This window comes from Culex pipiens, chromosome 2 (genome assembly GCF_016801865.2).
Source record: "Culex pipiens pallens isolate TS chromosome 2, TS_CPP_V2, whole genome shotgun sequence".
In the NCBI taxonomy this organism is placed as follows: domain Eukaryota; kingdom Metazoa; phylum Arthropoda; class Insecta; order Diptera; family Culicidae; genus Culex; species Culex pipiens.
This window is the reverse complement of record NC_068938.1, coordinates 187,899,331-188,476,046: the sequence shown is the minus strand read 5'-3', so window position 1 is coordinate 188,476,046 and position 576,716 is coordinate 187,899,331. Positions and strand designations below refer to the sequence as shown.

At 36.1% G+C, this 576,716-nt stretch overlaps 7 protein-coding genes and 2 non-coding genes across 10 annotated transcripts; 5 read left to right on the top strand and 4 right to left on the bottom strand.

Annotated features, from left to right (window-relative positions):
- Window positions 1-65,077: 65,077 nt before the first annotated feature.
- On the bottom strand, window positions 65,078-65,150 carry Trnaa-agc (transfer RNA alanine (anticodon AGC)). The gene has a single exon. It is a non-coding gene; the product is annotated as a tRNA-Ala (tRNA).
- A 225-nt stretch (window positions 65,151-65,375) lies between these two features.
- On the top strand, window positions 65,376-65,448 carry Trnaa-agc (transfer RNA alanine (anticodon AGC)). The gene has a single exon. It is a non-coding gene; the product is annotated as a tRNA-Ala (tRNA).
- A 71,312-nt stretch (window positions 65,449-136,760) lies between these two features.
- LOC120415091 (ecdysone receptor-like) lies at window positions 136,761-500,318 on the bottom strand. Its single transcript, XM_039576510.2, is given in 10 exon segments — window positions 136,761-142,818; window positions 142,820-143,509; window positions 147,430-147,582; window positions 147,643-147,789; window positions 147,850-148,160; window positions 153,528-153,701; window positions 376,060-376,220; window positions 387,183-388,067; window positions 471,467-472,508; window positions 499,903-500,318. Coding segments are annotated over 8 exon segments (2,259 nt in total). The 5' UTR covers window positions 387,770-388,067; window positions 471,467-472,508; window positions 499,903-500,318; the 3' UTR covers window positions 136,761-142,782.
- LOC120415094 (ecdysone receptor-like) lies at window positions 220,513-261,669 on the bottom strand. Its single transcript, XM_039576512.2, has 3 exons — window positions 260,720-261,669; window positions 249,269-250,204; window positions 220,513-221,666 (listed from the first exon to the last, which is right to left on the bottom strand). Exons 2-3 carry the CDS (start codon window positions 249,744-249,746, stop codon window positions 221,620-221,622), a joined length of 525 nt encoding a protein of 174 aa, XP_039432446.1. The 5' UTR covers window positions 249,747-250,204; window positions 260,720-261,669; the 3' UTR covers window positions 220,513-221,619.
- Window positions 359,977-360,559, top strand: LOC120415095 (perlucin-like). The gene has a single exon (XM_039576513.2). The coding sequence runs from the start codon at window positions 360,000-360,002 to the stop codon at window positions 360,516-360,518; it is 519 nt and encodes a 172-aa protein (XP_039432447.1). The 5' UTR covers window positions 359,977-359,999; the 3' UTR covers window positions 360,519-360,559.
- LOC120415092 (protein transport protein Sec61 subunit alpha-like) lies at window positions 400,240-402,186 on the top strand. The gene is made up of 3 exons (XM_039576511.2): window positions 400,240-400,486; window positions 400,547-401,457; window positions 401,519-402,186. Exons 1-3 carry the CDS (start codon window positions 400,480-400,482, stop codon window positions 402,029-402,031), a joined length of 1,431 nt encoding a protein of 476 aa, XP_039432445.1. The 5' UTR covers window positions 400,240-400,479; the 3' UTR covers window positions 402,032-402,186.
- LOC120415090 (uncharacterized) lies at window positions 417,896-425,232 on the top strand. 2 transcript variants are annotated; one of them, XM_039576509.2, is made up of 3 exons: window positions 417,904-418,051; window positions 418,111-418,183; window positions 418,241-425,232. In XM_039576509.2, exon 3 carries the CDS (start codon window positions 418,338-418,340, stop codon window positions 424,794-424,796), a length of 6,459 nt encoding a protein of 2,152 aa, XP_039432443.1. In that variant the 5' UTR covers window positions 417,904-418,051; window positions 418,111-418,183; window positions 418,241-418,337; the 3' UTR covers window positions 424,797-425,232. The 2 variants fall into 2 exon arrangements, 1 of the variants encoding a protein (XP_039432443.1); XR_005605168.2 differs by having other exon boundaries at window positions 417,896-424,981; window positions 425,041-425,232.
- Window positions 500,319-560,402: 60,084 nt separating the features above from the next.
- LOC120415096 (uncharacterized) lies at window positions 560,403-561,688 on the top strand. The gene is made up of 2 exons (XM_039576514.2): window positions 560,403-560,736; window positions 560,804-561,688. The coding sequence occupies exons 1-2, from the start codon at window positions 560,665-560,667 to the stop codon at window positions 561,149-561,151; spliced, it is 420 nt and encodes a 139-aa protein (XP_039432448.1). The 5' UTR covers window positions 560,403-560,664; the 3' UTR covers window positions 561,152-561,688.
- Window positions 561,689-565,775: 4,087 nt separating this feature from the next.
- LOC120415112 (uncharacterized) lies at window positions 565,776-568,922 on the bottom strand. Its single transcript, XM_039576530.2, has 3 exons — window positions 568,095-568,922; window positions 566,960-568,024; window positions 565,776-566,099 (listed from the first exon to the last, which is right to left on the bottom strand). The coding sequence occupies exons 1-3, from the start codon at window positions 568,920-568,922 to the stop codon at window positions 565,776-565,778; spliced, it is 2,217 nt and encodes a 738-aa protein (XP_039432464.2).
- Between the last annotated feature and the right edge of the window lie 7,794 nt (window positions 568,923-576,716).

Sequence of the window (576,716 nt, the reverse complement as noted above, 5' to 3'; positions counted from 1 at the left end):
CTTATAGATTTCGAGATGTCATCATTGGAAAATGAAAACGAGCAAGGAAATTTCTAGTGCTTTTTACATTTCAAGATATCGTGCTTTCCATTTCATTAGGGCACAAAACATTTGTAAACAAGAGTGTAATCCTCTCACTGTCATTTGAGTGAAAGGGATACACTATTGTTTACAAAAGTTTTGTGCCCTTTTGAAATGTTAGGCTCCATATGTTGACTAAAATTATTATTTATTAAAATTTTGCAATTAGATCTGTCATTCGACCTATAAGTATCTATAAATTGAAAACGGTGTACATTAACAAAAACAATCCATTTCATTTTGATTTTTTTTTTTGCTTTGACCCATTTACATTGTTTGGAATTCTATAAGAGGATTTAATTTATTTTGACTTTTCTTTGCCCGTAAGTCAAAAGAGGCATTTTGCTTCATTGTTTTTATACACTTTTGAGAGCTGGTCATACAAAATGGGTATGTGAAGATTTTAAGATCTTGAGCAGAAGGTAATTTTCGGATCAATCTTCGGACGTAAAAAAATACTTGAAAAAAAAAACTCGATTTTTTTTAAATATTTTTTACCGCTAAAAGTTTCGATAATTTTATAAGTTGTAGGGGTCTAAAAAGTACATCTTTTGCGTTAGAGTTTAGGATGGTGCAAAACTGATACCAGAAATATGCTCTATTTTGAAAAAAAAATGTGATTTTTGGAAAAAGAATCTGAAATGTTCTAAAACTAAATTTTTAAAATAATTTTTATTGTGAAAAATCAATTTTGTTATAGGAGCAGTTCTCTAGGATTTCGGTCATTCGATTTTTTTTGTATTTTTCAATCCGACTGAAACTTTTTTGGTGCCTTCGGTATGCCCAAAGAAGCCATTTTGCATCATTAGTTTGTCCATATAATTTTCCATACAAATTTGGCAGCTGTCCATACAAAAATGATGTATGAAAATTCAAAAATCTGTATCTTTTGAATGATTTTTTTGATCGATTTGGTGTCTTCGGCAAAGTTGTAGGTTTCAATACGGACTACACTGATCCACCACACAAAAAAAAAATGATACACGGTAAAAAAAATTTGGTGATTTTTTTATTTAACTTTTTATCACTAAAATTTGATTTGCAAAAAAACACTATTTTTAATTTTTTTTATTTTTTGATATGTTTTAGAGGACATAAAATGCCAACTTTTCAGAAATTTCCAGGTTGTGCAAAAAATCATTGACCGAGTTATGAATTTTTTAATCAATACTGATTTTTTCAAAAAATCGAAATATTGGTCGCAAAATTTTTTCAACTTCATTTTTCGATGTAAAATTGAATTTGCAATCAAAAAGTACTTTAGTGAAATTTTGATAAAGTGCACCGTTTTCAAGTTAAATCCATATTTAGGTGACTTTTTTAAAAATTGTGGCAGTTTTTCATTTTTTTAAATTAGTGCACATGTTTGCACACTTTTGGAAAAAATATTTTTGAAAAGCTGAGAAAATTCTCTATATTTTGCTTCTTCGGACTTTGTTGATACGACCTTTAGTTGCTGAGATATTGCAATGCAAAGGTTTAAAAACAGGAAAATTGATGTTTTCTAAGTCTCACTCAAACAGCCCACCATTTTTTAATGTCGATATCTCAGCAACTAATGGTCCGATTTTCAATGTTAAAATATGAAACATTTGTGAAATTTTCCGATTTTTTCGAAAACAATATTTTCAAAATTTTCAAATCAATACCAACATTTTAAAAGGGCGTAATATTGAATGTTTGGCCTTTTTGAAATGTAAGTCTTGATTTGAAAATTTTGAAAATATTGTTTTCGAAAAGATCGGAAAATTTCACAAATGTTTCATATTTCAACATTGAAAATCGGACCATTAGTTGCTGAGATATCGACATTGAAAAATGGTGGGCTGTTTGGGTGAGACTTAGAAAACATCAATTTTCCTGTTTTTAAACCTTTGCATTGCAATATCTCAGCAACTAAAGGTCGTATCAACAAAGTCCGAAGTAGCAAAATATAGAGAATTTTCTCAGCTTTTCAAAAATATTTTTTCCAAAAGTGTGCAAACATGTGCACTAATTTAAAAAAATTAAAAACTGCGACTATTTTGAAAAAAATTACATAAAAATGGCTATAACTTGAAAACGGTGCACTTTATCAAAATTTTACTAAAGTACTTTTTGATTGCAAATTCAATTTTACATCGAAAAATGAAGTTGAAAAAATTTTGCGACCAATATTTCGATTTTTGAAAAAATCAGTATTGATTAAAAAATTCATAACTCGGTCAATGATTTTTTGCACAACCTGGAAATTTCTGAAAAGTTGGCATTTTATGTCCTCTAAAACATATCAAAAAATAAAAAAAATTAAAAATAGTGTTTTTTTGCAAATCAAATTTTAGTGATAAAAAGTTAAATTAAAAATCACCAAATTTTTTTTACCGTGTATAATTTTTTTCCAGTGTAGTCCGTATCCATACCTACAACTTTGCCGAAGACACCAAATCGATCAAAAAATTCCTTCAAAAGATACAGATTTTTGAATTTTCATACATCATTTTTGTATGGACAGCTGCCAAATTTGTATGGAAAATTATATGGACAAACTAATGATGCAAAATGGCTTCTTTGGGCATACCGAAGGCACCTAAAAAGTTTCAGTCGGATTAAAAAATACAAAAATTAAAATTGAAGAAAAAAGACCGATTTCGTAGAGAATTGCTCATAGATAAAGATTGTACACAATTTTTGATAAAGTTTTTAAATTTCAATGTTGGTAATGTTGATGTTCATAAAACACTTTATGAATACTTTTGCAGAATATATTTTGAAGAGCTGAGAAAATTTCCTGCATTTTTCTAACATTTTTTGCCCGATCATTGCTGGGAAACAGAAAAAAACAAATTCTTAGTGTCATCAAATCAGCTTTGATGTTTCAACTCGTGATATCTCGGATACAATTGTTTAGATTTCAATGTTAAAAAACTAAATTTTTGTGAAATTATCTGCTCTATACTATGATAATAACTTTGAGTTTTAAAAATCTAGCTTAATATTTGAAAATGTTCAAAATTATTGTTTTTAACCCATTCAAAAGTTTGCTCTTGTTTTGAATTTGGCCTGTAACTTGAGTCGTTTTGAAATTCAAGTTTAATTTTGCACTGAAAAACATTTTGTTCTAAAGTATTTTGGATTTTTCTAAAAAAAAATCAAATCTTATCACAAAAGATGTATTTTTTAGTCAAACATGAAAAAATATATATATTTTTTTAATACTTATTTTGACCCTACTTTCTGCAAAAATAAAACAATAAAATAATAAATAAAAAATGGGATGTTGGGGATGGGATGGGATGTTCAGGGTTTTATTTTTTTTTTTAAAGGTCCTGATCATAACCAAAAAATATGCCGAAGACACTGAATCGATCAGAATATTCCTTCTCAGAATACAGATTGATGAATATTTACATGCTCATTTTGAGTTTTGAGATTTAAAAGTTTAAATCTTTAATAAGGTTATTACTAGAGATGGGCAAAACCGCTCTTTTCAGGAGCCGCTCATTTCCGCTCACTCTTTAAAATGAGCCGCTCTTTTGAACGGCTCTTTCGCTCTTTTTCAAAATTTTGTTGAAAAGTATATTTTTAAGAATTTTGTGATTTTTTTATGTTTACGCAAGAAGATTTGCTTGATAACCATAGGTTCGAATAATTGCATGGGGAGAGCACCCAAATTTAAATCTAGGATTTTAGGAAAAAATGCTATTAATTTTACGAAATCGCGTTTATTCCTGCTAAAATTTAAAACTATATTTTACGAAATTGCGTTTATTTCTACCAAAACTTAAAAAAAATAGTATTTTATTATAAGAAAATATTCTGCAAACCCTTTTTTACAATTTGATTTAATCTGTAAATTCAATGAATGCCAAAGTTTAATCGGACAAGAGGAGTCAGAAAATGGCTATTCAGAAGTTATTTGGCAAAATTTTCCTGGTTAAACCTTTTGAAATGCTCAAATTTGTACTCGGATAGTTCTTTAATGTATATTTACGATCAGTTGTGAAAGGAAAAGTTTTTTTATTTTGTTAAGAAAATTATTCACTTTTTAAATAACAAGTACATGATGAAAAACACCGTGTACACAATTCTGACAAATATGACTTTAATTTATAAACATTGAAAATATGAAATTACATTTTAATTCCTCAAAAACATATTTTATGCTACAATTTGTACAATTTGAATTTCCAATTAATAATATTCATGAACTTAAAAAAGGCAAAGGTTTAAAAATATTCCATCTTCGAACGGTTCTTTCAAAAGACCGGAGATTCGAAAAGAACCGCGGCTCTTTTTTGTGAGTCATGTTTCGTTCGCTCTTTTTAGTGAGCCGGCTCTTTGAGTGGATCGCTCTTTTTTGCCCACCTCTATTTATTACCTTCCGCCAGACCAGAAAAGAGGATTTTTTTTTAAATTTGCAATGACAAAAAAAAACAATAATGCGTTGATTTTCAAAAATATACAGAATTATTATTCTATATTTTTAATAATTTTTTAATGAAAATAAAATTTAAGTCCTCAACTAAAAGAAATAAAATATTTAGGATTTCTTTGTCTGAAAATATGAAATAAAACAAACTGAATTTTCATTTTAATTTATCAAAAGTTTGAATGCCCGTAATAAAATTTGTACTCCTAAATAACCCCATGTTCATAACAAAGGTAAAAAGGTTTTTACAAATTGTCGCCAATTTCTTCAACAAAAAACACAACACGTACTTCATGGATGACCCCCCACTGAGCTGGGGTGTCCCCTCGAGTCACCATCCATCGGAGAGCGCGAAAGCACACGCGTGCCAAAAAGAAGCGCCTGTTGGCGAAAATCAAAACAAATCATAAAAAGCACTAACTTTTGCTTCGTACCATGTCTAATTAATGAAATATGTGTTCTTTCGTCGTGCGCGAAAGTGCTGTGAGTGTACCGTAATGTGGTAAGATTTTGGGATTGTTAAAAAAATAAAATAAAAACCTGTTTAGTTAGGTACCTGTGATTAAAAAAAAATTTAAAAAAAAACTAAAATCAAGACGACCAAACTATCCAAACTCGACGGTGCCAGTTGCTTTTCGAGGGGGTTTTCCACCTCATCGCGTTCGTTTTTCACAGATTTTCCAACTCGTTCCTGGCTGGCAGTGCAGTTGCAGTTGGCGCATCACAACGCAACTCGAAACTGGGCGGCTAGTTGAGTGGAATTTCTCCATCGTGTGGCAAAACCGAGCCCCTTTGGCAAATATTTGTCCATGTCCAACGGCGGGGATTAAATTTACACGGGCTGATGAGTGCAGTATAGTGGTGCAGTGAGTTTCTTCTGGTGTGATTGGATTTATTTGAATTAAGCGAAATAACGTTAGCTCAAAATACTTAAGATCATTTCGAAAAAAAAAATTAAGATCATCTCTAAATTTACTTCAATAATTCTCGTAAAAATACAAGATGCCACGTGGCGCCCCCAACGTCGATCTTGACTCAGGGCAGACCATCTGAATTTTGACCACATTTTGGCGCTGCAGGAGGTGCATCTGCTGCTAAAAATTCTGGACATCACACACGCGTCGCCAGCGGACGCCAAGCTATGCCGCGGCTGGCTGGTTCATGACCGTCGTCATGTGAAAGAGACCTCGAGGTACGACGGGTACGGGGCAAGGCCAAATGGCCACGGTGGCGGCTTCCTTTGCTAGGATTATGTGTTTTTTATATACAAAGGGAGAAATAAATTGAAAGGAATGAAAATAGAAGACTTGAAAATCAAAGACTGTAGACTGAAGACTGAAGACTGAAGACTGAAGACTGAAGACTGAAGACTGAAGACTGAAGACTGAAGACTGAAGACTGAAGACTGAAGACTGAAGACTGAAGACTGAAGACTGAAGACTGAAGACTGAAGACTGAAGACTGAAGATTGAAGACTGAAAACTGAAGACTGAAGACTGAAGACTGAAGACTGAAGACTGAAGACTGAAGACTGAAGACTGAAGACTGAAGACTGAAGACTGAAGACTGAAGACTAAATACCGAAGATTTTGAACAGATTAAAAAAATCTTTTGAGATAAACTCTTTCACATTGTTACTTCCCGGACTACTTTTTTCGGCCACGCGGTACTGTTTATTGTAACATTCTCGCGCGCGCATTTGTGTGTGTCTCTGTCAGAAGTGCTGCTGCTGTCACAACGTTTTATGACCATAACGACGCACGCGGTCGCCACCGGGCCTGATGACGATGCACGTTCCGGAGGCCACCACCTTAGGCCGAAAAACGTGCACGTCGCACCGCGCCACCATTCAGTAAAACTGTCAACGCCGCTGAGCTGGGATTTTTTTTGTGCTGTACAGCAAGTTACACTAAAGGTTATGTTGAGGTTCTGGAAAGTTACGATCATGCAAATTATTTGCTGGAAAGTTGTTGATTGCAGTGTTTTTGTTTTTTAATTGATCAACTCTAAATATTTACCACGTGTCTGCTCGTAATCTTGACTTCAAGCGATTTGAAAATACAAATATTCATCAATCGCTCGAAATCGGAAATCATGATTTGTTAACAAAGAATGAAGTTGTACCTTGTTCGGTTATGATGTTAGTATCAATAAGTAAATAATAACAGAAAACAACGCTTGAGTAGTTCTCTATTATTTTGCAATTTTTTTCGCGATTTTTAAATTTTTTTTTTATTTGGATGAAACTTTGTTCATGCATTCCCAATGTCAAAAGAATCAATATTTCATAACTAGTATTTCCACACAAGTTTCCATAAAATTTTGGGGACTGGGCGTGTAAACGTATGAAATTCTGTACCTCGACAAGGGATTTTCTTATCGAGTTGGTGTCTTTGGCAATGTTGTAGGTAAGGACTAAAAGTTAAATTTGAACTGTCGATTTTTTTTTTAAATGTTTTAGAGTACTAAAAATGACATCTTCTGAGCCTTGGTGCGTGATGGTGCAAAATCTGGTTTAGGAGATTAGATGTTTTGAAAAATTCATGTTTTTTGAAATCTTTGAAAACTTGGACAAAAAATTATTAAAAATTAGTTTTTAAAGATAATCGAATTTGCAAACGAAAAATACCTTACATTTTTTTTTTGATAAAATGTACCGTTTTCAAGTTAAAGCTTCCTTCAGGCATAAATTATCAATTTCTTTTCGTTTTTTGCATTTTAAAAATATTTCTTTTTGAAGTGCTGAGAAAATCTCCTACAATTTTTTTCTCTGGAATTTTGTAAATCGGGTAATTAGTTTCTGAGATACAGCCTCACAAATAATTCCAATCGATGAAAATGATTTGTTTTAAGTGCCACCTATTAGTCTGCATTATTTTTAATGACGATATCTCGGAAACTATTGCGAAATTTTAAATAAAAATATTTTTTAAAAATATATAATTTGGTCCAAACTATGAAATATGGAAAATTATCCATATGCAGACCATTTCAAAAGTATAGCTTGATTTTAAAATTATTTTCGTTGCAAAGGTCATAAAATTTCACGAAAGTTTCATTTTTATCGCCTGTCTGCTGTGTGGATCAATCGGACCGCGCACTGGACTCACAATCCAGAGGTCGCCGGTTCGCGTCCCGGGGCGGATCAATCGGACCGCGCACTGGACTCACAATCCAGAGGTCGCCGGTTCGAGTCCCGGGGCGGACGCAAAAAAAATCTAAGTGTAAATATAGGTATTTGGTGCCCTCTCCCCGTGCCCATACCTTCACACTTAGGAGACCAGGGAGGCGGAGTCTTGTCGCAAAAAGAACGATACACGCCTGTGGATCCGTTGACGAAACCGCAAGGTTTAAGAGGGCCACATTATAAGGTGTTACGTCGATTCCGTTTCATTTTAACATTGAAAGATTACGAGATTCCTACTCGAAACTAGGTGTCCGAAGGTTTGATTGTTGAGGCAATTGCAAACCTCTTTTTACACCTTAGCTTCCATCCACCCCGGGATTCGAACTGACGACCTTTGGATTGTTAGTCCAACTTCCAACCAGCGACTCCACCGAGGCAGGACCCAGGGAGACGACTCCTACACCTGGACTGAGCTATCGACCTAACCTCTAGGTTAGACCGGGGCCAACATTTACTTCCCTGTCCGATGGAAGGCGTGATCAGACAAATATCGTCTCAAAATTTGCCACCGGGACCTCCTGGGATCGAACCCAGGCCGACTGGGCGAGGGGCACTCACGCTTCTCGCTACACCACGGCACCACGGCATTCAAAAAGCATTAATTTTTTGATAATGTTGTAATTTTCAAAGTATAAATACTCAAAACTGTTCACAAAATATCGTTGATTTTTCAAAAGTACTCAAATTTTCGTAATTTGCAGTATGGGTGATCAAACGAAGCGAAATTTTGAATGCTTTTTCACATCATTTGAGTTTTTTTTTTGAAAAATACTACAATTTTCACAAAATACCGAAAATACTCAATTTTTCAAAATTTGCAACATGGGTTGATACCCAAGCGAAATTTGTTGTGTTGTGAAAATTTTAGTATTTTCCTAAAAATACAATCATAAGGAGAAAATGCATGCAAATTTTTGCATTTGTTGCATTTTAAAACAAGTACGGTATTTTGTGAAAATTTCAGATTTTAACAAAAAAAAAACTCTATGAAGTTTTGAAAATTTGAGTAGGGGAAATGTACTCTTTCTAATCAAACACCTATCTTCGTCATATGGAGAGTTTGATGCTCGATTTAAGCTCCAAAAATACTATTTAGGCTATAAACTTACCAGCAACAGCACCGCCTCGAGTAAGCACGCAAATGTATGCCATTTACTGGCCAAAAAGATCAAATTCAATGCACTTTCGATCATAAATTCTATTTTGCGAGACCATTTCTCATCATTTTGGTGGCACACACATCCACACGCAAGATCAGAGGTTAACTGCTTAACAAAAGTCGCCATCAATATCTTTTCACTTGCGCTAACGATTTCAAAGCGCTTAAGAAATAAAATTGCTTCTAACTATCAGCAACATGTTCTTTTGACCATTACTTAGTCACTCACTTGAAAAATAATCCCGAAAAATGTAAAAAAATTAGCAAGCACCATCAAAAAAACAAACGCGCCAAGTCATTTGACGTTTCAATATTGAATACCCATTCCAATCGAAGGCTGAAGAAAACCGAGCGAGGAGCGAAGGCAAATAAAGAACAAAGGGTGGCCACCAACACCATCAACATGCTGGTGCAGCGCTTGTTGGAGTGAGCAAGTGCTGCCAGGAAACTTTCGCTATAAATGCTACTTTTTGTGAATGTTCGCTAAAAATTTCATCATTTTTGGCAGTACTAAACAGACCCAAATGAGCGCTGGAAGAAAAAAGAACTAAGCTGAAAATAGAAAAATGGGCGTGGCCCAATGCACTCGACCGATTAGAATGCATTTTTGAAATATTTTTTTAAATGCTTGTAAAAGGAATAGCATAACTTTTAATAAAAGTGAAAATAAACAAAAATGTTCACAAAAAGTTGCTCTACTCGTTGGTGTATTTGGTTTTAGTGAATTTCAAGGAACAATCCAGATTATCCAGCATCATTCAAACACGACCGCTTATTAGGCTTAAAATGGACATATTTCCCCTTTTTTCGAATAAATACGGTATTTTGTGAACATTTTATTATTAAACAAAATTCTTATTAGTTTTTTTTAAATACTTAAATTTTCACTAAATACCGTATTTTTTCGAAAATACTCAAATTTGCAAAATTGCAATGTGGGTTGATACCCTAGCAAAATTATGTTGTGTTGTGATAATTTTAGTTTTTTTTTCCAAAAATACAATAATAAGGAGAAAATGCATGCATTTTTTAAATATTTGAGTATTTTCAAAAAAGTACGGTATTTTCTGAAAATTTCAGTTTTTAACTGTTTAAGTGAAAAACATACAAAATTTCGCTTCGTTTGTTACGCATGTTTTGAAAATTTTAGTATTTTCGAAAAATATCGGTATTTTGCTTAGTTTGATACCCATATTGCAAATTATGAAAATTTTAGTACTTTCGAAAAATACGGTATTTTGTAAACCATTTTAAGTATTTATATTTGAAACTTACATACTACATACAAAAAAATATATTCTTATTGAAGGCATTAAAACTTTAACACGATTTGTCGATTAAGTTGATTAAAAAAAATAGTTATCGTACATTATCGGCGATAAGATTATCGCTGATAGCATTATTGAAATAACGATAAGGATAGATTATCGTCCCGACGATAATTTTATCGTTTAACAACCTTGGTATTTTCAGGAAATGCAAAAATGGTTGCACGCATCTTGTTGCAAAACTTTTTGCATAAACTTCTAATTTTTAATTCTGTTTTCATTGAGTATATAAAAAAATGTTTTTCCTTTTTCAACAAAATACTTTTAATAAAGATTTGGACCAGCATTTTCAGTTTTATTCCGCAAACAGTCATAATTCATCGTGCTCTTTATCATCGTCAGTCGTCGATCAACAGGCAGGTAGTTTCATTCAATAAATATCGTCGTGGGCACTTCGCGTTCAGTGTGGAGCTAACACAATTATTTACATACATCAGCCAACAGTTTATGTTCTAGAGTAGATGAAAAACTATAATGAAACGGGGAAAGGGTGGGAGGTGAGTTGAGGACCCTCTATAAAGCTCATAAGTGGCTCGCGCGCGTAATCGTACTCACGTCAATTACGGATTGGCATGTTGTTGCAGCAAACAATCAGTGAGCGCAGTGCAGGTTAATTTATATTAGAGAGCAGGCCGGGACTTGTCGAACAAGTTTGGGGTGCTCCCACCTCTCTGGCGTTGAAGGTGCGTCCGAAGGGTCCAGGGGGGTGACGCTTTTCGTTCTTTGTTTCAAATATTGCTTAGAAGACAAATGACTCCCTTGTCGAAGCAGCCCGAGTGGATTAATCCCTCGAGAGGTTACGTCGAACAAAAAAGCGTGGATCGCGGTGATGTTTCGCCGTAATGGTCGAATTTATCCGGCGTCATATATCACACAATGCTAGGAGCGGGAACGGAAAAAACAGAGAGACATATTACACGGACAAACAAAGCTTACACCAAATGGATGATGACACAGCAAACGGTTTTTGATTCGAGCTAATCCGGCTACTAGTGGCTAAGATTATACGTGGTATACGCGCAAATGGCTTGGCAGACGTTTGGAGAGAGCGCGCAGATTTGATTAAGACAAAAATAGCGACACATTCCTTGAACCAACCGGCTTGGTTTGCCATCAGAAGTCCCGTGTGTTCGAAGAAGCCGGGAAGTCGATGCGGTTAACTAGGGTAGAGTGGGACATTGCAAGCAGCACAAGTAACGTGTCAAGTGCGCGAACTGCAAAGCTAAACGTGCAGCAACTGTCAGCGAGATTCAAAACTTGTAGAGTTGATTTTACTTCTCGAAAGCGTAGTGCGTCGTGGAACATATGATTCCACAAATAAAAAATTTATTACTCAGAGATTCATCTGAACTATAATCGTTTCCCTCACCCTGAGAATCCCAAAACCGTTCAAGCAAGCATTCGATTAAAACCCGCTCATCGTACCGCGTACGTTGCCGTTTTTCCTGCTCCCCAAAAATTGAGTGTTTGGTGTTCTCGGGGTAATTTGTTAAGAGTAAATTTTTAACGATAATAATTTAAAAAGTCTGAAAAGTTTAGATATCTCGTTCAAGTTTTTTTTCTAGAATTTAAATTCAAGTTAAACTATTTTATAAGTTCCAGTACTGTTTTCAATCTGTACACATGTTTAAATATAACTTAGGCGGTCGTAAATTGTGGCAGGGTTGCCGAACTTCAAACATTGAGACTTGAAAATGGAAATGGTTTTCGATTAGCTTTCCAACCAGGTACAATATAATATAGTAGTTTATGCAACAAGTGGCAAAAAGAGGTTTTTTTCAGCAGGAGTCGTACATTTATTCAACGAGGTTTACCGAGTTGGATAAATACGAAGAGTGCTGAAAAAATCAAGTTTTGCTACGAGTTCCATACAACATTTTTTGCAATTCCAAAAAACTCACACTGAGTAAAATTTTCATGTATTTTGTCAATAAATCGTTTAAATCAAAAAAATGTTGAAAAGTGTTACTTTTCGAAACAAGTGCTGAAAAGTTCAACTTTTCAGCACCCATTTGAGTGCTGAAAAGTAGAACTTTTCAGCATTTATTTTGAAAAGTGTTGCTATTCGATTCTGTTATTTTTGGTACAGAAAAGTAGGCTATTTCGTCGTTCAAGAATGACAGGAAAAGTAAGTAGTTTCAATTGCAAAAAAGATATTTATTTTTGCTTTATTCTAACCAGGGCTGTGGAGTCGGAGTCGGAGTCGGAGCCGGAGTCGGTGGAGTCGGGTCTTTTTGAGGACCTGGAGTCGGAGTCGGAGTCGGAGTCGTCAAAACTCAAAAAGCTGGAGTCGAAGTCGGAGCCGGAGTCGGCTAAATTTTAAGAGCTGGAGTCGGAGTCGGAGCCGGAGTTATCTTAAATTCAACAAAAAATATGTTTATTTTTATTGTTCAGTATTTCCTATAGAACAGCTTAACTTAAAAAATATCTTTTATTTTTAATTGATTTATCAGATGCCATTATGTTATTGAAGCTTTTTATTGTGATTGTAAAGCTCTAATTGTGTTATTACACTATGAGTACAAGAAAATCAAAGTGTTGCATTTAAAATAATTGAAACTATCAAAAAATTTCAAAAGAAGTTGCAACAGATTTTGAAATAATCATTGATTGTTGATGTTGATTTTAGATAAACTATTTTGATATCGTTGCAAATTATTGTTGAACAAATCTCAAGTATTCAGTACAAAAATAAACTAATAAAAAATGTATAGAACAAAATATAGGATTTTAAATTTTTTATTATAAATAAAAAAACAGAATCAAAATATTATCAACTGCTACGAATTTTCTCATACTGTATGTCCCACGCCATTATGATGGAAGGTGATAATCATTGCAAATCAATATACCTTAACAAAATAAAATATTTGTGACCTAGAAAATATTTTACTTGTGGATATATGTTTTATTTTATTTTTTTTTTTATATTTAAAAAACAAGGTGCCTGTCACTGTGCTTCTTACAAATGTCAGCCTGAAAGTGAGTAAATTGAATTTTATTGTTCAATAGATCATTAAGAACAGGTTTCTTTTAGTTATTCATTCAAAAATAACAATTTAATATTTAAATTTATTAGCCTTGAAAAAAATATTTTCAAATTTGAGGTTAAGCAATAAATCCAAATTTACTTACAAAACTGTTCTTCTCAAAATGCCTCTAAAACTGAAGATATTTTTTGATTTCTGTTTCCATAACGTATAAAATTTGTAACCTAGAAACTTTTTTTTCGTTTATTTACTTTATTTCACTTTACTTAACTTATTTTTCTTGAGAAAAACATGACGCTTTGAGAGTATTTAAATAATCCTATTTATCAATGTTTTAAAAATAATTAACTGATAATAGTTAACTAACTTTTTTTTTTAAATGTTTAAACATGTGGAGTCGGAGTCGGAGCCAACCATTTGTTGAAAGCTGGAGTCGGAGTCGGAGTCGGAATCGGCTAGAGCTGGTAGGCCGGAGTCGGAGTCGGAGTCGGAGTCAGCTAATCTGAGAAAGCTGGAGTCGGAGTCGGAGTCGTTTGAAATATGACCCGACTCCGCAGCCCTGATTCTAACAACATGATGTGAAGAAAAAATAGCTTAAACCTAATCAAACTCCGTCAACCGAGTCGACGCGCATTGTACCGCGTAAGGTACAGCTTGTGACAGTTCGCCCGGTCCATGTTGGTCCGCACCTGGTACGGGTACACCCGACTTCGTGACATCCCGGACATTTCCATTCCGTTAAGCAGGATGCCGGCTACCTGTTGGGTCAGATTGGTCAAGAATGGCAGAATACTGTTGAACTCTCCAACTGTCTGGGTGACATTGGACGAAATTGTGGCGACTGCCGTTGAGTTCTAGAATTTAACAGTTGAAAATCAGTGTCAAATCGATAAACACTAGCATATTTTTTTACCGAATTTATGAGCATGCTTCCAGCAACTTGTTGAGAAGCGCGAAGAAACGGTCCAGATTTTCGGTGAATACTGCTCCGCAAGTGTACGTCTGGATTGGGTCCGACGGGGTCAAACTGGTATTGCTCGAAATGAAGTTCCCAATGAGCTGAAAATCACTCGAAAGTTTCCCGATTGTAGACAATACCGATGGAGGATCTGGTGGTGTCAATCTTAGGTTTAGACTTTCCGCAATTTGTAGCAAAATGTCATTGAAAGGTTGTACCGTGTACCCAGAAGCTTGGAATCCGTAATAAAATGTGGCGGAATGATTTGAATTCCACTGAATGAAAGATTTAAAATATTTAGTACAGTTGTTGTAAAAGGTTCCGAGCAAAACATACTTGAATTACACATAAAGGATACAGATATTCTAGTATTGCAACCGAGAGCTGAGCCGTCCTGTTCATTTCCGCGCCGAAAATATCCGGGCTGGTTGCATTGGTACCCGGCGCGTAAGTAACGGGTGTAAGGGTAACATTTGCCGGGTCCTGGATCCCGAAGGAAAACAGTAATCCCTCAAGAATGGTCACAGCAGGTGGAGGTTCCGTCACGTCGTACCTGGTGCTGTTGATGATCGTTACGATTTGATGCGCCAACGGGTTTAGTATTGCCACCCAATATGCCAATCCAAGGACTAAAATTCTTTTTTTGTGATAACTTGGAGGCTGTTGGAAGAATAATTTGGAAGAATCAACACAAAACTGCATATGTTTTATCGGAGCATCATGTCTAGTTATCTGTTGTAAAAATTCAACAAGGAATTTCAAACAAAATGGCCGTACCTTGTATCACTTTTACCCACAGGGCGTAGGTTTTAGTCACATAGGGACGTGGCGTTACATCGTGCTGCCATCTGGTTTTTTTAAGCGCAAGAGTGGAAAAGTGCTGAGTCATCGTCTAAAAATAGACAGCGTCCTATCTCGCCCAGCAAAATGAAGTCGATAAAGTAGTCGGTTTCGATGAGAAAAAGTGGAAAACGTGGTCTAAAAATAGCGACGCCATCCCCCTATTGTCCATCAGTGTTGCCAGCGTCGCCAAGATACTGGCCATAACGTCTGGATTGGTGTAATCGACGTTTGGATTGCTCACTGTCAAAGACATGTTAAGCTGTAAATAACAAAATGCATTTTTTTTATACTGACAAATAAGTGGGTAATTCTCCGTCAACTCACACAGCAGTTGCCCCGTTTTTTGGTCCGTTTTTTGATATCTCGTGACGGAGGGGCGGTACGACCCCTTTAATTTTTGAACATGCGAAAAAAGAGGTATTTTTCAATAATTTGCAGCCTGAAACGGTGATAAGATAGAAATTTGGTGTCAAAGGAACTTTTATGTAAAATTAGACGCCCGATTTGATGGCGTACTCCGAATTCCGAAAAAACGTATTTTTCATCGAAAAAAACACTAAAAAAGTTTTAAAAATTCTCCCATTTTCCGTTACTTGACTGTAAAAAATTTTGGAACATGTCATTTTATGGGAAATTTAATGTTCTTTTCGAATCTACATTGACCCAGAAGGGTCATTTTTTCATTTAGAACAAAATTTTTCATTTTAAAATTTCGTGTTTTTTCTAACTTTGCAGGGTTATTTTTTAGAGTGTAACAATGTTCTACAAAGTTGTAGAGCAGACAATTACAAAAAAAAAATGATATATAGACATAAGGGGTTTGTTTATAAACATCACGAGTTATCACGATTTTACGAAAAAAAGTTTTGGAAAAGTTGGTCGTCATCGATCATTGTCCGTTCATGGTCACCCGCGACAGACACGGACGACGAAACAAAGAGAAACGCAAAAAGTAACTTTTTCAAAACTTTTTTTTTCGTAAAATCGTGATAACTCGTGATGTTTATAAGCAAACCCCTTATGTCTATATATCAAAATTTGTGTAATTGTCTGCTCTACAACTTTGTAGAACATTGTTACACTCTAAAATATAACCCTGCAAAGTTAGAAAAAACACGAAATTTTAAAATGAAAATTTTTGTTTTAAATGAAAAAATGACCCTTCTGGGTCAATGTAGATTCGAAAAGTACATTAAATCCAGTGTCTTGCGAACCTTCGTGGTGAACGGACACTAGAGCTGCGGTATTTTTTACTACCTAAGCTCAGAGTTATTTCAAAACAAAATTCACAGTCTTTTTAAAGACTACCTGAGTTATTTTCCAAAATTCTAAACAGTCTTTTCAAGACTAACCCCGCCTGAAATTTTGTTGTATTTTACAAACGAAGCCATCTTTTTAAGAGAACTTTGCTTGCAAAATGCGTCAAAACAAAGGTAAACGCAAATCTTCTGAAGATTTGGTCGTTACGTCGGTGAAGCGTTTGAACGCTAAACCGGCTAACGGAAACAGAAAAAGAAAACAGCCTCTTCTGAGGTCTGATTCTGATTCTGAATGTGAGGTCAATCCTCCAATTCCATTGACAAACAGTTTCGATGTTTTATCCGAAACTGATGACAAGGAACCATCTCCTCGTACTGAGCCTTCTGCCGTCGAGAAACGAGTAAAGGCTCCGCCAATTGTTGTGACTTCCGTCTCCGATTTGGCCAGCTTTCGAACGCAACTGAAGAATTGCAAGGAAACTTGCAATTTGAAGGTTTCGTTCCAGCTTGGTCGAAGAGGAGAATGTCGCTTGTTGACGGAATCTTTACAAGATCACCAAACTTTTGTTGGTTATTTGAAAAACCACAAACACAATTTCTACACGTATGAGACCAAGAATGCTCGGCCATTCAAGGCGGTCTTGAAAGGTCTCTCCAACGACTTGTCGGTGGATGAGATCAAAAACGAACTTAAGGTGTTGCTTGGCTTTGCCCCATCCCAAGTAATACCAATGAAGAAAAAATCAAACGGGAATATTTTTCGCTTTGGTTTGACTTCACAATTTTATCTGATTCATTTCAACAGAAATGAAATCAACAATTTGAAACTTTTGGACAAAGTACAGTTTTTGTTCCATGTACGGGTAAAGTGGGAGCATTTTAAGAAACATGGCGGTAATGGCCAGAATCTGACCCAGTGCCGGCGTTGCCAGGCATTCGGTCACGGTACTGATCATTGCGCCATGGTTCCAAAATGCATGGTTTGCGGGGATTCTTCTCACGACAAGGACAATTGTCCCGTGAAAGAAGTCACCCAATTTAAATGTGCAAATTGTGGTGGAAATCACAAATCAAATTTTTGGGATTGCCCCATCAGAAAAAAGGTTTTGGATTCTCGTGCTAAGCATCAGCCGAAATCCAAACCGAAATTTTCTCAAAGTCAGGTTGTACCTGCATCTTTAAATCAAACGTTCGTGCTGTCTCACTCGAACAATTCTAGAAATACCCCTACCGTGGAAAAGTTAGGTAACAACAATGGCATTTCTTATGCTAACGTCGTTTCGGGTTCATCCACGAATTTTAAATCCTCTACCAATCTTTCTGAAATTGGGCAGGTACCTCAAATCTCATTTGAAAATGTTTCTGCTGGCAACGCTTTGGGATCTTCTGATCTCGGCGATGTTACGTTTGAAAAAATGACTTTTTTGCAAAACTCACTGTTTGGTTTGATTCAAACAATGAGTAATGCTACATCCATGATGGAAGCAATCCAGATTGGATTAAAATTTGCGAATGATGTTGTTCTTACCCTGAAGTTTAATCATGGATCTAAGTAATTCCATCAATATTATGAATTTTAATGCTCGCTCTTTAAAAGCGAAAGAAAATGAATTTTTCAACTTTTTACGAGTTCATAACGTGCATGTTGCTGTTATAACCGAAACATTTTTAAAAACTGGCACTTATTTGAAAAGTGATCCAGATTATAAAGTTATAACTAATAACCGAATGAATCGAAATGGCGGTGGAGTTGCAATAGTTATCCACCGTAGTATGACTTATAGCACGTTACGTGACTTTAAGTTAAAAGTTATTGAAAGTTTGGGCATTGAACTTGAAACTTCTTTTGGGAAAATTATGATTGCAGCTGCATATTTGCCATTCCAATGCACTGGGGAAAATAAAAATTATTTCAAAGGGGATTTGAATAAACTTACTCGGCATAGATCTCGATTTTTGATTATCGGTGATTTTAATGCCAAACACCAATCTTGGAATAATTCAAAAGTAAATTCCAATGGTAAAATTCTGTTCAGAGATTGCACTTCTGGTCTTTATTCGGTTTTATACCCGAATGGGCCAACTTGCTTTTCTTCTGTTAGAAATCCATCAACAATTGATTTGGTTTTGACAAATCAAAGTCAGTATTGTGGTCCTTTAGTGACTCATGCTGATTTTGATTCTGATCATCTTCCAGTAACTTTTTCACTTTCTCATGAAGCAGTTACCAGACCCAATAGTTCTGTGTTTAATTACCACAAAGCTAATTGGGACAGGTATCAGCATCATATTGAGAATAATTTAAATCATGATTTTGTTTTAGAAACCAAAGCTGATATCGATTCAGTCTTGGAATCTTTAACTAATGCAATTTTGGATGCTAGGAATATTGCTATTCCTAAAGTCCAAGTCAAATTTGATTCTCCCATTATTGATGACGATCTTCAGCTTCTGATTCGTCTGAAAAATGTTCGCCGAAGACAGTATCAACGTTCTCGTGATCCTGCACTGAAGCGAATTCAAAAAGATTTGCAAAAGGTTATTGACCACAGATTCACTCTCCTGCGAAATGAAAAGTTCGCAAGAGATGTCGAACAAATTAAACCTTATTCCAAACCTTTTTGGAAACTTTCAAAGGTTCTTAAGAAACCTCAAAAACCCATCCCTTCTTTAAAAGATGGTGATAATATTCTATTAACTAATGGGGAAAAAGCTCAAAAACTTGCTCAGCAGTTTGAGAGTGCTCATAATTTCAACTTGAATGTTTTGAGTCCTATTGAAAATCAAATTTCAATAGAATTTCAGAATATTGTTGAACAAGAATTTTCATCAGAAGAAGTTTTTAATACGGATCTGAATGAAATAAAATCTATTATCAAAAAATTTAAAAATATGAAAGCCCCTGGTGAGGATGGCATTTTTTACATTTTAATTAAAAAATTACCAGAAGCAACTTTAAGTAGCTTGGTCAAAATTTTCAACAAATGTTTTGATTTGGCATATTTTCCCAGTAGTTGGAAAAATGCCAAAGTAATTCCGATTTTGAAACCGGATAAAAATCCTGCTGAAGCCTCAAGCTATCGGCCCATTAGTTTGCTTTCATCTATTAGTAAATTATTCGAAAGAATAATTCTTAATAGAATGATGACGCACATTAATGAAAATTCAATTTTCGCTGATGAGCAGTTTGGATTTCGCCTTGGGCATTCAACTACACATCAGTTGTTGAGAGTTTCAAATTTAATTCGAAGCAACAAATCTGAGGGCTATTCTACTGGCGCTGCTCTTCTAGACATAGAAAAAGCATTTGACAGTGTTTGGCATAAAGGTTTGGTTGCGAAATTGAAAAGGTTTAATTTTCCGATTTATATCGTGAAAATTATTCAAAATTATTTGACGGATCGTACTCTGCAGGTATGTTATCAGAATAGCAAATCTGATCAACTACCTGTACGTGCTGGCGTCCCTCAAGGAAGCATTTTGGGTCCAATTTTATACAATATTTTTACTTCTGACTTGCCTGATTTGCCCCCAGGATGTCAAAAATCACTTTTTGCTGATGACACAAGCATCTCCGCCAAAGGCAGAAGCCTTCGTGTCATCACAAGAAGATTACAAAAAAGCTTGGATATTTTCAATTCTTATTTGAAAGAATGGAAAATTACTCCAAATGCTGCAAAAACTCAACTTATTATTTTCCCTCACAAACCAAGGGCTGATTTTCTTAAACCAAAAAGTCATCACATTATAAAGATGAATGAGGTAAATTTAAAGTGGGAGGATCAAGTGAAATATCTTGGACTTGGTTTTGACAAAAACCTTACTTACAAGGATCACATTGAAAGTATCCAGGTTAAATGTAACAAATATATTAAATGTTTGTATCCACTTATAAACAGGAATTCTAGACTTTGTCTCAAGAATAAACTGTTAATTTATAAACAAATTTTCAGACCTGCCATGCTTTATGCTGTGCCGATCTGGACAAGCTGTTGCTTAACCAGGAAGAAAAAACTTCAGAGGATTCAGAACAAAATTCTGAAAATGATTCTGAAACTTCCTCCCTGGTTCAGTACCAGTGAACTTCATCAATTAGCCGAAGTTGACACTTTGGATGTTATGTCCAATAAGATAATTGATGCATTTCGACAAAAATCATTGCAGTCTTCAGCTACATTGATCCGCTCTTTATATAGTTTATAAGTTAGTTTTAAGGTATCCCTTTTCCCTTTTGTACATGTAGGACTTCCTACATTTGAAATCACTGAATAGCGAAAGCTACAATATTTCATGAATAAATGAAAGTTGCTAGTATTTAAAATTGAGGTGAAAAGTCATCGTTTGTGATTGGACACTCAATAATATTTTAACTGAATGAATGTACATGGAAAAAAAATTTGAATAAATATAAATTAAAAAAAAAAAAAAAAAAAAAGTACATTAAATTTCCCATAAAATAACATGTTCCAAATTTTTTTACAGTCGAGTAACGGAGAATGGGAGAATTTTTAAAACTTTTTTTGTGTTTTTTTTCGATGAAAAATACGTTTTTTCGGAATTCTGAGTACGCCATCAAATCGGGCGTCTAATTTTACATAAAAGTCCCTTTGACACCAAATTTCTATCTCATCACCGTTTCAGGCTGCAAATTATTGAAAAACACCTCTTTTTTCGCATGTTCAAAAATGGAAGGGGTCGTACCGCCCCTCCGTCACGAGATATCAAAAAACTGAAACTTTTTTGGTGCCTTCGATATGCCCAAAGAAGCCATTTTGCATCATTAGTTTGTCCATATAATTTTCCATACAAATTTGGCAGCTGTCCATACAAAAATGATGTATGAAAATTCAAAAATCTGTATCTTTTGAAGGAATTTTTTGATCGATTTGGTGTCTTCGGCAAAGTTGTAGGTATAGATAAGGACTACACTGAAAAAAAATAATACACGGTAAAAAAAATTTGGTGATTTTTTTATTTAACTTTTTATCACTAAAACTTGATTTACAAAAAAACACTATTTTTAATTTTTTTTATTTTTTGATATGTTTTAGGGGACATAAAATGCCAACTTTTCAGAAATTTCCAGGTTGTGCAAAAAATCATTGACCGAGTTATGAATTTTTTAATCAATACTGATTTTTTCAAAAAATCGAAATTTTGGTCGTAAAAATTTTTCAACTTCATTTTTCGATGTAAAATCAAATTTGCAATCAAAAAGTACTTTAGTGAAATTTTGATAAAGTGCACCGTTTTCAAGTTATAGCCATATTTAAGTGACTTTTTTGAAAATAGTCGCAGTTTTTCATTTTTTAAAATTAGTGCACATGTTTGCCCAGTTTTGAAAAAAATATTTTTGAAAAGCTGAGAAAATTCTCTATATTTTGCTTATTCGGACTTTGTTGATACGACCTTTAGTTGCTGAGATATTGCAATGTAAAGGTTTAAAAACAGGAAAATTGATGTTTTATGAGTTTCACCCAAACAACCCACCATTTTCTATCTTCAATATCTTAGCAACTAATGGTCCGATTTTCAATGTTAATATATGAAACATTTGTGAAATTTTCCGATCTTTTCGAAAAAAATATTTTCGGAATTTTCAAATCAAGACTAACATTTCAAAAAGGCCAAACATTCAATATTACGCCCTTTTAAAATGTTAGTCTTGATTTGAAAATTTTGAAAATATTTTTTTCGAAAAGATCGGAAAATTTCACAAATGTTTCATATATTAACATTGAAAATCGGACCATTAGTTGCTGAGATATTGACGATAAAAAATGGTGGGTTGTTTGGGTGAAACTTAGAAAACATCAATTTTCCTGTTTTTAAACCTTTGCATTGCAATATCTCAGCAACTAAAGGTCGTATCAACAAAGTCCGAATAAGCAAAATATAGAGAATTTTCTCAGCTTTTCAAAAATATTTTTTTCAAAACTGGGCAAACATGTGCACTAATTTTAAAAAATGAAAAACTGCGACTATTTTCAAAAAAGTCACTTAAATATGGCTATAACTTGAAAACGGTGCACTTTATCAAAATTTCACTAAAGTACTTTTTGATTGCAAATTTGATTTTACATCGAAAAATGAAGTTGAAAAATTTTTACGACCAAAATTTCGATTTTTTGAAAAAATCAGTATTGATTAAAAAATTCATAACTCGGTCATTAATTTTTTGCACAACCTGGAAATTTCTGAAAAGTTGGCATTTTATGTCCCCTAAAACATATCAAAAAATAAAAAAAATTAAAAATAGTGTTTTTTTGTAAATCAAGTTTTAGTGATAAAAAGTTAAATAAAAAAATCACCAAATTTTTTTTACCGTGTATTATTTTTTTTCAGTGTAGTCCGTATCCATACCTACAACTTTGCCGAAGACACCAAATCGATCAAAAAATTCCTTCAAAAGATACAGATTTTTGAATTTTCATACATCATTTTTGTATGGACAGCTGCCAAATTTGTATGGAAAATTATATGGACAAACTAATGATGCAAAATGGCTTCTTTGGGCATACCGAAGGCACCAAAAAAGTTTCAGTCGGATTAAAAAATACAAAAATTAAAATTGAAGAAAAAAGACCGATTTCGTAGAGAATTGCTCAGCTATAACAAAAATCAAGCAAAACAATGTAATTAGGCCAATGTCGAAGTGTAAACAAAAAGTCTATCCCTCTCCCGTCAGTTGATGTTTACATTAGGAACGACCAGGATAGGCTATTTGGTTACGTGTGTGTGTGTGTGTGTGCAACCAACCAAACGGAACCACGCGGTCGCTTCTTACAAATTGAGTTGTTTCCATTTATTTTAGATTTTACATTCTATACATGCAAATAACTCGCAGGTACTTCAGCTTTATCGACAAGCCCCGCCCTGAAGAACGTTTGCACCAATCGGATTCAAACGTTATTTAGAACTTCTGAACCCTTGTCAAATGAACAAGGACCCAGCGCGTGTATAGTTGATAGTAACAGTATTCCTAATTCAAATCATAGCTCACCAAGTCGCGATGGCCTAGTGGTTAGCATTTTTGCTTACCAATCCAAAGGACGGGGGATCGAACCCCGATTCGAGCGACTTTGATTTTTCGTTCATGTTCAGAGTTTAAAGATTTATATTTCCTATACTTTCTCATTGGGAGCAGATGGGAATCGAACCCAGGACCATTCGCTTACAAAGCGAACACCGTAACCAGTCAGCCACGCCCGCTCCTACAGGATAGGCTATTTGGTTACACTTTGAAATTGGCCCAATTACATTGTTTTGCTAGAATTAATATGCTACTTAGTGTCTGGATTTCAAATAATGACGTTAGTTTGATATTTTTACAATTTTTATTTAGAATGACTCCGCCAACTCACACAGCAGTTGCACCGACCCCTTTTCAATTTGCGTGAAACTTTGTCCTATGGGGTAACTTTAGTCCCTGAACACTAATCTGAGGTCCGGTTTTTTTTATATCTCGTGACGGAGGGGCGGTACGACCCCTTCCGTTTTTGAACATGCAAAAAATATGTTTTTTTTTCAATAATTTGCAGCCTGAAACGGTGATGAGATAGAAATTTGGTGTAAAATTGGACACCCGATTTGGTTGCGTACTCAAAGTTTCGAAAAAAAAAAAACGTATTTTTCATCGAAAAAAAAAAAAACTCTAAAAAAGTTTTGAAACCTTTGCCATTTTCCGTTACTCACCTGTTTTTTTTTTTTGGAATATGTCATTTTATGGGAAATTTAACGTAGTTTTCTAATCTACATTGTCATTTTTTCTTTTAGAACAAAAATTTTCATTTTTAAATTTCGTGTTTTTTCTAACTTTGTTTTTTTTAGATTGTAACAATGCATTGTTGCATTGCACACTTTTTGCGTTTTTCTTTGTTTCGTCGTCCGTGTCTGTCATTTTCGCTTGCGAGCTTTTTGCACCCACGAAAGAGAGAGTAGGAAAATCCCGCAAAAGAAAATCGCTCCCGAAATTCTTCAAAAAAATCAAGCTGCTGATGATTTTTTGTGAATTTCCTTGTCAGCACCACTTATTAATATTTATTTCACTTTGTTTACACACATTGCCCTTCTACAAAATGTGACAGGTCATTTTTCGACGTGTCGTAGTGCAATAGATGATCCGCCGAATAATCATGATGATAATTTTTTAGATTCATTTTACCGATCTTTCGTGCGCGAGAGAGGAGAGCCATTTTCGGATTTTTTTCTTTTGATGAACGTCCAAAAATTTTCTTTTGATGGTAATTATTCCATCGCTGGTCGCGGGTGACCATGACCATGAATGATCAATGACGACCAATTTTTTCAAAACTTTTTTTTCGTGAAATCGCAATAACTCGTGATGTTTTTGAGCAAACCCCTTATGTTTATATATCAAAATTGTTGTAATTGTCTGTTTAACAACTTTGTAGGAACATTGTTGCACTTTAAAAGAATACCCTGCAAAGTTAGAAAAAACACGACATTTTAAAATTAAAATGTTCTAAATTTTTTTACAGTCAAGTTACGGGAAATGACAGAGTTTTTAAAACTTTTTTAGTGTTTTTTTCGATGAAAAATACCTTTTTGCATAATTTTGAGTACGCCATCAAATCGGTTGTCTAATTTTACGACCCTTTGACACCAAATTTCTATCTCATCACCGTCTCAGACTGCAAATTATTGAAAAAACACCTCTTTTTTCGCATGTTCAAAAATTGAAGGGGTCGTACCACCTCTCCGTCACGAGATATCAAAAAACGGACTTTGGATTCGTGATCAATTACGAAAAACAAAAATATTCAAATAACTTACGCCCATCTCAAATGTCATTCTCGAGTGGAACTGGCTCCATATACACAAAAATGACTTACATAAGCCCTAGAAAAAAGGGGCATTTAAATCTAAAAATCTGATAATTTAACTTATATCGAAGTTAATCATATTTTTTCACATTAATTGTGGCAAAATCATATATGAAAGAGGTCATCACAAAATATGAAACAAACATATGTTCAATAAAAAAAAAAAAAAATTGGGTAATCGCGATGGATTGTCAAATTACCCCACCAGCAAATCTCTCCCAAATGTGTGTTGTGAATGTGTGTGTCTCATTGCTTCGGCAGAAGTCTCAGCGGGTGGTCGTGTTTTTTCGCGGTGTGTTTGGCGCGTTTTTCACGGCGATTCCGAGGCGTGTGCGAGCGGACAAGCCCGTTCCGGTGGTCAGAGAGGCCACAATCTGGTCGTCGTGGACACGGCGGCGGTGCAGCAGCGGAAGAGGAACGAGTTCCTGCATCCGAGCAGCAGCAGCAGGAGGAGTGAGCAGCAGCGGCCGCGGAGGCAGCTGAGGCGAGAGACGGTCGTTGGTCGGTGGAACCGGCCCCGGAGAGTCGACTGCGGTCGGCGGACCAGTTTTCGGCCAGGCCAGGTCGGAGACAACCCGTTGTTTACGTGGCTGGCAGCAGGCAGCACAACAACAACAACAAGCGCGCGCAAACGAGCTTCCCGCGCATCCCGCTGCGGGCGGCAGCCAGTGCGGCCAGTTCGGCGGTGAGTGCGAAAGGCGAGTTAATTAGTTTTTTTTTTTCGCTCATAGTTTTTTTTTTTTTTTTTGTTAGTCATATTTTTTTTTCTCTTCTTCCTTGGGTTTTTTTTTCTTTTTCGCGTAAATCTTGATTAGCTTTTGTATTAGTTTTTCTTTCGTTTTTCATTCCAACCATGGATCCGGATGAGGACCAGGTGGAAAAAATGTCCGAGTCCGAAGACTGGGACACGGACAACGAGGGTGAAGTTGATCCTCTCCCAGGAGTGCCTTCTAACCAAACCGCGTTGGAACTCTACGGAAAGGACACCAAGGTCGTTGTGAAGGGCACTGGCGGGCGCAAAGCGAAGAAACGCAAGTCTCGACTGTCTCCGAAACCATACCCAAAACCTGATCCCACTCCCCCTCCAACACAAAAACCGGATCCAGCTCTTCCACTGAATCCAAGTCCTCTGGTCCCAACAAATCCAACTCCTATTCCAACGAATCCAACCCCTCCGATCCCGCCAAATACGAATCCAATCCCACCGGCACCAACCCCTCCGATTCCGCCAAATCCGAATCCTATTCCACCGGCACCAACCCCTCCGATCCCTCCAAATCCAAATCCACCAGGTGACAAGGAAAGACCAGTTCAAGCTCGCGCTCGCCAGTACGTGGGGGGCTCGCAGACGGAGTGGGTGGTCTTCTTCCGGCCCAAACAAAAACCCCTTAACTTCGTTCGGATCACAAAAGATCTGCATAACCATTATCCTGGGCTGGTACAATGTACTAAGCTGAACAAGAGCAAGCTCAGCGTGATCGTGAACTCCGCGGAGGAAGCTAACCAGATCGTGAAAGACATTCGGTTCTGTGTCGAGTACCGTGTTTGGATTCCGGCCCACAAAGTCGAAATCGACGGCGTGGTGACCGATGACAGTCTGTCGCTTGTCGACCTCTCAAGGGCGGTGGGACGCTTCAAGAACCCTAAACTTCCAGCTGTGGAGGTACTCGAGTGCCGGCAACTGGGCAACGTCACCACCGAGGGTGGCAAGAAGAAGTTCATTCCTTCTGCCTCGTTTCGGGTGACTTTTGCAGGGTCAGCTCTGCTGGACTACATTGAGCTGTACAAACTTCGGCTTCCAGTTCGATTGTACGTTCCGCGTGTGATGAGCTGCGAAAACTGCCAGCAGTTGGGACACACCAAGACCTACTGCAGCAACAAGAGCAAGTGCTCAAAGTGCGCAGGCCCCCACAAGGACGTGGAATGCCAAAAGCAGGCTGAAAAATGCCTACTTTGTGGCGGGGAACCGCACAAAACTCGGCAGTGCCCAAAGTACAAGGAGCGCGAGGACAAGATGAAGCGATCCTTGAAGGAACGCTCCAAGAAGTCCTTCGCGGAAATCCTTAGCCAGGCGAACCAATCCAATCGTTTCGCCCCCTTGGCAGATGATTCGGGAGACGAGGAAAACGAGGAGGAAGTCCTCTTCCGGAGAGACGAGGAAAGTGACTCTTCCGGACCAAATCCGAAGCGCAACAAGGTTTCCAAGTCCACAAAAGCCGCTGGCGGCAAGGGTAAGGAAAGTGACTCGTTGAACTTCGAGGAGGATTTTCCTTTCGGTCCGTCAGGTAAGCCCGCTCCGAAGCCGGCACCGATACCTCTCAAGCCGCTGAAGCCCGTTCCCAAGCTGCCAAAGATCCCCCTAAAACCGGTTCCTCAACCAAATCCGATCACCGATGCCTTCAAAGGAGTCCTTACTTTTTCCACAATCGTGGAATGGCTGTGCTCTTTTGTGAGTGAACCGACGCGTTTAATCATAAAGCGGTTTGAGCCTCTCGCTAGACACATCGGGAAACAGCTTGCTAGCACGATGCCCCTCTTGTCGTTCATTTCCTTTGATGGGTAATACACCAAAAACGAAAAATGGCATCTCCATTCTACAATGGAATTGTAGAAGTTTAACCCCCAAGTTAAACGATTTTCAACAATTCGCATTCGAACGGGACTGTGATGTGTTTGCGCTGAGCGAAACGTTTCTTATCGGAGATGAGACGCCAGCTTTCCGGGGGTACAACATCATCACAGAGAGCAGGGCAGGGCCAAATAGAGGTGGAGGCGTACTGATTGGGGTCAGGAAATGCCACACTTTTAGAAAGGTCACGCTCCCGAAGCTAGGAGGAATCGAAGCAGTCGCAGTACAGGCCAGGATCAGAGGACTGGACATTTGCATTGTGTCCGTCTATGTTCCCCCACAGGTGTCGTTAACTCGACAAAAGTTGTGGGGTATGCTTGAGCTGTTGCAGGCACCGCGACTGGTTCTGGGTGACTTTAATCTTCACAGCACCGAGTGGGGAAGTCACAAGACAGACCCTCAAGCATATCTGATTCATGAACTGTGCGACGACTTCCAGATGACCCTCCTAAACAGGGACAAGCAAGTTACGCGGATTGCAACACCACCAACGCCAACTACGTCCGGTACGAAGGCGAGTGCCATCGACTTGTCGCTCTGTTCCAACAGTCTGGCAGTTCTTTGTGACTGGAACGTGCTTCAAGATCCTCGTGGCAGTGATCATTTGCTGATCGCCATTCTGGTTAGCCATGGCCCACAGCAATCGACAACGGTGGAGATGCCTTACGATCTGACGCGAAATATCGACTGGAAACAATACGCGGAGGCAGTCTCCATTGGAGTTGAGTTGCGAGCTGGGTTGGCACCGCTTGAAGAATATGCGTTTCTGGCTAATATGATCTATGACAGTGCGGTACAAGCTCAGACGAAACCCGTCCCGGGACCATACATCCGAACGCGCCCTCCACTTCCCTGGTGGGACAAGGAGTGTACGGATCTCTCGGCGGCCAGGTCTGTAGCTTATGTGGACTTCTGCAAGTGTGGATCCCCAGCGAACTTCCAAAGGTATAGAGCTCTTGATCGCAGGTACAGTAATACTCTGAAGCGGAAGAAGCGAATGTACTGGCGGGAGTTCGTTGAAGGACTACCAGCAGATACGTCCATGAGCACTCTGTGGTGCGTTGCGAGGGCCATGCGTAGAGGTTCCGTTCCGAACGAGAGTGTGGAACAATCGGACAAGTGGATATTGGATTTCGCCAAGAAGGTGTGCCCGGACTCGGTGCCGACACAACCATCATTCGACGTTGTTGATGGGAGCGATTCTAATCCTCCCTTCTCGATGGTAGAGCTCTCCATAGCACTATTGACGGGCAACAACACTGCTCCTGGTCCGGACAAGATCAAGTTCAGCTTGCTGAAGAATCTTCCGGACGTCGCCAAGCAGCGTCTGTTGAAACTGTTCAACACGTTGGTGGAGCAGAACGTAATTCCACACGAATGGCGACAGGTACGGGTGGTTGCCATTCAAAAGCCCGGTAAGCCGGCGTCCGACCACAACTCGTATCGTCCAATCAGCTTGCTGTCGTGTCTACGCAAGTTGCTGGAGAAGATGATCCTCGACCGCCTCGAACCATGGATGGAACGAGAGCACTTGCTGTCTGACACGCAGTACGGCTTCCGGAGAGGCAAGGGAACAAGCGACTGTCTAGCCTTGCTGGCCACAGGGATCGACATAGCCCGTGGTAAGAAACAGCAAATGGCTTCTGTCTTTCTAGACATCAAGGGTGCATTCGATTCAGTCTCCATCGATGTGTTGGGAGTAAAGCTGCGGCGGAGCGGTCTCAATCCGACGATGTGCAACTTCCTCATCAACCTGTTGTCAGAAAAACACATGCACTTTGTGCAAGGTGATCTGGCAATCACCCGGATAAGTTACATGGGTTTGGCACAAGGCTCACGGCTTAGTCCATCCATGTATAACTTCTACGTCAGCGATATCGATGATTGCTTGACCGGAGACTGCTCCCTTATACAGTACGCAGATGACGCAGTGGTTTCAATTGCTGCCAAGAAGGAAGTCGATCTGCTAGAACCCTTGCAAGATACTCTGAACAACTTGGCCCATTGGGCAGTTGGAAAGGGTATTGAATTCTCTCCGGAGAAGACGGAACTGGTCGTTTTTACGGGGAAGCATGAACCGCCGCAGCTCAATCTTTCTCTCTCGGGAAAGACTATCGAGCAGTCGGACCACTTCATGTACATGGGTACCATCTTTGATCAAAAGGGAACATGGGGGAAGCACATTAACTACCTGAAGCAAAAGTGCCTGCAACGAACTAATTTTCTGCGCAGTGTCTCTGGCAACCGGTGGGGTGCTCATCCTTCTGACCTGCTTCGACTGTACAAGACAACGATACTCTCGGTGCTGGAATATGGCAGTTTCTGCTTCCAGTCAGCTGCGAAATCACGCTTGTTGGTTCTCCAGCGGATACAGTACCGAAGTCTTCGCATTGTCTTGGGATGCATGCACTCAACTCACAACATGACCCTCGAGGTCTTGGCGGGAGTGTTGCCTCTGCGAACTCGTTACTACGAACTGTCTTACCGGTTCCTGATCCGGTGTGATTACAGGAATAAACTGGTAATTGACAACTTTGAAACGTTGCTGAACCTTCACGTTGAGTCTCGGCGCATGCTTCTATATTATGACTTTATGTCATCGTGGGAGTGGAGCCCGAGCACAACGGTACAGCGCACGCCTCCGTTAACCAGCAGCACCCTGATTGGTTTCGACACGTCCATGAAAGCCGATACTCGCGGTATCCCAAACCATCTTCTGCGGGGGGTTGTACCGTCGATCTTCGCATCAAAGTACAACCATGTTCCTCCAAACAACAGATTCTTCACCGATGGCTCCAAGCTCGACGGCTGTACGGGCTTCGGTGTTTATCATGAATCTTATCAGCTGTTCTTTAAACTGAAGGACCCGAGTTCGGTTTACGTCGCAGAGTTAGCCGCGGTTTACTGCGCACTGCGAATCATCGAGACCATGCCACCTGACCACTACTTCATCTTCACCGATAGCTTTAGCTCTGTTGAGGCTATCCGGTCTCTGAAGCCGACCAGGGAGTCTGCGTTTTTCCTCACGGAGATACGCAAGACTTTAAACAACCTGGCGGCTCAGTCCTTCAGCATCACGGTGGTGTGGGTCCGCGCTCATTGCTCGATTCCGGGTAATGAGAAAGCGGACTTGCTCGCCAAGAAGGGTGCTGAGAGTGGAGACATTTTTGAAAGGCCAATTAGCCTACAAGAATGCTACGGTTTGCCGAGGCAGCGTGCGCTTCTGGATTGGCAAAAACAATGGGACGACGACACCAAGGGACGTTGGATGTATTCCATACGACCTAAGGTGCAAAGAAAAGCCTGGTTCAAGGGAATGGACTTGACGCGTGGATTCATCAGAACGATGTCCCGCCTTATGTCGAACCATTACTCATCCAAGGCTCATCTGTACCGTATCAACATGAGTGATACAAACTTATGCGACTGTGGGCAGGGTTATCAGGACATCGACCATCTCGTATGGGCGTGTCCAGATCACCAGGCTCACAGAATTAAGTTGAAAGATACCCTCAGGGCCCGAGGAAGACCACCAGAAATCCCGATGCGAGACGCGTTATCTCAACTAGACCTTGATGTTCTCTATCCGATCTATCAGTTCCTCGTAGATTCCAAAATATCCATTTAGTTTCCTTCCAGTTAGTTTTCCTTCAGTTAGTTTTCCTTTTGTTAGTATAACTCGCCTTCGCACAAAGCCGTCGTTTCTGGATTGCACCGGAAGCAAAGCAAGAACGCCCCAGCAGCTGGACACCGAGTTGCGGCTGAGGACACAAGCAAAGGCCAGCAGAGCCAACCAAGACCCCTACACAATCCCCCTTCCCATCCCACGCCTTGTCTTTAACATCAATCCCTTCCCTACTAACCCCGAGTAGGCCGCGGGTAATCGGCTCCCCTCCCACTAACATTTACACACAAGATCCTCTGTAATTATTAAGTTTTATGTAATTACAAAAGCCGACTCGGTCCTAACCAGGTCCCAGTACCGAAAAGGACCTAATAAAAATAATTTTATGAAAAAAAAAAAAAATGTGTGTGTCTGTGGAAGATAGAGAACGGTTCATTTGTGTCATTCGTGTCACGCCGTTGGCGGAGAATCGTTGCGTTGGCCACTTAGTACAATAAGTAATGGGGAGTAATGTGTACCGACGACGACGGTCCCTTGCCTTTAACCGCCAGACCAACCGCCTCCCGATTGGATTTTAAATTTAAGTTTGTGCTTCAGGAGAAGTAGGGGAAGGGGGGAAGTTGAGGTGACGAGTGATGGGAATGAAAATGAAAGTGATTTTCCTTTTCGGTTCGGAGATCATGTGACATACTTGACGGAATTAGATGGAAAATTGTACAGCAAAATCATTTAAACATTTCTATGGTTTTTTTTTAACACTTCAAAAGCGTCTTATTTAGATATGATAATTTTATCCAACAGCAGTCGATTTATTTTGAGAACTCAATCTGGATGCTAATCTCTCTCCTAATTTCTAATTTCACCACACTCTGGTAAAAATAAAGATTTCTAAAATGGCTGACATTCACTCGCGTCACGTTGCGGTTGCGAAAAACAAAAGTCTTCATTCTACAATTCCTCAAACCTTCGAGGTAAGACTGCAGACTCTACTGCTCTCTAGTTTGCCACTCTAGACAATTCCGGGCATGCCTGCCTCGCTGTGTCATGCTGCGTTGAGAGAATAGTTTGATTTGTTGCAGTCGACCTTTGATTTCGACAGGCATCAATCCAACTTGTGTGAGATTGCTTGTGTACGACGACGACGACGACGACAGTTCCGGAAATAGATTCCTTCAAGCCGCTAGTGGAATGTCGTGGCTGACTGATGTGGTCCTCCTAAATGCGCTGAACGCTTCTTCAACTCGACGACGCTGCGATATCAGCGAGATGAATGATGTTGAAGAAGTTCGTAGATAAGATAGCCGCAGACGCAGTCTATTCGAATCGTCAAGATACCGATTAGAGTCGGTCGTCAACGGTCTACCAAGTGGCTAATCCCGCACTCTTGGCTCATCATCCCGCGTAGCAGCTTCGGGCTCTTGAGCAGCGCAATCGTGTCTTGGGTTATTTACGGGACCGGCTTACCGAGTGACACATCTCGCTTATCTTGATACATTTTTATACTTGGTGAGATGTGGTTCCTTCGAAATGTTGTTGTTGGTGGTGGTTTGTCCTACTCCGCTTCGTACCTCCTCACCAGCAGAGAAGCTTATCATAAAGTCAACTTTGTCGACTCTCAGCTGTACCAAACGATTACAGTCGTCTACTGTGATTTTCTTACAAGCTTGGAAAGCAGCTATTTTTGACACAACACCAACTTATATTAAAAACCAAATTAAAAGGCCGATAATAGGTCCCCTGACCATTGAACTTGACAGAAAAGGAGAAACGGAGCAGGATGAGGAGGTCGAAAGAAAAACAACAAAAAAAATCCTCAAACGATGCAATTTATCTGAGCGCCCAAGATAGGATCAGCTGATAGAGCTCGGCCGGAGTTTCCCAGAATCGGTTATCACGTGGGAATCAGCTATGCACGAACGGCAGCGTGCGTTTTGTCTTGCCACCACCGTTTACGAATAATTACAAGCTGTTAAATTCCTAACTGGTTGACCGAATGGAGATCTGAAAAATGTGAATAATTTGGTTATCACTGTGTCCAATGGGACTATCGGGCGATTGGTTTTGTGTTTTTGATGGGAAATGTGGATGTTCCGGAATTTGGTAGTAGAATATACTGAAAGGTGATATAATTTCATGAAGGATTGATATCAATCATATTCATAGTTTAGTTTTATACTCTGATTTGATTACAAATTATACAATTTCAATCAAATTACCACATTCAAGGTTGCAAGTTACTTATTTATTAACATTTTAGATAGATAGACAATAAGTAAGCCGAATTAAAAAAAAAAAACATCGCAATAAAAATTCAAATGTTACCCTCAAATCGTAAAACTAAACAAAAAAAAAAGATTTATTTTTGAAACTACATACATTCTTTGTTTTTATGCATTCTCTAATTGCCGAGCTTCTGTTTAATGATTTTTCAAATATTACACATTTTATTAATTTCTGTGCGTTTTCTTTAATTTTCTTAAATGAACATGATATTTTTTGTATTTTTGTGAGTTTTTAAAATTTGATTTGATTTTAATAATGTGCTTTGATTTTATTCATTTTGCTCAAAGTATTTCTAATAAAGTTTTTTGTAAAGAAAATTTGAGCTTAAACAAAAAATGTCTGTTATTTTTTTTGACTGCTTTCTCAAACAATTAAAATTTGAAAAATAGAACTATTTTTGATAAATTTCTTAGAACATTTTATAGAAATTTGTTTTTTCAATCATTTTTTAAAAATAGTTTTAGCACTCATTTAAAAATTAACAAATCCTTCAATGATTTTGGTATAAAAATGCAATATTTTCAAAACTCGTCTTCGATTTTTTTGTTGCATTTTTTCATGCTTTCAAAATTCTTGGCAAACTTTTTTTGAGAGAAACGATGTTCACAAAATATTTCAAGCTTGAAATCATGATTAAGCGGAGCAATTCTCTCCGAAATTGGCTGATTTAAGACATTTTAAGTTTTGTATTTTTTTTATTTGACTGACATTTTGTGATGGCTTGTGCTACAAAATGGGTATGTGAATAGGTATTCGAAAATCTTTATCTATTGGTGAGATTTTCTGATCGACTTAATTTCTCCTGCAAAGTTGTAGGTTATAATTGGGACTATTCGATAAAAAATAGTTACATTTAAAATCATCTTCGAATTTTTAATCCACTTTTATCACTAAAAATTGATTACCCAAAATACGTATTTTTAAATTATAGATTTTGTTATATATTTTTGGGAATTTAAATAATATTTTGCACTAGAGTTTAAGATGATGCAAAATCATATTTCAAAAAAAAAAAAAATGATTTTAGGGAAAAATCTAGGATAAAATCTAGGATAAAATCATTTTTAGATGTAAAATCAAAATTGAAAATGAAAATGACTAATCACATAATTCGATGTAGTGCACCGTTTTCATGTTTCATAAATATCAAGGTGAAATTTTTCGAAAATGGTTTATTTTTGTATTTTAAAAAATACTTCGCGACGGAAAAGCACTACTGGAAAATTATGTTCGAAATGCTGAGAAAAGATTCTGCAATTTTCTTTTTTTTTTACTTAATTGATCACTTTGCCGTATGCCTCTTAAAGTTTAAATTGCGCAAAAAAGCCCTCTTTTTATACTCGTGATATCTCAAAAACCATTGTGGTGATTTTAAATGTTAAAAATGAAAATTTTATGTGAAATTGTCTGCTTTTCAATAAAAATAATGTAGTAATTTTATAATCATGAATAACTTTTGAAAGAACTCAATACACATATTTTTGAAATTTAAAAAACTTGGGCTTTTGAAATTGTGTTTCACAATATTTTAGATTGATTTTCAAGAATCGCATTTTTTTCCTAAAACTTCGGTACCGTAAAACGGGGTGACTTTGATAGTTTTAAGATTTTGCCGCAATATGAAGAGAACAAATTAAATACGTACGGAATGAAATGTAATCATAATGACCGTGGTAGAGAAGTGCTTAAAGAACCTCAAGAAGAACTTTTCATAAAATTTAGAAAATTTTAAAAAGTTAGTTAACTGTAATTAAAAAATGTTGATGAATAGCATTATTTTAATCTCTTAAAAGTGTCATGAATTCTCAAAGAACATGATTTTGATCGGACAATTTTCCACTAGGAGAAGGTTAAATAAGTTTGTAAATCGACGTCGTCGTGCTATCTTGTCGCACCCGTCATTTTGACGTTCCGAGAAAAACGCGTTTAAATGTTTGACCTTGAATAAACAAAAACGAGAGCACGTAATGTAAACAATAACAAACACGTTTTGTTTGGCTGACCATTCTGTGCATTGTCCCGAAGTTTGGTTTAAGTTGGTAGTCTAGCTTGTACGTGCGTCAAACGCATCCTGACCTGAAATCCCTTTGGCCTTTTGTCGCACTTACATCAATTTTCAGGGAGTGACAAGATAGCACGACAAGATTGAAACTACTTTTATATGAAAAGTGACAAAAATTTTCGGAGCTTTTTTGGTTTTCATTGAATATCTTAGGATTGAAATCGAATTTTGGGGATCTGTGAAGGTCAAAAGATGTGGCATTGTGAGATGCACAAAATGGCGTTCATAACTCAATTTGGCCCCAAAATGCACGTACGTCAAGTTAGAACGACGGCGACGAAATAATAAATATTATGTGTGTGTTTTTTTAACATAATCAAAAATATCTTCAAATTTATAGAAACATATTTCATATAAAATTTGAAAACTTTTATTTCGTGCCTCGAATTCAGTTTAAAATGCAATATAAATCTATAGTTTTATAATCAAAACATGTTTTAACGAATTTCAGGCAAAATTCTGACTTTTTAACATTTTTTTCAAGATCAGTATTTAGTCTAGTAATAACTGAAATCTTAAAAAATTTCAACCGATTAAAAAATGTCTTAAACATTGTTTTTGCTTGAAAGTCGTTTTTTCATGAAATAGTTTTTTTGATTATACCCTTTTTTGTAAAAATACACATAAAAAATACAAAATCTTTAATCATAGTTTTTGGGGGTTCAAAGTTTAATTTCTTAAATGGGTTCTTTTTTAAAAGTGTATGTAACTTTTATTTTCTGGATACTTCTAATCATGTATATTTACTTTGTATGTTTGTATTGATAGCTTCCAAAATTGTATGTAGATTTGTATGGGCATAACAATTATGCAAATTGACTACTTTTACGATATGGAAGCCCCCCGGATATTTTTAGTCAAGGCAAAAAATACTCATTAAATCCATTTCCTGTTTTGTATTTTGTATGTACATTCAATATTTTTCAATAGCTGAAAAATGTATCTATTATTTTTGGAGACTTGAAGATCGTACAAAGAAATGCAACATTGCCAACAATTTAAATTAAGATAAACAATCTAAGTGTGTTTGTATTAGCCTTAATTTTTCCACTGACGATAGTTCGGCAAATATTTCTCGGATTTACAATGTTAAAAAATGAAATCTTTGTAAAATTTTGCAATCCCTCGATAACAATATTTTTGAAATTTCAAAATTAAGCTCTTAACACAAATTTTGACCCTTTTTAACTGTTATGTTTGATTTTGAAATTTTAAAAATATTTCTTCAAAATACATTTTTATTCAATAATAATAAATACATTTGACAATGATTTAATTTTATAACATTGAGGATTGAACCAATACTTGCCGAGCTAACATAAGTTGAAAAAATAAAGGTTGATTGGGAAACACTTAGAACTTTCTTGTCATGTTAATTTTACTTTAGCATGCCTGTATGCATCAAATAAATGTAAAGATCATTCACACCAACAAAAGCACGCACCTCATTAGCAGTCAACCCGTCTTGGCGCATCCCCGTCCCGTCCTCTATTTTCGGCTCAAATTGTTTCATCAACCCACCACCAAAAAAAATCATCAACGCGGCAGCAGCGCCTTTCGGCTTGGTTTGAATTCATCTAATTACAATATTAAGACGTGTATAATTCTGGGGTGCACGATTTACTGCTAAAGTGTTTTTCTTTTCTTTTCAGTTAATTTTTTTCTTCTCTCGGCCTGTCGAAGAACGCGGGTGAAAAACTGAAGATCTCTTCCGCTGTCGAAAGAGAAAATTGCTGTGAAATCAAGGAGGACAAAAAGAGAGAAAGAAGTAAAAACGGCTGATGTTTGCTTTCCCAACAACACACTTAGCGCAAAATATTTTGTCTAAAATTCTGAAGAGCGTTTGTGTGTGACGGAAAAGTGACAAAAATTTAGTTCTTTCAACAGCTCTCAAGCCGGCCAAGTCAGCTTATGTCAATGTGTTGGTAGCTTCTTCGTTTTGGATCTTTTGCTCTTTTTCGTACTTTTCCCAACTTTTTTAACTCAGTTGTTCAAAACTCACGTATCTAATGTAGCGGAACAGAAACTGTTTTACGTACACTTTTTTTGTTCGTTGTTCTTCTTACCTGTTTTTTGTTTCGGTTGGTTTTATTCGTTTTCGAATTTTCGCTTTTTCCACCGCTTGGGCTGGTGTTGGTGCTGCCCCACCAGAACCCAGCTAAAGTGAGGGTTTTTTTTCGGGGATATCTAAAGAAGATATTGGACGTTTGCAGCGGAAAACAGTAATAGCAATAACAGCTACAGGGAAAAGCAAACCAGGAGAGAGATAGAGAGATGGAGGAAGGAGAAAAACGCTGAAATATTCAAATGAAACATATGTTCATCAATCCATCCGAACGCAGCAAAACCATCAGCAGCAGTTTGGTTTAGTTTGGATTGGCTTGGCATTCGGCAAAATGAGTGGGAAATGTGGGGTTAAATGAGTGAAGCCAAATCATAATGACAAATTTTAATTCAGGATTATGTAAAAATCTTGTTTGTTCTATTTTCCATATTTTTCTGATTAGTTAACTATACTGGCATAAATCTCAAAGTCAAAAAAGTCAAACCATCCACATTAACGATCCCCGGGTCTTTTGTGGTCTCTATTGCAAGTTTCTGCTCGAACCTAGGAGTCCGAAGGCTTGAATTGGCAGAGCACCCAAACCTCTTTTTACTCCAAGGAACCTTCCACCCCAGTTTTTGAACTGACGACCTTTGGAGTCCAACCGCCGCCAGCGATTCCACCGGAGTAGGCTTGGTTTGGTGTGTTGTTTGTACTTATGGCATGGAGACAACTCCTACACCTGGAATGACTTAACGGCCTAACAACCCAGGCCGGGACCGCCATTTTACTTCCTCATCCGATGGAAGATTGCAGCAGATGGGAATCGAAACACATAAATCTCGTAAATGGGAAAAGCCCAAAAGATTAAAGCCTTAATAACTTTATTTTTTCAATTATTTCATCGGGTTCCAATGTTTCAATATGTCGCTACCTACCTCTTCAAAAACTTTTCGTAAAATCAGGAAGATTTTAAAAAGATTCTTTAAGCTATCATGTTTCATATATTTATAGGACCTTTAAAAATACTTTGAATTTTAATTTTTTTGTGCAATTCAATAGTTTAATTTTTGAGAACTAATTATGTTTATTATTTTTCTAAAATTATTTGTGTGTTACTGTCTTTTCCTGACATTTTTGAATGACGAAATGGCCTACTTTTAATCGCCAAAAATAACAGTAATTAAATATACTTTTTAGCACTCGTAGCAAAAACTTATACTTTTCGATACTGTTGATACACAGCAAATAATATTCAATCGATGAAACAAACGTTTCACCAATGAAAAAAAAAATTGTTGTCCAGACTCGATTTGCGGTGATGAATTTTATTAACACCTAAACACCCAAGCTCTAGAAAAAGGGGGAATTTCCATACAAATTCCCCCTTTTTCTCGAGCTTGAGAGTTTAGGTGTTAAGAAAATGCATTTGTAATTTAATATCAGGATCGTAGAATTCAAATTAAAAGCATGTTAAAAGCAAGAAATTTAAAAAAATACGAAAAAAAATTTTTTGTTTGTGATGCGATTTTCCGAAGTCCCATGCAAATATTTGTATAATCCAACTTCGGATTATCGAGTCTGGACTGTATTCAACACGTTGCAAAATTTCATCTTTGAACTTTTTTTTTGTATTTATCCAATTCGATAAACTTGTTCAAGTCGTACTGATTTTTTTTCTTTTTTGCAATTTGTTGCAGAACTACTATTATATCTAAAAACTATTTTTTTTTGCAATATTTTTTTGAATTTCTTTTTGTAAATTGTAAATTTAGTTTTATTCGATTCGATTTATTTACTTTTTTTCAAATTCATTATTTTTTTATTTCAATCCTTTGCAAGGCAAAAAGTTGTTCGATTTTCAAAGCACAACATTTTGAAGAATTTTCTCAGATTTTCCAAAAGAACAACACTATTTTTTTTAATTTGCATGAACATCTGAAATAGTATAAAGAAACAGGTATATATTTTTAGAGCGTAACTAATTTTTAAACCGTCCTCATCAATTACACAGTAAAATCACTGATGGTAATTGTTTTGTGATTTTACATCAGGAACAGTTGAAATTTATAATAAGGCAAATTACTTTTTGTCTTACTGGGAATTTGACATTTTTTTTTTTTAATTTAGCATTATCCAGGGTGGCCACTAAAGTCGGGAAATCGAGAAAGTCGCGAAAAAGTGGGTAATTTGCGAAAATCCGTCAAAAATCTGGAAAAAAAGTCGGGAATTTGTGATTTTTTGTCAAAAACTCGGGAATTTCAAGCATATCTGTTTGAAAATTCTTTGTGACCTTTGAATAATTTTATAATATTTAGTACAACTTTCAATTTAATTTCACTCAATTCGTCTTTAGTAACTAACTTTAAATTTAAGGTTCCTTTCACTATTTCAATCTATTTGAGAATGGAAAGTCTATTTAAAATATAAGAAATCCTAATAAATTTTGGATGCATTTGACACAGATTTTCATAACATTTTTTTTTATGAATCAAAGGATTACTTTTGTTTATCAAACAAGAGTTATCATTTTACTTCAAAAACAAAAACAAAGGTAATGAAAAACTAATATGAAAATAGAGCCTAATTTTTAATGATATGGCTAGCGTAAAGATATAGTTCTTGTAATGGTAATGGTCACATAGCTTGAATATTTAAAAAAAAACTATGCCAGCTAAAGTTTTTTAATTAATAAACTAAATTCATAAAGTTATTTGAAACATTTTTTCCCAAATGTTTCCCTTGATAATTTTTGTGGGTATGGGTGAATCACCGGATAACATAAATACATGCCAAAATATAAAAATTGCTAAACAATACCTCAAGGAATCAAACTGAATTTTTCTTTAGAAAAAATAATAATATATGTATAAATAAATCAACATTGAAAAATTAAATATGAAAAAAAAATTAAAAGGGAACTTGGTGGAAACATTTTTCAAACGAATTCCTAGATATTTAGATTTTTTTTTGGCAGACAGTAAACAGTATTCATGTTTAACTGTGTGATAAAAAAATTCAGTGTTAAATTTTAAATTCAGTTATTTTTAACTTTTTGCCTTCCCTTTTTTACTTCTAGGTAAAATCAAGTATCAAAAACTTTACGTTTGCCATTTTAAAAGAAACATTGAAAATAGATGTATTATTAACCATTCGGTTATTTTTCAAAGACTACTTGTTTATGTTTGAACTCTGAATCAAAATAATGAGTGCATCTATTTTTGAAGTATTTTTGTTTGATTTTGTTGTCTGCTTTTGAAAACGGGATTTGAGTGGTCACCTTGTAAATATTTCCGCATTGACGTAGGCTTTGATTCTTTTGGACAGATTTTGATTTAAAAAAATATTTAAAATGAAGTTAGTATGGAACTGCTAAAAATTTATTATGGGAAATTTTCACTTTAAAACTCTTCTTGGAAAAAAATTTCCCAAAACCCAATCAAATATGCCTATTCTTAGGTTTTTTTATAGGTTTTGATCAGGGGTGCCCCTGCGGGCCAGATCTGATGTTTCCGAAGCAGTGGCGGGCCGGAACTAATATTTGATAAAAGCTGAAGAAGTTAACACATTTTTGTTAAATTTTTATTATTGGGTTCTTTTAAAGAAAATAAATAAAAGAACTAGTGTTGCAAATAAGATTCCTAAATCTTGATTTTAAGAATGAAAAACAAGGATAACATTCAAAAATGAGTTTATTTGAGTTATTTTATTTTTTGTTTGTTTAAAATTGTAGAGTTATTGTTTTTAACGATTGCAATTTTTATTGAAAAAAACATTCAAATTTCAATGGTCGTTGCAATTTTTTAAGTTTAATTTCCTCAACACTACGATATAAAAAATCAATGAGACATGATACAATTTTTTCAAACGAAATTTGGATTCGAATATCTCTTTTAAAAAACAAACTTTTTTGCGTTTTTGTGCACCTTTATTCAAATATTTTGAAAAATATTTTAAAATGATTTTAAACACAAGCTAAATTTAAAAAGTGTAAAAAATATGTATTAAATCGTTATTTTCCAAATTCAAGGTTTATGAAAAAATATATTTTTGCTCTTATTTCATGCCCCATTGAGACATTATTTTTATATTTTCAAAATATTGGCCGCGATTTATTCTCAGTATGAATAATTTGCCTTTTTAAGCTTCATTAAAAAAAACTTTATTATTTTTGATAAATTTCACAATTTTACCAAATGGATCATTTTGTTTTCTTGCAAAATTTTTCAGTTTGGAAATATTTATGTAGACATTACAAGAATTAAATTCAAACATGAAGAATGTTATTATAATATTATAAAATTTGATCTTAAGATTATTTTTTTAATTCAGACAATCAATTAATTTATTCAATATTTTATGAACAGCCTTAAGGGCCGGTCATAGAATTATTTTGAAAAGCCGTCGCGGGCCGGATGAAGTGGCTTCAAGGGCCGGACGTTGGGCAGGCCTGGTTTTGATTCAGGGAACAACTTTGTAGAACATCGCAAAGCGCTAGGAATTTATCCCGAAAATATACAGGATATTTTTTGGAGCATGGAAAAAGAATATAACGTCTAATTTCAGAGAAACGTTAAAAAGTGAAAAAATAAATAAATTAAATTTATTGAAATTTCATTATAACTTCAGGTCAATAGTGGAACAACTAAGCATTAACCAAATTCGCTCAAAATTTCAGGCTAGCTCTTGGGGCCATATTGCTTCAAAATTCCGGTCGAGGCATTCGAATTTGAACAGTTTTGTATTTTTCATATATCCGTGAGCTGTGCTACTACGCGTTTTTGTACCTGCTGGAACATGGCAGATCAATTTCAAGCTCTCAGTGAGCTGACAATGAGGTACATCTACAACGGATTAGCTGTCTTGTACAAAGTTACAGCTAACAATATTTTGAAAATTTCGAGATAACAGGTAACTATTTAACAAAACCCGCAGTGTTAGAAGTTAGCTGCGAAGGCCGGCTATTGTTTAACATTTCGAGTTTTGTGAAAAAGTTGGATGTTGTATCGGAATCTTCAAAATTATTTCAGCTGTCAAATTGCTTTTTCGCCCTTTTCTCTTGTTGCTCCAGAACTGTGATTTAGTTTTAAGCTTTTTATATTTTTATCATTTTTCTTAGCAAATTTCGAAGGTTTTTTTTTAAATATTTTTCCAAGAAACAATTATTATTGCTAAATGATTTAGAGTTTTTATCTCATACCAAACTAATTCCCATGATTTCAAATGAAGTTTTGATTGCCTGTGAAAAAGGAAACTCCAAAATGCCCGTTCAACCCCACATCGCCCCCTAATAGCAGCTATTGTTGGTTTTGCTGCTTCCTTTTTTTCCCTATTCCTCTTTTCGCGGCTGGTTTGAAAAATTTCGTGTTTGTGTTGTGCGGTATTGGTTCTTCTCTGCCAGGGACAAAAACACCACACTCGAGCACCACAAAATAACACCCAGAGCGAAATATTTCGAGAGTTTCCGAGGTCTGTCACACTGCCTCGACGCAACTTCTGACGCGAACTGGCCCCGGGGTGAGAACTCTCTGAGGCCAGCCGCGGGGTCGACCTCTGCGGCAGGCAAATTTTTCAGCTTCGTATTACATCAATTTATTACTGCCTCCTATCCGTCGTACGGTGCTGGTGCCGTGGATGACAATGTGTACTCTACTTCTTGACAGACAGCAGCGTGGTTGAGGTTGAAGTAGCTCGACTTTGCTACAAATCGGATCAGGTTAAATTTGGACGGTTTGGGCGAATTGTGACGTTTGCGTAACACGGGATAATGAATGTGGTTTTATTTTCTGAAATTTAAGCATTTTTGCACAAATCGTGAATAAATGATGTTTGGAATTTCGGATGAAATAAAGGAGAATCATTTGGATATTTTCAAACCTGTATTTTTTTCATTCTGACAATTTTAATGATACACCCAACGAAAAGAAATGAAGCAGAAATTGTCATATTGATTTTGCTGCACTCAATGATAGCTTTTTTGTCAAACTATGCATTAAACTTGCTCCTTAATATTCGACAGTAATCTACAGTTCAAAAATTAAATATTTGTTTGAAAAACATATCATACCAATCATATTGGTTTGGTTTTCATTACACTATATCCCCCGAAATTCGAAAGGTAACCTCAAACTGTTTCCGAGCATAAATCAACGGGTACATTAATTGAGCTTTTGCATTGCATAACAAGTTTCGATTTTTACAGTTTTTCCGATATCGATCGAATTTTCCAGCCAAACCAGTTTCTCCACAATCGTACACTTTACTTCCTTGTCATAAACGGTCAAATTTCTCGGCTCCAGCAGCAGCCGGTCATATAATATAACAATGTGTTATAAGTTTATCTGTGCCCGTATATGTGTGTGTGTGTGTTTTGTATGTGTGTCTGTATGGGATTGTTTGCAAAGAGAGTACATATAACTGCGGCCAGCAGTATATATCTCTTTCAATAACGATTTTCTCCTCATCCATATTGTATATTTATATGATGTGTGATGTGCGTTGATAGGGTTAGCACCCCTTTTGTAGACCTTTTTCTTATTTTTCTTTGAAAACAGAAGTGTAAATCAAGAAGGGAAAAACATATTTTCAACTTTCTAATGTTTTTCCAATCTAAAGAATTGAAATTTATTTATCTTTCTTGTTAACTCTCATAGAGCAAATACTCAAAAATGTTGAGAAAAATAAATTTAACCGCATATAATTGGAAGTTTGGGCTTACGGATATCAGATACAGTCCAGACTCGATTATCCGAAGCCTCGATAGTCAGAAATTTCGATTATCCGAAGTTCGATTATCCGATGGTTTGTATGGGACTTCGGATAATCGAATCATGACAAATAAAAAAAATCATGATTTTTTAAATTCTTATTTTAAACATCAAATTCGCATTCTGCGACTTTATTTTAGTCAAATTTGAAAGGTTGATTGCCTTAAAAATCACTGAATATGCATTCAATTTTTCAATATTTCATCACCGCCATTTTAGCCGCCATTTTGGTTTAAATATTTTCAAATCAATTTTGAGAAGCTTAGGATTCATACTTAAGCTAAAAAATCAAACTTCCGATAATATTATTCAGAGGCCTTCGGATAATCGAGCCTAACCCGCATAGTCATGAACTATATAACTACTTTATGACAAATAGTTACTCAACTATTTATCAAATGGTCTCTACTATTCATTAAATTGTAACCCAACTATATATGTACGATATATCAAACCATTAATTCCATTCCCAAAATAGTTTTGGTCGATTTTACTATATGAGAAATTAGTTGTTAGGCAGAAAACTATATGAGGTTTTCATACATATGTAAATATTTTTATAAACTTGGATTTTACGTCAAATAGTCATTGCCCAAAAAATTGACTATTCCCTATATAGTTTCTGAAAAACTACTTTACCGACACTACTTTGCCGACACTTTAAAAAAGACCGCAAAAATGAACCCTACAATTGTTGTGATAACTACTTCGGATATAATCAAATTTGATTTTTAAGTTCTATCGATAGTTGGTGAATGTTTACCGCCATTATATGTGATGTTATTTACGTTGCTGCCGAACTGCTGCCGCCTTATCCGATTGATCTATATCTGTTGGTGGTTTTTCAGTGGTTTTGGTGACATGTTGTGTTAGAAGGGAGCAAGCTCGGGGGCAAGTATTTTTCGATAAGTCCAAGTAGTCCAAACAATTGACTCATTTTATAGTGAACAGTAATAGTCCACGATGTAGTACACATATTTTTGGTGTATGGTAAGAACAGCATGCCTACTTTTTCTGGAATAGTGAAAGTCAATTTCATGAGCCCTCGTAACATTTTTCTTCTTTTGGGGAGTTTTCTGATAATCTGAGGAGAAGTGGGGGTGTTGAAGGTTCTCTATCATCCAGAGGAATCGACTGTGATCAATTTACTTGATAAAAGTTGAAATTTTTGTACCAATCGTTTAACATATAGTTGGATTATATAACAAACTGTAATTGTACTCCATACTGTTGAAATATTGTTTGAACTATTTGGACTTATAGAAATTTTTAATTCAAAATAGTATGGTGTATAGTAATTTTACTTCATGTAAGTTGACAAATTATTTGGATTATACAAACTTATCGAAAAAAATGTGGCCGCCATCAATTGTGTTCTACTATAGCATTTATAGTAGGTTTTTAGTTCTTACAGGTTCTGACTATAAAAATCTAAAATCTGTGGAATTTTGCTATATTGTTCTCAATAAAGTTGATAAATTGTTTGAACTTTTTGGACTTCTACATTTTTTTGTTGAGTCACGTTGTCTAAACAATCCGAACTGTTTAGTGTAAGGTTATTGTACCCCAAATAGTTCAAAAATAGTTAGAATCATTAGATTTACTTCAATAAAAACGTCATCATTTGACGATCAGTTTCGTTATGGTTTTGTATAGTGCCGTAACTATATGATAATGGTTAAGTATGTGGTAACTTCATCTCTTGTAGTAGTAATATAGTTTGGACTATTCCCCCGATGGTTTTTGATTATGCGGGGAACTTTATTGATCATTACTCAAAACATGGTGTTTTTTCACTTTGAAAAATTTCAAAGAAGTGGCGTGGATTTTTTTGGATTTTTCATTACTCAAAACATGGTGTTTTTTCACTTTGAAAAATTTGAAAGAAGTGGCGTGGATTTTTTTTTTCAATAGGGCCCGCTCAATTTCCTATAAGTTTGTCTATGAACACTAGGGTGTAATACAGTACATATAACTGCGGCCAGCATTATATATCTCTTTCAATAACGATTTTCTCCTCATCCATATTGTATATTTATATGATGTGTGATGTGCGTTGATAGGGTTAGCACCCCTTTTGTAGACCTTTTTCTTATTTTTCTTTGAAAACAGAAGTGTAAATCAAGAAGGGAAAAACATATTTTCAACTTTCTAATGTTTTTCCAATCTAAAGAATTGAAATTTATTTATCTTTCTTGTTAACTCTCATAGAGCAAATACTCAAAAATGTTGAGAAAAATAAATTTAACCGCATATAATTGGAAGTTTGGGCTTACGGATATCAGATACAGTCCAGACTCGATTATCCGAAGCCTCGATAGTCAGAAATTTCGATTATCCGAAGTTCGATTATCCGATGGTTTGTATGGGACTTCGGATAATCGAATCATGACAAATAAAAAAAATCATGATTTTTTAAATTCTTATTTTAAACATCAAATTCGCATTCTGCGACTTCATTTTAGTCAAATTTGAAAGGTTGATTGCCTTAAAAATCACTGAATATGCATTCAATTTTTCAATATTTCATCACCGCCATTTTAGCCGCCATTTTGGTTTAAATATTTTTAAATCAATTTTGAGAAGCTTAGGATTCATACTTAAGCTAAAAAATCAAACTTCCGATAATATTATTCAGAGGCCTTCGGATAATCGAGCCTGAACTTTATTGATCATTACTCAAAACATGGTGTTTTTTCACTTTGAAAAATTTCAAAGAAGTTGCGTGGATTTTTTTGGATTTTTCATTACTCAAAACATGGTGTTTTTTCACTTTGAAAAATTTGAAAGAAGTGGCGTGGATTTTTTTTTCAATAGGGCCCGCTCAATTTCCTATAAGTTTGTCTATGAACACTAGGGTGTAATATCCAAATCGATTTTTCAGCACAGCAATTTTTCAGTTCTTTTTGGGGTCCTTAACAATTCCCCAAAGTTTGGGAACGATTGGTTTAGTCTTCACTTTGCGCATTTTCTATGGAAATTTGTATGGGAAAACCCATATTTTTGGATTTTGATATTTAAAAATTCTACGTTTCATGCTATTTTAAAATCAGATTCATATTTGGATGCTCTGGAATGTGCTCTACAATTCGTCTAAAACGTGATTTTCGAGCAAAAAATACGTTTTAGACGAGTTTTGAACACGCTGTATAGGAGTAAGTTAGCACCATACTCTCTTCGGGAAAGTTGTAGAGCACCTTCCATAGCATCCAAATATGAATCCAGTTTTAATATAGAGTGTTACGTGGATTTTATAAATATCAAAACCCAAAAAATAGGTTTTTTCCATACAAATTCCCATAATCGTTTCCTAACTTTGGGGAGTTTTTAGGGACTCCAAAAGGAACATAAAAAGGGCTGTGCTCGCTATATTTGACCAACTTTATTTTATTCCATGCAATCATATTACACCCTAATGAACACAAATTATATAAGAAAACAAACTTTTCCGATAATCATGGACAAACAATTTAAAATCTTAAGGGTGTACAGCAACTACGGAAGTTGTTGTCTTTTGACTTTGTGGTAAATTATTTTGTAGATTCAGGGGATAAATCAAAAGTTATATCAAAAGTTCTCGTAGTTTTGAAGATACAAAAATGCCATTAAAAACCTTGGTCTAAAATCTCTGGTTGATGTGCACCGTTAAATAAAAAAACGGATTTGTATTGAACGCTAACAATTTTAAATTCTTTGATTACTCGGAGGGCCTCGTGGCGCGATGGTTCGCGGCTTCGGCTGCACATCCCTAAGTTGCTGTGGGGCGCGGGTTCGATTCCCGCCTTATCCTCCTGGCCTTCTATCGGATGGGGAAGTAAAACGTCGGTCCACTTGCGTAAAAGAGGTTTCACAAAACCTTCGGACGCCTAGAAATGAGCAGAAACTTGCAAAAGAGACCACAAAAGACCCGGGGTCGTTAAAGTGGAAAGCTTTGCTTATTTTTTGATAATTCAGAAAAAAATAATGTTTGGGATGGTGTCAAGATAGTTGGATGGCGACAAACTTTTATGAAAAAAATACTTCATAATATTATGTTGAGTATGTGTTTTGTAAATCTTTTTAATCACATTACATGCTACTTTTTTTATAGTGTGTGTGTGAAAAGTGAAATTTCTTGAAAATATGTGTAAATATTTGCTGATTACAAATCAATTTCATATCCTAAACTTTAATGTGAAAATTATTTGGCAATCAAGCAAACATTCTTGAACCGATACAAATTTACGATTAACTTATGGTAAAATAATGAAAAAATGGCGAACGTTTGATAAAAAAAACCGTATCACAGCGATCTTTTTCCAGCTAAACTTTCATTTGTCGTGACGTTAGAGCCATTTGTCTGATTTTTGTTTCACGGAACCCGGAAAAAGTTTAATTTTGGGCAATTTCAATGTCCTTTCATTAGATTTGACCATGTTTCAATTTATTAAATTTGTTTTAATTTTGTTTTGTTCAAAATTGTATTGTAATTTGAATATTTGAATATGAAATGAATATGAAACATTAAAAAATGTACAAAGACAAAATCCAAATAAAACGTTTAATTAGCAACATTTTATAGCAAATGCCTCTAATTAAATTTTTGTTATGGTTGTAAAATTTTGATCTCCAACTATTTTTTTTATTTATACACTCAACTTATTTATATGAACAGCCTTAGGGGCCGGTCATAGAAATATTTTGAAAAACGTTACTTAATCCACCTTAAGGTGGTTGGTGCCTTCCTAGCATTCATGTTGTATTTTAGGTGGTATTTACAAATTAATTTAAGAGTTTTTTTTATGTTTTAAAAATTGTTTTTTGTTTGTTTTTTTTTTTTAAATTATTGATTTTACTTGAACAGCAATTTTCAATTCGTTTTTTTACCAACTCTTCAAAATAAAGGTGAAAAGTCTCATGAGTTATATATTTCAGTAAAAAGTTCGTGTAAATCTTTGTCGAGACAAAATGATGCAGCAACATAATTAATACAGATTTTTTCCAGAAGAGACGCAGACACTGCTTAAGCGATGTGGCAACCGGGCGATACGCATGCAAGGGGGTGTGGCTGCCAATCCCCCGCGTGGTCAAAAAGTCAAAAAAGCAAAAAGACCCGGCCTTTGAGGTTATGCAAAAATCACCCTTTTTTGTATCTACGAAAAAACTTTTTCATGGCATAACTTTAAAAGTACTTCACTAAACAGAATAAAATTTAATAGGGTCTTAGGGGACCCCAAAACGAACAGAATAAAGCGGATCCGGCCAAAATCGGTACAGCCAGTTCTGAGATAATCGTGTGGAAAAAAAATCATGTCTACACACATTCCCACAGACATTTGTTCAGAATTTGATTCTAAGTCGATAGGTTTACGTGAATGTATATCTAGGAGTCGTATTTAAGAAGTTCATTTTTCGAGTGATTTTATAGCCTTGCCTCAGTGAGGTGAGGAAGGCAAAACCGTCGCGGGCTGGATGAAATAGCTTCACGGGCCGGATCCTGCTTTAGGCTTTTAGGCTTTCTATACGGATAGTAATCTGGAAAGCTAATCCGGTAACTCTATGAAGCCGAATCTTTAAACTTTGAAATGTCTCCGAAAACACCAATTTTTTTTTATTATTATCAACAATGTTGATGATTTTAAAAACATTTAGTTACAGGATTTATTTCCGTGTGTTTTTTTAAATCACAAATAAGTGATAAATTGGCTAACATATTTACTGTTTTTACTGGCATTGAAGTGTTAAAAGTTTTTTTTTTGTATAAAATTTGGATAATTACGAAGGGTGCTGAAATAATCAAGTTTTGCAACGAATTGAATATTTATTTTTGCAATTCCGGAAACACCCTGCAAATTGTTTTTTTTTTCAGTGAAACCCCTGGCCTCGTTGAAATTGCTTTTTGCCGTCAAGAAAAGTACTCCAAAACAGTACCGACAAGTAAGTACACGCAACCTAGACTTCAGTCAAACTGACCCAAAAGTGCTTAATTAGTGCTAAAAGGTTGAACTTTTTGACACTCAAATGGATACTGAAAAGAACGTGTCAGTACTCTTTGCGAACAGATATAGTAAGAAGGTTCACAATGGAATTGCAAAAAAAAATAGTTTTTGGTTTTTTTTATTGAAAATGCAAATGTACGGCTTAGGGGCAATCCATAAACCACGTGGACGTTTTTTAAAATTCCATATTCCCTTTCTCTATCTCATAATTGTTCATACAAAAAAAAAATAATAAGGCATGGAAAACCACCAATCAAGTCACGCTTTTATCTCAAGATCAAGATGTTTTTTAATTTATTTTTTCAAGTGTGTTACCCTTTAACGCTAGTTACTTATAAATTTCGAAAGATTAAACACGTTTTTTGGAAGCTGCAATTCATTGGAAATATGGTGATTGGCTGTAAAATGTTTAGAACATTTATCATTCCATGTTTGCTGGTTTTTCTGCTTCAAAAGTTATGCCTAGGGTAAGTGAAATTTCACGATTTTGCGGGCAGCGTGAAATCCGCGTAATTTGGCTTTTTCCGCGAAATCCCGTGAAATTTTATGTTTGTGTGAAAATGAAACGATTTTTCTCAAAATAATTGATCAAACTCAAATAGGAATAAACATTATTTTATGAAATACTGTAGAATTAAGCGAGTGAATACCCTGGTTTAATTACTAATATAGGGTAAGTGATTTTTGAGAATTCTTAAATTTCATAAATATTTCATCAATGAAGGCTATTCAATTACATTTAATTAGTTTTCAATTAAAGTGCTTGAATATATATGTATGTTAAGTTGATATAAACCATTTGAAGAAATGTTCAGATTCTTGATTTTTTTAGAAACTAGCTAAATTTAGTTATATTTTCATTTGCTGTAATGAAAAATTTTACTGCTTTTTAATTTGAAAGGAATAATTTCGAAAAGCTTAAAAAAATCAAACTTTGTTTTATTCAAAATAAAAGGAAGAGTTTTTATATTTTTGAAATCACATATTGAAACATTTAAATTTATTCTGAGTTCTGTTTAAGTTTAACGATATTTGTTTACTTGGGTGGATGATTCCCGCAAAAGTTAAAAAATAATACTTTTTTTTTCTTTTCTCATTTAAAATAAAAAAATCGATTTTGTTAATTCAGTTATTTTACTCGTTTTGGCTGGACAAGATTGTTAAATCTGGCTTTGATATGAAATTCAATAAAATATATAAAGATATAACAGAAACAAATAAGCGAAAACATTTTAGCTGTATTAGTGAATTATCAAAAAGCAGTTCAGTAAATGAGTGTATGCGTGCCCTACATTTTGTTTCCAAATATATAAACCAGGTGGAAACTTTTTTGAAAATTAGGAGATTTTTTGTGTCACGTTACGTGATTTTTTTAAGTTTATTGAAGAATGATAAATAATGAAGCATAAAAAGTAGTTTCTGTGATTTAAACATAGGATTTTCAGAGATATTTTAACATTTTTCACGTTCCGCGAAATTTGCGTGAAATTTGGTGTTTTGAAATTGAGGTCCTCGTTAAATTTGCAATTTTCGAGCGTGAAAAATCACTAAGCCTAGTTATGCCCAATGTTGAAAAATTGTAACTAAAAAAATCTTGTTTGGTCAATTTAACCCTAGTTATATGTTCGACGTTGAAATGCCAATCAGTAAAACCCCTCCAACCCACTTAAATCCGTTAACCCTTTTCAGAATTCACAATCATTGCCCTTTTTCCCCTCTTCCCCCTTCCTTCAAGTACTCCCAATATGGGACCCACGCCGCCGTTTCAATTTCTGCGGTTCTTGGTGGTGGCCTGTCCAAAGAAGCCGAACAAAAATCATATCAATTTAACCAATTATGCTCTTCTCTCACTTGAAGTGTGTGTGTGTGTGTATGTTTGTGCTTGTGTTCTTTTTGTTGTTATTCCTCACTGCTCTGTGGCTTGCCACTAGTCGAGTAGACTCACTATCGTTGATTCCTTCATCTTTCCCGTTGACTCTTGTGGTCTTCGTCGTCGATTATTTCTCCACACATATGTTTAGGAGCTTGGCTCTTTACCCCCTGCTGCTGCTTCAGCTATTGCCAGTTCTTAAAAATTGTCACACACTGCGCGAGCGCGACGCGACTCTCAACTCCACGCGTACAGGAAGTGTTCCATAAATCAGCACACAATATTGGGCAGCGCCTGCAAGGCCTGCTATGTGTTCAGTCACAGGGGTTCACACGGCTCTTATCACTTCGGTGGTCACTTTGGTTCGGTATTGTGGGTTTCACTGCAAAAATTTCGGTCACTTGCTATCACTTATCACGACTTTTGTGCGCGGTTTGCCGAGGTAACGCCGAGAAGTTCCGGTTGAGGTTGTTGGTAACGTGGAACTTCCCAGGGTTTAGCTGCACCGCTGTGTTGACAATGGGCTCGGACGACATCTTTACCTGACAGTATTAGAAGTATTTAAAAAATATCTAATGCTGCCCGGTAAGATGTGAACAGACACCCCATACGCGCGCGTTCGACGATCAAGTCTCCAGGTCGCCAAGTCGCCGCGAGACGAATCCGCTCCAGGCAAGGCGTGCGACCGTACTGCTCGGTCCGCTAATCCGTGCGCACTCCAGCAGTCCTAGAACCCACTTGGGCTGGATTACCCTTTGCACAACACACTTGGCTCTTCCTTGGCCCTATAAGCCATTTCTTCCAAAAAAAAAAAGAGGATGATCCACGTTGCATCGGAACCAGCGGAGGAACGCCACGAAAGACACGATGCGCGCGCGAGCGACTTAAAATAAGACTGATGTCTAGCTACGGCGACTGGTGAGCTGCAAAGGAAAAATGTGCTTCTTTGAAAATTCAAATTATCTGGCCCCGAACGAGAGAGCCTCCGTCGAAGAAAGAGAAAGAGCGATGCAGCGGCGCGATAACAGAGGGAAAACGGGCGCGCAGCGCGCACGGAGAAAGTGAGAGAGCGCTCACCGAGCGAGCACGAGCGCGCTCGTCACTCCAGTCGTCTCGCTCGCTCTCCCGGCGCTCCCTTCGGAAGCCCGAGCGAGACGCACGAGCTAAGCCGAACACGTGTCCAGTTTAAGTCCGTTTTGCGCGCGCTCTCTCTCTGTTTCGTCGCTTCGCGACCCGACTCCGAGCCGAAACTGACCGATACGACCGAGCTGCTGCTGTTCCAGCAGTGGTCATCGCGGACAATCGCGCGCTCAGGTCGTGGAATCGACCGAAAATCAACCCAATGCAATTTAATTGATGTGTGTAAATATAAACAGACACACATACACCGCACGGTGGGGGCCAAAAATTGACCGTTACCCTCCGAGTCGAGGAGGGCGCCGCCACGCGTCCGATAAACGTACCACAAACGGGGCATTTAGTAGGCGCTGACTGGCAGCTCTGCTTCGTCGTCCGTTCTTCTTTCTCTTCTTCCCCGTTGTGACGCATGCGCGTGACGTGCGCACTTTTGCCCTGACAGCGCGCGCTACCGCGCTGTTCTTTTGAAGCAAAACGTGCAATATCATTTGGATTAGCGTGCGTGCGCCACGCCGTCGTGGCGAGATTTGAAGAAACTCGAGGCGGCGTCCCGATGAAGATCCCAAAGATGACTTTTGGGTGTGGTGTGTGGTTGCTGATGGTGGTGGTGGTGGGGGAAGTGACTCCGCAACTGTCAATCATTCTATAATTAAGTAATTTTACGAGATTCGGAACCCCGGCACGGCCACGCGGTAGCGATTTTGGGGGTCCCATCGGTATAGCGCATGTGCGCCAGCTGTGAACGCGGTGCGAGAGAGGATTTTTGTGAGTTACGGAACTGTTTGTTCAGAGAGTTGTTGTGTTACCGTATGAAAATTTCAGTTTTGTGTTCAAAATGAAACGATTGATCAACAATTTATTGAAATAGCAACATATTTGTTCAGTTTTAAGAGTAAAAAATTTAATATTTAATATTCATTTAGGAAAACGTTAACAAATGTTATCGAACTGAAAACTGCAGTGCAGACTCAATTATCCGAAGCCTCCATTATCCGAGATTTCAATTATCCGAAGGTTTGTATGATACTTCGGATAGTCTAAAAAACTATGTTTGTTTATTTACATACTTTTGACATCAAATTCGAGTTCAGCAACCCATGTTAAGTCAATTTAAATGTTTGGTTGCCTATGAAGTTACCAATAAATTTTCATTTTGGTTCATCCCTTAGGTCGATAGGTTTTTGACTCAGCAACATTGTTTTCATACAATATAACATTCCCAAAAAATCTCTTGGAATTTGCAATTTACTGAAAAATGGTCTGTTTTCATTAAAAATGGGTAATTCTCTACCAACTCACACGAAATCGGGAAAAGTTGCCCCGACCCCTCTTCGATTTGCGTGAAACTTTGTCCTAAGGGGTAACTTTTGTCCCTGATCACGAAACCGAGGTCCGTTTTTTGATAGCTCGTGACGGAGGGGCGGTACGACCCCTTTCATTTTTGAACATGCGAAAAAAGAGGTGTTTTTCAATAATTTGCAGCCTGAAACGGTGATGAGATAGAAATTTGGTGTCAAAGGGACTTTTATGTAAAATTAGACGCCCAATTTGATGGCGTACTCAGAATTCCGAATAAACGCATTTTTCATCGAAAAAAACACTAAAAAAGTTTTAAAAATTCTCCCATTTTCCGTTACTCGACTGTAAAATTTTTTGGAACATGTCATTTTATGGGAAATTTAATGTACTTTTCGAATCTGCATTGTCCCAGAAGGGTAATTTTTTCATTTAGAACAAAATTTTTCATTTTAAAATTTCGTGTTTTTTCTAACTTTGCAGGGTTATTTTTTAGAGTGTAACAAAGTTCTACAAAGTTGTAGAGCAGACAATTACAAAAATTTTGATATATAAACATAAGGGGTTTGCTTATAAACATCACGAGTTATCGCGATTTTACGAAAAAAGGTTTTGAAAAAGTTACTTTTTGCGTTTCTCTTTGTTTCGTCGTCCGTGTCTGTCGCGGGTGACCATGAATGGCCATGATCGACGACGACCAACTTTTTCAAAACTTTTTTTTCGTAAAATCGCGATAACTCATGATTTTTATAAGCAAACCCCTAATGTCTATATATCAAAATTTTTGTAATTGTCTGCTCTACAACTTTGTAGAACATTTTTACACTCTAAAAAATAACCCTGCAAAGTTAGAAAAAACACGAAATTTTAAAATGAAAAATTTTGTTCTAAATGAAAAAATAACCCTTCTGGGACAATGTAGATTCGAAAAATACATTAAATTTCCCATAAAATGACATGTTCCAAAATTTTTTACAGTCGAGTAACGGAAAATGGGAGAATTTTTAAAACTTTTTTAGTGTTTTTTTCGATGAAAAATACGTTTATTCGGAATTCTGAGTACGCAATCAAATCGGGTGTCTAATTTTACACAAAGGTCCCTTTGACACCAAATTTCTATCTCATCACCGTTTCAGGCTGCAAATTATTGAAAAACACCTCTTTTTTCACATGTTCAAAAATGGAAGGGGTCGTACCGCCCCTCCGTCACGAGATATCAAAAAACGGACCTCGGATTCGTGATCAGGAACAAAAGTTACCCCTTGGGACAAAGTTTCACGCAAATCGAAGAGGGGTCGGGGCAACTGCTGTGTGAGTTGGCGGAGAATTACCCAAATAACATATTTTGTTCAAAAACCTTTAAAAATACATTCAAATTGCCCCAAGTCATAGTTAGGAGTCCTACCAACAATGTTCTGTGTTCTTATTGGGCCAGGAAATCGTCATTTTTCATTGGCAGCATGTTAAAGTTGGAAAAAGGAAATTTGTGCTTTAAAAAACCATTACTTACATTAATACATATGTTTTTTTTTTTTGATAAAAAAACGCATCATCAATATCAATTAAAACTAATTGAAAAATTGTTTTTATTTTCAAATAAGACGTAACCTTTGGCTATATCAAGCAAAGTACGTCCCTTTAAAATATCTCTACTACGTTTTAAATTAAATTTGGAAAATAAACTTAGGCTATTGCAAGTTTTACTCTATGTTTTTTTTGTTCCAAAAAATGTTCGTTTCCCAAAAAATCCTACACCCAAAATTCAGAGTCGAGATAATCGTTCTCTCAAAATTTATTGAGGGCTCAGTGCCAAAATCGATAGAATAATGGTACCAACTCACACCATCATAACAAATGAGTTCATTCGTTAGTTGAATCAATAAATCTCCAACAAGTGTCATACATCAACTTCTGGCTTCTCCTTGGTCACCAAGCTGTGGTGGCCGAGGCAGCTAAGTCATTGGATTGGTTTGTCAAAGGTCTCTGGTTCGATTCTCGTTGTCGACACTTTCGGTTTTTTGCTTGACGGATGAACTTTTTTTTGCAAATGAACCTCGAGAGAATAGTTCTATCGCCCATCTCGAGCTGTGTTCTCTGCGTCCGTGAATGGTACCACTATTCTCTCGACTCGAGACCATCATTCTCTCGGACTAGCGCTGCCAGTTTTGGGTGTAAGGGAAACTGCTGAACAATTGCTGAAAATCGAAATTTTCTTTGATATTTTTTCGTACGATTGATTAAAAACGATTTAAAAACATTGTATATCGTCTATTTTTGTATTTTTTTTTATCAAACAGGGAACTTTTAGAACGTTTGCCAATTTCAAAATTTAAGGAAATAAAAATATTTCATAAATTCATTGATATTTTGCAATTTTATGTTAGTAGCATAACTGCAATGATGTATAATATGAAGCATTTTGTATTACGTTTTGGTTCTTAATTTATAACTCAGGGTTCAAATTTAAATCTAGTTAATTTTATTTTTACATTTCAACTGTGTAATGGTTTCAGAGTAATTAAAATATGTATTGTTTGACAGCAAATAAAATTTTACATCTGAAACTTAAAATATAAAAGTTTTTAATCGATTCTCATTCTCACTATGAAAAATCAACTTAAAAAATGCTTTCAATTTGATTTGTCTTCAAAAAATATCAATTAAGTGTCGGAGGTCGTAATGCCTGCTAAGACGAATTGCGAACTAACCAGAGATGTGCTTTGATTTTTTTTATTTCAAAATTTCATAATTCCAGAGAGCAATTTTGCAAAATCCTGCAAAAAAAAAAAAATGCAACGCTTCTTCTTTTGAAACACAGATTTCAGCCGAAAAAAAGAACAAAAAAATGTTGGGTATTTAAATGCCGACTGTCAATCAACTATCATTTTTCCGAGGTTCGTCAACCTGTTAAAGTGTATGAAAAAAAAAAACAAATTATAATTGATTGATTTACAACGTAACTTGTACAAATTACCCCTTAATTACTTTTAACCCGTTTCAAAATGGCTTCCGCGTGCCCAAACGCACACTTCGCACCATGTTCAACAATTTAAGCCAGAACAATTGCTTCGCCAGCGCAAAATACCATCGAATCATCCTCAAATCCCAACAAACGGAGCAGGGATAAGACAATTCCGTCGTCGCGCTTGGTGCCAAAAATAATGTGTCGCACTTAGAAAAATTTGCTCACTATTTTTAAACTGTCACACACCCGCTCGCTGGCCTGCCTCTCTGAAGCAATTCCGGGGGACATTTTTGCTTTTGTTTCTTTTTTTCTTTGGTTGTTGTTGACTCTCACTTTCGAAGCGGTGAAATAATTTTGTACCGAAAATTGAGAGGAAGTGTCTTAGTTTCGACCTAATGAAATTTAAATGAAAAAAATCTTTTCTAAATTTGTTTGACGTTTGACTCGAGTGACAGCGTTCGAGATTTGATGGGTCGAAAATAGGTACACGACAATAAAAGGTTTCGTTCCCATGTGTTCTTTTCTCGTGCCCACACCACACAAGCTTCATCGACATCATCAGCAGTTTATAGACTTAGCGAGAGTGAAATTTCACTTTCCGTTCTTTTGTTTCTGTTTGTGTTCTTTGCTGGTGCGATTTGTTTGTTTGCTTGTTCTTTTATCTTACTCACACTGTGCGCAACCGAGTCGGGACTAAGAAGTATATTGCGCTTTTCATCGCACTCTGGCACGCGGTTTTCCCTCTCGTCTTTTCCGCCGCACGAACGAGCCAGATATAATCTTATTTACTACATCTAAGTCGCGATGTTTTGCTCATTTTTTTTTCTTGAAGCCATTCTTCCTGATGTCAAAAAAACGACAAATTCATTTCCACTAGACACCTCTCTAGAGAGGTGTATTAGTGGTGTGCGATCGAGCGATGATAAATTGCGGCACTCGTCAAACGCAAAGTGCGAAACACGCGCTTTTTGGTCAAAATTTGACGTCTTCACTGCGTGGGACTTTTTGTCACCCGCGCGGCATGACTGACATGTTTGGGGTTAGAATTTGGGGAACAAATCGAAAAAGAAAGAAAGAAAGAACTTGTCCGAGATATGCCGTGACATTTCTGTGTCATTCAGTGCTGTGTCCTGTTACGTCAGGCATCTCGCCGTTTTCTGTGCAGGGAATAACAACAACAATAATATTAATAAAAGCTACAAGTCAAGAGGCCAACACGCTTGGCTCTGCTGTTATCAGCAGTTTGAGTAGAGTTATGGTATGGTTGAAGAAAAGTATTGAATTAACTTCCTAAATAGAGTAGAACTTCGGTGTTTAATCATTTTATGAAAATTTATTAACAAGTCTAATAAAAAGGGACCCCGCTAGAGGATTTCCAAGCTTAGAGTTTTTTTTTAAAGTCCTATAAGCTATTGTACTTCATATGTTAATAGGACCTATTAAAAAAACTCGCTTCTCTATGTTCAAAACTGTACCGTCATCTGGGGCAAATCGGGACTACAGTCTGAATAGGGACAGCAGGTTTAAGAACACTTAAAAGCTTGAAATTTAGAAATCGATGCACTATTTTTGTTGATCTGTATCTGTTCTATCCGAAAACAATCAAAAACATCCAAATATTGTGCAGTAACAAGGGTAAAACAGCTGTCCCAATTCGCCCCATGTGCCCCGTTTCACCCCAGATGACGGTATTGTAATTTCTTGATTTTTTGAAAACCAAAGACGCAATTTTAAAGTTTTTGGTTGGCTGTTTTTGAATTAAATTAAATTTAAGTAAAAAGCATTCTCAAAATTAAAAAAATGGTTAAAAAATAGCAATCCACGTTTCTGCTCATTTCTAGGCGTCCGAAGGTTATGTGTGGTGAGTCACTCAAAACCTCTTTTTACGCAAATGGACCGACGTTTTACTTCCCCATCCGATAGAAGGCAAGGAGGATAAGGCGGAAATCGAACCCGCGCCCCATAGCAACTCAGGGATCGACAGCCGAAGCCGCTAACCACTGCGCCACGAGGCCCTCCTCCCCCCCCCCTAGAGCGTGACATACTTTATGGATGACGCCTTATATAATTCACTTTATCTCTTGATTAAATGATTTTGACTCAGGAAAAATATACACACTGGAAAAAATTTCAATATTTTTCTTTGTATTTGCCTTAATTTTTTTTAAGTTCTAGATAATTCAAGTTTTTTAATATATTTTTGTGGACCAAAACTATGATTTTTTTTAAGTTCTGGTTAATTTGTTTTTCCATCTAATGATTTATTGTAAAAGATCGATTTTTACTACTTTTGAAAATATGTTATCTCAAATTGTTTTTAAATATAAATTAGTCTAAGTTGTATCTTGTGAGGGAATTTTCTGATCAATTCGGTGTCTTCGGCAAAGCTGTTGCACATTTTTTTGTTGTAATTTTTCAATTAACTCAAAAATTTATTTCTCAAATGCTTAAAAACGCAATTTCTGATGGATTTCAATGACTGTAAATTGATATATTTGAATTTTAGACAAGTGCACAGACACAGACTTTTTTACAGACATTTTAAAAAACCATCCGGCATCCCTGGCTTGTACAGCAGAGATTTAGAGATTTTTAGATTTAAGAATTCCAAATTGAAAACTAAAAATCTCTAAATCTCTGCTACACACAGATAGCTACAGTACAGACTCGATTATCCGAAAGCCTTGTCAAAATTTCACTTCGGATAATCGAATCACAAAAAAATCCTTTTCGTTGTCTTATTTTTTATTGTTGAGCTTAAGTAAACCCGCTCTTCTACGCTAAAGAATTAGAATTTTAAATCCAAGATGGTAGCCATAATGGCGGTGATGAAATAATGAAAAAATGCATTTTTTAATTATATGGGCAATCAACCATTCAAATTAGACTTAAATGGGGTCGCAGAACTCGAATTTAATGTTAAAAGTATGATATTTTTTGTTCGTGATTCGATGATTCCAAGTCCCATAAAAACCTTCGGATAATCGAACTTCGTATTATCGACTCTCGGATTATCGAGGCTTCGGCCAACCGAGTCTGGATTATAGTACGTAAAATATTATAATAAAATTAAGGTTAATCTTACATTATCTACCGTTGCACAGTGGAAATTGGATTTTAAGGAAAAATTAGAGTTTTGGGAAGAGATATTGTAAATAGAAAGAGACAACTTTTTGCTTGCTTGACAACTAGGGTGGGTCAGGTTTGGGGTGTTTCAGAAAGTTTAATTTTTCAGAAATATGTTTAAGATTTTGTTTCTCTTATAGAAAATTGTAGGGCATGCCATTTCAAAAACTTTGTTGATGGCTCTTAAATTTTTACTAGCTATATTTGCCTTCTGTGACAATTTTTTATCAAAAGCATTAAAAAAGAAAACCCACTTAAATCAGTTTAAAAAAATTTTTTTTTTATAATTGACAAAAACAATTCCACATTTTTTACCTTAAAAAAAAATGTTGGTGTCTTCGACAATGTTGTTTTGTTGTTTGAATTGGCATGCAAATCAATGAAAAAATATATTGACGCTTCAATAAAAACTTTGCTCAAGACACCAAATTTCTTATCAACATATCCTATTTTAAGGTGTAATTCTACTTTTTAGACAAAAAAGGAGGTAAAATTAGTTTGTAAAATAAGTAATAGTAAACCCTAAAATTTGTAGCTTCCAAAATTTACATATTTTATTAATGTGTACAGTATTAAGGACACTTCCACAACCTTGGTCGAGCGGTCTCAAATTCGGGATGAGCGCCAAAAAATCTTCCAGTCAACTTACTCGCAAAGTCGCCAAGTCGCGGTGCGGTCGCCGATGCACATTGCTCAACTACTCTTCTTCTTGCGGTGATCCGCGGAGACTCCGATCTTTACGTAACGTCACAGTTTCAAGCACGTTCGATTATCACACGTATACTTTCCCTCGAGCAGCTCAATACCAATCCGTTGGCGGGGCCACAACCCGCGGGGTTATCAGGACAACATTTCATTTTGTTTGATTATTTCGTTCCACACATGATGGCAATAAAACCATATAATGGGAGCCCCTGCTGCTCCGTACAGATTAAGGAGCGAGCGAGCTTCGGACGCGCTCCGAGTCACCCCGAAAAGTCAGTTGACCGCGGCAAAACCTCAAAACTGATAAAGACGTTATATTTAGCTGCTCTGGCTACACTTTGTTGTACACTTGTGTTATTTGTTCGAAAGCCGGCGTGGAGAAACTGCTCGTACAACACACTCCATCGATGCGCTCCGCTGAACATGATTCTGCCTTTGGACCCGTTTCTCATCTCCGGCCAAGGGAACTAATCCGTCCATAGTTGTGTCCGAATCCACCAATCGCAATCGAGATAAGCCCTAATGAGCTCGCGATAGCACTAATCCTGGCCACACTAATCCCGAGATTCCGCGGAGATCCCACGAGTCAAGTGCAGGGAAGAAGGAGCCCGCCTTATCACGGTGCCGATGACAAACCTCGGCGATGAACCGGCACTTTGTGTGTTGTTTATCGAAGCTACCGAACACTGACTTGCTGGTGCGATATCTTATCGGTAACGTCTTCTTGGTTGATTCGACGGCTGGTCGTCGTAATCTTGAACGACATTTCTGTTCAAGCACTTGACTTGGTCGTGTAACGTTGTCGTAGTCGCGTAACTTCGTGTGGGTATCGTCAGTGTATCGCTGGTAACCTAATGGGACACTAGTTGGTGGATGTGACTAACGACGGCTGTGAGTCAGAAACAGTGAAAAGAGAGTCGATTTTTTCTCCTGCTAGATGACCACCACCGAGGCTGGCTTAGTACTTGGGGAAGATCTGAGTCATGTCACAACTGGGAGCGATAATGGCGATTTCAGGAACAGGCCGATAAGCGAGTCAACGTGATTGGCAGTTTCGAATTATTTTAGCGATGCAGTTATGCAAAATTTGCAAGCTAATTTGAGTTTAGGTATAATTTGAAAAATGCAACATTATAGCCACTTTTAGTAAAAAAAAACAAAACAAATGTTTTAGAAAACTGAGAAAATTTTACTGCAATATTTTTAATAAAGTTTTGTTTAACAAATCATCGCCGTCGTGCTAACTTGTCGTACGTGCATTTTGGGCCAAATTGAGTTAAGTTTTTGTGCAGCTCACAATGCCTCACCTTTTGACCTCCACAGATCCCCGAATTCGAATTCAATCCTGAGATATTCAACGAAAAACGAAAAAAATCCGTGCATGTTTGTCACTTTACATATGAAATTAGTTTCAATGTTGTCTTGCTATCTTGTCACTCCCTGAATATTAATGTAAGTGCGACAATTGGCCAAAGGGATTTCAGGCTTGATTTCAGGTCAGAACGCGTTTGACACAAGTACAAGTTAGACTACCGTAAACAATTGTAATTATAACAGGGGACTCCAGCAACCAAATTCAACCAAACTTTAGGACAATGCACAGAATGGTCAATTTAACAAAACGTGTTTGTTGTTGTTTACATTGAGTGCTCTCGTTTTGGTTTATTCAGGATTAAACATTAAAACACGTTTTTCCCGGAACGTCAAAAAGTGACGTACGACAAGTTAGCACGACAGCGTCAAAATGTTGTTAATTTGAATGAAAGGCTTGATAAAAAAATAAATTCAAGCCATACTTTTCAAAAGGTCACAAAACATTTAATTTCTACCTTTTTAAAAATTAGGCATGAATTTCAACTTTATAAATAATGTAATTACAGAGTTCAGATAATTTCACAAATGTTTTATTTTTTGACTTTAAAAATCAAACCATAAGATGCTGAAATACATACTAAAAAATGTTTGATTTTTGATGGTTGAATATTACCTCATTTTTAATATAATTTTACCTTCATTTATGAGGAACATGTAAAATTATACATTGAGAATTGCAAATTTACACATTTACATATTGTTTCTGACAGAAAATCTGTCAACATTTCCATCAACTTTTTTTTCTGTGTATTTAACGTTATGCAAGTTACACTGAAAAATCCTCTTTTTTTTGGTACATGTTTGACTTTCAGAGGCTGCATCTAAGCCAAAATGTGTAAAATCATGAATGTAAGTGTGCAACATTGTAGGAAATCTTCTGTTTAAAAAAAATCATGAATGGTTAAACACATTGACTGTTGAAATTTTTTTTTATTTGCCAAAAAGTTACAAGAACTTGAAAATGCATCTCTTAAAAAATTTAGAATAAGCTTTTTTTTCTTCAATTTAAATCTAAAATGAACTCAAATTTTGTTTTAACGCAATTTTGAGATTTTGAAAAAAAAAATCAATATTGTAAAAAAATCATAGCTCTGAAGGTAAAAGTTTAAATATATTCAAAATAGTTTTTTTTTTTCATAAATGTAGTTATTGCGCTTTTTGGTTTTCTGTTTCATAGCAAAATAAAAACATTGTAAACTAACTAACATTTCAAAGGGGGCAAAAATTCAATATTATTCAATGTCTCTTAGGCACTTTTATTGCAAATATTCTAAACTTTTTGAAAACATAATTTTCAGGAACAGACACCGTTTTTTTAAAAAAAATCTGAAAGTTAAAATGTAATTTTAAGCGGCTATATTTTAAAACGGTGTACTTTATCAAAATCTGTTCGATTGCAAATTTGATTTTACATTAAAAACTAAAGTCAAAAAAAGTTTTTGATCAGATTTTTTTTTCAAAAACACTTTTTTTCTTCTAAAATCATAACTCGACGGCAAAGTTTATGTTCATACCTCAAAATTTGCCGTATTTTGTTCCCTACAGCGAATAAAAAGGATAAAAATACTGATTTTTAGAAATTGAATTTTTATGAAAAAAAAATTAAATAAAAAATCGAAAAAATGTACCTACTTTTTTTTTAATAATCCAACAACATTGCCCAAGACACCAAATCGATTAGAAAATTCCTACAAAAGTTACACATTTTTGAATATTCATAGATTTGTGATAAATTGAGAGAGCTATGGTTGAAACAAAAACATAGGATCAATTCTCAAACCATAAGAACTAAATTTCTTTTTTTATACCGTCATCTGAGGCGAAACGAGACTACAGTCTGAATAGGGACAGCAGTTTCTAGAGCAACTAAAAGCTAGACATTTGGAGATCGATCCACTTTTTTTTTTGTTAATATGTGTCTGTTCTATCCGAAACCAATTAAAAATTATCAAAAAATTGTGCAGTATCAAGGCTAAAACAGCCGTCTCAATTCGGCCCATGTGTCCCGATTCACACCAGATGACGGTACTTTAAAAAGTTAAAAGTATGTTGCTCTCGTACTGTTTGATTTCAAGCATTTTGCATAGGAAACTAATAGCAGATAGGTTGCAATTGAAAATGCAGTAGAAATATTCCTTCATCAATTTAAAATACTACTGGAGATGCCGGGCATCGATCCCGGTACCTCTCACATGCTAAGCGAGCGCTCTACCATCTGAGCTACATCCCCACGGTTGAATAACAAGTGTTTTTGACCGAAAAAGTGTTGCATTTCTTTGTAATTTTGTCACGCAGGTGCTGCACGCGCAACAGCCAATTAATCCTACCTTTCACTTTTCAAGTCTGTCCGGTTTCGTTTAAAAAATAAACACGATTCGCAGATTGAATCAATAACTAGTTGAACGGCTGAAAAAAGAATGTTTTGACGAACTTCAAATCGAATTCGCTTAACCGTGGGGATGTAGCTCAGATGGTAGAGCGCTCGCTTAGCATGTGAGAGGTACCGGGATCGATGCCCGGCATCTCCAGAGAAATATTTTAAAAATTATTTTAAAATACCTATTCAAAAATCGTTACGAATGATCAGAAAATTTCACTAATGCTTCATTTTTGGATATTTGGTTTAAAAAAAATTATCTGGAATATTGGCAAAAACTGGCAACACTATCAAAAATTTAATTATGAGAATCAATCGAACCGTAAATGTACAAAATATATTGTAAATGTTTTATTGAATTTGTCGAGTGGTCATCTCTTACTCCTCCATTACTCTAAATAATATGACTTTTCTCCAATAATCCGATCCTGGGCAGTAACATAAAGAAATACACCCTTGAAATACCATTAAAACCCCATTAAAACTATCAAGTCAAGTATGCTACGCCGTACCTCTCTTCTTCGATCGTGCCAACTTAGTGCCACCTTATCTTAATCTTTCAAATTGTGTGTTTTATTACCCCCATGCTGTTGATCCTCTACCGTCGTTAAGTGGCCAATCCACGCACAATGTGCCACGTGTTGTTCGTCCCACACAAAAGGGCAGGTTCAGCATTAAGGGGGTCCGTCTTTCTTCCGAAGCCGCCGGAGACCTCCGCACTAAACAAGCGCAGAAGTGCGCATGTGAAGGCGCTAATAATTTTCCGCATAATTTATGTTCACCCCCCCTTCACCTTAACCTACTGAAAAGGTGGGTGTCAGAGGAGCTCCCGCGTCATAAAAAAAACGGAACATGGTTTGGCGCACGCTTCCACGTTCGGACGGCGAGGAGGACGTTATTAGTCACACCAAAATAATCATTAAACCCCTTTAACCGCCTTGCCACGGTCGACAGCCAATAACCAACGAAACGCGAGGTTTGTTGTTCTTTGTCAGGGATTAAGTTGGGGCTCATCTTTGCACGGGATCGTAAAATAGTGCGAATGTGTAACACGGTGTATTTTGCTGAGAAAATTAAGATAAAAAAATCGGCAAGTCTGATATTTGGCACCATGAAAGAAGGGCTGTTTCCCGACATTTGGCGGGGTTTACCGAAATATTTCGTCGGGGAGCTCAGAGAATTTTTTTTGAAGATTTTTTTCGATTTTATAGGATATTTCTTCAGAAAAGTCGCTGAAATTCGATGGATTCGTGTTGATATCTATCAAATTTCTTCTGAATATGCCATTAAAGGCTCTAAATTACATATTTGACCTGCAATAAAAAGTTTTCGAACCAAATTTACCAGATTTTTAAGATTTCTTTGGAATAACCGAAAAATCCAAGTGGCAAACCCCATGTCATGAAAATACATCAACATCTTGCCCGAATACATTAGACACATTCTCCGGCAATGTACACCTTAGGATGAAATTTTGAAAAGCGTGTATGAGCTATTTGGATATTTTTCCTCGATTCTAGACTACTTGAAGCTTCAAAAATCATAGTTTTCATTAATTGATCATTTGAATATAATTTTGTACAAGTTGGTTAAGTTATGCATCAATTCGTGATAAAATCATCGTTTTAAAACATTTTCCTAAAAACTCCTGGTTTTCAGCGAAATAAAATCCAAAAATTATTCTTTTGATTGCATTTTGTAGATTTTTAGTTGTACTTAACGGAAATGTCATGGGTTTGCAGTTTATCTTAAGTTAAGATTTTTTTCAAACTAGTGTAAGTTTACCATTTTTTTGCGTTGCAACGTCACGAAAAAGGGACATTTGTTTATGTCAACAAAAAACTAAACATTCAATCATTTTGATATTTCGGATGCTCTTTGAACTTGGAAAGAGCTTTCAAATGCAACATAGAGCGACTTAATTGGTTGTCTAGATCCAAAGTTACAACAGGTTTAAGTATGCGTTGCAACGTCACGAAATTTTAAATCATACACAGAAAAAAAAATCATGGTAATATTACATCTGAGAAGGGGTACATCTTTTATGTCAGAAAAAAAGGTGTAATTTTACCTCTGGGAATGTGTAATTTTACCACTTTTCTGGTGTAATGTCACTTTTTCAGTCTAAATTGAGGTAAAATTACATCATAAAAGAGGTAATATTCAACCTTCCAAAATTACAGCTTCCAAATTTACATTATTTTTTTCTGTGTACACAGAAAAAAATAATGTAAATTTGGAAGCTGTAATTTTGGAAGGTTGAATATTACCTCTTTTATGATGAAATTTTACCTCAATTTAGACTGAAAAAGTGACATTACACCAGAAAAGTGGTAAAATTACACATTTCCAGAGGTAAAATTACACCTTTTTTCTGACATAAAAGATGTACCCCTTCCCAGATGTAATATTACCATGATTTTTTTTTTCTGTGTTGGTCACATGGCAAAAAAGGTGTATGCGAAGTTGGTTGTTGAAGATAAAAGGGTACTAAATATTATATATTTTTTATATAATGTTTCCGAGCATATTTACAGAAGAATTGTACATGGGTCATTCACAAATTCCGTCATTTAAGTTTGTATGCAACTCGAAAAACAAAGTATTAGTATTTTATGAAACTTGTTGAACAAATGGGCGGGCCAATCAATTCACATGTCCTTGTACTGTCTATTAATGTCTTATAATCAAATCTTAACCTACAGTTGTTCAGCCTAACAAAAACTATGATTTATTTTGAAACTATAATTTCGTGACGTTGCAACGCAACGAAAAACCATGTTTTCAAAAACAGAGCGTTGCAACGTCACGAAATGTAAGCGGTCTTTAAAAATCGAGGTTTAATTTTTTCGAAAAACTAATGATTGCATTCGATTTGTTGGCCAATTTTACACTAAAAATGGAAGAAGAACTCCAAATTTGCCGTTTAACAGAGCAGAGTTAATGGCGAAACATGAATTGGGTCAGGATTGAGAAAAAGTCACGCGTTGCAACGTCACGCTACATATCCCCTTCTCAAAAATAGAATATTCGCTTAAAATAATCTTTCAACATTGTTTCTTATAGGAAATTTAATGTACTTTCCGAATCTGTAATAACATATGTACCTTTTCAATGTAATTTTTGAGTTACAGCCGAAATACTGAAAAAAGAAAAGTCAAAGCGTTGCAACGTCACGGCGGAATGTGTCATTAACATTAACAGATTATTTCATTTAAATGCTGTTTGTCCCTGTAGTATTTTATGCAACAAGTTGCAGAGAGAGTTTTTTTTTAGCACGAGTCGTACATTTATCCAACAAGGTTCACCGAGTTGGATAAATACGATGAATGCTGAAAAAATCAAGTTTTGCAACGAGTTCCATACAACATTTTTTGCAATTCCAAAAAACACCCTTTGAGTGAAATTACAAGTCAAATGTTGATGTATTTTGTCAATAAATCGTATAAATCAAAAAAAAAGTTAAAAATTGTTACTTTTCGAAACAAGTGCTGAGAAATAGAACTTTTCAGCATTTATTTTTTTGCAATTCCGTCGTGAAACTACTCACTTTTCCTGTCATTCTTGAACGACGAGCCTAGTTTTCTGTACCGAAATTACAGAATCGAAAAGCAACACATTTAAAAAAAGTTCTACTTTTTAGCACTTATTTCGAAAAGTAACACTTTTCAACAAGCTTTTCAAATTTTTTTGATTTATACGATTTATTGACAAAATACATGAACATTTGACTCATAATTTCACTCAAAGGGTGTTTTTCGGAATTGCAATAAATGATGTATGGAAGTCGTTGCAAAACTTGATTTTTTCAGCAATCATCGTATTTACCCAACGAGGTTCACCGATGGTTCCAATGTACGACTCGTGCTGAAAAAAACCTCTTTTTGCAACTTGTTGCATAAACTACTATTTCAAGACAAATGCTGAAAAGTTCTTCTTTTCAGCACTGAAACGGATGCTGAAAAGTTAATCTTTTCAGCACTTGTTTGGAAAAGTAATTCTTTTCAACATGTTTTTGACTAAAACGATTCATTGACTTAATATATGGACAATTGTTTAATAATTTTGTTTGAATGGTGTTTTTCGGAATTATAAAAAAATCTTGAATGGAACTCGTTGCAAAACTTGTTTTTTCATCATTACATTTTGAAACATTTTCGAATCAATCGCATTGTAGAGCTTTCTGAACAAATTCCCCAAAAAGTATCAATTTTGGTTCAATATAGGCAAAGATATGCTCAATTTCGTAAAATAAAGACTGACTTTGTCCAAAATTTCTGGTTCTAAATCCCTTTTACATGATGGACGCCACCTACTGAGTCTTTTTTTTATTGATTTTTATGTAATAATTGCCATGAATTTCCTCAAAACTTTAATTTTCATGTTTCAGCAAAATATTATTATCATTATAATTATCTTTGTAGGCGGTCATTAGTCATAAGTATTATACAATGTGTTTCGAACAGTTTTAAAGCGATTTTGAATGTTTTTTTTTATTCCAGGATAGTATTTTTTGCGATAAAAAACTTGAGATAAAATTTGCAATGATGCAAAGATATTTATAAAAACAAACGAAAATATTGTAGTTTTCAAGGGGTCAAGAAAATTTAAAGGAAATTTGCTTTTCGAAAAAATGTGTTTCTAGAATAATTAATCATGAGCTCTTTTTAAAAAGTATCAAAAGCAATGACTTTTTGTCGAAATCAAATTGTAAGACCTTTTAATGGCTTTAACTCGAAATTTATGCACCTTTTTAAATTGACTATTTAATTAAAATTTCGTAACTTGGCGAATATTTTTTGTCTTTGGCTTGAAAGATGCTTTTTTTTTTGTTTTCTAAAACATATCAACATAATTCGAAAATATATAAATACAAGCCAGAATTTCAACATTTCAATGAAAAAATGCATGGAAAATATATTATAAAGCTCATTAATCTCAAGTTTTCAAAAAGCACAATTTTGACTTTGAAAAATCATTCTATTTATTTATTTCATAACAGTTTTTCATTATCTTATATATTGCTTTATTAAATCGCTAATTACTTTTAAGGATCAAGTTTTACAGCTTTGGTATGTTCTACAAAGTTGTAGAGCATTTGGGAATATTTGGGTGGAAGTAGCGCACCCTGCAGACCAAACCGTAAGAAAATTGGGTAAATATTAACCGATTTAGTTCATATTTGGCCCAGAGACCTACAATAGCTCAAGGAACAATATTCAGCATGTGGAGCGAGGTTTCGAGAAGAAGTCCCATATTCTGGGCACCCTAATGGATACCAAGAATATGTATTTCAAAAAAAAATATAAAATAAAAATTTTTTTCTCCGTTTAGAGAGCTCCAAGTAAAAATTTTTCATTTGAGATTTAATAAGGGTAAAAGCATGTATTTCCATCTGACACCTTATGTTGGCTTATCAGTACACGGAGAAAAAAGAGTTCCCAAAATCGTGAACAAGCGGAACCACGAAATTTCATTATACGTTTTTCAAAATCGACGCTTGTTCACGATTTTAGGAACTCTTTTTTCTCCGTGTAAGTACTTTGCCGTTCGATTAAATCCTTAATACGTTCTTTCATCTATAACTGTGTTTCTTTGAAATAATAATGGAAATATGATCAATTAATTGATATGCAAAACATAAATGCTTTCGCCAATTACAATTTTTGAGGAAAATGTTCATAGATGTTTGATGAACATGACAAACTTACCCCATTATATTAACGAGCAGCCAACAGGTTTGGTATTTGACTGTGTGTCCTGGCTGCGTTTCCGAACTTGTATACCCGAGGACCTGGAACGGCGAGAGAAAGAAAGCAAACCAAACGATAAAGATTAAATGAGTCTCGTGGCGAGAGAATAAATTTATGGCATGTGCAAAAGGGGGAAAAAGAGAAGTTTTTATACTCTATGGGGGTGATAATATTTACGGCACGGTTATGAAGTGGTTTCCCATTGAAGTGGACATTGAGTTAAATTTCGCAGTTTGGAGAAACCTTTAATTGATGATGCAACTTGGCTTTATTGTTTTCAGCACTTTGTTGTTGCTGCTCTACCAAGTTCAAAGAAACATAACTGCGGTAAACTTTACGAAGTAGGTCTGGTCGCTTCAATGTTTTTGGCGCACTGCAAATGTCAATAAATATCAATGAGAGTGCTAACCTAGGGTATTCTCTTTAATGCCTTCAAAAGATTGCCTAGGGTTTGATAAGATTAGAAAAGTTAACTTATTAAACCACCAAAACAAAATTCCTGGAAGCAACCTGATAGGTTTTCCAACGTTCATAACTCATAAATTTCTCCCGAAACCTTTTTGTTATGTTTATTCTATCAAATTTACTTAATTGCCTTGCCTCCTCCAGCGTCTGTAACTTTCGCTCTGGGCCGTCAGTTGATACCTGTGAGACCTTGTGTCCACCGGGAGTGGTGTGCTCGGCCATCTCCATCAACCTGCGGTCACGTTTGTTTTAGACGGAGAAGAACGCAACTTTTTTTTTGTTTTGCCTTTTTTTCGCTACTTTACCAATGCGGTGTGTGTTATGTTTCGTGCTCAAACGCGGTATGGTTTAGCACTCTGTGTGTGTGTGTCCACAAAGAGCGATGGTCACTCACTTCGCGCTTTCTTTCACGCAACATATGAACAACGGCTGTCCAAGTTGTTAACCCCTAAGTGTGTCAACATTAGTTTGAAAATTTGATACGTATAAAAAGTTGATTGATTAAATCTTTTTTTAAGAACAACAAAGCTAGAATTGACTTGAAGTTACAAAATAAAAAAAAACTAATTTAAATATAACAATATTAGACCTTCGAGGGTTAAGTAGGCCCACCTTTCTATGATGTATTATAAATTGCTTTGGTTGTTCAGCGGCGAACGAAAGAGGCGCGTGCTCGTTCACCTGAAACAGCAGGAATTTGTGTGCGTGTGTGTGATGGAAAGTCAGGTGAAAAAGGTGATGAAGATAACGCACATAACAACATTCAACAGAGAGAAGCGCAAGAAGCAACAAAAAATGGGAAGTGGGCAGCAGCAGCAGCAGCAGCAAAAAAACAACAGACCACGAGAAGGTCATCGCGATGATAATAATGGTGTGGTGTTATACGTGTGTGTGTTGCGTTTTTGTTGAGTAATACACAAATATAAGGTGTTTAAGAAAATGTGTAGTTGGGTTTGAGAAGCCAAAAAAAATGCGAGTTCAGGACAACTTTATTCAGATAAATGATATTTGATGAAAAATCTATTAAATATGCAATTTTTTGTATTTTTTCACAAAAAAAAAAACGATTTGCGATTTCTCAAAATTCTAATTTGTTGATATGTCTTAGAGGATCAAAAACGACAAATTTTGAAATATAAACCAGCAAAGACAAACATGTATGGCAGCGTTGGCTATTTTTTAGAATATCTAATTTTTAAGTTTTCATAACATGGTCAAATCAAATCTACCTCATTTTAAAAATTAAAATCAAAAATTTAAAAGCTTAAAAATCGGATTTGGAATCGAAGGGTAATTTACAGAAACTTTGATAAAATGCACCCTCTGAATAAAAATATGGAAATCTGAGGCAACACAACATAGTAAATTTGAACTTTGAGGCTAACATTTGCAAAGCGCATTATCTATTATCGTCAGCCTTTTTAAAATGTTAATCTTGCATTTAAGTTTTGACGATAAACTATCGCTTTCGTAAATTTGTTGACTCAATTGGCGATAATCTCTCTAAAATTGACTGCACCATATCATGTGAAATTTTCAATGCTTTCACTAAGAATATAAAGTATAAATTTTCTTGAAAAAAAATCACGAATTACCGTTTATAAAACGAAGCAAAATTTTGTACACTTTTTCACTTTAATTATAGTTTTTTTTGTAAAATACTAACATTTTCAAAAAAATACCGTATTTTTCAAATAAAAGTACTAAAATTTTCATCCTTTTCAAAACGGGTTTCAAACGAGGCAAAATTTTATATGTGTTTATGCTTTATTTTTTAGTAAAATATTGAAAGTTTCATACAAAAATACTTAATTTTCATAATTTGCAATATGCGTATCAATCGAAGCGAAATTTTGCATGCATTTTTGCTTTATCAAAGTTTTTTTTTGAAAATACTTAAATTTTTATAAAATACCGTTCTTTCGAAAATACTAAAATTTTCCTAATATTCCAGTCAATTTGGTCCATCCACTCCTGAGATATATTTTGTATGTTTCAGAGAAACGTACCAAACAAATTACATTGCTGAAACATGCAGAAAATGATGTTAAACCAAAAGAGACTATTTTATTATTTTATTTATTAAATTTTACTATTAGAGCAATTCTCTCAGATTTCGGTCATTCGATTTATTTTTTTTGTATTTTTTAATCCGACTGAAACTTTTTTAGTGCCTTCGGTATGCCCAAAGAAGCCATTTTGCATCATTAGTTTGTCCATATAATTTTCCATACAAATTTGGCAGCTGTTCATACAAAAATGATACATGAAAATTCAAAAATTTGTATCTTTTGAAGGTATTTTTTGATCGATTTGGTGTCTTCGGCAAAGTTGTAGTTATGGATATGAACTACACTGAAAAAAATATACACGATAAAATTTTTTTGGTGATTTTTTATTTAAATTTTTTTCACTAATACTTGATTTGCAAAAAAACAATATTTTTTTTTTTTATATGTTTTAGAGGACATCAAATGCCAACTTTTCAGAAATTTCCAGGCTGTGCAAAAAATGTTTGACTGAGTTATGAATTTTTTAATCAATACTGATTTTTTCAAAAAACCGAAATATTGCTCGTAAAAAATGTTCAACTTCATTTTTCGATGAAAAATCAAATTTGCAATCAAAAAGTTCTTCAGTGAAATTTTGATAAAGTGCACCGTTTTCAAATTAAATTCATTTTTAGGTAACTTATTTGAAAATAGTCGCAGCCTTTCATTTTTTAAAATTTGCCCACTTTAAAAAAAATATTTTTGAAAAGCTGAGAAAATTCTCTATATTTTGCACTTCTGTACTTTGTTGATACGACCCATAGTTGCTGAGATATTGCCATGCAAGTGTTTAAAAACAGGAAAATTTATGTTTTCTAAGTCTCACCCAAACAACCCACCGTTTTCTAACGTCGATATCTCAGCAACTAATGGTCCGATTTACAATGTTAAAATATGAAACATTCGTGAAATTTTTCGATCTTTTCGAAAAAAATATTTTCAAATTTTTTAAACCAAGACTAACATTTTAAAAGAGTGTAAAATTAAATATTTGACCCATTTGAAATGTTAGTCTTGATTTAAAAATTTTGAAAATATTTGTTTCGAAAAGTTCGGAAAATTTTACGAATGTTTCATATTTTAACATTGTAAATCGGACCATTAGTTGCTGAGACATCGATGTTAGAAAATGGTGGGTTGTTTGGGTGAGACATCAATTTTCATGTTTTTAAACATTTGCATGAACAAAGTTCATTTTTTACCTTTTTATGAACAAAGTTCTAAAAAGCAAAATATAGAGAATTTTCTCAGCTTTTCAAAAATATTTTTTTTAAAGTGGTTGCCCATGTGCACTAATTTAAAAAAATAAAAAACTGCGACTATTTTTAAAAAAGTTACCTGAAAATGGCCTTAACTTGAAAACGATGCACTTTTTGAAAATTTCACTAGACTACTTTTTGATTGCAAATTTGATTTTACATCGAAAAATAAAGTTTAAAAAATTTTGCGACCAAAATTTTAATTTTTTAAAAAATCAGTATTGATTCAAAAATTCATAACTCAATCAAAGATTTTTGGCACAACCTGGAAATTTCTGAAAAGTTGGCATTTGATGTTCACTAAAACATTTCAAAAAATGAAAAAAAAATAGTGTTTTGTTTGCAAATCAAGTTTTAGTGACAAAAAATCAAATAGAAAATCACCAAAATTTTTTTACCGTGTATCATTATTTTTCAGTGTTGTCTATATCCATACCTACAACTTTGCCGAAGACACAAAATCGATCAAAAAATTCCTTCAAAAGATACAGTTTTTTTGAATTTTCATACATCGTTTTTGTATGGACAGCTGCCAAATTTGTATGGAAAATTATATGGACAAACTAATGATGCAAAATGGTTTTTTTGAACATACCGAAGGCACCAAAAAAGTTTCAGTCGGATTAAAAAATGCAAAAATTCAAATTCTAAATAAAAGACCGATTTCGTAGAGAACTGCTCATTATTGCATTTTTTTTTTCTATAAGCATTGGCTCCACACATTCAAAATCCTGTTTATATTATCTAACAACGTTCTGAAAATTGTTATTTTCAAATGTATAACTATTTTTTTTCGTAATAATTGGTTCGGTATACGAGTTTTAATGCAAATTATGTAGCTGTCCCTACAAAAATGGTATCTAAATCTTGAGAACGGAATTGATAAATTTTGTGTTGAATGGTTGAAAATTTGTTTGTTGAATATCACCAGTGAAATTTAACAGGATTTAACCAAATGGAAATAATGTTTGAGTTTACTTATAAAATTAAAAGTATAATTTCACAAAGATCAATGTAATACATGCTGTATTTAAAGAATCAACTAGACATGAATTTCCAAATAAAATGCTGGTTTACTGATGATAGAACCGTAAATTAACCTTAGATCTGAATATGCCAGGTATATTTTTAGTTCCGCTTAAACTTCTTTCAAATTCCTACCGGCCACCTTTAATGCAATCAACATAAATTTGCTTGCCCCGAAGGAATTCGATAGACTTGCCCTGCCGGTTGCCCTGGACATGTGACACTCTTTGCCGCGATCACTATCTCGACACAATGGGGTAAATGAGCCGTTGAGCTACTGCTCACTTTCGAGCTATAGGGTAAGCAGTTGCATTGTTGGAATTGAGTCAAGTTCAAATTTTGAAGATTTTTCCATAGTTTTGAGTTTTCACGTTTCGGCTCGCTCGAATCATTTCTCAAAACAAAATCATTCACAACTTCTGCAAAACCAGCCCGACATCTAATCGACATTTATCACAAAATCACGGAGAGATTATATTTGAATAATTTTAATCGATTTAAGATAATGACAGCCAGAGACAGTGCGCGCCCAGAAGCTGTTTATAGATCCGGTGGTAACGCCAGCCATGGTCCCCGGGGGGTTATTTGCGGACAGGGTAGACGCGGGGGAGCCTGGCTGAAAGCCCACAACATCGAGCATAACCACGCCAAAACTGGTTTGCAAGTGAATGTGCGTGTGCGTGTGTGTCGCCGTCTATCGATTTCAATTAATTTTTCCGTTTTTCTTCACCCAACCCTGCCCAAAATGGGGGTGCAACCGCAGGGTGTGGAAGGGTGGTTGGGGCGAATCGAGGCTTATAATTGTTGCTGGAGGTAATGATATAAATTAATATATTTTTTGTTGTTGTTTCGCTCTGCGGGAAACCGGTATCTATTTAAAGACGTCGGAAAGAGTGAGCAGCAGTAGCAGCAAAAAATAAAAATAAAGTAAAAAAAGAGCCGGTTGAAAGAAAATCAGCTAAACACAGGAAGAAAGCGATATCCACTCACACACACGAATTATTCAGTCAGCTTTTCTTGGCAGTTTTACAGAGTTGCCAGCGTTGACGTTTGGGTGGGTCCGTCGTACAAGCCTGGAAGCTTCAAGCACGGAAAGTGTATTGAAATGCAATATTTTTTCAAAACTTTTTATTACATTTTCAATGAAAGATTTTTTTTCATTAATTCAAATTGAAAATTGAACCAAAATAACTAAAAAAGAGATTTTTCCGTTAAATTAAGGGGAGCCAAGGTATTAGAGATCTTACGGATGTGTCTACAATCTGCTGCTCAAACAGAAGACAACTTCGGCAACAAGAGAGAGAAAAAAAGTACGTTAATTTGTCGAGTTTTGTGCTGGCTTCTGTGTTTTAACGATCCGTTTTCAGAGTTTTGTCTGTTTATTTTTCCAGTGGTACGCGCCGATATGTCGTAATCGTCGCTCATTTCGTCTGTCTTACAGTATATAGTTGCCTCCTGTAGGTTTTTGAGGTGCGTTGCAATTTTTAACTGATCGAATTTCATTTATTCAACTGACGTGCGTGAAAAGGTGGGACTCGTGTATTGATCAAATGCTGAAAATGTAATAATGATTCTACCCTCAAACATTGTTATTAAATTGTTTTTCTTCAATAGTTATAAGATAGTATAAAATGAAATTTCCTTGACAAATAACGATACGAAGCAGATTTTCAAAGTTGTTTTTTTCTTTTGTGAGTTTAACTGTGAATATTAAGTGAAAGAACTTACTTTAGCTACTTAAGTTTTTCATTTCTGGGCTGTAACATAATTTTTATCAATGAAAACTTATGGCTCCCCAACTTTGGGTTAGTGCCATCAGTTACAGTTATTTTTTGACAATATTGAGCAATTCCAGCTCAAATCAGGATTTTTTGTGGTACTTTTGTAGCCGACCCTCTCCGATTTTAATGAAACTCTGAAAACATGTTATCCAAGGCTTATATAAGCCATTTTTGTGTATATGGAGCCAATTGAAGTCGAAAATGACATTTGAGAAGGGCGTAAGTTATTAAAAAAATGTATTTTGTAATTCAAAATTACTGTATCTTGAAGACGTTGCATCGTATCAAAAAGTGGTCATAGACAAACTTGTAGGAAATTGGACGAGCCTTTTGGAAAAAAAATATACTGACAGAAAATACACGCTACTTTTATTAGATTTTTCAATTTTTTAGTTTGAAAGTTTATAGGTGATGTCACGGTTTTTTTTCGGTCAAAATTTTTGAGGAAATGGCCTAAGATGTTACAAAAAGACTCACGAAAAATACAGGATGATAAATTTTTCCCAAAAAAATACAAAAATCATTTACTAAAATTGTTTTTTGAAAAGTGGCTTAAAAGTCAAAATATTTTAAAAACAATAGTGGGAATCGATTCTCTAGACAATTTTAACTTAAAAGTTTCCATATTGACCATTATCCTATGTCCAATGCTTGTTAAGATAATGCGGTTTTAGAAATAAAACTTTTCTTAATCCACCATTAAGTGGTTGATGCCTTCCTCACATTTATGAAGTAATTAACTTTTCAAATACTTCACTAAACTGAATTATTTTTACTAGACCCCAAAACCAACAGAATAAGGCTAATCGCCATCGCTTCAGCCAGTACTGAGATAATCGTCTGGAGAAAAACTTATGTATACACACATCCCCACAGACATTTGCTCAGAATTTGATGCTGAGTCGATATGTATACGTGAAGGTGGGTCTAGGATGTCGAATCAAGAATTTTATTTTTCGAGTGTTTTATAGCCTTTTCTCCGAAAATGAGGAAGGCAAAAGTGCAAAAATTGTTTTTTTGTTGTTTTTGGCAATTTCTAAATGACAGACTTGATTTTTCAGCCTCGGAAATGTGTTTACCGGAAAGCTCGTCCAATTGTCCATAAGTTTGCCTTTGACTCGTTTTAATATTTAAGTAAGCTTATTTACTATCCAGGTTTCTACCAAACTAAAAAATGTATTTTATTTTTTCTATTTCTGTAAGCTCAAATTATTGAAATATTTTTGTATTTTGTAATTCAAAAACTACTGTATCTTGAAGCCGTTGCATCGTATCAAAAAGTGGTCAAAGACAAACTTGTAAGAAATTGGACAAGCCTTCTGAAAAAATACACTGAAAGAAAAATACACTTCACTTCTATGACATTTTTCAATTTTGAAGTTTTAAAGTTAAATTTTTTGTTCAAATTTTTTGAGAAAATAGCCTAAGATGACTTGATTTTTCAGTTTCGAAAATATGTATTTTTACTCACAAAGGACCATCCATAAACCACGTGGACACTTTTTTAGATATCTCAACCCCCCTCCCCCCTCGTGGACAATTGTCCATACAAAAAAAATCTGAAAATCAAGTCATCTTAGTAAAGTAAATCTTTCCCAGTTCCTGAGGGGCACTCCCTTGAAGAGTATCGGGGCCGGCATTTACAAAGCATTAACATGTTAAGGTCAATGTTAACATTCCATAGGTCGCCTCCCTATGGTGTTGTGATAAGGTCCAGTTTGTGACGATACACTACCTTCCCTTTACTAAGCAATCGAATCCAGAAGGGAAAAGATCACCAGTTGTGTTGGTCCGAGCCGGGATTTGAACCCCGATCTGCCGCTTACTAGGCGGGAGCGTTACCACTAGGCTACGTGGCTCGGTCAAGTCATCTTAGGCTATTTCCTCAATAAATTTGAACGAAAAATTTAACTTTTAAGCTTAAAAAATTAAAAATGTCATAGAAGTGGAGAGTATTTTTCTTTTAGTGTATTTTTTCATGAAGCTCGCACTAATTTTCTACAAGTTTGTCTTTGACCACTTTTTGATACGATGCAACGGCTTCGAGATTAAGTAATTTTTTAATTACAAAATACATAAATATTTAAATAACTTACGTCCTTCTCAAATTCCATTTTCGACTATAATTAGCTCCATATACAAAAAATGGCTTATATATGCCTAGGAAAACATGTCTACAAAGTTTCATTGAAATCGGAGAGGGTCGTGTACAAAAGTACCTGAAAAATCCTGATTTTAGCTGGAAATGCTCTATTATCTTTTTTAGAAGAATTTTTTTGAATTTAATAAAAAAACGTTTCTTAATCCACCATTAGGTGGTTGGTGCCTTCCTCACATTTAGAATTTAATTTAACTCCGAAGTTGTCTTTATCCAGATTTACATTGTTTCCAAATCAAGTTCCAGCACCGAAAAAGACTTGATGAAAATAAGTTTATGAGTAAAAAAAAATCTTATACAGACTTTTCCAGAAAACATGCAGACTATCATTTGAAGCAATGTGGCAACCGGGCGTTTCACATCTGGTGCGACTCTCGCACGTAAACAAAAAAACCCGGCCTTTTGAGGTTATGCAAAAATCACCCTTTTTTGTATCTACGAAAAAACTTTTTCATGGCATAACTTTAAAAGTACTTCACTAAACAGAATAAAATTTTATAGGGTCTTAGGGGACCCCAAAACGAACAGAATAAGGCGGATTCGGTCAAAATCGGTTCAGCCAGTTCTGAGAAAATCGTGTGGAAAAAAAATCATGTCTACACATATCCCCACAGACATTTGTTCAGAATTTGAGTCGATAGGTATACGTGAAGGTATATCTAGGAGGTGTATTTAAGAAGTTCATTTTTCGAGTGATTTTATAGCCTTTCCTCAGTGAGGAAGGCAAAAAGTTATGAAATCCTGCTTGTTGTAATTGATTTATTTATTTAAAATGCTCCTTTCAAAATGTTCAAAAAGGCATCAGGGAAAGCGATTTTTCTCCAGCCAATCCATCTCCCTCACTCTCTCATCCATCACCAATAGTGCACCGTAACGCCCTGCAGTGAATCCGATTTGGTAGTGGCCATCACTCGAGTCAGTCAGAGGGAGGGAGGACGAGGACGCAGCAGTTTTCCTCCTCAGTGCTAATAAACTTGTTAATTAAAAGCCAATTAATTAAATGGAATTTCGCTTCGCTCGTACCACCACCAACTTCACGATTGCTCCCCCCAAACTACACTGAACAGAAACAGCGCGAAAGTTTTTATGGGCTCATAAGTAGCATTCCAAGAGGGTGAGAAGGGCCGGGTCCGTTTTTATATGCTCAAACGTTGTTGGTTATGTTGTCCGGTACAAATCACGAGCCGGACGGGGTGGGGGAGAGGGGCTTCAGAAATGAAACAAATTTAGCCGCACTAATGGAATTCGATATGCGAATCGAGTTCGGGATTGCTTCAAACTGGTGCATTTTTTGTGGGGTTTCGGCGGTCCCCCAACCCCTGGTTTCTGGAGCCAAATGTGCATGCCGCAAATGCAAATCAGAGATAATAATGTTAATTTTGGAGGATTTGTTTTTTGGTTTGCAACTTTGGATGAAAGCTTTTATTTCGTATGGCACGAGTCATTAAAACCTTGCGCTGAAGAGTTCTTTTTTGTTTATTTTATGACACCGATAAAATCATTGCGCAACGTTTTTTCTTTCAAGTTACAGTTCTTTGCAAAGAATTACAATGAAATCACTGGAATTCTTTGTTTCAATTAAGTGATCGATTAAAAAGCTGCTTGCAAAAAAAAATTTCCTCCGGATTGTAAAACCAATAAAGCATTTATTAAAATTTTTATGAATCACTTTTTTAAGAGGATAAGGGAAATTCTCCACAGTATTCACCATTTGTGCTGCTTCTAAATTTTTTCGTATATTCTATATTTTTGATTTCCAATACAAGACAAACTCTATCTCACAACTAAGTGAATACAATAAGATTAGTTCGACCGCTACCTGCCAGCAGCAGTGGCAGCTTCTGGAATTGAGCAATAAGTCACATTGACGTTTTTCGGGGAGGAAGGCAAATGTTTACACTCGTGGCCGCGTTGAACAACTGCTTCACAGTTGATCAAACTTGGTGATATTCCAGTCGGAGCCGGGGAACATGCCAACAAAAAAAAACGTTATAAAACTTTTTGTTCAAGAACACACACACACACTAAAAAAACAACAAACACATTTGTAAAGTGGTGAAACACGACATTATGCAGTCGGTTGTTTCGAACAACGGTGCGAAAAGAGGAGGCTCATATCTGAAAATGGGATTCAGCAAAATGACATTAAAATTAAAACCCCGTGAAAGAGGAGAAACTGACACAATCGACAAGAATTTGATACCAAGTTGGGAAGGTAGAAAGAGAGGAAGAAGTTAATGCGCGTAAACGAAAAAGAGTGGCTTAAAATTGGCGTCTTGATAAAAACTAAAGTGTACAAGTTTGTTGTTTCGGCGCCCCTTTTTATTGTTTTTTATTTGGCTTGTGATTTGAACACAAAAAAATCTTTAAGATTTGATGATGGGCAAAACCCGGCTTACTTTCGAATACATAATTTATAAAACACATTTGAAACCTTGTTGTCAACCTGAAAACAAAGTATGAACAATCAATTTAGTGTTTTGTTAGACATCAGTGCTTTCTTGCAAACTTGACTTTTTTCGTGATTAGTAGTAACTAGTCTTAAAATGTGTGTAAGATATCACCTCAAATTAAAAGATTTTTATCGCAACCAAATTTAAATAACCTCAAGTTCAAGGTGTTAAAAATCAACCCAATCTTTACTTATTCGAAAAAAACATGTCCGCAATCTTTCTCCCACAAAACCAGCCGCACAACTTGCAATCTTTTCACTGGTATCAGCAAAAGGAATCAAAACTCGCACCGGTTGACCGGTTTTGGGTGCATTTCAACGTGTTCTTGGCCGCCCTCCTGCCCATCTCTTCTTTCACCTAATTTGGCGCGCAAACCGCAGCAGCTCAAACGGGTTCTACCAGTTAATTTTTAATATTTTTTACACTACCATCGCAAACCAGTTTAAATTTAAAAGCTGGATGTATTTTTTTCTGATGAATATTTCAAAGCATAAAATTAAAATAATTTTAATAACATAATTTCGTACACATTCCTGGCGTTTCTCCACGAGAAACGAAATTGATTTCATAAAAAAAATCAATTTGGCTGAAATCATTTTGCATCATCGGGTCCATGCAAGTCTTCATACAGTTTTGGCAGTTTGTTAAAAATGGCATGAAAATATTCGAAAATCTGTATCTCAAGAAAGGATCAAGGATCTGATCGATTTGGTGTCTTGAACATAGTTGTAAGTTATGTTGAGGATAATTAAAAAAAAGGTTATAGTCAAGAAAAAAAAAACTCTCAACTTTTTTTCACAAATGGTGAAATTACAAAAAAAAACTGTCTTCTATGTATGATTTTTTTTTATTTTCTAATGTGATAAAAAATTACAACTTTTGAGCTAAAGAGAAGTTTGGACAAAATATGTTCCCAAAAAAAATAAGTTTTAGCGACAAAAAAGGTTTTATTTGTTTTATCATAAAACATTTTCGAAAACCATGCAAACTAAAATTTTCAGCATTATTTCATAACTTTTTTTTATAAAACGCCTTTTTTAAATGTTACATTGTGTGTTTGTTCTCTTAACTAATGAGAGCTTGAACATATTTCAGGGGGAAGTATGTTTTAACGTTACAGGCTATAAATATTTACGGTGAAGACATTTGAGGGTTAGAAAAGTATATTGTATATATTTTGAAATAGCGTCATTTCCGAGAATTTTGTTTAAGGTATTTAAGAAAATCAGACAAACAATCGTTGAGATAGAGATTTACAAAGAAATAAATCAGTGAAAATTAAAAGTTTTTAAGTGTTTTTCAATTAGCTTTCATTTTGCATTGGTCAGCAACTATTGGTACGATTCTCAATGTTAAAAAATTAAAACTTTGTGAAATTTTCCAATCTATCTAATTGAAATATTTTCAAAATGACTAGCCAAACATTGCAAAGGAGAGCAATTCTGTACGAAAGCAGCCGTTTTTATTTTATTTTAATATTTGATTATTTTTATTTGCACGAATGACAACGGCCTACGTTTGGTCAATTTCGCCGCAGCCAGAGGAATGGCTATCTGTAGCACCTTCTTTGCGCGCAAGAACATTCGGAAGCACACCTGGCGCCACCCAAATGGCGAATCGTGCACTCAAATCGATCACGTTTTGGTGGATGGTCGACACTTCTCGGACGTGATGGACGTCCGATCGTACAGAGGACCGAACATCGACTCTGATCACTTCCTGGTAGCGTGCAAGATCCGAGCTAGGCTGTCGAACGTGTTGACCCCGCGGACTGCGAGGATAGCGCGGTTGAACGTCCAGCGCCTCGCGAGCAGCGACGTTGCTGCAGAGTACAGTCGGAAGCTCGACGAGCGGATCAACGAGGACGCGCCTACAGGTAACCTGGATGAGCAATGGGGAGCCCTCCAGAGCATCGTCAACACAACGGCTACCGAAGTGATCGGCACGACCAGAGGACGCAAACCCAAAGGGTGGTTCGATGCGGAGTGCCATCGAGTGACGGACGAGAAGAACGAGGCCAGAAAGCGTATGCTGGTTAAGGGTACGCGCCGAAACTGTGAGCGATACAGTGAGCTGCGAAGAGCTGAGAAACGAACCCACCGCCGAAAAGAACGGGAGTACGACGAGAGAGTACTTGCCGAAGCTCAAGCACAGTACAACGCGAATGATAAGCGGAGGTTTTATGCAACTGTCAACGGTGTAAGAAAGAAAGCGACGCCTTCCCCTGTTATGTGCAACGACAGGGAAGGTAACCTGTTGACAGAAAAGACAGCGGTAGCGGCCAGGTGGAAGGAGCACTTCCAACAGCTGTTGAACGGTGAGACGCGAGAGGGAATCGTCGAGGACAGGATGAACGTTGAGGATGATGGAATAGCTGTGGACCCGCCTACGTTGGAGGACGTGGAAAAAGCCGTAAAGGAGCTCAAGAACGCGAAATCCGCGGGAAAGGACGGACTTCCGGCCGAACTTTTCAAGCACGGGAGCGCGCGGATGATCGAGATTCTGCACCAAATCGTCCAGCGAATTTGGTGCGAAGAACAGCTTCCGACCGACTGGTTAGACGGGCTCATCACCCCAATCTACAAGAAAGGGCAAAGACTCGATTGTGCCAACTATCGAGGCATCACAATCCTCAACTCAGCGTACAAAGTACTATCCCGAATCCTGTGGAGCAAGCTGAGACCCTTGACCGAGACCTTTGTCGGCGAATACCAGTGCGGTTTTCGAGCGGGTCGGTCAACGACGGATCAGATGTTCACTCTGCGACAAATCCTCGACAAGTTCCGGGAGTACAACCTGCAAACACACCATTTGTTCATCGACTTCAAGGCGGCGTACGATTCAGTCAAAAGAAACGAACTTTGGAAAATTATGCTAGAACACGGCTTTCCGGCGAAGCTAATTAGACTGATTCGTGCAACGCTCGACGGAGCAAAATCAAGCGTGCGAATAGCTAACGAGACATCTGAAGCTTTCGTTACGTTGGATGGATTGAAGCAGGGCGATGCTCTCTCGAACTTACTGTTCATCATAGCGTTGGAGGGTGCTGCTCGAAGGGCAGGCGTGCAAAGAAACGGAACACTCATCACTAAATCGCACATGCTGCTTGGATACGCTGACGACATCGACATCATTGGTATCGACCGTCGGTCAGTGGAGGAGGCGTTCGTCCCTTTCAAGCGGGAAGCTGCGAAGATCGGACTGACCATCAACACTGCCAAGACCAAGTATCTGGTTGCTGGCAGAGCGCGTGGCAGTGCAGGTGATGGTGTTTCGGAGGTGGAAATAGATGGAGAAAGATATGAGGTGGTGGATGAATTTGTATATCTTGGTACACTTGTGACGTGCGACAACGATGTGAGCTGCGAAGTGAAACGGCGGATTAGTGCTGCAAACAGGGCCTTCTACGGTCTTCGTAGCCAGCTAAGGTCCCGCAGCCTAAGGACGCCTACGAAAATCACGCTGTACAGGACCTTGATACTCCCTGTAGCTCTTTACGGTCACGAGTCGTGGACGCTAAAGGAGGCTGACCAGAGAGCACTTGGGGTCTTCGAGCGGAGAATCCTGCGTACTATCTTCGGCGGCAAGCAAGTAGGAGACCGGTGGCGCAGGCGCATGAACTTCGAGCTGTACCAAGACTACAAACATGCTGATATCGTAAAAGTCATCAAGCACGACAGGCTGAAGTGGGCTGGACATGTAGCCAGAATGTCGGACGAGCGGGCGGCTAAAACGATATTCAGCAGCGAACCCGGACGGGGTCGTCGGCTTCGTGGAAGGCCTCGTACGCGTTGGCTGTGTGCAGTCGACGAAGATGCAAGAGCGGCCAACATTGTGGGCGACTGGAGACGAGCGGCCCAAGATCGAGCATCCTGGAAATCTTCGATTAGTTCAGCGTTGGGTCGATAGACCTGTTGCTGATAAAGTAAAGTAAAGTAAGTATTTTTATTTGCCTGACACTGTGTGGGTATTTTTCCTGTGACCAAAGAAGACATTTTTTGTCATCGGTTTGGTGTCCTCAGTAAAGTTGTAAGTATTAATAAGGGATTTGTGAAAAAAATAGATGCACGTTTAATTTACTTTTATGTTAAATCAAATCTGCAATATAATTATAAGGCGGCCAAAATTTAACATTTTTTTCCAGATTCAAGTGAATTTAATTTACAAATACTTACAGAAATGAAATTACAATATTTTCAATAAATGTTGGAATGCATTTGATTAAAAAAGTATTTGCAATCATTTTTAGTTTTAATTTTTAAAAAGATTCACAATTGGTAAATTTAAGTTTACATCAGAAACTTTGCTTCAAAATTATGTTACTTGAGTTTTATCATGGAAGCATAAATCTTTAATTACTCCCAGAGAAAAGGGATAATGAAGAGGATGTAAATGTGTTTTTTAAGTTAGTGATGGGAAAATGATTCTTATGACCATACGACAATTGTAGGGAAATGATGATTTTTGGGTCATATATGACCCATCAGGCCTGAAAGGGCTAAAATCATCATTTCGTTTTTAACTTGATGCAGGAATTTAATTAACTTACAAATAATGTAAAAAGCATCAGTCGACAACATTTGAGTTTTTACTTTTTTTAAATATAAATATCGATCAATTGATGATGATTCAAAAAAAAATAATAATATTTTTTCTGAGTGGATCAGAAAATTTCACAAATGTTTGTAAGGGACGTAACAATATATTTTTTTAGAGTGTAACAATGTTCTACAAAATTGTAGAGCAGACAATTTTAAACATTTTGCTTGTAGTCATCACGAGTTATCGTGACTTTACGAAAAAAAAAGTTTTGAGATCGTCGTTGATCATGGCGTAAAGGTCACCCGTGACAGACACGAACGACGAAACGAGGAGAAACAAAAACTTTGTGTTCGTAAAATCGTGATGGTTACAAGCAAACCCCTTATCTCCTATTTAAAAATTTTTGTGATTGTGTGCTTTTCAATTTTTCAAAAATACTGCTAAAATAATTGAAAAATCGATAATTTTACAGTGAATCTTTTTTTATTAGTATTGATGAGAACCTACAACTTTGCCGAAGACACTTACAAAGTTTGAGCCAAATAGAAAAAAAAAACGTTACTTAATACACCTTTAGGTGGTTGGTGGCTTCCTCACATTCATAATGTGAATACACGGCCTCAAAAAAGTCTAAAATAACAGTTTGGATAAAAAAGATAATCAAGTGCAATTATTTTGATCAACATTCACCCACCCGCACAGACATTGGCTCAGAATTCGATTCTGAGTCGATATGTATACGTGAGGTTGGTCTACGAGGTCAAATAACGAAGATCATTTTTCGAGTGATTTTATAGCTTTTCCTCATTGAGGTGAGGAAGGTAAAATACAGCAAACAAAAAACATTAAATCGGTCGATTTTCGTGAAGTTTGATAATTATCGTTTTAGTGACCTTTGAAAATTGATTTTCACAGCACGTTTAAAAAAAAAAGTGCTACGGATTTTATGATAATCGTATTTTTTTAAATTTCATATTTGATTGAAGTTGAAGTTGAAGTAAAAAACATAACAAGATTGCAACCACAGTTTCCCATCGTGAAATACCACCTTAACGCAATATCATCTCCCTTCTCATCAAAAAACACACACACTGAGGGCCAGTTTTTGGGTGGACTTTATCATGACCAAAATTATTCACGACGTACACACACACGGATTTGATTCACCTGTGCGTAAGCTGTGTCGCGTTCAAATGAGCTTTCGCGCGAGCCAAATTGGACTGGCCTCTGAGAGAGCAAGGCTGGAGCAGGTTTTTTGGCGGGGTCCAGGTCCACTTTCGGCCATCCACACTGCTGGTTCAGTGAACTCCGGAGTTTTGAATTTGAGTTTGCTGTTTATTTTTGTTGGGTTTCTTCCTTGTGATTTAGCTGTAGTCGGGGTCGTTGAACTTATGTGATGGGCGTTATTGAGCGATGTTTTTCAAAATTATTGATTGAAAATGAATTTTTTGGAACGTACCTTTTGATGGCGATTACGTTTTGTTTTGTTGGATACAATAGAAATCTGTAATGAAATACAATAAATCAAATCAGAAAATTGCAAGCTATTCTAAAATAATTCTAATTAAACTATAAATTAAGATTTTTTTTTTTTTCAATTTTGAGTATACTACAAAACACACCAACAGCTGACCAAATAGTCTGTGTTTCGAGTCTGCGATCAGCAGAGAAGCGAGTCAGACGTGCGTCCCTCACAAACCAAAAAAGTGCTTAAAAAGTGCGAAAATGCCTCACGGCAAGAAAAAGAGGCGGTCCTCACCAGCAGGATCGGCAGATTTGAAGAAGCTAAAGAATGCCGAAGCGCTACCTGCAAAGCCAGGCAGTTTGAGCAAGGACGCTCAAAATTCGTCTGGAAACCAGTTCGCTACCCTCCCTGTGGACGTGAGTGAGAAGGAAGAATTTGAACGACGGGAAAAGTTGCCACCCATTTTTGTGAAAACATCGTCATCGGATTCGGTGCGAAAGTGGCTGACCGGGTTTATCAAATCTGGTGCTTTACGAGCTTCCATTCGCTTGTGTGCTGATGGACTCAAAATTCTGCTACCTACCAGAAAGGATTACAACTACGTTCGGGATTTCCTGAACAACACAAAGATTGAATACTACAGCCATGACGATCCAGGTAAACGCCCCATGAAACAGGTCCTCCGAGGCCTGTACGACATGGATGTGAGTGTGCTGAAAGAAGAGCTCAAAACTCTTAAGTTGAACGTGATCGATATCTTCAAGATGACGAGACACAACAAGGACATCAAGTATCGTGATCAACTGTACCTGGTTCATCTCGAGAGAGGATCGACAACGCCGTCTGAGCTGAAAGCAGTTCGGGCAATTTTCAACATCATCGTGACTTGGGAACGTTATCGTCCAGTGCACCGTGACGTGACGCAATGTTCGAACTGCTTGCAGTTTGGACATGGTGGAAGGAACTGTTTCATCAAGAGTCGTTGTGCAACCTGCGGAGGTGAGCACAAAACTCAAGCTTGCGAAACAATCAACGAGAACATCGAAGCGAAATGCTACAATTGCGGCGGCGACCATTCTACCAAGAATCGGAGCTGCCCAAAACGAGCTGAGTTTGTGAAAATTCGGCAGCAAGCGACGACGAGGCACCAACCAAATCGTCGCAAAACACCACCAACTTTCACGGACGTGGATTTTCCTGCTTTGGCGTCACCTGGAGCGGGAGCTGTTCGAGTGGTTCCAAATCTACAGCCATTGCCGTTGAATCAGCGGCAAAAAGTTGCAGAGAATACAACACCTCCTGGCTTCAGTCAGGAACCGAGGGAAAACCAACCAGCATCAACGGATGAAGGCAGTAGTGACCTGTTTTCACCACAAGAACTTTTGAACATTTTCATCGAGATGACAACAACACTGCGTGGTTGCAAAACTCGCCAGGAACAAGTAAGAACGCTTGGAGGATTTATCTTAAAATACAGTTCGTAGTTTACTCGTTCTAATGATTTTGAATATTTCAATGAATTTATTTTTTAGTTTTAAGTTAGGATTAGTTGTTAAAGCGATTTTTTTTTTCTTTTTTACCCAAATGTATTCGATTCAATGCAAAAATGTAAAACAATTTGAAGTAAATAAATGAATGTGAACAGTTAATAAGAAAACGAAAAATATAACAAAGATGAAGAGCATGTAGCCATACCACTTAGAATGTAAATGAAATGTAATTATTATAAGAAAGTTCAATAAAGACATATTTAATTTCAAATAGTCTGTGTTTCAATGCCACACACAGCTGGCACCACCATAACCGGTCAACCGGCTACTGAATGATGTCCGTCCACCCCTACCACCCCTCCCTCTAGGGACACCAGGTGATGCGGCACATGCGCTCTGGCTACCGGTTTTTTTTGGCATGTTCCGCAGACAGCAAGAATTTGCAAGCCTGCACAAAATGCCACCCCTCGGTCTGAATTTTATAAAAGTAGCCACCGGCAAAGAGGCCCCTCATTTGAATATCGTTAGAAAATCTTCACACCTCGTTTTATCGCTGAAAGGTTGCCCCCTTCTTTTTCGGGCAAACTCCCAAAAAAAAGGTGGCTGATATGCCGTCATTGACAGGACTTCCGGTGTTGATACGAGCTGTCCACACACTTGGCGACGGCCTGCAGAGGGTTGAACAGAGGAGGTCCTGTCGATAGTTTGTCGAAGCGGGGTGTCATGTTACTGAGTTCGATTGATTCGATTGACGAGGTATTTCAGAGGCTGAATTGCAAAAAACAGACAGATATTAAGGCTGCTTCATGATAACCAAGCTTGCACCTGTCCACAGCTCGATTTGTATAATAATGAAACTTAGTACAAACTTCTCTATCAACCGCTCGATTACACATGGAATAATTTGAGTAACTGTGTCGATGCCAGAACCATTTATTATTAAAATTGAAGCAGTAAAAATTAATGGATCTATGACAATTGTGCATACAAGGTGGCGCAATGTGATCCCCTTGAACTGGAAATTCTCCCTTCACTTCCAGTACAGGTCCAATTGCTGGATCACACCTGCTCGATGCACCTTAATCCACCTGGCGTCGACTTAAACGGTGCGTTTGCATTTTCCACTTAATCTTAATCAACCCTGGAGTCGCCTGTCGGCCAGCCAGCCAGCCAACAACTTTGCAGCAGATTAATTAGTACTCCCTACTATACCATATGACGGCCAACTAATTACCCTGTTCTATGGCACGTGGCGCAAACACCCAGCAAAAACCCAGGCGTCCTTGTCGCTTGGCTTTGTTTTACTCCATGATTGTGGCGGAAGATCGTCGCATCCGTCTTCTCTACGAGACGAGTTGAAGATCTGGCAAAAAAAATCCAGAGTGTCGTCTAGCTCGTATCACAGAGTGAAGGTTTCGCTATACTCTAATGGACCTGTTTTTACGCGGTCCTGTTTCTGTTGTTGTGTCGCGCGAGCTTGATCCCTGCCAGATGAGTCCGAGGGCTCGTACCTCTCCTTGGAGCGTATTATTGTGGAGGATGCAGTGATGGTCAAGCATTTTTTCATTATTTTCTGGATAGTGTATTGCCGTTTCATGGCGGAATGATGTAAAAAATATGAGCTCAACCAAACCACAAAAAATATGACTTCGTCATGTGCACGAGACATGTTTTGAGAGCCTTCACCAAAAATGTCAGTCCCAAGATATCGTGGCACCCGTAAATGAACATTCCGTATCGAAAAAACGCGGTGCAATTTTGGCCATTCTGATTGGGCTTCACAAATTTTAAACTTAAATCTTGAAATACATTGATGATCAATCACTCAAAACTAATTAAAATTCGGTCGCAATACTCGAATACGATGTGAAAAGTAAAAAAAACTTAAGGAAGAAAAAAATAAAGTCCGTTATTCGATTATCCGAAACATCCATTATCCGATGTTCAATTATCGATTGAGGCACGGGATTGAAACTCGTCTCAAAAACCTGTATCATTTTTTCATTCGAAACAGTGGCGCTCCGTGGTGGTAGCAGCCCTGTTTATTACACTATAAAATTTTACTTGGCTAATCCAAGGAACCAAAAGGCGACATCAGAAATGTCCGTTCAAAAGAGGTGCTACAAAAAAACTTATTATTGTTCTCAAATTTTAGAACAAATCAGCAACAAATCACAAGTTTGAAAGTCAAATTACACAGTCAAACTACAGTCAACAACGCCATATTGATTATTCTTGAGTGTTCATACCCGTGATTGAGGGCAAAATATTTCTTTCTATTTTTGATTTTTTTTTCACTTTTGACATCAATTTTTAGTTCTGCTACCGTGTTTCAAATTTGAGTGGTTGGTTGCCTGATACGATACCAGAAGTATTATCTCAATATTCATCACCACCATTTCGGCCGCCATCTTTGATTTAAATGTTGCAAGTGAGCAATTCTCTACCAAAACCGGAAATGGTTTTTTTTATTTGGCTCAAACTTTCCCTATGACCAAATTAACTATTTTGTGCGATTGGTTCATCTATACAAGTCTCCATACAATTTTGGCTGCTGTCCATGCAAACATGGTATGTAAATATTCAAACAGGACTTTTGAGAAAAAAATAAGTACACGGAAAAAAATTGCAGATTTTTTAATCAACTTTTTTTTCACTAAAACTCAATTTTCCAAAATACGTATTTTTTGATTTTCGAGATTTTTTGATATGTTTTAGGGGATAAAAATCCTCAACTTTTGAACCATAGAGAAACATGGTCAAAAAATCTGCCGCCGAGTTATGAATTTTTGAAAAAATAGTGATTTTTGGAAAAAATTGTCATTATAAACATTATTTTTTAATGCAAAAATTGAATTCGCAATCGAAAAGTACTTTACAGATTTTTTGATAAAGGGCTTCGTTTTCAAGATGCAGTTCCGCCGGTGCGCTTGCCCTCACAAGGCTGGCTTCGATCGGCAGGCTGTTTCGTGCTCGGTTTTGGCGAAAAAGGAAAAAAAAGAAGTGAAAAATGGAAGAAAACCGGCCAGTTCCGCAAGTGCGCTTGCCCTCGCAAGGCTTGCTTCGATCGGCAGGCTGTTTCGTGCTCGGTTTTGGCGAAAAAGAAAAAAAGAAGTGAAAAATTGAAGAAAATCGGCCAGTTCCGCCGGTGCGCTTGCCCTCGCAAGGCTTGCTTCGATCGGCAGGCTGTTTCGTGCTCGGTTTTGGCGAAAAAGGAAAAAAAGAAGTGAAAAATGAAAGAAAACCGGCCAGTTCCGCCGGTGCGCTTGCCCTCGCAAGGCTTGCTTCGATCGGCAGGCTGTTTCGTGCTCGGTTTTGGCGAAAAAGGAAAAAAAAAGAAGTGAAAAATGGAAGAAAACCGGCCAGTTACGCAAGTGTGCTTGACCTCGCAAGGTTTGCTTCGATCGGCAGGCTGTTTCGTGCTCAGTTTTGGCGAAAAAGGAAAAAAAGAAGTGAAAAATGAAAGAAAACCGGCCAGTTCCGCCGGTGCGCTTGCCCTCGCAAGGCTTGCTTCGATCGGCAGGCTGTTTCGTGCTCGGTTTTGGCAAAAAAGGAAAAAAAGAAGTGAAAAATGAAAGAAAACCGGCCAGTTCCGCAAGTGCGCTTGCCCTCGCAAGGCTTGCTTCGATCGGCAGCCAGATTCGTGCTCGGTTTTGGCGAAAAACGAAGTGAAAAGAGTTCAGCGAAAAATATCATCGCAACGAGTTTGACTTTTTTGCTGGTTGATATTAATTACATTTCTTTTCCGCGTTTTATTTAATGATGTAACACTTAATTCGAGTATAAAATGATAGATTTTTGTTATTTGCTGTATCAATTCCTATTTGCTTATATAATTTAGCAGTAGTATTTTTCAAAAAATGGTAGATAACAAGTAGATTTTCTGTTCGGTCGGCTGTTTGAGTTTAAATTTCTTTCATCTATTAAATTATGTTTAATTCGCATTCCACACAAAATAAAATGATAATTAGGCGAGTTGCATCCCCAAACACCCGATCGTTTGTTTTTATTATTGAAATAAAATATATATCATTATAAATTCTATTCTTTTCCTCGGTACAGCCGGCTGTGCGAGTTTAACCAAACACAAAATTTAAACCACTTTTTATCAACCCGCAATACCTTTCGAGGTATATCCTAGGGTCCTACCTTTCTACTAACATTGAGTCCAAAACCTCCCTACAAACATCTATACCCCTAAGGTGTCGTAGGGATCCTTGCGCACTTTAGATAGGTGTTTACTAATATTCCTTCCGCTCCCCAAAGGATAGCTTAGACCCGGCAAGGACCCCCTTATGCCCTGGGCTGTATTACACACTCATCAAAAGATGAAGACATGGTATCTCCCGTGTTGGATTATTGTTCCGGATGAGGGTCTAACACAACCAGACCAAACAGTGGGATAAGCGTTGTGGAGCCATCCGTGGATAGGGCGTCCTAAAATGCTAATGCTAATGCTAATGCTAAGGGCTTCGTTTTCAAGATATAGCCACTGAAAGTTTGATTTTAGCGAAATATTTGCAGTTTTTCAATTTTTAAAAATAGTGACCATGAGTGACCGTTTCCAAAAATATTGTTTTTAATGGTTCATAAAATTTTCTATAAAATTGTCTAAGAGACATTGAAGATTGGACCTCGGGTTGCTGAGATAGAGCCGCTTTAAGAAAAAGAAACACGAAAATTGAAGTTTTCTTAATCTCACCAAAACAACCCATCATTTTCTAATGACGATATCTCAGCAACTAATGGTCCGATTTTCAATTTTAACCCATGAAAAATTCGTGAAATTCCGATCCGATCTTTTCGAAAAACATATTTTGAAATTTTTTAAATCAAGACTAGCATTTTTAATGGGCGCAATATTCAATGTTTGGCCCTTTTAAAATGTTTGTCTTGATTTAAAAATTTTCAAAATATTTTTTTCGGAAAGATCGGAAAATTTTACGAATGTGCATTGCATTTAGTTTTAACAGATCCGCAAAATGCCTAGCGCTTTTATATTTTCTATTTAGTTTTATTTATTTAAAAATTGCTTGGTATTTTATTTACGACATATTCATGATAAAAATTATAATATTAGCCAATTTTTATTAATAATTTTTTGAACAGAACAAAACAATTAGTACACGGTTTTTTTTAAATTTATTGCTCTAAAATCTCATCATACTCAAAATTTTGGTGATCATTCGTTGAACCGGTCCCGTGTCAATGAAAAAGGCCGATTTTCAAAAAGTTTGTTTAAGAAAAGTTTACATTATTTTGAGATTAGTGCGCTGACCGCGGGGACGCGCTGTCTTGTTTTTGCATGCTCATTTTCATTTCTTTTGTGTCGCTGTTTGTGTGCTTGGGTGTATGGTTATTATAATAGGGGGATGGCGTCGCTATTTTTAGACCACATTTTCCACTTTTTCTCATCAAAACCGACTGCTTTATCGACTTCATTTTGCTGGGCGAGATAGGACGCCGTCTATTTTTAGACGATGACTCAGCACTTTTCCACTCTTGCGCTTAAAAAAACCAGATGGCAGCACGATGTAACGCCACGTCCCTATTAAATAATGGCATCATCAAGCCGGGACCGTGGTGTAGGGGTAAGCGTGGTTGCCTCTCACCCAGTCGGCCTGGGTTCGATCCCAGAAGGTCCCGGTGGCAACTTTTGAGACGAGATTTGTCTGATCACGCCTTCCTTCGGATGGGGAAGTAAATGTTGGCCCCGGTCTAACCTAGAGGTGTTAGGTCGTTAGCCCAGTCCAGGTGTAGGAGTCGTCTCCCTGGATCCTGCCTCGGTGGATTCGCTGGTAGGCAGTTGGACTCACAATCCAAAGGTCGTCAGTTCGAATCCCGGGGTGGATGGAAGCTTAGGTGTAAAAAGAGGTTTGCAATTGCCTCAACAATCAAGCCTTCGGACACCTAGTTTCGAGTAGGAATCTCGCAATCGAGAACGCCTAGGCAAAGCTGTAGAGCGAATAATTTGATTTGATTTTTGAATGGCATCATTTGTGCGCTGACCACGGGGACGCGCTGTCTTCTTTTTGCATGCTCATTTTCATTTCCTTTGTGTCGTTGTTTGTGTGCTTGGGTGCGTGGTTATTATATATAGGTGAAGGGATTTTATTAAATGATCATTATACTGCATTATTATATTTAATTGATTATATAACCACACTATATTTTACACTTAACACATTATACAAAACACATATGAAACTGTAAACAGGAGCGTTTTGTACGGTATGTCCACGCATTCTTCCTCCCCTGTAGATTCTGTGAAATGTGCTCCGTTCACAGAATCTGTCTCTGCGGTTAATGCAACGCAGTAGGCCTGGCCGCTTTAATTAATGCAATACATCTTCGGGGTTACTCAAGTGTACTGCAATAATTAATATTGACAAGAAAGAACTTGGGGGATGTCGCTGTTTGTGTGCTTGGGTGAGTGGTTGTTATAATTAAATAATGGCACCATTAGTGCGCTGACCACGCGGACGCGCTGTCTTGTTTTTGCATGCTCATTTTCATTTCTTTTATGTCGCTGTTTGTGTGCTTGGGTGAGTGGTTGTTATAATTAAATAATGGCACCATTAGTGCGCTGACCACGCGGACGCGCTGTTTTGTTTTTGCATGCTCATTTTCATTTCTTTTGTGTCGCTATTTGTGTACTTGGGTGCGTGATTGTTATAATTAAATAATGGCATCATTAGTGCGCTGACCACGGGAACGCGCTGTCTTGTTTTTGCATATTCATTTTCATTTCTTTTGTGTCGCTGTTTGTGTGCTTGGGTGCGTGGTTATTATAATTAAATAATGGGGGATCATTGTGCTAATGAATATTGTTTCGTGTCAGTCGAAGTCGTGATTATTCAGGTTAATTTTTTTTGTGTGTGCTCTTGTGTCGCTGTTCGAATGGGGTGAGGGATTGTGGTAATTTCACTGTCTGTGTGTAAATTTATCAACTCACTATATGATTTATTTAATTGCTTATATTATTCCTCATCCTTTTCCTTTCCTGTAACATACCATCTCCTCATACCATATATGATCAAATAGTTTAAGTTAACGATACTTTCTAGAACAGCATGGGAACCATCTGGAGTATTTAAATTTTAAATTACTGCAATTTTTTTACAGCTTCCTGGAATCATCTTGATTTTATTTATTATATTTATTATATGTAATATATTTGTTTCATTTATTATTTTTACAAAACTACATGCTTATTATATAATACACTAAAGACTCTTATTTACACGTACAAACTTCCAAATCATTTAATACATTACGCATTCAACCATTTTCATCGGCCCGATGAAATTCCCCTAACCCCCATTCCAAACCTCCCAAAAATATTCCGTTCACTTTTAAAAGTCGCATGGGTTCCCTGCACTTTTGCCACTAGTGAACAACAAAAACATCCCCTCCCAAATCCCCACGGGACTGTATGGGCGTAGCCTTGGAGCACAGTGTGGAAATTTACGTTCTTAGATATTTTTGGATGTACCGGGCAGCAATCAAATTGTCTAAGAATATTGAATTGACCATTGTGGCACCCCCTACAGCGTGGTGCAGACCCGTTATGCTATGCTATGCTATGCTATGCTATGCTATGACAAGAAAGAACTTGGGGCGTAATCTAACCCCAAGTTCTTCCAGGATGCTTTCTTTGGACTGGCTGCGCTTGTGTTCGATTAGATTAGATTAGATTAGATTAGAAAAGTTTACATTATTTTGATGTTTTTTATCTTAATAAATCGGCAGTTTTTTTTTTATTTCTCTAATGTCATTTTCGTTTACTTTGCAGTTTTTTTGTGTGTTTTTTTACTATCTTTCAAACAAAACCTAGCAAAAGTATTCACCTGTCTCTGTTATTAATAATTCCAATTCTGTCTTTTTTTTTCGTCTGTAACTTACTTTAATCATCAGGAGTGATTGTAAATCTAGAATTTTATTTGAAAAGGTCCTATAAACAATTTTTTTTGCCGCCCTTCTGGATGTTTTAGAACCGCCTTGAGTCAGGGGTATTCAGAAACTCTCAAAAAGCAAAACAAAATAAAATTTTGTTTGTAGATCCTTTTCAATAATAAATAAAAACCTCCAGAAATCATTTTTTAAGTAAATAAATAAATTTTTCAGTAATATTAAATTTTAAGTTTTTCTACATACATACATACAGAGAGTTCTATCCTGTCGCAGTCCAAACTGCTATGCTGTAGCTATCATAAAAAGATAAAACTTTTTGCTGTTTTAAAGAAAAATGTTGTACAAAATTATGATTGAAAACCACTGATTGTTTTGTTTAAACTTGTTCTCTCCACTGTTTTTCCACGACTTACAGCCATCCAGCCAGTCCCGTGGAGATCTTGTTGTAAATTATATCATTTCTTGTCACCGCTGCTGCTGCTGGCTCAGTTGCCCCTCCGTTGCAGAGCTGCCACCCCTCAGATGATGGGGCCAGGTGGATATTAGTATGCAAATTGAACTCCCCGAGAGCCCGACTCTTGTGCGCGCCAAGCAGCGGCTGCTCTACCGGTTTTTGTTTTCTACACTTCTCCGATGATCAACGCAACTCAACGCAACGACACTCGAATCGTTCCGGGACCAGTTTTCTTATCAGCTTGTTTTGTGACACAAGTCGTTCGGTTGTTTTTATTTTTTATTTTCGAAATGCGCGTATTTTTATCCCCCGAGCGACATCTCAGTCTGAAGAAAGTCGAGGCGAAAAAACGACGCACGAGCTGACGCGTTGTTGTGGGACCGTTGGATTGAATCATCGCCGCTACAGTTTATCACCGGAATCTAATAAATTTAGACCAGAAAGACAATAAAAAGTTTGGCTGGTTGTAGATCACACACAATCAGACATTCCACCCATACCATCGCCACCGTGTGGGTTAAGTCACGCGCGATGCACTCTCCCCGCGCGTTGTTCCCGCGTTGCGCATCAATGAACTTCCAAAGTTATAAACACACTTTCGGAAGAGATGTTCCGATGAACGTCTCTCCGGTGCGCTGTTGTACACACAGAGCGATGATGAACGGGGAGTTGTAGGGGGGAGTGGTAAAAATATAATATTCAAATTGTTGATCTATAGAGAATGTTTGACAAAATTAAAATTGCTGGAATAATACGAAACTTGAAATCACCAAATCCCATTAAAAAAAAATAAAGAAATCAAAATTAGTTTGAAAATAAAAAAAAATCGAATATAAAAATCTATAGAATCCCATATATTTACGAAAAAAAATGGTGATGAATGAATGAATTACTTCTCTGGGTTATTGCAGATTAAAAAAAATAAATTTGCCATAAAATGACAACACTCCAGATTTTTGACAGTTGAACAATGTGGAATGGCAGCGATTTTATAACTTTGGTTTTTTAACTTTTTTTTTATGTAAAAATTACATTTTAAAATCAGGCGTAACCTTCTATGAATTTTGACCTTAAAAATGTTTTGCTTGATTTTAAAATCATTTAAAATATTCATTTGAAAAATGAGAAAATTTTACAAAAATTCATAAAAAGACAAACATATTAACTCTTGCCGAGATAGATAAATATAGAAATTACAAGCCAACGTTTCAACTTTTCAATAAAGAAAAAGCTGTAAAAGTTATTATACAGCCGTACAATTAATATGCAATCATTAGTTTTAAAAAAATAAGATTAAACCTAAAAGAAATAGGTACAAAGAAAAACTGCAAAAAAATAAAAACTTCAAACCAAGGGAATGATTGAACGAGAGGAATCACAAATCCGCATAAATAATTTCAAGATTGTTCAGGTGTAAACCGAAAACGCGATCAAAACTTAAAGTGAAAGAATAAAGCGTCTAACTGCTTATTTAATTGTCGGTGTACAGGACGTCGCACTGTTTTAACATTATCTGGCGTACATTAATTTTTTTTTTTGAATTGGAAAATTAAAATTCTTTTTCAAATTTTCTTTTCTTGATTTGTGTGCACCTACGTCGAAGACCAAGATTGTTTACTTTTTGCTCTTTGGTCTGACAGTCTTTGTCTGACAGATTTGATCTGACAGCTTTATCATGGATTTTGGTCTGATCTAGGCGAGGGATAGGACACAGCACCTTCCTGCTTCAAACATGCTTTAAATGATTCTACACTCAAAATCAGAAGTACCCTTCAAAAAGGGGTTTATCTACCCTTTATCTGTCATCCCAAAGAAAAAAAACCCTTTTTGAGGGTTACTTCCACCCTTTTTTTCAAGTTCACCCGTCGTCACCCTTTTGCAAAGGGTTACTACCGGTAAACTGGAAAAAAGGGTGGAAGTAACCCTCAAAAAGGGTTTTTTTTTCTTTGGGATGACTGATAAAGGGTAGATAAAACCCTTTTTGAAGGGTACTTCTGATTTTGAGTGTAAACGTCACTACACGGCAGCGCTGCGGCTGGGGAAGGAAGGCACAGATAGAATTATTTAAATTTTGTATGGTAGTGTCTAAAATTGTCGTTACAATTTGAACATCTTTGAAAAAAAATGGCAAAAACTTTGGATAAAATGTGTACCAGCCCTACATGAAAATGGAGAATTTTTTTTTTAAATTGTTTTTTTTTCAGAAATTTCATTATTATGGTAAAATTATTTAAGAGCGAGTCCACGAGCAAAGCATACCAAAGGCTGTAACCTGGGCAAAATTCAATTTAATTTCAAAATTCAAAATGCATCTGAAAGGGCTTAAAAATGCAACAAAATGCAGGGTAGAGCACACCAATTGGTTGAATCTTAAGAGAGTTATTGGCATTTTAGTGAAAAAATAGCACAATTTTCAAACTCAAATAAAAAAATGTTCCATCCAGATATCAACTCGGTTCGACCTGCAGCTTGTAGGGGACATCTGGGGCTACCATCTGAGACTGAGAACGCTTTGGGTAAGGCAGTTTAACATATTAAATAGACACTTTTACTTTTAGTGAATTTTTTGGTTGTAAATTTTTGCTCGGGGGACCCCTTAGATCCCATTTTCTGATGATAATTTTATCATATTCGTGTTCCTGAGACAATTTCACAATAGAAACATGCATAAAAATGTTTATTTTCATCCATTTTAACCCTTTGCAGAAAAAAAAAATTATCTGACCAACCAGTAATTTTTTTTGTTCAGTTTAATTTTTTCTGAAGTGCCCTCGTCATAGCCTATTGTTTAAGACACCAAAACTATCTGAAAATCCTTTTCCACAGCTATAAATTTTCGAATATTCACAAACCGTTGTTGCATGCCAATATTCTACGAAGACTTGTATGGAAAGCTCCTCAAAAAGTTTGAGACGAATAAAAAAAATCATAATTTTGCAGGCTTGGGGTTGTACCGGATTTTTTCTGTCTTGGGGTTGTGACTGTTATTGATCGATTGAAAATAATATTGCTTATTTAAAAATTTAAGTGGTTTGGTGGGAAAATCATAAGATTTATAATTTAACTCAGAGTTTCAGTTTTGATTCTTACAACAGATTTGAATAATTCATGGACCCAAAGAGTCCCTAACTCTTGAGAATACTAAGATCGTTTGTAAATGCTAAAGTTTGCAAAAAATTGCACCATTTAAAGACTTTGTGTTTCTGCCAAATCCAATTTTAAAACAAATCTATGGGGTTTAAATAATTTTACTATATTAAAACAAAATTCTTAAAACTTATGTAAGTTTACTTCATAATCAGTATTCGATAAATTTACCGAAAATCAATTTCATTTTTTAATAGAAAAACTCTAATTAATATTGGTAACCTTGTTGGCAGAATATTTCAAATTAACCAGGAAAATCTCATTGATTATTTTTTGAATCTAAATTTTGATTTCAAAGTACACCAACCTCCCCTAAGCCATATCAAGCCTCAGGTTCGGCTGATATCCACCACCATCGATGTTTTCGGGGGGAACCTCAACTCGTAACACGTAACATATGGTTCAACCAATTTCTTTCCGTTCAAATTCCGTTTGATGCGCGCTTTCGCGGCCACGCAACATAAAAATTCCTATTTGGACATTCGCTTATCGCGGGAGTTTTTTTTTTTGTTGCTTCTTGCAGTTAATGGCCTATCTACAATCACTTAGCTTAGAACATCTAAGTAAAGTAGTTACTTAGGAAAGTCTGCAACTTACGTTCGTCATCCACAATCAACTTAGAAAACTTGCTGGGCTGATATACGTTGCTATGCAGTTGTTTGTTTACCTTTGATATGGAAACGTCAACTTACCGTAGATTTTGAAATTTTCCAAATCAAACGTCAGTTTCTAATTTGATTACTTTTCCATTGTAGAAACTCAGATTCATTTCCATTGATTCAAATTCCTAAGCTAAGTGAAATTTTCTAAGCTGAGTGATTGTAGATAGGCCATAACTCGAAGCGATCGCTTTGGGGCAACAAATTTCGTGGAATAAAAAGTGGCGAGCTTGCGTTTGATGATTGCTAGAGATGAAGGAAAAGCTCATTCCTAGTGGTTATTGAATGGAACAGTTTTTTCGCAACGAAATATGGTTAGCATTGTAATATTTCTTTTTTTTTGAAAATATTTAATTTATGCATTTTTATCAGAAACAAAGAACAGTTTAAATTGAGTAATTAAGGAAAGACTTGGAAATTAGACTTAAATGGTAAAGTTTAATGGTAATGGTTGCATAAAAAGCATATTAAAATAATTGCTTTGTAGACTTTTCAGATTAGGGTAGACTCATAACGAATTGAAAAACACACTCGGCCAAAAATCCTAACGCTAATAATTCAAACCTCGCGATGGAACTAATTACACTAAAAAGGCAAACCCAATTTCTAGCCCTCTTTGGCCAACATTTCTCCGTGGTCGCAACGCAACGGGGCGTTAAACGATACATATGAGAAATGATCCTATTCCTCCACCTGTCACTTCTATCCACTTGGAGTTTGAGAGCCGCAAAAAAAAATTAACGCCCGTTCACGGGGGTAATTACACGGCATTTTGGCGCTGGTCGCAACTCTAAACACAGTAAGAAAAAAAAAATATATATTTTTTTAAAACATAGTCCTCATCATTCATTTCAGACATCCCTTTTGATATTTTTATTTTTTTACAGTGTATTTTTTTTTTATTTTTACAGTGTATTTTATACAGTGTAAAATCATCATAACCCCCGAAAACCCCATTAGCGTTAAGCGTGGCGTATATGACCGTGCAATTCGGAGCCTTTTTGTAGCACAAAACTGGCTGACGTGCGGTCTAGATCTAGAACGCCCGATAAGTTTCAACGGAGTGAAGTTTTGGGCGCTGAAGAACCAGGAAAGGAAAGGGTGGCCAAACCTTGGCCATAAAACCATAAAGTGCTAATTTTATTGCACTAAGCTTTTGAGTTTTGTTGTTGTTACAAAATTTGAGGGAATTACAAAGGGTTGAAGGAACTGCGGAACCTTTTCGGTAGATTTAAACTGGTTGTGGACAAGCCAAGAACATCAGGTTATTTATCGATCCGAGCTGTTAACATCGATTCCGAATAACTCATGGTGCTTCCTATAACACCTTATTTAACATTCCAACCGTGGATCGCTCAAATACACCATCTGATACGCAGTGATCGGCAGTACGTGAGCCGGTTCCAAAGCGTCCAGCTGATCGTTCAGAATACTAATGCTGGTTAAGAATCGTTGAAACTGTCCTCGAGTGACTTAAGCATTGCACCGTTTGAGAATTTCGGAAGACAGTCCAGACTCGACTAACTTTGGGTAATCTAATCTTCGGATAATTAAATCACAAAAACGTCGATTACGTCGATGAGCTTAAATATGAATTGTGAAATCCAAGGTGGCGGTGGTAAAATATTATTACAGACGACTCTCTAATTGTCGATCTTTTCGATCTCAATATTACTTCATCTATCGATGAATTATTCAGTCCCTTCAAACTGCATACCCGGGCAGACGGTAATAACAAAATTAATAATATTTCAATAACAAATCCTGTTAAAATAACAAAAAGTGTTATTATTTTATCCTGAAGTTCAACTTCAAGATGAAAAAATAATAACAGTTTCTGATAAAATAACAAAATTTGGTATTGAAGTGATATTATATTGAAAATGTTTAATAACACGCTAATAAGAGGAAATGTTATACATTTCAAAAAATCTCCTAAATAACAAAATTTGTTATTCGTTCGGTATACTGACTTAGAAATAAAATTACCATTAATCGCACAAATGGAAAAGTTTCTAAGTGGCCATAAAACAATCTGTTATTGTTTTTTCTTTTGTTAAATATGTTTAGTTCTGTGGGATAATTTTGTCTAATTTCGTCGGAGTCATTATTTTGGCCATGAAATGAGGTCCTTAATCTAAAATTATTTTAAAAAGTTGAAATTTTGGAAGTTGATTTTTTAATTATTCGATATACCCCCTAAGGGACTTTGCTAAAATTGGCTAGAACTATGGGATAATTTTGACCAATTTCGTCTGGGTCATTATTTTGCCCATGAAATGGGGTCCTTAAGCTAAAATTATTCTAAAAAGTTAAAATTTTGGAAGTTGATTTTTTTTTTAAATTATTTGATAAACCCCCTAAGGGACTTTGTTAAAATTGGCTAGAACTATGGGATAATTTTGACCAATTTCGTCGGGATCATTATTTTGCCCATGAAATGGGGTCCTTAAGCTGAAATTATTCTGAAAAGTTGAAATTTTGAAAGATGATTTTTTAATTATTTGATATGCCCCCTAAAGGACTTTGTTTAAAATGGTTAGACCTATGGGATAATTTTGACCAATTTCGTCAGGGTCATTATTTTGGCCATGAAATGGGGTCCTTAAGCTAAAATTATTCTAAAAAGTTGAAATTTTGAAAGTTCATTTTTTTAATTATTTGATATACCCCCTAAGGGATTTTACTAAAATTGGCTAGAGCTATGAGATAATTTTGACCAATTTCATCGGGGTCATTTATTTCACCATGAAGTGGGGTTTCAAGCTAAAATTAATCCGATAAAGTTAACTTTTGAGAGTTATTTTTTTTTAATTTTGTTATATTCCCTAACGGAATTGATTTATTTATTGAGAATTTTTGAAGTGTGAATAACAAAAACTGTTATTATTTTCACAGAGCCAGGAAGTCGGAGCTGACGTTGAAGTTCGAGCTGGAGTGAGACCTCGGAGACTGCATCGGATTCAGCATTTTTTTTTGCAATTTCAGCAGTTCATTTTTGCAAATTACAAATAAACCAAAACAATGTTTTTTTTTGTTATGGAGACATATCAGTTCAATAACATTTTTGCGTTTATTTTATTATTCTAAAAGTGTCATTAATTTCTCCATGAACTTGACTTTTAATCTTTAAACTTTAAACGGAATATTTTTTTGGATTCTTTGGACAATTTTCCTTAAATAGAAGGCAACATAAATTTGTAAATCATAAATATTATGCGGCTTTAAACATAATTAAAAAACAAATCTCCAAGTTCAAAGGCATTTTCAATAGAATACATTCAATAGAAAATGTGAAAACTTTTGATTTTTGCTTCGAATTCAGTTAAAAATGCAATATGAAGCGATAATTTTATAAAGAAAACTAGTTTCAACAGATTTCAGGCAATTTTCAGACTTTTCAACAATTTTATCGAAAATTTACATGTGTTTTGTTTAAAAGTATATAAACTTAGTTTACTTAATATATAAATTCATTTTACTTTTAAACTATACTAGCTACCTTTGACGTTAAAAAAAAATGAACGCCTTAAATATGATTTTACCAAGAAAACCTATGACTATCACAATCACCCCGGAATTCAAAATAAGTGCATGTTTACGGTACTTTTCAAATCGGCAATAAAAATTTCGTTTTTTCTATATTTTTGCAGGATTTTTTTTAGGGTGTAACAGTGTTATACAGTTGTAGAGCAAACAATGGGGCTGGTACAACTATTTTTGAAAGTTTTGTCAATTATAAAGCTGTATTTTGGTTTTCCTCAAAGGTTATGTTAATGTTTTGTATACAAAAAATCATTAGATAAATTTAAAATTTGAATTTATCTCCCAAAGTTTTAATCTTCGAATGTGAAAAAGAGATTTTATAATTAATTTGGGCCATTTCAAATTTAATTTCAAGTCCATTCAAAACACTCTGAAAATAATCAGGGGGTTTAACAAAATTATTTATAATGAAAATATTTATCTAGAATATAAACATTAACGTATATTTTGTATTTTCAATCAAATAAGGCACGAATGTTTACAAATTTGGAATTTTGTGATCACATGATCAAAAAAAGACGTAAAAAACCGCAGATTTTGTTTTAATTCATTATTATATTGCAAATTGATGACAGCTGCTGACACGCCGAGAGTCAAAAACTAGAAATAAAATAAAATAAAAAAAAACAAAATAAATAAATTCTATAAAACACTTCCTTTGCAAAATTTCACACAACTTCATCAGTGCATTTCTACTCCAAATACCTACTCCAAGAGAATGTAAACTGATTGCAGTAGCAATCAATTTTCCGTCCAAAACGTTCATGAAAAAGCCCAAACACATTTGGCTCTAAGGTAAGGGCAGAGCAAACGCGAGGTCCACTGCACTTTGCCCTTTGGCTGCCAGGTGATTGATAATAGCGTCAACCCCCGGGACGATGCATGTCCTTGCGGAAGTTGGCCCGTGACGGGCAGAAACATTTGGGCCATTTTGGCGCGCCCCTCGCAACTGTTACATAAAAGACTGTATATGTCGAAAGCAGGGAAAGAAAGTAACAAAAGTAACTTTTTGAAGAAGAATTTAAATAAATAGATTTAAAATCAATACTTTGTGTGCTTTTTGATCAAGATTATGGTTATTTTTTAATTTAATAGCTCAAATTGATATTATGTTTTTTCTTAAAACAGTCTTATTTCCTCCCTTGCTATTGAATTTCAAGACTTTCAAATGTCAGCTGATCGAACGAAACACGTTTTTTTTTTTTTTTTAATTTATATTTATTCAAATTTCTTTTCCATGTACATTCATTCAGTTAAAATATTATTGAGTGTCCAATCACAAACGATGACTTTTCACCTCAATTTTAAATACTAGCAACTTTCATTTATTCATGAAATATTGTAGCTTTCGCTATTCAGTGATTTCAAATGTAGGAGGTCCTACATGTACAAAAGTGAAAAGGGATACCTTAAAACTAACTTATAAACTATATAAAGAGCGGATCAATGCAGCTGAAGACTGCAATGATTTTTGTCGAAATGCATCAATTATCTTATTGGACATAACATCCAAAGTGTCAACTTCGGCTAATTGATGAAGTTCACTGGTGCTGAACCAGGGAGGAAGTTTCAGAATCATTTTCAGAATTTTGTTCTGAATCCTCTGAAGTTTTTTCTTCCTGGTTAAGCAACAGCTTGTCCAGATCGGCACAGCATAAAGCATGGCAGGTCTGAAAATTTGTTTATAAATTAACAGTTTATTCTTGAGACAAAGTCTAGAATTCCTGTTTATAAGTGGATACAAACATTTAATATATTTGTTACATTTAACCTGGATACTTTCAATGTGATCCTTGTAAGTAAGGTTTTTGTCAAAACCAAGTCCAAGATATTTCACTTGATCCTCCCACTTTAAATTTACCTCATTCATCTTTATAATGTGATGACTTTTTGGTTTAAGAAAATCAGCCCTTGGTTTGTGAGGGAAAATAATAAGTTGAGTTTTTGCAGCATTTGGAGTAATTTTCCATTCTTTCAAATAAGAATTGAAAATATCCAAGCTTTTTTGTAATCTTCTTGTGATGACACGAAGGCTTCTGCCTTTGGCGGAGATGCTTGTGTCATCAGCAAAAAGTGATTTCTGACATCCTGGGGGCAAATCAGGCAAGTCAGAAGTAAAAATATTGTATAAAATTGGACCCAAAATGCTTCCTTGAGGGACGCCAGCACGTACAGGTAGTTGATCAGATTTGCTATTCTGATAACATACCTGCAGAGTACGATCCGTCAAATAATTTTGAATAATTTTCACGATATAAATCGGAAAATTAAACCTTTTCAATTTCGCAATCAAACCTTTATGCCAAACACTGTCAAATGCTTTTTCTATGTCTAGAAGAGCAGCGCCAGTAGAATAGCCCTCAGATTTGTTGCTTCGAATTAAATTTGAAACTCTCAACAACTGATGAGTAGTTGAATGCCCAAGGCGAAATCCAAACTGCTCATCAGCGAAAATTGAATTTTCATTAATGTGCGTCATCATTCTATTAAGAATTATTCTTTCGAATAATTTACTAATAGATGAAAGCAAACTAATGGGCCGATAGCTTGAGGCTTCAGCAGGATTTTTATCCGGTTTCAAAATCGGAATTACTTTGGCATTTTTCCAACTACTGGGAAAATATGCCAAATCAAAACATTTGTTGAAAATTTTGACCAAGCAACTTAAAGTTGCTTCTAGTAATTTTTTAATTAAAATGTAAAAAATGCCATCCTCACCAGGGGCTTTCATATTTTTAAATTTTTTGATAATAGATTTTATTTCATTCAGATCCGTATTAAAAACTTCATCTGATGAAAATTCTTGTTCAACAATATTCTGAAATTCTATTGAAATTTGATTTTCAATAGGACTCAAAACATTCAAGTTGAAATTATGAGCACTCTCAAACTGCTGAGCAAGTTTTTGAGCTTTTTCCCCATTAGTTAATAGAATATTATCACCATCTTTTAAAGAAGGGATGGGTTTTTGAGGTTTCTTAAGAACCTTTGAAAGTTTCCAAAAAGGTTTGGAATAAGGTTTAATTTGTTCGACATCTCTTGCGAACTTTTCATTTCGCAGGAGTGTGAATCTATGGTCAATAACCTTTTGCAAATCTTTTTGAATTCGCTTCAGTGCAGGATCACGAGAACGTTGATACTGTCTTCGGCGAACATTTTTCAGACGAATCAGAAGCTGAAGATCGTCATCAATAATGGGAGAATCAAATTTGACTTGGACTTTAGGAATAGCAATATTCCTAGCATCCAAAATTGCATTAGTTAAAGATTCCAAGGCTGAATCAATATCAGCTTTGGTTTCTAAAACAAAATCATGATTTAAATTATTCTCAATATGATGCTGATACCTGTCCCAATTAGCTTTGTGGTAATTAAACACAGAACTATTGGGTCTGGTAACTGCTTCATGGGAAAGTGAAAAAGTTACTGGAAGGTGATCAGAATCAAAATCAGCATGAGTCACTAAAGGACCACAATACTGACTTTGATTTGTCAAAACCAAATCAATAGTAGATGGATTTCTAACAGAAGAAAAACAAGTTGGCCCATTCGGGTATAAAACCGAATAAAGACCAGAAGTGCTATCTCTGAATAGAATTTTACCATTGGAATTTACTTTTGAATTATTCCAAGATTGGTGTTTGGCATTAAAATCACCGATAACCAAAAATCGAGATCTATGCCGAGTAAGTTTATTCAAATCCCCTTTGAAATAATTTTTATTTTCCCCAGTGCATTGGAAAGGCATATATGCCGCTGCAATCATAATTTTCCCAAAAGAAGTTTCAAGTTCAATGCCCAAACTTTCAATAACTTTTAACTTAAAGTCACGTAACGTGCTATAAGTCATACTACGGTGGATAACTATTGCAACTCCACCGCCATTTCGATTCATTCGGTTATTAGTTATAACTTTATAATCTGGATCACTTTTCAAATAAGTGCCAGTTTTTAAAAATGTTTCGGTTATAACAGCAACATGCACGTTATGAACTCGTAAAAAGTTGAAAAATTCATTTTCTTTCGCTTTTAAAGAGCGAGCATTAAAATTCATAATATTGATGGAATTACTTAGATCCATGATTAAACTTCAGGGTAAGAACAACATCATTCGCAAATTTTAATCCAATCTGGATTGCTTCCATCATGGATGTAGCATTACTCATTGTTTGAATCAAACCAAACAGTGAGTTTTGCAAAAAAGTCATTTTTTCAAACGTAACATCGCCGAGATCAGAAGATCCCAAAGCGTTGCCAGCAGGAAAAATTTCAAATGAGATTTGAGGTACCTGCCCAATTTCAGAAAGATTGGTAGAGGATTTAAAATTCGTGGATGAACCCGAACCCGAAACGACGTTAGCATAAGAAATGCCATTGTTGTTACCTAACTTTTCCACGGTAGGGGTATTTCTAGCATTGTTCGAGTGAGACAGCACGAACGTTTGATTTAAAGATGCAGGTACAACCTGACTTTGAGAAAATTTCGGTTTGGATTTCGGCTGATGCTTAGCACGAGAATCCAAAACCTTTTTTCTGATGGGGCAATCCCAAAAATTTGATTTGTGATTTTCACCACAATTTGCACATTTAAATTGGGTGACTTCTTTCACGGGACAATTGTCCTTGTCGTGAGAAGAATCCCCGCAAACCATGCATTTTGGAACCATGGCGCAATGATCAGTACCGTGACCGAATGCCTGGCAACGCCGGCACTGGGTCAGATTCTGGCCATTACCGCCATGTTTCTTAAAATGCTCCCACTTTACCCGTACATGGAACAAAAACTGAACTTTGTCCAAAAGTTTCAAATTGTTGATTTCATTTCTGTTGAAATGAATCAGATAAAATTGTGAAGTCAAACCAAAGCGAGAAATATTCCCGTTTGATTTTTTCTTCATTGGTATTACTTGGGATGGGGCAAAGCCAAGCAACACCTTAAGTTCGTTTTTGATCTCATCCACCGACAAGTCGTTGGAGAGACCTTTCAAGACCGCCTTGAATGGCCGAGCATTCTTGGTCTCATACGTGTAGAAATTGTGTTTGTGGTTTTTCAAATAACCAACAAAAGTTTGGTGATCTTGTAAAGATTCCGTCAACAAGCGACATTCTCCTCTTCGACCAAGCTGGAACGAAACTTTCAAATTGCAAGTTTCCTTGCAATTCTTAAGTTGCGTTCGAAAGCTGGCCAAATCGGAGACGGAAGTCACTACAATTGGCGGAGCCTTTACTCGTTTCTCGACGGCAGAAGGCTCAGTACGAGGAGAAGGTTCCATGTCTTCAGTTTCGGATAAAACACCGAAACTGTTTGTCAATGGAATTGGAGGATTGACCTCACATTCAGAATCAGAATCAGACCTCAGAAGAGGCTGTTTTCTTTTTCTGTTGCCGATAGCCGGTTTAGCGTTCAAACGCTTCACCGACGTAACGACCAAATCTTCAGAAGATTTGCGTTTACCTTTGTTTTGACGCATTTTGCAAGCAAAGTTCTCTTAAAAAGATGGCTTCGTTTGTAAAATACAACAAAATTTCAGGTGGGGTTAGTCTTGAAAAGACTGTTTAGAATTTTGGAAAATAACTCAGGTAGTCTTTAAAAAGACTGTGAATTTTGTTTTGAAATAACTCTGAGCTTAGGTAGTAAAAAATACCGCAGCTCTAGTGTCCGTTCACCACGAAGGTTCGCAAGACACTGAACGAAACACGTGTTTCTCCCTACCATGAGACAACAATGTTGAAAAAAAACCTTCCGAACAAAAGGAATCTTACTAAGCCTTTTTATTGGGTTTCCTCATTCGTCGGAAAATTTTACAACATTGTACGCGATTTGTTCTTCTGTAAAACCACCGACCTCAGTCAGGTTCAATAGTATTTTGGTCTATTTTTAAAGAACGAAAAAGTCAACTTTTTGTACATGTTTTGCATTCTTTCTCGGGTTTCTCCTGTTTGCTGTCTGTTAAACAAGAAAACGGGGGGTAAAATGTCCAATGATTGACTTCAGGTCCTTTTGACGAAAGTAATTCTCTTTTTTAATCTCTCAAATCTAAAAATATTCAAAACTTCCACCCACAAATAGCGAACATCATTTTTACAATGTTCCTATTACTTGCGAAAAGAAAAATACCGCCAAAATTCCACAGTTTGACAGCCGCCTGGCATTTATTTATTTTCCTTTTCTCTTCCTCAATCCACACCCACACACCTACACAATTTTCGTTTATAAGCCCGAGAAGCAATTTTCTTTTATCCACCCCCACTTTTCGGTCCCAACTGCGTTGGTTTGGCTGGCGGGCGATGATCATTAAATTAATTTGTCATCGTCATTTGCCACCGCGTGCTTGGAGACAGACCGACACTGACACCACCAGCAGCAGCAGCAGCAAAGGACCCACGCTAAGATGAAAATTGCGTCCCAGTGGTGAGAAGGGCGTGAAAGTTGAGCGGGCTAAATTTTGTTGAACAAAAAGATTTTAAACTGTTTAGTTAAAATATTTATTGCAATTCTCATGACAAACTTTCATTTTCATCGCACAAGTAACAGTACTGAAATTGTAGTTTATGCAACAAGTTGCAAAAAGAGGATTTTTTCAGCACGAGTCGTACATTTATCCAACGAGGTTCACCGAGTTGGATAAATACGAAGAGTGCTGAAAAAATCAAGTTTTGCAACGAGTTCCATACAACATTTTTTGCAATTCCAAAAAAACACACACTGAGTGAAATTTTATGTCAAATTTTCATGTATTTTTTCAATAAATCGCTTAAATCAAAAAAATGTTGAAAATTTTTACTTTTCAAAACAAGTGCTGAAAAGTTCAAAAGTTCAGTTTTAATTTTGTTTACTTCAAATTGATTTTTTTCTATTTTCTTTTTTTTAATAAATAAGTAAGCAAAACTTATGTATTTTTCCAGAACAACTTTTAAGTGAAAAGTTTAAAAAAAAGCTTATAAAATCAAATTAATCATACTGAAAATAGATTCCTGCTAATATTTTAAAAATATTAAGAAATTTATCAAAAACATCAAAAAATTGCAACGATCATTGAAATTTTAATGTTTGTTTAAAAAAAAATATATCAGGGTTTTTAATTGCAATCGTCAAAAACTATATCTGCATAATTTCAATAGATTCAAACAAAAATTAAAATAAGTCAAATAAATACATTTTTGAATGTAATCTTTGTATTTCATTCTTAAAATCAAGATATATGAATCATATTTGCAACACTAGTTCTTTATGTATTTACTTTAGAAGAACCCAATCATAAGAAAATTGAAAAAAAATTGTGTTTAATTTTTCAACTTTTATCAAATATCAGTTCCGACCCGCCACTGCTTCAGAAATATCAGATCTGGCCCGCAGGGCCAAAAGGTTGGGCACCCCTGTTTTATTACATAACACAAAAATGGATTTTTGGACCCCTTCCCCCCTGGTATGGAAAGTAACTCGACCTTCGACCCACATCCCCCGACTGCGTTACGTAATGAAAGAACGATCCCTTATTGAGCATAGATATAAAAAAATGTTACAACTTTAAAAAAGCAACTTTTGAGTTACGGCCAAAAATATTTTCACGGAGATAAAAAAAAATCAAAAAATACTAAAAATCTATCCTAAAATTTTTTATAAATTTAGTTCTAAAATTTTTATTTTTAGAATTTGAATTCTCCAATGAGCCCTTATTTTTTCAATGTCGATAGATTGGCAAATTTTTAAAAATTTAAAAATAAATCCTGACAAAAACACAAATTTATACCCTTTTGAAATACTAAGCTTGATTTTGACGTTTTTTATTCGAGAGATTTACAAAGATTTTATATTTTAACATAGAAAGTCATTTTTCACAATTTTATTTTTTTGAATAAGCTCAACCTCAGTCATTATTTGTCAATGTTAAAGTCTTAAATTTAAAATTGTAGAAAAAACATATTTTAATAAATTATTTGAAAAAATATTCGATTAATTTTTCAACATTTTTGAAAACATATTTTTTTTATGAATATTTATCCGTTTGTCCGTATCTTAAATTTTAGGAGCTCTAAAAATACGAGTTAAGGAAATTTTACTTATTTTTAATAAAAAAAAAAGGGATTTTGCCAAAATTGAAATGCATTTTGGTTTTCGTGAAGAATTGCTAAGACTGTGTTTTGACGCATTCTGTTGCGGTTTAAAGCTAATGGTTTAATTTTTAAAGAAAAAAATCTAAAAGCGACAGTAAAAATATGAAAAATTGCAAATATGCAAAATATAATGATTACTGGTTTTTGAATAGACATCATACAATCAGATAAAAACAAAAAACAAGATAAATGCAATAAATTACTAAAAAAGAAACTTAAGTTGCGAAATTTGAGCTTAGGGGAGTGGTTTCTGTGATTAGATCCAGCTGAAATTTGGAATTCAGCTTAGTTACGTTTAGTTAGTTACTGGTATTATACCAGTTACTTTTTGCGTTTCTCTTTGTTTCGTCGTCCGTGTTTGTCGCGGGTGACGATGAACGGCCATGATCAACAACGACCAAAATTTTTTTAAACTTTTTTTTCGTAAAATCGCAATAACTCGTGATGTTTATAAGCAAATCCCTTATGTCTACAAATCAAAATTTTTGTAATTGTCTACTCTACATTTTGTAGAACATTGTTACACTCTAAAGAATAACCCTGCATAGTTAAAAAACATGAAATTTTAAAATGAAACATTTTGTTCTAAATGAAAAAATGACCCTTCTGGATCAATGTAGATTCGAAAAGTAAATTAAATTTCCCACAAAATGACATGTTCCAACATTTTTTACCGTCAAGTAACCTAAAATGGGAAAATTATCAAAACTTTTTTAGTGTCTTTTTCGAAGAACAATACGTTTTTTTCGGAATTCTGGGTACGTCATCAAATCGGGCGTCTAATTTTACATAAATTATAAAAAAACACCTCTTTTTTTGGCATGTTCAAAAATGGAAGGGGTCGTACCGCCCCTCCGTCACGAGCTATCAAAAAACGGACCTCGGATTCGTGATCAGGGCCAAAGTTACCCCTTAGGACAAAGTTTCACGCAAATCGAAGAGGGGTCGGGGCAACTGCTGTGAGAGTTGGCGGAGAATTACCCAAAATTATGTTTTGTAACATTTTTATGCAGATTGGATATCGGTTTTTTGGTAATTTTTTTACATTTATGAAAATAACGAGTAATTTGATAATTTTCATTCTTTTCAAGTAAAACTCGAATAACACTTGGATTTTAAAATCCCACATGCAAGAAATCCACTAAACCAGTAATATATGTCACACTCATCACAATTGGAGTGCATTCCGTGAGTGTGTGCAATAGCTAGTGTGCGTGTCACATCACACTAGTCACGATTCAAGTCCCACCCCATGAGATTGGTTTTATGACGGTGAGTGGTTTAGCTGTGGATTAAACATCTTATAGGATTATGGCGATAACATTTTATGAAATAATGGAAACAAATTATTATTCCATAAACCAAAAATGAAAGCGAAAGTTACACTTTTTAACATTCAGAGCACAGACGAGAAGTGAAAAAAAAAACAATCCTAATAATTGTGATTGATGTGCGACCACCTATGTCACGTTGCACCAGCCAAGTTTAGAAGAGAAATTCTCGCTACACATGCTAATTTCCGTTTTAAAGAGGCATTAAAGCGTGCGGGTTCACCCCGCTGACCTCTTCAGCACAACCTCCCTGGTGGGGTCGCCACACGCCGACGTCTGGGGGTTATGTCCTTTCACCGCACCTGGATATTTAGTCCCTCACCAATGCTCATGGGCGTAGTTGAGCGCATACATGTTTAACCGTATGTTTGCGATTTTATGACAGCCAAAGTGGTGGCTTTTTTTTTCACCCCACAAAGGAGCATGTTTGCCGACAGTTTTTCGCCGTTTTAATACTCGTCAGTGAGGGTAGGGGGAAAATTAGGGGCGTGTTTGAGCTCGGATGAATTTTACCTTTGCATTTAGAGCAGAGTACCGGAGTATGGTGAAGGTGATGTAATAGATCGCTCAATCAGGTCTACAGAGACAAGGTCGAGTTTTTTTTGTGTTTTATAATTTAGAGAATTAAACCTAGTTTGCTGGAGGATTTGACATGCGATATGTTTGTGAAATTTTATGAAACTAGTGATTTTAGTGTATATAGTTCGAAATACAGGGTCCAGTTTCCCCAGAACGAACCACTTGAGCAAACGCACTCTAAGCCTTCCGATCATCGTTATGTCGTCAAGATCCGCAATTCGGTTCGAAAACACGTGTTTGTCATCACACTTGGACGACTTCACAATCCATCAGAGTTGCCCAACCCAACTCAATACCGGCGTCACCAACTTGAGGGGTCGTCCTCCGAAACTGAAGTTCTAAAAGATCTATTTATTATTATTTTTTGACTGTTTATGACGATTTATCTACATCAAAATCTAATAAAAATATCAAATAAATACGTTCTTGATGGACGACCCCCACCTTCTTTCTTGGTGAAATGCTCACTCGAAATACCATAAACTCATCGGCCCATCCCCTCGTGTTACAAAGTAGCATTGCCACTCAAGAAAGCCATCACCATCAGCAGCAGCAGGAGCTCCTCACTTTAGATATCTCTATCGAAGCGAAACGCAAGCCATCATCAGCCGAGCCAGTTTAAGCAGGGTGGCTAGTAGCAAACTTGAGGAGAGGAGGAGCACCCCCCTCGAAGTAAAAGTGTCCCCGCGCGCGCGAATACAGTCAGTCAATGATGGTGGTAGGTGAATCCGTACCAATGAACCACTCCTACATCTCGGAAAAAGGTTGGAGGAAGGCGCGGGGAAAAGGGAGGGAAGCTGAAAGAAAAATAAGAAAATCAATTATCGCCGCCACGCGCGCCAAATTTGCGGTTAAACAACGGGTCCATCCCTCCTGATGTGGGTCTTCACCTACTGGTACTGGTGGTTCGCCGAGAATCATGTCCAACGGAGAAACCAATCGACTCCCAGGAAGAAAATTAAGGAACACATCTACGGCAGAGAAGCAACAATGTTGACGCGAAAAAGCTGCGTGGAAAGTCGGCAACACTTGAGTGACCGTTGAAAACAAGACAAGAATTCATAAAATTTATATTTTATTTTTCATGTATCAAAAATAATACATGAAAATAAATTAATAAATTTGTATGGAAGTTTTTAATTAATTTTGCAATTCTGCAATTAGTTTGTACAGCAAAAACATATTATTTTTTTTCAAGCTTTCATAAATTCACACTACTTCAACCAATTTTCAAATATAACGAGTTACCGCAATTCTTAAAAGTCTTTTCTTTGAAAAAGTTACTTTTTGCGTTTCTCTTTGTTTTGTCGTTTGAGTCTGTCGCGGGTGACGATGAACGGCCATGATCAAAGACGACCAACTTTTCAAAAAAAATTTTTTCGTTAAATCGCGTTAACCCTCTACCGCCCAATTTTTTTCCGTGTTCAGGAGGTAATTTTGAGCAACTTTTGTTCTACGAAAAACTTTACTTCTCTTGTTTTATGTTTTTCTTATTTTATTTTTAGTATTTTAATTTGTATTTGTCTTGGTTAGTTTATGTTTGTTTTTAGTAGTATTTGGCCTATTCTACCACCTAATATAATCACGCAGAAAAATGTTTTGTAGAATCAGCCTGTACGAGGTTTGAATCAACAAATCAACAAAATTTATGTTGAATATAATTAGTGCGTCCATCCCGGGAATTCCCGGGACAAAAATCCCGGGATTTTCTATAATTTGTCCCGGGAATTTCCGAAATTGAAAAAAAACATATTTTGGTCTGGAAATTCAGATTTGGTTGTGAAAATAGTAGAACAATTAAATGAATAAAAATTTGTATTCAGCAAATCTCAGCATTAAATTGGCTTTTTAGGAAAAAATATTATAATTTTAATTAACAGGTCCGCAAAATGCCTAGTGCTTTATTTTGTTTTTCTCTATTATTTTATTTTTTTTTAAAGACTGAATATTAGGGTGGGCAAACAATTCGATGTCTCCGGAATCAACGGTTTTCCCTGAAAAAGCATCAAATTTTCCTTGTAGCTGCCTGACATATGGCGTCGCGGTGTTCATCAAGCTTTCATAGCATGCTAAGGAAAATTGGATGCTTTTTGAGGGAAAACCTTTGATTCCGGAGACATCGGATTATTTGCCGATGCGCCAGGTCTAGGGACAACGAATCCATATGCTCTCTTCGGGAAAAGTGTTCTCCAGACCATTCCCCTTAGGCCTGACCATACCAGAAGTTGGCACGTTATTTTCCCAGACCTGTAGGAGCGTTTGAACAAAAAGTTCCAATTTCCCATAGTAATTCCCATGTAAACTTTAACCTTGATGCGCGCAGCCAGTTTACAACCAAATGAGCTGATATTTGGCATGAAAGTCCCTATGGGCATGCCCTACAAGGGGAACCATACTAAAAACTTGATCCGAGAACTTTTTGAAAAACGTACCCACCCTACTGGATATATTTACGTATATTTTCGATTTTAAATTTGAAAAAAAAACAATCTCATATCAAATTATTTATAATCAAACACCGGCATCTAGGCAAATACGTACAAATTTAACGAATAAATACAGCTATTAAAGCAAATAATAATTGCATGACGTTTCGGATGACTTCGGTTAAAACAGGAACATAACAAAACAATTTGTACTTCCAAATGTATTGCTCTAAAATCTCCTGTACCTATTTAGACTGTAATTCTGATTTTCCCTCGGTTGGCCGTAGTTACTTGAAGATAATTTGTAAAATATGTTTTATTTAAAACAATAAGTTCAAAACTTATATAAAATTTTACATTGATCGGTATCATTTTATTTATTGTCGTTTTTTTTTGTTTTTTAGACATATAAAATAATTTTTTTAAGCTGTTTTAGTCATGTTATATAAAAATATATATAAAAGATAAAAAATATAAACGAATTCCAAAGTTTTTTTTTTGTTTGAATAGGTCCTATAAACATATGGAAGACAAAAGCTTATAGGACCTTTTTTTAAAAAAAACTCAGGAATTATTTAATTTGATTCGCAAATAAAAAAATAATTAATCATACAGGAATTAAAAATAGTAGTTGATATAATATCCTAAACACCACAAAGACAAAAAACAAAATTCTTTTAGGCCATTTTAAAACTGTCGTCTTTGTTTAGATTGAAGTGAGGATTATCACCATTTGATATTATTAAGCTAATTCAATGATTTTAAGCTTGAAAACATAACGAATATAATGAAACATAGATTTTATTACTGATTCAAAAATTTCCCGGGATTCCGGGAATTCCCGGGATTTAAAAAATATTTTTCCCGTTTCCCGGGAAATCCAAAACCCGGTAAAATTGGACGCCCTAAATATAATCAACAAAAAAATTGCGTTGAAACAAATCTTAATTTTCTCAATTGGGTACTAAAGCCCTGTGTCGATTTTTATGTACAACGGTAAAAACACGATTAAAAACCATTTCTATACACTTTTTTCATTTTAATGCAAAAAAAAAGTTTGACAAGACAACATTTTTTCGATGGATCAACTATGGTCCCCTTGGAACGAGCTGTCAAGTAGGAGCTTTTCTGTCAAGAAGGACCGCGAGGTTAATTTTTCAAAATTGATTTAAAAATCCATTCTAAACTCTTTGTGGTCGTACAAAGGGTCATTGTACTCAGAAAAATAAGCTTTATCGCTGTAAACAATAATATCAGCAATCTAAGCTTCATTTTAGGACCCAATTCTGCAAAAGTCTGAAGTTGTTTTGAACAAGCTGCTTTAACGGTTAGCGTTGATTCAACAAAAGTCTTGATTTTCAAATTAGCAAAACTCATGATATGCCTTATTCTTCTGAGTGATTACATGTTGCCAATCTAATTTGTTCACGTTTTTACAGTCACTTTTAAATTTTTTACTCGTTTTTAACATTTTCTGCTATAGAATGGCACGATCATCATTTAAATTGTTAGAAAATGCGTAGAGACATAGTCTGGGACACTACAAAAATTACTGCATACTTCTTTTTACAGAAAATGTAGGAAATGTTAGTAAAAAACACAGCCAAATTTGACCCCTGAAAAAATGACATTTTCTAAAACATTAGCAAAGCCACATAAAACAAGATCAAAAATTGGCTGAAAAATTGATTTTTGGCGATTCTTTAGATCGAAGTCTAAAGATGGGGTTAGGTTGTAGAGGGTTAACTTGTGATGATTACAAACAAACGCCGTATGTTTATATCTTGAGTTTTTTTGAAAAGGTCCAATAAACCAAATTTTCAGTTTTTGCTTTTTGGGTGTTTTTGAAACCGTCTTGAGTCAGGGGTATTAAAACACCCAAAAAGCAAAAAATAAAAATTTGGTTTATTGGACCTTTTCAAAAAAAAAAAACTCCAGATATCTATTTTTTGTTATTGTCTGTTGTAAAACTTTGTAGAACATCGTTACACTCTTAAAAATAACCATGCAAATTTTGAAATAAAACAACGAAATTTTCAAATAAAAAAATATTGTTTTAAATGAATAATTTCCCTTCTGGGTTAATGTAGATTCAAATAGTATATTAAATTTCCCTTAAAATGACATGTTCTAAAATATTTTATAGTTAAGTAACGAAAAATTGCAGGGTTTTCAAAACTTGTTATGTGTTTTTTTCGATGAAAAATACGTTTTTGCAATTCCGTCGTGAAACTACTTACTTTTCCTGTCATTCTTGAAAGACAAAACCAAAAATATCAGAATCGAATAGCAACTCTTTTAAAAATAAATGCTGAAAAGTTCTACTAAGATTCCCGGGAAATTTGGCCGAGAGTCCCGGGAAATTTTATACTTATAAATATGAAAGCCAAATAAAAAACTAATCAGAAAAACATTTGAAAAATTGGAAATTGACCAGAACATTGAGTGTTCAATGATCGATATTCAAGTTCGAATAAACCAATGCTTCTAGAAAGTGAAAATTTAAGCATAGCAAACCTTATATGTTGTTTTTTTTTTAATTCTAAATAAGTGCTATGCCAAGGTAATTTCCTATTTGAAGTCTACAAGTAGTTTTGTGTTTTGTATCATTAAATTAATTGAATATTAAGTTACATTTAAAAAAACTCTAGAACTCTTTGTAAAGCTAAGGTCCGCCAATTGTATTCAGGAATATTTGGGTTTTCCGGGTAACTGTGAATATTTCTTCATTTAATATTTTCCCGGTAAATATTTCTTTATTTAATATTTACAGTTGACCTCAAGAAAGAAAAACAATTTTAAATTGTTGTTTTGAGTTATTTATCATATTGCAAAAATCCCGATACTGGAAAATTTTATATTAGCTAGTTTTTTCTTCACAAAAATAAAATTACAAGTTCATGCAATTTTTGATTCGAAAAACATTTTAAACTACAATTTGAGTCCCAAAAAGCTCAAGAAACGATTTCCTATTGGTAGATTCAGAAAAAAATATCAAAAAGTAGAGCTATGAACTATATAACGATGGTACTTAAATTAACGTTTCATTGAAAAAGTTTGAATATATTGTAACTGAATTGATTAAAAGAAACAAATTTATTACTTTTCTTTTAGATTATTGGCACTATTGTATATTCCCGGGTCCCGGGAATTCCTGGGAAATGGCAAAATACAACTCTCGATTCCCGGGAAATTGAAAATCTCGAGAATCGTCACCCTCTAGTGTAGGACTCGTGCTGAAAAAATCTCCTTTTTGCAACTTGTTGCATAAATTACTATTTTCGAAATTTTGAGTATGCCTTCAAATCGGGTTAAATCCTTTTGACACCGAATTTCCATCTCATCATCCGGATGCAAATCATGGAAAATACCTCTTTTTCGCATGTTCAAAAATTTGAAAAACGGACCTCGGATTCGTGAAACTAAAAAGTGACGAACTGTCACTTTTTACACGGCGCTCACGCACACTATCAAAACAAACTTTTGGTAGTGTGCGTGAACTCCGTGTAAAAGGGGTGTCAAACTAAAAAGTGACCCCGTTCGTTTGACAACAGTTGGTGTCAAACCATCGGGGTTTGAGTGTATAAGTAATGCTAAAGCCAATGCAAATCTCCATCGGCTCTGGACGGGGTCGAGGGGCTGGCAAATAAAGCAAGCCATATTAACAACATTTGACTGAAAAAAGTGTTTTTCATCTCGAGATATCGTGGCACCAGTAAACCAACTCGGAGTTTTGAGAAAAACGATCAGAAAGTTTGACAGTCTGCTTTGCACAAATCAAAATTTTGGGCTTAAATCTTACACAGTTTTATCATGAAATATCTTCATGAAACTCTTTGGAGTGATTGAAAATCATCTTTTTAGTGGATTCAATAAATTTTCTGTAATATAAAATTTTATGATTTCTTACATGTATGTAACCCCTTAATTAGATTTAATATTCGGGTTAGGTTTCAAAATGTCCTTAGCGCCAGTTGTAAACAATGGGATGGACCAAATTGGCTGAAATTTGAGGTGAAGACTCTCAAGACATATTCCGCGTGCATGACGAAGCCCGATTTTTAAGTTTTGCTTTTTAAAAAAATACAAAAATCAAAAACTGACGATATTTTGTATGAAAAACTATCAAATATTTTTATCTTTTTTTGAAATTAACTTTTTGAAAATCGGCCTTTGTCATGCACCCGGGACTGGTTTAACGAGTCTTCACCAAAATGTTGAGCCTATTTAGTCAAAGCAGTGTTGATATCGTGGCAGGCGTTTTTTTTAATACCCTGAAAACAGATTTGAAAAAAGTTTAATTATCTGCTCATATCAACTTCTGATACTTTTGCCGGTTTACATTTATGTAACCCCTTAAATTAAATAAAGTTTAAAGCATTGCAATGCATTATCAAGAAATGAACGCAATAAAAAATAAATTTACCCAAAATTAAATTACCACGATCCGGCTCAGCCCCAATTCAACGCCACGTGTCAGCTAACCGGACCATTTGTTACAAAACAAATTCATGCACAAATTGCGCGACCTCCGGCACCACCAACTTCAGATTTCATATCTCGCGCGCCCTGACTCTGATGGATCGCAATAATGCGTGCAATCTATCCTCTAATTCTGTAGTTTCTGTGAGTGTACATTCGTACAGCAGGTCCACAGCCATGACTTACCTCCCCTTTCGCGCCCTTTCTAGCATCACGCGTCGTGCGTATCGATCAACACACTCGCAGCTCCCCATCGTGCTCTTGACTGGTGACCAACCCTATTCCACAATAGAGTCGGAGTCGGCACCTTACCAACTGCTGCTGCTGTGCGCCGACACACCACACTTGGGCCCGGTTTGTCAACCCGCGACGTGACTCGCTCGGTGTGATTTAATTTAATCTTAATGTTTTTATTTGTTCGACTCTTCATCTTCTCGGGCGCGTCGTTTTTTGCGCCTAGAACTGGCATTAGCACATCCACACGGACACAAGTCTTGACTTCGAGTTGTTTAATTTGATACTCTCTCACTCTGTGTGTCTTAACTATTCTGGCCCGCGCCCGCAAATTCCACGATATCCCGCGACTTCTGAACACCACACGACCAAGAAGACAACGCCGCAGCAGCAGGCCATGCCAGGGAACGGCTCGCAGTGACATCGCAGTAGGCTTGTCGACGAACTATTTTTAGCACCGCATACTTTCTAGAACTGTCGTAATTCAGCCTGCCGATGATGTTTGCTCAGCGTTGATATCTAGCCTCTATCCAAGGCAGGTTCTTTCTCGCCCATAGAACACGGAATACTCCACCCTGGTCAGGTTGCAGTTCCAAACTAAACTGATTTGATGTTGTCACAAAACTAATTTCATTTTTCAAACTTCCCGGCCCTGGGGCCAGGGAGTCCTCGGTCGGTTCCCTGAGCTGAGTTCTGGGGGGCCCTCATATCTTCCCCCCAATCGCAGCGCCAACTTGTGCCGCCAGGAGCGGCCGCGTCCCCCCGAAGCACAAGAGTTCCAGGAGTTCCGGAGAACCGGCGCGTGTCGTCTCTTTCTACGAACGTGGTCACTCGCTCTGGAGTGTGCGGGGTTCTGGATATCGCTACGGTGGTCTCTTTCCTGGTACGGGCACTGTATGGCGGTGTGGAAGAGATACAGTTGGACTCTGGATATGGGCGAGCGAGAAGGGTAGCCAGCGGGCGAGCGTGCGTGTTTGGCGTTGCTGCACTCACCGAAGAGGGTACTCACCGTTTCTAGTGGATATCATGAGGGTAAATTTTGCGCGCGCGCTTTTTGAGGAGTGCTGGAAAACGTGATTAACTGAAACGTGGGTTGCTTCGTGATGGCGATAGTTTTCCGTGGAGACGCATGGCATTTCGTAGAGGTATCATGCCTTGGAGCTTTAAAAAATTATTAAATACCCTTGATATCCAGGGTTTGTGCTTTTAAAACTGTTTATTTTTATTCAAATACCTGAAAATTAGGGTAAGTTAATTTTCACGTTTTCGCTGACAGCTTAAAAGTCGCGAAATTTTTAAATCTCCGGTAGCAATTCTATTTATATAAAAATTGTATTAGTTTTCAAATGACAGGCTTAAAAACTATTTGAAGTATTTAAAGATTTACATACAGCCCAGACTTGATTATCCAAATTTACGATTTCCAAATTTCGAGTGAACAGGTTACCATTGAACAAACCTGACAGTGTTAAAATGTAGCTTTGATGATCAGCTATTCTATTACACTTCAAGTTTTGTGAAAAAGTTACTAGTTGGCTCGAGATATACCAAATAAGACGCTTCCGAGGCTTTCGTATTATCGAGAATTGACTGCACCAACTTTTAAACAAAATTGTAACAATATTTACCAAAAGATGAATGCTATGAACAACTATAAATGAAGTGAATAAGAATCAGACGTCTAAAAAGAAAATATTCTCGGCATCACAATGAAGACACATTGTGCAAATGCTAGGATGAATATGATGATTGATGTTTTTTTACCAAATCAAATTTCAATTACTATGAATTGTTTTTTTTTTTAAGTTTTATGCACATGTTAATCCCTTAATTAATTTTGTTTTTTTTTTCGATCAATACATTTTTAAAATTTACTTGCCTTATTGTACAGAGTGATTAGTTTTTAAAATATTGTATTTTCATTTTATTTTAATCATTGAAAATGTGTAATTTTACCATTTTTCTGTTTTAATTTCGCTTTTTCAGTCTAAATTGAGGTAAAATTATATCATAAAAGAGGTAATATTCAACCTTCCAAAATTACACCTTTCAAATTTACACAATTTTTTGCTGTGTCGCAAACATTCTTGTAAAAGTAACAATCAGTAAATACAGTCGGCTTTCTCTGAGTCGTTGTTTTCAAGAACCGTAGTTGGGGGAAGCAATTGGGCAATAATGATAAAAGCGTTAGGAAAAAACAGATGATTCCTCTGGAAAAGAGAAAATATTGTGAATTCTGAGATCGATCAATCATCCAAAACGTAGTAAATCAAATCATGTTTTCAGTCGTAATAATAATTTGACCTCTATTTCATTTTAAAGGTAGACATACGATAGAAATTAGAAGATTCAAAGTATTATTTTTGATCTTTGACAGGGAAATTTTAGAGGTTTAAGATTTTTTCTGAGACTCGTGAATTTTATGATTAATTATGATTTTAGTCTCCATGAAAATTGCTTAGTTTAAGTTAAATATTTTTCAGAATTTGGAACAGATTATATTTTTGCTTTTCAAGGAGAATTACATACACACATTTAAGAATATTCTATTGAACTGAAGGGGTTACATACATGTATTTCGACAAAAAAGTCAGAGGTTAATATAAGCACACACTTTAAGTGCAATTCTGGTTTCAGGGCATTAAAATATACATTTTCACCAACTAACAAAACAAATTTTGAAGATATTTGGTTGCATCATTGCCGAGATGCAGATGCATCATAGCAATTTCAAATTAGCAGTTTCAAAAAACGGGTGCCACGATATCTCAACACTCTCTTGACAAAATTGGCTCAAAATTTTAGTGAAGACTCGTGAAATCGATTCCGTGTGTATGACGAAGCCCGATTTTCAAAAACCTTATTTTACAAAAAGATAAAAATATTTTTTTTATTTTTGATATAAAAATCCCGTTAGTTTTTGAATTTTGTATTTTTTTTGAAAAGCATTTTTTTTAATTGGACTTCGTCATGCACACGGGATACATCTTGAGAATCTTCACCTCAAATTTCAGCCAATTTGGTCCATCCCATCTCGAGATATCGTGGCACCCGTAAATCAACTCGGGGCTTAGAGAAAAACGCCAACAAAGTTTGACAGCTCGCTTTGCGCATGGCAAAATTTTGAGTTTAAATCGTCTCTTACTCAGTTTAATCATGATATATCTTCATGAAACTTTTAGGAGTGATTGAAAATAAACTTTTGAGTGGATTTAACAAATATTCTGTAACATAAAATTTTGTGATTTTCCACATGTATGTAACCTCTTAAGTATTCTATTAAAATGTAATTTGGTTTTATAAATCAAATATATTTAAAAAAGCAATACAAATACAATTAAACTTGTATTGCAGCCTGTCATAAGTCAGTATTTTTTTATATTTAATTCTCAATCTTAGCTTTAGATCATCCGGTAGAATACGCCATATAAAGAATAATTTTACGTGACTAAAAATTACAAATAAATTTAGAAAATATTTTGTTTTGGTGTCACATTGAAATTGGTGAAGGAGATTCATAGTTTATCGAAGAAAAAATATAAATAAAGTTTCAAAAATCTTTTTTTTTTTCAAATCCGTCTTGAAACTGTTTACTTTTCCTGCCATTCTTGAACCACGAAACAGCCTACTTTTTTCTTACCAAAAATAACAGATTCGAATAGAATCACTCTTCAAAATAGATGCTTAAAAATTCTACTTTTCAGCACTCAAATGGTTGCTGAGTTTCGAAATAGTAGTTTATGCAACAAGTTGCAAAAAGAGGATTTTTTCAGCACGAGTCGTACATTTATCCAACGAGGTTCACCGAGTTGGATAAATACGAAGAGTGCTGAAAAAATCAAGTTTTGCAACGAGCTCCATACAACATTTTTTGCAATTCCAAAAAACACACACAGAGTGAAATTTTGTGTCAAATTTCCATGTATTTTGTCAATAAATTTTAAATCAAAAAAATGTTGAAAAGTGTTACTTTTCGAAACAAGTGCTGAAAAGTTCAACTCATTTGAGTGCTGAAAAGCAGAACTTTTCAGCATTTATTTTGAAAAGTGTTGCTATTCGATTCTGTTATTTTTGGTACAGAAAAGTAGGCTATTTCGTCGTTCAAGAATAACAGGAAAAGTAAGTAGCTTCACGACGGAATTGCAAAAAGTACATTGTTTTGATTTAAATGGATGGATTGACGAAACACATGGACTTTGAATTACAATTCCATTCAAAGAGTGTTTTTTAAACTGCACAAAATGTTGTATGGAGCTCGTTGCAAAACTTGATTTTTTTCAGAACTCGTCGTGTTTATCCAACCTGGTGAACCTCGTTGGATGAATGTACGACTCGTGCTGAAAAAATATTCTTTTTCAACTTGTTGCATAAACTACTATTACTGATTTCAACAGAATATTGTCCAGGTCATTTTAACACTTTTGATGATCCATGAATTTCTGGCAATTTGGTGTTAAAGAGTTATAGTGGAAATTTTAATTTTGAGAATCAGTGATAGAAGAATAATCATGAGCAGTATTTGAGTATTTTTTAATCAAGCTGAAACTTTTTTGGTGCTTTCGGTATGCACAAAGAAGCCATTTTGCATCATTAGTTTGTCCACATAATAATCCATACAAATTTGGCAGCTGTCCATACAAAAATGATGCATGAAAATTCAAAAATCTGTATCTTTTGAAGGAATTTTTTGATCGATTTGGTGTCTTCGGCAAAATTGTAGGTATGGATATGGGCTACACTTAATTATGCACGGAAAAAAAATTTGGTGCTTTTTAATTTCATTTTTTGTCACTAAAACTTTATTTGCAAAAAAACACTTTTTTTTATTTTTGATATGTTTTAGAGGACATCAAGTGCCAACTTTTCAGAAATTTCCAGAATGGGCAAAAAATCTTTGACCGAGTTATGATTTTTTGAATCAATACAACTTTTTTCAAAAAATCGAAATATTGGTCGCAAAAATGTTTCAATTTCATTTTTCGATGTAAAACTGAAATTGCAATCAAAAAGTACTTCAGTGAAATTTTGATAAAGTGCACCGTTTTCAAGTTATAGCCATTTTATTTAACTTTTTTCAAAATAGTCGAAGTTTTCCATTTTTTTTAAATTAGTGCACCTTTGAAAAACATATTTTTGAAAATCTGATAAAATTCTCTATATTTTGCTTTTTCGGACGACCCTTATTTGCTGAGATATTGCCATGCAAAGGTTTAAAAACAAGAAAATTGATGTTTTCTAAGTCTCACCCAAACAACCAACCATTTTCTAATGTTGATATCTCAGCAACTAATGGTCCGATTTACAATGTTAAAATATGAAACATTCGTGAAATTTTCCGATCTTTTCGAAAAAAATATTTTGAAAAAATTTAAATCAAGACTAACATTTTAAAAAGACCAAACATTCAATATTTCGCCGTTTTGATATGTTAGTCTTGATTTAAAAATGGCTATAACTTGAAAACGGTGCAGTTTATCAAAATTTCACCAAAGTACTTTTTGATTGCAAATTTGATTTTACATCGAAAAATGAAGATGAAATTTTTTTGCGACCATTATTTCGATTTTTTTTAAAAATCAGTATTAATTAAAAAAATCATAACTCGGTAAAAGATTTTTTGCACAACCTGGAAATTTCTGAAAAAATGGCATTTGATGTCCTCTAAAACATATCAAAAAATGAAAAAAAAAGTGTTTTTTTGGCAAATCAAGTTTTAGTTACAAAAACTGAAATAAAAAATCACCAAATTTTGTTTTACCGTATATCATTTTTCAGTGTAGTCCATATCCATACCTACAACTTTGCCGAAGACACCAAATCGATCAAAAAATTCCTTCAAAAGATACAGATTTTTGAATTTTCATATATCGTTTTTGTATGGACAGCTGCCAAATTTGTATGGAATATTATATGGACAAATTAATTGTGCAAAATGGCTTCTTTGGGCATACCGAAGGCACCAAGAAAGTTTCAGTCGGATTAAAAAATACAAAAAAAATCGAATGACCGAAATCTGAGAGAACTGCTCATGTATTAAATTCAATTTAACGAATTTTGCCACCAAAATGAACCAGCATGTGCCGGTTGTGGCCGTCTTGAAGCCACTGAAGGAATTTTTGATCTAAATCAAATGCGTTTCAAAATTTATATAATTTTGTGGTACAGTCATTGCCGTCCTAGTTGGCAATCATTAATAAAATGACGATTTCCATAACTTTACAAGGAATGGGATAATCGTTACCAAAATGTATCAGCATTTGTAGGGCACTTTTCAAAACAAGAATTTTGTCAAAATATTGTCAAGGAAGCGAAATTTTATATCTTTGATCGAAAACTCATGGCAATGATGGAAGTCTTCACGTTAAGTGGTGCTACGAGAAGCTCGGAAGTGATTTTCTTTGGCGTGTTTTGCATTCTTCCTCTTCCGTGGGTGAAAAAAGTTAGCAAGCGAAAAAGATACTTTTGGGTTTATTTCATCTTTGCTTAGCTAAAACATTATTTAGAATCTTAAAATGTTTTTTTAGCCAAAATTATCGCAAGCAGTTTTTCCAGAATTTTGCAAAAACGAGATTTTTAATTTGGTATTTTTAGATATGATGAAACATTGCATTCCCCATGCCTAATGGAAAAACTCCATTCATGGTGCAAAACCTGGTGAAGATGCTGTGAAATTTGAATTTCCTTATGATTTTTGTAAAATATGGAACATGTAAAATGACTGTTAAAAAAGTGTAAATGACATTTTTTGTTTGATAAAATGCAAGTTTTTTTAAGTTATAGACATTATAAAACTGAATACTTCGAAAAAAAAAATCTTTTTTTTACCGATCTTGAAAAATTCAATGAATTTCATCCATTTTAAATATTATGTGAAGAAAAATCGTGAAAATAAAAAAAACATTCACATTCACAGTAATTAATTTGAAAAGTTTTTATTTGTCGCTCTGTTCTGCAACCTCAACCGAAACCAATCGGGTCAGTGATAACCTCTTGAAACGGATTAGATTGCCACTACCATCGTACTTATTTTAATATTTTTGTTTATAAAAAAAACTTGAAAGATGCGGCAACATTTCTCTCTTTGACTCTTATCAGCCAACTCACAAATTAACTCCACAAGTGAACGGACTTCAGAAAGCGAACCGACACCGCATCGTAAATCATTTTGAGCCTGATAAAAAAAAGTTTTGGTTTTTTGTCTGAGGTTGTGAGAAAGCATTGCTGTTTCCCATGGCGATAAGGACTTTTTCTCAAAAAGAATAATTTCACTCTGTGCCACACAACGCGTTAGATCATAATATATAATTTTATTAAGATTTTATTTTCTCATCTTTTCTTTTGTCCGCAGTTTATTCCGTTCCCTTTCTTGTTTCTTTTTTCTTCATAATGTAATAATAATATAATATTTTCTGCTTTGTCACCATTTTGCCTCGTTCACTCATTCTTTATACCTCTTTCTGCGTGACACTCATGAATGATTTTTTTTTTCAGCGATTATACCATTTCTTCTTGCTATTGTGAGTTTGAATCGGTGCGATTCGGCAATGAAGAGAAAAAAGAGTTGAGTTTTTTTTCTTGTTCATGGTTATTCAGGTGTGTTAGTACTATGCGGTTTCTGTACTCTGTATTTACGTAAGTTTTACATTTTCTTCTGTTCATATAACGAAACATTTTTTTTCTTATGTCTTTGTATTCATTTTGTTTTTGCTTCCTGACTGTTTCGTGTTTGTTTGTGTTTTTGTTTATCGTTTAACATTTGGTAGTTGTTTGCTCTCTTTCTTGTTTTTGTTTTGTGTTTGGTTTTGCACTCTTGTATAAAAATAAGACTTTTTTGTCGTTTGTTTGTTTGTTTGTTTTATTATTTTAACGGTTCTTTGTTCACTTCTTTTGTTTATATTTGTTTTGTTTTCATTCTGAGTTTGTTTGCCCCGCTTGTGTTTGTTTTCTTCTTCCTGTCGGTTCAACTATGTGGTTGTGTTTGTGTGTGAAATAGCTCATTCTTTCTTCTTTCTTATCTCTCTCGGTCACTCTCGCTCACACTTACTGCTTAAGTTGGTTTGTTTGTTTTCTTTATATAGTTGCTTATGAGAGCCCCATATTTGTTTGTTTATACGACCATAAATGTACAATAGCTTTGTTTTGTGTGAGTTTTTTCTTTCTTCTTCTCTTTGTTAGGAGGGGATTACCGATAATAGATTATAAAGAGAGTTTTTATACAAGTGTGGTTTTGCGATAAAGGTTTATATAAGTCTTTATAAAAATGAACAACTAAACTTTTTAATAACAATTATCTTCTTTATAAGTGTTCTTTTTCATTTTGTGAGGATTTGTTCACTGCTTTTGCATTCTTATGTTTTGTTTGTTTGTTTGTTTTTATGTACACACTCTGGTTAGACTCATCTTTATTGCACATTCGATTAGAATAGGACTTCAATAGTTCTGCACATAACAAATTATAATTCTCTAGAGCAACTAAGTTAGGTTAGTTTGTTTCCAATCTTAGCAAAGTATTTGTCAGGGGAGGATTTGCGTGGCCTTTGTTGTTTTTTTTATTTTTTGAGGACGTTTAAGGGATATTTTCTCATCAGTCGTCATATCTTGGTTCTACAGAGGAGAATTGGGCAAAAAACCAAAGTTAGAATGTTCCAATTTGGTTGCCAAATTCCTCGAATCTGATTAGTTTGTTTCAATTATTCTTTTTTGCAGCACTCTAATAGTACAATTTAAGATTTATTTTTTTGTTACAATTACCAATTAATTTATCCTTCTACTAATTATCCTTTTTGTTTACCACTTCTTAAAACAACTTTTCTTAAATGAAGAGCACCGCAATCAGTCATTTTATTTGTTTGATTTTTCCACTTTTTTGTTTTGTTCAATGGTTGGATTTTTTTTCTCGAAAAAATAAACTAAAAGCTTAAAACAGTGCGCGATGTTTCGATAAATGTTCCAAATTTTGGTTCAAGTCTTTTCTGGTGTATTGTGCCGATGTTTAGCCTAATGACCGGTTTTATTTGGTTCGCGAATGTTGGAGTGGGAAAAAATTCAAACTAAATATCTTAACGGAACACACAACAAACGGTGCCCATTAGCGTAGATTTTGGCGGGGGCCAGAGTTGCCAGTTTGACAACTTTCGCCCCTTGGCCAAAATCTTCCAGTCTCATGTCAAATTCTCGTGTTTGGTTTTCTCATGTTTGCTAGCGATAAAATGTAACTTTTTGTGAATTACAGCGATTTTAAAAATAATCAAAAATTTTGGTGCAATTTATTTGCCCTCTACTAATGAGTTTTAACTATATGTAAAATATGCCAATCATTGTGTTACGATACCTTTTCCATTTTTTTTGTGAGAGTGTTTCTTTACATTTAGACACGTAATGTAAGTGTTACTGTTGTTGTTGGTAGAGCATTTGTTTTGCTTTTGAGGTTAAACTTTCGCCTCGTTGAACGAATCACTTTCGAGCAGTGTTGCTAGTTTACGGCGAAAAGCTAATTTTGTTGCTTGTTACTACGCTTTCCTTGTGTTGAGTAAAAATATCTACAAGCACTTATCACTTATTCGCTAAAAACGCTGGCAGTTTTGTCTGTTCTTTTATACATTTTCTAAAAAGTTTTTGGAACATCTACTTCGAAAGGAAGAGGGGATGAAATGTGGCAAATGTGTTGTTTCTTTTGGGGCCTAATGCTGTAGGGCAAAATGGACAAAGGTTGGAAATTTTCTGAACTTGTTGGACCGGAAAAAAAAGAGTTTGACAAATGTTTAGCGCAATATTTTTTTTTTGCTTACCCTCTAGTAATATTCGAATCAAATTTCATAAAAATCTTGTTCAATAATGGCAGTGTCTCATTTTGTCCTTATTAGTCCTTAATTTTACACTTAAACACTAATTACTTGGTTGTTTTTGGTAACTTTACTTTACACACTAACACCGCAGGTTTGCTGTTTGTTGATGTTACTGGTTGTGTCTCTTTTGTCAGCGAGTGTTTTAAGCCTATAAATCGAGTTCTGAAAGTGAGTTGTGCGCGATTGCATAATTATTTTATTTCCTCTGATTTTGTTTAAACGCGCGAAAGTGACCCCTTCAACACGTGGTTCGTCAAAGTCTAACCTCAAAATCGCCGGTGTTGCCACTCGTTCATTGGAGCTTTGTTGGTAGTGGTTTGATTTGATTTGACGACAGTGCGCTAGTGATTAATTTTCGACATAAACTTTATGTTTTTTTTTTGTAGTTTTCTTAAATGCATTAAAGTTACTCATGTTGCTGCTGCTGCACTTGGAGGACTAATGATTCATGTCTAGCGAATTACAAGATTTGATCTTAACATCTCAGAGTGGTTAGCAAATATCTCTTACGTTGGTAGTTACGATACACGTTTAATGTTAAAGATATCCGTTCAAAACCCTTAAACATCTTGTACAGAATGCGTGTTAAGGATTGTTGAAACTGCTTTTTTTTTCTTCTTTCAGCGATGGAGTTCGAAACGGGCTGCTGCATGTTTGTGTTGTTTAGCTTTACATTTTACACCTTAAATGCCTAATTCCATAATGACTAGTTAGTGTGTGTGTGGTTGTGACTAATACGTATTGAATGTCCCATCTCCAGCATTGTTTTTTTACGGAAACTAGCATGTAACTATTTTTACCTTCTTTTACAAGTGTAGTGTGTAGTATAAATCGGCAGTGGTAAATATATCGACAAAATGCGCGCGCGCCCAACCCTCTACGCTCTTTGCTGCTGCTGCTGTTTGCCACAAGTTTCGAAATTCTGCAATGAAATTGCACTAGTCCTCTCCGTTTTGCGTTGGAAAGCTGAGATTAGCATAACAAGAAATTTACTCCGAAATTTAAATCAAGAAAAAAAATCCGGTGTATGATAAAAAGAGAAAAGTAAGCTTACTCAAAAACGCCTGAATGTAGGCATACTGAACAGCGTGAGCATTCAAGTCGACAGCTTGAAACATTGCATGCAAGTGATGACCGATGACCGTACACTGTTAATTGATTTCTAAAACATTAAAATAATCTGCTTTAAAAAACTTTAAAATAATCAGCTTTTTCAACTATTTAAAGGCAAAAACTAATTAAAACAGTAGTTCTATGTTTACTGACAATTCAGTAACATTTAAATTACCGAATCGTTTACTGAAATTTCAGTAGCTTGAAATTTAGTAAAACTTTTTTGAATTCAGAGAAAAGAATTTGGTGTTTAGAGTAAATTTTCAAAACAACCTATAAGTCACGGGTTATGTGTTACAAAACTGGTTTTGCATAAAAATGATAAAAAACCACTATATTTTTTTTGTAAACGAACATACATTTTATTAAAAATTATTAAGCAAAGTTGAACAAACATTTATTTGCAATCAAATCAAACCATCCACACTAGGCCGTCCCGAAAAAATGAAAAGTTGTCAAATCTTCGGTGCTCACCCCTAGAATGATAGATTAGGATGTCAGGAACAATGTTTTCATACAGCAAAAAATTCCCAAAAATGGTTTACAACTCGCGCGCGGAGCTAAAATGAAAAAAGTGCATTTTCCGAGTATTTTTCAGAAATGCGCGTAACAATCATACTAAAGTCAATCAAATTTGGTCGCCTTGGGCTTCAAGTGATAGTTTAATGTCCCCTGAATAAATTCCTGTATAGACATAGTCCATAAAAGCTTGTGTTTGGGCATGGCAGGGCGTTTTGGGGAGAAAAATTTGTATTTTTTAGACAAAAAAAAAACAAAAATCACTCCCCAAAACCAGCCAAAAAATGTTGCAGCCAAAACTAACTGACTTTAGTATGATTGTTACGCGTATTTCTGAAAAATACTCGAAAAATGCACTTTTTTCATTTAAGCTCCGCGCGCGAGTTGTAAACCATTTTTGGGAATTTTTTGTTGTATGAAAACATTGTACCTGACATCCTAATCTATCATCCTAGGGGTGAGCACCGAAGATTTGACAACTTTTCATTTTTTTGGCACGGTCTAATCCATATTAACGACCCCCGGGTCTTTTGTGGTCTCTATTGCAAGTTTCTGCTCGAACCTAAGAGTCCGAAGGCTTGAATGGGGAGAGCACCCAAACCTCTTTCTACTCCAAGGAACCTTCCACCCCAGTGTTTGAACTGACGACCTTCAGATTGCGAGTCCAACCGCCGCCAGCGATTCCACCGGAGTAGGCTTGGTTTGGTGTGTTGTTTGTACTTATGGCATGGAGACGACTCCTACACCTGAATGACTTAACGGCCTAACAATCAAGGCCGGGACCGACATTTTACTTCCTCATCCGATGGAAAGTTGCAGCAGATGGGAATCGAACCCAGAATCATCCGCTTACAAAGCGGACAGCGTAACCATTCGGCCACGCACTGCCACACAATTGAAATTTATTTAAATGAACCATATAAAGTAACCATACTAGAAATCAATTTGACGTAATTAATTCAATTTGCTCACTTTATGGCTAAAATTTGTAAGAAACACATTGACTGTCACAGTCACCCCGGTTTTTTAAATAACAATTTCCAACAAACAATTTTTTTTTAAATCAAGCATAAGTGTTGTTATTCCTTTCAAAAAGTTTTTTCTTAACATTCCACTGAAAAATGTATTTTACAATACAGTATTTCACACAAAAAAATTGTTTTTCAGTAACAAATTTTCAAAAAAATCATAGTTCAGAATTTTATTTTTCATCGCAAAAAAAAATGTCTTAAAATGAATATCAATGCAGGTATAGGCATTTTAAATAGTTTCAGTCGTTGGCATATCTGTTTCCATGAAATTTTGGAAATTATTTGAAAAATATTTACTTTACCCTGATTTTTCGAGCCAATTTTGAGATAAACTTCATTAATTATTTGCAATGGCCTTAATAGAATTTTAAAAATCAAAATCAAAAAGCGCTTTTTCCTCAATTCTATTCTTTTTAAGTAAAAAGCATTTTTATTTGCACAAAATGAAAAAAAAACGTAAATTTAAATATGCGAAGGAATGCAAGAACAAATTTGCATCCAAATAAAAAAAAATCATAAAAAACATTGGTGCTCGAAATATCTACGTGTTGAAAAAACCTCACAACTTAAAAAAATAAAGCTTTAGCTGGTTTTTTAATGAACCAAAAACCTTAAAATCAATGATCCAATTAATCTATTCACTCTCAGTTAATATTCTATGACAAAAAAGGCATAAAAACCTAAATGGACATTGGTCCACACAAGTACTGTACTATGTAACATGTTTTAAAAATATGGATCATGGGAAAAGTCTCATCAATGTAATTATATTTCAAAAATGAGTTGAAGTCCTTTAATTGACTCCCCGGTTTACGGTACCGTAAACTGGGGTCAATCGGGACATATGAAGTGAATTGGGACAGCAGTTTTAACCATGTTGGAGCACAATATTTTGATTTTTCTGGTTGGTTTCGGTTTGAAAAGACTCAGGTCAACAAAATGTGTACATCCATTTTCAAATTTAAAAGCTTCAAGTGCTCTAAAAACTGCTGTCCCTATTCAGACTGTGGTCCCGATTCACCCCATATTACGGTATGTAAAATTTTCTGAAACTTATGATAAAAATATTGTAGAGCCTTTGGACAACTATGAGACCTAATGAAAAAAAATTGCTAAATTTACGCAAATATTAAATATTTTGTCCCAAATACGGTGACTTGATCAAAATTTCCTAATAAATCTAACAATTCATTCATTCAAAATTTTCAGCTATGCCAAATATGTTTTACCCTTGCTGGTCATTTGATTCAACCTCAAGTCGGTTTGAACTCAAACATGAGAAATTAAAAACACGAAATAAATAAATCGTTATTCGATTATCTACTCTTCAAATAATTGAGGGTTCAGAAAATGGATTTTGGATTTTGGTTAGATAATATGTTATATAGCTAGTTGCTCAACTTGTATTAAGACTTGTAGGGACGAACCAACGACAGAAAATGGCTTCTTGGGTCATAGAAAAATTATACCTACGTTACTTGCTGTGAACCTATAACAAAAACAAAATAAAACGCCTTGCAAGTAAATGAAATCTAAGGAAATGCAGATAAATTAACAAAATGATTAAACACGGTACGAAAACAAAGAAACGAGCTTACAAACTAAACGAAATAAAACGCACGCCATTGAAATTGTTAAAAATATTTTATTACAAAAAATAAAATAAAATAATATAGCAATAATAATAGTAACTAATACAAATATTAATAGTATTTGAGAAAATTTCTTATTTTGCACATATCCCAGTTCTTTCTTAATCGAATTTTTCGCTTTACTCACATTTGCATCCTGCGCCTGCTGCGATTGGTGGTGGCGTGAAATTGTGCTTGTTTTCAACTTCGATTTCACCACCCATTGCATTTTTTTGTTTGTTTGTTGTCCTATCTCACCATGCTCTCAACTACTCGTGATCTTGCTTTAGCAACGCTCTTGTTGTTTAACTCTTTTTTTCCTCCTCGACGATATCTGTGTGTGTGTTGTTGTTTTTTTCTGTTTTCAGTCGTTTGCTTAACCTTTCTAAACACTTTTTGTTTTTGGGATTTACTACTCTCTTGTTTTCTTTTTCTTTTGCGGGTTTGTTTGCACTACAATATAACAACTGCACTTTTTTCTGTCTTTTTGTGTTGTATTCGTTTCTTATAAAAAAATCAGTTTCTTTGTTTTTACTCTCTCTTTCCTGTCTGACTTTTTCCTCTCTTCGCCTTTGTTTTGTCTCGTTTGCACGTGTTTGTATGAGTGTGTGGTTGTGTGTTTGTTTTGTTTTGTGGTTTTACTCTTTACTGAAGGCACCTCCGTTTCCGAAATATATTTTCATTATTCATCAAAAACCGATTTTTCCCATTTTTCCTGCTTTCGCTCGCGCTCATTTTCAGCTGCTTTTTTTTCTCCTGTCTTGCTAAGAGAAGTAAATCCTACCGTTGAAACTGATCCCATTTCTTTTGTGTGGTTGTGGTTTGTCCTGATTTGTTTTCTGTTTGCTTATTCTGATGAAACAAACCATTTCTAATTGACTAATTCTGCTTGTATTGTTCACTTGGCTTGAAAATCCCACCTGTTTCGACTGATGTGTAGAAAATATTCGAAAAAAAGGTTCGCTAAAAAATTGACTAAAAAATTTTGATACGTGCCTGTTCTACCCTCTTCCGATTGCAGACCAAATATAAGGTAAATAAACGGCCAAAAAATTGTCCTAAAATGTCGGGTTAAGTTAAAACAACCCGCTTGCTTCGATTTGTTCATCCCTCACCAACACACAGATCTCGCGTTCTCTCACTTTCTATGACGTCACAAGATAACATTCCCTCTCACGTGGAGGTTTGTCGCTCTCCGAGAGCACGGGCTCACAATGCGTAACCGTTCTCTCTCGTTTTGCTCTTTCTCGGTGCCCTTTTTTCTCTCTCTATCTTGATTGTGAAATTGTGGCAGTTTTTTGCGCTTTTTCGACTTTTCTCTCGCTCACGCATTTATTCGCACTCGCTCTCTCTCTCTCTTGTTCTCGCTTGCTAGGTTAGGTTGATTTTTCTTCTTTTTTAATTTAAAAAATAAGATATTGCTTGCTCGGCACTCTCGCACAATCAATGTTTTTTTTTCGCGCTCACACTGGTCTCAATCACACTTGATGCAGCACATATATTTAAAGAGTTTCTTCGACTTTCTTTTCTAAAAAGAAAATTTACACCAGAGCGATTTAGCGTTGTCAACTTTTCTTCAAGTGTGAGGGGATTTTGCTAAAAGTTGGCTAAAAAACAAACAGAGACGAATTTTTACATCATTAGCTACGAAGGGAGGGCAGGGAAGGATTTATAGGGAAGAGGTGGGGAAATAAATTTACACTAAACTCAGTTAATCTTTCGCTAGGTGCTGGGGCGGAAAACAGAGCCAAAATAGGTCACAAAACTATTTTCTTCTGTTTGTCGCTTACTAAATTCAACATAGATGTTCGAAGAAAAAAGAGGGTTTCAGCAGCGTCGTGAAAAAAAAACTTTTCTCACAAGTGCACAATGTTTTGAGAGGAGCGTGGGTTGTTTCTTCGATTAAACTTTTTTTTTCTTTTCTCTTAAGTGTGTCTGTGCTTATTTTTGTGGAATTCTAGCGGCTTCTCTTCTCAACCTATACAAAAAATAAACTAAAACAATTACTATGTACAACTTTACAGGAAGTGCAGAGGGGGGCAGCGGAGGAGGTGCTTGAGCGTGACACTCTGGGTTGGAAAATTTATAAATCGCGCGATTTTTTTTTTGAAATTAAGAGCTTTTGGTGCAGGGTTGTTGAGCGATGAAATCAATGGTGATCATTTTTAATTTTGCTTCAATTTGCTCAATAAATAAAAAAGGAATTCGAACAATCCTCTTCCAACATTTTCTAACAAAATTAAATAAAAAAGTATAATTGACCGTTTATCAATATCTTTAAATACATGTGCAATCGATATTTAAACATTTTTTTTCAAAATTTATTGAAAATTACAATTAATATAAAATTTAAGAAAACTTTAAATTCAATTCAGCCAAAAACTAAAATGTTTGTTAAAAATCTAACATAACTGTTCAATATTCGAAGGCTGGCTATGAAATTATAAAAAAGACAATCTGAACCAGACAATGTTTTTGCTGAATTTGAAAAAACATTCAGAGCAAAAACATTGTGGAAAACATTTATTTCCACATTTTTGTTGATTGTTTTCTTCTTAGTCTGATTTTTAAAAGACTTGTAATATAATTTTTTTGGTAATTATTTTAGGAGTATGTTTATCAAATCTTGTTTTTGCTTTTAACGAAAAAGGAAGTCAAATCAAATTTTGGAAACCAATAATTGCAAAACAACTGGACAGGTGTATAATTCATTTTTAAACACTTTTTTCATTCAAATGGTGAAAACATGGCTGGCAAATTAAAATTTTAAACTTTTTAACTTTTTTTACATTTAAATATCGACTGTTGGATTGCAACTATCATTCAAATTAAAGTGAAACTTTAAAGATATGACATTTTTCAACATTTTTGCGAAGAATCATTTCTCTGGTTTTTGGCTTCTGTCAAAACAGAACTTTTCCAAGTGTAAAAAGAAATTTAGCAGCAAAAAGTCCATACAAAGCTCTTTCAATCAGGATTGATTTTTGTATTTCATTTGTTTTGATTTCTTTGAAAAAATAAAAAAATTTCAGGTATGAAAGGAAATTTGAAAAAATGGAAATAAATATTTTTTTGTCAAATATATCTTCAGCAAAATGTTTCAATGACTGAAAAAAACGTATTAGTATTGTTAAAAAAATCAAAATGCGTTGGCCGGCTACGAAATTATTAGAAATATATTCTTATCAGACTTGGAATGTTGATTCTGAAAAAATATGCTTACATAAATTTTTTTTTGTGAAATTATCTTTCTGTTAGAACTCTGTTAGAATCCGGTAAAAAGCACATTTAAAACTATTCTTTTAATTCCACAAAAATATGAAATATTTTGAAAAACATGTTTGAACAGAAATAAACATGTTTAATAATTAATATTAACCGTTAACAATTAAAAAAACATCAAAATTTTGAAAATAGATGTTTAAATGTGGAACAAAAATGTAAATATATTCGAATTTTAAATCATAACTTAGTTATTACAAAATGCCCCAAAATATTCGAATTATCTTTTTATCGTGAAAATAAGCGTTCCATTAATGTTAAAAATCATTTTCTGATCTGTGGTCCCAAAATTCATTATTTCTAAGATACTTTAAATAAAATTTTAATAAGCATTACAGGATAATATCAAAAAGAGCACCCTAAATTGTCGAATTTATAATAAATAAACATTTTCAATATTAATAGATTTTTTTTTAACTTTTTTAATGCATTAAAAATTATTTGAAAAATATATTTTCAAGATTTATATTTTATTTTGCAAGATGCATAAAAACTGCTACTGCAAAATTCAAAACAAAATGCATTAAAAGTTAGTAAAAGTTTGTTTAAAGCTCAACTATTACGTTGAATTAAATTAATTTTTGTGTCCTAGTCAATTGCTCAAAGAAAAAAAATGCTCTGGACGGGAAGGGGTTTAACGTCCAAAGCAAAATCGAGATTTTTAACGTTTTTCACCATTACTCGTACCTGGATCAACCAAATTGGATGAAATTTTAATGTTCATTAGTTAACATTCTATTTAAACTGATGCAGATTGAACTAGGTTGAAAAAATACATGATTGCAGAGAAATTTAATTTTGAAGACAAAAATTAGTAATGCTCTGGAGTAACAATGGGCGTTAGAGGGTTTTAAACAGTTTGAAAATTATCACCATTGATTACTACAATAAATTATGTTGCTCGTTAACAACCCTGCAAAAAAAAATGTAAAGAAGTTTAGGTTCGGGATTTTTTCGCGCTTGAGAAAGTTTCACAAATCTGGCAACACTTCGGATAGATCTTTCGGCCAACCTGGGCTAGAATTCAATAGTTTATATATTTTCTACTATAAATGTATCAACAGAAAAGTTTCTTTTTCACCCCTCCCACGAGGAGCGCGTACTTGAATAGAATCTACCGGTAGGAAAGGCGAAAAAAATTTAAAGGATTTACAAATAAAGTGTGTGTTTTAAAAAAATCCCGACCTCACAGCAGTACAAAGTGTGGATTGTGTTTTATAAAGAGATCTGCTTTGTTGGTTTCCAGTTTTTTTTTTCGTCAGGAAACTCTGAGGAAAGAAGTTTAAATTTTTCGCACCACTGAAAAAACGTGGCCGTTTTTTCTTTCGCTTTGTGCTTGTCCCTCATTTTCTTCCAGTTTGTTCCTCCCTCTAACTTTTTTTTGTCGCTTCATTGTGCCGCCATCAGCACAACAGTTCACTTTTAAAACCTAAAAAATGTACATCTTGCAGTGTTTCGCTTTCCACTTGTTCCTCTCTCTCTCTTTCTCAGCATGCACTAATAACTTATGTTCTCTCGCTCCAATTTTTGTTTCGTGTACTTGAGTGGTTTGCTTGCTCTCTCACTCTCACTCACTTTTTTCTCTCTCGCTTGCGCTCTCTCTCACTAAACACTATCCTGCTTGTTCTCTATTCTCTCTTTTAATTACAGCGTTTTGTCCTCTAAATTAATATAGGTATCATCTTAAAAATATTAACAAGTCACAGCCAAACGATACGAAAGAGGGATTTCCGTACACACACCCCGTGCGCGCCGGGGGGAAAACGGCTGGAAAAACTGGGCTCGACACCTTTCTCTCTCTCTGTCTCTTGGTGGCGCGAGACGCGCCGCTCTCACGCGAGAGAAAGGTGCGCTGTGGTAGTAGTAGTGGCTAGTGTTTCGTTTTTAGGTTTTTTCTTGGGAGACGGCGTTCTTTCTTTTGTGTGGCAGCATTGTTGTTGTTGTTGTTGTTGTTGTTGGTAGTCTCTTGTTTCGAGCACCACGTGGTGTGTGTGTGTTCTCCGTACCCCTTTTTCCCCCCACTTCCTGATTTCCCTCTTTCATCTCTTTTCCTTACCAGCTACAGGGTTTTTGTTGTAAACTTACACTTGTACGTGTGTTCTCTTTTTTTTGTTTATGTGTATGTGTGTTTCGGGATGTAATTCGCGCTAGCTCGCGCAGCTCGCCAGGTTTGATTTTTTCGCTTTAGTTAAGTTTAGAGTACATGTCTATTGTTTGTTTTCCTGAATGCTTCACATGAGTCATATTTAGTATAAATACAACTTTCTGTGTCTGTTTGTGGTTGTGTAAATTTCGTCAGATCGCGGTCCGATTCCGTCACGAAATACTTTCCTCACAAAAAGGTCAGTGGAAGAAGAATCGGAACTTAAAAAGAAAAGGAGAAACAATTAGAGACGAAAACGTAATTCAGTCGCTCTTGCACTGGTTCTTCGTTCGGGGCCCGATACTCGTCCAGCAGTTCGTCGAGCCCATCGCGCTTCCCACTTCCGGGAAGGTGCAAGAATATAACAAGTCCAAATAAAAAAATAATAATATAAACGTGTTTGTGTGTAGGCAATAAATAAAAGCAACAAAGAAGGTCCGTGTCCGTGTCTCGAGCCTTAACTCTCTACTATAAATAAGAGCTCGTCCGCGGCGGAATACGTCCCGGCGGAAGCTGCGGTCGACGCGACCTCACCGGGCGCCACCGCCGCCAGCAACTGCGGCAGCGACGCCGACAAAGCCGTGTCCTACACTAGCTATACCTGGTCGAGCATGCCACCACTACTACCACCACTACCGTTGGCGTGAACTTGCTGCTGCTGACTGCTGCTGCTGTTGTTATTTGGCGTCGTCATTTGCTGCCCGTGTAAACTACTCCCACTACTCCCACTGTTCTGACTAAGCGCCGCCGCGTTATTGTTCGCGGCCTGAATCGCCGGCAGTTGCAACACCCCCGCCGAACCCTGCTGCTGCTGGGCCACGATCTGGGCCTGCATCGACGGCGGAATGTCCTGCACGTCCCAAATCTCCTCCAAGAACCGCGGCAACTTCCGATTCTTCAACTTCAACGAGAAGCACATCTCCGAGTTCTGATTGCCCAGCGTCCGCAGCTCCGTCAGTATCGACAGCAGCTTCGCGAATATCACGCTGCACTTGTGGTCACCCCCATGCCTGTTCAAAATATAGATCCGCAACGTGTCAATGTAGTAGCTCTGGATGTGCTCCACCAGTTCCGCCTGCTCCAGCCCCGGCCGGTCCGAGAATATCACGATCGCCGTCAGCAGCGCGTACTCCACGTTGTCCACCGTCAGCGAGTACATCTGCCGACAGAAGTGCAGCAGGTCCTCGATGGTGTCCGCCATGCCGGCCATCCGGTACGAGTCGCGCGTGTACGACCGGTTGTTCGCGAACAGGATCGAGTCGGTGGCGGCGTCGTACCGGCGCGCCATCCGCAGCATCATCACCTCGCTCGAGCAGGCCTGGAATTAAAATGTGTCTTGAGCATTAATCAAATCAGAACGAATGTGATGAATTGGACCTGTTGAAGTCATATTTTCTGCACAATTTTCAGATATTTTTAATTTATATCGGTTGCAATAGATACAGAATAATAAATTGAGTGCTATAAAATCTACTGTCCCTTTTCACTAAATGAGGTTGTTCATAACATTAACAGTGGAAAATGGATTTCCCGAAAAATGGTGAAGTTTTGGAGTTTTGGTGATTTTGAAAATCTAATTTATCAGGAATATTTTTGGCTTTTTGTGTTAAAGAAAATTATTAGGCTTGCCAATCCAAGCTACTTTGTCGAAGACACAAAATTTTTATCTCGTTATCTACGCCTGCTACGACCAAATTTATAGAAAGCATCTAAGCAAACTTTCAAAAATCCGTTTTTTAACATGGCAATCCAGGGTTGAGTTTTAGAGAAAAGTGATATTGGGGGCACTTTTAGAGCTCTGAAAACAAACATTTTTTTTACAGGTCAATTTGGACTTAAGGGTCAAAAGTTACAGTCATTTTAAGGTAAAAATGCAAATAATAAAAAAAAAGATTGTTGGTCATATTTTGAGTTTAAATGATAATTTTACATGGAAACCCAAAATATGACGATTTTTCGAAATTTTGGCTGAATTCTGAGGGTGGATTCAGATTCAGCGGGCAAAATAACATGGAAAATCATATATTTGGACAATTTTCGAATTTCGTTAGGGTGGTCCCATATGGTTTCCCTTGAAAATTTGACTTTTTTCAAATGAAGATATCTCGAGTTTAAAGAGAACACCCCAACAACTCTTATGAAGACACCAAAGATCCAAAACTTAACCATTTTTCGGAAACTTAATTTTCCTATTAATTATAAATCGTGGACCACTTTGCAATGTTCAACTTTACATTCTTTTAAGCTATCTTAGCAAATGTATTAAAAATTGTATTATAGACCACCTTTAAAAAATCAAATTTTCCGAGAAATTCAATACCCAGGAAAATTTGATGCCCTAGCCTCGAACCATAGACTAATTATTATTAGTCTATGCTCGAACCATCTTCAATTTCCTTCAAACTTTGCTCAATAGAAAAAAAAAAATGGCCCGTACAGAGATAGAAATTTAGTGTCAAATAGAGACTTTTATTTGAAATTGGAAGCACGATTTAATGGCGTTATTAAACTAAAAAAACATATTTGTCATCAAAACAAGTTAACATTGAGAAATTCTCTACCAAAACCGGAAATGGATTTTATTTGTATTTTTTGATTTGGCTCAAACTTTGTGGGGGCCTTCCCTATACCCAAATATGCTATTTTGTGTCATTGGTTCACCCATACAAGTCTCCATACAATTTTGGCAGCTGTCCATACAAAAATGGTATGTAAATATTCAAACAGCTGTAACTTTTGAGTGAATTTTCAGATCAATTTGGTGTCTTCGGCAAAGTTGTAGGTATTGTTGAGAACTTTTGAGAAAAAAATAGGAACACGGAAAAAAAAATTTGCAAATTTTTTTCTCAACTTTTTTAGCACTAAAACTCAATTTCCCAAAATACGTATTTTTTGATTTTCGAGATTTTTTTATATGTTTTAGGGGACAAAAATCCGCAACTTTTGAAACATGGTTAAAAAATCTGCCGCCGAGTTATGAATTTTTGAAAAAATAGTGATTTTTGGAAAAAATCGAAGTTTCATGCAAAAACAAGTTTGACATTATTTTTTAATGCAAAATTGAATTTGCAATCGAAAAGTACTTTTCAGATTTTTTGATAAAGGGCTCCGTTTTCAAGATATAGCCACCAAAAGTTTGATTTTAGCGAATTATTTGCAGTTTTTCAATTTTTAAAAATAGTGACCATAAGTAACAATTTTTAAAAATATTTTTTTTGAGAAGTTCAGAAAATTTGCTATAAAATTGTCTAAGAGACATTAAAGATTGGACCTCGGGTTGCTGAGATAGAGCCGCTTTAAGAAAAAGAAACACGAAAATTTAAGTTTTATAAATCACACCAAAACAACCCACCTTTTTCTAATGATGATATCTCAGCAACTAATGGTTCGACTTTCAATGTTAAAACATGAAACATTGGTGAAATTTTCCGATCTTTTCGAAACATTTTTTTTTTCAAATCAAGACTAGCATTTTAAATGGGAGTAACATTCAATGTTTGACCCTTTTAAAATTCTAGTCTTGATTTAAAAATTTTCAAAATATTTAATTTTCAACAAGATCGGAAAATTTAACGAATGTTTCATGTTTTAACATTGAAAATCGGACCATCAATTTTGTATTTAAAAAACATCAAATTTGTTTTTGCATGAAACTTCGATTTTTTTTTTTTTTTGCAAAAATCACTATTCAAAAAATCATAACTCGGCGGCAGATTTTTTGACCATGTTTCTCTATGGCTCAAAAGTTGTGGATTTTTATCCCCTAAAACATATAAAAAAATCTCAAAAATCAAAAAATACGTATTTTGGGAAATTGAGTTTTAGTGAGTTGATTAAAAAATCTGCAAATTTGTTTTCCGTGTACCTTTTTTTCTCAACTTTTTTTTCACCCAACAATATCTACAACTATGCCAAAGACACCAAATTGATCAGAAAATTCACTCGAAAGTTACAAATGTTTGAATATTTACATACCATTTTTGTATGGACAGATTTTTCAATAGCGAATGGTGTGGAAGTGACAAATGGTAGGAATCGATCAGAGCAGTTTTGCGTCGCGTTTAATTTGTGCTCACGAGTGAAAGGGTCTGTTTTGTGCAATCTGAACCCTTGAGTATAAATTTTAATGTTGTTCATGTTTTCAAATCTATTATTAAAATCAGCGATGGAATAATCATCATCAAAAGAAAATCTCTGGACGTTCATCAAGAGAAAAAATCCGAAAGGAGCATGGCTCTCCTCTCTCGCGCACGAAAGATCGGTAAAAAGAATCTAAAAAAATCATCATCTTGATTATTCGGTGGAATATCCTTTTCACTACTATATTTGCAAGTGTAACGTCACACGTCGAAAAATGACCTGTCACATTTTGTAGATGGGCAATGTGTGTAAACAAAGTGAAATAAATATTATTAAGTGGTGCTGATAAGGAAATTCACAAAAAAAATCAGCAGATTGATTTTCTTGGAGAATTTCGGGAGCGATTTTCTTTTGCGTGATTTGTCTCCTCTCTTTTTCGCGGGTGAAGAAAGTTCGCAAGCGAAATTGATTTTTTTGCGATTATTCCATCCCTAATTAAAATTATTAAAAAGATAACACTAGTAAAATCTAAAATCTAGTAGATTGGAAGTTGTTCAGCTGTCAGTTCCATTTTTTTTAAATTTTGTGCACTTGTACCAAATTTTATCTTTTCCTAATTGTTAATCAAAATCTAGAATATAGGAACAACAATAATATTACAAAATATAATTGTATTTTGAAAATTATTTGAAATTTGTAGCAACTCTCAAAATGCAATGATGAATTTTAGAATATATTAATGTTATGATACTTTTAAATCTATCACTGTTTGTTAAACAATATAAAGTTGAACATTCATATATTCAATGTCTTCCTGCCAAGTCGTAATGACTTAAAAAATATTTGTCGATCTTATTTCATATTAAAATACTCACTTTTTTAAACACGCTATTTTCTTTATTATATAGCCAAAAAAAAATGCGTGATGTTATTTTTAATGCATTTGAAAGAAAATTGCTTCGAAATTCAAATTTTAAAATTAATTTTTTATTCACTTGCGGCTCGCGATACTACCGAAAATTTCCAAAACGGCCCGCGAGGTTCAGCTGAATGAGGACCACTGCTCTAATCAAAGCAATTTGTTTTGAAGAAAAAGTAACGTCAACCATGGGAGTCGTCATCTCAACGGTATTCGATGTTCATCAAATTAGTTCTTACCTTCAGCAACGTGATCTGGTCCTCCTGTGGAATCTTGGTAAATGCTGGCAGTCCCTTGGCGAACTCCACGATTAGTTGTACTGTTAAGATTGTGATTTCCGTTATGTGCCGGAAGTGCACGTCATGCTGGTCCTCCTCCTCGTTCGGCGAGCCCTAAAAGTAAGGAATTGTCATTTTTATCAAGATTTCGGAGGTGTCTAGCCTGTAACTTACGATCATTATCCTCTTGAGATCTTCCTCCGACGGTTGCTCGTACCCGTCCTGGTACCAGATGAGCTTGTATATGACGGCCATCTGGTTCGCCGTCAGCGGAGGTATGTTTCTAAGCCTATTCTCGTTCAGCAGCTTTTCCGGCAGTAACTGAAACAGAAATGGCGAATCGGTTATTCCGGGTTTCATTTGGTCACCTATGAGTCTTACCGGTATCGCTGCGTGCGGCGGTGGATCACATTTCATCAAGATCGGCAGAATCTCCGACTTGTAGGTGCTGTTCGTTGTACTGACGGTTGCGGTCGTCTGGACCTTGTCCTTCTCCTTCTGCGCCTTCTTCTCCTTCCGCTTGATGGCGCACTGGTTCTCCGGCACGACGCACTCGGGCCGCATGCCGACGGCGAGGCACTTTTTCAGCCGGCACTCCTGGCACTTGCGCCGCATGTACATGTCCATCTCGCACGCGTGCCCAAACTTGCAGCAGTAGACGGCGTTCTTGGTGACGCTGCGCCGGAAGAAACCTGCCGGGAACGAGGATAAATTATTAATTCATGTTTTGTGGATTTTTTTTTAAATTCTTAACAGAAAAGTTAAAATTGAGTACCAAAACTTTAAATTAATATTAGCATTCTCTTTATTCCATTACTTTGTTTGAGATTTTCTTCAAATTCCTAAAAATTCAGAATAAACGATTTTTTTGTAAAATCTTCTATTTCAGTGTGTCCCCTTTAAATTATTTGAAATTATATTGTCCTAAACTTCTTCTGATACTTTTTTCTTACATACACTGGGAATTGGGCACGAATATTTTAAACACATCTGTTTTCAACTATATAACTGGTTATTACATTAATATATATGAGGAAACTTATTCTTTCGTGTTCCAAAACATGTTTTTTTTTAGAGAAAAAGTTCAAAAATTTGATTGATGTTCATTATTTAAAACCAAATTTTTTACTAGTCTTTTGCAACCAGTTTCATTAAGATTGGTGCAGGGAATCAAGATAAATAAGCGATTTTGTTCTTCAATCCGGCAGAAAGGCATACGATTTTTGGCAAGTAATCTCATTTTGGCGCCACCTACATTTGAAATACAGTCGCGCTGCAAAACCTCAATTCAGAAATAGTATGTGAATTTTGACAATAAGAAAAAATAGGCACACTCTAAAAAAATACCATTTCTTATTTTAAATTTTAACACAAAAAATCAGATCAACTCCGCGAAAATGTTTTTGAATGTTTTTTTTTTTTCATCCAAATCGGAGCACCTCGATACGACCTCTAGAACAAACCGAGCAAAATCTACAAATACTGCCTCTTAATTAGAATGTTATTTAAATGTTTTAGAGGATTACAAAAACTATTTAATTATGACTCAGGTAGGGCAAAATATATTGGGCAGTGTTGCCATTTTTTGAAATTCTATTTTTAGGAAAACTTTGGAAAAAAAACCATTGAAATTTATCTTGAAAGATGCAGCATCGAATTTGAAATTAAAAATGTATTTTTTTTAAATGTTGATAGAGTGCACCGTTCCCAAGGTAAATCTACCTCAAGATTGATTTTTGATTAATGAGCTAAACAATTGGGTAATATTTTTCATAGGCAAACTGCCGCTATTGGTATTCTGGTATTATTTTTTGACTTCTGCAAAAATGTAATGGGCATTGGAAAAAAAATAACAAAATTTCATCTAAAATTTAAAAAATTCTGAATCTTTCTAAAAGTAAAACAAATTTTTGAGAGAATTTTCATATCTGTTTAAAAAACACATATTCAATTTTTTGTAAAATTTACAGTTTTCATGAAAATGGATAGCATATTTTTCAATTAATTCAGAATAATTCAGTTTTAACACAATTTTGATTTTTTTTAATATTGAAGCTCAATTAGGCTGGTACAAATATTTTTAAAAGTTTTTGTCCCCCCCCCTTCAAAATTGGCCCGAAAAATCAGGGGGCAAAAAAAATATTTTTACAATAAACTTTAAAATTTCAATGAAAATTCAAGTGCAACCAGCTGAAATCAAATTTAAATACATTCTCCTGCGTTTAAAATCATATTTAGCATGTTTGGGTTTATTAAAAAATCTTAAGATTTTTTGAAAAATTTTGATGCAAAATCTTTTTTTTCAATACAATTTTTGTTTTTGTCAGATCTTAGATTTTTTGAAAACTAATGATTGCAAAACAACTGAACTAGAGCAAAATGCATTTTAAAACACTTTTTTCATTTAAATGTGAAGATTATGGCTTGTTATTTAAATTTTTATATTTTTTTGCCCTCCCTTGACCTCGGCCAGGGCCGAGGGACAAAAACTTTTTTAAATATTTGCATCGGCCTTAGTACAGAATAATAAAAAAGGAATCAAGCTTTAAAATTAAATTGAGTTTTAATCACCAGTTGTAGAAGGAGTCATAACTATGTTCTTCAAGTTTATAAAGTGAAACAAGATGTTTTTTTTATTGAATATTATCATGAAAGTATTTCTTTTATCTAGAGAATAGTTTAAAACCCATATTGCAAATCATGAAAATTTGAGAACTTCCAAAAAAATACGATATTTTGCGAAAATTTTAGTATTTTATAAAAAAAAATTCTAAAACAGTGAATAATCGTTTGATATCGATTTTGCGAATTATGAAAATTTGAATATTTTCGAGAAAATACGGTATTTTGTGAATATTTCAATATTTTATTCAAAAACTCTAAAATAGTTGAAATACGTGCAAAATTTTTAATCGTTTGGGGGTACCAATATTGCATTTTTATACAAATTTTAGTACTTTCGAGAAAATACGGTATTTTGTGAAAATTTGAGCAACGCATTCAAAAAATTCTAAAAAACTGAAAATGCATGCAAAATTTCGAAGCCTTTGATACCCCTATTGTGAATTATAAAAATTTGAGTACTTAAAAAACGGTTTTTTTATTTTATTTTTTGGTATTTATACTTTGAAACTTACCATAATATGAAACAAATATTTACTAAGAGGAAGCTTGAAAATTCAACATAATTTGGTTGGTTTTAGTCAATTTTAAAAATATATTAAATATAAGTTATCGTTCGTTATCGACGATAAAATTATCGCCGATAGAATTATCGGAATAACGATAACGATAGATTATCGTTATCGTCCCGACGATAACGATGACCATTAACAACCTCAAAAATAGGGCTATTGCAAATTCTTTTTCAAGTTTTTTCTTCCAAATTTTCTCAAAAATCAGAGGGCAACAAAAATATTGACTAAAATTAAAAAATTTTAGAATCGTAAACCATTCAGAATAGATTGTAAAACGCTTATTGATGAATAATTTTTTTGCATTTGTGATACTTTTGGTTTTGAAATTTTGAAAATCTAGCCTGAAATTTGACATTTTTCTCGACCTCGACCATAGCCGAGGGACAAAAACTTTTAGTAAAATTTGTACCAGCCTAAGGCCGTTGCAAATATTTTTCAAAGTTTATGTCGCCCCTCTTCCCCCCCCCCTTCCCTCCTCTCAAAGTTGGCCTGAATAATCAGCGAGCAAAATTTTTTTTTTTCGAAAAACTTAAAAATTAAAATGAAAATTAAAGTTTAATCAACTGAAAATCAGTTAAAATGCATTTTTCCGCGTTTATAATCATATTTAGCATGTTTGAACTCCTTTAAAAACATTTTAAATTTTCATGAAATAGCAATGTACAGTCCCACGAAAAGTATTTTTTTTTTTGCGAAAAAAAAAATCCGTCAATACCTTGATATTTTCAAAACTAATGATTGGAAAGCAACTGTATGCCTGTAAAATACATTTTTAACTACTTTTTTAATCCAAAAGTTGAAACCTAGGCTTGTAATTCCCCCCTCCCCCCCCACGACTTTGGTCAGAGCCGAGGGACATAAACTTCAATAAATATTTGCAACGGCCTAATTTGAAATAAACTAAAAAAAAGGATTTGTTCTCCATTTTTTCTTACAGTTATGCCACCGAAAAAATAGTAGTTTATGCAACAAGTTGCAAAAAGAGGATTTTTTCAGCACGAGTCGTACATTTATCTAACGAGGTTCACCGAGTTAGATAAATACGACGAGTGATGAAAAATCAAGTTTTGCAACGAGTTCCATACAACGTTTTTTGCAATTCCGAAAAACACCCTTTGGACAGAATTATAGGACAAATGTCCATGCATTGAGTCAATGAATCGTTCAAATCAAAAAAATGTTGAAAAGTATAACTTTTCCTAACAAGTGCTGAAAAGTTCAACTTTTCAGCATCCATTTCAGTGCTGAAAAGTAGAACTTTTCAGCATTTGTTTTTAAAAGGGTTACTATTCGATTCTGTTATTTTTGGTACAGAAAAGTAGGCTGTTTCGTTGTTCAAGAATGACAGGAAAAGTAAGTAGTTTCACGACGGAATTGCAAAAAAGAAAATTAAAGATCTCATGAAAAGCGGTTCTAGTTTAATTTTTTCTACGACTGCTTCATAAAATTTATCTTGAGATGGAAAATAGAAAAAAATCTTTTTTTTTAACTCTGAACTTGTAAGAAAAAAAGTTAAAAACTTCCAAAAAGCTATTAAAAAAAAGTTTTTATCCGTTATTTATTTGATTATTTGATGTTTAAATTGATCAACAGTTTGAAAAATAAACAATTTTGGGATTTTTTTCGATACTCATTTTTTTATTAGATCAGACATCATTGGATAACATTAATTCGTTATACAAGGTGAGATTTGATGTACCGTCAGTGGGGGTGACTATGGGTCAAAAAACGATACACCTCTCGTATTTTCTCAATAACAAAAACAATTAAAATAACATCGAAAATCTTTTAACGTAGATTTGTTTTTAGATAGTTTACTAACATTTTCCCAAAATATGGTTGATTTTGATGAACACTACCTTAAATGCCTATTGTTTGAAAATTGACCCAATCTCACCCCTTAGAGGGGGTGACATTGGGTCAAATGAAACTAAAATGATGCTCAAATACAACGATATGGTAAAAACAAGTCATCCAACAGTGTTTCTTGTTCGAGGGAATCGTATTGACACGCTACAATGTTTGAAGTGGAGATTTTCAAACATTTGGGTAGTTTTCGAGCAATTCTAACAAAAATATTAGAAAAATGATTTTTCGAGAGGTCATTTTTGGCCAAAAACGTACCCCAACTTTGGACATCTGCCAAAATAACAGGATTTGTTCTAGGAACGAGATTTTTTCAGCGAAGTCATTTTAAGATGTCCCCTACACAACCCTTTCAACAGAATTCATTTTCATTGAGAAGAACCTGAGAAATGGTAAAATCCGTCAAAAATTACTTTGACCCAATCTCACCCCCTAGACCCAATGTCACCCCCACTGACGGTAACTGAAATTCTTACTTAGAAAACAATGTTAGTAAAAGTATAATATTTTCTGGAATCGGTTTCGAATTAAGAAATGATTCCTCTTTATTTTCTAGTGACTAATAAAATACAGTGCCATCCCGCAACGCGACGTTTTGACACCAAAAATAGTGAAAAAAAATGTTGATCGAAAACCAATCTATAACTTCTGACAATAATAATGAATTTTAAAATTCTGGAGTTTTTTTGAAAAGGTCCAATAAACCAAATTTTCAGATTTAGCTTTTTGGGTGTTTTTGAAAGGGGAGTCAGGGGTATTAAAAAACACCCAAAAAGCAAAAACTGAAAATTTGGTTTATTGGACCTTTTTTTTTAAAAAAAAACTCCAGAATTGACGTTGATTTTTGGCAAACAGAAATTTAAAAAAAAAATCACAAAAATTAAAAAAGACAACCTAAAAAAATATATAAAAAAAATAAATATTACAAAAAAAACATGGAAAATTTCTAAAATTTCCCTGAAAATTATCTGGTATGACCTCTCCGGTTATACTTACCTTTGCATCCTTCGCAGGTGAGCGCATTGTAGTGGTAGCCGGACGCCCGGTCCCCACACACCAGACACAGTTCCTCCTGCTGCCGGGGCGTGGGTCCCTTTTTCTGCTTCTTCGGGTCGTTCCCATCGCCAGAGTACCCGTTGAGGCTGCTCGACGGGGACAGATCCTCGCGACCTGTTTCGAGGGAAGAAAGGAAAAAATAAAGACCGGAAGTTAGAAAGAGTCCTCAAACTTGTAATTTGCATAATTTGCATTCAATGAGCTTTTGTTCCGAATGTTCGATCTTTTGTTCTTTGATTTGAAGTTGTTTTTTTTTCGGAAGTCATCGTCGAAATTGCATAATTATTTGTCAGTGCCAAATTCCATCAGATTTTTGCCACCACTTCGCCTTTGAAAAGACTTTAAAAAATCTAGTGTTTTTTTACTTACAAAGTATGTATGAGATGATTTAAAAATAATTGATAGTTAACAAAAATTTAGGTAAATTCAAGAAAAAAAATTATATTTTTTTGCAGTGCACTTCTTTCCAACACCGAAATTTTCATTCACAAAACGCTTGCACATGCGAATGAATCGCGTATACGCGCGCTCACGGATGGATGATTGAGGCAATTTGATTGATCATCACCCGCGCATGTGCATCGCACGTTTTGTTGTCTCTCTGGCAGCCGGTGGCGGTGTCAGTTTGTTTACATTATTACCTCGCCTACTGTTGCCGAAGAAGAAGCTGCCAATTTGCGCGGTATTTTTTCGTTATTTTTTTGCGCCTTGGCTCTTTGGCGGCCACAAAATCGGACTTCCGTTTGTTTTGAGGCGAGCTTTTTGGCCAGAGTCGTGACTGGACTTTTAGCGAGAATTAAGGTTAGAGAGGTATCGAATGCAATTCCGGAATTTGTGGTTGGTCCGGATGAGGCACATGAAGTGGCCGGCGAAGGTCAACCGTGACGTGAGGAGTTTTGGAGTGGATCCTCAATATAAATTAAATTTTGTTTATTTGATTCTGTTTGAAACTGACAATTGCACCTAAATTGGTGCAATTTACGATGACATTTCCTGTGGGATTTGCCATAATGATGGATACCATAAAATTTGAAAAATGTTTGAGTTTTGACCTATCTAGTACCATCAGTGGGGGTGACATTGGGTCTGGGGGGTGAGATTGGGTTATTCTCAATGAAACTGAATTCTGTTAAAGGTGTTGTGTAAGGGACATCTTAAGATGACTTCGCTGAAAAAATCTCGTTCCTAGAACAAATCCTGTTATTTTGGCAGATGTCTAAAGTTGGGGTACGTTTTTGGCCAAAAATGACCTCTCGAAAAAATATTTTTCTAATATTTTTGTTAGAATTGCTAGAAAACTACCCAAATGTTTGAAAATCTCCACTTCAAACATTGTAGCGTGTCAATACGATTCCCTCGAACAAGAAACGCTGTTGGATGACTTGTTTTTACCATATCGTTGTACTTGAGCATCATTTTAGTTTCATTTGACCCAATGTCACCCCCTCTAAGGGGTGAGATTGGGTCAATTTTCAAACTATTGGCATCTAAGGTAGTGTTCATCAAAATCCACCATATTTTTGGAAAATGTTAGCAAACTATCTAAGAACAAATCTACGTTGAAAGATTTTTGATGTTATTTAAATTGTTTTTGTTATTAAGAAATTTCGAGAGGTGTATCGTTTTTTGACCCATAGTCACCCCCACTGACGGTATTATGTTTATTTATTTTACCATTTTGAAAGAGGGAAAAGGTTTAGAGTTAATGATCCACATTTTTGTGTCTTGTTACGGAGGACCGGTACGACAATTTCCAAATTTCTGGATTTCAACAACCGTGAGGAAATGGCAATGCAGAGTTTAAGGAACTTTTATGTGGAAATGCACTTTCAATTTGATGGAGTGCTCAAAAAATATTTTCTATCAACAAAAAGATCAAATAAATATTTGCTATTTACAATTGCAAAATAGTCAAATATCTGGTTGGCATTTTTCTTCATTTGGATAAAGATTTTTCATTCTAAAATAGGTATTTATTTGTATTCATAAAAGTATGTGGTTATCGAGTTACTGTAATGCCACCCTCAATTTATTAGAAAAGTAATGTTTTTTTGTGTGTTTCGAATGACTTATATTTTTATATTTATATTTTTAAGGTTGACAAAAAAAAATACATTTTTGCGCCTTAGTGTAGAGCTAGCACAATTTTGTTCTGCATTAATAATGTTAAAATAGTTGTATTTCTGTAATGCATCTAACAAAAATTATCGCCTGACGAGATTCATGCTCTCAGGGACTTGTAAATAATGCCATATTTATATTTTTGATTCCCTTATCAAACAAACAAATTTGGAATGTGATTTGCTGTTGGAATTTTTGAACCAATTATTTTTCTCAAATTCATTTTTCATATTTAAAAGCAATTTGATTAAAAAATCATTGCCAAAAAAAGAATACAAAAAATGAAAATGTTTTAAAATAACTTTAATTGTTTTTTGGTTTAAAAAGTTCATCTGTTCCTAATTTTTTAGAGCAAAGGAAAGTTTTTGAAATTTTAATTGATTTTGAAAATTATACAAAAAATAATTACAGGTAAAAAAAACATTTTCGGATAAATAACTTTAACGACCAATTGTTTTTTTTCTGTTGGTTCTTAAGAGTCGACTAATTAATTTAATTTAATGCTTTTAGGTCTGATGGGTCAAAATTCAAAATTTACAAAACTATCCTATAAAACCGTTGCAAATATTTTTCAAAGTTTAAAATTGGTCTGAAAAATCAAAGGGCAAAAAAATATTTTTCCAGAAATCTTCAAAATTTTCATGAACATAAAACTCTAGCCAACTGAAAACAATCTAAAATGTATTTTTCTGCATTGATAATCATACTTATCATGTTTGGGCTTGTCTAAAAATGTTTTGAATTTTTATGAAATTCCAATGTTCAGCACCACAAAAATTTCATTTTTTCGCAAAAATTAAATTTTTGTCAAAACTTAAATATTTTGGAAACTAATGATGGCAAAACAACTGGGCAGGTGTATAATTCATTTTAAAAAACTTTTTTTTCATCATCGACTTTGGTCAGAGTAGAGGGACATAAACTTCAAAAAATATTTGTAACGGCCTAATTTGCGTATTGGCATAAGGATCATCTTCGAATCATCAACTTTTTTTTATTAAATTCAGGATTTAAAGGATTAAACCTGAAATTTCAAACAAATTTATTAAATTTTTATTTCATAACATTGTTAAATAATGAATACTATAATAAAAAAATATATAATTTACTATTATTGTTTTTGAGTTCAAAACTTATATTTGTTCTTTTTTTAGCTGTAAATTCTAATGGCTTCTGAATATTAAACAACAAAAATATTAACAAAAAATAACATTTGTTGTTATTTATCATAACAATAATAAATATTTTTCCAACATCAGAAATTTTAAATATTTTTTTCTATCATCAGGAAATGCATTTTTCCGGATTTTGGCCCAAATTTTGTAAGTATAAAATTTGGCTAACGATCAAAAGATTTGACTTTGCGTATAAGATAAAATGATGGCTTTTTGTATAGCTCAATCATCAAAAATATGTCATAAATCTACAAAATTTCTAATTTAATTGCCTTTTCATAAAAAAATTAAAAAAAAAACTTTTAATAGTAGTTAACAAGTTGCAAAAAGAGGATTTTTTCAGCACGAGTCGTACATTTATCCAACGAGGTTCACCGAGTTGGATAAATATGAAGAGTGCTGAAAAAATCAAGTTTTGCAACGAGTTCCATACAACATTTTTTGCAATTCCGAAAAACACCCATTGAGTGAAATTTTATGTCAAATTTTCATGTATTTTGTCAATAAATCGTTTGAATCAAAAATATGTTGAAAAGCGTTACTTTTCGAAACAAGTGCTGAAAAGTTCAACTTTTCAGCACTCATTTCAGTGCTGAAAAGTAGAACTTTTCAGCATTTATTTTGAAAATTTTGCTATTCGGTTCTGTTATTTTTGGTCCAGAAAAGTAGGCTATTTCGTCGTTCAAGAATGACAGGAAAAGTAAGTAGTTTCACGACGGAATTGCAAAAATTTAATTTTTGTGCAATTGTTTGCTCTTTAAAATGAAAATAGCTTTGAATTTTAAGAATCTTTTGAAAAAAATGATACACTTATTTTGGACATTTTCAAATGTAATTTTGAAGAAATGTTTAAAAAAATGATTAAGTTTTCGATTGCAAATGTGGGTTTTGAAATTTAGTTTGACAATATTTTAACTTTTTCCAAAAATCAAAATTTATTCAAAAGATTATATCTCCGGTCACAGAATATGCTCAATCGTTAAAATATCATGGTTGGTACACTTACATAAAAAATAGACAATAACAATAAACGTTTTGGAAATATCAACTATTAGATAATTGCAAATATTTTTTGAAGTTTAAGTCTCTCGACTCTTGCCAAAGTGAATCGATCCCAAACATGCTGAGCATGGTTTTAAGCGCAGGAAAGGGCATTTCAAATTGTAGATAGACGTTTATTTTGATTTTCGAGTGGGGTGAGGGTACATAAACTTTGGAAAATATTTGCAACGGCCTTAATTATAAAAAAAAGTCCAATTATTCTTAGTACTTATTTTTCCGAAAAAGGTTATGGTCTTATTCTATAACTTTGCCGAAGACATCAAATCGATCCGAAGCTCACTTCACAAGATAAAGATTTTTGAATATTCACATGCCCATTTTGTATAACCAACTCCCAAAACCCAAAACTTAGGGGGTACTCAACTACAATATTGATATTGTAGAAGAATTTCACTGAACAAATTGCTGTATTTATTGATTTTTTTTTCTTCTCAGAAGTTAATTTCAAAATGTTTTCAATTTACTAGTTAAATTCTTAGAAATTGCATGTTGTAAGAAATTTGAAGACTTCTTTGCAGTTTACGTATTTTGTAGACTGATTTTTTGTTTGTAAATAAATAAAGCATTTTTAAAACTTTTTTTTTTAGACCCAAACCGACACCAAATAAATGTCAAGTCGGCGAGCTCGGCCCTTCGTTACCACCAACACCTTACCACACATAATCACATGATTTGTGGACGCATTTAACACGTAAACAGAAACCACACCCGCATTTGTGTTTGTGAGTAGGTGTGTGTGTTGAATTCCAGAAGCCCCGACGTGGATGCATTTTCGCGCTCAGAAATAATTCTATTTTGCACTTACAGAGAGGGCGAGCAGCCTGCAACCAAAGTAAATCGCTCGTAAAATTAAACTAGCGCCATAAAGTATAATTTAATAGTTGGCAGCAACAGTGCTTGTGTTGGGAGTGTTTTCATAGTTTGGGGCGGATGCTTTTGTTTTCAATTTGCTTGAGATTTAATAAAAGTTGAGGGAAAAAGTCGGGACTCGAACTCGAAACCGTTGATTTATGGGCGCGACTTTACCGACCAAGCTAATTTCGTTAAAAGCATAATCTTGTTTCATTTTTTCTTCAAACTCACGATTTCTTAACGTTAGAGATATCACATTTCGGAGAAGATGATGCAGAAAATGTGCATTGCTGTCATCACTTACATCGGACTAAATTTTAGCCCGACTCTCTTTTTTGTTGCATTTGATCTCGTTCTTCTAAGGCAAAGAGACGAGATTCGCACTTATTTCACATTCCCGCTGCCATAAATCTGTCGGCGTGTGTGTAAATATATGTGCATTTTATAATGTTGCGCCTGCATCATTTTGGGTGGTGGAATTTTGTGAGATTTAGATCTTGCCCAAAAATCTAATTAATTTGGCTGCGACGGCGGCGGCGAGACCTTGTCCGCGAAAAATCAAAATTGATGACGTCTGCTGAACTTGTGAGCGGTTTGTGTCTGCCGAGGGGGTAGACAAACCTTTCTGAGTGGAAAAGGTGACAGAATTTTGGTGCACATAAATGTCACACATTACGTGGTTGAGGTTGTGATTTCTTGACGCTTTCGTTGCGTTTTCTAGGCCTACACAGAAAAAAATGATGGTAATATTTATCAGGAAATGATGACAGATTTTGTGTAAAAAAGATTAATTTTACCTCTGAAAATGGTGAATTCACATTTTTAAAGTGATATTACACAAAAAAGAGGTTAATATTCAACCAACCGAATTTTCAACATTCGAAAATTCAACTTTTTTTTGCTGCCTAATGGTTTGAGTAAATGGACCTATCTTGGATCTACTGACTCATACAATTTTTTCTCTCAAGAGCAATTATTTTTTTTTTTTCGATGGACCCATAATTTATTTTATGAAATTCAACAAAAATGGCAGAAATTGAGTGTCTAAAATGACCTTTAGAATACGACAAATTGCAAATAAAAGAAATTTTATTTACATTGTTTTTTTTTTGTATGCAGCGAACTCACATGAGCAATGCTCCACGAAATCGGTCTTTTTTTTGGAATTTAAATTTTTGTATTTTTTAATCCTACTGAAACTTTTTTGGTGCCTTCGGTATGCCCAAAAAAGTGATTTTGCATCATTAGATTCTCCATATAATTTTCCATACAAATTTGGCAGCTGTCCATACAAAAATGATGTATGAAAATGGAAAAATCTGTATCTTTTGAAGGAATTTTTTGATCGATTTGGTGTCTTCGGCAAAGTTGTAGGTATGAATATGGACTGCACTGAAAAAAATGATACAGGTAAATTTTTTTTTGTGATTTTTTATTTAACTTTTTGTCACTAAAACTTGATTTGCAAAAAAAACACTATTTTTATTTTTTTTATTTTTTGATATGTTTTGGGGACATCAAATGTCAACTTTTCAGAAATTTTCAAGTTGTGCAAAAAATCTTTGACCGAATTATGAATTTTTTGATCAATACTGATTTTTTCAAAAAATCGAAATATTGGTCGTAAAAAAATTTCAACTTCATTTTTCGATGTAAAATCAAATTTGCAATCAAGAAGTACTTTAGTGAAATTTTGATAAAGTGCAGCGTTTTCCAGTTAAATCCATTTTTAGGTGACTTTTTTGAAAATAATCGCAGTTTTTAATTTTTTTAAATAAGTGCACATGTTTGCTCACTTTTGAAAAAAATATTTTTGGAAAGCTGAGAAAATTCTCTATATTTTGGATTTTTGAACTTTGTTGATATGACCCTTAGTTGCTGAGATATTGCCATGTAAAGGTTTAAAAACAGGAAAATTGATGTTTTTTAAGTCCCACCCAAACAACACACCATTTTCTAATGTCGATATCTCAGCAACTAATAGTCCGATTTACATTGTTAAAATATGAAATATTCGTGAAATTTTCCGATTTAGTAACAAAAACTTAAATAAAAAATCACAAAAAAAAATTTTACCGTATACCTTTTTTTTAGTGTAGTCCATATCCATACCTACAACTTTGCCGAAGACACCAAAACGATCAAAAAACTCCTTCAAAAGATATAGATTTTTGAATTTTCATAAATCATTTTTGTATGGACAGCTGCCAAATTTGTATGGAAAATTATATGGAGAATTTAATGATGCAAAATGGTTTCTTTGGGCATACCGAAGGCACCAAAAAAGTTTCAGTCGGATTAAAAAATTAAAAAAAAAAACGGAATGACCGAAATCTGAGAGAACTGCTCACATGTGACAAGAAAGTATTACAGCGACAACTTGACGCTTGTTTTACATTTTTGGGAAGACTGATGAGTGATGAGAAAGAAATGACGTGTCGGGAATGACCTTTGCTTGTCAGCACAGCGAGTTTCTCAGTTCATAATATGGCTTTAATTAGTTGGATGCTAGCCTTTTCATGATTTGTGCTAATAAACATAATACATAATTTTAAAACATAGTTAAAAGTTTTTTTTTTAAATGAGTACCAAAAGTTTTAGATTCAATTTATTAAAAATATTTGTTTTTCTGAAATTTATAAACTGGGACCTGGGAATTGTAATTTAAAATTGATAAAATAATAAAAAAATATCAAGAACTATTCATTAAAACTTTATAAAATAGTTTAGAACTTTTCAAAAAAAATTTTTTTAGAAATGGTCACTCCTTTCTAAAAATTTGACGTATGTTTTTTTAAATCGAAAAACTGCAAATATTTCGCAAAAAAACAAACTTTCGGTGGCTATATTTTGAAAACAGAGCCTTTTATCAAAAAATCTGTTAAGTACTTTTCGATTGAAAATTCAATTTTACATAAAAAAATTACGTCAAATTAGTTTTTGCGAGAAATTTCGATTTTTTGTCCCCTAAAACATATAAAAAAAATCTCGAAAATCAAAAAAATACGTATTTTGGGAAATTGTGTTTTTGCGAAAAAAATGTTAATTAAAAAATCGGCAATTTTTTTTCCGTGTACCTATTTTTTCTCAATAGTCCTCAACAATACCTACAACTTTGCCGAAGACACCAAATTGATCAAAAAATTCATTCAAAAGTTACAGATATTCGAATATTTACGTACCATTTTTGTATGGACAGCTGCCAAAATTGTATGGAGACTTGTATGGGTGAACCAATTACACAAAATAGCTTCTTTGGTCATAGGAAAGGCCCCCACAAAGTTTGAGCCAAATCAAAAAATACAAAAAATAAAAATGGTTGAAATCGGCCGATTTCGTAGAGAGTTGTTCATGTTAAATTCTCAGATATTCGGCCATTTTTTGCAGTTTATTAACTTCAACAATATCAAATTAAATTGCAATATTATATGTATCAAAACTCATGCTGTGGACTCATCCGTGGAAGGTTTCAAAACTGGATTTGAATATTGTAAAAAATAACTCCTGGAACCTAAATATTTTAAGTTGATGTTTTCAAATGTTCAAAATCCAAAGAACAAACAAATTTCATTTCTATCTAAGTTCATTCACTTTCCAAATTTATTCTTGACCCCTCACACAGAGTTAGTTAGGAAAAGTTTAAGTTCGAGATCATTTTGTGAGTCTAATCGCTCAAGGTTAAATTCAAATGATACACACTGTTTTGATCGGAATCATCTACAAATTACTGTGACGTGCCACAGACTTAACAGATGTCTTATTTTTAATAAATTTATTTTTCAAACATCAGCTTTTCAAGTTAATTTCAGTTAACGTTATTTTTTTTTATTTTAAGGAATTTTAAAATTTTTTGATTTCCACAAAGGGTTAATTGTCTTTCCAGAAGTATTTAAACGTCACTGTCCTGATTCAAGGTACAACATTCTTCGGAACGCGTTATCCCGTTTACTTGGAAGATCAAAAACAACTCTTTAAGAAATGCACATTCTAATCGTATTTAAATCTCCTTTTCAGAAGTTTAGAATCACTCTCGATTGTGGTGTACATTCCAAGGCGACTCAACTATGTGTCAACAATTTGTGTTTTAAATTTATTTTATTTTTGCGAGAAAAACATTTCCGCGTGTTTCTTGCAACTGTATCAGTGATTTTTAGTTTTGCAACAAAAAAAAAAAAAACTTTTCCTCGAACGGTGAATAACCTTATCGTTTTAAAATGTTTCCAGCAAACTGTAAACTGTTTCAAATGCAAATCCTGATTCCAGAACGTGAAATCTCAGTTCCAGCGGAAGAACTGACCTGGCAGCCGAAGGTGATAAGGATCAGTGCCGATCATCCCGCCTGTAACCCGTGCGCGCACTCTGAATTAAGGTCATTTTCGACATTCAAAGTGCGATAGTGCGCTCGGATGTGCTGAATTCTGCACTTCTTTGTGTTGTTGTACAAAACGTCGTCGACGACGACTAGTCAGAGTCACTTTCCTGTTGCTATAATAAGAGGTGAAAGATGGGTTTTTAGCTGCTGCTTCTTTTTCTTCGTCTTCTTCTGTTTCCATTTTTCAAACCAGAACAATTTGAGTCACTTTATTATTCTTTTTTTGCATTGTGAGGCCCATAAACCATTTTTAATTGTCACTGCTTTATGAAAGTCGAGAAAATGCATTTTCCTCCCTTCTTTTTTCGCGCGAAAGAACAAGCGTGGCGTTTCGCGTGTGTCAAGTTGGTTGGTTAGTAGGTTCTACACGCAGAGTGAATGAAATTCCCGGAACCGTGTACAAACGCTGTCATCCTGTTGACGCAGCTCGCGACCTTGATTTCCAGCTAATTTAATGCTGCACAGTTCAGTGTGCTCGAAACATGCACCGTGTGTGTCTGTGCGGGATATGATTTGTTCTTGTAGGAGCAAAAAAAAAAAAACGGTGTAATTTTGCGCAGATATTTCAATTGTGATTCTTTGTTTGAAACTTCTTGACAAAAAATATAAAAAAAGTTTTCATTAGTTGAGTAAAAATAAAACATTTTTTCAGTTCCACAGTAAGCTGCTTGCTTTTTTTCAGCACGAGTCGTACATTTATCCAACGAGGTTCACCGAGTGGGATAAATACGACGAGTGCTGAAAAAATACGTTTTGCAACGAGTTCCATACAATTTTTTTTGCAATGCCGAAAAAAATTCTTTGAATGGAATTGTAGGTCAAATGTGCATGTATTTAGTCAATCCACTGTTAAAATTAAAATAATGTTGAAAAGTATTACTTTTCAAAACAAGTGCTGAAAAGTTCAACTTTTCAGCAATTGTTTTGAAAAGTGTTTCTTCTCGATTCTGTTATTTTTGGTTTAGAAAAGTAGGCTGTTTCGTCGTTTGAGAATGACAGGAAAAGTAAGAAGTTTCACGACGTAATTGCAAAAAGTACTTTTCAGCATTCATTTTTGAATGATATTATTTATCGTTGGTGTCTTCGACAAAAATGTAGGTGCGGATGGGAACTACGCCAACAAATTATATACGGAAAACATCATTTTGCTGATTTTCAAATCATTTTTTGCGTAGAATATCGTTCTATGCTTTTTGTTACTAAATGTTTGTACAAAAAAAGTACTATTTTTTTCAACAAATAATTATAAAATAGCAAAAATCATTGACCAAGTTTACAAAAATTTAAAATTTAATTCTCTAATATTAAAAATAAATTTGCAATCAAAAAAGTAATTCAGTCTAATTTTGAAGATGCGCATCGTTTTCAGCCAATTTTAAGGAAATTAAAAAAAACAGTTTTACAATTTTTAAAATTAGTGCCCATGTTTACCTTTAAGAAAATATATATCCAAATAGCTGATAAAGTGCACTGAAATTTCGGGAACTAATGGTACAATTTTTAATGTTAAAAATTGTTAATTTTATGAAATTTTCTTTTTTTTCAGTAGCAATTACTTTGAAATATTTTGAAAATGTCAAAAATAAGTGTTTGTAGCTTTTTTCAAAATGTTACTTTTTATTTTAAAGGGTAAAAATAAATGTCATTTGATAGAGCAGAAAATTTTGGATTTTATTATTTTTCTCGATACTCCATACTCTGATCAAAAAACGTAGGCTTATTTAGCAAAACTGAGGAAATGTCATTTAAAAAAGACTATTTTTTTTCGAAAATGGTCAAACTGAAAAATTCACATACAGTCCTGACTAGATATTCCGAATGCCTTGGACAAATTTTAATTCGAATAAGGCCGTTGCAAATATTTTTTGAAGTTTATGTCCCTCGGCTCTGACCAAAATCAAGAGCCCCCCTTCCCAAAAACTAAAAAAATAAAATACAAATTACTAACCTACACAGCAAAAAATCCGATGGTAAAATCGCTTGCAAAAGCATGCACATCACCTTCGTCAAAATAAACACTTAATATTACACACTGCATGTACATTTTTTGCAAAAACAAAAAAAAAGTTGCAACCGACGGGATTCAAACCCAGCACCAACAGTAAGGACTGGCGCCTTAGCCCACTCGGCCATCAGACCGATGTAAAGCTGAAAGGATAAACGCATATATGGGCTTGACATTTCGGTTAAGTAGGTTTTCCATACTGTTGGGCTACATATTTCAGGGTGTAAAATTACATAAAATTGCATAAAATAATGCAATATTTATTTTACACCCAGGTCTTTTACACGCAGCTGGATTACTATTTTTTAAGCTGTGCATACTGATGGGCTACATATTTTAGAGTGTAAAATAACATAAAATTGCAGAAAATAATGCTATATTTATTTTACACCCAGGCCTTTTACACGCAGCTGGATTACTACTTTTTTAGCTGTGTAGGTGTCAACATTTGGATGAAAAAAGTGTTTTAAAATGTATTTTGCACCCGTCCACTAAAAACCCCTTAAAAATCGTCTTGAGAAATCAGGGGCATTAAGTATTATCTAAAACCTTCAAAATTTTAATCAACATGCAAGTCGATTGAACTGAAAAAAAAATCCTTTTTCCCATGCATAAAATTATGTTTAGCATGTTTGGGTTCGATTGAAACTATTTAGATTTTTTTGAGAAATGTACATCGCATTTTAGTAAGTTTTTTTTCTTACTCTTGGTGACACCTTTGTTTACAAGCAAAAATAACTGTTCCAACATGGGTTATGACTCTGTTATGTACCTCAAAAGAACTTATTGTAACTTGATTATTCACCAATAAAACCGAATTGAAATGTAAATATACATCATCACAAAAGTTTTTGCTTCCTCAGTACTTATTTAGAATTTTGAAAACTTATCAATTTTCTGACAAGATGGCACTTGGTGTCGCCTAAAACATAAAAAAGAGAAGTTGTCATCACTTTTGGTTGAATCTCAAAATTTTACATATTGTTTAAATAAAATTACTCAAAAAAGAGATCATGCCAACAAACCAAATTTTCACCTTCAAAAATTTAACTTTTTATTCGCTGTTTACATGAACTTTCAAAAACCACAATTTATCTCAATATCATCAAAAATACAAAACTCATTATTTATAAGGATTTAAGATCACCATAATGAAATATCCATGCATAAAGTCAACAAACCCGACTCGATTCAATAAGAAGTGTCAATCATAACTAGGGTTAGTGAAATTTCACGATTTCGCGGACAGCGTGAAGTCCGCGAAATAAGGCATTTTCCGCGAAATTCCGTGAAACTTTATGTTTGTGTGGAACTGTAACGATTTTTCTCAAAATAATTTAACAAACTCAAATAGGAATAACACTAATTTTATGACTATTTTTTTGTAGATTTAATCGACCCTTGTTTAATTACTAATATAGGGTTAGTGATTTTCTAGGATTTCGTAGATGGCGTGAAATTCATGAAATTTATCAATTTTCTCAAATCATTTTTTTAATAACAAAATAATAAATGTTTCATCAAAAAAAACTATTTGAGTAAATTTTATTTGTTTTCACTTGAAAAGCTTGATGTGTACCACTTAAAGAGTTGTTCAGATTGTTTTTTAGGAATTAACGAAATTTAGGAATATTTTCATTCGCTGCAATCAAAATTTTAACGGCTATTTTATATGAAAGGTAAAGTTCCAAGAGAAATTAAAAGAATGAATATTTTTCTGAATCCTGTTCAATTTTAACGATATTTGATTATTTGGGTGGATGATTCTGTGAAAGATAAAAAATACTATTTTTTATGTTTTTTCTTATTAATTATCTAATTAATTTTAAATTTAGCTTGTTGAAAAGAGAGATTAACATTTAAAAAATGAATAAGCTCAATGTCGCAGAAATTTCAAATTATTTTACTCATTTTTGTTGAACATGATTGCTTCCAAATGAAATTAAAAAAAATCAAAATGTTAAAACAGAATCAAATCAGCGAAAACTGTGTAGCTTTATTAGTCGAATCTCGCAATAATTATGAGATTCGACTAATAAATTGAGAACGCCAAGGCAATGCTGTAGAGCGAATAATTTGATTTATTTTTTTTCATTGGTCGAATATTAAATAAGCAGTTCAATAAATGAGAATACACATGCCCTGCATTTTGTTTCAAAATATAGATAGAGATCCTTAAAACATTATGACATTTTTTTCTGTGTCTGTGAAGATTTTTTTTAGTTTTTACTTAAGAATAATTTATAATGTAGTTTAAAAAGTTGTTTCTGTGATTTAAACATAAGATTTTCAGAGTTATTTCAACATTTTTCTCGTTCCGCGAAATTTGCGTGAAATTTGGTGTTATGAAATTTAGGTCCCCGTGAAATTTGCAATTTTCGAGCGTGAAAAATCACTAAGCCTAATCATCATGATCAACCATCAGGCGACCAACCAGGGCCGTGCACAGGATTTTCGAAAGGGGAGGGTTTTCTCGAAAGGGGCGCATGGGGTGCTTGTTTAGATTGCGAAAGGGCGCTAACAGTCAATCTTTAAACTCAATAAATAATACTTTGGTATATTTTACATATATTTTGCTGGTTCGAATCCCGCGGCGGACGCTCTAAAATTCTAAGTGTAAATATGGGTATCCGGCGCCGTCGCTCTGTGCCTTACTCAAACAGGGCGGCGAAGTCCTTGTAGTTAAAAGGATGACAGTGGTTGGTCTAGTCCCGGGTGACAGATATAAAGTCAGCTTCGTTTTTTATATATTTTACATTGGTGCAACAAGAGACTACACTTTTTGAATTGGTGCTGCAAATCGTGTTGAATAGCACCATGAAGGGGGGGCGTTAATTCGGAGTTTGAGCGAATTTGAGATTTTTGCGCAAATGAGAGTTTTGGCGTAAATCGGAAGAGGCATGGGCCGTTCACTTGTGGAGCGTAAAACGGGGTTTTAGTGAACAAGTGTAGCGGTAATTGCTCAAAACAAGTTTTCATAAGTTTTTTTTTTTAATATTAAGAGTAGTTCTCTACGATTTCGCAAATTTTTTTCACGATTTTTAGCTTTTCATTTTTTTGATTTGGATGAAACTTTGCCATGCACCATGCATTCCATATGTCAAAAGAAGCACAATTGCATAATTCGTTTTTCTATACAAATGTCCATACAATTCTGTGGCCGGTCATATTATTCATCTGGTTTAGGAGATATGATTTTTTTGAAGAAAAAAAAACGTAAAAGTGGACAAAAATTGTTGAAGCAATTTTGTTAACAAAATGTACCGTTTTCAGGTTAAAGCTAATTTTAGGACTGCATTTTCAATTTATTTTGGTTTTTTTTCAAGAAAATTTTGTACAATTTTCTCTCTGAAACTTTCAAATCGAGCAATTTGTTTCTGAGATACACAATCTCAAAGAAATCAAATCGATGAACTTGATTTTGCTGCCCAATTTTTTTTCGATTTTTTTTAAATTTTTCCCTTGTCATTTTGAGCAACTTTTGTTCTACGAAAAAGTTTACGTCTCTTGTTTTTTGTTGTTTTTGTTTCATTTATAGTTTTTATATTTGCATTTATCTTGTTTAGTTGATATTTGTTTTTAATAGGATTTGGCCTATTTTAGCACCTAATTTGTCATGTTTTTACAGCCAATTTTTCATTATTTTTTTGTATGTTTTTAATTTATTTACTCTAGAACAAACCATTATCATTTAAATTGTTAAAAAATGCTTAGAGGTATAGTCTGAAACAATAGAAAAAAAAGTACAGAAAATATTAGTGAAAAACACAGCCAAGAAATTTTTTCATTTTTTCAAACATTGGTAAAGTCAAATAAAACAAGTCACACGTTCAACCCTAAAAAAATCAAATTTTAAGAGTTCACCTTTCCAATGCTTTTTAAAGGTCGAAAATTGGTAAAAAAAAAGATTATTGGCGAATTATTAGATCGAACCCCGCCTGGAGGTGGGGTTGGGTTGTAGCTGGATAAACTGAAAGTGTTCAACTGATCATAACTCGGAAACTACTGGTTTTCAATCGACTTTTCTTTGCATTCCCTATGTCAAAAGAAGCAATTTTGCATCATTTGTTTTTTCATGCAAGTCTCCATACAATTTTGAGGGCTGGAATGGGTATGTAAACGTATGAAATTTTGTATCTTTGGACGGAATTTTCTGAAAATCTGAAAAATTTGATAAGAAACTTCATTTTTGGGTCAAACATTTGAAACAGATTTTTTGAGTATAAAAAATTAAAAAAGATAATTTTGAATATATTTCTATCGATTCCTTGACTTTTCTGAAGAAACGTCCTAGAAAATCGATAAAAAGTAACAAAGTTGCTACAGGAAACAAAGATATATTTCGATTTACCCCAGAAAATGTTCCGAAAAGGCACCTCTCTCTTAAACAAAATTTAAAAAATGATAAAATAATTAACATATTAAAAAAAATACTATCAACGCCTGAATAGCACCATAGAAATGATGAAAATATTTTGAAAATTAGATTTCAAAGAAAGTTTCACAACACGTAAAAAAAATAATCAAAAAAAAGTTAGCTTAAGCAACATAAAAATGATAAAAAGTTGCGCCTTGTGATGAAATAATTTTTTTAAATAAAACAATTTGACTACCTTTTTGAAAATAAAATTTCACTAGAGGTGGCCTCATGACAAAATAAAAAAAATGAAAAAAGTAGAGCAACATAAAAAAGATCAAAGATAAATATTTTAAAAATAGGATTTTACCAGCGGCGTTTTGTTGATAAAATTATTTGACTATCGGCGCTCCTCAAGCTATAAAGACTATTCAAAATTAATCAAACAAAGTTTGCCAACCGGCGCAAAAAATTGTTGTAGCTAGAACGCTAAATTTTTATTTTTTTATGTTACCGTACGCCAAACTTTGTTTTGCTCTTATTAAACAGTCTTTATGTTGCTAGAGGGGCGTCGATAATCAAACTTTTTTTGTTGAATGTTTTAATTTTGTCATAATAGCGGTTCCAGTAAAATCTTATGTTTAAAATATTTTTATCATTTTTAAGCTGATTTGGGCACTGATTATTCAACTTTTTTTTCAATATTTTTACCATTTTTTTCCCAACTCATAAGGGCGCCTCCAGTAAAACTTACATATTGAGAATTTACATACAAATGTTTACGTCATAGGGGCGCCCCCATTCCATTTTCCATATCGAGAATTTGCATGATTTTTTTAAGTCGTAGGGGCGCCTCAAATCAAAATGTTCATATCGAGAATTTGCATTTTTTTTAGTCATAAGGGCGCCTCCAGTCAAATTTTCATAAAAAAATTGTATGATTTTTTTAAAGTCGTAGTGGCGCCTCCAATTAAATTTTCATAATTTTCATAAAAATGTTTTAGTCATAGGGGCGCCTCCAGTCAATTTTCATAATAAGAAATTGTATGATTTTTTTAAAGTCGTAGTCACGCATCCATTAAATTTTTCATAGCGAAAATTTTCATGATTGTAAGTCGTAGGGGCGCCTTCTGTCAAATTTTTGGTATTGAAAATTTGTCTAAAAAATTTAAGTCACAAGTTGAATTTTCATAATAAGAATTTGTATGATTTTTTTAAGTCATAAGGGCGCCTCAATCCAAGTTGCCATATCGAGAATATGCCTTTAAAGTCGTAGAGGTGTCTTCAGTCATATTTTTTACATTAACATTATTTTTTTTAAATACATATTTAAAAAAAATAATTCATAGGGGTGCTTCCAGTCAATTTTTCATATCCAAAATTTGCATGATATTTTTAAGTCGTAGGGGCGCTTCCAGTCAAATTTTTAATGTTGAGAATATGTTTAAAAAAAATTAGGTCGTAGTGGCGCCTCCAGTTAAATTTTCGTATTGAGAATTTTCATAAAAATGTTTCATTCATAATTATCATAGGTCACATTTTCATAATAAGAATTTGTATGATTTTTTTTGAGTCAAAAGAGCGCCTCCATTCATTTTTTCATATCGAAAGTTGGCATGATTTTTTTAAGTCGTTAGGGCGTCTCCAGTCAAAATTTTATATTGAGAATTTGAATTGGAAAAAATTAAATCGTAGGGGCGCCTCTAGTAAAATTTTCATAATTTTCATAAAAAATTTTTAGTCATAGGGGCGCCTCCAGTAAAATTTTTCATATCGAGAATGTATGAATTTTTTGAAGTCGTAGGGGAGCCTCCATTCAATTTTTTATATCGTGAATTTGCATGATTTTTTTAAGTCGTAGGGGCGCCTCCAATTCAATTTTCATATCAAGAATTTTCTTAAAAATGTTTTTGTCATAGAGGCGCCTACAACCAAATTTTAATATCGAGAATTTTCATGTTTTTTTCAAGTCATAAGGGCGCCTCCAGTCATTTTTTAAAATATAATTAATTTTTTTTTAATGTCGTAGGGGCGCCTCCATTCAATATTTCATATGAAGAATTTGCATGATATTTTTAAGTTAAAAGGGCACCTCCAGTCAAGTTTCTATATTGTGAACTTTTATTTAAAAAAAATTAAGTCGTAGGCCTCCAGTTAAATTTTCATGATTTTCATAAAAATGTTTAAGTCAAAGGGACGCCTCCAGTCAAATTTTTCATATCGAGAATTTGCATGATTGTTTAAGTCATAAGGGCGCCTCCAGTCAAATTTTCATAATAAAATTTGTATGATTTTTTTAAATTCGTAGTGGAGCCTCCAATCAATTTTTCATATCGAGAATTTGCATGATTTTGTTAGGTCGTAGGGGCGCCTTCAATTCAATTTTCATATCGAGAATTTTCATAAAAATGTTTAAGTCATAGGGCGCCTCCAGTCATATTTTCATAATAAGAAATTGTATGATTTTTTCAAAGTCGTAGGGACGCATTCATTAAATTTTTCATAGCGAAAATTTTCATGATTTTTTAAGTCGCCTCCTGTCAAATTTTCAATATTGAGAATTTGTTTAAAAAAATTAAGTCGTAGGGGCGGCACCAGTTAAATTTTCATAATAAGAATTTGTATGATTTTTTTAAGTCATAAGGGCGCCTCAATCCAAGTTGCCATATCGAGCATATGCCTTTAAAGTCGTAGGGGCGTCTTCAGTCATATTTTTACATTGGGAATTTGTATTTAAAAAAAATAATTCATAGGGGCGCTTTCAGTCAATTTTTCATATCAAGAATTCGCATGATTTTTTTAATTCTAAGGGGCACCTCCAGTCAAATCTTTAATGTTGAGAATATGTTTTAAAAAATTAGGTCGTAGGGGCGCCTCCAGTTAAATTTTCATATTGAGAATTTTCATAAAAATGTTTCATTCATAGTCATAGGTCAAATTTTCAATATAAGAATTGGTATGATTTTTTTTAAGTCATAAGAGCGCCTCTAGTCAAATTTTCATTATAAAATTTGTTTTTTTTTTAAGTCGTAGGGGCGCCTCCAGTCAAATTTTTATATGGCATATACGTACTGAAAAAAATTAAGTCTTAGGGGCGCCTCCAATTAAATTTTCAAAATTTTCATGAAAAGGTTCTAGTCATACGGGCGCCTGCAGTCAAATTTTTCATATCGATAATTTGCAAGATTTTTTTAAGTCATAAGGGTGCCTCCAGTCAAATTTTCATAACAAAATTTGTATGATTTTTTAAAGTCGTAGGGGCGCCTATATTTAATTTTTCATATCGAGAATTTGCATGATTTTTTTAAGTCGTAAGGGCGCTTCCAGTCAATTTTTTATATTGCATATTCGTATTGAAAAAAATTAAGTCTTAGGGTCGCCTCCAGTTAAATTTTCATAATTTTCATAAAAATGTTTTAGTCATAGGGGCGCCTTCAGTCAAATTTTTTACATATCGAGAATTTTCATGATTTTTTTAAGTAATAAGGGCGCCTCCAGTCAAATTTTCATAACAAAATTTGTATGATTTTTTTAAAAGTCGTAGGGGCGCCTCCAGTCAAATTTTTATATTGCATATTCGTATTGAAAGAAATTAAGTCTAAGGGGCGCGTTCAGTTAAATTTTCATAAAAATGTGGTAGTCATAGGGGCGCCTCCAGTCAAATTTTTTATATCGAGAATTTTCATGGTTTTTTCAAGTCATAAGGGCGCCTCCAGTCAATTATAATAAAATTAATATGATTTTTTTAAAGTCGTAGGGGCGCCTCCATTCAATATTTCATTTCGAGAATTTGCATGATTTTTTTAAGACGTAGGGGCGCCTCCAGTCATATTTTTATATTGCATATTCGTATTGAAAAAAATTAAGTCTTAGGGGCGCGTCCAGTTAAATTTTCATAAAAATGTGGTAGTCATAGGGACGCCTCCAGTCAATTTTTTTATATCGAGAATTTTCATGTTTTTTCAAGTCATAAGGGCGCCTCCAGTCAATTTTTATAATAAAATTAATATGATTTTTTTTAAGTCGTAGGGGCGCCTCCATTCAATATTTCATTCCGAGAATTTGCATGATTTTTTTAAGACGTAGAGGCGCCTCCAGTCAAATTTTTATATTGCATATTCGTATTGAAAAAAAATAAGTGTTAGGGGCGCCTCCAGTTAAATTTTCATAATTTTCATAAAAATGTTTTAGTCATTAGGGCGCCTCCAGTCAAATTTTTCATATCGATTTGAAAAAAAAATCTCTTTGGCATTTTAGCAACATAGCCAAAAAAAAATCGGCCCTTCGGGCCGAGGGGCGCATGGGGTGTAACTAACTTAATTTGCCAGGGGGGGGTTAAACCCCTAAAACCCCCCCCTTGTACACGGCCCTGCGACCAACAATTCTCATTGTTCATTGCCGACCACCACTTGGTACATCGACAGTCGGTATACGTACTCAAGAACCGGTCAGTACACGCAAAGAAATGCCGTCCGTTTTACGAGCCAAGACGTCGAAGGACATCAACTCAGAACTCGGAACACAAGAACCACACGATATTATTGACAAATGCCTCATTGCTCTGCCCATAGCGATTAATCAGAGCTACGAACGACGACGACTCGACTAGAACTTGGCCCGGCCAGGTCGTAGGAAATTAATTTCCACAAACATCAACAGCGGCGGTACAAAAGGCGGTGTACAGCATAAAACCCCATAAACCTCCATCGTTCTGAGGGGCAGAACCTGCCAACCAACCAGAAGTGCAGCGCAGTAAAGTTGGAAACCAGAAATTCAACTCTCGCCGCCGCCAAGTTCCAAGTATAAATCTTCCGACGACGACCACGTATAAATCGCGGGAAAGACCCGGAAAACAGGATCAAGTTGGGTGGCGGAGGAGAGGAGGAGGTTCTAAAGTTCTGAAGCGAAACGTACCAGGGCAGGTTGCCTGGAAGTGAGTGGAGTGTAGGACTTAAGTCGCTAAGTCTTATCTGGTTCAAACTTGGCGAGGTAAGGGTGTTGTGCACTTTGCGCGCAGGTTGGAACGGCAGCTATGAAGGACGGCGTTTTTAGCGCGAAACAACTAAGGAGCGTGCAATTGCCTGGAGGTGGAGAGATATTGTAGGATTGTTTGGCAAAGGTATCAAGCTTTGGCAGGTTGACTGAAACCTGAACTTAAAGCAAATAAAATCACTTCACGAAAGTCGCCCAAATCCAGCCAGTTGGAATGTGACTTAATTTGTTGCAATAAATTGCCCTCCCTCCCAAAAAAAAAAGACACACGTTCGTCGCCGCTCAAATTCGTCTCCGCCGCTGGGTAATCATAAAGGAATCATACCAGAACCTGACTGGAATAAATCAGAAGTTTTTTTGTTGTGTTTCCCCCCACTCCACCAAACTCCGTCCGCGGACAATTGGTCAGGTAAATAGCAGGGAACATGGACTCTGGTGGACGGTTAATGAGTCCAGAGTTCGCGGTTCGCCGATGAAATAATTCGCAATTAAGCTTTGTCCAAAAATAAAGTGAAACCAAAAAATAAAACGAACTTCAGCCACAATGTTGCGCTTGAAAGTCGACGATGGGTGAGCACGGGAATTAAAATTATATAAAATGAAAAAAAATGTAGATTATTGTTCTGGGCGAGCTGAAAAAAAGAAAGAGTGAGTCGTAAATTGGGCGGTAATTAAAGCGAATTCACGCGATTAAAAATCCGGGAATTGGCCAGCCGAGGGGAACCGCACAAAATGCCAAAATTATGACGAATTTATGTTCTACTGCTTCTTCTTGCTGTGATGAAAACAACTTGTAAAGCGTTCTGAATTCTTTTGGGAAAGCGTGATTTTCCCCCCACTTGAGCAATTATCTGAAAACATGTTTGCTCTCGATAATTATTTTGCCATTAGCCACGAGAACCTGCAAGCAATCGATTAGCGCCTGATAATTGTGCATTTATGCAAACATTCTGATAAAGATGATCGCGGCAATTAACACGCGGCAATGAACAGCTGGTACTTGAAACAGCGCATAAATTGCACTCGGATTTTTCAAGACTCAAATTTGGTGCGGTTTTTTGAACTCTTATGCGTGAAATCATTAGGAATCAAATCAACGAAAACTCTAATTTTGGACCATATTGGCTACTCAGAATGCAACAAGAAGAGACCCTGAAACTTTTTCAATCACGACGTGACTGGCTTGAAAAAATAAATAAAAAGAAAGTCATGCTAATTTCCTTCTGAGTTGCTTTTCTCTTAGGTAATTTCCCCCCATGTTTGAGCGGCCATTTTTTTTGTTTTCAATGAAAAACTTAACTTTTCTTGTTTCATGCTTTTAACCATTAGTTGTTAAGTGTAAGTATTTGTTCTACTTTTGTTTTGTTATAAGCTCGTGTAAAAAAAAACGGTTGTTTATGTTTGTTGTTTGTCATTTTGGGAATTTGTATTTTATTTTATTGTAATTAAACTTTATCAATCGATTCCTCATGTCAAAATAAGCCATTTTGGATCTTTTATTTCTGCATGCAAATTTGGGGTCTGCTCTTAAAAATACAGTCCAGATTCGATTATCCGAAGATTTCGGAAAAAAAATCACTTGAGTAATTCTCTACCAAAACCGGAAATGGATTTTATTTGTATTTTTTGATTTGGCTCAAACTTTGTGGGGGCCTTCCCTATGACCAAATATGCTATTTTGTGTCATTGGTTCACCCATACAAGTCTCCATACAATTTTGGCAGCTGTTCATACAAAAATGGTATGTAAATATTCAAACAGCTGCAACTTTTGAGTGAATTTTCTGATCAATCAGCCCACCATTTTCTAATGACGATATCTCAGCAATTAATGGTCCAATTTTCAATGTTAATACATGAAACATTCGTGAATTTTTCCGATCCTTTCGAAAAAAATATTTTAAAATTTTTTAAGTCAAGACTAGCATTTTAAATGGGCGTAATATTCAATATTTGGCCCCATTTTAAAAGGACCAAATATTGAATATTACGCCCATTTAAAATGCTAGTCTTGATTTAAAAAATTTCAAAATATTTTTTTCGAAAAGATCGGAAAATTTCACGAATGTTTCATGTATTAACATTGAAAATCGGACCATTAATTGCTGAGATATCGTCATTAGAAAAAGGTGGGTTGTTTTGGTGAGATTTAGAAAACTTCAATTTTCGTGTTTCTTTTTCTTAAAGCGGCTCTATCTCAGCAACCCGAGGTCCAATCTTCAATGTCTCTTAGACAATTTTATAGCAAATTTTCTGAACTTTTCAAAAAAAATATTTTTAGAAATGGTCACTCATGGTCACTATTTTTAAAAATTGAAAAACTTCAAATATTTCGCTAAAATCAAACTTTCGGTGGCTATATCTTGAAAACGGAGCCCTTTATCAAAAAATCTGTAAAGTACTTTTCGATTGCAAATTCAATTTTGCATTAAAAAATAATGTCAAACTTTTTTTGCATAAAACTTTGATTTTTTCCAAAAATCACTATTTTTTCAAAAATTCATAACTCGGCGGCAGATTTTTTGACCATGTTTTTCTATGGCTCAAAAGTTGCGGATTTTTGTCCCCTAAAACATATCAAAAAATCTCGAAAATCAAAAAATACGTATTTTGGGAAATTGAGTTTTAGTAAAAAAAAAGTTTATTAAAAAATCTGCAATTTTTTTACCGTGTACCTATTTTTTCTCAAAAGTCCTCAACAATACCTACAACTTTGCCGAAGACAGCAAATTGATCAGAAAATTCACTCAAAAGTTACAGCTGTTTGAATATTTACATAACATTTTTGTATGGACAGCAGCCAAAATTGTATGGAGACTTGTATGGGTGAACCAATGACGCAAAATAGCTTATTTGGTCATAGGGAAGGCCCTCACAAAGTTTGAGCCAAATAAAAAAATACAGAAAATAAAAATGGTCGAAATCGGCCGATTTCGTAGAAAAAAGCAGTGTTTTCGTTGTCTTGTTTGGGGTTGTTGAGCTCAAACATGATCCCAAAAATGCTCTAAGGATATTCCCGATAGTTATAAATCCATGATGGCGGACAAAATGGCGGTGTTGAATTATTGAGAAAATGTAGAAAATAAAATTGGTTCGCAGAACTCGAGTTTAATGTCAATAGTGAGAAAAAAAAACCTGATACATTTAAAATTTCAAGCCTTTATTTCTAACTTTTTAAACTAAAAATTATCACAAAGCGACAAATACATTGTAACACTAATGCAACTATCGCAAATTTCAAAATATCAATAAATTCGACTGGTTTTCGAAATTTGGGTTCACAAAATATAAAATTTAAAAGAAGTTTGAAAATGCTTTATTTGATTAAGAATTCAAAGAAAAACGTTATTCAATGAATTCTAAATAGTTTACTAACTTTTACAATAAAAATTTAAATTTAAGCAAAATATTTTTTTGCCTCCTGATTTTTTGAGGAAATTTGGAGGGGAAGTGAAGATAAACTTTAAATAAAACTTGCATTGGCCTAACCTTCAAATACTTTTCAAAAAGCTAGAACAAATTTTGAGTTGATTTTAGACCCTCATTTTCAATGGACGTTACCTTGGAAACAGTTGATTCGATTTTCAATGTAAAAAAAAAACTTGCTGGAAATTTTCTCATCTTTTTTTTTATTATCAAATAAAACTTTTTTTTAAACCTTTCGATTTATCAGCTTTGTATTGAAATTATAAAAAAAAAGATGAGAAATTTGTGCATGGTATTATTTTAACATTGAAAATAGTTAAACGATATTTGAAAAAGCAAATTGAAGAGACCCTTTTGCAAAATTAAGATTTGCCGGAAAAACTCTTCTGGAGTATAATTAATTTTACAAAACTTTTTCATTGAAATGGCTTGTCGTTGTTCACGAAAACAAACAATGTGCGAGAAATCATGAACTTCGATTCATGAATTTTTATTCATGATTTCATGCAATTTATTCATGAAATTTTGAATAAAATTCTGAAATTTATGAATTTTATTCATAGGTAAAATATTTTGACGAATATTCATGAATTTTCGTTCATAAAATCATGTCTAAACTTCATAAAATCATTACAAAAAATTCATGATTCTACGATTTTTCTATGTATGCAGCAAATTATGTCGCTTAATATTCATGAATTTGTGAATCATGAACTGTTTGTGGATCATGCACTGCAGCTTTAATTTTTTTTTTTGAAAATTATCTCTGCCCAAAAACATAAACTTTCAAAAATATTGCCATCGACCATATGTTAATTCAACCCCAAAAAATATATTTATCTAAATTATTGGCAATGTCTCACAAACACGTAAATCCAAACCCAAACCAAACATAAAAAAAAAAATCAGTAGTTAATTCTTAAGATCCAAAATCAGTTTGAAAGTGATTGTTTGCGAATCTCATTTGTTTTTTTTTTTAAATTATATCTTTTTTAGTGAATTTACACAAAAGTTGTCATTTTTTTAACTAAACCTCAGATTTACATGGATTTATAAAAGTTTATAAGGCCGTTGCAAATATTTTTCAAAGTTTATGTCGCCCTCCCTCCCTTCGAAATTGGTCCAAAAAATCAAGGGGCAAAAAAAAATTTTTTTCAAACAACTTCTAAATTTTAATTAAAAAAAAGTCAAATCAACTGAAAACAATCTAAAACGCATTTTCTGCATTGATAATCATATTTAGCATGTTTGGGCTGGATTTAAAATATTTTGAATTTTTATGAAATTTCTATGTACAGCACCGCAAAAACTTTATTTTTGGCAAAAAAAAAATTTTTTTCGTCAATACTTCGGTATTTTGGAAACTAATGATTGCAAAACTACTAGACAGGTGTATAATGCATTTTAAAACACTTTTTTCATTCAAATGTTAAAACCGTGGCTCGTATATTCAATTTTTATTTTTTATTTTTTTGCCCCCCCCACGACTTTGGTCAGAGTCGAGGGACATAAACTTCAGCAAATATTTGCAACGACCTAACAAATTGTTAACAAAACCAATAGCTTTGATAGCTAACCTCGGATTTCAATATAAATATAAAAAAAAAACATATTTGCTAATATATATTTCGGTAATTCGGTAATTCGGTAATATATATTTAGAAAAAAAAAAAACATTTTAGAAAAATAGGACCATGACATGGTTTATAAACAAAAATCATGAAACAAACCTCTTCGATTGATGAACATTTGAAAAATAGTTTGAAATCCTAAGCTATAGCTTTGTTTTGAATCACTTTAAAAATTAGAAGTTATCATGTATACCAATAGTAAGTAAATCATGCAGGTAACTGATAACAGTTCAATTAACACGAAGAACAGGCTAAAAAGCATCAAAAATTACAAAATTCACATTTAATATTAATAGTACACTTTAATATAACGTTAGCACAAGTTCTAGCATTTTCAATAGATGGTTTGCAATCGATCTAACAAATTTTAATATTTATTGTAATTTTAATTTTTAATTTGATATAATAATTTGAAATGTTGCTTACAATAGTTTTGGCAATTCCGAAAAATGCTTTTTGAATGGAATTATATATCAAACATTCATGTGTTAAGATAATTTACCGCTTAAAGCAAAAAAAAAAACATTAAAAAGTTAAACTTTTCAGCACTGAAGTTGAAAGGTATAAATTTTTTATTCTGTTATTTTTGTATGAGAAAAAAAGGCCGTTTCATCGCTCGAGAATGACAGGAAAAGTAAGTAGTTTCATGATGGAATCATAAAAATATATTTTAGATGATTTGATTAATGTTCAAACAAAGTGCAAGAAATGATATCTATTTAACAACAATATAAATAAAAAAGTTCAAAAATTCCTCAAAACGGTTCAAAATATCGAGAACTGATTACGATTTTCCTGAGAAAAAAAACTCCTCTCTCTTTTATAAAGGGTACTGCACTTGAACTACCAGCGCACAGTCCCAATCAATTTCCACCAAACACACAACCACAAGTTCCCTTCTGCCGGCTCAGCACTTTTATTGGTAGTAAACCCTTAAACTGCAAAATGTGCAATAAAATGTGCCCGAAGTGCACACCGCACACTGACGCATTTCGCGTTGCAATTGCACTTATTTTTAGAGCTTCACAATATCTATACACTTGATGACATTTGTTCGACACTCGGTACTCAAACTACTAGGTAGTAGTAGTTGTAGTGCTAGTGCTCTAGAGTAGAATCTTAAAAAAGAGTAAAGAGTTTATGATTGATTTCATTAAAGCAATCAACGATGCGACTTTTTGCATTATTAATCTCGATTTTCTAGCATCACCAGGTTCAAGTTGATGCACTTTTGCCATAAATCGTTTTTGCTAGTAGTGCAGTTGCACACACCACCACAAACCATGAATGGCAGTGACTTTGGTGTGTTGGTGCAAGGGCTTGGCACTGATGAACTCATCACCGGCCGCCGTCGGATATCGAAGTCCACGCCGGCAATGACGTACCCGTAAACGTCGGCCACCGGGGAAAGAAATCAGCGCGATTTGTGGAAAATTATTATTTATCTTTTTTGCGCAGATTTCCGGTGCGGCGAAAACCACCCAGAAAATAGGAAAAACATCAAAACTGACGGCTTTTGTGTATGAAAATTGCCTCTCAAAAAAGGAAAATCTGCCAAATTAAGAGTTTTGAAGAGCGCGCGCGCGAGCACGATCGATTTCGCCAAGTAGAAATCAGTTCCACGAATTACTCCCGAAATCGATTTCCGTCCCACAAATGCGCGCGGGGCCGTCAAATTTAATACAAAATTCAGAAGCAAAAAATAAAACTAGCCTCAAAATTAAGCCAAAACGATTTGAAAACGCGAAAGAAACTAGAACTTGAAGAAAAATGAAAGCTTCAACTCTAAAACGAAACCGAGTCAGGTGAAACTAAGCGATTAAATAACCATAAAAGCTAGCCGATTTGGAGGAAAAGAAGCTGAGAGATTTTTTTTTTGGAGCTCTTCTTCCTGTGACCAATTGTTGCTCCGAGAGCCCCCTCTCGTTCGTTCGCTACGGAAATCGAAAACGTGAGCGGAATTTGGGCAGAACAAAAATGGATTAGAATCTTATTTTGAGCTTCTTAATTTTTTTTTCGTTTTCTTTGTATGAAAAATTAAGCGTGTTGGATGTGCTCCACCATAAACCGGGTGAAGTGAGTAATTATTTAATTATATCGAATGTGCTTCATCATGATCATGATTTTTTTTTGGTTTGGTTTGGTGTTGAGTTTTGTTGTTTTCTTCCTTCCTGGGTTGGGGAAAGTTGTTTTCAATTGAATTTAACCTTGAACGTCTTCAAATAATAACATTGTTACTAAAATACAGCGAATTTCAACATACTTTTAAAAATTTAATCATACATTTTTTCAAGTTTTTTAAAACGAAAATGAACAGAATTTTCTCAGCTTTTCAAAAATATTTTTTTCAAAAGTGGGCAATCATGTGCAGTAATTTAAAAAAAATGATAAACTGCGACTATTTTCAAAAAAGTCACCTAAAAATGGCCTAAACTTGAAAACGGTGCACTTTATCAAAATTTCTCTTAAGTACTTTTTGATTGCAAATTTGATTTTAAATCGAAAAATGAAATTGAAAATTTTTTGCGACCAATGTCGTGTCGTGATGTCCTCTAAAACATATAAAAAAAGGAAAAAAAATAAAAATAGAGTTTTTTTGCAAATAAAGTTTTAGTGACAAAAAGTTAAATAAAAAATCACCAATTTTTTTTACCGTGTAACATTTTATTCCAGTGTAGTCCATATCCATACCTACAACTTTGCCGAAGACACTAAATCGATCAAAAAATTCCTTCGAAAGATACAAATTTTTGAATATTCATACATCATTTTTGTATGGACAGCTGCCAAATTTGTATGGAAAATTATATGGACAAACTAATTATGCAAAATGGCTTCTTTGGGCATATCGAAGGCACCAAAAAAGTTTCAGCTTAATAAAAAAATACAAAATTAAAATTGAAGAAAAAAGATCGATTTCGTAGAGAATTGCTCAAAAATAAAAAAATATAAAAAGTTTTTTTTGTGATTGGAATTTTTTCAAACGTCTATTAAAAGTTTATTAAAAGGTTTGTTTAAAAAATCAAAGCATGCCGTGACGATTATCTTTATTATGTTTGAAAACATACACAGTTTGATGAAAATTTATGTAATCTCATAGATATTTCAATATAATTTCAAAATAATTAACTTTTATTTTCGAAATATTGTGAGTTTTTCAATTCCTTCAAACATTAGCAAATTTTGAAATGCTTGGTAAGGAAATTTTTTACCTCTTAAATATTTTAATATTTAATCATTTAATTGATTCTTATTGATGAAATATTTTTATGGGCTTTTTTATTACTACAGTCAAAAGAAGCTTTTTTAAAAAATATTAGATTTTTAAAATTTTAAAATCGTGTTTTTTTTAAGTAAAAACAGAAAAAGAGAAAAGATCATAATTTTATTTTTGTTCCTAAAATATTTTCAGACTTTTTTAATTCTATCAAACATAAGCAGTTCTTGAAAAAAAAAACAAGCAACAATTCATTAATTTAAAAAAAAAAATCATTACTTTTTCAAAAAAATGTCAATGCTGCCAGGTATTTGACCGTCTTGTGTTGATGCTAAAAAACACTTCTGTGTTTGAAAATTTGACAAAGACAAATTTCCAACAATCCGAAATTTTCAATTCTTGTGAACCAAAAATATAAAAAAAAAATTAAAAATAAAATATTTAAATTCATGCTTTAACGCAACATTCAATAAGAAAACGAAAATGACTTTACGATTTTTTTGATAATGTGTGCCGATTTCAAGTTACAATCAATAAAATAAAAATTATAAGATTTGTCCTTTATTTATAATTTGTAAAAAAATAGTTTTTCGTTGTGTTTTAATATGCCTAATATGCCCTCATTATTTTTACTCACGATATTTCTTAAAAATTTTGGTACAAACTAAGTTCTTTGTTACCGAATTCGGTAGTTGAAAAATCGGTAAAGTTCAGATCGGTAAACCATCTGTCAAATGGAACAAAATTTTACCGAATTTCAGTTGTGCGATGAACAATAACGAACTTAATTACCGAATTTCAATAAATTTTAACTAAAATTGGTAATTTTCAGTGTACCAATCTGTTCAGCAGTTGAAAATTCGGTAAACTGAACCGAACTTGGTAATTAAATCTAAGTTTGTATGATTTTCAATATTTAAAAATAAAATTTTAGTGACGTTAATGCTCTTTTGATTAAAAATAATTTTGTGAAAAGTTATGATTTACCGAGCACAAAAAAAGTGTGGTTATTAGTGAAATTCACAAATATTAACTAATTCCAATTGCTGATTTGAAAAAAAAATTGGAAAGCAAAAAAACTCAATTGCAATCAGACAATTTGAAATAATAATGGCATCCAAATCTCTGTCTGTACTTTAAAAAGAGAAGATATTTTTTTAAACTACTTTCGATATGCTTCGGGTTGAAATTGACCTTTTAATAACTTTTTTTTCCTTTTTGGTGGTTTACATACTTTTTTCGATCGAACATTTGGTATTAGAATGTGTCGCAGAATCCGAAAAATCAGTGTCTTTACCTGTAACGAAAAGAAAGAAAGAAACAAATATTAGTAAATTTATAACCATCAGATAAAAAAAATTATGTAAACTAAATTTGTTTGGAAAAGGCAAAGAGAATACGTTAACCCAAGCTATCCCAACTTTCGCTCACTTTAGCACAAATATATTCATAAAAAATAAGGCATGACATAAAAAAAGCTGCACCGCACCATTCTGGATCATAAAATAATGTTATATTTATATTAGAACGTCGCGCCACGACACGACAAACTTCACCCTGTGTGTGCTCTCTCTCTCACTGCAATTCGCGACATCCACGCCGCCGCCAACAACGAATGCAAATATTGGCCACATGTGTGTGTGTGTGCGTTTGTGTGACGGATTTAGTCGCGCCGCCTGCCGGGTGGGAGTGCGGGTGTGTGTGTGTGCTGCCCTTTACCACGATGTGGAGGAAGTGTGTAAGTGCAGCACGACATGAGCAATTCAATGAAGAAAAAAAGAGAGAGAAGAAAAAAAAAACGCGAGTGTAATCTATTGCATGAGTCAAGGACGCACAGTGCCCTCTGCCGACCGAGTGGCGGTTCTTCTTTTTTTTGCTCTCTTTTCTCTCCCGCTCGCAGGGCAACCCTAACCTATCTCGTTCGGGCGGCGTGTGTGTGTGAACTGATGCTGTAAAATAAATGGTTGATCACGACCGCCACAATGACGTGCACACATGAAGTGCAAGTGCAACTCTTTTATGATTGTTTTTTTTTCTTTTTTCAATTTTGAAAATTCCACGACTCACAAGCGCGGTGAAATTGAGCTGAAAAAGACTGACAGACTGAGCGGAGGGGGTGACTGGACTGGGATGGCTGCGGTAGCACTTTCTTCTCTATTAATTTGTGTGTTTCGTTTTCGGACTACTTTTCTGGGTAAATTTAGCGTTAATGAAATGGAGTTTGAATAATGATGCTCTCATTCAGCAGTAGAAGTAAGATATTTAACACGATAAATAAGCTTTACGGATGACTTATTAGCTGTGAAATAGCCCTAAAGATAAATCAGCAATTTTGTCTGAAGATCTATAGACTTAAAAAAGTTAAAAAAGATTAAGTTTTAAAATTATTTTCTTTCCATCAAAATATTTGTTATTGATAATAAGACATCAAACAAGAATCTTAATGTTAACACTTAAACATTACATCGTTCTTTGAAACAGTTTGCCAAAAAGCGCAATCAAATAACCTGTTTCAAAACAGACAATTCTTACTAAAAGTTTAAAAAATACATATTCGACAATATGAAAAACTTCATTGTCGTTTTACTTGTAAAGTTATAGTGCAGCTTTTGTTCTTTTTTAAATTTAGAGCCTGATTTTTATAATTTCAAAATAAAAAGTAACACATTTTTCCAGAACTGTTTTGTCTTTAACCGATCCCTGGTCCCAAAATTCTAAATTAAAAAGTCTTTATATGGTTTTAAATGCATAAATCTGATTTGTAAAATGTACTCTGATTTTCAAGATCTTCAATGAAAATTTAAATTAATTCAATGAATATATTATCGCCTTCTTATTTTTTAAGGACAAAAAAGGAAGTAATATTTGCATTGGCCTTAGACGATAACGTTTAATATTTAATGTTTCAACCAAAAAAGTAAAGCCTAAACTTTTAACGAATTATGTATTTTTTTTTTGGACCACTCATAAAAAAGTCCCAAAATTTATGATTATACAATATTTTCATAAATGTATTGATATCCTGAAAAAAAAATGACGGTTACGTGACTGTTACAATGTTTAAAGCATTTTGCTATACATTTTATTTCAATATTTTTTAAGTAAGGCCTTGATATTTGGATTTGTTTGCTCCTCCCCTCGACCTCATCTATAGCAGAGTGACGATAATTATGAATATTATTTGTACTAAACGAAAAAAATATTTCATTTCTCGAAACATTTTACGTAATATACTTCAAATTTGGAGGATTAGAGTTATTTAAAATAAAAACTAGAACGCAAAACGGGAAAACAGCGAAAACGAGATTAAAATACTATTCGACATTTCTTTAGCAATTAGCGTACAATTAAGGAACTAGTTTGAGAATATATTTTTTATTGAAACGTTGTTTGATTTTAATGTTTATTAATAAAAAAGAAACAAAAAGGAAACCTTTATTACAAGATGCGGCAAGATAAATATTGTTATAAAAGTTTTAAAATTGTGAAATTTAAAGAATTAAATCTGAAGTTTTTTTTAAAAGTTCCATTAATTTTTTTTTGCTTTTTATGTGTTTTTAAATACGAATGTTTCAAAAACAACCTTGGCAAAAAAAAATCTCTAGAAATTACGAAACATGATTTTAAATAGACTTAATATTTATCACTCATAAATCGCTCTTACCAAAGTCTTGCCAAGTTTCTTGACTTTTATCCTGATTGACAACCCGGAGGAGGAAAAATGTCGGGAAAAATGCATATTCACAAATACCACGACTCATTTGCATGCCATTCTGGAATGTTTTCCACGCGCGTACATGCATTGCACATGCACTGACAGGGGGCTCTCACTCGCGAGAGAAAGAGTTGAAAAAATGCTCGGAAAGAAAGCAGATCGATTTTTTCGCGTTCTTTTTTCCCCCCTTTCTGCACTCCAAACTCCCCAAAATGTACGCCACGGCGCTCTCTCTCTCTTGGTTTTTATTTTATTTTTCATTCTTTCTCCGCACTTGATCACCAACTGCACTGGTATTAGTGTATGTATTCTCAGTTTTGGGGAAAGTTGGTGGAAAGGGGGGGAACTATAAACTCCTCTTCTTTTTCATTTGCCTCTTTGTGTCAATGTTTGTTCGGCGCATACATGACCTATACCACGGATTCGGGTACTTTCTTATGCTGGCTTGGCTGGCGACGTCGTCGTCGTCGTCGTCGTTTTGTTGGCCTGGGTCTTGGTCGGGTCGGGTCTGGTCTGGGAAACCTTCTTCCTTTCTCCACTCGCTCTCACTCACTCAGTTTCTTTCTCCAATGAAATGTGTTCGTTCAGCTGGATGCCCCCGGTCTGGTCTGGTTTATGACTCATATTGCAATTGCCGTACTGGTGCACCAGAAGTGGCAGAAGCAGTAGCATGGTCTATACCGGGATGTACGACAGGGTGGCTGGCAGTCTTAACTAGTCTGACTATGAAATCTGAATGTTTTTAGGTAAAATCCGATTAATTTTTACTTAGACTTATATCAAAAGCCTTAAAGTTAAAAGAAAACTGAAAAAACTGCAAAGTTCTTTTCACTTGAAATAAAAGGAATGGTAGCAAAATACGGCCAAACCGACCTCCAATAAAATGCATTTTCATATCGTATGAAAAATGTCAAACCATAATATTCATCATAAATCTAGATATCTCATTTGCAATGCTTTTAAAACTTCACATTTTTTAAAGTAACAGATTGATGCATTTGTTTTTATTACTTTGCTTAGTCAATTCTTCATAATAGGGGAACAGCATCTTAATCCAGCGTGCCTCTAATGTTGCTATATCAGCACTTTGACGTTCAATTACAGCTTATAAAAGGCGTTTTCAACTAAAATCAAGTGATAAAAAGTGCAAAAGGAAGTGAGCAAGCAAGTTTCTAGAACAGTTTTACAAAATAAGATGTTTAAATAATAAAAATCAGCAAATTGGATGGAGTAAGGAGCGAGTTCTTAACCGGCCAAACATACGAAATTTCCCCTAAGTCAATGTACAGGGCACTATTTGAAGTGATAGTGTGGACATGATTCTTTATCAAACTTAAATGTCATTTAAAAAATAGTAAAAAAAATAAGCATTTATTCTTATTTTTTACAACACAACCCAACATGTTATATCGATATAAAATATAGCTTTTTAATTTTTAAAGGTATAAATTTAAGAGTAGAAGTTTTTTAAGAAGATCAATAAATTTTGTGCTAGATAAATGATATAAAACCCAATGATAAAATACAAATCCTAACGCAAAATTGAATAGAACATATCTGATGTATGTTTACAGAACTCTTTAAATTTATGAACATCTATTTGATTTTCTACGTTTATTAATTAGTATGGGACCGTCCATAAACCACGCGTAGACATGTGGAGAAGGGGGGGGGGGGTATGGTGATTGTCCACGCTCTATACAAAAAAGTTTTTTTTGTATGGACAATTGTCCACGAAGGGGGGGGGGGTTGAGATTTCCAAAAAGAGTGTTCACGTGGTTTATGGATGGTCCCTATTCAAAATATTGAAAATTTTGGCTTCAGAAATAACAAAGTGATATTAGTTCACAGCTAAAAAAGTAGTAATTCAGCTGCAAATACTATTTTTTTTTATTATTTTTTTTTTACTATTTTATGCAATTTTATGTAATTTTACATCCTGAAATATGTAGCCCATCAGTATGGGAAACCTACTTGACCGAAATGTCAAGCTCATGCGTTTATCTTAACAGCTCTTCATTGGTCTGATGGCCGAGTGGGCTAAGGCGCCAGTCCTAACTGTTGGTGCTGGGTATGAATCCCGTCGGTTGCAACTTTTTTTTGTGTTTGAAAAAATTGTACATGCAGTGTGTGATATTAAGTGTTTATTTTGACGAAGGTGATGTGCATGCTTTTGCATGCGATTTTACCATCGGATTTTTTGCTGTGTTCATATATAGAAGATATATTGTTTTTTATGCGGAAAATTGATTTATAAAACAACCCAATTCAAAACAAATTAAGTGAACCCACTTTTTTTATAACATGTTTATCGGAACTATATCTCTAAAATTTATAAACAAAATGCTGAAATTAAAACAGAAAAACTGTTATAAAGTTGCAGAAAAAAATCACCTTTCATAAAAATATCAAAACCATTTGCTAACAAAACATTATAAATAGAACGAAAAAGTTTTTTTGGAAACAATTTTCACCTCTCGATTTAACAAAAATAAAAAAGAAAGGAGATATAAAACATGAACTTTGAATCTAATTTTCAATTACAAAATATTAAAATGTTATGATTAACGTATGAAAAAGCTCTAAGCGGACTTCAATCTAAAAATTCATAAAAAAGTAATTTTTCAATAAAAAAAAGTATTATTTAGAAGGACTCTAGAAATGTTAGGTTATGAATTTGACTTGTTGACCTTAGCTTATTTTATTTAAATTTGCCAACTTTGCCTTTGTTAATTACTAACGATTCATATATTCAAAGTTAAATAAAGTTTGCTAAATTTGTTATCCTAGACTATTTCTCTACGCATTTTTTGCATTCAAAATGTGATTATAAAAATATGAAAAATAAAAACACAGAAAAAGCAAAAGGTAATAGTAGTAGGTGAAAGAATAAGCCAAGTACGATCATAAACAAAAATAGATAAAACAAGATAAATGCAAATTAAAATGAGCAATTCCAGCTCAAATCAGGATTTTTTCTGGTACTTTTGTACCCGACTCTCTCCGATTTCAATGAAACTTTGTAGACACGTTATCCTAGGCCTATATAAGCCATTTTTATGTATATGGAGCCAATAGTACTCGAAATAAACATTTGAGAAGGGCGTAAGGTATTTAAATATTTTTGTATTTTGTAATTTAAAAATTACTGTATCTCGAAGCTGTTGCGTCTTATCAAAAAGTGGTCAAAGACAAACTTGTATGAAATTGAACGGGCTTTCTGAAAAAAATACACTGAAACAAAAATACACGCCACATCTGTGAGATTTTTTGATTTTTAAGTAAAAACTTAAATTTAAAGGTGATGTCACAACTTTTTTTTCGTTCAAAATTTTTGAGGAAGTAGCCTAAAATATTACTAAAAGACTGACGAAAAATGCAGGATGGTATGTCTCTCCTAAAAAAAATACAAAAATCATTTACTAAAACTATTTTTTTTAAGTGGTCTAAAAAAATTATTAAAAAATATTTTTGGAGACAAAAACCTAAAATTTGCATTGGCCTTATAAAAATTATATTTTTATTAAATTTCTTGAGAATTAACTTGACACCCTGCCGGAGAAAGGAGCAATCCGCCGTGATCCCTTCTCCCCGTCGATAGCTTGGGGCAAAGTGGGGTGGAGTCGTCGGGGATACACGTTATTCGTGTCGATTTTTTTTTCTGTTGCTCTGCTGTTATTTTCATCCATATTTTTCCATTTTCGTGACTATGCGAGTCTCGTCACTGAACTGCTCGCTGCAAACGGCCGTGGGTAAGGTTAGTTCGATCCGCGTTTTTTTTTCTGTTGCATTTCAAGTGCACCTCTGGGTGGAAGTACATTTTTTGTGTGGAGGGCACCCCCTTCATACCTCCACGTCATATTGCACACCTTTCTTCCATACTTGGAATGTGTAGCAGTTTTTTTTTCGGGGGGAGCTTCAGCTGAATGATTTCTACTCTTTACTCACATGGTTCCCCCCCTTAACATAGTATTTTGCTGTTGTTTTTTGTTGATGTTGTTGCCTAGAGGACGAGCGAAACAAGTGCATTCCTCGTCGGTCTGACAGACTTTGATACAAGAGCCATAGAGAAGCCGTCATAGTTGGATGCAAAGTGAAACAATGTACAGCGAAAGTTGTTGATGAATGATGATGATGGTGGTGCTATCATTCCTCAACCGAACTGAAGTGCTCTCTCGAAGACATCCGTTTGCAATTTCACTATATGCATATCTGAAACAACACCAGACTGTGAGCTTCATGGCATGCAGTTGTGATTATTTATTACGATATGGGGGATGAATCTTTTTTGTGTTGTTGGTTTTTTGCTTGCCACGCGTACTCTTCATTTGGAACTGTTAGGAGTGATGAGTGCATAGTAGAATGAAGATTGTTTTTTTTATTTGTTCTTGTGACAAGCAGATTATGATTGAATACTACCAACCGGAAGTGGAGCCACCAACTCTAGGGAGATGAATTTTACAAATAATGCGATCATTTTATTACAGTCCAGTCAAAAATAAATTGTTCAAAACAGGAATACAAACACCTTCCCAGCAAACGTTTAACTCCACGCAAAACTGAATTAGGGATACCGTGGAGAATTTCCCTTGTCCTCTTGAAAAAGCGGAACATCAGCTCTTCTCGTTTTCTCGGTTTTGACATAAAAAAAGTTTAAGTAATTAAATTTTAATTGCTCAACGAATCATGACGAACTACTCAAAATGAGGTTAAAACACACTCAAACATCATCAAATTAAGAAGACAAGGTAAACAGAAAATTAAAAACATGTCATCTGACATCTAACATCTGGCTCAGCTCTATTCAAACACTGTCTCGACGTGCTCTCTCGCGTGTTTGCACTGAAAACTCATCGTCGCATCGTTTTTTTTTCTCGCTATCTCTCTCGTGCTACCATTCCCATGTATATATTTCATTCTTAAATTACTTGTTTTTATTCCGTTGACCCTGAACTAAATTTCTTGCGGCGGCGCCGCCACTCCGCAACTCTAAACCTGTAACCGACTCTATAGGTGGCTGCGGTCGAGCCTGAATGACAGCAGATTTGCTTGCGTATTTATTTTTCTTTCTTTTTCTAACGTTGACGTTACATTGTTTTGAACTGTCTCTCTCTGTCCCTCAATCTAACCTATTAGTGGAGCAAGAGCAGTTTGACGGAACCGGCTTCGTTTGAGTAATTACGCCAATGATGGAATTCATCACTTGGGTCACGCCGAAACTGATGATTTAGAACCCGAGTTTGTCAGCTATTGCGAGTTATTTTGAGAATTTTCGCAATTTTTTTTCCCCCGCTGGATTTTAGGTCACGGCTAACCGCGGTTTACGCACGGGAAATTTGAAACTTTTGACAACGTTTTTTCTTTCAGTGCACACTTCTTCCGCTCAACTTGACCGCAAAAACTGCACACAAATTTCACAACATTATTCGAAGGGGTTTTGGATTTGGCCAGAGTGCATCGACTTTGAATTTCAAATCACGAACCCCAAAACATGCTGGTGCTGTGTCATCGGCGACGAAATTCGCCTCAAAGTCGGGCTAAAATAAAATTCAGCAAAAAAAAAATTAAAACGTTTTGGATCGAACCAGATTCGGGCGGGTTTTGCAGAAAGAAATAAAAGAAAAGAAGCACGAAATTATATGTGATTTTTTGTGTGTTGCATTCGTCGTCGCATTTTGGTGCATTTTTAGAATGTTGTTGACTTCGGGGTTTTTTAGGGACCGACGACCAGTTTGTTGGCGGTCTAATGTTGATTCAGATTATAATTTTGAGTATAAACAGCTTTCGCGAGGCGTATGATCTGTAACTAAAATGTTGCACTCGAAAAAAAAAAACGAAATCTCCTTTAAACTGATATTTTTTTTTCTTGGAGAAATTCGTATCAGTTCAACTCCACTGGATGCCATATAACGGCTTATGCTCATCTTTAACTCATCTAGCCGTGGTGGCCGAGGCTGTAAAGGCGAAGTTTTAGTGAGTGAAAGGTCTCGGGATCGATTCCCGATATCGTCACTTTTTTATGGATAATCTTTTTACTCTCAGTCTGAGAGCATTTTCCTTTCGGATGGATTCTTTTTAATATTTTCCAAAGTTTAGTTTTTTAGTTTTAGTTTTTTTGTTATTTTTTTATGACTAAAGTGATTTTATTTCAATACTTTTCTAAAATGGCTTAACTTTAACAATGATAACTGCACTCTCAAAATGACATAAATCTGTCAATGCACTCGGTGCTGGATGCAAAACATTCGCGTTCCTGTTTGCTGATGTTCTGTGGAATTTTGGGAGGGATGGAATTAATTTTACGCGGTTTCCTTTCCACAGACTTATTCTTTGTTTATTTTAGGCCCATAAAACGCTAATCTGTCGCTGCATCTTGAGCCGGATGAATCATCTAAGCTTTCGCGCTCTGAATGGACGGAGATCAAAAACGCTGCAAATTTTGTATTCAAAATGCAAACAATAACAGATCTCCAACAAGCAAAAAAAAGTCCTGAAACCCCCAAAAAACAACACAGTTTTTTGTCGTTCTAAAATTATCGCCTTAAATTTTTTGTTTTTGCTCGCGCGGAATCTCGCTCATCTGAACAAACGACGAGATTGCCTCCGACCAAAGCAAAAAAAGAAGCGGTTTGACATTGAAAACTGACGACGACGCGACGTGTGCTCATTCTTAAACAGCGGTTTTCACTCTGGTTGATTCGGGGGAAAATAAAAAGGTTTTGACATTAAACATTTGGAAACGTTGGTTTCTATCAAAACAAATTTTGTTTAAAATTATAATTTATTAAGGGAAAATTTTCCAATTTCCATTAGAAAAAAAAGATGGTAAAATCGCATGCAAAACCATGTGATTTTACAAACACTATATTTAAAGTTTTTTGCGTGCAAAAAAAAATCTTATCTGCGGGACTCGAACGGAGCACACATGGAGAAGGCTGCGCCTTAGCCCGCACGGCTATCTGGATAGTCTAGTATATTTTTAACATTACATATTTCTGCGTGTAAAATTACATAAAGTTTCATTACATTTTTACTGTTTTTATTTTTTTTTGCTGTCCCTCTTAAGTAAAATCCATAAATTTGTCACCTTCACCCGGACGAAACAATAAATTTCGGGTTTCACTTTTAAAATTTCAAGACACGGAAAGTGAAAAAGACACATCTCTGAAGGGGGAAGAAACATCACAAGAATTCGGAAAACAGCGCTTGAGAAGAAAAAATGCAAAACAAATTGCATTCTGGTTTTTTCTCAAACCTCATGGGTAGTGGCAAATTGGTGACCGACACTGCTTGTGCAATCTGTATCACAAACAAATTATGATCTCATTACAGCACGAGGTTACAACCCGGGGCTCACGTTGAACTTGGAGTGCAATTTGCTGTGATAATGGGTCACGTTGGGGAGAGCAAGCTGGGAAAATTGAACTCTCGCTCTAAGGTTGTTTGTAGATTGGTGAAATGTGATCTCGTTTTGGTGTCATTTGATTTGAACTTAATTTTCATTTAATTTTCGTAAAAGTCTTTTACAAAAAATCAATTTAACAATTTTAGAAATTTCAGCACTTTTTTGTTTTTTTTTGTAATGTGTTGAAAGTTTTGCAATTTTTACTATTTTACAATTTTACCTAAACTTTTAAAATTTTGCCATCTTAGTAATTTTAGGAACAATTTAAGCAACTTACTGTATTTTTTGCAATTTAAGCATTTTTTTGCATTTTAAGCATTGTTAGAATTTTTAGATATTTTAGACATTTTAGCAATTTCCAAATTTTTGTAATTTTACTAATTTCAGCTATTTTGCAGTGTTTGATTTTTTGCAACTTTAGAAATTTAGGAAATTTTAAACTTGTTAATTTTGCTATTTTTGGCAATTTTAGCAATTTTAGCAATTTTGCAAATTTAGCAAATTTTGCAATTTTAGCAATTAAACGCAATTTTAACAATTTTAGCAATGTTATCAACTTTTGATTTTTTTTCATTTTCAATTTTAGCCATTTTTTTGCAATTTTAGCAGTTTTAACAATTTTAGGCATTATACCAATTTTTGCATTTTTTGCAATTTTAGCCATTTTTGCATCTAATTTTTAATCATTTATAATTTTTTTTGTCATTTTTGTCATTTTTGTCATTTTTGTCATTTTTGTCATTTTTGTCATTTTTGTCATTTTTGTCATTTTTGTCATTTTTGTCATTTTTGTCATTTTTGTCATTTTTGTCATTTTTGTCATTTTTGTCATTTTTGTCATTTTTGTCATTTTTGTCATTTTTGTCATTTTTGTCATTTTTGTCATTTTTGTCATATTTGTCATTTTTGTCATTTTTGTCATTTTTGTCATTTTTGTCATTTTTGTCATTTTTGTCATTTTTGTCATTTTTGTCATTTTTGTCATTTTTGTCATTTTTGTCATTTTTGTCATTTTTGTCATTTTTGTCATTTTTGTCATTTTTGTCATTTTTGTCATTTTTGTCATTTTTGTCATTTTTGACATTTTTGTCATTTTTGACATTTTTGTCATTTTTGTCATTTTTGTCATTTTTGTCATTTTTGTCATTTTTGTCATTTTTGTCATTTTTGTCATTTTTGTCATTTTTGTCATTTTTGTCATTTTTGTCATTTTTGTCATTTTTGTCATTTTTGTCATTTTTGTCATTTTTGTCATTTTTGTCATTTTTGTCATTTTTGTCATTTTTGTCATTTTTGTCATTTTTGTCATTTTTGTCATTTTTGTCATTTTTGTCATTTTTGTCATTTTTGTCATTTTTGTCATTTTTGTCATTTTTGTCATTTTTGTCATTTTTGTCATTTTTGTCATTTTTGTCATTTTTGTCATTTTTGTCATTTTTGTCATTTTTGTCATTTTTGTCATTTTTGTCATTTTTGTCATTTTTGTCATTTTTGTCATTTTTGTCATTTTTGTCATTTTTGTCATTTTTGTCATTTTTGTCATTTTTGTCATTTTTGTCATTTTTGTCATTTTTGTCATTTTTGTCATTTTTGTCATTTTTGTCATTTTTGTCATTTTTGTCATTTTTGTCATTTTTGTCATTTTTGTCATTTTTGTCATTTTTGTCATTTTTGTCATTTTTGTCATTTTTGTCATTTTTGTCATTTTTGTCATTTTTGTCATTTTGTTTATTTTGGTCATTTTATTCATTTCGGTCATTTCGGTCATTTTGGTCATTTTGGTCATTTTGGTAATTATGGTCATTTTCAGGGGCGCCGACTCTGGGGGGGCACGGTACTTTTTGCCCCCCTTAAAATTAGGCAGGGGGGCAGCCCATACATTGTGCCCCCCCAGAAATTTTGGAAGAAAAATATTCTTATTTTAAATATTACAAAAAAATCACAGGAATAATTGAAAATAATATTTAAAACTGAATTGGAATTGGATAGAATTCTTGTAAGCAATCTGTAAAATAGTTCAAAAACATTTGTTGTTTTCTAAATCGACAACGTTTCATCTATACTACTGCGCTCTCTTATGCTAACTAGGAAGGAAAACCAGCAAGCTTAGTAACAAGAGCAAACTTACGCAAACTCTTGCCAAAACAATCATCAAGTTTTCAGACGCAACATTCTGCGATTTGCCATTGTAGATCAGGATTTAGCGAAAATGAACTGAAACACTTTTCAAAATGGTCATTTGAGCTTTATATTAAAAAAATGCTGATAAATTCGATATTTTTTTGAGTAATTTTAGGTAATTTTTTTTCTTGATTTCATTTTTAAAAAATGCAAAGTTTTGGTAGTATCAAATTGTCATAATGCTTTTTTTGATTTTATTAAAAACCGTATGTGTATCTTTTTGGTTATTCGTAAATTCTAAAATTCTTAAATGCTTTAATGCTTAAATTCTTAAATTCTTAAATTCTTAAATTCTTAAATTCTTAAATTCTTAAATTCTTAAATTCTTAAATTCTTAAATTCTTAAATTTTTAAATTCTTAAATCCTTAAATCCTTAAATTCTTAAATTCTTAAATTCTTAAATTCTTAAATTCTTAAATTCTTAAATTCTTAAATTCTTAAATTCTTAAATTCTTAAATTCTTAAATTCTTAAATTCTTAAATTCTTAAATTCTTAAATTCTTAAATTCTTAAATTCTTAAATTCTTAAATTCTTAAATTCTTAAATTCTTAAATTCTTAAATTCTTAAATTCTTAAATTCTTAAATTCTTAAATTCTTAAATTCTTAAATTCTTAAATTCTTAAATTCTTAAATTCTTAAATTCTTAAATTCTTAAATTCTTAAATTCTTAAATTCTTAAATTCTTAAATTCTTAAATTCTTAAATTCTTAAATTCTTAAATTCTTAAATTCTTAAATTCTTAAATTCTTAAATTCTTAAATTCTTAAATTCTTAAATTCTTAAATTCTTAAATTCTTAAATTCTTAAATTCTTAAATTATTAAATTATTAAATTCTTAAATTCTTAAATTCTTAAATTCTTAACAAATAAATTGATGTTAAATTTTCGATTTTTTTAACATTGATTGTAATTTCCAAATTTCTGATTTTTTAAATTTCTGAATTTCAACTTTTGATTTCTTAACATTTTTAAGCCATGAGTTTTTTTCAACCCTAGGGTTTTTTAAAAAATTTAAAATTTTGGAATATTTATTTTCTTTCCTGTTATTTTTTTCTAAATTGCAGATTTCAAAAAAATGTTGTTTTTTAATGTGTATTTTCCAATTTCTAAAGTTCAATTTTTTTGCTTTTTACTTTTGTTTTCATCTTTAGAATATTTGTGTTGTTGAATTTTAAATACCTGATCATTTTTATTATTGACTGTTACTTCTGAAAAATAAGTGGGAATATGCCAATTAGAAGGAATTCGCCTTCCAAACATATAAAAAATTCCCCCAATAAACATTCTCAATCACGTTTTAATAAATTATCTTTTTCAAGAAAAAAAAATGGATTCCGGATGAAAAAAACTCTTATCACATCGTAATATTCAAATTGGTAAAATTCGTGATATACAATAAACTCAAACATCAAATCGCCACTCTCACCTAACGATTTCGGAAAAAAAACCGAGCCCCCCCAACATTATGGACTAGTCGGCGCCTCTGGTCATTTTGGTAATTTTAATCATTTTTGTCATTTTGGTCATTTTGGTAATTTTGGTAATTTTGGTAATTTTGGCCATTTTGGTCATTTAGGTCATTTAGGTCATTTAGGGAATTTTGGTAATTTTGGTAATTTTGGTAATTTTGGTAATTTTGGTAATTTTGGTAATTTTGGTAATTTTGGTAATTTTGGTAATTTTGGTTATTTTGGTAATTTTGTTAATTTTGGTAATTTTGGTAATTTTGGTAATTTTGGTAATTTTGGTAATTTTGGTAATTTTGGTAATTTTGGTAATTTTGGTAATTTTGGTAATTTTGGTAATTTTGGTAATTTTGGTAATTTTGGTAATTTTGGTAATTTTGGTAATTTTGGTAATTTTGGTAATTTTGATAATTTTGATAATTTTGGTAATTTTGGTAATTTTGGTAATTTTGGTAATTTTGGTAATTTTGGTAATTTTGGTAATTTTGGTAATTTTGGTAATTTTGGTAATTTTGGTAATTTTGGTAATTTTGGTAATTTTGGTTATTTTTGTCATTTAGGTCATTTAGGGAATTTTGGTAATTTTGGTAATTTTGGTAATTTTGGTAATTTTGGTAATTTTGGTAATTTTGGTAATTTTGGTAATTTTGGTAATTTTGGTAATTTTGGTAATTTTGGTAATTTTGGTAATTTTGGTAATTTTGGTAATTTTGGTAATTTTGGTAATTTTGGTAATTTTGGTTATTTTTGTCATTTAGGGAATTTTGGTAATTTTGGTAATTTTGATAATTTTGGTAATTTTGGTAATTTTGGTAATTTTGGTAATTTTAGTAATTTTGGTTATTTTGGTAATTTTGGTAATTTTGGTAATTTTGGTAATTTTGGTAATTTTGGTAATTTTGGTAATTTTGGTAATTTTGGTAATTTTGGTAATTTTGGTAATTTTGGTAATTTTGGTAATTTTGGTAATTTTGGTAATTTTGGTAATTTTGGTAATTTTGGTAATTTTGGTAATTTTGGTAATTTTGGTAATTTTGGTAATTTTGGTAATTTTGGTAATTTTGGTAATTTTGGTAATTTTGGTAATTTTGGTAATTTTGGTAATTTTGGTAATTTTGGTAATTTTGGTAATTTTGGTAATTGTGGTAATTTTGGTAATTTTGGTCATTTTGGTAATGTTGGTATTTTGGTAATTTTGGTAATTTTGGTAATTTTGGTAATTGTGGTAATTTGGTATTTTGGTAATTGTGGTATTGTTGGTAATTGGGTATGTTTGTGGTAATTTTGGTATGGTGGTAATTTGGGTTAGTTTGGTATGTTTGGGTTGGTGGTTTGGGTGGTTGTTTGGTAATTTTGGGTATGTTGGGTAGTTTGGTTTGGTGGTATGTTGGGTATTGTGGGTGATTTTGGTGGTTTGTGGGTTTGGGTGTTTGGGTATGTTGGTATTGTTGGGTAATTGTTGGTATTTTGGTAGTTGGGGTGGGGTGTTTGGTGGGTTGGGTGGGGGGGTGTGTGGGAATTGGGGTTGGGTAATTTTGGTATATTGTGGTAATGGTTGGTAATTTTGGTAATTTGGGTAGGTTGTGGGTAATTTGTGGTAATTGTGGTAATTGGTTTTTGGTAATTGTGGTAATTTTGGTAATTGTGGGAATTTTGGGGAGGTTTGGTGGTAATTGGGGTTGGTGGTTTTGGGTTAGTTGGGGTGTTGGGGTATGGGGGAGGTTGGGGGTTGGGTAGTTTGGTAGTTGGGGAATTTTGGGGGTTTGGGGTATGTTGGTGAGGTTGGGTAATTGGGGTTTGGTGGTGGGTTGGGGTGTGGGTATTTGGGTAATGTGGGGTATGGTGGGATGTGTGGGTATGGTGAGGTTGGATGGTTGGGTAGGGTTGGTGGGGTTGGTGGTTGGGTATTTGTGGTATTTTGGGTAAGTTGGGGTAATTTTGGTAATTTTGGTAATTTTGGTAATTTTGGTAATTTTGGTAATTTTGGTCATTTCGGTCATTTTTGTCATTTTTGTCATTTAGGTCATTTAGGTCATTTAGAACATTTTTGTCATTTGGTGATTTTGGTAATATTGATCATTTTGATCATTTTTGTAATTTAATCATTTGGGTCATTTTGGTCATTTTGGTCATTTTAGTCATTTTGGTCATTTTGGTCATTTTGGTCATTTTGGCCATTTTGGTCATTTTTGTCATTTAGGTCATTTAGATCATTTTGGTAATTTTGGTCATTTTTGTCATTTAGGTCATTTAGGTCATTTAGATCATTTTTGTCATTTAGGTCATTTAAATCATTTAGTTTTTTTTGTTTTTTGTCATTTTTGTATTTTCGATTTTTGTAGCTAACAAAACTGAGAGCATTTTTCCAACTGGTAAATTTTTAAAACCTGTTAACTTTTTAGCTAGATTTTTCTAGATTTAGGAATTGAAAGAGACAAATTCTCATGCAAAGAGCTCCGGTTCGAATCTCGGAGAAAGCAACACTTCTTTTGATCGCTTTTTGACCTCCGTTGTCAGAGCTACAAGAGTAACAAGAGGATTTCAATTCGTCCGTTTATACAAGCATAAACGTCCATAGAACCTCGCATAGAGTTTCTAGTTCAAATACCGTTGAGTTCATCAATCACCCTAGAGACAACCTGCTATCTGATTGTCCATTTGTCTGTTTTACAAGCTCTAGCAGCTTTGATCGAGATCCGATCAAGGAAATGCTGGACAGCTTACAAACGGCTAGAAATTGTGAGCTACAGCACGACCTTTCCGGGAGACGACTCCCGCGATAACCCGCTAAAATTACCTGACAGTGTCGGTGGGCTTGGGAAAGGGGTGGTGCCGATGGCGTGTGCCACGGTTGAGCGATTACTGAATTATTTATAAGAATACTAGTCGAACCGCGGTTAAGGAGGGGTGAAGCAGGTTTTAAACTTTGCGCTCTTTTTCTGGATTGAACTTGAACTAGCAAGCAAGAGTTCAGCTCTAGGACGGAAGTCCAGGCCTGTGATTTTGCGTAGCTTTAATGTGATTATCAGAGGTTTTTTAGATGGTGAATTTAGGGGTGTTTTTCTGTTGTTGGAACCATAAAACTCGTGCGCCGGAAATCGACCCACTATTAAGATCGTAGATATCGCTAGGGTAGCAGGTAGCATCGTTTGACATTTAGCTGATGACGGGAAGGTCGCGATCGCGAAAAATATTTCATCATTATAAGATGAGCTTAAACACACGGGCTAGGGAGAAAAATGCCTCCTTTCTGGCCCCGTTGGCATTGAGAAGAGAAACCGGTTCCTCTCGGTCTCGGCCACTGAAGTCTGATAAAAGGTTCTCTCCTGTGGTGTGGCGATTCGTGCACGGAAAATGATTTGTTCAAGCTGTCGTGAATTATTGTTCATGGTATCATGAATCTTGATGAACACTGTGCTTTACCCCCTTTTTAAATTAGAGGATTTCTGAAAATCTCAAAATATCATGAATGAGTAAACGACATCTTCATAGCTGAATTTTCGAGTGATTTTTATATTCTTCAAAGCAGTTTATTTTCCGTGTCACCGATCCCCATACACACGATGGGCCTTTTAAATTATAAAAGGAATGAATTTTATTTGCGTCATTCTCCATGGCAAGACTCAATGCTACCCCCGGTTGTGTGTGTGGAATACTTTATCTCATTTTAATTACAACTCCAACTAGTTTGGACAACCGGGGGGAACCTGTCGGCGACGACTAGTTCTTCGCGTGATAGTGTTCTAGTCTTCCAAACATACTTAATGAGAGCCAAGCGATTTACGACCTGTTGCACACTGCTTTTTATGTCCCGCAGGGGCCACCGATCTAGAACAATCATTCCCAATTACTCACTTCAGATCGCTTATCGATCACAGTGGAGTTAGTTAGTTGAACAATCAAACCACATGTCGGTCATATTCAAATTTCAACGCGCTAAATTAAAACCAAATCTCATCTCATGAGGAAGATCTCATCCACATCAGACTCCGTCTCGTCCAAACGCATGAGTTACCTCCGACCCCAAAGAGACTCTCGATTCAAGGTTGCAACATTGAATTATAAAACCCAACTTGGAGCACTTTTATGAAGCAGGCTCTTTGTCTGAGATCGGCGGGTGGAGATTTGAACTTCACACTGAGCAGACTCGGGTTAGGGTCTGGAGGGGAAAGATGCTCAACTCCTACGTCGAGCGATCTCTGAACAATGTGATGCATTTTCTTCTGCGGATCTGTGACTCGCAGACTGCTGCAGCACAAGAGCGTGTTGTTTGCAGTCGGCAAGCTGTGTGCAGTGGGGTGCTGCATGTGTTTACTTGAGCAATTCACACATGCTGGCAGTTGGTTAATAGTTGCAGGGTTTTAATTGTGCAAATTTAGTTATTTGTAAGGACTGCTTTAAAAGTGACAATAAATGTGAAGTTTAAAACAATTTTACAGTCAATTCAAACAAATTTGATTTTTATTTTAAACACAAACTATTTGAAGAATCAAATTTTTGAAGCTTCAAAAAATAGGTTTCGCTGAAGAATTTAAATAACATACAAAAAACCTAATAAATCCAGCTTGCTCACGTTAGTTGGGTCTTTTTTTTAAATCTCATGGCGGGGGTTCATGGTTTTATTTCAAGATCTATCAAAAGTGTGCTATTCAGAAAGTAATCATCTACCAAATCTGAAAAAAAAACGCGAACATAAAAAGTTTTGTAATTGTCCCCTAAGTACTGATATCTCATGACAGTGTTGCCAGACCGTAAATTTGAATGACTCTTTTTTTTAAAACACATATCGAAAATAGTTTTTCTTCGAGATTTTATCAGCCTTGAATGGTTTACATTCTATTCTATTTTTTTACCTTTCCGAACAGACAAAATTGATTGACTTTCTACAAGTAAAAAAGTCACTTTTTATACAAAAACGTCTTTCTCGTAGATATAACCTGAAAAAAAAACTCGTGCGACCCATCAAAAACATAAAAGAATATTTTTTGATTTAAAAAATTAAAAAAATACTCGTTTAAAAGAATTTATTGACAAAGAACTTTGTCCTAAGGTTTCTATACGCGGTGTCAATCCAAAATTTTCGCGAAGCGAAAACGTTACGTGACGAATTCCCCTCTCGGCAAATTTCCCCTCTTTTTGGTGCACGCTGGTTGGTTGAACAAACGTTTCCCAATCAGTCAATATAGAGACGTGAGATTGATGTATCTAAAATCACCCCCACTCTACCTCATAATTTTCGGATCGTCGACGCGGCAAAAAGCGAATAAGGAGATGTAGGAGAATGGGTGCAAAAAGGCGGGGCATACGTCCCCGATCTAAATTAACAAAACTCGGCTCGGTCGGTCCCGAAAATTCAGTCTGTTGCTGGCCGTCGACGAGACCACATCAGGAGCAGATGGCCTGGTGGCCCGTTTGCAGACGGCCTGGAGGCCCGGGAGCAGATAGCCTGGAGGCATGGACACGCCAAGACATGCCAGCCGGCATGAGCGGGAATTGGAATTGGCCACCACATTTCGGCAGTAGTGGCCACCACCTGGAGTGGCCGGAGGCCCCGGGGATGTTCTGATGGGGGGACATTTGCCGAACCATAAGAGTTGGGGCAATATGGGTATCAAACTGTAGGGTTTTTGATACTGGATATGAAATTGGACATTTCGGCAGTAGTGGCCACAATCCGGAGTGGCCGGAGGCCCCGCGGATGTTCCGATGGGGGGACATTTGCGGAACCATAAGAGTTGGGGCAATATGGGTATCAAACTTTAGGGTTTTCGATACTGGATATGAAATTTGACATTTCGGCAGTAGTGGCCACAATCCGGAGTGGCCGGAGGCCCCGCGGATGTTCCGATGGGGGGACATTTGCCGAACCATAAGAGTTGGGGCAATATGGGTATCAAACTTTAAGGTTTTTGATACTGAACATGAAATTTGACATTTCAGCAGTAGTGGCCACAATCCGGAGGGCCCCGCGGATGTTCCGATGGGGGGACATTTGCGGAACCATAAGAGTTGGGGCAATATGGGTATCAAACTTTAGGGTTTTTGATACTGGATATGAAATTGGACATTTCGGCAGTAGTGGCCACAATCCGGAGTGGCCGGAGGCCCCGCGGATGTTCCGATGGGGGGACATTTGCGGAACCATAAGAGTTGGGGCAATATGGGTATCAAACTTTAGGGTTTTTGATACTGGATATTAAATTTGACATTTCGGCAGTAGTGGCCACAATCCGGAGTGGCCGGAGGCCCCGCGGATGTTCCGATGGGGGGACATTTGCGGAACCATAAGAGTTGGGGCAATATGGGTATCAAACTGTAGGGTTTTTGATACTGGATATGAAATTTGACATTTTGTCAGTAGTGGCCACCACCTGGAGTGGCCCGAGGCCCCGGGGATTTTCCGATAGGGGGACATTTGCCGAACCATAAGAGTTGGGGCAATATGGGTATGAAACTTTAAGGTTTTTGATACTGAACATGAAATTTGACATTTCAGCAGTAGTGGCCACAATCCGGAGGGCCCCGGGGATGTTCCGATGGGGGGACATTTGCGGAACCATAAGAGTTGGGGCAATATGGGTATCAAACTTTAAGATTTTTGATACTGAACATGAAATTTGACATTTCAGCAGTAGTGGCCACAATCCGGAGGGCCCCGCGGATGTTCCGATGGGGGGACATTTGCGGAACCATAAGAGTTGGGGCAATATGGGTATCAAACTTTAGAATTTTTGATACTGGACATAAAATTTGACATTTTGGCAGTAGTGGCCACCACCTGGAGTGGCCGGAGGCCCCGCGGATGTTCCGATGGGGGGACATTTGCCGAACCATAAGAGTTGGGGCAATATGGGTATCAAACTTTAGGGTTTTTGATACTGGATATGAAATTTGACATTTCGGCAGTAGTGGCCACAATCCGGAGTGGCCGGAGGCCCCGCGGATGTTCCGATGGGGGGACATTTGCCGAACCATAAGAGTTGGGGCAATATGGGTATCAAACTGTAGGGTTTTTGATACTGGACATGAAATTTGACATTTCGGCAGAAGTGGCCACAATCCGGAGGGCCCCGTGGATGTTCCGATGGGGGGAAATTTGCGGAACCATAAGAGTTGGGGCAATATGGGTATCAAACTGTAGGGTTTTTGATACTGCACATGAAATTTATTATTTTGGCAGTAGTGGCCACCACCTAGAGTGGCCGGAGGCCCCGGGGATTTTCCGATGGGGGGACATTTGCCGAACCATAAGAGTTGGGGCAATATGGGTATGAAACTTTAAGGTTTTTGATACTGAACATGAAATTTGACATTTCAGCAGTAGTGGCCACAATCCGGAGGGCCCCGCGGATGTTCCGATGGAGGGACATTTGCGGAACCATAAGAGTTGGGGCAATATGGGTATCAAACTGTAGGGTTTTTGATACTGCACATGAAATTTATTATTTTGGCAGTAGTGGCCACCACCTAGAGTGGCCGGAGGCCCCGCGGATGTTCCGATGGGGGGACATTTGCCGAACCATAAGAGTTGGGGCAATATGGGTATCAAACTTTAGGGTTTTTGATACTGGATATGAAATTTGACATTTCGGCAGTAGTGGCCACAATCCGGAGTGGCCGGAGGCCCCGCGGATGTTCCGATGGGGGGACATTTGCCGAACCATAAGAGTTGGGGCAATATGGGTATCAAACTGTAGGGTTTTTGATACTGGACATGAAATTTGACATTTCGGCAGAAGTGGCCACAATCCGGAGGGCCCCGTGGATGTTCCGATGGGGGGAAATTTGCGGAACCATAAGAGTTGGGGCAATATGGGTATCAAACTGTAGGGTTTTTGATACTGCACATGAAATTTATTATTTTGGCAGTAGTGGCCACCACCTAGAGTGGCCGGAGGCCCCGCGGATGTTCCGATGGGGGGACATTTGCCGAACCATAAGAGTTGGGGCAATATGGGTATCAAACTTTAGGGTTTTTGATACTGGATATGAAATTTGACATTTCGGCAGTAGTGGCCACAATCCGGAGTGGCCGGAGGCCCCGCGGATGTTCCGATGGGGGGACATTTGCCGAACCATAAGAGTTGGGGCAATATGGGTATCAAACTGTAGGGTTTTTGATACTGGACATGAAATTTGACATTTCGGCAGAAGTGGCCACAATCCGGAGGGCCCCGTGGATGTTCCGATGGGGGGAAATTTGCGGAACCATAAGAGTTGGGGCAATATGGGTATCAAACTGTAGGGTTTTTGATACTGCACATGAAATTTATTATTTTGGCAGTAGTGGCCACCACCTAGAGTGGCCGGAGGCCCCGGGGATTTTCCGATGGGGGGACATTTGCCGAACCATAAGAGTTGGGGCAATATGGGTATGAAACTTTAAGGTTTTTGATACTGAACATGAAATTTGACATTTCAGCAGTAGTGGCCACAATCCGGAGGGCCCCGCGGATGTTCCGATGGGGGGACATTTGCGGAACCATAAGAGTTGGGGCAATATGGGTATCAAACTTTAGGGTTTTTGATACTGGATATGAAATTTGACATTTCGGCAGTAGTGGCCACCACCTGGAGTGGCCGGAGGCCCCGCGGATGTTCCGATGGGGGGACATTTGCGGAACCATAAGAGTTGGGGCAATATGGGTATCAAACTTTAGGGTTTTTGATACTGGATATGAAATTGGACATTTCGGCAGTAGTGGCCACAATCCGGAGTGGCCGGAGGCCCCGCGGATGTTCCGATGGGGGGACATTTGCCGAACCATAAGAGTTGGGGCAATATGGGTATCAAACTGTAGGGTTTTGATACTGGATATGAAATTTGACATTTTGGCAGAAGTGGCCACCACCTGGAGTGGCCGGAGGCCCCGGGGATGTTCCGATAGGGGGACATTTGCCGAACCATAAGAGTTGGGGCAATATGGGTATCAAACTTTAAGGTTTTTGATACTGAACATGAAATTTGACATTTCAGCAGTAGTGGCCACAATCCGGAGGGCCCCGCGGATGTTCCGATGGGGGGACATTTGCGGAACCATAAGAGTTGGGGCAATATGGGTATCAAACTTTAAGGTTTTTGATACTGAACATGAAATTTGACATTTCAGCAGTAGTGGCCACAATCCGGAGGGCCCCGCGGATGTTCCGATGGGGGGACATTTGCGGAACCATAAGAGTTGGGGCAATATGGGTATCAAACTTTAGGGTTTTTGATACTGGATATGAAATTTGACATTTCGGCAGTAGTGGCCACCACCTGGAGTGGCCGGAGGCCCCGCGGATGTTCCGATGGGGGGACATTTGCGGAACCATAAGAGTTGGGGCAATATGGGTATCAAACTTTAGAATTTTTGATACTGGACATAAAATTTGACATTTTGGCAGTAGTGGCCACCACCTGGAGTGGCCGGAGGCCCCGCGGATGTTCCGATGGGGGGACATTTGCCGAACCATAAGAGTTGGGGCAATATGGGTATCAAACTTTAGGGTTTTTGATACTGGATATGAAATTTGACATTTTGGCAGTAGTGGCCACAATCCGGAGTGGCCGGAGGCCCCGCGGATGTTCCGATGGGGGGACATTTGCCGAACCATAAGAGTTGGGGCAATATGGGTATCAAACTGTAGGGTTTTTGATACTGGACATGAAATTTGACATTTCGGCAGTAGTGGCCACAATCCGGAGGGCCCCGCGGATGTTCCGATGGGGGGAAATTTGCGGAACCATAAGAGTTGGGGCAATATGGGTATCAAACTGTAGGGTTTTTGATACTGCACATGAAATTTATTATTTTGGCAGTAGTGGCCACCACCTAGAGTGGCCGGAGGCCCCGGGGATTTTCCGATGGGGGGACATTTGCCGAACCATAAGAGTTGGGGCAATATGGGTATGAAACTTTAAGGTTTTTGATACTGAACATGAAATTTGACATTTCAGCAGTAGTGGCCACAATCCGGAGGGCCCCGCGGATGTTCCGATGGGGGGACATTTGCGGAACCATAAGAGTTGGGGCAATATGGGTATCAAACTTTAGGGTTTTTGATACTGGATATGAAATTTGACATTTCAGCAGTAGTGGCCACAATCCGGAGTGGCCGGAGGCCCCGCGGATGTTCCGATGGGGGGACATTTGCCGAACCATAAGAGTTGGGGCAATATGGGTATCAAACTTTAAGGTTTTTGATACTGAACATGAAATTTGACATTTCAGCAGTAGTGGCCACAATCCGGAGGGCCCCGCGGATGTTCCGATGGGGGGACATTTGCGGAACCATAAGAGTTGGGGCAATATGGGTATCAAACTTTAGGGTTTTTGATACTGGACATAAAATTTGACATTTTGGCAGTAGTGGCCACCACCTGGAGTGGCCGGAGGCCCCGGGGATGTTCCGATGGGGGGACATTTGCCGAACCATAAGAGTTGGGGCAATATGGGTATCAAACTATAGGGTTTTTGATACTGGATATGAAATTTGACATTTCGGCAGTAGTGGCCACCACCTGGAGTGGCCGGAGGCCCCGCGGATGTTCCGATGGGGGGACATTTGCGGAACCATAAGAGTTGGGGCAATATGGGTATCAAACTTTAGGGTTTTTGATACTGGATATGAAATTTGACATTTCGGCAGTAGTGGCCACAATCCGGAGTGGCCGGAGGCCCCGCGGATGTTCCGATGGGGGGACATTTGCGGAACCATAAGAGTTGGGGCAATATGGGTATCAAACTGTAGGGTTTTTGATACTGCACATGAAATTTGACATTTCGGCAGTAGTGGCCACAATCCGGAGTGGCCGGAGGCCCCGGGGATTTTCCGATAGGGGGACATTTGCCGAACCATAAGAGTTGGTACAATATGGGTATCAAACTTTATGGATTTTGATACTGGACATGAAATTTGATATTTCAGCAGTAGTGGCCACAATCCGGAGTGGCCGGACGCCCCGGGGATGTTCCGATGGGGGGACATTTGCCAAACCATAAGAGTTGGGGAAAAATGACTGTTAAACTTCTGAAATCTGTTTCTGGAAATTTAGAATAACTATTTCGTAATCAATTAGAGCCCTGAATAGGGCAGTTCAGCTCCACTTGCAATTTTCATCCCCTTAGTTCGATAGGACGTTGATATTATGCCTTAAAACTTTACAAATCAAACAGCCTGTTTCAGAGCCACGAAATAGACCACAAAAGAGTTGTCTTGTGTAATTATAAGGGAATCATGGGGAAATTTGGATCGGACGTTCTAATCGAAAATTTCAACAATCATCTAGCAAAGTTCTTTGTCATACTGGTCATGTGTAACATAACCACCTGCACCTTTTTTTTTCTTGTTGGCAGCACTGCCATCTAATTGTTTACCGTCTTGAGTTAACACTTAACAGATACATTTTTTGGTCATAATTTCCGAAGGTGACCATCTAAAAAAAAACATAAACCATAACTGTCATTTTGCGTAGTTGAATTTTGTGTTAAAAAAATTTAATAAAGGACTAGTAATTTTCAAGCATTTAAATTCTTCCTAAAGACAACAAATTGATCAAGAAATTTGTTCTCAGTATAAAGACTTTTAAATATTTTAACAGCCTTTTTGTGGTCGATTATTATTTTTTTAGTCTTTTCAATTGTTGGGGTCGATTTGAAAATCTCGAAAATATTTTTATTTGAATGATTTGAAAAAAAAAATTACAATATCCAAACCTGCCGTAACAAGGCGGAGCAATTTCTGGTCCTTGGGGAGCTAATGATTAAGCACATCTACAATAGATAAAAAAAACTGTGATCTAGTTTAAGCTTTTTCTATTTCTATCCCCATTCTTTTGCAATTTCAGTAAGTTTTTTCTAAATTTTGTCTTACTCTTGGTAATCTCTTAGTCATAAGCAATAATCGTTCCAAAATGGATTGAGATTTAACACACAGCTGAAAGGAACTCCAAAACTCTGTTATGTACTGCGAATGAACTTATTGTTACATGATTATTCACTAATAAAACCGAATTGAATTGAATTGAAAAATTTTACAATGATTTTATTGTTTTACATTGTAAATCGGACGTCACTCAATTTCAATATCTTTAAGGCAAATTTACAGCAAAACAAATAATCTTTAAATCTTATCAAACTTGGTCATGATAACCACAGACAAAACGTTAGGCATTTAACAAACAATATTTTTATAGCGGCTTAAACTAGAAAACGGTGCACGAAATCGAAATTTATGATTGATACTTTTCGATTGCAAATTTTGTTTACATCTAAAAAAGTGTAAAATTTATACACATATTTTTCACACTTTTCAAAAATCGTGATTTTTTCAAATTTGGCAAATTGTGTCAAAGCTAAAAATATAGCATTTTTTGGCTTTTTAAACATGTAAAAAAACACATGAATTTTTCAAAATGGTTTTATAGCAGGAATATTTATATGTGTTAATAGACAAATTTAGAAAATAAGTGTTTTTTTTAAGTGTAATTTTTTCTGAATAAATCCTAAGCTGTTTCCACGATACCGAATCGAACCAAAAATCAGTTCTCAAAGTATCGCATCTTAAAAAAAAATTTTTTTGAATGAACCGCTTCAAAATTATATGATAGTTTGAATGATTTTTTTTATATTTGAATTTTGTGAAATGACCTCTTTGGTCACAACAAAAATACTCACAGAGTTTCACCCCGATTTAAAAAAATACAAAAAATATATTAATTTATTTCTTTTTTAAGGAAAATATTCTCAGGAATGATATCATGCAGCTTGAATAAATATTAGAGAGATTTACTAGTTAAACTTAAAAAAATAATCCTAAGATTTCCTCATATTTTAAAAATAATTAAACACACATCATTGATCATTTAAAAAAATCATTGAATATGCTTGAAAGAAAGCAAAAACTTTGTGTCCTTCCAATCCAATAACTACTGGCCGGCAGCGAAATTATGGGAAAGTATAGCTTGTGTCAGACTTAGATTTTGCCGATACAGATATTTTTATGTTTACACAAATCCAAACACTCAAAATCCAGATATAAAAAATCTTTCGTTTTGAGAAATATTTTTATGAAATCCAAAATATTAGAAAAAATATAGTGAAAAAACATAGAATAAATCATTATAATTTAATTTAATTCTCTGGTTAGGAAGAATGCAAAATCTCATGATTTTTTATGTTTGGAATACTACAAAAAACTTTAAGAAATTATTCCTAAAAGCTCTACAAAAACAAAACAAGAATTACAAGAATTCCAAATCTCACAGAATTTAATCTTTTTTTATTATCAGAAATATGCACTCTTTAATTTTTTTTAAGATCTGCTCATGATTGAAGAGCAAACAACCTCACATTATTTATTACATTTAAAAAATATATAGGAATGTTTGAAAGAGGACAAATTATTCATGTGCTTCTATTTCAATACCCGTTGGCCGGCAACGAAATAATAGAAAAGTATAGTAAGTGTCAAACTTGGATTATCTGTTCATTTTAGCAATAATCCAAACACTTAAAAAACTGATATAAAAAATCTTTTTTTTTTCAGAAATATTTTTTGGAATCTTTAATTGTTTTGAGTAAATTGATTTGTTCTCAATAATTCAATTTGTAAAATTACCAGAGCTTATGTTCTATTCAAATTAATTCACCTTTTTTTTATAATTCTTATTCCTTGAAAAGAATCTAAGAATTTAAAAAAAAATTGTTATGTTTAAAAGAATGCACAAATTTGTTTAAATGTAATTTTTAGTTTTCGAGGTCATTATCATTTTTGGAAATAAAAATCACGGAATATTGTTAAGCTTAATCAATTTGTAGGAAATATTCTTGTTTTAAAATTTAATTTTTTCTTTCTTTTCTCCCGTTTTTGTGTTTTTTTTTACTGACTAAATTCTATTCGGCGAAACGACTTTTGGCTAAATACACTTCACCCGTAAGAAACAAGCTGAATGAGTTTTTCTAATAAAATAGGAACATTTGCCCTATCTTCTGACGTTTATAAAAATCATTTTTATAGCAGAAATTTTGAACGAATTTTATAAAGTTTTTCTTAACAGACAAAAATTAATATTAAAATTATTAAATTGAAACCTTCAAATAAAATGAATCTTAAAAAAGCCTAAATTGACAAAGCCAAAAAGTTCAAACTTGAACCAAATTCCTCTCGGTCTTGCACTCATCAAACCCGTCAGCCTAGATTACCCAAAGACAATTGCCTCAATTTGTGCCATGTTTGCCCACTCCAAAATGGCACCCTTAATTGTGTTGACTGCTGCTGCCTCCGTTTAAAGAGCAGTTCATTGTTCTACACGCACCATAAACCTGCGGCCCAGGATTTCCCATTGTAAAATCATTACGAAATCCGTCCAGATGATATTTAGCAAAGCAAATTGCCCGGGCCCCATAAACTATAAACACATGCATCAATCTCTGTTGGCCGCTTAAGAAATTGTGTTCAAGATTTTTCGACCCCCCCATTCCCGGTCGCCATTTCCACACAATAGCCTACGCTGAAGCTGACGTTCCAACTAAAACTCCGGGAATACGACTAGAACTCCGCGCGAACATCGCAGTTTTCGCGCACAATCATCGCAGAAAAAAAAACTGCGCGTTGTGGCGTCAAGCTGAGGGGGGGCACTTCAACTCCGCGAACTCTCTGCTGTTGCCTATTATTACGACTACTATTACATATAATGGTGGCCGGTGCCGCCACCGGCCGCCGGCCGGTTTCTTTTCCTATAATGGCTTGTTCTCCTCTAGCACTTCTTCTAGCCTCTCACACGGCTTCGGTTCTGCTCGGTAACAACAATAACTTCTGCTGCTGGCACTTCCTTATTCGGCCAGCGCAGAAGGGAGGTGACCTTCAAGTGTTGATCACCCGTAGGTTTTTGAACAACTCTACAGCCTGACTCGGTTGTGCTGACTACAGCCATAAAGTTACATTATTTCATTTTTTCCCTTCTCAACTCGATTTTCCGAAACGCTAGGGAAAAATAAATAAAAGAAACGTTCACATCGATCAAATTGTGGTGCACCCCTCCTTCGGGACGATTCGTGGAACGGATGATTCACATCTTCGGAGACTCGAACTCGAGCAGAATCACGTTTCCCTGATGCGATGAAGCCAGAAAGGGTGCGCTAGATGTAAACAAACAGAACCGTCGTCGTCCCGACGTTGCATTTGTTTGTTTGCGGTGTAATTGCGCCCGTGATCGGAGCGGGGACCTTGAACAGTCTGGTCCGGCTACCAGGGCAGGGTTGAAGCTGCTGGAGTATCGTTGATTTCGATAGCGGACATCATATGCCATAGGGACTTCTCTATTACGGACTTCAAATTTGATATACCCAACTCCGTAATCAGACTAGGGTGAAGGCAGGTAAGTCAGTCAGTGAATCGTTCCAGGTCGGGGCAGCACAGGTAAGTACTCTGTCAAGCTGACAACAAGTCAATCTCTCAAACGCCTAAAACTAGACAAGTTCATCTGTTCATAAACCTGTCTGTTTTAACACTACTAGCTCAGACCACTTCCAGTAGGCCATGCACGTTTTGTTTCCTGTTGGTTTTGGAATAGCTTCTCTATTACGGACTTCAACATTGATATACCAAAGATTGTAATCCTACTAGGATGATGGCAGGTAAGTCAGTGAGTGAATCGTTCCAGATTGGTGCAGCATAGGTAAGTACTCTGTCAACTAGCCAATCTGGCAAACATTAAAACTAGACAAGTTCTCCTGATAGTGAACCTGTCTGTTTCAACATTACTAGCTCAGACCACTTTCAGTAGGCCACGCAAGTTTCAAATCAGAGAGCTTCTCTATTACGGACTTCAACATTGATATACCAAAAACGGTTGTCGGATTAGGGTGTCGGCAGGCAGGGTTGTGGAGTCGGAGTCGTTGGAGTCGGGTCTTTATGGGGACCTGGAGTCGGAGTCATCAAAACTCGAATAGCTGGAGACGGAGTTGGTTTTATGAGCTGGAGTCGGAGCCGGAGTTATATAAAATTTAACAAATGAACTTATTTATTGTTCAATATTTGTTATAATGCAGGTCACTTAGCAAAACTTTTATTTAGTTTACATTTATTTTTTGAATCGCGAATTGATTCAAGCAATTTATCAGATGCTAATATGTTTTGGAGCATTTTTATTGTGATTCGATAGCTTTATTTGCGTTTATTTCACTATAATCACTAAATGATAACCTGAATTTTTTTTTTTTGAATTAAATATACTTTATTGAATCTTTCTTATAATAATTACATTTGGTTTACATAATAAGTGGTCAGCTGTGGCTCTTCAGCTTTAGTTTGCTTTTCGTGATTTAAACACTGTTCATTTTCTTAACTTTAAAAGTATATGATTTATCATTTTTGTAACACTAGGTACAACGAGGAAAAAAAATTTAAGAAAACATAACCTAACTTAAAACTAACTTAATCTTACCATAAACTAAACCAATCCTTGAATCAAGGGGTATTCAGATATAGCACATTTTTCCCTGAATTTCAAACATTTTTCTTGAATCTTCTGATCCAACATTTTTACTTCTGCTAATTCATGAACCTCACTTGATCTTGTCCAGCCAGGAACATTCAAAACCATTTTGAGTACCTTGTTTTGGACACGCTGGAGCTTCAATTTATGAGTTCTAGCGCAACACTCCCAAACAGGTACTGCATACTCAATAACGGGGTAAATTATTTGTTTGTAAACTGCTAGCTTATTTTTCAAAGATAGCTTTGATTTTCTGTTAATTAAAGGGTACAAGCACCTGATGAGAATGCTGCACTTGTTCAATATTTTGTCTACATGCTGTCGAAACAAAAGTTTCGAGTCAAGTATGAGACCTAAATAGACAACTTCCTTTGACCAGGGTATCGAAACATCATTCATTTTAATCAAAACATCATCCTTTGGGACAAATCGGGCCGATTTGGAAAGAGGAAAAATGATGGTTTGAGTTTTGGCTGCATTTATGCGAATTTTCCAGTCGCCAAAGTATTCAGAAAGAACGTCAAGACCCTTCTGAAGACGGCCAACTAAATATCTGGTTATTTTACCCTTATAAATAACGGCAGTGTCATCAGCAAAAAGTGACAACACACCATTACCAGGAAGAGTAGGCAAATCAGATGTAAAAATATTGTACAGAAGTGGGCCAAGAATACTTCCTTGGGGAACCCCAGCATCAATGTTGAATAATCCAGAAGCAATCCCATTCAGAAAAACCCTGAACGATCTCTCCGAAAGATAGTGCTGGATAATTTTGATTAGATACATTGGAAAACCGTACAAATACAGTTTATGTATCAAACCATCATGCCAAACATTGTCAAAAGCCTTCTCAACATCCAACAAAGCCATAGCAGTTGATTTAGACTCAAGCTTGTTCTGCTTGATGATTTTAGTTACTCTCGTAAGCTGATGAGCAGTATTATGCCCCTTTCGGAAGCCAAACTGCTCATTCAAAATTATATTATTATCGTTGGTAAAATCCAAAAGCCTTGAATAGATGACCTTCTCAAAGAGTTTGGACAGACTACTCAAAAGACTAATGGGACGATAACTTGTTGGCGATGTTGGATCTTTTTGAGGCTTCAAAATTGGTATGACTTTGCCCAGTTTCCAATTGGTGGGGAAGTAACCAAGTTGCAAACATTTATTGAAAATATTGGCTAGATGTTGAAAGAACTGATCACTCTGTTTTTTCAACACTAGATTAAAAATGTTATCAAAGCCTGGAGCTTTCATATTTTTCATTTGTTTAACTGCAACTTTGACTTCCTCACCAGAAACATGGGAATCTGCAGGAAATTCAAAGGTAGAGTCATTGATTGTTGAAATACTATTGGCAACTGATGTTTCTTTACGGCTGGTCATGGAAGCGCCAAGATTATGTGAACTAACAAAATGAAGCCCAAGTGCATTTGCCTTTTCCTCGGATGTAATCAAAGGAGAATCCTCAACAATAAGAGGAGGAATAGGCTTTGGTTTGTTTTTAAGAACTTTTGAAAGTTTCCAAAATGGTTTTGAATAATTCCCAAGCTGGCTTACATGTTTTGAAAATTCTTGATTTCTGATATTGTCAAGTCGGTCTTGTATGATTTTGTTCAAATTGTTCACTGAAATCTTTTTGTCATAGTCCCCAGTCCGTTGATATTGTCTCCTATAAACATTCCTAAGTCTAATCAAGTGTTTAGTATCTACGTCAATATCAGTTACCTTAAAATTAACAGGAACCTCCCGAACGTTGGCAGCCTCTGCTTGGTTGATAGCCTGCTGGATCACCTCCAGCGAACGATCAATATCAGCAGAAGTTTCCGGGTGTTGATCATAGTCGATGTTGCTGTCTACCACTTGCTGAAACTGCTGCCAGTCAACGTTGTGGTAATCTTTCCGGGTTGGTTGCCGCTGCGGAGTAACGGAAGCTCCAACCTCCACAACCACCGGATAGTGATCAGAACTCAACTCTTCAAACACCTCAGGATGAGCCACGTTCTCAGCCATATTGGTAATGAAGAAGTCGATGATTGAGTGATTCCCAGACCGAGCCACCCTCGTTGGACGATCCGGACTCACAACGTTGTAGTATCCGTTTTGCAGATCGTTGTGCAGAATCACTCCGTTCCGATTCCTCCTGCTGTTGCCCCAAACTTCATGCTTCGCGTTGAGGTCACCAGCGATGATGTACTTTGCGCTCCGCCGTGTCAGCTTCTGGATATCGCTCTTCAGTTTTCCTGCTGAACCATCTCTGGCATTCACCTGACGTGGGCAGTATGCAGCAATGAAGAGTACTGGGCCAACCGAAGTGGGAATTTCCACCCCAACGGCCTCGATGATGTCCAGCTTGAAGTGTGGCAGCCGGCGTGGCTTGAGATCACGATGAACAGCGACAAGCACACCTCCTCCTCCAGAGGTGGTCCTATCGAGCTGCGTCGCGATCTTGTAGTTTTGCAGATAAACCTTTTCACCGGGCTTCAGATGAGTTTCCGTGATGGCAGCTACGTCGATCTCCTTCTCGCGAAGAAAATCCACCAGCTCTAAATTCTTCCTCCTAATGGAGCAAGCGTTCCAATTCAGCAGCTTGAGGGACCTACGATCCATACTGGATGACGAACGAGGTCAGCACTTCAATCTGCTGGGTCTTGGTTTTGCATCCACGCAGTGCAGCGGACATCTGTTGGAAAATATTGAGGAGTTCGGTTGAGGTGTAAAGATCATTACCATTTTCCTCAACTGCTGGTTCTTGGGTTGGTCTTGGCTCCTGGCTGAAGCCCGGTGGTGGCGGTCTCGGCTCCTGGCTGGAACCCGGCCGTGGATGATTCATCTCAGCTCTCTTCCTGGGATCCAACGGCAACGGTGCCAAGTTTGGGACCTGGCGTCGCGGTTGAAGAGGTGGAAAATTTTGCTCCACCAGGGCTGGAGGAGTTCTACGACGCTGAGGCTGATTCTTCGTCGATGATTGCTGCCGAATTTTCACGAACTCAGCTCTCTTGGGGCACTTTCGGTCGGTTGACGAGTGCTCACCGTTGCAGTTGAGGCACTTCACCGGCGAATCTTGGATGCACTGGGATGTGATGTGCGCATCGGTACCACATTTGCCGCAACGACGCCTTAGGTGGCAGTTCTTACCTCCGTGGCCGAAACCCAGGCAGTTGAAGCATTGTGTGACGTCACGGTGCACTGGTCGGTATCGCTCCCACGACACGATAATGTTGAAAACCGCTCGGATTGCCTTCAGCTCAGGAAGCGTCGTCGATCCCTTAGCCAAATGCAGCAGGTAGAGCTGGTCACGGTACTTGATGTCTTTGTTGCGTCGGCTCATTTTGTGCACGGCCAACACATCCAGTTTCAAAACTTTTAGCTCGGCAGCTAATTCCTCCACTGGCATGTCGTACAGACCTCTGACGACAATTTTGTACGGCTTATCCATGGCGACATCATGGGTGAAGTACTCCGCCTCGTTTTCGGTCAAGTATTCCTTGACCAGTTGATAGTGCTGCCTGGATTGCACCAGCACCTTAAATCCGTCCTGACACAGACGAATGTTGCCTAGGACTTTCCCAGACTTGATGAGTTCAACCAGCCCCGCTCGAAAGTCGATCGTTGCTGCTGATTGCCGTACATAAAAAGGAGGCAGTTTCTCCTTTCGCTGTTTCACTTCATTCTCCTTTGCTTTCGCTACCTGGTCCTCGTCAGGCAGTCCAGCAAACTTGTTGTTCTTCAATAGCTGCTCCTCGTGCGATGAAGAGTTCTCCTCCTCCTCATCCATCGGTACAGTACCGTCGCTCTTTTTCGTCTTTTTGCTGTTCGATGTCACTTCCAAAAGCACCTTCCTCTTGGAAATTCCCGGTTTTTGGCCATCAGTTGAGGCCTCAACCTTCCTTTTGGAAATTCCCACTTTTTTGCCTGCTTGAGCCGCAGGTAGGGCAATATTGCCGGCGTTTTGCGCCGGGACGCGACGAGTCATGTTGATTCAGACAACCTTCACCAACGAATGCTCGGATAACAATGAAATGATAACCTGTTAATCCTCTCTTACTCATGTTTGTAGTGTACTCATAAAAAAGTAAACAATTGTGGTTATGTAGTCAAATTAAAAAATATTTAACTCATCCTTGACTGCCTCTTTATGCCTCTATTTATGTATTCTTTCAATTCAAATTTGGCCAAATTTTATCAAACTCTTGCTGAAAAAAAGGACACCCACATTTTTTTGATTATAAGTTTGAAAATCTTGTAGTAACACTCTAAAAGAACTGAAATTTGGAGGACTTAAACTTAATTTTAATATTTTTAAATTATTTGAGCAGTTCTCTACGGAATCGGTCTTTTTTCTTTAATTTTTATTTTTGTATTTTTTAATCCAGCTGAAACTTTTTTGGTGCCTTCGGTATGCCCAAAGAAGCCATTTTGCATCATTCGTTTGTCCATATAATTTTCCATACAAATTTGGCAGCTGTCCATACAAAAATGATATTTAAAAATTCAAAAATCTGTATCTTTTGAAGGAATTTTTTGATCGATTTGGTGTCTTCGGCAATGTTGTAGGTATGGATATGGACTACACTGAAAAAAATGATACACGGTAAAAAAAATTTTGGTGATTTTTAATTTAACTTTTTGTCACTTAAACTTGATTTGCAAAAAAAAACTATTTTTAATTTTTTTTATTTTTTAATATGTTTTAGAGGACATAAAATGCCAACTTTTCAGACATTCAATATTACGCCCATTTGAAATGTTAGTCTTGATTTAAAATTTTTGAAAAAAAATTTTTCGCAAACATGGGCACTGTTTTTAAAAAATCAATAACTGCGACTATTTTCAAAAAAGTTACCTAAAAATGGTTATGACTTGAAAACGGTGCACTTTATCAAAAATTCACTAAAGTACTTTTTGATTGCAAATTCGATTTTAAATTGAAAAATGAAGTTGAAAAATTTTTGCGACCAATATTTCGATTTTTTGAAAAAATCTGTATGGATTCAAAAAATCATAACTCGGTCAAAGATTTTTTGCCCATTCTGGAAATTTCTGAAAAGTTGGCAATTTATGTCCTCTAAAACATATTAAAAATAAAGAAAATTAAAAATAGTGTTTTTTTTGCAATTCAAGTTTTAGTGACAAAAAGTTAAATTTAAAATCACCAATTTTTTTTACCGTGTATCATTTTTTTCAGTGTAGTCCATATCCATACCTACAACTTTTCCGAAGACACCAAATCGATCAAAAAATTCCTTCGAAAGATACAGATTTTTGAATTTTCAAATATCATTTTTGTATGGACAGCTGCCAAATTTGTATGGAAAATTATATGGACAAACTAATGATGCAAAATGGCTTCTTTGGGCATACCGAAGGCACCAAAAAAGTATCAGCCGGATTAAAAAATATAAAAAAAATCGAATGACCGAAATCTCAGAGAATTGCTCATTTGGAAAATCATTTTTTTTATAATTCTAAAATAATTCAAATTCTTGAACAAATTAGAAAAAATCTAAATTTTTCGAAATGTATAAAAAAAAATTATTCTAAAAATTGTTATGGTTTTGAAAAAAAAGAACATAACAAAACAAATAAATTCCGGAAGTTTTAAAAGCTATAAAAACGTAGTGTTCCAATAGTTATAAATTCTCTAGAAATAATTAAAAAACTTTTTTTATTTAAAAATATTCAATATTCCAGAAATTCAACCGTTATTAATTTTTTTAAGTCTTGATATTTTAAAATTAAATAATACTGAAATTTTATAAAAAATCTCAAGTTTTTAAACTTATCGAGAATTTCTTAAGGTCCAATAAACATAAGAAACACAATAGCGTATAGGACCTTAAAAAAACTCTAGATTTAAATTGTGTGATAAATTATTTAAAAAAATCAAAAAGTTCCAAAAAATCTAAAAATTCTAAGGTCTTTATTTTTTCAGCTCTTAAAACTTCTAATAATACGAAAAACTCTCAACAATTTTAAAATTTCCAAAATTTCTCAATAATTTAGAAGTTTTTAAATAACAAAAAAAACTTGAAATTTTGTTAGAATTTTTTTTAAGTATTTAGGTCATTGCAAATATTCTCAAATAATCGTCAACAATTAAAAAAATTTCAAATTTGTATGTATTTAAAAAAAAATTTCTTTAACAGAAAGCATCAACTATTATATCAATCTATTACTTGGCACTCAACATGCAATTTTTTATGTAAATACAGATAATATCAAAGTTACGGGTTGAAGATATTTGAAACTGACAAAACATAATAAAAATAGTTGCATCCAATTTTGAAATAATCACTGAATATATTAAATATATAGTTTACCTTAATGTTTACCATTTATCTGCAAAAATTTAATAGTGTCGAGGTTTCTTTTTTATTTTTTATTTAAAAAAAAAACAAAATTAAAAACAATTATATATTTGTTTAGCTAATTTATAAGCTTTAAATCCAATGAGGTTAATTAATTATTATTCAAACTTCAAATTGTTCAACTGAAAATGTGTTTAAATCTGAAGGTAATTAACGTTTGAATCCTTTGAAAATTTGTTGAAAACAGCTTCTTGAGATACTCAGAACTCTTGTCTACCAAGCTTAGTATGATTCCATACCATTATGTTTGTATTTAATTCGTATTTATCATATTGTGAAATAAAAGTTCAACCTATCAATGTCACCCCGGTTTACGGTATTCGCGCAATTGTGAACTGAACATGTGAGTAATGTTTTTAATACAAATATTTAGATATTCTTAATACTGCGTAGGTGTTGGAGTCGGAGTAGGAGCCGGAGTCAACGATTTGTTAAAAACTGAAGTCGGAGTCGGTTAGAGGCAGGTAAGTCAGTTGGAAGAGCTTCTCTATTACGGACTTCATCATTGGTATACCAAACACTGTTGTCGGATTCAGGTGATTACAGGTAAGTCATTTTGGAGAGCTTCTCTATCACGGACGTCAACATTGATATACCAAAGCTTGTTCTCGGTCTAGGGTGATGGCAGGTAAGTCAGTGGAGTTAAAGAACTTGGTGATTGTATTACAGACTCCAAGTTAAGGTTGGTGATTCGTTCCAGTTTGGTGTAAGTAAGTTGGTGCAGCACAGGTAAGTACTTTGTCAATCTGTCAACCGCTCAAAACTAGACAAGTTCATCTGTTCATGAACCTGTCTGTTTCAACCAAACCACTTCCCGAACGCCACGCACGAATCCGTTGCCATCCCAGTCAACTGCATCGTGCTTCCGCTGGCGCGGGGGTGGCCCTGATCCAGAATCAGAACCAACAAAACAACACTGACGTCGTCGCCGCCTTCTGAGCTCCCTTAGCAACGGGGTAAGATTAATTTGCTGCACGCGCAGAGCGCGCTCCTCCTCCGGCAACTCTTCCGCGAGGAATCGCGCACAAATGTGGAAATAAATTGCATTATTTTTCGCCGCGGGACGATGAGTCCCGCGGCCGCCTAAAATACGCGGAAATTTACACACCAACAGAGGAAATGCAACCGTGACGGCAAAACGCATATAAAATTTGGATGTTTATTACCACTTCTCGGGGGGTTTGAACTCGGCAGCGGGAATCTTAATTCCAGGAGGATGATTGGCAGAAGCTCGATGTGGTCGACTTACCTGGAAAGAGAAGGGAAAACAAAGTTGACGTTAATAAATTGGTTTTTTGTGAGCGTGGAATGAGTGGAACAGTCATCGTGGAGGGATTTGAAGACATTTTTGGGTGTGTTTCCCTAACACGGACTTCAGAATTGATATACCTTTGAAAAGTCTCCCAAAAAATTAGTTAAGGTAAGTCAGTGAAACGTCAAATTTGACGTAACAACAATTGGGGTAAGTACTCTGTCAATGACCTAAAACGAGACAAGCTCATCTGTTCGTGAACTTGTCTGTTTTAATTGTAGCTCTTACATCATCTACCCGGCAATCGCCACATCTAGTTCATGCTCCATTAGCGAGAGCTCCACTGTTTAAGTGGCGCGCTGGGAACTAGTGCTGACCTCATACCGTACTCATTACAACGGTGACAAGCAAGGGTCCTGATTTTCGGTTCAATGAACAGAAACCACTCACTCATCGCCTATCCATTCGTCGCCTATTCCAACCCGCTAGCATTCATGAGCGAATGAGTCTCGCAAGCAGCCAGCGAGTGGCCTGAACTGTTCACTCAGCGAACAAATACATCGTGAAAATATTTGCCTACTCCGTCGCTCGACGACACTCACACACTACCACGCTCAGCGAAGAGCCATTCTCACAAAATGCCAGCGCGGCATTCTTTTTGTCTTCACGCCCTTAGTTTGTCATCAATTTGATTTTTTCTTTGTGGAAGTTTCTTTGAATGGTGTCTATAATGTTATGAAATCAAAATAAATGCACAATTTAATTGATAACATTGATTTTAGGCAACCCAAATCAATGAGTATAACGCAGCGCATCAGAGAAAAAATGTGTTCAGTTCAGAGTGATCGGCGACGTTCGGCCTGCCTGAGCCGTTCGGAGACTGAGCCGATCAGAGAGAGAAGGAGAGTAGAAGAGAGAGTGTTCGGGAGCGAATGGTGTGAAAGTGACAAACGGTAGGAATTCATCAGGGCAGTATCGCGTCGCCTGCTATTTGTGCTCGCGAATGGAGTGGTTGATTTTGAGCAATCAGGACCCTTGGTGACAAGTTCAGCCCTACCTCCCACTCCCCCACCCAACTTCCCAGATCAGGTCGCGCATAGTTTAACAAAGTAATTAGTGTGTGCTCTCTTCCTGTGTGTGTCGCCTGTGTGAATCTTCATTGTACTCTCCGAGCTATTCATAGAGCGTTTGCCGGTCATGTTGGTAACACACTATTTTTGCATAAGTTTTCCCTAGTACGTTGAGCCCGGCGGAGAGAAAAAATGAAAACTGTCCGGCCAATGTGCACACCAGTCACTGTTCTTGACTGAAGGGCATCGCAGCGCCACATCGCGCTGTCCCTGACCGCTGAAGAGAGAGAGGCTGGAACAATAGGGCCATTGTCGGGGAGGGGTCTCTGGCTTGTGTTTTTTGTGTCGATGATCTGCGGCGAAAGGGGGATGTTGGGATTGTGGGACCTAGCTTGCACTCAATTTTGAAGCTCATCTCAGTTACAGACTTCAAGTTTGATATACCAACAACCAACGCTGAATTGGCAAATAGTTTAAGGACGGCGTAGTTCAGTGAATTGGTCAAGGCAAGTGAGTGAGAGTGTTTCCCTATCACGGACTTCAAGATTGATATACCAACAACCAACGCTGAATTGGCAAATAGTTTCAGGACGGCGTAGTTCAGGTAAGTACGGTATAGTGAATAGGTCAAGGTAAGTGAGTGAGAGTGTTTCCCTAACACGGACTTCAAGATTGATATACCAGTATTCGGTGCTGAGTTGGTGAATAGTTCCAGAACAGCGTAAATCAAGTAAGTACTCTGTCAAAACAGTCTGTCAACCAGTCAATCTGTCAACCCCAGCCAACAGACAAGTTCATCTGTTCATGAACTTGTCTGTTTGGTCCCCAAGCTCCCCTAACCGGCGTCAACCGAAGGGGGAGTCTGCTTGCCACGAGATCACCCCTGAACTTGGCGGGGCAACTTGCACCCTGTGGTTGACAGTGAAAAGACGTAGGCAAAAACTGCATCACCAGTAGGGAACTCACGGGATAGGAATCAACAGCTCTCGGTTCAAGGTGAGTTTTGCACTGCTTGAACCTGGAGTGAATACGAGATGAGCTGAAGTAAATCACGTGGCCCCACGTGGGCGTTACCGAGGTGTCAATGGTAATTTATGACCAGCAATAGCCCGTCGCCCGACCGAGGTTCACAAAATCTACAGCGCAATTGTGACACGCGTGCCTAAAAATAGACCTCGACTTCCGGAATCCAGGCGTGTCAAAGGCCCTCTTCAAGGTTAGCGGCGCCGCTTCGCGGCCGCTTGTTTGGTTATTTATTCGAAAAATTAGTCGAAATGTAAATTGTCACCCCCAGGGAAGTCGCGTTGTTTGGTTACAATCAGTCCCCAAAAACGATAGCGTAATTGCTGAATTCATGCGTTCGTATTTAAAGTTTCACGTGAGCGTCGACAATGGGGAAGTCGGAATCAGTTCCAGGTGTGGAAACCACACGTTCGCGGAACATCAACACGGCGAGCCGAGTCTAAAAAAGGGCCATTCAAATAGATAAATGGGCAGGGAAAGTGGTAGCTGGTTTCGGCCGAAATCGTGAATGGCCCACCTTTGGACTGCGGGGCAGAATTAACCGGAAAGTAATGGCCTGTAGGGTAATGAGGCTCTCTCTAGGTTGGGACGCGATATTTGGTGTTGGTTAAAAAGTAGGTCGATTAGACTGTAAATTGGGGCTTATTTACTGTGTTTAGTGGGAAGGTTGCGATAATATAATGCTTGTTTGGGCTGTTTCAATGTTATCACTAGGAAGGTGAGCCATTTTAGGTAGGTAGAACTAACTGTGTTGCATTCGTTTGAACAACCTAGATGTTTTGACTGAGTCAGACCTTAGATTTTCGAACGAACAAAACAGTATTGACAATGTTTGACAGTCTACAATCCTCGATTTTAAGTCGTCAGTCTTCAATTTTCAGTATTTAGTCTACAGTCTTCAGTCTCCTATCTTCAATCTTCAGTCTACAGTCTTCAGTCCACAGTCTTCAGTCTTCAGTCTCCAATCTACAATCTTCAGTCTTCAGTCTTCAGTATTCAGTCTTCAGTCTTCAGTCTTCAGTCTTCAGTCTTCAGTCTTCAGTCTTCAGTCTTCAGTCTTCAGTCTTCAGTCTACAGTCTTCAGTCTTCAGTCTTCAGTATTCAGTTTTCAGTTTACAGTTTACAGCCTACACTCTACAGTCTTCAGTCTTCAGTTGACAGCTTGACAGATTGACAAATTGACAGTTTGACAGATTGACAGATTTGACAGAACATGTACTTACCGAAAGAACTCCTCACTTTTGTCAAAAATTTTCGACTTCCAGTAGGAGGTACCTCAATGTCGACGTCCGTGATAGGGAAGCTCACTAACTTTTCCTAACTGTAGAGCTTCTTCAACAAATGAATTGCCCAACACTTTAATCTACTTAGGCGTCATTTTGTACCCCGAAAAAAACCAATAAACAACCGAAATCCTCGGACCGTAACTAAAGTCGCCTCGCAACGCGTGTAAATCCAACGCTCGAAAATTATTATTTATTTGCTGTTGTTTCCTTTGAATTACCCGCGCGTAGGATCTACCCTAGATAAATGGGTTCCCCCCCTGAAGTTTGCCACCAGATATAGCATAAATAATACCTAGGTTCATAAAGCGGAACCGCACTTTTTTCCAGTTTTTTTTTTTGGAGGGGGTTAGAAAATGGCGTCCGATTTCGGCTATTGCGAGCTCGGAAAATTTGCACAAAACAGCAATTATGGACAACTGGGCGGAAAATGAAGCGATATGCTGGATGGGTTTCCAGATTTTGCAGCAGGTAACACGAGAAGTCGAATCTACAAGTTTAATTTATTGAATTACACGAACTGAAGAGTTCCAAAAGTTGTTCGACGGTGACAACCCGAAAGTGCGTGAGAAACATTTCCGTCACTGCGGCGTCAACTTCGGAGTTCAAGCGAACCTTTAAGGCCTATATTTACCCCTGTAGGAGGAGGGCCTTAACCGATATAAATCGACGCAGAAAGCCCGGCATTGTGCGTGTGACATGGAGTGTGGTGGAAAATTATTAATGACATGTTGGTTGAGTTCGCCTTATATCTCCGAGCAGTGGTAACTCCCCCGCGCCATTAATCACGGCGCGTTTAATCCTGGAGGCGCGCGTACAGATATCCCCGGGAGTGCGTTGGTGGAATCTGTGCGAGCTTCTGGACGCCGCCAAGGAAGTGAAACAAATCGGTGAGCGTTAAAGGTCAGCCAGATGGTTCACGAAGCGTTATTGACGACTGAATCGGGAGTTTATGGGGACAAATGGGGGCAATTAGGACGGGATTGGTCAACGGATTGAGCGGAGTTTGATTCAGGCGCGTTAGATGTTAGTCTACGGCAGGGGTTCAGTCTACAGCCTTTAGTCTCCAGTCTTGAGTTTTGAGTCTTGAGTCTTCAGTCTTGAGTCTTCAGCCTTGAGTCTTGAATCTTGAGTCTTCAGTCTTGAGTCTTCAGTCTTGAGTCTTGATTCTTGAGTCTTCAGTCTTGAGTCTTCAGTCTTGAGTCTTCAGTCTTGAGTCTTCAGCCTTGAGTCTTGAATCTTGAGTCTTCAGTCTTGAGTCTTCAGTCTTGAGTCTTCAGTCTTGAGTCTTCAGTCTTGAGTCTTCAGTCTTGAGTCTTCAGTCTTGAGTCTTCAGTCTTGAGTCTTCAGTCTTGAGTCTTCAGTCTTGAGTCTTCAGTCTTGAGTCTTCAGTCTTGAGCCTTCAGTCTTGAGTCTTCAGTCTTGAGTCTTCAGTCTTCAGCCTTGAGTCTTCAGTCTTGATTCTTCAGTCTTGATTCTTCAGTCTTGAGCCTTCAGTCTTGAGTCTTCAGTCTTGAGTCTTGAGTCTTCAGTCTTGAGTCTTCAGTCTTGAGTCTTCAGTCTTGAGTCTTCAGCCTTGAGTATTCAGTCTTCAGTCTTGAGTCTTCAGTCTTCAGTCTTGAGTCTTCAGTCTTGAGTCATCAGTCTTGAGTCTTCAGTCTTGAGTCTTCAGTCTTGAGTCTTCAGTCTCCAGTCTGCAGTCTCCAGTCTTCAGTCAACAGTCTCCAATTTTGATTCTCCAAAAACTGCAACATACTGACCAACCAACGCCAAGTCATTGAACCAAAATATTTACCACCTCAAACCCCGTTGATCCCGGTAACGTTCCCGCAGCAGCAGCGTAGTCATCAACCTACAGGAAGGCGGCGACAAACAAACTGATTTAAATTAGTCTTGCCCGAGTGTGGAAATTCCCGCGAGCCGTGTCGCAGATACTACTTCAATTTCTCATTACAGATTCATCGCACGTCCGCAGTAGTGCGAAATCAAGAACCGCGACTCCACCCACCACCTGCGCGCTGACAAAATGGCGTCTGCGACGCAAAAAAAAGCTGATTAAAGTTTTCTTGAAGAATTCCGCGGAACTTGGCGGAAGACGTGCCGCTGGATATCAAACCAATTTTGACGAAAATGCTCACGTTCGATACCGAAGTTTCGGACAAGCGACGTGACCCCCACGTTGATATCGCGAACGAGGTCGCCCAATTACCTTCGGTTGGTGGCCTTATCGTGCGTTCCCAAAATCAAAGGACATCAGGGCGGGTGCCACTCACGCACGGTAGGCCGTCGACAAATTCCGATAAATAACCCCCATGACTCATGAAGAATGCAGAGAGGCCTAATTGTAGCCGGGCCGTTGACCCGACCGGGCACCGGCCGGTCGGCCGGCCTGGAGTCCATTGGTCAAGTGAACCCATTGCTCCCCCTTCAATCCGGCTCCCCAAGCGCCAAGTTCTGAACAACTGAATAAATAAGCCCCACTTTTCGTGTGCCTTTCACGAAATCAATCACCCAAGCGTTTGTACCACCTAGGACTAACCGAAAAACAACGCTTCAAGACCTGTGAACCTGCTGCGAGGTCCCCCGTAAAATTTCACCGGGCAGGAACTTGAACGGAAGGAGGAGGGCGAGGACGGGCTAGGCCTAGAAATGCTAATTCCAAAAGTAGGCCGCGCGTTTCGTTTACGGCCGGCCCGTTGCCAGGTTACTGGGAAGTGTGGCCGCCCTAGGCGGCGGTGTGGTCTAGGTTGGCTGGCCGGCCGGCCTGCCGGCACGGTGCAGGCTTGAAAGGGAGGGAACCTCCGAGAGGGGAAATGCGGAACTGAGTGTTGAAGTTGTGGCGTTTTGATGGGTTGTTGTAGAATCAAGTCTTGGAGGGACGAAAAATCAATACAATTTTGAAATTATTTGTGCTAATCAGATTGTTTGAAAATGTATCTAAATTAATCCTGTTAACCAAATTTACCAAATGCGTTAACAACAAAAAAAAACATTTTTATAAAAACAATATTAAAGATTTGGCAACCCTGTCTTGACTTGTGAGCTTTTAAGTGAAACTAAAACAACTTCAAAAGATCAAAAGATCGATGACCCTAATGAAAATGACTTAAAAATCAACATATCTGTTCATATTTGAATAATTCTTTTTTTAAAGTTTCCCAAAATGCGTTGATATTCAACAAATTTTGTTGAAACAAGTTCTGCAAATTTGGATAAAATTGGCATCCAGACCATTTTTTTGTACATCATTAATTATACTTTTGAAAATAAATTTCAATGAATTGTAAAGTTTGATGACCTGGCAGCACTGTTATTCGATTTTGAGACTTATAGGCAATATTTAAAGACATTTTTAAGCTTATTTAAAAATGATGAATTTTGACATTCTGAAAGAACAACTATTAATTTTAGTTGAACCAAAAATTGTGTCTGGCAACAATGGCAAGATATTGGACTTAAGGAATTTGAACAAGACAACTGCAATTGGATGAATTTATTTAACAAATGTAAAAATTATGAATCTCATTGAAAAAAAAACAATTTCAATGAATTACAAAGTGTTATGATCTGGCAACACTGTTATTAGATATTGAGACTTGCGCAATATTTGAAGAAATTTTAGAGCTTAGTTATTGAAAGAATTATCTGAATTTTGACATTTTTGAACTTTATTACCTAAGTATTTTCAGTTGAACAAGAAGAGTTGTGATCTGGCAACACTGGCCTAAGATATTGACTAAGTGAAATTTAAACATTTTCAATGCTGGTTACTGTACTTTTCGTTTAACTAGAATTGAAGGCATATTTTTGTATGGGTCATTGAAAAAAATAATCAAATGAATAACAAAAAATCATGATCGGGCAGCACTGCCTTGAAATATTGAAACTTAAGTGGAAATACAATAACTTTCCAAGACTGCATGATTGAAATATTGATTAAAAATAACTTCCAGGGCAACATTTTGTACATAATTAGATAGATTTAAAAAGGACAATTTTAATAAACAATGTTGTTTGATGATCTGGCAACACTGGCATGACATATTGAGACCTAAGTAGATTTTAATGAATTTTTGTGCCCGAGTATTGAAAAATAGAATGAAAATTACTTCCGAAACAACCATTTTCGTTTGGTGAATAAAGAAATTAGGGTAACTGGCAATTCTGTCATTTTTTGAGAAAATCATCGAAATCTAAAAGTTCAAAAAATGTTGAGTGTATTGGTGTTGCTGTTGCCAATTTTCAAGCTTTTACAAATTTTTATTTAATCAACTCAATACAGACAAATTGTAAAAGATAGAAATTGTGTCAAGAGTTTGAAAAACCATAAGTGGACCTAAGACCTCTTCAAACCCTCCAGAACCTGTCCCAACTTGTTCAAAAGGAAATTGTCCATGTAATTCTTGGCCAGCACGACCTCGGCGCCATTCCAACCTAGCGTGCAGAACACACAGAAATGGTCATTTGTCGTGCAGCCTTCGAGGCCTACCCGCGAAATGACCGGAAGTTTCGCGCCTGTCGAAGGCAATTGGTCCAAGTCCAAGGGCCATTGTACCTTCCGAGCGACAGCAGCTCGAAAAAATGATTAATTAGATTGTGGCGTTTCGTTAAATGGTGCCACAAACTCAATGTGTAGATTCTATCCAAAATGATCATGAACTTTCGCGCAACCGCGCAAGTCGAGCGTTGAAGTCTCCGGGAGCAAAAAGTGGTTCGATAGTTCCACTCAGTTTTTTTTTGTTCTACAGCTGAGCTGTAGCACCACCACCAGCACCAACTTCAAGTCAGGTACTCAACCGTAAAAGTATTCTAATTATTATTCTGATGCCTTCTTTCCACACTTTTTCAACTTCAACTTTTTTTTCACTCTTCTTTGATTGGGGAGTTGGGTTTGATCCCCTCGCAACACTTCTCTTCCCCCCTTGAAAAGAATCAAGTGGTATTATCCACCACTAACCAACTACTCCGAAGACCTGTATATCGATTCGAAGAAAACGACTACAACGAAAAGGAAGGCAAGCTGGAGTAGTGCAAAGTGTGTGTGCTTTTTTTGTGTGTTATTTCCTGTGAATACGAACGAATTAGAGGGGCAGAAATAGAAGAAATAAGATCGTGGAAAAAAACAACGTAGAAATAAACATCAGGTGGTGTGAATGAGGAAACGCGAAGTGGAGTAGAGAAATCAAGCACCATTAAAGCAAGCAGCACCACTTCATCGCCACTACCACAGAGGCACTTGGATATAGTTTCTAAGCCACAAGATTGTAGGTTTTGAGGAAGTTTGGTGGAGGGGGGAAGAAGGGAAAGAGGCGTTTATGGGAGGAAAATGTGACTTGAAGAAGGAAGTAGTGTGCTTTAAGGAAATAGAACAAATAGATTATTTAAAAGTGAATACGCTCAAAAATTAAACAATAATAAATCAACAAAAATGATCGGAAATTGTCAATGCACCCAAAAACAAATTCAGCTGAATAAGTCATAAAATTACTTGATTTCGATCACTTTATCATAGTAAGCAATAAGAAATCAGTCTTTAAAAATTTTGCATAATAATTGAATTAACAATTCCTATTAGTTATAACTAGGTACTGAACGGGTACTAGATGTTTTTTATTGAAAGACTTCTCGAAAGACGAAACAGCCTACTTTTCTCTACCAAAAATAACAGAATCGAATAGTAACCCTTTTCAAAAAAAATGCTGAAAAATTCTACTTTTCAACACCGAAACGGATGGTGAAAACTTGAACTCTTCAGCACTTGTTTGGAAAAGTAACACTTTTTAATATTATTTTGATTTAAACGATTCATTGACTAAATATATGGACATTTGACTTATAATTCTGTTTAAAGGATGTTTTTAGGAATTGCAAAAATTGTTGCAAGGAACCAGTTGCAAAAAGAGGTTTTTTTTATCACTCGACTCGGTGAACCTTATGTCTCTTAATTTTGTACATTTATACACTTTTGCAGTAGGGTTCAAAATCTTTTGCCTAGTTAAAAATTAAAGCATTTTTCCACTTTTTACACTTGAAATTAATTTAATTTATGTTCAATAAACATTTTAAATATAACTGCGATCGTGTTTTAGCGTTTTGAGATTTTTTAACTTATAGTTTCCAGGGTGGCCGCTCATAACTCATTTTCAAATAGGCATTTTTTACCCAAAGAATGATTACAAAACAAATGTAGAGGCAAAGGTAAAAAAAATTAAATAAAAAAAGAACAAACTATTGACAATAACAGTAAAATTTTGAACTAAGTCAATTTTATATTTAAAAAACTACAAAAATAAAACAGCTTTTAATTTTTACTTGAGGGCGAAAATTAACACAATCTGTTAAAATTATAATAAAAAGCTTTAAACTACATGAAAAAGCCTAATGTAAACATCCTGTTTCGAAAAGCAAAGAGGTTGAAAAACAGTTAAAAATAACTTATTTTCCATCCGTCAAGAAAAGTTTTGTATATTGTTCGAATTTTCAATATTTCTTTCAATATTTATTTAAAAAAAAAACAAAAGAAAATAAGATCAGGTTCAAGAAAATCAAAAAAAAAATAATATGAGCAATGGTCTGGAAATTTTATTCAATAAATTCAAATTTCATAATCAAATTTGGAATCAGTTTTCAAAAAGTTAAGCCGCTGCAAATATTTTTCCAAGTTTATGTCGCCCCCCCCCTCCCCCTTCAAAATTGGTTAAAAAAATCAAGGGGCAAAAAAAATATTGTCGAAAAAAATCAAAATTTCAATGGAAATAGAAATCTAATCATTTGCGGCAAACTCGCAAACAAAGCCAAATGTATGCAGACTGACGTTTCTACAAACAAATGCAGGCAAATATACAGAGCAAAAACTGTCAAAAAGTTTGTTTTTTCCCAAAACTGTGTGTAGTTTCCGAACAAAAAAAATACATTCTTGAATGCAGTTGTGCAACGAGTTTTTTTTTAAAAAAGGCCTATTTTTTAAAAGGTCCAAAATCGATCTAGTTCAATTGAAAAATCACATTTACTATATTTTTTAAAACATTGTTATATTAATTTTCGATTGCACTTTTTTCTTTTTAATTTTTACCTTGAAAATTTTAACAAAAAAACGCCGGAAAAATTAAATTTGAAATTGAAGTAATACTGTGACACTTACAAAATCAATTTATGTTTTTCACGGGCTTTGGTTTGCACAGTAACAATTTGTGTATACATATTTGATAGGTGTAATTTTCGAAGGTTGAATATTACCTCTCTTATGACGTGATTTTACCTCAGTTTAGATTAAAAAAGTGACTACACCAGAAAAGTGGTAAAATTACATTTTTTCTGACATAAAAGGTGTACCCGTTTGCAAATGTAATATTGATTTTTTTACTGTGTGGCTAACATTGGTCTAATATCCAATATTGAAGCATGGAACTAAAAAAACTGGAATCGGCGGTAAATCATTCTCGGATTAGTTTTCAAAAGTACGTAAGAGCCATTGGTAAACAAAGCCCTTTTTCTATCGGCATTCGATCTACTCGCAAAAAAACAATTTCAAAAATCATTGAGATTGTTTATCTACACGTCCTTCAGGTGCCCTAAAGTAAAAACAAATGAAATATTGTTTTAATTTGAAGAGAAATAAATATTAGTGTCGGAGGTCACGGTGGCGCTTACGGCATTTTGAAAACTCACCCAAAAATTGTTTAAAAAAGAAAAGTTATATTTTTTAGGGAAAAAATATCTTAAATAAAATAAAAGCCAAGAAAAGATATTATTAGTGATTTATAGATTCCAAATCAAACAACAAAAATCAAAATTTGTCAATCATGTTATTATTTTTCAGAAATTATGGAACTTATTTTCATTAAAAACATTCAAATTTTCTTATTCTTGTTCATGTTCTAGCTATTTGGAGGGTTGAGAATCAGGTCCAATTTCCATGCAATTTGATGATTTTTACTGTTTAAAAATGTATTTTTGAAAAAAATTATAGAAATTTTGCTTGTGAACTTCCTACTGAACTATTTATTATTCGATTTTAACGTCAAATTGCTGATATGCCAACAATAGGTGCACGATTTTGTTGTGTTCATATGTGAAACAAAGATATAAATAGTATTAGAAATTCATTCAAAAGCTAAACATAAAACAATATTTACAGGGTGAACTTAGCAAACGGCTACAACTTTTCCAAAGACACCGAATCGATAAGACAAAGTATTAATTGTAAATGTGAAAAATTCTTCTTTTTAAACAATATTTCATTACAAATCTGAAAACTCAAACTTCTCTGGTGCCCTCCAGAAATCCCTCCAAAGAACAGACCTCAGAGAACATCTATTCCTCAAGAAGCAGCAAGTCACTCCAAACATCAACAACAACAATACCATCTTCTTTTTCATGGCGGTCAATATTCTCGATGTTGTTGTTTAGGCACTAGTAGCCCCCATCCAGAAGAGAAAAGAAGAATCGCGTTCCTACTGGTCGTGGGCCTGCTGGCGCTCTGCCCAGCAATCAACTTCTGTACAACACACAAACGGAAGAACATCAGGCAGAATGATTAACGTACGCGGGAGGGCGGCCAGTGGTTGCGACGAGGTTGTTGTTCTTTTCCCCGCAGGGTTGTTGATGGGGAATAGCTACGCGTACTTCTTCGGACCTAGAACTTGTTCGCTCGCGAAGGTATACGTGAGCTATACGACACCACCAAGAAGCTTAGGGGAATGACGGACTGGGCAAGAAGAACTACGCCGCAGAAGGATCATCGCCAGCAGGTCACTGAACTAGCTCCAGTGTTGTGACTTGAGCGACAACAACAAAAAACGACATCGGGAGTTCTTTGTCACCGTGATCAGCTGGAAGTGGCGGATCAACTCGCATGCAAGCCGCTGCTCGGCGTTAGAAGAAGAAGATAGTAAACAACAGCGCTTCAGGCGTGCAACCCAACTAGTTTGTAAAAAAGTGAAAACGAAATCTTGGTCAGTCGGCCGTAACCAGACGATGAAAAAGAAGCAAACCTGAAAACACATACACAACTTTCTTCGGTGGAGCAGCAAGAAAAAAAAAGGCGAAGCAGACAAACAAGTCGAGGAGCGCGAAGAAAGTAACCAAAGTGGAACAGAGACGATGAAAGAATGGTGAAAATAAAAACATGAAACGATCACTCAAAAGGCTTATGAAAGTTGCTGCCGATCTACGACAGAAAGGGGAAGGAAGAAGACGCAGAAACCCCATAGACGCGAGTTAAGTTTTTACTTTCATTCATCGGGGGGCTACTGAATGGTTTGAGGTGGCCGTGGCCGCGGCCGCGATGAGAGAGCACTTTCTCCGAGTCTTGATATGGGTTTCGCGCGGTGGCGATGATTTTTATCGCGCGCTGCCGGTGTTACGACCCGGAGTCGTGATGTCTAATGGTCTGTGGGAGATTGCGGCGGATTGCAGTGTTTAGCGAAATTACTTATTTTGCAGCGCGATTGCACGATAGATCTGAGCAAGTTGGGTTAAACGCTGTTTTTGTGATTGCGCTTCCCGATCACGGACGTCGACATCGAGGTACCTCTTGCAAGGGAGTAGGAAATTTCGAGGTGAGTTCCAGAAACAAATTGGTAAGTACACAATCTGTCAAATCTGTCAACTGTCAAGCTGTCAAAAGGTACGTCTTCTGTGTTTCGATGCTGTTTCATCGAAACTCAAAGCTACCGTTCAGTCAAAGAAGTCAATCGGATGTTTTGAGGATTTTTCGAAATTTCAAAACATCCCATCGGCAGTTTTCCCTCGGAAAACAAAACCCACTTAACACCGAGCTTATGTTCGACCAACTAACAGACCGTGACGCACTAATCCAAGGTCCCCGAGAGATAAGTCCCTTAGAACATATGACGAGGGGTCGCGACGCGTACGCGTCGTTATGTTGCGCCAGGTCGTAAAACATACATTCCTAGTTCTCCCTGTAGACTGTGATGTCTTGAAGTCGAGGGGAGATAATCCAACAACACACACTCGCAGGTGGGAATTTGTTGAAACAATCGTAAAAGCTAATGAAAATTTATTCCCCACTCACGCGAATGACTTAAGCTGGACTTGGCTTTTGAAGAAGTGTCGTGCTTACCTGGAAAGAGAGGAAAAAGAAGAAATTTTGTTAGTACAAGTTGGTTTGATGGACTTTAAATGGTCATGAATACTTTTCAAAAAAACAACAAGGAGGAGTTGTTTGTATCGTAAGGGGAAGAACTGCGTTTTCTGTCAACTTGCTGATTTCGATCAAAATCGAAGACATTGAATCAACAAGTTGGAAATCAGTTTCCTAGACATCCAGTTTTCTAAAAGTCGTCAGAATTGTCAAGGGTATGTAGGAAATATTGATATGGGTCCAAGAGCATCAACCAAGTAGACACGAAGAATTGCTTAGTACATTCAGACTAGCTCAATTGCAATTTTGTCTCCACCATACAAAGCACATTTCGTCTGCCCGGTGCCAAAAAAGTCTTTCAACCCGGTCTAAATTTACCGACCCACAGCCAGCAACTAAGTAAACAAATTGGCTAATGTCACCGCAGGGTGTCCCGCAAGTCCACTTTCATCGCACAGCTTGGCAATCTACCACAAAATGTGCATGCACCCAAAACCTCAACCGTGTTTTGGCTAGAGATAGCCGACATCGTGTCTGGGCCGGACGTCGCGATCTGCGCAATAAAAACAAATCTTGCGAATTTATCACCACGCCCCCTCCGTCGGACACCCGACCTCTCTGTCAATCTCTAATCTCCCTAAATCTAACACGAGTAATCAAGTTGAATGCCCCTGGCCCGAACTTGGATCGCGTGAGTTCAACGTTGCAACGGCTTGGCGACAATGCTGTACCACGACTTGCGTTCGAAAATAGAACTTTTGCGGTTTGACCACTTCTTCCGTTTCGAGCGCGCGAGGTTCAGCCGGTCTAAGCCGTCCCATTTTCGCTGATGACATCCAGCCGGTCTTGACAACTAAATGACTAAGCTCGATCTTGTAACTAGCGGGGTGGCATTGAGTTTCGATGAAACAGCATCGAAACTCAATAGACGACACCTTTGTTGACAGTTGACAGATTGACAGATTTGACAGATGTGGTACTTACCGAAAACCGCTGCAACTTTTCAAAGTTCTTGAAGCACCACCAGGAGGTACCTCGATTCCGACGTCCGTGATCGGGAAACGCTTGCCACAATCGAAAGTCAATTGCACCCAATAATCAACGCGACCTTCGAGGAGGCACTCGATTGCTGTGTTTACTGCAAACCCGAGCAAAAAAGCGTTTCCCCCAAAATAACAACAAACCGAGTTCGCGACGGTTCGGTGTTAGTAGGTAACACAAACAAGTCGTAAATACGCAAACGGCGGCGCATTCTCGCCACCACACACAAAGACCAGAATTGTCTAATGAAGAAAAGAGGTCACACGTCGCCGTCGCGGGTTTTCAGGCCATTCACCACAAACACACAGCTCTCTCGAATTGATTCTGGCCGCGTCTTTGTCGTGCCGTCTCTTTCCGGCAGAATTGATAATCAAAAATAGCCGCGAGAGAGAATAATTGTTTCAAGGACAGCCAGGCAAAAACATTCCCCCCTCCTTCCGCCGATCACTCACGACCACAAATTGAGAAGTCCGACGACATTCGACAAGACAAGTGTAGAGTTTTTTCGCGATTTGACGTCCGGGCCTACTAGATGAGCTGCGAGCGTGAGTGTGTGCGCTGCCGAAAATTGGTTGGCTGTGTACGGCAGATTGCGATGTCTGCGTATGAACTTGAACTTTTTATTTGGGGGTTCTCTATCTCGTTGAGGAAAAAAAATGTGTGGGATTCTTGGCGTGTTTTCAAATTGATTGGAGAGTGTGTGCGTTTGTGGTGACCTTCAGTGCGATAAGAATTACGAGGAATGGTGTTTTGAGTCGTTTTATTCGGTGTAAAGATGAAGATTGAGTTGATGAGCTTCTCTATTACGGACGTCAACATCAAAGTACCCCTGAACGTTTAACCGGATTTCGACAAAAAGTGAGGATCTGAAATCGGTAAGTACAAGTTATGGTAGTGTTGGATACGCATCGGTAAGTACAACGTCTGTCAATTCTGTCAACATCTGTCAATCTGTCAAAACTGTCAATGCCCATTGTGTTTCGATGCTGTTTCATCGAAACTCAAAGCAACCCTGTGACTGCTGTCAATCGATTGATCAGTCTTCCCAACCAATTGACGCAGGTTTAGGTTTCTAACCTCAAACCGCTTCGCGCTGCGTTGATGACCTCAATTGTGACCAAACCCGCTGAACCACTTTCGCGTCGCACCTAAATTAGACCGGCGGTTGCATCGAATCCCCACAACTGTCGTCGTTATCGAGAGACACTCAAGGCGAAGAGAAAGCGGGTGCAACCTCAAAGGATACACAATCACTGTTGGATCCAACGCAAACGAGGGTAATCATTTAATCAAATTGGAGAGACGCCGCTGGAGACGGTCGACAAAGTCGACCAAGCTGTGAAGACGGCAAGTGCATTGATATGGGCGCGCTCGCTCGGGATTAATCAAATTGGGTCTACCAAGGCAAATATTTTGGCATTCACACTTTAAGTGTGTCGAACGGGATGAGGAATTGAGGTCAGGATGCATGTGTTCGGGGCGACTCAAGGCAAGTCGTCGTCGGTGATAACGATTACAGCGTCTGAGTCTGTGTGCGCTTTTTGTTACAAACGTGTGAGTTCCGGCCTTGGTCGTGAATGGGTTGTTTCGTTGCTACTCTTTTTTTTGTGCTGTTATTGTCGAAGTAGGACTTGGAGGACAACAACGACAACAAAGGAGCGCGCGGCGGGAAAAAACGGGCAAATCCGACAGCAGTGCCATTTGGGCTGATAAGCGACGTAGTAATAGTAACAATTTGAGCGGGTACTCGCACACACAAAAAAAGAACCGGGCAAACTGACAAGTGATAATTAACCTATATTCTCGCCGGCTGAGCTGTCATAACGAAGCGTGACGGCCGAGGACAAAGAGTACGATGGTGGTGTGAGGCTTCGGAAGCCGAGATGAACGCGGAAGTCGTCACGTGGGATGTCTTTGATCTAGATCAGCTGATGATGGGTGAAGAATTGGTATTGTGCGTGAGATCGAGCGCACTAATCAATCGTATTGTCTGTTTTGAGATTAGAATTAGGGTGCTAATCGGTCTGATTAGCAGTATCGCGTGGTTTTAGAATGTTTCTAGAATATTGTTTCCCTAACACGGACGTCGACTTCAAAGTACTCTCAGCAGTTGTAGAAAAATCTGATCAAAAGCAAATATCTTGGGTAAGTACTGTCAACTGTCAATTCTGTCAACTGTCACACTGTAATCTGTCAACTGTCACATATCTGTCAACCTTCAATTCTATCATTCGTTTCTGAGTTTCGATGCTGTTTCATTGTAACTTATGACTACAAAACAAGTCTAGTTTTAAAGATCTTCATGTTTCAACAACCGTGTATCTCAACTTTCTCCCAACATTGTTCAAGTTGTAACTAGTAATCATCAAGATCTCCAATCTAAACCAACTCAACCGCCCATAACACATCAAAATTTCCCTTCAAAACCAACTCGATTAAGTTTGCAATCGCAAATCCCAAACTACAAGAGCTACTTCAACGAGCCGTGAAGTATCGATTAGCACTCTCGGCATGATAAGCAAAACCCTCAGCTCATCGTCGGATATGTGTTCATTTTCACCATCGCAAATCTTGGAGCAACCTCCCCAACCATGCCGGGTTAGTTGATTGATGATGAGACTCAGGTTTTGCGCGCCCACGACATGAGCTCTCTCTGAGGGACAGTTATGCAACGTCTAACACAACTGGTCGGTGTACCACCTTTCGCAAAGTGACAGCGTCGAAAAAAGTAGGTGGGAACCCCGACATCATTAAATTTTGAGTTTGAAAGAGAAAGCAAGTGATCTTTGCTGACCTGACGGTTTCAAAGGAGAATGGGCAAATTTGGTCCAAGGATGTACACGAACGGGACCAACTTTTTTCGAAAGATCTCGCCGAGACATGAAAAAAAGTCTTCTGGACCAACTCTCTAAACCCCGGGGTTCAAAAGTTACATGCTGTTGAAGTTTGAGCATTTTGAGTAAAAATATACAAAAAATCGTATTTTTGCTATTTCTAAAATCATTTATAAAATCTCTGTTTCATTATGGATTTCGATTTTCTTGACTTCATTCGACGCGTATCAGCAAAAACTATGAATTCTGATATATCTTAGCATGATTGAAACATGATTTCACTTGTTTTTATCCGTTTGAACCGTTTGTGCAAGAGGCATCCCATAGAAACAAGTCGAAACTTCAAGGTTTTGAAACCGGATCCGACCCAGACTGCTTCAGTGAGTATGGAAGGCTTCAGTGCAATGTTGTAACAACTTATTGGGATGGTCTGAGTCATCCGAGAACTCCTTGGAGTTAAGACCGGTGAGTCTACCGCCGTAACAAGCAAGATGTCGGCGGTTTTTGACCACTGATCATACCCGCATGGCTTCAGTGAGTATGGTAGACTACTATGCTGATGTGTTGGAGTGTCCTGGGTTCTCCTAGGACTCCCTGGAGTTAAGATCTGTGGGTCTACTACCGTAACAAGCAAAATGTCGACCGGTTTTGACAACGGAACATACCCGCATAGCTTCAGTCAGTATGGTAGACTGCTTTGTTAATGTGTTGGGATGTCTTTGGTCATCCTAGGACTCCCTGGAGTTATGATCTGTAGGTCTACGGCTGTTACAAGGACTCCCTGGAATGGTCCAGAACATCCCAACATAACAGAACTACAGTCTCCCATACTCACTGAATCTTTGCGGTTATGATGCGCGGTTAAAAATCGTCGACCTTTTTCTTGTTACAGTGACCCAAATATCTTAACTCCAGGGAGTCCTAGGATGACCAAAGACATCTTAACACATTAAGAAAGCAGTCTACCATACTGACTGAAGCTATGCGGGTATGTTCCGGGGTCAAAAACCGTCGACCTCTTGCTTGTTACGGCTGTAGCTCCACAGATCATTACTCCAGGGAGTCCTTGGATGACCCAGGACATCCTAACATATTAGCAAAGTAGTCTACCATACTCACTGAAGCTATGCGGGTATGTTCCGTTGTCAAAACCGGTCGACATTTTGCTTGTTACGGTAGTAGACCCACAGATCTTAACTCCAGGGAGTCCTAGGAGAACCCAGGACACTCCAACACATCAGCATAGTAGTCTACCATACTCACTGAAGCCATGCGGGTATGATCAGTGGTCAAAAACCGCCGACATCTTGCTTGTTACGGCGGTAGACTCACCGGTCTTAACTCCAAGGAGTTCTCGGATGACTCAGACCATCCCAATAAGTTGTTACAACATTGCACTGAAGCCTTCCATACTCACTGAAGCAGTCTGGGTCGGATCCGGTTTCAAAACCTTGAAGTTTCGACTTTTTTCTATGGGATGCCTCTTGTACAAACGGTTCAAACGTATAAAACCAAGAGAAATCATGTTTCAATCATGCTAAGACATATTAGAACTCATAGTTTTTGCTGATACGCGTCGAATGAAGTCAAGATGAGCAAAATCCATAATAAAATGGAGATTTTATAAATGATTTTAGAAATAGCAAAAATACGATTTTTTGTACATTTTTACCCAAAATGCTCAAACTTCAACAACTTGTAACTTTTGAACCCCGGGGTTTAGAGAGTTGGTCCAGAAGACTTTTTTTCATGTCTCGGCGAGATCTTTCGAAAAAAGTTGCTCCCGTTCGTGTACATCCTTGGACCAGCTCCCATACAAATTTGCCCATTCTCCTTTGCGGGACAGTTTCAAGGTTTGAGACTACTACTCGGGGTTTGGTTGTCATCAATCTTGGGCGCGTTTGACACAATTTGCGATTTTTGGGGGCGTTTCCCAATCACGGACGTCAACATCGAGGTACTACGACTAACTGAGATGTCATGTATTGGGGTAAGTATTCGTTTAGTGTAGAACTTCTCTATTACGGACGTCGAAATCGAGGTACCTCTTACCGAAGTAAGAAGTCTCGACGGTGTTGGTGAATGGGTAAGTACTCTGTCAATTCTGTTAATTGTCAATTCTGTCAATTGTCAAATTGAAAAAAACAATGCCTTTTTCGTTTCAATGCTGTTTCATTGAAACGTAAAAGCTGACGCAAAATCGTTGCAATTTTGCTAGTAAAACTGCAACGATATAGGTCGATTATGCCCAAAATCCCGAATATTTTTCGACCACTTTGACATAATCAACCTTGCGGCACAGTTTCAAGGTTAAGCTTTGAGAGTTCTGAACGTATTCGAGTTTGATAGTCAGCAATCTTGGTCGTAGGAAGAGATGCTTTGTCGCGTTTGACACAATTCGCGATTTTTTGAGTTTCCCAATCACGGACGTCAACATTGAGGCACTGCGACAAACTAAGATATCATGTATCGAGGTAAGTAATCGTTTAGTGAAGAACTTCGTAATTTTGACATAATTTGCTAATTTGGGGACGTTTCCCGATCACGGACGTCGACATCGAAGTACTATGCATAGCTCACAAATCAAGTATTGGGGTAAGTATTCGTTTAGTGTATTCTCAAGTGTTGTAAAATGGGTAAGTACTCTGTCAATTCTGTCAACTGTCAAAAAATGCCAAAACAATGCTTTTTGCGTTTCAATGCTGTTTCATTGAAACGCAAAGGCTGCCCCAATAGCGTTGCAGTTTCCCAACTCAAAACTGCAACGATATGGGTTAATTATGCCAAAAATGTCGAAACGACCACTTTGACATAATCAACCTCGGCAACACAAACCCCCTTTCGCGTACGGAAAGGGAAAGTCCGGCGGGCATTTCGCCACGACGATCGTCATTTCTCTTTCGATCTTTCTTTCACTTTCTCCGAACTTGACTTGGTTTTCTTTCTTGGTCGTACGAAATCGAAGTCGACGCGGCGTTCGACGTCATAATCTCACATTTCTCTTTTCTCTAGGCGCTGCTTGATCCGCGCTGAGCCACACTCACACACTCAAGTTGGTTGGTGGCCTACTTTTTTTTTTCTCTCGAGCTGGCTGCACTGCCGCGGAGCGCACTCAGCTGAGCCGCGCGGAGATTGTGCGTGAGTGTTTGTAAGAGAGATTCGTTTTTTTTTTCGAAAAATGAAACCGAGAGGGGAAAAGTCAAAGTCGCAAACGCGTTTGTGGTGGTGTTGTACGAGGTTGGTATTTTGGGAAGTTATGACTTTTTAAATGGGACACGCAACGCGCAGGGAAATGCGTTCGGAACTAGGCTGAACGGATGTCTTAAGTTACTTAGACCACACTCGACGTATTAGGTGCGCTAGTCTACCTTCTCGAGCCTCGTTGAAGGTCTTTGCGCGCAAACGAGTTTAACGACTCGAGCGGTTCTTGGCGTTGAACAACCTCAAAGCCTATGTCAAGCCCGACGACGGCTATTTCGCAGCCGTTCGCACGATTTCTAAGCAGTCTACTTTCGCAGCGGTTCGAAACGAAACCGGTTTGCCGAACGTTTTCGGTGCGTATCAACTCCATACACGCTGAAGTACGAAACCTTCAAAACGCCAACATGTGGTTCTGTCGCCCTCAAGCGTTGCGTTGCTCCATGAATAGTTACGGTGCCACAAAAGTCATTAGTTTTGTCCTCGTTTCCCGGTTTCCGATTTTTTTTTCTTCCCATGAGAACCTCGGAATCTCCGGAAGAGCCCGGCCGAAATCCATCACATTAACGCAATTAGAGCGCCGAGACGAGAGCAGATTTTCGTTCGTCAAAATGTGTCGTTGAAACCAAGTTGAAACCCTGAAAATAGATCAACACACTGTGTCTTTAGGGTACAGAGGAGTTGGAGGAAGGCAACATTTGACATGTGTCAAGACGGGGCAGACTGACTGAAATGTTTGAAATTATGCGTACTGTGTACGACGGTTTTTGTTCCCTGCAGTCCGGAAAAGCCGGGCCCATATGTTGCAGCGGCAGTTATGACTGAGTCCCGTCGTCGTGCAGACAACAACGGGAAAACTGACATCCGCATCCCACTGGGAAGGTTTCTTTGTGATGAAATGAAGCGTTACGAGTGGGATCGAGGAGTGGAGAGGCATTTAAAGTAAATGCTGGAATGTTTACTTTGAGTTTGAAATGTTTAATTGAACTGAAATAAGGAGTTGATGCGTTTCCCGAACACGGACGTCGACTTCGAGGTACCTTGTGCTCGATTAAGCGTAAACTGTTGAGGTAAGTACTGAAAAATAAAGTTTCATTGATTGAGCGTTTCCCAATCACGGACGTCGACATCGAGGTACCTTCTGCTCCAACTAGTAGAAACTTGATGGGGTAGGTACTAGTGAATAAGGTGGCACAGCGGCGTCAACATCAAGGTTTAGCTGGAGTTTCGGTAAGTACAATATCTGTCAATCTGTCAATTCTGCCAACTTTTGAACTGAAGTCTCTTGCGTTTCAATGCTGTTTCATTGAAACGCAAAGACTAAGAAATGATTTGGGTGTGATCGAATCCTGAATCAAATCATACTTTTAAACATTGCTTATCAGCATTACACGTAAAAACGCAACACTGTTTCCCGAACACGGACGTCGACTTCGAGGTACCTTGTGCTCGATTAAGCGTAAACTATTAAGGTAAGTACTGAAAAATAAAGTTTCATTGATTGAGCGTTTCCCAATCACGGACGTCGACATCGAGGTACCTTCTGCTCCAACTAGTAGGAACTTGATGGGGTAAGTACTAGTGAATAAGGTGGCACAGCGGCGTCAACATCAAGCTTATACTGGAGTTTCGGTAAGTACAAATTCTGTCAATCCTGTCAACTTTTCAACTGAAATCTCTTGCGTTTCAATGCTGTTTCGTTGGAACGCAAAGACTAAGAAATGTTTTAAGTATGATAGATTCCCGAATCAAATCACACTTTAAAACATTTCTTATCAGCACTACACGTGGAAAAAGCGTCACTTTAAAAAATGATGCTGCATTCGTCAGCAAATTTGCTCCATTTTTCTTAGCTGACACAATTTCCCAAAAAAAAAAATCGGAAGATAAAACCCAGTTTAACTATGTCATATTTCAGCTTAGCCCCAGCTGACAACGCAAAATACATTAGGATCGCGCTGTGACACGGTTGAGGCCCGCTGTCACTGCCCAGAACAACAATTTTTCTCCATTTAGTGCGACCCATATAATTGATGGCAGTCGTGTGTGCGCACCCCGTGAATGATGCGCGGTGGGGTTGAATTTGCAAAATATAAAAAAATCCGAAATTTTCAGAAATAATTTTATTTTGAAGAATTTTGTCGAAAGTAATTTTTTGAAAAAAAAAACCCACCGTGCCTCACCTTAAGGCAGCGATTTCAACCAAAAGTTTTGGCGTTCAACGCGATGCTGCCGGCTGATAACTTTACCTAGAAAAACCCGAGAGTGAGAGTGTATATCGTGCGAGGGTGCGCGGCATATTTTTGGATGCCGCGCGTGAGTTTTTCGGTAATTGGGTCAACGACTACCGAACACGACGCCCGTGGTATTCGTAGTAGAAGAAGCCGGCGGCGGCGTCATCACCGAACACGCGTCGCAGATGATGAAGTTCGTGTGTTTGTGTGGCGCGCGATATCATGTTATAGACATCAACAGAGGGGGATGAATAGGCGAGGGAGTGTGCGTGCGTGAAGACGTGTGAATGACAGCAAATGAAGGGAAAATTGATACCGTATTGAGAAATCGAGGGTGAGAGTGAACCGAAATAGATGCTTGGAAGTAAGATTTAGGATAGCGTTTTCTGGAAATGGGGCAAACCAGAGTAATGGTCTCATCAAATGCCATCTTCTTGATGGAAGTCATAGTGATGCTTCTAGAAGCTGTGGGAATGGGGACAATTAGGTTTAAGTTACCTACAGCAAACTGAACAATACAGCTTCCTAACAGATGTCCAGAACAAAAATCTTGAAGTCACGTTTCCCAATCACGGACGTCGACTTCAAGGTTCTAGAAATTTTGACAACATTCTTTGATCTCACTCAGGTAAGTACATATAAAGTGTTGATGCGGTTCCCTATCACGAACGTCACTCTGGTAAGTACAACGTTCTGTCAACCTTCTGTCAATCTGTCACCTGTCAAACCCGTCCGTAAGTCAAACGCTGCGTTTCGACGCTGTTCCATCGAAACTCAGCCGACTTCACGAACCGGGCTGCGTATTTCCCAACGCGCCAATGTTGTCGAGTCAGCTATCAACCGACCCACATTAGTATTCCGGCCTTTGATAGCTGGCTCGCAAACCTTGCGCGCGGTTTTGGGGTGTCCTTGGCGAGCCAACTCATCGCCATTTCGGTGGGGTGCAATTTTGCAACATCGCAAATCTATGAACTGTGGCGTCATTACTCCAGCGGATCCATTGTTGGCGCGCTAAGCGCGACTCATTACCATTTCGCGCCTGTGACTTGGCCCAGATATATCCGGGCGCGCGCTAGTGAAAGTTTAATCGTGTCTAGCCGTTGGCAGACGGCGATGCAGCGCAGACAGCGGGACAAACACCACGACACACGTCATTTGGCAACCTTTGGGTAGAGCCAACAAAGAGCGCGCGGAGAGTTGGTCGTCGTCGTCATCATTGACACAGTTTTTCGGCTTCGCCGAATCACCCCCAAGTAATACCCGCCACAGCTTTGTGTGTACTCTTTCAAGGTTCGCGATACAACAGAGAAGAAGGGGGGCTTTGTTCCGGCGGGCTGGGACCAGGTAGGTAGGTCATTTGAGTAATGCCGTGAAGGAAGAAAGCAATTCGCTGAAGGAGAAAGATGATGATAAAGCACTTCTCGGCCGATGCTAATGAGTTTGTCGTCACCTTGTGCAATATGCACTGGGGAGTTTGGAGTTATTGGGTCATACGGGGCAAGTGACTCACTGAGATAAGAGGGGTGTTGTTTTTGCGAAGAACAGGATCTGAGGTGGATGTCGACCAGATCACAACGGTAACAGATTTCGTTATGAAGATTTGGTGGGTTTCCCTATCACGGACGTCGACATCAAGGTACCTTTTGCTGAAGGTCCAATAAATTTGAAATTTGAAGGTGGATCACTCTGGTAAGTAGGCAGCGGATGACCCAATAGGTTAGGTGGTAAGTACAAAATTTTGTCTACTGTCATTTGCTGTCAATCTGTCAACCTTCATGAATGGTATATTAGGTCTATTCCCGTACTGCAGAATTCAGCAATTCTGCACGAAATTGGCAGCAGAGCGTTCCCGTACTTTTCTGCAACAAAAGTAACTTTTCTCTCAGGCAGAATTTCTGCAATGAGAGAGGTAGAAGTTATAGCAAAACCGTTCCCGTACTTTTCTGCAAGCTCTCTCTTCTCTTTCGTGTTGAAAAGTAACTGCAAGCTGGTGTGAGTACACGCTTACATAAAATTTGCAAGTTGGGTTAAATCAAGCATTTTATTATTATGTAGTTGCAATAAATGTGATGTTTTATTATAACTAAATTTTAGTAGTCTTTTTGAAGGGACGTTTGTATATTTGAAATTGATGGTTTTTGGGGTATTTTTTAATGTCTGGTTTTATCGTACTCATTTTATGTTAACGATTTCAGGCTTAGTTCATGAATGTAATGGTATAGCGAATTTATTATTTTTTTTAGTGTTAATATTTTAACCTGACCAAAAGTTGTTAAGTTAATCCAATATTACAGCACGGCTAATAGCTCAACAAACAATTTGTATCATAAAAACACATTGTTTTTAAAAACTATTAAAAGACATATTGCTTTTGAGTTGAATAAATTTCAAATAAATATTTGATCTTCAATTGTTTTTGAACAGACTAAATATGTGTGTTAAAATAACAGGTAAATTTAATTGGCAAATTATAAATTGTACCTGTGACGGTGCTACTACTTTGTCTTATATGAACCAAAATATTAAAAGTATTTTGTTGAACTTTCAATGAAGGAATCATAAAAAAGGTATAAGACTATACCAAACAAATAATTCATATAATTGATTATATAATTGATGACCATAAAATTATTGCTGGAACATAAGTTACGTTGTGTACACATCATATTTTATATTATTTAAAATTGATATAAATTTTATTAAAAATTATACGATATACTCTACACCACAATTCTTAAATTCTTAAATGCCGCCATCTTAAATCATAAAAATACACATATTTTAAAGTCATATTCTAGGTTAGAAACGCATATTGAGAGGATTTAGAGATTAGAAAATTTGAAGAGGTCGTCGGATAATAGAGTACAAACTGTTTCTATTTTTTATAATTGAAACTCAATTATAATATTTTTTTATTCACGAAATTTTTAAATTTTACGTTTTTCAAATTATAATATCTTTGAAATTTTAGATTTTTTTTTATTTCGAATTCAAAATATTTGAATTTTTGAGGTGCGAACTTTTGGAAACACATAAATTTAGAAACTCATAACTAAAAATTTAAAAAAACTAATATTTTTAAATTGAGAAACTAAAACAAAAATAAATCAGGTACTTGAGAAATTTGATATGCAAATCTTTATATAAGAAAAATAAAAAAAACACAAATTCAACGCACAATTCAAAATGTTTAAAATTTAATTAAGCTTAATTTCAAAAACTCAAAATAAAAAAATTAAGGTTGATTTTTTTATTTCTATTGTTTACTTGATGTAAAAAAAAATGAATTGTTTGTAATGTAAAATTTCTACCTAAGCATAAGCATCTTTTAAATAAAATGTTGAGTTGCATAAAAAAATAAGTCACCGTTCTAGAGGTAAACTTCTTTCAATTACAATTTACAATTTTTGTCAATCCCTTTTTTTAAATAATAATAAAAAAAATTATACCCAATTTGAGTAAATCCACTCAACTGTGTACAATATTGCAGAAAAAGTACTGGAACACGCTACCCAGGCAAAAGTTTTGTGGCTTCTCTCCTTGCAGAACTTCTGCAAAAGAGAGAGATGAAGAGAGCGAGCTGAAAAGTACGGGAACGTGATGCAAAAAAGTGACTTATGCTGGCTGCAGAATTCTGCAGAAGTTGCAGAAATTCTGCAATTCTGCAGGTACGGGAATAGACCTATTGTGTTTTGATGCTGTTTCATCAAAACTCAATGCCAAATAAATACCCTTACCAAAAATCATGATTTTCTGAGTTCAATATCGCACTTTTCATACGATTTTTTGAATTCAACCCATATTACCATTTTTATGGTTGTAGTACCTGAACTCAAAAAATCGTATGAAAAGTGGGATATTGAACTCAGAAAATCATAAATTTTGGTAAGGGTGAAGCTTCTGGTAGATTCAGTAACCTTCACAGAAGCCTTTAATTTATTGGTAGAGATTTAGGGTTCAGATTTCTTTAGTAAGATCAGATAGGTTTCCCAATCACAGTCGTCAACATCAAGGTACCTTTTGCAGAAGGTCGAAAAAATTGACATTTGAACGTGGATTTCTCTGGTAAGTACGCAGCGGTTGACCCAATAGGTTAGGTGGTAAGTACAAAATTCTGTCTACTGTCAATTTTCTGTCAATCTGTCAACTTTCACGAATGGTAGGTTGTGTTTTGATACTGTTTCATCAAAACTCAATGCCAAAAAAAGCTTCTGATAGATTCAGTGATCTGTTCTGAGTGTTCTAAACCAAAAATTTAGGCGCTTGGAGATCAACTTACTTAACAGAAGCTTTTTCATGTATTGCTAGAGATTTAGGGTTTAGATTGCGGTATTAAGATTGGGTGGATTTCCCTAACACGGACGTCAACATCAAGGTACCTTCAGATGACGGTCGAAAAAATTAAATTTGAACGAGGATAATCAGGTAAGTAAGTAGTAGATGACCAAGAAGTTTTAATAAGGTTGGGTGGGTTTCCCTATCACGGACGTCAACATCAAGGTACCTTTTGCAGAAGGTCGAACAAATTGACATTTGAACGTGGATTTCTCTGGTAAGTACGCAGCGGATGACCCAGTAGGTTTGGAGGTAAGTACAAAATTTTGTTAACTGTCAATTTTCTGTCAATCTGTCAAATTTCTTGAATGGTATGTTGTGTTTTGATGCTGTTTCAGCAAAACTCAAAGCCAAACAAAGCTTCTGATAGATTCAGTGACCTTTATAGAGTGTTCTAAATCAAGAATTTTGACTCTTGGAGGTCAACCTGAAAAACAGAAGCTTGTAGGAAAGAGATTTAGGGTTCAAGGACTCACCTGACGAAATCGAGTTGACCGACTCGCTGCGGGGCGTGTTCATGATCGTGTTCTGGATGATCGACGGCAGCGGCGGGATCAGCGTCTGGCTCTGGTTCATCCCGTTGATCAGGTTGCCGACAATGTGCTGAATGTTATTCCCATTGGCCTGCATCGCCTGCCCGGCCACGTTCATCATCCCGTTCAGGTTATTGTTCCCGATGCCGATGCCGTTCATGAGCAGGTTGTTGGCCGCGCCGCAGCCGCCCACGTTGTTGTTCCCGTTCGACAGCACCGAGTGCCCGTTGTAGGCGCCCTCCTCGTACGCGCTCCACAGCTCCAGATCGTTGTACTCGGGCGAGCCGAGCGAGTTGGGCGACATGGTCATGCCGGGGGACATGACGAGGGCCGCCGACGAGGACGTCACCTCGGAGCTGCTCTCGTCCAGCATCCGCAGGGACGTGAAGCCCCCGTTGTTGGACCATCTTCTTTTCATCATCTTGACGGCTGGCTTTCAGGTTATCCGTGTGTAATGGTTCTTATGTGTTCAACAGTATAGAATCTTCCTCGCAAACAGAACAACTGCCTATAAACCTACAACTTCCTGAGCACAATCTTCCAAGGGCTACGAATCTTCCGCGTATAAAGGCCTCTCTCGCAAACAACAAACAACCAACAATTTCACCGCGCGTTCGACACTCTTGAAACCTTCTTCGCGTCACTCTCTCTTAGAATATCTCACCACTTCTCAGTAAGGTGTCAAAAACAACAAACTTGAACTATACAATCCGCCAGGGATGCGTCACACACACACACTTTTGCTACACACTTCTAGGCTCGACGTCGCAGCTGCTGCTTCTGCAGTGGACCATCGTTGGGGCTTTGGCTGCCTTTCTCCGACCGTTTCAGCATGCTGGAAGCCGATCGGACCCTGCAGTTCATACTGCGTTCTGATTGCTGTGAAGGTTGAGATTTTTGTTGAGGTTAGGTTCGATCTCCACGTTTTTGAGACCAAACCCGTTGGATGCGCGCTAGTGATATTTCACACGGCAGGACACCGCGTCCGAAGTTGTGCAACCTAGCCGCCGCGAAACTTATGCAAATCGACCTGATCCGAATTCCGAGAAGAGAACCTGCCACTCGCAGGAATATAAATCAGCATCGCCATAAACTTGCCGCGAGCAGCTCCAGTTTCGACAGCTGGGCGACCCCTCGGTTGTTATGAACCGAATTTCGCGCAGCCATCAACCTGCCATAAATAAGGATCAACGGCCAGAAATGGGAGCGAGTTCTGAAATCGTCCCAAACAGTTTTGAAATTCATCGTACACAGTCTTAATGAGATGGGTGCGGGGGGTTAGCCCCCTCGTCCGCGATCAAGAACTGATTATTGGCCTTTAGAGCGAGATCCGATCTTGGACCCAAAATCTTATTGGAACAGGTAGAACCGGTTTCGTTGCGCGATGATCGCTTTGTTGTTTTCGATTAACCCCCGAAACAACCAACAAGGTAGTTCTAGATTCTTTGTACTCGCAAGCCCCCAGCGATAGCGTCTATCCAGTGGACGGAGTCTACGACAGCTTTTATCATTGCTACAAGTTCGGAAAGTAGGTCACAGCCCAGCGCAAGGCTCCCTACGCGTCGGAGGAAGAAGCTACTGATAAGGTATTCTTCGAGTCAGGGGCGTTACAGAAGTCACGAGAGCTCGAAAAGAACACCCCGAATCAAACGAGCGTCTTTGATAGCACAGAAACGTGTCAACAGAACTAGAGCAAATGCATTCAGCCCTGAATCTGGAAATTGCCCCCATTATCACGACACCAGGGAAGATGGTCCCCCTCTATTTGCACAGCAAGTAGCTGCTGCAGCTAGTCTGGAGTCACTATCTCCACCTTTCCCACCGAGCGGAGATTAGCCTCAGTACAAAGTTGCATTCAGCAGGAGTACGGTGGCGTCGCGGCAAGGTGAGGCAACACACGGAGGGAGGGCTTATTTACATAATGATATTGTTGCATTGATTACAGATAGCGCAGCCGTGCTGCGCTGGGAAGTCGCGATCGTCGCATGTAGTTGTTATCACAAGTGCAGCGGACGTCACACGGAAAGAAATCTAGCTCCCAGGTGACTTGACTTCCAAGTTTTCGCTAATTTAGCACTATATCAACACTTAGGGCTGATATAATGCGGATGTAAAGCCGCTTTCTTAGATATTTAGTGCCAATTTAGTGCTTGTCACGTTTTTTCCGTGTTCAAGAAGCAGCAACTGGGACTCTCGATGTTCCACGGCCTGGGTGAAGGCAAGCTGCCATTATCATTCACTTTTCTCTGGCTGGTGAAGTTGCAGCGCGCCGAGCTTATCAAGGTTGCACACCGCTCCCTGACGAAGAACGAGTCAGGGACGGCCATTCGGCTTGCACCATATAGGGGTGCTTGATATGCATTATCAGGTATTTGGAGTATCAAGATGGCGTAGTTGTTTCGGGAACACCCCGAAGGCTTCAAATCTGTCAATTTCAGGGAAATTGTACGGTTGCGTGCAGCGAAGCCCGCATAATCAATTCCAATCGATATTTTTGCAAGTTCTTCAATCAAATTTGTGCAGCAACCATCAATTTGGAGCCATCATTTTGTGGTGAGGTTGCGCGTCAAAACAGCTCCGCATAACTGAGCGCGGAGATCCCTTTCTAATTTTGTTCTGAAACAACCCCACGATGTTGTTGTCGATTCCCGCACGATAAACGTCGCGATCAAAGCCGAGAACAGAAAAAAACGGACCCGGAATGCATTCTTGACAAAAGGAAGAACCGGCGAAGAACGCAACGAAAGCGCAAAAGGATAATAATGACCCCAAGTCGAGAAGACGACGACCGAGCAAAAGGCCTCTGAAAAGTGAAGGGACCCCAGGCTTTCGGAGCTCAAAGGGAAAGGACTCCGTGGGTCACCACCACAAAGACTCACACGTACGTAATTAGTGTGATACACAACCGCATACAGAGGAACGCGCAGTGGAACGGACAGGTTGGGATTTTTTAAGGTCCCCGAGAAAAACCAGAAAATTGAGTGGAGAACTGGTTTTCTGAGGAACGTAAGCGCGGCGTTGTTAAGGTTGTAGGGATCCCGCAACTCCGAAGATCGGTGAATCGAGGCTCGTTTTCCGCGAAATTGTGTCCCTTTCGCTTTTTTGTTGTGATGAAGTTGGATAGGGTGGCCAATTATGTATTAATTAGCGATAAGAGGGGCGCTTAGAATATTTGAAGGGCGCCTACAAATTTAGAGGACGTAAGCTCCCTAGATTTTTTTTTCTTTCAACAAAATGAAGCTTTTTTCATGATAATAAACACATTTTCCCTAAGATAAATCAATAAAATCGACAGATGCTCCCTTATCAAATTTTGAGGGCGTTTGCTGTTTGGGTCACAAGTTAAGGGCGCAATGAACAATTGCAGACTTTACAAATAAGAACACGTTCTACAGATCACTTAAAACACTTGATTTACTAGAAACACCCTTTTCATATGACAATTGTCTGTGAAAATGAAAAAAAGTTAAATTAAAAGGCGTATTCGTCTCAAGCGCCCTTTAAATTTAATAAGTATCGCTTTCAGACCCAAAAAAACCTATAGCTATATAAAAATCACGAATATAGTTATATTTTTGAACCTCGTTCAAAAAATAAAAAGTTTCAGCAGATGCGCCCTTATAAAATTTCGAGGGCGTTTACTGTTTGAGCCCAATTTCGGGTTGTAAAATCTATGCCAACTGTTCTACAGAGTATTCAAAACACGAGATGCACTAGAAACGTCCTCTAGCTACATCTGAAAAAATATTTTGGAAAAGCAAAAAAGTTATATTAGAGGGCGTATTTGTCACAAGCGCCCTTTCAATATAAAAAAGGCAATGTCAAGTTGCATCAAGTTCGATTCAAGGATTTTTTATTTGCTGTGAAGAATTTGTCAAGACAAAACGACAACTAATCTACTAAAAATATGAGAAAGTTCGCTCATAAAAATCTTAAGGGCGTTAGGACCAAAAAAAACTAAAAATTGCTTAACTCGGATATTTTTCTGTTTTCTGGCGCCCTTTTCTCATAAGAAATTTTGAAACAGTTTTATTCAAAACGCCCTTTATCAAATTTCGGGGGCGTTTACAGTTTAAGTCTCATTTCGGGGGCGCAATGCGTAAGAAGTATGCCAACTGATCTGCAGACTGTTCAAAACAAGAGAATGCCCTTTTCAAACATTGAGCATCTTTTTGAAAAGTTTGACTTGAGGCCTTTTGAGACGCAAGCGCCACATTATTTAAAAATATCAGGTTGAATCCTTTTCAGTTTATAGTTTTTTGCTGTGAAGAATTTTTCAAGACAGGATGACAACTTATCTGTTAAATTTTTTATGAGGGGCTTTTAAAATAGCTAAAGGGCGCTTACGATATCTTAAGGGCGTTAGGATCCAAATCTAGAAAAATAAATTGATGCTAGCAACAAAAAATCAAGATTGATATTCTGTTTTCAGACGCCTTTGTAAAATAGTAAATTTTAAAAGTTCTAGCAGATGCACCCTAGCCGGATTTTGAGGGCGTTTACTCTGTTTAAGCTCAATTTTGAGGCACAATCAATAGGAATTATTACAACTGCTTTGCAAACTGTTCAAAATATGAGTTCCACTGGAAACGCCCTTTTCATACATATGGCAATCTTTTGGAAAAATGAAAAGTTAAGATTTGAGGGCGTTTTACTCACATGCGCCCCTTAAATATTAAAAGTCTTCAAATTTTGATGTCAGTGCTATGTTTAGAGCAGAATTCAAAAAACAGGTCGCCATCAAAGTCCCAATCCACGTAATTGTCCTATCTAAACAATAGCACCTCCACAAACCGTAACGCGCCCCCAAAGTGTTAAATTTCGGGGGGCGCTTCTAGAACCCCTTTCTTCCTCGCGGGGTCACCAAGTCGCAGCTAATGACTTTCTGCGGCGATTGTATCAACCGCGAAGCGGTTATTACCATACGAATGGCGCCGTATTCCCGGGTCATTTACAACTAACTCGCGCTTTGAATAATTAGACCCCGGGGTTCGTCTTCCACGTGATCGCGGGGGCCTTCAACCGGGCGTATAGATCATCTCGCGTGTGGTTGGCGACCTTGCCCGGATTAGCTACTGGGCGTTCTACGGAACAGGTTCCAAATGCCAAATTATATCGCCATCAGCGCGCGCGCGAAAATTATTCAAATTTATGCTGCGATCTTTTTTTGGCAAACTTTTGAGCGAGGTCCCCCCCGTTTTGGTTGGTCAAGTCCGGTTTCCGGTGGTTCGAGGCGCCGCCTCCCTTATCAGCATATCAATGGCGCAAGTATTCAGGCGGTGCGTGAGCAGATCATCGGCGCAAAAAGTGAGCTACGACTGCGGTGAAGAATTCATAATTAACCTCATTTTTTGTTTCGTTTGTACTCATGGTATGTGGGAAAATTTCCCACTCTGAAGACACTTCTTTGAAGAAGGTGGGTGATGAGTTGACCAAAGCGTTATTTTTAACGTTTAGAGGTTACTGCAGAGAAGATCGTGGGTTGTCGCAACTGGTCTTTTTAGAAAAATCGCTTAAATTGATTTCAAATTCAACAAGTTTTGACAAACAGGAGCGTTGATGATCCACTTTTTTAAGGGGATAAGGGAAAATCTCCAAGATATCTCCAAATAAGTTTCACTTGGAATTGGACGGTTTTTGGGAAGCCATTGGCTTAATATTTTTAGGTGGTAAAATTTTATTAGTTTTTAGTAAAACGCTGAAAACCCAGCTCGACTTCGCAGTCCTGTCAATATCTATACCGGATGACCCGAAGGCTCGCCCGAAGCTTCAAAGTTATGATCAACATCCGCGGTCGTACAAGAAATCAGCGTTGCCGCCGGGCTACAACCACAAAAAATCTGCCAATCTCCATGCCGGTCATTCTACCCCCGAGGGGGGGACAACCCCTCAGATCAACCCCTCGCGGCAACAGGTGGCGGTGGTGGCGCGGCGCAGAGTGATTCAAATTACCATTAACAAGCAATTAAAAACAAGCTGAATAAAGGCCAGAAGCTAGTCCCGAAAAGCCAGCCGAGATTCGACCTGCTCGCCACAATAGCTAGCGAAGCTAGATCTAGATCGTCGTGTGTTGTTCTTCGCGCGGGCTTCGTCACGCACCAGAGATCGACCACGAAGAGAAGACCACACCACAAAAGGAAGTAATTTCCCATAAATGTGGCTCGGCGTGTACGCCGAGAAGCATGTAAAATGGAGGGGGGCTGTAAAAACAGCCCAATCATGGACAAGTCGGTGAACTGGTTGAAGGACGCGTTCCGACTGCTTCGCAGTGGATGACTAACGCAATTATGCACGACCTCAGCTTGGAGAGTTTGTAACCCACAGGAATTCACGCGACTGCGTTACGTTATCGGGCAGCTCAACACCTGAGGAGCTGCAGCAGCAGTTCACGGTCATCGCAAATTGCACCACTTCACCGTCGTCGTCATCGTCGAACGTTGAACCGACGCGATCAGCACAGCTGCTACGAACTGCTGCGCTATTGTTGTTCTATGGTAATTAGATTTGCGCGCAGCGCGAAAAGGTTCTCACCCTGAACTAGAACTTGGGCTGATCGCGTGACGATCGGGGTAGAACAAAAGGTAACCCGCCCAGGTAGTGGTAGCTTGGTGTACTGCCCTCCGGAGCGTTCAACCTAGTCACGCAGAGGGTAGCGGTAGCAGATGATGAGGAAGCGATCGCGTTGACGCGATCCCAACATTGTGAAGATCACGGAGGGAAATTTGCCTAGCGAAATCGATCGCTTGCAATTTCGCTGTTTTCAGAAGATCTGTAGAGTCAAAGTCGGTGAAGTCAACAAATCTTCATAACCCATAGTTTCCAGATTCGTCAACCCAAGTTGACGTTTTCGACGTCAATATTTCTCCCAGTGTTAAGTTGCTTTCTAGCCGTTGATTCGGGCAAGTGTTGACGAGTGTCATGTTGCTGGTTACAGTACGGGTACTGAATATTCCACTAACTTGACTTCATGAGCTGCAAAAGGTCGCCCCGTAGGGGCGCATAATTAGCACCCGCAGGTTTCGGTGACCAATTTTAGCGTCAGCGTTACTAGAAGTGAGGTAATACGATACTTTCGTTTTTTTTTTGGCGAAGAAGTTGGGACGTCAAGTTGGAGATCAACCTTTTGAGAGATCGCTGCGCGTGAAAGTGACACCTCAACTAGGGGACTGTTGGTCGTTCGGTGGTCAAGGTTGTCTAATGGGTTTTGGGGTGGTAACTTGATACGGGAGAGCGATCTTGACATGATTTTCTGGGACAGAAGGCGGCCAAGTGACGGGTTTCGACCTTCTGAAATGAGGTTAGGTTGGGGTTAGATCTGCAGAACTAAACCTTTTAGCAGGACTGTTGAGTTGCAGGCACTTTTGGATGTTCCTCGAGAACCGGGAAAAAGTGGGGAAATCGACTGACAAACCGGGAAAATAGTTGAAGGTTATTTAAAATTTGATCAACTTCAGTAAAATTCGTGAAAACTATGTTTGAAATTGTGTAATATAATCAAGCTTTTTGGTTTTGGTTTTTTTTCTGTTTATATTTTATATTTTTATAGCCGGGACCGTGGTGTAGGGGTAAGCGTGATTGCCTCTCACCCAGTCGGCCTGGGTTCGATCCCAGACGGTCCCGGTGGCATTTTTCGAGACGAGATTTGTCTGATCACGCCTTCCGTCGGACAGGGAAGTAAATGTTGGCCCCGGACTAACCTCAAAAGGTTAGGTCGTTAGCTCAGTCCAGGTGTAGGAGTCGTCTCCCTGGGTCCTGCCTCGGTGGAGTCGCTGGTAGGCAGTTGGACTAATTATCCAAAGGTCGTCAGTTCGAATCCCGGGGTGGATGGAAGCTAAGGTGTAAAAAGAGGTTTGCAATTGTCTCAACAATCAAGGCTTCGGACACCTAGTTTCGAGTAGGAATCTCGCAATCGAGAACGCCAAGGCAATGCTGTAGAGCGAATAATTTGATTTGATTGATTTTATTTTTGCTATTTTTTTATCTGAAGCAATTGTTTTAATTCATCCATGATTTTGAAAATCTATTTCAATATTTATTTATACCCACAAAAAAATTACAATGTTTGGTTTAATTAGATAAAATCATTTATTTTGCAAATATTTTCTTTAAAAGTTATTGCTAATCAATTAATATCTAAACTTTGTTTAAAAAAAATGCATAATAAATAATAATTTATTTTAATAATTAAAAAAAGCAAAATATATTTTTTAAATAAATAAAATTTGATTATATTTATTAATTTTTAACATTTCTTATTTATTTGGTACCGCAAAGTGAGGTGACATTGATATAATTTCAATTGTATTCTTCGTTTTGCAGAAAAATTTCAAACCTATCAAAGTCACCCCAGTTTACAGAACTTCAGATATTTTGAAATAGTTGTTTATGAAACATTCAACCCTGAAATACCTTTCACTTTTCTTGTCATTATTCATAATTACAGTGCATCCGAGAACACCCAAAAATTTATTACAAAAAATAAATCGGCCAGCCCTACAGCGGTGTGTTTACCGCAGACAAGATTCTGTGAACGCATCACATTTCACAGATCCTACAGGGGAGGAGGGATGCGTGGACATACTGTACCAAACGCTCTCGAGCTTGGCAAAAGAGGCACTTTGTAAGCAAACAATCTTTTACAACATGAAAACAACAAAAAAATATTTAAATAAGATTCTTCATATGAAAATTAAGTTTAAAAAATGTTTTATATTATTTAAAAGGTTTTCGGAAAATTCAAATTTGTTCAAAGAATTGCAGAAATGTCAAAGGAATTTGAACATCTTGTCTTAAAAATTGTTTTCAAAATATCGATTTTTTAATATTTTTATAGCTATTTTGTATGGATATCAACCAAAATTGGATGTAGATTGCAAATTGTTTTTTTTTTGTTCTTTTTGCCATTTTAAAAAGTAAAAATATTGTTTTAAATCGTAACCAATAAAACAACAAATTACAAATTACAAAAAAAAAGTATTGGTATGAATGTTGTTAACTATGTATTTTATAATATCATTTGCGGCCAAATTTTAAATATAAATTGAAAATGTTTATCAAAATGCCCTGATAGCCGTTTCCTGCTTTCGCGTAATTAATTACTGTTTTCTCTAAAACAAATCCCAAGCATTCTAGAAATTAGAGGTTTGGATTGAAAATTGTTCAAAAACTTTTAAAGATCTAATAAGAAATGAAAAAAAATAACAAAATACCTGTCCCAAATTTATTAAAATACTCAGGCTAAAGAGCATTGTAATTTTATGTTAAAACTTTCCGGGAAAGCTTATTGTGGTCTCGGGAGAAAACCGTAAAAAAGCGGGATTTTGAAAATAGAAATCTGGTTGCCACCCTGAGTTAGCGTCGGAGTAGACAGATTTTGAGAAGCCAGTGTCGGAGTTGGAGTCACTAAATCTTCAGAAGCCAGAGTCAACTAATCCGAGTTGTTGTTGGAGTCAGAGCTGGTGGAGTTGAGGCTAGTGGAGTAAGGCTGTGGAGTTGGAATCGGTGAAGACAGCACTTTTTAGGACCCGGAGTCGGAGTTCGAGTCAGAGTCGACTAATTTTTAACATTTTTAATCGGAATTGGAGTTAGATTTGGTGAAGATCCGGATTCGGAGTAGACAAATTCCGGAATCGCTAAATTACAGAATCCAGATTCAGTGTCGGAGTTGGAGTCGGAGTAGACAGATTTTGAGAAACCGGCGTCAGTGTATGAGTAGCTATATCTTCTGTTGTTGTCGGAGTTGGAGTCAGAACTGGTGGCGTAAAGCCGTGGAGTTCGAGTCAGTGAAGTCGTAATTTTTTGAAGACCTCGAGTCAGAGTTGGAGTCGGATTCGACCAATATTCAACAACTTTTTTATAGGAGTGTGAGTTGGAGTTAGATCTGGTGAAGACCCGAAGTCAGAATAAACCACTTTAACAATATTATTAGAGTTTTTTTTCTCAGAGTCAGAATCGAAGCCGGTGGAGTTGGTTTGAAGAGCTGGTGGAGTTCGTAGTCACAGTTGCTTAATATCCAGCAACCCGAGAGTTGTAGCAAATTACAGATTAAGTGTTACCTTGATGAGTTTAAGACTCACCTCCGATCAAGCTTCGCAGAAAAGGTTATTTTTTTCGCAACCTGCCGGCGAACCATTGACATTGAAGTGACAATAAAACATAGACATTAGTCGTAAACTACCCAACCTCCCCGGTGTGTGCGCAAACACACGTAAGTTTCGATAGTTTCGCGCGGCGTTGTGCTATTTTCGGGGAGACTCGGACCTCCTCTTCAACAAGTGCGTGCTCGTGGGATTTGAGCTCTTTGATGATTTCGCCGAAACCGCAGAGTCAAACCGCGTTGATCGACTCTGACAAGCGCGCGCTTATTTTTACGAACCTAAATGTCCCAAGAAACTCGTTCAAGATCAGGCGCTGTGACAGCAGTCGGAGACTGTCATTGACGAGCGTGGTTCTTCGACTTCTTCGCGGTTGTATTGGTGGCTGATCGGCGCTCCGTCACAAAGGTGATCGCCGAGCTGACTCACGGAGGCATTTTTGAAATTCTTGACGGGCAGGGTTGCCAGCGCGCGTTGCGCAATACGCTGGAACATCTGGTGAGGACCCAACGATAATTACAATTTCCAGTTGGAAAGAAGGAAGTCGAGTAGAACTTGAGGGGTCGAAGAAGCGACGTAGGTAATTATGACTGAGAGTGAGATCGTGGAGATTTTGTTTTTATTTGTACGGCGCGCTGGAAGAAGACGAAGACGACGTCGACGGGGTTAGGAGGTTTAGAGCGCTGTTCACTTTCAGGTGAGCGATAAACGAAGCGAGGAGAACGAAGAAGCGAAGACTACGCACAACAAAGAGACCTTCACCAATACACGTGACCGGCGGTGCGTGCGAGTTGGTGTTGAGGTTTCTGGGTTTTTTTTTGTGTCTTCTAGAATTCAGGTTCTAAACTTAGAAGCAGGAAGAAGACAAGCAGAAACCGGTTGCGTCTAGGTTAGAAGAACGTAGAGTGTGGTTGTCGCGAAGTTTTGTTTTGATCATCAATTCTCGAGCATCTTGGGACGAAGCAAGATCGAACTAGAGCGATACCTTGGGCGAACACGATCGAACACGATCCACTATCGCACTAATGTGACAAGTGTCCGGCGAGGTGATTAGACAATTAGCGAGATCCGTTCTCGGCGGTTCGCCTAACGACAACGAGCTAATCTCGGAACACCACGTCTGCAGACTGCATCGCGCGCAAAACCGCACACTTACGACAGTCCCTCTTATCAATGACAGCGGTTGCACAACAGGGTCGGTTGCACATTCCGTTGCAACACGGACTCTTGACGTTCAGCGCGCATCCAACGGGTTCAGCTGAAGAACTTCCAGGGCTTCTAGATGTTCGGTCACACTTACGCAGTACTCAGTGGTATCCTCGTGTGGTTGTAACTGTTACACAGGATATACGGTTTAACACTCTCGATTGCACTTGATAGAATCTTCAATAAACTCTAAACTACTCCTTCGCTCTCTTGGTAGGCTTGAACTTGAACATGTAGAACACGACCGTCAGAGGCCGGTGTTTGCTTCGCACTCTACCCAACAGAATTCTCAATAAATGCAGGTCATTGTACCACATGCACCCCCACAACAACAACAACACCAACTACACCGTGTAGAGGCGCATAGGCCAGTAAATATTCTCCCACTAGAGACGACTCCTCTAATGCACTCTTCCTTGTGCACACGCTGCACACACTCTCAGCTCTTCCTTCTTCTATCCGCTTCGGGTCGGCGTTGTACAATTCCTCAACCCAAACTCTGTGTATTGGTTGCAGCGTAACGTATCCTAGACCTTCGTCTCTAGGATGCACCACACAGCGCTGCACACACAGACTCACTCACTCCCACAGCTTCTGTAACGTTGCCGTTGTTCCCTCACACTATTCTTCCAGCGAATCTTCCCGTCTTCGTAATCCTTGTAAATCCTTGGCTCTCGCGCGGCTACAGTTGGTCAAGTTCGGGTTGACCTTCCACAACAGCACCGGGCGTCACACTTGATTCTCACGTGCGTCGCACCCCTTAATTCACGCACAATAAACACGGCGTAGACCGCGCCGAGGTCAACGGAGGGGGTGTAATCGCGGTGACACGACTGTGTGTGTTCAGGTGTGTGTTTTTGGCTTTCGATTCACTGCTGTTGTGTGTCACGGGCTCCGTGTGTTTGACTCGACAACTCTACCGCACGACGGACAAACATATACTAGAAGCTGCTGACGGGACCGGACGGCCGGAGACCCGCGTGAATTTGTGTTCGTGAACAGCGAGAGAGCGAGAATTGAGAGAGGCGAGCAGACAAACACGAAGCAATCATTTCGCTTTCCTCTATGCAATGCAACAACAACTAGCACACTATGTGTGTAGAAGAAGAGAGAGCGAATAAATGTTTTTGATTCCAACTAAACAACGCGAGAGGGCGATGGTGGCGGTGAGAGGAACGTGCACCACAAGAAATCATCGACGACGACGACGGGCTGATCCGGTCGGACGCGCGATGTGTGTTCGTCGTCGTCGTCTGCTGTTTTGATGTAGTGTGAGGGAATTGGGAAGTCGGGAAACGGTGAGGGAGAAGGTAGATTTTTTGGCGAAAAAACGAATCGAAAATAATCAAAACAGTCATTGTTGCGAAAAAGTTTGTGAGTGACAAACCAGGTAATTTATTTTGGGCCGACATGAACTTAAAGTTGCTTGATGTTTCACAAATAGAAGCAAATTTATGTTGTCAGAACCAAAGGTACTGATTGTCGGCTCGAAAACCAGAAATCACTCACTCATCGCCGAATGAATCTTTGGCGGCTGAAGCGCGCAACTAGAGAACCATTCGCGAGCGAACATGACTCGCTAGCTGCCAGCGTCTTGTTTCTTTGCCTACTACGTCCGTCGAACCAGGTTACAAACGAATATGTTCAGAGAGGAGAGAATCAAACAAAATACAAGCGCGGCGCTATTTTGGCCTGCACTACTACCTGTCTTCGATGTTGTGTTATCAACAAAGTTGTATTTTTTTTTTAATTACATGATTTTAAGCAGTTTCATATATGATCAAAACAAAGTCGATCGCAAACTATTTCTGGAGCAACATTTGAAAGGGGCGGTAAGACATTGCTCTTACGGCCTTTCATTACACGCGTTTAAATGGGACGAAAAACCATAAGAGCAATGTCGTACCGCCCCTTTCAAATGTTGCTCCAGATTCCAAGGCAGCTTTGAGCGACATAACGCAATCGATCTCTCTGAACCATTCGCTGTACTATCCGATTGGAGAGAGAGGTAAAGCAAACAGAGAGTGTCCATCAGCGAATGGTGTGGAAGTGACAAACAAAACAGCAGAGCAGTTTTGCGTCACACTCGATTTGTGCTCGCGAGTGACTGACTTTATGAATTTGAGCACCACGAAGGAATATGACTCGATTATCCGAAGTTCGATTTTTCAAAGATTTGTATGGGATTTCGAATAATCGAATCACGAAAAAAAAATTCCAATTTTTTTTTCTGGTTTTAAACATAAAATTCAAGTTCTGCGACCTCTTTATAGTTAAATTTGAATAGTTGATCGCCTATCAAATAATAAAATGCATTTTTTCACTATTTCGTCAACCCCATATTGGCCGCCATCTTGGATTTTTAAACTTGAATATTAAAATATTTGCAACGGCTGAATGAAATTTAAAAATATACAAACATCACGTTTAATTACACACAATTTATGAAAGGTAAAAATTTTTGGTCAATTTTCAGTAAAACAAATGCAGATAAAAGTTTAACTTCAGTTTATTAATAATTTTCTAAACATTTTATACCAGTTTTTCCAAAAATGCTTAACATTTTGCTGTCCTAATTATATTTTCAACAAAGACGAGGATTTCTAGTTATTAAATTTTGATCAAAAAGGCATTTAAATGACTTCGGCAACTTTCCAAAGTATTCAAGTAATCACGTTGAATTCAAAAAGGCACGTTAAATGTATGCAAAATAAAAAAAAATCCAACCATCAACCGTTGATGGATAAAAAGTTGAAAAACTATCCCAATCTAATCTAATCTAATCAAACCCTAGCCCTGACAATCTTTCGAAGTGATGGAGAGTGCCTTAGGCTAGATGACGCCTAGCCTCTTCTTGTCATTTATTAACATTTGTAGTGCACCATTGCATTAGAATTCATTGAAACATCACAAAATGTTAAACCGGCCAGGCCTACTGCGTAAAGTTTACCGCAGAGATGATTCGTTGAATTGGATTGAGTTTGAGCACGGGTTTTCCGAAGGCCTTGGCAAAATTTCACTTCGGGTAATCAAAACTTTTTTTGTTGTCTTACTTTTGATTGTTGAGTTTAGACCCTTAAACTACTCTAAAGTGATTTATAATTTTTAAATCCAAGATGGCGGCCAAAACGGCGATGATGAAATGTTGAAAAATGCATTATTCAAATTTGACTAAAGTGGAGTCGCAGAACTCAAATTCTCTACGAAATCGGCCTTTTATTGAATTTTTATTTTTGTATTTTTTAATCCGGCTGAAACTTTTCTGGTGCTTTCGGTAATACCTAATAAGCCAGTTTGCATCATTAGTTTGTCCATACAAATTTTCCATACAAATTTGGCAGCTGTCCATACAAAAATGATGTATGAAAATTCAAAAATCTGTATCTTTTGAAGGATTTTTTGATCGATTTGGTGTATTCGGCAAAGTTGTAGGTTTGGATAAGGACAACACTTAAAAATGGTACACGGTAAAAAAAAATTGATGATTTTTTATTTAACTTTTTGTTGCTAAAACTTGATTTGCAAAAAAAAACAAAATTTTATTTTTTTTTTATTTTTGATATGTTTTAGGGGACATAAAATGCCAACTTTTCAGAAATTTACAAAATGGGCAAAAAATCTTTGACCGAGTTATACATTTTAGAATCAATACTGATTTAAAAAAAATGTAAATATTGGTCGCAAAAATTTTTCATTTAAATTTATTGATATAAAATTAAATTTGCAATCAAAAAGTACTTTAGTGAAATTAAGATAAAATTCACCGTTTTCAAGTTAAAGCCAGTTTCAGGTAACTTTTTTGAAAATATTAGCAGTTTTTCATTTTTTTTTGAATTAGTGCATGTTTGCCCATTTTTGGAAAAATAAAACTTTGTTTGATACGACCCTTAGTTGCTGAGATATTGCCACACCCAAAATTCAGAATCGAGATAATCGTTCTCTCAAAATTTATTGAGGGCTCAGTGCCAAAATCGATAGAATAATGGTACCAACTCACACCATCATAACAAATGAGTTCATTCGTTAGTTGAATCAATAAATCTCCAACAAGTGTCATGCATCGACTTCTGACTTCTCCTTGGTCACTAAGCTGTGGTGGCCGAGGCAGCTAAGTCATTAGATTGGTTTGTCAAAGGTCTCTGGTTCGATTCCCGTTGTCGAAACTTTTGGTTTTTTGTTTGACGGATGAACTTTTTTTGCAAATGAACCTCGAGAGAATAGTTCTATCGCCCATCTCGAGCTGTGTTCTCTGCGTCCGTGAATGGTACCACTATTCTCTCGACTCGAGACCATCATTCTCTCGGACTAGCGCTGCCAGTTTTGGGTGCATGCAAAGGTTTAAATACACGAAAATTGACGTTTTCTATGTCGCACCCAAACAACTAACGTTAAATAAAATTGGGAAACGCACAATAATGTAGATAAAAAACCAGCGTTTGTTTATACTTACGCATTATAAGTAGATTTTAACATATAGTCATCAGTCATCAAGACTTACCTGGAAGAAAAAGAAATTAAGGTTAGTATGTGATTATTTGCACACGCAGAAAAATGTTTTGTAGAATCAGCCTGTACGAGGTTTGAATCAACAAATTTTTTGTTGAATATAATCAACAAAAAAATTGCGTTGAAACAAACCTTGATTTTCTCAATTCTACAAAAGTCTTTTGTTGTTTTGAAAAAGCTGCTTTGACGTTTAGCGTTGATTCAACAAAAAATCATGATTTTCAAATCAACAAAACGATTTTGTTGATTCAAATATGCCTTATTTTTCTGCGTGCAATAAATAAATCTGAAGTTTTTTTTGAAAAGGTCCAATAAACCAAAATTCCATTTTTGCTTTTTAGGTGTTTTAGGAACCGCCTTGAGTCAGGGGTATTAAAAAACACCTAAAAAGCACTGAAAATTTGGTTTATTGGACCTTATCAACATGATATATATTTTATTGAAAATGTCTACTTTGAATTTGCCGTTTCCTTCCAACCTCCAACAATCCACCACACATTCACTTGATCCCTGCGCTCTCTCTCCGTTTCCCACACACACCCATCTCCCCCATTGACACAGTACTCATTCCCATGCGCCGCTCTAACTCTGCCTCTCTACCATCATCATCGTCAGTGCTTTGTACTATTGGTACAATTCTCACACCCATCCACCCATGTGTGTGCAATGCACAATCCTACAGTACGCACCTCACCTCATATCTCTCTTCCCTTTTCCGTTCCCTAACTCTCTAGTACATAACCTATTCTCTCTCACTTGGTTCGCTCTGCATGTTCGTTCCACATTCATAACTTTTTCACTCACTCTCTCTCTCTCAGTCGCGACATAGTCGGCGAGTCGTTTTCAATTTCAATATCAAGGTACTGAACCTGCCCCAGGTTTCAGGAAAACCGGTACCAACACACGCTCAAAACGGCACACACACAATCAGCTCTTTTGATACATTTCACGGCGAAGGGGAGAGAGAAAAAAAAAGTTGCAGTTCAGCAACAATCGCGTGAATATACACAAAGTCACTCACACAACCGTACAAAGTGCGCTCGCGGCGCATTTTTCTCAAACTTTCAAACGGCGCTGCGTTTGTGTTGGTGAACTTTATTTACGTGTACATAGAAATATATATCACAGTCGGCGTCTGAGGCAGCGCGTAAAAAAGTGCATTTTTATAAATGTTAGAAGTTTTCGAGTCTTTCTCTTCTGGGTGTAGGTTCGAGTTTGTTCTTTCGCGACTTAGTCGCGAGCGCTCTCTCCCTCTCTCACTCACTCCTTCGCTCTGGTTGTTGTGATGTAATACACAAATAGAAAGGATAGTGTGTATTTGTTGATTCTGGAGGTTTCTTCTTAATTTATTTTTACAAAATTGTGTAAAAGAGAATGGAAGAAGATGCTCCTTGTTGCGTGGTGGTGGTTCGACTTTTTTTCAGCGTTTGGATGGAATGTTTTATCATCTTTTGATGGGTGCTGGCTGCTCCCTTAGTGGGATGGCGGTTTAGTGCATTTTGATATAAATAGTAAAAGTTACGCGCGCCGACGACGGACGCCACCTTCTATAAATAATCAGCGAGTCTGTTCCGCTTGAATGTGTGCCACTGCCACTGAAGCTTGTTGAGGGTGATGCTGCACCGAGAAGTGGCGGTGGAGAGAGGTTGCAACAGTAGACTATCTATTACGGGCATGGTGGAGACTTGAGGATGAATTTTAAGATTAGAAAATTAATTTCGCTGCAAAAAGTTTTTCAAAGTTTATGTCACCCTCTCTTCAAAATTAATCTGAAAATCAGAGGGGAAAAATTATTTAAAAACAAACTTCAAAACTTTAAGGAAAACAGCTACAAAAAAAATAATCTAAAAGGCATTTTTCTGCATTGATGATCATGTATGGGCTCCTCAGAAAATATTTTGTTTTTTTTTTAACAAAATTCTAATGTACAGCAACACAAAAACATTTTTCTTCACAAAATAAAATTACTCAATACTAAGGTTTTCATCAAACAAATTTTACTCAATACTAAAATATTCATAATAATGACCAAAATGGCCACCAAATGGTTTTTTTCTCAGTGTCATCTTATTGGCCCTTATTTTTCAATATTTTCAATATTTCAATGTAACTTTTAGTTCGATTGGTGAAATTTTCTGCTTTTTCATATAGAATAATTCTATAGTTTTTTTTAAAAAGGTCCAATAAACCAAATTTCCAGATTTTGCTTTTTGGGTGTTTTTGAAACCGCCTTGAGTCAGGGGTATTAAAAAACACTCAAAAAGCAAACACTGAAAATTGGTTTATTGGACCTTGTTTTTGAAAAAAAAACACCAGAATTGAGAATTAAATAAAGTCTGACTCTCTAAGTTAGATTAAAATTTGAAGAAAATCAACTGTTACCATTCAGTTCATTCTGCTCGCTCAAAAATTCAAGCCCAACATATATGAAAAGATCGAAAACTGAGAGAAGCTAATTTTTCTCAGAATTAAATTTGGTTTTATTTATATTATATCTTTACCAATTTAACGGATCAATAATGCCCGTAAAGGTTTTTTAAATATTCTCAGCAAAATATTCTTTTGAAGGGTGCTTTTTCCAGGACATTTTTTAAAGGAAATGAATTTAATTTATTTGAAAATATTTGTTTTTTTTTTAATCACAGTACACAGGAAAAATCAATTCCCGTAATCGTTAATTCAGTTCACGAATGTGAGAACCACGAAGGAATTTATTCATGAGTATGGTGCATTTGCACTATAAACGTGAATATATTCCTTCGTGGTTCTCGCATTCGTGAATTTCACGATTTTGAGAATTGATTTTTTTCCGTGTATTTATATTTATTATACTATCGTAAATTTTTAACGATTTTTGAAATTTCGTTTTTTTATTGGGATGAAACTTGGTCTATGCATTCCCCATGTTAAAAGTGAATATTTATTTTCCATACAAGTCTCCATACAATTTTGGGTCTAGTCAAACAGGGTTTTCTGATTGTTTTGGTGTCTTCGGCAAAGTTGTAGGTTATGATTAGGACTTTTCAGGAACAAAAAGGCACAAAAAAACATGTTTCAAACTTTTTCATAAGTTGAAAAGTTGAATTTCCAAAATACTTATTTTTTTAATTTTCTTTTTTTTATATATATGTTTAGAGGACTAAAACAGTACTCTTTGAGCTGTACTACGTGATGGGGCAAACACTAGCAAAGGAGATATTTATTTTTAATCAAAAATATTTTTTTGTAGCAAAATCGAATTTGCAATCAAAAAGTACTCTGAAATTATTTTTTTTTGATAAAATGTACCGTTTTCAAGTAAATTGCATTTATTTACTTTCAGATATAAATTTTCGTTGTTTTGGTTTAAAAAAATAATTCTTCAATGAAAAGCACCTCTGAAAAAATAATTTTGAAGAGCTGAAATAATTTCCAATAATTTTTTTTTTGGAACTTTGAAAATCGGTCAATTCGTTTCTGAGATACAGCCTCACAATGAATTCGAACCGATGAAAATGAAATGCTCTAAGTGTCACCTAGGCAGCCTGTAATTTTCAACAGACGATATCTCGGAAACTATTTGTCTGATTTTCGATGTTGATTAATATTGAATGTTGAAAATTATTTCAAAATGTTAAAATCGAGCTTATTTTTTGAGAACTCCTAAAATAGATTAATTCTTCATTTCATATTTTGGACCAAGTCATACATTTTTTGAAAAAATCAGAGATAGCAAAAAATACTTTTTTCGAAAAAAAAAAAACCTTAAAATGGCTGTAACTCGGAAGAAATGCTATTTATGGAAATTTAAGAAATAACTCATATTAATTTTTTATCTGTTGGCATGTTTGAATGAATAAAATAAAAAAAAAGTTTGCTAAATAACGGTTATTTTTAAGGGACCATCCATAAACCACGTGGACCACTTAGGGGGGGGGGGGGGGGTATGGCGATTGTCCACGGTCCGTAAAAAAGAGATTTTTTTTTGTATGGACAATTGTCCACGAAGGGGGGGGGTGAGATTTCCAAAAAAGTGTCCACGTGGTTTATGGATGGTCCCTAAACGACCAAATCATAACCATCTAAGTTGTCAACATATAAAAATATAGGATGTACGGAATCAATGGACATAGCTTTCACAACAAATCAAAAAAAAAAAAAACTAAAAATTGAGAAATAATGCGAAAAGCGTATGAACTACTCTAACGAAACGATGAAGACTCCTTTTCATTGCTGTTTGAATCTTAACTTTTACCTTCGACCACATTTCCCAACTTCAAAATAGATATTTTTCAGAGACATTGTGGGGGTGACCCAAAATAGTTGCAGTCAGAAATTATTAATGCAGTAAAATAAGTTTTATTTTGGATGGTTGAAATTTTATGGCAGAATATTCCTTATTTTTTGTGTAAGTTTACCAAATTTTACCTAAAATAATGTGTAAAAAGTGAAATGCAAAAGAAATTGATGAAACTTGAACAGCATGTATGTTCTTCTATGTAAAATTACACAAAAAAGAAGGAATATTCATAATCAAATTCTTAACCTTACACACTTGTTTTGTTATTTTTTCGGCTCATTTTTAAATATTTTGAATACTTTAATTCAAATTTACAAATTTGAAAAATCTGCTTAATGATAACTAATTTGTAACTAATCATTCCTGAAAAACACATCTTCTTTAAAGCAACTGTTTTGATACAAATGATACAAATTTAGTGCTAAAATTTTTGAAGATGTACGAAAATGTCTTTTAGCATTTGAAGTTAAAATGGTCGATTTAGTAAAATATGGCTAGAAGATGATTTATGAAATATATTAAATATTATTAAATGAAGTTATTAAATACAGATTAGGTTTTTACATCTTTCATCTGAGCTTTAATGCTTTTCATGAACGAGTTGGATTTTTTGTAAAAGAATCTAAATTTTAAATTAAATATTCTATTGAATATTTCGAGTCTCTTTTCTTGAACTGAATGATTACACAATTGATTTTTGCCTTCCTCACCTCACTGAGGCAAGGCTATAAAATCACTTGAAAATTGAACTTCTTAAATATAAAAAGAGTTTAAACATTGAAGTTACGAGCCATGGTTTCAACATTTGAATGAACAAAGTGTTTAAAGATGCATTTTACACCTGCCCAGTTGTTTTGCAATTATTAGTATTGACGATTTTTTTTTTGCAAAAAAAAAAAGTTTTTGCGGTGCTATGCATTGGAATTTCATAAAAATTCAAAATACTTGTTAATCCAGCCCAAACATGCTTTATACGATTATAAATGCAGAACATTTGTTTTAGATTGTTTTAAGTTGATTTGACTTCTATTTTCATTAAAATTTGTAAGATTTTTGAAAAAAAAAGTTTTTTTGCCCCCTGATTTTTCAGACCAATTTTGAAGGGGGGAGGGGGGGGTGGAGAGGGGGGGGGCGACATAAACTTTGACAAAATATTTGCAACGGCCTTACAGTGATTGAGAGTTTGTCTTTATTCTGGCAGTCACCACCCTGTCAAATTGAAGAAGATTCTGGCAGATTCCCCAAGCATCACGCTGATGCTTGCGTGTGTGCGTAAAAGAGAAGGTTAGGAGGAGAACACGCAATAGTTGTGAGGTTAGGGCCAGCCTCGCCGGTTGAGAGTGAAGGTGGTTGAGCACAACTGGCACAACTTCTGATTCCCATCAGAATGGGTTGATTAGTTCAGGAGACACATAAGTCGGACGGGACGTTCATATATGATACATTTGCGCAAGGAGAATATGTGAATATGTGATCATCAACAACAAACGCTTTGCGAGCGTTAGCAGAACAAGTTCTAAACTTTGAGCTGCGTTTCTCCGAAACACACCACTTTGCTGGGACAGGAAAATGAAATTGTTAAATTGCTCACTGGCAAAAAAAAGAAAGACACAAAAAGTAACATCGACTGCAACATGTGCAACACCGCCGCTTTCGCTTGCCTCCCCAAGACGATCAGGCGATGATAACAAGTTGAAACTAGAGAGACACACAGACACACACGCAGATCCTCTAAGCAGCGGACGAAAATGCGAGCGAGAGAGAGAACGAGCGAAATGCAAAGATCAAGAAGAACTGGAGCGAAATAGAGAAGAAGAGAACGGCGAATGCACCACATGCAACGGAGGAAGCAAGATTGCACATGTGGTTGTGTGTGTGTGGGGAAGCGGTTTCCGCAAAAGTGCAGCGTTAGAAGAAATAAAGTAGGCGACGACGACGACGGCGAAAAAGAGTAAGAATTGTTGCTCAAAGAAATATGAGGAACAGAAGGCGACTTGTTAGAATTGCACGAGGTGGATATTTTTAGAAAAGTTTCAATGGAAATGTTTCACGTTGAATGAAGTTTGACAGGTAGGAGTCAAATTAGTTGGAGGTCATTGCACTCAACCGCGTTGCGGTTCCCAATCACGGCCATCAAGTTCGAGCTAATGAAATCGGTAATCGAATTTTCTTTGACAACAAGGTAAGTGGTTCCGGCTTGGATCGAGTTTCAACTGGTAAGTGTTTGCTTTTCTTTCCTAACTAACATCTGTCAACTGTCAATCTTTGGCTGCTTTGTTTCATTGCTGTTTCAATGTAAACAAAACATCAATTTAACACTAACAACCGCTCAATTTGTAGTCTAGACATCAAAATTGATTAGCCTTCATCTCCAACATCGCGACGATCATGACAGTGACACTCCCTCTCTAGTCAAGTTTCTAGCCCAAAACAATAAAATGTGTCAATCCGGCCTGTCATCGTCGTCGTCGCTTGTTATTGTTTTCCAGCAAATTCCACTGCCAGCTCCCACAGCGATCGATGATAGTTTCGTTCAACAATGTGGAGTGCAACTTTTATAGCTACATTTTATGATACTCCACATCGCAGCTAGGCCTTTTAGTCCCGTCACCGTTTAGCGAGTGTGTTTGTGTGGCTGTCATGCTACATTGAGCCGTTGTTGTTGTTATTGTTGTTTTCTTTCTCGATTTTCTGCGCTCATTGTGTTGCATGTTGCTATTTGTTGAAAAGTTTTCATTTTCATTTCTTCCACTTGGCGATACGGTGCATGCTCGACGAGTCGTATGGAGTTGCAAAAAAATCCAGCTTTGCATGTTTGTTTACTATTGAAATGACGCGGCTCCTCCGCGGCTTATTGTCGATGAGTGCAGTTTTGTTTGCTTGTTGCACTGGTTTGTTGTACACTTCTTTTTTGTTGTGAGTGATACCAGCTAATTTGAGTTCGAATTTCATCCTGGGGCACTGAAAGTGCTGACATTGAGCAATCAGGTATTTCGTGGACTCGTTTTTCGATGATACGTCAAACCAGAACGTTTTAGAGCAGGTTACTAACGCGCATCCCTAACCCTAACGCTAACGCGAGTTCGAGTCCCGCTCGAGGAACTTTTTTTGCAGCTGTCCTTGCCCGAAAACATCGTGCCCCAGGAAGCGCCATGTTTGCCGAACTTCGTTTTTCGTGTAGTAGGCAGTGCTGATAATTGCAGACAATGTGGTCGTCGCGTCACTTTTTTGATAACAGAGACATGCAACCGAAACGAAATTTGAATCCAATGTGGTCGTTGTTGGAGGTAAGGTAGAGGGGGATGAAGAATGCAAGTTGGCGTCGCGTCTAAATATGCAGCTTGCACTTGTGTTGGTGAGTTTGATTGGCAGGAATTTTGAGGAGTTTAAAAAAATGGAATGGAGGCCCGTTGGGTGCCGGAATGTCAGGCTTTTTTTTGTACTTCCGGTGCATTTCTTAGGGGGGAGAGGGTTTTTGCCCTATGCACTTGTGTGCATTCTAGGCGTTGCAAATTTGCATAATTATTCTATTATCATCGATCAATCTGGCGTAGGGGAGATAGCAACGTGGAAATTCGATACACCCCTGAAATTAAGCTACACGGTTGCTGGTTTCTGTGGAAAAGAAGACAAGGCCTCTATTACGGACTTCAAGCATGAAGTCTTGCAAGAACTTTCTAATAGGAGATGAGTACTGTTCTGTTAATTCTGTCAATTCTGTCAAACTCTGTCAGTTCAAGCAATCAAAATCGATTCAATTTCCCACGAATCTCAACCGACTCAAGTCCACTGCACTTGGTGCACAGCCAGGAGGCCAATTCTAACAAACTCTCGCGAAAACAAAGTCAACAGATTGTATTTCATTTTAGACCAACAAGCAAACATCGAAAAGTATAACAAACCGCTCTCGGAGCAGCACCAACGAATAAAAAAAAACACAGCAACAAATCAAACACACGAAAGTGCAACGACTTCAAATTTCAAATCACACGACGACGACGACATCGCCGGGCCGCATGCGAATATTCAAAGTTTTCATCAAGAGAGGGGCCCACCAATACAGGCGATCCGAAACTGCACACACGAGGTTAATGATGATGACGACGGTGATGATTTGGGATTTGCTGCCAAGGCTAGAGGTGGTCAAGGTTTTGGGGGTATTAGAGGTAATCTGGGGCTAGGGGCGTTTAGAGTTTGGAAAAGGGGCGCTTCAAAAAAATATTTTTTAGTATTTTGGAAAATTTCATTTCACAACAAAGCTTCTCAATGATGAAAATTCTGTATTCATCATAAAAAAGTGACCTTAGTTCATCGCAAATTTTATTTTTAAATTTCCTGAAAAAAACAAGATGGAAAAATTGTGTTGAACAATTGTACAAACTTGTACTATCAGTCATAAACTATTTAATTGAAATTGAATGAAGTTTATTTTTTTTAATCTCCATTTTTATTTGGGACCCCACTTCAAAAATTTAGCAACATTAAAAAAAAACAATATTTTCATGAATTTATTGATATTTTAAAAATGTTTGCCTCATTATGAAAATATTGAAGTGTTAAAATTTATGAAAAGATAAAAGTAGCATTCGAATTTTTTGCCAATTTTTGTAAGATTATTTTTTCATATTTTTTTCATTTTTGAAATTGATTTGTATTCTAGGTTGTAAACAAAACCTGCCACAAATTTTGAACGTCATCCAGTGGAAGACAATTAAAAATAAGGCATGTTTTTTTAACTATAGTTCATACTCGATTATCGGAAGGCCTCAGATTTTTTTTTTCGTTATGAGCAATTCTCTCAGATTTCGGTCATTCGATTTTTTTTTATTTTTTAATCCGACTGAAACTTGTTTGGTGCCTTCGGTATGCCCAAAGAAGCCAATTTGCATCATTAGTTTGTCCATATAATTTTTTATACAAATTTGGCAGCTGGCCATACAAAAATAATGTATGAAAATTAAAAAATCTGTATCTTTTGAAGGAATTTTTTGATCGATTTGGTGTCTTGGGCAATGTTGTAGGTATGGATATGGACTACACTGAAAAATATGATGCACGGTAAAAAAAAAATTGGTGATTTTTTATTTAACTTTATGTCACTAAAACTTGATTTGCAAAAAAAACACTTTTTTAATTTTTTTTTATTTTTTTAATATGTTTTAGAGGACATCAAATGCCAACTTTTCAGAAATTTCCAGGTTGTGCAAAAAATCTTTGAGGGAGTTATGAATTTTTGAATCAATACTGATTTTTTTTTTAAAATCGAGAAATTGGTCGCAAAAATTTTTCAACTTCATTTTTCGATGTAAAATCAAATTTGCAATCAAAAAGTACTTCAGTAAAATTTTGATAAAGTGCACTGTTTTCAAGTTAAATCCATTTTTAGGTGAGTTTTTTGAAAATAGTCGCAGTTTTTCATTTTTTTTAAATTAGTGCACATGTTTGCCCACTTTGAAAATCTGAAAAAATTCTCTATATTTCGCAATTTTGAATTTTGTTGATACGACCCTTAGTTGCTGAGATATTGCCATGCAAAGGTTTAAAAACAGGAAAGTTTATGTTTTCTAAGTCCCACCCAAATAACGCACCATTTTCTAATGTCGATATCTCAGTAACTAATGGTCCGATTTTCAATGCTAAAATATGAAACATTCGTGAAATTTTCCTATCTTTTCGAAAAAAATATTTTCAAAAATTTTAAACCAAGACTAACATTTCAAAAGGGCCAAACATTCAATATTACGCCTTTTTCAAATGTTAGTCTTGGTTTAAAATTTTTGAAAATATTTTTTCGAAAAGATCGGAAAATTTCACAGCAACTAAGTGTCGTATCAATATAATTCAAAATTGCAAAATATAGAGAATTTTCTCAGCTTTTCAAAAATATTTTTTTTTTTAAAGTGGGCAAACATGTGCACTAATTTAAAAAAATTAAAAACTGCGACTATTTTCAAAAAAGTCACCTAAAAATGGATTTAACTTGAAAACGGTGCACTTTATCAAAATTTTACTTAAGTACTTTTTGATTGCAAATTTGATTTTACATCGAAATATGAAGTTGAAATTTTTTTGCGACCAATTTTTCGATTTTTTGAAAAAATCAGTATTGATTAAAAAATTCATAACTCGGTCAATGATTTTTTGCACAACCTGGAAACTTCTGAAAATTTGGCATTTTATGCCCTCTAAAACATATCAAAAAATAAAAAAAATTAAAAATAGTGTTTTTTTGCAAATCAAATTTTAGTGATAAAAAATTAAATAAAAAAATAACCAAATTTTTTTTACCGTGTATAATTTTTTTCCAGTGTAGTCCGTATCCATACCTACAACTTTGCCGAAGACACCAAATCGATCAAAAAATTCCTTCAAAAGATACAGATTTTTGAATTTTCACATATCATTTTTGCATGGACAGCTGCGAAATTTGTATGGAAAATTATATGGAGAATCTAATGATGCAAAATGGCTTCTTTGGGCATACCGAAGGCACCAAAAAAGTTTCAGTCGGATTAAAAAATACAAAAATTAAAATTTAAGAAAAAAGACCGATTTCGTAGAGAATTGCTCTTATCTTATTTTTGATGGTCGAGCTTTAGTTTGACACATAAACGGCTCTCAAATGATTTAGAATTTTTAAATCCAAGTTATTGGTGACAATATATTGAAAATTTTAAAGGAAATCAAATTTTCGAATTTGATTAATTTGGGGTCGCAGAACTCTAATTTGATGTTAAAAATAAAAAAATATAAAAAAATATAAAAAATACAAAAAAAAATTTTTTTTGGTCATGATTTGATTATCCGAAGTCCCATACACACCTTCGGATAATCGAAACTTTGGATAATCAAGGCTTCAGATAATCGAGTCTGAACAGTATTGTTAAACAGTCAAAGGGTTATATTGAATTATAATTAAATATTTTTGGAATTATGCGAAAACGTTCATCAAACTTTCCATAAAAATTTGTTCTTGATAAAGAAATTTTGTGAACAGAACATAAATTGATTTTGATTCTTAATTACTTTTTTTTTTAAAAAAAAGGTAATGCTTTTTAAAGATGTCGTACCTATAGTACTTTTGAAATTTTTAGAAATAAAATTAAATAGGCGAAAATATCCGAAAAGTTTTGTGAAAATTTGTTTTTCTCTTTGCTATCTAGTTAGTTTTTATTTTTAAACTGATCTTTGAGACATTTTTTTTACATATTTCAATGTTTATATTCTTTTCAATAGGGCTTTCTAGGCCCAGTGAAAAAAAAATTAACCCAAAAATGACGAACTTCTGCTGATGCAAACAATGATCCAACTAGAGCTGTCACTCCCCAGCGAAATATGTTGGCCGCCATATCGGGCGACCAGTATAAAAAGACCAGCTACAAATCGCCTGACAAAAAACTTTTGCTAGAAAGAGATAGGAAATCTGATGCAAACAAACCCTCAGCTACCATATTTTGAATGAGTTGGTAAATTTCTAACTAGCAAGCCTTATTGAATTCCTCTTAAGCCTTACATTTAAAGATGCCCAAAAATTGTTATTGAAACCTCTGGCTTAGCTTTAGGTGTAGTTCGCCACAATCGGCCAATTCCAAGTTCAAGACCAGCGCCCCTGGTCTTCGACTCACTGACACACACACACACAAACAACCCGATCATCTCTAGCCGGCGAAACACCGACAAAGTCTTCGCGAAATCAAAACCGGCCATCATCGTGTGGTTGCTCGTGTATGCACTTTCATGGTCGTTCACGAACTGCATGGCGGCCGCCACACGACGCGACACGACTTGGAAGACATCGATTTGAGGTAGTGACGAGAGGGAGGGAAGAAGAAATGGTTGTTTTATTAAAGAAATCTAAAATAAACAAAGCAATAAAAATCAACACACATTGCGACGAGTCGATACGGAGGAGGCGATGTCATGAGAAAGAAAGAGAGGGGGAGAGAACGAAACGATGCAACAAACATCGCCGAGTATGCATATGATGGGTGGACGAAGAAGATCTTGAAGAGAGAGAGAGAGAGAGAGGTGCAAGTGACATCGGCGGCGGTGACAAGCGGTGAGAGCGGTGATAAGGCCTCCGATGAAATAAACACAAAAATGCATATTTTTAACCTTGGCACAGCAGCCGACCCCAAGCGCTTGTATTTTAGAGGTGCTGCTGCGCTGAGAATTGTTGGAGAGATTGTGTAGTGTAGATTCGTTGATTTATATGAGGAAGATGAACGTAAATCAAGTTTAAATTAGGAGTTTATAAATGTCGACAAGAAATAAAACCGAACAAAACTAAAAATAATGTTTTTCGGTAGGTTTACGACTTAAAGAAATGAATAAGATATTGGAGGAATATTTACAGTTTAAAGTTAAATTCTAAAAATATAAAGTAATAAGGCTTTCTGGTCGAAAATTGACTAACACATTCATAGCTCTGAGTGGCACAAAAGTTGGTTTGATTGCATCAGATCTGCTTTCTCTTTCTCGCACAAGTTTTTTGTTTTTTTTTAAGGCCTACTCCTCGATGACAGCTAACATATTTCGCAGGGACAGTGACAGCTCGGGCTCGATCGTTGTTTACATCAGGACACTGTGATGAGACGTTCGTCATTTTTGAGTTAAATTATATTTTTTTCGCTGAGCAGCATTCTAAAACAAAATATGTAAAACCTCTACTGTTCAAAGCAACTTTCATTTTACGAAACACTTTACTTCTCTTTTTCAAATCGAAAACAACCACCTTTTCTCCACCCAACTCCCCCTCCCAGCAATCCAATCAATATTCTAGTTCAGTGGTGTAAACCGAGCGATCCAAGAAACTCTTCCTCCCACCTCTCCCGCCTTTCCCGTGCGAGTTCAGGGCCCTGCCCTCTGGCACAAAGTTCTTTATTGCGTCTTGGAGAAGGCAAAACTACTTTTGTGTTGCATCTTTGCCAGATCTCTCTTGTCGTCGATGTCTTCCCGTCTTCTGGAAGCTACATCGGGGAGAACGCGTCCAAACGCGAGTTAGAATGTGGGGCCCTAGGAAACATGTCGTTGACGGGGATAGCTCAAGTCCTGGACCAACCTCACGACCATTCCTAGGGTAGACTGGCGAATTGTTGAACGAATTTGAACACAATGTTTGCGTTTTCAAAATCGAAAACAAAACTTCAACTTCAAAATCATGATAGTTTGTAGATATCTTGCAGAGTTGATCTTCTAACTACCCTACATACATGGACAAGGCGTCGATAATAAAAGTTCTCCGAACAGAACTTGAGGCCACTACTCGGACGGAGTTGAGGCACGTTCTGGCGAGCGGGACCAAGCCAAGTAAAACGAGTTTGGACGGGAACGGGAATGGTTCATATCTGGAGGGCGCAATAAAAACCAGAAACTACAGCAGCAGATGAAGAGCAAAGAAGGGGGGCTGTGGGGCAAACTTGACGATATGTGTGTTATTAGAACAAATTAAAAGCAGACCTCGGGGAACGTCTTGGGACGCCGTCGTCGTCTTGGCGATGAATTGAAGACGACGTGAGATGCGACGCGGTGTTCAGGGCTGGGGCAACATTAAAGTGTCATGCTGCTGGGCACTTCTAACATGCACTTCGAAGACAGAAGAGAAGGGACAGCGAAACTGCACTGAAATGCACATCTACACCCACAGGGAAGAAACGCTGCAGAAATTGACATTTTTGCTTTGTTACACTAGATGACAGCTTTTCTGACAAAATATGCATGAAGCACGCGCAACAATTTTGACAAATACATCTGTCAAATTTGCGTCAAAAATCATGCGATCCCCGGTAGGGTGTACGGTGCATCTCGAATGGGAAGAAGACGAGACATTTTCTGGCATTTGTCGTTGGTTTTATGATTAGATGGTTTTTCATGTTCCGGAAAATGCGGTTGACATCTTAGGGAGGGAGACCGTGCTGAGCTGAGCGCCAGCTTTTTGCAAGTGTCATCTGCCATGCCGGAACCGAATTACCCCACAGTTGATGGCTTGAGCTGGAAGGAAATGAACCGGAATGGGACGATAAACTTGGAAGCTTTATTGTGACATCCGTATGGTTTTACGGAAGGTTACACCCCGGGTTGGAATGCACTTAAATTAAGATGACTCAAATGTGATCATCTAGTTTAATCGGATCGATTTTATTTCCTAAAATTTAAGAAATTCATTATTTTCATTCAATTTCATGATGTTTACGACGACGCCAACTGTAATCTCTCCGCATCAATCTCCGTTCTATTTCAAGCAAACTCGTTAGTCATGACCGCGTCGTCGGGATATCTCGAAATAAATCTCTACCGATCCGAATCCGAATGCGGGTCCTTGCGGGTCGAACATAAACGCATTGTTTCCTCCGCACCAAGTCACCGAGCAGGGCCGTAGCCAGGATTTTTGTTCGGGGGGGGCTTGGGTGCAAAAATTCAAGGAGTATAAAAATCAGCAAATCATTTATACCATCACTTGGTTTGTGCTATAATTATTGAGATGAATTGTAAAATTTTAATGTAATGTATGCAAAAAAGTTTTCGAAGATTTTCATATTAAGTTATCAATGTATTTATTGAAGAAACTCGTTCGTCATTTTTTTTTCTTTATTTTAACAGCTAGTTTGTATAAAAGGAGTAGAGAAAGTGTTTTTTTAACATTTTCTTGAATTGTTTAATTGTAATCAAATTTCGTGATAAACGTCGCTAAATTTAAAATATACTTAACTTGAATCAAATTTTTGAAAGCATAATTTTTTTTATACTGAGAGAAATTTTAAACCGTCTGGATTTACATTTTCAGCTGTGTGATAATTGTGATGGTTTATCTAACATTTTTCATTTTTTCTAGCACAACATAAAACTCATAACTGGAATATTTGTTGATCTTAAAATTTTATAAACAAACTTAAACAATGTTTTATTTGATTTGTTCTAAGCTATTGAAGCCATTTCATATTTTGCGAAGCACCTGGTGCTCTCAAAAATAAATAATTTTAATGAAATACAAAAAAATATAATCGTTGAAATTTTAGCTTCTGAAGTGTCTCCATGGCAACAACAAAAAATTACGTCGAATCTCAAGTTTACATCAACTGAGTTTACATGTGATTCATTTTTTCCGTGTCGAGTAAATTCACATTTTTTTCTGTGTAGGCCTATAATAAATATATATTTGAAGAAAAAAAAATCAGTGCCTGTGTTTAATTTTAATGTGTTAAAAAATTTAGATAAAATGTATCAATTTTTAACGCCAAAATATTCACTGGAAGAGTTGTTAATAATGCATATGTAACCATTTTTAAATGCATATGTAACCGTTAAAATTTTCCTCGATTGCATCAAACATTAAAACGAATCATGTTTAACTTTAATATTCCGACTAAGCGCCATTTTCAAATTCATTACTCATTGTATTCTGAAAATTGGTCTAGAATTTGAGCAAAAATACAATTTTAAAACATGACAAAAAAATTTAATCAGATCTCAATTCTAAAGATAATTTTTTAATAAAATTTTAATCTATATACATGTGTAATAATTTAGGATTGTAACCATTTATTAAAATCGATGTTTGTTCAAGCAATATCTTGACTCTAGGAACAAAATCCTGCACAATTCACAAATTGATTAGTTTTATCCTGTAAATCTAATCTTAGTCTGCACTTGAATTCAAACATACCAATATTCGAAGCATCAAAAAAATAAGATTATTAAAACATAATTTATTGAAATGATTGAAAATTATTTTTTGAATATCTTTATTTAAAAATGATAAAAAATGTTTTTTTTTATAATTTAAGGATTTTTTTAGTTGTAATTTTTTTATATTTTTTTATGTATTTGATTTTTTTCATTTTTGGAATTTCTGATTTTTTTGAAATTATCATGTGTAATTATTATCTTAAATTTTTGTTTTAAAAGTAAAGAATACTTTATGTAAGAATTCTAAAATCAATTACATTTTTCCTGTAAATCAAATCTTAGTCTGAATTTTGCTACAAGAACTATATTTTACTTTCAAACGAAAATTTTAAAAAATGTCCTGTAGTACGGAGACTCTTAAAACTCCATGCAAAAAAATCTCAAGGAACGGTCAAGAAAAGGTTTACGAAAAGACTTCTCTTAAGCGGTACGCAGCTGAAAAGGAACAGAAACAAAAAGCGTCGTTTGATATTTCTTCGGGAGCAATATGTGTTGATGAGATTATGATTTGTTTATTTGGATGCGACTGAAAATAACGTATGAAAATAATGTATTCGCTTAAATAATATTGAAGAATTGACTATCAAAACGCTGAATCTTAAAATGCTGAAATAAGGGAAAAGCCATTACAAAAATCACTTAATTTTCTGGTAAATATAAATTAATTTAGGAATACTAGAATTCAAACATAAAAATATTTAAAGCATTGGATGAATATTTAAGATTGAAAAAAAACATAATTTATTGGATTTTGAATAACTTAAATTTAAAATGATATTTTTTTTAGTTTAGGATTTCTTAAGTATCAATTATTTTATTAATTTTTCAGTTTTAGATTTTTTAATTTTTGGAATTTCAGATTTTTTGATATTATTCTGTTGAATTGTTGTCTTAATTTTTTTATGTTTTTATTATTTTTATTTTTGATTTCTGGCATTTCTTTTTCTTATACCAAAAAAATTTAAATCAAAAATTATGAAAATTTAGAAATTTGAAAGTGTAAAGTTTTTAAATCTTCAATTAGCCGTTGCGAATATTATTCTGAAGTTTATGTCACTAAACTCTGACCAAAGTTGAGAGGGTTACAAATCAAAACTACAAGCTATGGTTTTATTATTTTAAAAGTGTTCAAAACACACTTTAAATCAGTACAGTTGTTTTGCATCATTAGTTTTCAAAATATCTAGCTGATGGCGAAATCCTTTTTTCGTGAGAAAAAACTTTCCGCGGTTCCGCGACATGTTACAAAAATTCTAAATATTTTTAAACGAGCCCAAACATGTCGTATATGGTTATCAAAGCAGGAAAAACATTTCAAATTTGTTTTCCGGACCGACCTGGTCGCTGGTCCTTAAAAGACTTAATCGTAATAAGTTATTTCCATTAAAATTGTGAAGCTATTTTTTTTTTAAATATTGTATTTGCTCTCTGTTTTTTGGTCCATTTTGAAAAGGTGGCAACATAAACTTTGGAAAATATTTACAATTGATATTCAGAAATAAGAAATTATAAAAAAAATAATAAAGAAATTTTAAAATTTTCAAAATGCAAATTCTAATCTGTAAAATCCAAAAATTTCTATTTTTTGGATTTTACAGATTTGAAAAAAAATTAATGGTTTAAATAGTTTAAAAATGAATTATTGATCAGATATTATATAATTTGAAAGTGATGTTTAATTAATTTAATTTCAGAGTTTTTGAATCCAAGCTTAAATTTTTTTAACGTTTTGAATATTTTTATCATTTTATTTCTTCCTTTAAAAATCGCAAGCTCATGCACAAAGTGAAAATTAGTTGATAATAAGTATTCACTTAGTTGATCTTCCGATTTTTGATATATTAAATAAAAATTGGAGATTGGCCACGGTGGAAATAAAAAAATGTGAAAGCATTTTGGACGAGTGGTTTCGGAAAAAAGGTTTACGAAAAAGTAATAAAAAAATACACACAGATATTTCTCAAGCATTTTTCTCTAAGGACTTAGATATGTAACTAACCATATTCTTAAAACCAAAACGATAAAATTAGAATTGTATTTCTGATAATAGTCAAAATTCACTCAAATGTTTTTCATATTAAATGCTTTCGTTTTTGAAAACAAAATCTAAATATTTTTGAGAAATTATGATAAATTTTGAAAAATGTAGAGAAAAAATATGTATTAACAGTTTAAAGGTTTTAATGCAAATAAAGGAGGGCTATTAATTTTACAATCCAAATTCGACTAGCCGAAGCCTCGATTATCCAAAGTTTCGATTATCCAAAGTTCGAAGGACTTCGGATAACCGAATCAGGAACAAATGAAATCGGCATGTTTTATTTGCTTGTTTTCAACATCAAATTCGGCATCTGTTTTTTTAATGGTCCAATACACCAAGTTTTTGCTTTTTGGGTGTTTTTTAATACCCCTGACGGTTTCAAAAGCACCCAAAAAGCAAAAACTGGAAATTTGGTTTATTAGACCTTTAAAAAAAACACCAGAAATATTTCTTGACCTCCATTTTGACCGCCACATTGAATCCAAAAATTCTAAATTATTTTATGGTTCTTCAGGGGTCATACTTAAGTTCTACAATCAAAAATAAGACAACAAGATCTAAGGATTTTTGCTGTCCCTTTTCAGACTGTAGTCCCGATTCGCCCCAGATGACGGTAATTATTTATATGTAGCCCCTTAGAGCAGTCCGCTCGGAAATTGCTATTTTCGAAGGTTAATAACTTTTTAGCAAAAAACCCAAAAAAATAAGGTGTCTTCGGGAAAGTTTTTCCAAATTTAAAGAAGATATTAGTTCTGAAAATTGATAAGAACTGGATAGTTATTGCGCCTTCCATTGGTCAAAAACTGAAACAGTTGCTTTTCTCCATACAATTTGACGATTTTGCCCAAACTTGGTGGTCAGTGGTCAGAAAAAGCTCAAATTTTGGAACTTAGGCTAGTGATGCGTAAATCTTTGATTTCAGGGGATAGCCCCAAGTAAGCCCAGATTTGGACCATCCTAACCAATGTAATGCTAAAACTACAAGATAAATGAAATGTTACTGAATGGAACAATGTTCAAATCTGCAGCTCAATTTTTAAATATCCAAATTTTGGATCCATAATCTACAAAAACTGAGCCCGGCTATGGACAGGCAAATTACTTAGTTTGATCAATCAATTCTTGATTCTCTATCTTACAAATTATTTCTGGGAAGAGAACACACAATCATTGATTTAAGATTTTTTTAAGGTAGTTCTATTTTTAAAAAAATGGAAAAAATTTCGGGGGGGGCTGCAGCCCGGAAGCCCCCCCCCTGGCTACGGGCCTGTCACCGAGCGTTGCTATTTTTGGGAATCGATTTATACGCAAACCCGCAACCAACCAGCATCTTCTTTCCGAGAGTCTGGCTATTCTAATCGCATCGGATCTTGCGTTGCTGTTCAGACTCAGAATGTTTTGCAGCCGTTCCTTGATTTGCTGAATCTGCCTGCATATCGTCTTGTGGCTCCCGGGAAGAAGACAGTCAGTTGAGTGGAGCTGAGTAAAAATTTGGGTTTTTCTTTATCATTATCTGATTGCAGCGTATTTTGGAGGAAGGGAAAATTTAAATTTTTGCTGAAATATTTCAGCTGATCATCACAGACGTTCGATTTTAACTTTGAAAAAAATTAATAGATGCGAAACATTTTTTTCCTCTGAGTTTACGTGGTCATTCTGAGCAACGTTTGAGTTTGTATACTAAAAATCCAATATTCGCTGGACGGCAGCGAAATTATAGGAAAGTATATAAACATAAAAGACATTCAGAGATTAGCGCGTTTTTATAAGAGATGAAAATAGGATTAAATTTTTTGTTCCCACTTTTTATTCAAATTCTAAGTCCCAATTTCTTCAATCTTCTACCAATTCAAATGATCATTTACGGTATAACACATCTGCAGATACACAGCAATGGACACTATCTCTCAATGTGAGTAAATTAGGTACTTATACTAGTGAAAAAAATTCCAAAAATATGCTATTACTCAAAAATAATGCTCTTTATCAAAATATTATAAAGTTTTTTTTTCATGAAATTGCTTGTTAAATTTTTAGAGTACATATATTTTTAGCATTTTTTCAAGTGTGTTGAATCGAGTCAGAGTTGAATTGATTTCATATCATATAAAAAAAACTAGGAGTTCAAAGATTTCTGCAAACTTTCTTTAGCCTTGGGTGTTCATAAATTATTTTCATCATAAAAAATATTAAAGAACAAAATCCCAATTTGAAAAAATATTTTCATTTAAATAACAGTAGTACCGTCATCAGGGATGACACTGGGTCTTGGGTTGAAATTGAGTCATACAAATTTCAGCATTTTTGTATGACCCAATCTCACCCCCAGACCAAATGTCACCCCTGGTGACGGTATGCGTTTATTTAAATTTATTGGCTGTGAAATTTTAATTTTTGATTTTGTATTTTTGGATGAACAGGATATTTCATGGCCCAAAAATAAAAATTTAAAGATATTTTTTCTAATGTGTTTTTAAACTGCATTTTTTTCAAAGAAACAACTACTCATGCACATGCAAAAAAATCAAAAATTAATTTTAATCTATTAAATCTATTTACAAAACTTTTAATATAAATTTCAACTTTTATTTTTTTAAACCTATTTGTTTTCAAAGAACTGTTTTTGTTCGATAGAATGCAGACACTACATTAAACAGTTTTGAAAAACAATTTGATTTTAAAGAACTGGGCATGTTAAAAAATGCGAAAACTCTTATATTTTTTTCATAATTGATTTTCTAAACCAGGTTCATATTTAAGTGAAAATAAAACTCATTGATTTTTTTTTCAAAGCCATTTTTTTAAAATCTGGTCATGTTTGAAAAGAATTTAATACCAATCGATTTTTTTGCAACCAATTATTTTTAAAGAAAATAATGCAAAAACTTCACGAAATGAAAAAAAAAAACATCTTTGAATTGTTGAAAGAATTGTTCATGTTTGTAAAAATGCTACATTTTTTTTTTTGAGAAACCATATCATTTTTGAAGAATTGGTCATGTTGAAAATAATGCAAAAACTCCCAGAAGTAAATAAAATCATCTTTTATATAGTCTAACCCGGGCAGACGGTAATAACAAAATTAATAATATTTCAATAACAAATCCTGTTAAAATAACAAAAAGTGTTATTATTTTATCCTGAAGTTCAACTTCAAGAAGAAAACATAATAACAGAATCTGATATAATAACAAAATTTGGTATTGAAGTGATATTATATTGAAAATGTTTAATAACACGCTAATAAGAGGAAATGTTATACATTTCAAAAACTCTCCTAATAACAAAATTTGTTGTTCGTTCGGTATACTGACTTAGAAAAAAAATTACCATAAATCGCACAAATGGAAAAGTTTCTAAGTGTCCATAACACAATCTGTTATTATTTTTTCTTTTGTTAAATATGTTTAGATCTTTGGGATAATTTTGTCCAATTTCGTTCCGGTCATTATTTTGGCCATGAAATGGGGTTCTTAAGCTAAAATTATTCTATAAAGTTGAAATTTTGGAAGTTGATTTTTTTAATTATTTGATATACCCCCTAAAGGATTTTGTTTAAAATGGTTAAAACTATGGGATAATTTGACCAAGCTTTAGCTTAAGCTAAAATTATTCTAAAATGTTGAAATTTCGAAAGTTGATTTTTTTTTATTATTTGATATACCCCCTAAGGGACTTTGCTAAAATTGGCTAGAACTATGGGATAATTTTGATCAATTTCGTCGGGGTCATTATTTTGGCCATGAAATGGGGTCCTTAAGCTAAAATTATTCTAAAAAGTTGAAATTTCGAAAAATGATTTTTTAAATTATTCGATATACCCCCTAAGGAACGTTGCTAAAATTGGCTGGAACTATGGGATATTTTTGACCAATTTCGTCGGGGTCATTATTTCGGCCATGAAATGGGGTCCTTAAGCTAAAATCATTTTAAAGAGTTGAAATTTTGAAAGTTGATTTTTTTAATTATTTGATATACCCCTAAGGGATTTTACTAAAATTGGCTAGAACTATGAAATAATTTTGACCAATTTCATCGGGGTCATCTATTTCACCATGAAATTGGGTTTCAAGCTTAAATTAATTCGATAAAATTAACTTTTGAGAGTTCACTTTTTTTTTATTTTGTTATATTCCCTAACGGAATTGATTTATTTATTGAGAATTTTTGAAGTGTGCATAACAAAAACTGTTATTATTTTCACAGATCCAGGAAGTCGGAGCTGACGTTGAAGTTCGAGCTGGAGTGAGACCTCGGAGACTGCATCGGATTCAGCAAATTTTCAGCAACTTTTACTTGGAGTTGGAATCTGTGAAGTCGGGTATTTTTGGAGAGCTGAAGTCGTCGTTGACGTCATATCCTGCATCCAGAGTCGGAGTTGTCTTCAAAGTATGGATTCAAAGTCGCTTGGAGGTACCCGACTTTGCAGCCCTGACTAGTATAGAGGAGTTATGGCAACTGCAGGTTTATTTGCAAATTACAAATAAACCAAAACAATAACTTTTTTTGTTATGGAGACATACCAGTTCAATAACATTTTTTGTTATTATGCTGCTCCACCTCTCCGTACAAAATAACAGATCTTGTTATTCCTTCATGATACCTTCTGTGTTATTGGTTTGTTATTGCAATAACAACATAATAACAGTTTAAGTTATTCTTCGAACAAATCTTTGTTATTGATTTTTGTTATTTTAACAACTAATCCGATCATCTCAATAACATATTTCGATCTTCTCACAATATCAAAAACTGACCTTCCCAAGTTATTTCCGTCTGCTCGGGAAGGAACTAGTTATTTATTAGTTTAATCTTAAAGTTGAGATGATTTGCTTCGAGTCAAAGGGATCTTAAGGCAGCATAAACTTTTCCACATTGCATCAAGACGAATTCGTTCCACTCAAATTTACTGGTAATTTTCACTCCTGAGCTGACAACGGTATGTTATAGTGAACTAATTGATTATTCAAAAATAAAACAGGTTTTGAAACCGGTCTTTTTGTTCTAGTCTTTTTTACTGGATTACCTGTAATTTCAGATAACATGCTCAAAAATGGAAAAAAAAGTTTATTCACAGATTTTGTAGATTGCATTTTTCAGTTAAATTATTATTACATAACAATTAAAACGACACCATAGATATTTTTGGGTACCAAAATGTTCGTTACGGAAAAAAAACATTAATTTAATTTCCTCTAAATAGTAAAACAAAATGATGGTTATCTATGAATAGTGACAAATAAAGTGTCAAAAAATGCGTTATTGAACATCAGGATCTGTAAAAAAATATCAGTTTCTGTTGAATTTTACATTTTACACATTATTTCAACATTTTCAACTAAAAACAAAGTAATATTCAATTATCCAAATTCAACATCATTTACTATATATTCAAAGATCTGAGCACTAAAAATGATTACTTGTATAAACCAAAGGATTGCCAAAGGTTATTAATACTATCTTTATCATGCCAGTTTAATTTTTTTGAAGTGTTGGATTTTGTTAAATCTCTATTTCAAAAATATGATGAAAACATTTTTGGAAAGAAATAAATGTTGTTCAAGTGTCAAGATTTCAACGATTTTTCATTTACTGATTCGGTATTTCTTGATTTATTTATTACTTAATTATTGTTAAATGAAAAACTACCGATATTAGTAAAAAAATGGAAGTTTAGGTTGCCAGATCATAAAAAAATTTGACTGCTTGACTAAAAGGTTAAATCTTATTATGTTAAAAAACCAACGCAGATTCCTCATCAAATTTGATAATGCTACATACTTTGATTTTTCTACCGAATTCGGTAAGGTTTACCGAATTTTTAACTGCTGAACAGTTCGGTAAACTTAAGCTGATGAATTCGGTAAAAACATAGTGAAATTCGGTAATGAAGTTCATTATTGTTCATCGCATTCGGTAAAATGTTGTTCATTTTGACAGATGGTATACCGATCTAAACTTTACCAATTTTTCAACTACCGAATTCAGTTAAAAATCTTAGTTTGTACACAGTAGCAAGAAAAAGTTGAATTTTCGATGGTTGAAAAATGTGATGATTTCATATCATCTATAGGTTAAAGTCACGTTAATAAAATAAACAACAACATATCATCTCTTTTGAGTATTTTTTATAAATGTTTAAAAAAATTCAATTCAACAGAAACTTATGAAATATTGACCAGTTCCTTATGTAAAATGTAAGATGAGATATTACTAGTATTTCTTGTGTACCAAATTTCAGATGTTTCAAGCTTATGAATAGTGCAGAAATTTGAAAAATCGGTAAATCATCAGAGTCGATTCAGTTTGATACATTTTGATAGATTTTATAACTCTATGTATTTTTTGAGTGATTTCCAACATAATTTTAGGACAGTTTTGTTACTGATAGTTTTTTTAATCTGCAGAGCGTGTTCTGAAAGAAATTCAACAGAACCGAAATGGTTCGATCACAAAGCAATGAAATTAAGAAATACTTCTAGCTTACCTTTGATCTTCAGCTCTCTACTCTTCACGACCACAATACATTAACTTTTCATAAAAAAAGAAGTAGAGTCATGCCGTGTCCCATCGTCCAAATAAGGCATTTAGTCATTGTCTCCACCAACTTTCCGCAGATCACCAACCAACTCGCGCTGGCACGTGGTGACCGTGGCTGTCAATCACACCCATCGCGCAGAAAACCTTGAGGGATACCTTCTCTGCGCGCGCGGCGCTCTCGCGAAACCCCGCACCCCCAAAAAAGGACAAAACACCAAAACCACGTCGACGAAAGCAGCCCTTCTTTCCCGAAGTTTTCGTTTTGTTTCGGTGTCAAGCTCGTGACACCAATCATATGGTTACTTATGGGTCCCCGGCGAGGTTTCCAGGTCAACTCGCTTTCATCGCCGTAGACGTCATCGTCTCAAGTCTCTTTGGTGGCCATTATCACCTCGTCGGCGGGTTGGAGGCCAGACCCTGGCGAAGAAATGATCGTGGAATGCCAAATTCATGGAGTTGGCGCGAAGAGATAAAAACTCAACCAGGCGCAGCCTTTATGTGCTAACCTTTTTCTTCTCGACGACCACGGGGTATAACTCCATAAACGGGCATGTAGACAGTCACCAGACTGCGGCGGCGGAGACCGGCAACAGCTACAGGGTATGAAGTTCAGGGAACCGCAGCGAGCTGCGTGGTGACCACAGTCACCGGGGTTCAACCCTGAGGTGCGCACGGAAAGAATTGATTTCTGAACATTTAGTAGATTTCAGTGAGGGGTGTTCATCTTGACTCTCCGTGTACCCGCACCTCCACGCACAGCATGGAGCCGATTGATTTTTGGCATTTTGCACCGCACACCAACTCCGCTGCGCAGCGACCATGCTCAACCTCTTGACCAAAACGTGCTTTGCCTCTCAACAGCACGAAGACTTGGTATCCGAAGGTGACGGGCGCGAAATCGAACTCCACACTACAACAACCCGACGTGGTGTTGGTGGCTCGCGCAAAAGTCAGTATTTGGCTCTGACCCTGGCCCAATTAAGCCAATAATAAAAATGAGTTGGCGCGAGACTTGGAACGCTGCGCGAAGAGGTGTTCAGAGCGGGTAGGTAGCAGAACGTTGATTTGCAGCAGCAGGTCGTTGAATGTGCGCTTTTGAAGAGGTTTTTTTGCTCTCCGTGTCCGGTTGACGGTCATTAATCCTCGACTAGTTTTTGAACATGCGCTACTACAGTCAGAGGAGCTGTTGACCTTTCGCCGACGGCGAATGCACAGCATGCTCGGAGTTCGATCTCGTTGAAGGGCTACCCGCTAGCCGGCGCTGGAGTCCGGATTGTAGAGTGGAGTACCTTGGATGATCATAGAGCCCGGCGTACATGCGCGATTTGCTGTGCACGGTCGGTCGGTCGGTATGTCTTCCTGAGTTTGAGGAACGCTTTATTAATATCCGAGTTGGACGTGGACCTTGGTCTTGAGTGCCACTACGGGTTCGTTGCTTAGAGATTGGCAAGTCTTTCGATTGGTTGAGTATGGTTTGGGCAAGTTTGGGGTTGATCTTGAAGGAAAGGCTGAGCTGGCTTTGCTCATGAATACAAATTACACAGCTCTACAAATTGAAAGTCAACTTCGGGCTGGCGATTCCTGGTAACGCTCTTAAATAGTTGGGTCTCCTTAACTTACTGCCTAAGTGGTTATATGCGTAACTATAATTAACATCGTTAAGTATGGTAGTTAGGTCATCCTGGGACATCCAAGAACTCTCGGTAGTTATTGCCTGGATATCTACCTGATCAGTGGGGGGTTTATATGGGTGTATCAACCATCGGTATTGCATCAAGTAGTTTTAATAGACCACGATGAACACTCTGCAGCCTGTTGGATTGTTTTGGGTCATCCAGGATCTCCCGAAAGCCATGACCTGGATATCTATCTGATAAACGAGGGTGTATTTGGGTATATTGACCTTCGGTATGGTTTCAGGTACATTCAGTGAGCCGCGATGTACACTATGTGGCATGTTGAATTGTTTTAGGTCATCCAGGAACTCCCGGAAGTGATGGCCTGGATGTCTAGCTGTTCAACTGGGATGTATTTGGGTATTTTGACTATCGGTATAGCTTTCGGTAGCTTCAGTAGACCCCGATGGACACTTTGCGACATGTTTTGGGTTATCTAAAAGAATCCGGAAGTCATGGCCTGGATATCTACCTGATCAACGTGGGTTCATATAGATGATTTGACCATCGATAAAGCTTCAAATAGCTTCAGTGGACCACGATGGACACTCTATGGCATGTTGGATTGTTTTAGGTCATCCAGGATCTTCCGAAAGCCATGACCTGGATATCCAGCTGATCAACGGGGGTGTATTTTAGTATTCTGATCATCGGTATAGCTTCAAGTAGCTTCAGTGGACCACTATGGCCACTCTGTAGCTTGTTGGATTGTTTTGGGTCATTAAGGAAGCCCGGAAATCACAGTCTGGATATCTACCTGATCAACGGGAGTGTATACCGGTATTTTGACCATCAGTGTAGCTTCAGTCGACCACAATGGACACTCTTCTAGCATGCTGGATTGTTTAGGTTCATCTATGAACCCTCAGAAGTCATGGCTTCGATATCTACCTGATCAACGGGGGTCTATGTTGATATTTTGACTATCGGTATAGCTTCAGGTAGCGTAGATCACTGAAGCTACCGGTATTGTCTCTGAGTGTCTACCAAGCAAGCAAGAGATCGTCAGACTTTGACATCGAAACCTACTAGCATTACATCAAACAGTTTTGTTGGCTAATTTGATGATAAATTGGAACGTCCTGGGTCATCGAATAACTCTCTGGGGTTAAGACCTGTGTGTCTACCGCCATAACAACCGAGAGGTCGCCAGATTTTGATCTCGGATAAAGCTTGCCTAGCCTCAGTGAGTCTGGTAGACTGCTTTGTAGGTATGTTGAAGTCACCTGGAGTATTTACGAACTCCCTGGAGTTCAGGTCTAAATGTCTACCGTCAACGTCATTACAAGTGAGAGGTCGTCAAACTTTGACATTGAAACTGACTTGCATATCTTCAGTAAGTGTGGTAGACTAAGTTGTTGATCAATTGGAGCGTCCTGGGTCATCCAATAACTCCCTGGAGTTATGACCTGTATGTCTACCTGCGTAACAACTGAGTGGTCGTCGGATTTTGATCTTGGATCATGATGGGCTAGCTTCAGTGAGTGGGGTGGACATCTTTATGAGTATGCTGAGGTCTCCTGGAGTTCAGGTCTAAATATCTACTGCCATAACAAACAAGAGGTCGATAAATTTCAACATCGGAACATACTAGCATAACTTCAGTGAGTATGGTAGACTACGTTGTTGATATATTGAGATGTCCTGGAACTCCCTGAAGTTCAGGACTACTTGTCGTTGGATTTTGACTCCAGCTCATGCTCGTAAAGTTTCAATGTGGGTCTTTCACCCTAATCAACACTTTGTTTACACCGTAAAGATATTCTAGATGACCCAAAAACCCCCAGAAGAGATCTAACAGTCTACCGCCACTACAACCACTTTAAAACCAAAGCAAACATATCAATCTACTCCAAAAAAATGCCACTCGGGATCAATGATCTCACCTGCCACCTCAAAAACTTATGACAACATCCATCTCCAGCCGTCCAAACTCACTGAAACTCTACCCATTCACAATACCGGCGCGGCGGCGGTCATCGCGCGTTCAAATCACGCTCTCGTAAAATCTAATTTGCATACCCCTCCCCGTCCATCAGTCCTCCTCATGCTGGTGACTTGACTGGTTGACAGTTCCCCCTGTCGGTGACAGATGATCGCGACGCTGACTGTCACAAACCGACCCATTTCGGGATAGCGCACCGCGTGCGCGTATGCAAAGTAGGCTCTGAAAAAAAAAAAACGGCGCAGTTCTAGTTTACGTAACGCAAGTTCTTTTCATGACAAGGAGGTTTAGAAATTTCAAGGTTTTCTAACTTAAAGAAATTCCCCCTTCCGGATAACGGTAGTTGAGGGCAACCCTCTTCAGCCGGCTTACACCAGATATTAACGGGCCGGGACGTCTTCAAGGCTGTGTTTTGTCAACATTTCTCCGGTTACCATTTTTCATCGAGCGCGCGCACACGAGGGAAAAGTCCTTGAGGCAACTTCTTCAATTGTTGCTCGGGACGCTTTTATTCTGCGGAAAGTTTGAGGACAAAGATTGGGTAGATTTGTCCCCTCAGATATAGGTCAAATTGAGGGCTCGGTGCGACCTTCAGCTATTGTTGGAATTTAATGGATGGTGAAAGATTTTTTGAAAGAAAAGGGGTTTCACAGAATGCGTATCTCAAATTACGATCCAATAAATTGAAATGGATTTGAATAAGAAGGACTTTCTCTGGTAGACACAGCGAAAATCTCAAAATGATTTGGGCCTTAATGTGGTGCGATTTTGGAGGACTTCCAGCAAACGCTGCAGTTAGATCAGTTGGCATGGTGGTGCGTTGCATGCACCGCATCGCGGTTCAAATCCCGTCATCATTTTTTTTTGTTTTTACTGTGCACCACAGAACTTTTTTTTCGCGTTCAGCAGGTGTGACAAAAACGAGTTTCACGTTTCTTCAAAACATCTGGCCGCTTTTTGTCGACGTTTTCAGCGAGTTCAATCCCATCAACCTTAACACAAATTACACGGATTGAGTCCCCCGCCACAACTGATTCAAGCTAAACGAAGAAGCGATCTTCTTCCCTGCCCGTTTTCCTCAAAATGGATGGAATTTCAAGCGCAATTGACTTTCAAAGTTCTGCGGCTGTGGCTATTCTTGAAACGCAAAAAAGAGCAACTCGCAGCGTCCGTTTCTTCCTTAACAAAAAAAGAAAGAAGTCAAAAGTCGAAACTTGGCCCAAAATTGAACACATCAAGCCGGGAAGCCGAGAGAAGCCAGCAGGTTTAGAAGAAGCGTTCTGAACTGCTCAAGTGGCTTTGCTTAGGGAGCAGGAAAAAAGAGGAAGAATTTTAGCGAACGCTTGAACGTACAAAAGAATTTGCCAATTTTTTTTTCGTTGTGGTGTTCCTTTCGAAGCCTGAGAACGCGTTTCGGAAGCCACTTGCCTTGTTTTAGGTTTCGTGTCTTGTTTTTTGCTGCCGTCATGAGCGCTAGCTAATTCTGCATCGAATCGTCTTCTTCGCTGATGGTAGTCGAGAGAGGGCCGGCCGGCTGCTAGTGAAGATGTTCAGCTGACGGGAACGTCAAAGTTTTAGGATATATTGGAAGGAAATCGAACAAAAAGTTAAAAAATAACTCTGTTTTTCGAATTTCCGAAATTACACACTATCGGCAGGGGAGATCTCCACCACCACCACAAGAGATCGGGAATAATTTATCGATAGAATCGCGCAATTTGTAGTTGGTGCAATTTTCCGGTCGTAAAATGGGAGTTTTGCTCAAAAAGAGTAGCAGCAGTAAAAAGGGCAGGTGCGGTTGTGCAGCTTTTGTGCCAGAGTTTGGGATTCTATCGCGAAATTTAGACGGCTAAATAGTCATTAGGTTGTAAATCATTTATTGATTGTTTGATTTATGACACGTTCTGCAAGGTGGATTTGAGGAACATCTGCCCCGTTATACATGTTGGATATCTGTAGTTTGATTGTAATTGAACCCAAACGATTCATTTCAACTAAACTTGGCACCACTTGAGTGCTTTCAACGGAACTTCAATCACCAGAAATTCAAATTGTCTCCAGTTTATTCCATTTGGCATCAACCAGACGTAATTTGTTCAATACTACTCAAATTGAACCTATTTTGACTCCATTTGACGACTGCTAGTTTTACCTAAACCCAGCTAGACACATTTTGACTCCACTTTACTCAACCTTATAACTTTATCAAGATGAGCCAACTTGAGTCTGTATAGTTGAATTTGACTCCATTTACACTATTAAACTCGTTTGACGCCAATAAACAATAAACTGGAATCTTTTAGACTCCATTTAAAATGTTTTGACATCATCAAGACTGTAAAATACTCAGTATGACTTAAATTGAACTCAACTGACTCAATCCAACTTAACTTCAGGGCTCCTGGAGATTCCTTTTGGAATATATTTTAAACAACTAAATTTGACTCCATTTTGGACTCCAAACAAATCCTGTCGATATCTTATTGACCTCATTTTACTCGAGTTGGCACGTGAAAATTCTTAAGTGAAAGTATTGTGAATCCATGTAACGCTCTTTCTTGCAATCAAATGTAGCTTCCTTTGACACCATTTAGTTCCAACCTCAAATCAATGTGACTCCAGTAAGCTCAAATTGAAATAGATCAACTCCATTCAGCCAATTTCGATTCCAAATTTAACGCGACAAAATGAGTTCTTTTGAACTCCAGTTGACTCTATTTTAACCAAAGGTGACCGAGCCACGTAGCCTAGTGGTAACGCTTCCGCCTAGTAAGCGGTAGATCGGGGTTCAAATCCCAACTCGGACCAACACAACTGGTGATCTTTTCCCTTCTGGATTCGATTGCTTAGTAATGGGAACCTTATCATGACACCTTAGGGAAGGCGACCTATGGAATGTTAACATTAACCATAACGTGTTAACATTAAGATAAGAAATACCCACTGAATCCGCTTTGTAAATGCGGCCCCGGTACTCTTCATGGGTTATGGAAAAAAAATACTTTTTACTTAAGACAAAAGGTCGAATTCCAAAAGGTCGAAAGGGGTAAAAAAAAGAGTGGACTAACATTCGAGAATGAGAAAAAAAATCAGTAAGTACTCTTTTTTTTCCTTTTATCTGAAACATTTTTGTTAGAAATGAGCAGTTGTATAAAATGATTTTTCGAAGAAATATTTTATTTGTTCTTCTAAACATGAACGTTTCATTAAAAAGTTGAATGATATATTTTTTACTACAACAGATCTTTAATTTTTTTATAATATTTTCATGTTCATACTTTTTGTGAGTTTTTTCCCGTTCATTCGAGCATGAAAAATCCTTAAAAATATTTTAATGGCTGAATTCAAAAATAAGAAAAGAAGAATTTTATATTTTGAAAATCATTTATTCTTGATTCAATAATATTTTGTAATTTTTTTCCCATTCTTAAACTTATGAGCAGTTTTTTTTGAAAAGTGTGTCTTATTTTAATTATTAATTTTAGATAATTTTCTATTTTTTCATAAAAAGAAATTCTTGTTTCTGTAACATGTCTATTAAATATTTCATTTTGACCAAATAGTTTATCCTAGTTTCAGTATAATTTAGTTCAGGGGTGACCAAATCATGGCGCGCGGGCCAAACGTGGCCCGCGAGGTGATTTTTTTCGGCCCGCGGACCCATTTTGAATGATCATGCAAAATGGCCCGTTTGACACTTGTAAAGCGATGTTATACTTTTTCAAAATAAGAATGATTACATTTTTATGCTGATCCTTTTTTGTTTATAAAAATAAGGTTAATATTTTGATCCCCATTTTACGACACAAATATTTTGTCCAATAATCACAATAATTCAAACAATTTCACACGTTTCAATTTGACTAAGCTAGTTAATATCGTCAAAACTTTAATCAAACATTTTTGGAAATATTTATAACACGTTCGAATTTGACTTTGGTAAAAATCTGTGCTAATTGCAAAAAGTATTTATTTCATTATTAACACCTAAACTCCCAAGCTCGAGAAAAAGGGGGAATTTGAATGAAAATTTCCCCTTTTCTCGAGCTAGGGAGTTTAGGTGTTAATGAGAAGTCATAATAATCATTTTCATGAAATTACTATCAAATTTACTTTGCACTTAGAAACCTTCCCTCGGGATTCAAACTCATGACAGGTGGATAACGAATCTAATTGACTACCGTTTGATTCAGGCAGACAAAATGTTGAAATTGGACTAATAAGGCTGATGGAAATATTTTACAAAGCTTTTAATAATTGAATCGAAAAACTAGGAAAAAAAACTTTTTTTCAAAAACGGAATCACGGAAATTTACGTGCGACTTGCTGCTGAAATCCATTAAAAATGCATTCCTCTGCGTTCAGAATTATTTTGATCATGGTCCAATGTATTCAAAAATAATTTGAATTTTAGTTTGTTGACTTTGAATACGTGTTATTCGCCACAATGTTTTTTTTCGTCGAGAATTCATTTTTTTGAAAATAATAATTGAAATTTAACTTTACGGGAGCTTAACAAATTTTTGACATTTTGTCCTTTCTTTTTTTTTTTAACGAAAATGTTTTAAAAATAACAGAAATTTCAGAAAACTTCAACTTTTTTTTAAATGCCAATTTTTTTAAATTTGGCCCGCAAGCTCATTTGAATTTCAAATTTGGCCCGGCATTGAAAAACTTTGAGCACCCCTGATTTAGTTAGTATTACAGTTCATTCAAATATGAGCAGTTTGAAATAAAAGGTTATGTAAAAAATGTAAAAAAGCCAAAACTGAAGTATATTTTTAAGTTTTGACTATTCTTTCAAAATAATTTACTTTTATTTCAGTCATACTTTCTAGAGTTCTCCCATATCTTCAAACATGAACAGTTCCTTGATCAGCTTTAAAATTTATTATTGACAAATCTAACTTTTTATAAAATTGAATGAAATAAGTTTATTCTTGTATAAGTTTTAAAAAATGTGTCTTTTTACATAAATTCAATATGTTTATAAAAAGTTTTGTCTTGTGACAGGTTCACGGTTCAAATAATGTCACCAAAAACAGATGCTTGAATTCATGTTACTCTGTCTTTTACCTCATCTGAAGTCATGAAATCAGCTCGATTTCATTCCATATTTTAAGCCAGTTTAACCTAGATGCAATCTTTTAACTGCTATTCGTATCGTTTTATTCTTTATTTATTGATTTTTATTTTCTCTTTTCAATGAATTCAATGAACACAATCTCAAAAATTAAAAATCTGGTTCAACATTTGAAAATGTCGAAAATATATGCCCTCTTGATTTTAAAACTATTTTTTGAATTTTTGTCACAAAATTTAAATTTCAAATGGCTTTATCTCAGCAACCAGCAGTCTAATCAACAAAAAAATAAAATAAAATGAAAATTGGCCCTGATTTTTTAAAATGTGTTAAGCCGATTGAACACTCTAATCGGCCTAAAAATAAACACTTTTGAAAAAATCACCTTAAAAATCACTTGAAAACTGCCTACTTTATCAATAAAATGTTCAAAGTCATTCTTAATAGAAAATTTGATTTTTCTTCTCAAAATGACTTTTAAAATTTTGTTTGACAATATTTAAGATTTCTTTCCATTTTTTCAAAATTATTTTCTCAGGTACCAGTAACTCTAATGCACAAGATGTCCATGAAACAAAAAAAAAAAAAAACGAAAATAAAAAAAAATGTTTTGGGATAAGTGTCCTAAAATTAAGTTTTATTTGCCGGTTTACAACGGTAAAGCTTCCAACGATCATAAACCCTCTGTGATTTTTTTTAAATTTTGACAGTTTGCAATTTGATAAAAATAACGTGATGTGAAACAGATTGCAGGCATGTTTTCACTGTGTTAAATTACAATATAGACTTTAGGCTTCTCGACCCTATTCAACATTTAGTATCAAATAGAATAAAAATATAGGTTTTTTTCTGTTTATGATCATGTTTTGTCCGGTTTTGTCCTTTCGGTCCAGATTCCGGTTCCATAGCTTGGTATTGAAAATTGTAATGCAGTTATAAAATATAATTTAAAATAAATTTTAATTTGACACAACTTCACGCCATCTTAATTCTTACTCGGTTTAATGGTGAAAAACATTATTTTCATCACTTGGAAACAATTCCTGAAGCAAAACTAACCTGTAGCTGTTTACAATTCATTCCAGGTCCCCCACATAAACGCGACCTCGGTTATCAATGAACTTGGGATTACAACTGTCACCCCCTTTTCTAACGGAAATGATCTTCGAGCGAGAGTTCACGGTCTCCACTGCGCCTACGTCCCCGTAATTAATCTTAATTTGCGGCAACATTTTCCCTCCTTCGATATCGGCATTCCCCTAGGTACGGTTGCGATTAATTACAATTAGCATATTAGAGGCGCCATTTCGGACCGAAAAGGGCGAACGAGCGCCCGTCCGTTCGGGGGGAAGCCTTTAATTAAAATGCCTTCCTTGGGACGATTTGCTGGAACCGATTTCTAATGTCGAGGAAGGAAGGGAATCCGAAAGGGATCACTGTGTCAGTCACACATAGGCAGAAGGTATAGGGTGGGAAATTAATGTTTACGGAAGTTGCCGAAGAATAAAGGGGGAAGAGGTTTGATGTTTGGTGAATGAAAAATTAAGTTGTAATCCTGGGGGGCTTTGTGACCGAGATGAGTTGAAGGTTAGCTCTGGTAGGACTCCAGCTATTCCTTTGAACTCGATCAATATCGAAGACGTTTGGTTTGGTTGACGTAATTAAGACTTTGGCAGCTTTGTTGAGCTATGGGCTATGATTTGGGACTACGAGGACGTCAACGTAACACATTTCCCCGCAGTTCTTACGCGTGCCACCCATTACGCAAACTCCGACTAGCTCAGTGCACTCACCAGCTGCTTTAAATAATTCTCGCCCAATTAACTGTGAGTACGACAGCAGCCTCTCCTCCGCCATAATTGATGCCTCGCGAGTTGAAACCAATCAATCGAACCTCGTTAGACAACGAGGAAGCAAAGCTTTGCGGCTTTGACGCTGAAGAACTCTCCTACGAGCCGGTTGCGAAATTACTGTGATTAGTGGACAACGTAATGGCGGCTCCAAGTGCTTGGACGAGGCTGAGCGCGACTTTTAGTCTTGCTGGGATTAGGATGAGTCATTCAGGCGGACGAAGACTTCGTCTACACGGAGAAAATAGAGTTTCCAACATCGTGAACAAGCGTTCATGAAAATGAGAACTTGTTCGAGAAATTTAAACACTTTGTTTGTGGTTCCGAATTTCATGAACGCTTGGTCCCGATTTTGAGGACTGATTTTTCTCCGTGTATTAAGTCACGGTACTATTCCACTGACTCCGTATCAGCTCCGCGTACGATCTCGCCGATAGTTTGTTCTAGTTGTTTGAACAGATGACGTTCGGCGATCGTGCGAGGTGCAATTTTGTAATTTTATTACCGTTGAGTCGCGTCAGAGGTTGCAGGTAGAGAGCGTTGACGACCGCAGAAACCTCCAACCAAGATCGCTAGATTGTCCGAGGACCCGCAGCTAATCGTAGAATTACCATACACCGCAAAGACTGTTTGCGACGACGTCATGAAAGTACATGAAACTGCACTATCTTAGCTTGGCGTGAATGTGTCTATTTTAGTGAGAGACCCCCGAGGACCTCGCGGAGCTATAAATTTTGTACCTTAACCTTCACCCGTCAAGAAAGGTGCTCACGCGGCGATCTTTGGGTCGTCGTGGTGTTCAACGATGAATAGCTGATGCCGTAAAAAATGGGATTCCAAGTTTTTTTTACGATCTCCTCTGCTATATATGGAACTCGCCTAGAAATTGGACATCACCAACGGGGATCATAAAGTCATAACCAGATCTCCGGACTCCAACTGACACTTTAACGATTCCTATTAGCACACGTGGCGGTAATACCGCCAAATCAGCGGCGTTAAATTTGGCTGAGTTAATATTTGCCTAACGGGACATTCTCGGCGTCGCCGTCGTCGTCAAACGAGTTCGAGTTGTTCTCACAGATTGTTTTCAGCTCATTTGCTGATTCAGTTGTCGAATCCCGCAAATCACCGTGTACACCTTCCCGAGAGGACGCTAATTAAATTTACGTTCCTGGCAAAAATTAACAAGTCATAAGCGCGGACAAGCCTCTCGCTCGCTGGAGATCCCGTAATCCCCCTGGTTGATTAATAGGTGCTTCCTGGGCCAACCGGCGGTGGTTTGCAAGCTAAAATTGAAAACCGTTACAAAGTGTTGCGAACAAAAAGCAGCTGTGTCAATCGTGTTTTTTTTTGCGGCGCCTCGCGACGAAAACAAATCTTGGAAGGATAAACAAAACTGAGGAATCAACGCGATGACTTGGTGGTCTTGCGAGACTTTTTCAATTCACTCTCAAAAGTGCAGCAGTAATGAGTTCAATTTGTTGGGTGGTGACGCGCGGTCAATTATGTGGCATTGTGTGTGAAAAGAAGAGAATTTTATTTCGTGTTTCATCCTGGTTGGCTTGCCCACAAGCAGAAGAAAATCAGTTCAATTTGTTGGGTGGTGACGCGCGGTCAATTATGTGGCATTGTGTGTGAAAAGAAAAGAATTTTATTTCGTGTTTCATCCTGGTTGGCTTGCCCACAAGCAGAAGAAAATCAGTTCAATTTGTTGGGTGGTGACGCGCAATCAATTATGTGGCATTATGTGGCATTGTGTGTGAAAAGAAGAGAATTTTATTTCGTGTTTCATCCTGGTTGGCTTGCCCACAAGCAGAAGAAAATCAGTTCAATTTGTCGGGTGGTGACGCGCGGTCAATTATGTGGCATTGTGTGTGAAAAGAAAAGAATTTTATTTCGTTTTTCATCCTGATTGGCTTGCTCAAGTCCTTCCTACATCATCGTTGATCGGAAGGCACGACGTCGTGTGAAATGTTGCATTAAAATAAGTTTAAGTGTTACTGTAAATGACTGTAAAAAAGTCCTTCTTATATCATCAATGTCGTCTGGGTAATCGTGATGAAAAATTACATTTATTCAGTATTTAAATACCTGTGCGCGAGTGTTTTGGTGTGCTAATTAGAAAGACCTTCCCATAGCATCGTTGCTCGGAAGGCTCGCCGACGGGTTTGTTATGAAAGTCCTCCCCATAGCATCGTAGCTCGGGAGGCATCGAAAAGCCAATACCTTATCCTACTAACCAAAAAAAAAAAATAATCACGTGATGCTTGAAGGAGATGCTGTGGATTCAACGGTCTCAAGCGGTATCAACAAGTATATAGCGAAAAACTATGTGCTTGATGAGTCTGCAACTTCAACTATCGGACTAACATTCCTCCCTTTTGTTGAACTGCAGGCTTCTTGGGAGGGCGCCGGTATTGACTAATAAAGTCGGGGTCTTCAGGGGTTAAACAGTGAACGGATGGTTGGCTCCCACTGATCATTTTTGATTCATTGTTTAACTTCAGCTGATCTGTCAATAACGGAGTAGCAGCTCATTGGCAGTCAACCATGCTCATGCTCATGCTCATGCTCACTCTCAAAAGTGCAGCAGTAATGCACCCGACCGTAACGGTTCTGGTGAGATCAGTTGGACAGAAAAGCAGGTCAGTCCACTTGAACTTGATCAATAGCGAGGACACTTGAAGTTGACTCATTGACTGTACTTTAAAACTTTTTGAGGAATTACCTGCTATGAGTTGGACCTGAGAGGACATCGACAAGTTTCGACCTGTAACTCACCTGTGGTTTTGGGTGATATTTTGTAGTTTTTTCATGTATATTAAAAGTATTATTTAATATTTTTTCAAGAATTCTTCATGAATATATTCAGCAAATTTCAATAAAATGTCAGAATTTTATTAAGAATTTTTCAGGTATTTTTCAAGACTAAAATCAAAATATGAATAGTTTTTAAAGAATTTTAAAAGAATTTCATAAAAATATTAAAAGAATTTTAAAAGAATTTTTTTATTTTTTTTCAATGATTTTTAAAGAATTTTTGAAGATTTTTAAAAGATTTTTTGAAGATTTTTTAAAGAATTTTAAAAGTTTTTTAAAGAATTTTCAAAGAGTTTTTAAAGATTTTTTAAAGATGTTTAAAAGAATTTTTAAAGAATTTTTAAAGATTTAAAAGAATCTAAAAAAACTTTTTAAGATTTTTTAAAGAATTTAAAAAAATATTTAAAAAATATTTTTTTTAAATTATTTTGAAAGAATTTTAAAACAGTTTGAAAGAATTTAAAAGGAATTTAAAAAGAGTTTAAAAGAATTTAAAAAGAATTAAAAAAATTGCAATTCCGTCGTAAAACTACTTATATTTCCAGTCATTCTTGAACGACGAAATAGCCTACTTTTCTGCACCAAAAATAACAGAATCTAATAGCAACACTTTTCAAAATAAATGCTGAAAAGTTCTACTTTTCAGCACTGAAATGGGTGCTGAAAAGTGGAACTTTTCAGCACTTGTTTCGAAAAGTAACACTTTTCAACATTTTTATGATTTAAACGATTTAATGACAAAATACATGAAAATTCGACTTAAAATTTTACTCAATGGGTGTTTTACGAAATTGCAAAAAATGTTGTATGGAACTCGTTGCAAAACTTGATTTTTTCAGCACTCGTCGTATTTATCCGACTCGGTGAACCTCGTTGGATAAATGTACGACTCGTGCTGAAAAAAATCCTCTTTTTGCAAATTGTTGCATAAACTACTATAAAAAAATTTTAAAATAATTTTAAAAGAATTTTAAAAGAATTATAAAAGAATTTTAAAAGAATTTAAAAAGAATTTAAAAAGAATTTAAAAAGAATTTAAAAAGAATTTAAAAAGAATTTAAAAAGAATTTAAAAAGAATTTAAAAAGAATTTAAAAAGAATTTAAAAAGAATTTAAAAAGAATTTAAAAAGAATTTAAAAAGAATTTAAAAAGAATTTAAAAAGAATTTAAAAAGAATTTAAAAAGAATTAAAAAAGAATTTAAAAAAAAATTAAAAGAATTTTGAAAGAATTTTCAAAGAATTTTAAAAAATTTTAAAAGAATTTTAAAAGTTTTTTAAAAGAATTTTGAAAGAATTTTAAAAGAATTTTAAAAGAATTTTAAAAGAATTTTAATAGAAGTTTAAAAGAATTTTAATAGAATTTTAAAAGAATTTTAAAAGAATCTTAATAGAATTTTTAAAAAAATTTAAAGGAATTTTAAAAGAGTAGAATTTTAAAAGAATTTTCTAAAGAATTTTAAAAGTATTTTAAAAGAATTTTAAAAGGATTTTAAAAGAATTTTAAAAGGATTTTAAAAGAGTGTTAAAAGAATTTTGAAAGAATTTTAAAAGAATTTTAAAAGAATTTGATAAATTTTAAAAAAGAATTTTAAAACAATTTCAAAAAAATTGGAAAAGAATTTAAAAAAAATTGAAAAGAATTTGAAAAGAAGTTGAAAAGAATTTGAAAAGAATTTGGAAAGAATTTCAAAAGAATTTTAAAAGAATTTGAAAAGAATTTGAAAAGAATTTGAAAAGAATTTGAAAAGAATTTGAAAAGAATTTGAAAAGAATTTGAAAAGAATTTGAAAAGAATTTGAAAAGAATTTGAAAAGAATTTGAAAAGAATTTGAAAAGAATTTGAAAAGAATTTGAAAAGAATTTGAAAAGAATTTGAAAAGAATTTGAAAAGAATTTGAAAAGAATTTGAAAAGAATTTGAAAAGAATTTGAAAAGAATTTGAAAAGAATTTGAAAAGAATTTGAAAAGAATTTGAAAAGAATTTGAAAAGAATTTGAAAAGAATTTAAAAAGAATTTAAAAAGAATTTGAAAAGAATTTGAAAAGAATTTGAAAAGAATTTGAAAAGAATTTGAAAAGAATTTGAAAAGAATTTGAAAAGAATTTGAAAATAATTTTGGAAGAATTTAAAAAAAATGTTGAATGAATGTTGAATGAATGAAGTTTTAAAGAAATTCAAAAGAATTTTGAATTTTTTTAAAAGAATTCTGAAAAAATTTCGAAAGAATTAAGAAAGAATTTAGAAAGAATTTAGAAAGAATTTTGAAAGAATTTTGAAAGAATTTTGAAAGAATTTTGAAAGAATTTTGAAAGAATTTTGAAAGAATTTTGAAAGAATTTTGAAAGAATTTTGAAAGAATTTTGAAAGAATTTTGAAAGAATTTTGAAAGAATTTTGAAAGAATTTTGAAAGAATTTTGAAAGAATTTTTGAAAGAATTTTGAAAGAATTTTGAAAACATTCGAAAGAATTATTAAAGATTTTTTTTCATTTTGGTCATTTTGGTCATTCTGGTCATTTTGGTCATTTTGGTCATTTTGGTCATTTTGGTCATTTTGGTCATTCTGGTCATTTTGGTCATTTTGGTCATTTTGGTCATTTTGGTCATTTTGGTCATTTTGGTCATTTTGGTCATTTTGGTCATTTTGGTCATTTTGGTCATTTTGGTCATTTTGGTCATTTTGGTCATTTTGGTCATTTTGGTCATTTTGTTCATTTGGGTCATTTTGGTCATTTTGGTCATTTTAGTCATTTTGGTCATTTTGTTCATTTGGGTCATTTTGGTCATTTTGGTCATTTTGGTCATTTTGGTCATTTTTGTAATTTTTGGATTTCTTTTTACTAATTTCGTTTTAGCCAACACAAAAAATTATCTGATATTTTGAAATAATTTCAGATTTGCAAAAGGAATTATTCAAGCAATAATTATTTTAAATTACACATACCTTACAGCAGATCTTCCCTTCCCCAAAACTTCCCACAAGTATCTGTTAGTTCTCGATTGAATCTGACAGTTTTTACGGCGCGCTCGCTCGGGCTCTGATTGATAGATTGCGATAGTGATCTGCACTTTGATGAGCCTGAGCTGAGAACTGACTATAACCACCTCTTCCTTCGTTTTTTATTTTGTCTCGCTGTAGACTTGAGGCAATTTTATTATTATTATTAAAAGCCGCGAAAGGGGGGCTTACCCAACCGACGGAATATGTGCCAGAATGTCTTCGCAGTGTGATGTGTTGTTCTCGAAAGGTTGGACTTACCTGGAAAGGAATGAAAAAGAGAGAAAATAAGAATCAGTATGAGTTTTGTTCAAGAAGGTCCGTGCTTCGCACGGAATGCAATAAATTAAAGTTGTAATAAATGAATTTTTAATTGAATAAGTGATAATAAAAGCCTCTGCGGAGCAGCTAGGCTTAAGCTTGAAACGAAATTTCAGAACGGCAACAAAAGAGGTTGGACGATGAAGGTGAACCAGCTCTCCACGCGCGTATTGCCATAGTTGGGGAATTCTTTGACGTTCAAGAACGTCAAGAACCGTGCGGAACCAGAAATCGCTCGACCAAGTCGCAAACCTTTCGCTGTAGCTCAAGGGCGTCCTGGCGTCGTCGAGAACTCTGGAACTAGAGGGGGTAGTTCCAGAACCTCCCGCCGCAAGGGTGGTTGGTTGAGGATCTTGGAGGAAATTGTCCACGCTGCTGCTGCTGATGGAATGCACAAGTACTTGATATGCAAAACGTTGCGTTGCAGTGCTGAAACCAACCATGTAGATCTTGAACCAATGAAGCACGCGACTGGGAGTGCCTCGATCGAGACATTGCCGGTGTCAATAAAAAGTGATTGGAAATGCTGATCAAACCGCTATGCGTAGCGTTTACTAACGTAGAATATGTCAACTTACATAACGCGCACAGAACAAAAGGGGGTGACCGCGGTAAAAGGAATTGTCGATTTCACTTGAATATTCTAATGGTGTAAATTATGGGCAAAGTTGACAGGTTGATTGGTTCCAGATTGGTAGTACGAAGCACTTAATTAAAGTCTTTTTTCAAGAAATTCTTCGGTAAGCGCTTTTCAATGGAAAAGATTGCAAGAAAACAACCACCTTCCTTCTGAAACTGCGCAATATCCTGTGGCCAATTGTCACCAATCAATCACCCGGGAAGTCGAACTACCTTCGACCCAGCTATTGCGAATTGTTGCCGAAAACAACTTGATTGCCCCACCGGGAAGCCATTTCGGCGAGCGAACACCATTTCCTCCTGTGCTCTCATATTTGTTTACGAACATAAATTTCTATACGATTTTTTTCCGGTGCGAGTGGGTGGACCATTGTTGAAGTGTAGAAAAAGTGCGTCTTATTAATTCTTCGTGGCAATGTTTTCCAAAAAAAGTGTTCGAAAATAATAAAATTAAGCCCAACATGTCAAATAGGTAGCTTTAAACATTCTTTCCAATGATTCTTCTCTTTGGAAAATTTCTTAAAGTCAATTCTTCCCTCGAACTTTCTTGCATTCTTGGTTTTCGGCATTTTTTAAGAAAAATATGTCATTTCTGAGTTCTGAGCTCACTAAACTTGAACTGCAACTTTCTCTTTATATCTTTTTCTCTCTCTTTCTTGCTTATGCGGTGCTGAGTGGTGACAGCAATCTTTTGAATGCAGTCATGAAGAAGGTGATCGCCATTTAGCATTCAATTGAACGTTCTCTGCGTGAACTAAAGTTGCGCTCATTCTTTCGTGTGAGAACGAACAAAAGCAGAATGTCAAAGTTAAAACGAAGTGAAGGCGAACGAAGCGCCTTTTTCATTTTAGTATTTTCCATTTGAAGCAAAACATTTATTTTAGAAGAAAATTTAAATGTTAAAAGTCTATTGAAAAGTTGGGCATGATTTTAACATTTCGGATACATTTTATTAAAAAAACACTTTATTAATTTTTTTAAGCGCTGAAAATTTAAAATGAATTTTGCTGGTGAGCAACTTTCTACGAAATCGGCCGATTTCGACTATTTTTATTTTTTGTATTTTTTTATTTGACTTAAACTTTGTGGGGACCTTCCCTATGACCAAATAAGCTATTTTGCGTCATTGGTTCACCCATACAAGTCTCCATACAATTTTGGCTGCTGTCCATACAAAAATGGTACGTAAATATTCGAATATCTGTAACTTTTGAATGAATTTTCTGATCAATTTGGTATCTTCGGCAAAGTTGTAGGTATTGTTGAGGACTTTTGAGAAAAAAATAGGTACACAGAAAAAAAAATTGCAGATTTTTTTATCAACTTTTTTTTCACTAAAACTCAATTTCCCAAAATATATATTTTTTGATTTTCGAGATTTTTTGATATGTTTTAGGAGACAATAATCCGCAACTTTTGAGCCATAGAGAAACATGGTCAAAAAATCTGCCGCCGAGTTATGAATTTTTGAAAAAACAATGATTTTTGAAAAAAATCGAAGTTTCATGCAAAAACAAGTTTGACATTATTTTTTAATGCAAAATTGAATTTGCAATCGAAAAGTACTGTACAGATTTTTTGATTAAGTGCTCCGTTTTCAAGATATAGCCACAGAAAGTTTGATTTTAGCGAAATATTTGCAGTTTTTCAATTTGAAAAAAAAGTGATCATAAGTGACCATATCTAAATTTTTTTTTGAGAAGTTCAGAAAATTTGCAATAAAATTGTCTAAGAGACATTGAAGATTGGACCTCGGGTTGCTGAGATAGAGCCGCTTTAAGAAAAAGAAACACAAAAATTGAAGTTTTCTTAATCTCACCAAAACAACCCACCATTTTCTAATGACCATATCTCAGCAAATAATGGTCCGATTTTCAAATTTAATACATGACAATTCGTGAAATTTTCCGATCTTTCCGAAAAAAAAATCTTTTGAACTTTTTTAAATCAAGACTAACATTTTAAAAAGGGCCAAACATTGAATATTGCGCGAAATAACAAAAAATGTTATTTCAAAGTTGGCATTCAATCAATATCAGACCAATAACAAATTGTGTTATGATAACATAAACTGTTATTCAACTCTTATGCAAAAATGGATTTTGCAAGAATATTCCATAATGCTTTTTGTTATTTTAACAGTATTTGTTATTGAAATGGCATGAACTTTGTAATTACCGTCTGCCCGGGTTGGATATTTTTTCTATAAATTTTGTTATATGACATTACTAGAAAAGCTTGAAAAATTATTTTAAAATGTAAAAAACAAGAAGCGACAACTAATAAAATTATACCAGTCAAGGTAAAATTTTAGATAGTTAATGAATTCTATGTTTTATATAAAATATATTCTAAAAATTATCTATAAGTTACTACCGCCAACTGAGAAAAATTGGAACTACAGTCTGAATAGTTACAGGAGATTTTAGAACAATAAATTTGGAAATCGATGTTCTAATTGTTTTTGTACTGTAACTGTTTTCATCGAAGTCATTCAAAACATTTTGCAAAAAATGGATTAAATAGCTGTCTTCATTCGTTATATTTTTCCTGATATGCCACAGATTGTTGTGTTTGACAAAAAAAAATAATTTAGTATGAGATATTTTTTCAAATTTAGAATCAAAAATACAAAAAAAAATCAATAACAAGCCATAGTCTAGTTACCATGAAAAAAAGTGTTTTAATAGTAGTTTATGCAACAAGTTGCAAAAAGGGGATTTTTTTAGCACGAGTCGTACATTTATCCAACGAGGTTCACCGAGTTGGGTAAATACGAAGAATGCTGAAAAATCAAGTTTTGCAACGAGTTCCAGACAACATTTTTTGCAATTCCAAAAAACACACACTGAGTGAAATTTAATGTCAAATTTTCATTTATTTTGTCAATAAATCGCTTAAATCAAAAAAATGTTGAAAAGTGTTACTTTTCGAAACAAATGCTGAAAAGTTCAACTTTTCAGCACCCATTTAAGTGCTGAAAAGTAAAACTTTTCAGCATTTATTTTGCAAAGTGTTGCTATTTGATTCTGTTATTTTTGGTACAGAAAAGTAGGCTGAAATCGTTCAAGATTGACAGGAAAAGTAAGTAGTTTTACGACGGAATTGCAACAAAATGAATTTTACACAAGTTGTTTTGCAATTTAAAGTTTTCTAAACATGAGAAATTTTACGAGAACAAACATTTTAGGGAAAAAATCTTTTTGCGGTACTGCACATGGAAAATTTTCAAAAATTCAAAAGATTTTTGAATAACACCAAGTATGACAAAAACTTTTAAAAATATTTGTACCAGCTTGTCATTTATTTTCACAACCAATTCTGAATTTCCAACCCAAAATCAGGGGAATTCCCGGGACAGTTATGAAAATTCCAGGCAAATTCCAGGGATTCGGGGAATTCCAGGTTTTGTAGAAAAAAAATTCCCGGGAATTTTGTCTCGGAAATTCCCGGGATGGACGCACAAGGAGAAACCGATGTTGCAAAATTGCTTATTTTGACATTGGGCTACACAGAAAAAAAAATTAATGGTGACAGATTTTGTATCAAAAAAATGTGTAATTTTACATCAGAAAATGATGAATTTTCATCAGTTTCTGGTGAATATTCATCAAGTTTACATTTTTACACATTTTTTAAGTAATATTACTCAAAAAAGAGTTAATATTCAACCTACCAAATTTTTAACATTTCAGAATTCAAAAAATAATGTAAAAATGGAAGGTTGAAAACAGAATGTTGAAAAATAGAATGATGAATTTTACCTCTATAATTGTTGAATAACGATTTTTTTTTTGTCAAACAGGTTTTACACAAAAAAATGTGTAATATTACTTAATTTTTGATGAATATTCAACATTATTTTTGCTACTCGTATACTTGAGTAATATTCATCAAATTTAGGTACAATATTCAATCATCTTTTGACCCAGGGACTTTGACAACTGTCAAACGCAACGTTTTGAAAAGTGGTTGGCAGAAGCCTGTCGGATCGTGATTCAATCGTCGCGTGTCCGGGAGTTTTGGTTGCAATCGTTGCAGATTCTGTGCCGTCGTCGTTGTGTGTTTTGGTGAGTTTGTATTGGTGCTTCTTCCGGATCGGTCTGGAGGAAGTTGCCGGGTGTTTACGTCCAGGAATCGTCGCAGATTTCGTGTAACCGTCGTGGTTTGTTTTGATGAGTTTGTGTTAGTGCTTCTTCCGGACTACACAGAAAAAAAAATGATGGTAATATTCATCCGGAAATGGTGACAGATTTTGTGGCAAAAAAATGATTAATTTTACCCCATAAAATGATGAATTTTCATCAGTTTTTGATGAATATTCATCAGGTTCACATTTTTACACATTTTTTATGTAATATTACTCAGAAAAAGAGGTAATATTCAACCTACCAAATTTTCCACATTCCAAAATTCAACTTTTTTTTCTGTGTATTTTGGAATAATAGTCCGGGTGTTGCTCAGACATTTATTTAAGTTGAACAAAAGTTGTCAAAGAACTGGCGTTCCATCTAACCTTAATGTAATATTTGCTAAAGAACCAACCCGAGTTCTTAGAGTGATCAAGCACAAAGTACCCTGAAAGTCATGAAAAAAATATTCGTTTGAATCAAATGTTTTATTTACGTTCTCTGAAATGGATGACATTGACCGGGACCGTGGTGTAGGGGTAAGCGTGATTGCCTTTCACCCAGTCGGCCTGGGTTCGATCCCAGAAGGTCCCGGTGGCAAATTTTGAGACGAGATTTGTCTGATCACGCCTTCCGTCGGACGGGAAGTAAATGTTGGCCCCGGACTAACCTAAAAAAAAGGTTAGGTCGTTAGCTCAGTCCAGGTGTAGGAGTCGTCTCCCTGGGTCCTGCCTCGGTGGAGTCGCTGGTAGGCAGTTGGACTAACAATCCAAAGGTCATCAGTTCGAATCCCGGGGTGGATGGAAGCTAAGGTGTAAAAAGAGGTTTGCAATTGCCTCAACAATCAAGCCTTCGGACACCTAGTTTCGAGTAGGAATCTCGCAATCGAGAACGCCAAGGCAATGCTGTAGAGCGAATAATTTGATTTGATTTTTGATTTTTTTTTTGAAATGGATGACAGTTCAATACCTATCCTTCCACTTTCTGAGCCACAAATTACACATTTTTAATGCAATAATACACATTCTTTCGTAAAACTCAACATTTTTGCGGTAAATTTCATAATTTTTTTTAGGTATATTTCACCTTTATTTGAGGTAAATTTCATCATTTTCTGATGAAAATTCATCATTTTCTGAGGTAAAATTTATCATTTTTTTTGCCACAATATCTGTCACCATTTCCTGATGAATATTACCATCATTTTTTTTTCTGTGTAGAGAACTGATCTACTTTTTTACAAATGCATAAATTCATTCATTTTATGTTTTGCATTAGTTGTTGAGACCTGTTTTCAGGACGCTGTAACTTTTTTAGGAGCAACTCAACAACATATTTTATTAGGGAAAATTGTAGAGCACCTTCTTGAGCAACTAAATACGAGTGTGATTTTGAGATAGCGAATAACGTAAATATTGTAAACACCAAAATCCAAAATATCATAAAATGCTTAATATGTGCATTTAACTCAGCTTGTTATAACCTTTTTTTATTGCAAAAACAAATGATCATGTTGATTCAAAAATGAATTTTTAAATACACAGCTTGCCTTGCTTATGTTTCCTGTTGTTACATTAATTACCGACTGTCACGCAACGCCAGACTTGTCAAAATTTTAATTTTGGCAGACGCGCAACGCGTCAACTTATGCAAATTGACACCACTGAAACTTTCAGCAAAGCTATTAGCATAGCCATTACCGATACCCAAAACCGAGCCGGCAGTTGCATTCTAAGAATGACAGGTCACGCTCTTTCGGGCGCCGCACGTGCGTTTGTCCAATTTCCAAAAAAAAAAAACGCTTTCATTTTGTAAAAATTCAAACTAACCACTGTCGATTGGTTTCGCAAAATGCAAGCATTTTTTTCGAAACGCGCCGTTTCTCACGCAACAAGTCCAATTAGAGAGTACTTTTGCGCTGTATAATTAGCCTTTGTCGCGCAAAATTTGAAAATTTGCAGGAACAAATCCTCCTAGCAGTGTGAGCTCTTCTAAATAGGCAGATTTACCGTTTCCTGTGGCCGAACGGCACATCCTCCAGCTGGTCCGAACAAATGCAACTGCACTTCTTGATTTTTTTTTCTCGGGTGCATTTCGTAAATTATCCTCTTTTGTAAAGTGGGCCTCCTAAGCTACCGAGGCGCACGCGAACCCCCGGGAAGTCGCAATTGTTGGCTTTGAAGTTCTTTTTTTAAGGGGCCTCCTAATTGTGATGCCGTTCTGTGACTCCTCATCCTTTGCCCAATTCCAGGGACTTCTCTCAATTGCAGTTTGTTCTGCTCCAAAACGGAGGCCAAAACGTTTTGGTTAGGTTTTTGAGGCCTTTTATTTGGACACGAAATGGAGAAATCGATCAAAAAAATGAAAATCGAGGGGTCTTCATTATTATTGTGCGGTTTGCGATTCTTAAAATGATAAATATAAATACTTTAAATGATAATGAAATTATACGAAATGTATTAGAATTTTGTGATAATTTTTGTTTCATAGTATTGAAACAAAACGGCTAAAAATAACATAGTTTATAAAAGCCAAAAAATATGTAAGAAAAGTTCCTTAAGGCAGTTTAGTGAATTGCCCCCGAACATCCATCGAAGTCCCAAAAAACACGTCCCGATCTCGTCAACAGAGAGAATCGACAACAAAACACCAAACCACGCCACAACAACAGGAAGACTGACAGCTGCTGCTGTTTGTGCGGGAAGAGAATTCGCGCCGCACAAATACAAAATAGCCAACATCAAACTTTTTGGGGAGAGCGCTCCAGCAGCAGTGTGGGGGTCACGGGGGCTGGGAGGCATGAAGTAATTACTAAAAGTTACGGAGGAGAGAGGAGAATTCGGGGGAGAATTGAAGGAAGCAAAGATAGAATAATAATAATATAGCCATGACTGTGTGAGTAGAGAGTAGGAGCATAAAGAGCAGTAGAGTGAAATAAAAAACAATTTCAAGTTCAAGTTCAGCGTTTATATCGCGTATGTGAGTGTGATATGTGAATATTTATATTTTGGGATCAGAGAAGTCACATATGGTCGAATTTGAGCCTTGGCTTAGTTTGACACACCTACTTTGGAGGGCTGGGTGGTTTGTGCAACTTTATAATGAGCCATTTGAATTGGGTCGCCATCCTGTTTGCTTTCTATCGCAAATATAATTAAAATAAATATCAATATAGAAAAAGAAAAGCAAAGTGGACAACTATCAACAAAAAAAAAAAAAACAAATAATATGGAAAATATATTAACAGCCAAATAAGACTTGTTGTCATTGCCTACACATAGAATAAAAAACTTGGTCTTTTTGAAATGTTCAAAAAATGCAGTATTTCAACTTTTTGGAAAAAATGTAAGAATGGTGCTGAAAATAACTGCATTTTTCAACTCGTTACATACATTTCATTTCTTGTTCCAAATTGATAAGAAAATTTGTATTTAAAAATACAATATAAAATATTGCAGATTTGTTTTTTATCAGAAGTGCCTCACAAAAACAGAAAATCTTTTTGTTAGGAAATTAATAGTAGTTTATGCAACAAGTTGCAAAAAGAAGATTTTTTCACCACGAGTCATACATTTATCAGACGAGGTTTACCGAGTTGGATAAATAAGACGGGTGCGGTAAAAATCAAGTTTGCAAAGAATTGCTCAAAACAGTTTTTGCAATTCTGAAACAACAATTCTTGAATGGAATTTTATGTCAAACATTCATGTGTTTAGTAAATTTACCGTTCAAAACAAAAAATATAGAAAAAAATTACTTTTCGATACTAGTGTTGAAAAGTTCAACTTTTCAGCACCTATATCAGGTATTGAAAGGTATAAACTTTCCATTCTGGAATTTTTGGTAGGGAAAAGTAGGCCGTTTCGTTTCTCTAGAAGGACAGGAAAAGTTGACAGTTTTACTGCGGAATTGCTAAAATAAATATTTATATTTAATGAAATGGGGTTTTAGCGAAATATTCGCAGTTTTTCGATTTTTTAAAATAGTGACCAAGAGTGACCATTTCTAAAAATATTTTTTTCGAAAAATTTGCTATAAAATTGTCTAAGAGACATTGAAGATTGGACCTCTGGTTGCTGAGATAAAGATCCGAAACACGAAAATTGAAGTTTTCTAAGTCTCACCCAAAAATATCTTAGCAACTAATGGTCCAATTTTCGATGTTAAAACATGAAACATTCGTGAAATTTTCCGATCAATCCGAAAAAAAAGTGTTTAAAAAAATTAAATCAAGACTCATCAAGGGCGTAATATTCAATGCTTGGGCCTTTTAAAATGGTAGTCTTGATTTAAAAAATTTCAAAATACTTTTTTCGGTCAATGTCAGCAAATTTTATTACCTTTTCAAAAAAAAAAAAAATAAATAAAAAAATTAGAAATGGTCACTCATTGTCACTGTTTTTAAAAATCGAAAAACTGCAAATATTTCGCTAAAATCAAACTTTCGGTGGCTATATCTTGAAAACGGAGCACTTTATCAAAAAATCTGTAAAGTACTTTTCGATTGCAAATTTTATTTTGCATTAAAAAGTAATGTCAAACTTGTTTTTGCATAAAACTTCGATTTTTTCAAAAAATCACTATTTTTTCAAAAAATCATAACTCAGCGGCAGATTTTTCGACCATGTTTCTCTATAGCTCAAAAGTTGCGGGTTTTGTCCCCTGAAACATATCAAAAAATCTCGAAAATTTAAAAATACGAATTTTGGGAAATTGAGTTTTTGTAAAAAAAATTTAATTAAAAATTCGGCAAATTTTTTCCGTGTACCTAGAGTCGAGTAGTGTTCGTGGGGGAGATCGGTTCGTGAATCGACGCGCGAGAACCCGTGAGAAAGTGATGGAGGTTTCTGGAGTTTCTTCAAAAAAGTGTTCGCGGTGTGGCCATGGAAATTTGGCCTTCAGTCGAGTAGTGTTCGTGGGGGAGATCGGTTCGTGAATCGACGCGCTAGAACCCGCGAGAAAGTGATGGAGGTTTCTGGAGTTTCTTCAAAAAAGTGTTCGCGGTGTGGCCATGGAAATTTGGCCTTCAGTCGAGTAGTGTTCGTGGGGGAGATCGGTTCGTGAATCGACGCGCTAGAACCCGCGAGAAAGTGATGGAGGTTTCTGGAGTTTCTTCAAAAAAGTGTTCGCGGTGTGGCCATGGAAATTTGGCCTTCAGTCGAGTAGTGTTCGTGGGGGAGATCGGTTCGTGAATCGACGCGCGAGAACCCGCGAGATAGTAGTGGAAATTCGGGAATTCGTGTCGTTGTGTGAATTTTGGCGCTATGTCGTGCGCGGTGTAGCAGAGCTATTTCATACTTTTGGGATATTATATTATGAACTGCACGTCACGGATTAAAACGTTAATTATAATAACTCTTCGTTTCGAAAGCCCTTCCCATAGCTTCGTTGCTCGGATGGCACGCCGACGGTAAGAATTAAAAAAATGATTTTATGAATTGCACGTTACCTAATATAACGATTATTATAATTACACTTCCTTTCAAAGCCCTTCCCATAGCTTCGTTGCTCGGATGGCACGCCGTCGGTAAGAATAAAATGATTTGATGAATTGCACATCGCCGAATAAAAACCAATTATAATTACACTTAGTTTTAAAGCCCTTCCCATAGCTTCGTTGCTCGGATGGCACGCCGGCGGTATGAAGTTTCAAAAAATACGCGATTGAATAAGTCCTTCTCATAGCGTCTTGCCTCGGAAGGCAAGGATCATGTTTCATTTTCTGGTCATATCATCTACCAAGATGAATCCTGACCTTCCCTTTCCTTCCCCTACTAACACAATTCCCCCACTTCCCGTGATGCTTGAAGGAGATGCTGTGGATTCAACGGTCTCATGCGGTGTTAACAGATATAGAGCGACAAACTCTGTGTCTGATGAGTCTGCAACTTCAACTATCGGACTAACATTCCTACCTTTGTTGAACTGCATCTCCTTGGGGGGGCGCCGGTATTGACTTAAAGCAGAGATCTTCAGGGGTTATACAGTGAGGATGATTAGCTCCCACTACTCATCTGTTGGTTCATTGTGTAACTTCAGCTGATCCGTCAATAACGGAGTAGCAGCTCATTGGCAGTCAACCATGCTCATGCTCATGCTCATGCTCATGCTCAAAAAATTTAATTAAAAATTCGGCAATTTTTTTCCGTGTACCTATTTTTTTCTCAATAGTCCTCAATAATACCTACAACTTTGCCGAAGACACCAAATTGACCAGAAAATTCATTCAAAAGTTACAGATATTCGAATATTTCGAATATATACGTACCATTTTTGTATGGACATCTGCCAAAATTGTATGGAGACTTGTATGGCTGAACCAATGATAAAAATTGCTTCTTTGGTCATGAGGAAGGCCCCCACAAAGTTTGAGTCAAGTCAAAAAATACAAAAAATAAAAATGGTCGAAATCGGCCGATTTCGTAGAAAGTTGCTCATGTGTAAAATGCATTTTAAAACCCTTTTTTTCATTCAAATGTTAAAACATGGCTTGTAACATCAATTTTTGTTTGCCCCCCCCCCCCTCGACTTAGGCCAGAGTCGAGTGACATAAACTTTAAAAAATATTTGCAACGGCCTATAAAACTTTAACAAATCATTGATGTTTCTTTCAAATAAATTTTCCCAATCATACCAAACATTGTGTTGATTTGAACAAGTTTAGTGGTTATGAATGTTTTGAATTTACCCGTGTGGACCAATTAAGATTATCTAGTTTAGAACAATGATGATGATTACAATAACAAGTATTGGTGATTTAATTTATTTGAAATCAAATATTTAGTTCTTTGCCTTTTTATCGTTACATTTTCGTAGAAATCAAAATATTCTAACCACTTGTTTTAAGAAAAAGTAGGAAATTCTATTCAATGAAAGCAATTTTTATGCGAATGTGTGTTTATTGTGTTATGATCAATAAGGAATTAGTTATCATTTAAATTACCTTATCAAAATATCTCCAAGTGATTCATTAGGTATCACCAGATGCACCAACTGCTCAGCTATTAAGCATTTTTTGTTCTCACTAAAATCTCTTCCGCATACACAAATCTTACCTCATCGGAGATCAGGTGTGATCTCCACGCTGTTACGCTAATTACCGCTAAGTACAACGACGCCACGATTAGTTTCCCGCTCAGATAACCGTCGGGCGCGCATCTACTAACCCAGCTTAGTAGATCTCATTACCCTGCAGTTGCTCGTAATACCACCCCGAGAGCCTACTCTCGCACCAGAACCGTTTGCAAGTTGTTTGACCTTGCATTCCTGAACGAACACCCACTCTGCACTGCTTGCCTAACGGGTTCCACCTTAGTACTACGTTTAAGCTGTGCCTTAGTAGAAGGTTCGAAAGCAGTCAGAACCCGGTTGATATTTAAATTATCGCGCTAAGCTGGAGCCGAGACTCGTGAACGAGAACTCGATAGCCGTTTGACTAGTTGTATTCAGATATCCGAATGTTCGCAAGCGTAATTGTTTTCAGCGGAATGACAGATTGCACCACTCTGGTTGTTCCTCTTCCGCGCGCGAGATGCCCCAAGAGAAGGTCTCCGCGGCCGGTTGGTAATTACGGATCAAGTTCAGACCGCGACGATCCAAACGTGATCGCGCCGCAGCAACTTCCACCTACGAAGCCTCGATCTTGGCACACGGGAAATTAGCTAGCAAGAGGCAACATGTACTACACAGCTGGTGATTTGCGGTGGATTTGAGTAGTTTCGTCGAAAAGGTCGTTTTGCCGAATGACCTATTAGGACATTACATCGAAGGACCTATTACGTAATTTCATCAAATGAACTATTAGGTCATGACATCCGTAATTTCATCGAATGTCCTATTAGGTCATTCAATCGAATAACCTATTAGGTCATTTCGTCGAATGTACTACTAGGTGATTTGATATGACCTAATAACCACTCAAGAGTAATTCTAATGAAGAAAACCGAACCTTTTCGACCAAACGACCATTCGTTGAAACGACCCAGACTCCACACACTACTCTCGATAGAACTCTAGATCGAGGAGATCGACGCTGAGTCACGCGAGCAGGGTGAGAGGATACTTAATTAAATTTGACATTAGGCTCGCCAGCAACTACTACTGCAGCGCTGTCAATTTTCGAGAACTTGAAAATTTGCGTGTACTCGCTACCGCATGCTACACAATTTCAGGGCCAGATTTAGTATTCGCGGGCTGTCGTGCGGTGATGAAGTGCTGGCTGCCGTTTTTTTGGCCACACGAGTGCGACTTTGCATCGAAATGGGCCTCTTTCGGTCGAAATTTATGGCTCGATCGGGGCAAGATCACGAGGTCTGGCGTCCGGTGCGTGTGTGTGTGTTCACTTTTGGAGGTTGGGCTTCCGCCGGAGATCTTTATCGGAACTGGCCTTGGACGGTGAATGTTGGCAATGTTGATGGGATGGGAAGCTCAACATCATATCTAATCTAATCTAATCAGACCCTAGCGCAGCCAATCTTTCGAAGGGATCCTGGAGAGTGCCTTAGGTTAGATAACGCCTAGCACTCTTCTTGTCATTTATTAACATTTGTAGTGCGCCATTGCATCGGAATGCATTGAAACATCACAAGCGTTAAAGCGGCCAGGCCTACTGCGTAAAGCCGTATCGCAGAGATGACTCGTAATTGGGTTGAGTTTGAGCACTGAGTGTTCGAACAACAACACAATTCTGAATCGACAGGGGAGGAAGAAGCGTGGGGACACACCACCATACGCTCCGAGATTTTTTTGGTTGTATTCGTTGGGAGCACCATGCTAAGAAGGTTTGGTACTCCGGGACCCTCTGGGATGGGACATTGTATTTCCACGAATGCCCTGGACACTATTCGCCGTGGTTATAGCGCCACAACTCGCTCTCTGTAACAGTAGTCCTAATTCCTGTCCAAGCTTACCAAGTCGTCATGGCCTAGTGGTTAGCATTTTTGCTTACCAACCTAAAGGACGGGGGATCGAACCCCGCCTCGAGCGACTTTGATTTTTCGTTCATATTCATCATTTCAAATTCTGTGTACTTAACTTTCTCGTTGGGAGCAGATGGGAATCGAACCCAGAACCATTCGCTTACAAAGCGAACACCGTAACCAGTCAGCCACGACCGCTCCTCGTAAGGATGGGAAGCTCAACATCATATGAGAGAAAAAAATAGTTTTCTAAAGTTCATCTGTTAGATGCACTTTGTTTTGATTTTGTTGGAAAGTTTTGCTGATTGAAACCTTAAGGGCTAAAGGGCTTCTTTGGAGTTACTTCAGTAAAATTCAGATTTCTCGAAAGCGGTTTATTTTAGTAGAAAACCAAACTGACAGATTGTAGCCTACATTCTGACTAATCTGCTGTGCAAATATGAGCTTTGTCGGAACAGTCTAGCATAAGATTTTGTCGTTTGAGTAAGAGTTACCTCTGGACGTCATCATGAATAGATATCAACTAGGCCAACGGTTGTCTATACTTATGATTTTAAAGATGGTATATCTTCAGTTTGCTTCAGTTCATCTGTTTGATACCAATTTGATACGTTTTGTTTGATTTTGTTTGAAAATTTCACTTATTGAAATTTAAGGGCTAAGGGAAAGACTTGGGAGTTCTTTCAGTAAAATTTAGATTGCTCAAAGGCAGTTCATTTTGACGAAAAACCAACCTGACAGATTGTAGCCTACATTGTAACGAATCTACTGTGCAAATTTAAGCTTGATTGGATGAGTCTAGCTTTAGATTTTGACTTTTCAGTAAGAGTTATCTGTACGGAGTCCATAAATAGAGATCAACTAGATCAACGGTTGTCTATATTGATGATTTCAAAATCATGTGTTATAGCTTCAGTAAGCTTCACGTCATGTGTTAGATGCATTGTGTTTTGATTTTTTTTTATGTTTCGCTGATTTAAACTTAAGGACTGAGGGTAAGACTTGGGAGTTGTTTCAGTCTATTTGAGATTTCTCGAAGGCATTTTATTTTAACGTAAAATCAACCTGACAGATTGTAGCCTACATTGTTACGAATCTACTGGGCAAATATGAGCCTGATCGGAAGAGTCCAGCTTTAGATTTTGATTTTTCAGTAAGAGTTATCTCTACGGAGTCCATGAATAAAGATCAACTAGGTCAACGGTTGTCTATATTGATGATTTTGAAGGTGTTATAGTTTCAGTAAGCTCCACGTCATCTGTCAGATGTATTGTGTTTTGATTTTTTTTTATATATTGCTGATTTAAACTTAAGGACTGAGGGTAAGACTTGGGAGTTGTTTCAGTAAAATTGAGATTTCTCGAAGGCATTTTATTCTAGAGGAAAACCAACCCGACAGATTGTAGCCAACATTGTTTTGAATCTACTGTGCAAATATGAGCTTGATCGAATGAGTCCAGCTTTGCAGCGCTGTCAATTTTCGAGAACTTGAAAATTTGCGTGTACTCGCTACCGCATGCTACACAATTTCAGGGCCAGATTTAGTATTCGCGGGCTGTCGTGCGGTGATGAAGTGCTGGCTGCCGTTTTTTTGGCCACACGAGTGCGACTTTGCATCGAAATGGGCCTCTTTCGGTCGAAATTTATGGCTCGATCGGGGCAAGATCACGAGGTCTGGCGTCCGGTGCGTGTGTGTGTGTTCACTTTTGGAGGTTGGGCTTCCGCCGGAGATCTTTATCGGAACTGGCCTTGGACGGTGAATGTTGGCAATGTTGATGGGATGGGAAGCTCAACATCATATCTAATCTAATCTAATCAGACCCTAGCGCAGCCAATCTTTCGAAGGGATCCTGGAGAGTGCCTTAGGTTAGATAACGCCTAGCACTCTTCTTGTCATTTATTAACATTTGTAGTGCGCCATTGCATCGGAATGCATTGAAACATCACAAGCGTTAAAGCGGCCAGGCCTACTGCGTAAAGCCGTATCGCAGAGATGACTCGTAATTGGGTTGAGTTTGAGCACTGAGTGTTCGAACAACAACACAATTCTGAATCGACAGGGGAGGAAGAAGCGTGGGGACACACCACCATACGCTCCGAGATTTTTTTGGTTGTATTCGTTGGGAGCACCATGCTAAGAAGGTTTGGTACTCCGGGACCCTCTGGGATGGGACATTGTATTTCCACGAATGCCCTGGACACTATTCGCCGTGGTTATAGCGCCACAACTCGCTCTCTGTAACAGTAGTCCTAATTCCTGTCCAAGCTTACCAAGTCGTCATGGCCTAGTGGTTAGCATTTTTGCTTACCAACCTAAAGGACGGGGGATCGAACCCCGCCTCGAGCGACTTTGATTTTTCGTTCATATTCATCATTTCAAATTCTGTGTACTTAACTTTCTCGTTGGGAGCAGATGGGAATCGAACCCAGAACCATTCGCTTACAAAGCGAACACCGTAACCAGTCAGCCACGACCGCTCCTCGTAAGGATGGGAAGCTCAACATCATATGAGAGAAAAAAATAGTTTTCTAAAGTTCATCTGTTAGATGCACTTTGTTTTGATTTTGTTGGAAAGTTTTGCTGATTGAAACCTTAAGGGCTAAAGGGCTTCTTTGGAGTTACTTCAGTAAAATTCAGATTTCTCGAAAGCGGTTTATTTTAGTAGAAAACCAAACTGACAGATTGTAGCCTACATTCTGACTAATCTGCTGTGCAAATATGAGCTTTGTCGGAACAGTCTAGCATAAGATTTTGTCGTTTGAGTAAGAGTTACCTCTGGACGTCATCATGAATAGATATCAACTAGGCCAACGGTTGTCTATACTTATGATTTTAAAGATGGTATATCTTCAGTTTGCTTCAGTTCATCTGTTTGATACCAATTTGATACGTTTTGTTTGATTTTGTTTGAAAATTTCACTTATTGAAATTTAAGGGCTAAGGGAAAGACTTGGGAGTTCTTTCAGTAAAATTTAGATTGCTCAAAGGCAGTTCATTTTGACGAAAAACCAACCTGACAGATTGTAGCCTACATTGTAACGAATCTACTGTGCAAATTTAAGCTTGATTGGATGAGTCTAGCTTTAGATTTTGACTTTTCAGTAAGAGTTATCTGTACGGAGTCCATAAATAGAGATCAACTAGATCAACGGTTGTCTATATTGATGATTTCAAAATCATGTGTTATAGCTTCAGTAAGCTTCACGTCATGTGTTAGATGCATTGTGTTTTGATTTTTTTTTATGTTTCGCTGATTTAAACTTAAGGACTGAGGGTAAGACTTGGGAGTTGTTTCAGTCTATTTGAGATTTCTCGAAGGCATTTTATTTTAACGTAAAATCAACCTGACAGATTGTAGCCTACATTGTTACGAATCTACTGGGCAAATATGAGCCTGATCGGAAGAGTCCAGCTTTAGATTTTGATTTTTCAGTAAGAGTTATCTCTACGGAGTCCATGAATAAAGATCAACTAGGTCAACGGTTGTCTATATTGATGATTTTGAAGGTGTTATAGTTTCAGTAAGCTCCACGTCATCTGTCAGATGTATTGTGTTTTGATTTTTTTTATATATTGCTGATTTAAACTTAAGGACTGAGGGTAAGACTTGGGAGTTGTTTCAGTAAAATTGAGATTTCTCGAAGGCATTTTATTCTAGAGGAAAACCAACCCGACAGATTGTAGCCAATATTGTTTCGAATCTACTGTGCAAATATGAGCTTGATCGGATGAGCCCAGTTTTAGATTTTGACTTTTTAGTAAGAGTTCTCTCGATAGAGTCCATGGATAGAGAACAACTTGGACAATGGTAGTCTAAATTGATGATTTTGAAGGTTTATAGCTTCAGTTAGCTTCACTTCATGCATTGTGTTTTGATTTTGTTGGAAAGTTTCGCTGATTGAAACTTAAGGACTGAGGTAAAGACTTTGGAGTTGTTTTAGTCTATTTGAGATTTCTCGAGGGCATTTTATTTTAGCGAAAAATCAACCTGACAGATTGTAGCCTACATTGTTACGAATCTACTGTGCAAATATGAGCCTGATCGGAAGAGTCCAGCTTTAGATTTTGATTTTTCACTAAGAGTTATCTCTACGGAGTCCATAAATAGAGATCAACTAGGTCAATGGTTGTCTATATTGATGAATTTGAAGGAGTTCAGTTAGCTTCAGTTAATCTGTTTGATGCATTTTGTTTTGATTTTGTTTGAATGTTAAACTTAAGGGCCGAAGGAAAGAGTCCAGCTTTAGATTTTGATTTTTCAGTAAGAGTTATCTCTACGGAGTCCATGAATAAAGATCAACTAGGTCAACGGTTGTCTATATTGATGATTTTGAAGGTGTTATAGTTTCAGTAAGCTCCACGTCATCTGTCAGATGTATTGTGTTTTGATTTTTTTTTATATATTGCTGATTTAAACTTAAGGACTGAGGGTAAGACTTGGGAGTTGTTTCAGTAAAATTGAGATTTCTCGAAGGCATTTTATTCTAGAGTAAAACCAACCCGACAGATTGTAGCCAACATTGTTTTGAATCTACTGTGCAAATATGAGCTTGATCGAATGAGTCCAGCTTTAGATTTTGACTTTTTAGTAAGAGTTCTCTCGATGGAGTCCAAGAATAGAGGACAACTTGGTCAATGGTTGTCTAAATTGATGATTTTGAAGGAGTATAGCTTCAGTTAGCTTCACTTCATGCATTGTGTTTTGATTTTGTTGGAAAGTTTCGCTGATTGAAACTTAAGGACTGAGGTAAAGACTTTGGAGTTGTTTTAGTCTATTTGAGATTTCTCGAGGGCATTTTATTTTAGCGAAAAATCAACCTGACAGATTGTAGCCTACATTGTTACGAATCTACTGTGCAAATATGAGCCTGATCGGTAGAGTCCAGCTTTAGATTTTGATTTTTCACTAAGAGTTATCTCTACGGAGTCCATAAATAGAGATCAACTAGGTCAATGGTTGTCTATATTGATGAATTTGAAGGAGTTCAGTTAGCTTCAGTTAATCTGTTTGATGCATTTTGTTTTGATTTTGTTTGAATGTTAAACTTAAGGGCCGAAGGAAAGACTTGTGAGCTTTTTCAGTAAAATTGAGTTTTCTCAAAGGCAGTTCATTTTAGCGGAAAACCAACCTGACCGATTGCAGCCTACATTCTGACGAATCTACTGTGCAAATATGAGCTTGATCGGAAGAGTCAAGCTTTAGATTTTGACTTTTTAGAAAGAGTTATCTCTATGGAGTCCATAAATAGAGATCAATTTGTTCGACAAAATTTAACATAGACAGCTTCAGGTGGGTCTCGTGGCGCAGGGGTAGCGGCTTCGGCTGCCGATCCCGATGATGCTATGAGACGCGGGTTCGATTCCCGCCTTATCCACTGAGCTTCTATCGGATGGTGAAGTAAAACGTCGGTCCCGGTTTCTCCTGTCTCGTCAGAGGCGCTGGAGCAGAAATCCCACGTTAGAGGAAGGCCATGCCCCGGGGGGCGTAGTGCCAATAGTTTCGTTAGCTTCAGGTAGCTTCAGTGCGTTAAAATAGATGGTTTAATGTCATTGTCAGTTGTTCTAGGACATACTCCAACTCCATGGAGTCCAGATATTGAGGTCAACTAAGTCAACGGTTGCCTATATCGATGATTTTGAAGATGCTATTAATTCTGGTAGCTTCAGAGAGTTAACAAGGGGAGTTTAATGACAATTTTAAACTATGTTAGGACAGTAATAGAGGTCAACCTAGTCAACGGATGTCAACATAGATATTGAAAGTAAGATATCTTAAGGTAAAGTCAGGAGGTAGCAATTGTAAGACAACTATTAGCAATTACGAAAAAAGTAAACTTCCTCTTCCATTTATCACACCACGTCGATGAACCCCTTTTCCGGTTGTGGTCACCTCAGCCAAGATTCAAAACAACAAACGCACTCAATCAAACCCCCTAACCCAAGACACAACCATCCCAGAAAAGTGCAGCAGCAGCACCATCTGATTTGCAAGCAGTGCACTTTTTCAATCCCTGCCCAAGAATCAAGAACAACGGTTGACGAGACAAAGGAGTTGTTTGGCAGGACCTGCTCGCCAAGGAGTTCGGGATTAAAGATCCCTCTTCGTTCGGGTACACTATCGTGGGATTTTCTCGGCGCTGCTCGGCCACAACAACAACACCAGGACAGAACACATATGTGTGCCGGGTCGTGGAAAAAAGGATATAATTTTCACAAAGGGCAGGCCAGCCGTCGTCCCAGTAACCGCCATATGTGAGACCGGACACTATCAAGAGGAATCAAATTGGGTTCGAGGGGGGGACACGACGCTGGTGGTGAAGGGGTGAACTGCAATTTCAAGAAACCGACAACAGATTGCATAATGCAGCAGGAGGGCAGTTCTTGGGAAAAACGACAGGATTGAATTAAAAATTCAACATTACTTTTAAGCTTTTTTAAAATTAGTGAATTTCAGCAAAAAAAAAAAAACGCGTACACTGAGATTTGAACCGAAGCACTTTGGGTGAGAGTCTATCCTTTACCGCTGCGCCGCTGAACTGCAAGGATGGTCAAATGATCTTATCACTAATTGACAGTAGAGCTGCAATTCAATGTCAAAACCTTGAGATTACATCACTATGAAGCAATCATTTGTTTGGGTGTGTTTTTATGTAGAAATTGCAAAACTTTTGACTGAAGTAAATTTAACAAAAAACTTAAATTCCCAGAGACTTCCTCAGATGCGGCAGCAGTCGGCAGGCAGGCCGACCCATCCAGCTCGTTAGATGCACAATTTCTGCATCGCGCGCTTCTTCGTCACATCTTCCTCCTGCCCTTTTAGAATCATTCCCCAATGCAAAACTGCAGTTTTCGAACCGAGTTCGAGTTCTACCGGGGACGGCTGACGTACGGGGCCAAGACAAAAGGGCAAAACTGCCAACGGAGCAGAAAAAGGCAGCAGCAGCACCGGGAACCGGACTCCCGAACGAGCTCTTTGAGGATTCAGGTTTTCTAAACCTGGTCGCGGGAAGAAACGGAGGGGGGTTTGAGGTTGGGAAAAACTGCATCGACAGCAGTGCATTGGAAATTAACTTGTGGTTCGTTTTGGGGTTCTACTTCTAAGTCCGAACTTGGCTTGAGGTTTTTGCGAAGAAGTTGAACGATTTTAACATGAGCAACAGGTTGGATTGGGATTGATTCAACGAAATCTATCGTTACGTACATTTTCTGAAAACTTGCAAAGAACTCAACTCAGTTCAACAATCACGCTCAAGTTCAAGTTGGGCCTCGCAATATCTTGGGGGTCGCCATCTGGATAGCGATCTAACGGCTAACCCCCCATCGTACCGGCAGAGGCCATCGTAGTTCAATCCGAGTCCCCTCTCTCCACAGAGTTGTAGTAAAATGTCATCGCGTCATTCGCGTTACCCAGTTCTACGGCGGTGTGTAAATCTATTTGATATACGATCTTGTCCACCGTCGGGGCACGTATTCTTCCCATCATGAATAGATCGCGTTCTCCAACAACTACTCGCCAATGAAAGAAGTCAATTGAGTTGAAGTGTGCAGTCTCGGAACTCTCGAGACACTCGATTCTCAGCCAGTTGAGTGACTGTGCACAGTTGCAAACAAATTACAGTCGACATTTCCATGCCGAGTTGTGTTGTTATCCCTAGAAGAACGCTAGATTCTCAAGGTTCTTCAACGGTTTCGTTTGCTGGTGGAGCAGGTCGGTTGAATCGACGGGTGTAGACCCCCTGTAACGCGAGATTCGCGTACTCCTGTTAATTCTCCAACTTAGTTTCAATTTCCAGCGATTGTCGGTCGCGCCGCGACTTCGTGCGTTCTAAACCGGGTGCCCACTTTCCGGTCCTAGAGCTGTCTTTCCCTTTCAGTTTCAGCGCGTTTTGCATACACAGAGTCAATTGCACTCACGCATATCGTATGACAACTCGGTAGTCCACGGGGTAATTAACGACCGCGGCGGACCATAGGTTGACCAACGCCTTACAAAAAAACGTTACGAGGAAATGTCGCGCCGGCAATGATGCAATTGTGTGTGCATCTCTCCAGCAGAATTTAGAATGCAGTTGCGGTTCCAAGTCGCGGTGCACCGGACGCCGCAAGTCGCGCCCGGCCATCAATCTTGGTCGCGACGCTAGCAATATACGTGCGATGTGGTTGGGACGGCGGTGTTGGCTTTCAAGTTTCGCTTTTCTTTTGTGAGTTATGAATTAATCGTTTGACGAGTTTGGAGTACGCTGGACGGTGTACACGGAAATTCCAGGAATTTGATTAAATTGGTGTAGAATTCGTGCAGGTTGGGGGAACCAATTGAGAGCATGTGCTACTACAAATTGATAGCTTAATTACAGTCGATATCAAAAACATGCAAGTAAAGTGAATAATTGGTTAGCAGATCAAGAGCATCGAGCTAAGCTTGAAAATATTTGATTAAAACAAAATCATGAAAAATATTTTTTTGAATTAAAATGAAATCAAGTTTTTTTTAGAATTTACATCTCTTATTTTACTTTATTTATTATTTTATTTTATTGTATAGGGGAAATATACCCATTTTAAGCCTAATAAGTGCTCGTGTTTGAATGATGCTGGATAAGTACACCAACAATTACAGCAACTTTTTGTGAACATGTCACTTCATTTTCACTTTTACTAAAAATTATTATATTCATTTTACAAGCATTTAAAAAATATATTTCCAAAATGTATTCTAATCAATCGAGAATGCATTGGGCCACGCCCGTTTTTCTATCTTCAGCTTAGTTCTTTTTTCTTCAGACGCTCTTTTGGGTCTGCTTAGTGCTGCCAAAATTTATGAAATTTTAAGCGAACACTCACGAAAAGAAGCATTTATAGACAAACTTTCCTGGCATCACTGGCTCACTCCAACAGGCGCGGCCTGGTGGTGTTGGTGGCCACCCTTTGTTCTATACTTGCCTTCGCTCCTCGCTCTGTTTTCTTCAGCTTTCGATTGAAATGGGTCGGCAAAAGCCAAACGTCAAAAGACTTCGCCCGTTTGTTTTTTTGATGGTGCTTGCTAATTATTTGCATGTTTCGGGATTATTTTTCGAGTGAGTGACTAACTAATGTTCAAAAGAACATGTTGTTGATCGTTGGAAGCAATTTTATATTATATAAAAAGATATTGATGGAGATAGGTGTTTGATTATAAAGGGCATTTTAACCTACTTTTCATAATTTACATACATAAATAAAATTACATGCATAAAATTTACAATACATTTAACTATTCTGATTTTTTCAAATTTATTCATGAATAATTGATTTGATTGAACAGTTAGAAAGCTTTTTCTCTTTTAACAAAATGAATCAAAATGTAAGGCTACACGGATAGAAATCCTGTAAGCAAATCCGGTAGCTCTTTGTTGTCGAATTTTTAAACATTAATCTATTTCAAAATCGTTTAAAAAAGTTTTATTTTGAAAACATTTTTGTCGACTTTGAAAACATTTACAGCGAAATCGAAAAAAATGTTGAAGATTTTCCCTCCGTGTACATTTCAATATTTTGAAAACGCTTGTTTCGGAATTAACAGAAAATTTCACGAATGTTTTGTATTTTAAGATTTGCTATGACAAATAAATATTTTGAGCCTTAGAAATTTAAATTATTTCGAGAAAAAAATGATACATAAAACAGATTGGATGAACTGGAAATCGGAAATATCAATATTTTCAAATTTAAATTCCCAAATTACCAAAAAATATATAAAACATGATTTTTATCAAATACAATTAAAATAACCTATTCTAGAAAAGTTCTGGATAAAAAACTTAGTAGTTTGTTGTTACAGTGGACTCTCTCGTTGTCGATATTGAAGTGACCGTCGAGAGCGGGGGTCATCAAATAATAGAAAGAAAAATCAAAGCAATCTATTTGAAGGGACTGAAAAATTTACTGACAGCTGGAACAATATTGATATCGAGAAGATCGACAGCCATAGAGTTCACTGTACTTTACAAAATTCAAGCATTGAAAAAATACTTTAGATCCATGAAAAAAACTTGGGGCTTTTTTGGGGAGCAAAAGTTTATTGATAATTGTTAAAAAAAAATTATTATACAGCAATTCCATTTGAAAAGAGCCTAAACCGAAAAAAAAGTTATCCGATCGGGCTACAAATTTTCTGCGGGTTCCTTGGCCAAAATAATTAGACCCGTATTTTTTTTGTTTGGCCATTAGGGTGACCTACATCGTGCTAGGGTGGTTCGAAAAATGGCAATTTCCGTCATTTTTCGCAAAAACCACTTTTTTCAAAAAAATCATATCTTTGCGTCATTTCATCCTGTCTTAGACGCAAAAAAAGGTGATTAGTCTGGCTATTTGAGAAAAATAAAAAGAAGTTTCAAAAATCTAGCTTAACATTTAGAAGAGTCTAATGAAAACATAAAATGGCGTTTTGACCGTGTCTGGACCAAAGAGCCTATGTCTGAAAATATTTTTATCGAATTTCTCGGAAACTTTCACAAAACTTATCGAAAAATTGGCGATGTCGAACAGTACGTTTACGAGATATGATTTTTTGAAAATAAAAACTAATTTTTCGACGCGCCAAGCGCAAAAACAGGAAAATGCCGAAATCGGAAAAACCAACTTTTTTCACTGAAACTGCGATAACTTAAAAATTTCGTTGCGTATTTAAATTACGAAAATTTTGGTACCCTAACATAAAAAAAATGAAAAAGTTAATGTATAAATACTGTAACATAAAAATGAAACAAGAATAATATAATTAAGAGATGCAAACTTTCTCGTGGATCAAAAGTTGCACAAAATGACCTCCTAAACACGGGAAAAATAAAAAAATCTTAATATAATCTGGGTGTTAGAGGGTTAAGTTATTGTGATAAAAAAAAACTCACTTGACAAATGTTTTTATCTAATAATCATTTACTTTAATTGCCAAAGATACCAAATCAAAAACAAATTGATCAGGAGATACCAATTTTAATTTTAATTGTAGATTGATTTCTTTCAAACCATCATAAATTTATTCTTAGAAGGTTATTATGACACTCTAAAAAAAAATCAAAGATAATAATACAGGTTTTTTATGTATTTAGTCTAAATAGTTCAATTGGCATAGAAGCTGCATATTGCCTGACTTATAATGACTGAATGACTCTTCCGCATATCCCGGAAAATGAAACAACCTTTATTTCAAAGTTTAGCTTTAAATATTTTTTTTTTAAATCATATTAGATTTTTTATTTTATCTTCAACCTTGAATTTTGCAAAAAAAAAATATATTTATTCAAAATACTGGAACTCCAAACATTACCTGCCATTATACGTTCACGGACCTAAAGCATCATGACTCTGGCAGTTTTACCACCACAGTAATAAAGAATATGAACATGTTCTGATTTTGAGAAACTGATACTAAAACAGATCAAATATCCTCTCCCTATCCTTGCGATCCTTCAGAACTTCGCTGCTCGACGTTGGTGTTCGCCGTCAGATTAATCCCTTCTCCGAGGCACTTAATTAAATAAGTGCATTTTTCCAACAACAACAACGCAAACACATCCATCGTTTACTTCGCTACAAACATCTTATAATGGTCATTATTCTGCCGTCACCATCGTCTTCGTCTCGGCTAATTAGGATCATGTTACCCCGCACTCAAAGGGCTAATTTTACGAGATTTGCTCCAACGAAGGTTCGTCGTCTGGACCACTGCTAGTGCAGCTGTTCACATCCAGCTGCGTTCCCCTCTCAAAATCCGCGAGGACCAGGTGATTCCGCGTGTTGTGTCCAACGAACCAGACCGAACCTGCCACCCACAATGCCACTGTGGCGCGAAAAACTAAAAAAAAGCCGGCCAAAGCCCACATAACCAAGTCCAAGTTCAATTCGCAGTCGACAAACGCAGGCACTCATTAGACCATGACATCATTTGACGTTTTCGGGGGTCGGGTGCGTGCGTGTGTTTTTCAAATTGGTTTTGAAGTTTTGTTGCTTTTCAGCTTCTTCTTATTTTGTTTATTTCGCACATGCCAAAAATTACACCCCGAAACCAGCATAATTGTTTGCGAGCGATCGAACCGCGATACGGTTTTGTGGGTTTTTGGGCATTGTGGCAGCAGGGCTGCCCTTTTTAATTGTTTAGATCATGTTAAATTAACTGATGATATTTTATAAAATAACTATAATTTACGAAATAGTTAGTATTTTTCACATCAACTCCTATTGAACGAAATTTTTTAACGACAAATTAATTTCCTTAGAAAATTTTTCAACAATTTAATTACTTATTCAATTAAGTTTGTTACTTTACAGATCTAGTTAATTTATTTTTTAATTAATTACATGTTATTTTACACCTTTTTTCAATTTTGAATAAACTAAAAAATATGTTGATGAGAAACCCAATCATGAAAAAAATAATATTTGGATAAATTTTGGCCTTATCCCGGTTTGGTGTGGTATAAAGTATAAAAATAAAAAAAAAAATGTACAAGCCATGGTTAACAATTTTGATTTAAATATGCATTTTTTACCAGTCCAGTAATTTCAACATCAACATTTAAAATTTGACTAAAATGGGGTCGCAGAGCTCGAAATTGATATTTAAAACAAGAAAAAGAAAAACTTCGGATAATCGAGCCTGGACTGTAATTATTTTTTTATAATTTCATGCTTGATCATCCAAATTTTAAGGCGAAAATGTCTATTTATTTAAATAGCTATTTTCGGAATAAAATTAGCATAGGCCTTATGAGTAGACATAAAAATCTTAGATTTTCATTTAATAATAAAATGATTTTTTGATGATTACCACAGATATTTTTTTATAAACTCAATACTGATTACCAACATTGTGTTTTTTATTGTTGCTTGTTAGCTGTCCCTGAAACATCTGAAAAGTTCACCGAAAGTTTTTTGCATGCCAATTTGATAACTAGTAAAGATTTGTGAAATGACATTTGTTAAATGTTATATAAAGTTTAATTTCAAATGAACTTTTAATTCCAAAAATATAGTAAAAGAATATTTTTGGAAGTTTAACAATTATCTCATAATTTAATTTTGGTATTGACCTTAATCAATATATCAACTTTTTGAGAAAATTTTGTATAGGTTTTCCAAATTTGTGTGTCTTTAGATTACGAGTAATATATTTTTAAAGATTTAAGTTCAGATTTGATTCTCACGTTTTAAAAAAATCTGGTTCAAAAACTGATAGTATTTTTAAAACTTGTTTTTTTTTAGATAGCAAATAAACAAGTACAACAAAAATACATTACAAATTATGATGCTGTTTTTGCAAAAGTGCATTAAAAATATTTGAAAAATTAAATCGGTTCTTCATACATGTTTTGAGTTCTGAGCTGAAGAATTCAGAAAAAATTTACACTTTTAAAAATACTTGATATATTGCGCAATTCCCACAAACTTGGACTTCGCACTAATTTATTGCTATCGATCGCACTATTGGAATTTTGAAGTGCGGAAGTCTAGTTTGGTGGAAAATGCGACTGGAAATGTAAATAAACAACAGCTGGTTGCCTAGTTTTTCAAACTCTTGTTGTCAAAAGTGCGAGAGAAAAGTGCGGGCAAAATCCAAGTTACAGTGCAAGGATCAATAAATTCGACATTTTCTTTCCAAAAAATTGTTTTGACTTTTTCCCGTTCTCGATTATTGTATGTTATATTTTTTCAGTCAACTGTTATAGTTACAGCTGGACAAATTTAATTGATTATGTTATGTATATGAAAAAAATATGCTTTGATGAAATACTTAACATGCAATAGAAAATTGTTGTTAAATTTTGTTATGATCATCATAATCGATTTGTTGAGACTTTTTGTTTTGTCTATTACCAACAATTTTGTATGATTTTTTTTTAAATATTTTGCTTTCTAATAATTTTTTCTTGTTTCGAATTTTTTTCTTCAATTTAAAAAAAAATAATTTTAATGCTGATAATTGCAACAAATAAGTACTTTTTGCAACCCTGTCCGAAAACTGTCACTATCGATTGTGTCATGCAAGCATGGGTTACAATTTTAGGCGAATCGTGTTTTTTTTTCACTTGGTTAAATTTCGGGAGGGGGCGCTGTGCTGTGTCCAAAAATTAAACGGGCGTGTACGGCTTTCTGATAGCTTAATTGAGGTTTTCCACTGTTTTTATTAACTGCGTGTGGTGACGACGTTTTCTCGAGTGCCATCCGTGCCGTCACGCTACACGGGCGTTGAAAAGAGTGAGTGACTGAGTGAGTGGAATTTATTCGGGAGCAAACTGCCTGCGAGCTTTCATTATGTTGCCCATGACGACGGACGGTTTGAATTATGACATTGACCGGGTTCAGGGTGGAGCGATTTGTTGTTGGGTTGAGTGGTGAAAGGAGGCGCCAATTTGTCATGTTAGCATTTTTTTTAATGTGTTGAACTCGACTAAGGAATGATTCGTGGTTCTGTAATATTTGTTAATTCAAAGTCTTCATGTAAATCTATTTACAAAAAAACTTATTATCTAATTCCTTTGCTTTTAGTCCACAAAAATCTCAGACTAAATCAGCCCTGTTTTATATCAAACTTTGTAAAATGCATTTAATGCATCCATTTCGTCTCACACAAACCCACTTGATTGCCTTCCAGATCCAGAAACTCCGGCGAATGAATGTCGTCGCCGCCACCGTTACTGAGGGACTATAATACACACATATAAATTCATATTAATTTCAGCCGGTTTGAGCTGTCTGAACGAAGAAACGACGAGCAAAACTGCATTCAAAGTGCATTCGGATGGAAAATGGTTAACTGATGATGATGACGATGATCATGGTTTAGAGCAGAAGAGATTTGCAGGGAAATAAAAGGTTTAGAAAATCGCACAATTTTGCAACCAATACACCGTTGAGAAATTGAACACACACAGGCAAGCTTGAAAGGGCAAGACATTGAAAAGGGGTTTTCCCTGATCAAACAAGATGCAATTTCTTGGTGAGCGAGATGCTGAAAAGGCAAAGAAGGTTGAGGTTCACCGGGGTCTGGGCACGGTGGGTTTAACGAGATTGCAAAAGCGATAAAAAAGTAAAAGTTTTTAATTAAAAAAAAAACACATCGAAAAAACAAATAGAAGCCAAATTTAAAATATTTGAAGATTTCGTACAACACACACCGTTCAAAATCTCAAGAAGACTAGAACAGTCCCGCAGCAATTCCTCGCATCTCTTGCTCCCCAGAGTGTCTTGGGTCGTTCCGAGCAAGTCTTGGTGCACGAGATGCAGCCAACTGCACTGGCATAAAATCGCATGCATTCGGTGCCGGAGTGTGTGCACTTCTGGATGGTGCTGGTGTCCTTGAAATTTTTCTCCGATCCCCCTCTCTTGTCGTCTTCAAGTCTCCCCGATATCCAAACCCCTCAACCCAGCAGTAAAAGGTGCGCGACTAAATCGACTTGGTGTCGACTCGAGGAAGTGTCGTTCTGAAAAGCGGTTCTTGGCGCGGCTGCCCGTGAATGAAAATTCACTTTCTTCCATTACGAGCGCGAAATGCACACACTTACAGCGTTTGTGCAGTGTAACTAAAAATAAAGGTTGAGTCATGGGTTGGAGGCAGAACCGGCTTTCTAGCGGCGGCGGCGGCGGCGGCGTGTGCCAACACGCTGGCACTTGAGAATGAATTGAGAAGTATATTGATTGGTTTGGATTGGTGACAACTTTAGTTTGTAGCACTTGGCAGTAGAAAAAGGCAGTTACTTTAATGTTTCTCTGCCAATCTGCCGATTTGGTGACCCGCCAATCTGTCTCTTTGACGATCTGTCGTCAATCTGCCCATCTGTCGATCTGCCAATTTGGTAACCTGAAAATCTGTCTCTGTCATTCTTATGATTTGGTAACCTGTCAATCTACCGATTTGGTCTATCTGCCTATTTGGTAACCTTTTAATCTGCCTCTTTGACGATTTGTCGGTCAATCTGCCAGTTTGGTAACCTGTCAATCTGCCCCTCTGTCGATTTGTTAATTTGGTAACCTGACAATCTACCGATTTGGTAACCTTCCAATCTACCAATTTGGTCTATCTGCCTATTTGGTAACCTTTTAATCAGTCTCTTTGACGATTTGTCGGTCAATCTGCCAGTTTGGTAACATGTCAATCTGCCCATCTGTCGATCTGTCAATTTGGTAACCTGAAAATCTGTCTCTCTGACAATCTTACGATTTGGTAACCTGCCAATCTACCGATTTGGTAACCTTCCAATCTACCAATTTGATCTATCTGCCTATTTGGTAACCTTTTAATCAGTCTCTTTGTCGATCGTCGATCAATCTGCCAGTTTGGTAACCTGTCAATCTGTCCGCCTGTCGATCTGCCAATTTGTAACCTGAAAACCTGTCTCTCTGCCATTCTGCCGATTTGGTAACCTGTCAATCTGCCGATTTGATAACCTTCAAATCTACCAATTAGGTCTATCTGCCAATTTCGTAACCTGCCGATCTGTCTCTTTGTCGACCTGTCGACCAATCCGACAGTTTGGTAACCTGTCAATCTGTTCATCCAAATTGGTAACCTGAAAATCTGTCTCTCTGCCATTCTTCCGATTTGGTAACCTGTCAATCTGCCGATCTGTCAACTTTTGTAACCGGTCAATCATCGGGACTGGCAACACCAGCCAGCAACAGTCAAGTGTTCGGAGCTCTTCAAACTTTTCGATTTTTTCGCCGTAATTTACCGTGATTACCCGCGAGTTTGCTGCTCCAGCATGCCAAGGGCCGGCCGTGGCCGTGGCAGTTCGAGTGCGGCCTCGAATAACCCGCGAAGCTCATCTACCGGCAGAGTGCAGAAAGGTAAACACACCAACGCCGCATCGACCGCCATCGCGCACGGGAGCGTGCCCAGTGACGTCACCGATCCATCGTTTTTACACGTGTCATACCGTCCACGTGAGTCCCCTGTACGGACGAGACAATCGACCCGGGCATCCGGAAGCACTTCCGGCCAGCAGCAGCAGCAGCAGCCGTCCACAAGCACCACGACAACAACCACTTCCAACGTTCCCACCAGCAACGAATTTGAGATGCTGAGTGGAGAAGAAAACAACACCGCCAGTGACAGCAGCAGAGCTAGCGACGACGATGACGATGATGAACTTGCGCGCAAGCAAGAAAAGAAGAAAAAATGTAACTCTCCGAAGGAACGACGTCCACCTCCAATTTTTATTTTGGATACGCTGGCAGACGATGTTGACGAGTTGCTTGAGGGCCTCCAATATTGTCTGAAAATAGGTAAAACGTCAGTGCAAGTTATTACACATAACAAACTGAATTTCGACATGGTGGTGAAGAAGTTGAAGTTGCGAAACTTCAAGTTTTTTACATTTGACCCTGCAGAGAAGGTCCCAGTGAAGATCGTCCTTCAGGGATATCCGGACCGCCCGATCTCCGACCTGGAAGAACACCTATCGGGCATCAAGGTTAAGCCTCGAGAGATTAAGGTGCTCTCAAAGACGATAACGGTGACAGGTACGTACACATTGTACCTCCTGTACTTCGATCGTGGGTCCGTCAAAATCCAGGACCTTCGGCGGATCAAAGCACTGGACGGATTCTTTGTGACGTGGCGATTCTACATGAAGAATCCCGCCGACGCAGCCCAATGCCACCGCTGTCAAAAGTTCGGACACGGTTCAAGAAACTGCAATCTTCCGCCCCGGTGCGTAAAGTGCGGTGAGACCCACTTCACCGAAAGGTGCAATCTTCCGCGGAAAGACCAGCTGGGGGAAAACGCCCAGCAGCACAAAGCGCGCGTCAAGTGCGCGAATTGTGGTGGAAACCACACGGCGAATTTCCGTGGCTGTGCCGCGCGGAAAAAGTACCTCGAGGAGCAGGACAAGAAGAAGAAAGCGCCAGCGTCCCGCCAACCTCCGAAGACTTTGAGCTCGAACGCTGCAGCAGCTGGCGGCGGAGCGGTTCCATCGACCAAACCAGCGTTCCCTCCCGGTTGGGGAGGTTCGTACGCTAGAGTAGCCGCTTCTGGCGTCGGTACTCCCCCGGGACAAGCTGATGTTACTGGTGATGATCTCTTCACGCTTCCTGAGTTTTTCGCCCTTGCTGGAGAGATGCTCACGCGCTTTCGTGCCTGCCGAAACAAGGCAGAACAATTCCAAGCTCTCAGTGAGCTGATGATGAAGTACATCTACAACGGATAAGCTGCCTTGTGCAGCGAAGTTTTTCGACGTCAACAGACAATACAAACTGTGATTTAGTTTTAAGCTTTTCCTATTTCTATCCTTTTCCTTAGCAAATCTCGAAGGTTTTTTTTTTATTTTTCCTTCTCTTGCCAAATCCATTGTTAGAATATCCAATTACATCTAAATGAATTATAGTGTAAACCATAGTTGAAAGGAACCCCAAAACTCTATTAGGTTATAAGAAACACTAAATTGTAAATTGATTATTTACTAATAAACACTAATTGAATTGAATTGAATTGTAACCGGTCAATCTGTCAATCTGCCAATTGAGTAACCTGACAATCTGTCTCTCTGTTAATCTGCCAATTTTGTAACCTGTCAATCTGTCAATCTGCCGACTTTTGTAACCTGTCATTCTGTCAATCCCATCCCAATCCCAATGAGGAAACCTTATAATCTTTTTCTCTGTCAATCTGCAAAATTGGTAACCAGAAAATCGATCTCTTGTGTAACCTATCAATCTATCAATTTGGTCAATCTTCCAATTTTGTAACCTATCAATCTGTCGATCTGCCGATTTGGTAACCTGACAATCTGTCTCTTTGTCAATCTACCGATTTTGTAACCTGTCAATCTGTCGATCTGCCGGCTTTTGTAACCTATCAATCTATCAATTTGGTCAATCTGCCAATCTACAAAATTGGTCAGTCTGTTTCTCTGTCAATCTGTTTCTCTGTCAATCTGCAAAATTGGTAACCAGAAAATCGATCTCTTGTGTAACTTATCAATCTATTATCGGGTCATTCTGCCGATTTGATAACCTGTCAATCTATCGATCTGCCAATTTAGTAACCTGACAATCTGTCTCTTTGTCAATCTGCCAATTTTGTAACCTGTCAATCTGTCAATCTGCCGACTTTTGTAACCTGTCATTCTGTCGATCTGCCAATTTCTCTGTCAATCTGCAAAATTGGTAACCAGAAAATCGATCTCTTGTATCCTGTGTAACCTATCAATCTATCAATCGGGTCAATCTGCCGATTTGGTAACCTGTCAATCTGTCGATCTGCCAATTTGGTAACATGATTATCTGTAGCTTTGTCAATCTGCCGATTTTGTAACCTGTCAATCTGTCGATCTGCCGACTTTTGTAACCTATCAATCTATCAATTTGGTCAATCTGCCGATTTTGTAACCTGTCAATCTGTCGATCTGCAAAATTGGTCAGTCTGTTTCTCTGTCAATCTGCAAAATTGGTAACCAGAAAATCGATCTCTTGTGTAACTTATCAATCTATTAATCGGGTCATTCTGCCGATTTGATAACCTGTCAATCTATCGATCTGCCAATTTAGTAACCTGACAATCTGTCTCTTTGTCAATCTGCCAATTTTGTAACCTGCTGACAATCTGCTTGATTGTTTCCAAGTATAACATGTATTTACCTCGTAAATTTCTGACTTCTACATATCTGGACTTACCTGAAAAGATAGAGAAAATAAAGATGATGTTACTTTCTTTTATTTGTGGTGAAATCAGAATAGAAAAATAAAAAAAAAAATCAGAAATGAAACAATAAAAGCCACAATACTAAATTTTCTAAAACTTGCTATCAAAATAGTTCCATTTCTGGTGACATGAACCCCTTTCCACGTTCACTACATTTCCACTCTGCCTTTCAATCGCACACATCTCTCACATTGAATGACAATTCCTCGTCCATAATCGTGACTTACCGGGTGCCCCCCTCCGAACCAGGTCACGTTCTGTGCTCTCCATTCGAACAAAAGCATTAGCTTCTCTCACACTCCCCAAATAGTGTAACTCCCCCGACCAAAGTGCCATCTCGTGCTGAGAATCGTTCCACATCTTCTTGGCCATGCCATCGAAATCCTAACTTGGCCAATTTCCGTCACTCTTGCACACACACAGCATGACACCTCCCCTAATCGAATTAACAACAAGTAACCAACCCAAACGGATTGGTGACACCATTTCTAAGGGGGGAGTAGCATCGCTTTTCTTGGGGGACACAAAGATTTCCACCATTGTAATCAGCTTGCACGGTCACGATCGGTCTCGTTTTTCCGCAGTTCAGACGTGACACAGTTTTTGGGTCATTTCGTCGAAAAAACGAACTTTTTCTGCTTTAAATAGAGCTGAGGATTGATTTTCGGTGAAACGGCTGTTTCGTCAAAAAACCAAATTTGCAAGAAAACTTATGATGCACTAAATGATGCTCAAAGTTGTGATTCGGAGAAACGACCACATGATGAATTGTCTTACATCGTCAACCCTATGTTCGGTGAAATGACCCACTCTCATGTCAAAACAAAACAGTGGCCATCTTTGAAAAATCTGCAAAAAAAAGTTTTGGGGTAATTTCACCGAAAAATCAGATTTTCAGTGCTCAAAACATTGATTTTGGGCGAAAAGGCTTGTTACGGTTAATTTTTCCCACAATTATAAACGATATTCGGTGAAATGACCCACTCTCACGGCAAAACAGTTTCGATGGCAATCTTTGAAGGTTTTCAGCAAATCAGTTTTTTCACTCTTTCGTTGACCTGGCAGTGATCTAGACGTTATTAAGTTTTTGGGTCATTTCACCGAAAAAGTGAACTTTGTGTGGTCCGAACGGAATTAAAGCATAAATTTTCATTGAATCGGCTTAGACAAAATAAATGTCATAAAAATGATAGAAATCCTTTTTCGATGAAATGACTCTGAAGGAATGATGGATATTCGGTGAAAGGACCCACTCCCACAACAAAACAAGTTTGATGGCAAACTTTGAAGGATTTTAGCAAATTAGACATTTCAACAAAGTGAAGGTTGATTAAGATTTTATGGTCCTTTCGGTGAAATGACACAAACGAACCAATATGTTGCAGTTTAACTCGAAACCGCCCTACAATTGTCTGTATTCAAAAGTCGTGTTTCTTCGCCAACCTCCACAAAAAATGGTCATATTTGGACGGAACTCTCAGCTGGAATAAATTATGCACCGAATTTGAAACCAGCAACTGTCCAAAACCAAAAACACATTTTTTGTTCGCAGGGCAGCTGCCTTCAAATGGTGCAGCTCCAAAAAAGCTGCAGCTTGATTTATCGCATCTTGCGTCTAAATAAAGTGATTGTGTAGAATTTAAATCGTTCTTTGCGGGTGCGAAGGACTTAATGGGAAATGGTCCTCACAAAAGGGTGGGCTTGAATCGTTGCTCGAATATGTTTTGTAATGCAAAATCTTTATATTTGGCATTTTTCGACCACTTTTAAAGCGTCCATTATTTTTCAACAATAAAAAAACTTTTTATCCCCCGCGGGATCGTCCCTTACTTCAAACCATCCTGCTTAGTTCGACAACACATCCTGCAAATGGCCCCCTTTGCTGCGTTTAGCTTTAGTCTCAATCAGAACCCACCATCAAACATCCCTAAAAAACCCGATTGAAGCCCGGTGTTTGGAATATCCTTCTAAAAGGCAGGTGATTTCGTTCTATCCGCCGCCAACCAAAGCCAAAATGTTGCTGATGTTTCGAAAATTTGACTCGCTAAAAATTGGCCGTGGTGCATTTGGTGGGGCTTTGGGCAGCATAAAAATACGATTACGATCTCCAGTCTTCCTCTCCGGGGGCACAGTCTGGTTGTTTCATTCTAATGCAAAAATTTTATAATAATACCCATCCGGAGCGGAGCGTGTAACCCTGAAGTGACCAATTTACTTTGGTTTCAAGAATAGAAATAATTGAAGCAGTTGCATTATACGTTTTTAGTATTTTTTAAAAGATTTATATTGATTAACGAGCAAAAACACGAACATTATTCAAAGATTGTAACAGTTATTTTACATATTTTAAAATATTAGTCTTGTATTATTCAAAAAAAAAATGATATCTGAGAAATAATGATATTAAAAAAACAAATTATTCGCTCTACAGAAATGCCTTGGCTTTCTCGATTGCGAGATTCCTACTCGAAACTAGGTGTCCGAAGGTTTGGTTGTTGAGACACCTTAGCTTCCATCCATCGAATCCCCGGGATTCGAACTGACGACCTTTGGATTGTTAGTCCAACTGCCTACCAGCGACTCCACCGAGACAGGACCCAGCGAGACGACTCCTACACCTGGACTGAGCTAACGACCTAACCTTTTTTAGGTTAGTCCGGGACCAACATTTACTTCCCTTCCGACGGAAGGCGTGATCAGACAAATCTCGTCTCAAAATTTGCCACCGGGACCTTCTGGGATCAAACCCAAGCCGACTGGGTGAGAGGCAACCACGCCTAATATTTTCCTAAGATTTAATTTTCTTTCTTGAGCCTAAATTAATAATTTTACAAGCTTGAAAGTCGATTGTTTATGAATTCTTTTTTCAATGAAAGTTTTGATTTTTGTGCTCTCAGATTTTTGTTGTTAAGTGGTGAGACGAAAACTTTTAATTAAATTAGTATTGACATGACATAAAATGAATTAAAAAAATTTAGTTTCAATTTCTTGCAAGCTTAATCAGTGGATCCGTTTAATATTTGAAGGTTTTCAAGGTTTTTACATGAAATCCTCATTTTATAGTTTCCTAAAATAAGTTAGAGTGGTAAACAATTTTTTTAAGCTATTTTATTTATTTTTTTTCCATAAAGCATAAGAATTGTGTGATATACATTAATACGATTCTGAAATATAGTTTCTAATAAATAAATTTATCAAATTTGGGCATATCAATCGAATTTAAAGTAAAATGTTTTCCATGGAAACACGTTTCCAGTACTTTTGCTGGAAACGTAAAAAAATGTTTTTTTTAGATTGTTTTCTCCTTAATTAAAAAAAAACACACACACACAACAAGGTATGAAATTTAACAAAAAGTTAAAAATAAGAAATTTTGAACACAATTCCAATTTAATATTATTTTTAAACGGTATTGTGTTTGATAAGTTTAAATAAGTTTTTTTTAATATTCCATGTAATTAGTTTTTGTCTGACCTTCATCATTGAAAATTAACAACAAAAAAAAAAAACAGTTGATTCTAAAAATCAAAGAAATCCATTAAAACTTGTTCATTCAACTTCTGACTATTAGAAAATTCAATTAAAAAAATGTTTTTCAATATTATTTATAGTATACGACGTTATAATTAAGTAAAAACATTATTTCAAGGATTATGAAAACATTTGAAATTGTTTTCTTTGTATTTTTTTGTATTAGTTCATATTTTTTATAGTCTCAGCCCAATAATTTTTTAAACTTCAGTTAACTTTAACTCTTGTAGTTTTCAAAAAATATTATAACATGCAAAAAAATTGAAAACAGAAATTGAAAATCTGTTTCTTAATTTAGGCTCAATCAAAATATAACCATTAAAAATACTTTTCAAACTTTTTGTCGATCCTCCCACTCTTTTTATGAGACTCAAACATTAAATCGTTCACAAAATGTGGTAAAAGATGTGAAAAAAACTATGTTTCATCTTTATATTTTGTTATGATAAAATAGCTTTTTGCGAAACTGTACATTAAAATTTCCAATATATGTATTTATTTCAAAATCTAGTTTAAAAACCACCTACATTTTAAAAATATGGGATATAATTTCCATTGAATATTTTATGTTTTCAAAAACCCTATTTCTTGGAATATTTGTTTAAGTACAACAACTATGTTAACCCTTTTTGACCACCTCTTAAAAATTGCAACAAAAATTTGAAATTTTAATAAAGTCATGGAAAGTTGTACTTTCATTTCAAAATTGAAAACTCTGATAAAAATACGAAAAATGAATAAAAAATGCACGAAGAAAAAAGAGAACAGTAGAAGTTAAGATTTTTGTAGAACAAATGTTGCTCAACATAACTTCCTAACCACGAAAAAAAATGTCCAGAATCGTATAGAAAATAACTTCTTGCAAAAAAATGAACTTATGTAAATGAAATATCTTCTTTAATGATCTGCAAAATGTAAAGAAAACTTCATATTTCGAGATAATTTGAGCTATTTTTTAATATAAATTTTTGATGTCTCGTTTTCCGACAGTTCGGGATTTTCAATTTTTTCCCGTTTTAGGGAATACCGTACACCGGGTTGACATTAATAGAATTACCGTTTATTTTTCAAATATTATTTGGCTTTTCTCAAAATTTATATTTTTGAAATATGTATTAAAGTCGGCCACACAAGTTTTATAAATGTTTTCCTGACCATTTTAGGTTCTAGATTTTTTTTCAAACTTCAAGCCTGATTTTATTTTTTTTGGCAAGCAAGTGATTGTACAAGTTTTTTCAATTAAAAATTATATTTTTAGCAGTATCTTATTAATTTTTGCCTCCTAATTTTTTGCGGAAATTTTAAAGAGAAATTATGATTTTTATTTGGTTGGCGTTGGCCCCTCGAAGGTTAACTAAGACGAAAACATAACAACACGCAGATTGGAATCGGGTGTGCGCGTCTCGCTGGAAACCCATTTGAAAGCTGCAACCATTTTTTTTGTTACCACTTTTTGTCGGCACAGCATTTATTTGCCGGTTGTTCCGAGATAACTCTTTTTACTTTTGATGCATTTGATATGTCGTCGTTTCTCTTGTTATGCTATACAAGCTGCAAACAAGCTGCAAAATTTGCGAAAACAAAACACACACCTCTCCGCTAATAACAGGAAGTTTGCCCGAATAGCAGCTTTGATTGAAGTTCTTTGTTTTTTCGTCAATAGGGGAGGGGGTTCCTAAAAATAGAAGGCAAAGTTCAATTCTCGCAAAACCCGATCAAAAGGCTACAATTAAGGTGCCATTAGTTTCGCTTCCTTTTTTCGACCTCATCGCGCGCGGAACCAATCCCTCACACACTGGAGAATCGAACCTTTTCCTTTCTATTACTACCCCGAGGGGGGGGAGGTGTATGTGTGCCGGCACACACTCAAACACAGAGTCGAGTGGCATGGTGGTTGCCCTGCGTCTTCCTGGCCCGCCAGCGTGGAGCCAGCGCGAACAAAAACATAACCTCAACCCGCTTCACCAAAACTGGCTTTCGGTCGCTGCCATAAATTGGTCACGTCAATTGGACGAGGGGTAGGCGGGAAAGCCTCAAGACCTACAAACCATGCACCAGCCCAGCAGGTTCAGACGAGAGTATCAAAACAATCTGGAGTTGGCTTTACTCTATTCACGGTCAGGTTAGGATCCCTTCCGCGGGCCACCTCTCCGCACGTGGATTCCAGAAATCTCCATACTTGTAGACTCCACTTCGTGAAGTGGTAGGTGCCCCGTCATGGTCGCCATGCTTCCTGTGGGGGTCCCACCGGTTGTTGTCGCTCGTAGATTGCAGGCTTGCTGAACGTGGAGATCTAGCTTTTTCCTTATGCTGGTTCGTTCGTATTCTCTAGCTTGCGCTGCTGAATTTCAAGGTTATTTCGTTTAATTGGTGCTGATCTAAGACCTGTAGTTAACTGTTTGAGATTGTTGGACGAATGCTGGAGAAATTACGTTTTCTACTGATTTGCAGTTCGAAGATTTAATCTAAATTTTGTTTCTTGCTATGAATTTAAAGCGTTTTGTAAACTCCCAAGTTGGAAATGAAGTGGGAATTTGTACGGAAATTCATTTTTTTAGGTGTTATATCTGCTAAATATGAATCAGGATTTCTTAGCCAGTCCGGAGTTAGACCATTTTATAAATTAAAGGTTACCACTTCCATGTGAAAAAAAAAACAAGTTATCTAAGTTTATTGCTTACAAATAATTGATAGTTATTTTAAATCATATTTATGTGATTTTATAACAGGAAACAATGATTTAGGATAATTATCACAATTCACATCCCATAAATCAATCAATCATCATAGTTTTTAAATTATTTTTACACTTTCTTAGACCCTCTCTAAATAATCTATAAACATTTTTGAAATTGTTGGGTATGAAAATTTTACTTGTTTTATTTTACTTCGCCAACTAAAAAAACATTTTTCCGGGTCAACTTTATACGTGTTTTTAGCTGGAATCCCCTGCTTTTATATCAAAATGGAGCGTTCTTTTACTACGTAACGCAGTTGAGGGTTGGGAAGGGGGTCGAATGCTGTGTTACGCTCCATACAAAAAAATATATATATATTTGTATGTTGAGCAGTTCTCTACGGAATCGGTATTTTTTCTTCAATTTTAATTTTTGTATTTTTTAATCCGGCTGAAACTTTTTTGGTGCCTTCGGTATGCCCAAAGAAGCCATTTTGCATCATTAGTTTGTCCATATAATTTTCCATACAAATTTGGCAGCTGTTCATACAAAAATGATATGTGAAAATTCAAAAATCTGTATCTTTTGAAGGAATTTTTTGATCGATTTGGTGTTTTCGGCAAAGTTGTAGTTTTGGATATGGACTTCACTAAAAAAAAGGATACACGGTAAAAAAAATTTTGTGATTTTTAATTTAACTTTTTGTCACTAAAACTTAATTTGCAAAAAAACACTATTTTATTTTTTTTATTTTTTTTATATGTTTTAAAGGATATAAAATGCCAACTTTTCAGAAATTTCCAGAATGGGCAAAAAATCTTTGACCGAGTTATGATTTTTTGAATGAATACAGATTTTTTCAAAAAATCGAATATTGGTCGCAAAAATTTTTCAACTTCATTTTTCGACGTAAAATCAAATTTGCAATCAAAAAGTACAATAGTGAATTTTTGATAAAGTGCACCGTTTTCAAGTTATAACCATTTTTAGGTAACTTTTTTGAAAATAGTCGCTGAGATATTGCCATGCAAAGGATAAAAAACAGGAAAATTGATGTTTTCTAAGTCTCACCCAAACAACCCACCATTTTCTAATGTCGATATCTCAGCAACTATAGGTCCGATTTACAATGTTAAAACATGAAACATTCGTGAAATTTTCTGATATTTTCGAAAAAAATATTTTCAAAAATTTAAAATCAAGACTAACATTTCAAACAAATCAAACATTCAATATTACGCTCATTTTAAATGTTAGTCCTGATTTAAAATTTTTGAAAATATTGTATTCGAAAAGAACGGAAAATTTTACGAATGTTTCATGTTTTAACATTATAGTTGCTGAGATATCGACGTTCGAAAATGGTGGGTTGTTTGGGTAAAACTTAGAAAACATAAATTTTTCTGTTTTTTACCTTTGCATGGCAATACCTCAGCAACTATGAGTCGTATCAACAAAGTTCAATAGAGCAAAATATAGAGAATTTTCTCAGCTTTTCAAAATTATTTTTTTCAAAGGTGGGTAAACATGTGCACTTATTTAAAAAAAATGAAAAACTGCGACTATTTTCAAAAAAGTTACCTAAAAAGGGTTATAACTTGAAAACGGTGCACTTTATCAAAAATTCACTTAAGTACTTTTTGATTGCAAATTCGATTTTACATCGAAAAATGAAGTTGATGAATTTTTGCGACCAAGATTCGATTTTTTGAAAAAATCTGTATTGATTCAGAAAATCATTACTCGGTCAAAGATTTTTTGCCCATTCTGGAAATTTCTGAAAAGTTGGCATTTTATACCTCTAAAACATATAAAAAAAATTGTTTTTCGGCAAATCAAGTTTTAGTGACAAAAAGTTAAATTAAAAATCACCAAATTTTTTTTACCGTGTATCATTTTTTTGTGTAGTCCATATCCAAATCGATCAAAAAATTCCTTCAAAAGATACAGATTTTTGAATTTTCACATATCGTTTTTGTATGGACAGCTGCCAAATTTGTATGGAAAATTATATGGACAAACTAATGATGCCAAATGGCTTCTTTGGGCATACCGAAGGCACCAAAAAAGTTTCAGCCGGATTGAAAAATACAAAAAAAAAATCGAATGACCGAAATTTCAGAGAATTGCTCTGTTACGAGGGAAGGAGGGGGAAGGGGGTCAATAATCCATTTGATTGCGTTACGTAATAAAAAACGCTCACAAAGAAGTAAGCAGTAATTTTTTATATGTCTCTGATTATATTTCGACACACTTTGTTGCGACTTGAATGCTAATATTTTTATTTAAAAAAATGTGAAAACACACACAAAATTGTGAAAAATGATAATTTAAGGTTGTAGAATAAAGGCCTGATTCTACAAATAACTAACTAACATTAAACTAAACAAGACAAATCCACATTTGAAAACAATAAAAAAAAAGCACAAGAGATTTTTTTTTTGTTAAACAAAAGTGCCTTTTAAACATGGATTTTCGAAACATAAGGCAGTGAAGGTTAAGCAAATTTCGCAACAAAAATCCAATGTTTTAATATGTTTTTAAATGTTATGAAGTTCAAATTGTGCAGAAAACTAATTGGGGAGATAACAAGTTTTTTTTTGTGAATTCCACTCTGCAAAAAAAAGAGGTAGTTGGATAATGTTTTTTTTTATTTTTTTGCATTCAGACTTCAACAAATATAATATTTGAATAGTAGTTTATACAACTAGTTGCAAGAAGAAGATTTTTTCAGCACGCGTCTTACATTTACCCAACGAGGTTTACCGAGTTGAGAATAAATACAACGAGTCCCAGGTAGACGGTAACAATAAAATTCATACCATTTAAATAACAAATACTGTTAAAATAACAGAAAGCGTTATGGAATCTTCTTGAAAAATCCATTTTTGCATAAGAGTTTAATTACAGTTTTTAGTCTGATATTGGTTGAAAGCCAAAACAACTTGGGAAAAAACATTTTTGGTTATGGAACAATACCTCATCTGTTATTGAGATTATCGGATTAGTTGTTAAAATAACAAAAAATAATTACAAAGATTTGTTCGAAGAATAACTTAAAATATTATTAGTCAGTTATTACAATAACAATTCAATAACAAAAAAAAATCAAACCGGCGAAGAACAAATCTTGTTATAAATAACATAAAATGTTATTGACATAGTATTTTCAAATATCAAAAAATGTTATTCCCAAGTTATTTCCGCCTGCTCGGGGTGCTGAAAAAAACAAGTTTTGCAACGAGTTGTTTACAACATTTTATTGCAATTCCGAAAAACACTTTTTGAATAGAATTTTATGTCAAACATCTATGTATTAAGTAAAATCTCCGTTCAAATAAAAAAAAATGAAAAATTAACATTTTCAGTACCAGTGCTGAAAAGTAAAGCTTTTCAGCACCCATATTGAAAGTCAGTAAATTTCCATTCAGTTATTTTTGGTAGAGAACAGACGGCCGGTTCGTGGGGGAGGGTTTCTGGGTTACCTGAAATCAATCTGTGAATTTTCAAAAGAAAATTCATGAGAGTTTCCACAACCTTTTAAATTGAGCAGCTCTTGAAAATATAATTCTGAAAAAATGGAAGAATTTCCTCGAGGTTTGGGATTGGTTCGATGAAAGGAATAAATATTTTTTTTGCTTAATTATTTTTCAAAAATTCGATTTATTAAAAATTAAATTGAATATTAAAGCTTTGCAAAAAATAGATATATTTGTGAGGCATTTATTCGATTTTTTGACAACATCATTTGCATTAATTTTTTATGAGGTTTAGCATAATTTTCAGTATCTGTAAAACTTTGAATCATAATTGAGTTTCAAATACAATTTTTTGAGAGTTTTTTTTTCAATAAACAACAAGTATTTACTTTCTCTATTTTTTCAATTTTTAAAAGATAATTCATGTGAGTTTCCACAACCGTATAAATGAGCAGTTCTTGAAAATATTATTTTGAAAAAAATGGAAGAATTTCCTCAAGGTTTGGGATTGTTTCGATCAAATAAATTTTTTTTTTCAAGTATTTTTTAAAATTTGTTTTATTAAAAATTAAATTGAATATTAAAGCTTTGCAAAAAACATCATTTACATACATTTTTATGCGGTTTCAGTATGAAACAAAATTAAGTTTCAAATTGAATTTTTGGAGTGTTTCTTTTTCAATAAACAACAAGTATTGAATTTCTTTATTTTCTAAATTTTTCTCCAAAAAATATTGATCAAATTTGAAACCAGCAACTGATATGAAAATTGAAATGTTTTTATGTGCTAGCAGGAACAGTTTAAAAAATATAATTTAACAATTTATTGCAAATAATCAACAGTACCGTAATTGTTTTGAAGTATAAGGCATTTTTTGATTATTTTTGTTTCCATATTTTGAAAGTTCATTAATTTTTTTGTTTTTTTTAGCAAATCAAAAAACCTTAAATATAATTAGTTCCAGCATGATATTTTAGGACACTCAATATTTTAACTATTTTACATGCAATCGCAATCAATAAATAAATAATCATTTTTTGATTTACATGAAATAATGTTTAAAAAGTGTACCTTGGGACTTTCGACCCAATCAACTTTTATTTTAAAAAAATGTTTGATTCTAAACAGAAAAAAATAATGAAATGAATGATGTAAATGTAGGAGGTGAAAAATTCAAAGCTGTAATATTACATCATTTGTAATGTAATTTCACCTCAACTTAGATTGAAATGAGGAAAACCACTGGAAAAAGAAGTAAATTAATTCGCGCGGTAACAGATTTCTTCAAAATCCGTAAATCAGCATCTCGAAGTCGTCGTGCTATCTTGTCGCACCCGACATTTCGACGTTCCGGGAAAAACGCGTTTTGATGTTTGACCATGAATAAACAAAAACGAAGCACGCAATGTAAACAATAAAAAACACGTTTTGTTTTGCTGACCATTATGTGCATTGTCCCAAAGTTTGGTTGAAGTTGGTTGCTGGAGTCCCGAGTTATGCACGTGCGTCAAACGCGTTCTGACCTGAAATCCCTTTGGCCAGTTGTCGCACTTACATCAATTTTCAGGGAGTGACAAGATAGCACAATAAGATTGAAACTACTACTACTTGGAGATCTGTGAAGGTCAAAAGGTGAGGCATTGTGAGCTGCACAAAATGGCGTTATTAACTCAATTTGGCCCAAAATGCTCGTACGACAAGTTAGCACGACGGCGAATATCTTTTAGAATCAGTACACAAATTTCGATTGCGATTCGATCCTTACAGTGCCGAATACTGCAGATCTTCCTCGCGAACTTGACCACGAAACGAAGCTCAACTTCTTCAACTCCATCTTTCGGCAAAATCTCAGCGATTTCGTGGTTGATTCAGCATCATGGTTTATTTTTAGGATCGAAATCTCTATCTCTCCTCACGTTGAAGCTTAAAAGCGTCTCTTCTGGATGCTTCCGCCGGCAGAGAGTGGGTCCACGGCGCCGCCGTTGGTGGAGTGGGGTTTTAATTGCCAGGCCTTGATTTTGGCAATTGTTGCTCATACGTAAGGTATGCATCATCATCCTCGACCGCTTCATGTTGGGTTTTAATTGAGGCCTACCCGCGATTTGAGGCACTTTTTCGGCAACAGGTTGAACGTGGCGTTGGTTGAGCTCCAAAAATGGCACACGCAAATTGATTCTAAGTAATTGTGGCAAGCAACTCCACATTTAACCGCGGTTTCCGGAGCGTGGAGTTGGAGACTCTGGCAGCTACCTTGGCAGTGATGCGCCGGACGCTCCTAAGATGTGTGCTTCAGACTAGTCATGACCGTGAATGAATCAAGATGATGATGGGGGGAAGAAATGCCTAATGAGTTGCTGAAGTAGGTGAAGCTCAAGTGCATGGCGTTGAGTTGCGCGAAACAATGCCAAAGTCGAGGGTTATGCAGAGCCTTTGTCTAATTGAGACCATTTTTGGCAACTACAGCCAGGGTCAGATGATCGATATGAGGGCACAAGCTTTAAAAGGTTTTGTTAATTCTCGCAAAACAGTGCTTTAATTCATTTGGCATTCAGATGTAACATCTCAGCTGAGTTCATTGCCTGAACCACATAAAGTCACGTTCGCTTCCAGTGAAATACATCATCGTCCATCACGTTAAAACATACCTCAACAACAACTGCACTTAAATCTCCATTAGCCAATCTACAACCTGGGTACTATCTACACCATTTTATTCCTTCGCTCGGTATGACCGATAAGCCTCGACACGCAAGGTTCTTCTTTCTTCCCCAACCGACTCTTGCAACATACTAATAGCGAAGACAACAATTTATCCAAGGTAAGACGACCTTATCTTAGCTTCCTAGCTCATCAACCTCTGCTGGACTGTTCATCGTCATGGTCATTGCATAATGCACCACACCAAGTGCAAGTGTAGGCGTCCAGAAGTACTTTTTTCTTTTATCTCCGAGCAGGAAGCCGAAGAAGAAGAAAGCTTCCGTTCACTACTTGTCGCGTGTACTTAAAACTCCATTAGCCCTTCATTTTAAAAAAAGTGCCTTCCAACGGTTGTTCCCGTAGGAGACGGTTCGTGTCCAGCAGTCGTCAGTGTTGCCGGCCGACGAGAGAGTTCAGGGCCATCGAGTTGAACCTGGAACGGCGGCATGTACACTTGGCCGACGACAACAGCACAGGAAAAAAATCATTATTGTATCGCTTTCAATGGTTTTGTTTGCAAGCAGCCTCTCGCCATCTCCGCTTGTTGGATTGTTGGGAAAGGTATCGTAGGCAGTGTTGTCAGTTTTGAGGAAATTGTGGATTCCCGATAAAAAAGAAAAAAAATAACATTTCGAATTTATTTTTTATTTTATTCAGGGTCACCGAAGTAAGATGTAGTTTGTTATGAGAATTGATATTTCATGAAGAAGTATATGAAAATACTAAATTTAAAAAAATAATTATAACGCGTAGTTGTGTTCACACATAAACATTTAAATCAGTTTAAAATCAATTGCACAATGTTTTTAAATGAAATTATATTAAAAAGGAGTTTTGAAATGTGTATAGTTTTTGCATCTCATTTTCGAGTGATTTTATAGCCTTTACTCAGTACGGTGAGGAAGGCAGAACAATTCATTCGATTAAAGCCAATTTGACACACTAATAATATGAGATGTTTACGAAATCTGAAGATTAAATGCTTTTTTTCATTTGGCTTTTAAGCCAAAAAAAACCAATTTGTGTCATTAGTTCGCCCATACATTATTGCCCATGAATCGGCAGAACGTTGATTTCACTATAACACTTGCAGGTATAATTTTACCCGTTCAAAAATACCTATCACTGTTCGTAGATGAACAATGTTTGTAAACAAAACGAAATAAATTATTTAAAGTGATGCTAACAATGAGATTCACAACAAATCTTCACCTGCCTGATTTTTTTTCGAAAAGATCGGAAGCTACTTTTTTGGCATGTTCGCAAGCAAAAAAGATTTTTTGCGATTATTCCATGCCTGGACATAAGTTTTTCAAAAAAGTTGATTTTAAAAGTAAGAACACATTTTTCAACCGGCAAGGCCCCGGCAACTATTGATTTAATTTTTCAATCTTTAAAAACGTAGTTTTTTACTTTCTATTTTTTTCTCATAATGTATCAATAATCCAAAATTTCAAATTTAACACTCACATTTCTAAATTTTATAGTAAAAAGTATCAAAAAATTATTAAAATCGTATTTTGATTAAATTTATTGAATAATACTAGTATACATGTCATTAATAAAAATAAAAACAAAAAACATTAAATATTTTATACATTTTTATAGGTGTGCTACGTATAAAAACAAAACTCAATTTTTTTTGCATTTGATCAAAAAAAATACAAAAACATTCAAAAATTAAAAATTAATGCAGTAATTATTTTGGCGCCTGATATATTTGAGAAATTTTAGAGATTTCAATGATATAAAATGAAATTCTCCAATCTTTTGAAGAAAAATATTTTCAAAATCAAACATAACATTTCAAAAGAAGCAAGCGATATGTTTTGAGCCATTTTGAAATGTTATTCTCACATTTGACGTTAAAAGTAAAAAGCTAAAAAATATGCGCCTGATTCGATTATCCGAAGTACCATACCAAACTTCGAAAAAGGGATCATGCATTAACCTCGTGACCTTTAATTTTTAACTTTTTGTGTGGAGTTTGGTTTTTTTGCCAGACTCCGCCCTCTTATTCAGGACTATTTAGAAAAATAGGCACACGGTTTTTTTTGCCGATTTTTAAATTAACTTTTTTTTACATAAAAATATTCCAATTTTAAATATTTGTTAGATTTTTGATCTCTGCACAAAAAAATCTATAATTCAAAATTTAATTTAAAAACTAACTTAATCCACCTGTGTGGTTGATGCCTTCCTCACTTTTTACCAACAATGGGTAATATGAGTCGACGACGTGGGTCTCGTGGCGCAGGGGTAGCGGCTTCGGCTGCCGATCCCGATGATGCAATGAGACGCGGGTTCGATTCCCGCCTTATCCACTGAGCTTCTATCGGATGGTGAAGTAAAACGTCGGTCCCGGTTTCTCCTGTCTCGTCAGAGGCGCTGGAGCAGAAATCCCACGTTAGAGGAAGGCCATGCCCCGGGGGGCGTAGTGCCAATAGTTTCGTTTTTTTTTTTTTCGGGTAATATGAGTGGTTTGGACACATATTTCAGCTATTTTTTTTAGGTCCAGAAAAATAAGTACACAGATATAACTTAAGTTGTCATAACTCGAGACAGGGTTGCCAGATCTTCGATGTTGTGGACTCGTTGGAAAGGCGTTGATTACCAAACCAACGATGGAACGGATGATGGATCCGGACATCGTTTACATACATTTAAGTAAGATCCGGCTTCAAAAAAGTACATAAATATCACTTAAGTGGTCATAACTCGAGACAGGGTTGCAGATCTTCGATGTTGTGGACTCGTTAGAAAGGTATCTTGATTACCTAACCAACGATGGGTCGGATGATGGATCCGGACATCGTTTACATGCATATAATTGAGATCCGGATATATGTGAAAACACATTTTTATACATAACTTTTGAACTACTTATCGAAACTTCAAACAATTCAATAGCGATGTATGGGACCCTAAACCAAGTTGAATGCAACTGGTTCGATCAAAATCGGTTCAGCCAGTGCTGAGAAAACTTGGCAAGATTTTTGAACACATACATACATACACACACACACACATACACACACACACACATACTCACACACACACACACAGAGATTTGTTCAGATTTCGATTCTGAGTCGATATGTATACATGAAGGTGGGTCTTCGAGCTTTTGATAAAAAGTTCATTTTTAGAGCAGGATTATAGCCTTACCTCAGTGAGGAAGGCAAAATATCAAAAAATCTATATTTGGAGACTTTGAAAACATAAGCTGAGTTACTAATTTCATACTTTTTATCTCATTTTAAAGCAAAAATTTGTAATAAATAAGGATAAAAATGATCTAATTTCTTTGGCTAGTCTAGCAAATTTCCTGTTTGCTTATTTTTTTCTAAAAGTTTGAGCATTGATTGACAAAAAAAAACAAATCCAAAATAAAAAAAAAAAACTTTATGTTATTCAAAATAAAAATATTTAAATAAGTGACTATGATTTAAAGATTGTCATAGCAAAGAAAAGGAACTCTCAAATTTCATGAATGTTTCAGTTTGTGTCTTTGAAATCAAAATCACAATCTGAATTTTCAATCGAAATGTACTTTTAATTAATTTAAAGTAGTTCAGAAGGCAGCAATACTCATTTGAGATACTCTGGATCTCTCAAAGTGTTCTGGAATACAGATTTTCAAGTCGTATCAATCAATTTAAAATCAAGGCATTCATTTGATAAAACCGTATTATGAGTGTTTTTAGTTCTTTTCAAGCTTAACAAAGGAGAATGGGCAAATTTGTATGGGAGCTGGTCCAAGGATGTACACGAACGGGACCAACTTTTTTCGAAAGATCTCACCGAGACATGAAAAAAAGTCTTCCGGACCAACTCTCTAAACCCCGGGGTTCAAAAGTTACATGTTGTTGAAGTTCGAGCATTTTGGGTAAAAATGTACAAAAAATCGTATTTTTGCTAATTCTAAAATCATTTATAAAATCTCCATTTTATTATGGATTTTGCTCATCTTGACTTCATTCGACGCGTATCAGCAAAAACTATGAATTCTGATATATCTTAGCATGATTGAAACATGATTTCACTTGTTTTTATCCGTTTGAACCGTTTGTGCAAGAGGCATCCCATAGAAACAAGTCGAAACTTCAAGGTTTTGAAAACGGATCCGATCCAAACTGCTTCAGTGAGTATGAAAGGCTTCAGTGCAATGTTGTAACAACTTATTGGGATGGTCTGAGTCATCCGAGAAATCCTTGGAGTTAAGACCGGCGAGTCTACCGTCGTAACAAGCAAGATTTCGGCGGTTTTTGACCACTGATCATACCCGCATGGCTTCAAAGAGTATGGTTGACTACTATGCTGATGTGTTGGAGTATCCTGGGTTCTCCTAGGACTCCCTGAAGTTAAGATCTGTGGGTCTACTACCGTACCAAGCAAAATGTCGACCGGTTTTGACAACGGAACATACCCGCATGGCTTCAGTGAGTATGGTAGACTACTTTGCTAATGTGTTAGGATGTCTTGGGTCATCCAAGGACTCCCTGGAGTTAAGATCTGTGAGTCTACTACCGTAACAAGCAAAATTTTGACCGGTTTTGACAACGGAACATACCCGCATAGCTTCAGTGAGTGTGGTAGACTACTTTGCTTATGTGTTAGGATGTCATGGGTCATCCAAGGACACCCTGAATTTATGATCTGTGGAGCTACAGCCGTAACAAGCTAGAGGTCGACGATTTTTGACCCCGGAACATACACGCATAGCTTCAGACAGTATGGTAGACTGCTAGGACTCCCTGGAGTTTAGATATTTGGGTCACTGTAACAAGAAAATGGTCGATGATTTTTAGCTGCGCATCATAACCGCAAAGATTCAGTGAGTATGGCAGACTGTATTTGCTGTTAAGTTGGGATGTTCTGGACCATTCAAGGGAGTCCTTGTAACAGCCATAGACCTACAGATCATAACTCCAGGGAGTCCTTGGATGACCCAGGACATCCTAACACATTAGCAAAGTAGTCTACCACCAGGGATGCCATGTGATTTTTTAAAATGTCTGTGAAAAAGTCTGTGTATGTCTGTGCCTTTGTCTGAAATTCAAATAAATCAATTTACAGTCAGAGAAATCTATCAAAAATTGTTTTTTAAGCATTTGAAGACTAACGAAATAAGTTTCGATTGATATTTTTACAAAATAACAATTTAATGAAGTTTTTAAAAAGTCTGTACACCTCAAAAAATTTCTGACACGAGCTCAAATGTCTGTGAAACACAGAAAAATCTGTGTATCTGGCATCCCTGTCTACCACACTCACTGAAGCTATGCGGGTATGTTCCGTTGTCAAAACCGGTCGACATTTTGCTTGTTACGGTAGTAGACCCACAGATCTTAACTCCAGGGAGTCCTAGAAGAACCCAGGACACTCCAACACATCAGAATAGTAGTCTACCATACTCACTGAAGCCATGCGGGTATGATCCGTGGTCAAAAACCGCCGACATCTTGCTTGTTACGGCGGTAGACTCACCGGTCTTAACTCCAAGGAGTTCTCGGATGACTCAGACCATCCCAATAAGTTGTTACAACATTGCACTGAAGCCTTCCATACTCACTGAAGCAGTCTGGGTCGGATCCGGTTTCAAAACCTTGAAGTTTCGACTTGTTTCTATGGGATGCCTCTTGCACAAACGGTTCAAACGGATAAAAACAAGAGAAATCATGTTTCAATCATGCTAAGACATATCAGAACTCATAGTTTTTGCTGATACGCGTCGAATGAAGTCAAGAAAATCGAAATCCATAATGATACAGAGATTTTATGAATGATTTTAGGAATAGCAAAAATACAATATTTTGTACATTTTTATCCAAAATGCTCAAACATCAACAACTTGTAACTTTTGAACCCCGGGGTTTATAGAGTTGGTCCAGAAGACTTTTTTTCATGTCTCGGCGAGATCTTTCAAAAAAAGTTGGTCCCGTTCGTGTACATCCTTGGACCAAATTTGCCCATTCTCCTTTATAAAAACTTTGAAAAAAAAAACCACTTCACACATGAAACAATCACTTATTTATTGTCTTTTTTATTTTTTTTTTGCAATTTTTTTTTCTTATTTCAGATTTGATTTCTTTGGTCAGTTAAACCTTAAACTTTTTGAAAAAATAAGCAAACAACAAAATTGAATCAGGATTTCGATCATAAGTTATTTTTATTGAAATCTCTGAGACCATTCACCATCACTATGAATCACTTTTGGGATAATGTGGGTCCTCCAAAATGTCCTGAAATAGAGATTTTTGAGTCTACCCCCGTAACAACTCGCTTATACTAAAATGGCGATGGAAGTTCATGTTCAGTGACGTCCCTGGCACCTCTTTGGGCATCACTTTGAACTCGATTGACATCCTTTGGGATATTTAGGTGACAACGTTGGCATATAAAAAAAAATGATTTCGTCATCATTTTCATTCAAAATTGCAAGCAAATAAAGCAAAACAATTTTTTTTAAAACAACGCAATTTTTTATATTCTACAACATAAATCACCATTTTTAAAATTTTCTGGAGTAATCTGGTAGGCAACACTGCCGGCTATCGTGCAGTACTCCACACCGTGGCGATAATTATAATTATCGCAAGCTACGGAACGTGACGCGCTGTTACTGCTGCTGAAACATGCAGTTCGGACTCATGCGACACACAAATTCGCTTCTTCGACCTGCCGGTTGAAGAGGGGCGGTTGATGATCAGCTCTCCAGCAGTGTTGATCAGAAATGTACCAACTGCGTGCGAGGTGTGCAGGGCAGGTGGGTGTCTCGATTTCTGTGTTTCTGTGTACATACGTCGGTCTTTGGTCTTGTCGCTGCTATCGCGTGTTGTGCTGTAGCTGTTCTTTTTGGGATCTGCTCGCCTGTCTGGTTGTGTCTGGCTTTTGCGCGCACTCACAATTTGCTCTCGGTTGGCGCAGGTCAGTGTCATCCAAGGGCGTGGGCCCAAATGTTCTCTTGCTGCTCTCTCTTCTGGCTGGCTGGCTGTGTATTCTCCCTCTGTGTACACATCGTGTCGTTGTGTCGTCGTGCTCAACGATGATGGCTCGATGTTGTGATGATGAAAGTAGATAAGCGCACTGGGAACAGCAGCAGCTTCGGGAGTTTGGGTGGAGGAACCGCCGGAGCAGAACGGTTCAGCTGGGTTGGGTTAAGGGGAAGTAGTGGGGAAGGGGGGATTTTTGCGCCAAGGTGAAGGTGAGTGACCTTTGAAGGTTATTCCAGTATGGCCTGGTTGACCCAGGTCGTTCGTTCTCTCACAGCAGAGGATTGTGTCTGTGGGTAAATATTACTGATGGGGGTTGGGGTTGTACCACATTCACTGCTTTTTCGCACTGGGTTGTGAGTCAGTTAGTACTTCTCATGGGGAAAATGGCAAAATTTATTACCCCGTGATATAACGCAGTTTGCTTTGTGGCTCAAGCCCGACCAACGCACCATGGCTTGGCCAGGAGAGAGTAAATGAACTCCAATTGGGACTGCAATCGTAATGCGTTGGATTGCACGGGCAGCACTGCCTGGTGGCGGCGACGGCTTTGCACAAGTGATTATAATGTTTGTACTGTATACCGCTTGGGACCTGTCGATGACGGGATCCAGGTTCAATTTGCAACAATGTTTGTATTCTGGATTGAGAAATATTAATTAAAATCGTTTTAGTAAAATGTCTATTCAATGTGTATGACTCAAAAGAAAGTAAGTTTATTGATCTGTACGGGGATTTTTTTTTCCTCGGGAATCGTCTCGGACACAAGAAATCACTCTCATTAAGTAGATGGCATGTTTCGATATCAAATATTTCTTATCACCCACTACAAGAGACAATTTATAAGCTTGCCAAAGTCCCCTGAAAGTCAGTTCCACCAAAATGTTCTCAACAATCGTATCACTCAGTGCTCTCGTCCTGGTCCTCAACCATGGACCTGCTTCAGCCCAACTCATCAACCCAGATCCAACCGCGAACCTAACCCTCTCGAAACAATCCAAGCTGTCCCCGATGCCCTGGGACCGGTACGTGGTCAACTTCCAGCAGGCGACCTTCTTCGAGGCGTGGCAGTTCTGCCAAGCTGCGGGACTTCGACTGGCCACGGTGAATTCTCCGGCGGACACGGACCTGTTGGAGAAGGCGCTCGCCGCGGCTAAAGCTCCCCAAAAGGGAGCGTTCTTCATCGCTGGGACCAACTTGGGAGCGAAGGGAAGCTGGCTGTGGATCAGTACCAACCGGAAGGTCGGAACTCCGTATGGGTATACCAGGTGGCACCCGGGACAGCCGGACAACTCTGGGAACAACGAGCACTGTATGGAGATTTGGTACGTCAATGGGGCGTTCTGGAACGACTATCAGTGTGACAAGAAGCGCGGGTACATTTGTGAGACTTTTATTTGAGTGATGCACTGTAGTTTAACAATAATAAGAAGTTTAAATAAAACTGGTTAAAAGTGAGCTCTGCAAACTTTCAGATTACCGTGCAAATTTCTCCCATCTTGCCATCAACACCAACGCTGTGATTGTGTTTTATCTCTCGGAGTCTATTTTTAAACCCCTCAAAATTACTATCATAAGTGAATTTTCCACTCCAATAAAAGCATCGCGTAGCATAGCTGTGAAGCATCACGACAGATCATGAAAAGAAAAGCATCTTCTTTACTCAGTTAGCGAAAGCAAAGCATGTACAAGGGGAGAGAAAAACTCTCGATATTGGATCGGTGTTTGTGGTGGGAATCTGCCATAGATGATAAGAAAAGCCTTTTTTCACAAAATTCAAATATTAAGATTTTTTTTTTAATAGCTCGATCGTAAAGTTAAAAGAAAAGAAGCATGCTTATTATTGATATTTTAAAAAAAGGATATTTTGATACTCTTAAATATTTTTTGAAATTTAAATTCACGTTACATAAACAAACATTCAAATGAAATTTCATAAATCAATAATTATGAAATTGTTCGTTCAAAAAGGCTTGGATTGTTTTAAAATATTTTGTCAATAACTTCAAGACTCGATTATCTGAATACCTCAGAAAAATGTCACCTTTGGATAAAAGTGACAAATTTGACTACAAGAGAGGTCGCTAAGTTCAAATTTGACATTAACGATTTTTTTCTTGTCTCGTGATTCGATTTCCCAAGTTTCCTTAAAACCCTTGCATAATCGAAAATTGGATAACCAGAACTTCGAACAATCGAGCCTGGACTGTACTTATAGATTTTTTGTGGATTTTCATGTAAAGAACAAGTCCAGAGTTTTTTTAATGCCAGCTTTGGGATTTTCTATACTCATAGAACTTACTCAAATAAGGCTCTAGATTCGAATACTAAAAAAACATGCCATTTTGATGGGGGTCATAAGGATTATGTGAAAAAATGTCCTTGAATGTTTTTAAGTTATGCTTGAGAATTGATTTTTTTTACATTTTCTTAAACATGTTAAGGCCGACGCAAATATTTTTTTTGTAAAATGCATCTTATAGCTGTTAAATATTTAAACGATTTTTTATTCTAATTTTTATTATTATTATAAAATTCTCTTTTCTCAATATAAACAATTGGACAATAATAAAGGTTTGAATTTTTAAGCAATGTATATTTTAATGATTGATTACATCCTGTGATATTCAAAAATGCAAGACAAGAACGATTGCCATATCATAAAAATGCTGTCATAATTTAAAAATAATAATTTTTTTAAATTTATTTTATTTGGAAACAAACAAAGATATTTGTTCAAATTGTTTTTTTTCTGAAATCAATAAAAATAATAACATTGTTTTGAAAATCACACAAATAGGAAAGCATTGATAAATTTCATGTTTATCATTTCATATCAAATAAAGTTCATGAAATTTTGAGGGCGGTTTTAGCACAGAGAACAGATGTACATCATTGAAGAAACAGTATTGAAAAACGGGTGTAAAAATTCAAACCAAAATACGTTGAAAAGAGCTAGGGTGTGCAGCACCCGCCAAAGGGTTGCAATTTTACGCGCGAAAAAAATGTATACAAAACGAAATCGGAGATAACATTTGCAAAAGGACTATTTTAAACTCTCGCTTAAAAAAATTTTTTGAATGAATTTTCGATTCTGTTTTCGTTAATGTCAATGATTTTTTTGCATTATTTCTAGTTAACAGGAATTATACCGAAGTGAATTTTATATTTTAACGTGGTGAACATTAATTTGCTGTCGAACTTTTTGGGCCATTAAATATTGTTAAGTCAAGCATTCTCAGCCGCGACGGTAGCGCCGCCAAGCGTTTCCTGCGCACTCTAATTTCTTTGATGCAAGATTGTATGCAACGCATTTTTTAGGGCAACATTGTTTACACATAAGTTCGAGCCTAGATGTACATCTGTTCTCTGGGGTTTTAGGTTATGTATTAACATCGAGCAACAGCTTCCTTTTCAGCTAAAAGAGAGCTAATAAACAGATTAGAATTGCCACTAGAATATTTTCTCTTGCATCAAGCAGTGTTTATTATCAAAAAATAGTTCCAAACGTTTGTTATTAAAAATGAAAAAAATCTCATGAAAATATTCGATATTATATTAAACACTATGTATATTTGAAATATTTAAGTTTTTAAAAAAAATCATTATTACCGTAAAATGAGTGTAATTTTTTATCATTGATTTGAAGACAATTTTTTATACGAAAATGCTTGTTTTTTTTTAAATCTGAAAGTGCTCTCAACAACATTTTTTTTTCTAAAACTCAGCCCTGAAACTATGCAAAAAAAAACTATGCTTTTGATAAAATTCAAAATAAAATCGTAAATTGCGAAATAAAATTTCAAGAACTGCAATAAAATCCCAGAAATATTTATGAAAAGTAAAATTTTCTGAAACACCCAAACAACCCTAATTATTTACCAAGCCAAAAGTTGCACCTTTTGATTTAAAACAACTCTTCCAAAAATCAAAAAGCCCCAAATCGCATTTTTTTTTCAAAAAATGAAATTTGTGCATTGTTCATATTTTTTTATATTCAAAAGCTATGATAAAATATTGAGCTAAAATCTTCAAAAATGCTAAAAATTATTAAAAAATTAAACACTGTTGAAAAAATTTATAAAATTTCACATGTAAAATAAGTTCGTGTAAAAATCAATTATAACTGTCAATTACCGTCTTCTGGTGTAACATAACATAGTTTTACAATTGAAGTTATGTATCTGCCTGAAAAAATTGTGAGCAAGTTATTTATTTAAACAAGCAAGTGAATAAATAAAGAAAAATTTACATCCTATTTTTAATTTTACACACAAATTTAGGTTTACCAAATGCAAAAATACGAAAAATTGCATCTTCACATTTTCAACATTTCATATAACTTTTTCTGCTGTAGAAATACAAAAGTGAAATGAGGTTTCGAAAGTGTTCAGATACAAACGTGTTTAAAAAACATTCGACAGTTTGTAATGTTAAATCACGAGATATAAAAATAATTAAATGAGATTTCGAGAAATGCTAAACTTGGCTTAAAAATCAATATAAAACAGAAAAAAAAAAACAAAATTTATAGACTCTAAAGTATGATTTTAGTAAACATATAAACTACTTTTTCAGGTCTTATCAAAATTGTCTGAAAAGTAAAACAAATAAATCAAGCAGCTTCAAATAATAATAATAATTAAAGTGAAAAAGAAAAATAAGCATTGGGCAATAAATATTCAGATTATTTTGTTGAAAAGCTTTTTGCATTTTGACTGTTTTTGCCATCGCCGAAAAAGCATAAAAAGTGTTCATTGGACCATTAAAAAAATTATGGATAGCTTTTCGTATTTCTTCGTTATTTTTTTCAAAGAAATTAAAAACTAACAAAGCATTTAAAATATATTTTGCTATTTATATCGCTACTGAATCTATTTTTCAATCGATTTTATAAGTTTGTTTAAATATTAATTGCGATTAACATGATGAATTGATTATCTGGAGTTTTTTTTCAAAAAGGTCCAATAAACAAAATTTTCAGTTTTTTGCTTTTTGGGTGTTTTTTAACACCCCCGACTCAAGGCGGATTCAAAAACACCCAGAAAGCGAAAACTCGATATTTGGTTTATTGAACCTTTCCAAAAAAAACTCCAGTTATTTTGTCTAACTTTTCGCTAAACAAAATTAAAGAAAAGATTTTCAAAAATCTTATTTAAGTTATGAAATAGGTTCAGTACCATTTTCTTCTGATTTTGAAAAATACCACTTCAAAACCAAGTTTCACGGCACTGGAAAAACTGCACCACTTTCCCCTAATCTTTTCCTCACTCTTCATTGCATCGAAAGCGAAATTTTTCGCGCGGATTTTTCCTCCTCACCTCAACCACCAACCAGCAGACAGAGCGGGTGTGGAAAGTACTTCACCTAGAAAACTACATTTTCTATTTCTAATCTGTAATCAAAGCGCAACGGCGGCTTCGTCGTCTTCGATGCTGCTTCAGCCAAGTGGTTCGGGAGGAGGTGGCAATGATGAAAGGGTGTGGAGTGAAAATGTAGAGTGCGGTGGAGAGCTCTAAGTGCAGCAGTCTCGGAAACGGGTTCAGGAAAAAGTAAGTTAGTGAGGAGAAAACTGCAGCAACGAGGGAAGTTTTCGAGTTTTTTGTTGTTGTTGTTGTATGGTTTTGTTTGGTGGTTGTGGAGTGGACCAGTTTCCATTGGGTTTGCGGTATGTTATTTTCAATTTTCACTGGCGGATAATTAATAAGTATGTGAAATAGAGTCGAGGGAGAGAAAAATAGAAACTGGTTCTTCTAGTGAGTCAGTCGGAAGCTGGGAGGCGCTGGGTTGTGTGAGAAATTTGAGTTGTTGGTTGAAATTGAATGCGAAAGGGTTGAGATTTTGAGTCCATTATATCACTGTTTAAAAGTATTACTGTGCAACAGTACCGCTGTATTTCAATACCAGGGTACAATGGTACCTCTGTACAACAGTACCGTTTTACTTGAGTACCAATACTGAATACTGTTCAATGGTACCAATGGTTCAATGGTCTAACAATACTAGCGTTAAACGGTACCGCTGTACAATGGTATCACCGAGACAGTACCGCTGTTCATCAGTACCACTAGTCAACAGTACTTGTGTACAACAGTACCACTGTTCAATAGTACCACTGTTCAACAGTACCGCTGTAAAATGGTGTCAAGTACCAATGTACAACAGTACCGCGTACCACTGTAAACTTTTTATTCATTTCAACATCCCACTAAATGCATCAACTGCCAACGTTTCGAGAGTCATCCCCGGTAACGTCATCCCAATCGCGCCAGCTTCCCGTCATCATCATCCCGAACCTACCCCAACGTCACATGACTTAAACCCCGGTCAACAATTTATCGTCTGTACACAGTTGTACACCGTTTTTTTTTGTGAGTGGCAGCTGTAAAGCGATATTGTACACCCGGGTTGCAATTTGTACATACACACTGCAATTGACCGGCTTCGCGTCCCATTCAACGCGCCGATGTTGAGTCCATTGAGAGGGGACTGCTGCTGCTGCTTCTGATGCATTCACGTACATTTGCATTTGCGATGTGTAGTTAGTCTTGAGTACACACATTTTTTTTCGGGACGGGTTGTGATTTAATAAATAAATTGGCGGTTGATTGCACCTGACGAAAATAGATACTCGGATACCGGAATTAACTGCCGCTACGCGGTGGTGGTAAATTTAAATTTTAATTACAATCATCAGGTGCGGTAATTGATGCATGAGTTTAGTGGAAGAAGTGGTAATTGTACCCTGCGGCAGCGCTGATAACAGCGATCTGGATCGTAATGTGGCTTTAAACGGTTTTATGGGGGTGGTAATTGGGGTGATTCACTTTATTAATTCAAAACTGTTCGCGCAGCTGACTTCACAAATGATGTTCTTGGCTGCTTGTGCTAAGTCTGTGACCTACCTCAAAATATTCCACTCAAGTCCTAGCAAATTTAACACCGAAAAACCGCCATGACCTGTCCCAACGCGAAAATCGTTATACCCAGAACTCAACCCCCGGTCGGAGGAATAAAGAGTTAACCCAATTACTGCGCGGCACATGCCGCCGGCATTGCAATCGCCATGAAGCCCTAGAAAAAAATCCTACGACCACGATTTGGACTGAAACCCCTTTTACCAGAACGGTTCGCTGCGTCCAGACGAGCAACACTTCCGTGTAACGTGATCCGTTGTCCACCATGGCGACTGGTTTGAAGGACTGCGTTCTAGCCGCAGGGTTGCACTCAGAAATTGAACCATCCCTGAGTGAAAAAAAATCCATTGTTCAACGGTACCGCTGTACAACAGTAGCTCAGTACAACTGTCAAGCAGTACCGCTGTAAAACAGTACCACTGCATACTGGTACCACTGAAAAATTATACCACTTTTTAACAGTACCGCTGTAAATTACCATTGTTTATATTTTTTTAAATTTAAACAAATTCCAGACTAAGTCCCTGTTCGCCAGACATTCCCGCGGCCGGCCAGGTTGACGTAGGTAATGGTTCATTGTCGTCTAGCGCACCCGATTGTTCTAAATAAAAACTGACACCGACGCGCCGACGACGACGACGACAACGCAATTCAGTTCATTGATCCAGAACTCTGTTTGCCGCCCGAGGTCTGGTTGGTTTTGAGTTTTGGGGGTATGGAAGCACTCTCCCCTACAAACGACAACGCAGACAACACTGTTTCCTGCCAGAATTTGCCATTCAATTCTGGCGCATTCTGGGTCAGACGGAGTCAATTAGGTTCCCCCCTTGATTTATAATAATAATATAATAATAATCTTTATTTCATTTCAATTCATAATGCATTCCATAATTCCCCTAGTGAACATTAGTTCTTTTAAAGGGTTTTTATGTTATGTTATGGGTGTTGTGTTTTCTTGTGTCGTGTTGTGTTGTGTGTTGTGGTGTGTAGCTGGTAACACTTTATTATTTTAATTCAATTCATCGCTTAGATCTAACGTACAATAAAGTTGTTTAAATTTTCACGTGTATAAATTGTTAATTTTCTTTTGAATTCATTGACTGTGAGTGCTTCTTTCATGTTTTCCGGGAGTTCGTTGTATAGGGTTGGTCCTCGGATTTTGAATCTTCTTCTTCCTAGTTCAGTACGAAATCCTGTCCTCCTTAAATCAGTTGATCCTCGGGTGTAGTGGTCGTGGATAGCAGCTTCAAACTCCCAATTGTGATGAATGTTGACGTTGTTTAAGATCCGGTACATAATTACTGCGACTGACTGTGTGTAGAGGCCATACATTGGCAGGATTTTGTGCTGTGGCATTGAATAGAGTTCACGTGTTGGATGTAGAAAGGGTAGCTTGTAGACAGCCTTAATACAGCGGTTTTGTTGCACTTGAAGTTCTTTTAAGTAGACTTTGGGACACGAGCCCCAAACTGCAATGGCGTATCGGTAACGGCTGTGAATGTATGCTAAGTAGATTTTCAGGAGCACATGGTGTGGGACGCTTCTAGACAGTCTCCTGAGGATTCCGCACAGTGATGAGCACTTTGCAATAACTTGCCGCACATGATTGTCCCAGTTGAATCGGTTGTCGAGGTAGACGCCCAAGTACTTAAAACATGCTACTTCTTCGATGACTGTGTTGCGTACACTAAGTGAGGGATATTCTGGCAATTGTGAATGCAGAAATCTAAAAATCATCATTTTAGTTTTGCTGAGGTTCAAAGCCAGAAGATTGTTTTCCAGGTAGTTGAACACTAACTCCATGTCTTCCTTCATTTGTTGTACTACTACAACCGGTGATGGGCATGCGTACGAAATGGCGGTGTCGTCGGCAAAGAGTCGGGTCTTACCGTGGAGCTGCAGTTTAGACATATCGTTGACGTAGATCAGAAACAGTAGCGGTCCGAGAACGCTTCCTTGGGGAACTCCACAACGAACAAACTGGATCTCACTGCGGATTCCAGACACGACGACTTGCTGTATGCGGTCGGACAGGTAGCTTTGTAGAAGGGCGTTCGGTAATCCGCGTAATCCACACGACTCTAACTTTTTCAGCAACATTTGGTGGTTTATCGTGTCGAATGCTTTGGAGAGGTCCAAAAAGATCGAGCCAGCAGACAGTTTATCATCGAGTGTTTTGGAAACTTCGTCAACAAGCTCAAGTATGGCTACTTCCGTCGATGAACCCTTACGGAAGCCAAATTGATGGCGATATAGCTGTTCAGTGGCGATTAGGAAGTTGTAGATTCTGGCAAAAAGCAGCTTCTCGAAGACCTTGTTCAAGACAGGAAGCACTGAGATAGGCCTGTAGTTTGACGGGTTAGTCGGGTCGCCTCCTTTGAAGACGGGGTGGACCAAAGCTCTCTTTAAGCACGCCGGAAACTCCCCCTGACTGACACACTCGTTGAAGCAGTCCTTGATGACACTTGCTAGAAGAGTACTATGTCTTTTTAGGGCAGCAACCGGGAAACCATCATAACCCTGCGCCTTTTTGGGGTCTAGTGCGAAAATTATGTTCTGGACCTCAAGTGATGTAACTGGTCGAAGAAACAGGGATCGCGTAGCATACTTCATCGTGCCAAACTTGTGTATGTTGCCGTCAGAAGTCAGCTGGCTGCCGAGATTAACACCCACTGAGGCAAAGTAGTCGTTGAAGATGTTAGAGACACTGCTTGGGTCTTCCACGATTTCATGGTTTACTTCTAACTGCACTTTGGAGTTTGCCTTCGACTTACCTCCTAGAACCTCGTTGATTCGACTCCAGAGTAGCTTTGGGTTGCTTGTACAGAACAGCCTCGAGTGGTAGTTCGCCTTTGCTTTACGCTTTGCTTCAATCAGCTTTTGATTTGCACGAGCCAAGAGTTCGGTTTGAACCTCATCCAGTCGATTGGCCTTCCATTTCTGCAACACTTTGTCCTTTATGTTGCTCAGCTTCCAAATGTCGTAGTTGAACCAGGGACAACAGTTATGCTTCACCTTGACCTCCACCGTCGTCGTTCGCGTGTGTTTCTTTGTTAGAAGAGCATAGCGTTCTGTTATGGCTTGCAGACGTTCGTTTGGTACCAGTAAGTCTAGTTGGTACTCTTGCAGAAATGATCGGTATTCATCATTCACAGCTGTATAGTTAGTCCAAGTCTTAGTTAGTGTGCGCCGTTCCTGCTCCATCTTGAGTTTAAGCACTGTAAGGACATAGCTGTGATCACTCAGGTCACAATCCATCGTATAGTTGGAAACTCGGGATGAGTTCGCCACACTGCAAACCACGTGGTCGAGGATGTTGGTGCTGCTGGGTCTTGTAACAAAAGAGTTAGTCACCGCCATGCCATACGAATTTAGCAGCTGTGTGTACTGTTGAACGTCTCTAGCTTCAGGGTTGTTGACCGGTAGATTCATGTCACCCACTAAGAGACACGGGTCCGCTGTATCTGCATTCGCCAGGATCGCTTCAATGGATGAGGCAAGGTGAACAGCATCAAAGTCCGGTGGACGGTAAAACCCATGAATGAGAACTTGATTTTTTCCCGCGTGGAGTTTGACTGCGATGTGGTGGTAGCCTTGGTTCGTTGTGTTAGCTGTTACTGCAAAGGGTAGCTCCTTCCTGATGAAGATTGCCAGACCGCCGGCCGACGTTCTACGGCAGGAGTGGATAGCTTGGTAGTCTGGTATGTTGTAGTACTGCGACCGAGCTTCTTTAAGCCACGTCTCACCAACCACGATTACGTCGACGACTGTGTTTAGATTGCGTATGAATAGGCACAGGGAGTCAAGCTTTTCAAATCGATTAATTCCTCGAATATTGATCTGCAGAATTTTGATCACATTCGACGAGGCAGGAAGGGACAGATTCAAAGGATTTCCTACGTAGGCGTTGGTTGCGTAATGGGTTGCACTAATGGTGGTTTAGTTGTAGATACTGCATGGTAAGCTGCACAGATTACTTTTTCGGGGTTTGCAACAGCTTCTGTATGTCGTGACGGGACAGAATTGGTATGGCCTTCGATTTTTCAGTTTTTCTCACCATGATAGCACCATTACGTCCAGGCCATACGTAACGAAGATCCAGGGCGGCTTGTAATCCTTTCAACTCTTGCAAAAGTCTCCGGGATAGTGGTGTCAGCTCATCTCGGATGACTACTCTACCTTGATTGCCACCCGAAATAATATTGAAACGATAAGAAATTATGTTGTAAGAATAAAAAGAAAACTCACAAAACATTTCAGGAACAAGTTAAATTAAAATATAATGGAAGAATATATTACATTTGGAAATAATTTCATAATCAGTTTTATTTCCTTTTTCAATCTAATCTAATCTAATCAGTTTTTTTCTTTTTTCAAAACAAAAAGTATAAAAAATGCTATACACATCAATTCAGTTATGCTACTGTCAAAAATTTGCAAAATAACAATTAATTTATGAACATATTTTTTTTCCTGAACTTTTACGTTTCGTTCCAATTGGTAGTTTTTAAATTCAATTTAACAATATTTAAAAGTTTTTATTAGATACACAATGGATAAAGAAGCGTATTCTGAGTAATATGTAATCAATAAAAATGTTTTTTTTTTATTATTTTGCAATGGCCTAAAATACTTTGAAATAAGATTGAATCCTGTTTGATTATCTTTTGTTTAAAAGATTAAAAAAAAACTGGCAGAAATGTTGAGGAATCAAGAATAAATTATACTGTAAGCATATAAATTTGATAAAAATACGATTGCATTGAGAAATATCTCAAATCTATTTTTGAAGTACTGCTCATTTCTAAACTCACGAAAATTACACAGTTAAACCAACAAATAATATTGAAATAATATTTTAAAAAATGTTAAATTAAGTATTTCTCTTTTCCTCGATTTCGATCTCTTGACCATTCCCTTTTGGCCTAATGGAATTCTAAACAGATGTTCCTGTTTGATTTAGTAAGAGAAGAAACTGGAAGTTAGAAAACCAACCTTGCATTAATTTAATATGTTAAAAACGAAAGACATTTAAAAAAAACTTATTGCCTTACTCTTTCTACTCGATTTATTAAACTTTTGGGAACTTTCATTACAATCAAAAATTGTGTAACACATTAGTATTGACGAAATCATTGTCTTCGTCGAGAATTACTCCCCGGGAGTCCTACCCCCCCCCCCCCCCCATCCCATTCGAATTGCACAACCTTTGAATGCTTCACTGATTTTCATTTACTTTGCATTATCGAGCCAACATCGGGCACAAAAAGTTCAAGGTTGCAATCAAGTCCAAGTCCACACCCAAAGGAAAAATATATCTCAAAATCTGCAACATTGGATTTGCTGCAGAAAATGTCACATTTTATAACATTTTTTGCAGCAAGCCCGTAGATCATTTTTGCCCGCGTGTAAACATGTCAGCGATCTGCAGTTCTCACCAACACATATAATGCTGGCCCGTCCCCGAGCAACACTCCAAAGAGAAGCATATGTTGGTGCTCTTTCACTCACTTTTCATCAAGTGTCCATGGCGCGGTGGAAGCGTGTCGGATCAATAACCAAGAAGTTGGTGGTTCAATCCTCATTCAGCTAAGTGTTTTTTTTTGTGAAATACATCCAAAAAGCCATCGGTAATGTCGATAATTGTCGGTAACGGGCAAAAATGTCATACCCCTATATCGCAAAAAATGCATGAGGACAGATTTCATGCAGATTCTGATATACTTTCATTCCGCCATGCATCACAATCATGCGACTGCCAGTTGGGTGCAACAACTGCACACAACAGTGTTGCCAGCGCAAAGGTCTTCTCGTTAGCAACCCCCCGTCCCCTTCTTCGTTCCGGTGCAGGGGGTGTACCTTAAGGGGGTGATTATCGAGAGAGAAGGAGGGAGCCCACTAGACCCCGGGAGTCGTGACTCCGGCTTAGTTCCAACTATTAGTGGAGCAAAAGTACGCTGAGTGCTAGGCGAGATCACCATGGCGAAGTCCGTGCTTCCTGTTGTTGCTTTCGATGTACCGACCATTTAAGTGGGGATGCCCTTTTTGCCTCGCAAATAAAAAGCGCGAACTCAATTCATCATCATCGGAACGCGCGCGATTGATTTATGAGAATGAACTTTCCGGCCAGGCAGCGGCACAGGAAGTATCGAGTTGATGGTTTTGGGAGTGGGGTAAAGAGGTTCGTATTATTAGCTCGTTTTAATTGCAAATTATTTGCGCAGGGAAGCCTTTGGGGCCAGGAAAACCGACGAATGGTAATTATTTTTTTTCTGTGCCCCGGGGCACGGCCTGGCGAAATGGCAAGGGACGCGGTTGTCACGGTCACGAACTGGCGCCATGATGGAAGTTGTTGGGTTACATTGTAACTAAATTCATAAAATATACCGACTTTTACTTTGAAGGACTAAAGATCTAGGAACTTCAAATCTTGAAAATAAATAAGAACAAGGCTAACAAATGAGCAAAAAAATGGTTCTTGCTACACCAAAACCTTAGTTCACTGACAATCAGTGACCACCAAGAATATGTCACCCGTTGTCTGCTCTTCTGCCAAACTATAATGAAATCATCTCGTCATCGCTGCAGATAAACAGCCCATCATATATACAGCATAATCAGAGAGAGAAAGAAAGAGAGTGAAGGACGTCATTGGATCTTCACAGCCAAAAAGAGCCAAAAGTAAAACATTCATCTTCCTGTAAAAGTTCAAGTTTTATTATTGTCAGATATCATTTTTTAATTGGGCAAGCTGGATAAGGTAATAAAAATAACAAACAATAACAACATAATAGGAAAAATTATTGCGAGAAAATTTCAAAAGATTGATGAAAGTGTTGCAAATTGCTTTTGATTTACTTTTTAAACCAAACAAATTATCAAAAATGATCCTATTACCTCAAAAAGGAAGAAGGAAATCATACTAATATTTAGTTGTCTGTTATTTTCAGAAAAGCTTAATTCAAACTGGCGTTGTATTTTTTTTTAATTTTTCAGATTTTTAATTAATTTAAATTAATCAGATACAAAAACAACTAAAAGAGAAAAAAACACATTTTCCTAAATCATCTCTAAAGTTACAGTTCAAAGACACACATTGAAAAAATAACGAGCTCACTCATAAGCTATTTCCGAAATTTCCGAAACTTTTTCGATATTTTGTGAATCCAAAATAATAGACATTTTTTACACAAAAGACCAATTTAAATTGTCAAAATGTCAACATAAACTATAAAACAAAATACAAATACATTCTTAAAAATAGATGAGAACTTGAAAAAAAACTTTTTGAATGTTAATAAAAATGGTAATTATAAAATACAACAAAAAATTCAAATAAGAGGGATCATAACTTAAATTTAGAGAGATAAAATAAACAACGCCGCCTTTCAAAAAATTAGATCCTAATAAAACATCAAATTGCAAGGTAAAATCCTAGAGCTTTATTTGAAAAGGTCCTATAAAAAAGAGAATCCCATAGCTGATAAGACCTTTTAAAAAAACTACTTTATTATATTTAATTAAGCATAAACAACTATAATTTTCGAAAAATGGTTTAGATTTAGTTTCGGCGAGGACAGAAAATAAATTGTATGATTTATGAAATTTTCAAAAGGTAAAAAGTATCACAGATTTCTGAAAACATGTAAACAACATAATTGAAACTAAAAAAATATGAAAATATCTAATTTGAGTGACAATTCTTCTAATTACATGTTACGATTTTCAAAAATGTGGAAGTCCCAATAGCAAACAAAAATTCATAACAGTTAAGAAATAAACTGATATCAGTATTTTAACCTAAATTATTATGCATATTAAAAGGAACTTAACATTCAAAGTAATGTGCACAAGACGAATTAGGTATAGTCCATTCTCAATCATCTGAAGCTCTCCATCTCCGACAATTCGAGTCCTGAGAAAAATTGTGTGAATTCTTTTTTTTTTGTAGTTGGTAATTGTAATTTGACCTCAAATTAGTTAAATTTAAGTGTTTTTTTAATTTTAGCGAAAACTTCAGAAAATTGAATCTGGACTGAATTTCAAAAATGCAAATCTTGAAAAAATACTGTATCAAAAATACAACAAAATTCGAGATTATCCCAATTTTTCATGGATTTTAATTTATAAGATCTCTGACATTTTGTAAAATTTCCAAAACTATTAAATGAAATGCAAAAAAAAAGTTGTTCTATGGAAATTTGTTTTTCATTTAAAAAAAATCCTTATTTCTCGCAAATAATCACTCTAGATAATCAAATCTTTGGATAATCTAACTAGGATTTTTTTTCGTTGCCTTGTTTTGTAGTGTAGAGCTCAAATATTGTTTCAAACATGCTACAAATTGCAAAAGAAAATGAAAGAAAATATGTTTTCCTTAATTCCCTTTTTTTAAGTTGGTTTAAAACAAATTTCAGTTAAAAGTCCACAATTAGGCCGTTGCAAATATTTTTCAAAGTTTATGTCGCCCCCCCCCCCTTTAAAATTGGTCTGAAAAATCAGGGGGCAAAAACAATATTTTTCCAAAAAACTCCAAAATTTCCATGGAAATAGATGTCTAATCAACTGAAAACAATCTAAAATGCATTTTTCTGCATTGATAATTATATTTAGCATGTTTGGGCTTGTTTAAAAATGTTTTGAATTTTTATGAAATTCCAATTTACAGCACCGCAAAAAAATATTTTTCGCAAAAAATAAAATTTTTGTCAATACTTAGATATTTTGGAAACTAATGATGGCAAAACAACTGGACAGGTGTATAATGCATTTTAAAACACTTTTTTCATTAAAATGTTGAAACCATGGCTCGTAATTTCAATTTTTATTTTTTTTTATTTTTTTTGCCCCCCCCCCCTCCCCCACGACTTTGGTTAGAGTCGAGGGACATAAACTTCAAAAAATATTTGCAACGGCCTTAATAGCAAAAAAAAACAATTTTGAAAAATTACATTTTTGCAAAATTTAGAGAACTTCATTGAAGTATAAAATAATACTTATAATTTTTTCTCAAATGTTTTAACATTTTCTCTGTTGTAAAACTCCTACCAAAACAAAAAAAAAAGTTTCTGAAAATTTGACTGAACCGAGGTCACATTTGATTTCACACAAAAACAAAGTTTGTTATTGAAATATGAAACCAACAAAAGCCTAATCTCCTAAATCATCATATCATCCCTCAAACGCACTCACGCGTGAAGGTCGATTCGTGAGCCCTTCATCAGTGAGAAACCCGTTAAAAAATTACCCACCCCATTAAACCCTGCGATCAACCCAACCCCAGCTAACCCCAATCATCGAAACTGTCAATCTCGTCGTCGCTTGGATTGTGCTCACATTGCTCACACTTTCAACCCTAACGAGCCGGCGCACACCCTTTTCCCTTAAGACGCGTCTTGACGACGCCGCCATCTAGTCGACTTACTCGCGCAAAAGGTCACCGAGCCTCCCCCCTAAAAGACAATGTTGAAATTAATGTGCGATCACGCGAACCCACTTCATCACAAAAACCAGAACTACCACAACTACAACCCGACTTGAGGTGCGGTGGCCAACATTGATCTTGAACGCCAAGTCCTAGTATCTTCAAGTCGCGATCCCTTTTTGGTATAGAAACCAACACTCACACCTTCACGCCAAACAAATCGATCGTGCCTAATCGATATTTCATGTTTCGTTACGTACGACTGAGTTCTAAGAGTGTGAGTGCAGCAGCAAAAAAATAAACAATTAAAAAAAGATAAAACAAAAATCGCAGAAACACGCGATCGCACAAGTTCGCACCGTCGAACAAAACGAACGCGCGATCATGAAAGTGAAACAGACTTGAAGATTGAAAAGAAGGGGAATAAACGAAAGCCAAACAACAAGAAACAAGCAAAAGTGAACAAGTTGAGGATCGTGGAAAAAAACGAAGATCGATCGTTCGTTGGTGGTGGCGCCATCTGAACTTCACCTTACTTGATCGTGTGCAGCTTGCGCTAGTCGCCGCTAGAGGTCGGTCTGTTCGCCGAGGAGACACTTACCCATTTTGCCGTTTGGACTGTACGGGTCGTAGCTGCCGGTGGACATCGGGGACATGGTGGTCGTGTAGGTGTGGCTCTGCGATCCGGGGGAAGGACTGAGGGGCGGTGCCGAACCCGGCACGCTGCCCGGACTAGGGGACGAGATCCATTCCTCGTTGTTGCTGGAAAGATGGAGAAAATTAATCAGCACATTTTCGAATTTAATACAATTTCATCATTAACAATTGACAGCTGATTGAGAGATCCCTCGCGAAATTCCATAATGACATCAACGCAGACACGTTTTCCCCACTAGTAATTGCCAATTGATAGCCAATTGCAGTGTTGCTAGCGAAAAAAGAAGTATCGTACATGCAATTTGGTTAATATTTGATGGTATCGATTTGCGCACACACATACAGCAACACGCAAAAACGTCCCCAATTTATGGCAAACATGATGGTCCGGCAAATGGTCCCAGACTCATCAAAAATTCACTAGCGTCCGTCTAACGAGCTGCCAGCCCTGGACCCTCATGCGAATATCATCAACAATTCGTCTGTCCCGACCAGCACAATTCTGTGTGTGTTTGGCAGTGTCATTGAACAGGGTGGGCTTATTACAAATGTTTAATAAAATATAGAGAAGTTCGAATTCTGTTGATAAGTTCTCCATTGATGGTTAACACCATGTTAAAAAAAAACCTTATAATTCATGAAAAAAATACAAATTTTATTAACAAGTTTTTATTAAGATATTTCAAAATTATGATGTTTCAAAAGGACAATTTGCACACAAAAAAATATTATTATGCCATTTACTGTAAGACAAAAATTAAAATTTCAAATTTTCAGATTACTATTGCTAAACAAATACTGAGTAGTTCTCCGTGAAATCAGCAAATTTTATTACATTCCGATTTTTGAAGAAGCTACTTTGTATCAATTTTGGCCGCTATCCATAAATTCAAGTGTTATGTAAATATTTGAAAATCTGTATCTTCGGTTAACTTTTTTTTCACTATGAGTTGAATTCCTAAAATCCTTTTTTTATTTTCAATTTTTGAATATGTTTTAGAAGACCAAAAACGGCATCTTTTGAATCTTGGAAAAAGTATGAACAGAAATTTTGTCACAGAATATTTTTTTTAACAGTGAATTTGAAAAAAATCGAATTCTATGCAAAACAAACAAACACATTTTTTAAATATAAAATCGAAATTGTCATCAAAAGTACTTTTCGACTCATTTTTTAAAGGGCAATATTTTAGAATTAAAATTACTATTCGATTTGAGAAAAAAATCATCATTTTTAGATTTTTGAAAACAGTGCCCATAAGAACCGATTCCTTATAGCAATAATTTTATAAGATTTAATATTTTATTTAAAGGCAATTAACTATTTTAATCTTTGTTAGTAAAAATGTTACACTAGATCTTTTTTCATAAATTTGAAAATGGAGTCTATTTTTTTAATGTTTCCTGTCTTTTCCTTAAAAAAAAAGTCGCCATGATGATAAAATATATTTAAATCAGTGATGTTTGCCAGATCAAAATACATAAAAACCTAAAAAGCAACCTTTAAAAAATTAAGCTAAAAACTTTAAAAAAGCAATTGCGAAATTTACTAATCAAGCCAATTTTAAAAGATATATCGACGTCGTCGTGCTATCATGTCGCACCCGCCATTTTGACGTTCCGAGAAAATGTTTGGCCGCGTTTTAATGTTTGGCCTTGAATAAACAAAAAAGAAAGGACGCAATGTAAACAATAACAAACACGTTTTGTTTGGTTGACCATTCTGTGCTTTTCCCGAAGTTTGGTTGTATTTGGTTGCCGGAGTCCCGAGTTATAATTACAAATGTTTACTGTAGTCTCACTTGTCGAAGCGTCAAACGCATCCTGACCTGAAATCCCTATGCCCTTTGTCGCACTTACATCAATTTTCAGGGAGTGACAAGATAGCGCGACAAGATTGAAACTACTTTCATATGAAAAGTGACAATAAATTTCGGAGCTTGTTTGGTTTTCATTGAATATCTCAGGATTGAAATCGAATTTTGGGGATCTGTGAAGGTCAAAAGGTGAGGAATTGTGAGCTGCACAAAATGGCGTTCTTAACTCAATTTGGTCCAAAATGCACGTACGACAAGTTAGCACGATGGCGACGATATGACGATGGAAATTAATTATTGATTCAATAAAGTGAAACTATCAAATTTAGAAAATTCTTGCTAAAAAATCACATACATTTATCATAGAAAAGATGAAAAAAAATGAATTTAAAGTTTTGTTATAAAAATAAGGTTGGTTAATTGCTTTAAGCCATATTTAGCTTATGACGATTAAACGTAATTTTGAGATTTTAATATTGTTAACGTTTATTTTTGTATTTTTAATGTATTATTAAATCAAATTAAAATTTTGCCTTTCGTTTCCACAGATCGGTATTCGGTTATTTTAGTTTATGCATGATAACACTTTGTAATTAATAGTTATTGTTGCGACGGAGCGCGTCCGAAGCAGTCCGTTGTTCTGCGTCAGTGTCAGTGTTTGTGTATTGTTTGACTGGTGCCCGTGCTGTCGCTTGGAATTGAATAAAGTAATCGAAACAATCTGAGCAAGCGGGAGCACGGGCGCAGCTGGACAGGTCAGCTGCGTAAAGACACCAAATCTGTGAGTAAATGTAATGTTGTGAACTGTTAAATGTTATTAATAAGAAAATATACATTTTCAGTTTTGAAGCATGAGGAAAATAATAAATTTTATTTTACCCTGCTACCAAAAACGGTGCCCGCGATGAGCATCCTCCCGCCTGTCTCAACAGTTATCATTAAATCTTAATTGAATCTTTAAATTTTGATAAAAACAATTTCCTATTTCAAGGCAATTTTACAGATCAAAAAAATCATATGAATATTATATTCGATCATAAGGGAGGTAACGAAAAACCTTCCAAATTCACACATTTTTTACTGTGTACAAAAAACCAAAGTAATAATCTATCAAAAGTTGAAATATCTTCAATAATGAAAAATGGGATACGTTTCAGATAAACAGAGAATAAAACACCCTAATTAAAAAAAATGCAAAGAAAATAATCTAAAATGTGTTAATTTACATCTCTATGTAATAAATAATAATTCTTGAGTTTTTGTTGAATAGGTCCTATAAACATAAAAAAGACAATAGTTTATAGGTCCTTTAAAAAAAACTCTGGAATTTAAAGTTATATTACATTGAAAAAATAAGATTTTTATACCAAATTTGAAAAGAAATCTTATTTTCCCTCGCTCAGTTCAATTTGTTTGCTTTAAAATTCTAACATTTTGTTTTCAAATTAATCAACAGCAAAATTATATGATTACATGAATTTGGATTCAAAATAATAAATTTGTTTTTTCAAACACAATTTTAAAAAAATTTACGAGCTCAAAATTTACACCTTTTTTATGTAGTTTTACCTAAATTAGGCAATTACAAATATTATTCGAAGTTTATGTCCCTAGACTCTGGCCAAAGTCGGCATTGCACACATGTCTAATTGTTTTGCAACCATACTTTTCAAAATATGTAATGTATTCAGGATTTTTCTTTGGCCAAATTTTTTTTCAGCTTTTGACAATTAATTATTATTTTTTTTGTTTAGTTCTTTTAAGACAGTTTTTTTTAAAGCAATGTATTGTTTTATGACCAACTGGTGAAATTTTAATTTTTTACCCTTATCAAATGGAAGAAGATGAATAATTGGGTACTAAAGCCCTATGTCAATTTTTATGTACAACGGTAAAAAACACGATTAAAAACCATTTCTGATCACTTTTTTTCATTTTAATGCAAAAAAAATTAACAAGACAACATTTTTTCGATGGATCAACTATGATTCCCTTGGAACGAGCTGTCAAGTAGGAGCTTTTCTGTCAAGAAGGACCGCGAGGTAAATTTTTCAAAATTGATTTAAAAATCCATTTTAAACTCTTTGTGGTCGTACAAAGGGTCATTGTACTCAGAAAAATAAGCTTTATCGCTGTAAACAATAATATCAGCATAAGCTTCATTTAGGACCCAATTAAAAAAATTACCATATAAAATTACACAGTTTTTAAAAGAAAATATATGTCAGAAGGAGGACCTCGTGGCGCGGTGGTTAGCGGCTTCGGCTGCCGATCCCTAAGTTGTTATGGGGCGCGGGTTCGATTCCCGCCTTATCCTCCTGGCCTTCTATCGGATGGGGAAGTAAAACGTCGGTCCATTCGCGTAAAAGAGGTTTTGGGTGACTCACCACACATTAACCTTCGGACGCCTTGAAATGAATTGTAATTGTAATTGTCTGCTCTACAACTTTGTAGAATATTGTTACGCTCTAAAAAATAACCACACAAACTTTGAAAAAAAAAACAAAATTTTTAATGATTTTTTTTGTTTTAAATGAAAAAGTAACCCTACTGGGAAAGGGCAGATTAGAAAAGTACATTAAATTTCCCATAAAATGCCAACATTTTTTAAGCGAGTAACGAAAAATGGCAGAAACTATTTTTGTATTTTTTTTAAAGAAAAATACGTATTTTTGGAAATGATTGATTTGATGATATTTCACTTAATTTTAGTATCAGCATTGTTTCTTAAAACTTGTTTTTCATAAATTTCTCAAACCGTTTCTAGATTAAGTCCACTACACAGTAAAAAATGTGAAAATTATTATGAAGCAACATTTAATGATGAAAATATAACCTGTTTCATTATTATTATAATTTAGAAAAACAAATACAATACCTTCGGAAAGTGGTACACATTAATAGACTAAAGATTATCTTTTTTTGTTATATAAAAGGTAAGTATGTGTTCTAGCTGCAGTAGCTGAAATAAGTTTTTTTTCAAATGTTCGGTTTATAATACTGAAATTGCTTTTTTTTATTTTTTCAAAGATTTTTATTGTTAAAAACCATTTCTATCAACCCCACCGCAGCCCAAATGTCCCCTCACGCTTCGCGGACCGTGCACACTTCAAAAACCATGGCCTAGGTCTCTGAAACCGCAATTTGTCCTGTCCCGTACGGTTATTCCATATTCCAGCTCACCAACAATCCCATCCCATCCCAGGCCGCTCAGTTTATCCCAGCCGGGGAACGGGGAAAAGTTTGTCCAAAATGAAGACTAGTTGGTCACGGGGGAAATGAGGCAAAAAGCGAGTCTGGTGCTTCAAAATTGTGAGTGGGTGTGGGTGGGTGATATCGGTGAGGGGGTGGACCAGACATATAGTTCAGCACAACGGGGGTAGAGATAGAGCGAGCCATTGTTGTGTACATGTTTAAGGGGAGGGTTGGTGGGGGAGGTAGGTGGGTTAAGGGAAGGCCGCAAAGGACGACTCTTCATTTTTGTCCTGTTTTGTTGAGCTAGGAGGATGAGAGGAACACACAAAGGGAAGAAGAAAAATTGGGAAAGTGTGGATCGAAGCTGGAGATGAGTTTGCACTGAGCGTGGGTGGTGTGGGTTGATATTGCGAAACAGAAAAGGGATGCTTGACAGCCAACCATGAACACACAGGAACTAAAGGGAAAAAGGAGAAAATAGAAGGACTATGGTGGATTCAATCCCGTGACGACGATGTTGTCGACATATTTTACATATTTTGCAATTTTATTTGCAAGGGAAAGGTTGGCTTTTGTTATAGAAGGAAAATTCGTGAGAGGAAAGGTATTGATTTCGTATTGATTCAAAAGAAGATACTTGGAATCAAATATCCAGCCAAAACATGTTTTCTAACAAGTCCCCCCTGAAATTCATTGACCCCCACGTGGTCGATCGAAGATAACAGTTCCAACAACTCCACACACAGAACGCTAAAAATACTCGGACTTTTTCTGCCCACCAGTCCTCGGGCACGGCCGGTTCCCTTGCGAAAGGTCATGGTCCGGTGCCGGTGTTTTGTTTCTCTTTCGGAAAAATGCTCCATGCTCCAAAAACCACCACCACTAACTAAGCAAAGAGAGGGGAGAGGCGCGTGTGCGCACAAAGAATGGAATTATCGAGAGTGTCATACCTTAAAAACTTAGAGGGCGAAAAGAGAGGGAGACATTGTGTGCAATGCTGGGTCGAGAGGTCATGAAAAATGAATGCTCTGTGAAAAAGTCCGCACCCCCCGAAGGGAGCTTTTCCAAAACAAAGAAAAGAGTAAGAATAAATAGAATGTAACGCACACATTCACAGATACTGTGCCAAATTGGAGAACGCACCATGACCTGGACAACACCCAACGTTCTGATGTTGAGTAATAGATGCGATAACTATGTGAGAAAGTGGGAAAGTTTTTGCGTAATTAAGTTGGAACATGGTTCCTTGGAATTCCCCTGGAGTAGAAATTGTAGAAGTTTTGTAAAATTTACAGTTAAAAAATCTGAAAGCTCAATATAAATAATGAACAATATGTATTTATGTCAGTTTTCAAATAATCATATTGCACGCTGTATGTTAATAAGCTTAGAAACACTTGCAAAGCGTCGTGAATTTGCCTCTCTCTCGTTCGTAAATGATCTTATTGCAAACCGAATTAATTCTCCAGAGTTGTTACAAACATTAAATTTCTATGAACCCACACGCGTATTGATAGCACGTGAGCCTTTCGCATTGCATTTTCACAGAACTGACAACGATAAACACGGGACCATGAAAAGAATGATGGAAACTTATAACAAATATAATAACATAATCGATTTCACAATGACAAAATCCACCATGAAAAAACAGTTCTACAATCAAAGATAGATGTTCCCCCCTTGTAATTAGAAACTAAGCAACGATCATGTAGTCTACGTATGTTTGACGAATAAATAAATAAAATTGTCGATGTTGTAATAAAGTCGTTTTTTTTTTTTTAATTTCAGTTTGTCACCGGAAAAAAATCAAGCCAAATTTTCAAAACATTTACACAAACATATTACATAACCAATCTGGTAAAAAGAAAATTTGTAAACAAAGGAACTAGGTGCATAATGCGTTGTCTTACAATTAACCCTCTACAACTCAAAAATGCAGGGTTGAAAGTTTGTCTTGTTTTATGTGATTATGCCAATGTTTTAAAAATATATTTTTTTCAGGGTCAATTTCGCCGTGTAAAAAGTGACTATACGAACTTGAAAAAACTGAAAAGGCTAAATTTAATAATAGGAAGTGGTAGAAGAAGCCAAATACTATCTGAAATAAACGTTAACTTAACATGATATAGGCAAATACAAATACTAAATAAGAACAGGGAAACCACAACACAACAAAAATTATGTTTTTCGTAGAACAAAAAATGCTCAAAATAACCTTCTAAACAACAGTAAAAAAAGCGAAAACAAGTTTGGGCGTTAGAGGGTGAAAGGGGAAATTTTAAAAATTGTTTTAATTATGTTAGAATATCTCCTTGAAAAAGGTCCATAATTTACTTAAGTTCACAAGTTGCCTTTTAATGGTCCTCTACGGTCTTTCCAAAATTTATTTCAAGTTTTTGCGTCCTACCCCTTCAATATTTTTACATAAAAATTTACGCAGCACTTTAGAATAACCGACATTTTCATGAACTTGATTAACAAAGCACTTTGTGAAACTTTTTGTTTCAAAAAATGAAAAATTAGGCATGAAATCTAGTTTTTTTAATTTTTAACATGAACATGAATATCCTCATAAGTTTAATAATAAATTATGTAAAAACTATTATATATTTTTTATCATAAAATTCCTACACGGAATCATTTGAAAAAAAACTCTACAATCAATATTATTTAAGCAATTCTCCAGAAGCTGCCGATTTTATTTGAACTTAAACATTTTTTTTTCTAAAACTATATCGAATTGATATTTTCCGAGATATCGCGTGTTGAAAATAAGAGCAAATTAGATGACATTGAGAAACTAATTCTATTTTTGCTTTAGGAGGCTGTAGCAACAGCAACTAGCAGTCCGATCAACAAGGTCAAAAAAGGACAATTTAAAAATGTCTAAGCTTGCCGAAAATATTTATGACAGGGGTTCTTTTCCTTTATGAAATATTTTTAAAAAGAAAAAAAAACGAAAAAATGCTTGCAACTTCAAACCGGTGCAAATTTTGTTTGACAATATTTGACATTTTTCAAAAAAAATCTTTTCCCTGAAATTCCTGTCTCCAGAACCAGTTTTTGCACCATCCTTAACTCCAGTAAAAAATATGACTTTTTGTCCTTTAAAACATACAAAAAATTAAAATTTTGAACACATATTTTAGTAATTCTATTTTTGATGATGAGCAATTCTCTACCAAAACCGGAAATGGATTTAATTTGTATTTTTTGATTTGGCTCAAACTTTGTGGGGGCCTTCCTTATGACCAAATAAGCTATTTTGCGTCATTGGTTCACCCATACAAGTCTCCATACAATTTTGACTGCTGTCCATACAAAAATGGTATGTAAATCTTCAAACAGCTGTAAGTTTTGAGTGAATTTTCTGATCAATTTGGTGTCTTGGGCAAAGTTGTAGGTATTGTTGAGAACTATTGAGAAAAAAATAGGTACAAGGAAAAAAAAAATGCAGATTTTTTCATCAACTTTTTTTTTACTAAAACTCAATTTCCCAAAATAAGTGTTTTTTGATTTTCTAGATTCTTTGATATGTTTTAGGGGACAAAAATCCACAACTTTTGAGCCATAGAGAAACATGGTCAAAAAATCTGCCGCCGAGTTATGCATTTTTGAAAAAATATTGATTTTTGACAAAAATCGAAGTTTCAAGCAAAAACAAATTTGACGTTATTTTTTAATGCATAATTGAATTTGCAATCGAAAACTACTTTACAGATTTTTTGATAAAGGGCTCCGTTTTCAAGATATAGCCACCGAAACTTTGATTTTAGCGAAATATTTGCAGTTTTTAGATTTAAAAAAATAGTGACCATGAGTGACCATTTGTAAAAATATTTTTCCTGAAAAGTTCAGAAAATTTGCTATAAAATTGTCTAAGAGACATTGAAGATTGGACCTCTGGTTGCTGAGATACAGCCGCTTTAAGAAAAAGAAACACGAAAATTGAAGTTTTCTAAATCTCACCAAAACAACCCACCATTTTCTAATGTCGATATCTCAGCAACTAATGGTCCGATTTTCAATGTTAAAACATGAAACATTCGTGAAATTTTCCAATCTTTTCGAAAAAAATATTTTGAAATTTTTTAAATCAAGACTAGCATTTTAATGCGGCGTAATATTCAATGTTTGGCCCTTTTAAAATGTTTAAAAAAAAATGGAAATACTTTTTTCGAAAAGAACGGAAAATTTCACGAATGTTTCATGTTTTAACATTGAAAATCGAACCATTAGTTGCTGAGATATCGACATTAGAAAATGGTGGGTTGTTTTGCAGAGATTAAAAAAACTTCAATTTTCGTGTTTCTTTTTCTTAAAGCGGCTCTATCTCAGCATCCAGAGGTCCAATCTTCAATGTCTCTTAGACAACCTAATAGCAAATTTTCTGAACTCTTCAAAAAAAATATTTTAAGAAATGGTCACTCATGGTCACTATTTTTTTAAATCTAAAAACTGCAAATATTTCGCTTAAATCAAATTTTCGGTGGCTGTATCTTGAAAACGGAGCCCTTTATCAAAAAATCTGTAAAGTAGTTTTCGATTGCAAATTCAATTATGCATTAAAAAATAACGTCAAATTTGTTTTTGCATGAAACTTCGATTTTTGCCAAAAAATAAATATTTTTTCAAAAATGCATAACTCGGCGGCAGATTTTTTGACCATGTTTCTCTATGGCTCAAAAGTTGCGGATTTTTGTCCCCTAAAACATATAAAAAAATCTAGAAAATCAAAAAATACGTATTTTGGGAAATTGAGTTTTAGTGAAAAAAAAAGTTGATAAAAAAATCTGCAATTTTTTTTCCGTGTACCTATTTTTTCTCAATAGTTCTCAACAATACCTACAGCAGCCAAAATTGTATGTAGACTTGTATGGGTGAACCAATGACGCAAAATAGCTTATTTGGTCCTAGGGAAGGCCCGCACAAAGTTTGAGCCAAATCAAAAAATACAAAAAATAAAAATGGTCGAAATCGGCCGATTTCGTAGAGAGTTGCTCTGATTGCAAATGAATAACACAATATCGACAATCTTTTTTGTGTGAATATTTTTTTTTTAAAAACCCTTATTTACATTTTAGCCGAAGACACCAAATCGATCATAAAATGCCTTCTCAAGATTCAGATTTTTAATATTTACATGCCCCTTTTGTATGACCTGCCCATAAAATTGTATGGAGACTTGTATGGACAGACTAAAACTAATGATGCAAATTGGCTTCATTTGCATGGACAAAGTTTCATCAAAATAAAAAAAAAATACTTAATTAAAAATCTCAATAAAATTTGTGCAATTCTGGAGGATTAAAAGAATTGTACTGAAAATAGGCAAAAATCCTTTTAAAAGTATAAGATCCTAAAAATACTTAACATGTTATCTTGATAAAATGTACCGTTTTCAGCTTAGAACCGTAGGGTTTGGTTTCCGGCTGAAAAGAATATATTTTATTTTTCCACATCTGAAAAAAAAAATTTCGAAAAATTGAATAAAATCAATACGTTTTACTATGTTTAGACTTTAAAAATCATACTATATGCTAATAGCCTTGCAAAGCATAGAAATTTAGAAAAAAAAACAGTTTTTTGAAGTGTTGGATTTCGCTCTCTTGTTAAAAAATGAAACCTGTTTGGATTTATCCGATCCTTCAAAAATACAAATATAAAAATATTTTAAAGCAAAACCAACAACCCAATCTGGTCAAAATCAGTATTTAGAACTTTCATTTTCATGTGTGGTCTTTTTAAAAATTATTCACGAATAGAAATTCTGTCACCTTATCCGATAACTCTTTGTTTCTGAATTTGTTTACATTGAAATGTTTCCAAAATCGTCAACATTTGTTTCGATTTCGCTGTAAATGTTCTAAAATCGACATCATTGATGTTGCCGATGGGTTATTTATGCGAACATTGGTAGCTCTCTCAAATCATGAAATATCTTGATAAAACTTCCAAAAGTGATAAAAAAACAAAGTACAGTCAAGTGATAAACTTTTAGATTTTGGAATTATTAACCTTTCAAAAATCACTAAACCTAAATACGACTTACCTCTCCAACCGTCGCTTCCCCCCGTAGATGACATTCCCGTTGACGGTGCCGGTCGCTCCGCTGGATGCCGGAGCCGCGGCCGCCGCCGCCTGCACCGGTATGGCAGTAACGGTAACTCCCCCGCTGGTAGTGGCACTTATCGCTCCCGTTCCTCCTCCTCCCTTTCCCCCACCTCCACTATCGGTGACCGGCATCGGTTCCACCTTGACCGCCTTCAGCATGATCTCATCACCGATCTTGACGATGCTGATGCTGTTGTTGTTGTTGGCGGCCGCCGCCTTCAGGATCTTCTGGGCCGTGACCACCGCCGTTGAGTGGGACGTGGTCCGGTCGGAACTGCCGGAACTGGCTGCAAGGCCAGTGATCGTGGTGGCATTCGTGAGGGCGTTCAGCGAGGTCAACCCGATGATCTGGATTGCTCCTGCTCCGCCGACGGTGGTTTGGTGCTGGATCGGCTGTTGGACCAGGGTCAGCTGCGTGGGCTGACCGGTTACTACGGATTGGACCGTTTGGACACTTCCTTGCTGCTGCTGCTGTTGCTGGACACTTCCGGTTGGGTTTGTGCTGACGATGTTTAGACGGTACATGACCTTCTGGGCTCCGGGAGTTGATTTAAAGTGGGGTTTTTTTGAGATTGTTTTTTTGTTTTCGAAAAAATAGGGGAATCAAAATGAAAAAATAACAGGGAGATTTACAGAAAAGAACGGAAAAATCTACCCTGGGAGATTCATTTGTTGGTGTACCCCCGATGCATCGTGGATCTCTTTTTCTTGAATTTGCTGTGATCCTTGAACCGTTGGAGCATGGTTCTTAATCGTGGCGACGAGTACTTTAGTAGTCCGTCCGGGATCGCCAGCTAGTACGGTTCGCGGTGAGGTTCATTATCTGAAATGAGATAAAAAAACGAGACATAATTACATTAGTGTCACCAGGAGGAACTCACATATCGACGTGGACATAACCCCTTTAGGCCCCTTAGGCCACATATTGGATTACGCGGGAATCAAGTGCAAGTGCATATAATGGGTATGTGGCCACCACCGTGGCGGAAGTGCACTGCAGTCTAGCCAGGGGAATCGATTCGCTGAACGAAATTGGCGTGTATCACGAGGAAAATTTGATTTCGTGTTAAACCGTGGAAGGAGAATATTTTTCATGATTTCTGAATCATGACAAATCAAAAAATTTCATGTTGATTCAATTCAACAATTGTTTCCTGTTTCTTGTTTCTTGTTTCTTGTTTCTTGTTTCTTGTTTCTTGTTTCTTGTTTCTTGTTTCTTGTTTCTTGTTTCTTGTTTCTTGTTTCTTGTTTCTTGTTTCTTGTTTCTTGTTTCTTGTTTCTTGTTTCTTGTTTCTTGTTTCTTGTTTCTTGTTTCTTGTTTCTTGTTTCTTGTTTCTTGTTTCTTGTTTCTTGTTTCTTGTTTCTTGTTTCTTGTTTCTTGTTTCTTGTTTCTTGTTTCTTGTTTCTTGTTTCTTGTTTCTTGTTTCTTGTTTCTTGTTTCTTGTTTCTTGTTTCTTGTTTCTTGTTTCTTGTTTCTTGTTTCTTGTTTCTTGTTTCTTGTTTCTTGTTTCTTGTTTCTTGTTTCTTGTTTCTTGTTTCTTGTTTCTTGTTTCTTGTTTCTTGTTTCTTGTTTCTTGTTTCTTGTTTCTTGTTTCTTGTTTCTTGTTTCTTGTTTCTTGTTTCTTGTTTCTTGTTTCTTGTTTCTTGTTTCTTGTTTCTTGTTTCTTGTTTCTTGTTTCTTGTTTCTTGTTTTTAGTTTTTAGTTTTTAGTTTTTAGTTTTTAGTTTTTAGTTTTTAGTTTTTAGTTTTTAGTTTTTAGTTTTTAGTTTTTAGTTTTTAGTTTCAAATTTTTAGTTTTTAGTTTCAAATTTTTCAAAATTTTTCAAATAGCACCATGTTTAAAGCCTTTGCGTTAGATATATATTTAACGTTTAATGTTTAATGTTTAATGTTTAATGTTTAATGTTTAATGTTTAATGTTTAATGTTTAATGTTTAATGTTTAATGTTTAATGTTTAATGTTTAATGTTTAATGTTTAATGTTTAATGTTTAATGTTTAATGTTTAATGTTTAATGTTTAATGTTTAATGTTTAATGTTTAATGTTTAATGTTTAATGTTTAATGTTTAATGTTTAATGTTTAATGTTTAATGTTTAATGTTTAATGTTTAATGTTTAATGTTTAATGTTTAATGTTTAATGTTTAATGTTTAATGTTTAATGTTTAATGTTTAATGTTTAATGTTTAATGTTTAATGTTTAATGTTTAATGTTTAATGTTTAATGTTTAATGTTTAATGTTTAATGTTTAATGTTTAATGTTTAATGTTTAATGTTTAATGTTTAATGTTTAATGTTTTATGTTTAATGTTTAATGTTTAATGTTTAATGTTTAATGTTTAATGTTTAATGTTTAATGTTTAATGTTTAATGTTTAATGTTTAATGTTTAATGTTTAATGTTTAATGTTTAATGTTTAATGTTTAATGTTTAATGTTTAATGTTTAATGTTTAATGTTTAATGTTTAATGTTTAATGTTTAATGTTTAATGTTTAATGTTTAATGTTTAATGTTTAATGTTTAATGTTTAATGTTTAATGTTTAATGTTTAATGTTTAATGTTTAATGTTTAATGTTTAATGTTTAATGTTTAATGTTTAATGTTTAATGTTTAATGTTTAATGTTTAATGTTTAATGTTTAATGTTTAATGTTTAATGTTTAATGTTTAATGTTTAATGTTTAATGTTTAATGTTTAATGTTTAATGTTTAATGTTTAATGTTTAATGTTTAATGTTTAATGTTTAATGTTTAATGTTTAATGTTTAATGTTTAATGTTTAATGTTTAATGTTTAATGTTTAATGTTTAATGTTTAATGTTTAATGTTTAATGTTTAATGTTTAATGTTTAATGTTTAATGTTTAATGTTTAATGTTTAATGTTTAATGTTTAATGTTTAATGTTTAATGTTTAATGTTTAATGTTTAATGTTTAATGTTTAATGTTTAATGTTTAATGTTTAATGTTTAATGTTTAATGTTTAATGTTTAATGTTTAATGTTTAATGTTTAATGTTTAATGTTTAATGCTTAATGTTTAATGTTTAATGTTTAATGTTTAATGTTTAATGTTTAATGTTTAATGTTTAATGTTTAATGTTTAATGTTTAATGTTTAATGTTTAATGTTTAATGTTTAATGTTTAATGTTTAATGTTTAATGTTTAATGTTTAATGTTTAATGTTTAACGAATGTTCCATATTCATGAAATAACAAATTTACTTTTGTAACTGCCTATTTTTTACAGCATTCCAGAACTTCCATTTGATAGTTTTAAAGGTTTTACTTTGCTATTGAAACATAACCATAACCGTAATACAGCTAAGTCTTCCTCGTCTACTATCTACATGGTGTATCGTAGGTCGTAACAGAGCACATCCCCCGTATTTTTGCAACACGTAAATCTTTTTTTCCGACAGAGAAAAGCCAACACTGTACAGTTAAAAAAATAATCAAAAGTTGTTTCATCTGCACAAAACCGGAGTCCGGAGCTTTTTTTTCTCTCTTCAAAAGTACCATACTCGACAAAGAAAAGAAAACCCCCTGAATAGCAATCCCTAATAGCACATAAAATATTTATTCCTTCAGTATCTCGTGTTCTCTCTCAACGACGACGACGCCAAAAGCGTCCTTTTTATCTTGAAAACACCAGCAGCAAGCCAGCAGCCAGAACTGGATGAAGACGACACCCAGCCATCGTCGTCGTCGTCGAAAGTGGCCTCTTATGTGCACATAAGAATCTAGGTCAATGCAGTACTTTGAACACATAAGCCATAAAAGCTCGCCGCCCTGAAATTTTCACTCCCGTCCCGACGCGACGTCAAACATCACCCCCTGCCACCCACCTTCCTGTGAAAAAAAACAACCTACCCCAACTTGGTTTTCGGTGGAGCTTCACCTTGTTCAACAACAAAAGCAGGGGAAACGACGAAAAAAAACAACACTGAAAATAATCATCCACCCACACCCACCCGACAGTGTTGGGCGTGCTATGTGTCTCTGGTTTTCGATTTTCCCACCCCCTCCACAGAGAGAGAGAAAAAAACAACAGGGAAATAAGCACTTTTTTGTTGCTGTTTGTGAAGAAGAAAATGTGCGATTGGGAAAGAATTTGAAGCGTTTGTGGAAATCATCGAGAAATGAAAGTGGTTTGAAGTTTTCAATTGGTTTCAAACTTTTAATTGGAAATGTTTTCTAAACTTTGCTTCAAATTGTTTACAAAGAATAATAAAGAAAGTTACAAATAAATTATCTGTTTCTGGTTGATACCAAATTATTTCACTTATTTTTCTCAAACTTTAAAACAAAAGCACTAGCAAAAAAAAAAACTTTTTTTATTCAGTATTCACCATATCCGTTAGTCTTCCCCAACATAAATTCATCGCTGGCATCCTTTTGTTTTCCGCTCGGGGTTTCCCATTGTTATGTCACGATTGTGCGCTGGGAAAGTTCTTCACATGCACTCGTTTTCCCCCGTTCCTCTCCTCTTTTGCGAGTGAGTTTAAGAGACGTGTGGTATGTAGGTTCTCCCTGGTTTTTTATAACATCCTTCAAAAAAATAAAACATCATTTGTGGAGTACTGTTTTGAATTCATATTCAAATAACTTGCATTTTTTTAAATGAACAGAAAATTGGTTTGGAACAGTTTGATTTTCAACATTCAAACAAAAAAAAGCGACAAAAAAAATCTACCTGGAATAGCACAGACAATCAGACAAACGAAATGACAAACTAATGAAAAAAATTGAATGTTCCGAAAAAAGCCTTTTGGGTTCAGTACTAACTATAGAAAAGCTGTCAGCTTTTGAAAAGTTTACACAATTTTCTGATATTTGCATTTTTGACTTTAATCAGATAACTTGTAAATGAAACACACCCTTAAAAATTAGATGCTCTTGACTCAAGCACAGATTCCAGACGTGATTTTTTTTTCAAAACCATCAATCAATCAAATGTTGAACTCACCTCCACTCATCCACACTTGTTTGACATTTGCTATTAACTGAATGCACATTGCACACACACAACTATATCATTTGTGCGATGCAAAAATTGACAACTAGATGGCGGTAGTTGTTGATAGAATTTTGTCAAATTTGTTCAATGATTTCATCTATTTGGCTGTGTCGTTGAAGAGAGCATACTAGCATAATTATCCTTAATTTTTCAACTGGCAAGGTCCTGTCAGTTTTAGTCCAAATTTCGATCATTAAGAATGATTTTTTACTTTGATTTGTTGTTTCATAATGTATAAAAAATATATTTTAAATTACAAATTGTTCAAAAAATATATGTAAGTATAATTTTTTTTAAATGATTGAGACTAGTACAAATCTATTCAAAAAAAAATTCAAGAAAAAACAAAAAGTATCAAAAAGTCGTGCTTCCGTCAAGACACACAAAATAAAAAAACTCATTAAAAAAATAAAATTAATTTATCAATCTTATGAAGAAAAATATTCTCAAAATCAAACATAACATTTCAGTAGGGGGAAAATGGTGTTTAAAACCAGTTTGAAATGTTACACTCGCATTGTATGATAAAAATAAGAAAAAATATATATTTGCGCCTGATTTGATTTACCTTCAGTCCAATACAAAACTTGGAATAATCGAAAATCGGATAATTTAAACTTTGGAAATCGAGGTCTCGGATAATCGAGTCTGGACTTTAATTGGGTCCTAAAATGAAGCTTAGATTGCTGATATTATTGTTTACAGCGATAAAGCTTATTTTTCTGAGTACAATGACCCTTTGTACGACCACAAAGAGTTTAAAATGGATTTTTAAATCAATTTTGAAAAATTTACCTCGCGGTCCTTCTTGACAGAAAAGCTCCTACTTGACAGCTCGTTCCAAGGGGACCATAGTTGATCCATCGAAAAAATGTTGTCTTGTAAAAAAAAAAAATTTGCATTAAAATGAAAAAAAGTGATCAGAAATGGTTTTTAAATCTTTTTTTTTTACCGTTTAACATAAAAATTGACATACAGTCATCCCACATATTCGGAACGGTTTACAGATCTGCCAATGCTCAAAAAATCATAGCAAATCGATAACACAGTTCAACAAAAAATCAAATGTTTCTTGTCTCTGAGACGAGAATATGTGTTCCTAGTAGATTTTTGCCTGCTGAATCCGAATCCGGGTCCAGAATTGCTCCAAATGGTCCCAATTTTGAGATACACCCGTTTGAAATGTTAGTTCAGGCCAAAATTAGCTACTTTGTCGACTATTTTACAAAAGAACTATTGAAAAAACAAATAAACCAATACATGTATCTTAAAGTTCACGTTCTCCCCTTTCTGTAACACCCTTGGTTTTTAAAATTTGATTGTTTCTTCGCATATTTATAGGCATTTTAAAATTAGAATTTGACTTGCATGCAAGTTGGAAAACTTGAATGATAACCAACTGAAAATATAATTTAAAAATGGCTATAAATATGCGTAGAAACAATCAAATTTTAAAAACCAGGGATGTTTCAGAAAGGGGAAAACGTGAACTTTAAGATACATGTATTGGTTTATTTGTTTATTCAATAGTTCCTTTATAAAATAGTCGACAAAGTAGCTAATTTTGGCCTAAACTAACATTTCAAACGGGTGTATCTCAAAATTGGGACCATTTGGAGCAATTCGGAACCCGGATACGGATTCAGCGGGCAAAATTCTACTAGGAACACATATACTCGTCTCAGAGACAAAATCTTGTTGGACTGTGTAATTGAACTTAATGATTCGCTTTTACCTTCATTTGAAAGCTTTTCTTGCGATCTTTCGAATGATGTATCGAACAACTGCAAATTTTTACTTTTATATCAAGTTTTTGAAAAAAATGAAATAACAAGCAATACTTTTAACATTTGCATAAAAAAGTATTTGAAAATGCATTGAATACTTTGAAAAAAAATCTTGCAACGGCCTTACAAAAACTCTCAAATTAATCACTGATTTTTTAAAAGTTTAAAAAAAAACATTGCATGTAAAATTTTGATTAGATTCATCGTTTTTAAGTTAAAACCGTTTTTAGGTTAGATAAAAAAAATAAATTTTCAAACATTAAAATTTGTGTACTTTTGAAATGCAAATAGAAAACCGAGAATTTTTTTTCAAGGAATGAAAATTAGGAAGGATACATATCTAAGTGCTACCCTATAAGGCATCATTTTCAATCGACGGTTTCTTGATAACTTTTTATCCGATTTCATAAAAGAAACCATTGCAAATTTCCTCATCTCCTGGAGCAAAATAAATAAATTTCAGAATATCAGAATCACGACTAACAATTCCAAAAGGCAGAAAATAGTTTAAAAGCTCTTTTTTAATGTTAGACGAGCAATTCCATGACAAATAGGGAATCGGTTGTACAGGACCCTCTCCGATTTCAATGAAACTTTTCGGCTTTTCGAAATAATATACACTGAATGAAAAAAACACGCCACTTTTATAAGATTTTTTGATTTTTATGTTTGAAAGTCAAATTTGAAGGAGAGCCCACGATTTTTTTTCGTTCAAATTTTTTGTGAAAATAGCCTAAGATGTTACAAAAAGACTCACGAAAAATGCAGGATGGAGCAACTCACCTAAAAAAATACAAAAATCATTTACTGAAACTGCACTTTAAGGGCTCAAAACGTAAACAACATTAAACATAAAACTGAATACGGTAATCGTCCAATCCTTGTGAATTTACTGTGGTTTTAAAAATAAAAATGTTGAAAAAAGTGGTTTTTTGATGGTTTTTTACAATTTATATATGGAAACCTTGATTTTTAAGTCTCGTAAATATTTTTACCGGAAAGCTCGTCCAATTTCCCATAAGATTGTCTTTGAGCACATTTTTTTTGTATACATGACTTTGAAATTCCTTAATTATTTCAACAGCCTTACTGTAATTACGAAAACTTTAACAAAAAAAAAATCAAAGTGTCATGAATGTTTTCAGTTAAAATGTGTTTTAGTCGGAAAATGGAAAATGGCCAAAAATGTTCGGATGCTGGATAAACTAATTATGCAATGATTCATCAGAATCAAAAACGCAAAAAAATCGACTTGTTCAAATTTTATAGATAATACCTCCTATTATATGAATATTATCTAATCATTCGAGTTAACCCCATAAAGTTCTGATTTTAAAATATAAATTCATAAACAATCAGTCACATAAATGATAAATCAAAATAAAATACTTCAAAATTTCCAATAGATCATCCCCGTCACGAAAGCTCCTGTTTCTACTCTTTCCACCCCATCACGATACTATTATCGCCCATTGCTTCACATTTTCACCTGATAAGTGAACCACCGGTATAGGTTAGAGGGGTTCTGAACGCGTTTTAAAATAACGACCCGACTCCAACCAGGTGTACATAATAACAAAAAAAAAAGCTCGTCCCGTCATCGCGCCCTAGCCAAGGCTATCCCAGCGCGAAAAGTGAATTTCCGAGCCAAGAGCAGAAAAAAAAATAAAAAAAAATGAGATCGGATGTCTGCCAGGCGGCGCCAGCAAAAAAAAGCTAGCGGTTGCATAAATGCGGGCGCAACGCCGCGCCGCGCGCCTGCAAGGTAGACTTCCCGCCTCACTCTAAGGGAAGCTTGTATTGGTGAGAGCGCGCGCGCTCTCCGCTCTCGCCGCGTCGCGCGCACTCTCTCTCACCAATACCAAGTCAAGGTTGTGGTATATAACAGGTTGGAATTATAAAAGAGTAGGAAAGCTCAAGCTCAAGGAGAACCGCGTCCAACGACTCTGTCTGACATGCGGGGGGGAGTTTTTGGTGTTAGTGAACTTTGGTGGAAGACCCCCCCCCCCTTTCCTCTCTCTTTTCTCCCTAACCTCCCTAACCTCACTTTCATCGATATTTTATAATCGGTTTGAAGAGCGGGAGGGAGGTCATGGCTTGGCAACCAATGAAAAACTTTGTTAAATAGCCCTAGCAAAGGACAAACGGATTAAGGGAGCACCTTCACCAGTAGGTTGCAAGGACATTTTCTTACTCAAAAAAGGGGTGGGGGAAGCATGTCAAGTAAACAAGCTGCTGCATTATAGGGTAGGTCAGCAGCGGCAGCGTCAAAGAGAATAAAAATAGGGTTAGGTTCGTGAGAAAATGTGAGTTGCCGTCAGCGTTGAGAGAGCAGGTTGGGAGCGTTTTTGAGGACGGGGAAGGCAGAAATGATGCGCAGAAAGGACATGTCACGCCGAAATTCGGGGTCATAGGTCATGGTTTGATCGTGGTGAATTGGGGGGCGATGTTGAGGTGTGTTGAGAGTTACTGGAGGTGGGTTGGCGAGCGGTTTTGGTTATGTTCAATGTTGCTGACGAGCACAGTGAACGGTTTCGACGAAGGGAAAGTTGATTGCGACGGGAAATTTGAATTTATCGATTTTTGTAGCACTTTTCATAACAGGTTTCTTAGAAGAGGGGCGCTTTTTTGCTTGGTGTGAAAGCAATTATAATTTGAAGTCCTTTTTGTCGTTTTATTTTACGTTTCAAATATTTATTTACAGAATCTGCTTTTATTTATTTTTTAAACTGTTTTTATTCAACAAGTTGAATTACAGTATACATTTTTGAATCAAGACACAAATTTGTAAACGTGCAATAATTTTATGGGCAGCAATTTCATTTGTATTCTTTGAAAATCGAACTAATAGTGTCCGAGATATCATCATTTGAAAAATTGGGTCTAATGACACTGAGAAAAAATCAGTAACAAGCAGTATGATCAACCTAGGCTAAAATAATTGCAGGAAATTATATAAATTTTTCGAAAATATTTATTGCTGGAGTGCATTTCCTCCATGAAATATTTTTAAATCGCAAAAAAACTGAACATATTTTGATAAAAGTGATTTAGTACGATTTAATAAATAGGTAAATCCATATTATTTTATCTGTGAGAATTTTTAAATTTTGAATAATAGAATAAAGCTTGTTTTGGAATAATAGTTCATTAACCCTCTACAACCCAACCCCGCCTCTAAGCGGGCTTCGTTCTAAAAAATCACAAAAATCCCTTTTCAATCAATTTTTGAAATTGGAAAAAAAAACTCTGAAATTTGATGGTTTGAAAGTTTGACTTGGAAAAGAAAAAAATTATTTAAAAATGTCATTTTTCATTAGAAGATTTTCACTGTTTAGTTTTTAATGCCCAAGGCTATGTCTCTACGCATTTTTTTAATCATTTTCTATACTCAGAAAGTCTCAAATGTCAAACAAGCAAATAAATAAAATAAAAAAATATCTGCAAAGAAAAGACGTGGTAGAATATGCCAAATACAATTAGAAACAAACGTTAACTACATCAAAAACGAATCAAGAACACATCAAACAAGAGAAGTAAAGCTTCTCGTGGAACAAAACTCACTCAAAATGACCACCTGAATACAAAAAAAAAATTCCAAGAAAAAAAAAACGGATTACTATGCATTGAATTTGTTCAAATTAATAATTTGACTCTAAAGTAATATTTTCAGAAAACTTTATTTTGATACAAATTATAAAATTTTTATACAAATTAAAAAAAATAGACAACATTGTTTTTGACATATTTAATCTTCAACTATCAATAAATTCGTTGATATCCTGCATTTTTGAAAGGAGCACAAGGGACCATTTCGGTAAATTTTGTATTTTTGCTTGGGGACCATCCACAAACCACGTGGACACTTTTTTTGGAAATCTCAACCCCCCCCCCCCCCCCATACAATTGTCCATACAAAATAAATCTTTTTTGTATGGAGCGTGGACAATCGCCATACCCCCCCCCCCTTAAAGTGTCCACGTGTTTTATGGATGGTCCCTTGTTTGACATTTGATTTTTTTGAGATATTAAAAAAATAAGATTCATGAAGAAAATCAAATAAAAAACGCTTTTATGTTTTACTTTCGGAATGATTATCAAAATTTTCTCTTTTTCAAGAATTAAAAAATTTTCCAAGCATTAAAAAATTGGTGAGTTTCATATTTTCTTTGAAAAAAAGTGTAAAACCGATTCAATTTGTTTTATGAATTGTATATTGTTTATTTGCGCATATTTAATCAAATGAGAGCATTTTAATCCTTTGAATTTTGAGAGATTTTGCTTTCATTCATAAATTTCTTTATATTTTGCAAATTTGTTACAGTAGCATAACTGCAGGGTGGCCACTTACCTTTTTAACGACTTTTCTAGAACCTCAAATAATTGGAATTTTTACCCAAAGAATAATTGCAAGTAATAAGCTGTCTATAACAAGTCATGAAGTAAATTATATTTTATTAGTAAATTAAAAAAAAACCATCAATTGCGGATCCTTGTCGATAATTGGATCCTTAAATTAAGCTTAAATTGGTCATAGTATTGCTCACAACGATAACGCTGATTTTTCTGAGTTCTATGACCCTTACGACCACAAAGAAATTAATTTTCAAATTTTTTAAATCAATTTTTAAAAATTACATTGCGTTCACAAAATTACATAAAATTTACGCGCTGAAAAAAATAATTAAAAGCTTGAAAAAACATAAAATAATAAGTTTCATTTAAAAAATGCCAAAAATAACATAGTTTTAAAAAGCTCAAATCAACTCATAAATTATTCTTGGCATTAGTGTTAAAAATCTAGACGGATTGAGATTTTTTTAAGCAATTTTTGATACTTGAAAAATATCGGATACAAAAACTCTTGAAATTTTAGATTTTTAAATCTTCCAATATGTATTAGCAATTTAATGTTTTATAAAGCCTATTCATTCTTTAATAGATAAAAATAGAAATACGAACTTTAAGCTTTCTTCAAGTACTCATTATGTTTCAGGTACAATTGATTTGAAAATTGTTGAAAAAAAAAATACAAAATCAATCAAAAGTTCAATCAATCAATCATTCGAATTTCCTGACTTTTTGACAAAAAATCACATTCCCAATTTTTTCCTGATATTTTGCGGATTTAAGCAAATTCGCTACTTTTCCGATTTTTTCCTCAAAAAGTCAAGGAGCAAAAACAGCAATTGATCCCTTGTGTGCTATCTTGTGACACGTCCTATCTTTTCACAGCAGAAGTGTCACAAGATAGCACACAAGCGACGATTTATGGACCAAAATTTAAATTTAAATTGGAAAAAAATGTAAAATCGGTTGAAAACTATTCAGTGTAGACTGTTTATCGTTTATTTATGCGTTTTCAAATACTTCTGAATATTAAAAAAAAAGTTATGAATTTTGGTATCACAGATCGATAAGAGACGTAAATGTTTAAAAAAAAAAATCTTTTTAGGAATTTATAGATTTTTTTTGCAATTTTTTTTTTATGGTAGCATAACTGTAATGAAGAATTTTGCCCAACTTTTTGTTTCGTAATTTCGGAAGTCAGGCTTGATTTTTTTAAATTATCCTAATAAAATGATTTATTGAATTTAGAGCAACAAATTTCAATCCAATCAAATTGAAATAGAAATTAAAACATAAATAAAAAAACGATAAAAATAATTTTCCGCGATTTCATTATCGCCAGACAATTTTATCCATATCATCACTATCACGTCCAACGTCCATTTCAAACGCGTCCATAACACCCAGTAACCACGCGTAACGTTTCTACCGACCAGTTCAAAAACTGTTCTACTCGCTGCGCGAGCGCTGTCTTCATGTTGGCAGTTCCCGTTCACCACACAAACACACAACTCTGTTTGCGGCGAATGTTTCCAGCACAAGCGCATTCAAATTTTGAGATTTTGTGTTAAAAATTCAAGTTTGTTTGATGATCATTTGATTTTTTAAAGAAATTGTTCCGATTTGTCAAATTTTAGTACCGTTATGAAGTTACCGTTACAATTCTCTCATTCATAACTCTCACCCCGTTACCCACAGTTACAATCCCGTTATTCGAACACTTTCCCCTTTGTGACAGCTGTCACCGCATCCGATCCGTCACCGCTGACAGCCGTCGAACAGTTGGCGGACCTCCAACACATCACCGTTGGGCTGTTTACGTGTAGCCGCCGAGCTCCTGCTCCTCTGGACTTTCTTCATTGACAGTCTCGGCCTGCCACACACGCCAGCACTCATTCATTTCGAAAAGGTTGCCGTCACCGGACACATCGGCAAAATCTGTGGTCGGGTCCAAGCAGGCCGTGGAGGCGTGGAAAATTTTTAAGCTGGTGAAAAGTGGAAAGTTTTGGTTTGGGGAAAAGTGAAAATTTCCCGTTTTTCTTTGCTGACGAAGAAGAAAAAGCACATTTCTGGGCGAAATGGGGAGTAAGTGTGACCTAAATTGGGGTTTTTGGGGAATGTGGTCTAATTTTGGGTTTTTTTCAGTTAAATTTCTGGAGATTATCAAACCGTTCTGCAGTATCCTGCCGGAGATTGCGAAACCGGAGCGGAAGATCCAGTTCCGGGAGAAGGTGCTATGGACGGCCATCACGTTGTTCATTTTCCTGGTATGCTGCCAGATCCCGTTGTTCGGAATCATGAGCTCGGATTCGGCGGATCCGTTTTACTGGATTCGTGTCATTTTGGCGTCCAATCGAGGAACGTTGATGGAACTGGGTATTTCTCCGATTGTGACTTCCGGCCTGATTATGCAGCTGTTGGCTGGAGCTAAGATTATTGAGGTTGGTGACACCCCGAAGGATCGTGCCCTGTTCAACGGAGCGCAGAAACTGTTCGGAATGGTCATTACGATTGGCCAGGCCATTGTCTACGTCATGACCGGAATGTATGGCGATCCGGCGGAGATTGGTGCCGGCGTGTGTCTCCTGATCATCATCCAGCTGTTTGTGGCCGGATTGATTGTGCTGCTGCTCGACGAACTGCTCCAGAAGGGTTACGGCCTTGGGTCCGGAATCTCGCTCTTTATCGCCACCAACATCTGCGAAACCATCGTGTGGAAGGCGTTCTCGCCGGCCACCGTCAACACCGGACGCGGAACCGAGTTCGAGGGAGCCGTGATTGCGCTGTTCCACCTGTTGGCCACCCGCCAGGATAAGGTCCGCGGTCTGCGCGAGGCCTTCTACCGCCAGAACCTGCCCAACCTGATGAACCTGCTCGCGACCGTGCTCGTCTTTGCGGTGGTCATATACTTCCAGGGCTTCCGAGTGGACCTACCGATCAAGTCGGCCCGCTACCGCGGCCAGTACAGCAGCTACCCGATCAAGCTCTTCTACACCAGCAACATCCCGATCATCCTGCAGTCCGCCCTGGTCTCCAACCTTTACGTCATTTCTCAGGTAAGTCCTAACCATCTGAAACTAGCTTCAAGATCTACAACCGCCAACTCCCCTCCCCCAGATGTTGGCGGTCAAATTCCACGGCAACTTCATCGTCAACCTGCTCGGAACCTGGGCCGACGTCAGCGGCGGTGGCCCCGCCCGCGCCTACCCCATCGGCGGCCTCTGCTACTACCTGTCCCCACCCGAATCCCTCTCCCACATCGCCACCGATCCGATCCACGCCCTGCTCTACATCTGCTTCATGCTCGGCTCGTGCGCCTTCTTCTCCAAGACCTGGATCGACGTGTCCGGCAGCTCCGCCAAGGACGTCGCCAAGCAGCTCAAGGAGCAGCAGATGATCATGCGCGGCCACCGCGAAAACTCCATGATCCACGAGCTCAACCGGTACATCCCGACGGCGGCCGCCTTCGGAGGCCTCTGCATCGGCGCCCTCTCCGTCATCGCCGACTTTATGGGCGCGATCGGGTCCGGCACCGGTATCCTGCTCGCCGTCACCATCATCTACCAGTACTTTGAGATCTTCGTCAAGGAGCAGAGCGAAATGGGCGGCATGGGAACGCTTCTCTTCTAAGTTTTCACCCTCCCAGTTTTTCATCGCTTCAAGAATGTGTGCATTTTTTAATTGCAGCTAGGCGAAGTTTTTCATACAGTAATTTATTATATTTCTGTTTAAAGAGAAAGCGCGAGCGATAGTGTGTGCAAAACAATTATAACATTAAAAACAAACGCGTAGCAGGTAGCGAACTTTTTTCCCCCCACACTTTTTCATAATGTACAAAAGTTAGTGCTACGGCGGCGAAAGTCCCAAAAAAACAGAGAAAAGTTAAGCTAAAAAATCGAAAAATTGAGGAATAAAATCGACAAAAATATACAACAAATCCATAAATGAAAGCAATAGAGAGAGAATAATCGTGGAACGAAACTTACAAGATAGTGCATTGAAGAAAAGTAGAAACCACAACAAAGTAACAGCAACAGCAAACGAAGAATAAGAAGAAAAACACATGAGGAAAGAGAAAATAACAAAATTTGAGATTTTAAGACTTTTCCTATTACCTAGATAAGAGATGAGCGAGACAACCAATTAATCTTGTGTTTGTTTATTTTTTTCTGTGAGAAAGAACAATAAAGAAAAATGAAAATTTTCCAAAGCGAGACGGGTTTTCTTTTTTTTTTTGATTTGGGAAATAGGGCAAAAGAACTTCATTGGGAAGAGGGAAAAGAATTACTGACTTCTTACATGCAAGCAAAGTTTAAAAAATAACAATAATAACATAACTCTGTAACCTGGTGCCTTGCTCACGCCTTACCAAAAATAGGTCACACAAAAGCTTCAGCCTTAGAACTAACGATCGTGTTCTTTTATTTTAAAGGAAAACCAAACATCTGAATGCTAAACCAGGGTGGCCACCAGATTTGGATTTTCAATTTCCCGGTTTTCTCCCAAAGCCACAAGGAATTTTTCAATATAGTTTTAAATCTAATTACAATGTTTTTTTTATAGACTGACGTTAGTATCAAAATACCTTTTCAACGCATACACAACGTATACAATTGGTTCAATATTTTTATTTCTCAAAAATTGAAAGATTTTTTGAGTACAAAAAGGAAGTAAGTTGTAAACGAAGCCGTTTTTATCAGTTAAAAATCCAAACCCCTAATTTCCATGATGCTTGTGATTTTTCATCTCCATGCTCCACAATTTTTCTTAACTTAAAATCAATAAAAAATCGTTTTGTATTAAATTTGAGAATTACCTAAATTATTACTGGAAAGCAGGAAATAACATTTAAAATGTATCAAATGGGTAGAAAAGATTTGCAAAAGACAACAGCATTTATGCAAATGCTCTTCAGTTTTCTTTGAAAAAGCTTTCGTAAGTTCAAGAAGAACGATTCTTGCAAGAATTAGCAATTTCCTGGAATTTATTTTTTGTATTATACTACCAAAATAATGTGCATCATCAGTCCATACAAATCTTTATAGACTTTGGCAGCAGTGCAATTTTTTTAAACAAATCGGTACCTTTAAACATTTTTTGCTGATCGATTTATTATTTTCGGCAAGTTTTTAGGTATTGATGGGATGGTTTCTATAAAAATTTTAACTATCCAAAAAAACCCATCTGAGTTGGCCTGTACTTCAACAGAAACAGTCTAAATTGAGTTGATCCTTTTTTTTTACGTAATTTTCAAATGAGAATTAAATAAAACCCAACAAAAACTCAATTTTTGTGTTGATGTAGTATCCACAAAAAAAAACTCTGAAAATATTGTAATTTTAAAATATCTGAAAATTTTGTTTAAAATTTAAATGAGAATTTTAAAATAAATTTTGAAGACAGATATTTTTTCAAATGCTTTGAATTTTAACACAATTTGATAGGCATTTATCTGTTAAAAGATTCCCAAAAAAACTTTATAAAAATACCAAATATTTCAGACATTTTAAAATTATACAAAAGTACTCAAATCTGATTTAAAAACACAAACCTAAAGTTTCATAGCAATTTGTCCTTAATAATTTGTTTGAATGAGAAAGTCAAACATCATTTTATAAAATACTACTAAAAACAGATTTTTGAAATTCCACCAAATGTTTTACAGTAAAAAATGTATACAGTCCGATTATCCGAAGTTTCGATTATCCGAAATATCATCGAGCCTGGACTATATTATTATTTTTAACGGCGCACATCAAGCAGAGCTTTTTGCACCACGATTTTTGGTACGCAAATTTTAGTATCTTCAAAATTGGGAACTATCGGTATAATGTTTTATTTGTCCCCTAAAGTACTGTCTACAAAATTAAAATTAAGCAGATTTTGACTATTTTTACAATCATATTGTTGAAGGGTTAAATCCGTAAGTTTGACAATTTTAGAATGAGAAGACAACAACTTCCTTGGCTGCTGGGCACTTTTAAGTTGATATTGAAATACATAATAAAATGAAACTGATGAATTTAGTTGATTGTTTATTGTGCTTATGAAATTCAATACTTATTGGCTCAGGCTTAATCAACTCACTGCCAAAGGTCGTCAGTTCAAATCCCGTGGAAGATGGGAGCTTAGGTGGAAAGAGAGGTTTGGAGATTCAGACACCTTGTTTTGAGTAGGAATCTTGCCATAGCGCCAAGTCTACAGCATGGCCTTGAACAATTTATTTAATTTAAAAAAGCAAGTTCGCCAAAGAAAAATATCATGGAATACTCAACAGAAAAAAAACATCCAAAGCCTAGTAGCTTGAGTCTATTACACAAATTTAAACATTATTCACCCGAATTCTTCATTTAGAATAACTTGAATAATATTCTAACAGAGAAAAGTATACATTGAATTCATTTAAGAGGAATTTGTCGAATTTTAACTAAACTTAAAATATTTTCCCGGTTTGTCAGTCGAATTCCCGAGTTTTTCCCGGTTTTCTCCCGATGGAATAAATTCCCGGGTTTTTCCCGGTTCACCCGGTTTTTTCCCGAGGTGGCCACCCTGTGCTAAAGCCTGATCTACAATGGCAAATCGCAGAATGTTGCGTCTGTCACTTTTGCCCTTGTTTACTTTGTTACTTCGATGTCAGACAGGGATCGCCGCAACCGATGGCCGATACTCGACTGATATCTGGATCTGGGACGGGACGGCTGGATAGAGTCTTCTTTTTGAATGTTTACGTTTGTATTCTTCTTCTGTTTTTTTTGCAAGAAAATTCGTGTTCGAATACAAATATCAAGCAATCTGTGATTCAGATAGCTTGACAATTCAAATTTTCTTGATGATGTTTTTCAACTCAGTGCTCAAGCATGCGGATGACTTTTTCTTTGGTTCAAAAGTTTAGTTTTTCCTCGCAGGTTTTTTTTTATTTGGCTGTTAAAATTTGCGGTTGGACGTGGGTGGAGAATCCTGAGTTTATGTTCCATCGTTTTACGGTGGATCCGTTCATAAGGAGCTGCCGGATACAAATCACTAGAAATGGTTGGCAAATCAAAGATGACTCGAGGTCACGCTCGAGGTAAATGATACGATACGATCACGACGAGTCAAAAAATGTTCACTTCTTCAATTTTTAATGTGTTTTTTATATGAAAGATTTTTAATTTTCATTTGGATTTGAAAAATGCAATATGATTTAAATGCGTTTTCTTACTTCAATCTTTAAAAAATCCTTAAAACCCGGCAAGTCATTAAATGGGAGGGGAAGTTTTTTCTTATATATAAATCTGCTCCTGTCGTTGTCCCGTTACGCAAAGAAACTTAATAAATCTTTTTAAACCCAGGTCTACGATGTTGTTTTTTCAAGCAACATGTTAATTTCACGGGAAGCACAGGTTTAATATTGTTCAATCTAGATGACATTTCTATGTAACGCGCAAAAAAAAAAGGGTTAAAAAAGGCAAAAGAATCGTCAGTTCATGAAATGTATTTTTTTAAATGAAAATGTTAATAAGTCGACATTCGGTGTACGATAGAAATAAATGCCTTTTAAATGAAAATATTTTAATCAATTTATAAATGCAATTTACAATTATTTGTGAAATTGATTTAAAATTGTTTTATTTTTTTTTTTCAACTCAAATTACAATACTTCTCATTTTCTCCTCATAAGAAAGTACTGGTTTAGGTTGACAGAAGCGGCCATGTTGAAAGTGGTTTAGTTTGACAATAGGTTTTTTTCTTTTTGTTTATCCCATCCCAGATCTGGATCAACTTGATGATTTTTTTTCACAAAGATTTGCCTTAGGGTGCTTTCAGAGTGGACGCTACTAGCGACGCGACGCGACTTTGACAGGCGAAGCGACCCCGCGCGACTCATTTGCTGCCAGCAGAAGTCGCGCGCGTATTCAGAGTGGAAGCGACGCGACTTCTGCTGGCAGCAAATGAGTCGCGCGTGGTCGCGTCGCGTCACTAGTAGCGTCCACTCTGAAAGCACCCTAAGTTTGATGATGTAGATCAGAGGTGCTTAAAGTTTTTGAGTGGCGGGCCAAATTTAAGGCTCACATAAGCATACTTAAGACATCTATGAGATTATGGAAAAAAATGTCTAGAAAAAAACCAAAATTAAAAAATCATTCAATTGTTGGCTTTAAGAATTGATAAAAAATTATTTTGTGTGAACCTCTGTAAAATGCTTTTTAGTTGTTTGATATTCATCTTTTTATTCTTTTGTTCAGTTAAAATTAGGCAATTTTTATCTTTTTCACGACTGAACTTAAAATATCGCTTGTAACAAGACTGAACTCAAAATATCGCTTGTAACAAGGTTTTGATGAAGTATTGAAGCTACAAATCTAGAGTTTTTTTTTAATAGGTCCTATAAACATATGAAACACAATAGCTCTAAAAATCAAAGTATCAATAATTAATTAAATTTCAGAACATTTCCTCCCAATATTGCGGAGCCATCTATAAATTTAAGATAAACATTTCAATATTAAAAAAAAATCTGGAGCTACAAGACAAAATCAAAAATTATTCAGGTATGGGTTCATCAACAAATAATTATAAATCTGATTTAAAATAAGATCATACGTACTGTCAAACTTCATCTAGCTGCACTGACTCCACCATAAAAACTAGTTTGATGAGCCTAATCTCGTGACATACCTGAAAATAGAACGAAAAAAATACCAATTAGTTCACTAGATCCATCAACGCTTTATTTTGACATCTTATTCTCTCTTATATAATAAATTCACCCTTCTCTGTTTTCATCCATTCATCCTAATCTCTAATCGATTAAAGCCACGTCATTTCCAGATCCCTCGTCACACAAGACGACAATAGAAAAAAGTGTCAAATATCCCATTAATCACGCCCTAGTTTCAGCACGAGCTAATCGCACGCTCTCACTTTCACCTTAAAAACGCAAAAAAAACCTAAGATGTCCCCACGCCAAAATCAATATTTTCTGTTTTGGCTGGAGTTCAACCACCTTCTCGGTTTAGTACCTACCTACGAGCTAAGAAAGAACCGTTTTTGGGCCTGATTTTCGCGCCAGCTGGTCCCACAACGACGTAAAATACCACCCCAGAAAACGGCATAACCCTAATCTGTCTGGAGCAGATCTCGACCGCGACTGGGTCCTTGAAGGTGGTGGGGGGACAGATGTGAGGTCTGTGGCCAGGGGCACGGAATATTATATTACCAGACGCTTTTTCGGGCACACGCACTCCACGACGACGGTGCCAACAAAAAATAAAAAAAAAATAAAAAAAAAGTAAAAGAAAATTGCTTATGCGCGTCTGGGGCGATAAGCTTTTCTCACACCGGTTGAGGATTGGGTTTGGGGAAAAGAAATACACATTTTTGGATGGTAAAGGTAGTTGAATAATGTTTTTTTTTTAAGGTCAGGCACCGATGAGGTCATCCGCGAAAATTGGGTTTTTAACTTTTTTTTTTGTTTTGCTCATAACTTTTAATAGGAACCGAATTTCAAAAATCTAAACTCGTCCGATTGTGGGAAATTGTCTCAGCTTTCAGAAGTGTATTTTGGTTTCTTTTGAAAAGTTATGTAAACTTTTATCCAGAGCAAACTTTGTAATTTTTTTGCAAAAATGATCAAATTTGCGATTTATACAATTCCCTTGGACTTCACGGAAATTCGGAGCGGGACCGTTCCTCCCCAGATTTTGACAATATTTTCCACTATTTGCCTATATGATTATATACCGTTGGATTCGTTAGAATGTAACGAACATTTTGGTGTATATAAATCAATATTTCATGAACTTTTGTAACAGAGTTTTTTGATTACCAAAAAAAAAACTTGTAATTTTCGGCTCGCGCAAAGCAACGGGCAACGAAACAAAGGAGAAGTCTCAGAGACCGAAAAAAATCCTCGTGCGCCGCGTCGCGACGCGTGGTCTGCATCGGTCTCACGCACACACTCTCGTGCGCGGCGCAAGCATTATTTTGGATTTATTCTTTCATGTTTCGTGGCTGATTTCTATAATATCAGTTTGCATAACTTTTGAAGTAAACATGCAAACAAGTTATACATATAAAAATGGTTGATTATTATTTGATAAGTCATCCAAAAAGTATACAATAAAATCTGTTATGAAAAATCATTCCGTATTCTCTCTAGATACTTTTTTAAAACTTCTCAAAAAGTTCAAAAACCATATCTCGTTCACCCACCAAAAGATCCGGTCAAATTTCTTGTTTTCGTACCACCTCTAATCTGTACAATCAAATCCTTTGGCAGCATTCCAGAATAGCCGGTATTCCGGTTCCTATGGAACATGTTTGAATAATTGTGCCAAACGATATACGACAATTCAAACAAACAATAATTCAAAGAAATCAAGATTCTAAATAAATTCCTCGAAATTCGAAGATATTCCTCAAATCGTCAATCCTCAAAAATATAAATGTTTCTATGAGTAAAAAAAACATCCTAAACATTACTTTCTTTTGGTCTTTTTGGAATATACAAATCTACAGATATTTAAAACTGAAGTTTTTTTTAAAGAAAAAACGTTGTGTAAACCAAATTTCTATGATTTTCATATTTTTCTTAACAAATCTACCCCCTCCTCTTCTCCTAGAAACTCTACAAGTCCAAGACATTCTTGAAATTCTTTAATCGTTTTAAAGCATATTTCAGTTCTTCAAAAAAAAAATTGATGTTCAAGAAGATTATACTTTTAAAAAAATCAAGAAATTTAAAAATACAAGAAATTCAAATTTTGTTTAAAAGAATATCAAGTTTAAAAGAAAATCAATAAACTTAGAAAACTCAAGTAATTCAAGAATTTCGTAAAATAAAAAAATCACTTGAAGAAATTCAGAAAATATATTTATTCAAGAAATCCAAAATATTTAATAATGTCAAGAATTTGAAGAATTTGAAAAATTGAATTTTTTTTAGAATTTGAAGAATTTGAAGAATTTGAAGAATTTGAAGAATTTGAAGAATTTGAAGAATTTGAAGAATTTGAAGAATTGCAAGAATTGCAAGAATTTGAAAAATTACAAGAATTTCAAAAATTTCAAGAATTTCAAGAATTTCAAGAATTTTAAGAATTTCAAGAATTTCAAGAATTTCAAGAATTTCAAGAATTTCAAGAATTTCAAGAATTTTAAGAATTTCAAGAATTTCAAGAATTTCAAGAATTTCAAGAATTTCAAGAATTTCAAGAATTTCAAGAATTTCAAGAATTTCAAGAATTTCAAGAATTTCAAGAATTTCAAGAATTTCAAGAATTTCAAGAATTTCAAGAATTTCAAGAATTTCAAGAATTTCAAGAATTTCAAGAATTTTAAGAATTTCAAGAATTTCAAGAATTTCAAGAATTTCAAGAATTTCAAGAATTTCAAGAATTTCAAGAATTTCAAGAATTTCAAGAATTTCAAGAATTTCAAGAATTTCAAGAATTTTAAGAATTTCAAGAATTTCAAGAATTTCAAGAATTTCAAGAATTTCAAGAATTTCAAGAATTTGAAGAATTTGAAGAATTTGAAGAATTTGAAGAATTTGAAGAATTTGAAGAATTTGAAGAATTTGAAGAATTTGAAGAATTTGAAGAATTTGAAGAATTTGAATAATTTGAAGAATTTGAAGAATTTGAAAAATTTGAAGAATTTGAAGAATTTGAAGAATTTGAAGAATTTGAAGAATTTGAAGAATTTGAAGAATTTGAAGAATTTGAAGAATTTGAAGAATTTGAAGAATTTGAAGAATTTGAAGAATTTGAAGAATTTGAAGAATTTGAAGAATTTGAAGAATTTGAAGAATTTGAAGAATTTGAAGAATTTGAAGAATTTGAAGAATTTGAAGAATTTGAAGAATTTGAAGAATTTGAAGAATTTGAAGAATTTGAAAAATTTGAAGAATTTGAAGAATTTGAAGAATTTGAAGAATTTGAAGAATTTGAAGAATTTGAAGAATTTGAAGAATTTGAAGAATTTGAAGAATTTGAAGAATTTGAAGAATTTGAAGAATTTGAAGAATTTGAAGAATTTGAAGAATTTGAAGAATTTGAAGAATTTGAATAATTTGAAGAATTTGAAGAATTTGAAAAATTTGAAGAATTTGAAGAATTTGAAGAATTTGAAGAATTTGAAGAATTTGAAGAATTTGAAGAATTTGAAGAATTTGAAGAATTTGAAGAATTTGAAGAATTTGAAGAATTTGAAGAATTTGAAGAATTTGAAGAATTTGAAGAATTTGAAGAATTTGAAGAATTTGAAGAATTTGAAGAATTTGAAGAATTTGAATAATTTGAAGAATTTGAAGAATTTGAAGAATTTGAAGAATTTGAATAATTTGAAGAATTTGAAGAATTTGAAGAATTTGAAGAATTTGAAGAATTTGAAGAATTTGAAGAATTTGAAGAATTTGAAGAATTTGAAGAATTTGAAGAATTTGAAGAATTTGAAGAATTTGAAGAATTTCAAGAATTTGAAGAATTTGACGAATTTCAAAAATTTCACGAATTTCGGGATCTTCAAGAATTTCAAGAATTTCATAAATTTATTTCAAGAATTTCAAGAATTTCAAGAATTTCAAGAATTTCAAGAATTTCAAGAATTTCAAGAATTTCAAGAATTTCAAGAATTTCAAGAATTTCAAGAATTTCAAGAATTTCAAGAATTTCAAGAATTTCAAGAATTTTAAGAATTTCAAGAATTTCAAGAATTTCAAGAATTTCAAGAATTTCAAGAATTTCAAGAATTTCAAGAATTTCAAGAATTTCAAGAATTTCAAGAATTTCAAGAATTTCAAGAATTTCAAGAATTTTAAGAATTTCAAGAATTTCAAGAATTTCAAGAATTTCAAGAATTTCAAGAATTTCAAGAATTTGAAGAATTTGAAGAATTTGAAGAATTTGAAGAATTTGAAGAATTTGAAGAATTTGAAGAATTTGAAGAATTTGAAGAATTTGAAGAATTTGAAGAATTTGAATAATTTGAAGAATTTGAAGAATTTGAAAAATTTGAAGAATTTGAAGAATTTGAAGAATTTGAAGAATTTGAAGAATTTGAAGAATTTGAAGAATTTGAAGAATTTGAAGAATTTGAAGAATTTGAAGAATTTGAAGAATTTGAAGAATTTGAAGAATTTGAAGAATTTGAAGAATTTGAAGAATTTGAAGAATTTGAAGAATTTGAAGAATTTGAAGAATTTGAAGAATTTGAAGAATTTGAAGAATTTGAAGAATTTGAAGAATTTGAAAAATTTGAAGAATTTGAAGAATTTGAAGAATTTGAAGAATTTGAAGAATTTGAAGAATTTGAAGAATTTGAAGAATTTGAAGAATTTGAAGAATTTGAAGAATTTGAAGAATTTGAAGAATTTGAAGAATTTGAAGAATTTGAAGAATTTGAAGAATTTGAAGAATTTGAATAATTTGAAGAATTTGAAGAATTTGAAAAATTTGAAGAATTTGAAGAATTTGAAGAATTTGAAGAATTTGAAGAATTTGAAGAATTTGAAGAATTTGAAGAATTTGAAGAATTTGAAGAATTTGAAGAATTTGAAGAATTTGAAGAATTTGAAGAATTTGAAGAATTTGAAGAATTTGAAGAATTTGAAGAATTTGAAGAATTTGAAGAATTTGAAGAATTTGAATAATTTGAAGAATTTGAAGAATTTGAAGAATTTGAAGAATTTGAAGAATTTGAATAATTTGAAGAATTTGAAGAATTTGAAGAATTTGAAGAATTTGAAGAATTTGAAGAATTTGAAGAATTTGAAGAATTTGAAGAATTTGAAGAATTTGAAGAATTTGAAGAATTTGAAGAATTTGAAGAATTTGAAGAATTTGAAGAATTTGAAGAATTTGAAGAATTTGAAGATTTTGAAGAATTTGACGAATTTCAAAAATTTCACGAATTTCGGGATCTTCAAGAATTTCAAGAATTTCATAAATTTTAAATTTTTTAAAATTTTTAAAAATTGCAAGAATTTCAATAATTTTGAGAAACACAAGAATTTCAAGAATATTGAAAATTTTAAGAGCTTCAAAAATTTCAAGAATTTGAAGAATTTCAAGAATTTTAGTAAATTTAAATAAATTCTAGAAATTCTTTTAAAAAAATATAGAAATTATCGAAATTATAGAATTTTTTTAATATCGTTAAATTAAACAAATTCAACAAAACCAACGATTTTTTTTTAATTTGTTTCAATTTCTGTAATTTCTAGATATTCTAAAATTATCAGAAATTCTTGATTTTATAAAATTTCCAGAATTTCCACAATTTCTAGAAATTTTTAAAAATTTTGAATTTCTAGAAATTCTTGATATATTTGAATTTCCTACATTTTCTAAATTTCTCCAAATGATTTTTTTAAATTTTATGAAGTTCTTGAATTTCCTGAGTTTTCTTAGTTTCTATATATAAAAATCAAGATTTTCAAGAAAGTCAAGAAACTAAGAAAACACAAGTGATTCAAGAACTTCATAAAATTAAAAAAAAATCATTGGAAATATTAAGAAAATTTATCAATTTCAAAAAGTTTGACAATTTCATTGATTTCTAGAAATATTAAATACTCTATAAAATTGAAAAAATCTATAAATTTTTGAAAATCTAGAAATTGAACAAATTCAATTCATTCGAATTTAATGTTGAATTTGTTTAATTTCTTGATTTTCTATAATTTCTATAATTTCCAAAAAATCTTTCTTTTATTGAAATCATTGAAATTCTTATAATTCTTGAAATTCTTGAAATTCTTCAAATTTTTGAAATTCTTGAAATTCTAGACTTTTTTAAAGATTCTAAAAATTCCTGAAACTTTTAAAATTCTTCAAACCCTTCAAATTCTTCAAATTCTTCAAATTCTTCAAATTTTTCAAATTCTTCAAATTCTTCAAATTCTTCAAATTCTTCAAATTCTTCAAATTCTTCAAATTCTTCAAATTCTTCAAATTCTTCCAATTCTTCAAATTCTTCAAATTCTTCAAAATCTTCAATTTTTTAAATTTTTAAAGATCTTGAAATTTTCAATATTCTTGAAATTCTTGTGTTTCTCAAAATTATTAAAATTCTTGCAATTTTTAAAATTTTTGAAAACTTTAAAATTTTTGACATTCTTGAAATTATTGAAATGCTTAAAATTCTCAAAATTCTCAAAATTCTCAATTTTTTTTAAATTGTTGAAATTCTTGAAATTCTTAAAATTCTTGAAATTCTTGAAATTCTTGAAATTCTTGAAATTCTTGAAATTCTTGAAATTCTTGAAATTCTTGAAATTCTTGAAATTCTTGAAATTCTTGAAATTCTTGAAATTCTTGAAATTCTTGAAATTCTTGAAATTCTTGAAATTCTTGAAATTCTTGAAATTCTTGAAATTCTTGAAATTCTTGAAATTCTTGAAATTCTTGAAATTCTTGAAATTCTTGAAATTCTTGAAATTCTTGAAATTCTTGAAATTCTTGTAATTTTTCAAATTCTTGCAATTCTTGCAATTCTTGAAATTCTTCAAATTCTTCAAATTCTTCAAATTCTTCAAATTCTTCAAATTCTTCAAATTCTTCAAATTCTTCAAATTCTTCAAATTCTTCAAATTCTAAAAAAAATTCAATTTTTCAAATTCTTCAAATTCTTGACATTATTAAATATTTTGGATTTCTTGAATAAATATATTTTCTGAATTTCTTCAAGTGATTTTTTTATTTTACGAAATTCTTGAATTACTTGAGTTTTCTAAGTTTATTGATTTTCTTTTAAACTTGATATTCTTTTAAACAAAATTTGAATTTCTTGTATTTTTAAATTTCTTGATTTTTTTAAAAGTATAATCTTCTTGAACATCAAATTTTTTTGAAGAACTGAAATATGCTTTAAAACGATTAAAGAATTTCAAGAATGTCTTGGACTTGTAGAGTTTCTAGGAGAAGAGGAGGGGGTAGATTTGTTAAGAAAAATATGAAAATCATAGAAATTTGGTTTACACAACGTTTTTTCTTTAAAAAAAACTTCAGTTTTAAATATCTGTAGATTTGTATATTCCAAAAAGACCAAAAGAAAGTAATGTTTAGGATGTTTTTTTTACTCATAGAAACATTTATATTTTTGAGGATTGACGATTTGAGGAATATCTTCGAATTTCGAGGAATTTATTTAGAATCTTGATTTCTTTGAATTATTGTTTGTTTGAATTGTCGTATATCGTTTGGCACAATTATTCAAACATGTTCCATAGGAACCGGAATACCGGCTATTCTGGAATGCTGCCAAAGGATTTGATTGTACAGATTAGAGGTGGTACGAAAACAAGAAATTTGACCGGATCTTTTGGTGGGTGAACGAGATATGGTTTTTGAACTTTTTGAGAAGTTTTAAAAAAGTATCTAGAGAGAATACGGAATGATTTTTCATAACAGATTTCATTGTATACTTTTTGGATGACTTATCAAATAATAATCAACCATTTTTATATGTATAACTTGTTTGCATGTTTACTTCAAAAGTTATGCAAACTGATATTATAGAAATCAGCCACGAAACATGAAAGAATAAATCCAAAATAATGCTTGCGCCGCGCACGAGAGTGTGTGCGTGAGACCGATGCAGACCACGCGTCGCGACGCGGCGCACGAGGATTTTTTTCGGTCTCTGAGACTTCTCCTTTGTTTCGTTGCCCGTTGCTTTGCGCGAGCCGAAAATTACAAGTTTTTTTTTGGTAATCAAAAAACTCTGTTACAAAAGTTCATGAAATATTGATTTATATACACCAAAATGTTCGTTACATTCTAACGAATCCAACGGTATATAATCATATAGGCAAATAGTGGAAAATATTGTCAAAATCTGGGGAGGAACGGTCCCGCTCCGAATTTCCGTGAAGTCCAAGGGAATTGTATAAATCGCAAATTTGATCATTTTTGCAAAAAAATTACAAAGTTTGCTCTGGATAAAAGTTTACATAACTTTTCAAAAGAAACCAAAATACACTTCTGATAGCTGAGACAATTTCCCACAATCGGACGAGTTTAGATTTTTGAAATTCGGTTCCTATTAAAAGTTATGAGCAAAACAAAAAAAAAAGTTAAAAACCCAATTTTCGCGGATGACCTCATCGGTGCCTGACCTTAAGTAAAGAAAAGCCTTTGAAGAGCTAGACTGAGACCAGATATCGCAAAGGCAAAGGCAATCCACTTTAACGACCCCCGGGTCTTTTGTGGTCTCTATTGCCAGTTTCTGCTCATTTCTAGGCGTCCGAAGGTTATGTGTGGTGAGTCACTCAAAACCTCTTTTACGCAAATGGACCGACGTTTTACTTCCCCATCCGATAGAATGCCAGGAGGATAAGACGGGAATCGAACCCGCGCCCCATAGCAACTTAGGGATCGGCAGCCGAAGCCGCTAACCACCGCGCCACGAGGCCCTCCAGATATCGCATAGAATAGATAAATGTAATATGGAAAAGTTTTTCCATTTATTTTTAAAAAAGTGATTTTGAACTTTGTCCGGCCAAAATAAAACAGTAGCTTAAATTTATTTGATTTCATTTTTATATTAAACATAAAATTTTGCTGTTCTGTGAATGCTTAAATTTGGAAAACAAGACTTTTAACAAATTAGTTTGAAAATCATTTAAAAATCCATTTAAGTTAATTTTTAAATATTGTAAAACTCATTGTGCTTGTTCTTTTCTTACTTCAAAATGTAATCATTGATAACCTTCTACTGCCCAATTTTTTCGGTTATTTTTATTTCACCGTGTTCAGAAGGTAATTTTCTGCAATTTAAAATTAAAAAATTTAGGCCGCAAAAAAAATAATATTGTCATAAATAGTATGGGATATTAATTAAAAACTCTTTTTTACTTGTTTAATTATTGCCAAAACCTAAACCCAACAATTTCAAAAAATGCTTTGCTTTTTCAATTCAATAGAGTTTTTTTGGAAAATACTATTTTTTTTTACAAATTACCGTATTTCTTCGAAAATACTCAATTTACAAAATATGCGATAAGTGTATCAAACGAAGCAAAATTTGTATACATTTTTATTTTTTTTTTTAATACTAAAATATTCACAAATTACAAACGAAGCGAAATTTTGCATGCTTCATACATACATTAAAATTTTGTATGCTTCATACCAAATTTTGCGTCGTTTGATACCCATATTGCAAATTTGAACAATTTGAGTATTTTCGAAAATATACGGTAATTTGTGAAAATTTTAGAATTTTTCAAAAAAAAAAATAAAAAAGCATAAAAATTTTGCTTTTTTTGGTACCCATATTGCATATTTTGAAAATTTGAATGTTTTCGAAAAAAAAAACGGTAATTTGTGAAAATTTTAGTATTTTCCAAAAACACAATAATGAAGTGAAAAAGAATACAAAATTTCACTACGTTTAATACCCATACTACATATTTTAAAAAATTGAATATATTCGTAGAAATACGGGAATTTGTGAAATTTTTAGCATTTTCCAAAAAACATAACAATTAAGTGAAAAAAGCATCATATTTTGAAAGTGTGTACGGTAAATGGTGAAAATTTTAGTATATTCCAAAAAACAACTCTAATAAAGTGAAAAAGCATACGAAATTTCGCTTCGTTTGATAACCGTATTGCATATTTTAAAAATTTGTGTATTTTCGAAGAAATACGGTAATTTGTGAAAATTTTAGTATTTTCCAGAAACACAATAATGAAGTGAAAAAGCATACACAATTTCGACTCGGTTGATACCCATATTGCATATTTTGAAAATTTGTGTATTTTCGAAGCAATACAGTAATCTGTGATTTATTTTTGTATTTTCCAAAAAACAACTCTAATAAAATGAAAAAGGATACGAAATTTCGCTTCGTTTGATATCCATATTGTATATCTTGAAAATTTTAGATTTTCCAAAAAACAACTCTAAAGAAAATTGAAAAAGGATACAAAATTTTGCTTCGTTCGATACCCATATTACATATATTGAAAATTTTTGTATTTGCGAAAAAATACGGTAATTTGTGAAAATTTTCGGATTTTCCAAAAAACAACTACAATAAATTGAAAAAGCATACAAAATGTTGCTTCGTTTGATACCCATATTGCATATTTTGAAAATTTGTGTATTTTCGAAGCAATACAGTAATCTGTGATTTATTTTTGTATTTTCCAAAAAACAACTCTAATAAAATGAAAAAGGATACGAAATTTCGCTTCGTTTGATATCCATATTGTATATCTGAAAATTTGAGTATTTTCGAAAAATACGGTATTTTGTGAAAATTTCAGTATTTAAAAAAAACTCTAATAAAGTGGAATTATGCTTCGTTTGATACCCATATTGTAAATTATGAAAATTTGAGTACTTTTGAAAAAATACGGTATTTTGCGATCAATTTTAAGTACATATTTTATTTTGAAACTTACTAGATATTGCATAGAATTATTGTATCGTTATCGAGCCTCGATAATTTTGTCGTTAACCACCTTGTTAGTACCAATCTGCGCTGACGATACCCCCCGTTGGGGCTGGAGCCACTGGCTATACATGAGCTTTAGTTTTCTGGTAGGGAGAAGAACGTCAGTGTGACTTGTCAGGGTCGTTTGTTATCACAGTGCAATTTCACCTAATCAAACGCACATACGCAATCGAAACTGCAGTAGAATTACTAATCTAAAGGTATGAATTATTTGCATTTTTCTTGAACTGGCTAATTAGAATTTAAATTAAATTTATAGATTCTACCTAGGATTGCGCGAATCGAAGAGTTTTTTTCTGTTTTAGTGGACGAACTTAAAAAGGGCACTAAATGTAAATATGAAATTTACCGTCATGAAGACACAGCAACTAATAAATCTCCCTTTTTAGCTTTGAGCTGAACCACAGTAAGAACTAAGTCTGCTTCTTTGATTGGCCCGAACTAATACCGCTAACAGAAAACTCAAAGATTTACCTGTTCAACATCATGAGCAAGCCACCGATTACTCGGCAGACTCGTTCCCAGACGAGAGCTGCCCAAGAGCTTGCGAGACATAACCTACAAACCGAGGAAGTTGCTGATGAGGGTGCAGTTCTACAATTTGAAGCCTCTGTGGTAGACCTTCAAGGAGGAGAAGAAGTTGACTGCGGTAGTTGCATTCGACCCAATAATGCCGAGACGTTTATGGTCCAATGTTCGCGATGCTTCCTCTACTACCACTTCTCGTGTGCGGGAGTGACCGTCGCCACCGTTAATCTCCAGCCGTTCATTTGTAAGACCTGTATTCCTCTCGGGCCGCCAGAGAAAATCCCTTCAGCTCGCTCTGGAACAACTTCGAGCTTACGTAGCTCACAGCTTTCGTTGGAACTACGAAGAGTGGAGGAGGAGATACAACTGGAAGAGGAGATTTCCCAGCAGCTTGAACGCAAGAAGAAGTTGATTGCTAAAAGATACGATCTTATGAGCCAAAGAGATGATGTCAAGTCACGCAGCAGCGGTCGTAGTAACCGAACGACGCCAAATAGAGTTCTCAACTGGATCGAGACACAGGGAAAAGCCGGTAAATCCGACCCTGCCGATTCCGTGAACCTACTGAGCGGTAATCCGGTCGGCCGGCTCAACGCGGGACTCACATCTACACCGGTTAATAAGAGCAAATCTGTAGACGACCTGGCTAAACTTGAAAAGTTTTCAGCTGGAGGAATCGGCGGTCCTGATCTAAACAAACCTCCGGGCCAACTGGACCTCGATTCGATTCCCGAAGTTCCGGACAAACCTCGGAACAATCCTTTCTCGAAAGGAGCCGTTGGGAAATTGTTCAAACCGACTACGCTGTACGAAAACTGGCTGGATCAAATAAATCGGAAGCCACCAGCTAACAAGCCGGATGATGTCGGCCGTCAACTGGCTGATAAAGCATTAGCTGAGAAGCTTGCACGATTGGAAGATCAACGTAAACAGGACCAGAACCTACAACGCGAACGAGAACAAAAGCTGAAACACCAACTGCAACGTGCAGAGCAGGAAAGACTGGAGCTGATTAGAGAGAAGGATCGTGTCCTGGCCGAAAACCAAAACCACCAGAAGCGCTTTGACGAATTTCAAGAGGACTTGATCAACCAGTTCAACGAGATGCTAAATCAGCAGCAGAACAACGCCAATAGCCGACCTGAATCCTCGGACAACTGGTATGACCGGGAGCTGCAGCAGCTGCAGCGATCACGAGAGTTGAACTTCAAACGAAACGAACCCACACCAACACACAGCGTGCATTCTAGTTTGCCTTCCATTTCGGAGGGAATCGGAAGCCTGCCGAGCCCGTACGGAGGACGCACGGAATCATCTCATCCTACGATACCGCCGCAGGAAGATCCAGAAGTTTCAAGCTGCTCCACTATTCCGCCACGGCCCGTTCCGTCTGGTTCTCATACCCGACCATCGAAATCGTGTCTGGATCCACCCCCGCTTACATCCCACCAAATAGCTGCGCGGCAAGTGGTGTCCAAGGAACTGCCAGACTTCTTTGGCGATCCTGCTGAATGGCCACTGTTCATCAGTAGATACAATCACTCCACAAAAGCGTGTGGCTACACTGATTCGGAAAATCTGCTACGTCTAGATCGAGCTATCAAAGGGCACGCGAGGGAGATGGTTAGCAGCCTACTGCTCGACCCATCCACGGTGCCGGAGTTACTGTCCTCGCTGAAACTTCTCTACGGGAGACCCGAGCAGATCGTGCACAACCTGATCGCCAAAGTGCGAGCCACACCAGCACCAAAGGCAGACAAATTGGAGTCGTTGGTGACCTTTGGATTGGTAGTGCGTAACCTGTGCGGACACCTAAGGGCAATCGGAATGGAGAAGCACCTTTCGAATCCGACACTGTTATCCGAGCTGGTGGAGAAGCTTCCCGCCAACGTGAAGTTCAACTGGGCTTTGTATCAACACCAGCTGAAAGAGGTAGACCTGAATTCCTTTGGGTCTTACATGTCTCAGATTGCGACGGCGACGAGTGGAGTTACCGTACTGTCTACGGCCCCTAGAGCTGGTCGGGACGAGCGTCAAAAATCTAAGGAAAAAGGATTTGTCAACGCGCACTCTGAACAAGAAGAGACAAGCGACGGTGAAGGTAGAGACCAGCCAAAGGAGCGGTTGAACGTTGTCAACAAGATCGAAACCCATAAGGCGTGTCCGGCTTGCGGCGTCGAAGGTCACCCTGCGAAGGACTGTATACAATTCAAGGATCTGAGCTTGGATGATCGCTGGAAGGTGGTTAAAGCGAAAAAGCTTTGTCGACGTTGTTTGACTCCGCACTCCCGTTGGCCGTGCAACGCTGAAGCCTGCGGGGTGAACGGTTGTCAAAAAAGACACCATCGACTTCTGCATTACGATCACCCACCGGTAGAACCTCAACGTACCGAGCCGACGAACGCCACGGTCACGATTCACCGCCAGCCAAACCCGACGACCCTGTTCCGAATCTTGCCAGTCACGCTGTACGGAGCGCGGGGGCAGGTTGACACGTTTGCCTTCTTGGATGACGGATCTTCGGTGACCCTTGTGGAGAGATCGATTGCGAACCAGCTGGGAATTGCAGGAGAAGATTCCTCTCTCTGTATTCACTGGACAGGTGGCATCAAGAAAAACATCTCGAACACACAACTGGTAGATCTGGAGATTTCCGGGGTCAACAACACAAATCGACTTAAAGCGAAAGCAGTTTACACCGTCGAAGGATTAGGATTGCCAGACCAGTCGATGAATTTCGAGGCGATGGCGGCCAAGTACGATTACTTGCGAAGTCTTCCTGTACAAAACCTGATGTCCGCGGTTCCTGGTGTACTAATCGGGCTGAACAACTTACACCTGATGGCCCCCTTGAAGCTACGTGAAGGCAGAGAAGGCGAACCAATCGCCACGAAAACCCGTCTTGGCTGGGCAGTTTACGGAGCTATCCCGGGGCGTGAGGCACCCTTCCTACACCGGCAGATGCACATCCACGGAAGCCCGACCGGCGACGAACTCCACGAGTACGTGAGAAGCTTCTTCGCTGTCGAAAGTCTAGGCGTTATAGCTGCACCTGGTGCCGTTGGTCCCGACGAGCAACGAGCAATAAAAATGCTAACAGAGACCACCAAGCGGACGGCAAGCGGCCGGTTTGAAACTGGACTTCTCTGGAGGCACGACTACATCGAGTTTCCTGACAATAGAGCGATGGCTGAAAAACGGATGAAGTGTCTAGAAAAACGTTTGCTGAGGGACCCCGTGCTGTACGACAACGTTCGGAAGCAGATAGCAGATTTTCAGCACAAGGGTTTTGCTCACAAAGCTACACCAGAGGAGCTGCAGCGTTTTGACCCACGCCGAACCTGGTATCTGCCACTTGGCCTGGTGATCAACCCGAATAAACCCGGGAAAGTTCGCCTCATTTGGGATGCGGCGGCGAAGGTCGACGGAGTTTCGCTTAATTCGATGCTGCTCAAGGGACCCGACTTGCTTTCACCTTTGCTGTCCGTGCTCTTTAAGTTCCGGGAAAGGCAGGTTGCGATTGGCGGTGACATTGAGGCCATGTTCCACCAGGTTCGGATACGCGAAGCAGATCGAAGCGCCCAGCTGTTCTATTGGCGGGATTCCCCTGAAAAGCCGTTGGAAACAATGGTAACCGACGTTGCCATTTTCGGTGCCAGCTGTTCACCCGCGCATTCCCAGTACGTTAAAAATCTAAATGCCACTCAGCACGAAGTAGATTACCCAAGGGCAGCAAATGCAATCCGGACAAAGCATTATGTCGACGACTACCTGGATAGCGTCGACACAGCAGAGGAGGCGGCAGAGATTGCGCTGGAGGTAGCCGAAGTTCACTCTAGAGCCGGGTTCCACATCCGAAACTGGGTCTCCAACAACACTGCAGTACTGCAGAGAATCGGAGCGGCCAATCCAACAACGGTGAAGCGTTTCGTGATGGACAAGGATTGTGGTTTTGAGCGCCTGCTGGGTATGGTTTGGTTGCCGGAGGAGGACATGTTTACGTTTCGCCTGAGTTTCCGAGAAGACCACGATTTGTTGCTGTCCGGAGAAGAAATTCCCACCAAGCAGCAGCTACTGAGCGTTGTTATGAGCATTTACGATCCAACCGGGTTCCTAGCAGCATTCATAATTCACGGAAAGATTATAATTCAGGACGTTTGGAGGTCAGGCGTGGATTGGAAGAACAAAATTCCAGATGAGCTAGTCCAACGCTGGAAACAATGGATTGCGCTTCTTCCCAAGATCGAGGACTTGAAAATCCCTCGTTGCTACTTCCCTGGTTACCACCCGGACAGCCTGAAGTCACTAGAACTCCATGTTTTCGTCGACGCGAGTGAGTTGGCCTTCTCTGCTGTGGCACACTTCCGACTTGTCGACAGAGGGTCCGTGCGGTGTGCTTTCGTGGCAAGCAAAACCAAGGTGGCGCCATTGGACCCGCTATCCATACCGCGTCTCGAAGCAAACGCCGGTGTACTGGGTGTTCGTTTGCGTAAATCCATAGTGACCGGTCATTCTCTACCTATCACACGAACTCGTTTCTGGACTGACTCAAAGACCGTCCTTCAATGGATTAGGTCCAAGGATCTTCGGCGCTACCGTCCGTACGTGGCCTTCCGGATGAACGAAATACTGTCCATGTCAGCGGTCGCGGAGTGGGGGTATTGTCCGTCCCGTCTGAACGTTGCGGATCTCGCTACCAAGTGGGGAAAACAAGGTCCACCTCTGGATATCAACAGTCCTTTTTACCAGAGCCAGGAATTTGTGTACGATAATCCATCGGAATGGCCGGAACCGTGCGAAGATATGGTGGAGCTGGCACCAGAAGAATTGAGACCGTCATTCGTGTTTGCTCATTTCGTTCTGAAGCCAACGGTGAAATGGGAGAGGTTTTCAAAGTGGGAGCGACTATTGCGTACCATGGCGTACGTCCAGCGATTTATCGCTCGCAAGCTGAACCGCGAGAAGAAGCCGTGGCAAGTCGACCTGACCCGAGAAGAGCTACAGAAAGCTGAGCAGAGTTTGTGGCGTCTTGCACAGTCTGAGGAGTACCCTGACGAGGTGGCCACTTTGAATCAGAATCAACGAGTTCCAGCTGATCAGCGAGAATCCCTGGAAAGGTCAAGCAACATTGTTAAACTCTGCCCCATGCTGGACGATGCTGGAGTACTTCGCGTAAGTGGGCGCATACAAGCTGCAGAATGTGTCGGCTACGATACCAAACACCCAGTAATTCTTCCACGAGATCACCCGGTGACGACTTTACTGCTGGAATACTACCATCGGCGGTTCCAGCACTCAAATAATGAAACTGTGGTGAATGAAATTCGGCAGAATTTTAGCATTCCTAAGCTGCGGGTGCTCGTGAGGCTCGTGTCCAATAACTGCAAGTGGTGCGAAGTATACAAGTCTACTCCAGTTATACCACAGATGGCACCCCTCCCGCGAGCTAGGTTGTCCCCATTCCTGCGTCCGTTTACATTCACCGGAGTGGACTACTTTGGGCCCTACCTGATCAAGACGGGGCGCAGTGTTACAAAAAGATGGGTTGCGCTTTTCACCTGCCTGACGATCAGAGCTGTCCATCTTGAGATCGTTGCAAACCTTTCGACGGAGTCGTTCAAAAAGGCAGTTCGGAGGTTCATCGCGCGTAGAGGGGCACCTCAAGAAATCTATTCGGACCGAGGAACCAACTTCCAAGGAGCTAGCAGTGAGTTAACGAAGGAAATAAGTTTGAGCATCAACAAGGAGCTGGCCAGTACGTTCACCGATGCTCATACTCAGTGGCGTTTCAATCCCCCCGCGGCACCGCACATGGGAGGCTCGTGGGAGAGGATGGTGCGTTCCGTGAAAGCTGCGCTAGGAGCGATACCGTTGGAGCGCAAATTGGACGAGGAATCGATGGTGACCATGTTAACAGAGGCGGAGCACATGGTGAATTCCCGCCCACTTACGTTTATCCCTTTAGAAGGCGCCGATCAGGAATCGCTCACGCCGAATCATTTTTTACTCATGAGTTCGAGCGGGGTTCAACAGCCAGTGAAGGATCCGATGTGCGAAGGCGCGGCTTTGAGAAACAGCTGGAACCAGATCCAGCACGCCTTAGATGAGTTTTGGCGACGGTGGGTAAGGGAATATTTGCCAACTTTATCAAGACGATCGAAATGGTTCGAGGAAACGCGGCCGCTCAGAGAAGGAGATCTTGTGGTCGTCGTAGATGAGGGAACGCGAAATCGCTGGCAAAGAGGACGAGTTTTGCGGACGTATCCGGGCAAGGACGGGCGTGTACGACGGGTAGATGTGCAAACAGCTAAAGGGATTCTACCAAGTCGCGCAGTCGCCAGATTGGCATTACTGGATGTAGGAAATGTTGGTGACGCCGAAGGAACACTTCCGGCGACACGAGGGGGAGAATGTTAGTACCAATCTGCGCTGACGATACCCCCCGTTGGGGCTAGAGCCACTGGCTATACATGAGCTTTAGTTTTCTGGTAGGGAGAAGAACGTCAGTGTGACTTGTCAGGGTCGTTTGTTATCACAGTGCAATTTCACCTAATCAAACGCACATACGCAATCGAAACTGCAGTAGAATTACTAATCTAAAGGTATGAATTATTTGCATTTTTCTTGAACTGGCTAATTAGAATTTAAATTAAATTTATAGATTCTACCTAGGATTGCGCGAATCGAAGAGTTTTTTTCTGTTTTAGTGGACGAACTTAAAAAGGGCACTAAATGTAAATATGAAATTTACCGTCATGAAGACACAGCAACTAATAAATCTCCCTTTTTAGCTTTGAGCTGAACCACAGTAAGAACTAAGTCTGCTTCTTTGATTGGCCCGAACTAATACCGCTAACACACCTTGATTTGAACAACGTTTTTTTCCGATTTTCATCAGTTTTTATAAATAGGTATCAAAATTACATTGTTTGTATTAGAAAAAAAATCATTAAAAACAGAAAGTAAAAGTCTTGACTTTTTTTTGATAAGGTCCTATAAACAAATGTAAACATTGAGTGTATCCCGCTTACTCCGATGGACTTTGACATAAGGTGTGAAAGGGATACACTCAATGTTTACATTTGTTTATAGGACCTTATCAAAAAAAAGTCAAGAAGTGTACTGAGAAAAAAAATTAAAAAAAAAAATTGCTGGACCAAAATTTTATGTTTCATGAAAAAATATTAATCTCAGTGAAATTTATTGATTTTTTATGTTTCCAGTTAAGGAAATAAATCACAGAAAATTATTTTATTTTTTCAATTAAAGTTAATTCTTGTTCAAGTTCTCTTAATAAGTAAATTTGGATTATGATGCAACACACTGCTGAAATGAATTCCAACATTATGTTATGTACTATAAAAGAACTTATTTTACCTTGACAATTAATTTAGGTCTAAGAATCATAAGTAATACGGCATAGCCAATAACATTTTTTGTAAACATGCCTAAAATTATCATACTATATGTAAAATATCTAAATATATATAAAAAAATCAATAATTATCTCAACAATTAAAAGAAAATTGCCCCTAAAAGTGGCAAAAAAAATTGTAAATTTTGGAAAAACTTAGAACCCATTTCTTTATTCGATTCCTCTACAAAGTTATGTTTCTGTGTAAATTTTGAGCCAAGAAAAAAAAATAAGAAAAACCCACAAACTTTTTTTTAGCAAAAATCTCCTTCAGTTCTCCAAATCACCAACTGCCCCGATTTCAAGGCCACAGCAGATTTTATTCACCCCAGACGAGTCAATTCGAGTGCAGTAGTGCATTCGTTTGTCTTTTCTTTTTTTTTACTGCCTAACGGAATACATTGAACCTCTGATTCAATTCCATCATGAAAGTTTAACGAAGTCAAAATGCAAAAAAAAACGCAGCTTCTGTCGTCGAGTTGCATCCTCGAGATGCATTTGTTTGTCACGTTGACGCTGGCAGACTTGGTCGCTTCCTCGACGTGCTTCCGTGGAACTAGTTAAGGAATTGTGGCGAACAAAAAAGTTGCGGTTTGCATTTTAAAAAAAAAAGTAGGTTGCATCTGCGATCATCGATCTTCTGGAAGATTCTACTGTATATCAAACTTTCATCAGCGGGAAATGTCCTTTTTCTTCTAGTTCAAAGATTCTTGTTAGTTTTTTTTTCGAGAATGTTCCGTTGAATAGCTGTTCAGCAAGTCATGAATTATGCAAAAAGGTGGGAAGTTGCATCTGCTATTCGTTGAATATCAAAAGAGTTGTCTAGGATGAAACCTCAAAAAATGACCTGGAGAAAAATTTGCGTTGTGAACTTGTTTTTAAAAATACTCTAAATTTCAAGTTAAAGTTCATTTTTAAACTGATTTCAGCTAATCTTTTTTTAAAGAGTGTTGGTATAAATATGTTTAGAATTCAGATTTGCCAAATATTTGAAACAAAATTAAAAAAACTAGCAATTAAAAACTCAGAACAAATTAAAGAACAATTCCAAATCAACTTCCTAAGGATCTCATCTGATATCGCTCTTCAAAATAAAAAAAAGTGCGCATGAGCAGCTTCTGTGGCCTATGTGATCCCATAAGAATGCCGACCGATGCTGGGCCTTAACCGTTTGGAACTCACACAAGCCACAGAATGATGCCAACCACGAGAATATCTGTGTCAGAGCCTGGGAGATTCTGCCGGTTGGATTTTTTACGTCATCTTCCGATTTAGGGGTCATGAACTCTTTTTGCGAAAACAATTGAGGGGTAATGGGCGAGATTTACTTTCCTCTTTATTGTGTCGTCTGAATGAGGGGGGGATGAAAGTAAAAGTGAAATGCACCTGAAGGGTTGTTTTGTGTAGCAATTTCGTTTCCCTTTGATGTTTCAAGTGCAAGGACACGTGCTAATCTGTGAAGGAAAATTTGCTTTTTGAGTTGCGAGGAAAGTGTTTTTTTTTCACAAATTTTTCATACAAGTATTTTTATAGAATTTCGCATTTTTACGAGAATTCTAATTTTGTGTTTTTTTTTTATTTTGATAAAACTTTGACCCTCGTCCATCATTTCGCATCATTAGTTTTGCGTACAAGGCTCCATACAGTTTTACAGACATGTTAATTATCGAAAATCTGTATCGCAAGAAGAATCGTTTGAATCGATTTGATGTCTTCGGCAAACTTGTAGGTTATGATTGGGACTGTTCAAAAAAATATATATATATGTACGCGGAAAAACGATCCGATTTTAATTTGACAAAAATTTTATTTCACTTGAAGTTGAATTCCCAAAAAAACTTATATTTAGGTATCTAAAAAATTAAAAAAAATTAAAATAAATGTATGTTTTGAAAAATTAAAATAGAGTTCAGACTCGATTATTCGAAGCCTCGATTATCCGAAGTTTCGATTATCCGAAGGTTTGTATGAGACTTCGGATAATCGAATCACGAATTTTTTTTTCGTTTTTTTCTTATAAATTATAAAATGCATTTTTTTTCTGCAATATTTCTACGCCGCCATATTGGCTGCCATCATGGATTTAAAAATTGTCAATCAATTTAGCGTAGTTTAGGGGTCATACTCAACAATTAAAAATTAGACAGCGAAATTTTTTTTTTCTTCGTGCTTCGATTACCAAAAGTTTCGATTATCCGAAGTGAAATTTTTCCGAACCTTCAAATCTTTCAAAGAAATTTTCACAAAATAATTTTTAAGATGCAACATTATTGTTTGATTTTGCATCTTAAAAAGAAAAAGACTTCAAAGATTATAGGCATTTTTTAAGCATTAAATCGAACAAATAGATTCCGAGATATCGAAAGTTGAAAAATGAGGGTCAATTAGATGACACTGAAAAGAACCTCATTGTTCACAAAAATCAAACATCAACCCTCAACAACCCAACCCCGTCTCTAGACGGGATTCGATAAAAAAAACAATTTTTCAACCAATTTTTGTCTTCAAAAAGCATTAGAAAAAACAACTCTTAAAATTTTAGAAAATTTTAGGGCTGGAAGTTTGACTTGTTTTATGTGACTTTGCCAATGTTTTTAAAAATGTGTTTTTTAGGGGTCAACTTCGGCTGTGTTTTTACTAACATTTCCTTTATTTTCAGTAAAAATAAATAAGCAGTAATTTTTGTAGTGTCCCAGACTATGCCCCTACGCATTTTTTTACAATTTAAATGATGAGGGTGCCATTTTATAGCAGAAAATGTGAAAAACAAGTAAAAAATTGAAAAAGTGACTGGAAAAATATGAAAAAATAAGAAAGGCATAATGTAATGATAGGAGGTGGCAAAACAGGCTAAATACTAGCAAAAACAAACATAAACTAAAAATTATAAATGCAAATGGAAATACTAAAAATTAAAAAAAAACATAAACAAGAGAAGTAAAGTTTTTCGTAGAACAAAAGTTGCTCAAAATGACCTTAGGAGGGAAAAAAAGAAAAAAAAAAACATTGGGCAGTAGAGAATTAAGAGACTGTATCTCAGCTTAGAAAATGTAGGCAACTTTTTCATCCCTTCAACATATTTTTTGAGCCAAAAATGCCTAACAACTGAAAAACAGAGAATTAAAAAAAATTAAGGTAATTTTCGATTATTATTTTTTTATTTTCTGTCTGAATTTTTTTTTTCAATTTTTGTTTTACAGTAATTTTGTTTAAAAAAAACATATTTTTCTGAAATGGCATTATTTAATAAGTGGCATAATTTTGTTAAACAAAATTACCAGATCTGCACCACTATCGCTGAATTTTGATTGAAAATAAACATTGGATTTTTTTTAATTCATGTTTAAAAAACAAAGGTTTTGAATAAATTTCAATTGTCCTAAACTTTTTAGAAAAATGTGTGTAACTTAATCCGAACATTTTTTTATTTTTTTCTTTGTGTTCTACAGTGAGTTTGAGTCAATTTTGCACATCTTTTTAATTTTTGTACCCACGCGCTAACGAGGTACAGGCTTGGGATCAACTTTCCCCACTCTCTCCTACATGATCAAATCTAAAATCTGAGCTTGATAGGAAGAAAATTCGATCAGCTCAAGCCAAATAAATACATTTTCCATACGACTTTGTAAGAAGAAATTCACATTTTCAGTTATAAAAAAATTTATTAGTCTATTGACTGTTTTGTGAAATGTAGATGTAGATGTGGTGTGGGCTGCTCGAGTCTACAATAAATCAGGTTCATTTTTAAGTTTTAGGCTCAGTGCACTCATATAAGTCAGTTATCAGTTTTTTTTTGTTCAATTTAATTGCGAAAAATGGCCAATCAAATTCAACAAGGATTGCACTTAAACTCCCATCAGTTGTGGCAGACATCGTCCAGTTAATTCAATTAATCCCAGCTCACCCAAAGTGTTATTCCCTCTGAGCAGTGAGATTACAGTTCAGAGAATACTGGCACGCAATCGCCAACCGAGTCGCCCAGACTCAGACACAACTTCGTGGAAAGCCCAAATCCAACTCGATCCAAATAGAAATCCCAAATAAAGACTCGTGCTCGTGAAAAACCGTCGTCCCAAATTAGGCATTCTGGGGCTGCTGCCGAAATAATCGACGCGTCTGCGTCTCGACGACGACGACGAAATCGTGCCAAAAAGCCCGACGTCTAGAGGTACCTTTCCCCCCAAAAAGCTTCGCCCTTTCGCCCCCAAAAAATGTCCGAGGCTCTCGAAGAAAATCGTAACAGAAAACAGGAAAAATTAATGTCTAACCGGTGAAAACTTGGCAGGGCCGAGGGGTCCCTCGAAGAGGGGGGTTGATTGCGTTAAGACGGGGTCCTCCCTTCTTCTTTGGGAGTTCTGCTCCCCCCCCCCCCCGCACTTTATCCGTCTACTAATATCGATCGGCACACATTTCTGAGAACAGCCGTCGGCAAACGTCGTCATTCGCACACACACACATTCGCACAAATAACACAAACACACAACATACACGCAAAAGGACATTTTTGCGCGTTGAGGCTGGATGGTGGGCTTCTTTTTGATCCTGTTACGGTGAACAGACATCGCCGACCCAGCCGAGATTGGTCGACCGCAAATGTGTCAGTCATGCGATGAATGACAGGAGGGTATAGGGTTGGGGTGTCCTTTGGACACGTGGGAAGATGATCCCGTGAGGATTTGATGAAAAGATCAAAGGATGAAAATGGTTGGAAAATGTGTGATTTTTCTAAATAAAAATAAGGTATTTTTTTGCTTTATAAGAAATTAAAATAATTTATAAACCAAACGAACAAACTTTTTGAAATTTATTATTTAAATAGAAATAGCTTTAGTTAAAATAAGTGAAAGTAAAAAAATACACAATGTTTTCTCTTAAATCGTTAGGATTACTTGAATTTTTTTAATGTTTCTAAAAAACTAAAAGTCAATCCAAAACCAATTTCTGTTTGTAAATTCTAAAATTCTATGAAAATATGCAATATGCAATCGTAATCATTTACGAGAGCTAAGAGACTACACTTCAAATGAAATTGAAAAATAATCAGAACATCATTGAAAAATGGTATTTGAGCAATTCTCTACGAAATCGGTCTTTTTTCTTCAATTTTAATTTTTGTATTTTTTAATCCGGCTGAAACTTTTTTGGTGCCTTTGGTTTGCCCCAAGAAGCCATTTTGCATCATTAGTTTGTCCATATAATTTTCCATACAAATTGGGCAGCTGTCCATACAAAAATGATGTATGAAAATTCAAAAATCTGTTTCTTTTGAAGAATTTTTTTGATCGATTTGGTGTCTTCGGCAAAGTTGAAGGTATGGATACGGACTACACTGGAAAAAATAATACACGGTAAAAATTTTTTTGCTGATTTTTTATTTAACTTTTTGTCACTAAAACTATTTTTTCAATTTTTTTTTATTTTTTGATATGTTTTAGGGGACATCAAATGCCAACTTTTCAGAAATTTCCAGAATGGGCACAAAATCTTTGACCGAGTTATGAATTTTTTAATCAATACTGATTTTTTCAAAAAATCGAAACACTGGTCGCAAAATTTTTCAACTTAATTTTTCGATGTAAAATCGAATTTGCAATCGAAAAGTAGTTTGAATTTTCATAAAGTGCACCGTTATCAATTTAAAGCCATTTTTGGGTAACTTTTTTGAAAATAGTCGCAGTTTTTCATTGTTTAAAATTAGTGCACATGCTTGCCCACTTTTGAAAAAAAATATTTTGGAAAGGCTGAGAAAATTCTCTATATTTTGCTTTTTTGAACTTTGTTGATTCGACCATTAGTTGCTGAGATATAGCCATGTTTAAAATCAGGAAAATTGAAGTTTTCTAAGTCTCACCCAAACAACCCACTATTTTCTAATGTCGATATCTCAGCAACTAATGGTCCGATTTTCAACGTTAAAATATAAAACTTTCGTGAAATTTTCCGATTTTTTTAAAACAATATTTTCATTTATTTTTAAATCAAGACTAACATTTTAAAAAGGGCGTATTAATGAATGTTTTGCCGTTTTTAAATATACAGGCATATACAGTGATTTTTGAAAAAGAATTGAATAACATTATTTTTATGCAATTTTATGTCGGTTTCTTATCTATTTTCATTAAATCTTAAAATCATCTTGCATCTTGAAAGAATTAATAACACAACTCGACATTTTTTAAGTCGATCTCAGCAAACGCTTCAGTTTGTCAAGGTATGATAGATTTTGGTTCTCTGATCACAACAAAAAAGCCCAAATCTTGATATCTCAGTCCACCTAGAGGCGGTGTTGGATTTTAGAGGGTGTAATTAAAAACAGTTTGTTCCTTGGTTTATTCAATATTTAACATTGAAAAAAAAAATTGCCGGTAAAAAGGTTTTTTTTATAGCACAATTAATTATGTTTTTTCACACTTTTGAAACTTGAGATTACAAAAAAAATTTCGTTCGAAAACATTTTTTTGATATTCCATTTTCAGCAATTCCACGCCAAACCAGCATTACTCAGATAAAAAAATGCTCCGATTTGACTTAATTTTGGCATAGGAGTTTCTTGGCCAAAATAATTAGACACGTATTAAAAAAATATATTTCCAGAACGGCTGAAACAATTTAAGATCGCCCACGGTTACGTCACGACTGTCATCCACATCCAAGGCAAGTGAAGTCAAAATCGAACCAAGATCGAAATAAGTTTTTGGCGCGTAGCGTTTGAAAAGGTCGTATGCGCATCGGTCATAAATTACAAAAAAATATTTTTTTTTGTTATTTTTTTGTCCTTAAAAATGATTTACATTTAATTTCGGACTTGAACTTGGGGATCAGCATTTAATTCCATCGAGCATTTTATGTTGGCATGTCACTTTTTTGGTGTTCAGTTAAAAATAGTTTTAAACATTTTCGACGGAAATTTAGTGAGTATTTTAAAAGCGCAAATTATTTTAAACCAACGGTCAGGAAGAATCAACCGTAATTTAGTTTGTTTCAAGGAAATTGAATCTTTTTCATTTTTAGTTTAGTGTATTTTGATATATAGGGACATGGCGTTACATCGTGCTGCCACCTGGTTTTTTCAAGTGCAAGAGTGGAAAAGTGCTGAGTCATCGTCTAAAAATAGACGGCGTCGTATTTCGCCCAGCAAAATGAAGTCGATAAAGTAGTAGTCGGTTTCGATGAGAAAAAGTGGAAAACGTGGTCTAAAAATAGCGACGCCATCCCCCTATTGCTTGGATGGTCAAGTAAAACCTTTTAATATTTTGATATTATAATTGTTAAATGTGGAGAAATTTACTTAATACTTGTAATCATCTCAAATTTATATGCAAAAGATAGTGAAAACTCACAAAAAATAATTTGGAAAAATATTTATGTATGTATTTCATACGACCTTTTCAAAAAACCACACGTAAACAATATTGACAGCGCCTCTGGCGGTGACTTCAGAAAACTGCATGCGTGTCAGATCCTTGAGCTCGCCACGTTTAAAAAAGGGAATTTGTTTAGCTTTTACTGAATTCCAGTGTGGGAGTCGTCTCCCTACTATAAAGTTGGATGTTTCTTCGTAAAAGTAGCTGAAAATCAAAAAGTAAAAAAAAATTACGAGCAAAAGCAACAATGGTTCCACATTTGAATAAAAAAAAATTAAAGTGCATTATACACCTGTCAAGTAGTTTTGTAATCATTAGTTTCCAAAACATCTAAGTATTTTTTTGCGAAAAAAAAAGTGTTAGCGATGCTGGGCATTGGAATTCCATGAAAATTCAAAATATTTTTAATCCAGCCCAAACATGCTAAATATAATTATCAATGCAGAAAAATGCATTATAGATTGTTCTCAGTTGATCTGACTTGTAAAATTTTGAAGTTTTTTGAAAAATATATTTTTTGTTGCCCCCAACGACCTATTTTGAAAGGGGGAGGGCGACATACGGCCTAAAAAATAAAGTTTTGAGTAAACATTTTACGTCTAATTTTTTGTCCGGAAATTGCAAGTTTGCAAGTTTCATAACAATCACTCTCCCTAGTTTATTGCATCGATTTTTTTTTCTGCCAGCCCCAACACACTTCATCAGCTCACGTTCAAAATTCAGTTCCAAGTTCACTGTTGGCGCTGTGCAAACAAAAAATATACACCAGCTAACTTCAATTTATAAAAAAACACCCCGCTCGTAGTCGCAACAGCGCTCTTTTCCGTTTCGTGCTGCACTTTTCCTGCAGTCGGAGGCAATATTTTGCAAACAGACACCGACGACTGGCTGGCAGGGTTAGTAGCTGCTACTATAATGGCACACACGTACAAACGCACACGCACACAGTTGTAGAGTCGTTCGTCATTTTTTTTGTTGTTGTTTTGCGTCGCTCCTCCGTCACTCGACGAAAAGTTCATTGCTCTAGTAAATATACTAGCGCGGCACCGCTAGTAGCAGCTACTACCGGCTCAGCGGCTTATACTAGGACTAGGCCAATCAGGAAAGTGAAGAAGAAGAAGGTGGTGCAACGCAAACGTTGTGTATTTAGATTTTATTTCTTCCCTTTTTTTTCGCGCCACTTTTACAGAAAAATGCCATCATAAATTAGTGAGTGAGTGTTTGTGAGTGAGTGGGATTCGTTTTTGCAAGCAACAAAGTATATTTTTTTACGCGTGACTTTTGTAGCTACTGACTGAATTAACCATCAGCTTTTGTGGCGTTATTGTGGTAGGTTGATGTTTTCGAGAGGATACTGCTGGTTGTGAGCTCGTGCTGTCTTGAAATATCAACCAACGATGATTAATTGTTTTTACATTTTGCAATGATGAGCTTCAAAGTCGGTTTGAGGTTTATTGGATGGTTTTGAATGTATCTTTGGAAGTAATATGAATTAGGATTCTCGTTTTGCAATACCAAAAAAAATCATGTTTAAACTCGCCTTTTGAACGCTAGTGTCTGGATTTATTCATTACTGTTTATGAATTCTTTTGATTGTTCATAAAATTAACCAGAACCCTTATATTTTTAATTTTTAGAATATTTTCAACAATTTTGAAATAAATCTTAAAATGATAAATAAAACTTCAATGATAACACATTTCAAATTCATCAAATATATTTGTTCAATAGTTTTTCGAGACAATATTTCAATTACATCTTCTCAACTAGGCTTAGCTTGAAATTTGCTGCCTTTTAACATATTTTTTATGCATCTATTCCTATTGAATATACAGCTCATTTCCTCAAATATTCTAAGCTCATAAAAGTATTGTATCTGAACTTTTACTTTTTTTAACTTTACTAATAAAATTCATATAAAAAGCTCACATAATAATAAAAATAAAATCTTCGAGAACATGAAAAATAAAATAAATGAAACAAAAAAAAAAACAGTCAAGTTTTCGCTGAAAATGTTTATTTTGAAATTTCAGATCGTAATCAAAAACATTTTTTCCTATAAAAGGACAGTCGAAGTTGTTATTGAAAATAAAGTTCTGTCTTGGAAATATTGTTTTCGAAAAGATCGGAAAATTTCACGAATGTTTCATATCTTAACATTAAAAATCGGACCATTAGTTACTGAGATATCGACATTAGAAAATGGTGGGTTGTTTGGGTAAGAAACAACAACTTAGAAAACATAAATTTTCCTGTTTTTAAATCTATGCATGACAATATCTCAGCAACTAAGGGTCGTATCAACAAAGTTCAAAAAAGCAAAATATAGAGAATTGTCAGCTTTTTAAAAAATATTTTTTTTCAAATGTGGGCAAACATGGGCACCAATTTAAAAAAAAATGAAAAACTGCGACTATTTTCAAAGAAGTTACCTGAAAATGGCTGTAACTTGAAAACGGTGCACTTTATCAAAATTCCACTAAAGTACTTTTTGATTGCAAATTCGATTTTACATCGAAAAATGATGTTGAACAAATTTTGCGACCAATATTTCGATTTTTTGAAAAAAATTGTATTAATTTAAAAATTCATAACTCAAAGATTTTTTGCACATTCTCGAAATTTCTGAAAAGTTGGCATTTGATGTCCCCTAAACATATCAGAAAAAAATTGTGTTTTTTTTTGCAAATCAGGTTCAAGTGACAAAAGTGAAATTAAAAATCACCAAAAACAAATAAACCTTGTATCATTTTTTCTCAGTGTAGTCCTTATCCATACCTACAACTTTGCCGAAGACACCAAATCGATCAAAAAAATTTCTTCAAAAGATACAGATATATGGACAAACTAATGATGCAAAATGGCTTCTTTGGACATACCGAAGGCACCAACAAATTTTCAGCCTGATTAATGAATACAAAAATAAAAATAAAAAAATTATCAATTTCGTAGAGTGCTCAGTTAATTTTTCTAAAAAGAAAAAAATCATAAGGTTTGGTCAGAATATTCCAAAAGTTTGTTTTAAAAATGTGTCTCATTCGTATAAATTTTTAAGTTTATTCAAAATTTGAACAAGATACATTTTTGTCTTGTTAAAAAATTATAAGTTTGTGAAAGCCAAAATAAATAGTGTTTAGTGTTTTTGCCAGCCTCATCCATTTTTTTTTTTCCAAAGTCATATCATACAATTTTCATTCACATTATCAAAAAAAATTGACTGGTTTAAACATATTTTACTTTTTTATCCAATTTTTTAAAATAAAATTAGGATGGTTCTAGATGCTAAAATAGAAAAAGTTATTAAAAAAATATAGTTTAGAAAACACAACATATTTGGCAAAAAATATATGTTGATATTCAACCTTTTCGAACCAGAGAGAAAAAATAAGGCATAAAAGGAGCAATTTTGCATTTTGCTCTAATTCACGTTACAAAAACTTCACGGATAAAAAAAACGTCAACAAGGTAGGATCAAAAAAAGTTTCAAATTTGCAAATTAATGTTATTTATTTTAATCGGTGGCTTTCAAACTAAGATCAATCACAAATATTAAGAAAATGAGCAAAACAAGGCTGAAGCCGCTGCTCAGATTTTCATGAGTTCATATTACCCCCAGGTTTTTATTTTCTCGGGAAGTACCAAAATCATAACATTAGCATTAATTTATGAAATCGATTGTTTATAAATGCCATATTTTTTAAAATAATGTTCTGATTATTTCGCAATTCCATTTGAAGTTTAGTTCCTTAGCTAGAATTCACCTTAAAAACTACCCATTCTAGAAGAATTTAAGAGCAAAAAATAGTTTTGGGGATACTTTTAGTTTTTAAGAAACAATAATTAATTTTTTTGTAGTTTTAGGCCATTGCAAATTTTAATTCAAGTTTTCGTCCCCTCTTTCCCTCAAATATCCTCGAAAATGAATGATTGATTTTGAACTCACTCATTGTTTAGCAACTTGTATTAAAAGAGATTTAACAGAACTGTTCAAAAAGCTAATCAAGGATGAAAGTCCACTTTCATTAGCTCAACATAAATGTGTGACCATCGATCGGCACTAAAACACTACCACAAACACACACATTAACACACTCCCTGATGACACACTACCACTGCAGCATTGCCCAGTTTTCACTTGCTCCCGGCGCAGTTGGTGGCGGTCATGCACCACTTATGGCGTCATTCTCGCGCCCGATGTTGACCTCAATACGCCGGAGAGTGGCCGAGAGCCAGTGGACAGCAGTTACAGTTTGTTGCACAGTTGATAAAAGTTATGAAATTCAAGATAAATTTTTTTTTGTTGAATTTATTTATTTGAATTATTATTGTACAAATTTTCAACTCAAAATTATGTTTAAAGAAAACAACAGGATTGTTTTACAGTGCAACTAGCAATTGCATGTATGCATCCAATTTCACTTCAACCCTTGAATTCAACTGCTCCGTTCTCTTCATCATACCCTTACTTTTTACCCTTCAACCCTCAACCTGCCAAGTCATTCGAGGTCGACATTGCAATGATTCGATGTGTTTGTGTATGTGTGACAACAAAAATCAAATAATTACTTCAATTTTACTCCTGTTGAGTTACACTCCAAAAACTTTCGACCAACTTAATTGACTTTCACCAAGTTTACTCGTTCAATAAAAAGAAACTGATGAACTTGTTGTCAACCCTCCTCGAAAAACGACCGCGATGCCACGATATTACAATTACAGTAATTGTATTGACAAACGCAGTGTGGTGTTTGTTTGTGTACTGGTAGTGCAAGTGCAACCCGAAAAATGAGGGCATTCACTTCGACTGCAAGGGACTACCTCAAGCGGGAATCGGTTGAGCTTGCGGCGTTTGTTTGTTTATTTTGAGGATTTAAAATTAAATTTATTCATAAAGGGTCAGCGAGTGTCAATTGCGGTTGGTTTATTGATGAACTGAAGAAGAAGGCGTGTGGGTTTTATTGTTGAAATGTGAGGTTGACTCTTTATAAAAATTTAAGTAAATCATGTAAATTTTGACCCATTTAATATCGCAGCATTTTTTATCTTCAGAAATGCACTCACCAGCATGCCATTTCCCAGAATAGACCAATCCCCAAAATGCCATTTTACAGAAATTATGTTGGGTTACCAATTTTAAAAAGCTTTGGATATATCAAAAAGAAGTGTATTTTTTACGAGAACTCTGACAGTAATAAAGATTCATTTTTTTATATCTTCAAATCCTACACCCAGAACTGGGCATCGGCATACGAGAGGATAAAGAGCACGATTCGGTAGTAAAACGGTACTGTGTGCGGACGGAGAGGATAAATCCCGAAATTGCCGTGAGTACTTTACTCATGGGTTCATTTTCCAAATAAGTTCATCTATCAAAAAAAAAGTACCGGTACCGAGATTCGAACCCAAGACCTTCGGCTTATTGAACCGTGCCTTTGCCGTATAGGCCACCATGGTTCGGTGACTAAGTGGTGGTCATTTGTCCATATAAGCCACTCAATAGGATGAACTCGTCAATGAACGAATGAACACGCGAGAGGTCTTTACTCACGCAAAATAGTACTTTCCTCACGTTTCTTTTCGGGAGGACTTTCCCCTCGTTCTTTAACTTTGGGTGTATTAAAAAGAATGAAATTTCATTACTCTCAGAGTTCTTGTAAAAAATACACTTCATTTTATATCTTCAAAATTTATAAAAAGAAGGATGACACAGAAGGATGAAGTAGTGAAATTACACATTTTCAGAGGTAAAGTTACACATTTTTCTGACATGAGCAGTTCTCTCAGATTTCGGTCATTCGATTTTTTTTTTGTATTTTTTAATCCGGCTGAAACTTTTTTGGTGCCTTCGGTATGCCCAAAGAAGCCATTTTGCTTCATTTGTTTGTCCATATAAATATCCATACAAATTTGGCAGCTGTCCATACAAAAATGATTTATGAAAATTCAAAAATCTGTATCTTTTGAAGGAATTTTTTGATCGATTTGGTGTCTTGGGCAAAGTTGTAGGTATGGATAAGGACTACATTGAAAAAAAAAAAGATACACGGTGAAAAACAATTGGGTGATTTTTTATTTAACTTTTTGTCACTAAAACTTGATATGCAAAAAAACACTTTTTTTATTTTTTTTTATTTTTTGATATGTTTTAGAGGACATCAAATGCCAACTTTTCAGAAATTTCCAGGTTGTGCAAAAAATCTTTGAGCGAGTTTTGATTTTTTGAATCAATACTGATTTTTTCAAAAAATCTAAAAATCGGTCGCAAAAATTTTTCAACTTCATTTTTCGATGTAAAATCAAATTTGCAATCAAAATGTACTTTAGTGAAATTTTGATAAAGTGCACCGTTTTCAAGTTAAATCCATTTTTAGGTGACTTTTTTGAAAAAAGTCGCAGCTTTTAATTTTTTTAAATAAGTGCACATGTTTGCTCACTTTTGAAAAAATATTTTTAAAAAGCTGAGAAAATTCTCTATATTTTGCTTTTTAATTTGTCTCAGTGATTATAAAGTTGTAATACAAAAAAAAGGCAGAAATAATGTTTTTTATGGCAAATAAATTATTCCTAAACAAGTATTTTCAACTTGTGAATAAATAGATAATCATTGAATTTACCTTAACAATCTAATTCCTAGCGCAATTTAACTTGAAACACTGTTTCATGAAATCACAACTCAATGTTTTAAAATATTTGAAGCGAGTTTTTGAAATATGCATTCTTTGGGTAAATTTCATTTGATACGAAGTTGTTTTTCAATGACTTTTCATGGTTCCATTTATGGTATGATTTTAGTCATATGGTTATATGGCCAAACAAATTAATTAGATTAAAATAATTTTCATAGTATAAAAGTGGTTGAAATTAAACGATATTTTTTCATAATTAACCCTCTTACGCCCTTGGTAGCTCACGTGCTTCGTAGATTTATATCTTCAAACAGTAACTTCTCGAATACTTTTAAACAAATTCTTGTCGAACAACCCTTTTTGAAAAATTTAACTATATCAATTCAATTTTCATCCAATTTGTTCAAGGTAAGCAGAAATTTTAAACAAATCTCAATTTTGATCTTGGCCGGAAGAGGTGAATATCTTATTTTGTAATGATATAACAAAAAAAATCATTCCATAATAGAGTAACTTTTGTTGCCCAACATATAAGCAAAAAATATTCCTAGTTGTGAATGCTTCAGAAATAAATATTAACTGATTTAAACCTTGACATGAAATTTACACACAAGCTGATTAGTTCAATATGAACAGTAGATTGAAATGCATAAAATCAAATCAGTTTCTCTGATTATTATTTTTTGTACTTTTAAAATCAGTTCCCAAAATCGTTCATTATGTTCCGAACCACGAAAAAAAGTACAAATTCCATGTTTAAATTCGTGGTTCCAAATTTCATTAACACCAGTTCACGATTTTGGGAAAGGATTGACAAATTAATTCAAAATACTTTACTTTTTGATGATGTCCGTTTATTTTGTGCTTTATGTTACATACCTGAAAGAAAACAAAAAGATGTTTTTTGATTAAAAATTTAAAATATTTAAAGAAACTTATAAATTAATAATATTCCAGATGAGTCCATCAATTGATTTCAGCATTTCCCAAAGGTCATCCTCCCCATTTCTTCCCAAATCATTCCTTTCAGAATTGCAGCCAATTCGGTCACAAATTAAGTTTTGAATTATTAACTCCACCCCGTTTCTGCTGTTCAGACTGCTAAGCTGACCTGATTTCCCTCGAGGAGGTCCCTCGACCATTTCAGTCTGTCGTCAGCTGTCGGTTGTGATGATACTCTGTAACGAGGCTTCACGAAGAAATGTCAAGCCTGAAGACACACTTACAGTTCACAATTTTGCGGAGGCGCGGATCAAAAGGGCAACTTGGACAAAGCCCTCCCCTTCTTCGTCAAGAACTCCGACGCAAAAAGTGCACACGCGAAGTGCACTTTTGTTGTGTGAACTGTACAGTAAAAGGTCGATTGTTGGACACCTGTCAAATTATGCGGTTTATGGTTGCTTTGGATGATTCCACAGCATTGATACTCAAATTTACAATTTAATTTATTGGTAGGGAATTCACTAAAAATCAATTCTGCCGATTGGAGCGTGTTCAGGGAGTCCAAATCTTTCATACCTTGACGAACTGAAGCGTTTACTGACATCAAGTTCAAAAAATGTAGAGCTGTGTTAATGAAAACTACCAAAAAAAGACAAAAGTTTGTAATTATCAAGCTATTGGATTGTCACAATACCAGTAAAACGGTCCGACATGCATCCATCGCCGTTCGACACGGAGAAGACGTGACCTACCCCAAGAGCAGCATGAAATAACCTGCCCCTAAAGGGGATTACGTCAAAGTCTCGTCACTGTGGAACACGATACTTTTCGGCCTATTTATTCGTGGGTTCCTTCGTTCGTGAGGGCACATCAATAAAAGCTGGAGCATTCTGCATGCACCGGGGGATCATCAGACAGAACTTGAGACTCAAACAACTCGAGCACACGCAAATGCCAATGCTTCATGGCCTTGGCCGAACCACAGACCAAGTCCAACTCTTGCGTTGAGTCAAAGTGACACAAACATGATGGTCTGCCACAGCAGTCTGATATAATTAGACTGGTCCAACGGGGAGAGAGACAGTTGAGGACTCGCAGAAGCAGACAAAGAAACGATGAAAGTGCAGCTTGGCAGTCCAAAGTTGAAGGAGTACTCCATGAAGTGAGTACACCCCGAGCTGCACACATATGGCCGACACAAGCTCATACGTGTGGTTCTTCTTTTGTATTGAGTGTGGCGTTTCTGCCGTTCCTGACCTGCCCCACGCGAAAGTATGTTAATTTTTAATAAGAACAACTGCGCGGCACAATACGTCGTCGAGAGTGACTAGTAGCTGCTACTATATTGAGGATAGGCCACTGTTTGACGAGAGGGAATTGCTTTGTGTCGTGCCGGATATTGTTCCCAGGAGACTTTGTATTGTGTTGAGTGGTTTGTTGTTGTTTTGGTGAGGAGTCCCAGAGGAAGCAGAAATATTCTAGATTGCGATGTTTGAACAGATGTTGGATATATTCTATAAATGGAGTGAACATTTGTATTCCATGTAAGATTATGTTTAATTGGTTGCTTATCTGCCAAATTAACCTATAATTAATCTTCCAAAATTTTCTTCTGATCTTGCTACAGTATATACAAAATAGGGTCACATCTAATTTTTTCAATCTGGAAGGTACAGATGAGAAAGATGCATCTCATTTTTCAGCTTAAAAAATCTCCTAAATTAATGATCTTTTCCATAGTTTAGTATTACACAAGTCAAAATTAACAAAAGAAATCAAAATTTAGTCAAAAACTCATGTTACAAGGCTTCATACAATGTTGACAGCTGTCCAAACAAGAATGGTAAATATTTGAAAATTTTTATCTTTCGGAGGATGATGGATTGGAGTCTTTGGCAAAATTAAAGGTATTGCTGAGGAATTTTGTTTTAGCCGATCTTAAATTAACTGTTTTTTTCAAACAAAAAGTCAATTTCCCAAAATCTTTTTTATTTTATTTTTTATAAGTTTTAAAAGACAAAAACCTGCAACTTCTGAGCCATAGAGAAGCACGGATAAAAATTTTGCCTCCAAGTTGTGATTATTGATAAAAAATTGAAGTTTTACTCCAAAATTAAGTTTGATTACAGTTAATATAAAATAAAATTTTCAATCGAAAAATACTTTACAAAAATTTAGATAAAATGCGCCGTTTTCTAGATAAGCCACAAAGCTTTTTATTTCAACTAGAAAACAGTTTTTAAATTTTAAAAATATTTATGATTTTTTTCTCGAAAATTTCTATAAATTTGTAAAAGACACAACGAAAGGACCTTTGGAAGCTGAAAAAGTGTGGCTAAAAGAAAATTAAACAATGAAGGAAAATTTATGTTTTTTTTAAATGTCAACCAAACAAGAAATCAATGTTTAAAATTAAACATTTGTGTAATTATCTGTTCTCTTCGAAAAAAATATGTTAAAAATATTGGAATAAAGACTTACATTTCACCTCCGTGTACGCACGAGTGCAAGCAGCAGTCAAGTGCTCAGTGCTCCACCGTTTTTTCGAAATTTTTCGCCGTAATTTACCGTGATTAGCCGCGAGTTTGCTCCAACAGCATGCCAAGGGCCGGCCGTGGCCGTGGCAGTTCGAGTGCGGCCTCGAAAAACCCGCGAAGTTCGTCTACCGGCCGTGTGCAAAAAGGTAAACAAACCAACGCCGCGTCGTCCGCCATCGCGCCGGGGAGTGTGTGCGCCAAAGGATTTGACCCCAAGTTATTACACCCTAATTACCGTGTCCAGGGCCGCAGCCCTATAAGGCTCCGTTCAGCTACTTCCGGCAATTTGTCGACCGATGGCGCATCAACATCCGCCAACATTCCCACCAGTAACAAGTTCGCGAGACTGAGTGACGAGGAAAGCAACAACAACAACACCGACGGTAGCACTACCGACGACGACGACGACGATGGTCGTTCACGGAAGAAAGTGATTTCGCCAAAAAAAGTAATTACTCCAAAGGAACGACGACCACCACCAATTTTCGTTTTGGACACGTTGGCGGACGATGTTGACGAGCAGCTGGAAGGCCTCGTGTACTGCCTCAAAATAGGTAAATCGTCAGTGCAAGTGTTCACATTTGACCAAAAGAACTTCGACCTGGTTGTGGAGAAATTGAAGCGTGAAAGCTTCAAGTTCTACACATTCGACCCCGTGCAGAAGACAGCTGTTAAGGTCGTCTTGCAGGGGTATCAAGACCGCCCGATCTCCGTCCTCAAGGAGCACCTCTCGGGTGTCGGAATAACGCCGCGAGACATAAAAGTCCTCTCGCGGAAGACAACAGTCACAGGTACACACACACTGTACCTGTTGTACTTCGACCGCGGTACCGTCAAAATTCAAGACCTGCGGCGGACTAAGGCGTTGGACGGTTTTTGGGTAAACTGGCGGTTTTACTCCAAAAATCCGACGGACGCAGCGCAATGCCACCGTTGCCAGAAATTCGGCCACGGCTCGCGGAACTGCAACCTCCGGCCCCGCTGCGTGAAGTGCGGTGAGTCACACCTCTCGGAGGTGTGCGCACTGCCACGAAAGGCGGACTTGGGGGAAAACGCAGAACAAACCAAGCCGCGCGTAAAGTGCGCGAACTGTGGCGGTAACCATACCGGTAATTACCGCGGATGCGTCGCGCGGAAGTCCTACCTCGAGGAGCAGGAAAAGAGGAAGAAGAAAGCAGCAGCGTCCCACTCTCCTCAGCGAAATACGAGCGCAGCCATTTCTGCAGCTGGCCAGCGTACGGTTCCAGCGGACAACCCAGCGATCCCTCCTGGATGGGGGCGTTCGTTTGCCAGCGTGGTCGCTGCCGGTAGCGGCGATGCGGCCCAGCAAGGAGTCACCGGGGAAGATCTCTTTACCCTGCCGGAGTTCTTTGCTCTCGCGGGGGAGATGATGACGCGGTTTCGGAGCTGCCGTAACAAGGCGGAGCAATTTCTAGCCCTCGGGGAATTAATGATTAAGCACATCTATAAAGGATAAAACAATGTGATCTAGTTTTAAGCTTTCTCTATTTCTATCCCCTTTTCCTAGCAAGTTCAGTAAGTTTTTTTCTTAATTTTTCTTACTCTTGGCAACACCTTTATTTACAAGCAATAACTGTTCCAAAATGGATTATGATGTAACACACAGCTGAAAGGAACTCCAAAACTCTGTTTTGTACCTCAAAAGAACTTATTGTATCTGATTATGCACCAATAAAACCGAATTTGAATTTGAATTTGAAGACTTACATTTCAAAATAGCCAAAAATTCAATATAAACTCAAATACCAAGCCAAAGTTTCTCCATTTGAATGATTTTTTTTAAATGCATATAACACTAGTCCAGTTTATATTCAATCATTATTTTTCGAAATATCTAAATATTGACAAAAAATGACCAAGGACTAAGAAGTTTTTCTTCCAATGCATTTAGAAGAATCAAAATCGGAATGATGCATTTTAGGCAAAAATGGTTTTCATGAATTAATCCCTGTAAGATTGTACATTAATTTTATATGATCATTTCTCAAATTTTGTTATCAAAATAATATATTTTAAAAGTGAATATTTTTTTTATAATTTATGTGACTTTTCAAATTCTTTCAAACATATGCAGTTGATCAAAATATTTATAAAGATTTTTTGAAATAACTTTTTTTGTTTTTTTGGAATTTGTTTGATCGTATGCAGTTTATTAATTTAAAAGAGAGATTTTTCTTTAACTCTTCTAAAACTGATCAGTAGGCTTAGTGATTTTTCACGCTCGAAAATTGCAAATTTCACGGGACCTTTACTGCCCCTGATCGCATAAATGTCCCATATGCATTTTCGTCACTTTTGAGTTATTGATGCAGTTTGGTTCAAAATTGTGTGCTCTTTCAAAAGAGCCAATAACATCCAGTACTTTGTTCTAGAAATCAGGAGGAAATCCAGTTTTTTCGTTAAAACTTAACACGTAGCCTTATGTATGGGACAAACTTCAAATGCGTTTTTCTCAGCTTGCTGTTTTTGCATATGGGACATTAAAGCGAACATGGGCAGTTTATTTCAAAACACCAAATTTCACGGAAATTTCTCGGAACGTGAAAATTGTTAAATAACTCTTGAAATCTTACTTTTTATGCTTAATTACATGTTATTTTTCAATAAACTTTAAAAAATCTTCACTTAATTTGAACGTTTTGGATTTGAACACCAAAATAACTTTTCATAATTTCCAAAAAAGTTTCCACGTGGTTTATGCAAGGGCTCAATATATATTTAATATTGAAACGAAACGTAGAGCATGCGTAGGGGAAGGTGGGGCAAGACGACCATATGGGGAAAGAGGAACAATCGCTCTTAAGGCCGTAATTTTTACAATTTTGACTATTTTCAGTATGAGGAATTGTTGCTAGCAATGCAATTAGCTGATTCTACTACCACATAACCGCCAAAACGACGTAAACGCCACGGGGCATAAGATTGAATGAAGTTTTTTTCAAACCCTTTGTTTCCTTATAATATTTGGAAAGTACAAAATAAGGCTTAGGGTTCGTTTTAAGGCTCATTTTATCAAAATGCTATTTTTCCTAGATCAGTAGTGTCCCTACCAATGACTTGCACGTATTATAAAGTATGATTTATGTTTTGGTTATTTTTGTAGAGAGCTTTTAAAAAATCTTGTTTACGTGGGGCAAGTGTACCATATGGATTTTTAGTATGGAAAAAAAATACGAATTGCTGCAGCAACTTTTTTATTGTGAAAAAAAAATACATCAAAATTTTTAAAAACTGATAAACAATTGTTTAAAAAATTGTCCATATACGATATAATAATATCATGAAAATTTACTATTTATCATCTAAGTAATATTTTTTTTCGTAAAAACGGTCAATTTTTTAGTAAAATATTATTTTTTAATCTAAAAATTAAAGAAACGTTTCGATTACATCCTAATCTGATGTATCTAGTTCAATTGTTAGTAAACTAGCATGTTTTTTCATGCATTGTTCCTCTTGCCCCAACGGGTTGTTCGTCTTGCCCCACTAGTTGACTAGAACGTACGAAAAATCAAAAATTTTAAAATCAATTTTTTACATTAAAAAACTGAATTTTTTAAAAACTTGGTCTATCAAAGTCTCAGTCAAGACCTGGAATAAGATGATTCTAAAAAAATCGACAGATTTTTTAACGTTTTTAATGGGTTATAACGAGCATTTCCTTAGCTTGTTACACTTGCCCCTCTTTCCCCTATTCATTTATTGAACTGTTTTTTTTTTTCTATATTTGACTTATATAGCAAAAAAGCTTCCGCTTATTTGCATCTATTTTATCTTTCTACATTTTTTTGAATTTCATATCAGAGCAAAATTCAACAACCTTTTCCAACCAAAATTATTAAATTAACTTGAATTTTCTTCAACGTTTTGCCCAGTAAAAATATTTTTTAATGTTTTCATCTCTCTTCTCAAAAGCTAAATTAAAAATCAATGGGCAAAAATAATTTTATCTGTAACAAAATCATAAAAACGTGAAAAAATCATGAAAAAATAAATTTTAGCGTCTACGGCAACGGTATAGTCACAATTAAACAGGACTTAGAAACACTCTGAAATGTTCTAAAAATGTGAATTTAAAGATGAAAATACTTTTCATTCAATCTTGAATAACCTAACTTGAATATTTTAATTTCTTTTAAACTTATACCTTTTCAATAAAACGAAATCATTCTTTTGATAACTTGATGAATCCGAGAATATGTTTTTTTTTATTTTGGCTGATTTTTGATAACATCATTAAAGTATTCGCAGCAACTTCTCAGTAAATGTTTTAACAGTTTTATGTTAATGTATGTTTTGCTAACAATTCTTCAAATAGTTAGTATCTCACTTTTTAATTGAAAACTATTTGTTCGGACGCCAACGGAAAAAAACCTCTTTGTTAATCAGCCAATTTATTACGGCAGATCAAAGCTGCAAATTAGATTTAAGTTTAGTACAATGTTGTGTTTGTGTGTGTGTGTTTGTCTTACAATTTGTTTGTTTCCTGTTTTCCGTCCAACCCGATCCGGATTTGTGTTCTACGTTTGTGTTGTAGCTGTAATTTTAGGTTAGGTTAGCACCGCGTTCCTGTTCGCTTCATATTGTGCAAGTTTTCGCATGTTTCTGTTGTTTTTCATGTTTCTATGTTTAAAACTTACTTGTACACAAACAGCGGTTCTGTCCTGGTCCTTCCTAACCCGTCTCGTCGTCCCTTCGAGGATCGCCACCCGGATCTACCCGCGTGTGGTTCCTGTATCGTGTTTGCATGTTATTTATTTCACTGTTATTTGTTTCAAATTAATTTAAACTTACGAATTTGTGCCGTTCACTTTTCGTACACCCGGTCACCAAACTCCACTCCTAACTCCTCGAAATTCTCCTAATCTTCCAAAAATCACTCCACTTTTCTTTCCCTGACAAACTTGTGCTTGTAAATTATGTTTGTACTTTGTTTTGGTTTGTCGTCCCTTTGCTCGTGTGTTTCGTCATTGTTCACGTTCTTCTTTCTCACGTCTCACGCGCGTGAGATGCCGACGCGGCGCTCGTTCCTACGCAGCAGCATGGTGTCGACCCCGTCGCGGCAGTGAGCGGCCTCAACACTATTAATTTGTTATATCAAAGAATTGACATGAGAAAATTGATAAATTTGACGGGATTTCACGGAAATCTTCAAATTTCACGAATTTCACGCTGTCCGCGAAATCGTGAAAATTAAATAACCCTACTGATCAGCAATTTAAAAAAAATTAAGTTAAAAATCTGAAAATTATTGCGTTGTGTTCCAACTATTTTTGCGAACAGTTTCAATTATTTATTTCTTTAAGACTTGATCATTTAGTAATCAACTTATTGCATTTTTACATCACGTCATATTAGAATCCTTCTTATTATTAAAAAAAAACAATTTGCTTTGAACATTTTAAAGATTACAGAATTAAATAATAGATAATATTATTGCAAATTTAATGTGATCTAAATGAATTAAGTTGAGCAATCCAACGCACATCAGAAAGTAAACAAAATGAACTTTCAACCATAAAGTCCCCAACTCCAGCTACTGTTTTTTTTCTTCAAATTGTTGCTCCGTATCTGTTTACAGATTTTCAAGTGTCTGTCCACACATATCTCCCAGACCCACGGACATCTTTTTCTCAACTGCATCAGCTCCAAAACTAAAGTCTGGACTTGTGGGAGCTATCGCTCTTCCTGTAAGACTTACTCTACCAACATTCAGACGCTACCAACTTCAAACAAGAAGTAAAGATAACTAGCGGGAAAAGATCGGCCAGACTTGGGAGTTGAGTCACAACAAACACACACCGTCTTGGGCGTAGTGGTTTTTCCCACGTGCATTTTACATTTTATTTTAATTCTTGCCTTACAAGGGCTTCTTTTTTCATCGTCTGGAGGAGAAAAAAGTTTAGTCTCTAAATAAAGACGGTTGGTACTGCAGTCAGTGTTTATCTTGGGTTTCGAAAATATGTTTGATTTGAAATTGGAGAACGCATGTCAGGATCACGAGATGTACGTTGACTATTTTTAGACGCATCAAAATGATTGAAAAACGACTTGATAGTTTTGAATTAAATTTGTTACAAATTTTTAATGCTTTTCCAACTCATCACAATCAGATGAAAATGGCTAATTTTAGCTCATTTATAACTCAGCGAGACTTGGTCCAACGTTAACGTTAATCGTGATTTATGGCTTCATTCTGGCCGGCTGGCTGCTTTGAGCTAAGTGTCGTCCGTCACTCTCGTTCATGGAAAAGAAACTGTTGGTGGTGTCATGACACCACCTTTTTTTGGAACACCCTCAAAGTGCGCTTTCGCGATAGTTCACAATCCGTGTGAAATGGAATTTCGTTAAATGGCCGCGGTGACCTGGATTTTAACAATTCAGAGAATTTTAAAGTTAAGATCGTGTAATTCGAGTGACTTGCTGATGAAGCTAAAGGTATACTCGGTATAATTTTAAGTTAATAGTATTAAGAGTTGGGTAATTCTCTACCAACTCACACGAAATCGGGAAAAGTTGCCCCGACCCCTCTTCGATTTGCGTGAAACTTTGTCCTAAGGGGTAACTTTTGTCCCTGATCACGAATCCGAGGTCCGTTTTTTGATATCTCGTGACGGAGGGGCGGTACGACCCCTTCCATTTTTGAACATGCGAAAAAAGAGGTGTTTTTCAATAATTTGCAGCCTGAAACGGTGATGAGATAGAAATTTGGTGTCAAAGGGACTTTTATGTAAAATTAGACGCCCGATTTGATGGCGTACTCAGAATTCCGAAAAAACGTATTTTTCATCGAAAAAAAAACTAAAAAAGTTTTAAAAATTCTCCCATTTTCCGTTACTTGACTGTAAAAAAAATTGGAACATGTCATTTTATGGGAAATTTAATGTACTTTTCGAATCTACATTGACCCAGAAGGGTCATTTTTTCATTTAGAGCAAAATTTTTCATTTTAAAATTTCGTGTTTTTTCTAACTTTGCAGGGTTATTTTTTAGAGTGCAACAATGTTCTACAAAGTTGTAGAGCAGACAATTACAAAAAATTTGATATATAGACATAAGGGGTTTGCTTACAAACATCACGAGTTATCGCGATTTTACGAAAAAAAGTTTTGAAAAAGTTACTTTTTGCGTTTCTCTTTGTTTCATCGTCCGTGTCTGTCGCGGGTGACCATGAACAACCGTGATCGATGACGACCAACTTTTTCAAAACTTTTTTTCGTAAAATCGCGATAACTCGTGATGTTTATAAGCAAACCCCTTATGTCTATACAGTCAAACCTCGCATAAGAGCGCCTCGTATATGCAACTTTGCATATACGAGTCATTCCACCTGATTCGGTTTTGTCGCAAGAGTTGCATATGCGAGGTACAGGGCTTATGGGATTTTGGCTATATGGGAGACATGGCCTATATTGTTATAAAAAATCATCTTAACTATGCAAATTTATAGTGTTTTGGAATCGTTATGAAGTCAGCTATACAGCTACACCAAATTTACAAGGTTTACGATGTTCTAGGTCATCCGAAACATCTTCAAATTAAGGCCTATGTGTTCACCGCCGTACAAGTATGAGGTAGCGATTGTGACTGTGGTTTTTGACCTCAATTCATATCCGGATAGCTTCAGGGAGGTTCAAGGACTAGTCTACCGATGTGTGGTGATGTTCTGGGTCTCCTGTAGAGTCCTAGAATTTACGGCCGATGGGTCTACCGCCGTAACAAGATAGTCTTCAGTGGTTTTTGACCTCAGATCATATCCGGATAGCCTCAGGGAGGTTCAGGGACTAGTCTACCGATGTGTGGTGATGTTCTGGGTCTTCTGTAGAGACCCGGGAGTTACGACCGATGGGTCTACCGCCGTAACAATATAGAGGTCAGTGGTTTTTGATCTCAGATCATATCCGGATAGCCTCAGGGAGGTTCAGGGACTAGTCTACCGATATGTGGTGATGTTTTAGGTCTTCTGTAGAGTCCCGGGAGTTACGACCGATGGGTCTACTGCCGTAACAAGATAGAGGTCGATGGTTTTTGAGCTCAGATCATATCCGGATAGCCTCAGGGAGTTCAGGGGCTAGTCTACCGATATGTGGTGATGTTCTGGGTCTTCTTTGAGATCCCGGGAGTTACGTCCGATGGGTCTACCGCCGTAACAAGATAGAGGTCGGTGATTTTTAACCTCTGATCATATCCGAATAGCCTCAGGGAGGTTCGGGGACTAGTCTACCGATGTGGTGTTGTTCTGCGTATTCTGTAGAGTCCCGGGAGTTACGGCTGATGGGTCTACCGCCGTAACAAGATAGAGGTTGGAGGTTCTAAGTCATCTGTATAGTTCTGGAAGTTACTGCCGGAAGATCTACCGTCGTTAAAAGGCAGAGGTCGGTAGTTTTTGACCTCACAACACATCCGGATAGCCTCAGTGTAGTTCAGGGACTAGTCTTCCAGAATGTGGTGATGATCGGGGTCTTCTAAAGAATTCCAGGAGTTACGGTCCATTAGTTTACCGCCGTAACAAGACAAAGGTCGACAAGTTTTATAACAGGCTTATCCCGATACCTTCAGGGAATTTTGGAGACTCTCTGAAGTTACGGCCTTAGTGTCCGTAACTCCAGGAACTCTACAGATGACCTAGAACATCTTCAGATATACATTTACTAGTCTCCAAACCTCTTTGAAGCTATCCGAATAGAATCTGAGGTCAAAAACCTCCGACCTCTATCTTGTTACGGCGGTAGACCCATCGGTCGTAACTCCCGGGACGCTACAGAAGACCCAGAATATCACCACATATCGGTAGACTAGTCCCTGAACCTCCCTGAGGCTATTTGGATATGATCTGAGGACAATACCCTCTGACCTCTATCTTGTTACGGCGGTAGACACATCGGCCGTAACTCCCGGGACTCTACAGAAGACCCAGAACATCACCACATATCGGTAGACTAGTCCCTGAACCTCCCTGAGGCTATCCGGATATGATCTGAGGTCAAAAACCTCCGACCTCTATCTTGTTACGGCGATAGACCCATCGGTCGTAACCCCCGGGACTCTACAGAAGACCCAGAACATCACCACATATCGGTAGACTAGTCCCTGAACCTCCCTGAGGCTATCTGGATATGATCTGAGATCAAAAACCACTGACCTTCATCTTGTTACGGCGGTAGACCCATCGGTCGTAACTCCCGGGACTCTACAGAAGACCCAGAACATCACCACATATCGGTAGACTAGTCCCTGAACCTCCCTGAGGCTATCTGGATATGATCTGAGATCAAAAACCACTGACCTTCATCTTGTTACGGCGGTAGACCCATCGGTCGTAACTCCCGGGACTCTACAGAAGACCCAGAACATCACCACATATCGGTAGACTAGTCCCTGAACCTCCCTGAGGCTATCTGGATATGATCTGAGGTCAAAAACCTCCGACCTCTATCTTGTTACGGCGGTAGACCCATCGGTCGTAACTCCCGGAACTCTACAGAAGACCCAGAACTTTACCACACATCGGTAGACTAGTCCCTGAACCTCCCTGAGGCTACATGGATATGATCTGAGGTCAAAAACCACAGTCACAATCGCCTACCTCATACTTGTACGGCGGTGAACACATAGGCCTTAACTTGAGGAAGTTTCGGATGACCTAGAACATCGTAAACCTTGTAAATTTGGTGTAGCTGTATAGCTGACTTCATAACGATTCCAAAACACTATAAATTTGCATAGTTAAGATGATTTTAATAACAATATAGGCCATGTCTCCCATATAGCCAAAATCCCATAAGCCCTGTACCTCGCATATGCGTGCTTCGCATAAGAAACCCCCATATGAGTTGCATATGCGAGGTTTAACTGTATATCAAAATTTTTGTAATTGTCTGCTCTGCAACTTTGTAGGACATTGTTGCACTCTAAAAAAAAACTCTGCAAAGTTAGAAAAAACACGAAATTTTAAAATGAAAAAGTTTGTTCTAAATGAAAAAATGACCCTTCTGGGTTAATGTAGATTCGAAAAGTACATTAAATTTCCCATAAAATGACAAGTTCCAAAAAATTTTACAGTCGAGTAACGGAAAATGGGAGAATTTTTAAAACTTTTTTAGTGTTTTTTTCGATGAAAAATACGTTTTTTTCGAAATTCTGAGTACGCCATCAAATCGGGCGTCTAATTTTACATAAAAGTCCCTTTGACACCAAATTTCTATCTCATCACCGTTTCAGGCTGCAAATTAATGAAAAACACCTCTTTTTTCGCATGTTCAAAAATGGAAGGGGTCGTACCGCCCCTCCGTCACGAGATATCAAAAAACGGACCTCGGATTCGTGATCAGGGACAAAAGTTACCCCTTAGGACAAAGTTTCACGCAAATCGAAGAGGGGTCGGGGCAACTGCTGTGTGAGTTGGCGGAGAATTACCCAGTTGTAATTTGTCTTATATCTTTCAATAAGAATATAACCTGTCTTATTTTCTTCAAAAAGAACATATCTTGTTAAACTACGAAGTTGACTTTATAGCTGTCGGCCACCATTGCTAGTACCAACCACTAGTGTCTTCCTTTTTATCTACAAGGACTTCGCCGCCCTGGGCTCCTGAGTGTATGAAAGTATGGCACGGAGCGACGGCGCCGAATACCCATATTTACACAAAGAATTTTAGAGCGCCCGCCGCGGGATTCGAACCGGCGACTTGTTAAACTAACAATTTTAAATTCTTAAAATTGACAAAGCAAATCACAAACAATACACAATAACACATTGTTTCCAAACAGCTTTTTCATTAACTTCAACTCCATAATCCCGCAACAATCAGAAATAAACAACACAACAAAAAAAAACTTTCAACTTGTTGAGAAATGAACTCACGAAGCCCCTCTCATAGCAGGTAAGCCACAGCGACCGTCTAATCCTTAACAACAACTTACCGCCTCCTACCCAAACTCGTCGACAATAACAACAAAACTTGTTCCAAGTCAATTGAGGGGAAGTAAACAAACCCCCCTCACCAGCATTCACTGTTACGGCTCAGAAAAAAGTTTTCCACTTTTTTGTTTCTGATTTTCTATTCTCTGTCAGTGTTTACCCCCGGGATTTGCACCAGCACTTTGCACTGTGTGTGGTTTTGTGTTGGGAGATTATTGCACTTGAAGCGTTCGCAGGGATCAACAGACCCGATTGGAGCGATTTAAGGTGTTTAGGAACACAATTTGTTAATTTTTAATATTGAAAACAAGGTCAATGGAAATTTTAATGTGTTTATGTTTTATTTGTGTGATTTGAATAACGAATAACTTTTTCAAATTTATTAACAAATTCTGTTTCTTTCAGTTTTTTTTAAATTCAAATAACATCTTGTGTTCCCAAATTCATTTAACAAATATTGTTATTTCTTCATCGGTGAACAGTTTGTTGAATGAGTGAGAAAAAAGTACAATAGCGATTTTTATCATAATCCGTTTCTCCAACTCAAATTACAAGTTGTGTTTTTTTATTCTTCTAACAACTTTTGTTAACCCTTAAATAATTTGTTTGTCGAACAAGAAAAAACCCATAATTTTCAGTGACTTGAACAGCTTTTGTTCTGACGATCTGTTTCAAACTACAAATTGTGTTTGTAAATTACGTTAACAAATTATGTTATTTCTCCGCTCAGAGTGTAAAACAGGAGCAGATTTTCGCACAGTTCCTTGATGTAATCTCACTGGTGCACATTAATTTATGGCCAAGAGGTACTACACTTTTGCAGTTAACTTGCAGTCTCTGCCCTGTTTTTCTGTGTTTGCGTGAATAAAGATAGATTTTATGTTCTGACGGTGGGGGTGTGTGTGCGAGGCGAAGAAGATCTTGAACGGCAAGAAGGAGGTCGTAACTTTTTGCCAAAGGGAATACGGAGAATGGATGGTAGTTTATTAGTTTGCAGCACGATAAATGTGCCCTTCGTGGGTTCGGCAAAACGTAGAACTTTGCTCGTTAAAGTGTGCCAATTGTTTTTTGTTGTGTTTGCAATGCTGATTAAAAGCAGTTTTGCACTAACAAATTGTGTTCGCTTTCAGGTGACTTCTCAACTCTGATGAACAGGTCAGCGGCCAAGGATGGCCCAGATTAAAAATAAATGACTTCAATTAAAAACTGCCATACAGCTCGGGTAATTAGGTCACTGTACTCAACGTACACGTACGTCAGTCTCACGAGGGAGTGATATGGATGCACGCTCTCCGGCATATTATCCGGGGTGACCAATAGCTGTCAGAGGTCTTATCAACATCAGCAACAGGGGAACGAGGCTGCTCTTCTCTACGGTGGCAAAGTGGTTTAGCTGCATGGATCTGTGCTGTGCAAACTCTGTTGGTCGGATGGTGTTTAAAAATTGATAAGACAACAAGCAGAGTGGTTCGGTGCAGTTTAAGCGAAATGCAATGTTGTGGCTGGATGAACAAAAACAAGTCTTGTTAAAGCTGGGAGTAACTATATATAAATCTTCGAAAAACTTCTAAATCTACAAGTCATGATTCCACCGAACTGGCATTATTACTCACCGCCGCAAAAAGATCAGCGGCATTGCCAAATAGTTGCTAACAAAACTACCTGAAGTTCGTCACTAGAGGCGTTGTGTCACCGACAAAACTTGCTAATGAAACGGTCGTTCACCTGACCACAGAAGTCTTCACATTGCGTTGCTCACGTTGACTTACCAGTTTTACTCGAATCTTTTGTGGAACGATAGAGTTGTTTTGTAGACTTTGGCACGGAAAGTTGAATAAAATTATATTTTTGTTCAACTTATAATTAAATAATTAATAATTTCTTTTTTAGAAACTTTTTAAAATATTCACAAATAAAAAAATCTCATCAAACTTTTCCGTTTCTGCCCTCAAAAAAACCTGTTGCGCAATTGTTGCTTTTCTTGTTCCGGTTTATAACTTTGTTTATGTTCTAATCGACTTGTCATTCACCGTGCACGCGTTGCGTTGGTTGATGAGAAAGACAAAGTTTTGCGATTGCGAAATATTGGCAACTCGCAACCTACCACGAGGTTTTGTCACGTTCGGCACATTTGACTATTATTGTTGACGGGGAAAAGGATAGTTTGGATGCTTGCAAATTGCTGTATTGTGTTTGAGTGATGAATTGCTGAGATTGTTTTTAATGTTTGGAGGGTTTCAGTGTTTTTCCTTAAGACCACCCTCATAGAAAATGAGCAAAATTACACAGTAAAAATCCGAAGGCAAAATGCTTAAAATGCAATAATAATGAAACTTGCAATAGAGGCCACAAAAAATCTGGGGTATTTTAAGTGAATGGTTTGTTTTTTCACATTTTACAAAAAAAAAGAAAATAAAGTAAATCAACTAGTGTAGTTATGTAAATATTTTTTGGGAATTTTTCGTTGTATGAAAACATTGTTCCTGAAGCAAAAACCTCTCGAAATCCGCGGTGAGCCTGAAGGTTTTCGCAACATCGCAATTTTGTGTGACACACTACTGTCCATACAAAAATGCTAATAAAATAATAACAATGTGTATCATGAGAACGGATTTTCTGACCAGTTTATGTCTTGGGCAAAGTTGTAGATATTGAGAGTCTTGGGCAAAGTTGCAGAAATTGAGAGTCACACTGTTAATAAAAAAAACCCGATTTTTTATTTAACTTTTCAACAAATCTAATGAGGCCATAAAAACATTTTTGAAAAATCCGATATTGTGAAATTGTTTAACGTGAAGACTCCCATCATTGTCATGATTTTTCGTTCAAAGATATAAATTTTGCGTCGCTTTCAATATTTTGACAAAATTCTTTCAACAAGTTGTTTAGAATAGTGCCCTACACATGCTAATTCCTTTTGGTAACGATTATCCCATTCCTTGTGAAGTTATGGAAATCGTCATTAATCAATGATTGCCAACTAGGACGTCAATGACTGTGCCACAAAATTATATAAATTTTGAAGCACAATTGATTTAGATCAAAAATTCTTTCAGGGGCTTCAAGAAGGCAACAACCGGCACACGCTGATTCCTTTTGGTGCTGAAATTCGTTAAATTGAATTTAATACAGTATATTTTATAGTGATGATCAATTTTCTTCGAAAATGATCAACGGCTTCACCTTAAATGAAAAAAAATGCCATCTTCTGAGCTTTAGCACAAATTGATGAAAATTCGTTTGGCAGTGTTGCCAAATTCGCAAAAAAAATTTTTTGAGTACTGTACATCGGAATTTCACTAAAAATCCAAACAATTTTAATCGATCCGAAGCATGCTGAATATGATTCTAAACACAGGAAAATGCATTACAAATTGTTTTCAGTTAATAAGAAAATTCTTCATCCTTAAAAATTTTGAAGTTTTTAGAAAAAAAAAATTTGCCTCCTGATTTTTTAGGCCTATTTGGGACCTAAACTTTGAACAATATTTGCAACGGCCTTATAATGAATTAAAAATAACTGCATCTTTTGGAGATTTTTTAATCGACCTAAAAGACCTATACACTAAATCCCCCATGTGCGCTCTTTTTGGGGGGGCGCACACCGGGGGAGAGCGCAATTCGGGGGAGTGTTATTTCGGGGTTTGAGCGCAAACGGGGGGAGCGTTATTTCGGGGTTTGAGCGCAAACGGGGGGAGCGTTATTTCGGGGTTTTGGCGTAAAATGGGGTTTTATTTTTTAATGTACATTATTTACAAATAAATGAAACATTTGTATAAGGGGTCATCCACAAAACACGGGTAAGGGACCATCCACAAATCTGGGTATCCAAGAACTCCCGGAAGTCATTCCCTAGATATCTACTTGATCATCGAGGGTCTATATGGTTGAACTAACCATCGGTATAACTTCAGGTAGCTTCAGTGAACCACGATGGATACCCTTCGCCATGTTGGATTGTTATGGGTCCTCCAGGAACTCTCGGAAGTTATGACCTGATGATCTACCTGATCAACGGGGATCTATATGGGTGAATTAACCATCGGTATAGCTTCCGGTAGCTTCAGTGAACCACGATGGATATTCTGGGTTACGTTGGATTGAGATAGGTCCTCCAGGAACTCCCGGGAGTTATGACCTGATAATCTACCTGATCAACGGGGGTCTATATGTATATATTACCCATCGGTATAGCTTCAGATAGCTTCAGTGAACCACGATGGATACACTTCGCCATGTTGGATTGTTATGGGCGCTCCAGGAACTCCCGGGAGTTATGACCTGATGATCTACCTGATCGACGGGGGCCTATATGGATGTATTAACCATCGGTATAGCTTCAGGTAGCTTCAGTGAACCACGATGGATACCCTTCGCCATGTTGGATTGTTATGGGTCCTCTAGGAACTCCCGGAAGTTATGACCTGATGATCTACCTGATCAACGGGGGTCTATATTGGTATATTAACCATCGGTATAGCTTCAGGTAGCTTCAGTGAACCACCATGGATATCCTTCGCCATGTTGGATTGATATGGGTCCTCCAGGAACTCCCGGGAGTTATGACCTGATGATCTACCTGATCAACGGGGGTCTATATTGGTATATTAACCATCGGTATAGCTTCCGGTAGCTTCAGTGAACCACGATGGATATTCTGGGTTACGTTGGATTGTTATGGGCCCTCCAGGAACTCCCGGGAGTTATGACCTGATGATCTACCTGATCGACGGGGGTCTATATGGATGTATTAACCATCGGTATAGCTCCAGGTAGCTTCAGTGAACCACGATGGATATTCTGGGTTACGTTGGATTGAGATAGGTCCTCCAGGAACTCCCGGGAGTTATGACCTGATGATCTACCTGATCAACGGGGGTCTATACGGGTGTATAAATCATCTGTATAGCTTCAGGTAGCTTCACTGCACCATGATGGATGCTCTGGAGTTCATTGGATTGTTGGACCCATATAGGCCAACCCTCGTTGATCAGGTTGATCATCAGGTCATAACTCCCGAGAGTTCCTGGAGGACCCATAACAATCCAACGTACCCCAGAATTTCCATGGTGGTTCACTGAAACTACCTGAAGCTATACCAATGGTCAATATACCAATATAGCCCCCGTTGATCAGGTAGATCATCAGGTCATAACTCCCTGGAGTTCCTGGAGGACCGATAACAATCCAACGTACCCCAGAGTATCCATCGTGGTTTACTGAAGCTACCTGAAGCTATACCGATGGTTAATACACCCATATAGACCCCCGTTGATCAGGTAGATCATCAGGTCATAACTCCCGGGAGTTCCTGGAGGACCGATAACAATCCAACGTACCTCAGAGTATCCATCGTGGTTTACTGAAGCTACCTGAAGCTATACCGATGGTTAATACACCCATATAGACCCCCGTTGATCAGGTAGATCATCAGGTCATAACTCCATGGAGTTCCTGGAGGACCTATAATAATCCAACATGGCTAAGGGTATCCATTGTGGTTCACTGAAGCTACCTGAAGCTATACCGATGGTTAATATACCAATATAGACCCCCGTTGATCAGGTAGATCATGAGGTCATAACTCCATGGAGTTCCTGGAGGACCCATAACAATCCAACCTACCCCAGAGTATCCATCTTGGTTCACTGAAGCTACCTGAAGCTATACCGATGGTTAATACACCCATATAGACCCCCGTTGATCCGGTAGATCATCAGGTCATAACTCCCGGGAGTTCCTGGAGGACCTATAATAATCCAACATGGCTAAGGGTATCCATTGTGGTTCACTGAAGCAACCTGAAGCTATACCGATGGTTAATATACCAATATAGACCCCCGTTGATGAGGTAGATCATGAGGTCATAACTACATGGAGTTCCTGGAGGACCGATAACAATCCAACGTACCTCAGAGTATCCATCGTGGTTTACTGAAGCTACCTGAAGCTATACCGATGGTTAATACACCCGTATAGACCCCCGTTGATCAGGTAGATCATCAGGTCATAACTCCATGGAGTTCCTGGAGGACTCATAACAATCCAACCTACCCCAGAGTATCCATCGTGGTTCACTGAAGCTACCTGAAGCTATACCGATGGTTAATACACCCATATAGACCCCCGTTGATGAGGTAGATCATGAGGTCATAACTACATGGAGTTCCTGGAGGACCGATAACAATCCAACGTACCTCAGAGTATCCATGGTGGTTCACTGAAACTACCTGAAGCTATACCAATGGTCAATATACCAATATAGCCCCCGTTGATCAGGTAGATCATCAGGTCATAACTCCATGGAGTTCCTGGAGGACCCATAACAATCCAACCTACCCCAGAGTATCCATCGTGGTTCACTGAAGCTACCTGAAGCTATACCGATGGTTAATACACCCATATAGACCCCCGTTGATCAGGTAGATCATCAGGTCATAACTCCCGGGAGTTCCTGGAGGACCGATAACAATCCAACGTACCTCAGAGTATCCATCGTGGTTTACTGAAGCTACCTGAAGCTATACCGATGGTTAATACACCCATATAGACCCCCGTTGATCAGGTAGATCATCAGGTCATAACTCCCGGAAGTTCCTGGAGGACCTATAATAATCCAACATGGCTAAGGGTATCCATTGTGGTTCACTGAAGCAACCTGAAGCTATACCGATGGTTAATATACCAATATAGACCCCCGTTGATGAGGTAGATCATGAGGTCATAACTACATGGAGTTCCTGGAGGACCCATAACAATCCAACCTACCCCAGAGTATCCATCGTGGTTCACTGAAGCTACCTGAAGCTATACCGATGGTTAATACACCCATATAGACCCCCGTTGATCAGGTAGATCATCAGGTCATAACTCCCGGGAGTTCCTGGAGGACCCATGATAATCCAACATGGCGAAGGGTATCCATCGTAATCCACTGAAGCTACCTGAAGCTATACCGATGGTTAATATACCAATGTAGACCCCCGTTGATCAGGTAGATCATCAGGTCATAACTCCCGGGAGTTCCTGGAGGACCCATGATAATCCAACCTACCCCAGAGTATCCATAGTGGTTTACTGAAGCTACCTGGAGCTATACCGATGGTTAATATACCCATATAGACCCTCGATGATCAGGTAGATATCTAGGGCATGACTTCCGGGAATTCTTGGATACCCAGATTTGTGGATGGCCCCTTATCCGTGTTTTGTGGATGACCCCTTATACAAATGTTTCATTTATATGTAAATAAAGTACATTAAAAAAGAAAACCCCATTTTACGCCAAAACCCCGAAATAACGCTCCCCCGATTTGCGCCAATTAGAGCGTTATTTGGGGGGAGCGTTATTTCGGGGTTTGAGCGCAATTCGGGGGGCGCAAAACGGGGGAGGCGCAATCGGGGGGAGCGTATTTAGGGGATTTAGTGTATTATAGAACCTTTTCAAAAACAAATTCTACAGTTACATGAAAAAAAAGCACATTTTCCCAAAAAAAATCAGCTAATTGTTTTTTTTTAATTTCATTATGTTTTTGATTTTTTTCTACGAACAAAAAACAACAATGAAAAGATTCTCAGTGATTCGAAGCTCAAAATATGTTTTTCCATGAAGTGTGATTTGTAAATTAATCATCAAATTATGAGTTTCTCAACCCAAAAATAGTCATCCAAAATACAGTCCAGACTCGATTTTCCGAAGTCCTTGCAAAAAATTCACTTGGGATAATCAAAACTTTGGATAATCGAACCACAAAAATTTTTTTTTTTCGTTGTCTTACTACCCTCAAATGATTTACATTTTTTAAATCCAAGATGGTGGCCAAAATGGCGATGATGAAATATTGAAAAAAATCAAATCTAGACTTACTTTTCAAAAGGGCCAAACATTCAATATTACGCCCTTTTTAAATGTTAGTCTTGATTTAAAAAAATAAAATATTATTTTCGAAAAGATCGGAAAATTTCACGATTGTTTCATATTTTATCATTGAAAATCGGACCATTAGTTGCTGATATATCGGCTTTAGAAAATTGTGGGTTGTTTGGGTGAGACTTGAAAACATCAATTTTCCTGTTTTTAAATCTTTGCATGGAAATATCCTAGCAACTAAGGGTCGTATCAACAAAGATCAAAACAATCAAAATATAGGGAATTTTCTCTGCTTTTCAAAAATATTTTTTTTTTCAAAGGTGGGCAAACATGGGCACTTATTTAAAAAAATGAATAGCAAAAAAGTTACCTAAAAATGGTCTTTAACTTGAAAACGGTGCACTTTATCAAAATTTCACTAAAGTACTTTTTGATTGCAAATTCAATTTTACATCGAATAATGTAGTTGACAAAATTTGCGGTCAATATTTCGATTTTTTTTTAAATCAGTATTGATTCAAAATTCATAACTCGGTGACAAAAAGTGAAATTAAAAATCACTAATTTTTTACCGTGCATTATTTTTTTTCGGTGTAGTCCTTATCCATACCTACAACTTTGCCGAAGACACCAACTCGATTGTCTATAAATCATCCATCGGGACGATTCTTAGCTGATGACTCTCCGAACTCTGGTTGCGACGATCTTTTCGCGCGCGCACAGAAATGATCACCAATTCTTCATTTTCGTCTTCTTCGCGCTCGTTTTCCAACTCTCGTTATAAATGGGTATCATTTATTTATTAATCGGCGCACGATCGGTGCTTATTGTTATTAGCTTCGGCTGATTATATTGATATTTATTTTATAGAATTCCAACCCCTTCCTTTTCGCGGCTTGTTGGCGAGATATCATCATCAACGAGCAGTACGGCCCTCAGCCTCTGCCTCGCCGATGGCGAATAAAAGACGACCACGAGACTTTGCGAGCACAAAAGAAGCCTCACCGAGCGAGATAAATGCGGATAAATGAGCAATATTCGCGGGCTTTTGTGGCCCGTTGGTCGTGATAAATCAATTCAACAGCCGTCGCTCCTTCGTTGTTTACCTTGTGCTCCAAGATTGCGCGATGTGCGAGGAGGTGTCTCACCTTAAGGTGAAAGCTACCTTGGTTAAATGTCAAGTGTCATTGCCGATACAACCAACGGGTTGTGTTGTCGATCGTAATCAACGAACAGCGCTGGCAACACTGGCCCTTCTAAATTTGAATAGAATGTCACGCGGCTAACCTTTTCCTGATTCTTGTCCCAGATTCGGTGTGGTGAGCCTAAAATCGGCGTCGGCGACGAGAGCGTCTCAAAAATGCGGACGAAGTTCAGCTAAATCTGGTCGAAGTCGTGAATTTGTGTGGCACACAATGCTGCACGGCACGGTGAAGACCCGGTTTTATTTGGGGAGTCGACCAGCTGAGTTTGTTGTTGGTGTGCAGAAGGTTGACTCTTCAAACGACGAAGAATTTGGGACAGGTCATCGTGACTAGGGTGGATTAGACTAGACATTGTAGAAAGTTTTGAAAAGTTCGTGGATTTTTGATACGTTAAAATAAGATGGACTCGATGTCAGACATTACTCATCGTTTGCAGACCTTGAAAATTTGAATATGTCGTACCCTTACCTCTCATTCATTCCAGTCGTACCCTTTTCCGGTCAGACAGGAAATGACTCAGTCCTCACTCTTAATAGCTAGATTCACATATCCCTTTCGATTTACCTAAACATCGCAGTTATGGCACACGCTAAGCCAAAACACCCCAAAGTCGTTGTTGAATCGCTTCGCGTTCCAAGTACCCCGTCCGTTATCTGCCAACTCCAATTTCCAACTCGGTATGGAAAAACAAAAATTAAATTACTAACCCCCGAAATGACCTCCAGGCACGAAAACGCAACCGAGCGCGTACAAATAAGCAACACGAAAAAAAAGTTGAAACGTTATTAGAATTTACAATTTCCTTTGGCGTTGGGTTTGGACCAAGGGGCGTTATTAGAAACTGCAGTCTTGCAGCAATTTTTGTTTTGCCCTCGGAACCGCGTGCGTATTTTTTCGATTACCAAAGTTTTTTGTTTTGCCTTGCAGACCGTGACTAGACATAACAGAGGGCGCGGTGCAGGGTTTATGGTTTGTTGTTTGGTTTTTTTTGCTTGGGTTTTTGGGAGGAGTTTTGCGTACTCCGATATCTTGATCTAATGAGGTTGTTTTGCGGATGGTTTGTGTGTTGGCAATAAAAAAATGCGTTTCCGGTGCTTTATCAAACCCTTTTTTAAGCAGTTTCAAATTATTTCCTCGCTGTCGTGCTAACTTGTCGAACGTGCATTTTGGGGCCAAATTGAGTTAAGAACGACATTTCCTGCAGCTCACAATGTCTCACCTTTTGACCTTCACAGATCTCCATAATTCTATTTCAATTCTATGAATATTCAATAATAACCGAAAAAACTCCGTGCATTTTTGTCAATTTTCATATGAAAGAAGATTCAATCTGGTCGTGCTACTTTGTCACTTCCTGAAAATTGATGTAAGTGCGACAACTGGACAAAGGGATTTTAGATCAGAACGTTTTTGACACAAGTGCGATTTCGACTACCGTAAACATTTATAATTATAACTCGGAACTCCAGCAACCAAATTTAACCAAACTTCGGGTCAATGCACAGAATGGTCAACCAAAAAAAGTGTTTGTTACTGTTTACATTGCGTGCTCTCGTTTTGATTTATTCAAGGTCAAACATTAAAACGCGTTTTTATCGGAACGTCAAAACGCGACGTGCGACAAGTTAGCACGACACCGTCGATTTGCAATCTGCAGTTTTTTGTGTAGTTAGAACAATAATAATAAACATGGTGAAATAAAATTTTAATTGCATTTCTAAAATGAAAATGGCACGTCGCAACCCTAAGGAAGGTCCATTCGACTGAAATAATGTAATTTGCATACTGCCAATTTGAAATGTAAGAGTAACATTATAGGTAGAAAAAACAGACATTCAATTCACTCATACAGAAAAACAATAAAAAATGCTTTCAGGCGTTTAGGAAAAAAAATACAATTAAAAAAAATAAAAACAGTTCAAGCAGAATTTCTAGAACAAAATATCACCTGGTTAGAGTTGCAAAATACGTTAAAAACTTCACTTCATCAAAACCATGGAAAAAACCATAAATTGATGATTTTTCAGAAAAGCCCCAAAACATGCTTGAATCCATTAAATAAAATTTAATTTAATTTAAATTAAATTAATGTTATACATGGTAATTCTCTACCAACTCTTCGATTTGCGTGAAACTTTGTCCTAAAGGATAACTTTTGTCTCTGATCGCGAATCCGAGGTCCGTTTTTTGATATCTCGTGACGGAGAGGCGGTACGACCCCTTGCATTTTTGAACATACGAAAAAAGAGGTGTTTTTCAATAATTTGCAGCCTGAAACGGTGATGAGATAGAAATTCGGTGTTTAAGAGTCTTTTATGTAAAATAAGACGCCCGATTTGATGACTCAGAATTCCTAAAAAACGTATTTTTCATCGAAAAAAAAACACTAAAAAAGTTTTAAAAACTCTGCCATTTTCCGTTACTAGACTGTAAAAAATTTTGGTTCATGTCATTTTATGGGAAATTTAATGTTCTTTACGAATCTACATTGACCCAGAAGGGTCATTTTTTCATTTAGAACAAAAATTTTCATTTTAAAATTTCGTGTTTTTTCTAACTTTGCAGGGTTATTTTTTAGAGTGTAACAATGTTCTACAAAGTTGTAGAGCAGACAATTGCAAAAATGTTGATATATAAACATAAGGGGTTTGCTTGAAAACATCACGAGTTATCGCAATTTTTCGAAAAAAAGTTTTGAAAAAGTTACTTTTTGCGTTTCTCTTTGTTTCGTCGTCCGTGTCTGTAGCGGGTGACGATGAACGGCCATGATCAACGACGACCAACATTTTCTAATCTTTTTTTTCGTAAAATCGCGATAACTCGTGATGTTTGTAAGCAAACCCCTTATGTTTATAAATCATTTTTTTTTGTAATTGTCTGCTCTACAACTTTGTAGAATATTGTTACACTCTAAAAAATAACCCTGCAAAGTTAGAAAAAACACGAAATTTTAAAATGAAAATTTTTGTTCTAAATGAAAAAATGACCCTTCTGGGTCAATGTAGATTCGTAAAGAACATTAAATTTCCCATAAAATGACATGAACCAAAATTTTTTACAGTCTAGTAACGGAAAATGGCAGAGTTTTTAAAACTTTTTTAGTGTTTTTTTTTCGATGAAAAATACGTTTTTTAGGAATTCTGAGTCATCAAATAGGGCGTCTTATTTTACATAAAAGACTCTTAAACACCGAATTTCTATCTCATCACCGTTTCAGGCTGCAAATTATTGAAAAACACCTCTTTTTTCGTATGTTCAAAAATGCAAGGGGTCGTACCGCCTCTCCGTCACGAGATATCAAAAACGGAACTCGAATTCGTGATCAGGGACGAAAGTTACTCCTTAGGACAAAGTTTCACGTAATTCGAAGAGGGGTCGGGGCAACTGCTATGTGAGTTGGCGGAGAATTACCCATATGAAGTACAATTTGCTATTTTGAATAGGAGTGTTATATTTTGAGAGTCGTTTTGCGATGTTACACTTGCTTTAAACACATTCTTAATAAAAACCATTGAGCGATTGTGAACTTATTCAATTTTAACATAATAACTATTATATATATTGAAGTAAATAAAATAAAACATAAGTGTTTTCAGATGAGTTTGTTCACATTTAAGAAAACATTAAGCCAACTCAACTTTCTTTGTTGATATTAAAAACGATTGCAAGTCACGTTTGTTTACGCCCCAGCGTTTATTCCTCTAGAATTGTTTGTTTTGGTTCGCGGAAATCCTAGCCATTGATGCCGGTGAACCGTTTTTAATCCTCCCCAACCCACCACTAATGCTTTGCTCTACTTTTCACAATCTTGATCAATAAATCTCTACGCTACTACTACTGTTAGAGCTCCACCACTAAACGAAGCCATTGAACTCGATTTTCACCTCTCCCCCAAAAACCATCTGCCGTACGCTTACGAAATTGCGTCACAAGAGAAACCGACACTAACTTAGTTGGTAGGCGTTGTGAGTAATTGTCATAAATCACTAATAAATAAATTATTTGGATTTTTAATTTTTTTAAACTCAATGAAGTTATGATAAAAGATTTGTTTTTATCAAAATCGTCAAAATTTCAAATATGTCAAGATAGCATCATTTTACAAGAGCCAATCCCATCTCAGAGTGCATTTAACACATTAAGATAATGAAATCGCATTTCGGTGCTAGAAAATCTCACACAAACACACGAACTGACTAGTGGTCTTCAGTTAGTAGACGCAACGTGTTCGAGTTCGAAGTGATGAGCTATTTATAGCGCCAGTCGAAGCATAAATAACAGAGACGCAAATGGTAAACGAGAAAGATGACAGTCGTAGAGTCGTTAGTATTAGTGGCAGTGCATTAGAACTGTAGGTGGTGGTGAAGCACAAACAAAACGATGCTTTATTTTTGAGAAAAATAAACGCACCCCGAAAGGCAGTTCGATCAGTCTGACCCACTAACAGTGGCCGACGGCAGTGGCGGCATCGTAATGGTTTAGTCTTCTTCATCATCATCAGCAGCATCAGCTTTGAGGGATACTCTTGATGAGTTCAAAGAAGACTGCGTTGGCGTTTACTGGGACTATCCTCACAAACATCCAGCCTACACCCAAACGAAAAAGATCTGACTGAAAGTGTCAAATCGAACGGAATGTCACCAATACATGCTCACTTTTGACGCATCGCTGATAGAAGCTGCATGGAATAACATGACTTGCTCAAATTGACTAAATTTCACAGCTTCTAACAAATTTGTAACATTTTCCACTTTCAAGTGTCAAACGCTGCCCTCCTTCCAGCGTGAACAACATAATCAAATTTTGCTCATCCAAGTGCAAACAACCAGGCTTGACCTGCTGCCAAAATTTGGTCGAGCCGGGTCGTCGCCGGCTGGTCTGCATAATTTTTTGCTCCGGACTTTCGATTTTGCCCGGCAAACCTCCATCTCCTCCTCGTAACTAGTGATACGAAACTGCGTTCCTCGCGGTGGTCTAGGCATAAAATCGATATTCATCCCATTTCCTGATTTTGGCGTCGCGGTTTGTGATGATGAAGGGGGTTGATTGCTAGTTTACCGCGGCAGTGTCAATCCGGAATTGATCGTAGTTTCACTCCGGTTAGATTGGTTGTTGATTAAATTGGCCGGTTTATTGCACCACTATCAGCGAGTTCGGATCACAAAACGGTCAGCTAATTGTTTAATCTGATTGACCGGGAGTGATTGACTGAACTGGGTCAGAGCGGTGTTTTCCGATTCGGGCTGAGATTACAGAGTTCTGCGAGTGATTTGTCAAGAAATCGAAACATTTAAATTTTAAGTCATCCAGAACTACGAATCACGTTCCTTTTATTCTGACGAACATTGAAGTTTGATATGTAGGATGATAGGGATTCTCTCAAATTCTAGAAAAGTCCTCAAGGGACCACCGGTAACCGGTTCCAGATTAGCCAGGATGAGTCAGAGAACGACGGCGTGACCGTAGATTGACGTATCTTTTAATGTCATGAAGTTTGATGTGCAACATGATGAGTTTTCACAAAAAAAAAATCAATTTGCTCGTTCATCGTGTACCCGGGAACTGGTTCCAAGTTACCCGGAACTGGCCAGTAACACTCCAGAACGGTTCTGTCAATCGCATATTGTGTTTTAGGAAGTTTTATGGATCAACTTCATCTATCTTATGGTGCATTTTGCCCCGTTGTTGTAGTGCATTTCGCCCCAATGTTGCGGTGCATATTGCCCCGCTTGGTTGTTTGAAATATATCAAAAATATTTTCAGAAATTTGATATTTTCGAAGAATTCTGAGGTTTTTAAGACTTTTTTCACATGGATGACGAAGAATAATAGTTGTTTTAGAACATCGAACAAAATTCTTCCAAAGTAATGCTGTAATGGTTGAGAAATCACAGTTTTCCCTTAGGGGGTGCATATTACCCCCTCTCCCCCTATAGAAAAATACCTGTCGAATGCAACCCGGAGCATCCTGATTTGTTCAAATTTGCCGGAGATACAGGTCGTTAAATTTGGAATCTCAAAAAGGTCTTTTTTTCGGTTGTAGCAGATTCCCGGTGGCCACAGTGACCAAATCCTGGTTTGCAGAAAAGGATCACAATACCTTTAAAGTAACTTTTTTTATGGACGCTCCCCTAGAGGTCGTCCGAGGCTTATTTGTTTTGTACAATTAATTTAGTATTAGAAATTTCAAATCTGTATGCATAACTGAGGCACAGATCTTATGGGATATTGGCTATATGGGAAACATTGGCTATAATCTTATGATAAATCATCTAAACATTAAAAAATTATAGTGTTTTGGAATCGGAACGATGTCAGTTATCTATTGCAAAGTTGTAACACACATTTTTGAATACTCAATATTTTCACAAAACTACGTATTTTCGGGAAAAAAACTGAAAATTTCAGTTTTTTACAATATGGGTATCAAATGATCGGGTTTTTCAAATATTCGTAAATAAAACCATTTTTTTAAATACTTAAAATTTTCACAAAACTACGTTTTTTCGAAAATACACTCAAAATTTCAGTATTGTAAAATATGAGTATCAAATGATCGGAAATTGTTTAATTCATTACGATAGATATACTATTTTTTTTAAACTACGTATTTTCGAGAAAAAAATATTCAAAATTGCAGTATTTTACAATATGGGTAACAAATGATCGGAAATTGGGTACTAAAGCCCTATGTAAATTTTTATGTACAACGGTACAAAACACGGTTAAAAACCATTTCTGATCACTTTTTTTCATTTTAATGCAAAAAAAAAATATTGACAAGACAACATTTTTTCCATGGATCAACTATGGTCTCCTTGGAACGAGCTGTCAAGTAGGACCTTTTCTGTCAAGAAGGACCGTGAAGTTATTTTTTTAAAATTCAATTAAAAATCCATTTTAAATCCTTTGCGGTCGTTCAAAGGGTCATTGTACTCAGAAAAATAAGCTCTATCGTTATGAGCAATAATATCGCAAATTTAAACTTCATTTAAGGACCCAATTCTTCATAACTTTTGATAGTAATAATTTTTTTTTAATACTAAAACTTTTTACAAAATTTTTGAAGAAAAAAAATCTAAATACGTAATTTTGTGAAAATTTTGAGTATTTCACAATAAATATTATTACTATCGAGATGTATGAAAAATTTCCGATCAATTGATACAATTCAATTCAATTCGGTTTTATTGGTGAATAATCAACATACAATGAGTTATTTTGAAGTGCATAACAGAGTTTTGGAGTTCCTTTCAGCTGTGTGTTGCATCATAATCCATTTTGGAACAATTATTTCTTTAACTAAGGCACTAACAGGAGTAAGAAAAATTTAAAAAAAGAACATACAAGATCATTTGATACCCGTATTGTAGAATACTGAAATTTTGAGTGTTTTTTCAAAATGTATGAAAAATTCGAGATCATTTGATGCTCATATTGTAAAATACTGAAATTTGGAGTATTTTTTCGCCATTCGTAATTTTGTGAAAATTATAAGTATTTCACAAAAAATATTATTTCTATCGATAAGTATGAAAAATTCCCGGTCATTTGGTATCCATATTGTGAAAACTGAAATTTTGTGTATTTTTTTTTCAAAATTCGTAGATTTATGAAAATTTTGAATATTTTCAAAAACATGTGTTATAATTTTCGAAATGTATAAAAAAAATCCTGATCATTTGATACCCTTATAGCAAAAACAATAATTTTGAGTATTTTTCGAAAAACATTGCATTATCAAAATACAGGAAAAATACGTATTTTGTGAAAATTTTCATTTAATTATCGGAATGGATAGATGACATCATCCCGATTCCAAAACACTATAATTTTTTGAAGTTTGGACGATTTTCCACAGGATTTTAGCCAGTGTCTCCCATATAGCAAAAATCCCATAAACGAGAAATGCTTAACAAATTGACCAGTTTAGTTTCTTCAATCCTGTCAGATTTATAATATTTGAAACACCGTCATTAGGAGCAAATCGTGCAAACTTTTTTTTTTGTTTTATCACAATGTTTTAGCACAATATCTGATTTTTTGGGGTTTTCGATTGCAGTCCCGATTTGCTCCAGTTGACGATACCTTAAGTTACAACTAAATTTAGTTGTACGATCAACAGAAAATTGTTTTAAACCAAATTCTTTATAATTAATATCGACTTTTAAAATGTTTTTAAACCTACCTTAACTTTCCACCAGCCTTCACATAACGTTTGAAAAATTCCGCTCAGCTCCAAAATAAAAGTAAAACCCCCGACCGTGTCACGTTCCACTTTAAATGCCACTTTCTTCCACCACCGGCAAGTGTATTTTCCAAACAGACAGCAGTCGTGAGTGGTTTTCCCTTTTTTCGTAGATACTAATTAAAACGGCCTCCTAAATTTGGCCATTTATTACGCCTCCGGCCGCATCAAATATAGCTGCTCCACAATAAAAGTGCCACACATAAATTCGGTCACTTTTCCAGTGCAGGAAAACAAAACTAACACAACGCTCTCTCACTTATACAGACAGACAGACAGCCGAATCATAAACTTGAACACTTTTCTTCGCTTTCGATTGGTTTTCGTTTTTGCTTATTTTTCCACCGTTTTTCACTGTGAGAGGTGTGCTTCTTCTTCCTTCTTTTTCTTCGACGATGACGATACCAACTATTTGATTGCTAAATATTTGCTGGAGCTTCACTCTGTTGCGATATTTGTTTGTTTTTCCTCTATTTTATTATATTTACACTTGGGAAGCTTTTCGTTTTTTTCCTGCGATTAATGGCGAAAAGGGACACTGGACTTATGTTTTGTTGTGTTTCTTCTTCACTTGGATCTCGAAATTCGACAGAAATGTTCACTTTTTCTTGTTTTTTCATTATTCGCAGTGTTGGAGATTCATCGGTTATGACGATGCTTGATTTCACTTATCACTTATTTTTTACTCCTTATCGGTAAGCACTTTAGCAATAATACACTTAAACTCTGTAGTGAAGATTTACTTGACACGTAAGCTTACTAGTATTATCGATGAGATTACAAACTAAAGGTGCCTGGGCGAAGTGTGCGCACGTCGACTAGCGGGGGTTCGAACACTGGAAAAATAGTGAGAACCCTCGTTTCTTCTTCTTCAATTGGTGATTTAAGTACACCAAAAACTGAACAGTGTTGACTTTCACTGGTTGATTAGCGAGTTTGATTCTTCACAGGATGGCAGCACTGGTTGGTTGGAGTTGTCAATCTGAAAGGAAAAAGAGAATGAAAATATTTAGAAAATGTTTGCATTAAAATGTTAGGGCTAAACAATGAGTAATTTTTAAAATTATAAATTTGAGTTCAACATACAAACTGGAGTTATCGCGATTTTACGAAAAAAAAGTTACTTTTTGCATTTCTCTTTGTTTTGTCGTTCGTGTCTGTCGCGGGTGACGATGAACGGCCAAGATCGACACAACCTACTTTTTCTAAACTTTTTTTAATCGTAAAATCGCAATAACTCGTAATGGTTACAAGCAAACCCCTTATGTTTGTATATCATTTTTTTTGTAATTTTCTGCTCTACAACTTTGTAGAAAGTTGTTACACTCTAAAAGAAGGGCGTAAGGGTTTTAAATATTTTTGTATTTTGTAAATTAAATATTGCTGTATCTCTAAGCCGTTACATAGTATCAAAAAGTGGTCAAAGACAAACTTGTAGAAATTCGACGAGCTTTTTGAAAAAAAAAATACACTGAATGAAAAATGGGTAATTCTCTAATAACTCACACGAAATCGGAAAAAGTTGCCCCGACCCTCTTCGATTTGCGTGTAACTTTGTCCTAAAGGGTATCTTTTGTCCCTGATCACGAATCCGAGGTCCGTTTTTTGATATCTTGTGACGGAGAGGCGGTCCATTTTTGAACATGCGAACAAGGGGGGTTTTTCAATAATTTGCAGCCTGAAACGGTGATGAGATAGAAATTTGGTGTCTAAGGGACTTTTATGTAAAATTAGACGCCCGATTTGATGGCGTACTCAGATTTCCGAATAAACGTATTTTTCATGGAAAAAAAACACTAAAAAAGTTTTGAAAATTTTCCCATTTTCGGTTACTCGACTGAAATTTTTTTTGGAACATATCATTTTATGGGAAATTTAATGTACTTTTCGAATCTACATTGTCCCAGAAGGGTCATTTTTTCATTTAGAACAAAATTTTTCATTTTAAAATTTCGTGTTTTTTCTAACTTTGCAGGGTTATTTTTTAGAGTGTAACAATGTTCTACAAAGTTGTAGAGCAGACAATTACAAAAATTTTGATACGGAGACATAATGGGTTTGCTCATAAACATCACGAGTTATCGCGATTTTACGAAAAAAAGTTTTGAAAAGTTACTTTTTGCGTTTCTCTTTGTTTCGTCGTCCGTGTCTGTCGCGGGTGACAATGAACGACCATGATCAACATTTTCAAAACTTTTTTTCGTAAAATCGCAATAACTCGTGATGTTTATGAGCAAACCCCTTATGTCTGTATATTAGAATTTTTGTAATTGTCTGCCTTACAGCTTTGTAGAACATTGTAACACTCTAAAAAATAACCCTGCAAAGTTAGAAAAAACACGAAATTTTAAAATGAAAATTTTTGTTCTAAATGAAAAAATGACCCTCCTGGGTCAATGTAGATTCAAAAAGTACATCAAATTTCCCATAAAATTACATGTTCCAAAAAAATTTACAGTCGAGTAACCGATAATGGGAGAATTTTTAAAACTTTTTTAGTGTTTTTTTCGATGAGAAATACGTTTTTTCGGAAATCTGAGTTCGCCAACAAGTCGGGCGTCTAATTTTACATAAAAGTCCCTTTGACACCAAATTTCTATCGCATCACCGTTCCAGGCTGCAAACTATTGAAAAACACTTCTTTTTTCGCATGTTAAAAAATCGAAGGGGTCGTACTGCCCCTCCGTCACGAGATATCAAAAAACGGACCTCGGATTCGTGATCAGGGACAAAAATTACGCCTTAGGACAAAGTTTCACACAAATCGAAGAGGGGTCGGGGCAACTGCTGTGTGAGTTGGCGGAGAATTACCCACTATCATTTTTACAAAAGTACGTATTTTCAGAAAAATACCAAAAATTTAAGTTTTTACAATATGGGTATCAAATGATCGGGATTTTTTCATACATTCGAAAGCTATTACACAAATTTTTGAAAACATACACTTCGGAATTTTTTAAAATGCTAAAATTTTGTTTTGTTCAAAATGGGATCTGGAATTTTTCATTTCGATAGATTTTTTTTTAAATATTCAAAATTTTCACAGAACTACGTACTTTTAAAAAATACTGAAAAATTCAGTTTTTGTTATATTGGTATCATATAATCGGATTCGTGTTTGTACAAAACTGAAAATTTTAGTGTTTTTTTTTTTGAAAATACGTTGTTTTGTGAAAATTTCGAGTGATTAAAAAATGTGTTATGACTTTCGAAATGTATAAAAAATCCCGATCATGTGATACCCATTTTTTAAGAAACTGAAATGTTGAGTATTTTTCAGCAAATACGTAGTTTTGTGTAAATTTTGACAAAAAAATATTACTATTGAAATGCATGGAAAAATCCCGATCATTTGATACCCATATTGTAAAAAACTGAAATTTTGAGTATTTTTCAGAAAATACGAAATTTTATGAAAATTTTGAGTTTTTAAAAAAATGTGTGTTATTTTTTTCGAAATGTATGAAAAAATCCCGATCATTTGATGTCCGTGCATCAGAAACAATATTTTTTTATTCGAGAAACATTGCATTTTCAAAATACAGGCAAAATACGTATTTTTTGTGAAAAATTTCATGTAATTACAATTGCAATGGATAGCTAACATCATCCCAATTCCAAAACACTATATTTATTTGAAGTTTGGATGATTTTTATAGGATTATAGCCAATGTCTCCCATATAGCCAAAATCCCATAAGCTCTGTACTTCAGTTAAGCACTGGGTCGTGCTTAACCGAGGCAACTGAACGAATCATAACCGGGGCAGTGCCAAATCGAGGCGTGCAAAGCCGGGGCATGAATGTATGTACTTTTTCCCAGATGTCATATTACCATGATTTACTGTATACTTGGGTTTGAGTTTTGGCATCTCCAGAAAACTTTGCATGATTTTCAACGGATAAATTCATTTCTTCAAAATTACTCGCAAAACTAGTAAAATCACACGGCCACACAACAAACGCCACCAATCTCTTTGACTTCTAGCGCCACATTCCGCCAACCAATCGGTGTGGTATTGGTGTTGTTGAGCGCGCCACAACCAGGAAAAATTGTTATGCTTGAAGAGGCTGCTGCTCCACAACGCCAACAGGTGGAGAAGCAAATTGGTGCTGGTGGAGGTGGTAATAGTAAAAGTGCCTCGGCAAAGGAACGGAATTGTACCGCGCGATTCATGTAGTATTGTGTGTGTTTGCGAATGGACTGATGGTGTAATACGATTTACAGTTGAATAACTGCAACTTCCATCGGGCCCCGGCTACTGGTGTTGTGGGAGTTGGGTGGAGAAGAGTTTTTTTTTTTATCTGTGCGAAGTGGGATGAGGGAAAATTAGCAGCTCATACAAGAAAATCGAACGATAAGCTCGTGAATGTAGGTTTGTAGAGTGGAAAAGAGAACGCTTTCTGAGGATATCAACAAAACGAAAAGATTAAATCGTTTTAATTCAGAATATTAAAAGCATAATCTTTGATTAAGTAAATCACATTTGTTGATCTCGGGCAGTAAATTATCATCAAATTTGTATTCCAGATTCGTGCTTCCCCATTAAACTGATAAATTTATTCGGCCATAATTCCACCACAAAAAAGAAGTAACTACCACAGCGATCGTCCGCTAGCCTTGACCATCGTCACCACCAAGACACACGGACAGTCCAAAACGTGACCGCTTTACAGTGTCCGAAGTAATACTCTCTCACTCTCATATACTCCAGCGAGGCCCGGAAAAGAGCCCCCTCAGTCAGGGGAGGCTGCTCTCCCCCACCACAAGAGTGAGAGTCATTGACACAATTAAATCAAACAAAAGCAGCAAAAAAAGTAGCCATAAAAATGTAAAGTGGCTTACACAGACAAACACACAGCCGTTTTGAAGTTCGCGTGAACGCGCTCAGTTTCGGTATGAAAAGGGAAAATCTGACACCGGCAGCACGAAGCATGCGGATTAATTCACTGACGGATTGATGCTAATGATGATAGCAAAAAACAATAAAAATCAACGGTGTGGAGAGCTTCAAATGAAGATACGGAACGATACAAGGTTAATTTTGACGACAGCATGGATTAGAAGGGGGTCATTTGATTAAACTCAATGTATTTTTGTCACTTTTCATATGAAAGAAGTTTCAATCTTGTCGTGCTATCTTGACACAGCCTGAAAATTGATGTAAGTGCGACAACTGGCCAAAGGGATTTCAGGTCAGAACGCGTTTGACGCTGGGACGAGCTCGACTACCGTACACATTTTTAGATATACAGCAATTCCATTTGAAAAGAGCCTAAACCGAAAAAAAGTTCTCCGATCGGGCTTAAAAAATTTCTAGGGTTTCCTTGGCCAAAATAATTAGACCCGTATTTTTTTTTGTTTGGCCATTAGGGTGACCTACATCGTGCTAGGGTGGTTCGAAAAATGACAATTTTCGTCATTTTTCGCAAAAACCACTTTTTTCAAAAAATCATATCTCCGCGTCATTTCATCCGATTTTAGCTGTCTTAGACGCAAAAGAAAGGTGATTATTTTGGCTATTTGAGAAAAATAGTAAGAAGTTTCAAAAATCTAGCTTAACATTTGAAAAAGTCGTATGAAAACTTAAAATGGCGTTTTGACCGTGTCTGGACCAAAGAGCCTATGTCTGAAAATATTTTTATCGGATTCCTCGGAAAATTTCACTTAACATATCAACAAATTGGCGATGTCGAACCGTACGTTTCCGAGATATAATTTTTGAAAATAAAAACTGAGTTTTTCGACGCGCCACGCGCAAAAACAGGAAAATGACGAGATCGGCAAAAAATCAACTTTTTTTACTAAAACTGCGATAACTTAATTTTTTTTTTAAATTCAAAGGGTACCACAAATTTTGTAATTAAAATACGCAACTTATGGTACCCTAACATGTACAGGTCATCGCTGAAATTTTTAAGTTATCGCAGTTTTAGTGAAATATGTTGATTTTTTGCCGATTTCGTCATTTTCCTGTTCTTGCGCGTGGCCGTCGAAAAACTCAGTTTTTATTTTCAAAAAATCATATCTCGGAGACGTACGGTTCAACATCGCCAACTTTTTGTTATTTTAAGTGAAATTTTCCGAGGAATCCGATAAAAATATTTTCAGACAAAGGCTCTTTGGTCCAGACACGGTCAAAACGCCATTTTAGGCTTTCATACGACTTTTTCAAATGTTAAGCTTGATTTTTGAAACTTTTTACTATTTTTCTCAAATAGCCAAACTCATCACCTTTCAAATTCAAATTCAAATTCGGTTTTATTGGTGAATAATCTAGATACAATATGTTCTTTTGAGGTACAAAACAGAGTTTTGGAGTTCCTTTCAGCTGTGTGTTACATCATAATTCATTTTGGAACAGTTATTGCTTGTAAATAAAGGTGTTATCAAGATTAAGAAAAATTAAGAAAAAAACATACTAAACTTGCTAGGAAAAGGGGATAGAAATAGATAAAACTAAAAACTAGATCACAATTTTCTCATCATCCTTCTTTTGCGTCTAAGACAGCTAAAATCGGATGAAATGACGCGGAGATATGATTTTTTGAAAAAAGTGGTTTTTGCGAAAAATGACGAAAATTATTTTGGCCAAGAAAACCCTAGAAAAATTTTGATCCCGATCGGAGAACTTTTTTTTCGGTTTAGGCTCTTTTCAAATTTCAAATCAATAAATTTAGAACAACTTTCCCCAAGACACTATATTTTTAGGATTTTTTGCTGAAAAGTTTTTAGCTTCCGAAAATGACCATTTTTGGGCAGACGGCTCCTAATGTTCTAGATATGAGAATTGATAAAGAAAAAAAAAGTAAAAAAAATGCTTTTCTCCATACATTTTGAAAAAAATTCCCATAAAAACTTCAAGCGATTAGAGGGAGGGGTTCCCGTGGTCAGAATGAGCTCAAATTTGGAATTTAGTCTAGTGATGTGTCAATCTTTGATTGCAGGGGGTAGCCCCGAGAAAGCCCGGATTTGGAGCACCCTAATGCGCACCTACGTTTATCTATGGAGGTAGCAAAAAGAAGGGGGTGATCGCTTAAGATAATTCCATACAATTGTACCCGAAATTTATACTTTTATTTATTGGCGGGGAATTCACTAAAATTCAATTCTGTTAATTTGAGCGTATTCAGGAAGCCCAAATCTATAATACCTTGACGAAATTTAAGCATTTACTGACATCAACATCAAAAATGTCGAGCTGTGTTTTCCGTTTGTAAAAAAGTTTTATATATTTATCTTTGTGACCTTCAAACGCTTATCGCTATTGGCTTTTTTTTCTTGAACTATCCAAGAAGATAAATTTAAAAACCATTTGTCATGCCTAAAACTTCCACAGCAAAAAAATATCCATAACAAAAACATCTCACCGAAGAATCTTCAAACCAAAATAACAAAACCACTTTTTTTTTTGCTCGCATCCTTCCCAACCCAATTTTCGACCCAATATTTTCTCAATTCACTTTCTCGCGGTAGCCCGCGGGGCTCGATTCCACCGAAATTCAAAATTGCACCTCTCAGGGCTGCGGTCAGCAAAATTCGAAGCATTCCGTGTGGCTGCCCCAAAGAAGAACGAGCCACCAAAACCGGTAGTGTAGCGAATCTGTACCGTACACAACACTATACGAAAAGCAAAACCGGTTTTTCTTCGAGGGGATGCCGGCCGCGCGAATCTGTGTCCGCGACTGTGTGTAGTGGTTTCGCCAGGTGATCTACGCCACCACTACCATGTTGGAGAAGATGCGGAGTTGGACATTAGGGTGATACGTTGTCTAGAATTATTTTCAGTCTACTAACAATTCAGAACCACCCTACTCCTTTCGAGATCTACCTTGCACGGAGAAAAAAGAGTTCCCAAAATCGTGAACAAGCGTTCATGAAAATGGGAACCACGAACAAAGTGTTCAAATGCCATGGTACGTTTTTGAAAATCGCACCATGGGATTTGAACACTTTGTTCGTGGTTCCCATTTTCATGAACGCTTGTTCACGATTTTGGGAACTCATTTTTCTCCGTGTGGACACAGTATAGAGTAGCAGGTCGTCATGCCGGGTTTCATTATGGAACTCGCTCACTCTTACTGTTCCTTTTTGAAGACCTAAAGCCTGAGCTCTGTAGCTTCGACAGAGATCTACAAAACCCGCTCAAATCATCGTGTAGGTTGTAAATTTCACCGGCCTTGAGGTGTCAGAGCGTTGATGTTTGCACAAACCTGACCGGTTGGCTGTGTAAAGCAACGATGATGACTTGGAGCTACGAGGATCGAGTATCAAGTTCCTGCTAGTAACCTAATGCAATACACTAGCGCGATCTGTTGCAATGCCACAGAAATACAAATGTCAAATGCAAGTTTGTTTTCTTCTTCTAGAATTAAATTCAAGCTTTCAGAATTACCGTTGTTTGACAACAACGAAACTAGTTTCGCAACTGTCTCGACTCGAATTAAGGGCATTCAAACAAAACAGTTGTGTAAGACTTCGAAAACCTTTGCCTGAACCTTCCCCTTAACCAACTTGACGCGACGCAACACGCGTCGCAAGATTGATTGTGTTTGTTTGTTTACCCCGTAGCAGACATCTGCGTGACCTTTCACCTTAATCCACGTTAAGGCGAAAGGGCAACCTCGTTGCTAGTTCAGTCAGTGTTGTTTACTCAGCAGAAAATATTTTGTATAGCCTACTGCCCCCGAATGTCCGGGGGTTTGGCGAAAACGAGTTTTGCTTTGGGCTTCCGAAGCTGGAGGTTTGAGTGTCAATCACTTTCTCTGCCTCCAAGAGAGATGGTCGCCGTCGGCGTGACGAATGACGTTTGGCGATGGTTTGTTTGGGTTCGGGGTTTTCTTCGCAAGGGGGCGTTTTATTGCGTCGCAAATTGATAGGCTGGAGGCTTGATTTGTGGGGTGTTAGGGAGTTGGGATTGCAATTTATTGCGGGGCACTTAAAAAAGTGATTTTGGGGGCATCTTTCGGTCGAAATCAACGGTGACCTTTTTTTAGGGAAGAGATTTCTCAGAGTTGATTTAAGGGAGAAGCCGTGGCTGAGAGGTTACGGTGTTCGCTTTGAAAGCGAATGATCCAAGGTTCGATTACCATTCGGAACCAATTCCCAAGAACGCTGAATATGAACGAAAAATCAAAGTCGCTAGAGTCGGGGTTCAACCCCCGTGCTTTGGATTGGTAAGCAAAAATGCTAACCAGTACACCCAAAACTGGGCAGCAACGTCCGAGAGAACAATGGCCTCGAATCGAGAGAATAGTGGTACCATTCACGGACACAGCTCGAGATGAGCGAAAGAATTATTCTCGCGAGGTTCATTTGCAAAAAAAAGTTCATCCGTCAAACAAAAAAACCAAAAGTGTCATTTACGGGAATCGAACCCGAGACCTTTGGCAGAAAACCCAATGACTTAACTGCCTCGGCCACCACGGCTTGGTGACTCAGGAGCGGTCAGATGTCAATGTATGACACTTTTTGGAGATTAACGGTTTCAATCAATTGAACACATTTATAATGATGGTGTGAGTTGGTAGCATTATTCTATCGATTTTGGCACTGAGCCCTCAATAAATTTTGAGGGAACGATTCTCTCGACTCTGAATTTTGGGTGTAGGCCTTCGCGGCTTGACGAGCTAAGACTGGTAAAAGGAATACTGTTACATGAATAGGAATCCTGTAAGCTAATCCGGTAACTCCATGTTTTTGAATTCGTATACATTGAAATGTTTCCAAAATCGTCAACATTTTTTCCGATTTCAACAACAATGTTGTCGATTTTGAATACATTTACGAGCAATTCCAGTCCAAAACTGGAATTTTTTAGGTACTTTTTTCTCGACCCTCTCAGATTTAAATGAAACTTTGTAGACATGTTATTCTACGCTTATGTAAGCCATTTTTGTGTATATGGAGCCAGTTACACTCGATAATGACATTTGAGAAGGGCGTAAGTGTTTTAAATATTTTTGTATTTCGTAATTTAAATATTGCTGTATCTCGAAGCCGTTGCATCGTATCAAAAAGTGGTCAAAGACAAACTTGTAGGAAATTTGACGGGCTTTCCCAAAAATATACACTGAAAGAAAAAAACACGCAATTTTTATGAGATTTTAAATGGGCTCACCTTCAACCCTTAATTTTTTTCGTTCAATTTTTTTTTGAAAAAATAGCCTAAGATGTTACAAAAAGACTCACGAAAAATGCAGGATGGAGTAACTCACCTAAACAAATACAAAAATCAATTACTGAAACTGTTTTTTTTTTAAGTGCTCTAAATGTCAAAATTTTCAAAAACCGAATACGGGAATCGATTCTCCAGACAATTTTACATCAAAGTCTCCATGTTGACCACTGCCCTAAGTCCAATCCTTGTGAAGTTACAGCGGCTGTTAAAATAAAAATGCTGGAAAAAATGGTTTTTTGATGGTTTTTGACAATTTCTATATGACAGACATGAAAATATTTTTACCGGAAAGCTCGTCCAATTTCCCATAAGATTGTTTCTGATCACATCTCAATTGGAAGTATGGGCTTACAGATATAAGCTAATTGCATTGCTCATAACTGAAACTAGCTTAAATCATCAAAAAACGAGTTATTCTGAAGAGTAGTCAAAAACAATCTTATGGAAAATTGGACGAGCTTTTCGGTAAAAATATTTACGAGACCGAAAAATCAAGTCTGTCATATAGAAGTTGTCAAAAACCATAAAAAACCATTTTTTCAACATTTTTATTTTTAAAGATGCTGTAACTTCACTAGGATTGGACTTAAGTCAGTGGTCATTATGAAGACTTTTATGTAAATAGTTTTTAGTTTTTAGTTTTTAGTTTTTAGTTTTTAGTTTTTAGTTTTTAGTTTTTAGTTTTTAGTTTTTAGTTTTTAGTTTTTAGTTTTTAGTTTTTAGTTTTTAGTTTTTAGTTTTTAGTTTTTAGTTTTTAGTTTTTAGTTTTTAGTTTTTAGTTTTTAGTTTTTAGTTTTTAGTTTTTAGTTTTAGTTTTTAGTTTTTAGTTTTTAGTTTTTAGTTTTTAGTTTTTAGTTTTAGTTTTTAGTTTTTAGTTTTTAGTTTTTAGTTTTTAGTTTTTAGTTTTTAGTTTTTAGTTTTTAGTTTTTAGTTTTTAGTTTTTAGTTTTTAGTTTTTAGTTTTTAGTTTTTAGTTTTTAGTTTTTAGTTTTTAGTTTTTAGTTTTTAGTTTTTAGTTTTTAGTTTTTAGTTTTTAGTTTTTAGTTTTTAGTTTTTAGTTTTTAGTTTTTAGTTTTTAGTTTTTAGTTTTTAGTTTTTAGTTTTTAGTTTTTAGTTTTTAGTTTTTAGTTTTTAGTTTTTAGTTTTTAGTTTTTAGTTTTTAGTTTTTAGTTTTTACAGAATTGCTTTTAAAGAATAGCTCAACTTGCCCTTTCGTTCAAGTTCGGCTACGTGACCTCCAAAAAATTTAAATTTCCTCGCATAATTTCGGTGCTGGTTTTCAAATTTGCGTCATTCATCACGATGGACATCTCAAGGAAATAGATTCCCACGTTTGCATAACATAATGCAACCCATCAAAGACAGTTGTGCTATTCTTGAAACTGGTTTATTTCTAGCCAGAGAGTTCAATAAATAAAACATTTCCTGATTGCGATCCTTGCACAAATAGGGTGGGTGGGAAAGCTCTTCGTCGAGTGACTTTCAAGGAAGTCCGTCTGTCGCAAATTGATTTATGAACTGCCGGAAGCTACTTGCAGTCTAATTAAACGCAATCTAGAGCAAGAAGCGTTCCGTGACCGGAAGGATCGTTTACTTTATTCTTCGGAAAAGACAACATTGGCTCAACATTCGACCCTCGGTCGTCTTGAAGAAAACCTTTTCTCCTAATGAAAATTATTGTCGTTTTTTTTTTGTTTGTGTGCAAATGTTCGTAAAAAGTTAGCACCTTTCGCAACGCGAAGCTACTTCATCAACGGGATCGTAATACTTTTATGACGCATTGTGCACGGGAGGATATTCACGCAAATTGGGAAATTGCAAACAAAAAGCTGCACCAGCAGGATGTCCTTCGCAACAGTCTCCGTTGAAACGGGGTCAAAGAGAGTGCTTTCAGCATAATTAACATGGTTGCATTTTAGCGGTTTGCGTGACATTGTTACCCCATGTCGCGTGATGACAAGGAAAAGGATGTCCTGTGGGAGAGCAAAAAGCTTTGCGATGCACTACGATTCAGGTTGACGGCGCAGGAAGTGTTCGTTTCTCACCTGGAAAATAAAGAGAGAAGGAGAAAATTAGCATTATAAGTTTTACTACTGTTCTTTGAAAACGTCAATCAAAAATTTAACGGTCAGTTCAAATGATTTGAAATTCACCACATCGATTTTAAATTCACCACAGCTCCTTTTTACGCGTTTGACAGTTCTGTGATGAGCACATTCACAACTAGATGGCTCTAGTGAAGAGACTTTGAAAAAATTATGTTTTTTTATGTTCAGCAATTTACGTCTGTTTGTATACCAATTTTGTTTTATTTATCTTATTTAATTGTATACATTGTTGAAAGTGTACTTCAACGAGTTTTTCGAGTTTTTTAAACCGCCAATACAGTGAAGGCCACCCCCGACACCCAGCTCGTTGGGGGTTGTTAACCCTTTATTTGCTATGAAGTGTGCGTGTGTGTTGTGACTGTAAAGCTTGAGACTGATCCACTAACTTACTCAAAGGGCAAAGACAAACAGAACGCGCTGTTTCACATAAAAGTTCTGTCAAAACAGCGCCACCACTTTTCGGCGTGAGCTTTCTTCGAACTAATTTGCATTTAAAATGACCGTTAAATTGTTGTAATTATTTTGACATTTTTTGTCTTTTTGTCTGTGTCACAAGTGATGATCTTTGCTGACGCCGTGTTGTTGTCACTCAGCTTGACAGACAGCTTCATTTAAATGTTAAGAACTTGAATGCATTTTTCATTTTTTTTTTTTTTTTGCTCAAAAAGATTATCTTTCCAGAAAAAACATCATTCCTTACTTTGTCTCTCAAGTGATGACACGATCTTTTCGTCCAAAATTCGTCACGAACTAATGTCTCACAAAAAACATCCCGTGAAGATCAATGGGCACTTAATGTCCCAAAACCGGCTAGGATTCCCTATGTGCCTGAAGCTTGAAGTTCGTGACGGCCTGTTTCCGACAGCTAAGAATATGCAATCTCGCTGAGTTGCGTTGAAGCGAATTGTTGGAGATTATAATTTCTGAACGTTCAAAGAAGTCTCTCGCAGGCGGAAATAACTTCTTCAAAAAAAGAACTTATTGTTGACATTGTTCTAAAAAAATTAAAGTCAATTTAAAAATATTACAAATTCATGTAAAACAAAAACCTGAAATAATATTAGCAGAAAAGATTACCGAAAAATCTAATTTTTAAAGCTTTGAATCACAAAAAAAACAAAAAAATAAATAAATTAAGTGTTTAATATGCAACAAGAAACCCTGATTAAGAACATTACTATTTCAAGCGAAAAATCTCCAATAATTTTCTGTTTGGCAAATCCGGCGCAAAACCACGATGATCAATCGAACGTAATAAATTAGACTTTGGCCGGCCAGACGCAGATTGCATTTTTCGACTGATTTTTTTTTTCGTTTGGTAAAATTTTGCTCAGCTGAATTGGTATTGGTGTGAGCTTGGCTCTGCTGACCTCGAAAGCTAAACTGTGTAAGATGAAAAGTGAAAAAAGTAAAATGCACTGAGAAAAATCATGACAAAAATTTGCATAATTTAAAAAATATTTTAAAATAGATTGAAGACATTCAGAAAATCGTCAGCAGAAATCCCCGAAATTAAACTCAAAATATCCCTCCGTGTACATTCCACCTCGGAAGGAAACACGCGACCCGATTGCCAAAAGGAACATGTTTGTTGCATCGAAAAGGAAAGCGAATTCACCTCCAGAAAACACCTCCTTTCCGTGCGCCATCTCAGCTTTAAATTTAACCTTCAAGTGCTCGAAAAAAGTTTAATTGAAAAAAAGCAAATTTTATGTTTACAACTAAACCGCTTGTTTCAATAAAAAAAAAACAAATAAACAAACAAACGTCAAATATGACACTTGAGGGTTAAATTATTCGCAAAAAAACCAAACACACAAAACATCGCCACCACCAAAATGACGAAAACGACGCGTCGATGAGCTTTTTTTTTTCTTTTGCTGGCCAAGTTTGTTTCGTTTTCGTTGGTCTTGGCGTACATATTTTTTTGTTTTTTTTTTGTGTGCAAATTTATTTTACTCATTCCTCATTTTGTTGGCGGTTGGCGTTTTCGTTAAGGTGAATTCTCGATTAAATTTTCAAAAGGTCCTATCTGCATAGGAAACCCATGAGGGATAGGTTGTTTTGAAAATTTAATCTAGAATTGTTGTCTCTTTTTTCTTTTGCATCATTTTGAAGCTCACGCGCCAGGATGACAGCCAAAGTTGCCAAAAATGTGGTGAATCTTTTGTTGTGCGTTTTTTTGCTTTGCGGATTGCTCTTTCCTACGTTTCGACATACCTTAAAACTGGATTTCTTCTTAGTTTTAGTTTGGTTTCAGTCGTGGACTGATTTTTCATTGTTTTTTTTTTTTGTTCGGCATTATGCGAAAGTTGAGCGAGCGCTGAGCTTTTGAATCTTTTGAATGGATAAACCATGCGCGGCATTTTGGGTACTGATGTGCTTTTTTTTTGTTCTAAGTCAATGAGATTGTTGACTTTATTTGTGTGCTGTTGTTCTATTCTGGGTAGGTGCGATGACGTTGATTCGTGAAAATTCGCAAATTCATGCTAATAGATCCGAGGTTCTAGTTCTCGTTATATTGTTGAAATGCATGCTTTTATTGGAATTATTCATAAGGTAACATGTATTCTATCATGAACCCGAAACAAGACCTTTAAAACTCTCTTGAAATCAAATGACTTACTAAAAATAGGGCTAAGAACATAAATATTTACACACTTCGAAAAAAACGTGTAATTTTCGGTTATATTAGATGCACATAACTGGAGCGTCAAATTATACGTAAAGTTGTGTCAAATTAGACGTGAAATTACACGATCCAAACACGATTCAAGATCGTGTAAAATTACATCAAACGGGATTCTGGTGAAACAAATCGAATAGGAATCCATATGTTCTTATTGGAAAAATCGTGTTTATGTCTTCTAGAAGCAAAATGTTTTTATTGCACACAATTCATGACACTTTTTCACTACTATTCAACACCGTTTTCGCTGTTTTTTTAAATGATTTGCCGCCGGATTTGCTCCATTAATCCTCTGCCTTCACCTGTAATCTCCCGGCGTTCAATTTATACCATATTGACACCCCGCTGGGGGAAGCATCAAAGAGGCACAAGTTGTTTACTTTGACACTACGTTTCGGTTTAATTCGGGTGCATTTCTTCTTGTGAAAACTTTTCCAGATGTGGACACTTGCCAGTTTCCTCGCTATTGCGTATTAAACCGTGTTTTCCTCGCGTTTCATGGTGTCCGCAACCTGAAAAACCAAATGAAAAACGACAATAAATCTTTGTTACCTGTGTTATACCCGATCAAGAATTATTAAACTCACCTCTATTTGAACGCTTTTATTCAAAATAATAGAATGTCTCGGTCCATAACAGAAAATAATTGAGGAGAATCTGGACGAAAAATTCTATTCAATGCGACGTGAAGCCCGGCTGACGTTTTGACGTTTCACCAATCTGACAAACGTGTAGGAGCTAAGAAGCGTGAAATCGGGTTTCATTTGATGTAAAATTACATCAAATTTGATGCTCCAGTTATGTGCATCAAAACTATCATAAAATTAGGTTATATTTGATGTAATTTTAGGTCACGCACGATGTAAATGAAAACCAGTGGGATTTTTATCAATTTACGTCAAAATAAACCTAACTCTACATCGAAAATACGATTACATGATTTTATCTTAAGTTAAATCAACATTACATCAAATGTAAAATTCCAAATTTTTTAGTGTGTATATGAAGCAAGAGACAAATCTTGAACTTCAGAATTATTCATATTTCAACAACATCAGTTATCGAATCAATTTAATAATTTGAACCTTACATAAGAAAAAGAACAACGAAGCAAAATATCATACCTTTATCACAATTTAATCAAATTTGAGTGCACTGTAAAAAATGTGTAATTTTGGAAGGCTGAATATTACCTTTTTTTATGATGTAATTTTACCTCAATTAAGACTTAAAAAGTGACATTGCACCAGAAAAGTGGTAAAATTACACATTTCAGAGGTAAAATTACACATTTTTTTGCATGAAATATGTACCTCATCCCAAATGTAATATTACCATGATTTTTTATACTGTGTGGATGATTGTCAAATTTTTCCATCTCCGTAATTTTTTGCCATCATCTTAGATTTGAAATTTCCAAAACTTGTAAGGGCAAATTTGCAGTCATATTCGAGCTCAACGACCCAAAACAAGTATTCGAAGTGAAATTTGTTCGCTGACTTCGAGTATTTGAGTCTGAGCTGTGTTTAAATTTTTAAATATTGCAATATTGATTTCGAACGATGCGAAATTTTGTTTTGTTTGGTTTTAAGTGTAAAGTACTATAATTTTCATAAAATACCGTATTTCTACTCACATTCAAATGATCCGAAATTTTGTTTGGATTTTCATAGTTTTTAAGTGTAAAATACTTATTCTTTTGGAAATACTGACATTTTTACAAAATGCAATATGGGTATTAAAAACGCAAAATTTGTATAGATTTTTGTTACATTATAGTTTTTATAATCTGAATTTTTCACAAAATGCCGTATTTTGAACAATATTGAAGTTTTCACAATTTGCAATTTTGAAATAAATATGTATTTTTTAGTATATTCGGATAAAATTGTAATTTGTAAAAATTAATAGCATTTTAAAATAAGGTCAATGCTAATTTTATTTCACTTTTTTCTCCAAAAAAAAAAAACAATTGGTGAAAAATGCAAATAATTTAGATTATCATCGGAAACGCTTCTATTAAAAAAAGATTGTAAAGTAAATTAAATCATTGTTATTCCAATAAAGGTTTATCGATCCTTTCACAAATTTGAAGTTTGGAGACTGTGATCGGAAAAAGACGTAAAACTTTAGGGAAAAATATTTTCTTAAATTTATTGATATTTCACAAGTCGTATCAGAAGCACAACTGTTCTAAGGTATAAAGCATTTTGAGATACTTTTTCCTAACAATTTTTGAAAAATATGGCTTGATTTTTTTTGCGAAACAAATTACGTGATATTTTGTTTAAGTTTTCACTTTATCAGGGATTGTAGGGTAAAATACTGAAATTTTGGCTAAAGACGTTATTTTTTGGCAATACTCAAATTTTCACAAAATAGCGTATTTAAAAAAAATCCGTTTTGCACGATTCATAATTTTAAATTCTACATTACAAAAAACGTAGTCTTTTCAAAACAATACGGCATTTTGTTAAAATTCATCGTATTCTGTGTAAATTTTAGTATTATTTCAAACCAGGGTAGGGAAAATGAAAACAAAATGTCGCATTATTATCTTCAATAAATAAAAGCAATTTCAAAAGGTTTTACCACTTTTTTCACGATTATTTATTGCGTAATTACGACACAGTTTTTCGCTACATTAATGTTTTTATTTCAAATTGCTAAAATTTTCACAAACTACCGTATTGTTTTGAAAAAAATATTTTTTTGTTGTTTTATATTAAAATCTATAATTGTGCAAAACTGGGATTTTACAAAAATACAGTATTTTGTGAAAATTCCTATACAGTTCAGACTCGATTATCCGAATGTCTTGGCAAAATATCAAGAAAAAACATGTTTTTTATGTCTTATTTATGATTGTTGAGCTTTAGTTTAGAACTTTTTTTAATCAAAAATGGCGGCAAAAAAGGCAGTGTTGAAATTTTTATAAAATGCATTTTTTTTTATTTCTTATCAAATTTAATTTTAATCAACCATTCCAATTTGACTAAAATAAGGTTCAGAACTCGAATTTGAAGTAAAAAATAAGAAAATGAAAAAATACGATTTGTTTTGTTCGTGATTCGATTATTCGAAGCCCCATACAAATCTTCGGATAATCAAAAAATCGGATAATCGAGTCTGGACCGTATTGCTAATTTTGAAACTTAAGTGTTTCCAAAAAAAACATCGTATTTTGTGAAAACTAGAGTATTTAAACTACAATCCCTGATAAAGTAAATACTCAAATATAATTTCGCTACATTTGTTTCGCAAAACTATACTGAAATTTTCAAGCCAGAATTTCAAAATTTGGGCGATGTTTTTTTTTTATTATGTTTTGTATTTTTTGTTTTGCATGATTTTTTCTCTAAAATTCAAAAAAAAATAATGATAATAATTTTTTTAACTTTGATGATCGTACAATTGATTGCTCAAACACTGTTTATTAGAGTCCTTAAATTTGCGGAAAAACATCTGGATTTCAATAACATTTTGAATAAATTGAAAAAAAAAATTTGAAGCCTTCTAAATAAAACAACAAAATATACAAACAACTTTTTAGATTTCTTCCTACAACTTTTTCGAAGACTCCAAATCAGAAAAATGATGTAGATTTATGAATGTTTCCAAAGTTCTTTCGAATGGACAATTTCTAAATTAATAAGGAGATTTGTATGCACGAACTATTGAAGAAAATTTGCTTCTTCGGACATAAAAAGTAATAGCTTACAGAGTAAAATGTTTTTCGTTTTTTGTTTTTCGATAAAAAAAAGTCTGATATTTTAAATGTAAGAATTGATGATAATTGTAAAAGTGAAGACATTAGTCAAAATTACCAGTTCCACTTCATACTAATTCCAATCAAAATTTAAATATAAAATTCTAATCAATGAATAAGTTTACCCCAAGGCATTAACCAATAAAATTCAATATCCGTACCGCACTCGCCAGATAACTGGTAAAAACCATCAAGATTTATGAACGACTTTGAAATTCAAAACAGTTTCAACAATTTCAAAACCCTAACAAAAAAAACCTCATGCCTTCCACACTGAGCCGTTTCCTTCGCTGGCAACAACTTCCCTCGGTAGCTGAGAAACGCACAAAAACTTTTGCTTTCGTAGCGAAAAACCGGAAAACGACTCGAAACCAGTCGTCGTCGCCCAACCGACCATCCACTTACTAGTCAGTTCGGGCAACCAACCAACCAACAACCGGCCGGCAGTTTTACGTGTGCGGTGTTATTGGCTGTGTAATAAATTTCAACGACAGCGACCGTCCAGCAATCTTTGAGCTAGTTGGCGTTGTAGGCGATTGCCGCATTAGGACATCTTTGTGTACAGTAAAACCTCGATAGCTTCATCGGCAAGACAGTGAGCAAGAGCGCAACTCTCTTCTCTCAGATTACTCTCTCTCTTGTTTACAATCATAAATTTTCCAGTTTATCAATTGAAATAAGATGACAAAAAATGTTTAAAATTTTTGTAGACGTCAAAATGCGCCACAACACCACAACCCCGACGATATGCTCGTGTGTGGAGGTAGAGTATGCTACCTGATTAGCATAAGCCACTTGTGCCGGCTTCTTGGCCCGGCTGGACACTTCAAAGTCCTTCGGTGGAACTCGTTCTGGAACCTGCCGTGAGGTTGATCCGCGGGACTACAAAACTGCACCGGCCCGGGTTTGCTGTTGGCGTGGGTGCCAAGTTTCGCTTGACCGATTTCCTAGAACGCGCGGCGACGACATTCTGGAGGTTCTTGCACAAATACAAAGCCAGCAGTCTTGGTCAGTAGCGTTGCGAAAGTTGTTCTAAAGTGTGCACTTGGTATTCATCACAATGGCTCGCGCGGTCGTGGGACCTGACGCAGAATTCCTCCGACTTCAATAGAACAACGGACGGTTCTTGTTGGGACTTTTTCTGAAGTAGGTGAGGGTGTAGAGTATAGCCGCGCTCATGTGTACAATGTGGTTAGGAATATTAACTAGCACCCCGTTTTACCGCACTTTGCACCTCGGGTGGAGGTTGGCGGGCACCGAGGTATTTGAAATTCGAAGGTTTGAGTCATATTGTCTTGTTCTTGAATGGAAAAAAATCTCTCAACTCAACTAGACTCTAAACAAGATACTTCCAACCTGTCATTCAAGAATCTTGGTTAGGCTCACGAAGCTGACAAGACAAGACCTACCTTCAACGGATTGCGCAGCATAAGAATGAGCTGCAAGCTAAGGATGGATGTTTGGGTGCAAGCATTGTTTGAACAAGGTTCAGAACGGTCGGACTTATGGTAATGAATGCAGACAAGATAGTTAAGAGAGTGAGAAGTGCTGGTTGAGGCTTGATTTTTATCATGTTTTATCTAGAAAATATAGACATTTCCGTTGTAGATTTTTTGTTTGAGCTAACGATAAGCAGATATCAGACTTCAACATAATAATGTGAATGGTTCATGAACTTGAGGAAAACACTGCAGTTATTTGATAAGAAAATCGGTGAAACTAAAAAATACAGAAAGAAAATTGAAGAGAATCCAATCCAAAACTCACAAAAAGTTAAAAGTAACTAAATTTGCAATTTCTTCCTGGTTTTTTTTTTTTTTTCAAGGAATGCCTTAACATGAAGACAGCTTTATGTTTTCAAATCACAATCATTGTATCTAAGAATTCATAAGTTTAAAAATATTTGATCAAGTTTTCTGTTTAATTTTTGGAACTTAAAATTATTATTTTCGAAAATTCAATATTTATTCATCAGGTTGTCAGTACAGTTCAGACTCGATTATCCGAAGCCTTGATTATCCGAAGTTTCGTTTCGATTATCCGAAGGTTTCTATGTTACTTCGGATAATCGAATCACGAAAAAAAAATCTATTTTCTTACTTTAAACATCATATTCGAGTTCTTTAACCCCATTTTAGTCATATTTAAATGGTTGATTGCTGTAAAATTAAAAAAATGATTTTTTTCAATATTTCATCTTCGCCATTTTGGCCGCCATCTTGGATTTAAAAACTCTAAATCATTTAATAGTCGTTTAAGGGTCATACTAAAGCTCAACAATCCAAAAAAAGACCAATGCCCTCGGATAATCGAGTCTGGACTGTTTTTAAATGTTTTCCATTTCATTTCAATTAAAAGTCCCGATTTGGGCTATATGGGCGACATTGGCTACAATCCTATGAAAAAAAAACATTTAAACATCAAAAAATGATAGTGTTTTGGAATCGGGATGATGTCAGCTATTCATTGCAATTACAATTACATGAAAATGTTCACAAAAATATGTGTTTTTTCTGTATTTTGAACATGCAATGTTTCTCAAAAAAAAACTCAAAATTATTGTTATCGCAATATGGGTTTCAAATGATCGGGATTATTCTATACATTTCGAAAGCAATTACACATTTTTTTAAATACTCAAAAATATCAGAAAAACTCGTATTTTCGGAAAAATGTTCAAAATTTCAGGCTTTTACAAAATGGTTATCAAATGGTTGGAATTTTTTCACAAATGTAAAAGAAAATAGCACTATTTTTTGAAAATAATCATAATTTTCACAAAACTTCGTATTTCTGAAAAAATACTCAAAATTTCAGTTCTTTTTAATATGGGTATCACAAAATCGGGATTCTTTCATACATTTCGATAGTTATAATATTTCTGTGAAAAGCTACGTATTTTGGAAAAAAAATTCAAAAGTAACTTTTTACAACATGGGTATCAAATAATCGGAATTTTTTCATACATTTCGAAAGTACGAACACACATTTTTGAAAATACTCAACATTTTTACAAAACTACGTACTTTCGAAGAAAAAAATAGGTTTATTACAATAAGGGTATCAAATAATCGGTATTATTTGCATCCAACAATAATTGAACGATGCCAAATACACAGTTAAAACATTGTGTAAATTTGGAATGTGTAAATTTTCAAGGTTTAATAGAGTCCAGACTCGATTATCCGAAGCCTCGATTATCCGATACCGTAATCGGGACTACAGTCTGAAAAGGGACAGCAGTTTTTAGAGCATTTAAAGCTTATAAATTTGGAAATAGATGTACACATTTTGTTGGCCTGAGTCTGTTCTAACCGAAACCAACCAGAAAAATCAAAATATTGTGCTCCATCATGCTGCTGTCCCAATTCGCCCCATGTGTCCCGATTGACCCCAGTTTACGGTACATCAAAATATGGATGACAACGTTTGCAACATTTTTAAATATGTACTACAAAAACACAGTTCGATAATTTCAAACACACAGTAAAAATTGTGTAAATTTGGAATGTGTAAATTATGAAGGTGTAAATATTACCATTCTATTATGTCGTCGCCGTCGTGCTAACTTGTCGTACGTGCATTTTGGGCCAAATTGAGTTAAGAACGCCGTTTTGTGCAGCTCACAATGCCTCATCTTTTGACCTTCACAGATCCCCAAAATTCGATTTCAATCCTGAGATATTCAATGAAAACCAAAAAAGCTCCGAAAATTTTTGTCACTCTACATATAAAAGAAGTTTCAATCCTGTCGTGCTATCTTGTCACTCCCTGAAAATTGATGTAAGTGCGACAAAGGGCAAAGGGATTTCAGGTCAGGATGCGTTTGACGCACGTACAAGTTAGACTACCGTAAACATTTTTAATTATAACTCGGGACTCCAGCAACCAACTTCAACCAAACTTCGGAACAATGCACAGAATGGTCAGCCAAACAAAACGTGTTTGTTATTGTTTACATTGCGTGCTTGCGTTTTTGTTTATTCAAGGTCAAACATTAAAACGCGTTTTTCTCGGAACGTCAAAATGGCGGGTGCGACGACGACGTCGATGTAATAATATCGCAATTTAAAATGAATAGTTGCATTTCAAGAAAAAATTGCTCAATTTACATTTTTACAAAATAACAAAATTAAACATTTTTTTCGGACATACAAGATGTACTATTTCCCAGATGTAATATTACAATGATTATTTTACTGTTTATCTTTAAATATTCAAGCAACGTGACCAAATGAAACAGATAATAATTTTAAGCTGGTCGCAATCGTTGAAATTCAGTTCAGTTTTCAACTTCTTTGTTATTTTTTTTTTATTTTGAAACTTTGTCAAAAAAATCAAATCTCTTGATTTTAAAGAAAAATATTTTGAAAATCCACTGACATGAAAATCAGATACTTAGCATGCATAAAATTGTCCACTAAGATTGCATTTTCCATACACAGATCTGACCTTCAAGTTCCTGCAAAGCATTTTTTAAATCTAAAACTAACTTAATCCACTTATGTGGTTGGTGCCTTCCTCATTTTTAATATAAGTGTAAGTACACAGATATAACTTAAGTGGTCATAACTCTAGACAGGGTTGCCAGATCTTCAATGTAGAAAAGGGTTTTTGATTACCTAACCAACGATGTGTCGGATGATGGATCCGGACATCGTTTACATACATTTAAGTGAGATCCGGCTTCAAAAAAGTACATAAAAATCACTTAAGTGGTCATAACTCGAGACAGGGTTGTCAGATCTTCAATGTTGTGGACTCATTGGAAAGGTCTCTCGATTACCTAACCAACGATGGATCGGATGATGGATCCGAACATCGTTTACATACATTTAAGTGAGATCCGGCTTCAAAAAAGTACATAAATATCACTTAAGTGGTCAAAACTCGAGACAGGGTTACCAGATCTTCAATGTTTTGGATTCGTTGGAAAGGTTTCTTGATTACCTAACCAACGATGGGTCGGATGATGGATCCAGACATCGGTGACATACATTTAAGTGAGATCCGGCTTCAAAAAAGTACATAAATATCACTTAAGTGGTCAAAACTCGAGACAGGGTTACCAGATCTTCAATGTTTTGGACTCGTTGGAAAGGTTTCTTGATTACCTAACCAACGATGGGTCGGATGATGGATCCAGACATCGTTGACATACATTTAAGTGAGATCCGGCTTCGAAAAAGTACATAAATATCACTTAAGTGGTCATAACTCGAGACAGGGTTGCCAGATCTTCAATGTTTTGGACTCATTGGAAAGGTCTTTCGATTACCTAACCAACGATGGGTCGGATGATGGATCCGGACATCGTTTACATGCATATAAATGAGATCCGGATATATGTGAAAACACATTTTTGTACATAACTTTTGAACTAGTTATCGAAACTTCAAACAATTCAATAGCGATGTATGGGACCATGAACCAAGTCGAATGCAACCGGTTTGATCAAAATCAGTTCAGCCAGTGCTGAGAAAACTCAGTGAGAATTTTGGTCACATACATACATACACACACACATACACACACACATACACACACACAGACATTTGTTCAGTTTTCGATTCTGAGTCGATTTGTATACATGAAGGTGGGTCTTTGAGCTTTTAATAAAAAGTTCATTTTTAGAGCAGGATTATAGCCTTACCTCAGTGAGGAAGGCAAAACATATTTTTTTTAGTGCCTTTCGATTATAGCTTAAATAACATTAACTTCGTTATTAAATGCAATTTCGGTTATACCTATGGCATAACTTGTTTTAATGTCATGAAAAGGAACTTAAAAATGTGCAAATGAAATAAATTATTACAAATTTATTCAAAAGCTACACAGCAAAAAATCCGGTGGTAAAATCGCATGCAAAAGCTCATCAACTTCGTCAAAATAAACACTTAATATTACACACTGCATGTACAAGTTTTGCAAACACAAAAAAAAGTTGCAACCGACGGGATTCAAACCCAGCACCAACAGTAAGGACTGGCGCCTTAGCCCACTCAGAAATGGGGACTTTTAACTAACAACTTTGTTTCTCTCATTAAGTGTTCGACAGATTAAGCTCAAACTTACCAATTCCTCATTCTAAAAGTCAATAAACTCCACAAACCGGCATAGCCTTCACGTGCTATCGATGACCATGTGCTGCGCGGTGCATAACAATGCACCTCCAAGCCAATACGAGTACCGTGCAATAATCTCACCCAAGTTATGAGTGCTGCGGGTACACGTCAACCGACCTAAAGTTACGAGCAACATACCCCCATAACAATAGCAATAGGCAAAAACAATTGCAAAATAATAAACCACCGGCACCAATACAGCCACAGCCATAAATCAACCCCCAAACACGATTTCAGAGGAGGTTCGCCGTCGGCTTCGCGCCATTCAACCGAGACTCGGTTGAACTTCTCGGGGTTTCGCGAACCACGGCTCGGCCGGGGCAACGATCAAAATTTGGGCCAAGGTCGGACCGAAAGCGCACACTGAACTGCACGGCGGCGAGTTGGATGCAGTTTTGAGGTTATGATACAGGCGGCGGAGTCACGGATGACGGGTCGGACACTTGAGGGGTCTTCCAGGTCAACGGAACCGCTCTGACATTGGACGGATGGTCGTGGTGGTGGAGTTGGCGTAGTTCTACGTTACTGTTGACTCCAGCACCCCGAGAGCTGCAGCTATGCTAATCGTTGCACTCGGTGCAAGTAATGCATTCCGGCAGACTAGAATAACTCCCCGCCGGGTGTCATTTGACTTGCTGAGTGCATGGCGATCTCCAAGAGTTTCGAGGTGACACTAATCAAATACAGCCTGATTTCTACTCCAAACAGAGCAAGAAATTTGCCCCCCTTGTTTGCCAAAGTCACGTTGCAGCAAATGAACCGGATAGCCGCGTCAAATCGTCGTAACTCTCCACAGTCAGTCAGCGTCAGTCTTGTTGTACGCGGCGGAGGGGGTGTACAACACCAACGTCTCCGTTCAAGGACAACCTTATTAGCATATCGCGCTGCCTTCCGCCAACCAAGAGAAGAAGTCTCGGCGCGCGGGAAACCTTTAAGGAGGGACCCCCTGCTGCAGCAGCTACTTCTTGAAAAGAAGTGCAGTCTCTGGTGGTGCTATCTACGGTTGAAGATCTAGAGAGTTGAGATCGAATGACCCGCGGGGATCGACGTATCGATATCCGACTGGAAACTTCTATTTGGACTCGCCGGTCGCAACCAGGATGCACTCGTTCGTAATGAATGAAAAATGATTGGGGTGGGGACCTTCGCACGATTGGAGCATTAATAAAACATCTTTGTCCTAGAGAATGAAGCTAGAATTTTGTTGTTGATTAAGATATGAAGAGTCCAATCATCAATTGACATTTTTGTAATTTTTGTATTTTTTGTCATTTTTGCAATTTTTGTCATTTTTGTGATTTTTGTCATTTTTGTCATTTTTGTCTTCTTTTTGTAATTTTTTGTCTTTTTGTCATTTCTGTCATTTTTGTCATTTTGTCATTTTTGTCATTTTTGTCATTTTTGTCATTTTTGTCATTTTTGTCATTTTTGTCATTTTTGTCATTTTTGTCATTTTTGTCATTTTTGTCATTTTTGTCATTTTTGTAATTTTTGTCATTTTTTGTCATTTTTGTCATTTTTGTCATTTTTGTCATTTTTGTCATTTTTGTCATTTTTGTCATTTTTGTCATTTTTGTCATTTTTGTCTTCTTTTTGTAATTTTTGTAATTTTTGTAATTTTTGTAATTTTTGTAATTTTTGTAATTTTTGTAATTTTTGTAATTTTTGTAATTTTTGTAATTTTTGTCATTTTTGTCATTTTTGTCATTTTTGTCATTTTTGTCATTTTTGTCATTTTTGTCATTTTTGTCATTTTTGTCATTTTTGTCATTTTTGTCATTTTTGTCATTTTTGTCATTTTTGTCATTTTTGTCATTTTTGTCATTTTTGTCATTTTTGTCATTTTTGTCATTTTTGTCATTTTTGTCATTTTTGTCATTTTTGTCTTCTTTTTGTAATTTTTGTAATTTTTGTAATTTTTGTAATTTTTGTCATTTTTGTCATTTTTGTCATTTTTGTCATTTTTGTCATTTTTGTCATTTTTGTCATTTTTGTCATTTTTGTCATTTTTGTCATTTTTGTCATTTTTGTCATTTTTGTCATTTTTGTCATTTTTGTCATTTTTGTCATTTTTGTCATTTTTGTCATTTTTGTCATTTTTGTCATTTTTGTCATTTTTGTCATTTTTGTCTTCTTTTTGTAATTTTTGTAATTTTTGTAATTTTTGTAATTTTTGTAATTTTTGTCATTTTTGTCATTTTTGTCATTTTTGTCATTTTTGTCATTTTTGTCATTTTTGTCATTTTTGTCATTTTTGTCATTTTTGTCATTTTTGTCATTTTTGTCATTTTTGTCATTTTTGTCATTTTTGTCTTTTTTGTCATTTTTGTCATTTTTGCCATTTTTGTCATTTTTGCCATTTTTGTCATTTTTGTCATTTTTGTCATTTTTGTCATTTTTTGTCATTTTTTGTCATTTTTGTCATTTTTGTCATTTTTGTCATTTTTGTCATTTTTGTCATTTTTGTCATTTTTGTCATTTTTGTCATTTTTTGTCATTTTTGTCATTTTTGTCATTTTTGTCATTTTTGTCATTTTTTGTCATTTTTGTCATTTTTGTCATTTTTGTCATTTTTGTCATTTTTGTCATTTTTGTCATTTTTGTCATTTTTGTCATTTTTGTCATTTTTGTCATTTTTGTCATTTTTGTCATTTTTGTCATTTTTGTCATTTTTGTCATTTTTTGTCATTTTTGTCATTTTTGTCATTTTTGTCATTTTTGTCATTTTTGTCATTTTTGTCATTTTTGTCATTTTTGTCATTTTTGTCATTTTTGTCATTTTTGTCATTTTTGTCATTTTTGTCATTTTTGTCATTTTTGTCATTTTTGTCATTTTTGTCATTTTTGTCATTTTTGTCATTTTTGTCATTTTTGTCATTTTTGTCATTTTTGTCATTTCGTCAATTTAATCATTTTTGTCATTTTTGTCATTTTTGTCATTTTTGTCATTTTTGTCATTTTTGTCATTTTTGTCATTTTTGTCATTTTTGTCATTTTTGTCATTTTTGTCATTTTTGTCATTTTTGTCATTTTTGTCATTTTTGTGATTTTTTGTCATTTTTGTCATTTTTGTGATTTTTTGTCATTTTTGTCATTTTTGTCATTTTTGCTAATTTTAAAAGGTTTTCCAAAGTAACACTTTGTTAATTGTATGACTTCTCCACAGTACAGAAGTCAAAAATCTGATTTGCATGTTTTTATGATTACAAACAAAGAATAAGTTGAAAAAAGTGACTGCCTACAACTAATTCTTACATCAACTTTTAACAATTTCAAACAAAAATCATGCTCACTGACTAACGGTACCCCCAAAGGGCTACACCGTTCTTCTCATCGTTTTTCTTTAGTCACAATCTAAGAACCTCTAATATAGAAGCAAAAGAAAAGAATCAGAAAACAACAGTTCCTCACGCACTTTCTGCTAGTTTTTCCTTCCTTTTCTTCTTCTCCTTCCTCATTTCCCCCCGCCGCACCAAAACCACGCGACTTAATCGCTCTTTTCGTTACCTTTGCTTTGCTTTCACCTCCTTCTCCGCGTTGCGTTGCGTTGATTGACTGGCCAAAAAAGTGTGCTCCAGCTTTCCTCCCTCTTCTAGATCTTCTCCCGAGCGTTCTTCTTGATTCGCGTCTGAATCTCTTCGCTGTCTAACTGTTGTTTAATTATGTTGTGGAATTGGTTCTCTTTTTTCGGGCAGCTTCTTGCTCTTCTTGTGCTTCTTCCTCTACTCAAGTTGGTTGTTATTTTGAAACTTTCGGTACTTGAACCGTACACTTTTGCGAGATTTTCTTCTGCTTTCCAGCTGGTTTCCACTGACTGGGTTACAACTTCGTATCCCTCCACGACTGCGGTTGTGTAGAACTGGATGTTTTCGTCACTTGGCTCTTATTTATTTTCCTCTCAATTTTGCCTCTCAATTTTGCCGGCTCCAATTTACCTCTTCTGCCATCACGAGCAGAAAAAGCGCACTTTATTACACAATAAATTAGAATCTGGAGATATTGCGTTTTTCCTCCTTTGATTGTGATTTTTTCAGGACACACAGATAAAAAAACACTGATATATGAACATCTGCACCCACACTGTACATCGAGGATGAACTCTGGAGATATGAACTTGTATTATTTCCTTATTTTTTGTTTAGATCTTGTCGATTTCGTTCAGGTTCTGGTAAAGTTTGATTGTTTTCTTGAAGTAGACGCCTGTGATGAAAATAATTAAAATCTTATTTTCTCTCCCAAATATTGAGTCAAATCAGTAACAGAAAAGAAATGGTATTGCAATCTCCAAACAAAATTTGTTTTTAAACATACAACTTAAATGTTAGTTTTTGTTAACGAATTGATTACAACATCTGTTGCAATCCCGGAAAACCCCTTTTATTTTTTTTTTAATTTTCAGTGAACGTTTTATGTTATTTCCCGTCAAGATAAATGTCCAAGTTGACCATTTCAGCACTCAAATTGATGCTGAAAACTACTTTTTAGTTCTGTAATGTTTGTAGGTTTGGAAGCTATTAACGTGATCTTTCAATATGGTATATCGAACGACTGCAAATGTAAACTTTTTAGATGAAAATTATGAGAAAAAACATTGAAACCTTAAAATTCATGCAATTGGACAACGAAATTGTTTTATGTTCGGGGAAGATATTTGAATTTTCAACAAACCAATGACTAGAAACGCTGAAACCAATTGAATTGAAACTTAATTGTGGTTTTGTGAATTATTTGACCATATTTGCGGAACTATCAGTTGAATTGAAGAGTTTAATAAATATGGAAGGTACAATAATAAGGAATATTATGAAATTTGAACATAGTAAGGTTTAAGGAAAACTAATATTTTTCATTAACTGTCTTTTTTGTGATTTTTTTGCATTTATTGAAACATAATTATTATATTATTCAAATAGATTTAGCTCTATTTTACTCAAAAAATATTTTCGTTTTTATCCATTAAAATAATTTAATCATATTTATTGTGTGTTAAAAAATACAATAGCCGCATTTCTTTGTAAAAATAGATGACCTATAGTTTATTTTCGAACACATTTAAAAAAAATAATATTCTTGTTTTGTAATATTTTTTGGAGATTTCCGTTCTTCCATACGTGAGCACGTAAGCAGCTCTAAACAGTCTATTTAAAAAAAATATTCAAATATTTTTGTTTTTATTCTAAAATATTTAATTCTTGAAAAATATATTTAATTCTCGTTTCTATATTTTTTTTTGTAAATTCAAATAATCAAACTCGTTCCAGTATCATTTTCCCAAATTTAAGCATATTTTAAATAATTTATATTTATGCAAAATAAACCAAATTATAATATTGATGCGCTGCGCATCCGATTATATGTAGCCTACTTTTCTGGACCAATAATAACAGAATCGAATAGTAAACCTTTTGCCTTCCTCACTGAGGTAAGGCTATAATCCTGCTCTAAAAATGAACTTTGTATAAAAACGTCGTAGACCCACCTTCATGTATACATATCGACTCAGAATCGAAAACTGAAAAAATGTCTGTGTGTATGTGTGTGTGTATGTGTGTGTGTATGTGTGTGTGTATGTGTGTGTGTATGTGTGTGTGTATGTATGTATGTGACCAACAAACTAGCTCATGTTTCTCGGCACTGGCTGAACCGATTTGACCCGAACCTGTTGAATTCGACTTGGTTAAGGGTCCCATAGATCGAGTTTTATAAAGATTGAAGTTTCGATAAGTAGTTCAAAAGTTATGTATAAAAATGTGTTTTCACATATATCTGGATCTCACTTAAATGTATGTAAACTATGTCCGGATCCACCATCCGACCCATCGTTGGATAGGTTATCAAAAAATCTTTCCAACGAGTCCAAAACATTGAAGATCTGGCAACCCTGTCTCGAGATATGTCCACTTAAGTGATATTTATGTACTTTTTGTAGCCGGGTCTCATTTAAATGTATGTAAACTATGTTCGGATCCACCATCCGACCCATCGTTGGTTAGGTTATCAAAAGACCTTTCCAACGAGTCTAAAACATTGAAGATCTGGCAACCCTGTTTCGAGATATGTCCACTTAAGTGATATTTATGCACTTTTTGGAAGCCGGATCTCACTTAAATGTATGTAAACTATGTCCGGATCCACCATCCGACCCATCGTTGGTTAGGTTATCAAAAGACCTTTCCAACGAGTCCAAAACATTGAAGATCTGGCAACCCTGTCTCGAGATATGACCATTTAAGTGATATTTATGTACTTTTTTGAAGCCGGATCTCACTTAAATGTATGTAAACTATGTCCGGATCCACCATCCGACCCATCGTTGGTTAGGTTATCAAAAGACCTTTCTAACGAGTCCAAAACATTGAAGATCTGGCAACCCTGTCTCGAGATATGGTCACTTAAGTGATGTTTATGTACTTTTTTGTAGCCGGGTCTCATTTAAATGTATGTAAAGTATGCTCGGATCCACCATCCGACCCATCGTTGGTTCGATTATCAAAAAACCTTTCCAACCAGTCTAAAACATTGAAGATCTGGCAACCCTGTCTCGAGATATGTCCACTTAAGTGATATTTATGCACTTTTTGGAAGCCGGATCTCACTTAAATGTATGTAAACTATGTCCGGATCAACCATCCGACCCATCGTTGGATAGGTTAACAAAAGACCTTTCCAACGAGTCCAAAACATTGAAGATCTGGCAACCCTGTCTCGAGATATGGCCATTTAAGTGATATTTATGCACTTTTTGGAAGCCGGATCTCACTTAAATGTATGTAAACTATGTCTGGATCCACCATCCGACCCATCGTTGGTTAGGTTATCAAAAGACCTTATCAACGAGTCCAAAACATTGAAGATCTGGCAACCCTGTCTCGAGATATGTCCACTTAAGTGATATTTATGCACTTTTTGGAAGCCGGATCTCACTTAAATGTATGTAAACTATGTCCGGATCCACCATCCGACCCATCGTTGGATAGGTTATCAAAAGACCTTTCCAACGAGTCCAAAACATTGAAGATCTGGCAACCCTGTCTCGAGATATGTCCACTTAAGTGATATTTATGCACTTTTTGGAAGCCGGATCTCACTTAAATGTATGTAAACTATGTCCGGATCCACCATCTGACCCATCGTTGGATAGGTTGTCAAAAGACCTTATCAACGAGTTCAAAACATTAAAGATCTGGCAACCCTGTCTCGAGATATGTCCACTTAAGTGATATTTATGCACTTTTTGGAAGCCGGATCTCACTTAAATGTATGTAAACTATGTCCGGATCCATCATCCGACCCATCGTTGGATAGGTTATCAAAAGACCTTTCCAACAAGTCCAAAACATTGAAGATCTGGCAACCCTGTCTCGAGATATGGCCATTTAAGTTATATTTATGTACTTTCTTAATCCGAATCTAAAAAATAGATGAAATTTGTGTACAACCCCATCAAATCAGCCATTGCTGGTAATGAGTGAGGAAGGCTCCAACCACATAGGTGGATTAAGTTAGTTTTTAAAACAAATGCTGAAAAGTTGTACTTTTCAGCACAAAAATGGATGCTGAAAAGTGGAATTTTTCAACACTTGTTTCGAAAAGTTATACTTTTCAACATTTTTTGATTTATACGATGAATTCGTGCTTGCCATTTCATTAGGGCACATAACTTTTTTAACCAAGAGTGTGTTCCTTTCACACCTTATGTAAACTGTCATTTGAGTAAAAGGAATGCACTATTGTTTACAAAAGTTATGTGCCTTTTTGAAATGTTAGGCTCCAATTGACAAAATACATGAACATTTGAATTATAATTCCACTCAAAGGGTGTTATACGTGATTCTACGTAGGTTAATTGAGTGAAAGAATTAAACTATAAATACATTTTTTTTAAATTTATCCCATTCCTCAGAATTTCAATTCCCAGGATGTCATTACCCAGAATGACCCAATCATGATGATGATTAATAATATATTATTATGAATTTTATGATATTCCAACAGTTTTAATATTAGAGATTTGAAGATTTGAAAATACCAAACAAAAAAAGTAAATCTTTACGAGTTACACTATTCTCATGAAAATTACCCTATTATTGGTAAAACATCAACAATAAACATTTTAGAGCAATGGTATATACTGGAAAATGTATATTCTGGGAATGGGCTGAATTTCTGAAAAATGGCATTTTGGAAAATTGGACAGAACCGATTTTAATATACTTTATCAAAAAAGTCAAGTTAAGCATAGTAATGAAACCAAAGCAAAAAATAAGATTTCAATTTCACAAAGAAGAGTGCCAAAACCAAATAAATATCGAAATTAATAAAGTGATTTTACGAATTGGAACCATTTTTTTACTGTTTTTTGTCTGCAAAAAAATGTTATTGTACTTTATTATCTTTAAGTATATTTTTAAAATTAAAATAATTGGGTACTAAAGCCCTATGTCAATTTTTATGTACAACGGTAAAAAATACGATTAAAAACCATTTCTGATCACTTTTTTTCATTTTAATGCAAAAAATTTTTTTGACATGACAACATTTTTTCGATGGATCAACTATGGTCCCCTTGGAACGAGCTGTCAAGTAGGAGCTTTTCTGTCAAGAAGGACCGCGAGGTTAATTTTTCAAAATTGATTTAAAAATCCATTTTAAACTCTTTGTGGTCGTACAAAGGGTCATTGTACTCTAAAAAATAAGCTTTATCGCTGTAAACAATAATATCAGCAATCTATGCTTCATTTTAGGACCCAATTAACAATAATGGCTTGAATAGTCCACCTTGAGGCCATTGCAAATATTTTTTGAAATTTATGTACTTTGACCATGACCAAAGTCGAGGGGAGAGGGAAGACATTTTGCCGTACTGTACACCTGAATTTCACATATGTTCAAAAGGTTTTAAGCGAGCCGAACACGCTCAAAAATTTAGTTACTTTCTTACACAACCATGAAATCAATTTTTTTATGACAATTGAAAACTGAACTTTAGTTACAACGAATTGGTAATTATAGCGATCTGTTTTCATTATTTTTCGCCATATTTAGACATTTTGAATATTTTAAAAAATCCTGGAGATTTTTCCAGGACTTTAACCACCTTAAAAGTGAATTATTTTGCAACAATTAACGACACATCAACTACTGCTAGCTCTTCGATGTTATGGAACAACTTATTATTATATCAGAATTTGAAGTAGATTTTCTGGTAATCATTGAAATCAACTTGTCTTCGTTCGTTTCAGCTGATCGCAGTCATCTTCGCCCAACTTTTTTTCTGCGCCCTGCCAAAACATCACCCACAACTTCACGCGCAAATAACAAACATCACACACAGGTTCTTTCTCCACGCGATTTGCATCATTACAAGCTCCCCCACAAATACACACACACATAAACACACGCACATCCACAATCCCACCGCTGGGGACCGTGCAGCATCCGGAATGCAGAATTTCAAACGGTTGTTTTTTCTTTCTCCACTCTAAACTGCTGTAACCACCATCAGCACTGTTTCGCTATGTGTGTGTGTGTAAATGTGTAAGTGCGACGTAGGCCTAGAGACCGCCGCTTCTTCTTCTGTCACTTCTCTTCTTCAGCCTAGACCAGCATTCGGCGGCGGCGACGGCATACTTTTTCATGAATGGGGCCAGCCCGAGCAACAATAACAAAACCCCGCGCCGAAGAGCCGATCCAACCAACACACCCATACGAGAACGCCTAGGCCTCGGGAAACTCACACATGAAAAAAACTCTATTGCACTGCTGCTGCAATACTTGGCGCGGCAGACGAACTTTTCCGCTGGAGCTGACCATTCCACAGAAAATTTTCCTCTACGAGATTTTTTAGTTTTCCGGAACACCCGGAACGTCCCCGGAAGGGAACCGCCCCAAGCGGTAACGCGAAGCAGGCATCTTTGCCGGCTCCCAGACGGTCCGGGTTCGAATCCCACTGTTGCAGTGTTTTTGCTCGCGCGCGCCGACCAATCCAAGTGACCTTCGATCACTTCGCGAAGACTCTTCGGCACGATCAAAGCAGTTCGGCTAATCCGGCGCCGCTATTGTTTTTCGAAGACTACAATGATCACGGCGGCGCCGACGAAGAATACAAATAACCACACGAAGACAAACGCGATAAAGAGTGGTACACAATGGGAAAAGACGACGACGGTCGCGCGACGACCGAGCGAATCAATGGATGGCGAGAGACTGACGAAGGTTGGTTCGCGTTTTGTTGCGTTCAGCTCGATTCATAGGCGGCTGAGCTGCTCGAATACGGCGAAAGCGACGGAAAAAACATCGCCGAGCGTCGAGAGTTCTGCAAAACACAGCATAAACGCATCCACCAGACCGCACCAATACTAGCGCGCGGTATTGTTTGGGTGACTATAACTGGTGAGGTGGGTTTCGTTGGGGAGTGTTTTGGGGAGCATCAACCCGATATGGGTGGTGGTGGAGCGAGGGAGCGACCTCGACGCGCCGTTGGCGTGAGTGAAGTGAGTGAATCGACGAGCTTCGCTCGCCGAAATGAGTGGAGAAGCACGCGTTTCAGCTGATTTGGAACGGGGGAGCTCACTCTCTGTTGTGGGAAAAGAAGTTGAGTGGAGTTGTCCGATGTGGAAAAGGTTCGTAAAATTTTTGTTTCGATAAATTTTTGTTTGTTCTGAAACAAAACAAATTTCTGCGAAGAAAAATCGTATATTATCGTATAGATAAGTGGGTGGGAAATACCGGGACAGAAATCCTGGAATAATATCTTTTAATAAATTTTAATTTCTTTATGAAGATAAACATAGTAAAAATGCGCCAGGTAGTTATTTTTTTTTTTTCATTTTTGAACTAAATAATTTTACAATTATTTTTAAGGAAATGCTGTAACATTTTACGTTATCTTGCTGTTTTTTATATAATGCAAGAGTTTTCAAATCCAACTTTAAAAACTACATTGAAAAATGATTCACAAAATAAAAATAAGAAACACTTCCATTAAGTCAGGACATTCAAAATGACTAGAGGCAAACTTTATGTTTCCCATTCTTGAAAATGTTTCTTAAAAATCAAGTGGTGAGAATACTTCATATGTGTACTTAAAATAGTAGTTTATGCAACAAGTTGCAAAAAGAGGATTTTTTCAGCACGAGTCGTACATTTATCTAACGAGGTTTACCGAGTTAGATAAATACGACGAGTGATGAAAAATCAAGTTTTGCAACGAGTTCCATACAACGTTTTTTGCAATTCCGAAAAACACCCTTTGGACAGAATTATAGGACAAATGTCCATGCATTGAGTCAATGAATCGTTCAAATCAAAAAATTTTTGAAAAGTATAACTTTCCTAACAAGTGCTGAATAGTTCAACTTTACAGCATCCATTTCAGTGCTGAAAAGTAGAACTTTTCAGCATTTGTTTTGAAAAGGGTTACTATTCGATTCTATTATTTTTGGTGCAGAAAAGTAGGCTGTTTCGTCGTTCAAGAATGACAGGAAAAGTAAGTAGTTTCACGACGGAATTGCAAAAAAATATATCAAGGTATTAAAATTGTAGGATAAGTTTAGCAAAATTTATAATGCCCATTTAAATAAAACCTTCCATCGGATGAGGAAGTAAAATGTCGGTCCCGGCCTTGGTTGTTAGGCCGTTAAGTCATTCCAGGTGTAGGAGTTGTCTCCATGCCATAAGTACAAACAACACACCAAACCAAGCCTACTCCGGTGGAATCGCTGGCGGCGGTTGGACTCGCAATCCAAAGGTCGTCAGTTCAAACACTGGGGAGGAAGGTTCCTTGGAGTAAAAAGAGGTTTGGGTGCTCTCCCCATTCAAGCCTTCAAACTCCTAGGTTCGAGCAGAAAACTTGCAATAGAGACCACAAAAGACCCGTTAATGTGGATGTTTTGATTTTTTTTTTATTTTTATTTTTTTTGATTTAAATAAACAGAGATATATGAGATTATTTTAGCTTCTCCCAATTCTGGGGGGGGAGGGGGTATGGCGAATTGTTCACGATCCATACAAAATAGTTTTTTTGTGCCCAATTGTCCACGAGGGGGGGGGGGGTAACAGATTCCCAAAAAAGAGTCCACGTGGTTTATGGCTGGTCCCAAAGCATAAACTAGAACAATATTTCTCAACCTCGAAGAGGTTCCCATTGTAGAAGAATTTTCTTTTCTTGAGGGATATGAGGATTCAATAAGGCCGATGCAAATATTAAAAAACGTTTTTGTCCCTCGGCCCCGAGGTCAAGGGGGGGGCAAAAAAATAAAAAAATATAAAAATTTAAATAGCAAGCCATAGTCTTCCCATTTAAATGAAAAAAGTGTTTTAAAATGCGTTTTACACTAGTTCAGTTGTTTTGCAATCATTAGTTTTCAAAAAATCTAAGATCTGACAAAAACAAAAATTGTATCGAAAAAAAGATTTTGCATAGAAAATTTTCAAAAAATCTTAAGATTTTTTAATAAACCCAAACATGCTAAAAATGATTTAAAACGCAGAAGAATGTATTTTAATTTGATTTCAGCTGGTTGCACTTGAATTTTCATCGAAATTTTGAAGTTTATTGTAAAAATATTTTTTTTGCCCCCTGATTTTTCGGGCCAATTTTGAAGGGGGGGGGGGGGGGGGTGACAAAAACTTTTAAAAATATTTGTACCAGCCTAAAAATGACATAACTTTAAACGTGTTTAAAAAAAAACATTATTTATTATTTGCTTTAAAAGTTTCATGTTTACAAAAAAATCACATAATTTTTTGAATGTATGAGAACTTTTTTGTGTCTTTATAATCTTTGAAACAGAAAAAGGGGTGTCATATATTTTATCCTGTTTTTTGCTCTCTTTTTAAAGAGAATCAATTTTATTTTTGTTTTATTTTGTTAGTTTGTACGTTCTCTCTTAGGCCGTTGCAAATATTTTTTAAAGTCAATGTCAAATTTGGTCCGAAAAATTGGGATGCATTATATTTTGCATTTTCAAGAATTATTTGTTTTTTTTTTTAAATTACTTTCTAATGTACTGCAATGCATACCTGTTTGCCAGAAAAAATCGTTTATTTTTGCATTTTACTTTGAACTTTGGAAGTTATACAAATATAAATATCGTGTTGTTTGGTTAAATTTTTGATAACAAAATCAATTTAGAAAATGAATTGACATGAATCTCTTGAGCAACACTCTACGAAATCGGCCGATTTCGACCATTTTTATTTTTTGTATTTTTTTATTTGACTCAAACTTTGTGGGGGCCTTCCCTATGACCAAATAAGCTATTTTGCGTCATTGGTTCACCCATACAAGTCTCCATACAATTTTGGCTGCTGTCCATAAAAAAAATGGTTTGTAAATATTCAAACAGCTGTAACTTTTGAGTGAATTTTCTGATCAATTTGGTATCTTCGGCAAAGTTGTAGGTATTGTTGAGGACTTTTGAGGAAAAAAATAGGTACACGGAAAAACAAATTTGGACATTTTTTTATCAACTTTTTTTCACTAAAACTCAATTTCCCAAAATACGTATTTTTTGATTTTCGAGATTTTTTGATATGTTTTAGGGGACAAAAATCCGCAACTTTTGAGCCATAGAGAAACATGGTCAAAAAATCTGCCGCCGAGTTATGAATTTTTGAAAAATAGTGATTTTTGGAAAAATCGAAGTTTTATGCAAAAACAAGTTTGACATTACTTTTTAATGCAAAATTGAATTTGCAATCGAAAAGTACTTTACAGATTTTTTGATAAAGGGCTCCGTTTTCAAGATATAGCCACCGAAAGTTTGATTTTAGCGAAATATTTGCAGTTTTTCAATTTTTAAAAATAGTGACCATGAGTGACCATTTCTAAAAATATTTTTTTGAAAAGTTCATTTTAAAAGGGCCAAATATTGAATATTACGCCCATTTAAAATGCTAGTCTTGATTTAAAAATTTTCAAAATATTTTTTTCGAAAAGATCGGAAAATTTCACGAATGTTTCATGTATTAACATTGAAAATCGAACCATTAATTGCTGAGATAACGTCATTAGAAAATGGTGGGCTGATTGGGTGAGACTTAGAAAACTTGAATTTTCGCAATTTTATAGCAAATTTTCTGAACTTTACAAAAAAAATATTTTTAGAAATGGTCACTCATGGTCACTATTTTTAAAAATTGAAAAACTGCAAATATTTCGCTAAAATCAAACTTTCGGTGGCTATATCTTGAAAACGGAGCCCTTTATCAAAAAATCTGTAAAGTACTTTTCGATTGCAAATTCAATTTTGCATTAAAATGTAATGTCAAACTTGTTTTTACATAAAACTTCGATTTTTCCAAAAATCACTATTTTTCAAAAATTCATAACTCGGCGGCAGATTTTTTGACCATGTTTCTCTATGGCTCAAAAGTTGCGGATTTTTGTCCCCTAAAACATATCAAAAAATCTCGAAAATAAAAAAAAAACGTATTTTGGGAAATTGAGTTTTAGTGAAACAAAGTTGATAAAAAAATCTCCAAATTTGTTTTTCCGTGTACCTTTTTTTTCTCAAAAGTCCTCAACAATACCTACAACTTTGCCGAAGACACCAAATTGATCAGAAAATTCACTCAAAAGTTACAGCTGTTTGAATATTTACAAACCATTTTTGTATGGGCAGCTGCCAAAATTGTATGGAGACTTGTATGGGTGAACCAATGACACAAAATAGCATATTTGGTCATAGGGAAGGCCCCCACAAAGTTCGAGCCAAATCAAAAAATACAAATAAAATCCATTTCCGGTTTTGGTAGGGAATTGCTCTCTTCAGAGTTTTCATTGCATTCAGAATAATATGAGCAGCTCATTTCATTCACCTTTAATTTCTTCGTAAATTAAATTTAATTAGATTATTTTAGAATGATTTTCAAACAAAAGATAGATATTTTCAGAACATGTATGTATACAATGTTTATATGATTTTTTCTCTTGCTATGAAAACTTCAATTTTACAACAAACTTGAAGTCCAAAATAATGATATTTGTGCATAAATACCAATTAGTTATAATGAGGGGAGGGAGATTGCAGAATTCAACTTTTTTTATGTTTTCTCTCCCCTTCTCTATTCCAAACATGAATTCTGCAGTGTACAAACTGATGATAAAAAGTTTTATGTTCAAAATTAATTTGGCAAAGTTTATTTACCATTTTTTTTAAATAAAATTGGTAAATTTTATTATTGTTTTAAAATTCTTTATCACATCAAAAACATGCTTAAATGTTGATAAAACCATATTTTGTTTACTAATTATAAATTTATTACAATTGATTATTTTACAACAACAAACTAGGGATTAATTTTTAGTTCAATATAAATTGAGAAATGATGTAGTTCTATTTTCAAGATAGGCCACTGCAAGTTTGATTAAAAGTTTTTATCCCCTTCCCTTTTCAAAATGTCCTAAAAATCAAAAAAAAAAATAAGATCTTTTTCTTATTTATTTTCAAAATAGTATTTTTTAAAGATAATCTTTTTGATTACTTTGCCACAAAAATGCAGCAACAATGTCCCACGTTAGAGAACATTTGACAAGCTCTGACTTGAGCTTCCTTCCTCGACTATCGTCACAGATGGTCATCATTTGTGCTCCCCAGGAACCAGTTTATCGTAGCCCCAAGTCCAGTTCGCGAGTGCGTAAGCTAGAACCAGCCTTTCCCCCCTGAAGCTTCCTATTCCTCTTCTCCCGAAGCTACGCATCGCACCGTGAGACAATACCCAGCACACAAGTGAGGCGAATTGCAGTTTTTTTTGTTTACATTCTTCTTCTTACCGGTTCCAAAGTGACTTTTGCTATTTGCTCTTTTGCCCCCCACAATAAACGCGCACCGCTTAGTTTGCTGGTATGCGTACTTGAACAAACACAGCGCGTCAGCGTCGCGGGCCTAGACCAGGTTTGGCCGCGCGAACAAACCGGTTTTCCGCAGGTTCTTATGGTCGTTACGAGAAGTGACGAATAGTAAAAGAGGGAAGAAGAATGATTGCCGAAGAAAGCAACGCGATAAAGCGTGTGAGGGGAGAGAGAAGATGCACGAGTGTGGGTGGTTTTTATTCGCGAGAAGAAGGAGAGAGAGGATGGAGACGAATGGTGGTTTGTTGGTGGAAGGAGAATGGGAGATTGAGCGTAGAATGACGACGATGATGCACATTACAGCAGAAGCAGCACATTGGATTGGTGTGGTGAGGACGCCACTCTCACTGTCCAGTTTCCGAGAGTGATGCAATTTTCGATGTGTGGTTTGGACAGTTTAGATTTTTACCGTTAGTTTCGTTGCTTTTTTATCAGGATTTTTTTTTGGATTAGTTTTCAAAAAGCCGTAAGAGCCATTGGTAAACAAAGCCCTTTTTGCAACGGTACTCGAGCTACCTGCGAAAAAACAATTTCAAAAAAGCTTGAGATTGTTCATCTACACGTCCTTCAAGTGCTCTACATTAAAGATAAATGAAATTTTGCATCAATTTGGAGAAAAATGAAGATTAGTGTCGGAGGTCACGGTGGCTCTTACGGCTTTTTGAAAACTCACCCGAGTATCCCGCATAATCAAAAACCATCGGGGGAATAGTACAAACTATATTACTACTAAAAGAGATGTAGTTACCACATACTTAACCATTATCATATAGTTACGGCACTATACAAAACCATAACGAAACTGATCGTCAAATGATGACGTTTTTATTGAAGTAAATCTAATGATTCTAACTATTTTTGAACTATTTGGGGTACAATAACCTTACACTAAACAGTTCGGATTGTTTAGACAACGTGACTCAACGAAAAAATGTACAAGTCCAAATAGTTCAAACAATTTATCAACTTTATTGAGAACAATATAGCAAAATTCCACAGATTTTAGATTTTTATAGTCAGAACCTGTAAGAACTAAAAACCTACTATAAATGCTTTAGTAGAACACAATTGATGGCGGCCACATTTTTTTCGATAAGTTTGTATAATCCAAATAATTTGTCAACTTACATGAAGTAAAATTACTATACACCATACTATTTTGAATTAAAAATTTCTATAAGTCCAAATAGTTCAAACAATATTTCAACAGTATGGAGTACAATTACAGTTTGTTATATAATCCAACTATATGTTAAACGATTGGTACAAAAATTTCAACTTTTATCAAGTAAATTGATCACAGTCGATTCCTCTGGATGATAGAGAACCTTCAACACCCCCACTTCTCCTCAGATTATCAGAAAACTCCCCAAAAGAAGAAAAATGTTACGAGGGCTCATGAAATTGACTTTCACTATTCCAGAAAAAGTAGGCATGCTGTTCTTACCATACACCAAAAATATGTGTACTACATGGTGGACTATTACTGTTCACTATAAAATGAGTCAATTGTTTGGACTACTTGGACTTATCGAAAAATACTTGCCCCCGAGCTTGCTCCCTTCTAACACAACATGTCACCAAAACCACTGAAAAACCACCAACAGATATAGATCAATCGGATAAGGCGGCAGCAGTTCGGCAGCAACGTAAATAACATCACATATAATGGCGGTAAACATTCACCAACTATCGATAGAACTTAAAAATCAAATTTGATTATATCCGAAGTAGTTATCACAACAATTGTAGGGTTCATTTTTGCGGTCTTTTTTAAAGTGTCGGCAAAGTAGTGTCGGTAAAGTAGTTTTTCAGAAACTATATAGGGAATAGTCAATTTTTTGGGCAATGACTATTTGACGTAAAATCCAAGTTTATAAAAATATTTACATATGTATGAAAACCTCATATAGTTATCTGCCTAACAACTAATTTCTCATATAGTAAAATCGACCAAAACTATTTTGGGAATGGAATTAATGGTTTGATATATCGTACATATATAGTTGGGTTACAATTCAATGAATAGTAGAGACCATTTGATTAATAGTTGAGTAACTATTTGTCATAAAGTAGTTATATAGTTCATGACTATGCGGGATTGTTTTAAATTAAATTAAATTTATTTGAAATATTGAAAGAAAACACATATATTTTTAATCACTAACCTTTGAATACAACGAATGCCGATTTAAAAAATACATATATTGAAAAATTGGTCCATTCCATACTAAAAACGCCAGTGTCTAATCGCTTAATTTATGGTATCCTTAAGCTCTCCAAAACCACCTCCAAAAGCGCGCTTTTTGCCCCAAGGAAAATTCCGCGTGGTGACAAAGCATTCTTATCTCTATATGGGATTGCAACTTGCAGTTTATAACGAGCAGCCACCGTCCATAATCACGTCATTTAAGGACGTTGCTTGCTGCACTGAAGCCGCGTGCCACAAGAATTATAGCCGATTATTGGAAGCTTAATGGCAGTTCACGGTTTCCGATAAGAAGCGCAACTAATGATCCACTTCCAAGCTCATAACGAATCTGGACTGGAACTTGTTTTTCTGCTGCCCGTTGAACATCGGAAACAAGGTCAATGATCATAATTTACTTCGCTGGAGTTTTTTCTTCCCTAATTTTAAATAACTGCTTGAAAATTCAAATATTTCACTGATTTGAATAAATGTTGCACCTTACTTTTTCTGGTTCCTTTTCTCTATCGGGCAAAACCTTTTCCTTTCAACTCACCTCAACAGAAACGACCCTCAAGGACAAACAAAGAACGGGGTTTGTTTTTATTCCCTCTGAGCTGCAGCAAAATTGGATACAATTTCCCCTCCCCCTTCTTTTCCCTTTCATGTATCGTGCATTGCATCCTAAATTTCCATTTCAACCTTTGAACCTGCCGGAGCTTCCACCATTTCCAAGTCCCCAACTGGGAGCTGACACGAAGGCACGAGAAAAAGGAAAGGTTGTTGTATTTATGCTTTTTCATAAACACACCGTCGAACCCTTGCTCACCGCCCTTTGCTGAGGAGGTTGGTTTATGGTGAAGGTGACACTTTTGGGATTTCCCGAACGCCACAAATGAGAGGGGTTAAGGACTTTGAGAGGTCGAAAGGGAAATAGGATCGTGGTGCATAGTGCTAGAATTCACGCGAATGCAACAGTTGAAGCTTTCGATGAATGTTAATTTTATATTGACAGTCGAATTTGTTCAATTCGATTTCAGATATTCAAGTTATGAAAAAAACAAATAAACTCCACCACAAATGTTTTATGATAAAAATAGTAGAGATATCTAACAGTTACTAACTTTTCAAAATGGTCAAATATTGTTAGAGTTGATTCCGAAATTTTATTTTATTTGAAAAAAATCATAAAATTTCACCAAATTTTATTTTTTATTATTGGAAGAAGTACCAGTAGTTTCATAGATATTGATTTTAGAAAAAAATGATGTTTGGATTAGACTTAGAAAATTTCAATTCTCTTGTTTCTTTTTCTTTTATTCAGACCAGATTTCCAGTCTTCGATGTCTCTAGGGCAATATTATTGGCAGTTTTCTCAAATTCACGGAAAAATATATGCTGGAATGGACAATCATATTCACTACTTTAATAAATCGAAAAACTGGAATTTTTCAGTTAAAATTAAACTTTAAGTTAAAAAATTTAATTTTACAATAAAATTTTTTTGAGTAAAATTTCTATTTTTCTCGGTGACAAAATTATTGTTTATACTTTTTTTATTGCTCAAAGTTGCTGTTTTTTCCCCTAAAACATATGATTTTTTTTTAAATTGTAAATATATGAATTTTGGTAAAATGATTTTATGTCAAAAAAGTTATCATAAAATCATAATAAAAAAATATATAGGATCAGTGAATTTCACGCTCAAAAAAAGTAATTTTCAGGAAATTTCACGGAACGTTGAAAATCTTAAAATTACCTCAAAAATCTCTTGATAAAGTAATTTGAATAGATTATTTTGTATTATACTTTTTCTTCAACAATTTTTATCTTGACACTAATAGAAAACTTTTTCTAAATTCCTTTTGTCTTTTTAAGTCACGTAAGATGGGTAGGCGCATGATTATGTTTTGGCAGCATTTTTTCAGTATAATTTTCAAATATCGGTTTATTTAAAAATTTAATCAAATTCCAAATTAATACAAGCTTTATCAATCATGTCTAGCCAAACAGGTTTAATATAACTTGAATATTTTTCTAAACTATTAAAGACATCATTCATTTAAAAGTCAAATAGCATAAATATAATTTGCAACGTAGCTTTAGAACTACATTTTTTTTTAATTTCTATTTTACAATTTCCATGGGAACAATCAAACCAATTCATCAAATATCGTAAAAATTTTGCTTTCCCAAAAGTTCTTGATTTTCAAATAAAAAATAATGTAATGAAGCAAAATTTATTTAATCTTTAATAAACCAAATTTGAATCTTCTTTTTTGTAATTCTACCTTCGAAACAAAATAGTAGTAAATTTGTTATTAAAGGGAATGAATATGATTTGATTTAGTAAGTTTTGAAGAAAAGCTTATAAACTACAAATAGCGTTCTCTTTTTTCAATATTTTTCTCTACACCCAAAGGAAAAATATATCTCAAAATCTGCAACATTGGATTTTCTGCAGAAAATGTCATATTTTATAACATTTTTTGCAGCAAGCCCGTAGATCATTTTTGCCCGCGTGTAAACATTTCAGCGATCTGCAGTTCTCACCAACACATATAATGCTGACCCGTCCCCGAGCAACACTCCAAAGAGAAGCATATGTTGGTGCTCTTTCACTAACTAGTCCATGGCGCGGTGGTAGCGTGTCGGATCAATAACCAAGAAGTTGGTAGTTCAATCCTCGTTCTGCTAAGTGTTTTTTTGTGAAATACTACCAAAAAGCCGCCGGTAATGCCGATAATTGTCGGTAACGAGCAAAAATGTCATACTCCTATATCGCAAAAAATGCATGAGGACAGATTTCATGCAGATTCTGATATACTTTCATGCCGCCAGGCATCAAAATCATGCGACTGCCAGTTGGGTGACTCAAATTAATGTTCTGTCCCTTCTAATAGTTAACTGCTATAAATTATATATCCTGATTTCTTCCTCCATCGACGCTCCCGGTAATATCAACCTTGAGAAAGTCAACTCTATCTCCAGATTGTTTCTTTTAGAAGAATGTTGAATCTCCTACTGTGATAACTTGTTGATATTCTATTGACTGATTCATATTTACTTTATTCGTTTAATAGTTAATGTTGGAACAATTTTATTTTAATGTATTTTTTCAATCCTTCAAATAATTTATGTCACGATTTTCATTTGATAACATTGATAATATAATTCAAATAAAAAGTCGTGTGGGTAAATATTTAATAGATGAATTTTTTTTAACCAATGGTTTGAAAATAATGCTGAATTTCACGGGATTTCATGAACATTTTTTCTAAATTTCACGATTTTTACGCTGTCTGCGAAATCAAAAATTCACCTCAGCAATACCTACAACTTTGCCGAAGACACCAATCTGATCAGAAAATTGCTTCAAAAGTTACAGATTTTCGAATTTTTACGTACCATTTTTGTATGAACAGTGGCCAAAATTGTATGGTGACTTGTATGACTGAATGTTGACTTGACTTGTATACAATGACACAAAATAGCTTCTTTGGTCACTCAAAAAGATTGAGCTAAATCAAAACATACAAAAAATAAAAATCGGCTGATTTCGTAGAGAATTTTTTAATGATTTTTTGACCAATTTTTTCATGTTCATGCAAAAATTCTAAAAAGGCATGCAGATTTAAGCAAACTTCCCAATTTGATGTAACAAATAGAAAAAAAAAATCACAATGTTATGCAAAAAGTCTAGTTATTAATGTTTCTACCAAATTTATTATTCCATTCACCACCTTACCAAACGATATCCTAAGCCGTGACAGTTCCCCGAACAGGTCGTCGGTCATTCGCGTTAGCCGAGGTAAGGGACCGGCCGGCTGGCTCTGACCTAGGACAATGACGGCGTCAAGCTAAAAATGTTCTTTGAACCATTTCTTCATGGTTGCAACAAAAGGACTGTAAAAAAATGCAATCGCGGAATATTTACTCAATTTTTTGTCGCTTGAGCAAGTATTTGTTCAGCTTTGATGGTGTTTGAAGAGCTGAACGGAAAATGGGTTGCACTCAGTGAAGAAAGAAATGCAAGAAGGATTGTAGATTTAGAGGAAATGCGTTTTGATTATATACTTTTGGTAATAAAATCTTGAGGTTCAATCGAGAATTCTTATCAGAGATTCAAACTCTTCCAGCGAACTTTCCAATAAACTTGTCAACGAGCTTTTTTTGCGCACCAAACGACCACTCAAATCACCGCGAAATCACTGTTCCCAATCACCATTTAACTTAATCGCACCGATTATGATCAATCAGTGCAACACGACCGCAGCAAACACCACACCAATTTGGGGGCCACTGTCTGACCCAGTAATACATTTTCATTAAGGATTCACCTCACCCAGCCAGACTGCATTTCGTTGAACGCCACTCCAAGCCAAGCCAGCCCAAACAAGAAGGAATGAATATAAATTGCATTTTTATTGAGTCGATTTCTGGCCACTGCACTGGGTCGAACTGCACTGCACTGCGAACATGTCGCCAACGAGCCAAGTAACGTCGACGACTTTCGGTGTCAGTGGCGAAAAATGACTGGAGGAAAAATGCACAACCCCGAAAACGGGTTTCCGTTCCGGGCCAAAAACCGAAAGTGCATTGCTGGACTACGGTTTGAAAAGGGCTTGTAAAAAATAAAGCGTAATTTTTTTGTCTTTTTTTTGCAAAACTCTTTAGATTTTTTGGATTGACTCTAAAATTCGCCCTTTTCAAAAGTCCCTCAACCTATTATTAGTGTCCATATCGAAGGAGTAAACGATAAGCAAATGAGGTCATAAAAATGCGCGCATCGAATGTGAAACTTCCCGGGGACAAATTTATGCTGCAAACAAATTTTGATCGTTGTCCATCAAGTCAGTTTTTTTTCTCCATTTTCATCACCCGGTGTTGATATTTATAATTAGTTGGACATACTATGTAGTTCAGTTGCTAACCAATTAAGAAGCAATGTAAAAAAAAAACTTACAGAATGCGAAACAAGGTTTATGTACCACGATATTTGAACGCCGATCAACTGATTGTGATTGTTTCGCTACAAATCCTAACAAATTAAATCTTTCATAACATTCCATTCAACTGAGTGCAATGAGGTCGATTGAGGTGCACTTTTCCTGTTCCGTCCTTGAAGAATCCCCCCTTGGCTCCTGAGTGGGAGACCAAATTTAACGACCGAAACTGGCCATAAAATTCGACGACTTCTCCTTTTTGCAAAAAAAAGAAGAAGCTCACACGTGTTGCATGAGCGTGGTGCAACCAACGGAGCTGTTTGATGTTCTTCTAAGGGAGGGGTTCAGTTTCCTTGAAGTAAGATTGGATTACCCGGCGCAGGACTGCAGCACTAGTAGTAGCTGGGATTAGATGGAAAGTGGAAAACTTAATCAGCCGTTTTATGGTTATTAATCAGAATTGAGGTTGGAGTAGAGTCAGGGTTAGTAATGGTTTCCCAATGGAAAGCAAAGTGAGAACATTGAAAAATGGATTATTTTAAATTCAATTTGATTGTGTTGTTTTCTCAATGAAACAGAACTTCTAAATCATCCTTCCCAAAAACCGTCAAAAAAAAAAAAATAGCCAAATTTAAAATTTCAAGTATAATTTTCAAAACAAAAAAATTAGAAAAAGTACCACAAATAGCTTTGAAAATCATTGTAGTAATGGTGCAGTCACAAACATGTATAATACCAATGATTTGATGGTATTTTTTTTCCTTAAGTTTCACCATTTTCCTATCTGTTGTCCCAAAATTCGAAAAAATATATTCAAATTTTGATCACTAGCCAGAGTTTAAACAATTCAATGAAAAAGTTGTTTAAAAATCCATTTTACACTTTTACTCTTGGTTGGAAATCATTCATTAACTTAAAATGTAAGGTTCGAGGAAAAAAATATTTGCCAAAAAAATAAACTTTTTGCGATGTACATTAGGACGACAATAAAAAAAATTGACATCAGGGATACCCTCTGACTCAATTTCTTAGACAAAAATAAATATCTGTGCCAATTTTGGGCCAAATCGGTTAAGGTTAAGGGGTCGCTTTTTATCGTTGAAGGTTACATGTGGAAAATCGCAGAAATGTATGTAGAAAAACATCGTTTCAGTATTTTTCTGCCAGGTGGCGCAGTCCAGGTACAAGATTCTTGAAGGAAATTCTATTTCCTATAACTTTGCCGAAGGGTGCAAAACGATTCGAGTTGATTGTGATTATTGGTGATTTTTTAAGTAAAAATTGTTTTCTCATAGAGCAATTCTCTACGAAATCGGTATTTTTTTTAATTTTAGTTTTTGTATTTTTTAATCCATCTGAAACTTTTTTGGTGCATTCGGTACGCCCAAAGAAGCCATTTTGCAACATTAATTTGTCCATATAATTTTTCATACAAATTTGGCAGTTGTTCATTAAAAAAAATATATGAAACATTCCTGAAATTTTTCGATCTTTCCGAAAACAATATTTTCATTTTTTTTAATCAAGTCTAACATTCCAAAAAGGCCAAACATTCAATTATTACGCCCTTTTGAAATGTTAGTCATGATTTTGGACAAACTTATGATGCAAAATGGCTTCTTCGGGCATACCGAAGGCTCCAAAAAAGTTGCAATCGGTTTAAAAAAGACAAAAATTAAAAAAATACCTGTTTCGTAGAGAATTGCTCATCTTGTTTTAAAAACATCGAAAAAATTGTTCGGGGCGTTCTTCACTTCAAATTTTATTTTTATCTCTTCTAAAATGTTGTTGAGCATGCCAAATCAAGCAACTTTGTCGAAAACACCAACATTTTTTACAACCAATTTTGTAAAAGGATCAGAGAGCAAACCCTCAAAAATCAGTTTTTTGAACACAGAAATTCAGGGTATTGTTTTAGAGAAAAGAAATGTTCAGAGCACTTAAAAAAAGGTTTGATTGTATTTTTCTTTAAACTCGATTTTCAAGGGAAATATGTGTGGGACACCCTAACGATATTCGAGAATTTCTTTAGTTTTATGTTTATCCATGTACCCAATGAATCAGAATCTGTCCTCAGAATTGAGGCAAAGAGTGAAAATATTGGTCATTTGTTTGGGTTTCTAAGGGTTTACATGATAATTTTACGTTGTTTTTTTTTCTTAACCAATTTTTTTCAGATGATGTTGTAGGATGGGCTGGACATCGTTTTCATATCTTAAAATAAGTTTTTTCTTCAAGACAAGAACCTTTATGTGGCTTTTACTAAAAAAAGATTTATAATTTCATAAGAGTTCTTTTTCCGATTGCAAATTCAACTTCACACAAATATTTTTTGTCAATAGAAAATCCAAGTTTTAGCATTCTGAAACATTTCAAAGATACATTTTTGGTTCACTAAGTGATACCAAAAAGTGAAACAAGTGGGTTAACAAAAGTAAGTTTTTACTTTAGAAATACTAATATTTTAGTTCTTGATTTTAAAGCTTAATTTTATTTTCTGAACAATCCTGAAGAATCCCATTTTAAGAGACAGAATTTGAAATATCATTTTTTTCTGGATAGCTCTCAAAATCGCAAGGAGACTTATGGAGACGTATGCACTGAAAATGTTAAAAACAGCATCTATTAGGTTTCTTTTAACAACATCAAGCTTGAGGTTAAAACAACATTAATTTCCCCTTGACCCACATCACCACCCCACCGAGAAATGACCTAGAAAGAAATGCAAGAGAAAAACATGAAATTTGCTTCAAAAGGTCAATTTATAAACCATACCCATTTCCTCGATCCACCGAGATTGCGTTTCAAAAACTAATTCATCCCCCTCCCACCACAAATCGCCATTACTTTTCATTGGAGCTTCCATTTAACGAGCTTGTTCAACAGCCATTCCGGCGGAAAAGTTAGTTCTGGAACGCTGCGTCGTTGCGTCCTTCTGCGTAACACCCCATGACTGTCGAAGGTCCAAGAGTTGGAGAACTTGCAGTCGCTGGTCCTTGTTGCATCGTTAGATGCTGCTGCTGTGAACCAGCAGCTCCGGTTTGTGTGTAATGTGGATACTGTGTCGTGTCCTTAACTTGTAGCAGCGATTGTGGAAGGAGAAGTTGTAGCCGTGAGAAAGTCACGCACCAAATCTAGATCAAACCTAAGAGGGTGTGACACTTGGGGGAGTCCTCGCGACAGTCCTTGCTCTGATTCAGCAAGTCCTTAAAGAGTTATGACATTTGAATAAACTGATGGACTGAGGGATACCTGAGTCAGTCTGTTTAGCAATAGTTATCGAGTTAAGGGATGAGTTTGGCGGTGGATTAGCAAATTTCACACTCGTGTTCACATATTATGCGGCAAGTTTCGTTACGGAGTGGCAACCTGTCACCACGTTTGATGATGGCGGAGAAGTTTTGGAGATTCGGTTGAACTTTGTCCTGTAGATGTTGGTTTCCCTGGTTGGGTTACTTCAGTCTGAGGTAATGTTAGTTTACGGAGACAAAGTTTGCCATTGTCATACGGATTAATCAACAGGAAATTATGTCACCTGGATTAACTGGCAGGATGTCACACGGAATGTTGAAGGGTGTCACAATAATTGTTGTTTAGTTGCTACAGAGTTGATTCACGATGTAGTTACCTGATGAAGAAGAGACAAATATTGGATTAGTATGAATCAACGAAGTGTCTAATGTAGAAATAGTAAAATCCACAATTCTAAAATAGAGTTCTTGTCCCAGCTTTCTACACACAAAACTCTAAACAAATTTGCAATCCATCACTTCGCCACATAAAACAAACCACGAACCAGACGCGGTCCATGACCAACCGCAGACCGAATGTCCTTCGAACTCCGCAAATAACTCATATACATGCGGCGGACTCCCTACATTGTACTAGACTCACTGTGCCGTACCGCCAAATGTCCACAAACCGGGCAGCTGCACTCTGCACCGGTCTCTTATTTATTTTATTTGTGTATGCACGTCCTCCCCCGTACCACACACACAACATTCCGCGGCGTTCGGCTCATAAAAATTATATTCCGTCCGGCCAGAAACTGCTGCGGGCCGGGTGTCGTCCCTTCCGTCCGGAATGAGTTATGATTCGGCGCGACCTCGGACCGAGCCGTCTTTGAACTCCCTTTGACGATGACGGTCCTGTCTGTCGGCGATGCAAGGGCGCATTACTGTGTCTGCGGTTTCCATATGTGTCCACTATGTCTTGAATGTGGTGGGAAGTTATTTTTGAAAGTTTATGGCAAATTACAGACTCTATTAAGAACCAACGGAGTTCTTTTTGTAACAATTTAACTTAAAATTTTAAATTTGTTTCTTCTAAACATTTTTTCTACTTACGACTTAGATTTACTAATAATTTGCAATCCATTCCAATGTGTGGCCGGCTATGAAATTATGAGAAATATTATATACTAATAATAACTAACAAACTAAAAAGAAATAGTGCATTCCAGTGGTAAAATGAATGCACATTATGCACATATTTTCCCTGCATTTCTCGTTCAAAAGCATTGACAAACATGCGACTTGTGTACCCTGACCTATGCTAATATACTGCATTCTTTTCCCCGGTACTATTACTGTACAACCCTTTCTTCGTCGTTTCTCCCTGTTGTCAACTTCGGTTTCGCTTCTGGTAGGTTCTCTGATGGACACGCTGTTGAAAACGCACCACGCATCTTATTCGACCTGCGCCTTATTGGCAATTCCACGCCAGATGAAGACTCACTTCCTTTTCGCTTGCATTTGAAATGACAGTTTCAACGTGACTTTAGCGTTGTCTCCATGGTCGCCACGTTCAGTACATGTAGGCCAGGGGTGCTCAAAGTTTTTGGATGCCGGGCCAAATTTGAAGCTGAAATGAGCTTGCGGACCTAAAGCATAAAATTGGCGGCTTTTATTTGAAAAATGAGAAAAAACATCTATCAGATTAATTTTTACCAACGGGAGCGAATGACCCATAGGGTTAAAGTTCCCCCAATAAAATCAACAACAACAACATCTATCAGATGACGATTTTTGAAATTTCTATTACTTTTTTAAACATTTTCCAACAGCTGATGTTATTGTTTTATTTTTTTGAAAAAAAGTATCTGGTTTAATGTTCATTTCTCGGATTAGTTTTCAAAAAGACGTAAGAGCCAATTGTAAAAAAGCCTTTTTTGCATCGGTATTCGACCTACTTGCGAAAAACCAAATGCTTAAGATTGTTCATCTACACGTCTAAAAATAAATGAAAAAAAATAAACTAAAAAGAAATGAAATTTTGTTACAACTTGGAGAAAAACGTGTCGGAGGTCACGGTGGCTCTTTCGGCTTTTTGAAAACTCACCCGAGATTTGTTTTCATTGAAAGCTTTTTTAATGTTTTGAAAAAGGCTACATAAAATCAGATTAATTTATGTAACGGCGTAATTTTATCTTGCGAAAATATTTTCCAAAACTTAGGCCAATATGGTCGAGCCGGAGGCAAAAAAAATAAATCACTAGTCAACATTTCCATATTTTTTTTTTTATAGAAATTGTATTATTCACCCTTACAGGGGATTTGCAATTTTTATTTTTAAGAATTGTAAGTTTCGACGAAAAAACTAACATTTTAGTGAAAAAACACTTTCTGCGATACTGTTCATCGAAAGTTCACTCAAATCAATTTTGTAACAAACCCAAACGCAGAGGAATACATTTTAAATTGATATCAGCTGGTTGCACTTAAATTTCCATTGAAAATTTGAAGTTCTTTTTATTAAATATTGTTTGTCCCTGATATTTCAAGCCGAAGGTTGCGGGGAGAGTTGAGGTGACACAAACATTGAAAAAAAGACTCATTTAGCAACTGTCATGAGTTCCAATCCCGAGGTGGAGGTAAGTACGAAGTAAGTTTGAGGCTCAGTTCACAAAAAGGGTAATGATGATTTTTAAATTAATACGGAATACTAATATTTTTGCTTTTATAATAGTTTTCTATCGATTTGTACTAGTTTCACTCACATTGACACGTGTGAAATTGCTTCAAATTAGAAATATTTTTGAACAAAATATTTCTTTCGTAAAATGAGAATCCAAATATGGATAAATCATTAATTGTATATCAACAAAAAATTAAAAAAAGATTAGCATAAAAAAGTTTTAAATAAACATTCATTTTGAAAAAGGCAAATGGTACAAATGGTCATCGGGCCATTTTACATGATCGTTCAAAATGAATTCGCGGGCCACAAAAAATCCTCTCACGGGCCACATTTGGCCCTCGGGCCATACTTTGGTCACCCCTGATGTAGGCTGAACATGAAGTAAATAGTTAGTTTCCTTAGCTTTAAAAACAAAAAAGTACCATTAGACAGAGTGAAATGGATTGAAATTAGTTAATCTTTAATTATATATTTTTTGTAATTTCTTTGTTTGGTGGTATTTGTATCTTCTGCAAAATTTCCTGTTTAAATATTGGTTATTTTGAGATAAAAATGGCAAAAACACAATTTAAATTCATTTAAATTCATTCATTTGCATAGATTTTTTTTAATATTTTTTATGATTTTCCATGTTTTCTCAAAATGAAGATTTTTTTGAAACTTAGGTGTTTTGTTTTGATTTTCTGTTTTTTCAGATTAGTTAATTTTTGTTTTGTTGCAGAATTTACTATGTTTTCAGGCATTCAGTTTTGTTAAATTTCTTTTTTAACTTTCAACCGCTTTTTGCCTTCCTCACTGAGGTAAGGCTATAATCCTGCTCTAAAAATGAACTTTTTATTAAAAGCTCAAAGACCCACCTTCATGTATACATATCGACTCAGAATCGAAAACTGAACAAATGTCTGTGTGTGTGTATGTGTGTGTATGTATGTATGTGACTAAAATTCTCACTGAGTTTTCTCAGCACTGGCTGAACCGATTTTGATCAAACCAGTTGCAATCGACTTGGTTTAGGGTCCCATACATCGCTATTGAATTGTTTGAAGTTTCGATAACTAGTTTAAAAGTTATGTATAAAAATGTGTTTTCACATATATCCGGATCTCATTTTAATGCATGTAAACGATGTCCGGATCCATCATCCGACCCATCGTTGGTTAGGTAATTGAAAGTCCTTTCCAACGAGTCCACAACATTGAAGATCTGGCAACCCTGTCTTGAGTTATGACCACTTAAGAGATATTTATGTACTTTTTTGAAGCCGGATCTCACTTAAATGTATGTAAACGATGTCCGGATCCATCATCCAACCCATCGTTGGTTAGGTAATTGAAAGTCCTTTCCAACGAGTCCACAACATTGAAGATCTGGCAACCCTGTCTTGAGTTATGACCACTTAAGAGATATTTATGTACTTTTTTGAAGCCGGAATTCACTTAAATGTATGTAAACGATGTCCGGATCCATCATCCGACCCATCGTTGGTTAGGTAATTGAAAGACCTATCCAACGAGTCCACAACATTGAAGATCTGGCAACACTGTCTCGAGTTATGACCACTTAAGTGATATTTATGTACTTTTTTGAAGCCGGATCTCACTTAAATGTATGTAAACGATGTCCGGATCCATCATCCAACCCATCGTTGGTTAGTTAATTGAAAGACCTTTCCAACGAGTCCAGAACATTGAAGATCTGGCAACCCTGTCTTGAGTTATGACCACTTATGTGATATTTATGTACTTTTTTGAAGCTGGATCTCACTTAAATGTATGTAAACGATGTCTGGATCCAACATCCGACCCATCGTTGGTTAGGTAATTGAAAGACCTTTCCAACGAGTTCAGTATTTTTCTAGATCTAAAAAAATAGCTGAAGTATTTGTCCAAACCACGCATATTACCCATTGTTGGTAAAAAGTGAGGAAGGCATCAACCACATAGGTGGATTAAGTTAGTTTTTAACATGGATTTTATTTTCAAAGGTGTTTAAAGGTAAAGCTGACTAAAACTAAAATTTTTATTGCTTTATTTTTATCAAAATGATCTGAACTTCATTTTTTCCAAAATGGATTGCATTTTATTGCGACTGTTATGTTCATGATAGATAGAAGATGAAATAACAAAAAAATCATTTTCGCTTGCGAACTTCTCCAAGAAAATCAATCAAATTGATTTTTTGTAAATTTCCTTATCAGCACCACTTTAAATCATTTATTTAATTTTTTTTACCCACATTTCCCATCTACAAAATGTGACAGTTCATTTTTCGACGTGTGACTTGACACTTGCAAGTATAGTAGTGAAAAAGATGTTCCGCCGAATAATAAAGATGATGTTTTTTTTAGATTCCTTTTACCGATCTTTCATGCGCGAGAGAGGAGAGCCATGTTCCCTTCGGATTTTTTCTCTTGATGCTCGTTCAAAGATATGTTTTATGAAGATTCTTCCATCGGTGGTTTTTAATATTTTTTATAAGAGTAATTTTTTCGATTTTTTTGGTTTTAGTTTTTCTTTCCTTTGTTTTTTTTTTTGGAAAAATAAAATATAAAAGAAAAATTTAGTGTATTATGGATTGAGAAAATTGTTTTACAGTTATTTGTTTGTCAAAAATTTAAGTTTTGACGAAAAAAATATTTTTTTGCAAAAAAAACTTTTTGCGGGACTGCAAATCAAAATGTCACAAAAACTTAGAAATGTTTAAACTGTTCCAATAATGCTGTAAATGATTATCTACGCAGAAAGCTACATATTAAATAGGGGCAAAAAAAATAAAAAAATAAATATTGAAATAACTAGCCATGCATGGAAAAAGTGTTTTAAAATGCATTTTACACTAGTTCAGTTGTTTTGCAATCATTAATTTTCAAAAAATGTATAATTTGACGAAAACAAAAATTTTAGCGAAAAAAAAACTTTTTGCGATAATAAACATCGATTTTTTTCAAAAACTCAAAGGAATTTAAACTCAACTCTAACATGCTAAAAATGATTCTAGAAATGCATTTTAAATTCATTTCAACTTAATGCACTTAAATTTTCATTGAAATATTGAAGTGCGTTTTTTTCGAGGTGCCTGTCCGTCGGGACGCATTTTTTTCGCGTTCCGTTTTCGTCGATCGTCGTCGGTGTGTATTTCGGGTGAGTTCGTGCGTGTGTGTGTGAAGGTGCGGCTAGCTCTGGTTGTCATGATGACAGCAGAGCTGAGCCAGTTCGTTTCGAGGTGCCTGTCCGTCGGGACGCATTTTTTTCGCGTTCCGTTTTCGTCCATCGTCGTCGGTGTGTTTTTCTCGTTAGTCATGTATTTGATACACATCACAGTCGGATTTCTTTGTTCTATGATTTGCAATTGTTTCACGGGAAGATTCTTTTTAAATTGCGTCAGCAAAATATAAATTATCATTCAATTCGACCATTCGTTTCCCGCGAATCACGGCGACAAATATTGTTTCAACGCGATTGTTCAAGTCCTTCAGATAACATCATAACTCTTCAGTCATTAATTGGTCGCTCATCTTATAATAATTTAAAAGTATAAATAGTCTCAGGGCAACTCTACGTAAATATGTTACGCTGAGTTTAATATTTCACCTTTTAATCACACATAATTTTGATTCTATCTTTCCACAGCCGGCTGTCTAAGATTGAATCATTTATGTTAAACTCAACACCAAATAACCGGGAACGGTCTCATCCGCATCATCCGATTGTTTGCCTTGAGAATACATAATACATCACCCTATTCAACAAAATTCATTGATTATTGGGCCACATCATCATCCTCTATGATGAATCCTGGCCATTACCCTTCCCCACTAACAAAATCCCAAGTAGAAGTAGTTTTCCGGCACACGCGGGGGTGTGGATATCGTATAGAACCCACCCTTGGTAGCAGCCTGTGCTAACTAACATTCCCGTCCCATCCCCTCGAGATCTACAAACTGACATGGCGGGCGCCGTTGGTGGCCAACGACTGTTTCCTATTCGCACCGGCTCTAGTTTTGATGATCGTGATGTTTTATCTTTTCAGCGCATTCATGCATGCTGTTGATAAGGGAAACATCATTTGATCGTTGAAGCGTGTGACCAGTTGTGCTGATGGGATATTACGGTCCTGTTCAGCAACGGAGAAGGACAACCATGGGTGGTCTCTCATGCTCATGCTCATGCTCAAATTTTCATTGAAATATTGAAGTTTATTAAAACAAATGTGTTTTGCCTTCTGATAATTCGGTCAAACTTTGAAGGGGGGGGGGGGGGAGGCAGGGGGACGCAAACTTTAAATAAAATTTGTACCAGCCTAATGAGGCCTAATTGCTAAGAAATAAATTTTCATTGAAAACATGTGTATCTTGTTTATAAATGCATTTTTTTTTATCTGTTCACAAATTTTCATTTATGAGAGCGCTGACTAGAAAAGAAATCGTAAAATTATTGATATGTAAAAATTTATGACAGTAACATTACTAAAATAATGTAGGTATACAACATTAGCAATCAGCAATAAAAATTAATCTAAAGGAGAATAGAATCAGATTATCAAAAATAGTCAGAATATCGTGAAAATTAAATCGGTAATGTACCTACCCCAGCTCCAAATAGGTAATCCAATTAGATCTTTTTGCATGCAAAAGATAAAGTTTGATAAAAAATGATTCAAATTTTAAGCCTGATTTATGAAAATTAAAAAAAATATTATGAAATGCTTCATCACAGTTAAACTTCTATCAAAAAGTTAAAAATATCAACGGATTTTTAAAATATTTTTCTGTGGTACTTAACTTTTTTTTAATGATTAAAAAACTGTTATTTGATAAAAAAAATTAATAAATAACTGTTAAAAAATGTATGCCTAATGGTTTTTAACCAATTTTACTAGATTTTTCAATGAAATTTGAAAAAAAGTTAGTCGTTTTATATTTTTGAAAATTGTCAATGAAACCTTAAGCTTCAATCACCAAAGTCTTCAAACGATGATCTCACCATTCTCGCACCATTCCTCTAGGAGTAATTAAACCCCATATCGCTCGATGTCTCTATGTTATAGAGTCCTACGCCACCCACGCCCGAAATTAGCATTAATTTCCCATTACACAACCAGCGCGCACAGGGTTTGCCTCCTGATAGCAGCGCGACCTGCGATATTGATCGCAAAGTGCATCGCCTCTCTTTCGACGAGGAGTTGAACCAACATCGCTCTTCCCTCGGTTCATCGCACCGGATGTTGAACCATTACGTGTCCTGGATGAGGACGTCCGACCGTCCTCTTAACCCTCGACTATTAAACTGCACAATCAAGTCTTAATTTGAAAATCAAAATAAAAAATGTTGAAAAAGACTTAAAATTTTAAAAACTTTTTTTGGAAAAATTATCAAAATTTTAATTGTAAAAATTGCATTGAAAAATCAAGGTAGACAAAAAATCTTATAAGTTTTTAACCATTGTACAACAAATTAAATTTTGTTTGATTTTGGTACTTATTGAAAGGAACTTAGATAAAAATTAGAAGTGGCCAATAAAACATTTCTAATTAAAAAAAATCAATGTCTGATAATCATTTGATAGATTTTTAAAACTAATATCTTGAAGAAACCTCACGCCAAAAAAAAACTTGAAATGTTCAGCACAGGGTTAAGCCCCACCACACAGTGCACTTTATTATCCTCGAGAAATTCCAAGAACTCCTAAAAATCACATCCCAATGTTGTGTTGCGCTTTCCTTCACCTTATTTCCTAATCTCAACGACCCTGGAGTTTTGAACTGCTACTTCTACTGCATCAGCAGCAGCACCGTACACCTTCCGAGAGCTTGTCGAACGGCGATGCGCCCGGGCAGCACGTTGAACTCTTATCAGTAGAACGTTCACCACACGGTTCAAGTCCCCGACCTAGGGCAACACCCAAAACAGCGCTGAGCTGCGTCACACACACATACTAACGCGTAATCAGTAGCAGCAACAGCAACGAACTTTGGGACTTTTCGGGGAGAGGTGATTCGAGTTTGGTGCGGGGTTGAGGGGATTGGAATAGCTATAACCGCAAATCGAAGAGTTTTTTTCGGGGGCGAGTCAACACACAAGGTTGTTATTTCATTACACAATTTTTCACGTGCCGGAAAGCGTGTTACGTGGCAAGGAAAATGATGTGATGGAAATGTTTCTCGTCGATTGTCAGGAGTAAATCTTTCCAGTTGATTGGTTTTTTTTTATCCAAACTTTGCGCATTGCATTTCAATGTTGTATGGGAATTGGCATGGAAAATCCAACTTTTTTACACTGAATTTTTAAAATTTAAATTTTGCTTTGAATTTTTTAAAGCTTTTTTTCACGATTTAAAAATTTTTAGTTTTTAATTTGGATTAAGCTTTTTCAATGCATTTTCTATGTCAAAAGAAGCTATTTTGTTTTCCATATAAATCTCCATATTATGTTGGGGGCTGGTCATACAAAATGGGTATGAAATTCTGTACCTTGAGAAGGTATTTTCTGATTGATTTGGTGTTTTCGGAACAGTTTTAGTTTATGCCTAAGTCTTTTCAGAGAAAAGGTACACAAAAAAACGACTTTTTTATTTAGTTTTTAACACTAAGAGTTAAATTCCCAAAATACTTTAGTTTTTTATTTTCAAATTTATTTGATATGTTTTGGGGGGTTAACAAAGACATCTTCTGAGCCATAGTGCATGATGGCGCAAAATATTTTTCATAAGATATTAATTTTGAAAAAAAATCTTGTAATGAAAAAAAAAAAACTAGTTTTGAAAAAAACTTGTTTTGAAAAAGTCTTGTTCTTGGAAATAAACAAAAACATCGAAAAAATTTATTCAAAACCCTTTTTGTAGCAAAATTTAATTTGCAATTAAAAAATTTTTAAATTTTTTTTTGTTAAAATGTACCGTGTTCAAGTTTAAGCTACAAAGCAACTCTCTACGAAATCGGCCAACTTTGACCATTTTTATTTTTTTGTATTTGTTTATTTGGCTCAAGCTTTGTAGGGGCCTTCCCAAAGAAGATTTTTTTGTGTCATTGGTTCACCCATACAAGTCTCCATACAATTTTGGCTGCTGTCCATACAAAAATGGTACGCATATATTCAAACAATTATAACTTTTGATTAAATTTTCAGAAAATTGCCGAAGACACCAAGGCAATGTTGTAGGTATTGTTGAGGACTATTGAGAAAGAAATAGGTACACGGAGAAAAAAAAAATGTATCAGCATTTTTTTCACAAATACTCAATTTCCCAAAATACGTATTTTTTTTTATTTTCGAAATTTTTTTATACGTTTTAGGGAACAAAACCCCGCAACTTTTGAGCCATAAAGAAACATAGTCAAATCTGCCACAGAGTTTTGAGTTTTTGAATAAATAGTGATTTTTAGAAAACATCGAAATTTTATGCAAAAAAAAAATGACGTAATTTTTTTATGTAAAATGGAATTTGCAATCGATACAGATTTTTGATAAAGGGCTCTGTTTTCAAGATATAGCCACCGAAAGTTCGATTTTAGCGAAATATTTGCAGTTTTCGATTTTTAAAAATAGTGACCATTAGTGACAATTTCTAAAAATATTTTTTTTAAATGTCCAGAAAGTTTATTATAAAACTGTCTAAGAGACATTGAAGATTGGACCTCTGGTTGCTGAGATACAGACGCTTTAAGAAAAAGAAACACGAAAATTGAAGTTTTCTAAGTCTCACCCAAACAATCCAACATTTTCTAATGTCGATATCTCAGCAACTAATGGTCCGATTTTCAATGTTATGAAATGAAGCATTTGTGAAGTTTTCCGATCGGTTCGAAAAAAAACAATATTTTAAAAATTTTGTAATCGAGACTAACATTTCAAAAGGGCGTAATATTGAATGTTTGGACCATTTGAAATTTTAGTCTTGGTTAAAAAAAATTCAAATTTCTAATATCTCGGAAACTATTGGTAAAATTTTCAATGTACAAAAATGAAACTTTTGCAAAATTTTCTGAATATACCAATTAAATATTGAAAATGAAGTATAAATTAATCTGAACTATTAAATAAGGAAAATTATCTATTTGTAGACCTTTTAAAATTTTATGTTTTTTGATGAATTTGATATATGAACATTGAGAATAATACCACAATTTTTTCATGACAATTCCAACCAAGTATTCGCTGAAGACTAGGTTTCTTCAATATTTCAGTATTTGTTTCAACAAATAAAAATCTAAACATAATAGTTACATAAAAACATAATGCATTTAAAAAATATTTTTGCTGCATTTAAACATTTATGAGGGACGTCAATAACTTGGAAAATGTTTGCAATAGCTTAACTGCCCCTGTTCGCATAAATGTCCCATATGCATTTTCGGCACTTTTAAAATATTGATGCATTTCGGTTCAAAATCGAGTGAACTTTTAGAAAAAAAATAAATTATCCAATACTTTGTTTTACAAATCTGGAGGAAATCCAGATTCCTTTCTCGAAAACTAACCACGTAGCCTTATGTGTGAGATAATTTGCCGTGCATTTTCTCAGCTTGCTGATTTTGCAAATTTGACATTTATGTTATCATTAGCAGCTAAATACAGAGTGACTTGAAAAGTTGATAAATATATATTTTGGACGTAATTCAATAAAAATAAAACACACTCAAAATCGTTAACCCTTTCCTAGATGATTTTTTTTCCTATTTTTGCTTATACTGCCCATGATCTCATAAGTAGTAAAATCAACCAAAAGTCACCGACATTTCCCTAATTAAATTATCGTCATCTTCTTGCTCGCCTTGCAATACCCTCCAGGCTAAAATCCCAACTCTTTTCAAACCTTAAAACAAAATGCACACAAAAAATACTCTTATTGAATCATGTCCTTTGCTGGTGCGATTCGTCCCATTAGCACCGAACGCCACCACACCGGACCGGATCGGACGAACGACCGACCAACCGCGCCCCGTGGCAGGTCACGTGAGGCTAATAACTTCCTTCAGGCCGGGCTTTGGCCGGTGCGATGAAAGATTTCAATTCCTTTCCCTCGCCCCTGCTTGCGGGACCTGCGCGGACCAACCGCGGAGGTGGTGTTATTCAAGGGATCTTGTACAGGACTGCGATTGAATAACTGCTCGGACGTGCTGCGAACTTTCACGTCTTTGGACCACCGGGACCAGTGGAGTTGGAAGCGCAGATGAAGAGGGAGCTGCTGCTGAGTAAATAGTGGACCTCTCGGAAAGGATCAAAACCTTTCGGGCAGGACCTCTTTCTGGGAAGGATTTTATGCTTTTGGACGATTCTAGCATTTGTAATGAGTTTTGGAATCAATGCTGAGGTTTTGCTTTATTGAATTTGAAATATTCGACTTCAAAAAGCACTTATCACTTATATACTTATCAAGGGACACAACGAAAATTTCAAACAACTTATCGAAAATTTAAATTTTTGAGAATGTTTTTTGGGAGACTTTTTTAAACAAATAAAAATATAAGTTTACCCAAAAAAATTGAACTTATGATTCCAGCTAAGTTAATTTGTAATATTCTGTTGTATTTGTCATCAAAAGCCGGAAATGATTCTGTCCATTTTCCACCCACAACCGGTTCCATTCTACCCAACTTCAAAGCCTTCCCCACAAACGAGTTTACCTTCCCCGAAGGATTCACCTTCGATTTCCCAAGCCGGCAACATTTTCATCAGAACTTCAACAGACTCACCCACATCAAGTCAATGAAAAAAAGTCCATGAAAATAAAATTTATCCTTCCCGAGAGGCTGATGGAAAAAGGAAAAACAACCGCCCAGACGCCGGAAACGACGCTGTCAGCACAAGTGCAGAGACCTGGTTTCCGGCTCCAGGGCGGCCTTCTGATAAATAGGCAAACTTTTCCCCCACCGGCAAACAGATTTAACACCATGAAGAATCGTGCTAGGGCGGTTCTTGATACTTTTGAAGTCTTCTTTGAAAATTTCTTGGAATTAATTTTAGTTTGAGGTCAAAGTTTGGTCGAAATAATTTTTTGAAAATTTTCTGAGCTAATAATTTTGGGAAAATGGAACTCTATTGTCACAAAGTTCAACCGTGTTGAAGGATGCTGCTGTGGTTTTGGTGCGAAGACTGCCATAAATCCCTCTTAGCAGCAATAACATACAAGCCGGGACGGACGGAAAATGTTTCGCTTCGAAAGAGCCAACATAGAAAAAGTTTAGCACTTCTGGGTGGGTGGAAAAGCCCTCTTCACCAGCTAGAGAGCAGCGGCAGCGCAGGGTTATTGTCCCGACAATCAGGCTAAGGAAACATCCCCCGGGCTGTGTGACGAGCGTTTAGCATTTTGAACGACGAAGCAGCGCGCTTTCCACTCGGCTTTTCCGAGTTTTCCAACGAGATCAGAATGAGTGCCACCACCTTCAATATATTCCCCAAAAATATAACCTCGGAAGCGGAGCATCCTCTTTTGAGCACATTTTCCTCTCGAGAAAAAAACGGTCTACACACGAAGGACACGGTCGTCGGCGTGATTACCTATTTCCTGAGGGGCGGAAAATAAGGTAAATAAACAACTGTGTGGTAGTGGGGAAGAGCAGGAGGAGGTCTCGTCTGGCTGGTCCACAAAATTTTTGGCGGGGCCCAAGTCCGTTGAACTTTCGTCCTTGACAGAGGAGACAGCTGGTGATGATGCGAAAGTGAGGCCGTTTGTTTTGGGGTCGAGCGAGCGGATTCTGAATGGAAGTGTAAACCGGCACGTGAAGGTCATTAACTGGTTTGGGAGGGTTTGTTTTTCTTTAATGTTACAGGAAGCTTTATTTGCAGTTACAAATAAAATCTAGCAATATCTTACAAAATAAAATATCTTCGAACAAAAGGCATCAGTTCAATAAGCTGCAAAGTTAAATTGCTGCATGTTTCAGTTCATCTTATTTAAAAAAATTAATCAATCTTAAATTTATAATACGTTACGCAAAATCACTTTAACTAGTTTTTTATCAATATAAATTTTATTACAGGATGTTTAAATTCAATACAGTTACCATCAACTAGTGTCAATATGTAGTCATTAGGCGAATAAGGCAAAACTTTTGACTTAGTTTCGCACACAATTTGATTTTCATTAGTTTCTATTTGAAACAATCCGGGACTACAAAATGTAATAAAGCTTTTATAAACTAGATGCTCTCAAGTACTCCACAATTTAGTGTTTTCTATAGGAAAAATATTTTTTGCAATTCCGTCGTGAAACTTTTTACTTTTCCTGTCATTCTTGAACGACGAAATAGCCTACTTTTCTGTTACAAAAATAACAGAATCGAATAGCAACACTTTTCAAAATAAATGCTGAAAAGTTCTACTTTTCAGCACTCAAATGACTGCTTATTTCATCAAAACAATATTAACTCCTTACCTCCAAATTAAAATTGAGATTATGTTTACCATGATCAAATGAGAAAGAATTAATTCAATTGGTTGAATACCTAGTACTAAAGAAATTACAATTTGAATTAAAAGAATTATGGAGCACTGGTGGAACTACAGGTGTTAGAGGGTTAAAAGTGAAAAAATAGAAGACTTTTTGTGGAATGATGTTAGTTTATCGTATAATATAAATCATGTTGTATAATAATACAAAAAAATCATTGAAAAATTACTTTCTATTGTTTGTTCTCAAAAAATGCAAAAATATATTTAAAGCTTGCTTCAAATATTTGAATACATTGGGTTGTTTGGAGTAAAGCCAACACCAATAACATAATTTCTGCATGTTTCTTTTTTCTCATTTCAATAAACTGGTCACAGAGGCAAGTTTAAATTTCTCATCATAAAATACCAAAATACATTTTCTTGTAGTTGAATGGTTTTTTACATGCAGTCTAGCTGTTAATTAATCTCCACACTTATTTAAACCATTAATATTGATGTCCTATACAATTTTGTTGCATAATATAAATGAAAACCAAGATCATAAAAATTTTCAATAAATTTAAAATTTCCCGGGAATTCCCGGGATTTTCCGAGAAATTGGATGAAAATTTCCCGTTTCTCGGGAAATTTGTAACCCCGGGAAATTGGACGCTCTACTATAACCTCTTTTCCGCAGTAATTTTACCTCATTTAATGTACAAAGGGGAATTACACATAAAGGGATGTAAGATTACATATTTTTGTAAGTAAAATAACACAATTTCTCTAATAAAGTCTGCTTACATTCTCAGCTGTAATATAACTATAACTACGCTTAGTAAAAGCGTTTTACCTGTGTGCTAAAACACCTGAACTTTGTCTCAGCATAAATTCAATTTGAAAATTATAGCTTCTCTCTTTAATTTTATAAATTCTTATCCTTTTGAGAAAATTTTGTGTTTTCTCTTTTATAAATTTGCCAGTCGTTTTGAAATGCTATGACTTTTTTTCCTATTATTTTTTTTCTTTGATTTTTGTCTTTTTTGATAGGTCTGTGCTTCTTTTCAATTTCATATTTTTCACCACTAATGTCACCAAATCTGGAAGGTCGGGAAAAAGTCGTAGTCTTAGAAAATATTTTCTAATCTTGAAGAATTCAATTAAAATCCTAATTTTAAATCTTTAAAAATATTGGATGATTTGATATAATAAAACCCAACATCAAAGCAAACCGATTGATTTCTTTGGAAACAACAATTTTGATATTTAAAGTACAGACAATTTTTATTTGGAAATTTTGGATTCATACAAACTAAATAATTTTGACCAAAACCAAAAAAAAAGACTTGATTAAAACGAAGTTTCTCTCAAAATCTTTGAAAATATGAAATCCTTTTTGAGTATAATAATTACTGCAATCATGTTTTAAGCCTTTTTTGTTTTTTCCTTCAAAACTAGTTAAATTAAAGAACCCCAAATTGAAGGCATTGAAATTGAAGTGAACAATGATATTTGATTAATAATTATATATTTTGTAAAGCTTTTCCTTATTTTTTTTTAAATGCTGATTGTTTTTTTTTTTTTCTTAGAATCAAAATTAAATCGAAAATATATTATTAAATTTCTTCTTTCATCAAAATTGCTGAACTATTTCTCAGGTAGAAAATGAATGAAAAGGTAGGAAAAATCGGAAAAATAACGGGAATTGAAAAGCGATGTTGAAATGGCCATCCCGAGTCTACAAACAAAAATAAAAAAATGGAATGTTATTTAGAAAAAGATACAAATTTTACCTGATTCTGATATAAAATTACAAAAAAATAGTAACGTTTCAAAATATTTCAGGCAGATTTTGTGTCTGTGTTATTTTACATCAGAAATTACAATTCACCAAGATTTCCAAAAATGTGTTCACGTGGTTTGTGGATGGTCCCTTAAGCAATTTTTTAAATAGGTGATGTCTAGAGAGATAATTTTCAAACAAAACATGTTTCAATGCAAAAGTGCGTTCACCTGGCTGTGAAAAACAAGAAATCATTCGTCAAAGATGAACCAAGTTCGGTAACCCGAACTTGGAATAACATTTTTTGGTATTTCAAAATACTAGGCCAACAACATTTTATGTTATTAATAACAAGATTTGTTATTCGCCGTTATGATATTTTTGTTATTGGATTGTTATTGTAATACCAGACTAATAACCTTTTAAGTAATTCTTCGATCAAATCTTTGTTATTATTTTTTGTTATTTTAACAACTAATCCGATCATCCCAATAACAGTTGGAGGTATTCTTCCATAACAAAAAATGTTATTCCAAAGTTGTTTTGGCTTTCAACCAATATCAGACCAATAACATACTTTGTTATGATAACATAATTTGTTATTAAACCCTTATGCAAAAACGGATTTTTCAAGAAGATTCCATAACACTTTTTGTTATTTCAACAGTATTTGTTATTGAAATGGCATTAGTTTTGTTATTACCGTCTGCCCGTGAAATATTGACAAAAAACAAGGTCTACATTTTAGTTAAATTTACTAGAAGTAATCAAAAGAAGGAACAAAACACTTGAAGTAACATTAAAAACATCAAATATACCTTACAAAGTCAAAGTCCTTATTCTTTTGCTGAGTTCAGTGAACCCGGTTGAACAAAGTTTTACATAATTTTTCGAAACAGCATCTTTCTTCCGGAAGACAAATCTGCACAGCGAAGCTTGAGTTTCCTTTCCAGATGCTGAACTCTCAACGACCAACCAACCCAAACATAAGAGGGCATCGTAACCTCCCACCAACCACACCCCACCAAATCCCACCCGAATCAGTTGATTTCCTACATAAAATAATTCCGTTTTTCCCCCAACCACACACAAACACAAACATTATGTACTTGTTCGAAGGAAAAATCGTAATTTTCTCAAGGACCTTTCTGCGTCGTCGTCGTCGTCGTTCGTCCTTGTCGGCTCCCGAAAACAAAATCGTCCTTGAGATGCTCGTTATTTTTGGGGGGAACTCATCTCGTCTGTCTGTTATTCAAACGTCCTTGACCCCACCGGCAGCCGTCGTCGTCGTCGTGATGTTTGTGCATTATGCTCACCGATGAGGGAAAGTCCCTGTGCGTTGTCGAGGAAGATGATGAGTTTCCCCTTGCTCGGATTGGGAGAACTTTACTAAGGGTGAGTCTGAGTATTCTTGCCAGACGGATCTCACGGTTCGTTGTTTTAACGGGGGGCGAGAGTGAGCGAACTAGAATGGGATGCTGCGCGCGGTGAGTGGGCTTTGTTGTTTGCGTGAGAAGTGGAACTTTGGAGCAAATAAAAATAGAAGGAAAAGATGTTTGACCGGATTAATAGAGTTATCTACGTGCGCATGTATTGCGTGTACGTATACGAAAAAGATTGAGGTTAAATTTTGTACCCGCCAGCAAAACAAATGGCGTGCTAGTGTGCGTGAGATCGGGCTTAGATAACTCTATATATCGAAACAAAAACTTTCTGATGGCATTAAACACGAAAAAAATGTGAAATGTGAAAAGTAAAATTATAAGATTACATTTTATTTTCAATTCCCAATCCTGAGATTCGATGCCCTTGAATATTTCTCGGATTCCCGTCTTTCAATTTCCTAATTCTAGTATAGATGTTGCATCAAAGCAATGTGATTATTATGCTACAAGTAATTTAAATGTAAAATGCTTTGTTCGAAAAAATATTAAATTCAATATTTTTTTTATTTCATAAAAAAAACTGTGAATTAAAAGGACTTGATTCATTTCATTTTATTATTGTGTAAGCCCAACTTTTTGTTTTGCTGACTGCAAGTAGTTAAAACAAATATCAGTAATATTATTTTGAGAAATCTTGATTTTTGCTGACGAGCAATTCCAGCTCAAATCATGATTTTTACCTGGTACTTTTGTACCCGACCCTCTCCATTTTCATTGAAACTTTGTAGACATATTATCCTATGCCTATTAAGCCATTTTTGTGTATATGGAGCCAACAGTACTCGAAAATAACATTTGAGAAGGGCGTAAGGTATTTAAATATTTTTGTATTTTGTAAATTAAAAATTACTGTATCTCGAAGCCGTTGCGTCATATAAAAAAAATTCAAAGCAAACTTGTAAGAATTGGACGATCCTTTTGAAAAAAATACACTGAAACAAAAATACACGCCACATCTATGAGATTTTTGGATTTTTAAGTCTAAAACTTAAATTTAATGGTGATTTCACGATTTTTTTTCGTTCAAAATTTTTGAGGAAATAGCCTAAAATGTTACCAAAAGACTGACGAAAAATGCAGGATGGTATGTCTCTCCTAAAAAAATACAAAAATCATTTAATAAAACTGTTTTTTAAGTGGTCTAAACGCCAAAATTTTTGAAAACCGGTAGTGGGAATCGAACTTATGGAAAATTGGACGAGCTTTCCGGTAAAAATATTTACGAGACTGAAAAACCAAGTCTGTCATAAAGAAATTGCCAAATACCACCAAAAACGCGTTTTTTCAACATTTTTGATTTTAAAACCGCTGTATCTTCCCAAGGATTGGACATAGGACAATGGTCAATATGAAGACTTTTATGTAAAATTGTCTGGAGAATCGATTTCCACTACCGGTTTTCAAAAATTTTTACGTTTAGACCACTTAAAAAACAGTTTTAGTAAATGATTTTTGTTTTTTTTTAGGAAAGACATACCATCCTGCATTTTTCGTCAGTCTTTTGGTACTATTGTCAGCTATTTCCTCAAAAAAATCTAACGAAAAAAAATCGTGACATCACCTTTAAATTTAAGTTTTAGACTTAAAAATCAAAAAATCTCATAGATGTGGCGTGTATTTTTGTTTCAGTGTATTTTTTTTCAGAAATCCCGTCTAATTTCCTACAAGTTTGTCTTTGACCACTTTTTGATACGACGCAATGGCTTCGAGATACTGTAATTTTTAAATTACTAAATACAAAAATATTTAAATACCTTCTCAAATGTTATTTTCGAGTACTGTTGGCTTCATATACACAAAAATAAGTTATATAGGCCTAGGATAACATGTCTACAAAGTTTCATTGAAAATGGAGAGGGTCGGGTACAAAAGTACCAGAAAAATCCTGATTTGAGCTGGAATTGCTCTAAAACGAAACAAGAGCAATTGCGGAAAAAATAATGCCAAAAAAAAACTAGATAAATACGAAACAATAGTAAAAAAATATATTTTTCCTCTGTTTACATAAAAAAAACCTAAAGCCCAGGTGGTCAATATTTTTAGTTAATGATTTAAAATTATTCTGTAAGGCCATTGCAAATCTTTTTAAAATTTTTGTTCCAAACTATTGGGAAAAGTCGAGGGGAGGGCAAACAAATAAAAAAGTAAAAATATTGAAATTCCTTCTTATGGTTGCATTTCACCAGAACAGTTTTTTACAGTGTTTTACAATCCATATTTTGTCAATTTTTTTTGCTAAGAAAAACTTTTTGCGCTACTGTGCTTCAAAGTTTGATATATTTTTAAATATATTATTTGAATGTTTCAAACATGCTAAAAATTATTACCAACGCAGAAAAATGCATCCTAAACTGTTTTCAGTTGGTTACGGTACAGTACAGTCATTTTTCGAGCCAATATTGAGCATGAGCATGAGCATGAGCATGAGAGACCACCCATGGTTGTCCTTCTCCGTTACTGAACAGAACCGTAATATCCTATCAACACAACCGGTCATACGCTTCAACGATCAAATAATGTTTCCCTTATCAGCAGCATGCATGAATGCGCTGAAAAGATAAAACATCACGATCATCAAAACTAGAGCCGTTGCTAATAGGAAACAGTCATTGGCCACCAACGGCGCCCGCCATGTCAGTTTGTAGATCTCGAGGGAACGGGACGGGAATGTTAGTTAGCACAGTCTGCTACCAAGGGTGGGTTCTATACGATATCCACACCCCCGCGTGTGCCGGAAAACTACTTCTACTTGGGATTTTGTTAGTGGGAAAGGGTAATGGCCAGGATTCATCATAGAGGATGATGATGTGGCCCAATAATCAATGAATTTCGTTGAGTGATAGGGTGATGTATTATGTATTCTCAAGGCAAACAATCGGATGATGCGGATGAGACCATTCCCGGTTATTTGGTGTTGAGTTTAGCACAAATGATTTAATCTTAGACAGCCGGCTGTGGAAAAATAGAATCAAAATTGTGTGTAATTAAAAGGTGAAATATTATACTCAGCGTAACACATTTACGTAGAGTTGACCTGAGACTATTTATACTTTTAAGTTTTTATAAGATGAGCGACCAATTAATTACTGATGAGTTATGAGTTATCTGAAGGACTTGAACAATCGCGTTGAAACAATATTTGTCACCGTGCTTTACGAGCTATAATGCCAAAAGGTGATTTCGCGGGAAATGAAAGGTCAAATATAATTTATATTATGCTAACGCAATTAAGAACGAATCTTCCCATGAAACAATCGCGAATCATAGAACAAAGAAACCCGACTGACTAACGAGAAAGACGATCGCGATATTTGAACTTTACAATCTAACTAAGAAGAAAAAAAGCCACGTCAATAGAAAGGAATAGACAAACATACAGGTAACCACAAAACGGACTGCCTCGACTGTCATCGTGACAACCAGAGCAAGCCGCACATTCACACACACACACGCACGCACTCACCCGACAAAATCACCGACGACGAACGACGCGAAAAAAACATGCGACCCGACGGACAGGCATCGCAAAACGGACTGGCTCAACTGTCATTTTTTTCAACCAGAGCCAGCCGCACCTTCACACACAAACGCGCGCACTCACCCGACAAACTCACCGACGACGAACGACGCGAAAAAAACATGCGACCCGACGGACAGGCATCGCAAAACGGACTGGCTCAACTGTCATTTTTTCAACCAGAGCCAGCCGCACCTTCACACACACACGCGCGCACTCACCCGACAAACTCACCGACGACGAACGACGCGAAAAAACATGCGACCCGACAGACAGGCATCGCAAAACGGACTGGCTCAACTGTCATTTTTTCAACCAGAGCCAGCCGCACCTTCACACAAACACGCGCGCACTCACCCGACAAACTCACCGACGACGAACGACGCGAAAAAACATGCGACCCGACGGACAGGCATCGCAAAACGGACTCCAGTCATTTTTCGAGCCAATATTGAAGAGAAAGAGAGAGAGAGAGAGAGAGAGAGAGAGAGAGAGAGAGAATGAGAGGATGAGAGAAGAGGGCAGAAGCGACATAAAATTTGAAAAATATTTGCAACGGCCTTAATGCTCAAATAATAATTAAAGTTCAAACATGTCTAAAGCCATCAGATACATTTTTAAAAGTTTGACCCTCCACTCGGAACCAATTTAAAAATAATTGTGTACAAAGTTCAAAAATATGGGATTTTTAAATTTTTGGATAAATTCTCGCTCCTCTGATTTTCAAGCATTTATTGAAGGTGAGCTACATAAACTTCGATTTCATTTGGCATCGCTCTTATTTTTCCAAAATCAAATAAATAACGATCTTTTTTTTTATTTTTATGTGTATAGTTTTTAAAAGATCAAATTTACAATCAAAAAGCAGTTCACAAAAAATTAAAAATGAGCATCGTTTATATGCCTGTTTGGGTTCATTTCTCAAAGAGTGTCGTTTTTATTTGTTTTTCAAAAGTTACTGTTTTCAACCATTTCTTTCTTTCAATTTTGCTTCAAAAAAAATTAATGGTTGGTTGGACTGATATTTGCCGTTGAAATAAAAACAAATTAGAAAAAAAGGGTTTTCTGACTTCAAATAATCTGTATAGTAAAGCTTCAAATAATCTGTATCATAATCTCAAATAATAATGCCGATATTTCGGCAACCCATTTTCAGCACATAAAGCTTTCCGACCATTTTCACAAAACACATTTTTTGAAAAACAAAATTATGTTTGGATATTTTTTACATGATAAAAAATGCAATCTTCTGAGCTACGGTACAGTGTGATGAAGAAATTGTTTGCCCAAGTTATGATTTTCGAAAAAAAAAATGATTTTCAAGACCTTTAAAAAAAGCTTTTACAAAAAATTATAAGTAGAGAAAACAAGAAATTCATCAATTCTCGTTACCTACACCCAACTGGCGGTCGCATGATTGTGATACATGGCGGCATGAAAGTATATCAGAATCTGCATGTCCTCATGCATTTTTTGCGATATAGGGGTATGACATTTTTGCCCGTTACCGACAATTATCGACATTACCGACGGCAAATTGATTGTATTGCAGAAAAAAATCTTAACAGAACGAGAATTGAACCACCAACTTCTAGGTTGCTGATCCGACACGCTACCACCGCGCCATGGACATTTGATGAATTGTGAGGGACAGAGCGCGAACATAATGTTCTCTCTAGAGTGTTGCTCGGGGACGCGCCAGCATTCTATGTGTTAGTGAGAACTGCAGATCGCTGAAGTGTTTACACGCGGGCAAAAATGATCTATGGGCTTGCTGCAAAATATGTAATATAATATAACATTTTCTGCAGCAAATCCACTGTTTCAGATTTGAGATATATTTTTCAATAGGTATACATTTATCCGAAGACACTAAACGAAGTTGACTTTATAGCTGTCGGCCACCATTGCTGGTACCAACCACTTAGTGTCTTCCTTTTTACTACAAGGACTTCGCCGCCCTGGGCTCCTAAGTGTTTGAGTACGGAGCGACGGCGCCGGATACCCACAGAGTTACACAAAGAATTTTGAGAGCGCCCGCCGCGGGATTCGAACCAGCAACCTCTGGATTGTGAGTCCAGTGCGCGGTCCGATTGATCCACACGGGCGGGACAAGACACTAAATTGATCTTAAAATTCTTCCTCAAGATTAAGATCATTGAACATATAAATAGCATTCTTGTTTGGAAACTTTCTAAATTTGTATTGAGATTTGTATGGACGAATGGGTGATTGGAAATGTGTTTTTGGGAAATACCAAAGTTTGAATATTCAAAGTACCAGATTTTGCTTTTTTGGACAGGGTTGTCGGTTACGTTCCTTAGAGATTATTGTCCTACATCAACGAAAAAGGCGACATATTTTTGTTGTGTGATGAAATTTAACACCAAAACGGCGGTCGCATGATTTTGATGCATGGCGGCATGAAAGTAGGGGAAATATACCTATTTTAATCACTCTAAGCCGTTCGACCAATTCTCATCACTTTTGCCATTTTTCACTATTAAATCAACATTTTCAGATGTATCAACATTGGAGAGTTGCTTGCTTACTTTTATTAGAGCTATTTATTACTTTGGAACAGTCAAAAACACTTTAGGAAAGCTGCAATTCATGATCAAAGTGCTGATAGGCTGATAATAGAAATAGGCTGAGAAAGGGTTCCCCTATATCAGAATCTGCATGAAAACTGTCCTCAAGCATTTTTGCGATATAGGGATATGACATTTTTGCCCATTACCGACAATTATCGACATTACCGACGGCTTTTTTGTTGTATTTCACAAAAAAACCCTTAACAGAACTAGAATTGAACCACCAACTTCTTGATTATTTGTCTGACACGCTACCACCACGCCATGGACGCTTAATGAAATGTAAGAGAAAGAGCACCAACATATTCTTCTCTTTGGAGTGTTGCTCGGGGACGGGCCAGCATTATATGTGTTGGTGAGAACTGTAGATCGCTGAAATGTTTACACGCAGGCAAAAATGATCTACGGGCTTGCTGCAAAAAATGTTATAAAATGTGACATTTTCTGCAGCAAATCCACTGTTGCAGATTTTGTGATATATTTTTCCTTTGGGTGAATGTTAAAACTTTTAACAATTTCTCCAAAAAAACAAAACGAATTCCATCTCAAAGATAGAAAAAAAAGTTCCAACTGGACAGCAAACATTTACTCGATGTCGTAACAGCCAAATGCCATTAACACCATTTCCCAACGAGCTGAGAAGCATACCACACCAGCCGATTATCGCACATTTGACGACCTTTGGAAGACGCTCCTCTCAAAGGCACTGTTCAAAGCATGTTTTTTTTATTTAGAGTGAATGACGAAACCCTTTTTTTTGTCTGTGTCAAAATTTAATTTATTTTTATGGGTTTTGGTTTTTTAATTTAAAAAAAATTGTAAATAAAATCTCTTTATAACTTGTTTGCATAAATTTTTCTCATCTCTTTTCCTCAAAAAGAAAAATCAAACACCACCGCACTTCAGTAAAGGTGTGCTAGTATAACGGCACTAGTAGTAGTGCCTGCACACCTCGCCGTTCCACACACCGGGCGCGGTAATGTCACGATAAGAATTCTTCCAGATTTCACGCGAGTGTTTTTTTTTTTGGTGCGCGTGCGACTGCAAAAATGTGCAGCTCCCGAAGCTAGCGCGAAAAGCAGCCGAAAATAGACCAGTATTGGTGTGATGCAACGCGCGAAATCGCCGCCGGAGTGTGTTTGTTTATTTTTGCGCAGGGTGCTGCTGCAATAGAATTAGCAAAATGTGGGGAAACAAAAAAAATGGAGGAAAATATTTCAAGTTCATTGCCTTTGGGAAGATAGCGACTCACGTCATCGACCCGAAATTTGTCTCTGTCACTCATGCTGATGAGTAGTAAATTTGAAAGGAAAACATTTTATTCCAAAAGCATGATAAAAAATGTGTGTTACGACTTAGTTTCAACACGAGAAAAATAAGTTGTATTTTTTTTTTTGCTGAAAATTATTAAATTCCTTAAAACCTAAATTTAAATCAGACAAAAATTCAAGACAGATAAATTAGACACAAATCATTATTGGAATAACACCAAAAGTAAACAAATAAAACAAACATTTAAAAAATGCGCAACACTGTTAAAAACATGTTCAATTCCTTCACGGAAACTATTCCAACTAGTTTGTTTTTAAAACTTTCCTCTTTTTTGCTTCCTTCGCCGACCCTCCCCACCGAGGAGGTTAGCAACCTTTCCTCAGTCCCCAAATTCCTTGAACAAACTAAACCAAAATAAAAAAAATCCGTACACGCAACCAGGCCTACCTACCTACTTTCGGGCCGTTTGTTATTCCTTCGATGACCTAATTCGCAAAATAAAGAGCAGCAGCACAAGAGGAATAAAAAAAAGCCGTCAGCGATACTCGATATGCGGTGAACCAGGCGAAATGCTTTTATTTTTGGAAGAGGCGGCGGCAATGTTCTCTTCTCCAAAAATATTGCCGACCGTCAACCTTTTGCCTTTTTACATCCCCCCACTTGAGAGCATGGAACACGGAGAGTTTGACTGGCATCTCATGCTGCTTAGATGCATGTGTTTACGCAATCGAAAGTGTGTCTGCCCCTGATACTACGCAGCAGGGAGCAAAGCTGTTATTTGGTAGTTAGTTATGTTTATTTTCATAAAAATGGCAGAAATCATTAAACTAATTTCATTTATCAACTGTGTCGTACCAAAAACTTATATAATTTGACGAGAAAAAAATACTTATTAATGATATATAAAAAAAAAATGAAAACCTGCAATTCCAAGGAGTTTCAGATAGAACCTCAACTACAAACAGTTTATATTGACTAATTTAGATATACTTGATCCGAAAGAACTATTCAAATGTTATTCATTCATCAGGCTGGCTACATCAGTTAATTGGAGTTTTTTTTTTTATTTATTGCATACTTAACTTGTTTTTTCCTCAAGTTGTAGTCATTTTAAAAAATGTAAAGAACGTAAGAACATTTGTTTGGGTGTACCCCATTTGGCATAATGGACATTTGGCATAACGGGTTTTCAAGAAGGACGTTTGGCATAATGGACGTTTGGCATAACTCGTTCAAAACCATCAAGGACGTTTGGCATAATTATTGCTAGCTTTTTGTTAAATTAGTATATATTTTTTTTGTAAAAAATAATAATAATTTATAGCTTTTTTTCCCTTTTTCTAAACAGATAATTTTACTTTAAAAGATGATTTTTTTCAAGAAATCATGTATCTATTTTCTTTCAATAGATGTAATTTTTCCTCTTTCGGAATTTTTCTTAATAAAGCTTTAAAATGCATTTTTTCATGAATTTATTCAAACATTTTTTTAGAAAAAGTCTACATAATATTAAGATTTTTCTCCTTTTGAAATACTTTGCAGCTATTTTTTTGTATTAAATTTCCATCCTTTCTTTATTTTAAATTCAACTAACAAAGAGATGTAAGTTTTGCCAGTCTTTAAATATTTTGCAATCAAGATTTTATAGAATTTTCCCTTTTTCCTCCTTTTTTGAATTCAACCTGAAGAATGTATGTATATTTTGCTCTTCTTTAAAGAAATGCAGTTAAAATTTTTAAAGCAATCTTCTCTTCTTTTATTTTAAAACTAAAAGAAGGCAAAATCTCTCAAAAGATGTGCAGTTTGTGTGTTTTCCTTCTTTAATATTCAACCTAAATAAGGGATGTACATTTTTTCTTTCTTTAAATATTTGACATATGAATTGTTATGAAAATTTCCCTTTTATATTTTAAATTCAACTTTTACAAGGGAAAATCTCTAAAAAAATTACTTTTTGAATATTTGACAATTGAGTTTGTTTAAGAAATTCAACTTATAGATGAAAAAGACTCTTTAAAGATTCACATTTTGCCACTCTTTAAATGTTTGACAATCGCATTATTTTTTATGTTTTTCACCTACCTCTATTCAAAGAATCAATTTAATTAGCAATATTTTTTTTGAGCAATTGTCCCTTATTCAAGATTAGTTTTGAATAATTACAAGAATGGAAAATTGCATAAACAACATTATTGCAAAAAATAAAGCAACAGAGAAAAAATATGCAAAATGATAGAAATGCGATAGAAAAAGAGAACAGCTATAAGAGAATTTCCCTTCTTCAAGTTGAATATAAAAAAGATGGGAAAATTGCATAAAAAACTTAATTGCAAAATATTTAAAGAAAAGCAAAATCGACATCCCTTCACCCAAAATACAGGGTCGAGAGTATAGTTCCATCAAAATTTATAGAGAGCTCAATGCTCGATAGAATAATGGTACCAACTCACACCTGCAAAACAATTATTTTCATTAATTAATCAAAACAGTAAATCTTCAACAAGAGTCATACATCGACATCTGACTACTCTTGTGTCACCAAGCTGTTGTGGCCAAGGCAGTTTAGTTATTCTATTAAAGGATGAACTTTTTTCTTGAAATGGACTCGAGGGCATAATTCTCTCGGTCATCTAGAACTGTGTTATCTGCGACTGTAAATCTTGCCGCTACTCTCGTGTCGAACGAGTGCTGCCTAGTTCTGGGTGTTCTTTAGATTGAATTCGAAAAAAAGAAGAGAAGAATGTGAATTTATCTAGAGATTTTTCCTTCTTCAAGGTGAATTATGATCAAAAGAAGGGAAAATTGCATTATAACAGCTCAATTGTCGAAGATTAGAAGAGGTTTTTTTTTATCTTTAGGTTGAATTTCATATAAAAGAAGGGAAAATTTTATTTAAAAAATATTATTGCTAATTATATTGAAAAGGGAAAATGTAAAGCTAACAAGAGATATTCCCTTCTTTTAACTAAATTTTCAATAAAAATATCAAAATTTCATTAAAAATATTTATTGAGGATTATTCAAAAAGGAAACAAATTACTAATGGGGAAAAAATATGAGATACCTAATTTTTCGAGAATAATAATAATAATCTCTTAAAGTTATATAAAAAGGTAAGTAAACAACACATTTTCATTCGTAAAAATGAGAAATTATAAAATAAAACAAAAAAAAATCTAGTAATAATTATGCCAAACGTCCATAATGCCAAACGTCCTTGATGGGTTTTGAACGAGTTATGCCAAACGTATATTGTTCAAAGTTTATGTCGCCCCCCACCTCCCCCCCCCTCTCCTCATCAAATTTGGCTCGAAAAATCAGGGGCAAAATATATTTTTTCGAAAAATTTGAAAAAATTTCAGGAAGTAGAATTTTAACCAACTGAAAACTATTTAAAATGCATTTTCCAACGTTTAGAAACATGTTTAGCATTTTTCAACTCCTTTAAAAATATATAATTTTTTTATGTAATTCTAATGTACAGTACCCCAAAAAAATGTTTTCCTCCGAAAAAAATCGCATGCACTAATAATTGCAAAACAACTGGGACTGAAAAAAATGAATTTACTTGACACGGAAGAGATGAATCACATGTAAATTCAGTTGATGTAAATTAAAGATTCGACGTAAACGATTGAATCAAACGTAAATTGCAAATTTACATCAAATTGCATTTATATTTAAATGTTTATTGACGTGCAACAGTATTACATCATAAATGTAACATTCAGAAATATTTTTGTGTGTGTAGGCTTTTTACTACTACAGACAATTTTAATTCAAAAACTTCGATAATTTTTACATAATGAAATTTTCAGTGTACCATACTTCTTCCATTTTCTTCAGTAGAACAGAATAATTTTAAAATTATCTTTATTTAAACTATTAAATTTTAAAGCTCTTTTATGCTAACTGGATTGGAATCCCAGCAAACTTATCCAGATTTTTAAGCATAGATGGCGTTGCGAATGGTGCACGCCCGAAATGTCAAAATCACACAGTGGTACCAAGATAATTTAAAAATTATTCTGTTCTACTGAAGAAAATGGAAGAAATATGGATCACTAAAAATTTCATTAAATAATAAATGAATATCGATGTTTTTGAATTGATATTGTTTGTAGTAGTAAACCAAAATAGAATAATAAATCCAAAAAATCGATGTAAAACATTGTTTTACCAACTGCTGGTTATTTTTTTCTTTTATTTTTCCCGATTTTAGAAGTTTATGTTTAGCAACTTTTGTTTTAGCAAAAAAATATGCTTCCCTTGTTTTATGTTTTCCCCATTCTTTTTTTATTTTTTATTTGCGATTTGTTTAGTGTTCTCGCATTTGTTGATATAAACGTAAAACATTAGTTTTTAAGTTACAGCACAGTGTGTCCAAGCTAAAACTGGATATAACTTAAATTACTGCATAATTATTTTGGCACAAATAGTTGGAGATATCGGTTTAAATTTTTTTTTTACAGTGCATTGGCAAAATCGCAAGAAACAAGTAAAATCTTTAAACCCAAGATGTTCTAGAAAATGTAAGGAATGTCCTTTCCAGTACCATTTGAAGTTTAAAATTTATTATAAATATTTTTGAACGACTCCAGTACCTTGGCGTGGTTGGGTTTTAAGTATTAAAATTGTCAAATTCTTTTAAACCTTCGAGAAACTCTTCAGTTCTTTCTGATCCAACTAGAACAAATCTCATTGCAAATATTTCTCCATTCTCCTCCCCCACTCCTCATCATCAAATTCATCTAAAAAGTCAGGTTAGTTGTGTTTACACTTCAATATAATAATTAAAAACGATAGGCAAATAATTGAAAAGACATTTCCTGCGTTGATAAATATTTTAAGCATGTTTGAACTCGTTTAAAACAATATTGAATACAAGTGAATTTTTTATGTACAGTGCCACAGAATTATTTTTTTTATTTGTCTTTGGTACTAATACCGATTGCTGCGCAAGCTCAACTTGAGGAAAATCATGAAGTTTGGGGTTCCCAGAATCACGTGCATTTTGAATTTATCAAAAGTATTTAGGCAGAGCGGAATGTTTTTTCTCTAAAATTTGTATAGAGAATTTGAGCTGTTCACTACTCCCACATATTGCATGCAATTTTTGCTTGTATTCAAGAGCGAGGAACGGCCCTAATTCTCCAACAATCTAATCTATCTAAATATTTTTGAAAAATTTAAAGAGCACGTGTTCCTGGTGATCCCAAACTTCATGCTTCCCCTCGAGTTGACCCTGCGCAGTTATTTCTGTTAATTTTTGTAGGTCAGTGTTGTTATTATTTTAACTCACAAATGATCTGATAATTTATGTCCATTCCAGAATACCGTAATTTCTATTGCCTTCTACAAAAAGAAAGCTCTACTCCCAATTTTCAGAGGTTCATACTTAAAACATGAAACGAACTTTTCAGAAAGGATGGCTAATAAGAAATTAATAGCATGTTCTTCTATTAAATCTTTTCTTGAGGTACATTTTAAAAACATTGCTGCAAAAAAAAATATTTATTCCGCTTTAATTTGGAGAGTTTCCGGACAATTTACGAAAATAAAAAAAGGATATATTTTTTTACGGGAATTCCCGGGAAGGAAGCTAGACGCTCTAGATGTGTTTCGCCTTGAAGAATTTTTTGAAAATTTTTGCAGATTTTTTCTTAAATCTCAGTAAAATAAGAATAGTTGAATCGTTAATTCAGCAGATGAAAATTATGCAAAATTTCACAATGTTTAAAAAATATGTTCTGTTTTGTGCTTTGTATCTTAAACGACTACTTACTTTTTTAGTAATTATCCTGTAAAATTACACATTTTTGCATTAATTTTAAGTAGATTTTAGAGTACCGTGAAATCACGTGAAATAACAGTGGTTTGCAATTGGCACGCCGCGAAATTTATTTTTTTCTGCAAAAAAAATCTGTCCCGAATAATGATTCACATTTTGATTGACATTCTTAAAAAATCAGGACAGAATAAAAAAATACTCACAAAATCAATGTTAACGATTCATAAAAAAAATACCACGTATCTTCTAACACTGTTGGTTATTTTGGTAGAAGGAAATTTGTTTAGCTGTTAAGTACTGAAGGCTGCAAAAGTTCCTTGAGTGCAGTGACGCAAATCCAAATTAATATCTGCCTTGTTATTGATGTGTTAATCAAATTGGTTTCCCGGGCGGAAAGTGAGTTGGTTGCGATAACTTCGAACTATCTTGGCTTGTTTATTTGCATCTTGTTGTAAACTCCTCGAGTTATGACGACTTTTGAAACCGACTGCGTATCATGGAAAGTATATTCCATGATCATACTGCATTATCTACAGTTGATATTGAGCTGTTAGTGGTAGTTTTTTTGGACTTAGCAAAAATTTCGAAAATTATTTTTTTTTTTCAAAAATTTTACCCGAACATCATGAAATGATTATTTTGACTTTGTTTCAAATTTATGCTGGACTTAGCAAAATTTGCAGTCACTGACCGAATTTTTAATTTCCGATACTTAGAATAATTTTCATGAGCTGATATTTTAAAGTTTGATTTTATTTATGCTGGACTTTGAAATTTTTGCGTATAAATTTTTATTCTTTACTTTTTACAGAAAAAGCATTTTTTTGGGACTTAGAAAATTTTCGGGAGTTTGGAAACATGATAAATTATTTTGATGTTTATTTTTGCTTAGAACCAAAATTTCGGAAAAATCGACGAAATTACAGGACATTTTTGTCCCATTTTTAAAAAAACATCAGTTTGTTCCTAAAATAATGTCCCTAACAAAACTTCTTCATTGAAATTTTGAAATTCGAAAGTTGGTTTTTAATAATTATTGATATACCCCCTACAAAAATCGTTCCGGCACTTAGAAAATTTTCGGGATCCGTATCACGACAAGATTTTTGGTAGAATTTATTTGATTTCTTGGACTTAACAAAATTTTGGCTTTTGGCCAGTAAAATTTCGGAAAATCGTCGAAATTACAGGAAATTTTCGTCCGATTTTTACAAAAACATCAGTTTGTTCCTAAAATAATGTCCCTAACAAAACGTCTTCATTGAAATTTGTAAATTCGAAAGTTGGTTTTTAATAATTATTGATATACCCCCTACAAAAATCGTTCCGGCACTTAGAAAATTTACGGGATCCGTATCACGACAAGATTTTTGGTAGAATTTATTTGATTTTTTGGACTTAGCAAAATTTTGGCTTTTGGCCATTAAAATTTCGGAAAAAATGGTCGAAATTACAGGAAATTTTCGTCCGATTTTTACAAAAACATCAGTTTGTTCCTAAAATAATGTCCCTAACAAAACGTCTTCATTGAAATTTTGAAATTCGAAAGTTGGTTTTTAATAATTATTGATATACCCCCTACAAAAATCGTTCCGGCACTTAGAAAATTTACGGGATCAGTATCACGATAAGATTTTTGGTAGAAGTTTTTAGATTTTCAGGACTTTGCGAAATTTTTGCTCTCAGCCAGTTTAATATTTTTCAACATTTTGAAAAATTATTTTGATAAGCAACATTACCAGGCTTTTTGGAATTTTACTGTGGATTTTTGGACTTTTGCAATTTTAGGAATATTTTCATAAACTGTTATTTTTAATTAAAAAAAATGGAATATAGAGACTTTGGATTTTTCGTGATTTGGAAAATTATTATGACATTTTGGCAATTCAACGCTTTCTCCACAATTTTTTAATGAGTTTTTAAAGTAAAATAATTTTTCAACTTTGAAAAATCTTGTTTTGATGTAAGTGCGTATATTACTGCAATATTACTCATATTTGTGAAGAGGAAGAAGGGGGGAGGGGGAGGGGGTCTGAATTGTGGCGGGGTGCATTAAAAACCAATAAAATTATTTTTGGGATCAAAATCTACTTTATGAACTTGATATGATTTTTGGAAGATTTCAGTTGTTTGCTACTATAAACTCAACTTGATGTGGCATTGTTGGTAAAATAAACTCAACAAGATTTTTCGCAGATACGCCTCGAACAATTTATGTTCGTGGCCATGTTCGGTTATCTCTTAACCATACCCTGGGGTGAACTTGACTTGTTCGTGTTTTTACGAACATGGGTAGATTTTTCCAAGATGCAACTTTCTGCCCGGGTTTCGTTTTTTTTTCGAATGCAAACGACAACGAACTAAGGACATAATTGAAAATGCTGGAAAGTCAACCCGCATTCTAAACCTTACAATCCGCAATAAAACCTGTCCCACCACCTTCTTCCACCGCTGGCATCACTTCCCCGGAATCAAATCCCAGACCCAGACGGCAGAACATCTTGCGTCTGGCGGCGGCGTGCGTTTGTCGGGGATAATCTCAGACACCATATATTCATGTTGGGTTCATGTCTTTGGTTGGTTTGGGACCTAGCTATATTTGACAGCAAAATTTCGGCGAAAATTCGCTTCACTCACACTAGTGTATTTTGCAACTGTCATTTGAGTCATTTGTCATTTTTTCTTTTTGCTCGTGTCTCGTGTCCGCGTGATATTTTCGGTCCCAAAAAGACGGATAATTCCGTTCCGTGCGTCGTGTCCGCTTGTTGGTTGTGATCGGTTCGACCGTTCGTGCCGCCTAAAGTGCCCGTGCCAGGTTGAACCGATCCGTACCCCGCCGTGTGCCGTAAGGGAGTGAACCGTGCCGGAAACTGCACTGCTCGTGGCAAGCCACGCATTTTCTTTTGTGCATGTTGGGGCCTTTTGCCCATTTTGCATCGCGGGCCGCGTCGGGAAACGGTAAGTGAACAAAACATGAATTGGCTGGAAATATCAAACCGTAATTCTGCGGAAGCCTACACACGGTTTCCGGCGAATCGATTTTTAAGGTTAGGTCAGGCTGGTGTTTATCTTGCGTGCGAAGCGGTCCAAGCATAGGCGTGCTCGAAACGAACGCTGACGTCCCACGGGAACTGGCCAAACTTTTGTGACTTATTTTCCTCATCCAGCTTTTTGTCCGATCCGGTCGAGTGCTCGAACGACATCAGATTCTTCAATCCTCCTCGTCGCTATGGTGTTCTTGGTAATCGAAGTACGAACATCCGGTTTAGCCATTTCCTAAGCTGGGCGGCAGTTCCAACAAAACTCCGCCTATGTCGAGAAGTTTTAGATTGAACAATTTTGGTTTTTGTGGACGGACCACATCCACATCTTGAAAACATACTTGACTTGATCTTACGATTGTCCGGAATCTCCAATCGTCGTACGCCATCCGCTGCTCAATCCAACCTGTCGCTCTTGCTCCTTGGCCACCTCTCCAAGCCCGTCGTTACCATGAGCACATCCTCCTAGGTGCTTCTCCCCCGCCATCCCGTCGTTACGGTCAGATCTTTTTTAACCACGACAGGTTCCTTTCGTCCATTTATTATACGAAATTTAGAATTGAAGAAATTTAGAACCATAAAATTTTTATATTTTTCTGTTTGTTTATGAATTTTTGTATTTCATAATTTAGAATTTTTTAATATTATAATTTACCTTAGAACTTTGATTTTTTTTTATATTCTACGATGTTAAAAATTTCCGTTTTTGAATTTTTGTTTATCAAAATTTGGAAATTTCAGGATTATGTAATTTTAGAATTTAATTGTTTTTTTTTTAAATATATTAAATTTTAGAATTTCAGATTTTTTATGATATTTTAGAATTAAAAAGTTTTAGAATATGCCAATTTTAAAATATTAGAATTCTAGATTTTTTGTATATTTTAGAGTCTTTAAATCGTGCTTTGAATGCTAGATTTTAAGAATGTTAGAATTTATAATATTAGAATTTTAGAATATCAGAGTTTCAGGATTTCACAGTTTTAGTATTGAAGAATTTAAGAATTACAGTATTTATAGAATTATATAATTTTATACCTAATTGATTCTTTAAGTTTAGAATAAAAGAATTTAAGAATTGATTGGTTTTTGCCTTCCTCACCTCAATGAGGAAAGGCTTTAAAATCACTCGAAAAATGAACTTCTTTATTCGACCTCCTAGACCCACCTTCACGTATACCTATCGACTCAGAATCAAATTCTGAACAAATGTCTGTGTGTGTGTCTGGATGTGAGTCCGTGCACCCAAAAAAATGCACTCGTTTATCTCCGGACTGGCTGAACCGATTTAGACTGTTTTGGTCTCATTCGATCCGTCTTGGGGTCCCACAAGACCCTAGTTAATATTATGAAGTTTAGAAAAGTACTTCAAAAGTTATGCTAAAAAAACGGTTTTAGCTAAACTTCGGAAGATTGTAAAATGGGTGGTTTTTGTAAGAAAACCCGTCATGCTATATATTGTTAGAAAGGTATTTGAAAGACCTTTCCAACGCGTCAAAAAAAATTGAAGATCTGACAACCCCATCAAAAGTTATGAGCACTTAAGTGTTATTTATACACTTTTTTGAGGCCGGATCTCAAATATTTCGATGAAAAAGTTGTCCGGATCTATTATGCGACCCATCGTTGGATAGGTAATCAAAAGACCTTTCCAACGAGCCCAAAAGATTGATGACCTGACAACCCTATCAAAAGTTATAAGTACTTTAGTGTTTTCAATACACTTTTTTCAGGCCTGATCTCAGATATTTTGATAAAAATAAGTGTTATTTATACGCTGTGTAGTGTACCGTAATCTGGGGTGAATCGGGACTACAGTCTGAATAGGGACAGCAGTTTTTAGAGCACTTAAAGCTTTTAAATTTGGAAATGGATGTACACATCTTGTTGGCCAGAGTCTGTTCTAACCAAAACCAACCAGAAAAATCAAAATATTGTGCTCTAACATGGTTAAAACTGCTGTCCCAATTCGCCCCATGTGTCCCGATTGACCCCAGTTTACGGTATTCACTTTATGAATATGAGGAAGGCACCAACCACCTAAAGGTGGATTAAGTAACGTTTTTTTTATAATTGTATGGTTTTTAATTAGTAATTTTTATTTTATTTTAGAACTTCATAATTTTAGAATTTTAGAAATTAAGAATAGAAAAATTTGTGTTCTTCAAAATTCTAGATTTTTGTTGATTGTTATATATGTTAGATAAGTTTTTAGAATTTTGGTACTTTAGATTTTGAGTTCTTCAGAATTCTAGAATTTTTGTCAATATTATTTTTGTTAGAATTTTGGTTTTATTACAATTTTCTTGAATATTGAAAATATTATTATAATAAATTTATTTAAGAATTACACAATTTTAGAATTTTAACGATTTTAGAGTATAGTTAAGTAATTTTCTTAAAAAATAAAGAGTTCTAGAATAACCTACACCATTTTTTTTAGTTCTTGAATTTTAATTTAGTTTTAAGATATAAAAATTTTATGATGTTTGAATTTAAGAATATTGAAACAGTAGAATTTTAGAATATTAAGTTTTGGAATTATACAATTTTTGTATTACATAATTTTATGATTCAAGAATGTTAGAATTCATTGAATTATAGTCATAGAATGTAAGAATTATAGGATTTTTTTTTAGATTTTCAGAATTGTACAGATTTTAGATTTTTTCAAATGTCGAATTAAAGATTTAGTGTATTTTAGAATTTTTCGGTATTTTTGTATTTTAGAGTTTTAGAATTTTGGTATTTTTGAATTTTAGAACTTAATAATTTTAGAATTTTAGAAATTAAATTGTTATATATGTTAGTAGATATGTTTCCTGAATTTTGGTACTTTGGATTAGGCTAGTACAAATTTTATCTAAAGTTTTCTAAAGGCCTTATTGATTTTAGAAATTGAAGAATTTTTGAAATTTTAGAATTATGATATTTTCCAATTCTAGTATTCAAGTGTTTTCTAAAGTGTTTTACAATTTTAGATTTTTTCAATTTTGATGATCTAACATTTTTTTGTATTTAAGATTTTTTAAATTTTAGAATTTTATAAATGAGCTTAAAAATTTAATAATTTTAAAATAAAATAAAATAAATAAATTTAGAATGCTTTAGATCTGTACTACACTAAATTTTAGATCTGTACTACACTAAAACCCCGATTGATTGACACCAATTGACACCCTCTTCACACAGAGCTCACACTTACTACCAAAAGTTTGGTTTGATAGTAATGGTGAGTCCCGTGTAAAAAGTGACAGTTCGTCATTTTTTAGATTGACTTTGTCAAACCAACTGGGTACAAAAATAAAAAAAAGTTTCAAACAAAAAGTTATCAAACACCGGGGGTTGAGTGTATTTATAATTTTAGGTCTAAAAATTTTGGTGTTAAAGAATTTTAGAAATTTTAGATTTTATAATATTGCATTTTTTTGTTTTTATGAACTTTTTTTAAAAACAATTTGGACATTTAGCAGTTAATTTATTTGTGATTTTGTATTTTAAATTTCAGAAATTTATGAATTATAATAATAACAAATTAAAGAATATAAGAATTTTTGAATTGCAGAATTTTATATATTTTTTTGGTATTTTTTTAATTTTTAGAATTGCTGAACCTTAAAATTTTATAAATTTTATAGTGTTATAATTTTGGGGTTTTATAATTTTAAAATGATAGAATTTCAAAAGCTTAGATTAAAAAAATAGGAAGAATTAAAAGAAATACAATTTTTAACTTTTTAATCAGTTTCCTTTTTCACAGATCCAGAAGTCGGAGCTCAACCCGGATGCTGCTTTCAGTCGGAAAGGCGTGGCCGATTTCAGGAAAAGCTCGAAAAGCTTATGATTCCACCGGCGACGGTCGACCAGCCGGAATATACGAAGATGAAGATGGTCCGCACCGCCGGGACCGTGGCCGACTTTAAGAATAGCAAGAAAATTACGGTGGCGGTCAGCCACTCCAGGCTAAACCTACCGAAAGAGGCGAAGATAGAGATGGTCCGCACCGCCGGGACCGTAGTCGAGTTCAAGAAAAACTGAAGAATTCACCAGCGACGGTCAATCACCTCGGGCTGCTGCTGAACCTACTAGAAGAGGGGAGGAGGAAGACCGGTCGCTCAGCCGGGACCGTGGACGATTTCAACCTGTGAGTATAATGCATCATTCCTAACTAAACTATACAATTTAATTATTCAGTTTCCTTTTTGCAGATCCAGAAGTAGGAGCTCAACTCGGGATGCTGCTGAATCCGTTGAGCGTGGCCGATTTCAAGAACATGTCTGAACTGAACCTGCTGGAAGAAGACGGTCCGCACAGCCGGGACCGAGACCGATTTCAAGAAAAGCTGATGTTGCTGCTGATCCTGCTAGAAGAGACGAGGAGGGGGATGATCTGCAAAGCTCAGACCGTGGCCAATTTCTAGAATACGACTTTGACCCCCTCGAAAAGCTCAAGTATCCGCCGGCAACGGTCGACCACCTCTGGCTGCTGCAGAATCTTCAAGAAGAGGCGAGGTTTAAGAATCCGTCGAGGAGGGCCCACCGTCTCGGGATGCTGCTGAACCTGCCGGAAGAGGAGATGACAAAGATGCAAAACTGGGACCGTGGCCGCTTTCAAGAACCTGTGAGTATAATGCGTTATTCCAAACTAATCTAACTAAACGTTTACTTAATCCGTTCCCTTTTCGCAGATCCGATTTCAAGAACATCTCCTTGGCACCCTCGAAAAGCTGAACCTACCGGCGACGGTCGCCCACTTCGGACTGCTGCTGAACCTGCCGGAAGAGGCGAGGAGGAGGAAGGTCCGCTTATCCGGGACGAGTTCACGGAAAGCTGGAGAGTGTACCGGCGATGGACGACCACATCGGGCTGCTACTGAATCTGCCGGAAGAGGCGAGCAGGAGGACGGTCCACACAGCGGGGACTTTGCCGGGAGCTCAACCCGGGATGCTGCTGAATCCGTCGGAAAGCCGTGGCAGATTTCAAGAACATCGATCTACCACCCTCGAAAGGCTGAAAAAGCTGCCGGCGATGGTTGACCACTTGGGCTGCTGCTAAACCTGGCCGATTCCAAGAACATAGCCCCCTTGAAAAGCTCAAGAATCTGCCAAAGACGGGCGACCACCTCGAGCTGCTGCTGAACCAACCGGAAGAGAGGTTGGAGATGGTTCGCAAAGCCGGGTCCGTGGTCGATTTCGAACTCAACCCGGGAAGCTGCTAAATCTGTCAGAAAGGAGTCTGAACTGAACCTGCCGGAAGGAGATGGTCCAGTGGTCCACATAGCCGCAGGAGTTCCAGGGCGGCACCTTCAGCATATCCAACCTGAACATGTTCGGCATGACGCACTTTTGTGCCATCATCAACCCCGCTAAAGCTGTATCCTTGCCATCGGTGCTTTTCCGTTCCCTGGCTTCGGTTCCGTGGTCGATTTCAAGAAAAGTTTAAGAATCCGCTGGCCACGGTCGACCACTTCCAAGACAGCGGCTCGTTAATCAAAGTGTCATTTTAAAATAAATAAACCGAGATAAAGTATAATTATTACGATCAGAACCAAAATTAGTTTTATTTGAGTTTAAAACATAAAAGAATATGAAGAAGAAGAAAACCAAGAAGAAAATCGCAGCACGAAATATGTCCGATTTTTCGCCAGATTTGTGCTGCTCAGTTGACCGCAGTCCTGCGAAAATCTTGCGCAAAATCTGGCGTTTGTCTGGCAGATGGGATCTGTCAAAATGCATAACCGATTGAACCGGGCCAAACGGTTCGTTCGCCTCAATCGTGCACGACCGGTTTGTTGCATATTCGCAAGAATTCTGGCGAAAATCTTGGGCCAGTCGGGGGGAAAATCTGCCAGACGTCTGGCGCAGCGCCCAAGACAAAACGCCCGCCAGGCGCCCCCCGTTTCCGTCTGGGGAAGAGTGCTCCTCCACCATTTCCATCCAACACCCCTCTTATTTCCAGCAGATCCCCTCACGAAGACGACGTATCTCTTCCATTTTACTACACGCACACATCGATGCAATGTTTATGGGAGGGCCAATGAAACACAAAAAAAAAACACACAAACGGAATAAAACAAGAACCTTTCGGCAGTGCTGGAAGAAGCCCGGAAAATATAAACAAATCGGACTCACCTTCAGCAAATCGGAAGCTATGCTGCAGGTTCTGGGTACGGTTCCCGGTACGGTCCCGGTGTGTGGTATGGGTACTCATGCGTACCAACTAATTGGTAAAACACTGGTTAACACACTGAATTAATATGCGGTTGGGAGGTGTTGGACTACTCTGGGTTGCACCGAGAGTTCTTCTTGGGACACGCCAGGATTATTGGACACGGCCGTCGCCGGTGCAGCCAACCGGAGTCGACATTTTTACACTTGTTTCACACAACTTTTTTTTTCGCTGAAGCTTATTTGGCTGGGATTTAAATCTTCTTTATGAGATACACACTAGACTATTAAGCTATTATACGAGAAGAACTGGATTCGAACTGAGATTCTTCGTGGTGGACACTTTTGGATTAAGAGGACCGGATTTTAATCTATTCCAGAACTAGGATTGACACCATTCGCACAAACATTAGCATAACCGCGGAAGCACTGCTGAACCAAATCAAAGATCAGCTCACAAACACAGACGTGGACACAAATTTGGCCCAATTCTTCCGGAATTGATCGCGCCGAGATTTGCGTGGCCAAAAAGGGCCATCTTCTTCCGGTTTTAAGGGCAGACCAATCTCTGCACTGCACTTCCCCTTAACTGATTGCTTATCGAAGGTATCGACCCCCAGGCGATTGCTTTTATACTGTTGTAACTTCCCCCCTAATCACTGCACTTCACTGGGAGATTGTAACTGGGTCGCGCGATAGGTTCCGGAACCTGGTTCCCCGGGCCTTTTTTCCACCACAAAAATTCACTGCGTTCGGAACACACTGCGTTCTAGTCTGGTCGTCGTCTCGCGAATATCTACAAAACCGTACAATAAGTTACGCACACAACAACGCAATTCTGGGCATCATTACCATTGACAAACAGAGGAGGCTACAGAACCAGAACCCAGCACTAGGACTGTGCATGAAGTTGGACAGATTGACAGATTTAAGGTCTAGCGTATTTGGGCTTTCATTCATTCGTACAGCGGTTCCAATTGGAATTCTGGGAAAGACTGTCAAAATACGGGTCGTGCTGTCTCGCTTTGTCCCACACGGTCCGAAGCGGGGTTTGTTGATTGTCAAGTTTGGGTTGAATGAGGCGAAGCGAGAAGCGACGTACGGGCGATTGTTGTGAATGGGACGAGAAACGTTTTGTAACGGTTTGAGAATGGAGTGTGTCTGCGGTGGGGTTTATGTGTTGGCTAATTATGAAAGAAAGTTAGTGGTTAAGAAATTGATTTCAAGATAGTAAGTAACGCTGAATGGGAATGTGGGGTTGTATAGCAAAATGAGTCAAAAATCTCAAAGAATAATATGAAAACTCATTAACATAAATGTAGTAACAAAATAAGAATGATTTTTAACAGCTGAATTTGGAATTTATTTGACACTTGAAAAATTTACGTACAAAAATAGTGAGAAGTCAATGCAAATTTTCATTTTAATTTTCATGCAAAATGAACTATACAGATTCTTAAAAATAAACTTTAAACCTATGTCAATGAGATTAAACAAATATCTCTGTTTTTGTATTTAATAAAATCAGCAAATTTAATTGAACTACACTTTCAAGTTCTTCATAAAGGTTGTATCAAATGATTTGATTGAAATCCCTTTTCACTATTTCAAACTGGACTCGGTTATCCTAGTAATTATTATTATCATTAAACTTAACATACTTTAAGTGTTTTTTTTTCTTATTCTAAAATTCAGATTCGATGACAGCTTCCTCAAATTAAAATATATGTGATTGTTTGCCTTTAACATTACCAAATACCTTTTTTTCAATTTTCACAATCACAATAAAGGCTTACAAAACTTTTTAGAAGTGATAAAACAAAGTTTATTGTCTTATCATACCTAAAGGTGAATTTCCAAAATACATATATTTTTATTAAGAATTATTTTTCTATGCATTAGGGGACTTAATAAGGTATATTCTGCGCTTATGTTTTGGATGGTGTATTATTTTTAAGGAAAATTTGTGATTTTTGCAATAAATCTTAAATATTCTCACACAAAACTAAACTCTAATAAATTGCAATTCATGGAATCTTCTATTTTATGGAAAAGTGTTTAACCTCTACAACCCAACTCCGCCTCTAAGAGGGCTTTTGGGGGCTTCGATCTAGAAATTCGTTGAAAATCAATTTTTCAATCTATTGTTGATCAATAAAAAGCATTGGAACAGTTCTAGATTTTTTTGGGGTTGGAAGTTTTACTTGTTTTATGTGACTTTGCCAATGTTAAAAAAAATCATTTTTGCTATTGGAAAATTTGGCTGTGTTTTTCATTCATTGTCATATTTGATGTGAGAAATGCCGCTACCAACTTTTTAACAATTTAAATGATAATGAAAATTTAAAATAGTGACTGTAAAAAAACAAAGAAAAACTAAACCTTTTTGATACAGCCTATTGTAACAAAAATTTTGTGAAAAATGAGTTTCTCGGATACTATTGGTTCTATTTTTAATGTCGAAATTTGAGAATATTGCGAAGTTGTCTGCTCTTTTCAATAGAAACGATTTCGAAATTTTGTAACCAGGAATAACTTTTTGAAAGAAATAAAACCATTTTTTACATTTCTAATGTTGGGCTGGATTTAAAAATTTCAAAGTGCAGACAATTTTACATAATTTGTAATATTTAAAATTTAAATTTAACTTGAAAAATGCTTTGAAAAAAAAAATAAAAGCCTTAAGACGACTGTTCGTGCACGGTTTCGGACACTGCACTTAAAACGCGCAATTAGGTTGCAGAACGGCACAGTTTATTAAACTTAAAACGCTAACAGTTCGGACGGTGTAAAAGTTAGTTTTATTACGCGACGGTTGTGTTCTCGACGGTGTCTAATTGCGACTGATACTGGAGCAGTTTATTGTGATCGGTTTTGTGCAGGGAATTTGGAGAGGGATTTGGGCTACGGGAGAAGAGAGAATTTTGAGGAACAGGAATAGGACGATCATTCGTGGGATTCAAAGGGAGATCAGTAGATCTCCGACTTGTGGATCACATTTCAGGGGTTTCCAATCTTCGTGCGCCAACATGCCGGCCGCCTTGAAAACCTAAGGTTTTAAACAGACTACGACCCTGACAATGCTCTCTTCTTCTCTTCTCTGATATCTGTTATCTCTCCACTTATCACTGCTTCTGTTTTGCTACTGTTTTTCTCCAGCCAAAAATAGAAAAATAGAAATTACAAAAGAACGACACTGTTTCTTCTTGCTGTTGCTTTCTGCTGATGTGGTTTTCTGCTTCAGCTGCTTTGTTGTCTTCACTGCGACGACTGCATCAGCAAATCAGCTGTGTTGAGTTGAGTCTGTTTCTGCTGCCCGCGCTGGTTCGTTCATGTTGTTCAGCTGCATTTTGGACTGCATTTCTGTTGCTTGGAGTGCAGTTGTGGTTCGGGGGATCCAGCGATGACCGCAGACGGTAAGTACCTGCCAAAAAGAGTGACTCAGAGTCTAAAACGACAACATATATTTACAGGATACTTAACGTTGGGCTTCTTAGGGGCGGCAGTCCAACCCGTCCGATTGCGACAGCGCCACCCCGAGTGCTTTAGTGCTGGATCCTCGAACGATGGCCACTCGGATGAACAGCTTGTACCGGCGCAGCAGAAACAGACAGGTGCAGCTTGTACTGCAACATACGGCGACAGCTTGGCTTGGCCACAGTTGTAGCCAGATGAAACGGTTGCGGCCACAAGCCGCTAATGATGTTTTCAGGAACTGACTGCTTCTCGACAACGGTGTTGTGTTGACTGTCTGGGGCTTTGACGGATGTCCTTGGGGAGGCCAACTAACCTCGAGCGCTATTGGCGCTGGGACGACCTTCGTTGGTCGTGTTCGGCAGAGTAGGAGGAGGGTTTACCGAGTACAGGTGTTCTTGTAGCGTCCTCACTCGTTGCCCCCTTGCTACTCTCTCTTGCTCGGAAGAGTGGGGGAGCTACTTTCATCTCTTCTACCCCCAAACCGACTACATTTGTGCACGTGCAGGACCACGTTGTGCTGCTGGTTCTCAGGGCTGCTTCGACCTCCGAAACGAGTTGATCAGACTCGCAGATGATCACGCTTACTGAGCTGGAGAGACGAGGGTCTAGAATTCGTCTCGCTGTGCACGCAGGTGCACACGTGTCCTCTTGGCTACTACAGCGACAAAATGTAGTTTATAGTTGATTGTTTTCATGCAAATGAGCGCTTTTGCGCGACGGGACAGAACGGTACAGTGCGGTACTGGATTGCATTCCAAAGACGGACAGATGTTTACGGATAACGGACGGACTTCATGCAAAGGTTGATTGTTGACGGACGGAAGGCTCGAATTTGGCTCACTGGAGCCCAGACAGTAAAACGGCTCGACTCAGGGGAGTCGTACAGACTAAATGTTGTTTTTCAAGTTTGGACAGTCAAGTGCAAGATCAGATCTTCACTAACGACGGTTACGCACAGTTGTGCGCACTGCTTGAGATCGACAGTTTGTTCTCAGCAGTTCCACGGATTCGGTTGCAATGCTTTGACGTGCAGCCGAACGTTGAGCAGGCATCAAGTTCTTGAGGGTGTCCCGATCGGCACGCCGGCCGCCAAGGCACGGAGTCGCTACGGTTGGTAGGTGCGGAGTTCAGCTGCGCGACTGCAACGTGTGCGCTTGTTGATCTGCTTGGTACACGTCCTGAAACGACCCAACCGAAAACAGTATTCTGCAGCACAGGGCCATCCTCGGCGATGCGTGATCGACCATCTCGTAAGAGATCGAAATAATGTTCAGCACCGATGATCAGCTCCACTTCTCCAGGTTCGTTGAAGTGTGGGTCAGCTAGGATGATGTTGTTCGGAAACTCCCACGCAGTAGTGTTGATGTTCTGATTTGGCAAAGCGGATGTCAACTCCGGAAGCACGTAGAAATCCATCTCGCGGTTAAACTGCGGCAGAGCGGACGAACGGGGTTGTACGTTCGCTGAAACAAGCTGCCGTGAGACGACAGACGACCCGCCAATTCCGAGTACGGTCAGGTAATCTGGAGTGCAAAGAAGATCGAGCTTCTTGCAGCATGCGGAGGACATAAACGAATATTGCGAACACGAGTCGAGCAGTGCTCTGACTAGGCGTGTGTTTCCGCGCAGATCACGGATGCAAATTTGAACGGTTGAAAGTAAAATTTCATTTTTACGGTTGTGGGAACTGATTGACAGTGTTGTAGTGTTGTGGCTTGTGCATGGTTCTGTGGTGGACAGTTGCTGAGTGTTCTGTGAGTGTGTGTTCGACTGAGCAGTGTTTGAAGACTGGTTCTGTATTGGAGGTTGGATTTGTGGTTGCTGCTGGCCCATTGACTGATACTGCGGCTGCTGTTGTTGATACTGCTGCTGCTCAGGTGTTGGTCTGGTCAGTGCTTGCGAGGCGGAGGGTCTCTCTGGTACAGCGTTGATGTGCAACAGTGAGTTATGGTACTGATGACAGTGATGACACGATCCTCTCGTGCAGGAACGAGTTGAGTGTCCAGCACGCAAGCAGTTCAGGCACAGATTCCGTCTCCTAGCAGCTTCCATTCTTTCATCGACAGTTTTCTTCAGGAACAGCAGACAGTGAAACGGTGAATGGAACAGTTCTTCACAGAATGGACACTTGTTCACCGACTGAGTCACCGCATGACTCACTGACAGACGTCGTTGTTTCTCCTCATCAGCATTGGGCTTGGATGGCGCAACCGACTGCAGTACTAAGCAATGACCGCGCAAGTACTTCATCAGATCTTGGAACTTCTTTGGATTTATGATGAGTTTCCCAAAGACGCAGCGTGTTGCCATCTAAGCGCGAGCACACCATGTGTACCAGCAGAGTACTCCAGATATCCGTGTCCTGCCCAATCTTCTTCAGCATCATCAGGTGCTTGTCGAACGATCCGATAAGCTGATTCAGTGCCGCGTAGCTCTCCTGCTTCATAGATTCCACCGCAATCAACGCATCTAGATGAGCCTTGACGATCAGCTTCTTGTTGTCGTAGCGTTGCTCCAGGGTTGTCCAGGCCACATCGTAGTTAACGGCTGAAACGTCGATGCCAGCGATCTCCAGAAGCGCTTCACCGAGCAGCGACGAGCGTAGATACGTAAACTTGTCAAAATCCGACAGCTGGGCGTTGTTGTGAATCAAGCTACGATACGTGTCACGGAAAACGATCCACTCACTCAGCTCACCAGTATAAATCGGTAGGTTGATGTCCGGAAGTTTGACATGAGACAGACCAACAGCAGGCCTCGCATCAACAGCAGATGGTACAGGGACCGGTGCGACGGTCTCCAGCGGACCGCGCTTCTTGTACAGCTTCGCCTTCACAGCACAGTAGAAATCTTCAGCTTCCATCAGCACCTTCACGTTCTTCTCCTTCCGCTTCTTCTTCGCATCAGCCTCCCTCTCCGCACGTTCTTCTTCTGTTTCACCTTCCACCACTTCCACATCCAAGTCATCTTCTTCGGTCAGCAGCTCAATCTTGATTCGCACAGAACGGAACTGGTTGAACGTCTCGTCCAAGCGTTCTAGACGGACGTCGATCTGGTCAGCATCTCTCGTTGCATCGTACGCATTCACAAACTGCTGAATGGCTTCTAGGGTTCTCCGCAGGTGACTCTGCTGCTTTTCCAACTCGCGTAAACTAGGCGCCATGTCGAACACTCACGGCGACTACAAATCACACCACTGATCACAGCTAACCCGCTTCACAGGTAGATCACTGACTGCACTGCACAGAACTCCAAATCACAGCTCACTCAACGCCCACGCGAATTGACAGCGACCGACCAGACAGACAGCAGCGAGGGGGACCAACCGAGCAGACAACCAACGGCGGAACACCAGCGGAATCCAAGACCAACCGTCCAACAGAGGGAAGAACCAGGGCTCAGGAAATGTCCACAGAGTGGAAGAAACTCACATGCAGATCTGTTTAATTTCGTTTTATTTCTCCGAACACACTCAGCAACACAGAAATGTCCACATGCAAGCCCACAACCAACCGTATCATGCAACTACTTCCCAACAGAAACAGCAAATCTCGAACGGCTTGTCCAGGATCAGGAACAGCTTCCAGCGCGCAGTACGACGGTGTTCAGGAACGGCCACTTCGCGATGGCCGATCTTCAGCGGCTCCAATTGTACTCGAACCACCTGCAGCAATCCACCATCGCGCCAAATCAGCAGCGCGCCAAGTCCCGATCCGCGATGGCGATGATGTTGTACGGTTCCAACCGCACAAAGGAACAACACAGCGATGGCCGGGGTCACTGAGCCGTCCGTTCAGGTCACCGACCTCTCGTACAGCAGCTCACAGGTCACAGCACAGAGTTTTTGGCACTTTTCAGCACGCACAGTAAAAGTTCACAGCACGACGCACGACAAGTGCACTTCACGAAACCTTTTCTTCTCCACAGGTCACAGGTCGCGAACGAGTGGATGGTCCAAAAAACGTTCGCAATCCGGCTCGAAGGACCAAAATGTTCGTGCACGGTTTCGGACACTGCACTTAAAACGCGCGATTAGGTTGCAGAACGGCACAGTTTATTAAACTTAAAACGCTAACAGTTCGGACGGTGTAAAAAATAGTTTATTACGCGACGGTTGTGTTCTCGACGGTGTCTTATTGCAACTGATACTGGAGCAGTTTATTGTGATCGGTTTTGTGCAGGGAATTTGGAGAGGGATTTGGGCTACGGGAGAAGAGAGAATTTTGAGGAACAGGAATAGGACGATTATTCGTGGGAATCAAAAGGAGATCAGTAGATCACCGACTTGTGGATCACATTTCAGGGGTTTCCAATCTTTGTGCGCTAACAACGACAGTAGCTCATAACTAGCCGTACAGTCAACAATGTCTTAAAAGAGTTGTTATTTATTTTTATTGTTTACTAATTGATATCAATTCACAAATGTCACAATGTTGGCATTCATTTTTGTTGAAAGGTCAAAATTTTCACAATATTAAATTTTGTGTACACTCGCAACAATATACAAATACTTAAAGGGTTACAAAAAAGTCTGAGGTTGGTGTGAGCACACACTCAATTTTATTTAAAATCTGTTTTCAGGATATTAAAATATACATTTTCATCTATCATCAAAACAAAATTTAAGACATTTGGTTGTATCATTGACAAGATTTAACTATTGGAAATTAGTAGTTAAAAAAACGGGTGCCACGATATCTTAACACTGCCTTGGCCAAATTGGCTCAAAATTTTGGTGAAGACTCGTTGAACCGGTCCTGTGTACATGACGAAGGCCGATTTTCAAAAAAACTTATTTAAAAAAAGATAAAAATATGTTTGTGTTTTTCATATAAAAAATCGTCAGTTTTTGATTTTTGTATTTAAAAAAAAAAGCAAAAAAAGCTTTAGCATGGGCTACGTCTTTAGAGTCTTCACCCCAAATTTAAGCCAATTTGGTCTATCCCATCTCGAGATATCGTAGCACCCGTAAATCAACTCGGTGTTTCGAGAAAAACGCTCAGAAAGTTTGATAGCCCACTTTGCGCACGGCAAAATGTTGAGTTTAAAATCGTCTCTAACTCAGTTAATTATGAAACTTTCAGGAGGGATTGAAAATTATCTTTTAGTGGAATCAACAAATTTTCCGTAATATGAAATTTTGTGATTTTCTACATGTATGTAACCCCTTTAAGCATTTTGTATGATCACTTCTAAATATCTCTTCATATTTCTAGATAAAATTTTCAAAAAGTCCTATTTGCATAAGAAACCCATGACTCATTGGTTGTTTTTAAAATTTAATCTAGATTTGATGGTATGCAAAGTCTCACGTAAAATATTTGTGTTTTTTAAGTTGTTCCTACTGTTTCAATATGTATGCAGAAAATGCAAATATTCAGAAATTTTTATCAGTCACAGGCATCAATCTTGGCTAACCATTATTTTTAACATAAAATAAGAAAACTAAAACTGTCAAAAAGATTATTAAAAAACTCAAGAAAGTTTTGAAAATAGTGTGCTTGAAATACTTCACACATATTTTTATTCTAAAAGCTGATTCAAATTTAGTTAATTTACTAAAATCACAAAAAAAATATTAAGAAAAATAAACAACAACTTAAGACAGGATCAATCTAAAAACTCGAGAAAATTCTTCAATTATTATCTAATACATTCAAGATCTACTTGTTTTGAAATAATGGAAATATTCACATTAACTTTCATCTTATATTTGCAAACAAAAACAAAAATATGAAAGAACTGCTCATGCTTCGAATAATGCGAATATTTTCAGGAATTAATTCAAGAAAACCCATTTTTAAATTATTTTTAAAGAAAACCAAAAAACAATCGACAAAATATATTTATAAATGTTATTTTTAATCTCAAAGACCTTTTTATGCTTGTCAAATTCTATGAAAATTCCCATTTCTACGATTGAGGTTTTGCGACGCGGCTGTGTTTCAAATGTAGGTGGCGCCAAAATGAGGTTATTTGCCAAAGATCGTATGCCTTTCTGCCGGATTCAAGAACAAAATCACTTATTTCTAATGATTCCCTGCATCAATCTTAATTAAACTGGTGGCAAAAGACGAGAAAAATCAATTTTGGGCGCGAAAAAAATTGTGAACTTTTTCTTTAAAAAACATATTTTGGAACACGAAAAAATTAGTTTCCCCGCATATATCAATGAAATAACCAGTTATATAGTTGATAACAGATGTGTTAACGTATATTTAACAATTTTTATTGATTTTTGACAGACTTTCTTGCCAAATAGTTCAAATTACTATCTTTTTCTAAATTTAAAGCTTTCTCATAGAAAAATCAAACAAATATTAGAAAGTTGTACACCAAATTGTTGGAAATAAATTTTCTCATCCGAATCCGGCGTAAGTTTTATAAAAATGTTGATTATGAAAAAAAACAGATTCTTTTCAAAAAAATCATAGGTTTACGCTATTTGTTCATACCTAGGTGGCGACAAGTGTCTTTTAGCTTTGCTGCAAATCCTCCATAATCATTTTAGATTTTATCTTTTCTAATGAATTCCAAAGAAAGGACAACATAATGATCTGATTTTTTTGGCAAGAACATTTTAAATTTTGGATTTCTATGTTATCCTCATTCCCCCCAATAATAGCAAAATTATCGCCAGAGGGAATTCCTCGCCGGTTGTGAAACGCTGCCTTGGAGAAAATGCCGTAGGGATTTTCATATTGTTTTATTTTGCTTAAAATTTTCAGTTAAGTTCAGATACTTAGAATAAATGCTTCACTTATGTTAAACAGTCACATTTCCAACATGTATATTAGTTTCATCCAACTGCTCAGAATCACCCCGTTTGAGCCCAACACTATTATGTAATTGAACTCTTCAGCTGAAAAGCTCAAATTTGCATGTAAATTGAACGTTCTCGTAAATTCTGATAGCGCACCAGCGTACACGAACGTCTCCGCACACGCTGATCCAAATCTGCCTTTTGTTTCCCTCGAATAAAGAAATGTTGCTGTTACACGCAGAATTCACCACGGTTCTCGAGTCTGGCCGGATTATGCGCGATAACTGCTGATGAAGTGCCCTCATGAGTGTCAATTTCAATTAGAAGATTGTCTGGACCGTGTTGTTTCCTGTGATGGTGATCGTTCACGGTTATCTCTAGTTCTTCGCGCATAAGAGTTGCGCAATTTAGGTTAATCTAAGCTTCTGGATCCGCGCTGCAAATTTGGTTGAATCATCCAAAGTGGCCAATGCCAACTTTTTGGTCCAAAGTGCGGACAAGGTTTACCTAATTAGCCGATTACCTTGCCTAGACCCTTGCCTTAATGATCATTTGTGGGACCGCGCCGCACATTCCAAAGCCCAAAGCAATGACACACGCCCGCGCAGTCAGATATAGTGATAGTCTAACGGCAAAAGTACAGTTGCGACCCAACAAGTGCTTAAATTGTATGTTTTTGCTCATTTCAGCTTGGGAGCGAGAGAGAGAGAGGGGTGACTTAGAATGACTAAACTTGCAACTTTTACGTATGTTGTTAAAACCATTAAAACTGTATGTCCTGCGTCCCCGGTGGCAAGGTCTGGCCCCCGCGGAGACGACGAATATAAACGCTAGATTTCATCACTTTGACCGTGAATTTCTCCCCGACACAGCACGGCAGCGTGCACTAACTATACTAAAGTAGTACTAAATTAAGGAGAGATGTAGGTGGTGGCACGCGCCAGTGACCATAGGTCACTACCGAAATGGCACTCTTTACCACTCTTTTTTTTCAGGGGGAACTTTCGGTTTGGAAGAAATGACGCGCTTTTTCCTAGTTGGGAGTCGGTCGTCGGAACGTTCACTTTTAAGGGAGGCGTTTTTGGGGGTCCATGATCAAGGTAAACGCAGTTAATTACTGCGATTAATTAGGGTAGATTGCTTTAGTTAGGCTATTTTCTTGTTATTTTAAGATTTATAAAAAAAATCATGTTAGTCATTTTAATGACAAATAAAATATGGATAAGTCTCCGCACACTCACACGAAATCAGACCCTTCTTTAATTTTCTTGAAACTCTGTTTCTGTTCCTGATCACGAATCCGAGGTACATTTTTTATACCTCGTGACGGTTTGGCTGTACGACCCCTATCATTTTTTAGCATTCGAAAAGATACATGGTTTTCAGTAAATTGCAGCTAAAAATGTTCTTAAAATTCCTAAAAAAGCATTTTTTATAAAAAAAAAAATTAAAAAATACTGCAGTTTTTTTTTAATCAACTGTCAAAACTAGTGGACTGAGTCATTTTTTGTGAAATTTATATGCTTTTCACATCTACAGAGTCCCAGAATAGTCATTTTTATCATTTGAAACAAATAGATGCATTTAAAAATGTCGTGTTTTTTTCTAAATTTTTAGTGTTTTTTTTAGAGTGTACCAAATTTTTACAAAAATTTAGAGCACAATCAACTGAAAACGGCTTAAAATGCAGTTTCCTACGTTGATAATCATTTTGAAAAAATATTTCAACGGTCTTATGTTTAAAAAGTAAAAAACTTGAAAACTATCAATTTGCATTTAGCTTGAACAAAACAGTTACTAGAAGCAAAATTCTTTGCGATTTTAAACACTGAAAAAATGTCTATCAGTAGAAATCGTCAATTAAAATACGAAAACAAGGCATTTTCCAGCAACAAAAAATAAACAATGCCAACAAAAGATTTTTTTTGAAAATTTTCTCTGTTGATGATAAACTACTAACATACATAAATTGTAAACGGTTGATGACACGGAATCGTTCACTTTCTTTCAAAAATAATGTGCTTTCCGATAACAAAATCATTTTTTTTTTCAGAAAAGAGATTTTGATGCTCAATTCGAGTATATGTCTTGAAATTTAAAAAAAAAATATCAAGGTTATCAGATTTTTTTTCGAATCTTTTAATTTTAAACATTACAAATCTGATGGATAGCTGCTGTAACATCGAGATTAGAAAGATGATAACCAAAAAACGTATTTTTCTCGTTTTTTTTTTGTTTATCAGCCTCCAATCATCAAAGTAAGCTTCAACAAATTTTATTTGAAATTTTCTTTTAAAAAAATTGTCAGGCACTGTTGAAAAAACCTAAACATTTGTGAATTTAATTCTAACGTTATCAAAATTCCTAAAAGGTTTTTTTTTTCTCATTTCCAAATCTGATTGTAAATTTCAAAATTAAATTTAAAACATTGACCGTGTATTTGAAGTTAGCATAGCATAGCATTAGAGCCCACTCAACATTGGCCGTGTATTTAAATTTATATAAAAATATATTTTTCACAATTCTTCTGTGAAATTGTCAACTTTTCCTGTTCTTCTTAAGAAACAAAATGGCCTACTTTTGCCTAACAAAAACAAAAGAATGGAAAATTAATACCTTTTTACACAGCTGAAAATTTCTACTTTTCAGCACTAAAATGGGTGCTGAAAAGTTAAACTTTTCAACACTAGTATCAAAAAGTAACATTTTTCAATATTTTTGGTTTTGAGCGGTAAATTTATTAAACACATGAATGTTTGACATACAAATCAATTCAAGAAGGGTTTTTTTCAGAATTGCAAAAAAATGTGCAAACAACTCGTTGCAAAACATGATTTTTTCAGCACTCATCGTGATTATCCAACTCGGTAAACCTCGTTGGATAAATATACAACTCGTGCTGAAAAAATCTTCTTTTTGCAACTTGTAGCATATCACACTAAAAAATTATGAATATTACATTTAACGGAATTGCCAATCTAACGTAAATATTATTCATGTAAATCTGTTCTTGATGTAAAATTATGTGTGTTTTGTTTATATATAAACTACTGTTTAAAAAAAAAAACAATTATAATAGTAGTTTATGCAACAAGTTGCAAAAAGAGGATTTTTTCAGCACGAGTCGTACATTTATCCAACGAGGTTCACCGAGTTGGATAAATACGAAGAGTGCTGAAAAAATCAAGTTTTGCAACGAGTTCCATACAACATTTTTTGCAATTCCAAAAAACACACACTGAGCTAAAATTTAATGTCAAATTATCATGTATTTTGTCAATAAAGCGTTTAAATAAAAAAAAATGTTGAAAAGTGTTACTTTTCGAAACAAGTGCTGAAAAGTTCAACTTTTCAGCACTCATTTGAGTGCTGAAAAGTAGAACTTTTCAGCAATTATTTTGAAAAGTTTTGCTATTCGATTCTGTTATTTTTGGTACAGAAAAGTAGGCTATTTCGTCGTTCAAGAATGACAGGAAAAGTAAGTAGTTTCAAGACGGAATTGCAAAATAGTAGTTTATGCAACAAGTTGCAAAAAGAAGATTTTTTCAGCACGAGTTGTACATTTATCCAACGAGGTTTACCGAGTTGGATAAATACGACGAGTGCTGAAAAAATCAAGTTTTGCAACAAGTTGCTTACAACATTTTTTGCAATTCCGAAAAACGCTTCTTTAATGGAATTTTATGTCAAACATGCATGTGTTTAGTAAATTCATCGTTCAAAACAAAACAAATATTGAAAAATGTTACTTTTCGTTACTAGTGTTGAAAAGTTTAACTTTTCAGCACCCATTTCAGTGCTGAAAAGTAGAACTTTTCAGCACTGTTATTGAAAGGTATTAATTTTCCATTCTGTTATTTTTGGTAGGGAAAAGTAGGCCGTTTCGTTTCTCCAGAAGGACAGGAAAAGTTGACAGTTTTACAGTGGAATTGCAAAAAGTTATTTTTTCATCCTGTAAAACACATAATAAAAATCATTTCTAGAGTTATACGCAAATCAATTTTTTGTTTCGTAAAGTGAAATAAAAAATTGTTATTTTTTTAAAGTGTACCAATTTCCACCCAATTTATCTTTACCCTCAAAAACAACTTTGCCGACGACACCAAATTCATAAGAAAATCCGTTCTCATGATACAGATTCTAGAATACTTAGGTGCCATTTTTGTATGGACATCTGTCAAACCTGTATGGATT

Coding starts and splice junctions, on each gene's coding strand:
- LOC120415094 (XM_039576512.2), bottom strand. CDS start 249,746: ATGATGAAAAGAAGATGGTCCAACAACGGGGGCTTCACGTCCCTGCGG. Junction 221,667..249,268: donor GGTCAACTCGATTTCGTCAG/GTGAGTCCTTGA, acceptor TTCTCTTTCCAG/GTAAGTCGACCACATCGAGC.
- LOC120415095 (XM_039576513.2), top strand. CDS start 360,000: ATGTTCTCAACAATCGTATCACTCAGTGCTCTCGTCCTGGTCCTCAAC.
- LOC120415092 (XM_039576511.2), top strand. Junction 401,458..401,518: donor ACCTTTACGTCATTTCTCAG/GTAAGTCCTAAC, acceptor CCCCTCCCCCAG/ATGTTGGCGGTCAAATTCCA.
- LOC120415090 (XM_039576509.2), top strand. CDS start 418,338: ATGAGCAAGCCACCGATTACTCGGCAGACTCGTTCCCAGACGAGAGCT.
- LOC120415096 (XM_039576514.2), top strand. CDS start 560,665: ATGCTGCTGAACCTGCCGGAAGAGGAGATGACAAAGATGCAAAACTGG. Junction 560,737..560,803: donor GTGGCCGCTTTCAAGAACCT/GTGAGTATAATG, acceptor CCCTTTTCGCAG/ATCCGATTTCAAGAACATCT.
- LOC120415112 (XM_039576530.2), bottom strand. CDS start 568,922: ATGGCGCCTAGTTTACGCGAGTTGGAAAAGCAGCAGAGTCACCTGCGG. Junction 568,025..568,094: donor ATATCTGGAGTACTCTGCTG/GTACACATGGTG, acceptor ATAAATCCAAAG/AAGTTCCAAGATCTGATGAA. Junction 566,100..566,959: donor GCCCTGTGCTGCAGAATACT/GTTTTCGGTTGG, acceptor CGACCAACGAAG/GTCGTCCCAGCGCCAATAGC.